General features: G+C 39.4%; 2 protein-coding genes and 2 pseudogenes across 13 annotated transcripts; 2 read left to right on the top strand and 2 right to left on the bottom strand.

Moving 5' to 3' along the window:
• The first annotated feature begins 10575 nt into the window (after window positions 1-10575).
• On the top strand, window positions 10576-11737 carry LOC102997268 (cell division control protein 42 homolog; annotated as a pseudogene).
• A 7268-nt stretch (window positions 11738-19005) lies between these two features.
• Window positions 19006-20035, bottom strand: LOC130708438 (ubiquitin-conjugating enzyme E2 D2-like; annotated as a pseudogene).
• A 20377-nt stretch (window positions 20036-40412) lies between these two features.
• LOC130708359 (uncharacterized) lies at window positions 40413-44033 on the bottom strand. Of its 2 annotated transcripts, XR_009008584.1 has the most exons (3): window positions 43607-44033; window positions 42526-43428; window positions 40413-41947 (listed from the first exon to the last, which is right to left on the bottom strand). XR_009008584.1 is itself a non-coding variant. In XM_057548135.1 (2 exons), exons 1-2 carry the CDS (start codon window positions 43693-43695, stop codon window positions 42912-42914), a joined length of 606 nt encoding a protein of 201 aa, XP_057404118.1. In that variant the 5' UTR covers window positions 43696-44033; the 3' UTR covers window positions 40413-42911. The 2 variants fall into 2 exon arrangements, 1 of the variants encoding a protein (XP_057404118.1); XM_057548135.1 differs by having other exon boundaries at window positions 40413-43428.
• KDM4C (lysine demethylase 4C) lies at window positions 43127-453019 on the top strand. Of its 11 annotated transcripts, none has more exons than XM_007189029.3 (22): window positions 43127-43261; window positions 77931-78091; window positions 83675-83850; window positions 96369-96483; window positions 121494-121687; window positions 143605-143654; window positions 156230-156333; window positions 160155-160292; window positions 253745-253938; window positions 256898-257133; window positions 259861-260105; window positions 263845-263953; window positions 285430-285611; window positions 287277-287490; window positions 289417-289493; window positions 311469-311524; window positions 313731-313839; window positions 364360-364545; window positions 390713-390883; window positions 436662-436781; window positions 440066-440158; window positions 451924-453019. In XM_007189029.3, the coding sequence occupies exons 2-22, from the start codon at window positions 77948-77950 to the stop codon at window positions 452098-452100; spliced, it is 3090 nt and encodes a 1029-aa protein (XP_007189091.2). In that variant the 5' UTR covers window positions 43127-43261; window positions 77931-77947; the 3' UTR covers window positions 452101-453019. The 11 variants fall into 11 exon arrangements, with proteins under 11 accessions (XP_007189091.2, XP_007189093.2, XP_057404113.1 ...); XM_007189031.3 differs by having other exon boundaries at window positions 259861-260174; XM_057548129.1 differs by lacking the exon at window positions 77931-78091 and having other exon boundaries at window positions 43141-43261; window positions 259861-260174.
• Window positions 453020-500790: the final 47771 nt, after the last annotated feature.

Here is a 500790-nt window from a genome sequence, read left to right as displayed (position 1 = left end):
TGATTTAGAATATTACTGTCAATAGAACCTAAGTAATATTAAAGTCTTAATTATAATAACATAATTAGTAATATTGCTTAAATAAGGGCAAGAAAAATTAATATTACAGGATAAAAAAAGTTTATGAGTTATGTGTCTTAATTTTATGAACCTTCCAAACATCAGCAGTCCATCAACAGAACACCTGAATGGGTGCAATATTAAAGAGAATCAGCAAAAACCTGAGAAGGAGCAGGAAGTGAAGTAGGAGAAAACCAATAGAATGGGTGTCCTGGAAGTCAAGAAAGCATGTCAGGGAGAAGAAAGTGATCTTATGGATTGATGGAGGGAAAAATCTAGTGAAATAGCTTTGAGGGATCATGGGAGATGAGTCACCTAGACAGTAATTATAGACAGTTTATCCATGTCAGCATCATTATGTTTATTACTGCTCCTCTAATCACTCATGTCACTTTGCCTCCTAAGTAGAGTTAAAGCCTGATAATTGTACACTGTATTAGGAATATTCCCAACTGTGTGCTAGTGTAGGGCAAATTCAGAAGTTTTGTGTATAAACAATATTTTTGTCTTATAACCATCAATATCACATTCCTTTTATCCTCACTGCCCCTCAAAACAAAGAAAACATCTGGGACTAGAACCACCGAGGTTTTCAAATAAGCTGAAATTAGAGTTTTGTAGCATTGAAATTGAGTCTTTTCACCAAAGTATAATATAGCTTGAAATAGGAAACGGCAATTAAGAGTCTGCCCAAATCCACCGACCAGCATTAGGATTGGGCTAATCTTTCTTAGTTGAGAACACTATAGAAGAAAAGTCCCAATGGGCCTGGCAGTGAGACGCTTTCAGGCAGTTAAGAAAATTCAATTTACCTTTGCTGAACGTTTGCACGTTGTGCCACCTGCCTCTGGCAGCAGAGAAGACCTAAACTGCACACCCTGAAAGGTGTTTAAGTACAAAAACAAGGCTGCCTTTGACACAGTGAATGGAACCAGGGTGCACCTGCACTTCCAAATTTCTCAATTTCAGCGCAAGATGGGCTCGGTCCAAGCGTTCCTGTGGAAGTTCCTGTTCAGGTTTCCCATCTGAACGCTCACACCCGCAGGGACATTAGATGCTCCACACTGGTGCCTCCAACACATGGCACTTGTGCTCCCTGAAGCTTACAACTCAGTCGTTGCTTAAGGGGCCTAAGCAAGGGCTTTTAAGCCCGCCCAGCACCTTTCCACTTGACAGAGGCTGTAGGGCCGTGAGCCTAAGGGAGTCCCTTCACACGACGCGAGCTCTCGGATCCAGGGCAGCACCGAGGCCACGCCTCTGATGTCCCCGCTCCAGATGGCCCGCGCGCGGGCACGGAAACCTATTTCCAAGGGAGGGCGTTGGCTCCGGAGGTCTCTCCCCAAAGGCATCCCGCGGGTAACTGGGCATCAGTTCCTCTTTCCTGCCTGAGTATCTCCCCGTTCTGTGACGACCAAGTCCCGCTCCAAAGGTGCAAGAAGCTTCCGGGCTGTGGATTTAGCTTCTGTGCTGCGCGGAGCGGACCTGGAAGAACCGGAGTGGCGTAGGCAGTCAGTTGGCCCACGTGACTCGCTTGGACCCGGCTTAATGGTGCTCGCATTCCTTGGGTCACGTGAGGCCATGGGCAGTCAGGAGGATCGGCATCCAGCTCTTTCTGCGCGTGCGCTGGCAATCTACTCCCCCACCCCCACCCCTGGAAAAATCTTTCAAATGGCATTCTCAATACTGGTTCACTTTGTCCTGCTACCTTCCTCTCCGAGGTCGGGACACGCAAGCCCAAGTTCTCTTCCTTCCCAGCGCCTGGTGCAGGTGAAGGATCTGGAACCAGGCAGTCAAGAGGTGCGGAGACCGCTGGGACGTGGCAGTTTTCCTTCGTGTTCGCGTATGCTGCAGTGTGCCTGCTATCACGTTCAGCGAGCTGCGAACACTGCAAGTTGGCCGGGGTTTTTTTTGTTTTGTTTTTTAACATATTTATTGGAGTATAATTGCTTTACAGTGTTGTGTTAGTTAATGCTGTATAACAAAGTGAATCAGCTATATGTATACATATATCCCCATATCCCCTCCCTCGGGCGTCTCCCTCCCACCCTCCCTATCCAACCCTTCTAGGTGGTCACAAAGCACCGAGCTGATCTCCCTGTGCTATGTGGCTGCTTCCCACTAGCTATTTTACACTTGGTAGTGTATATATGTCCATGCCACTCTCTCACTTCCTCCCAGCTTACCCTTCTCCCTCCCCGTGTCCCTAAACAGAATTTTAAGAAGTTAGCCAAGATAAAATGAGAAACTGATTTAGACTTAGGTCCCAAATTTACAGTTTCAATGATTCAGGAGAATTCCTTGGTAGCCATACTGAGCCTGTTTTCACATTTGTAAAAGGGTGAGGATTAAAAAAACTGATACTTCTGGAAACGCCTGTCATTCTGATTGGATACTTTTAAAATGTTGACTGAAATTTAAATGGATAAATTATAAAAAGAAGATGACAAAAAGGCCTATTATCATTTCATTACCCAGATAAACCCTGGTGGCCCACTGATAGGAGAAGGGGCTTCTCTAAGTTTTCTTCATCCTGATTTCTGGACACTCCCTTCTTTAATCTGCTTTTGGAGGCAGGGGGTGACATTTTGGCAAGTTTTTTTTTTTTTTAACATCTTTATTGGAGTATGATTGCTTTACAATGGTGTGTTAGTTTCTGCTTTATAACAGAGTGAATCAGTTATACATATACATATATCCCCATATCTCTTCCCTCTGCGTCTCCCTCCCTCCTGCCTGGGTTTTTGATCCCCAAGCTCGCAGTTCTCTGGAGGTCGGGAGTTGAAGGCCGGGCCCAGCAGAGCGTTGGTGCCTGCGGAGGTCGCTTGGTGCCAGACTCAGTCCTGTCCCTCGCCTCTTGGGCCCTTCTTTTTCTGAAACCATGATCCCTAGAGTTAGTTCCTCCAGGATATTCTCCAGACCCTGTGACCAGCTTTTTCATTTTTCCCTCCTGGGGCCAATACTTTCTACCGTGTCTACAGCCAAAATATCTCACCACCAGGAGGACCTTCACCACCAACTGGTCATTTAGGACTCTTCCTCATTCGTGGAAATCCACGGGCCTTTTGCCACTTCTCTTTTCTGGTAGGCTATCTCTCAGGCTTAAGGTAGTGCAGGCCTCCCACCTGTAAAAAATGGGTCATCCCTATGGCCCTTAAGACTAATTACACTGACCCCCATCATTTTTTCGACGTTTAACCCTCCAGTTTAGTTTGTTCTTTCCTCATGGTCTTGATTACCAACCCATCTTAGGACCAGAAGAATTCATTCACCTTCACCTTTAAAAGGTGGAGGTTGGTTGGCATCTTTCCTCAGGCTGCGTTGTTAAAACACATGTTTCAAAATCAGGTATAACTTTTCCTTTGGTATTTAGGTTTAACAATTTTATGAAACAATATTTTTCTCTTTGAGCTGCCCTGGCATCATGCACTTCTGAACCAAACAATTCATATCTGATCCTTATATCAAAGGAGTAGTTTTGGCATTAGCTACAATGGAAGACTACCTCAAAGCCTGTCTTCGTTGAATGCTCTTCCTTGGACTTAAGCGGCTGCTGTGTGGAATCCCAAATAAACCCATATGGAGGAGAACTGAGGCTTCTGGCCAGCAGCCCCAGCTGAGTTTCCAGCTGGCATCTACCAACAACTGTCTGCCTTGAGAGGGAGGTCAGTTGGGCCTTCTTTCTTCCACACCTCGGAGAATGGAGTCATTTTCAAGATGTAGTCTATGAGTGGGGTTTGGGAAAACAGATATTAGTTGGTATGTTGCAGTGAGATGGGAATGAATGACAAGCAAAAGTTGGCAGAAAGGGAAGAAAGTCAATGAGATCCCCATGAAGTGGGCATTCCAGACAGCGAGAGAGGTGGGTGTTCCAAGACTTGTGGGGAATGGAGACCTATTATGATAAAGTGACAGTAAGCACAAATATTGAGCTGAGAAGTACTGGGAAGGAATAAAGAGCAGGTGACTAAAAGTGCGGACTAAATAGAGATGTCTTGTAGCGGAAAGATGGATACCCAATCACCTGTTGTAGGTGATTGGTTTAGAAAGAATTGCTTCATCTAGATACTTGAAGAGCCATCATACAAGAATGGTAGGGCTTCCCTGGTGGTGCAGTGGTTGAGAATCTGCCTGCTAATGCAGGGGACACGGGTTCGAGCCCTGGTCTGGGAAGATCCCACATGCTGCGGAGCAACCAGGCCCGTAAGCCACAGCTACTGAGCCTGCGCGTCTGGAGCTTGTGCTCTGCAACAAGAGAGGCTGCGACAGTGAGAGGCCCGCGCACCGCGATGAAGAGTGGCCCCCGCTTGCCGCAACTAGAGAAAGCCCTCGCACAGAAACGAAGACTCAACACAGCAAAAAATAAATTTAAAAAAAAAAAAAAAGAATGGTAACAACATTAAATTAAAGAATGGTTAACAACACTATTATTAAATTATACCTTAAAACAAAGGCTGGGAGTTCCCTGGTGGTCTGGTGGTTAGGACTCTGCAGTTTCACTGCCAAGGGCCCGGGTTCAGTCCCTGGTTGGGGAACTAAGATCTTGCAAGCCCTGTGGCGCGGCCAAAAATACAAGCAAAAAACAAAGGCTCTTTCATTCTTATATTAAAAAGTGTGCATTTCAAAAGTTTACATCATTCACCAAACAGACTCATTCACTCATGGGTAATTTTTGTATAAATTTCCCCACTAAGAATTGTTGGGTTCCGTTAAGTATACAGCTTGATATATCATCACCCAAAAATCGCAAAGAACACAAGGAAATTTAAAATCAAAGTGGCAGCAGTTTTTAGGGGATAATTTGGATCATGCTCAGATAGAGCTCTGCAGATTTTTTATTGGACTTTTCTTTGCCTATCTAAGAAACTAGTCACATGAACATGAAATAAACCAAAAAACTTGAGCTTCATAGAACTTTCATCAGCCCAAATAAGTGCATTTATTTAAGATATTATTCTTAGCACTTTACCTCATTAATTAATTTTGGTTTATACAAAATACTCTTCTGAATGTCTACAATGTAGCAGTTATTTCTGAGCATTTTCTCCTGGAAACTCACAGAAATGAACAAGCATATTTTGCATGCTGTAGGACTACTGAGAACAATCGTGGCAAAAATACGATAACATAAAAATAGGTGAGGTAATAATTTCACTATATATGTATATATATCAAATTATTATGTTGTACATAATAATTATGTTATTGTTATGTTGTACACCTTAAACTAAATACAAGATATAATTAAAATACAATGTTGCATGTTAATTATATCTCAGTAAAACTGGGAGAAAAATAGGTTTTGGAGTATAGTTGAAAAACACCAGGAAGGGGGCTTCCCTGGTGGCGCAGTGGTTGAGAATCCGCCTGCCAGTGCAGGGGACACGGGTTCGAGCCCTGGTCTGGGAGGATCCCACGTGCCGCGGAGCAACTAGGCCCGTGAGCCACAATTACTGAGCCTGCGCATCTGGAGCCTGTGCTCCGCAACGAGAGAGCCGGCGATAGTGAGAGGCCCGCGCACCGCGATGAAGAGTGGCCCCCGCTTGCCACAACTAGAGAAAGCCCTCGCACAGAAACGAAGACCCAACACAGCCATAAATAAATAAATAAATAAATATTTAAAAAAAAAAAAAAAACACCAGGAAGATCCTGGAACTAAAAGTCAAAGAATTTTCCCAGCTAGGTGTTTAGTCTGCCTTGGCATAATTACATTGAAAATGTTCTAATATTACCCTCAATAAATCATATTCCAAGTATATGGGAGCAAATGGTAAATTGGGCTGGAAAGAGTTTCCTTACAGGCAGAGATTTTTACCAAACCAGTTAAAGAGTGTCAAAGAATTCTATTTTTCTGAAAATAATGAAAAGAATCATGATGTGTTGAATTTCAACAGTGACGCTCGAAGGCGTTTAAAAGTTGAATGAACTGTTTTTTTTTTTGTTTGTTTGTTTTTTATTTATTTATGGCTGTGTTGGGTCTTCGTTTCTGTGCGAGGGCTTTCTCTAGTTGCGGCAAGTGGGGGCCACTCTTCATCGCGGTGTGCGGGCGTCTCACTATCGCGGCCTCTCTTGTTGCTGCGGAGCACAGGCTCCAGACGCGCAGGCTCAGTAACTGTGGCTCACGGGCCTAGTCGCTCCGCGGCATGTGGGATCTTCCCAGACCAGGGCTCGAACCCGTGACCCCTGCATTGGCAGGCAGATTCCCAACCACTGCGCCACCAGGGAAGCCCTGGGTTTTTTTTTTTAATTAATTAATTTATTTTTATTTTTGGCTGCGTTGGGTCTTTGTTGCTGTGCACGGGCTTCTCACTGCAGTGGCTTCTCTTGTTGCAGAGCACGGGCTCTAGGCGCGCAGGCTTCAGTAGTTGTGGCCCACGAGCTCTAGAGTGCAGGCTCAGTAGTTGTGGTGCACGGGCTTAGTTGCTCCGCGGCATGTGGGATCTTCCCGGGTCAGGGCTCGAACCCGTGTCCCCTGCATTGGCAGGCGGATTCTTAACCACTGCGCCACCAGGGAAGCCCCCTGAACTGGTTCTTTAACATATTTGTATGTATACTATTGTGGAGTTAATGAAGAGAATCTCCTCGCATAAAGGACGCGGTAGGACTCCCCGAGTCCCGGTTAGACACCGCGGCACTGCCCGCCGTGCGGTCTCTGACGTCGCGCTTCTGATGTCACCGCTCTGGGGACTCCCATAGGTCCAGGTCGCCACGCGGACGCGTCTGATTCAGCCCAGTGTGAGGCGCTTCCGGCAGCTCCGTTTAGGCCCGTTCCTCCCTTCTGTTCATCTCACCTGGCCAGGGCTTTCCGGGCCTCAGGGGGCAGGAAATTAGGCAAAGGGGGTCCTTGTTCAGGTGAAGCACGGAGGACGGAATTGGACAGAAGAATGTAACGTAACCCCTCTAGGCCATGGAGGCTCACGCGGCGCCAAGTGTGTGGGGTAAGGCGCTCACTACAGCCGTTGATCGTCAGGTGATTCGCCTTTATGCACCTTTCGTGTACCTCCAAAAAGTAACGTGACACATGGAGAATGCTGAGTTCCAGGGGAATGTTTCTGTAACTGACAGCAGTCTGGCGTTTGACACCTTCATTGCCTATACAATGGCCCACTCACCTTTTTAGATGGGGTGCTGACCTGTTCGCCCAGAACATTGCTGTTGGGATGGGGGTGCAGAGTGGAGGCATAGGTGAGGGCCTCCGGACTGCTTCTGAACACTGCTTCTTCACGACAGCTTCTGGAGGCATCACGAGGTGCTCACTTTTGGAGCTTGGGAAGGCAGGGGCCAGTAGGGCAGTTTCCACCAATGTCCTTCATTCCTGTTGTGACTGTCAGTCTGGTGGAGTGAGCTGCCAGCTGAACTTTGCCCTTCCTGCTGTCTAAGACTTTTTCTGCAGTGCTTCCTGTATGTGGTTTTACCCACCACCATCATCTGGTCAGTTTGGCTCACCTCCTCAATTAAGGCTTAAACCCCCTTCCACTTTCTTTTTTACTAGGCACCCTTCAGGCTAATAAAAACAGGTAGGTCCTAATGAAACTTAAAAGCTTTTGCAAAGCAAAGGAAACTACAATCAAGACAAAAAGACAACCCTCAGAATGGGAGAAAATATTTGCAAACAAATCAATGGACAGAGGATTAATCTCCAAAGTATATAAACAGCTTATGCAGCTCAATATTAAAAAAACAAACAACCCAATCCAAAAAAGGGCAGAAGACCTAAATAGAATTTTCTCCAAAGAAGACATACAGATGGCCAAGAAGCACATGAAAAGCTGCTCAACATCACTAATTATTAGAGAAATGCAAATGAAAACTACAATGAGGTATCACCTCACACCAGTTAGAATGGGTATCATCAGAAAATGTACAAACAACAAATGCTGGAGAGGGTGTGGAGAAAAGGGAACCCTCTTGCACTGTTGGTGGGAATGTAAGTTGATACAGCCACTATGGAGAACAGTATGGAGTCTCCTTAAAAAACTAAAAATAGAATTGCCATATAATCCAGCAATCCCACTACTGGGCATATACCCAGAGAAAACCATAATTCAAAAAGACACATGCACGGGGCTTCGCTGGTGGTGGAGTGGTTAAGAATCCGCCTACCAATGCAGGGGACATGGGTTCGAGCCCTGGTCTGGGGGATCCCACATGCCTCGGAGCAGCTGAGCCTGTGTGCCACAACTACTGAGCCTGCGCTCTAGAGCCCATAAGCCACAACTACTGAGGCCACATGCCACAACTACTGAAGCTCATGTGCCTAGAGCCCGTGCTCCACAACAAGAGAAGCCACCCCAATGAGAAGACTGCGCACCACAACGAAGAGTAGCCCCTGCTCGCCACAACTAGAGAAAGCCCACGCGTGGCAACGAAGACCCAATGCAGCCAAAAATAAATAAAAATAAATTTTTAAAAATTATAAAAAAAAAAGACACATGCACCCCAATGTTCATTGCAGCACTATTTACAATAGCCAGGTCATGGAAGCAACCTAAATGCCCATTGACAAGACAAATGGATAAAGAAGATGTGGTACATATATACAACGGAATATTACTCAGCCATAAAAAGGAATGAAATTGGGTCATTTGTAGAGACGTGGATGGATCTAGAGCCTGTCATTCAGAGTGAAGGAAGTCAGAAAGAGAAAAACAAATATATTAACGCATACATGTGGAACCTAGAAAAATGTACAGGTGAACTGGTTTGCTGGGCAGAAATAGAGACACAGATGTAGAGAACAAACGTATGGACACCAAGGGGGGAAAGCGGCAGGGGGTGGGGGTGGGGGTGTGATGAATTGGGAGATTGGGATTGACATGTATACACTGATGTGTATAAAATGGATGACTAATAAGAACCTGCTGTATAAAAAATAAATAAAATTCAAAAATAAAAAAAAAACCTTTTTGATATTTTTAACAAACTTCCTAAATATCAAAATCGGAATAAAGCTTTTTAGTCTCCACCTGACTCTGAGATACTTCGAAAGAACGTCTCTGAGACATCTCAGAGAGAGATGTCAAACTAATTTTATTTGGTATGTTAAATTACTTCAAAAACATTGTCAAGTGATTGGAGATGAACCTTAGGTTATGGTGTATGGATAAGTGTCATTTATATAGATATTCCAAAATTTATATGGAATCCTTAACATCTGATATGTCCTGATATGTTATCAATCATAACACTAGTTATTCTAAAATGTTATATCCAAGTTTCCTGCTAATTACATTGTACTCAAATCTTTAACCATGCTATTTTAAGTTTTGTCCTGATGCTTTTACAAAATGAAGGTTTTCAAGAAGACTGATAAAAAGGAACTTTTAAAGAAATCTATGTTTCTGATAGCCTTTAGATAATATCACTGGACTGGGTAACATATGACAAAACTATTGAGAAACCTGATTATTTCATCCAGATGAATGGGAATTAATTACATGAGACTGAATAAAGTGGTAAATATGATTTGTAACTTTATGACTTTGAGAAATATACTGGCTTTAATCTTTGTTTTTCAGAAAAACCTTCTTTCTTATGCGATGACCTACAACAAGTTGATAAAGTATGCCTTTGTAAACAAAGACGAAACATTTATCTTTTTCTCTCTACCTGATCCTGCCAGAATTTGTTGTCTCCAGCTGGCTCTCCTGTGGATTTGATATTTATGTCAATCATTGTTTTAATTTGTTCTTTATTTCCAAATTGTTTGTGCTTTGTGTCTCCCTGCTGCACTATGTCAATGTTACTAGGTGCATTACTTATATCCTGTTTTATAAAATTGTTGCCTCTTGCAGTACCCAGTGTGTAACCAGGCCTCCAACAAAACTCCTGTGGCTAAACATCTTAAGGAAATAGATCACTTTTATAACATACAATAATTGTAATAATATGATCTAGGTATGGGAAGAAGCAGCAAAGGAAAATGTCTCCTGGATCATAATTAGAGGATCCAGAGAATCTTTAATTATCAATAGGGCCTAATCCAAAAAATAGCACCTGGAGTGGCATATCAAGAATCTTTGCCTGACCTGGGATGAGCCTTCCAGCACCGTGGGACAAAATTTGATCGTGAAATGTCTCCCAAATATTGGTTAGATTCCTGACCAGGAGGAGAGGATCAGTCATCTGCAACTGCAGCCATCCAACGTGAGCTAATAAACCCTGAGGAAATTCAGGAAGGTGAAGAATACCTGCCATCTAGCAGCCATCAGACTGCAGCCACTCCCTGTGGTGAGCCCTGAGGACACTCAGGATGTGAAAATACAGGATACAGGCTCCAGATAGCTGTGGTGCATATCAAAGAAATGATTTCAGTGAGCCCAGACTCTTGCATCTTCCCATACATAGAAAAACACTAAATTCCTTAACTTGAGATGCGGCCTCCTGGGCTTGAAGCCCTCAAAATTCCTGATAACGCTCAACTTTTAGGTTGTGAATATTTTTAAGTCTACAGGTGTAAAGTAGACACTTCCAAAGTGGAACAGAAGACAAATCTCAACATTTGGAACACTGACGCCGATGGCGGACACTCTCAGAAAGATCCATCTGACGGAGCAGTTAGAACATTGTCACCCCTTTTTCCACAAGATTGTGGAATGGACATTGACAGTGGGGAATTGTAACAGGGAAGAGCTAAATCGGACTCCACACTGGATCTGTTTCTTTGACTTTAACCTTTGTTTTCGTTGCTTTTGTTATAATCATACATAATGGCCTGCCTCAGGAAACCCTGCCCATCTGTGAATGGCTGCAAGAAAAAAGAAACTAACACATCCTCTTACTGAGGCTGGTCATTCCAGGAGATGTTTTGCAAGACTGATGGCCCTTTTACTTTACTTCCTCACCTCCTCTCCCTCTCTGATTCTATAAAAGCAACTGGCATCTAGACCCAGATAAGATGGTTTATCGGAGACACTAGTCTGCCATCTTCTCAGTCTGCTGGCTTTCCGAAAAAAAGTCGTATTCCTTGCCTCAAAAAAACCCAAAAACCAAAAAACAGAAAAACAGGTAGGTCCTTCAAATCAGTTGAAGAAGCTGAGTTCAAAATTATATTTGGAATATTTCCAGTGGAGTAAAAAATATTTCAGCAATGCAATTTGTGTTGTGAGTGATGGTGTTGTTGGTAAGATGTGTCTTGATATGCTATACAACAATAAGTTAATGTCTGAATACGTTCCATGGTTTCTGACAACTATGCAGTCAGTAACTGGTGAGAGCCATACACTTATGGACTTTTTGATCCTGCAGGACAAGAAAGATTTGACAGAACAACCCCTCAGCTATCCACAAACATATATTTCTAGTCTTTTTCAGTGGTCTTCGGCCCTTATTTGGAAATGTGAAAGAAAAGTGGGTACCTGAGATAATTCACCATTGTTTGAAGACTCCTTGTTTGTTGGAACCAAAATTGATCTCAGAAATGTGATACCCTCTATTATCGAGAAGCTTGCCAAGAACACAGAAACCTCTTGCTCCGCAGACTGCTGAAATGCTGTTCTGTGACTTGAAGGCTGTCGAATACATGCAGTGTTCTGCATTCTCACAGAAAAACCTAAAGGATGAGTTTGACAAAACACTATTGACTGCCTCGGAGACTCTGGAACTGAAGAAAAGCTGCAGGTGAGTGCTGCTTGGAACATATCTCCAGAACTCTGCACCATTGGTGTCGTCATCAGACTAAAAGCAATGTTTAAATCAAATTAAAAATTAAGGCTCTGAGCCAATTTAATGTACCATTGTAAAAATGTATAATTTAAATGATACGTTACTTTTTTGTGCTATGAATGCTTATAAAGTGTTAGAGAAAAGTTTTTTGATGTCCAAAGTGTTTCCTGTGTAAATAGTGTCTATTGGTTGACAAATCAAAAGTTTCTGTCTTGATGGCATTATTGCAATGTTAGCAGATGCTTGCCAGCAGGTGTGACTAGTAAACACTGACAATATAGGGCTTCTTGCCAAAAAAAAAAAAAGTTTGGGGACAATGAAGGTGAATTTACCACACTGAAGTCCTCCAGCAGTCATAGAAAAAACCATGTCCTGTCAGACGTGTAACTCCTGCCAAAAGTTGACCTTATCTATGGTAAAAGAGGCCATACCATTGTGGCCCTTGAAACTTGTCTGTATTATCTTCTATTCAGTGAAAAGTTCACACACCCAAGTGGTTGTAACTGATACCTCTGGATGTATTGTGGGAACAGATGTGTTGCGTATGTATAATACTTCTCTTGATTATTAGGAATGTTCCCAGTGGGGAAATGCCACAAATTAAACAGTGCTACTGGGATGAGTATACAACTAGGAGCCCACCTGGATCTTTCAGCCCAGTTATGAGATACCAGTAGAGCAGGACAGGATGCCAGGTGAAGGGAGGAGAGGGGATGAGCAGATAACTATACTGACTAAGGAAGTGGTAGTAAGAGGACACATAAGGAAACTATCTAGCAGGCTATACAGACTGCCCTCCTATTTCGACTGGCTAGTTCTAATGAGCCTTTTGAGCTTCAAATATCAGTGCTTGACAGTGCTTGCAGTAGACTGCTTCTGTGGCACTAGGCAGTGGTGCCCACTAGGGTTTTGGACACAGCATTTTCCTAACAGCACTGCCTGGTGTACTCCATTTGAGGGGTAATTATTGGCCTGTTATTGAGTGCTGGTGGACCCTGAGAAGCTAACTAAGCAATAGCACATGATGTTATTCTCTGACCTGCCCATTCTGGAGTGGGTCAAAAATAAAAATGCCAACAAAGTGGGTATTGCCCAGCAAGCATGCATTATGAAATGGAAATGGTATATCCAGGAAAGAAGTAAGACTTGGTGTATTACTTTTCTATTGCTGCTGTAACAAAGTACCACAAACTTAGTGGCTTAAAGCAACACAAAATTGTCTTACAGTTCTGAAAGCTAGAAGTCCAAAATGGGTTTCAGTAGACTGAAATAAAGGTGTTGGCACTGCTGCCCTCCTTCTAGAGGTTCTAAGGAAGAATAAGTTTCCTTGCGTTTTCCAGTTTCTGGAGGGTCTTGGCTCATGACCTCTTCCTCACATCATTTCAGCCTCTTGCTTCCATCGTTACATCTCCTACTACCTCTTCTATAGTCAAATCTCCCTCTGGCCTCTTTCTGTTAAGGACACTTGTGATTACATTTAGGGCCCAAACGGATAATCCCCATCTCAAGATCCCTAACTTGATCACATCTGCAAAATCCCTTTTACCACATAAATTAACACTCATAGGTCACAAGGATTAGAACCTGGAAATCTCTGGGGGCTGTTATTCAACCTGCCACACTGGGCATTAATGGAATCTCACAGCTACATTATTACTAGGAAGATGTGGCTATCTCAGATGCAGGATCTATGCTATCACCTTAGGCTTCTTGGGGGCCTGGGTACACTACAGCTCCTAAGGATGCCTAAGCCTCATGGATATGCCAGCTAAGTTAAAGGTCAATGGGGTTGTGTAGGAAAGAGTTAACATAGCAGATCTGAGCCTGCTTATCCTTAGGAAGTTCTGCTTACAAGGTTGGCCTTTTGCTGGTGTCTGAGATGTGATTTGGGGAGGGTTCCCATCATCCACAGAACTGATATGAGTGGCTCATTGTACCTAAAATGTTTGTACAACCAGTGTGGATTATGCTGGATACCTGCTTTCCTCCTGGGAGTCTGGAATTTTGGTATATGTTAGGCAGAAAGTGCCTACATGACCAGTCCCCCAATAAAGCCTTGGGCTCTAATGTGCTTGCTCCATGTGCCTTTTCTATCTGCTGTCTTGTTTTGTATCATTTCACAGTAATAAATCTTAGCTGTGAGCACAACTATATGCTGAACATTGTCCTCCTAGTAAATCATCAGACCTTGGGGGAGGGTGGTCTTGAGGACCCCTACCTCAGTTGGTGTCAGAAATGGGATTTGCTAGCCCAACTCTGACTCACTGAAATATGGCAAAAACAGCTTGAGGAAGGTAAAGGTGAAGGAGTGAGGGATAACACATCTTTAGTACTAACTATGCTGGCTATTGAGTCATTCACGGGATGAAACAGCAGTATTTTCTGAGAGGTGGAAGTTACCTGTGGAATTTGAAAATGATAGATCCAACTCCAGGAGAGTTGGCTTGCTGGATCTCCTGGCTGTTTCTGGCTGTGCTGGCTGAAGTGAGGGGCAAAAGTGCAGCATGTGCTAAAATGTGCTAAAGTGAGGGGGAAAAGGTGATGCCTTTTTGTATTTTGTTCTCTCCTTCATGTGGGAGGAGAAAGGGCCCCCAAATTCCCAAAGGTGAGTTTGGATGACCCAGAAATATTAAAAGTTTGTATTGCTTTTTTTTCCAAGTTGAAGGAAAAAAATGTTAGGTCAGTTCCCACGGCTAGAGCAAAGCAAACCAGAGGGGGAAAAGGGAAAAAAGCACTGCAGCCATTTCTTCAGCCTAGTTACCATCACTGGTACAGTAGCCCTATCCTCCCTCTCCTGCCCCCAATTCCAGCTGAGAGTCTTCCTTGGTAGCTCTAATGTTAATCCTGGAAATGTTAAATTTACTGGTAAAGGGTTGAGTAAATTTCCATTTAAAGGTTGAGGGGGGTGCGCTGTGTTGAAATAGCTTTGTGCTTTGCGGTTTTTGCATCTGGATGTAGGATAAAAATTGATGGAAAATATTATATGCTTATAATTTCATAAATGCTACAGGGATCATCCCAGGCAGGGAAAGTTGCAAAGAAAAAGTGTTAGTGGGACACACAAATAAATACTTGCTTTTTGCCATTGGTGGGTGGATTGAAATTTTTTTTTTTTTTTTTGAGTGTTGAAAACAAAGTCAGTCTCTGTAACTGATGATATTTGTTATACTTTTTGCCTATTGTAACTTCTGGAAAAAAATGAAACAACGTGAAAAGAGAGGCACTCTCCAGATAGAAATACACTTTTGGAGTTTTACAAAGCAGATTTGAGTTGCTAATGAGCTTTTGTAAAATCAGATGTCTGATCCATAAAGCCTGATGATTTTCCAGCCTGATGTGCATATTTTTGGGTGGGTCTTTTTGGACTCTAAGGCTGACAAGATAAAAAGGGTGTCATAAAGCCTCACTTGTCAGTGGGACTTGGAACATGGCTCTCTGGCCTTGTAGTATCTGGGCTTTGAATATGCTGCTAAAGAAAAGCTGCTGGCTTTTTTGGAATCCTGACGCTTAATTGCCTAGACCTGACTCTAAGCTGAAACCTGGTCTGGGCTATTTCAGCCTCAGCACTAGCTGTGCCAAACTAAAAGCTGACGAAGTTCTGCTCAAAAAATAAAACTCAGATTCTGGAATAGTTACACATTTAGGACACTTCTCTGTGGGCTAAATTGTGGAAACATCATGGATGCTGGCTGGACCATCTGGGTCACAAATGCCCACAGAAAAGGGCTTATTTCTGATGGGGCCGTGTGAAATTGAGCTGCTGATCAGCTCTATATTTCTGATACAGAGACTGAATGCATTCCTAATAGGATTCCTGCAAAAGCTAGGGAGTGTGACACCTCCACCCGCTACTAACAGGTCAGACTCTGGACCCCGTTTCAGGGTCGTCTCACTGCTGTTGACTTGTATTCAGCTTTCTAAATTAGTTGCAGTTTGCAATGGCGGTCTGATAGCCTGACTCTACTTCCCTCACCTTTTTCCTGGTATACACACCTTAGTAAGGCAGTTTGATTATTAAATGCAGCTGTCCCCAGAAAGGGACTGATCTTTTCTAGGCTGTTCCCTGGATAAATGATTAGGACAAAATGGATGGCAGGTTATTAAGCCCATTATAATTATCTTTAAAAATTTAAGATTTCATTCTGACCCATTTCGAATATGATGTGTCTTTCTAGTTAAATTATACAAAAATGTTTTTCTGTGAAAATGCTTTTATGCCTTTTGCATACAACTTTTCCAGGTGAATGGCCTACATGAGAGTAGGGGATAATTGAAAAAATGTTGTTGCCATTGCTGAACAGGACACAACTGATTTTGTAATGATGCAGGAAAAAGTAAAACCCCAGCACCTGGGGATGGGGAGGCAGGGGGGGAAGGGCATTAATGATCTTTGTTTTTTAGAACTGTTCCTGGAAGCCTTGCCCTCTTCCTAAAGGAAAAACTATATGCCTTTTCAAGCTGCGAGTTCTCTGAATTAAACTGGTTGCTGAGGCTAGGCTCACACCTTACCAGCACTGAGATGGCAGGGGGTGACCCCAGTGCCAGCACTTTCCTGCAGAACACCTATAGATGTTGTCCACACTTGTGAAGCTGTTGAACTGATGTTATAGACAGGTAAAACTGTTTGGAACTGACTTGCCTCAGGGAGTCCCTCTGAAATCAAGGACTGAACTGCATAATTTGGACTGGACTGAGAACCCAGAGTGGGAGGTTTGACAGTACAAGGCCACATGGGGCCCTGATAACCTGTGCTGCCTGACTAATGTATGTCCTGCTTGGCATGCCCCAACATTTGTGAACTCTTTGTTTCTATGGTTACCACTTGCGATCTCTGGGACTGTACTTGTCTGTGTGCCCCGACTATCATACTACCTCAGCCCTGGAAAGCTTTCAGGTCAGCTTCAACTTACTGGCTGTGCCTGAATTGATGCCTTGGGCTAGGTTAAAAAAAAAAAAAAGTTAATCAGAAGCTTAAGGATGAAGTCATCTGGCTTTTTCAGATAGATCTGTATAGTTAGTGGGACTTGTTTTAATTGGCTAAGTAAAGGACCCTGAAAGGGCATAACTGAGATCAGTACTGCAGGCCGCTCTCATCCTGCTGCAGGAGGTCCTACTGATAATACTTTCGCTGTAAAGATGCCTTGGCCAAGAGCCAAGAGCCTGCTTATCCTTGGAAAGTACTGCTTACAAGGTTGGCCTGGTGTCTAGGATGTGTTTTGGGGAGGGTTCCCACCATTCACAGAACTGATAAGAGTGGTTCAGTGTACTTAAACTGTTTGTACAACCAGTGTGGTTTATGCTAAAAGCTGCTTTCCTCCTGGGAATCTGGAATTTTGGTATGTGTTAGGCAGAAGGTGCCTACGTGACCAGCTCCCAATGAAAGCCTTGGGCACTGTCTCTAATGAGCTTCCCCAGGAGGTAACATTTCACATGTGTTGGCACAACTTGTTGATGGGGGAATTAAGCTGTCCTGTGTGACTCTACTGGGAGAGGACTCTTGGAAGCTTGTGCCTGGTTTTCTCTAGGCTTTCCACCATATGCCTTTTTCGTTTGCTGACTTTGTTTTGTATCCTTTCACTGTAATAAATCATAGCTGTGAGTACAACTATGTGCTGAATTTTGTCAGTCCTCCTCGTGAATCACTGAACCTGGGGTGTGGCCTTGGGGCCCCCTATACAGGAATGTACTGGAATGGTACAGCTGTGCAGCTTTAAAGAAAACTGTAAAACTATGCATGGAAAAGGGAACTCTGCTCATTGAGCATAGTTTAAGTTGTGGTGTTTGCTCTAAAAATGCCTCCCAAAATATGCCTTGTTGCATTTTCATTGACTCATGGCATTGGGCAATGGGCTAGCAGTGTAGTCTGGTACTTGGCAGCAGGAAAGTTGGATGATCAAGTCTTAGCTCAGAGGGGCCAAACGGGGCATAAGATTGCACAAGACCCATGCCCTCTGTTTGTGACCCATGTGAATGCCTATGGAAAAGGACTCTTGGAGGATGAACATCAGTGGAAACAAGCTGATTTGACCTGAGCTTCCCAGGTAAGGACCATAGCCACCTGAATATACTATTGCACAGGGCAGCAATCCATCTACAAGTCAGAACCGGGCCTAAAAATAAGCTCCAGTGATTCCAGCACCTGAGACAAAGGAAGCCTGGCACACATACCCAAACTGCCAACTACGCAGTCAAGGAGCAAAAGGAACTTGGGGACACATAGTCTGGGGCACTGGACCTGGCTGGTCTTGGTATGTGGACTGTGTAATTAACTCATTCATTCTTTTCCTCCCAAGTCTACCTTCTGGGATACTGGGATACTGGAATTTGTGTGTATCAAAGAAGAGCCAGGAGGTGGGAGATTCTAACTCGATGTCCTTTTGCTGCCCAGCTAAGCTTGCTAGATTTGGGCGGTTATGGATAATGATGATAATGATCATGGATGTGAGATGACAACTCTAAAGTGCTTCTAGTGTTGCCCACATATCAGAGGACTGTAGATGTTCTAGGTGGTACAAGGAAGAAACTACTGAGCCACCAAGGAAAAGTCTGGGCGTATGGTGTGAATAAGACATGGGGACAACTGGCAAAAGGGTGACATGATTGCTGTGGGGACTGATGCCAAGCACTTGGGTGTGGTAGCTAGCACAGGACAACCTTAACTGCTGGGGAGGGATGGGACTGGGGAGGGTCCATTCATCTCTTTCAGCTCTGATCTGCAGAGCATCTGGCTAGTTTTTTTTTTTTTTTAATGTAATGACTGTAGTAATCAGTTTATTACACAGATTAATCATTCTTGAACATACAAGCTCCAGAGGAGAAATTGGGTCTTTAAATATACACAAGTATTTCCATCGAATGAATTTTCACCCTTACATCCAGATAGATCTAAGCAGTTAAAAACATAAGAAAAATAAGAGCTATTATCTATGTATTAACTGAGAAACCACATACAAACCAAAGAATATGGAAGAGAGAAAGAGGGGCTGAAGGACGAAGGTTGAAGGGTGGGGAGATGTAAAAGAGTTGGAAACAAAGCCCATCACACTTTACTTACTAATAGCTCCAATCCATTTAAATGTTGACCAGTTAAACTTAGACCTTAAAATACAGGATGTAGGTAGAGTTTAATCTGATTGGTTATAACTTTCACCTAAGACATTAAGTCCTTCGGAATAAAATGAATACAGAAACAGCTTCATGTTCTTCGCCTTGCTTTTCATAATTGTTTTGAGTTTAATGGGATTTCACTTAAAAAACAATCTCCTACAGGTCAGTGGAGCTTTCCTTCCCCATCCAAGCACACACCATACCCACCACCCCTCACTCTGCCGTTATCCAAATTTAAGTCAATAAGGAAAGCTTTTAGTCTCACACCTAGGTTATGCCTGGAGAACTGGCTTGTCACACACACACTTCTCTGCTAGGAGGCAATGTTGGTACAGAAGTACAGTGTTTCTAGTTTGTTGTTCCAAGTATGTACAACACGCCGCACTGCTGTATCAGGTAAACGTGCACAGGGGAAGATGAGGCCTGGGCTCATAGAAAGCAGTCAAATGGAAATCAAAAGGACTTTCAGAGTTCCCCTATCTTTATTTGTAGAGGTTATCCAATAATTTCTTTAATGACATCGCATACTTCTGAGTCCATTCCCGAGCTATTCTGTTGTACTTTTCTCTATCTGTTTTGCAGATCCGAGCAATCTCAGGCACTAAAGGATCATCTGGATTGGGATCACACAACACAGAACAGATGGACAAAAGTACTCTTGAAATAGTGCTGGAAACCACTGTGACTGTAGAATATCAAGACAAATGCTGCCATTACTGTTAATATTTGGATGATAAAGTCTTGTTGTAAATGCAACCTTAGGTGGTTTGAAGGGGTAATCTGCTGGGAAATGAATGTCAAGAAAAATACTCCACCCTGATAGGGACTGTCATTTGGCCCCATTATTGTAGCTTGCCCATGAAACATATCATCTCCAACGGGACCTGCTGAACACTGTGCTGGGGGGTCCCGCGCCAGGTCGTTCAATTCCTTGTGGATTCTCTTCAGAGCCATCGCGGGAGGCGGGTGGAGGCGGCCTCCGGGGCGGAAACAGGGGCAGGGCAGGGACGGGGAAGGGGCCAGGGGGCGCGAGGCCGCCTCGGTGATCGCGGGTCGGCCGGAGAAGATGGGGAGTTCCGGAGCGCGGGTCCGGCGGAACGGACTTGGGGCCGTGGCCCACTCGGCTCCTGAGCCTGCCGCAGGGGTCGCCGCATCACCCGGCGGCGGCCCCTTTATGCGCTGCCGCTCGAGCCGCCCCCGCGGCAGCTGCCGCTTCCTTCCAGGCTCAGCGCCGCCTCCTCAGCCGCCGCCGCGGATCCCTCCGCCAGGGAGCAAGAGCCCAGGCCTCGGGCTCGGCCGGCGACTCTGGGTCGGATGGTCGGAGGGACTGCTTGCTGCAGGGGGACCGAGGGACGCGCGGGCGGGCGGCCTGGCTAGTTTTTAAGGCAGACTGCCACCTCCAACTTGACCACTGGCCGATAGGGAATCTTAATCCAAGAGCTCTCAGAAGCTTCCCAGCAGCTGCTGACTGCAGGAGTTCACAGGTGCCACGCCAGACAGTAGAACAAGATCAACTTTCTCGAACCCGATCCGATTTCCTTTTACCTATTCACAGGCCTGTTTACAGACTATAGCAACTGCTCTAAGTTAAATCGATTGTTGTATCTCTGTTGCCTGGGACAAATTAAAAGGATTTGTATAATTAGGAAATCTGATGGGGTGGCCCATGTTTCTAAAGAGAGTTCTTGGCTGGTGATGTGAACGGTTAGGGAGTGAAGTTGTAGGGAAACTGCTCTGTGCAGGTGTCCTTGCAAATATCCATATAGGCCACGTAGACAAGGCTTCGCCTCAGGAGATCTAAGTCTTGGTGAAATGCCCCATAATCCTCTCAGAACATGAGAGAGTGGGAGGCTTGGGAGGAGCTGCTACAAGGCCATTTCTCACCCTCCTTTTTATCTTTCCTCGAGGCTGTTATGAGACAATTTCTTACTGCCTCCCAGGCTCTGATAAGATATAAGGGCTTCTGCCTTGAAACTCCTCTCTTTCCCACACTTTAGGGTACAGCTGCATGCTATAAAATTGCTTAGCAGGAAATACTCAAACTGCTTAGTATAAAACTGGTTCCTGGGACTTCCCTGGTGGTCCAGTGGCTAAGACTCCATGCTCCCAGTGCAGGGGGCCCGGGTTCGATCCCTGGTCAGGGAACTAGATCCCACATGCCACAACTAAGAGTTCGCTTGTCGCAACTCAAAAGATCCCACATGCTGCAACGAAGATCCAGCACGGCCAAATAAATAAATAAATATTAATAAATAAATAAATAAAACTGGTTCCTCAGAACCAGAGCGCCTTATCACCCATGTTGCCTTGTTATCTGACCCCTTTTGCTTTAGTGCTGTCTTGTGGGGCAAAGGACACAGGGAGCTGGCACCTTTGCAGGATCTTGCTATTGCTGTCTATGGAAATAAGAAACTGCCTGACTAAAAAGGACTAATTATTTCTTCAGCAGCTGAATGTCTCAGCCTTGCATGAGGGCAAGGACAAATGCTCTGCACCCACCCTTGGCCCGTAAGTATGGATTTCTTTCTTCTCCCAACTCAGTTTAAATACTAGTTAAATTTGAGTATGTTAGAAAAGTGATCAGGACTAGTTTTTGTTTTTATTGTTACAAAAATTTTTGTGTTTGGAAGTAAGGCATGCTCATGATGACTTTGTAACAGATGAATTCTAGGCTTGAACTGTTGAGCCTAGAACCACTGGTTCCTGTCTGGAGAGTAATCTGGGACCTCTTAGTGTTTTATTTTTCTGTTTTGGTGGTATGTGTGAAATTGTTGTTGTTGTTGTTTTTTAATCTTGTTTTTTGTTGTTGTTTGCTTGTTTTTTAATTCATTAATAAGTGAACAGCCTTTGGAGGGGAGGAGGACAGATTGAGTCCACACTGTACTTCCTAGATCTAGTTTAGAAAAGATACTCCGCACCTGGTACTCTTAGGAATTGCAAATACCTCATTTAATAACATACTTCCTTAAAAAATTTGCCTTTTCTCTTCCACCCATGAATAGGTCTGGTATTTGATGGAACTCATGAAAGTGGGTGAACCTAACTTGCCCCTCTTCTATAGGATGCAGTGAATGCATATGTGACTGTGACTTTTCAGGTAATTTGTCATTTCCTTATTTCTTTGAAGTTAACTTCTAACTCCTTTTATTGATAATGAAGAAAAATATTGCACTTTTTGAAATACACCAATTGAATTGAGTGCATAATTTAAATAGTTTTTCCTTGTCAAAAAAAAGTAGATGTAGCAACCAATCTATGTTTCCCATGTATACTTATATTATCATTATCTCCAACTTATAGAGAAGGAAACCGAGGCTTACAGAAGCTCTGTGTGATCACATTTCCACAATTCACAGTGAGTAGAACTGGGACTTGAACTCAGGTCTGTCTGACGTCAAGTCATTCCCTTAACCACTCTGCTCTACTACAGGAAATTACAAATGAACCTCAGAGGAGCTTATAATTTGAGAGGGAATTTGAGGGAGGCCCAAGTTAGACATAATTATGAGGCAGGGCCTCCATTTGATTTATGTTGGCAGTTATGACCTAGGGCAGGCTTATAGTAGGGGCTCAAAAACTATGTGTTGAAAATAAATGGTAGGCATTAGTACCAGTATTCTGAGGAGCTGGTACATTCACCTCTGAGTGGACATATCATAATGTAGAGGCAGCAGGGAAACCCAGAACAGAAGCTCAGTAGAAGCAGGACACCAAGGTCAAATGGAGAAATCCTAGAAATAATCTCCTGCAGATGTGTTGACACAGGTTTTAAATCTCCCTGTGCAGATTTAAATGTCTTTCTTTCCTCTCTTTTAAAAATATTTTTTAGGTCTGAGAACTTAAGATCAGCCTACAGGCAGCCCATTCCAGTCAGCTTGAGTGCCCACAATTTCTCACCCTCCAGCCTCTACATCTGTGTTGATGCTGTACTGAATGTCTGTTTCCTTCCTTTCAATCTCTTACAATTCTTCTATCCTACAGTGCACATACATAAAGTTTCTATTTCTTAAAACTGCAATAAATCACTTTCAAAAATAAAAATAGTAACAGATACTACCTCTCCCACCTGCTATCTTTAGAGGCAAACAGACCAGGGTTCAACCCTAGATTTTGCTGCTTCCTAACTGGAAACTTGCCTTGGTTACTTATTCTCCTCAAGACTCAGTTACCTCTCCTGAAAAATGGGGATTTTTTTTTCTTTTTTTAACGTCGAACAGGGTAAAAGTGATATGAAATTAAATCATGCATGTTGGGACTTCCCTGGAGGTCAAGTGGTTAAGACTATGCGCTTCCACTGCAGGGGGCGTGGCACAGACTCAATCCCTGGTGGGGGAACTAATATCCCACATGCCAGGAATGCTGCCAAAAAAAATTATGCATGTTAACCATCTAGCTCAGTACCTGCCATATAATTCGCCCTCAATATATGTCATTTTCATCCCTTTTCACTACTTATCCCAGAATGATATAATCCTTTCCTTTACATCTGGTAAAACTTCACTTCATGGGCATGTCTCACTTTCTACCTGTACTGTGGTTTTTTTTTTTTAATTTATTTAATTAATTTATTTTTTATTTTTGGCTGCGTTGGGTCTTCGTTGCTGCGTGCGGGCTTTCTCTAGTTGTGGCAAGCGGGGGCTACTCTTTGTTGCGGTGCGTGGGCTTCTCATTGTGGTGGCTTCTCTTGTTGTGGAGCACGGGCTCTAGACACGTGGGCTTCATTAGTTGCAGCATGCGGGCTCAGTAGTTGTGGCTCACGGGCTCTAGAGCGCAGGCTCAGTAGTTGCTCCGCGGCATGTGGGATCTTCCTGGACCAGGGCTTGAACCCGTGTCCCCTGCATTGGCAGGCGGATTCTTAACCACTGTGCCACCAGGGAAGCTCCTGTACTGTGGTATTTTTGTAGTTGTCTTATTTTCCCTGTAAGACTACAGTGTCCTTAAGGAGAGAGGATTGCTTAGAATGCAAGATCCAGTCCCCGCTTCCCTACATCCAACTCCCTCACCCCCCATTTACACAGAGTTCTTTGTACACAGTATGTTCTTGTTAAAGACTTGTTAAAACATGATTAAAATAAAAGAGAGGAAAGAAAAAATGAAGAGATAAAATAACAGACTGTTGCATTAAAAAATTTATTGAAGTCATCAAAATGATTCAGAAAGATTTCCAACTAATATTTACCTGTCATGTACCCTTCTCTCCCAAATTGTAGTACTAAAATATAGCATGTAACTTGTTTTTCTTTGAAAAGTAATGAATAGTGGGAATTCCCTGGTGGTCCAATGGTTAGGACTCTGTGCTTCCACTGCAGGGGGCATGGGTTCCATCCCTGGTCTGGGAACTAAGATCCCACAAGCCGTGGAACGTGGCCAAAAAAACCCTGAAAGTAATAAATATTGTAAAAGTGGATCTAGCTCTTTGGGTTTTAGTGATTGGTATTTGTTCATTCCTTTTACTTGCCTCTTCTAATTTGACTATCTGGCAAAAAGGTTCCCAAATATCTCAACTACCAATATAACTGAACTGTCACTCACAAAAAGGAAATCAGAAGGAGGTATCAACTGGCTAAGCTCCAGGATTGTAGAAAAACCCTAATAATTAGTGACCCAAAAAATACTGTCTAAAATCTGCCATCTAGTGTGGACTTTGTAAAATTACATATTACTGGACACATTAATGCTATGATTACTACTAGGGCTTCCCTCAGTGGACACTAGGTTTCAAAATTTTAATTGTCAAACAAAATGATCAAAAGTAGCATTAAATTTGATTTCCCATTTAGTTTTAACCATAAATATATAGAGAGGTAGAGAGATAGATAAATGCTAAATAGATATAAATAGATTGATATGCAAAATAGAGCTTTTGCTCAGCATAGTAAGGTGGTATTGGAAACCTTTAAATATAAAAACTAATAATGAATTTATATAATTGGTAATAAAAGCAAAGAAACATATTCCCCTTGTTTATCCTTATTATTGGTAAATGGCATTCCTGACAGGAGAGGGTGAGTAGGAGAGTATCATTTGTTGGGCACAATCTCTGTGCCAGGCTCTTAACCTACTTTAATCTAATTTAAATCTTATCTTTTGGTCTTTGAGTTAAAATATTACAAACCTCATTTTACATATAAAAAAATTAAGACCTAAAAGGTGAAGAAATTGGCTTTCTATCACAGCTGGTTAGTAAAAGCACCAGGATTTGTACCCATGTCTGGAAACTCCAAAGCTCATGTTCTTTCATCTCCATACTGCCTTTTATACTTTGTGAGATGCTGGAAATAGTGTACCAACTTACACTATGTAGCAATAATCCCCTCTTTCATTTCTGATATCAGTAATTGATGTGTTCTCTCTCTCTCTCTCTCTCTCTTTTTTTGTTTTCAGTCTTGCTAGAGATTTATCAATGTTTTTTTATCCTTTCAAAGAACCACCACCTTTTAGTTTCATTAATTTTCTGTATTGTTTTTTATTTTCAATTTTATCTCTGCTGTTATTTCTTCTGACTGTTTTGGGTTTATTTTTTTCTTTTTCTAGTTTCTTTAAGTTTCTTAAGTCTTAGATTATTGATATGAAAGCATTCTTCCTTTCTTTTTTTTTAAAATTTATTTATTTATTTATTTATTCATTCATTTTTGGCTGCATTGGGTCTTTGTTACTGCATGCGGGCTTTCTCTAGCTGCGGCGAGTGGGGTCTACTCTTCATTGCGGTGCACGGGCTTCTGATTGCGGTGGCTTCTCTTGTTGCAGAGCTTGGAATCCAGGAGTGTGGGCTTCAGTAGTTGTGGCTCGCGGGCTCTAGAGCGCAGGCTCAGTAGTTGTGGCACACAAGCTCTAGGGAGCAGACTCTGTAGTTGTGGCGCACGGGCTTAGTTGCTCCACGGCATGTGGGATCTTCCTGGACCAGGGCTTGAACCCGTGTCCCCTGCATTGGCAAGTGGATTCTCAACCACTGCACCACCAGGGAAGTCCCAAGCAATGCATTGTTATTCTCTGGCTGTTTTCAAGATTTTCTTTGTCTTTAGTTTTCAGCAATTTGATTGTAATGGATTTTGATTCAAGTTCATTTGTGTTTTCCTGACCTTCTTGAATCTCTAGGTTATTTTTTTTTGCCAAATTTGGTAAATTTTTAGCCATTGTTTTTCATACACACACACACACAATAATGCACTCTTTCCTCTTCTTCTGAAACTCCAGTGACATGAATGTTAGCCCTTTTGGTATTGTTCACAGATCCATGAGGTTCTGTTCATTTTTGGCAGGGAGGGGATCTTTTTTTTTCCTCTGTTGTTCAATTTAGATAATATCTATTGATCTATTCTCAAGTTCATTGACTCTTCTGTTACGTTCTTCTGTAAGATTTTTTTTTAGTTATTGTATTTTCAGTTCTAAAATTTTTAAAAAACTTTTTGCCTAATTTAGTTAAAGAATGGTACTACTTTCTAGCATTTTTTTCTTTTGTATTAGAATCTGCGTTTGAAATGCTAATTTCTCTTCCTCCCAAGGTTTTGCAGCCATCTCCACTACACAGTTAGGCTGATGGGCACGTTGTTTGCCAGCCGCAGCTGGTTTTAGCTATGAAGTATACACATGTACTTAAGTGAAATATCAAATCTAGTAAAGAATCCATCCCAAGTTACCTCTACCTTCTTTAAATTTTCAGCTCTTCTGAGATGTCTACCTAGATATGTATCTTCTCAAAGTTTAAATCTCCCTTCTGATATGTTTAAATATGTGTATCTCATAAGGGCAGTTTAAACTTTGGGGAAAAATGTTTCACTTTTACTTCAGATTTCATTATACTTTCTCAGAAGCCTTAACCTTCACCCTTTTGATAAATTACAATTCTTTTTTGTTTGTTTGCTTGTTTTTGATTTTTGTTTGTTTGGGTTTTAAAAAATTTTTGTCTTTCTTTTTCTCCAGTTCAACTATTTTTATTTGAATGTTTGGGCTGTTGCTCTCTGGGAAATGACTGCTCCCCAAGAGAAACCAATAAAAAGAGTTTCTAAAAGTGTCCTCTTCACCTTTTTCTTTCTTTCTTTTTTTCATTGAGCTATAATTGACATATAACAGTGTGTAAGTTTAAGGTGTAGATTTGATACACTTACCTACTGCAATATGATTACCACTGTAGCATTAGCTAACACCTCCATTATGCCACATGATTAGCATTTCCTTTTGTGGTGAGGACATCTAAGATCTAGTCTCTTAGCAACTTTCAAGTATATAATACAGTATTGTTATATTAACTATAGTCACAATGCTGTGTATTCGATCCCCAGAACTTACATGTCTTCTAACTGCAAGCTTATATCCTTTGACCAACATCTCCCCAATTCTCTCAACCTCTTCCTAATTCCCACACCCTAAAACTTCTGTTTGGTTTCTCTTTATATCTGCTACTTCTTTGCTAAGAGTTTCTGTCTTTCCATTCACTTCAAGAGTGTTTGCCCTTGTTGGAGGTTTTTAATAATAGCTGCTTTTTTTTTTTTTTGGCTGCCCCTCACAGCTTGTGGGATCTTAGTTCCCCAACCAGGGATTGAACCCGGACCCCAGCAGTGAAAGCACCAAGTCCTAACTGCTGGACTGCCAGGGAATTCCAATAATAGCTGCTTTAGATTTTTTTTTTTTTTGGCTGTGTTGGGTCTTTGTTGATGCATGCGGGCTTTCTCTAGTTGCAGCGAGCGAGGGCTACTCTTCGTTGCGGTGCGCGGGCTTCTCATTGCAGTGGCTTCTCTTGTTGCGGAGCGTGGGCTCTAGGTGCGTGGGCTTCAGTAGTTGTGGCGCATGGGCTTAGTTGCTTCACAGCATGTGGGATCTTCCTGGACCAGGGCTCGAACCCATGTCCCCTGCATTGGCAGGCGGATTCTTAACCATTGCGCCACTAGGGAAGTCCTAGATTCTTTATCTGATAATTTTAACATCTGTGTGATCTCAGTTTTGGCATCTGTTCATTGTCTTTTCCCATTTACATTGAGATTTTCATGGCTTATCATATGCCAAGTACTTTTAGATTGTATCCTAGACATTTTGAACATAATGTTGTGAGACTCTGTGTCTTGTTTAAATCCTATGGAGTATTTTGATTGTTTTGCTTTAGTAGGCAATTAACCCAGTTTAGTTCAGACCACAGGTTCCATCTAGCCTTCTGTGGGTTGTGGTTTCTATGTCGGTTCCATTTTTAAAGTCTTTGCACTCTATTTGGCTCTGTCCTGTATGTGGCCAGTGTGAAGCATGGGCAGAGGACTGTTAACTTTAGTTGTCAAAGATTTTAGTATGCTATTTAGGATCAGATCCATGCATGTGCAGCTCGGGGGTGAGCTCAGGAGTTCAGAAACAACTTTTTGAGGTCACTTTTCCAAAATCGTCTTCTGTAATCTCATCAGTACTGTTCAGTTGCCTAGGCTCCCTTTGTGGTCCTCTCACCAGAAAGCTGGGGCTTTATTTACCTTACTCTGCTGCACACTTTCCCTGACCCATCCAGAATCAATTGCTAGCAAGACAGAGAAGGAGAGAAAAAAAAGCAAAGGTTGTTTTCCCCATTCTCTTGGGACCACAGATCATCCAGCTGGAGAGTGAGTTTCCCTTAGAGTTTTAGGTACCTGTTACCACCACCACTGGTCACTACCAGGAGAACACTTTCCCTCATCACCAGCCTGAACTAGAGGACTTCTAGAGCTATCTTTGTCCACACAGATATGTACTTCCTGGTTTGGAGCTGTGCTGTGACTAGGTTGGGGGATGCAAAAGGGGGAAGGAAGTGGTAAACTCAACTCCAGTTCTCTGGTACTGTGATTTCTGGTCTTCCCCAGTTTACCTGCTTTTATTTACTTTTCATAGTCCTTAGACTGTTCCCTGCATTCTGTCTAGGTTTTTTAGCTGGATGAGTGGAAGAGACAGAGCAAAGTGTGCTTACTCTTTTTTACCTTCAACTTGAACTCACGGTGTCTTTTTCTTTTTTTTTTTTTGGCTGTGTTGGGTCTTCGTTGCTGCATGCGGGCTTTCTCTAGTTGTGGTGAGCAGGGGCTACTCTTCATTGCAGAGCACGGGCTCTAGGCATGTGGGCTTCAGTAGTTGTGGCACGCGGGTTTAGTAGTTGCAGCACGTGGGCTCAGTAGTTGCGGAACGTGGGCCCTAGAGCACAGGCTCAGCAGTTGTGGTGCATCTTAGTTGCTCCTCGGCATGTGGGATCTTCCCAGACCAGGGACTGAACCCGTGTCCCCTGCACTGGCAGGCAGATTCTCTGCACCACCAGGGAAGTCCCCACAGTGTCTTTTTTATACAAATAAACTTTATGCAAATTTGTTGAACATCTATTAGTACATGAAATAACAATAATGTTAATATTTTCCCCCTAAACCCAAGGCTATATCTTTAGTTGTGTGAAGCGTGAAACTACCATACAAACTCCCATATTACAGAGTATCATGGAGATTTAATTTTTGTCTAATTACCAAAGTAATATGTGTGGAATTCAAAGAGTTTGAAAAATGTAGAAAAGCACAAATTTAATTTGAAACATAAATCTCTGTAATCCCAACACATAAAAAGAACCATTGTTAAAGTTTGTATAGATTGTTTCTAAGATTTTGTTCATTGTAAATATGTACACGTTTTAAATAAAGGTAAAAACATTATATATTATTTTGTTTTTTTCTTTAACATAAGAATATATACTGTTATTTTTTCCTTTAACATAGTTATTTTTTTCTTTAACATAGTGATATATTGGCCAGTGTTTTCTATGACAATAAATATTATACACTACAGCAAGCTTTTTTTTAAAAAATTTATTTTATTTATTTATTTTTGGCTGCTTTGGTTCTTTGTTGCTATGCGCGGGGTTTCTCTAGTTGCAGCAAGTGGGGGCTACTCTTTGTTGCAGTGCGCAGGCTTCTCATTGCAGTGACTTTCTTGTTTCGGAGCTTGGGCTCTAGGCACGTGGGCCTCAGTAGTTGTGGCACGCGGGCTCAGTAGTTGTGCCTTGTGGACTCTAGAGCGCAGGCTCAGTAGTTATGGCGCATGGGCTTAGTTGCTCCATGGCATGTGGGATCTTCCCAGACCAGGGCTCAAACCCGTGTCCCCTGCACTGGCAGGCGGATTCTTAACCACTGCGCCACCAGGGAAGCCCAACAGCAAGCTTTTTAATGGCAGCATTGAATCCTATAATTTATTTAGTCAGAACAACACTATGAGGATTTAATATTTCAAAATTTTAGCTATCAAAATAATGGTAGGATAAGGTCTCATACACATAAGTGACTCTCACCTCCAATTGATTCCTTGCACAAAATGCCTGAAGTAGAATTGGTGGCTTAAAGACAATGCACATTTTTAAGGATTTTGATACATCTATTCAAATTTCCTTCTAGAAAAGATGTTGGAATGTGAATTGATACCTATTTCTTTTTTTTTTTTTTAATACATTTATTTATTTATTTATTTATGGCTGAGTTGGGTCTTTGTTGCTGCGCACGGGCTTTCTCTAGCTGCGGCGAGCAGGGGCTACTCTTCGTTGTGGTGTGCGGGCTTCTCATTGCGATGGCTTCTCCTGTTGCGGAGCATGGGCTCTAGGTGTGCAGGCTCCAGTAGTTGTGGCTCGTGGGCTCTAGAGCTCAGGCTCAGTAGTTGTGGCACATGGGCTTAGTTGCTCCGCGGCATGTGGGATCTTCCTGGATCAGGGCTCAAACCCGTGTGCCCTGCATTGGCAGGCGAATTCTTAACCACTGCGCCACCAGGGAAGCCCCCTATTTCTTATTAGGTAGTTTTTTCCTGTTTTTATATTGAATTAATTTTAAATTTACAGAAAATTTACAAGACTAGAACAAAGAATTCCCATATACCCTTTACTTAACTTATATTTACTATTTTTGACATTTTGCCATATTTGCTTCCTCTCTCTCTCTCCACACACACATGCATGCATACCATGCACACATTAATTATTTATACTTTTTGAAACATTTGAGGCTGGGTTGCATACATCATGTCTCCTTTCCCCTGAAAACTTTAGTTTGTATTTCCTAAGAAAAAGAATACTCTTTTTTTTTTTTTTTATAGCTACTTTATTTATTTATTAATTATTTATTTTTGGCTGTGTTGGGTCTTCGGTTCGTGCGAGGGCTTTCTCTAGTTGCGGCAAGCGGGGGCCACTCTTCATCGCGGTGCGGGGACCGCTCTTCATCGCGGTGCGCGGGCCTTTCACTATCGCGGCCCCTCCCCTTGCGGGGCACAGGCTCCAGACGCGCAGGCTCAGTAGTTGTGGCTCACGGGCCCAGCTGCTCCGTGGCATGTGGGATCTTCCCAGACCAGGGCTCGAACCCGTGTCCCCTGCATTAACAGGCAGATTCTCAACCACTGCGCCATCAGGGAAGCCCGAAAAAGAATACTCTTTTACATAACTACAGTGCAGCTATCAAATTTAGGAAATTTAACATCACTAAAATACTTCAATATGAAAATAACAAGGGATGAGGAGGACTAAACAATACATCTGCTAGATAATTAATCCTCTTAAGTAGAGCTAATGAAATTAGGTTGACAGAAATGGTTTTTGTCAGCGCTGGGGGCTCCTGCCTTCTCAGTGGCATCACCGAGGCACTTCATATAGGTAAAGCCATACCTACCTTGAACACAACTATCACCAGCATCTCTGACAACTCAGGGCACGAGGCAGGCCCCCAGTGAATATCCATTTACTGAGTTAATGAGCAACAAGGATTACCCAGAGTTTGCACCTTTAGTCTCATGATTATTTTATTTTGTTCTTTTGTTTGCTGTTGTTAAATAACAGGAAGTTAGAACAAGGGAAAATACAAAATTTTCTGCCATCTATATGGAATCTGTAGCTAATTTTGTTCACTTGAATAGTGGAAGTGGAAGTAGCTAAGAGACTCTCCAAGTCTGACCGAAAATGGGGCTTCACCAGACAACATTCTGTCACCTCTAAGGGGTAGGGTGGGGCGGAGTCGGGAGACGGGCTGACTTCTGCAGTCTCATTACAGACAGTCTTTGGAAAACTTATTTCCAAACCTAGGAGAACTCAGGATCTAGTTCACATGTGACCTCCTTAAAAAAGTAGTAGCAGTTTAACATCTGCCAAGCAAGAGGTGAGAATGGAGAATCTTTGGCAAAAGATCTGGCAAACATGAAGGGGAGCATGTTAGTCTCTTCTTCTATACCTGTGGTGTTTCTTTAACAAGAATTAGCTCATAGGACATTGATAAATAAGCCTATGCCAGTATAACAGTGGAAAGTATGGGTTCAAGTGGAATTTTCCTCTGCACATTAATGTTTGGGAGCAATTAAAGGAAAAAAAGCAAAACAAAACAAAAACTTACAATGCAGGAAGACCTTAGGAAAAAGATGAAAATACTACAGAAACCCCCTGTTTAGAGAAAAAAATGTCTGGGTTAGTGATTGCAAAAACCTGGCCACACTTTCCCACATTAAACTATTTTGGGAAGCTGTGTGTGCAGATGAAAAAGTGTAAAGATATTTCTCTGGCTGTTACTAAAATTTGATCCAGAATGCTATACCCCAGATAAGATTTTAATTTTTTAAGAAATATTTACTTATTTATTTATTTTGGCTGTGCCGGGTCTCAGTTGCTGCAAGCAGGATCTAGTCCCCCGGCCAGGGATCAAACCCGAGCCCCCTGCATTGGGAGCGCAGAGTCTTACTCACTGGACCACCAGGGAAGTCCCAAGATTTTAATTTTTGATGAAATTAGTCTCTAAGGCCCTCAAGAACCAATCTTGTCTAAGAAAGAAGCAGAAGTCCACAGCGCCTAACGCGGCCAGAGGTCCCCTAAGGGTGGCAGCCCCACACTCCGGAGGAATTTTAACTGTGCCAGCAGTGGGATTGCTAGTGCTCTGGATAGGCTGCAAGTGGTGTGCCCCATTCCTAATTAACCCAAAAGTCTGCAATTGCACAGAACTTGAGGTTTTTTAGGACCGCGTATTTGGAGTTACTGCAGAAACGCCTGTTACACAGCAAAACAATCTCCCGGTTTCTATTTTACTAAAACTAAGTCCCCTGCCAAAGCTATCTCTGTTGTTCACGAAGGAGGCATGGGCACACAGACCTGGAGCCCTGTGCTGGGGAGGTGGGGGGAAGGGGTGGAGGGCAGCAGGAGAGTCCTTGGGACCCTGGGAGGAGACTGCAGGGTGGAGGAGGTGCCAGGGGCGGGCTGGAAACTCGGGGCACTCAGCCAGGCAGGCGGGAACCAGCACTCGGAAGAGCTTTGCCTGGGCGGTGGGTGCCGGAGGGCAGAGAGGTGGAGGCACAAGGCCCGCTCCTTCTCCTCCTGCTCCGGGGTCAGCACCTCGCTGCCCCTTCGCCTCCGATCCCGCGGGTCTCCCCGACGCAGCAGCGGTGGCTTCAGTCGGCAGCCCACGCTGGGGGCGACGCCCCGCGGCAGCAGTTCCGGACCCCTCTTCTGAGTCAAATGCCCCAAGGAAGGAGAAGGCGCCTCAAGGAGGGACTTAACCAAGGAACATCCCAAGAATTAAGGAAAATTTAGCCTACGGTTCTCAAACTTATTGGTCGTAGGACCCCCTTAACACTCTTGAAAATTGTCTCTGTGGGTCTATCAATCGACATTTATTATATCAGGTTTTAAAACAAAGAATTTAAACACAGTAATACAGGTGCCTTTCCATTAGCCTTCATGGCAGTGTTGAAATCACTCCTAGTTGTAGCTGCAGACAATCCCACTGTGAATGAGAGCAGAAAAGGCCAATAAAGTCGAAGTATTATAATGAAAATGGTTTTAACCTGGCCAATTCCTGGAACAAACTTTGACAAGCACTGCTCCAAAAAAACCCACAGCTTAGAAACAGGGCCTTTATTTCCTGGAACGATTTAGACAGGAGCCCTGGGGAACCTAGACCAGGGCCTGTGCTGCTGGAGTTAGCTAGACAGTGACCTGCAGAATTTACAGGGGTGCCCTGGGATGCTGTGCACGTTTCAAAAAAAGGAACAGAACATTCCGAGTAACTAAACACAACATGCTGAGAAGGATACACTTCACTTGAAAGGAAAAAACCAGAAGCTACTGACAAGGTATCAGAATGTCAATAGCCTCACAAGATAAGAAATCACTTGAAGAGAACAGCCAACAAAATAGGAATGCATCTCTCTGATGAAGGGGCTAGATAAAATCAGCAAACATTTAAAAAGTAATCTAATTCCAGTGAAAAATATACTTGTTATGGTGTAAACTAAGAAGAAAATACAAAGAAATCTGTAGAAAAGTTTTAAGTTTATAGAAAAATGACCAGTAAGAATTTAGTATACCTTTTAGAGAAGATAAGATAGTTCTCAATGAAGCAAAACTACTTGAAGAGAAAGTTAAGTGTACTCTGTCATGTGACAGGAAGAGGAAGTTGAAATGAGCAAAACAGGAAAAACTGAAAGTACATCAAAGGTCTCCAAATGAGAAGAAAGGATCTCTCGATTATAAAACTGATGATGCTAAAGTTTTGAATAATTGTCTTGCACAGATCAGTTATGTGCAGGTCAATTCTGAAACTGAGGGCAAAAAAAAAGAAGAAAATATAAAAGAAATTGTATTTTCTGAATTAGACAATGGAGGGTCAGGGGATCAGCAAGTTGAGAAAGTTAAAGACAGAGAAGATAATACTATCAGTTATCTATTGTGGCATAATAAACAACCCCAAAACTTAGTAGCTTAAAGCAGCAATGATTTATTATTATCTTTAAATGATTCTCTGGGTGGGTTGACAGTTTATCTGCTGGTTTTACCTGGGCTCACTGGTACAGAAACATTGAGCTGAAAGACAGTTGGGCTGGAAGGTCAATGTGGCCTCACTTACATGTCTGACAGTTGGTGCTGTCCATTGGGAGCTTTGGTTCTTTCCCATGTGACCATTATTCTCTAGCAGGTGAGACTGGCTTCCTTACATGATGGTCTCAGGGCAGCATCATAAAAGGGTAAAAGCAGAATCTGCAATGTCTCTTAAGATCTGGCTTTGGAAGTCACAGAACATCACTTCTGCCACATTCTGTTGATCAAATCAAGTCACAAGATGAGTCCAGATTCACAGAGTGGGGAAATAGATAACCTCTTGATGGAAGGAAGAACAAAGTCATTGCATAGGAGCATGGGAGAAATTTGTGGTCATATTTTGTATTTTATCATAACAGAGATTGAATATGACGAAGACCCAAGCTATATTAACATTAGTTTCAGGAGAGAAACCGTTTACAACTTTATCTGAGTGATGAGATGTCAATTATGCATGATTGGAAGAGCACTTAAGGAAGGTGGAGCCGGATATTTGATCATTGTAGACAGCGCAAGGTCCCTTGAAAATATAAAGCTTCAAGCTGAAAATTGGACTCATTGATCAGACAAAAAACCTTACTGGAAGAATTTGAGCAGAGAAGAAAGATTAGGAGCAGTTAGGTAGAGCGGAAGGGAAATATTAAAATTAGTGAATTCAACAAAATAGAGGGAAACTATAGAATATGAAAATATCTTATAAGGCAACATGTTGTTCTGCAGAAGAAAGCCCATGACTATTATTGGGTCCTTGTTTGTGATACTGAAAGAGCTATTGCTGGAGAGATGAAGCAAGCCACCTTTCTGAGACAGAAATTAATAGAGGAATGAGTTAAAAAAAAAAAGTTGCTAATGCTCTGAAAACTAGGGATTGTTAAAGCAACATTTCGTGATCTCTTTCCAACTAATACACAAATTTCATTTCCAAGAAGAAGAGTCCTTTATTTTCTGTTATAATCAGAGACTATAAAAGTAGCAATACAGTATCTGATGTCTCCTTCAATGAAAGGGTCTTTTAAGTTCATGCCTGAGGGTGGAGGGGTACAGTACTCGTCAGTGATGAAGGATCTTCTGTGAAATTACAGGTACTCTATGATCATTAGTAGAAGAGATTTGCTTAGACTGGAACCCTGATGCGGTCGGTACTAATTAGTATCGCCCCAAATTCCTCCCCTTCCACCACAGTGGATGGCTTGGTTGACTCTGGTACAAATCCCAACCCTTCTCAGGTTCACCTCACAAGCTTACTACCAGCAGGGCCTCTGTTTTCTCCTGGTCAGTTTGGACCACTTCCCCACCACAGGGACTTCATGGGCCTGAAACTTTTCTTCTACCTTTTCTTTCTGGCTCCACCTGAGGCCTAAGAGAGGCATACCTGGCCTCTACCTGAAATATATGGCCTGTTCTATGATGATTAAATCTATAAACACTGACCTCTACCTTTTATCTTTAGTAATATGTTTTTGTTAATTACCAATAATGCTGCTCTTAACATGTATTTTGATGCATATATATATGCAGACTTAGGGGAGAAATTGCTGGGTCACAGGGTATGCATATGTTCAACTTTAGCAGGTAATGCCAGTTTTCCCAAGTGGGAGTGAGCACTTAAAAGATATATAAACAAAAGTCCTTCACTTCACTTGCTGAAGACCCCAAAGCATTTTTTATGGAAAATAAGTATTAACTTACGATGAAACATAGATAAAGTATGTATAAAAAAAAGAATTTGTTTTCATTTTGGCAGAGACAATAATTTCTCCACCAAACAGAACATTTTGTTTCTATAATTCATACCAGAGTACTATTTCCTAGCATATTTCAATAAAGCTTGAATGAGTGAATTAATTAATAGGTCTTCTCCATAGATTGGTTTAAATCAGATACACTTTAATACACTGGAAATTATATGGTATTTAATGGTTAGATATGTTGTAAGATAGACTTTTTACTCCAGATAATTTTTTCTTGGGTTTACAATGTAAACCAATACACCTTGTTCCATTAAACCTCTGGCTTACAGACTAAAGAAGTTGGTTAACACACACATGGTATTGTCATATGCTGTTGTAAATGGACCTGCTGCTTTCCTTACTAACCAGAAGTGATTTCAGCAAACTAAGGAGAGAAAATATTTTAAAAATCATCCCCCTTTTTATTAAAAAAAAAAAAATAACAAGGCATACCTTGTTTTTGTTTTTTATAAGTTTATTTATTTTATTTATTTATTTTTGGCTGTGCTGGGTCTTCGTTGCTGCACGTGGGCTTTCTCTAGTTGTGGTGAGGGGGGCCTACTCTTTGTTGCGGTGCCCGGGCTTCTCATTGCGGTGGCTTCTCTTGTTGCAGAGCATGAACTCTAGGCACGTGGGCTCAGTAGTTGTGGTTCACGGGCTTGGTTGCTCCACAGCACGTGGGATTTTCCCGGACCAGGGCTTGAACCCATGTCCCCTGCATTGGCAGGCAGATTCTTAACCACTGCTCCATGAGGGAAGCCCCATACCTTGCTTTATTGTACTTCGCTTTATTGTGCTTTGCAGATAATGTGGTTTTTACAAATGGAAGGTTTTTGGCAACCCTGCATTGAGCAAGTCTATGGTCACCATTTTTCCAATAAAATTTGCTCACTTCCTGTTTCTATGTTGCATTTTGGTAATTCTCACAATATTTTGAATTTTTTCGTTATTTTATTTGTTTTGATGATCTGTGATCAGTGATCATTGATGTTACTCTTACAATTGTTTTGGGGCACCACAAACCACACCCATATAGGATGGCAAACAATTGATAAATGTTGTGTGTGTTCTGACTGCTTCACTGTTCCCCCTCTCTCTCCCTCTTCTTGGGTCTCCCTATACCCTGAGGCACAGCAGTGTTCATACACATACCGATATTTCAAATCCTTTTTAGTTGCAGGCAAAGAATATACAGGCATACCTTGGAGATAATGTGGGGACTGTTCCAGACCACTGCAATAAAGTGAGCCATATGAATTTTTTGGTTCCGTAGTGTATATAAAAGTTATGTTCACACTATACTGTAGTCTATTAAATGTGCAATATCATTACGTCTTAAAAATGTACAGACCATAATTTAAAAATACTTTATTGGCAAAAAAACGCTAACCATCATCTGAGCCTTCAGAGGTTGTAAACTTTTTGCTGGTGGAAGGTCTTGCCTCGGTGTTGACGGCTGCTGACTGATCAGGGTGGTGGTTGCTAAAGGTTGGGGTGGCAGTGGCCATTCCTTTAAATAAGACAGCAGTAAATTTTGCCACATCAAATGGCTCCTTTCACAAATAATTTCTCTGTAGCATGCAAGGCTCTTTGATAGCATTTCGCTCAGAGTAGAACTTCTTTCAAAATTAAAGTCAGTCCTCACAAATGCTGCTACTGCTTTATCAACTAAGTTTATGTACCAATCTAAATCCTTTGTTGTCATTTTAACAATCTCCACAGCATCTTGACCAGGAGTTGATTCCATCTCAAGAAACCACTTTCTTTGCTCATCCATAAGTGACTCCTTATTCATTCAAGTTTCACCATGAGGTTACAACAATTCAGCCACATCTTCAGGCTCCACTTCTAATTCTAGTTCTCTTGTTATTTCCATCACATCTGTAGCTCCTTCCTCCACTGAAGTCTTGAACGCCTCAAAGTCATCCATGAGGGTTGGAATCCAATTTTTCCAAATTCCTTTATTTATTTATTTATTTTATTTATTTATTTATTTATTTATTTATTTATTTTTGGCTGCGTTGGGTCCTCGCTGCTGCGCGCGAGGTTCAGAAGTTTTACCCTTTATTTATCAAGTTAAATCAACCTGGGTGGTCCATTTGTCAAAAGGTGGGTAAGAAAGTTGCTATAAAAAATATACAAATATTAACATACTAAATATGTTAAATCTATAAACACTGACCTCTACCTTTTATCTTTAGTAATATGTTTTTGTTAATTACCAATAATGCTGCTCTTAACAGCAACATACTAAATATTTGAAAACCTTTTAAATTGAAATGTCACTTATATAAAAGTGCACAAATCATAAGTGTACAGCTTGATGAATTATCACAATTATTATCATCCAGGTTAAAAATCAGAACATAAGCCGCACCCCAGAGGTTCCTTTCCCCTCCCCTCCCAATTGCTCCACCCCTTTCTTCTCCTCAAAGGCAACCATTATTTTGACTTTTTTTTTAAAATAAATTTTTAAAATTTATTTATTTATTTATTTTTGGCTGTGTTGGGTCTTCGTTGCTGCGGCGAGCAGTGTGGCGAGCAGGGGCTACTCTTCCTTGCAGTGCACGGGCTTCTCATTGCGGTGGCTTCTCTCGTTGTGGAGCATGGGCTCTAGGCACGCCGGCTTCAGTAGTTGCGGCACGTGGGCTCAGTAGTTGTGGCGCATGGGCTTAGTTGCTCTGTGGCATGTGGGATCTTCCCGGACCAGGGCTCGAACCCGTGTTCCCTGTATTGGCAGGCGGATTCTCAACCACTGCGCCACCAGGGAAGTCCCGATTATTTTGACTTTTAATACCATAGAATTGTTTTATCTATTTTTAAATGTTAAATAAATGGAATAACACAGCATGTATTCTTTTGGGTCTGTCTTCTTTCACTTACCATTGTTTTTGTGAGGTTGTCATTCTGTTCTGGGTAGCAGTAATTCATTTATTTTTATTGCTGTATAGTTTTCCATTGTAGAAATTTATTGACTTTTATATCTCCACTTAACTGCTGATAGATACTTGGGTTGTTTCCAGTTTGGGGCCTCACAAGTAATGCTATAAACCTTTTTGTGTATGTGCTTGATGCATATGTATATGTATTTCTATTTGTGTTTCTGTTTCTCCACATTGTCACCAATGTTTGTTTGTCAGTTTTTATTTTTAGCCACTTTTGTGGATGTATGTTGGTATCTCATTGTGGCTTTATTGTGTGTTCCATGCGAGCAAGGCCACATCTGTCCTGTTCATAGTTGTATCATTATCCAAAACCTGTTCATAAAACATAGTACAAATAATAATAAATAACAGTAATACATAATAAAAAGGATTTAAACAACTATAAATACTGAGTTTGCAACTTCAACTTGGGTATGTAGTTTTTATTTGCTAAAATGAATATTTAATTTTTTATTGTTATGATTTGATGTCATAAATAAATCCCAATGTTTTCCTTGATGTGAAAGAAAACATAAACTACCTCACTTGTTCCCCCAGCACCCCACCCTTCCAAACACACACGTACAAGTTTAGGACAATGGCCCAGGGAGAACTAGAAGCCCTAGGGAAAAAAATGACATATCTCCCCAAAGCTATAATTTTATTCAAATATTTTGATGGGGAAATTAAATATTTTAACTGGTAATTTTAGGTGTTTTTCTTATATTAAACACAGACATAATGGTATCCAAGCTGACTGAATATTTAGCTTATACAGAGAGTTGACTCACTTCAGTGTCTAGCCCACATCCTTGGTCACCATATTCTTCTTGGCCATTGTGACTCCCTTAGTGGAAAAAGACTGGAAAGCTTTGATGATGATGGGGAATTAGTGAAGTGTTTCAGTTGCGTGGAATCATGATCCAATTTTTATCTTAGGAGGGTAATTCTGACTTGCAGTACAGAAGATGAGTTGGAGGGGGTGAGTGGAGAACGCATTGGAGGTAGGGAGATCACTAGGAGACTTTTGTAATAATCCATGTAGGAGATAAATTGATCTGAACTTCAGAACACAGGACACAGAGAAGAACAGGTACCAAGATTTCTAATTTTATTAGGTACTCACTATCATATTAACTATGACACTTTAAAAAAATCATCTGAACATCTAGTTATTGGTTGGTGTATTATACCTGTAGAAGTAACATACATATGTGATAATGATAAATGGAAACATTAATGAGTATTACTATTATTTCTTTATATTTGCAAAAGTCTAATGGACTTCAATATATTCAAAATTAGACTATATTATTTAGTAGTGTATCAGTTTATCAATTTGCTGCATTATACATTTTTTTAAAAAAATTATTTATTTATTTATGGCTGTGTTGGGCCTTCGTTTCCGTGCGAGGGCTTTCTCTAGCTGTGGCAAGCGGGGGCCACTCTTCATCGCGGTGCGCGGGCCCCTCACTATTGCGGCCTCTCCTGTTGCGGAGCACAGGCTCCAGACGCGCAGGCTCAGTAATCGTGGCTCACGGGCCTAGTTGCTCCGCGGCATGCGGGATCTTCCCAGACCAGGGCTCGAACCCGTGTCCCCTGCATTAGCAGGCAGACTCTCAACCACTGCGCCACCAGGGAAGCCCCCATTATACCTATTTTAAGACATTTACAAGTATTGTCTCTGAGGTGAACAGTAGTTCACATAACATAAGCTTCAAGGAAAATCTATGTATCAATTATACAGCCTCCATCTTACTACAATTGGCATTTTTAATTGGACCTAAATAAATTAATCTACTACATGGCTAAAATGTTAATTTTCATTGTAATTTACAACAGAGGTATTTCAATACATTAGGGACACAACATTGTCTTCTGTGACATGAATCCAGTTGATTTTCTAGTAGGCTCACTTCAATTTCCAAAACTGTGAAGTGCTTAATAGATTCACACAGTGCTTTACAGCTTTTGAAGTGTTTTGACATTGTACAGTATCTTCTTTAATGTTCAAAAATGCTCAAAGTCAGCAAAACTGATATGTCACCCTCATTTTTCAGATTAAAAAAACTGAGACTCGATTTACTGTGTTCAACAAACGTTATTTGTGCAATATTATGTGTCTACAAATTGTGAGTGGACTGGAATTCAGGTTTCCAGACTTGTAGTTTTGGTGTACTGGGTTCCTCGTCTAATACAGCATATGGCTTCCAAGGACCCTAGTGTTTAGTAGTTGACATATTTCTTAATCTCAATACTTCGGTTTTCATATCTGTAACAAGGAGGTAATAATCATACCTATTCATTGAATGATTATAAGGATTAATTTCGTTAATATATGTGAAGCTCTTAAAACAGTGTCAAGTTCACAGTAAGCCCTAAATGAATGTTGTTATATGTTTATTGTTTTAGCATATCCGATTGACTTGTAAGGAGGGTTGGGATCCTCATAGTATACACATTTGGAAAAGTCCCAGTTGAGTTTACATATTAGGGAAGTTCAATCGTGTACCTATGTGGGTAATGTTTCTAATTTAATGACTAAAGAAATGTGGTGACCCAATAATTCCATTAGCTTTACTTAATCACCCATATTTCATCTGTCCTCGCAATGCTCCTTCCAGTGAGAAAAGACTTCCAGGGTGCGGTAAGTGGACCTGTTTAGATATTAAAAAAAACAGAAATCAGTGGATTGTAGTAGAAAACTCAGCATATGAGATAGCCCGAGTGTGCTCAGAAGTGTAAGGTTCTGCCCAATCTTTCTTCGCCGAGAAGACGTTAGGGGAAACGTCACAAAGGACACAGCTGGGAACTCCACAGGAAGTTAAAAAAATTGTTCAGCTTTGCAAAACACCTGGTGCTCAGTCATCTGTCTTTGGTAGTACAGAGACCTTAGTTAAGTAAGGTCTGTGTGGTTCTTTCTGACACCTTGGAAGGCAGAGGTACAGCGCAGAAATAACAAGTTGTAGCAAGCTAATTTAAGTACGTTCTGAGAGGTCCGGAGGTACCTGCACTTCCTGTTACTACAATTCAGGCCATAGTGCTGTCACCACAAGTTTTTGAGAGACCCCCTGTCCGAATTCCTATTAGGGCCGCCTCGGGACTCAAGAGCACACCTGCGCGGGGCGGACCTTGTTCCGCGTAGGTGACTGCAGTACAGGACAGTTTCGCTGTCTTCGACTAACAACACAGCTTCTTGCTTGAGTTACTTGTTAAAGGATTGGCAGGCACACACCCTTCGCTCACTCGGGATCTCCCATTTCGGTCTGGAGGCTCAGAAGCCCCGGCCGTAAGACGCTGTCATTGCTGCCCAGCAGCGAGCCGCGACATCCTAGCCAGGCTCGGCTGGGCATTCCGAGGCCGCACCCAGGGCAACGCCACTCTGACGTCTGCGCTCCGGAGGCCGCCATAGGCCCGCGTCGGAGCCCAGGGCGACGTGTGGCGCGTGGACTCCATCAGGTCCAGCCCTGCGGGGACCCGGTAGGCGCTTCCAGGCAAGGTTCTGTGCACCTGTTCCTTCCTTCTGCTCAAGTGTCTTCCCCTTCTGGGCAAAAGGGGACATGTCCGTCTCCAGAAAACACGAAGCACGGTGGAAGCCTAAGCTAAGAACAGTGCAGAAGATTAAGCCCAAAGCAAGAAGGTGCCTGGCACCTTTAAGCTGTTTGGAAGTTCACGTGACCCACTAAGTGCCGGGCCCCAGCGGTCACGTGATGGCGCGCGCGCCCTCGCGCAGGGAGAGCCGGCTGGCGCTGTGCGCGCGCCTTTGCCGCTGTCTCCCTGCCCCTCGACGGGAGGGTGAGTAGCGGCGGAGTCATCGGGAGACTGGGGCCGGGTGCGCGTGCGCAGCGAACAGCTGTCACCCAGTGCGGAACAAGTCTCCCAAATTTCCCGAATCTCCCTGGGCCGGAGGCCACCGTTTGCCTTCTCACCTTCCTCTTCTGGGTCGTGTCCTCTCCCCGCCCGCGCGCCAGGTAACCGCTTTTCCGGAGTCCGGGGGATGGGGACGGTGGGGGGAGGGGCCCGGGCGGTCTTCCCGGCACTGCCCCGCTCTGCGCGGGGCAGCAGGGGGTGCCGGCGTTCGGCGGAGCGGAGACGCCGGGCCAGAGACGCTAGGTCCGCGGCCGCCGCGACTGTCACGCTGGCGAGAGAGCGGCCGGCCATGGTCTCAGGGGTGGGAGGCGAGAGCCAGTGACAGCCCGCTCCGGCCCTCCGGGGGTTCGGTCCCCAGGCTCGCCGTTCTCCCGGGGGCCGGAGTCGGGGTCGCGCTCCTTGGAACAGAGGAGCGCGCGGGTGGTCCGGGGATGCCTACTCCTTACCTTTCCCCTCCCAGCCCGGTCTGCGGTGGACTCCGCGGAGGCCGGGCCTGGTGCGCCCCTCGGGGCCATCTCTTCCCTGGGACTCTCATGACCCGCGGGGTGGGGGTGAGGGCTCCTCTCCAGACCACCCCACCGTAGGTAGCCAGCTCCTCTCTCGGGTCCGTCCTTAGCCGCTGTGGCTATCCTTTTGGTTTTTCCGGCGTGGGGCCATTTCTTCCTGCAGTGCCTCTCGCCACGATGCGGTGTAGACAGTGGGTGCTTAATAAGTATGAGTTGGATCGGGTCGCGTGGAATGCCAGGCATGGGACGTGGCGGGGGGTGGGAATGTGAAGAAAGGAGCCAGGCAGGCTGGGGCTCCGGGCTCGAGCTTGGGGTTTTCCTCGGGGCTCAGCCAATGAAACCAGCAGGGCTCGATTCGGATGCTTTCCGGGTGAACTCGGAGCCAGCCTCCCCTTGAGCTGCAACCACGCACGTCTGCACGGTCTGGTTTTGGTTGTGGGCGAATGCCAGGGAGGGTTTTTGTGTGGTTCCTCCCCCTGGAGAAGAGAGGGCAAACTTTATTTTTTTTTTAGCAGTTGGTAAATTACCCTGCGGGGTGATTTATCAAGCGCTGCTTCGGAAGTGTAGGTTAAAAGTTGCAGTCGGTCCACTCTTAACCTTGTGGAAGTTTCTTGGTAGGCTCGGTTCACCTACGTTCGGACCAAACTTTGCCCTATTTCACCCACTTGAATTTGCAGTATTTTTTTATTTTTAATCTCGGGAAACTCAGCGTCACTGTTTCTATGGCAACGGTTACTAATATTCTAATTTCGAAGCGTCGTGTTTGAAAATTAGTGGCTTTAAATCTTAAAGGTCCATTTTTACTTTGTAGCACTCAGTTCTTTATGATCATTAGTCTAGTTCTCCTACCTTGCGGGTCCCCTCCCAACTCCCAGGCTTTGTTTTGGAATGTGTCACACGGTTCGGGTTTTTTAGGCCCTCTTTCTTCCAATTTAAGGTCTTATGAAAAGTTTGCACATAATCTTTACAGCACCTCACGAACTTGGCAATACTGTTTAAATCGGAGACTTGTTTCATTTTATTAACAGACTGTAATCTGTTGCTTTTGTAAAGTTAAAAACATGTTTTAAACATTGCATGTGCGCAAATGCTTAAAAGAAGAGTCTGTTAACATTCAGTAAGAACGCAGATTTTAAGAGGCTGAACAGGTACTTAATTTTAAAAAAAGTTTCTTAGACTTAAATTTCAATTTAAGGATGAAAATCTGGTATATTGAGTTCTCTTCTAGACATCGTAATCATACGGGGCTAGGTTAGGTGCCACTGGGGTACAGTCTGAATTCTTTGCTTTTCTCATTGTTTTCTAATTGCCTGTTGATTGCCTTTTCTCCTCTACTACAATGTTAAGAGCTCTGAGGACAGGTTTTGTGTGTGTGCGTGTCTGTGTTTTCTTTGTTCTGTTTCCAGCAGCTTACCATAGTGCCCCAGGTGCTCAAAATACCCTCTTTCTTAATAACAGCTTTATTGAGATATAATTCACATACCATGAAATCCACCTATTTAAAGTGGATTTTTTTTCATGGTTTTTAGTATATGTATAGAATTGTGCAACCATCAGCACAATCAATTTTAGGACATTTTTATCACCTCAGAAAGGAATACTTTCCCATTAGCAGTTACTGTCCATTTCTTCCAAACCCAATCTTCACCCCAGCCCCAGGCAAGGGCTAATCTGCTTTCTGGCTCAGTAGACTTGTCTCTTCTGGACTTTCCATATAAATGTAATCATAGTATGCTTGATCTTTTGTGGCTAGATTTTTTTCACTTAGCATAATATTTTCAAAGTTCATCCATGTTATATATAGCATATTTCAGTACTTTATTCATTTTTATGGCTGAATAATATTCCACTGTATGGATATATCACATTTTGTCTGTTTGTTGGTTGATGGGCGTTTGGGTTGTTTCTACATTTTGGCTGTCATGAGTAATGCTGCTATGAACATTCATGAACTAGTTTTTGTATGCATTTTTTTTTTTTTTTAACTCTTGGATATATACCTAGTAGTGGAATTTCTGGATTAAACATTTTCTCTTGAATGAGTGAATGAGCAGGTAGGGATAGTAGTATTGATAGACCCCTTTGAGGGGCCTATTGACTCTTTCCTGCTTCACTACCAAGACCACTTCTTAGAGGCAGAATTCTCTGTGTGTGGCTTTGTCCTGAGTATAGTGCTGTGTTTTTCTTGTCTGGATGCCATTAAGATCGTCCCTTTCTGTTAGCCCAGTCTTTTTTCATATGTAATACTCATAATGATTATTCCCTTGATATTGATTTATTTGTTGTATGTTTATTAGAGATATGATGATAAAACAGGTACATTACATGCTGTCATTAAACTCAGTGTCTAATGCAGGTCTTTCAATCTTTTAAAATTTATATTTTCTTTTTTGTAATATGAATAGTTAATGCTTCTCTTCCTACCTTCATTTCTGATATGAATTTCTTGGGAGTTGTACCATAGTTAAAGTCACTGCATTTTCTTTATCCTTATCAATCTAGAAGGGTTTTTGGGGCCTAAAATATAAATTTAAAATATCGGATTATTATTTTTCTCCCTGCAGCTTCACCCCTCTCTCCCCTCCCCAAAGATTCTCCTGTGCCCCTACTCTTTATACCCTTTGGGAGAAGATGCTGATCATCTAAGTCCACACTTGTAGGGCCTAATCCTTTTCCCACCTAAGCAATTGGGACATTCCCTTTGAGGAGTCTGTTTACCTTGTTTCTCTTTCAATGGCCTCACCTCATTCTTTCCCTGAGTCCTCTCAACAAGGCTTTGCCCAGCCAGTCTCCTCCCTCTCCCCAGTTGCCTGGCTTGGTGGGGTTCGGTACCCAGCACACATTCTTGTTCTCCCTGCCTAGCAGCCTGTGCTTCTTTGTCTGGTTAATTCCATCTCATCCTTCAGATAGCTCAGCTCAGTTGTCACTTTAGGTTAGTCTTTCCTCAGTCCTATATACTTGCCATAGCAGTGTTCTGTAATCTCATTTATAGACTTAAGTCTAGTTGTGTATCATTCTTTACTTTCCATCCCCATGTATGCACAGAAAAAGCTCCACATGAAATATTGAAAGTGGTTACTTCTGGGCAATGGGAGTATGGTTAATTTGTCTCTGTGTTTATGTGCATCTTTGGATTTTTCTCCTATGTATCAGTATGACCTTTGGGAACAGGAGAAAAAACCAGTTAAAATCCATGTTTGTTAGAAAATCTGGAAACAGGAGACTTCAGAGGAAAAAAATCATTAGTAATTGCCATTTTTAACCTTTTTTGTTTTGTTTTAATAACCTAGATGAGATTTTACTATAGCTTTTCAACATCAAGCTTTTATTACATTTCTATTCTTTCTCATATGTAGGGACTTCTAGGGATTAGTGAGGTTGCCTGGGGTGGTCTTCCCTAGAAACTTGAAATTAAGCTGATTCTTAGGGACCAGAACATAGCATCTATTTGGGTATGAGAACTGAGTTTGTGCTAAATAACTCATTTTCCTTTTTTTCCCTGAGAAATGTCCTTATTTATACATTTGTATGTTTCATAGTACAGTTTTTCCTTGCAGGATTGCTTGTTATTTGCGCCATTTGTTTTATTTTTGCTGTGGTTTATTCTGCCTAGTAGTGGGTACTTGTCTTCAATAGATCACACCTCCTATGTGCCATGCACTGTGTTAGATATGGAGCATATTGTGAACACAATAGACAAGTGATTCCTTACTATTTCATAAAAGAGGATTATTTTGAATGTGACTGTTTAGTTACACCGTTGCTCTTGCTCTGTATTTTCAGATACACATTGGCTTCAGCTACTGTGGTATTTATGAATTGCTGCTCCATAGAGACTAAAATTTTTTTAATTTAATTTTTATTTTATATTGGAGTATAGTTGATTTACAATGTTGTATTAGTTTCAGGTATACAGCAAAGTGACTCAGTTATACATATATCTATTTTTTTTTTCAGATTTTTTTCCCATAGAGTTTATTACAGAGTATTGAGTAGAGTTCTCTGTGCTATACAGTAAGTCCTTGTTGATTATCTATTTGATATATAGTTGTGTGTGCATGTTAATCCCAACCTCTGATTTATCCTAATTTATCCCACCCCAGCTTTTCCCCTTTGGTAATCATAAGTTTGTTTTTCTAAGGCTGTGAGTCTGTTTCTGTGAGACTTTAAAATTTATTCTAGATTCTTCTGGGTTTGTATTATACATTACTGTGGGTAAATATTTAAGGAGCAGAATAATGTATCATCAAAACCGTTTTGCTGATGACTTCTTTGTTTTATATTTCCATCCAGTTTTAGTTATTAATTTGGCATCTCTACCTGTTAACTATAACAGGCCAAACTGTGATCTTTCCTCTCAGCTCTGGTCCTCTGAGTTTTTCTTGCACCTCATTCCATTTCACTGTTAACTTGGGAAACCTGAGGGTTATCCCAGACACCTCATGGCTCTTCAGCCCTCGCATTTGTACCATCACCAAACCTTGTCACTTCTGCTTCCTAAATATGAATCAGATCAGTCTTCTAGTCTCCACCTGGTACCACCTCTGTATCCACTCTACCCCCCTTGATATCTCTTCTCTACTCAGTGATCTTTTAAAATGCAAATTGGATCATTCTAATGGCCCTCAGGACACTTAAAAGTCCTGCATTATCTTTTCCTATCCCAAGCTCCCCCCCAAGCCTTATTTATCAATAGATGGTTCTACCTTTCTGCCCAGTGGCTTTTCTTTTTTTTTTTTTTAATGAAATAAATTTATTTAGGGCTTCCCTGGTGGCGCAGTGGTTGAGAATCTGCCTGCCAATGCAGGGGACACGGGTTCGAGCCCTGGTCTGGGAGGATCCCACATGCTGCGGAGAAGCGGGGCCCGTGAGCCACAATTACTGAGCCTGCGCGTCTGGAGCCTGTGCTCCGCAACAAGAGAGGCCGCGGTAGTGAGAGGCCCGCACACCGCGATGAAGAGTGGCCCCCGCTTGCCGCAACTGGAGAAAGCCCTCGCACAGAAACGAAGACCCAACACAGCCATAAATAAATAAATAAATAAAATATAAACACTGGGTTCAATTAACTGCCCATCCATTAAAAAAAAAAGAAAGTAAAGTAAGCGCTTACAAATCAAACAATTCTAAATACAAGAAAAATTAGGCTAAATAAATTTCAGGTTCATGTGACCTGGGAAATATTCAATATTAAATTAATACCTGGTATTAAAAATAAATTATTTATTTATTTATTTTTGGCTGCGTTGGGTCTTAGTTGCTGCGCGGGCTTTCTCTAGTTGCGGAGAGCAGGGGCTACTCTTCGCTGTGGTGCGCGGGCTCCTTCTCATTGCTGTGACTTCTCTTGTTGCGGAGCACCGGCTCTAGGCCCGCAGGCTCAGTGGTTGTGGCGCATGGGCTTAGTTGCTCCGCGGCATGTGGGATCTTCCCGGACCAGGGCTCGAACGCGTGTCCCCTGCATTGACAGGCGGATTCTTAACCACTGCGCCACCAGGGAAGCTGCCCAGTGGCTTTTCATTTCCCCAGACCTTACAGACCCTTGCTGAAGGTGCCATTTTCTGCCAGGCAGATTTTCCTTCCCACTCTCTTCCTTTCCAAGTACATCTTTCTGGTCTCTGCTTGAATGCAGTTTCTCACACAATCCTGACCTGTCACCCCTACCTTCTCCCCAATCTAAATCAGCTTCCCTAATGATAACCGATCCTAATTTACTAAACTTTTCCTTCCATAACACTTAGCAGTTTGTAATCTTATATTTATGTGATTATGTGATAGCTTGTTTCTAAACTGAAAGAATTCTACAACGGCAGGGATCAACTATTGTTCACTTACATCACACCAGCACACTGCTGTCTCACCAGCACTATAGTATAGGTGCTCAGTAAACCTTTGTTACACAAATTAATGACATTTACATATATGAAAAAATTAAGGAAATTAAAATCAGGCACACGGTAGGAAATACATTTTACCCATCCTGACCACACACACGTATAAAACTGAAACAAAAGTTTCACAAAACAATAGTTTGCCACCTGTTCTGTACTCTGATATTGTCTGTACTCTGATATTGTATCACATATTATAAAAATATTGATATAACCCACTAAATCAGGTAGGACTGCTGACTGCAGTTTGAATAGCAGCGGTCGAAGGCAATCCATTAGCCCCTCTCCGCCCTTTTGAAACACAATTACTATTTTCTTAGTCTTATCTGATGGGGAATATAAGTATAGCTTTAAATACCACCTTCCAACCCCCCTCACACGTTGAAAGAATTGGCTATTGCCAGAAGCTAGTTATTCTTAGAAATTCTGGCCTGATCTCAAAGGACGGTTGCTTAAGGTCAGGTTGAGAAAAATCTAAACCTGACTCGTTTTAGGTCTTCTCTTCCAGGTTTCTCTGGGGTCACTAATAGCACTCTTCCACCCTGCTTCCCTGAGCTCATTACAGGTGTGTTTTAAGGCTGGCTGCTCATCAATTTTATTTTCTCAATTTATTACAAACCAAACAATTCCAGAAATGAAAACGAGGGGGTCAAGGCAAACCAGTAAGTATTTGTGAATGTATGAATTAAGGAGCCTGGCCAGGCATGAGTGTCACGTTCAGCGTATCACTAGAGCTTATCCTTAGGGCTGTGGTTCTCATTTGTTCACTTACCAAAACTCCTGCAAGGAAAAAGGCTTGGTGCTGTTTAGCCCCACCATGAAATATTGATCTCTTATATATTTTGCTAACTAAATATTAGAAATAACCTAAGTGTCTAGCACAGGGGCTATTTTAAGTGAACTCTATGCTCTGCTATTACTAACTTGGAAGAATATTTAAAAACATTAGGTAATTGCAAACCTTCTTTGTTTAATGAAAAAAGCAATAAACAAAATTGTATACATTGTATGATTCTAGTTGTGTTTAAACATGTTTATAAATGGGTGTATGTCTAGAAAAAATACACTGCAATGTTAACTTGGTGGTGGGATTACTGGTAATTTTGATTTCCCATCATTAAAAAAATTTTTTTTGAGAATGAACATTATTATATTTATAGTAAGAAAGGCTCAGTTGAAAAAACAAATTTCCTATACATTACCATGTATTTGCAAATAGGAAAAATAACACCTTTCTTAAAATGGTGGTTAGGGACTTCCCTGGTGGTGCAGTGGTTAAGAATCCGCCTGCAAATGCAGGGGACACGGGTTCGAGCCCTGGTCTGGGAGGATCCCACATGCTGCGGAGCAGCTAATCCCGTGTGCCACAGGTGCTGAGCCTGCGCTCTAGAGCCCGCGAGCCACAACTACTGAGCCTGCGAGCCACAACTACTGAGCCTGCGCACCACAGCTACTGAAGCGCACATGCCATAGCGCCCGTGCTCCACAACAAGAGATGCCACTGCAATGAGAAGCCTGTGCACCGCAACGAGGAGTAGCCCTCGCTTGTCACAACTAGAGAAAGCCCGCATGCAGCAATGAAGACCCAACACAGCCAAAAATAAATAAAATTTAAAAATAATACTCTTTAAAATGGTGGTTAGAGGCCAGTTTTCTAGTGACTGTGTTTTGGGAACCTCTGTCCAAGTAGGACTTACATTCTACCTTCATGATATGTAATCTTGCACTGCACAGTGTTCTACGTATCTGCTCCTAGCCTGCATATTTTTCCTTTTCTAAGTTATCAAAGTTTACTAAGCCTTGCTTTTTATCTTTTATTTTGCTGAAATCTCTCCCTGTCATAATCAAGCATGTTGATAATGAATGTTCACTTATGGTTGATAATTTAGAAAGTCCTAATAGCCCTTATTAAACCCTGCAGTCTGGCATGAGTTGAAGGGATGGAGAGGGTTTTGGATGAACTAGGTATACAGGTGATACCTTTCTGTTAAATTTGGAAAATGTCTAGTTATAGTGGGACTTACAAACCAAATTGAAGGAAACATATAATAGTTTGTAATGTGTAATCATCAGTAAAATTTCCCAAAGCTTGTATTTAAGATTATTTAGGCTTTTAACACTGAGGCCTTAGTAGATTAAATTAAATATTTGAAAATATATTTGATAACTGTACAAAATACATATTCTAAGTATTGATTTACTATTTACTAGAGAAGGAATGGGAAAAGTTTGAAATTAGAGAGAAATGTCAAAATAAGGACAGTTAGCCAGATAGGACCTTTTGGAGTGTGTGTGTGACAGTGAAAGCACTTTTTGGGGATTACATATTCCTGTTCTCATTTTCAGCATTGCAGGTTCAGAAATCTGAACTTTTCCCAGTGATCCAGAGTATGTCAGGCATTGGAGGACTAAGGTCCTCAGTGTCACCCCCTAATCAAACTCACAGGAAGAACCAGAGCTCAGACCCAAAGCATACATGTTTGTTCCTCAGGGCTCTTTCTAGAAAGTCTGGTCCCTGGGAAAGCACACATTATTTGGTGACAGGCAGGTCCCACGGATGGAGATGGTAGCATTGAGGAGTAATCTGAACGGGGGTATTTTTCACCTGCTGGGCTTCTCTTGACCCTTAGAAGTACTCACTTCTGTTCATCAGGACATTCTTCCTGCAGGTACGTTTTTCCTGTTGAAGGAGGTTAAAGAAGACAAATTTCTTCACTTTGGCCCTTTCTTTATCTTCACCTTTTAACTCTTTTTTTTTGCACTAGGCATTTGTTTAAATTCTAGTCCTGAGGACATCCCTTTGTTTCTCTGATTGAAAATCAGTCTTGTTGCTTTGGTTCTGTTTTGGGAGTCCATCAAATACTCAGCAAGGTCACGGGCATCCCTTTGAGTGGGAGACTGATGGTACTGATGAGGCTTATTTATTTATTTATTTTTGCTGGTAGCTTATCTCATCCATTTTGTTCATATTTAATTTTCAAAAGGAACCCTCGCCTAAAATTTGGACACTTTACTGAGAACTCTCAGTCTACAACATTCAGGCAGCTTTCATTAGCAGGAAGAATCTAGCCCTGAGATAGGGGAATTCAATTTTCATTCCTTTTTGATAATTTTATTTATTTTTGTTTATTTTTAAAAATTTGTTTTATTATTTATGTACATATATGTTAAAGAAATATTATTTTAAGTAGGCAGTGCAAGGTATACAACAAGGTATAAAACTGAGAAGGTGTAAATGGGTAAAAAGTACATATATTCTTACCTTTGGCCATCAGATAGGCATTTCCTCTTACTAGTCAACCATTGTTAAAACTTTTCTTTTGGGGCTTTCCAGACATAGTCTATATATTCTTTATAAGATATTTTGTACAAGCATATGTGTGTATATGCATATGTATGCATTTTTTACACAAATGGTAGTACCTATACTTATTGCTTTGAATATTTTTTTTTCATTTAACTGTAACTTGGATATGACCTTCCCTTCCCCCCCTCAGTTTTATTGAGGTATAATTGACATACAGCACTGTATAAGTTTAAGGTGTACAACATAATGATTTGACTTACATACATCATGAAATGATTACAACAGTAGGTTTAGTGAACATCCATCATCTCATATAAATACAACATTAAAGAAATAGAAAAAAAATTTTCCCTGTAATGAGACTCTTAGGGTTTACTCCCTTATCAACTTTCATATATAATGTACAGCAGTGTTAATTATGTTTATCATGTTGTATGTTATATTCCTAGTATTATAACTGAAAACTTGTACCTTTTGACTACCTTCATCTAATTTCCCCTTTCCCCACCCCCTTGGATGAGATTTTTAAAATACAAATTTTTTTTTTTTTTTTTTGGCTGCACCACATGGCATGCGGGATCTTACTTCCCTGACCAGGGATCGAACCCATGCCCTGTGCAGTGGAAGCACAGATTCTTTTTAATAAATTTATTTATTTATTTATTTATTTATTTTTGGCTGTGTTAGGTCTTCGTTTCTGTGCGAGGGCTTTCTCCAGTTGCGGCGAGCGGGGACCTCTCTTCATCGCGGTGCGTGGGCCTCTCACTGTCGTGGCCTCTCCCGTTGTGGAGCACAAGCTCCAGACGCGCATGCTCAGTAGTTGTGGCTCACGGGCTTAGTTGCTCTGCAGCATGTGGGATCTTCCCAGACCAGGGCTCGAACCCGTGTCCCCTGCATTGGCAGGTAGATTCTTAACCACTGTGCCACCAGGGAAGCCCAGCACAGATTCTTAAGCACTGGACCACCAGGGAAGTCCCTAGAGCTTCTTTTTTTAAAGTGATTGCACAGTATTGCATTGTATGTGTGTATGATAATTTATTTAACCAGTGCAGTATTGAAAGTTATTTTGATTCCTATTACAGCAATCTATTTATGTACCATTACCTCAACGTTTTAATTGTTGTAGCTTTATAATATATTTTTAGAGCTTTCCAGGTTATTCTTGTTTATTTTTCCTCATTATATTTAACTTTATAATATGTCAAGTTCTAAAAAACCTATTTATAGTTTTATTGGAAATAAACTTAATAGAGAAATGTAGAGAAATATCTTTAGAATATTGAGTTTTCCTGCCCGCAAATATGGTATGCCTTTCCATTTAAGTCTTCTTTTAAGTCCTTATAAAGGATATTTTAAAGCTATCTTTACATAGATCTTGCACATTTCTTAAATTTATTCCTTTGTATTTTAAAAATAATTTTCTTTTTTAACTTTGGGACAATCTCAGACTTTTAGAAAAGTTGTATTAATAGTACAAAGAACTTTTATTTCCTTGAAAAATTTGCCTTTATGCCCCCATCACTCCTCAATACTTGGGTGTGTGTTTCCTATAAAGACAGTTTCCTGCATAACCACAGTATATACATTAAAATCAAGAAGTTATATAACATTGATACATTACTGTCATCTAATCTTTAGACCTTTTACATTTCACCATTTGTTATAGCAATCTTTGTAGCAAAAGTATCCAGTCCAGAATGATGCATTGCATTTTCTTGTTTTCAAGTTTCTTAAGTTAACATCATTCAGTCTCAAATCGTTCTCAGTCTTTCTTTGATTTTCATTATATTGACACCTTTGAAGATTACAAGCCAGTTATTTTAGAGACTCCCTTAATTTTTGTTTGATGTTTCCTCATGATTATATTCTTGAGGCATCTTTGGCAGGAATATCACAGAGGTGATGCTGTATTCTTTTAATTATATCTTATCAGGTGGCATACAACTTCATTTTGTTCTATTACTAGTAATGTTCGATTTGATTGCTTGATTAAGACAGAATCTTCTATGCTTCTCTGCTCCAAAGTTATTCTTTTGTTTCAAAAAACTATGTACATATCTTGTTCCTTATCAGGCTTTCAATTTATTCATTTATTTTTGTCAATTTGGATTTATGGTTTCCTATTTTATTCAGGGAGCTATAATTTGTTAATATTATTTATACTGATGCTTAAATTGTCATAGGTTTGGCCCCTGGGAACCCTTCAAGGTAAATTCTCTGTCCTTTTGACATGTCCCATCGTTCTCTGAGCACTCCCTTCCTTTCAGCCACAGTGAGAGATTCAGGCTCATCTTGAACGTTCCCTACCTCAAATATTTAGAAGCCACGATCTAGGTGCTTATTGATATTGGGGTGTTGCTCCCATGCCCTCTCAGTGAACAGAGCTAGGGAATATGCATATGTTCAGATATACTTATCCATATACACACGCACTCAATACACATACACAAAGAATTGTATAACACATGTACTAATACTGAACAATTCTTGTATTCCTGGAATAACCTTTTGGTCATGGTTTATTATTTTAATGTGCTTTGGATTTTGCTTGCTCATTTTTTTTTTTTTATAAATTTGTTTATTTTTATTTTTGGCTGCGTTGGGTCTTTGTTGCTGTGTGCGGGCTCTCTCTAGTTGCAGTGAGTGGGGGCTACTCTTTGTTGCGGTGCGCGGGCTTCTCATTGTGGTGGCTTCTCTTGTTGCAGAGCACAGGCTCTAGGCTCGTGGGCTTCAGTAGTTGTGGCACATGGGCTCAGTAGTTGTGGTTCACAGGCTCTAGAGCGCAGGCTCAGTAGTTGTGGTGCACGGGCTTAGTTGCTCCGTAGCATGTGGGATCTTCCTGGACCAGGGCTCGAACTTCTGTCCCCTGCATTGGCAGGCAGATTCTTAACTACTTTGCCACCAGGGAAGTCCCACTTGCTCAGTTTTAAAAGAATTCTCATCAGTACTCTTAAATAAAATTGTTTTTCAGTTTTCTTGGGCCAATTGTCAAGTTTTGTTACCCATTTTAGCCTTGCTTCTTAAGGATTTTAAAGCTTATTATTTTTTTTTCTTGTGCTCAGGAGCAGCTTAAGTAACATTGGGTTATGTTTCTTAATTGAGCATAATTCTGTGCAACCATCTGGGCTTGGTGCTGCAGATTTATTCTTAAATTTAGTGGGCTTTGGTTTGTTTGTTTTTGTGGTAGCAGGAGAGTTGAGCAAAGAGGTCAGTTATATTTAGGGTTTGGGTTTGGGGGATACTAAATGTGCAATCATTGTACCTACTTGCTATTAGATTTTAGGATAGGGATTTCCATTTCTGAGCCTTAGTCTCATAATTTCACAGAAAACTTTTAAGAATGGAAATGAAGTATTATATGTAAAAAGCACAGTAAAGAACCAAATGCAAGGCTTTTTTTTTTTTTCTTTAAAAGGTTCATTTTAATAAGATAGTGGTATTTAAAGAGTTGTCAGTCAACATAGTTCTCAGTCTCACACTGTTGAAGGAGTTTGTGCAGAGGGACTGGGCCTCCCTCCATAAGACCAGGAAAATGGAGACATTTATTTTGCTATTAACAACAAAGAAAAATTATGAGTCAAACAAACCAAATGCAGCCCAGGTAGAGTTCATTTCTGTGAACACTAATGAAGGTTTGGCCTTATATTTTAATATATTAAACCATATTTTATAATCAGTAAGAAGCATTGGGTAACAGATTATGATTTTTCCTTTGAGCTTGTATCATGATTGTATTTGTGTTTATTATACTTTAGTTTAATATTTGTGAACCTGAGGAAAATTAAACTCATCTAGTAGACATTGAAAATATTTTTAGATGCGTTTGCATGTCACGTATAGCTGATACTGCATATAGCTTATGCGATTGTGGATTGTTAGGAATATAATTTCCAAGTTTGCATATGAAATTGCACTTAAATATGTTCTCAAACTGGTTCAAAATTTGGCTGTCGTTTTAATATTTTAAACTAAGAACCTAAGAGTAATTTACATGGCCTCCGGTGAGTTTTTCTCGTAGGTCTAAATGGTTTCGGTAATCTCAGATGTAAAAGTTACGCGGGCTTCACTGTAGGGTTGGCGGCGACGCGTGTTTCACCCTGGGTGTCTACGCGGCTCCGGGATCCAGCTGGTGTGTGGGCGGCGCAGTGCTGGTTAACCAGCCCGCCTGCAGAGGGCGCCGCGGGCCGGTGGTAGCCAAGAAGCCGCAGCAGGTGCCGTGGGTCCACGGCAGCTCTCGCCCTTCCGCTGAAGTGGCTCCTCCTCCCAAAGCTCCCCGAGCGATACAGTCCAAGCCCAGCAAGCTTTTAGTCAGAACTCACAATCATGTGAAATACAAGTTTTGGAAACTGTTGAAATCGCCTTCTTCGTTTTGTGTGTCCTTGTCACACCGCTGCATAATAATAGAAAGTGCATCAAGTTTCTAAATTCTTCTTGGTCATAGGAGAACAATCCTTTTTTTCTATTCAAGCAGAAATATTAGTTGGCATTCATTGCATAATTTTTGGGGTCTGTCCGGACCCAAATTTTAATGTAATTTTCTTAAAAATTGGAAATAACAGAGAGTTAAGGTTTTTTTCCTTAATTCACATTTATTGAAAATGGATCAGAATTTCCCTTTTTAGCCCTTTTCATGACAGACACAAATCTCTCATAATCAGATAGAAGGTTAAGTTTCCATGTTTTAAAAATGATTTTTATTCTTATAACTTTTAAAACATTTTTTTCCAAGTTTAAATGTTTTATTGATATGCAGATTAGAGATTACTTTTGGCTTCAAGTTAAAAATAGTAGGTTTGAAAGTAGAGTCCAACAGTAAAGAAAACATTGGTCATTTTAAATTAGTATTTTCTAAATTCTTAAAAAGAAGATTTAATGCCACAGTGATGCTTTCTCTGTGTTGTGATCACTGTTTATCAGGTACTTTTCCACTGAAAATTTAATTTTTTACTTTCTTCCAAAAGAGAATTTAGCAGTATGTCTATATTTATATTTACTGATTTTTTAATCTTATCTTTGTCTTCTCTGTTCCTTTGACAAATTGAATCATAATGTCTGTCATGACACTTTCCTGCACTGCAATGTAAGAAATCACTTGCTTTTATGAAACACTGCGAACTATTTCCTAGATAAAGAGATTTCTTATTTTGAATTACTGCTGTTTGTAAACTTTCTTTCCCCTTGCCATTATGATTCATTTATGTGACAAGATTTCTTACCAGATTACAGGGTATTAGTAGGATTCATAGTTCTCATAGCTAGAAAAGAATTTTATTCTAGTGCGCAAATGATTTTCTTTTTTTTTTTAATATTTCTCTAGGCTGGGCTGTGTCTTAGTTGCGTCTTAGTTGCGGCACACAGAATCTTTAGTTGCAGCATGTGGACTCTTAGTTGCGGCATGTATGCGAGATCTAGTTCCCTGACCAGGGGTCGAACCTGGGCCCCCTGCATTGGGAGCATGTAGTCCTACTCTCTGGACCACCAGGGAAGTCTCTCTAGTGTGCAAATGAATTTCTACACAGATTACCTTTTGATGCTAAAATTATTGTTGATGTTATAGTTGATGATTTTAAGTTCTTCCACCAAAGGAGCCACACTTGATTGTTCATTTAATCTATACATTATAGGTATTTATAGTTGTGTTATTGTTTGTGTAACAGAGTAAGCTAAGGGAAGGAGACCTAAGCAAATTAATTCCTTTTTAAGGGCTTGAATACAAATACATAACCCAGCCCTAGGCTTTTTCAATTAAAATAATGCCACAGTATATAATTTAAAAAACAGTTTCAAGCCCTATGTTGGGGTGTTCATTGGGCTTGCAGGTCTGTCTTGCTTTGGTACCTTTAATATAAAAAAATATGGAGTCACCAAAAATAAAAACTAGGAGTGATTATTTGCTTATTACTGGTAGATTTTTTTATATTAAAGAGTAGTTTCAGCATAGAAGTAAAAAAAAATTTCTTGGTATTAATTTAAAGTATGTTTAAAATTTCCAGGTATTCTCAGGGATTCATAACTTATATTGATTGTTTCATCATTTAAAAAAGATTTTATGTAATGCTTGAGGCATGTGAAAGACATGGTATACAGTACTATGAATTCACCCAGATATAAAACTTTGTTAGAGACTGTCATACAGAGTGAAGTAAGTCAGAAAGAGAAAAACAAATACCGTATGCTAACACATATATATGGAATCTAAAAAAAAAAAAAAAAAAATTGTCATGAAGAACCTAGGGGCAAGATGGGAATAAAGATGCAGACCTACTAGAGAATGGACTTGAGGATACGGGGAGGGAGAAGGGTAAGCTGGGACAAAGTGAGAGAGTGGCATGGGCATATATACACTACCAAACGTAAAATAGATAGCTGGTGGGAAGCAGCCACATAGCACAGGGAGATCAGCTCTGTGCTTTGTGACCACCTAGAGGGGTGGAATAGGGAGGGTGGGAGGGAGGGAGATGCAAGAGGGAAGAGATATGGGGACATATGTATATGTATAACTGATTCACTTTGTTATAAAGCAGAAACTAACACACCATTGTAAAGCAATTATACTCCAATAAAGATGTTAAAACAAAGAAAAACTTTGTGATTCTCTTCTATCCCAACTACCTTCGCTTGGCAGCCTTGTCCTGATTTTCTTTTATTGCTTTTTATTTTTGTTTTTGTTTTTTTTTTGGCTGAGCCATGTGGCTTATGGAATTTTAGTTCCCTGGCCAGGGATCGAACCCAGGCCCTCAACAGTGAGAATGCAGAGTCCTAACCACTGGACTGCCAAAGAATTCCCAACCTTGTCCTTATTATTTTTTTTTTTAATTTTTATTTATTTATTTATGGCTGTGTTGGGTCTTTGTTTTTGTGCGAGGGCTTCCTCTAGTTGTGGCAAGTGGGGACCACTCTTCATCGTGGGGCGCAGGCCTCTCATTACCGCGGCCTCTCTTGTTGCGGAGCACAGGCTCCAGACGCGCAGGCTCAGTAATTGTGGCTCACGGGCCCAGCCGCTCCGCGGCATGTGGGATCTTCCCAGACCAGGGCTCGAACCCGTGTCCCCTGCATTGGCAGGCAGATTCTCAACCACTGCGCCACCAGGGAAGCCCTGTCCTTATTTTTATGTTCAGTATTCCTTTGCTTAAAAAAAAAAAATGTATTTTGTATGCATTTATCCTTAAAAAACAAATTAAACTTTATTTTCTAGGTTTGTAAATGGACACGTACTTTGACTAGTCCAAGACTTAACTTTCTGAGGTTCATCATATTGTTGGGAGTAGCTTTGGTTTGTTAACTTTCACTGCTGTATAATATTCCATTGGGTGAATATACTCTGATTTATTGACTGATTCTTCTGTAGATAGACATTGGAGTTGCTTTCTAAATGTCAGTAGAGCAGAGTTGTATGTATGTATGTATGTATGTATTTACCTGGCTGGCTGGCTGGCTGTGCTGGGTCTTCATTGCGGCACGCGAGACCTTCGTTTTGGCATGTGGGATCTTTTTTTTTTTTTTTTAATTTTTATTTATTTATTTATTTATTCTTGGCTGTGTTGCGTCTTTGTTTCTGTGCGAGGGCTTTCTCTAGTTGCGGCAAGCGGGGGCCACTCTTCATCGCGGTGCGCGGGCCTCTCACTCTCGCGGCCTCTCTTGTTGCGGAGCACAGGCTCCAGATGCGCAGGCTCAGTAGTTGTGGCTCACGGGCCTAGTTGCTCCACGGCACGTGGGATCTTCCCAGACCAGGGCTCGAACCCGTGTCCCCTGCACTGGCAGGTGGATTCTCAACCACTGCGCCACCAGGGAAGCCCGGCATGCAGGATCTTTTAGTTGCGGCATGCAACTCTTAGTTGTGGCGTGTGGGATCTAGTTCCCTGACGGGGTCAAACCTGGGCCCCCTGCATTGGGAGTGTGGAGTCTTAGCCACTGGGCCACCAGGGAAGTCCCTAGAGCAAGGTTTTTAACTTCTGCACTATTGACATTTAGGGCTGGATAATTATTTTGTTGTAGGTGCTTTTCCTATGCATTGTAGGGCTGTTAAGCAGCATCCCCCCTGTTGGCCTCTCCCTCACTAGGTGTCACTAGCACTCCTCCAGTTGTGACAAACAAAGAGGACTGCAATGGTTTCAGACAATGCCAGTTTTCCAAACAGGATAAAAATCCCTCCCCTCACCTTCTGTTGAGAACCATTGTTGCCTTTGACCCATGTACAGTTTAAAATTATCTTAAAAGTTTCATACATATGGGGATTTAAAGTTTATCTTTTAACTCATAATTTTACAATTCCTCTGTTTTAGTAAATATATATCCCACATAAATACAAGGTCTTATTATTGGGTTCCTGAATAATTCTTAAAAGTATAAAGGAGACCTGAGATCAAAAAGTTTGAGAACTCCGCTCTGCGCTTCCAATTCCCCACTTACAGAATAAGGTTAATAATAATACTTACCTCGTAGGGCTGGGCTCTTGGGAGGATTAAATGAGTTAATTTTCCTATATTAGCACTGTTATTATGTGCTCCCTATCCCCCATAGAAGAATAGCTCACCCTTTTTTGATACAATTTACTTAAGACCCACTTCAAACTCACCTCTTCTTTATGCCTTCCCCCACAGTGGCCATCTGTGGTCTTGCCTTTTCCCCAGGAACTCCTGTAACATTTATGTTTGTACCTTGAGTTTGACTCTGAAGTACATACTGCGTGTATTTGTCGATTTTGCTAGGATTCCTCATTCTTCTGGATTTTTGCTATCTGACAAAGGGGAAGGAATTTCTGGTCAGTTGGCCAATCTTTATTACTGTTGTTTTCCTTGTGATTTTGGTTGAGTTAGGCAGTTATCCTGGGAGGAATTCTTTTTACTTCTGGTTTCTGCATCTAGAGCCAGGTGGAAGCACATTTCAAGCACCTGAGCCTCCCTTTCCACCTCCTTGCCCATTTAGTTATCCACAACAAAATTTGAAAATATCTTTTCAAAGCTGTGTGACCTTGAATGAGTTTGTTAACCTCTTGATGTTAAGTTCTTGAATGTTAGCTGCCTCTGCTGTTAGTAATGCAGAGTCTTCTGCTTCTGCTTGGTCACATATTTGGGGATTGATTGGAGGAATCTTAGGATGACTTTGTGGTCTGCCTCCATTAACTTTTCTGTAGTGGGCATGGCTCTTTCAGTAGTCAGTGCTTGTGTTCAGCATTTTTGAGATTGCTCTCATATCTTTACCTATCTAAGATAAAGTTTTTTCTTTCCTCCTTATTGCCTCCAGGTCCTTGAAGTTAAATAATTTTAGCAGGCAAATTCTTTGATTAATCTTATTTAGCTATAGAAAGAGAGGGTTGTCATTTGAATGAATGAATGAATGAATGATTTAGGAGGGATAGTTAGGTCTGAAAATCTGTGTGCTTTAGAGGAAAATAATGGGATTACTTATCTTAAATGTCAAGCTGAAGAATTGGAAATTAAAGTGGTTTGCCAATGTCATTTCAGATTCCACTTGAATGGCTTCCAATTGGAAGCCATTTTTACTAAGAGAATGGTTTGTTGAGAATGTTACCTTTGGAAGTTTCATCCATCTAGGTAGAGGTTGGGGGTCTGTAGAGTTAAAAGCTCGGAAACCAGGAAGGTAAATAAGAACTTCAACTTGAGTAAGTTACTCGATTTTTATTAATGTAAATAAGCAATTCCTTCCATCCCTCCACCCTCTCTTCTTTTCCCTCTCTCACGTGTAACGCTGGGCTCATGAAGGATCTTAGAGATCATTTAGTTTATTGGTTCCCAGATTTGAAAAAATAAGCTGGACTGACATAGGCTTGTCAACTTTTAGTTTTCTAAAGTAAAAATTATAAAAGAAAACTTACTATAACTTACTGTTCAAAAAAGCACCAACAAAGCAGAAAGAGCATTCTTCAAGAAGAAAAAGTGTAACTTTATGAAAAATCAGAACACTTTCATTCCTGTTTTTGAGTGAACTGACGGAGCCACTGCCCACTAGTGTTTAGGAACACTGAACTTGTTTAATTTCCCAAGTTTAAAGGTTACCAAGACTAAACATTAACACAGATGAAGTGCTTATACCTCTGGGTATAGATGGGACCACAGCTCGGACCACTTCTGTGGCCATGATCTAGTCCAGTGGTTCTTAACTATTTTTGGGGTCATATGTGATACATTTTTTGAGAGTGATGGGAGCTATAGATCCTCATCTTGGAAAAAATAATTGGACAAGAACAGTGTTAGGACTGAAAAGAATATCAAACTATATGTGAGACCATGAAAAACTTATGCTAATACATTCGAATGGACAGTTTTCCAGAAAAATATAAATGCTGAAATGTATTCAAGTTGTAGAAATATACCATCCGAGAGTTTTTATTCTGTAGTTATATGTCTTACCACAAAGAATACCAGGTTCAGATGGTTTTGCAAGCTAGTTCTACAAAGTATTCAAATTATACCTAATTTCAACCCTCGCAAACTCAAAATTTCCCTCTTTCAGGAACACTTCCCAACTCATTTTTTCAGGCTAGCAAGTCTTTTTTTTTTTTTTTTTTGGCTGCGTTGGGTCTTGCTTGCTGCATGCAGGCTTTCTCTAGTTGCGGCGAGTTGGGGCGGTTCTTCATTGCGGTGCGCAGGCTTCTCATCGTGGTGGCTTCCAGGCACGGAGCACAGGCTCTAGGCACGCGGACTTCAGTAGTTGCAGCACGTGGGCTCAGTAGTTGTGGCACACGGGCTTAGTTGCTCCGAGGCCTGTGGGATCTTCCCGGACCAGGGATCGAACCTGTGTCCCCTGCATTGGCAGGCAGATTCTTAACCACTGCGCCACCAGGGAAGTCCCAGGTTAGCAAGTCTTAATACCAGCACCAGACAATGACAATATGAATAAGGAAAATTACTAGCATCACTTATGAAGGTAGGATATGAAACCTTAAATGAAATATTAACACAAATAATTCCACAGTGTGCAACTCTGACAATACATCATCATCAGATTGGGTGCATTCCAGAAATATAGGTTGGTTCAACATTAAAATCATATTTAATCTCAGTAGTAAAGGAGAAAACCGATCGTAATAGATACAGAAAAAGCATTTGATAAAATTCTTTTAAAAGCAAACCAACCCCCCCCCCCAATAAAACAAAAAACCTTGAGAAAAGGATAGAAAAGAACTTTCTAACCTTTTAAAGGGAACCTATACATAGTAAACATTATTCTGAAGAGTAAAGATTAAAAGCATTCCCTTTACAATAAGACATTCTACTGTCACTCCTCTTTAGCACTAGGATGCCCTAGCCAGGTCAGTAAGATGAGAAAGAGAAATAAAATGAATAAGTATTGTCAAGGAAACAACAAAAAAATTACTATTTTCAGATGATTTTCACATGATCAATGTAGAATCATTAAATAATCTATAGACAAATTTTTGGAAACGAGATTATTAGCAAGGTAGCTGGATATGAGATCATTTAGAAGTTAATGACATTTTTATGGGGCTTCCCTCGTGGCGCAGTGGTTAAGAATCCGCCTGCCAATGCAGGGGACGTGGGTTCGATCGCTGGTCCGGGAAGATCCCACATGCTGTGGAGCAGCTAAGCCCGAGTGACAACTACTGAGCCTGCGCTCTTGAGCCCACAAGCCACAGCTACTGAAGCCCATGTGCCTAGAGCCCGTGCTCTGCAACAAGAGAAGCCACGACGATGAGAAGCCCGCGCACTGCAACGAAGAGTAGCCCCTGCTCGCCGCAACTAGAGAAAGCCCGCGTGCAGCAACGAAGACCCAACGCAGACACACACACAAAAAAGTTAATGACATTTTAATATACCAGCAACAAAAGAAAACAATACACCAAAATAAGAAATGTTGTATTTAAAACAATTAAATGTTCTGTTTAAATGTTTAAGTGTTTAAATGTAAAAGTGAGTATTCTTCAAAAATGACAATGTCATTGAAGACAAAAATAGATTCTGGAAATATTCCAGTTTTAAGAATACTAAAGAGAAATGACAGCTACACGCAATACCTAATCCTAGACTGAATTCCCTACTGGAGGGAAAAAAATGCTATAACAGATATTATTGGGTCACTTGACAAAATTGGAACACAGAAATTAGATATAAGTATTGTATCTATGTTAAACTTATTGGAGTTGAAAACTCTTGTGTCTGTGTGTAAGAGAAGACCTCTATTCTTAGGAAACACACACTAAAGTTTTTAGGGTAAAGGGCCACGATATATGCAACTTACTCTCAAATGGCTCAGAAAAATTACATGTATGTGTGAGTATGTGGAGAGAAAGAGAACACAAATTGATAAAGCAAATAGGGTAAAATACTAATTTGATGAATCTGGGTTAAGTGTAACAGGGCTTTTTTTGTTTTTTATTTTTCTATTCCTGCAGTTTTTCTGTAAATTTCAAATTATTTCTAAAGCAGAAGTTAAAGAAATACTATTTACAATAGCATCAAGTATAAGAGTAAACCTACAGAGCTTTGTGTTTTTCTTTAACTCAAGTTAAGTTCCCTTATTGATTTGACTTTCTCCTAAGTCAGGGTTGGAGGGCTTGGCACTATGGAACAGACAAGGGAAATAGCTCTGTTTAGCCACAAGGAAATATTTTGACAAATGTTGACATTGCATTATTTTTATGCCTGTATTATAAAGGCATAGAGTAGTTTTTCCAAAAGTTCTTGAGTAGTTTTTATTTTAAAGATGTAAATCAGAAAGAAAGATACATCTATTATTTTATTTCTACTTAAAACATAAATATACATTCATTTGCTCATGTTTTGTTGTAAGATAAAGCCTTTTCTTTGAGTAAAGGTTCGAGTCCTGCATTTCCTCTTTTGCATAAGCAATACACTCCCAATATAGCATGTACCACTCTCAGTTTCTGTTTTTTTTAAAGTGAGAGTTTAGACACTTGAAATAATATGAGCCAGAATCCTTCTAGATTTTACAAATCCCTTTACCCCCTAACCTTTTACTACTGCAGTTCCCACACTTCATTTGGCACTTTTTTTTTTTTAAATCATCTTATATATACTGGATTTTTCCAAAATATTTAACTTAAATTTTGTAGAAACAATAACATTTTTGTATTCAGACTTCATCTACTTAAATAATATTTAATCACATCACATAATGGCACAGTTTGCATAAACTGGATTGGAAATAAGCACTGTTGATTGCTAAGCATGCATTTCAGCTGATACCTAGACACAATAGGTATAGCCTACTAGCCTTGCCTATGTTGTGGGCAGCAGTGACGTTTTTCACAGACATTGCGTTAGTATTTGGTGAATTGGTTAAGCAAAAGGCTATTGAGAGCTTCTACTATGCTAGACCAGTAAGGGAAAGTAGCTGTAGTGGCTGGCTAGTTTGTTAAATGGCTCAGTTAGTAATTTTACTCAATTACTACAAAATGAATTTTGAGTAATTTGGCTTAATTTCATTAAGATACACAAGGAACTGATTATTTGTATACCAGGTTCTTTTCTACTCACCGTTATTAGTTTATATTTGATAATTTTATCAGTCATGATTCGATTACAGACAGTGGACACGTCCCTGGTTAACTTACCCAGAAAGAGATTTGATACTGGAGTTGTTGAAGGTTGGAGAACAGGTTCTTGGCTGGGACCCCAGGGACCTATCTCCTGGGATATCTCCCAAAACACCATTGCTGGTGGGCCTGCCTTGGGAACTGCCATTTCTGCCACAAATAGAAAACTGAAGAATCAGGGTACAGGATCATAGCACCTTGGCTGAGATCTGGGGAGCAGGAAGTTGCTGCTGCGTTTGTTTGTTCCATGGACTCACTATCTAAGTTGTGATCTAGGGGTCAGGAATCATGCCAGAAGTGTTAAAGATCCAGACTACCTATGCTAGATCTGTTCCAACAAAAAGGATGCCTCGTGGGTTTCCACCTCTTTCCCCACTCTGCCCAGTTATGAATTCAACTGTCTTCCTATTGGAAGAATTTAAATCATATCTGGAGTGCCTGTTGCAATGTAGACTTCAAGTCTCCAGACCCTGCAGTCTCTTTTTTTTTTTTAAATAAATTTATTTATTTTATTTATTTATTTTTGGCTGTGTTGGGGCTTTGTTGCTGCCCATGGGCTTTCTCTAATTGCAGCGAGCAGGGGCTACTCTTCGTTGTGGTGCGCGGGCTTCTCATTGTGGTGGCTTCTCTTGTTGTGGAGCACAGGCTCTAGGCACGCGGGCTTCAGTAGTTGCAGCACACAGGCTCAGTAGTTGTGGCTCGCGGGCTCTAGAGCACAGGCCCAGTAGTTGTGGCACACGGGCTCAGTTGCTCCACGGCATGTGGGATCATTCCAGACCAGGGCTCGAACCCACGTCCCCTGCATTGGCAGGCGGATTCTCAACCACTGCGCCACCAGGGAAGCCCCAGACCCTGCAGTCTCCTGAAGATGCAGACTCTTCAGGCATTTACCTTATGACTTACATTATGCCTGGGTGACTCAGGCTTGGTTTCTTCCCTTCTTTTTTCCCCTCTAAAATCAATCTTTCTCTCTCTTTCTCCCCACCCACCTCCCCTTCTCTCTGCTCATCTCCTTTCTCTTAATGCCCAAGGAAGACAGTGGCTGCCACAGCCCCTCATGGCTTCCTCTGTTCCCCACTTCTGAGTTCCTGGGGGAGTGATTGATTTAGCACAGGTCAGTTGTGGTCTGCAGGATTGGCTGCCTGGCTCACTGCTGTAGGTGGGAGAAATTCTTGAGGGGAAGGGAGGAGAATGGCTTCCATGGGCTGGGGGGGTAGGTAGGGGCTTTTTCTGAATGATCTAATTAAAAGGGCTTAGGTACAGTCAATTCTCATTATTTGTGGTAGTTATGTTCTATAAAGTCACTGTGAATACTGAATTAGTGAATTCTGAACCATTGCTCCTAGGGGAAATATAGGTTAGATTCCTATGCATCTTTGATCACAATGCTTGTCAACGCTTGTCAAGGTGATATATTGATCTTGTGTTATGTGTGCTTCTGTTTAAAGACACCTTATTTAATATGTAATTATTCATTCATTAACAGTGAACTAGGGCTTCCCTGGTGGCACAGTGGTTAAGAATCCACCTGCCAATGCAGGGGACACGGGTTTGAGCCCTGGTCCGGGAAGATCCCACATGCAACTAAGCAACTAAGCCCGTGTGTCACAACTACTGAGCCTGCACTCTAGAGCCCGGGAGCCACAACTACTGAGCCCACGTGCCACAACTACTGAAGCCCACGTGCCTAGAGCCTGTGCTCCGCAACAAGAGAAGCCACCGCAATGAGAAACCGCGCACCAAAATGAAGACCCAGCAGAGCCAAAAATAAATAAATTTATAAAAAAACAAAAAACAAAAAAAGAAACAGTGAACTCATGCCAACAATGTAACTGATAACTGAATGAAGCTATGTAACATGTATTTTCATCATAAAGCACATCATAGCTTTCTTGCATTTAGGAACTTGTGCTTGGGGGCTTGTTTAAGTAGCTAAATCACCAAAAAGAAGCACAAAAAAATGCAAAAAACACTGGCAATAAATAGACTGCAAAAAGGATACTTGTTTACAGTATGAGGGCTGAAACAAGAAGGCAAATCATTGCCTTGTTTGATCTCAGCTGGATGAACATGCATGTAGGGTGATTCACATATTTCACCACTTCATGCGTGTTTGTGAATAACCATACAGGTGCCGCAATCATTGATTTTGGGGTTATACATTTTAGCAAATAGGTGAATTTGCAAATGCAGAATCCAGGAAGAATGGCAATTGACTGCGGATATGGAGTGAGAGTGAGGAGAGCATTAAAAAAATGACATTGGTATTTGGTGAGGAGTGTTGTCGGGAAAGGCTTCATAATGCAGTTTATACTTGAGATAAACTTTGAAAGATAGGTTTTTGCCAGATTGCCAATGGAGGAAAGGCCAAGGAAATAGCATAGTAGCTATGAATATGGTAATAGAATTTTAGGTAAGACTCAGGTCACATCCTCAGCTCTTACTATGGGATCTGGGGCAAGCATTTTAATTTCCATCATTGGTGAAATAGAGATATTCATGATCACTCTCAGTGGAGTTACTTTAGGGTTTAAATAGGAAAGCTCACAGTAATGCACTTTGTAGATGTCTAGCTCACAGGAAGTACTCATTAATGTCATACACATGATGCATGTCTGTATACAGTACAGCAAAGAAGGGAAATAGCCTGGCATCCATGGGAACTTTGGTTAGAATGAAGCAAAGGTTTCAAGTAGGCTAAAGGGCTCTTTGAGGCTGGGGGAGAAGACAAGACCTGGATCATGGTTTTCATGCTGAAATGGTTCTGAGCTATTAAAGGGTTTAAAATAGGGATGGCGTGATCAATTTTGTGCTTTGAAAGTTTGTTCTGTATTTTTTATAGTGTATAGAAGAGAATTGAGGGGAAAATCAAAAGGTATGTAAATCAGCAAAGACTCTTGGAGTAGTTTAGGAAAGAAAGGACCAAAGCTTGACTTAGGATAGTAACATTGGGAATGGAGATTAGAGAATGGATATGAAAGATGTTCAGGAAGTTGAATAGACAACAGTTGGCATCCACATGGAAGTGGAGAGTGAGGGAGGGCTCAGGATGGCTCCTCGGATTCTGATGTGGTCCTTGCAGTGGAGGGCAGGGCTTGTGTAGGAGATGTTCTTCCTTCTCCCTTCCCTTTACACTCTTTAAGGTTGGATCCCACTGTTCTTGTACTACTAAAGGTTCTCATGGTGCTCTGTGCTTCTCTTTATTGCAGCACCTGGCCTGTGGTATCATAACCACCTGTGTATTCCCTCTTACACATAAGCTCTTTGAGGATTAGTGCCGGTCAGTGTTGGTCACAAAAAGACAAGCAAGACTATGGATGGATTGAATGAACCAGGATGGAGACTCTGGGATAGAGAAGTAGATTTTGGAGGAAAGATTCCTTTTTATCCCTGTTAAGTTTTAGATTCAGTTTTGTCTCTGTTGAGTGTGAGAATCATCTCTGAATGGCTATGCCCAGTAGGCACTTAGATTTACTGGACTTGGATTCAGGGGAGAGAGGTTCTTGCTGTGTATTTCTTTCTTTTTTTTTTTTTAAATCTCATTAATAGCTTTTTTTTTTTTTTTTTTTTTTTTAAAGGATTTTCTTATTTATTTATTTATTTATTTATTTATTTTTGGCTGTGTTGGGTCTTCGGTTCGTGCGAGGGCTTTCTCCAGTTGCGGCAAGCGGGGGCCACTCTTCATCGCGGTGCGGGGACCGCTCTTCATCGCGGTGCGCGGGCCTTTCTCTATCGCGGCCCCTCCCGTCACGGGGCACAGGCTCCAGACGCACAGGCTCAGCAATTGTGGCTCACGGGCCCAGCTGCTCCGTGGCATGTGGGATCTTCCCAGACCAGGGCTCGAACCCGTGTCCCCTGCATTAGCAGGCAGATTCTCAACCACTGCGCCACCAGGGAAGCCCTCATTAATAGCTTTTTAATACGATTTTTAAAAATTTATTTATTTATTTAATTTATTTATTTTTGGCTGCGTTGGGTCTTCGTTGCTGCGTGCAGGCTTTCTCTAGTTGTGGCGAGTGGGGGCTACTCTTTGTTGCGGTGCGCAGGGCGGTGGCTTCTCTTGTTGCGGAGCACGGGCTCTAGGCACGCAGGCTTCAGTAGTTGTGGGTCGAGGTCTCTAGAGTGCAGGCTCAGTAGTTGTGGCGCACAGGCTTAGTTGCTCTGCGGCATGTGGGATCTTCCCGGACCAGGGCTTGAACCCATGTTCCCTGCATTGGCAGGCGGATTGTTAACCACTGTGCCACCAGGGAAGCCCTGCTGTGTATTTCTGAGGCATTGGTGAGGACAGTTGAGGCCAATGTGGATGAACCCTCCCATAATGTCTGTGTCTGGTGTAGAGGGAAGACAACCACAGAAAGAACCTTGCAGTCTATCAATAGTGAGGGGTTTGGCTGAAGAGGAGCATGGAAAGCAGTTCCAGAAAGTGGAGTGACGATAAGAGAGTGACAAGGGGATGGTGTATGTCCCACCATCCCCAGAAGCTGTGGCAAGAGAGGACTTGTCCAGTTATAAAGACTGCAGAGGGCTTCCCTGGTGGCGCAATGGTTGAGAGTCTGCCTGCCAATGCAGGGGACATGGGTTCGAGCCCTGGTCTGGGAAGATCCCACATGCCGCGGAGCGACTGGGCCCGTGAGCCACAATTGCTGAGCCTGCGCGTCTGGAGCCTGTGCTCCACAACAAGAGAGGCCGCAATAGTGAGAGGCCCGCGCACCGCGATGAAGAGTGGCCCCCACTTGCCGCAACTAGAGAAGGCCCTCGCACAGAAACGAGGACCCAGCACAGCCATAAATAAATAAATAAAATAAAAATTAAAAAAAAAATCTTAAAAAAAAAAAGACTGCAGAGAGGTTGGTCAGAGGATTAAGAACAACATTATTGGATATAGCAATTGGAAAGTCACTGGCAACCCTTTCCAGAATGATTTCAATGCACTGGTGCATGGAGATGTCAGATTGCAGTGGGATTGAAGATTGAATAGATGAAGCAGATAAAATGAGTGTAGGCTATTCTCTGTTGGGTTTTGTCTATGAGGGTTGGGTAAAGAAGGCTGAAGGCTGTAGCTGAGGTCTATGTAGGAGGGGCCATGGTGTACAGGGAGCCTTTAAGAATTATATGGGAGAGATTTGAGCATGTCTGTAGGCAGTGGGGAAGAAGCTAATAGAAGAGATTTAATTTGAATAGGTTTTTTTTTGTTTGTTTTTTAAAAGCCAACATCTGTGCCCACTATAGCCTGGCAGTGTGCTAAAGTGTTATATTTAGCAACTTATTGAGTCCCCATCATAGTGCTGTAGAGGAGGTAGTGTTATCTCATTTGACTGATGGGGAATCAGGCATAGTTTAAGTAATTTTCTTGATGCCCTGCAGCTATTAAGTGTAGGAGGCATGTGGGAGGGATTAGAATCTGACTGGTTTGACTTTAATGTCGGGTCTTGCCTCTTTACTTGGTTGCCTCTTAAGTGAAGACAGTCACAATTTGAAAGAAATATACCAAATGATTTAGTTCAACTCCCATTGTGATGGTAATTTTGTATAAGATGCCACTTTCTTTGGTTGATATTACCACTGTGATGTCAGTTTAGTTGAATTGCTAGAAAGTGGAGTAACTGTCATTTGTTACCGTAACCTTTTGTTTTGTCTAGTGCTTCCACCTAAGGATTTGGGCATGGCCTGATTAAGCAACATGGTTACTGGTCTTCGTATATATATATATTTTTTTTAAAATAAATTTATTTATTTATTATTTATTTATTATTTTTAGCTGTGTTGGGTCTTCGTTTCTGTGCGAGGGCTTTCTCTAGTTGCGGCGAGCGGGGGCCACTCTTCATCACGGTGCGCGGGCCTCTCACTATCGCGGCCTCTCTTGTTGCGGAGCACAGGCTCCAGACACGCAGGCTCAGTAGTTGTGGCTCACGGGCCCAGTTGCTCCGCGGCATGTGAGATCTTCCCGGACCAGGGCTCGAACCCTTGTCCCCTGCATTGGCAGGCAGATTCTCAACCACTGCGCCACCAGGGAAGCCCGGGGTTTAGTTTTTGACATGTCTTTTGGGGGACACAATTCAACCCATAACAATGCCTCACCAAGGTTGCCTGCAAAGAAAACACTTACTTAGCTCCCTGTGAAACCAAGCTGGGTGAGCTGCAGTGTTGGAACTGAAAGGCCAGACTTCCAGCTGCCTCAGGTAGGGCCTAGGCCCTCCCTCCGGTGAACCTGGCTCACAGGGACTGGAGTAGAGCAGGGTAGTAGCACCTGCTCTGTCCAGGCCTTGGCTGCTCAATTTCTTTTTAAAATCTCACTGTAGGAAAGGAGAAGTAAGTGAGGACTGGAAAGGATGGCCTCCAGAGTTTGGGTAAGTCCTCATGAGGAGCCAGGGGGAGGCGGGAACAGAGTTCTCTTCGAACACTAGCCCAGCTGGTATTTGTCCCTCGGTTCTTTTTCTTTCTAACCAAGTGCATTATCTGCTTAACTGGTGAGTGCTGTATCTCCCAGGGGGCTGTGCTTTATAGTAGATCCTCAAGTGTCCTCTTCAGTGTAGACCAGTTCTGTGGCAGGCATTGTCTAAGAAACTAATACTCCCATGGTGAGAGCCATCAGTTTTTACTCTTCTCACAGAAATTGTTTAAACAACAGGACACAGGTCAGAAGTACAGGTGTATATAAGGAAAGCAATATAGGCTATAGATTGACATTTAGCAGGAAGGCCTCAGCCTTAGTTTCTTTTTTATTACCAAATAGAGATATATTATTAGAATAAGGAGAGTAGATGTTTTCCCTTCATAATAAGGTAAAATTTTTCAGGAAAGAGGCTTGGGTGAGTTGTTTAAGTATGAATTAGTGTTAGAGTTTTTGTTTTTGTTTCCACTTAATGAAAAAGATCTTTAGTTCATTAAAAAAGTTCTTAGGGTACTTACTATAAATATGATTATTTGGTTTGAGTGGTCTCGAAAACATTGAAGGCCAGCTCTGTAGAGGCAAAATAACAAAGTTATCATCACAGATATTGTTGTCACTCACTTTGGGGACTCAGTCTGTAAAGAGGCGTAGCATTAAAAAAAAATGTCTATTGCATCACCTTCAGTAGAAAATCATAGAGATGTTTCTTGCAAAATATGTCTCCAACTAGGAAACATTATTGCAACAGCACTTTAAACCTTCTTTTCTGCTTGGCTCAGAGAAATAAAGGTAAAAGAGAGAGAAGCGGGTCTGGGAATTTTGATCCTAGCAACATGATTAAGTTTAATAATGATAAAGGTGGATTAGGAAAAGCTCAAGGAACTGAAAATTTATAAACTAACTTTTAAGGGTAAAGAAGGTATGTAGGCAACCCCAAAATGAAATGAAAATGGTTATAAATGTCCAAAAATGATCAATACCACTAGTAATCAAAGAAATGAAACTTTGCACCAGACTTTTTTGCCTGTCATATTGGCAAAGATTTGGGTGGTGGGATTAACATTAAATCTTAAGATACTTTGATGTTTTAAATTTTGTCATGATCATATATTAACTTTATAGATTGAAAAGGTCTAAATATAAGCTATCTAGGTCTTTAGTAAATGTACCTGATTTGGAGGTAGAACTGGTTTTGTGTAATCAAGGAAGTAGTGACATTAGGAAGAGGCAAAGTTTACTTCTCAGATGAGTTAGCACGCTAGATCAAGGGTGAGGGTTTAATTCTGATTGTTATGTATTTGCTGCATATCTTAACAGTCTCATTGCTTGTTTTTCTTTTTTTTTTTTTGAATTATTTATTATTTATTTTTTGGCTCTGTTGGGTCTTTGTTGCCGTGTGTGGGCTTTCTCTAGTTGCGGCAAATGGGGGCTACTCTTCGCTGTGGTGTGCGGGCTTCTCATTGCGGTGGCTTCTCTTGTTGTGGAGCACGGGCTCTAGGCATGCGGGCTTGAGTAGTTGTGGCTCGCAGGCTCTAGAGCACAGGCTCAGTAGTTGTGGCACATGAAATTAGTTGCTCCGCGGCATGTGAGATCTTCCCTGACCTGGGCTCGAACCCGTGTCCCCTGCATTGGCAGGCGGATTCTTCACCACTGTGCCACCAGGGAAGCCCCTGCTTCAGTTTCTTATCAGAGCCATTGTTCTGTTTTTTAGACCAAAATCTTGACTCCTCTGTTTCTCACTTCTATCACAAAATTTTGTTCAGAAGAGATCCGCAATCTGACCACTTCTCACTGCTCACCCCGGGTCCAAGTCACCATTTTAGTTTGCCTGGATTTGTGTAAATTGCCTCCATGCTTCTAGCCTTGTCCTTTTTTGATATAACAGCCAGAAGGATGAGTCAGCTCACTTCTCTGCTTAACATTCTCCAGAACAGTTACCTTAGAAAGCCATGTCATCCCCTTGGTGGGAAACACATGTTAGAACATGATGTACAAGAGGGGGAAGAAGCTCAAGTTTACTTCTATCTCATTTAGAGTAAAAACCAAACCCCTTTTCTCCCCTCTCACCCCACGCCCCATGTCCTCTCTTACCATTCTCTCCCTTGCTTACCACACTCACTTCTTGCTGTTCTTTGAAGAGCCCAAGAGGCTCCTTCCTGTTGGCTCAGCGTCAGATGCTCTTCTTCCAGATATCCCATGGTTTATTTCCTCCTTCAGGCCTCTGAAAGGCTTCCCTTGCCCACCCCGTGTGAAGCAGCTACCCCTCCTCTTGCACTCTGTGCCCCTACCCTGGTTTACTTCTTCATAGCACTTATTATTTATTGTCTGTTTCACTCCACTACTGTTAGGGTTTTGTTTCATTCCTTTCTGAATATCCACCCACCAGTCAGGCACTCAGTACTTTGTTGTTGAATGACCAGCTGAATTTCCAAATTTTCTTTAGTGACTTCTCAAGCCCTTTGCCTAGAGAAAGAGGCAGGCCGCCCTTGTTCTTCAGCCGTGGGAAAGTAAGGCTGCCTTCCATGTACCAGATGTTTCTAAGAGGTGCTCTGGGGACTTCTTCCCCTTTCTCACTGCTCAGATTTTTATATTCTATTACTCTGGTAATATTACTGGTCAAATGAATCTGTTTTCTAAGTAACTTTTCCATGTTTGGGGCCAATGCTTTCTTTTTTCCTGCATTTGGTATCATTTAATGTAAATACTTCAATGACATTTTGGCATTTATTCCTTCATTCAGTTAGCAAATAGTTATTGCAGCAGATATTATGAGCCAGGCTGGGTACCAGATGGGATGCCAGGGGTTAAAGAGATGGAGGTCCTGCCTTTCCCTTGAGTAGCTTGGACGTCAGTGTTTGGTTGCAGGTGCCATTGGGACAGGCAGCTGATGTAAGAGAAATGCAGAGAGGGAGGTCGAGAAACACAGGGTGGCTCACCTAGGCCTGCCGCAGAGGGTTGGGAATCTCCATAGTGGACAGGAGTTTGAAAGGTGAGGAAACAGGTAAAGGCTCCTCCAACAGGAGAGAATAATTTGGCCAAAGGCCTAGGGAGCTGTACTTGTTTAGAGAAGCAAAAATCAATGAGTATTATTGGAGCATACAGTGTAATGCAGGCTGTGGTGGTGGACGAGGCCATGATAGTTCTTGCAAGGGCCTGATCTGGATGCTTCTAGAGGGTTATGTGTATCCTGTATAGAGGTGAGACTTTTATCCTGCAGCCCATGGATTTGGGCATGTGCACCTGAAGGGAAGTGGCTGGTGAGTACAAGGTTTTTAATTTGCATGCCCCCTTTCTGAGGCAGGGAGAATACAGAATATTTTCTGTTGTGTATTAATATATCTCCACACAGAGTATTTTCAAATTTATAAATTCCTGAAGGGTTGGCAGGGTTTAATTTTGATGTACCTCATTTTCCTTGCATGCACTTGGTTTTTTTGTTTTTTGTTTTTGGCCGCGCTGCATGGCTTGTGAGATCTTAGTTCCCCAACCAGGGATCAAACCTGGGGCCCCAGAGTGAAAGCATCTAATCCTAACCACTCGACCACCAGGGAATTCCCTCCTCACATGCACTTTGTGAGATAGACGCTCATTTAAACCTTCAGTAAATGATGATCACATCATCTGTAGTCCTGATCTGTTTTAACTTCTTATTATCCCCTTGCATGTTTTCCCCGCTATCTACCCCATCCCTTCCCAACTTCTCTTTTTGTCAAGCAGATTAAATTTATTATAAAAAGATGAGACAAGGAAAGCTTTGTTCTGAGAGGATTTGCTGTCTGAGCTGTTGGATGCCAGGCAGTGTTGCTGCATCTGGAAGTGGGATGGGGCTGGACTCCTTCCTGAGGCACGCATGCCTGCCCATGCTCCTTATCACCTTGGCATTCCCTATGCCTGGCACACAGTAGGTGTTCAATAGATGTTTGTGGAAGGAATCATGCTGTTCATCGACAGCAGGATTAAGTTTGTGTTTTCGCAGCACTACTACTGCCTACTTTTCTACTTAGATCTCCTGTATAATCTTTTCTTTCTAGCTCCAGACAAACTAACCTCCCCTCTCCATCCCTGCAAACTTCCAAATATTTTCACCATGTAAAGTGTTCTTTCTCTCATCTGTCAAACTTCTGCATCTTCTCATGTGGCTTAACTCTGCCTCTTTCTGGGGAAGTCATTTCTGAGTAACTCAGGTGGAGTCAGTAACTCCTTCCTGTGTATAGTTTTGTATTGAAGTTTGTTCGGCCTCTAAACAGTGAGCTTGGAAGACAACCTTACCCCTTTCTGTGTCTCCAGTACTTTAGCTTGGTGTCCGGTGGTTTTGCGGACACGATAGTTTGTAAGTTATTATAAGAAAGCATGTCACGACGAGTAGAAGCGCACCTGAGTAAGCCCTGTGCTGGGGATGTGGAATATTGTCCATTAACCTCTCAGCCAGCACCAGGCCTTTACACAGGTGCATGGATGAGAGTCTGTTTCAGAGCTGGTGCATAGGAACAACACCTTCTGTAAACTTGCAAAGTTAGAAAATTTATTCTTTTTTTTTAAAAAAAAAATTAATTAATTAATTAATTTTTGGCTGCATTGGGTCTTCGTTGCTGCGTGCAGGCTTTCTCTAGTTGTGGCGAGCGGGGGCTGCTCTTCATTGTGGTGAATGAGCTTCTCATTGCAGTAGCTTCTCTTGTTGCGGAGGACGGGCTCTAGGCACACGGGCTTCAGTAGCTGTGGCACGTGGGCTCAGTAGTTGTGGCTCACGGGCTTAGTTGCTCCTCGGCGTGTGGGAATCTTCCCGGACCAGGGATCGAACCCGTGTCCCCTGCATTGGCAGGCGGATTCTTAACCACTGTGCCACCAGGGAAGTCCCTAGAAAATTCATTCTTTCTAGGAAGGACTCTGAGGAGGAGAGCAATATAATTAGGTCAGTGATTTAATGCCAGGAATAGGAGCTTGGGAGGAGGAGTAACTAGAGGCAGTTTTTCTTTTCAGGAGTCTGGGGAGAGATGAGGGAGTCTCCCTAACAGGGTGGTAGAAGGGAATGGTTAAGTAACTAAAAGAGTTTTTGCTGGGGGCGCTTACCTGCTATTTGGGAGAAATGACCACTGACCTCACCACCCAATAACTCAGCACTGATGCCCGCATCATCTTCTCTGCAGAGACTGCCCCAGCCATCATGGAGGTGGCCGAGGTGGAGAGTCCGCTCAACCCCAGCTGTAAGATCATGACCTTCAGACCCTGCATGGAGGAATTCCGGGAGTTCAACAAATACCTCGCATACATGGAGTCTAAAGGAGCCCATCGAGCGGGTCTTGCAAAGGTGATTATCCTCAGATCTTTCAAGCCAGAAAATGATCACTTGGACTTTCAGTTATGCTTAGTCTTCTTGATGTGGAAACTTGTTTCTTCCAAAGGAAGACATTTGCAAAATCTTTGTTCTTGTTAATCCATTAATGCAGTTAATGCAGTGGGAAGCATCGATAGGCTTAAAGTAGAGGAGAGGAGGATATGGTGGCTGCTTGTTTGTTTATTTGTTATTTTTGTGACATTATTTTGATAAGATCACACTGGCTTCTACATGAAGAATGAATTTGAGGGGGAGGCAGAGCAGAAGCAGGGAGTCTTGTCAGGGGTAGTTGTGATGTGCTCAGGGACATAAGGGTGGTTCCTAAGGCGCTGAGGACTGCATTGCAGGGTTGCCCCCATAAGCCCAGAGTTAGAGCTTTGAAAGAGAGATTGTCTAGATTTGAATTTAACCTGAGATAGGTGTATCTTTCTATAATGGAAATCTATTTCAATTTAAAATTTTCCTCAAGAATAGATTTTATTGATACTTGCTTCGTTTTGTTATTGTTCTAAATGTTAAGTTTATAATCTGGGTTTCTGTAGACTTGTTGGCATCACCACATAAATTCCTGAGCCCCAGCAGAGCCTTCTCTACTGTGGCTCGTCACGGGTTCTCCTTGGAACCCCATCTCCTTGGAAGGTCCAGTAGCATTGAGAGCAGACAGTAGCCTCGGAGAGAACTTGCAGAACTGCAAGGGTTGGTGTTCAAGTCCTCCTCCTGTATCTGGACGCAGCTGCTTGTAACCTTGGACTATTCTGACATCTCTGCCTTGAAGTCTGTTCTTTGATATGTATGGTTCAAGTCACTCCTAGAAAAGGTTTAAAATTTGGGGATAGTAAGTTGAGTGAAAGTTGATTAGGGGTGGGTGAGAGAGAAAAGGAAGATAAAGGTTTATAGTGAATTTCTCAGATGAGCTATCCTTAATCTTTTCATTAGGTTTGCTCTTAAAGATCTCATTTTTGGAACCTTAACATTTCCGGGTTGTCTTTGAGGAGGAAAAAAATCATGCTTAAGTTGAAGAGAATGATATTTCAGAATCATTTGACACACAATTTTGATCATAAACTTAAAATGAACCGGTTAGCAAGGTTTTGGGCTTTATTTGGGCAGAGGGGTGTTATGGTGACTGTCTGTCCTCTTCTCTGGGCTCTGAATGCAGCCCTTTGTCCTGTTGTTCTCCCTCTTTTGTTGCCTGAAAACATATATCTTACTGTGTTCCACTGGGATTAGTGAATGTTCTGTGGTCGGGGGCACGTTTAGTAACCTTAGAAGAGGAAGCAGCAACTAGCCTCACAAGGGAGCTGCAGGCACACAGAGGACACCTGTGCTGCCTTGGGTGTTCTCTGACAGAATGACATTAATGAGAACTACAGTTAGTTTTCTGAATGTTAAACCAGACACACCTGAGTCCAGACTTTTTTTTTTTTAAGTGAGACTCATTGACAAAGCTGGAGTTATTCAATCTTGTGGTAATTTCCTCATTTATTCAATCTTGTGGTAATTTCCTTTTACTTATTCAATCTTGTGGTAATTTCCTTTTACTTATACTAGGAATACAATAAACTGTTTTATTCCTAGTCATTTTTGCCATCTTTTACATCAAGTCACATGGACCCAGTTTCACCTGATTTCCTTCTTTTTCTGGAAGTTACAGCAATAGCAAATGTATAAAACTACACCAAATCAAATCAAATTGTAAAGATAAAAACTGCATTAATGTTGCTAGTTTACTTTGAGGGCTAGCCCTGGGGAACAGAACCACCTATGAAATTCTTTGTTGATGCACCATTTAATGAATTGGTCTTAATTTATGATTTGAAGAAAGTGGTTGAGAAGTTCCAATAGTAGTGACTTTGGCCTCAGATTACAGTCTGTCTTGCTTGATAACATTTTAAAAAAATCAATTAATTAATTAATTTATTTTTGGCTGTGTTGGGTCTTCGTTGCTGTGCGTGGGCTTTCTCTGGTTGCCGCGAGCGGGGGCTGCTTTTCATTGTGGTGCGCGGGCGTCTCATTGCGGTGGCTTCTCTTGTTGCGGAGCATGAGCTTGAGGCACGTGGGCTCAGTAGTTGTGGCTTGCGGGCTCAGTAGTTGTGGCTCGTGGGCTGTAGAGCGCAGGCTCAGTAGCTGTGGCGCAGGGGCTTAGTTGCTCCGTGGCATGTGGGATCTTCCTGGACTAGGGATCGAACCCGTGTCCCCTGCATTGGCAGGCAGATTCTTAACCACTGCGCCATCAGGGTAGTCTGGTTGATAACATTTTTTAGATTTATACTTTAGATTTAACTTTTTTTTTCCAGAGTGAGAGATTTGACACCCTGACTTTTTGTCTACAAAGTTGGTAGTCCAGTTGCGAAAGTGAAAAGTGACAGTGTCCTTAAATGTAAAACTTGTACTGTTTTTGTGGAGAAAGGTTATGATGAAGCATTATTATACGAGCAATGGCTAAATTCTTCGGCAGCAGTGTTCTGGACATAGCCTGTTCTGGGCCTGAGGTTATGCATAATACAGAGCTTCACAAGTAGCCTGGGGGGTGCAGATAGCTATCTGTGCCCAAAGGTGAAGAAAGAGTATAAGAAGCACTGCCCTTCCTCCTCCTGCTCCTTTCTCAGTTGGTAGATGGTAGTAATAGCAACATATTTCAGGATAAGTAGTGCAAATACAGATTTTAGCTGGACAATTTTTGCTGGTATAGGGCCCAGGCTGGGGTCGGGGAAATGGTAATATGAAATATATATATATAAATATATATATATAAAGTCCTAAGTATGGTGTGCTTACGATTCCTATGTAAGAAAATCTGATGTGTTAAGATTTAAAATTATAGTTAAAAAATAAGATTTTTGTCATAGACCTGAACTTACAGATTTTTAAAGTTCTGTCTGAACATTTTAACTGAAGTAAATGAACACATGCACAAAATATTCACAAAGGTAATATTTAGAGTTTTGTAAATGTATTCCTTCTTTAACTTTAGAGAAGAAAATTTCGTCAAAATTTTTTGGGGTGAACAACTGCCTTGTTTTTCACAACACAGGAAAATATTTAACTCTAAACATAATATTGATTTTGATTGTAGATATATTTCTAAACAGGAGCCTGAATAAATCTATGTTTTATATTTTGGAATACTCACATTTATTTCTGATGAAGAATAGTTAGTATTTATAACACTCTCAAATACTGCCCTCTCCCCTTTCAATATGTGATCAAGACAATGTAGTATGTTTATCCATATCCATTTGGTGCGATTGTCCGTATGCTTTTTAAAATACTGAGTATGTGTCTCATTTTAAGCTAACATACCTTGGAGAAAATAAAATGTATAATATTGCCATATTGCTGATGAAAATTAAATTAATTTTAGACTTGACTGCTCCCCCCACCTCTTTTTTGAATTAATAGAGTCGTTTATCAGCTGTATAACATTGGCCAAGTCACTCCTTCCCCGACTTCAGGTTTTCTCATCTGATGAAGCTTGACTTAAACCTTTCACAAAAGCCAGTTGCAGGTGCAGTGTAGATAAAATGTGAAAGACAAAACCTTAAAACTCTTAGAAAACAAAATAGAATGTATTCATGCCCTGGAGTAGGAAAATATATATATTTTAAACAGAAGATCAAGGCAAAAAATGAAGAAATTGGATTATATTAAAGTTAAGAACTTATGTTTATCAAAATATACAGTTTAGAAGGTTGAAGGGAAAGTTACAGGGTAAGAGAAGATATTTGATATATGTACACACACATACATATAGATATTTGCAAATACACACGCACACACACACACACACATTCTTCTAAGAATAACCAGCCTATATACAGAATCTCTATACATTAATAAGAAAAAGACTGACAGTGCAATAGTAAAATGAGCACGAGGCTTGAATAAGCACTTTACGAAAGAGGATATCTGTAGGATCAGTGAATATATGAAGAGATTTCTTTAGTTATCAGAAAGTGCAAATAAAATCCACACCTGAGTACCATTACACACCTTCCAGAAAGACTAAAATTTAAACGATCAACAATGCAAAGTGATGATGAAGATGTGGAGCGACAGGAACTTTCACACATTGCTGGCAGGAGTACGAAATGGTACAACCACTTTGGCAAAAGTTTGGTAATAACGATTAAATTTGATCTGTACGTATCCTATGTCCCAGTAGTTTCACTGTTAGGAGGGTATGTGCATGTGTGTATTTTAGAGAACCGTGTGCCCACATGCAGCAGAAGATGCATACAGCAATATTAATAGTGTTGTTTGCAGTTGCCAATAATTAGAAAAAAACAAGTGACCACCAAGTAGTCACCCTTACAAATAAATATGTATACGAAGGCATACTAAGTAGGAATGAAAGTCAATGAACTTCAGTTACCTTGGTCATCATATTTGAATCTCACAAAAATATTGAGTAAAATATAAAAGATAAAGAATGTATGTATATATGGATGCTTATGTTTCTGTACATTTAAAAAACTGTTGTTAGGGTTTACACACAGACATAAAACTATAAAGCCCAGCAAGGAGATTAATAGCGTAAGTGCCATGATAGTGACCACCTTTTGAGTAAGAGAGGGATGTATTTGGAAGAGGGTACCAGGACCTCTGGGGTGCCAGCAGCATCTTACTTCTCACACCTGAGCAGTGGGTACTCTGGTGTTTGCTTTATAATAACTCACAAAGCTACGTATTTGTGATTATACATTTTCTGTATGTGTGCTATCTATATTTTACAATTAAGTTTTTAAAAGAAGTTTGTCTCTAAAAATTAGGATAACTTCTAAAGGTGGATAAATTCCAGCTATAAACCATGACTCAATTCATAACTTTGTTCCTTCTAATTTTTGATCATATGTATATGTATTTTTGGTTTTACTGTTGATGATCTTTTCATTGTTAGTAATTAAGTGTTGAAATATTATGGGAAAGCAGTGGTGTGCTGAGCTACTTCATACAGGCACATGAGAATTGAGAGTGCACATCTTTTCCAACCCCATGTTCAGTGAAATCACATTGGTAAGCTCAAATTGGCCATGGCGGGAGTAGTTACACCATGGAAATAGGCAAAAACCACAAATCAGGGTTCCCCCACCTCCCCAGAAAGTTGTTGGTTAAACATTTACTTGCACACCACTCTGATTTGCCATATTGTGTGAGAGGTGTTTAAAGAAATGATATCAACTAAACCAATACTTATTTTTCTCATGGTACTATAAACAGCACTTGAACTCTAGCAAGTTATTTTACTTTTGTGTGTCTCTCAATTTTACCTTTAAAATAGAGAGGTTAACAGTAGCCACTAAAAAATAAGTTAATACAAGTACAGTATTTTGTATAGTGAGTACTCAGTAAATTTTGCTGTTTTAAAAAAGTCATGTCAGTAAGGTGACTATTTGGGAGAATGCAAGCATTTCCTTTAATGTGAATCTTCACAGTTCTTTTACACATTTGTCGTATAAATGCTGAGAAATTCTTCACTTGTATTCTGTTGGAATAGGAAAGCTAAATAACTACCTGGAATGTTTTCCAAATAATCTTTTATTATTTTACTTTTAGGTGATTCCTCCTAAGGAGTGGAAGCCAAGGCAGTGCTATGATGACATTGACAATTTGCTTATTCCAGCGCCAATTCAGCAGATGGTCACAGGGCAGTCAGGACTGTTCACTCAATACAACATCCAGAAAAAAGCCATGACAGTGAAGGAGTTCAGGCAGCTGGCCAACAGTGGCAAGTGAGTAGATTCAGTTTACTATTTTTATTTCTTTCGAAGATATAGGTGAACATGGTAAGAAACCAAGTAGATGGGAGCTTGTGGTGAAAAGCAGGAGTCTTCTGCACAATCTCTTTCAGTCCTCATTTAACTGTTACTGTTTTCTGTTTTTCAGGTGGTTGCCTGCCTACTTACTTTAGTTTACTGCTAGGGAAATTGTTCCTCATTTTATCATCTTATTCATAATATTTGTAAATTTTTTTTTCCTACCTTTTAGTTGCCATGAGATTTTGATTCTATACTTGATTCATCTTTGTTAGGCAAATTATCTTCTGTGTGTGACAATGTTTAAGTCTTTTTTTTTTAAAAAGCATTCCTCTTTTTTAATAATTAATTAATTAATTAGTTAATTAATTTTGGCTGCGTTGGGTCTTCGTCGCTGTGTACGGGCTTTCCCTAGTTGGCATCGAGCGGGGGGCTACTCTTCATTGTGGTGGGCGGGCTTCTCATTGCAGTGGTTTCTCTTGTTGCAGAGCATGGGCTCCAACAACTTTCCGGGGAGGTGGGGGAACCTTGACTTGTGGTTCTTGCCTATTTCCATGGTGTAACTACTCCCGCACAGGCACATGGGCTTCAGTAGTTGTGGCACGTGGGCTCAGTAGTTGTGGTGCACGGGCTTAGTTGCTCCGCGGCATGTGGGATCTTCCCGGACCAGGGCTCGAACCCGTGTCCCCTGCATTGGTAGGCGGATTCTTAACCACTGCGCCACCAGGGAAGTCCCAACAATGTTTAAGTCTTAAATGATAAGTTATATATATTAGAAGATGAGTAATTTAAAAAGAAAATCCTTGAATGACTTGAAGGGCCACCATTATTGTGTTAGTCACCTGCTGCTATCTAATGAATCACCCCAAACCTTAGTATCTTAAATCAATAAACATTTAACATCTCAGTTTCTGAAGGTCAGGAATCTGGGAGTGGCTCAGCCAGGTGGCTGTGGCTCAGGGCCTCTCCTGAGGTTGCATTCAAGTTGGCTGGGGCTGCTGTCACCTGAAGGCTTGACTGTGACTAGAAGATTTTCTCCCAAGATTGCTCCCCTTACGTGGCAGTTGGCTGGAGTCCTGAGTCCTTTGCCACATGAACTGCTCCTCATGTTGTGGCAGCTGGCTTCTTCCAACGCGAGTGATCCAGGAGTTACCAAGATGAAGACACAATGTCTTTTCATGACCTGTTTCTTGACTGTCATTTCTGCCATATTCTATTTGTTATAAGCCAAATGCAGCCCATACTTAAGGGGAGGAGAATTAAGCTGTAAGTCTTGAAGGGAGGTGTATCAAAGAATTTGTGGCTATATTTTAGAAACTATCACAGTTATGATTATTATTAAATTGCCCTCCCATTTTTTTTAAAGTTTCTGATATGGTGGTTAAGGCCTTAGATCAAAATATTAATCTGGAAAAAAAAATACCCCCCCAAAACCAACCAACCAATCATCCAACCAAAAAACATCAGTGTCTAAATTCTCTGGATGGGTATTCATGAGATTAAGTCCTCCGGATAAATTTAGTTGATATCTTTAAAAAAAAAAATTTATATTTGACATAGTAAGCACTAGATGGTACTTGAAGAATCTTTTTCCTGTGTGAAGTTCCTATTATGGAGCATTCTGGCTAATCCAAAGCAATTAGACATTTTATAATTAATTCAAGTCCCTCTTGAATTTTTTTTTTTTAACATCTTTATTGGAGTATAATTGCTTTAACAATGGTGTGTTAGTTTCTGCTTTATAACAATTGAATTGTTTTTCATAGGCATTAGTAAAGCCTCATTGTTTCAGATTTCATTGATTGAGAATGTGAAACTTTTATCATGGACTAGGCTTGTTTGCTTTCATACTCTTTAAGAACTCCTTAATAAATTCAATGCTAAAACAAGATTGCAGAAGCAATTTTATCCAACTTTTTTTTTTCCTAACCCAGCGTTAGAAAGATATTTTCTTTTCTTTTAACTTAATTAATTAATTAATTAATTTTTGGCTGCGTTGGGTCTTCATTGCTGGACATGGGCTTTCTCTAGTTGTGGCAACAGGGGGCTACTCTTTGTTGCGGTGTGGGCTTCTCATTGCGGTGGCTTCTTTGTTGTGGAGCATGGGCTCTAGGTGTGCGGGCTTCAGTAGTTGTGGCATGTGGGCTCAGTAGTTGTGACTCGTGAGTTCTAGAGAGTAGGCTCAGTAGTTGTGGCACATGGGCTTAGTTGTCCATGGCATGTGGGATCTTCCTGGACCAGGACTCGAACCCATTTCCCTGGCATTGGCAGGTGGATTCTTAACCACGGCTCCACCAGGGAAGTCCCTATCCAACTTTTTATAAGTATAAACTGTTTACCATATTCTGTTCTCCATCTTCTAGTGACTATTTCCAGAGTCATTCTTAAAGTATTAAATAGCTTACAAAACCCCCCTCCAGGCTACGTGGGTCCCTGGGGGCATAGGAGGAAGGCTGGGGAGATCAGGAGAGGCAGGTGGGAGGGGCCCTCCAGAAGAAGCTGGAGAGGAGCGGAGGGCGATTGCCCTGCCCACTCAGGCATGGGGAGCCTGCTGAGCTCCCAGGCTGGTCCCCTGCTCTCCCAGGTGCCCCCCCCACCCTACCGGCCATATTGGCCCTGGGGGCATAGGAGGGAGGCCAGGGAGATCAGGAGAGGCAGGTGGGAAGGACCCTCCCAGATCCCAGACCGGAGGTGCAGGAGAGGAGAGGAGGGCATTTGTCCCACCCACTTGAGCCCAGGAAGCCTGCTGGGCTCCCAGGTGAGGTCCCCTGCCCTCTGAGACCAGGGATCGGGGGGGCATGCCTGGGCCCCTTCTGTTCCTTGAGCCTAAGCCCCACCGCCCACAGCCCCCAGGGCCTTGTCCAGACCTGTGGGTCCTGAGCATTAGCCCCACCCACTGCCCAGACCTCACCCTTGCTTAAGCCCCGCTCTCCACAGCCAAGGCCACCCCCCCACTTTTTTTTTTTTCCTTTCCTTCCTCCTCTTTTTTACTATTGTGGTACTGATGTACCTTCTGGTTGTTGACTCATCTATATTTTTATTTTTACATTGTTTCTAACATATCTGTTAGTTTCCTAGTCTAATTTTATTTTTTACTTTGTTATTTTCTCTCTTTTTTTTTTGCCAGCCCATGCGGCTTGCAGGATCTTGATTTGCAAGCCTGGGGTCGGGGGGAAGCTCCTGCGGTGGGAGCTCTGAGTCCAAACCACTGGACTAACAGAGAACCTCAGACCCCAGGGCATATTCATCGAAATGAGGTCTCACAGAGTTCCTCATCTCAGCAACCAAGACCCAGCTCTACCCAATAGCCTACAAACTCCAGCGTTGGAAGGCTCAGGCCAAACAACCAGTAAAACAGGAACACAATCCCACTCATTTAAAAAAAAAAAAATGAGATGCAAAAAAATATGTCACAGATGAAGGAGCAAGGTAAAAACTTACAAGACCCAGTAAATGAAGAGGAAATAGGCAGTCTACCTGAAAAAGAATTCAGAGTAATGATAGTAAAGATGATCCAGAATCTCGGAAATAGAATGGAAGCACGGATTGAGAAAATACAAGAAATGTTTAACAAAGATCTAGAAGAACTAAAGAACAAACAAACAGGTGAACAACACAGTAACTGAAATGAAAAATACACTAGAAGGAATCAATAACAGAGTAATGGAAGCAGAAGAACGAATAAGTGAGCTGGAAGACAAAATGGTGGAAATAACTGCTGAGGAGCAGAATAAAGAAAAAAGAATGAAAAGAATTGAAGACAATCTCAGAGACCTCTGGGAGAACACTAAATGCACCAACATTTGGATTATAGGAGTCCCAGAAGAAGAAGAGAAAAAGAAAGGGTCTGAGAAAATATTTAAAGAGATTATAGTCGAAGACTTCCCTAACATGGGAAAAGAAATAGTCACCCAAGTCCAGGAAGCACAGAGAGTCCCATACAGTATAAACCCTAGGAAAACCACACCAAGACACATATTAATCAAACTAACAAAAATTAAATTCAAAGAAAAAATATTAAAAGCAACAAGGGAAAAACAAAAAATAACATACAAAGGAATCCCCATAAGGTTATCAGCTGATTTTTCAGTGGAAACTCTGCAGGCCAAAAGGGAGTGGCAGGATATACTTAAAGTGATGAAAGAGAAAAACCTACAACCGAGATTACTCTATCCAGCAAGGATCTCATTCAGATTCGAAGGAGAAATCAAAAGCTTTCTTTTTTTTTTTTTAAAGAGAATTATTTTATTTTTTTAAAAATTTATTTATTTATTTTTGGCTGCCTTCCTTCTTCATTGCAGTGGCTTCTCTTGTTATGGAGCATGGGCTCCAGTAGTTGTGGCACGTGGGCTCAGTAGTTGTGGCTTGCAGGCTCTAAAGCACAGGCTCTGTAGTTGTGGCACACTGGCTTAGTTTCTCCGTGGCACGTGGGATCTTCCTGGACCAGGGATCGAACCTGTGTCCCCTGCATTGGCAGGCAGATTCTTAACCACTGTGCCACCAGGGAGGTCCCTCAAAAGCTTTTCAGAGAAACAAAAGCTAAGAGAATTCAGCACCACCAAACCAGCTTTACAACAAATGCTAAAGAAACTTCTCTAAGCAGGAAACACAAGAGAAGAAAAAGACCCGCAAAAACAAACCCAAAACAATTAAGAAAATGATAATAGGAAAATACATATCAATAATAACCTTGAATGTAAATGGATTAAATGCCCCAACCAAAAGACACAGACTGGCTGAATGGATACAAGAACAAGACCGTATATATGCTGTCTACAAGAGACACACTTCAGACCTAGGGACACATACAGACTAAAAGTGAAGGGATGGAAAAAGGTATTCCATGCAAATGTAAATCAAAAGAAAGCTGGAGTAGCAATACTCGTTTCAGATAAAATAGACTTTAAAATAAAGACTGTTACAAGAGCTAAGGAGGGACACTACATAATGATCAAAGGATCAATCCAAGAAGAAGATATAACAATTATAAATATTTATGCACCCAACATAGCACCCCAATACATAAGGCAAATTCTAACAACCATGAAAGGAGAAATTGACAGTAACACAATAATGGTAGGGGACTTTAACACCCCACTTACACCAATGGATAGATCATCCAAACAGAAAATAAACAAGGAAACACAAGCTTTAAATGACACAATAGACCAGATAGATCTAATTGATATTTATAGAACATTCCACCCAAAAGTGGCAGAATACACTTTCTTCTCCAGTGCACATGGAACATTCTCCAGGATAGATCACATCTTGGGTCACATATCAAGCCTCCGAAAACTGAAGAAATTTGAAGTCGTGCATCTTTTCTGACCACAACGCTATGAGATTGGAAATTAATTACAGGAAAAAAAACGTGAAAAACACAAATACATGGAGGCTAAACAGTGCGCTACTAAATAACCAAGAGATCACTGAAGAAATCAAAGAAGAAATAAAAAAATACATAGAAACAAATGACAACGAAAACATGATGACCTAAAACCTATGGGATGCAGCACAAGCAGTTCTAAGAGGGAATTTTATAGCAATTCAATCTCACCTCAAGAAACAAGAAAAATCTCAAACAATCTAACCCTACCCTTAAAACAACTAGAGAAAGAAGAACAAAGAAAACTCAAAGTCAGTAGAAGGAAAGAAATCATAAATATCAGAGCAGAAGTAAATGAAATAGAAATGAAGAAAACAATAGCAAAGATCAATAAAACTAAAAGCTGGTTCTTTGAGAAGATAAACAAAATTGATAAACCCTTAGCCAGACTCATCAAGAAAAAAAGGGAGAGGACGCAAATCAACAAAATTAGAAATGAAAAAGGAGAAATCACAACTGACAATGCAGAAATACAAAGGATTATAAGAGACTACTACAAACAACTATATGCCAATAAAATGGACAACCACGAAGAAATTGACAAATTCTTGGAAAGGTACAATTTTTCAAGACTGAACCAGGAAGAATTAGAAAATATAAACAGTCCTATCACAAGTAATGAAATGGAAACCGTAATTAAAAATCTTCCAACAAACCAAAGTCCAGGACCAGATGGCTTCACAGGCGAATTCTATCAGACATTTAGAGAAGAGCTAACAGTGATCCTTCTCAAACTCTTCCAAAAAATTGCAGAGGGAGAAACACTCCCAAACTCATTCTACGAAGCCACCATCACCCTGATACCAAAACCAGAAAAAGATATCACAAAAAAAGAAAATTATAGACTAATATCACTGATGAACATAGATGCAAAAATCCTCAACAAAATACTAGCAAACAGAATCCAACAGCACATTAAAAGGATCATATACCATGATCAAGTGGGATATATCCCAGGGATGCAAGGATTCTTCAATATACGCAAGTCAATCAATGTGATACACCACATTAACAAATTAAGGAGTAAAAACCATATGATCATCTCAATAGATGCAGAAAAAGCTCTTGACAAAATTTAACACCCATTTATGATAAAAACTCTCCAGAAAACGGGCATAGAGGGAACCTACCTCAACATAATAAAGGCCATATATGACAAATCCACAGCAAGCATCATACTCAATGGTGAAAAACTGAAAGCAATTCCACTAGGATCAGGAACAAGACAAGGATGTCCACTCTCGCCACTGTTATTCAACATAGTTTTGGAAGTCCTAGCCACAGCAGTCAGAGAAGAAAAAGAAATAAAAGGGGTACAAATTGGAAAAGAAGAAGTAAAACTGTCACTATTTGCTGATGACATGATACTATACATAGAAAATCCTAAAGATGCCACCAGGAAACTACTAGAACTGATCAATGAATTTGGTAAGGTGCAGGATACAAAATTAATGCATAGAAATCTCTGGTATTCCTATACACCAACAACGAAAAATCAGAAAGAGAAATTGAGGAGACACTCCCATTTACCATTGCAACAAAAGGAATAAAATACCTAGGAATAAACCTGCCTAGGGAGGTGAAAGACTTGTACTCAGAAAACTATAAAACGCTGGTGAAAGAAATCAAAGATGACATAAACAGATGGAGAAATATACCATGTTCTTGGATTGGAAGAATCAATATTGTGAAAATGACTATGCTACCCAAAGCCATCTACAGATCCAGTGCAATCCCTATCAAACTACCAATGGCATTCTTCACAGAATTAGAACCAAAAATCTTACAGTTCCTATGGAAACACAAAAGACCCCGAATAGCCAAAGTAATCTTGAGAAAGAAAAACGGAGTTGGAGGAATCAGGCTCCCTGACTTCAAACTGTACCACAAAGTTACAGTAAGCAAGACAGTATGGTACTGGCACAAAAACAGAAATATAGATCAATGGTACAGGATAGAATGCCCAGAGATAAACTCATACACATATGGGCATCTAATTTATGACAAAGGAGGCAAGAACGTACAATGGAGAAAAGGCAGCCTCTTCAGTAAGTGGTGCTGGGCAAACTGGACAGCTACATGTAAAAGAATGAAATTAGAACACTACCTAACGCCATACGCAAAAATAAACTCCAAATGGATTAAAGATGTAAATGTAAGACCAGACACTATAAAACTTTAAGAGGAAAACATAGGAAAGACACTCTTTGACATAAACCACAGCAAGATCTTTTTTGACCCACCTCCTAGAGTAACAGAAATAAAACCAAAAATAAACAAATGGGACTTAATTAAACTTAAAAGCTTTTACACAGCAAAGGAAACCATAAACAAAAGAAAAGGCAACCCTCAGAATGGGAGAAAATATTTGCAAATGAAACAACAAAGGATTAATCTCCAAAATATACAAACAGCTCATGGAGCGCAATATCAAAAAAACAAACAATCCAGTTAAAAAATGGGCCGAAGACCTAAATAGGCATTTCACCAAGGAAGACATACAGATGGCCGAGAGGCACATGAAAAGATGCTCAGCATCACTAATTATTAGAGAAATGCAAATCAAAACTACAGAGAGGTATCACCTCATGCCGGTCAGAATGGCCATTATCAAAAAAGCTAGAAACCATAAATGCTGGAGAGGGTGTGGTGAAAAGGGAACCCTCCTACACTGTTGGTGAGAATGTAAATTGATACAACCACTATGGAAAACAGTATGGAGATTCCTTAAGAAACTAAAACTAGAACTACCATATGACCCAGCAATCGCACTACTGGGCATATAACCTGAGAAAACCATAGTTCAAAAAGAGACATGCACCACAATGTTCATTGCAGCACTATTTACAATAGCCAGGACATGGAACCAACCTAAGTGTCCATCGACAGATGAATGGATAAAGAAGACGTGGCACATATATACAATGGAATAGTACTCAACCATAAAAAGAAACAAAATTGAGTTATTTGTAGTGAGGTGGATGGACCTAGAGACTGTCATACAGAGTGAAGTAAGTCAGAAAGAGAAAAACAAATACCGTATGCTAACGCACATTATGGAATCTAAAAAAAAAAAAAATGGTACTGATGAACCTAGTTGCTGGGCAGGAATAAAGAGGTAGACATAGAGAATGGCCTTGATGACATGGGGTGGGAGGGCGAAGCTGGGGCGAAGTGAGAGTTGCATCGACATATATACACTACGGAATGTAAAATAGTTGGCTGGTGGGAAGGAACAGCATAGCACAGGGAGATACGCTCGGTGCTTTGTGAAGACCTAGAGGGGTGGGATAGGGAGGATGGGAGGGAGGCTCAAGAGGGAGGGGATATGGGGACATGTGTATGCATATGGCTGATTTGCTTTGTTGTGCAACAGAAACTAACATGGTATTGTGAAGCAATTATACTCCAATAAAGATCTATTTTTAAAAAAGTATTAAATAGCTTAGTTCATTTAGTGGAACCTCTACTTGACTACTTTGATATTTCAAGAGACTATTTGTACTTGGAAATAATCAGATAATACTTAATAGGAAATGTTGGTTAATACCCTTAAAAATCATCATAATTATTATGAGAAAGTTCTGTGTGGTTTCAAAGGAAGGTAAACCTTCTGTGGTAGTTAATTGGAATGGTGTAATTTCATTTCGTAGGTGCTATGGAGATGGATTTTGAAGGAAGGTCAGAAATGTTACAAAACTAATACATGCTTATTTAAAAATTCAAACATTATAGAAATGCGTAATTTCAACTCCCAGGGACAATCATTGTTAATAATACATGGCGATTCAAAATATTGATGAGTACAGAGTCTCAAAGTCAGTCCTGTGTTCTCTTGTCATGGAGAAACTTTGATTATCATCTCTAGCCCATTTGATTATCGTAGCATGGTGTCAGTTTTCTATTTAGAGGGAATTTATCTTACTAGGCACTTACTTTATTCATATCTCTGTTTTTATTCTGGTGGCTTAGTTGTAGATTGACTCTTCCTGAAGGTAACCGTTCAGGTGACAGTCTCTGTTTTGTGTTCCACTGTGTACCCAGTGCTTGGTACAGTATCTGGGACATGGTAGGTGCTGTTTCAATATATGTTGATTGAAAAAATAAATAGTGTCATGAAGCTAAAATATACTTGAAGTAGTATAAATTATTAAACAGATTGTAAAGATTTACTTATTAACAGAATATACATTTCTTGATATTCTGAAGTTCAAAGATAATTTAAAAAATAGTGGACTCTAGGGACTTCCCTGGTGGTCCAGTGGTTAAGAACCCATGCTTCCAATTCAGGGGGATCAGGTTCCATCCCTGGTCGGGGAACTAAGATCCCACATGCCACGTGGAGTGGCCAAAAAAAAAAAAAAAAAAAATGGTGCACTCTTCTTTCTCGTTACAAAATATAACTATCATGAGAAATTGTCTGAAAGATTATTTCCAGATTAAATGTTATTTCTTTCAAAGTTGATATATCTTTTGAGTTGCATTAATTTCACTATAATTGTTGTAATGTTGTTACCTTTGAAATTTATATTTTTATATTTCCTCTGTGAGTTTCATATGAAAATTTATTTCAAATGCCAGTGAAATGGGTTTTAAGCCTTAAGCCAAGGCTCTACTTGTCCACTCACAGCTACACTAGGATCACATGGTCTTCATAACAGTTATTGAATGGTCCTAAGATGGGACTAATTTTCATGGTAGGCAAGAGGCATTTTTCTGGTCTTTCTGTTCATCTGTTCTCCTTCAGTACTTGCCCTTGCATAGGTACACAGTACATAATGTGCTTGGTGGTAGAGAGGATAACACGCTCATTTGGTTAATAACATAACTTAGTCCAAAGAAAATCTGGAGACCTCCAACATATCTTTACTATAAAAGTTTGTGGAGGTGAGTAATACGCTGCTTCCCATCGCTTACATTGTTGATCTGTACTTTCTTCTAGGCATGGAGCTAAGTGCTTTACAGAATTATCTGATGGAGCCTTCACAACAGCTCAATTGTTATTATCCCTGTTTTATACAGGAATAACTGAGGTCCAGAGAGATTCAGTCTCCTGTCCTGGGTTATGTAGCTTATAAATGGCAAAGCCTGGATTTAGATCCAGGCAGTCTGGTTTTGGAGCCCTGTCTCTTAACAGCTGTGCTATAGTGAATGAAAGATTCTGGGTAAGAAGTGTGGTTGAATCAGTTTTGAGCAAGTTGACGCTGGATTTGTGGAATAGGCGTGATTGTTTGGCAGTCCTTTAGGGATGGAAACTGTAGCCAGGTTTCATTAGAATCAGGTACCAAGTTAGTGAACTGGTCCCTTTTTCCAGGTTTAGTATCAGTGTTTGTTTCAAATATTCAGGGATTTTAGACTTTAACCTCAATAGCTAATACCAAACTATAGCTTTCTCTCCTAGAGTTATGGGTTGCTAAAAATTGATCCTGAGTGGGTGAGTATATGGTGATAGATTCCTTTAGATCTTCTCATAGTGAAAGGCAGTTTAGGCTTTCAATTTCTAAAATCTAAGAAGTTTCTTTAGAAGTCATAATAAACAGCATCTTTGCAACTTTTTTTTGTCACCTGACTCTGACCTCTGCTTAGCTTGTTTAGCTTGTGCCTGGAATGTGTGTTACTATTGGAACCCTCTAATCAAAGCATTAGAATGAAGTGGAGTGGATTCTTTCATACCCATCCTTTTTATTTTTGGTTGCCCTGTGCGATTAAATCTGTAAATTACTCTGTATTTCAAATACAGTTGTTAAATCAAGTTGTTTGGCATTCTTGCTTATTGCTTAGATAATCAGTTTGGCATCCCCAGTGTAGTAGATGTAGATGTTGCTTGTTCTATAATTCTTCAATCTAAAATGTCCAGTAGGCTTTATAGGGATTGCTGCTTCTGCTAAACACCTTTTTCACTATGTGTGTTCCATTGCTTTCTCAGTTTGTTGATTTCTTTGCTAATTTTTTTCTCCTGTAGAACATTGTGGTTTTTTTTTTTTTTGGTAGTAATATAAGATTATTGTTCAAAATCCAAATAATACAGAGAAGTGCCTTTCTGTAATTCCTATGTAAGAGATAACTATTAGTATTAATAATTTAGAGTATATTTCTTTCTGGCCATTTAATATACAGTTACAGATCTTTTTTTACGTAAATAGGATCATAGTATATTTACTGTTCTGTAATCTGCTTTATTCACTGTGGAAAGATTTTAATGTCAATATACAGAAAGATCTGCCTTACTTTGTGTTCTTTTATTTAACGTAGTCCTAGTTGCTGGATGTAAGCTTGAGGTTTCAGTTAATGCTGCAGCAACATCCTGGGTCATATATCATTGTATACATCTCCGTGTTGTTGAGATGAATTTCTAGAGTTGAATTTTAGGGTCAAAGGGACATTTTTTAAGGCTATTGAAAAAGTATACTCTGGTACCAGTATATACCCCGACTCCAGCTGTGTAAGAGAGGTTTCATTCTTTACCACAATTTATATATTAAGCATTTGCCAGTCTGAGAGGTGTAAAATACCTTATTTTAGTTTTACTTTCTTGGATTTTTAGTGAGATTGTCCTTTGTCAATTTTTCTATAGAAAAATATAAGAAATTTTAAGTGAATTACATATAATTAGTAATAAATATTAAATTACATATATAACAAATTACATATATGTAATTATATATATATAAAATACATATATTCTAAGTTATACGTTTTGTCTTTTATATGTAAGTCTTTTATTCTAAGTTATGTGTTTTGTCTTTTACATGTAAATCTCTAAAATGTCCTAGTATAGTATAATTGGTTAAAGATTTTAGAAAATATTTTGAAAGCTAAAATACTATTAAGTAGTTTTCTGCTTCTATTGTTGATACTTTCATAAAAGTACTTTTCTTATTCATCAAAAAATGAGGTTTTCATATAGAGTTATTTAGGAATCTTAGAGTCTTCAGAGATCTATGATAAACATTTATATATTTACTTGTCAGGTTTGACAACATGAGCTGCTGCAGTGTTTCCATTTTGATAGAATTTTGTTTAGAAAGTGATTTAAATAAAATGGGTAGGGAAAATCTTAAAATTGTCTTACTGTTTTGTGCTTTGTTTCATCTCCCTTTTCCAGGTATTGTACTCCGAGATACTTGGATTATGAAGATTTGGAGCGCAAGTATTGGAAGAACTTAACCTTCGTGGCACCTATCTATGGTGCAGACATTAATGGGAGCATATATGATGAGGTATATTTCTATTACAGTGGGTTTTGTAAAGCATCATTTCATGTTACTATTTTTGTTACCGTTTTCAGTGGTCGAGAAGTCATTTGTTGTGCTTTGTGTGACCCATAATTCTTCACAGGACAAGAGGAAATAAAGATACATCAGTATGATTTCTGCTGCTTCTGTTTTTTACATTGAAACCAGCTAATTGTACAAATATCTGAGCCTGTTCAGCAGTAATATAGTATGTGGTTATCTGGCTGATCTTCAAATTACACTCAAAATTTTTAAAAGCAAAGCACATTATAAAAATACCTGGAAAACAGGAAATATTATTCATAATAGTACCATCTTAAGGCAAAAGCAGTATTGTAATATGTATTCTTCCTGTAGTTTTCCCCTAATCATTTGAAAAAGTTATATTAAACATGCTTATAGGACTTCCCTGGTGGCACAGTGGTTAAGAATCCACCTGCCAATGCAGGGGACACGGGTTCGAGCCCTGGTCTGGGAAGATCCCACATGCCGCGTAGCAACTAAGCCCGTGCGCGACAACTATTGAGCCTGCGCTCTAGAGCCCGCGAGCCACAACTACTGGGCCAGTGTGCTGCAACTACTGAAGCCCGTGCACCTAGAGCCCGTGCTCCACAACAAGAGAAGCCACCACAATGAGAAGCCCGAGCACCGCAACAAAGAGTAGCCCCCGCTTGCTGCAACTAGAGAAAGCCTGCGTGCAGCAACGAAGATCCAACACAGCTAAAAATAAATGAATGAATGAATGAATGAATGTATATAACAAAAACAAAACATGCTTATATTCTCTTTTTTATCCCCCCAACACACAAATTGTGAGAATTTTTTCTTTTTTAAAAGTACATTTTACAGTTTTTCCAGTTATTTTTCATGAGAGCATAATCTGCTTGATATAATCTAATCCTTCTTGCCTCCCCCGATACTACTTGAAATCCTATTTAAAAAAAAAATCTTTCCTTTTTGAAACTTTTTATCCCCTCTCCCATTGTTTTATTTAGAGAAATTTCTTGCCTACCAAAAAGTTGAAGTGATACAGTGAACACCTGGATGCCCTCACATGGATTCACTAGTCGTTAATATTTGCCACATTTGCTTTTTGTTTCTCTATCACTCTGTCTGTGTCTCTGTCTCTCTGTCTTTATGCTGTAACATTTGAAAGTAAGTTGCAGACATCATGACAATTCACCCTTAATTATTTCAGCATGTTTCTTTCAGTTATAAGGCAATTTAACGTTTACATAATATCATCTAATATAGAAACCATACTCAAAGATCCCTGATTTTCCCAATAATGTTCTTTATAACCTGCTTTTTTCCCCATGTGAAGGATCCCGCCAGGGATTTCCCTTTAAAGTTAATAAGTGTGCTATAGGGTAATATTTAGAGGCTAGATGAATATCCTGTTCCCAATAGCCTTTCACCTAGTGAATTTGCCTCCATTGGTAATCCTTGACTGAGTCAGTTATTGTACTATTTTTAAACTGTTTATATTTTGAAATATAAACCAAGCTGGAAAGTGCATAAAACATAAACTTAGAGCTTCATGAATTATTGTAAGGTGAATACCTAGGTACCATCCCTGACATCAAGGAAAACATTATGGGCACCCTAGATTTCCCCTATCTGTCCCCTTTACCTATTATAGTCTCCTACTTTTCCTCCAAAGGAGTGGTTATAGGGTATACACATGGGTAGTTTTAGAAGAAAACTAGTTTCCAGTTTCCACCTTTCTATACCAGTGTTTGCTACTTCCCATTGCCCCACAGCCTCCCTGACACTTGGTATTGTCAGTCTTTTAATTTTAGACATTCTAAAATTAGATGGGAGTGTGTAGTGGGTTCTTGTGGTTTTAAATAACATCATGATTTTTTTCTTTTATGTTCATTGGCTGCTTGGATTTCCTCTTTATCAAAATGCCTGTTCAAGCCTCTTGTACGTTTTTCTTTTTTGTCATGCTTTTCTTGTTGAGTTACAGTTCGTTATAATACATTTCTGGCTATGAGGTAGTGGCACAGTTTTAGTTTTTCTATATGGATCTTCAGTTGTTGAACACTGTTACTGAAAGGACCATTCTTATTTTTGAAAATGGGCCGGGTATTAGATGATACTATGGAATTACTGTTGTCCTATTAGACGTGATGATGACATGGTGGCTATATATATTTTTTCTTGTCAATTGACAATACACACTGAAAAATATATAGGTGAAATAACATGCGGTCTGGGATGTGTTTTGTTTTTTAAATTAATTAATTTTTTTGGCTGCGCTGTGCGGCTTGCAGGATCCTAGTGCCCCTAGTCAGGGATCGAACCCCGGCCATAGCAGTGAAAGCACCGAGTCTTACCTATTGGACCACCAGGGAATTCCCCTGGGATTTGTTTTTAAAATACAGCAGGAAATAAAGTGGTATGACTTTCGTTGAATAAAGATTGGCAAAATATTGTTAAATGAAGCTAGGTGATGGATACATGATGTTTAGAATATGTGTATGTTTGAAATACTAAAAATAAAAGTTAAAGAAAGGGAAAACATCCTTTCTCTTCCCCCTTTCGTATTTTCACTAGTGTAAGTAACCTCCCTGTTGAGAATTTTTGTTTAAGTTTGTACATGCTCATGTAGAAAAATTGAAAAATAGAGAAAAAATGAAGAAAAAAATTACTCTTAAGCTTACCAAACAAACATAACCTCTTTATGATTTCCTTTTGGCCATTTATTTATTTATTTATTTATTTTGGGTATCCTATTTTATTAGCATTTAAATTTCACCAAGAGTTCAAGCATATGCTAGCCATATGTTCAGACTTTTGAAATAAAGATAAAATGGGCAAACAGCTTTAAGGGTGCAATGTATTTAACACTGCACAATATATTAACTAACTAGACAATCTACGGGGTGGTATAACTATACACTTAGGAGCACCAAGTTTAGGAACAAATCCTGGGATTGGAGGAAAAACCCGCCATTCAGGACTGAACAGAGGTCCTTGGTTGCTGACAGAATCTCCCCTTGACTTCAGACTTGAGACAAACTGAGCAAGTCTATCAGCATACAAAACCCACTGATTTCAGGACAAACAGTAACAGGATAGACTGGCCAGAGCCAGTTCAGATTGTGGGGATAGTCTGAAGCGATCAGGGCTGGCTGCAGGCTGGAAATGTTGCAGCTGAAGTCCAGGATTGGCAGATGAGAGCAGTCACCTTCTAAAAATCGCTGATTTCTATACAAATTCCCAAGATGCTTTTCCCAAACAGGGTGGCCTTTTATTTTATGTTAGTGTGTGTATGTATATGTATGCATGTACTTGCATGTGTGTTTGTGTTTCCCCGTCTCAAAGGCTGAGAGATTTTAACAGTTTTTTTTGCTTTAGAAGCATTTTCAGTATTGGTCTCCAGAGGATCATTTTAGTGTATTCTAACCCCAGCCAGTTTTAGATTGTACCTTGTATTAAGTCTTTGCTTTTTTTTTTTTTTTTTGGAATTTCAATTCCAAGTATATTCTTTTTTATTTAAATTGAAACGTAGTTGATTTACAATGTTGTGTTCCTTTCTGCTGAACAGCCAAGTGATTCGTTTATACTCCAAGTATATTCTTTAAGTTTGACATGTTGTGATTACTTATGTTTAGGAAAATGTTTAGGAGCGCCATTAGTAGTAAAGCTCTTATTAAAACAGCTTCTTTGGGAATTCCACTGAAATGGCTGAGGCCAAGCAAATACGGTTGGTATTTTCAGTTGGGGCCCAGCAAAGTTAAAGTGTTTTCTCAGAGTTACGAGGCTGGTAGACTGGCTGCCAGGTGCTCTTATTCCCCACACCAGTTTTAAGGAAGTAATTCCGTACAGTCAGTCTCACAGTTGTGGAAATGTGTACAACTAGGTCTGGGTCACCTACACATTTCCCCTGAGCTAATGGTTTATTTTGTTCCTTCTCTGTGGTTTCGTCCCTGTGGTATCCTGGCAAGTTTACAGGTCTCTAAAAGGAAGACTGAGCTGAGGAATCATCTGGATCTTGGGCTGAGAGGTTGCATGTCTCAGGACTCAAAAATAAAATAAATCTCAATCCAAGATTTTTTTCTAACCATACCTTGGGATCATTGGGCTCTTTGTTCCTTTTTGCAAATATAATAAAGAGGTAGAAGCAGCATACGATTTTCAGAACAGTCCACGTAAAACTGCCCTGAACTGGCTTTACACATTTGATAGTTAAAATAACATAATTGTTGACAGCACAGCTGAGGGTGATGGACATTGGTTTGCAGTGCTTATCAGTTTACTGCTTGTGTTTGAAAACCAGTTACACAATGGCATTGCTTCAAGGGAACATTGACTTTAGACTTCAGATTTGAGTAACTTTAGTTATTAAAATCCAATGAACAAAATCCGCTGGTTTGTAAACATGCAGTTTTAAAACATCCTCATTATTTACAGGTTTTGGAGCCAGGAATCTGTCATTTTGGTAGGACCTACAAGGCATAGTATTTTCTGGAATTTTTGTAGGAGCATTTAGTAGCTCCAGAACTGAGCTGACGTTGTCAATGCTTTTGTATCATAAAGAAAGACATAAGAGAGATGTTGTAAACTGCTACTGGTAAATGAAACCAGTCACACTCAAGACAACTGAATTCAAGCAAATGAAAAATAACTTGTATTTGTCCCCTTGAGGTAGATGCAGAGCAACAAGAGAAGGAGTGCATTAAGGAGAGTGATGAAGAGTGAGTGTAGTAATAACTTGTAACTGTCAGGAACATTTGAAGTCATCACAATGAATGTGCATTGAATAAAGCCCATGTATTGTTTTGCTCTTCACTATTGTATCTTTGCATTGTTCAACTGCTCAGCTCAATTTAAATTGTATTGGGTATGGGTTTGTTATGGTTCACGGCATTATTTTGAAAGGGATTATAGTCATCAAATTGTAGTTCAGTTCCCCCCCTCAATTTCTAGTTACGGCTTTTTCCCTTAATGTTAAAAGAAGGGTTGAAAAACCATAACCTTTTCTAGGTGGGGATGGGAGTTCTTGGAGAGGGTGTGGGGAAGGTAAGAGAAACAGTCTGTGCAGGGTGCAAAGATGAATAAGGATCCTGGTTCTCAATAATTCACAGGCTTGAGGGGCAAAGGGGCAGTAGGATGTAATGAGCTTGGCTGTAAAGGCAAGTGTGGGGTTCCACCGGATCCCAGAGCAGAGGCACTTATAGTAGCTTGGCGTTGAAGGAAGACTTTTTGTTGGAGACATGGCATCTGAGATTGGCCTAGAGGAGCAAGTTCAAGTCAGGTAAAGGAAGGGGGGAGAAGAATGGGGCTGAAACTAGGTAAATTTGAGGGTAAGACTGCACTTAATAGTCTTTGTATTTTTACTGAATTTGGAGGCTTTTTGGTGAGCCTGGTCTTGAGGAGGGTGAGGCAGACCTGGAATAGTGGCTGTGGGGTCTGAGGGAGAGAGATCAGCCTGGCCGGTGATGGGGCTGTGCGGGCCCCTTCTGCTCAGGTGTTTGTCTTGCAGCACCAGGCAGGTCTGTTAAGGGGCAGAAAGAGGTGCCATTGTAGTGTTGATCCAGGCCTGGGTACAACACAGGAACTAGGAGTGAGAGTGTTCGTGAAGGACTACTTGAGGACAATCAGCCTTGATAGTAAAGGGAGTAAGTAGGACCTGGAGATTCCAGGGAATGAGTCTTGGCCCCTCTTTCATTCGACTGCTGCTTTCAGAGCTTGATTTCCTTAGGATATACTTAAAAATCTCAGTCAACACCATGGGCAGCAGCCTGTGGCAGCAGTATCAGTAACATGATTTAAGCAAGTTACTAGTTTGGTTTTTTTTTTTTCTGTTTTTTTTTTGTTTGTTTTTTAAAAATTTATTTATTATTTACTTATTATTTATTTTTGGCTGTGTTGGGTCTTCGTTTCTGTGCGAGGGCTTTCTCTAGTTGAGGCAAGCGGGGGCCACTCTTCATTGCAGTGCGCGGGCCTCTCACTGTCGCGGCCTCTCTTGTTGCGGAGCACAGGCTCCAGACGCGCAGGCTCAGTAGTTGTGGCTCATGGGCCTAGTTGCTCCGTGGCATGTGGGATCTTCCCAGACCAAGGCTCGAACCCGTGTCCCCTTCATTGACAGGCAGACTCTCAACCACTGTGCCACCAGGGAAGCCCTGCAAGTTACTAGTTTTTAAAGCAAAATGCCAAGACTTTCAAAGGCATGACATGACAAAACCCAGTCTTTGGGTGTATGATGCAAAGCCTGGCTTGGCAGCCAGATTCTGCCTATTGCTTGTCTTTGTAAATAAAGTTTAATTGGAGCATAGCCTTATTGTTCATCTACATATTATATGTGCCTGGCTTTTTTGCCCTACAGTGGGAGAATTGAGTAGTTGTGACAGAGATTATATGGCCCACAAAAGCTAAAATATTTACTGTCTTGCCCTTTGCAGAAAAAGTTTGCCAACCCCTAATATAGAGGCACAATTATTTGCTCTTGGGGAAGGGTGCTCAAAACCTTTTTTGAGATACAGATGAAATTCTGAATGTTTCTGGGAGAATGAGATTGACTATGTTGATACCTTGAAATGAAATTTGGTGATGTCAGGGACCTTCTGTAAGTAAAGAAGGTCCTGAACTTAGAAATAGAGCCACCTGTATTCTTGGGTGGCCCTAGATGATTCCTTGAAAACAGTAATAGAAGCATAAGAGTCCTAAGATCTGAAACTTTTTTTTTTCTTTTTTTTGGGTTGTGTTTTACTAACGGCTGGTCCACTGATAAAGAAAGTTTTAATTAAGGAATTCCCTGGCCGTCCAGTGGTTAGGACTCCACCCTTTCACTGCCTAGGGCCTGGGTTCAATCCCTGGTCAGGGAAGTAAGATCCCACAAGCCGTGCAGCATGGCCAAAAAAAAAAAGGAGAAAGTTTTAATTAGCCTATTCTAACTGTACCTTTAAAAAATAAGTCCTCTGATAAAAGAAACATGGGAGTTACTTCAGGAAACAAACACACAAAAAGAAGACAGACAAAGAGAAAAGATGAACAGGTAGAAAAAAGTGATATAACTGTGTGGGATGATGCAGTTTGACTAAGGGACATGAAAATAAACAGATATCTGCAGGGAAAAAAGGAGGTAGAACATTTCTGGGATACCCAATAGCCATGCTTCCACAGACCTTTGAAGACAGAGTGCATCTCTTTGTTCTGTGTGTGAGAGCTAAGAATCGGCATCAACATTTTTTACTTACACTAGTACAGTGACATTAAGTCATTCAGGCTTGTGTTCTGTGCTCTTTGGGGCTGCATTTCTAACAATACCTATCATGTATATAGTGGTAAGCCTCTTAATGATGATAATGGTTCATTAAATTGAGGTTTGAAAATGAAGTCCCACATGCTTTCCTTAAGCTGGCTGTTACCTTTTTGATAACACTGTTTTCACGAGTCTTCTTTGCAAGATTTTCCCTTTGTTGAGTGGTGACAGACACCTCTTCCCCTAAGCCTCACCTGTCTCCTCCATCATCCAGGCTTTCTGATTTGAATACTTCATTCATATCCTAACAGGCATTGTTGTCTGCAGTGGCCCCTTTGAGATGATGTTTTCATAATAGTGTACCAGCAAGGTTCCTACTTCACAGTAATTTAGCCTTCTTTGGATGCTTTATGTCTAAGTACTTCTTTCTTCTGAATAAACCTATGAGATGGCATGGCATTAAGACTGACCGTTTCCCTTGTGTATATTCATCTTCGATGATAGTTTTCAGCATTTCACTGGAGGAAGATAGCACATCTCACTGTGAGGGGAAGCTGCTTCACCCGTGATCCACAACTTGTACAGTCTCTCACTGTTCTTAAATCTCCCAGTCTTGCTTTGAAACTCAGCTCCTTCACTGAATCATGTTCCTCCCATTTGCGGCTGCCTCCAGATCACTGAAGGTGTCCGCCCTCTCCTCTACCAGCCTGGTACTCAGTGATCTCCTGCACTGAGAATGACTATCAGTCCACTGCACAAGGAGTTTTTCTAGTTTTTCATATATGGTGTTGGTTCGAGTAACACGATTAAGCTTTCCAGGAACAGCACTGCTCTGTTGTTAGGTATGGACATATCGCGATCATGTGTTTTGTGCTTCTCTCCCTCATTGCACACCATCACCTTCAAGTCTTTCTAATGTGTGGGCTTTTCTAGGGCTCTTATGCTCACTTACCTTCTTTTCAGGCTTTTCCACATTTGCAGAAGACATTTCCACCAATAATGATTGGAAGATGATAGCAGTGATGCCCAATGCATTTAATCTGGGCACAAGGCATAATCCTTTTGGGACAAGAGCTGAGATACAACCGAATTGCCGTCTATATTATCTGACCTAGATTTGTATACAACTGAAACCATTCTGTTGGTGGACGTTCACAAGTCATTATAGAGAGTTTTTGATTTGGACAGTGAATTTTGGGTAAAAAAATATGTTATTACAGCAGGTATTTGGAAAATTAGTACAGAAAATGAAGGATACCTATATTATTTCTGTTTCTCTCACAGTAAACTCTGAGTCCAGTGATGGCAGGTATCATTTCTTATAGACTCTCCAGCCCCAGCCCCTGTCATAGCATCTGCTTCACATAATGCACCTAAATAATGATAGAATTGGTGAGTGCATGACTTCGGAAAAATAGGCTGAGGCTAGATCATGGAGTTTCCTGAGTATTTTTGGTTATCATTCTCTACATCTTGAAGAACATTTGAGATTATTCAATAGGGAAGTGATAGGATCAGAATCATGCTTTAGAAAGTGTGATCAGGTAATGGTCTACCAGATGGACTGGTCATAGCAAGAGGCTTGGAAAGTGCTTTGAGTAAGGAGGAAGAGGGAGGAGTCAGAGTGATCTTCTTCAGTGTGTGTTTTTCTGAACACTAGTATCCTGAGACAGTAGTTCGGGTCTCAGCACCCATTTATATTTCTAATAATTTATTGTGGACCTCAAAGAGCTTTTGTTTACATAGGTTGTATCTATCCTTGTTTATTGTATTGGAAATTAAAACTGAGAATGTTTAAAAGTATTTAATTCGTTAAAAATAATGTTACATAACATTCCTATTTTTATAAAAAATGACTATATTTTCCTACACACAAAATTTAGTGAGAGGAGTGGCATTATTTTACATTTTTTTTCAAGTTACTAATGTCTAGCTTAATAGAAAACCCCTCTGGATTCTTATATCTACTTCTGCATTTAATCTGTTGTAATATCATATAGCCTCCTGAAAACTCTACCTTACACTGATGCGAGAATGAGAGTGAAAAAGGAGAATAATGTCTTGGTATAATTGTGAAAACGGTTTTGATGACACAGACCCTGATGGGATCTGGAGGTCTCCCAATGGCCCCCAGACAACATTTTGAAAACCTCTGCCTTAAGATATTTAGCAAAAGATTCCTTCTCTGATCTCACTCTACATAGATGATGCAGGGATCTCCAGGCAAGGTAACAGTTTCCATTCTTGTTTACTGACCTTCAGGTAACTGTGTCCCTGATATGAACCTCAGAGACCTAATCACATTACGAGACAGAGGTTCTCAAACAAGAAGTCATGGAGTTATTTGGGGAGCATCATGCCATAAATTCTGACATATAACTCAGGCAAAATGGGCTGAGTTACAAGCAGAAAGTGGGCTTAGGATGTGAACTCAAGTCCCTGCATCTTAAGATATATAAAATATTTTAAACTGTATTTCCAAGATTTTCCTTTAATATTAATTTGCTAGTCTATTGCTTCTGTCATCCAGTTATTTATTAATAGATAATTGACAGAAAATTCAAAACAGTTTGAAAAATACAGTGACAAACCTTAAGACAAAAAAATATAATGTCTTATACTGCATATTTCTCCTTGAGAACTGGGGAAAATTTTTTTTTTTTTTTTAACTATGCATGTACTGGATGGATGGGTGTGTATGAGGGTCCTCTTTCTAATTTCCCTTTTAAGTTTTCTTTATAGTCTATGATTATAAATGCATAAATTTTATAGGTATAAATTACCTTTTTGTTAATATAAATGTTAATATAAAAAATGATGGAAAGCATTATATGACAGAGAAAATTGAAATCACTTGTAATCCTGGCATTCAGAGACAAGAGCTGTCAAAAAAGTTTAGTGTATTCCCTTCCAATGTTTCTCCTCTACTTTGTGCTCAGTAATTGTATTTCTTTTAACAGGCGTGGTATCATGGTGAACATAGTTTGGTTTTGTCTTTTCTCCCTCCCGTTTTAACACATATGAATGCTTTGCCGTGATTACAGATATTCTTCAACAGGATGATTTAACATTTTTTTAATCTCTTATTTTTATAGGTAGGATGGTTTTCTTGGACAGGGGAAAGCCAATTTATCTAAGGTGGAGAGGGACCCTAGGGGCTGCGGAGGCAGGAAGGGTATGACAGTTGTTAGTCTTCTGTGGGTCAGTGTGAGGCTGGGCCACAATGCACAGTGGGGTGGGCAGATCATTGCTAACCCATGAGAGTGGTACTTTGCCACTGACAATGCCTCATTTCCTGCCTTTTCTCCACAGCCTCTTGAAATAGAAGGCTGTATTAAACAGCACAGAATATTTGACCTATTTACTTCTATAGTCAAGGTCTGCCATCCCTAGCTGTGACTTTCAGGAAAGCTCTGTCTTTGCCTTAGAGTCTGTAAAGGAAAGGGATTGAATTAACAGCTCTCTGAGGTTCCTTTCAGCTTAAAAATGTTTGCTCTTTTATAAGATTTCTTCAAGAAGGTGAAGTCATTGACAATGAGTTTTTATGAGTTGTAGATTCCTTTTATATTAGAATTTTGTTAAGAACCCCTTTATAAGAAATATGTTGGCTGAAGCATAGGAATCTTTTCATACCAAAATTGTAGTCTTACTGGCATTTAGCCTTATAGATGACTTTTTTATCTTCCTGCACTGGGGTAGCTTAAATACCTTCATCCACCAGATGGTGCTCTTGGACAACAAATTTTTCTGAGGCTGAGCGTTTCCAAATGAGGTAAAACATTTAAACTGTTGAGTCACCAGAGTTCCTTTACATTTTGTATTTTTATCATGTTAGGATATCATTTATCCTGAAATAAGAAATAATTTTAAGCCAGAGCACTAACTGTATGTGTAATTTTCACATCCAAGGGAAAATATCATCATTCTAGACATGTCTTAATGCTAAGAGACAGCTGTTGGCTTGGTATTGTGACTTTTAGATTTTACTACTGTGAAATAAGGCTTCTAGTTAATCAAAACTCATTACCTGCCAGCATGTTATGGCTGATCTTTAGTAAATGAAGTCTTAGCCTCATGATCTCAAGTTATGCCATCCAGACAGGGGAGGTGATGGTAGTTTATTCACTTGACACATTGCATCTAGAATGTTTCAGCAGCTCTGGAAGCTGTATTTTCGGAGGGGTATTGCTAGGGAATTGTCGATAGAAGAGAGTTAAGCCCAGTTGCAGGCTGACCTCAGAGTACATGGCTACTGCCCTCAAGTATCTATCTTGCATGTTACAGGGTTAGGTGGGATCACTGTGGGGAAAATCAGTTTTGTCTCTGGAAGTGCTAAACTGATAAACACATATGAGTCCCATGCTGAGTAGTTTGTGAGGGTGTGAGAAGTGTTAGGGATACCAGGTGTTTGCCAGTGGAAGGTGCTAACTTGGTAGCTGGAGAGTTGTGAAAGGTTTCCCTAAGGGATAACTAACACATACAGGGCAGACTAGGTGCCCCGTGGGTCGTGTGAATACTATGTACCATAGGCATGGAAAGGGGTAGGCATGGAAAGAGGTTATGCTTCTTGGGAACTGGCACAATCCCTGAGATTGTGGTGAGAATTCAGGGCATCTGTGGGCATCAGGCATGTGAACTCTCTTAGGATGCTAAGAGAGCTCTGGAGGTACTGAATGGTCACTATGCCTGGAAGGGCAGATATCCCTGGGAAAGTGTGAGGGAAACAGAAGTGGGAATTTACTGAAGGGGAAAGAACATGAAAGGCAGAGGTGAAAAGCCAGAGTACTAGTGCTGAATTTGGTTGGTGATCATCAAAGCATTGATTATTTCACCTGGAAAGAGTCTTGGACATCATGATGTAGCCAACAAATTTATAGATGAGGAACTTCAGACCAAAATGTTAGGGTTTATCCAAGATGACACCTAGTGACAGAGCTGGGAGATCCCTTTTCCCATTCTCTTTCTACTATTTTATTATTTTTTAAATTTCATTTTTATAAATTTATTTATTTATTTATTTTTGGCTGCATTGGGTCTTTGTTGCTGCATGCAGGCTTTCTCTAGTTGTGGCGAGCAGGGGCTAATCTTCATTGTAGTGTGCAGGCTTCTCATTGTGGTGGCTTCTCATTGCAGAGCATGGGCTCTAGGCGTGTGGGCTTCAGTAGTTGTGGCATGAGGGCTCAGTAGTTGTGGTGCACGGGCTTAGTTGCTCTGCGGCATGTGGGATCTTTCTGGACCAGGGATCGAACCCGTGTCCCCTGCATTGGCAGGCGGATTCTTAACCACTGCGCCACCAGGGAAGTCCCTCTTTCTACTATTTTAGATTGTCACCAGAAAGGATAATTAGAACTTTGAACCACACTGTGTGCTCTGGATCTCTTCCTCTCTTGGATTAGTATCTGCCAGGGTTTTCATTGGATGCTTAGTGTCTTCAGAAGCAAAAGTTTCTTCTGTTCCCATTGCAGCTGACCTTGCCTGCAGGTTTACAAAAGGACTTTGATAAAGCATGTTTACTTGAAGCCCCTCCTACTTTGGACTGTCCCCATTTAAAAAAAAAAGGATGATGAAGATCATCTAGATTTCATCTTTACTATGATTTTTTACAGACATGGAAACTGATTTTTTTTTTTAAGGAGGAAATTTATAAATAGAGTAGAAGGATTCAAATAATTCTGTTGTCAGAAAGGAAGTATTGATCCACACCTTTCTGCTTCTAGAATCTATTTTAAATTTATTTATTTATTTATTTTTGGCTGTGTTGGGTCTTCGTTTCTGTGTGAGGGCTTTCTCTAGTCGCTGCAAGCGGGGTCCACTCTTCATCGCGGTGCGCGGGCCTCTCACTATCGTGGCCTCTCCTGTTGCGGAGCACAGGCTCCAGACGCGCAGGCTCAGTAGTTGTGGCTCACGGGCCCGGTTGCTCTGCGGCATGTGGGATCTTCCCAGACCAGGGCTCGAACCCGTGTCCCCTGCATTGGCAGGCAGATTCTCAACCACTGCGCCACCAGGGAAGCCCCTAGAATCTATTTTAGAAATGATTAGAAATACGGATCGATGTCTGTGTGCCAAAATCATTTTCCAGTGTTTTTTTTTTTTAAATATTATAACAAAGAATGTAAAACCACCTGTATGTCACAAAGGAAAATAATGATGCAAATTGTTACAGACAAGAAGGTGATATATATAATAAAATAAATGTTAGGAGAATGTTCACAATCCAATAGTAAGTGAATAAACCAAGGTAACTACGTATAGCTGTATCTCCAAGATCTTGAATGCCCACACAGGATTTCCAGTGTTGTATACAATTTCCCTCATAAATCATCCACTTGACTATGGGAAGAGAGCAGCAGGTCTGGCTGAGATGGAGAGGTTGGGGAGCTGCTCCCACACGCCAGCTTCCCAGCATCCGTTCCTCAAAATAAGTCGCCACCTGTCAGTGGGCTTTTGGGGTCACTGGAACAGAGTTAGAGCCATGAATTCCAAGAGTGTGATTCTAATTATGTTCTAACTAAAAAAGAATTTTTTAAAGAGAAAGATATCACTAAAATGATCAAATGATCTTCTCATTTGCAGGTTTATACGTTTGATTTTTTAAAAACTTATGTTCCAAATGTTCTAAATGAGAAAATATAGAATATTAATTCAGGAAAATTGTTAGTTTTTTCTTTTTCATTGAAGAAATAATGCTGAGCCTGTGTATATGATCCAGAATTTTTCACTGTGAAGAATGAAAATGAGACCATTGGAAATACCTTAAGTTGTTTTTCTTCATGAAGAATAAAAGGGTGTTATTTGAGCCCTCTGCCAGGTGTTATTCAAGTGTGTTAAATCTAAAATTGCTTTAAGTGAGAGGTGGCATTGAGGAAGAAATGAAGCAAGGTGGAAAAAACAAATAACTAGATAGAGTCCTATAGAGGAACAGGGAGAAAGAGGTGCATTCTTTATCTAAATTGAATTTTCCTGGCATTAGTAGTTGTAAAGAGCCTCAAGCCCAGCCCATACTTTGGTACCATTCAAAAGCTAAGTGGCTTCTACTTTTTCTTTAGTAAAATCACATTAGCGTCATGGACTCTGATATATTACTTTCTTACTTAAAACCATTTAGGGAATGGGGGAAGTGGGGACCTATGGATTTGGTTACTAAGGAGGAAATGTGTTAGACATTATTTTGCTGTCAGTAGTAGAGACCTTAAAATAAATGGCTGAAACAGATTGTTTAGTTTTCATGTAAAAATTTGAGGCAGGTAGTCCAGGGCCATGTTGGTTCCATGATGTTGTCGTAGATCTGTACTCCTAGAAATTTCTTCTGCCATCTTCATGATGAGATTCTTACCCTTGTGCTCTTGTGGTAGCTGCTGATCGTGTCTGAACGTCTGGTAGAGGGAAGGAGGGCAAAGGAGTTGTGTCTGCTTGAGTCAGCCTCTTCAAAGCTTTCTCCTGGAAGCCCTGCCCAGTGATGTCCAGTTACGTTTCATTAGCCAGAACCGTACATATACAGCTGCAGCTACTTTGTTGTTTTGATTAAATGGGGTTCTATTAGTAAAGAAGGTGAAAATAGATACTAAGTACTTAGGCAATCTCTGTTATAAAAGTTTGTTAACAAACAGTGATTTTGAAGTACTGTTTTACACTGCAGTATAATACACCTTAAAGAGTTGAATGAGACAAGGGGCTTAATAGTCTGGAAAATATGAATACATTAGTAAAGATTGTTGTGTTTTTAATTTCCTGTATTTAAAAATAACTTGTCCGGGTCTGGATATGGGATTTTACTATTTTATTAAATGTTGAGATAATTGATCCTCTTGAAAGAAGAATAGGGCTTTTATGGTTCAGATTCCTTTTAGGATTTTCTGCAAGGGCCATGTGTAGATATGTAAAATAAAGTTAACAATTCTGTTTATTATTTAAGTAAGTTTTTTTTTTTTTTAATAGAATGCATGTCTGTGAGTGAATCCATGAATCCTGCTCTTGGCTCAAGGCAGTCTTTTAAAATCATCTTTTTGATTGGTAGTCCTTAAAAAAAAGAAAAGTAGCAAACATAATAACCAAATTACTAACTTTCCCTTCCAGTCATTGGGGGAATACAGGGAGGTTTTTCCCTCCTTGATTATATAAAAGTTTAGAAGTGACTTTCTGGCTCATTGTTTGGCCAGTGAGGCTTCAGACACAGTAGTGTCAACTCCGGTTAGAGTTTTCCATTCTCACCCTTCCCGGCTCCACAGTTAATGAGCTGGGAGATCTTGGGCAAGTTATCTGACTTCTCCTGGGGCAGTTCTCTCATCTATAAAATGGCATTGATAATAGATGATAGTTTTATTTATTCATCTTATAGGATAAAATGAGATGAATAAATAAAACACCTAGGATAGGGCCTGCTCCATAGTATGTACTGAATAATATCTGCTACTGGTGGCAGTATTAAAGCAAAATGGGACAGAAATCCTGAGGCTGTGATGAGATGTTCAGTAGTTGACTCCGACCAAGAGAATCGTGAAGAATTCTGTTCTGCAGTAGTCATTTACTTTAAGTCCAACCTGCATTCCAGCAGTTTATACTTTCTGCCGTTTGTCAAAGTCTGTCACGTCAGAGCCATGAAGGATGTTTGTTTAGGGGTTACTAAAGAAAATGCGCCTGCTGTTTTTACGAAATACACCGCTCTCTTCGTGTCAGTGAGACAAGGTGCCAGGGCAGAAATGGTGCTGTGAGATGTGACTCAGGAGATGTTCTCTTTTTCATGACTTTTGCTTTATCATATTTTTGGAATGCAATAATCTGATTTTATATGTGCAACTTATGCTTTACAGCACAGTGATACACTGACTACCCCAGACCCACCATGGAGTCCCACAGCTAGAGCGTCAACAATACTGCTCATAGGGAATTCCCTGGCGGTCCAGTGCTTAGGTCTCCATGCTTCCACTGCAGGGGGCACGGGTTAAATTCCTGATCGGGGAACTAACTCCAAACAATGAACTAAGATCCCGCATGCGATGTGGCGGGGCCCCCCCCAAAGAAAAAACCAAAAAAAACAATACTGCTCATGAGATGCTCTTTCTACAGTCCTTCCCTGCTACCCCACCCCATCACCCAGGGGTGGCCTGAACTTTGTGTTTGATTTCTTGCCTTAAAAAAAAAAAAAGGTTTTCTCACACAAATTTTGTTGCTGTTGTTGAAGTATGGTTGATTTACAACGTTGTGTTAGTTTCAGGTGTACAGCAATGTGATTCAGTTATACATACATACATATGTGTATGTATATATGTACATATGTATATGTATGTATGTAAATGTATATATAAAAGGATGTATATATATATATGTCCTTTTTCAGATTATTTTCCATTGTAGGTTATTACAAGATACTGAATATAGTTCCCTGTGCTATACAGTAGAGCCTTGTTGGTTATCTGCTTTATATCTAGTATTGTGTATCTCTTAATCCCAAATTCTCAATTATCTCCCTCCTCCTTCCCCTTTGGTAACCATAAGTTTGTTTTCTATGTCTGTGAGTCTGTTTCTGCACAAACACATTTTAAAAAAAAATTATTTAATTAATTTATTTGTTTTTGGCTGCATTGGGTCTTCATTGCTGCGTGCGGGCTTTCTCTAGTTGCAGCGAGCGGGGGCTACTCTTCGTTGCGGTGCATGGGCTTCTCACTGAGGTGGCTTCCCTTGTTGTGGAGCACGGGTTCTAGGCGCGCGGGCTCCAGTCGTTGTGTCATGATGGGCTCAATAGTTGTGGCTCGCGGGCTCTAGAACACAGGCTCAGTAGTTGTGGCGCACGGGCTTAGTTGCTCCGCGGCATGGGGGATCTTCCCGGACCAGGGCTTGAACCCTTGTTCCCTGCATTGGCAGGCGGATTCTTAACCACTGCGCCACCAGGGAAGCCCACAAACACATATTTTTAAACAATATATTTAGTTTGGCTTATTTTTGACCTTATTAAAAGTAGTATCACTTTATGTAGTCTGCTGAGACTATACAAAACACTAGGTTTTCTGAGTTTATCCGTATTATTGTGTGAGCTACTGTTCAGTCATTTCCATTGCTGTATAACATTCCATTTTGTGCATATACATTTTATTTTTTATTATCTCGTCAGGGGATATTTTCTTTTTAAAATGAATATTGCTGCTATGAACACATTCCTGTATATGATTTCTGGTGCACTGTATACAAGTTCTCTAAAGCACTTATCTAAGAATGGAAGTGCTGCCTCCGTGAGTGTTCAACTTTGTCAGATACTGTTACCTTGTTTCTCAAAGACTTTGTACCAATTTACCCTCCCCCAGCACTATATAATCATTTTTAAGACAGGTTTACTGAGGTATAATTTAAATACCACAAAATTCACTGATGTTAACATATAATTCAATGATTTTTGTGTAACCATCACCACCAACCAGTCTTAGAAGACTTCTCTCACCTCCAAAAGTTTCCTTATGCTGTCATACATCCTCTTCAGCACTTAATATCGTTCATCTTATTACTTATTGTCAATGTTGTGGCTTTAAAATATCTTGTGTGTGAATTTGCATTTCTCTGACTACAAATGACGTAGAATAGCTTTTCATATCTTTTTTTTTTTTAATTTTAAAATTTATTTTATTTTATTTATTTATTTTTGGCTGTGTTGGGTCTCCGTTGCTGTGCGTGGGCTTCCTCTAGTTGCGGTGAGCCGGGGCTACTCTTCGTTGCAGTGTGCAGGCTTCTCATTGTCGTGGCTTCTCTTGTTGCAGAGCACGGGCTCTAGGCGCACAGGCTTCAGTAGTTGTGGCACGTGGGCTCAATAGTTGTGGCTCGCGGGCTCTAGAGCGCAGGCTCAGTAGTTGTGGCGCATGGGCTTAGTTGCTCTGCGGCATGTGGGATCTTCCCGGGCCAGGGCTTGAACCCGTGTCCCTTGCATTGGCAGGTGGATTCTTAACCACTGTGCCACCAGGGAAGCCCCAGCTTTTCATATCTTTGTTGGCCATTTGTGATTTCTCTTTTTTCCTCTGCCTATTTTTCTATTAGATTGTTTGACTTTTCCTTATTATTTGGAATTTTTTATGTATTCTGGATACCCAAACTATGCCATATTGTTGAATTACATTTGTTGAATTATTTGCTTCAATAGTGGCTTGTTCTTTCCAAAACTTTTTTGTTTCTTCTATTTTCAGTGTCTCTGTGTGTGTCTGATAACAGGTCAGTTTTAATTCTAGCACCTGAAGCTATACAAGTGTACACCTTATCAGCTTCCTGGGACTGTTGTACACATTCTGTAAAGTGACAACTGTGCAATACCACTTAGTATCTCAGAATCAGGAATATAATTTTGAATTATTTAAACACAATCCATAGAGTTAAAAACAAAATCAGAAGCCATCTACAGTTATATAATTGTCAATTAAATGCTATACACCTAATACTTGATATAATAGTCAATATCTAGCAGGGAATGTTGAAAGCGATTTTAGATTTTCATCCTATTGTACTCTGTTGGGAATGTTTCTTGAGTGGGTATGTGACTTGCCAAAGATGGGACAACCAAGACCAGGACAAGTAAAGTTCTTCCTTGGTTTCTGTAGTGTTCACTTTTTTTCTTTGTCAGTTTTAAAAGTGAACAGCGAGAATTAAATACTTGAATTTACATATATACAGGTATGTTGTAAAAATATATTTGTTTACAAGCATTTAAAAATACTTGGTAACTAGTTTGATAAGAAAATAATGTACAAAGGTATATAGCAAAAACATGAATCGTCTGTGACCCTGCAAAATCAATTCCATATTTTATATTACATCAAACAAAAACAGTTTTAGTTTTAAAAGGAAGATGGACAGAAATTATTATTTTTACACTGAACATGGCTGTGAAAAGAGTTAAATTAGAAAGACTAAGAATATTGGAATGCCAGAATGAGCCCAAATATTTGTCCACATAGAATATTATTGTCTTCAAGAGTAGGAGTAATAGTGAAGGCTTTATAAGCAGTTTTTAATCAATAAATGTAATTGGCATTTTGATGTTTTGGTCACTGTAAAACAAAGGCTGTAGCATCACTAAAGGTCTGAGAAGTCTGTTTTGTAGCTTCAACTCAGTGTATTTAAGGTTAACTAAAGTTGACATCAAAATTTTTGGAGATGGACTTATTTACAGTGTCTTTTAATGAACAGATTTTAATTTTAATATAATTGGTTTCATCAGTCTTCTCTTTTAGTGACTTTATTTATCAATAATTTTGTATTTTTCTCTCTCCTGGGACTCTGAATACATGAACCTTAGACATTCTGTCCTAAGTATGCTTAACTTTACCTTTCAGATATTCCTTCTCATCTTTCTGTACTGCATTGTGTGTTCATGTCTTAAATTTTATACTTCTCGTTTAATCCTTTCAATGAGTTTTTAGTTTAATAATGATATCTTTCATTTCTAGAAGTCCACCTCTCCCCCCAAATCTGACTGGTCATTCCAAATAGTTTATTTTACTTTCTTGTCTTTGGGATTCCATTTTTTATTTCTTTAAACATTTCACATTCTTTAGTGTCTGAAAATTCTGATATCAACAGTCCTTGGGGTGGTGCAGGGTCAGTTGTTTTTGCTAGCTTTCTGCAGTGAGGTCTTGACTCCCTGTATGCGTAGTGATCTTTGGTTGTATTCTTTGGCTTGATCTTAATTTGTGGAGAATTTACAGGTTTAAGTGAAGGATGCTTTTCTCCCAAGAGGATTGGAGTTGCTTTTGCCTGGAACCAGGGATACCATTAACCTCAAAGCCTCAATGGTCCAGAATCAAGGCAGGAGTCCCAAGCTCTCTGCTATCTTTTATTTGACTGGGCATTTCCCCCCTTTTCTTCTTTGCCCTCCTTCTTGTCATATTTATATTTACCTTTTTAAGATGAACAGTCTTTTTATATGGTACTTTTTGTTGCAGAATTTTTTTGTTACTTCAGAACTTGCTCTACATTGGTTATTGTCTAGACTTTCAGAAAGAAAAGAAAGCACTGCTGTAAAATTGTAGGTATTTTGGTGTGTAAAAATGCAAAAAGGAAAAGAGGTTTGTTTTAAAAGTAGAAAGTTTAGAGAATGTAATATTTTCATGGAAAGGAAGAAACAAAAAGCTATCACATCACACATTGTAATTAACTTTAAAGCAAATTGAATTTCACATGGGTCTAATTTTATTCTTACTGTGTAAAGATCCTAAGGAAATCCTCTATTTTAAAATGTGGCCAGAGCTTTCGTTTTAGTTATTGAAAGGTGCAATTTTCACACATTACTGTGCGAAATGGATTGAATTTTGAAGTCTTTAAAACTAACCAAGTTTTATTTTTCTTTCTTCATTTGCATTACCTTTGAAACTTCAAGGGCTTGTTACAGGCATATGAATTGGTGGCAGTAATTTACATTAGCCTAGCTTTAAAGTAAGTGGAAATTGGGTGGATGGTCTTTTGTTTGGATCACAGTACTCGAGTAGGTGTTGGCTGGACTGCATTAAGGTTCATAGAAAGTGATGGTTAGAGCCAAATGAGGAAAGCATAATCTTTTAAAAAATACTAAATAAAAGTACCTGAAAACTTTAGTTAGAATCTTTAATAATATCTTTTAGTATTTTCTCAGAGTTTTACAGTACCTAGGAGGTGGATCTTCTTTTTTTAATAATTGGATTTTCTAATGAAATGATGTTTTTCCCCATAAATTTATAGATTTCAGAAATTATTGCTGGTCACTTTGAGTCCAGCTTAGAGCTGGGCGTGTGGCAGTGAAACTTTAGAGAGATGGAGGCTCAGAGCATGGTTTGGAAAGAGCCCCGTGGGGACAACGTTGAAGGTGCTGAGGATGATGGCAGGAGTCGGGGCAGGGCGGGTGGGCAGGGGAAGAGAAACATGTGCGTTGGATATTGACATTGTTGAGGAAAGATAGTAATGTCTTATGTAAACAAGGTCCCGTGGTCAAATCACATCTGGGAAAAGTGGAGTTAAGCAAAGTTAAACAGGCTTCCTTATAGCATGGCCTCTCAGAACCTTCGGAGTGCCTGTTGGCACCGTGACTTTGTAAGAGGAGGAGAAAAGGATGCCAAAGTGTTTTGACCACAGCCTCTTGTAGAAGTAATGTTCATCAGAAGGTTATTTTGGGAAGAATTGGTTTGCTATGATTTTTGCACTATTTCTCTGTATTAGGTGGGAATGAGTCCTTATTGGCAAGTTTTCCAATGTGGCATGTGGCTGCCCTGTCCTCCTTCAGTCGCCCAGTGACTGAGCACGGTCACTAAAGAGGGAATCCCAGATGCCCATAGTCCGGAGAAGAGTGCTCCTGGCCTGGATGTGGCCTGTGTTCAGGGACCCAGGCCCAGAGCTCAAGGGCGTGAACTCAAACCGGGCACGGTCTCTCTGCATAGGTTTATAGATGCATCGTTCATGCTGATGCCAGTTTGGGGGTACTTACTTCCTCTGTGAAGTCCGAAGTCCAAAGCCTGGTCCTCAAGCAGCTCCTGAGTGCCTATGGTAATGAAAATTTAGGAGTTCTTTCAAATTGCCATCTGATTCTTGATAGGCTGATGATACAGAGATTGAAAGGAAAGATCCTTGATAAACTTCTCATTTACACATATGTGTACAAATTACAGTCCAATGGTGAATTATTTCAGAAAATCAGGCAGATACAGGGTAAATAGACCAACAGGGCAGGGCAGGCTTAGAATGCACTGGGTTATTGGGGTGAAGGGAGGGGTGGGACCAGGAAGGAAACATCTGCCCAGCGGAGGTCAGGTGAGTTACAGATATTGCTCAAGCACCTGCTGGACATTGTGTAGAAGAGCTTTATATGAAGGGATGGGATCTGGGAAGAGGCATTTGTTTATGAACTTGGGCTGGTGTGCAGACTTTCTGCAGAGACTTGACGGCTTTAAGCTTTGAACGGTTTGGCAAATTTCAACCTGTCGTTGTGGGGCTTGTTTGTAACTGGGGTCTTTCTGGAGGCTACTTTCACACTAAATTCTATCACTGACTCCCAAGTGAAGCAGCTTTTCTTATAGGCTTTGCCATTGTTTGTGTAGGGCGGCTGTATGCCTGGGTGGGAACAATGTAGCAGCTTTATATGTTTGCCTGTCCTAAATTTTAGCTCCTTGGATCTTTGTTGATAATTGATGCTGAGAGAAAAGGATGATATGCTCTATTTAACATGGTCAGAACTGGAAGCGTAGAGTTTATAAGTGAAAGCCTAGAGTCAGGTAGATTTAGGTTTATCTTTGCCTCCCACTATTCTAGGAGCACTGGTTTTTTTCCATCTGTTCATTTGGGTATAATGTTACCTGTGTTACAGGATTGTTTTGAATAGATGTAGTGTATATGTATGTGTAGAGTAGTGAGGTAGACTGTGGTGTCACACTTCTCCTAAATGACAAATGAGGTGTACTCCTTGTCTGAATCTCTGAAGGAGACCTGGTGCTCTTCAGAGTTTGAGTAGAGCCTGTCCTTGGAGGTAGCTAGCCAGTTCAATAGATAGTAGAGAGCAGAAATTGGGGAAGGAATTTGGAAATAGTAAGATTTATTCTCAGCCTCTGTTATACCAGGTATCCTTAATATTTTAATAACCTCTTTTATTGAAATTATATGACTTTTTATTTTAGCAAAAGAAATTAAGTTTTAACATCATGGCAACCTTGGCCTTGCCCAAAAGAAACTGCTACAGACATATTATTTGCCCATTAATGGGGAGAATTTCAATAGTAAGTTTCATAGGACTTTATTATCACTTATCATGACTTTGGCTTTTGTTTTGGTGGAGGCTTTCCAGTAAGATTTACTAGAGAATAGTGGAGACATTTATTTAATCAGTTCTAAGACATAGTAAATTTTATTTTTCCAAAGGTTTTATGTCCTTCAGCCTATTCAGTACTCTGAACAGCTCTGGGAGGGTACCGTAGCCCTCAGGCTTTCACGAAGAAAGACTAGGAGCTCAGAAAATCTCGGTGATTTTTGCCCTGGGCAGTGGCAGAGCCGGAGCCATAATCTGGGTCTTTTTGCCATCACTCATTCTTCTCTTCCATCATCCCTTTAGACCCACAGGTCTAGGCATGTCAAGGGATTCGGCCTCAGTTATTTCTGAAAGATAATATCAGTCAGAAACAAAGATAAGACTTCTCCAAATGTAGGAATTTCAGAGGGATGGTTTGTTCCTAAATTTGCAAGCTCATTCACTTTAAAAATGATTCCTATAATATGGTGCTCATTTATTACTTCATATTCATTACCTCAGTAATGACTTTTAAATAGGACTCTATTATTAGAGTGATTGGACTGAAGTCTGATTGGACTAGAGTTAAGAGATTGCATCACTATAAATAGAGTGAGATAAAATATTTTACATGATTTGATTGAACTTTTATGAGGTCTTGTAAGTTGGAACCTAGGATCTTCTCTAAAAGGATACTTACTTTGAACAATTTCCAAATAGCAAACTTCCTACTGTGGGGTTTAAGTTGTAGATAGAGTGGCTACCTTGGGGAATTTGGGAATTAAATTATTTCCCCTGGCACTTTCAATTATATTACCTGAGGCAGAACTTCATTAACTGCCCCATCAACAATTTTCCTGACCCAAAATCTCAAGGAGGTAAGATCAGGACACTGATTATATTGTCATCTAAAGACCAGAATGAAAACAGAACAGCCCTGAAAGTTTTTAGTGCATAAGGGGACTATTAGACATGGTAGTCTGTGAGGCCGTTGGCATAGTTATTGGGGAAGGCCTTTTGGGTATACATAAATAAATTTAATGTCCCTCTTTAATAGCACCATGAAGAGGTTGAACTAGTTTTAAAGACATTGCCATTTCCTCATGATTGCATAAAAATAGACCTAATCTCTGATATTTAGAATTTGATTATTAGAAAAGTATATGGGAAAAATACATAGTTGGTAAAAATGGTAAGCAGTTGTGAATTACAGTGAATTAATAAGAGATTGGTAAGTTTTAATAAAACTGGAATCTTTTCCTGTCACTTTAACTTTTATATCAGTGACTCAAACTTTTCTGTCTCTTTCTATCACCAGCCATGTTGGGTTACTGTTATAAAACTACATTATTCCAGCAATTTTACCAGAGTTTGGATAAGTATTTTTAGCAGTTATTCTTTGTTTAAAATTTCCCATCAACATAAGAGGCTAATATTTAGTTGAAGAAGCAGTAAAAGCATAATGATCTGTGGCTTAAAATAGTGCTAAGAATTTTCCCAATAATTAGAGCTGAATTTTCAGGAAATGATGTATCACATGCCAAAATTGAAATGGGTGAGGGTGAGAGAGGGATGACAGAAGATATATTTTGTTAGTGGTATCTTGAGATGATGTCTGATGTTTAATATGACTTCTTAAGTAATGTACAAATAAACAAGCAAGCTAAAAAACAGGAAACCCCCCAAATTAAATGGTGTGCCAATGATGGAAAGCATGCTCCAGATCATATGCTTTGAATCAATGATTTTTCTTACTAACAGCAAATGGGGAGTGGGGCCTTAATTCTCTGTCATTTGGTACAATTTTATACTAATGTTTATATAGAGCCACATTACGTTGGTAGTAATCTTAGATAATTAATCATGGATCTGTATAAATATATGTGTGTGTGTGTGCGCACACGCACGTGCATGCCTTGGATAATTGTTGCTTTATTTTTTATTTCTAAGTGAATTAAAATACACAGTGTAATAATTTTGGCAGATGATGGTTTGAGCAGTAAATGTTATCTTTATGAGTTTATTAATGTTTGCTTTTTTTTTTTCCTCTCTCTCCCCTGATTCCAGGGTGTGGATGAATGGAACATAGCTCACCTAAACACGGTCTTGGATGTGGTTGAGGAAGAGTGCGGTATTTCTATTGAGGGTGTAAATACCCCTTATCTCTATTTTGGCATGTGGAAAACCACATTTGCGTGGCACACCGAGGATATGGACCTCTACAGCATTAATTATCTCCACTTTGGAGAGCCCAAGTCTTGGTAAGTTACATGTTTAATATTCATTTGCTTTGGAGTTTTGAAATTTGGGCAATATGAACCCATTGAAGATGAATTTTTTCCCTTTATCTGGTGGATTCAGATTTATATGAGCTGTAAGAAAGTTTTTTTGACTGTAACAATTAATTATTACAGAGTCTTCCACTCTGCCTAGGGTTTTGCTCAAAACCATAAACCTAATGGTGACTTGTATATCTAAAATTGCCTGTAGACCACTTTTGTGGGCCATGGATTGATAGGTATTTAGTCTCGAAGAATTTGTTTGGGACTTCCCTGGTGGCGCAGTGGTTAAGAATCCACCTGCCAATGCAGGGGACACGGGTTCGAGCCCTGGTCCGGGAAGATCCCACATGCCGCGGAGCAGCGAAGCCCGTGCACCACAACTACTGAGCCTGCGCTCTAGACCCCACGAGCCACAACTACTGAGCCTGCGCTCTGGAGCCTGCGAGCCACAACTACTGAAGCCCACGCACCACAATGAAGAGTAGCCCCTGCTCACCGCAACTAGAGAAAGCCCACGTGCAGCAATGAAGACCCAATGCAGCCAAAGATAAATAATAAATAAAATAAATAACTTAAAAAAAAAAAAAAGAATTTGTTTGGCATCTTTACTTCTCTGAGATTTGCTGGAAGGTATGCGGGCAGCAGTTAGGAGTGAAAATCGACTTCCTGGATGTAGAGTATCAAGTAACCCTAATGATTTTCTGGTCTAGTCCCCTCTGAATAAATGACAAGTTCCATTTAGTATGTGGTGGCTAGAGGGAGAGGAGGGATGAATCAGGAGGCCTATTATCGCTCTTTGGATGATGGATGTGGGGAAAAGAATAAGTTAATGTGAATATGTGTTCTTAACTTGGGATTTCCTGTGTTTGTGAGCCTCTTTCCTCATCTTTCTGAGCAACGATTTTAAGATTTATTGCTCTGTAGAATGCATCATATGTAATGCATCAAATAATTACACATTTGTAATTATTAGTCTGCCAATCACCCTGGAGTCCTTTGTGGTCAGCCAGTTTCACGTTTAAACTTGTTTTTGTGGGTTTTAGTCTTAGGAGAGTTTCAATATCAGTTGTATTTTGTAAAGTACACATACATGCAGAATAATTCAGAGACAGAAGCATATGAAGTATCTACTTGACAAGCCAGGAAATATGATGTTTCTGCTGGTATTCTGTTGGAACAAGATAGGATGCTCTTCAGGTGCTTGTGTTAGCCCAGTAGCTTTCTTGCCTCCAGTTTAAAGATAATGGCCTCTTTTCAAGTTCTCCTGCTGATTAGGTGTTGAGTACAGTGTATAATTTCTATCCCCATCTTGCCATTAGTTGCCCTTGAGGTTTTATCATTTGGCGAAGTGTGAAGTTGTAAGCTTTCTCCAGCAAATTCAAATACAGCAAAAGTTCATAATGATCAAAAATGACATTTAATCAGCAGGAAAGCTTTAGGAGCAAGGGCAAAGCTCTTAGGACATAGAAGAGAAATCCAGGTATTTTCTGGCTTGCTATGGAGTTTTAGGATCTGAAAAAAGTGAGAAGCTGTGTAACTTATTTTTAACAGTGTTTTACTTACACATTTTGTCTGATAAATTCTAAGCATTCTGCTCTCTTAATGGAATAAGTAAAATGTAAACATTTTTAATAGGTGGTCTAGGACCTAGAGAGTCTTTGGTGACAGAATGGGGCAAAGAAATAATTCCTTACAAGGTGTTTGTCGAGGACCAGCTGTGAGCACAAACTTTAGAACCCGTGAGTCTGTCATATTTCTTCAGCACCCACTGTAGAGTCTGTTGGAGTGTCATCCTTTAGTACTTTTGGGACTTGGCTTTGAGAGACTCAGAGAAATATTGTAAACAATGTGTAGGCTCCTGGGCAGTTTTTTAGCTGCATAGTTATCCCCATGATCGTTCCGATCCTCTCTTTTGTTGTGGATAAAATTATGTGAAATTGGTAGATTCAACATCTTGCTGAAATCTAGTCTATAGGCAACTATATACTATACTTCCCTTAAGAAATCTGAAAAGTTAGGGAATTCCTCAGCAGTCCAGTGGTTAGGACTCCGTGCTTCCACTGTAGGGGGCACGGGTTGGATCCCCGGTCGGGGAACTAAGATCCTGCAAGACGTGTGGTGCAGCCAAAAAAAAAATCTGAAAAGTTAGTGGCAAAACTTTCCTGTAGGTTTGGAGAAATTCATGACAATGCCTAGGACATTAATTTGAGTTTTTAATATTGGAGGAGTTGAAACGAAGTCTCTCCTTTCTTATTAAGAAAGGTGATTCCCCCCCACCCCGGGACAAGGATTGTCATGTCCTAAAGATTGCTTAGAGGAGAATATTCTGTCTGGGATAAGACTGATTATAGAGTCTTGTGTCTTTGGGAGAGAGCACCACTGTTTATGAGTGAGAATGAGTACGCTGGATTCCAAAGTATTTCTTTCTCTCTGGAATGTATTTATATTTTCTGTATTTAGTTACTCTATTAGTTTTTAAGCATATAGACTCCATTATATGCATTAAGAGTAGATTTATAGGGCTTCCCTGGTGGCGCAGTGGTTGAGAATCTGCCTGCTAATGCAGGGGACACGGGTTCGAGCCCTGGTCTGGGAAGATCCCACATGCCACGGAGCAGCTGGGCCCGTGAGCCACAATTGCTGAGCCTGCGCGTCTGGAGCCTGTGCCCCGCAACGGGAGGGGCCGCGATAGAGAAAGGCCCGCGCACCGCGATGAAGAGCGGTCCCCGCACCGCGATGAAGAGTGGCCCCCGCTTGCCGCAACTGGAGAAAGCCCTCGCACGAACCGAAGACCCAACACAGCCAAAAATAAAATAAATAAATAAATAAGAAAATCCTTTAAAAAAAAAAAAAAAAAAGAGTAGATTTATAATATCACTATTATCTTTAACCTTGGCCATTATTTATAATGATAAAAAAATAAAACATAGCAGTGAATTATGACAGTTAATCTACATTCCATTTACTAGGATAACTAGTGTAGGACAAGAGTGATATAAATGACTCTAAGGATGTTTCCCAGTAGATTTATGAACGATTATATTAGCACAGCATAAATAATTTTGAGGTAAACTTTATTATCATTAAAATTCACTTCAGTAGTCATCATAACATATTTGAAGTCAGCTTTGAAAGGTGGTAGAAGCAATACAAATTCATGTAAACACTGAAATGTGTGTGGCAGACTCAGACTCAAGGGAGCAGCGATCAGGGCTCCAGTCCTTACTCTGCCACTGACGTGTGCGGCTTGGGGCAAAGAACTGTACTTCTGTGACCAGTTTCCTCACTCACAAAAGGGCAAGACTAATCAGGATGCTCTCCAGTGCTCTAGCTCTGTAATGTGTGATCACAACTATTGGAATATTTTTACCTAATCTACAAAGTGAGAGGATGACAAGGTGACGTAAGGTTCTGCGTGTGTGTGCGCGCATGCCTGCACTGGTTTCCTTTTCCGGTGTCCTCTCCTTGTTCATTTGTTTGTTTGTTTGCCTCTCCGCAAGGCTTGCAGAATCTTAGTTCCCCGAACCCGTGCTCCCTGCCATGGAAGCGTGGAGTCCTAACCCCTGGACTGCCAGGGAAGTCCCTGGTGTCCTCTCCTTGTTGAGTTACCTTTACTCTTCTCCAGGGGTGCCCTCTCTCATGCTTAACATCTCTGGCCCTGGCAGTGTGTCTTCCTCCTCTCTGGTCTTATAGTCTGGCATTTAATTTCAACTTCCTTCTCTTCTTCAGTTCTCTCAGGCACCAAGTTCTGGGTGCAATTATTGCAGAGACTGCCTGTGATTCTCTCCTTACTTCCATGACTGCACTACTGTCCTCTGCCCGAGTATTCCATAGATTATTTTATTTTTTTATTTATTTATTATTTATGGCTGTGTTGGGTCTTTGTTTCTGTGCGAGGGCTTTCTCTAGTTGTGGCAAGTGGGGGCCACTCTTCATCGCGGTGCGCGGGCCTCTCATTATCGTGGCCTCTCTTGTTGCGAAGCACAGGCTCCAGACGCGCAGGCTCAGTAATTGTGGCTCACGGGCCTAGTTGCTCCGCGGCATGTGGGATCTTCCCAGACCAGACCCGCGTCCCCTGCATTGGCAGGCAGATTCTCAACCACTGCGCCACCAGGGAAGCCCTCCATAGATTTTTGCCTGAAGGCTTCCTGGACCATGCGTTGCCCCACCTTAGACATCTGCCTTTGCACCTTTCAAGGGGTTGTGACCACCCCTGCTGGCCCTTTCCTGTGCCTGCTTTGAAGTTCAGGGCTGTGTTTGCCTTTGAATCATCAGCACTTAACACAGGGCCTGGCTATAGGATTGATGCTCTGTAAGTAATTCTCATTTTGAATTAAGAGAGTTTTAAATTGTTTTGGATCAGTCTGTTCAAGGGCAGACAAGGTAATATATAAAATGTTCTATAAAGACTCTTGTCTCAAATGTAACTGTTAAGACCACCAAGTTTCCAGAGATTTCTGAGTAGCTGCTGATAGGCCTGGCTCCAGGTAGAAGCCGTGAAACATGCTTTTCCGTGCACAACATGTAGCAGATTTTGCTGAGTTAAGTGTTCATGAACACGGGTTCGTACTGAAGAGACTTTAGAGGAGCTAATGATTTATTTAAACATTTCTGGCATGAAGGTTTAAGGAAAAAAGAAAGCTTGAAGTAGGCAGATAGAAAACTGCTTTGGCAGTCGGTGGTAACATATTTATTTTCTGGGAATTAATACTGACTTTGGAGCCAGAAGACCTGTTTTTAAATCCCAATCTGTCACTTACCAGCTGAATGACTTAGAGCAAATCACACTGTACTCCTTTCATCATGAATTTCTTTAACTGCCAAATGGAGGCGTGATTTATTCTCTATCTACTTAATAGGGTTTCTAGGAGGATCCAGGGATATACTGTGTATACAAGTCTTTTGTAAAGTGTAAAGAACTATACAAATATTCATAATTACTATTGTCTTAATAACATTATAAAAATAAATAATTTTTTGGTCATAGTAATTACTTAAAGCCTGAACTTGGCATGATGTATTTCTGTATATGATAGAGTGGGAGTTTCAAGGATAAGCAAAATATAATTTTCTTTCCCAAGCATCATGTGGTAGTGGTTAATTGCTGGGGAAATAGAATTTAGATGGTGCCTTGAATCTTTCTTTCTGAGATCATGTCCAAACATAATGAATAAGTTACTTTCAGATTTAGTACTCTGTAGAGAATGAGAAAGGTAAGGTTTAAGAGGACATGTCTTAAGCTATGAAAGGTCTAAAATCAGGAAAGAAATTTCTCCTGGATGTTTTTTAGAAAAATTAAGGATGGGCTGCAGCATTTTGGACTTGGCTAAGTTTTATTCAGTAAGCTGTGCGATTTTGTTAAATGTAGCAATAAGAAAGTGTCAGATTATTCAGTATAATAATATAAACTTAGTTCCATGCTTTTTTTTTAGATCGATTTGTTTAGTGCTGTGTAATATTTAAGAGCACAGGTTTTTGCACCAGAGTCTTGTGTTTTGAGTTCTGGCATTGCTTTTTTACTTAGTATATCACCCAGGACAATTATTACATAACCCCCATGCCTCCATTTTCTCTCCTAAAATACTCACATGGTTTGGTGCCCACCTTGTAAGGTAGTTGTGTGGATTAAATAAAATACAAAGCGTATACCACAGCTCCTGGCATATCGTAAGTGCTCAATGGATGTTAACATTTCATACGTTTACTTAACAAATATATATTGCATGTCTTATGTATAAGACCTTATAGAGCCTGTATTAATAAGGATTCTTTGTTCTAAATGACAGAAACCCAATTTAAGCAAAAGAACATTTGGCAGCGTGTATAATTGCGATAAGCTAGAAGCAGGGTTCAAGCCCGAGAGCGGATTCTCGCATTGGATGTCTGTCTCAGCCTGTCCCTTCTTTTCTCCCCACCGCCCCCCCATTCATTCGCTCCCTCCCATCTCACCCCTACCCCTTCTTGCTGTTTTTCCTTTTCCTTTCTTCCTGGGGTAGAGAAGGAGCTCTTTACTTATAAATAAATATTTGATTATTGCTGAATTTTAGAATTCAGGGCTGTCTTTTTAAAAGAACAAATGAATTGTATGTCATCGAGTTGACCTGAGCTTGTTTGTTGTACATCTTCTCCATTACAGTGTGAGCTCCCAGAAAGGGGGACCCTCACTGTCTGGCTCACTAGCGTGTCTCCAGTGCCTGCAATGGTATCTGGCATGAGCTTGGCACACAATGGGTACTCAAGTATTTGTTCAATGAATGGTCTTACTGAAGGAATTCCTTATTGAGGTTTTTTCCTTTAAACACCCGGAGCGGAATGTTACTTTAGGGATTGGACAGCTTGATACTATTTAATGATACATTGAATTAACAACATATAGTACTAACTCCTGTTGTTGACTTATCTGTTTAGTAAGTTTAGACTCATTAATGTATTCTAATTGGAAATGTTAAGACTAACTGAATAATGGTAAAAGCTGTATCCTTCTGATGGTTTGTATAGAAAAAATACTCTAGGAATTAACAATGGTTTGCTTCTGGTTTTAATTATTCTTCCTAGAGATATTTGACCTCTAAATAAGCAAAATACCTACTGTGTAGCATAGGGAACTCTGCTCAATGTTCTGTAATAACCTATATGGGAGAAGAATCTGAAAAAGAAGAGATATATGTATATGTATGGCTGAATCACTTTGCTGTGCACCTGAAACTGGCACAGCATTGTAAATCAACTATACTCCAATATAAAATAAAAATAAAACAAAGAAAAATAGACTTTTATAAATATTTTTTAATTGAAGTATTAATAAAATTAATTGCATAAGTTATTTTGATCACTTCTAGGCATATCTATGTATATATTTTGAGATAATATTATTTTAAAAGGTTTAAAAAATTGGAACTATACCCCAGAAATAGGGTATTAATTTTGTACTCAGCTGCTAGCCGTATTTGTAGGAAGAAAGAGAGTACAGAGATAACAGGAAGCAAAAATTTTTACTGATCAGATGGATAATATTTTAGTTAGACCTGAGCCTGATTTGGAGATAAAACACAACCACACTGGTGCACACACACATACCTGCAGTCCAGACAGTGAGTCCTGAAGACCCCTGCTCAGCACCGAGTTTTTTAAGGAAAGTCAGTGAGGTCTAGTGTTTGTGATTTTGAAAATAAATCTCACTCATTTCCCTGAAGTGATGAGATGTAATGCCTTTTCACTAACTGATTGGTGACTGTGGGTTCTCATACAGGAAATCTAAACTTATATTAATTAAGTACTTTTGGTACCCCTGATAAGCATAGCAGGGGCTTGTAAATTCCTTCAGGATGCCTATTTCCTTGTTGCTACTCTTTCACTTAAAGCCACAACCATCACCACCTACAAGAACCCCAGAAAACCCTTTAAATGAAAAGAGAGTGCTGAATCAAATCCGTAACTCTTAGGGAAAAATCAGAAGGTTAATGCAAATTTATATACTATGTAGTTCATGGAAAACAAGCATTAGTGCTGTTAGCCTTGCTAATTACTGTGGCAGATATAGCAGTTCACAAATTATGTTGCTTAACTTATATTTTTCCTCCGTATTTCTCTTCCTCCTTTTCAGACTGTTAAATATTGCCTTTTAGATAGTACTTTGTAGAAAATATTTATTACTTAATATTTGTTTTATAAAAATTATTCTTTGACTTGAGCATATAGGAAAGCAGCTTTTTTTTTTTTTTTATTGCCCTTCTGCAGGTAGGCTTACAAATGGATTTATAAACGCTACTTCTGTGACCCCAAATGTGTTCATTCTTTGTCAGCTTACTTTTCAAGGTGTAGGTCTTGACTAGGATGGTGAAGTATGTTCTTTATCTTTGGTGACTCCATTTCATTTAGTGTGTACCTTTTATGTGTGCCGGGAACTGTGCTAATCATTTTAAGAAATCATTTCAGGTAATCCAGACAACAGATGTTTCAGGTAGGTGTTTTTTGGCCACATTTGTAAACTAAGAACTCTGAGACTGGTGCTTAGTGAGTCTTGCAGCTGGGATTTTTAACTTTTATTTGTCTGACTCTTCTCATAGATTTAAAGAGAAAAGGAAAGAGTAAAGGTGAAGGAACAGGCAAGAAGAAAGTGTGCCTGTCTGTCTTGTTTATGCCATCAACTTTCTTTTAATGAGATTTTCTGCAGAACCAAAAGAGAAACCAGCCTCTTATACTTTGGGACAAAACTATGGCATAAAAGAGATTTTCAGAAGGGTGAAATGTGGCTAGATTCTAATCTTGTTATAATTGATAGCAGTTATTTGGATGGGGGAACCATTGGAGTTGAGAGTGGGAGAGACCACTGGCCCAGCTTCGTTTGCTTCAGATTTGTTCTTTAGATATCCCTGGGAAATCTACTTGAAATCAGAAAGAAAACCCCACATTTTAGAAAGAACGAGTTTTACCTTGAGGATTTTGTCTTCCTCTAGGGAATGGGTGATGATTCTTCAATTAGATGCTTACTTTCAGTCCCCTCAAATGAAGTTTTGGAAAAAGCAAGTCTGTTCCTGTTGAGAGCTAAGAGTGCTTTGTCTATCAAACCTGTCAGATAAGAACTGCTAGGATGGGGACCAGCCTAACTTCCGAAGGCTATAACACAATCCTTACTCTTCCAGTATTTCGGGTCAACTAATTTTCACTTTAATTTTCATGCATTTCCTCATGTTATTTGGAACCTTATTTATTTATTTATTTATTTAAAATTTATTTTTATTTATTTATGGCTGTGTTGGGTCTTCGTTTCTGTGTGAGGGCTTTCTCCAGTTGCGGCGAGTGGGGGCCACTCTTCATCGCGGTGCGCGGGCCTCTCACTATCGCGGCTTCTCTTGTTGCGGGGCACAGGCTCCAGACGCGCAGGCTCAGTAGTTGTGGCTCACGGGCCTAGTCGCTCCGCGGCATGTGGGATCCTCCCAGACCAGGGCTCGAACCCGTGTCCCCTGCATTGGCAGGCAGATTCTCAACCACTGCGCCACCAGGGAAGCCCTGGAACCTTTTTTAATCCATTTAAAAAATAATGTCTGCATTGGATGTCTCTGGATCGAGAATGTTTTGTTGAAATTGTCTTGGCTCCTTGAAATATAAACTCACTATGAATCAGCTTAGCCAAAAGGAAGAATTTAATTGGCTCACATAGCCATGAATGGTCAGAAAAATCTGGAACCCTTGGAAGTTGCCAGGGTGTGTTGGATCCTGGGCCCCACTTCTCTTTGTGTGTTGCCTTCATTTTTCTCCCTGGCTTATATATTTCTCCCTGTATCACTAGAAAGGAAAGCTGCCCCATTTGGGGAGGGACCATGGAATCTCCTGGCTTGGATTCTATGCCAATCTCTTGTTTAAATCACTGAGGCCAAGGGTAGGAAGGTATTGGGATTGTCCTGGCTTGGGTCACAGGCCTGCCTCTGTGGCAGTGAGGGCAGAGGCACGAAGAATGGCAGCCCCCATTAGAATTACATGTTTGTGTTTGGAGGAGATGGTTCCCCATTAAGAAGGAGAGTGCTATTACCTGAATTATGCTGCACGAAGGGAATAAAACTCGATGTCTCCTACAGATACAAGGCAAAGAAAATCCCAAATAAATGTTCAAGTATTTGCTTAAAAATTTTAGGAAGGCTGATTCAATTACTTTAACTGGCTCTTAACTTATTTTCTGTAAGATTTGAAAAGATGTCCTGTGGGGTTATTTCCTTAAGATGGAGTGAATATATATATTTAAGATATTAAAGTTATTAAAATGTATGTTTGTTTAACTTATTAAAAGCATTTCTAGCAATTGATCAGTAACTTTTACCCAAAGTAGAGGCAATTGGCAAAAATAAATCTTTACACTGGACTTGAAACTAAAGAATCTATAATTTGTTAAGTTTTTTTCTGACTACTTGAACCAAAATTGCTCTTTTCTCGTGACTTAAATAGTCACAGTATCTAATAGTTTTTCCACTTTATTATGTCCTGTACTAATAGTCAGTTTTACCACTTTTTTATGTCCTGTTCTTTCAGAACTCTTTTTTTCATTGGTTTGTGTGTTTTGGTCTTGTCTCCACAAGGAGACTTGCTGCATCTTGAGGGCAGCACCACAGCACCTTTGTCAAGCCAGGCACCACCGTAGGCTCATAGGCCTGTTTAATTATTGAAGCAGGATTGTGCTTCTGTTTTTTGGGATCTGCTAACTTGTATATCACATATCTACAGCATCATGCTTTTTTTTTTAATTTTATTTTTAATTTTTTTACTTTTTGTATTTTGGCCATGCTGTGCGGCATGCGGGACGGTCCCCCGACCAGGGATCGAATCCGGGGCTCTGCAGTGAAAGTGCCGAATCCTAACCACTAGGCCCCCAGGGGGCTGTGCGGCATGCTTCTTTCAGTCTTTATTGATCTTTTTATAATACTCTTTTTGGTTTCTTATGGGTAAATATTACAAAATTAGCCTATAAAATAATATAGTCATGTATCTTGTGTGATGCCCTGTATAGAACTGACCTGATGTATAGGAAATTTTTAGAAATTACAAAAACCTGTTAGAAAGTTTTAGACACTCTACTATATTTTGACTGTCAGCGATAATAACAGATTTGATAGCTTGCCTAAGAGAAATCCACAGACAGTACACTCCAAATTTAATATAGCCAAATGTTGTGTCCACCCCTTCTTCCCTTCCTCCAAATGACTGATTACTCGTGGGGGCTCCATACGTGGTTTCTTTATTTAAGGATTCGTGCACGAAGCTTCTGGAATGTTATTTTATAGCATATATTTCTGAGAGGACATAGCATCCAATTGTGTGATCTCTGAAATGATCTTCTGACCAGACACCAAAAAAAGCCCATTTAACAATCTTCCTTGAAAAGTGAATGTTCTTTGGCAAGGCATTATACATCAAGAAGGGCTTGAATTAGATGGGTTGCCGTCATCATCTTCGCTCTTATAAGTTACCTCTGTCAGCCCACCTGAGTAAATATTAACATCATTTAGGGAATGTCAGGTGTTGGCAGAAACATGTGACTATTTACTGTCTCCCCGCCCCCCCAATTTTATTGAGAAATAATTGACATACAGCACTGTGTAAGGTTAAAGCATACAGCATGATGGTTTGATTTACATATATTGTGAAATGATGGCCACAGTAGGTTCAGCTAATATTCATTTTCTTGTATAGATACAATAAAAAGAAAATGAAGAAAAAAAGAAAAAAAATTCTTCTTGTAATAAGAACTCATAGGATTACCTCTCCTAACTTCTCTGTGTATCATACAGCATTGTTGGCTATAGTCATCATGTTGTTCATTGCATCCCTAGTACTTATTTATCTTATAACTGGAGGTTTGTACCTTTTGACCACGTTCCTCCAGTTCCGCGTTTCCCCACCTTTGGCCTCTGGTAGCCATAAGTCTGATCTCTTTTTCTGTGAATTGGTATCTTTTTTAAAAAAAAAATCCACATATAAGTGAATACTTCTTTTTTTAAAATTTAAGGTTGTATACCTTTTTTGTTTGTTTTTTGCACGTTGCTTGAGTTGTCTTTGGGTAGCTTGGTTGCTTTGTGTAACATGCGCTTTTGAAAGACTCAGTTTTCAAAGAGGTTTCGAACTGTATAGTGGCTGTGTAGGTAGTTTTCCCTTGAAGATTAAACATCAATCACAGGAAATCTCCTTGAAAATGCTTCAATACTTTGTTGGAGATAATTGTGGTAGAACTCTGTAAGCCAATTGTAGTGGAACTCTTTAAGCTACTTTATCTTATTCATGGATGGTACGAGTATCCTTTGAATAAATGATAACTTGGAAAGGATACTGCCCTCCGAAGATTTCTGTATAAGGTAAGTTTGTTTTTTATTGGGAAAATATTGGATTTGAAAATTTTTGATAGGGACAAATAGCTTCTTACAGGCATGTTTTTGTTTATTACCAATTTTTGAAGTTACTATATGTTTGATTCTTCTGGAAGTGGCAGTTTGTTTCTGTTTTATTAATGCTTGATCCTGTAAAACATTGCATCTGTGTTCGGTGACTTTTGGTTTTTTTTGTTTGTTTCTTTCCTGTTTGTTCATTAAATATTTATTGAGCCACCCACCAGTCAGATACTGGGCTCGGTGCTAGCGATACCATGGTGAATAGGACAGAATGGTCTTCGTGAAACTTACAGTTTAGAAATATAGCTTTTAGTACCCCCACCCTCCCCTTTATTTTCTAGCAGTAGCAGAACACTTGTTCCTAATTAGCACAATTTTATTGGAATCCAAATCTTACATGAATTCAAATCTTACACAGAATATTCATGCATAAGCCAGAAAAAAATTTTCTGTGATGGGTCCTCACTTTGGAGAACACTGGCCTGGCACAGAGGTTCTCAAACTTTACATTTGAAAATTTCTTCAGAAGGGCAGTTTATACAAAATTGAAAATAAAGGCAGAGCTGACCTGGCTGAAATGTGTTTGGTGGGACCCTCTCCCTTACCAACTCCTTCCTTGAGGTACCTTCAGGAAACCCTGGGGCCCTGGGGGGTGCCATGGAAAACAGAAAATCAGTCATTTGATCATCTAGTACTTGAAAAGTCACTTTGCTACTGAATATGTTATGTGTTGAGTATTTTGGAGAGGTCAGTGTTAAGACGTAAAGATTTCTTTTATGTTGTTTATGGGTGATATCAACTAATAATTTATAATACCTTTTTTCTTGCTGCAGTTGCCTTACTTATGATTGTCTACAGATGTGGCTGCTAGACTTTTTTTTTTTTTCCATCTAATTGTTCTGTCCGGAAATGGGCCACAGGTGGCATAAGGGTGAGGCCAAGCTCTGGCTGAATTCCTTTCCTCAGGGGCTTTTTATATGGTGTCCCTGTAGGGCCTCAGTTCAAACACCTTGTCCTCCGGTCATAGTTAGAGACGCCTAGCTTCTGTTTTCAGGACTGGTGTTTAAGAGACACCTCCTTACAAATATGTTCTTTGTAATTGTTTGTTGTAGCTCGTGTCACTCAGGAAGCCAACTTTGAGACTCAGATTTGTGTGCTGGAAGCAGCAGCCTTGGGGAGGGAGGAAGGCAGGACTAGGCAGAAGGGAAAGTTGACTGCTTTCGAGCCCTGGGCAGATCTCAGAGGTAGCTCTGGACCTGGCAGGGCCCTTCAGAATTGCCCCAAATGGAGGCAAGAGGGCCAGGCCTTAATACTCAGGCTTGGACCATTCATTGCATACGGGCCACCATCCCCTCCCTCGCCAGGGGCATGATCCTGGGGGAGGGAATGAGACCCTGGGTGAGCATGATGTGGAGCAAGGGTCCTCCCTTTGGTGAAGGTGCTGAGGGCCTCATCCAGAAAAGGAGAGTCTGGGCACCTACCAAAGCATCCCTTACAGTCACACATTCTGTTTCTCACATTCATCTGTTTTTAAGAACTGAAAATGAAGTAAGCAGTGTTCTGTTTTCCACAGTTAACTAATGAGACTTCATAGTATAAAATAGTAATGCTTAAACTTTAATAAATGAACAAATGGTAAAACTTGTTAACATCATCAGTAATGTGAAAATGTAATATAATCACACATATAAAATCTATAGCTGTTCAGCCTTCTTTTTGACACAGGAATATGCCTTGATTAAAAAGTATATTGTAAATTACTTCAGAAATATTGAGTTTTGTGAAATATAATTTAGGCACTTTGCTTTTTGATTTGTGAAGTTTTTTATAACAAGAACTAAAGAAAAGTTTTGAGTAGTGGTTTGATGACTTTGTTCTTTGTATCTGCATTTTATCAATATTTAAAATGTCATTATCATTTGCCTGGTGTGTACTATAACTTTAATTTCAAAGACTAGTGACTTTTTTTTTTTTCCAATTGTGAATTTTAAAAGTGGGTAAATGTAAGAAGGATAGCTGGAAGAACTATTCTGTGTGTATATTGGAACTTTGGCCTGTTAGCAGACAGAAAACTTTTTTTTCTAAAAGTTGGATCACTCTGCAGTGATTGCAGTGATCATTGTAAAGGGTGTGGGTATGTCCTGGGGAGGGACAGACTTGGTAGCACCTGTCACTTCCTTCTTCTTGGCATCTTCCTGTGATTGATGAGGAAACAGGAATGGAATATGGGTCTGGAGAGCATGTCTTGGGCTTTGGAGTCAGATCTGGGGTTGGGCTCCAGCTCTGTCATCGACCTTGCTCAAGTAAATTAATCCCTCTAAGTCTTAGCTTCCTCATCAGTAAAATGGAGGTGTTAGTAGGAGAACTTTTATCACCGGATCTCAGCATAAGGCTTGGCATCTTAAAAGTGCTTGATAAATGGTAGCTGTGATAAGTGATATAATCATGTTTATTGGTCAGATATTCTTTTCACTCAGCCTTCAACACTTTAGTAACTGTTGAAAGCAAATCAGGCACACATGCTTATGCAGTAAAAGAGGGGAGGGTCAATTTAGAGTTGCTGTTTGTCAGAAAACTATCCTTGTGGACTTGAGCCTGAATCTTCATGGGAGATGACTGAGTAGCAAGAAGAAGAGGAAATATACAAAGGAGGAAGAAAGGGCCACTTCACACACAGCCTCCGTTAGGGGAACGGAGTAGAGGGCAGTGCTGTTTCAGGACTGACCTACCTGAGCGTGGCCTGGACCTGGAAGGGGATCGCCCCTCTGTGGCCCTGGGCTTGGTAAGACTGCCCTTGATGTCACAGGGTGGCAGGGGTGTGTGGTGGGAGTGGGCCAGTGGGAGGTGCCAGTGGCCAGGGACCTCTGCAGCTGCCTGTGTGAGACAGCACAGTGACAAAGGTAGGGGTAGCGGGACAGCTGAGGACATTGATTTCTAAGTACATTGTGATAGCCCCAGGGCTCCCAAAAGATATTAGGGAGCCCTTGGGGGATGATCTGAGAAATAGGAGTTACCCTTTAGTAGTGCTGGTAAACACTTCTGCTAGACTAATGGACTGAGCATATCTTGAAAGGAGAAGTACAGAGACCAGTTCATAGAGAAACCCTGAATCGGAGGAATGGATCTAGTACATTTTGAAAAATACAGCTTTACCTACTGACAGTTCGAAATGTCAGTCTGATATTATTCAGTTAAAGATAGTATTTGTATTACAATCACCAGGATAACATCATTTTAGGTCTATGAGAAAACCACCCAAAGATGTACTTGGGGTTATTCTGTTTTCCTTGGCCTTCAAATTAGATCTTTTTCCCCCTTAGTTATAAAAGACTCTGGTTTTAAATAAAACACAACCCTGTAAATATCTAATTAGTGTGTTCATAGTTCATTAGTGATTCATAGTTTCTTTTTATTTATTTATTTATTTATTTATTTATTTATTTTTGGCTGTGTTGGGTCTTCGTTTCTGTGCGAGGGCTTTCTCTAGTTGCGGCAAGCAGGGGCCACTCTTCATCGCGGTGCGCGGGCCTCTCACCATGGCGGCCTCTCTTGTTGCGGAGCACAGGTTCCAGACGCGCAGGCTCAGTAGTTGTGGCTCACGGGCCTAGTTGCTCCGCGGCACGTGGGATCCTCCCAGACCAGGGCTCGAACCCGTGTCCCCTGCATCGGCAGGCAGATTCTCAACCGCTGCGCCACCAGGGAAGCCCCATAGTTTCTTAATGTTAGCAGAACTGTTTGCAATATTCCTTATATCTGAAACAAAAACACTGTCCTAAAGGTTAAATGAACAGTTAATAATTTCAGCACACCAGTGTGTACTTGAGGGTATACAATGGTAGGCATCTTATTTGGTGGTTTTCAAAGGACACAAAGAAGTGTGAGACACATTTATATCCTCAAAGAATTAAGAATTAGCTGCCTAACTGAGCAGTGGTGGCGCAGAATAGAGTGCTTGGCTGTAAAGCAGACACTCACTATAAAAGGTAGGTTAAAATGGATAATTTGTTTGAAAATTTCTGGGTGGTGGTAGGCATTCTCTCCCTCACAGAACTCAGTGCCTTTCCAGACAGAAGTGATTTATGCACACCACACAGCAGCTAGCTATGGAAAGTAGTAGATGATACATACTACATGAGAAATATAACGGAAGGGCTCTGGGAGGACGGAAAGGGGTAGGATTGCCGAGATTTCCAGTGGTCAGAGAAAGCTTCAAGGAGGAGGTGGAATCTGGGCAAGGCATGGGAAGATGGGATTTGAAGCAGAATGGAGGGGCTGTTTATGGTGAGGAGTGAGGTCAGAAAACCCCTGTGAGGGATAGAATAATTCATAGTCCAAACTGTGGAGAGTGGACTGCTGCTATATGTGGCTGTGGCTAAACTGTGTGTGTGTGTGGGGGGGGCATCCTGAAAGTCAAGCAGTAAGGAATAAAGGTTTTTATCCTATGATAGTGATATGAGGTCTGTAGCTGCCCAAGGAGATAGACAGTTTAGTTATGGTAATGGTCTAGCTGGGGCAGATCAGGGTTGGAATTGAGGTTTTGCTGCAGGGAGGTGGACATGAGGCTTTGAGGGTGTAGAGTGGATGGGACTTGTGACTGGCAGTGGAGGCAGAGGATGACAAGTTAAAGAAGGGATGACTCTGATAGTTCCAGTATGGGATGCTAAGGGCAAATGGAGTTCTGAACTGCAATGGGGAAGCTGGGGGAGATAACCAACTTAAGGGGGGAAATCACAAATTTGATCTTGTTTGTTGTGAGTCTTTTGAAGTGATAGGATACTTTCATAGAAAAGTCTAGGAGGTGGTCAGAGCCATAGAATTAGAACTCCCCTGACTGAGGTCACTAATTGTCTGTAATAAACCCCTATGCATACGGACCTTCTAGCTTGCCTCTATTTAGTCACCAATTCCTGCTTCAGATAGATTTTAAACAAGTGAAGGAAGTGACATGAACTGATTGGCTACATGGACTAGAGAGGGTAAGGCTGAAGACTAGCTAAGAGGCTGCTGTAATGATGTGTGTGACAGAATGGTGCCTGGACCAAGGCGGTTGTAGTTAGGATAGAGAACTGTAGACAGGTTCATGAGATTTCTCTTGTATAAGTTACAGGTGGAGCACATAAAACTTGGGGATTGATTAGATAGGGGAGTACAACCACAGACAAATTCCGTTTCTCTGGGCAGTTAGATGAGGACCTCTGTAAAAGAAGCAGGTCTGTCTTGAAGATGCTGGAGGATTAAGCTTTGGACAAATTGTGTTTGAGGGCTGCTAAATGGATTTGTTCAGTAGCTGGTTGGTTTTTGAAGTGCGGAACTCAGAGGGACACACATGGGATGGAGATATGGTTCAGCAACATGTGGGTGATCTTGAAGGCTTGAGGGAAGGTGGTTCCCTCAGGGAAGAATGTGGAAGCACTAAAGCATGGCGCCCTGGGGAACGTTAGGCAGCCAGAAGGTAGGTTTGGCAAGAGCAGAAGGTAGAAAAGCACTGGAAATGACTTAAATCATCAAAGTCAAGAGAAGTGAGTGTTTAAGGAGCTAGATGAAAATTCCAGAGAGGACAAGGTAGGTAAAGACTAAACAACGTGGCAACCTTTGTCCAAGCAGTCATAACTGAGTGTGATGGGAATAGGATCCAGATTGAGCTGGACTCCAGGGTGAATGGGATAAAATGAGGCAAGTACTGGAAGTGGTGTGTGTAAAGGGAAGAAAAGAAAGTAGATGGGTGGTAGCAGGATGAAGGAAGGGCCCAGAGAAGGTATTTTTTTGAGGCAGAAGATATAAGCATGTCTAAATGCTGATGGGAAACGGTCAGATGGGTGGGCAGGTAGGCAGTATTTTTATGCTGTTACTTCCAAATAAATGCTGAGGATTGTTTAATGTTTCCATGAAGTAGTAGAATTTACTAGAAGACAGAAATTAATAAAACCTTGTATGTTAGAGCAGCAGGATTTCAAACGTCTTAAAAGCATACGAGTGATTCAGGTTTTTAAGGGCTTTTATTCCCCCCCTATGATTGCTCTCGTTCAGGACATTCTGTTTCAGTTATATTCTGATAGTTGCTTATATTGATTTTTTAAATTGTTTAGATGAAAAATATTAACATTCTTATGAAGCTGGAACTTTTTTCTGGTTGACTTGTATTTATTACCTTTGTTTTTCTTTTTATAAAGAAATTAGATGGTACTTTTCTTTGCTGGCTGCTGCATTCATAGGAGCTAAGTTTTTAGGGCAGTTATATCAGGAACTTATTTTTGCTCCATGCCATTTAAGTGGAAATTAAGTGCCCCAGTCCTGCCCATCTACCTTGAGCACACTTTGTCCTTCACAGGGTAAGATCCAGGGGGGATGAAGAGAAGGCAAGGCAAAATGGGGAGACCATACTAAAAGTATAGAGTCCTGTGAGAAAGATTTGATTGAATTAGGTATTTGAACGGATTAGGAAGTTGAAACTGGTAGAGTTGATCCTGAGTATGCCAGGCTGACCCTGTAATTAGGAAATGAGGTATTGGCTTATATAATTTCTTACCTGTTCTTCCAATTTCCCACTTTCATGATTTTTTCTTCTTGCTGTATCCTTCCTCTCCTTCCACATCTTCCATCCTGGAGGGTCAGTAACATGATTCATCATTTTGAGAGCCACAAAAGTCAGCACATACTTTCTGAGCATCTGCTTTTCTGGTGCTTTGTTCTACGAGAGACACTGGTCCTTGCCCCTAGGGAGGTTGAAAGGAGAGAGGGAGGCAGAAAGGTAAAAAAATTAAATTCTGAGTACCATGGTGGAAACCTGTCTTCTTTGTGGTTGATAGAGCAAAAGGAGGAGTGTGGAACTCTCCCTGGGGGTGACTCAAGCTGAGTGGAGAAAAAGGAGTGAAGGTTTTGTTGGCTGGACAGAGATGGTAAGGGTGTGTAAATCCCAGAAATAGGGGAGGGAAAGTAGTGGAGGTATAAAGTAACAAAGGCACTGGAAGGGCATTCAAGTGGTTTGGTAAACCAAAGAGCAGGATTTGATTGGGACATTGGTCAGTAGGTGCAACTGAAGAGGTGTCAGGATTGCAGCACGTCTGTGTGCCCTGCAAAAAAGTTCAGCTTCTATCCTTCAGGTAAGTCGGCCACTGAAGGCCCAGGGTTTTGTCATGATCAGATCTGTAGTTTGCAAAGATGACTTTGGCGCACCATGGAGGGTAGTTTGGAAGGGTACAACAGAAGGTGGGTGCCCACCTGTAATGGTCAGTTACAACTTAGTGACCTGAAGGCCAAACTGCACTGAGGGGACACACTCAGTGCCTTATAAGTCATGTGTCTAATTTAAAGAATTTTTGATATATGTATAATGTATGGAAAAAATCTTTCTGATGATTAGCCTCCAGAGAATTTTTACTAGAACCCTTTTAAGAGATGTGTTTACTATGTGTTGGCAATGTGATTTTTGTCATAGAGTTGTGAAGATCAATTGAAAGACTATGTCAAGTGTATTTTTTATCCTTATATTTATGTTTATATATACATTTATATTATGTTTTCTGTGAGCAGATGGTTGAATTTCGGGTTAATGAACTTTAACTCTGATACCATTTTTTAAAAAAAGAACCTGGAGATATAAATATCTCCATGTCCAACCCTTACATGAGTGCATGCCTGTGTGTGTATACACGTGCATGTGTTAGCATGTATGTTATGCTTGTCTGGGGCATGTATGTGTATGTGTGTGTGTGTGTGTGTGTGTGTGTCCTTTTCTGGGTATATTTGGCAACGTAAACCAGGGATTAAAAATTGCTGAGAAGTGGCCAGTGTATAAATATACGTTGGGTGATTGTCATTTAGTTATGCTAAAATTTTATCTTCCCAATTCAGTTGGAATAATTTCATTAACAGTGCCTGAAGCAACAGGATATATGGTTGAATTTTCTTTTAGAGAATTGCCTAGTTACAACGGATCCAATTAAGTTCTGCATATGTTATCAGTGGCATTAAATGCAACCAAGTGTGGTGTTAAGTAAAATGAGAAGTTATTTTAGTAAAAAAGTAACTTGTACTTAATATATATTGAGCTAGTAAACAGCAAATGTAGGTCTGAAGAGTAACATATTCTTTTTTAAAACATGAAATGGGGCTTTCCTGGTGTCGCAGTGGTTGAGAATCTGCCTGCTAATGCAGGAGACATGGGTTCGAGCCCTGGCCTGGGAAGATCCCACATGCCGCAGAGCAACTAGGCCCGTGAGGCACAACTACTGAGCCTGTGCATCTGGAGCTTGTGCTCTGCAACAAGAGAGGCCGCGATAGTGAGAGGCCCGCGCACCGCGATGAAGAGTGGCCCCCGCTCGCCGCAACTGGAGAAAGCCCTCGCACAGAAACGAAGACCCAACACAGCCAAAAATAAATAAATAAAAAAAAATAAAAATAAAAAAATAAAGGAATTCCTTTAAAAAAAAAATGAAATGATCATTTAACTTGAGATTATTGTTTTAAAATTTGTTAGTAAGTTCACAGTAAATAAAATCAAGTATGTAACTTTTGAAAACACCAGGAACTAGAAATGAGTAATACTTGAAGACGAATTTCTGTTTTCTAAGGGTGAACAATTATTTCTTTCTTTTTTTTTTTGGCTGTGCCACATGGCTTGCAGATCTTAGTTCCCCAACCAGGGATCCAACCCAGGCCCCGGCAGTGACAGCACCGAGTCCTAACCACTGGACCACCAGGGAATTCCCAACAATTCTTTTTTCTATAATCAAGATTTTAAAAGTCACATAATTGTGAAATAAATCAAAGCTGCCTTTTTTATGGCTGGTAAATTTTTATTTAAAATCTATTTGAAAAGTACAGTGTTCTTAGAAAGGTTTGGTGGAGATATAAATGTTACTATAATAATTTCATGTTCTATCCTGCTTGTCAGTAAAAACATTTTAAAAGGTTTTTATTTTTAAAGAAAACTTTTTTTTTCTGGACTTCCTTGGTGGCGCAGTGGTTAAGAATCCGCCTGCCAATGCAGGGGACATGTGTTCGAGCCCTGGGCCGGGAAGATCCCACATGCCGCGGAGCAACTAAGCCTGTGTGCCACAACTACTGAGCCCGCGCTCGAGAGTCTGCGAGCCACAACTACTGAAGCCCGCGCACCTAGAGCCTGTTCTCCACAACAAGACAAGCCACCGCGATGAGAGGCCCGCACACTGCAACAAAGAGTAGCGCCTGCTCGCCGCAACTAGAGAAAGCCCGCACGCAGCAACGAAGACCCAACGCAGACAAAAATAAATAAATTAAAAAAAACAAAAACTTCAAAAAAAAATTTTGCTTAAAAACAAAGGCCAAACTAACCAACTGCAAAACAAAAAATATACAACCAAAAATAGCCCTGGATCGCTGGGGTGCTGTGAGTGTTACAAGGGAGGTTCTAAACTCCATGCTGTGGCCAGGTGCCCCTTGTCCAAGCAGTTTGCTGGCCTTGGGCCTTTGTTCCCTAATGTGTAAAATGTGGTTGGAATGGTGAGCTGGGACATTGAAATAGGTGATTTAAGTTTATTTTTCTTCTGTTTAGTGTCCAAGAGATACAGTTCTGTGTTTGGTTCTCTAATCTCTGCTTAGTTCATCTAAGTGGAGTTTGAGGTTGACCTTTTTTTTAAAATAAATTTATTTATTTTATATATTTTTTTATTTTTGGCTGCATTGGGTCTTCGTTGCTGCACGCAAGCTTTCTCTAGTTGCGGTGAGTGGGGGCTACTCTTAGTTGTGGTGCGCGGGCTTCTCATTGCGGTGGCTTCTCTTGTTGCAGAGCACAGGCTCTGGGCATGCAGGCTTCAGTAGTTGTGGCACGTGGGCTTAGTTGCTCCGTGGCATGTGGGATCTTCCGGGACCAGGGATTGAACCCGTGTCCCCTGCACTGGCAGGCAGATTCTTAACCACTGAGCCACCAGGGAAGTCCCTGGGGTTGACTTTTTTTTTACATGACATTATTTAGGAATAGATGTCCTTAGGATACTAGCTGAACAATTATAAATCTAAAATTTTTATTTGTGTTTAAAATTTTAGGTATGCAATACCCCCAGAGCATGGAAAACGACTGGAAAGACTAGCTCAAGGTAAACTTGCTTTCTGTTTCTCATCTAGATAGGTTTTTTGTTTTTGAGGTATTGGGTTGGCCAAAAAGTTCCTTCAGTTTTTAAGTAAAAATAAAAGACACATTTTTCATTTTCACCAAGAATTTTATTGAACAACATATTCACTGTTTTGTTCCATTACCTTCTGCAATTTTGGGGGCAACTTCATAATTCCATCTTCCCAAAACTTTTTATCTTTTTGAGCAAAGAACTGTTCCAGGTGCCTTTTACAGTCTTCCCAGGAATTGAAATTTTTTTCATTAAGAGAATTTTGTTAAGACTAAAATAAATGGAAATCCGAAGGTGCAACGTCTGGTGAACACCGTGGATGAATCAGAACTTCCCAGCCAAGCTGTAAGTTTTTGCCTGGTCATCAGAGAAACATGCGGTCTTGCGTTATCCTGATGGAAGATTATGCGTTTTCTGTTGACTAATTCTGGACGCTTTTCGTCCAGTGCTGCTTTCATTTGGTGTAATTGGGAGCAGTACTTGTTGAAATTAATCGTTTGGTTTTCCGGAAGAAGCTCACAATAGAGGACTCCCTTCCAATCCTACCATATACACAACATCACCTTCTTTGGATGAAGACCGGCCTTTTGTGTAGTTGGTGGTGGTTCATTTCACTTGCCCCATGATCTCTTCCATTCCACATTATTGTACAGTATCCACTTTTCATCACCCATCGCAATTCGTTTAAAAAACGGAACGTTTTCGTTAGGTTTAAGTAGAGAATCGCATGCGGAAATACGGTCAAGAAGGTTTTTTTGCTTAACTTATGTGGAACCCAAACATCAAAACGATGAACATAACCAAGCTGGTGCAAATGATTTTCATTGCTTGATTTGGATATTTTGAGTATGTCGGTTATCTCCTGCGTGGTATAACGTTGATTGTTCTCAATTAATGTTTCTATTTGATCACTATCAACTTCAACTGTTCTACCTGACCGTGGAGCATCGTCCAGCGAGAAATCTACAGCACGAAACTTCGCAAACCACTTTTGACACGTGCAATCAGTCACAGCACCTTTTCCATACACTGCACAAATCTTTTTTTTGCATTTCAGTTGTGTTTTTAGCTTTCTTGAAATAATAAAGCATAATATGCTGAAAATTTTGTGCTTTTTTTCCATCTTCAATATTAAAATGGCTACACAAAAATTCACCAGTTTTGATAAGCTTTTTTTTAAAATGCACTCCTGATATGACAGCTGTCACAATACAATCTAACAAAATTGTTTCGAATGAAGTTAAAGACAACTAAGTGCTACTAGAGCCATCTTACGGAAAAGACCTAATGAACTTTTTGGCCAAACCAATATTTTTACAGTGTAGAATATCACTGTGTTAATTTTATTCTTTTCAAGTTATTGGCATTTAAGTATTTCTCTCATTGAGTAATTTTAATTTTTTCACATTAATGTGTGCATATTTTTCCCAGTTGCATAATCTTCATGATTATTTTAGTTGGCTGCTTAGCTTTTCGTCAACTGATTGCACTTAACCTATTTTGGTTATTTCCAAATTTTTTTCTCTTTTATATAGTGTACTTAACATCACTGTGCCAATAATATTTTTTCTTCCTTTAGTTGTACCCTTGGGATAAATTCCAAGGAGTACTGATGCTGCATCTTGGGCTGTAGGTGTTTTATGAATACTTTTCATGTTGCCGTATCATTTCACCAAAGGGTTGTGTTAAATCTCTTTTTTGACCCCCTCATTTTTATTTGGCCCCCTGGGCCTGAGAGTGCCTGAAGTATGAAGGTGAATGTCCCCAGCTAACTGGATGAGCATGATATTGTATGCCTTCTTAGACTGTTAAAATTAAACATACTTTACTGGAACTTGAATTTTTATTTTTTAAGGCTTTGTCCATCTTCTTTTTTTCTTTTTCTAGTTTTGTTGAGATGTACTTGACATATAGACGTTATAAGTTTAAGCTGTTCAGCCTAATGATCTGACTTACATACATCATGAAATGATGACCACAATAAGTTTGGTGAACATCCACCATCTCATATACATACAAAAATAAAGAAATGGAAAAAATTTTTTTTCCTTATGTTGAAAACTCTTAGGATTTACTCTTTTAACAGCTTTCGTATATAACATTCAGCAGTGTTAATTATATTTATCATGTTATATATTGCATTTCTAGTACTTATTTATCTTATAATTGGAAGTTTGTACCTTTTGACTGCCTTCATGCAGTTGCGCCTCCCTCAACCCTGTCCATCTTCTTAAGGGCCAGGTTGAGTCATTCTTCTGGGAACTCTATCAATTGCTTTCACTCTGTGACCACTTGTATCTACAGAGAGCACCTTCTACTCTTCTTCCCTGCCTTAAAGATACGCTAGGCAACCTTGTTCTCATCTGCTCCCGCAAGGGAGGAGAATCATATTTACCCCCTGTTACCCTCTTTTTCTGTTTTGCTAGCCACCCTAACCAAGGACGACGTAGACTGGTAGTGACTTATTTCCAGGGGAAAGTGGAGTTCCACTGAGTGACAACTGAAGATAAGACAGAATGTCTTATTCAGAATGCCTTTATTCAGAATTGAATCCTCAGGGAGCATTGTCTTTTCAGTCAGGTGCTGATCTAAGTTTCATTGGTATGTTAGGTTTGCCTTCTAGTAGAAAAGGAATTTTGTTCCTGCATTATGTATGCTTTCATTTAATAATGAAATGGGGACACTGAGAAACCCCGTCCTTTGACTTGACAGTTCTGAACAGAAATTGTTAATGATATCTAAAAGTTACTTTCCTCCAAATTAGAGTTAGAGTATCACGTTTGTAAGAATACGCATTATTATAATTTTGGCAGGCTAATAACTATAAAGACTTAGTGTTTTCATAATGTAATACATTATAGTAATAATAGCAATGTAATTGTAATCTTGAACTTTGTTAGGGACTATTTTCATGAATATTAAGGTGGGTGAATCCTGGTTCTGGGTAATAGATTAGAGCACAGCTTAGAAAATGATTACCATAATCCTTAAATACCCTGGCAATGAACTTTGTGCTAAATCTATATGCTGTGAACTATCCTCGTCCCTGTGATAATTATTCTACCATGTTCTGTTCACCTCATTGCCAGAGAACTTTTAAAATGGAGCCAGTGTAAATTTTACGGTATGGACTCACATGCTAAAGTTTTTGCTATAAACTGTCTGTAAACACTTTGACGGAAACTGTCTGAAAATGACATTCCAGGAAAATGGATGCCATTTGCTTAATCAGTAAGAGGTTAAGAAACCTGAAGTTTGAACGAGAACTTTAAACTCAATTACATATTTTTTGAAAACTTTTTGCAGCATTATTTTGAGAAATGATTCAGGGAAAAGACCCTATAGGACAGTGGAGGATTTCTATCTGCTGACCAGATGCCAGCCAAATTAATTGAGTTCTGCTAAGTAATTAAAATGATAAAATAATGCAGTAAATGAGATGGAGCATTATAGGTTGTCTAGGTCAAGGCAGCACTTGATACATAAAATGAAAAGCAGCCTCGGATATTTTCCATTATCTTGTCTGAACATCATAATTATCACACTTGCCTTTTATGCATGAATGCTTTCATCTTTGGTTTCTATTGAAATCTTGATTGACTGTGGCACCTACAAATATTTTATCTGAAAGACGTTATGCCTGCATCTAAATAAAGCCAGGAGTTTGATTTTGCCCTTCAGCTGCTTTCTCATCTATATAGGTTTTTTTCCAATATTATGTAGACATAACTGTAATAAAAAATCTCAAGTGAATTGTTGCAATTTTTATACTTGTTATGTTCGCCTATAATGCCATTGCATTCTCTCTAATTTTTGGCTTGACACAATTGAATGGAAAGTATAAAGGAGAATAGAGATATAATATTAAATCATAAATGACAGTTTTGAAGATTTTCAGTTTTAAGAATGTCTAAATCTCATCTATTTTAGAAATAAGACAATATCTTTGTGGTTCTATTAAGTTAAGCAAGATATGGATTAAAGTAAATTGGGAGCAGCTAAATTTTTTTGTGAGTGACTGTATTCCATTGGTCTCTCATTGTTAATAAAGTGCTAATATTTAAGAAAAATTGAAGATGCTTTACTTTGGTCAAAATTTTGGTTACTGGGAAAAGCATATGTGAGTTAGGACTTTGTGCAGCAGATTTTGGAAGTGTGAATGATCAGCAGGAATTTTGTTTTAAGTGACAGTATGGTAGAGTTAGTTGAATACACTGGTTCTTTTGGAGGCTTATATTTACTTGTAACAGGTGTTTTCGTTTTGACTCCTTAAAAAAGCGACAGTAAAAAGGAACGGATGAATCATTGTTATGAAGGATTAATTTAGCTCAAGTTTTTTTAAGCAGTTAATTTTGGTGTGTGTGTGTGTGTGTGTGTGTGTGTGTGTGTGTATGTTTTTAAATGACTAGTCATCTTGAGTTTAAACCTGTGGAACAGAGTCTTAGCCTGATTTGCAGGGATCCCTATTCCAGGAGGTGGACAAAGGGTCTGTGGGTGGGGTGCAGGCAGTCTGTGGACTCTCTGAAATTATATTCACAATTGGGCATATATGTGGATTTCTGGGATGCTATCATCAAATCCATTAAGAGGGTTTGGTCCAAAAGAGATTATGAACCACTGCTATCAAGAGACTAGAAGAGTAGCATTAAATAACAAGTCACTTTAATTTTATAAACATTCTAAATTGACCCGTTCTCATACCTCTGACTTGGAATTAGGAAATGTACTTTTATCAGCTCTCAAAATGATAAATACATTATTCCCTTAAGCATTCATTTACATGATAGCCTGAAAATATTGTATTAAAGTACTTGGTTTTGAAAGGATAATAAATAAAATACCCTTGATTATGAATAATCAATTTTAGGGGGCCCCTAAGCCCTAAAAAATGAAAAAGTCCAGTGATATATCCTCTGCCTTCATGCCTAGCTCATGCTTTAGGCATGGAGATCAATGTGTGGTGTGTCAGGGTATGTTTATTTTCATCTTACTATCAGTTGTTACATTAAGAATGGTGAAACAATCCCTAAATTTAACTTCCTCATATTTTGATGTCAAATATCACACTGTGTTTAATTTTGAATATTTTATATCCAACCATGTTCCTAGTAGGATTTTAAACATTGGACAGTAATACATAACATACACCAAGTTAGAGTAATTAGAATGTGTGGTGAAAGACAGTTCTGAGAAGTGACAGGTAGGGAATGGGGAGGAAAATTCAGGAAGGGAATGCCAGCTAGCCGGGAAAGATTACTATGGAGGGAAATTAAGAGTTCTTTGATTCTGTGGGGGGTGTGGAGGGGGGAAGCTGAGCCAGGAAAATCCTGTTTAGCTTGACTGATCTGTTTGTGCCAAAGTGCTTGGCCTGAGGCGTCCTGGGTGACTTCCGCGTGTGTGGTCCATATGCCATGTCAAGGTGGGAAAAAGCTGGAGCTGAAACAAAGCGGTCCCAGGAATGCAGTAAAACCATATAATGGTCTATAAACCATGTGTAATGGTCTATATGCCTGTTAAATTAGGTGGAAATTTTAACTCTAAGTGTTCTGCCAACCAGTTTGAAGTGGAAAAAACTTTCCCATTACTCACTGCACTGTGTTCAAGAGTTAAAAATAAGGCAATTGTTTAGGAGAACCACCATCCTTCTCGATACCACGGTCAGCATGAATTTCTCCTGGCGCCCCTCCTGGAGAGCTGCATGGAGCTTTGTCTCTCCAGTAGAGATGTTGATGGATTATGGGACACGTGGAGCAGAGTGAAGCCTGCAATGTGATAACTTTCTACCCAATTATTAATTGCTCAGCAAACGGTAGGAAAAACAGAGAGGTCAACTACAGCTTAAACCTCTAATGTTGACCTCTTAACTAGGAATGTGGGTAAAAATACCAGGTTTCTCCCCACATAATGTAGCTCATTAGTTCTTTTCATTAAGAAGCATGTTAAGAAATTTCATATGTGAATCAAATACATCTTTCTAAAAGTATTTCCCACAGAAGCATTCCTTCCATATTCTTTTCCTATGTCCTTTTCCTTACCATTCGTTTATATGGCTACTATATTTTTTAAGCCTCATATCAGTCGTATGAATATTGCAAAAACCATTACAGGCCTACCTCATTTTATTGTGCTTCGCTTTATTTCAAGTTGCAGATAATGCACTTTTTTCTTTTCTTTTCTTTTTTTTTGCAGATTGAATGTTTGTGGTAACCCTGTGTTGAGCAGGTCTATTGGTTCCATTTTTCCAACAGCATTTGCTCACTTCTTGTCTCTGTGTGACATTTTGGTAATTCTCACATTTCAAACTTTTTCATTATTATGTTTGTTTTGTGATTGGTGAGTTGTGAAAAGATTACAACTCACGAAAGTGTTAGATGATGGTTAGCATTTCTAGCAATAAAGTATTTAAAAATTAAGGTATGTACATTTTTGGGGCATAATTCTATTGCACATTTAATAGACTACAGTGTAGTATAAACATAATTACATATGCACTGGGAAACCAAAAAAATTCTTGTGACTTGCTTTACAGTAATATTTGTTTTATTGCTGTGGTCTGGAACAGGCGGAACCTGCAATATCTCTGAGGTATGCTTGTATAAAACTCTATCAAAGCATACTTGGGTAAATTTCAATTATATTCAAATTAAATTGTCTTAAATCTATTGCTAGTATGGACATACACTCTACATGTCTGATTTCTCCATCTTTCCCCTCTGCTTCCCTCTCTTTTTCCTTTCTTTCCTAAGCAATTAATAACTAACGTCAGCTTCTCCAAACTAGTGTTTGTATATCCATAGAAAATGTTACTGAACTTTGATTTTTAAATTTTTTTCCAAGGCTAAAATTTTGTTGGTTTAATAGTAGCAGCATGTGTTTGTCATATGAGATTGGGATTCAAAAATAATTGCTTAGTTAGTAATAGCTAATATATTAGAAAATGTAAACCAGTTGACAGTTGGCAAAACTTCTTATTTGAAGGAAAGAACACGCTATTTTTAGAGTATATCTGCTCTATTTCTAAAACAATTTAAAAACATTTAATAATTTTTTAGGTCAGATTAATTGAGGTAAAATGCACTTACAATAAAAGCCACCCCCTTTAACTATACAGTTTTGTGAGTTTGGACAAATATATACAATGGTGTAACTACCACCACTATCAAGATATAGAACATTTCCAGTACCCCCAAAAGTTCTCTTGTACCTTTTTGCAATTAATTCTTCCCCCCAGCAACCACTGGCAGCCACTAATCTGATTTCTATCTCTAGAATGCCATAAAAGTGGAATTATACAATGTGTAGACTTTTCTGTCTTGTTTCTTTCACTTAGAATAGTGCTTCTCACATCTGATCACTTTTATGTTGAATACAGGACATCCTTTGACGTGTATAGCACCTGGTTCTTGAGGGGGCTTATGTGATTCTGTACTTCCTCATGCTATAAAACTCCCAGCAGAACTTTGGCAGTCTTAGCAAATGTTATTGTGGGATGCTTTTAGGGTTTCAGGGCTCTATTGGGATTGCTGGAGTACATGTTCCTTATCATGGTGGAAATGGAAGATTTGTTGAACTAACATGATAACTAGAGTCAACATGGTGGAAATGAGTAACAGGGATAATAATAATGGCCACTATTCATTGAATGTTACTATGTGTCAAGTAGACTAAGTTTTATTATTTTTTTTAATTGAGGTAACATTCACAAATGTAAAATAAACCATTAACCATTTTGAAGTGTACAATACAGTGGCATGTTAGTATGTTCATATTGTGCAACCATCACCTCTATCTAGTTCCAAGAGATTTTTATCACCCTAAAAGGAAACCCTTTATTTATTTGTTTATTTATTTATTTATTTATGGCTGCGTTGGGTGTTCGTTGCTGCGCGCGGGCTTTCTCTAGTTGCGGTGAGCAGGGGCTACTCTTCCTTGCGGTGCACGGGCTTCTCACTGCGGTGGCTTCTCTTGTTTCGGAGCATGGGCTCTAGGCACGCAGGCTTCAGTAGTTGTGGCTCGCGGGCTCCAGAGCACAGGCTCAGCAGTTGTGGCGCACGGGCTTAGGTGCTCCGAGGCATGTGGGATCTTCCTGGACCAGGGATTGAACCTGTGTGCCCTGCATTGGCAGGCGAATTCTTAACCACTGTGCCACCAGGGAAGTCCCAACCCTATATTTTTTAATTGCTCATGCTATATTCCCTCCCACGCCTCCCCAGCCCCTGGCAATTAGTAGTCTGCTTTCTGTCTAGGTATTTACATATTATGGATATTTCATATACATGGAATCATATAATATGTGATCTTTTGTGTCTGCCTCCTTTTATGTAGTGTTCTTCTATGTTATAACTTACAGCAGTACCTCATATTTTTTTATAGCTGACTAATATTTCATTGTAAGGATATACCATATTTTGTTCTTCCATTTATCAGTTGATGGACATTAGGTTGTTTCCACTTTTTGATAATGGCTAAGTTTTTTGTGCATTATCTCACTGGATTCCCGTAAGGATCCACCCAGTGAGGATAGCCACTGTGGAAAACGGTATGAAGGTTACTCAAAAAATTAAAAGTAGAACTGACATATGATCCAGCAGTTCTACTTCTAGATATATATTTGAGGGAAATGAAATCGCTGTCCTAAAGATATATCTGCACCCCTGATATTACAGCATTATTTATAGTAGCTAAGACATGGAAACAACCTAAGTGTCCATCGACAGGTGAATGAATAAAGCAAACTGTTTTATATATATATATATATATATATATATATATATATATATATATATATATATATATATATATATACATACAATAGACTATTATTCAGGCATAAGGAAGAAGGAAATCCTGCCATTTCTTTCAACATGGATGAATCTTGGGGTCATTACGCTAAGTTAAATAGTCAGATACAGAAAGACAAATACCGTATGATGTTACTTACGTGTCGAATCTAAAAAACCAAACTTATAGGTACAGAGAACAGTTTGGTGGTTGCCAGAGGCAGGGGGTGGGGAAAATGGGTGAAGGGGGTCTAAAGGTACAAACTTCCAGTTATAAGATGAGTAAGTTCTGGGGGATGTACTGTACCGTATGGTGACTATAATGAACAATACTGTATTGAAAGTTGCTAAAAGAGTAGATCTTAAAGCTTCTCATCACACAAAAAATTATAACTGTTTTTAGGTGATGAATGTGAATTAAACTTAACGTGGTAATCATTTCACAATATATACATATATCAAATCATTATACTGTATATCTTATATGATGTTATATGTCAATTGTATCTTGATGCTGGGGGGGAAAAAAAAAGACCCCACTGAGGAAGGTAATACTAGCATCCTGATTATATGAACGGGGAAATTGAGGAGCTGAGAGATTATGGGACCAGACAAGGCTATATGAGTTGTTGGACTTGTGTTAGGAATCCATGTCTCTGTAGGGACTCTTAACTGTTATTCTCTTTTATTTTGCTAGCCATGTGGACAAGATGAGGGTGACTTCAAATAGTTCAAACAGTTACGTTTTTTCATCTAAAACTTAGCTCTGCTATTTAATAGCAATGAGAAGGTGTATGTTGTGAGCAGTAAATGAGAGAGGAAATTTGGTGTTCAAGTAAGTGTGTGTGTTAGGTGTCTGTAAGAGGAGATTGGGCAAGATTTACACAAAATCCCATAACATAGTTTGCACCTCACAGTAGGCTGCCTCTCAAGTGCTTCCACCAAAATATCTCTACAGTGGAGGAGAGTGAAACCCTACCACTCCACAACACTCATGCAGATTTTGCATCTTGCTCCCTTAATACATTTGTTTGTATGCAAATATAAACCACGTAATTTAGCATGACAAAAGTAGATGCTCAGAAAGATGTGCCAGGTTTATTCTGTGTATTCTTCTACACCTGGCATGTTACCTGATGGCCATGGGGTATGTGAGGTGTGGTAGTGAGTTGCTAGCTGCTGTGTCCACTACTAGATACTTGAGGGGTCAGTGTAGAACTGTTTCTTTATTGGAACTTCCTGGTTTTCAAGATTATGAAAGAGTGGATTCTCCAATTATGTGACTGGTAAATTGGAAAGTCTTACAGAATGTTGCAGTAGTAACATTCAAATACGGTAAGTTTAAGAGCAGACTTCTTCCAAATAAATTCTTTCCAAATTGAAAACTTAGAAAAAAAGCACATTAAGAAAGTAAATATTAGAATAGAAAAAAAAAGGTTCTGAAAAGCATATTTTAAAGAACTTAACTTGCAAAAATTTTAACACATACCTTGTTTTCTCTTTATTTGGTGACTTTCAAAAAACTCTGATTGTCTTAAGTTGAATTTTTAGTTAAATTTTATCTTTTCTATCAGATCTATTTTTGTTATATTTCATACATGTGATTCCAAATTTGTTTTTTTCACTTGTTATGAAAGCTGCTAACATTCCTTTAGCCAGCATAGTTCTGAGTTTTGAAAGATACTATCATTTTGTATCAAATAGTATTCTGGTTATATTGGCTCCTTTATATATTGAATAAAATATTTTTAAGAAATGGTGGAGTGAGGGTGAGTGTGAACCCTGTACTTCTGCAAGTATTTTGAGGTAAAATTCATTTTGAGACACATACATTATGTCATAATTTGTGGTTTATGAGGTGTTTTCCAGGGCGATGTGAAATATAGTTCTGATAGCCTATTGAAAATATAAATTCTGAACCAATATGAAGTTCTTAACATATGGCAAATTGCCTTCCTTCAGTGGTTTTCCAATTTAACTTACGACCAGTCATCACATTGTTCAGGTCCTGATTACAAATCCCTATCAAAAGAAAATTAAGTAGACTCCTCTTTCTTCATTGATTTTAATTTAAAACTTAATTCATGCAGTGCTGCACAGAGTTACAGATTTGAAAAGCTTGATAGATCTATTTAAATTGTATTGCTAAAACTTTTCCGTGGGTTATGTGTTTGGGGACTGCCCTGCTGTGCTTTACTCTCTGTGGTATAGACTCAGGACATCTTATTGTATAGATACGGCTGTTGCATTATGTGGTACTTTCTCACCATTCACTAAGGTCTGCTTTCTTTCAAAGGTTATTTTCTATTTATGTATTATGAATATTAACCATAAATGGAGGGCTGCATTAAGTGACCAGATAGGGTACAATTATTCCTTTTATTCCCATTGGTATTGTAGCGAATGATAGTATTTCTGATGTTTCTGTTGGATGTACTTTTTAAATATTTCTGTCTGTTGCTCATCTTAAAAATCCAGGTACACCTGGATGCTTAAGCAGAATATACTACTCTTTGCAGGTGGTTCTTTATACCCTAATGGCTTTTTTTTAGATGTTTCATTTGTTTCCTTCCGATGATCTGTGGCCTCACATACTCCATGGTGGCATCAATAAAGGCTTGTTTACTTTAAAACTATCCCTGTAAAACCTTGCTATTCTATGCGGTTAAAATGGTTCATGATTAGGTAATGAGTGCTGGTAATTCTTTCATCAGATTGGTCATATTCTGGAGCTATTTATACGTAGTGAGCCACAGAGTTAGGTAAGTAACATTTCCAGTGGCCTTCATTTTGGTAGTGGAGGAGTTAAACAGCATCTGTGCTTCTTCCCACTTTACCCAGCTACATCACACATGCTTTCCTGGTGATTCTGTGTTCCTTCTGGGTCCTCTCTCTGATTCTCCTCTGTCTCTTCCATGTTTCTCTTGTCTTTCTCTTCTTGCTTTCCCGTTCTCAGTGTGGTGGTTTTTCCCTCTGAGTGAGGAAGGTAAAGGACAGGATATCAGGCACATTCATTTTCCTCTAGCTTACATAACTGAGTTAATGAGAGTCTGCCTCAGACAGACTGCAGGATTGAAGGCAGAGATGGGGAGAAACAACTGTGTTTCAGTGCATAATATACTGTTGAATGAAAGGGTTGCTGCATGTTTAGCTTCTTCATTTAAAGGTGTCCTCAAAACAGTATGTACTGTTCCTGCACAGGCTGGTGAGACAGGTTTCCAAGCTTTTGACTGGCCCTGGCTGGGAGTTACTTCAGGAAACTAGAAGCAGTTAAACTATTTAAAATCGATCAGAAAGAAACAAAGGTGGGAAACTGCTGTGTCTACTGTATGCCGGGCATTGGGACAAGTGCTTCTAGAATGATTGCTTCTAGGAGTCTAAAATGAGAGATTTCCTCTGTTAAAATGCAGATTTTCCTCTTCTACCTTCCCTTAATATTTTGTCCATTTATCAGTTAATAGGTAGATTGAGTTCAAAGCTGTTACAAATTGGAAGTTGTAGGTTTAGTCATTTTATATCATGCAAACAACTCTTGGCAGATCTTTTTTTTTTGTAAAAAAGGTCAACCCTTGGTGATATAAATATGTATTGTTTAATTTTTAAGAATTCTGACTCTGGTTTTTAGTACCAGGGTTTTTGATGGTGGACTTGGTCTATATTTGCGTAAAGCTGTCATTCTATAAGAGTACTAGAACATAAGCTTAAAAAAAGATTTGAAATTTTATCTTAATTGACACATTACTGCTTATAATTACTGTTTCCATTTAGGTTTTTTCCCAAGCAGTTCTCAAGGGTGTGATGCATTTCTTCGCCACAAGATGACACTGATATCTCCCTCAGTATTGAAGAAATATGGTATTCCCTTTGACAAGGTATATTAGTGTTACTCTTTAACAAATTCATTTAATGTGTGTAGTATTCGTATTTAAGACAAATTTAACATAAACTAATATATCTTTGACTTCAGGTAGGATTTTTAGGATGTGGGGAGAAAAATTCAGATTCATGTTTTACTTAGGTAACAGTTATTTACCTAAATATTAATTTGAAGCTACTTTTATTTCAAGATGCATTTACTAGAGATTTCATGCAGTTCTAGTTCACTTACAACAATACTGAAAGTAAAATGTAGCACATTTGACAGAATAAGATATATAGCTCTTCTCCATTGAAGTCTCTTATATGAGCAACAAAATTTATGTGTATGTGATCTATTTTTCTTTTTTTTAAAAGAAATCAGAGCAATTTTTATTAGCAGTTTGGTTGGTTAGAATCAGTGATTATGGTGCCAGTATGTTATTTCTAAACACATTCAGACATAATACAATTGAGATTTCATTATGGATAAAATTGCCTGATGATTTAATAATCAGATATTGCTTCTTTGGAGTATTTCTGAAGATTAAGTTCTGTAAGACGCTGTACAGGCTAGATCCCTCTTTCTTTGTGTCCGTGGGTAGTTACTGGGTCAGAATTATTACAGAGCATGAGCATTTTTATGTGAAGAAGCTGAAATGAAAAAAGCTTTTGACCAGATAAATAAAAGGTCTCTCTCAGTTGGAGGAGGATTAAGTCCTTAGCTACTTCAGAAACATTAAAAAAAATAGTTCCACTCTCTTTTCCATTTTTTATTTGACTGTCTTCCCATAATCCTTGCTGTTTTCCACCTTAGAAGCTTTTCACTTGTGACTAAATCTTTCCCTCTTCTTAATCTCAGGCCCTTAAAGTCCTGTCTTCCACCTCCCTCCCCCACCACCCCCAGCCCAGGCTTTGTTGAAAGTAGAATTTTTGCAAGGACCAAGAAACATTCTCCAACTTGAGGTGGTCCCGCTGTCTCACAAACAGGCTGTGCAGTAATCATGCATGAGACATACTTGTCTTATGTGATGAGGATACTTTCAACACTGGTTTAGTCACATACTTTTACCCATGACAGAAAGTGTGCCTTGGAGATGTGCACTGTGGAGAAGGTCCACAAGTGTGGGTGGCTGCAGCACTGCTGCAGGTACAGAGGTCAGAGGCTGCGCCCCCCCAGAGGGGCCGTTCCTTCTGGGGGGCCTTGTCTTACTCGCAGATGCCTCTGGGCATCAGGCTTTCCAGTCTCAGACATATCGTCAGTGCACGTTCTTTGAGGTGGTTGGCATAAGCCTGACTAAGCACTTTTATTTAAGTTGGAATATTAGAAGGCAGAGGAGGAGTAGACTGGAGTCCTCCAAGACAGGAAAACCTCTGCGGGTTTAGGGCTGGTGATAGGAATTGATCAAGCTGTTCTTTGGAGAGGGGTTGTATGAAGTATCAGGACTGCGGGATTGGCTCATTTGCCCAGGATGGAGGACTTTGGAGCTTGTAGCTTCTTTCTCAAATTTGGGGAGAAGGAGGCAGGTGCCTCACACCCCTTTCTGGGCCGAGGCTCTTCAAGCACTATTTGGTAGTTCACTAGATGCACCAGGCTCTTATCTGGTCTTTTGAGGATGGGACATTTCGTGGCTTTTGTGGGAAGTGGAAGGGTGAGTGCTCGTCCACAGATGGTGAGACACCAGCAATTTAGAGGGCTGATTGGCAGTTGCAGTTTTTCATATGAAATACTGCCACTTCCCCTTCCACCTTGATGAAGTGTGTGTGATGATTGTGTGCTCCTCAAGGAGCTTATTCTCTGATGATGATAATGTAACTTGGGACAGAGTAGCACAGACTTCAGAATTATACTTCCCAAGTTCATTTCTGATTCCATCACTTGGGTAAATTACATAATTTTTCTGAGCCTCAGTCTCTTCATCTGGAAAATGGGGATAATAATAGTACCACTTAATAGGGCTATTATGGCGATGAAAAGAGATGATCTATATGAGGGGCTTTGCACAGTACAGGTTATATAAAATAATAACACAATCTTCCTCCTCAGTTTAACCTTCTCTCTTTAGGCAATCATTTCGCAGTTGGACTAACAATTTTTTCTTCTTCTTTCAGTGAATTTGTACGTATTCATACATATATATGAGAAAGTATGTTTAACAAATAGCTAATTTCTGCTTTTCGATTACGTACACTACCCTTTCTGACATTTTTTGCCGTATGGAATTATGATGCTTGGTTAGTCTTATAATAAAAGGGACTTGTTCTTGTCTACCCCTATATCTTTTTTTTTTTTTTTTAATATCAGTTTGTTACATAGAGGCGGTAAATTAGCCTTATATTTTGGCTAACTGGGATTGACCTGTTTCTAGAAATTATATAGAGGCATAACATTTAGGGTCCAATTTAATGGGAACAGGTACTTTTTCAACAAGGCAAGAACAGGGTTTTCTAGGGAGAGTAGAGAGAGATTGTAGGTGGAATTCAGTGGAGCAGTGAAGCTAGTTTCCTTATCCCACTGACAACAGACTTACCCTCTTCCTCCACCTTATAGGGCTAGAAACAGTTGAGCAGAGTGAGTTTTGTTTTATCACATTGTACAAGGAAGTGCCTAGTTTCCAAGCACAATTATAATTAATGAGATTCAGTGAGACCAGGAAAGGAGAGAATCAGGCTTTGTTCTCACGTGGCTCGGAGTGATGGAACTGGAACCATGTTGAACACTGATAAGCCATTCTCTGCCTGCCAGGTGGCAGCTGAGTTGCTGCTCATTGCAATAGAACACCTGCTGGGGTGTCACAGGGGAGGGGGTGATGAGCTAAATTTCAGAATTGTTGGGAAAGAAAATACTTCCACACACAACATTTTAGCATTCCTAAAATGGTAACTGAATTGCAGTGTGTGCACCTGTATTTATACAGTGTGTCTCCTGTATGTTTCCACACAAGTGCATACTCACATATTCATTTATCAACATTTTAGGACTGAAATGAACCAAGGTAACTGAATGAATCAGTGAGTTATATATTTGATAGTCTAGCATTGAGTAGACAAGTTAACAAAAAAAAACACTGAAAAATTTAGCTTCACTGTATTTCTATAGCTCATGGTGTGTTTTGTATGCTTTGGTGATTATAAAAAAAACCAAATTTCTGTAATCTGAAAATTAGGAATGGACTGAATACATTTTTCATCTTTGCTTTTAGGCTGCTGGCTTATTTACCCAAGCTAGTTTAATTATATTTGAAAATGCACTCACTCACTCATACATACTTATATATTATACATATATTTGAATAACTATTTGGTAGAAATTTTACTATTAAATGGAATGCAGTTAATTGAATCTTTTCTAAGTATTATGAAAGGATAATTGGTGAATACTATCAACTCTTTAGCAACAAGAATTCATAATATTCAGCGTGTGTTATCAAAGTTTTTATAGCTCTAACTTGAAAAATGTCAGTTATGATAGTCCTGTTATATAATTCCAGTAATGTGAATTTTTAAAGTATTAAAATATACATAGTGAATGCTAATAAGAACAAATTTATTTGAATAACATAAAACAAAGACATCTTCAAATAGAATATAATTTCTTTGATTATAGACTGAATGATTGAACTACATTGCCAGAAGGTCACACCCTGTTTAGAAAATTCTTTTAAAAGTCTCCTGAAAAACTATTAAAGGATTAAGTAAAGGATCTGGGGGGACTTCTTTTATAGCTCGGACATCATAACATTTTTTCTTTTTTTTTTAATAGGAAATATATTTTAACTGTATTTGCAATTTGGGAAGTCTTATAATTGGGAAATATTATATGTTTTCTACCCTGCAGATCACCCAGGAGGCTGGCGAATTTATGATCACTTTCCCATATGGCTACCATGCTGGTTTTAATCATGGTTTCAACTGTGCAGAATCTACAAATTTTGCTACTGTCAGATGGATTGACTATGGGAAAGTTGCTAAATTGGTAAGTTATGTCTCAAACGCTTAAATTAAATGTGTATTCTGATTATTATAGTGGGAAAGCTAAGAGCACGTGCAGCATTTATTTTTTTCCTCAATGATGTATGCTTGTCACCATAGTAATTTATTCCAGACAGATATATTTATTTTACATAGGCTATATTAACATTTGTAGCAATGTTTTCCTGTTTGGAGATTAACATGGAGCAGTTTACTTTGAGAGGTAATTTTATGCAACCAGTGCTTGCTTTCTTAAGGCCACCAGTTGTTTTTTCGTGAGATTTTCCAGTGGCTCCGTGTGACTCCGTATTAGGTAGATGTGGCTCCTTCCATGTTAGAATTCAGTCCATGGCTTAGAAAACAGCTATTTACAGAGGAAATTGGTAAAATTGTTAACAAGAGGTTCAGGGAGGATGGTAAGAAGAAATAATTAAAACTGCCTTTAGTGCAGAAATGAATTTTTTGAAAGTAATAGTATAGAATGTATTTTAACAAGTACTATATCTTAATGTTAAACGTGGTATAAAAACTTGCATCTCCTACTCAGTATATTTAATTTCGTTCACAAACTGTGTATTTTCATTCACAAGCAACTTGTGTTAAATTTCATTAATTGCCCCCCTGCAGCGTTAAATAGAGGACATCTTCAAAGTGATGGTAGCTTCTATTAGGTTGCTTCCTTTCCTGTGGATTTTAAGGCAGATGTACAGGCTGGCAGAGGGCAGTTTCTTAATGAAACTGTGTGTTTTACTACAGAGTATGTAAAATTGACGTCTATTTGGTGGGAAATGGCACATACAGCCAATGTAGCCTTATCTTGGCCACTGCATGGTCCAGGCAAATATTATTCACTCTACATTGATAAAACTTTCATGTGGAACCACTGAGTGAACTTGGATAGAAATATATTCAGGGAAGACAACTCTAGGTTTATTTTACACAGGTATTTAGAAAATTGCATAATATATTAAAATAAAAGTATAGCAGCTCAGAAAGCATTTGAATGAATTTGTGACATAAAAGAAATCTCCTGCTATTAGAAGACTTTCTCTGTTCTAAGTAATTTTTATTTATGAGGGGTAATTTAGAAAGGAGCAGAACTGAACTACTTCTTTCCCTTACGCATCCTTCATATTACAATAAACCTAATTAAAAAGCAGAAAGCCCGGTGCACATACCTTGGTCAGCTACTGCCGTGCTTTTGCAGAAAAGTAATGCTTGTAGCTGCATCGAAACAGTGTCATAGCCCTGAGGTTATAACAAGGTATGTTATTTTATGGTTTGCATCTTTAATCATTGACATAATAAGTCAGCTATCCCAGCTGTTCAGTCACCAGAAAAATTAGTTGGTTCTTGTTTACTACAGCTTTCAGTTCTAGTTCTGAGTATTGGCTTCTTCCCAAGACTAAAATGTCCTGAGTGCATTTCCACCTTTCTGGGTGGTCAGAGTGGGAGTGGAGTGTGACCAAGTAAGAGAGGTCAGGAGTGGTCCTCTCTGAGGTCTCAGCTGATGGAGCCCAGACCTGTGGGGCTGTTAGGAAGCAGAGCCCCATGGTGGAAGAGGCAGGGATTTGAGGCCCAGCTCGTCTTCTTGCTAGCCAGAGAACATCAGGAAAGTCACTTCTTTTTGTTTCTTCCTATAAATTAAAAATTCCTCTCTACCTCATAGATTTGTTGTGAGGAAAAAAACTTAGGTATGTGGATACCCACTCATGCTGTGTTGATTTATATCATTCAGTTTAGTCAGGGGATATGACTGTCTGGGTTCTGGTTTTTTTTTACTGGGTACAAAATGTTCAATGGCTATAATGCAGTTTTGGCCGGTTAATTTAAAATTGTAATTACATGTGTTTGAGATGTTTCTAGGTGTTGTCTCCACGCTTTCCTTACTTTTGGTGAGGTGGTGCTATTCTGAGAATGTATTAGTTTTCTATTGCAGCTGTAGCAAATTACCATAAAATTAGTGGTTTCAAACAATACTCTTGTACTGTTTCGTAGTGCTGTAGGTTATACATTTGACATTGGTCTAACCAGCAAAAGTCAGGGTGCTTGCAGGGCTGCATTCCTTACTGGAGATTCTGACAAAGAATCCACTTCCTTGCTCAGTGAGATTGTTGGTAGAATTCAGTTCCTGGCAGTTGTAGGACTGAGTGTCTGTTTCCTTGCTGCCTGTCAACCAGGTCTTTGCTCCTAGAGGCCTCTCTCAGGTCCTTGCTGTGGTCCCCTACATTTCAGAGCAAGCAATCCACAGAATCCTTTTTGTCATAAAAAATATCATATTCACAGATTGCAGGAACTAGGACATGGATATCTTTGCTGTTAGGGGTGGAACCGAGTGGGGGAGTGTGTGGGCGTCAGCATTCTACCTACCACAGAGAGCTTCAACTGATAACTGACACGGTGACGTATTAAGAATCTACTTTGGGACTTCCCTGGTGGCGCAGTGGTTAAGAATCCGCCTGCCAATGCAGGGGACATGGGTTCGAGCCCTGGTCCGGGAAGATCCCACATGCCACGGAGCAACTAAGCCCGTGCGCCACAACTACTGAGCCTGCACTCTAGAGCCCGTGAGCCACAACTGCTGAGCCTGCATGCCACAACTACTGAAGCCCGCATGCCTAGAGCCCGTGCTCTGCAACAAGAGAAACCACCGCAATGAGAAGCCTGTGCACTGCAACGAAGAGTAGCCTCCGCTCACTGCAACTAGAGAAAGCCCGCGCACAGCAACGAAAACCCAACAGAGCCAAAAATAAATAAATTAAAAAAAATAAAATAAAAGAATCTACTTTGATTCGTGTAACGAATTTTGGTTATTCTGCATAAAAATAGGAAACTAATCTTGGATACAATTTTGAATGTTTCACTAAAACATCCTTAGGCTTTCTTAAATTTATTCCTCAGTATTAATGTTTTTCTTGGCTATTCTGAATTGTTTGCTTACATTATAATGTGCTGTGATGGCATTTTGAGGGAAGATTTTATTGTCTTTTATCATTTATTTGACACATATTTTTATTGATTTTCAAGTCTGTTTCTTTAGGGAACCTTATGAATTTACTATATTGTGTGTGTGTGTATGTACGTGTGTGTGTGAACATGTGTAATTTTTAATCTTAGGAAAATTTGTAAATTGGGCAGTTTTTGTATTTTGCTGGGGACAAATGTAATGTATAGTGATTTAATTATGAATTGTACTTAAAGACTTTTAACTTTGATGATGGCCAAATTGGTTAGTCTTAATTCTTTGTCTTCTTCAATTCATTCTAAATGATACCTATTTAAAAAACAGTAGTTTTTCACAAGTGATGATGAGTTATGCATTTAGGGGGGATAATTTAAAAAATAATGGCATACTTTTTATAGTTGAAGCACTGGGGAATGACATCTGCTTTACCTGTCGCATGTTGATTTGAGTATATAAAAGCATCTGATAAAGTGTCTGTGGTGTGGCATTAATTAATTAACGTGGTGCAGAGTGAAGGATCTCTACTGATAATATTTCATATATTACAAACCAATATTTCTAATTTTATAACATAGACAAGAGCTGTTAGGAGAGGTTATTTATTTATTTATTTTTTAAATTTTATTTATTTATTTTATTTATGGCTGTGTTGGGTCTTCGTTTCTGCGCGAGGGCTTTCTCTAGTTGCGGCGAGCGGGGGCCACTCTTCATCGCGGTGCGCGGGCCTCTCACTATCGCGGCCTCTCTTGTTGCGGAGCACAGGCCCCAGACGCGCAGGCTCAGTAATTGTGGCTCACGGGCCCAGCTGCTCCGCAGCATGTGGGATCCTCCCAGACCAGGGCTCGAACCCGTGTCCCCTGCATTGGCAGGCAGATTCTCAACCACAGGGCCACCAGGGAAGCCCCGAGGTTATTTTTTAAAATTAATTTATTTTATTTATTTGGCTGCATCGGGTCTTAGTTGCGGCACGCGGGATCCTCGTTGCGGCATGTGGGATCTTTCATTGCAGCACGTGGGCTTCTCTCTAGTTGTGGCATGCGGGCTTCAGAGCGCATGGGCTCTGTAGTTGTGGCACGCGGGCTCAGTAGTTGCAGCATGCAGGATCTTAGTTCCCTGACCAGGGATCGAACCTGTGTCCCCTGAATTGGAAGGTGGATTCTTAACCACTGGACCACCAGGGAAGTCCTCAAGAGGTTATTTTTTAATTTAAAAAATAATTTTGGAAAGATAACCCCAGGTTCACTGATATTATTGGTGGTCTTTGTTTAACAGCCAGCAGGCTTTGGTTAATAGGAACCTTTTAAGCCATTCAAGTGGCTTAATGTAGATGGGGACAGAGCTCTGTTTTTTCAGGTAATGCTTGTCTGCTCTATACCAGGCACCATGTATGTTTCTGTGAATTCATCACTTGGAGGCTGACCTATTTGATGGGAGCCAGAATTGAGGGTAGAGTTGGCACTGCAAGGGATCCAGGACTGCTTCCTTTGTTGTTGGCTACTTGACCTCTGGTGGCATCTCTGGAGCAGGACAGGAGGTGGGGTTTCTGTGGATTTCCTTTGAATGTATTACTGACCTTTTGGTATGTGGTATTGGTTCATGAAACCTTCCCTTTGTTTAAAGCATAGCTTACATTGACTAGAACTTCCATGCCATTATTTGTGGTGATCCCAAATACTCGTCTTCCAAATTTCAGCAAATTCCTGAACCTTTGATATTCTCAGCTAAATAATAATAATAACAACAATAATTATTATGTGGATATTCCACTGCCTGTTGGTATATTCCCTGTATTCTAGCACTTAGTCCAGACGGCTCTTTATTATAGTATCTACCCAAACTGCCTCACCTCTCACATAAGGCTTTTTTTGTGCCTAGATTGTGGAGAAGGTCTTTAGAAAACAGGCATAGGTAGAAATGAGCCATGATAGCAACTTAATTTGACTATCCTTGTTTCTAAAAATTCCTGCTAATACCCTCGGCCTTGCCGTTCCTCTTGTTTCTGTCTTTTCCTCTCTTCTCTTTAGGATCATTCAGCTGTTTTTTGCCTTGACCTAGTAAATATAGCAAGCCAAATCCTGCATGATACTCCAGAAGAGAAGGGCCTTGCCTTAAGAGGGCCCACCTACCTAAGAAAGCGGTTATATAATTTCCCCCCCATTTAATTTATCAGAATTAAGGTTTTCACTGAAAAAAATTGAGAGGAATGTTCCAGGTGGCCGCATGCCCATATGCCTACTTATAGGTGGAGTTCAGCTTTGGTGAGTGCCCGGCGAGTTTCTTCTCTGGAACAGGAATTGTGTTACATGATTGTACAAAAGGACTTGTTTTCTTTGTCTTCAAGGAGCGTTCATAAAGAACAGAAGGGTTTTTAATAAACCTCCATTTGCAAAGCTATAGTATGCGTGGAACATATCATCCAGTTATTTTAGGCATTTTTCTAGCTTTGAATATCAGAGTAATCTAGAGTGAAACACTGTATATTTTTTTCTAGTAGAGATTTAAAAATATCTACCAGACTGCATAGCAGTTGAACTAAGATATTGGTGTATATTCGAGATGAATGTTTTCTGTTCCTGGAACGTTCTTTCTGTCTGTGGTGAAATGGAGTCCGTGGTAACTTCTGTGCAGCAGCTGTGGTGGCATTCACAGGTCTGCTTCCTAGCTAGGACGGATCAGAGAGCTGGCCTGCAGGTTGTATTTCATTTTTCCGTTTGGTGGGATGAAGTGCAGTTGTTTTGATGTTAGGTTTGATGGATTTGTTTGCCACTGCATTCATTAGCTTCACATCAGAAAACTGACAGGCTGTTAAATGAAACTTTGGCTTAGATTTTCAGCTTGACTGTTTGGAGACATTTGTGAAGATATTATGTTTTTGTGTTGCAGCAGCCTCCAGCACTATGATTGTCTCTAAGGGAAGAAAAGTTATTTACTGTACTGATTTTCTTGAGTAAAAACGAATCATTGTCTGGGGGACAGTCATATCTAGCCTACACCATCAGAAGCAGTGTATTTATGACAGTGTGTGCAGCATGAGAGACTTATCTATGGCATGATAAATAACATTATCTTCTTGGAAGGAAAGGTAATAGTTGGTGACTCCAAAATGATATCTCATATTTTACATTAATTTTATTTTAAGTGATAATCTATTAACATGATATGCCAGAAAGTTGAAAAATTGCACTGCAGAGCTGGGAATGTTCTCTTATGAACTCCAAGAGCATTACTTCACTATCTAACTTTAAAGCATTCGGACATTTGAATTCTCAAACGTTTGAACAAGTTTAAAAAGAGATGATAGAATGTTGAAATTGATTTCCTTTTAATCTGGAAGGGATTTCAACTATTAAATTGTCTTTCATGCAAGAACCATGATATGGGTTCATTTTATTTTATATTTCAATCCTTCTCTAAAATTAAATTTGGTTTTTCCTAAATCAGGTAGCAATTGTCCTAAAAAAATCTTTAATCTTGGGCAGTCTTTATTAAAGCAATCAGGAATCATTTTAACAGTGAGTCTCTAGGTTATATTTTAATATGCTTTAGATCGTAGAATACTAGTATAGTGACATTTCTCTATTCTTACAGCTTGTGAAGGAAAGAAAATGTAGACAGTGTTGCACATTGCTCATTTAACAGTTCTTGGCATTCTCATTTTAAGTGTCTGGTATGGCATATAAAATATGAACTTCGGGAGTTTAGTGATTTTATATTTGCATTTTATCTTTTTACCTCTACTTTGTCTCTGTTTCCTGGATCCTGGTGGTACAACATAGCAGTGCTGATGAGTGACTCTCCTCTGCCTTTTTTACAGAGCTTAAAGGAAAGAAGAGAAAATACCATGTAGAGAAAAAGAAGCATACAAAGTCATGTCTTTAGGAGTTTGTACTCTAACTGGGAAGTTAGTATTTATGTATCAAGAAGAGGTATTAAGAAAGAAAATAGTCACATTATGTCCCCATTTTATTCTGATGAAGTATTGAGTTGTGGGATTCAGAAAATCTGAGACTTCAAGTAGTATACTAGGAGAGCCAGTTGATTAGTATATATTGTTTCTGCAGGAGAGATATTTGGGGCTTGAGTCCTCAGAGATAGGGAGCCTGATTTCATTCAGTGCTAATTTAAATTTGCTAGATTATGGGATTTGAATGGAACTAGGTATATGGTTTATGACACTGATGTTTAGTTGCTAACCTGAAATCAAGGTAATATCTGTTTTTGAGGCTTTAGTTAACTCAATACCTTAAAAAAAAGTAAATTGGCTTTTTGAATAATGTGTACACTGTACTGAGAAAAATTAATTTGTCTTTAAGCCATTCTACTTTCATCTAGTTTGATAGTAGTAGTAGCCGACATTGTTCACAATCTGCCAGGCGTTGTGCAGGGCACTTCACACATGTTACTTCTTGCCATCTCAGAGATAATGCATCTTCTGTCCTCTACTAGCCCCCTTTCTCAAACCAAGGAGTTGGGATGATGCCTAAAATGAGGATGGTGAGGTTGAGATTAGAGGCAGAAGGTTGGCCCCCTAGTGCCCCATGTCCTTCTGGATTCATCTCCTTGGATGCGGTGGATTAAACAGGTGCCAGCCAAGTATGTGATTTGTAGGATCACTTTTAAGATACTTGAGGCTTCAGAATGATCCTGTCCCATGTAAGTTGTAGTTGACAATCACCACCAGGTGGTGGTGATTCTCTCTGGCATTTGTTTTTGTTTGGATTCTTAAAGCCAGTGGACACTTTATTCTGTATTCTTATGATCTGTTGATCAACCTACATATGAATTCTTTTTTAGCCCATCGTTAACCTCTCGGGCTTCGACCACCCTACTCTTTGACTTAGTTGGGGGGAAAAAAGGTTCTTTACTTCCTTCTTCATTTTGAGGAGTGAGGGGGATCCTGAGGCATCAGTCTGGACAAAAAAGTGTGTACGTAGAGAATCAGAACAAAGTTTAGTATGCTCCTACCTTGACATATTTCATGATTATCAGGGATCTAATTTTACTGAAGCACTTTTTGAAGCTTTGGGGAATTTTTTGTTTACCATTTCTTTTGCCTTTTCCATGTTTTTTTTTTTTTTTTTCAGTGTTTATAACAGTAAACACAGTAAAAAAATTCCATAAAAGGCTGTGTCCTAGATAAGTGTCTGGAGAAGATGGTAGAAGTCGGGAGTGAGTATTCCGGCCAGTGGTGATCCAGAATTCTAGGAGAGTAGCGGGAAGAACACCTTGGCGGTATTTGAGGGAAGCAGGTTGGCCAGCCCCTCGAGGGAACAGAGGGATAATGGGAGAATCATTTGGGCTCTGGGCACCCCCAGCATTTATAAACAACAGATTTCCTGGTTCCCCACAGCTTCTCATTCTCTCCCACACAGGGTTTACTGTGTTTTCCTCCTTCTGCAACTACCACTGAGAAGACAAGCAGTTTATTTAGTAAGGGGTGGTTTCCTCGCTTGAGGGATTTGCAGCCAGGTGGCCCCAGGGTTGGTGCAGCTCAGCAGTGTCGTGAGGTCTCATGCTCTTCCCCTCCTTCTGTCTTATTCTCCTCCGTGGGAGGGTATTTATTAGCAAGCTTGCCACTATAGCTGTGCTTACTCCAGACGTGTTTCTTCCAGGGAGGAAGGAGGGGGACAATGCAGGAATGTGGCTCACCCACGTCCCTCTACCTGGGAGGAAAATCTTTCCTTGAAACCTACCTGAAAAAACTCTTATATCTCATGTCCAACCCAAACCATAAGGAAGCTAGGAAAGTAAATGGCAGGTCATTTTGGGAGAGCACCTGTTATGTGCTGGGCCCTGTGCTTCAGTTAAGAAAGTAAACAAGACATGTGTGGTCTCTGTCTGGTCGATCGATCCACATTTAGAGTCTACAGTAGCTGTTCTCAACCCTGCGGAGCTTTAAAAGCATGGACCCACCCAGACCAATAGGATAAGAATCTCTGGTGAAGGGATACAGCATTTGCATTTTAAAAATCACCCTAGGTGAGCCTGCTGGATGCTTTGGGTTGAGAACCACTGGTCTTCAGTGATTTAAATAGGCCTTTGTTGTTTGGGTTGATGTTTTCTTTTTTACATTTCAGCTAAAGGTTCACTGGCAGCTCTATCAAACAGACCAAAATAATTATAAATGCAATTTATATATAAATATAATGTATAAATTTACCACATTTAAAAATTTTCTTCTGAGAACCTAAAGCTTTCCAGTCCATATGTGACATCCATTTTTACAACTTAACTCATCACGTCAATTCAGATGATGAAGCCTAAGATTTCATAGCAGGAAGGGAGATGATCGATTTGGAAGGTTTGCGGACAACCTAAGAAAAAGGAAACATGGACCATTAAAATAAAGTCAGTTCTTATCTAACACCAATAAGCTGATTTTCTTTGGGAAAATCACTTTGCCTTGCTAAGACTGTACTGTTGAAATAGTGGTCCTGTTCCTAAATTTATTCAAAAGCTGTGGTGGAAATGTCCACATGTTGGTTAGGAGGCAGCATGGCGAGGGGTAAAGAGAGCACAGTTTGTAGCTAGTGGGGCTGGATTTGAATATGGGGACGACTGCTTGCTAATGATTAATCCTAGCAAGGATTCACTTGATAACTTTATGATCTGGTTGCTAATTGTTTGTTCTTACAAGTACCTCCCTCAAAAGATCTATATAATCTTTTGATTCAATGCTGTAACTTACAGAAAAAGCTAGTTATAGGAGGACCCGGGAAAATTTCTCAGGTGGGTTCTGAACCCTTGGCCTAGCCACATAGTGATTTTTCTTTCTCAGTGGAAGAGCTAAGTGTGAATTAGGACTTCTTATATAAGGCATGCCAACCAAGGTCACTGTTTCCTTTCCTTCAAGATACTTGTTCTCTGCTGATTGAACAAAAGCAACATGTGCAGATGCCCAGTTTGAAGTTTGATGTAGGCATCTTGCCTACTTGATCATTTGCTGTGACCTCTTTGAATCGAAAGAGAGCTTTAATGGGATTTCACTGAGGTCAGTGGCTATAATTAGACTTTAATCTGTGGATCCACAGTCTATCCTCCCTCTGCTGTGAGCAAGATGATAGAAAGCGTGAATACACCTCTCTTCAGAACTGCTTGTCAGGACTGTAGCCCGGAAATTCCCACGGGGGCTATAGCCCCGGAACACTCTCTCACCAGAGCCCCTTCTCAAGCAGAAGGTTGAAAGTAATGAAGGTAGTAGCTGAACAGGGTGTTGATATTTAAATATCAAAGGGAATAAAGAATGGGTGAAGAAACCCCTGATTAATCTCTATTACTGTTTTAACAGTTCCGCACTTCCGCAATTAGAAGAATCAGAGCGTTAGCCGATTCAAAGAGGAAAGGTGCCCCCAGTTAGGCAGACCCTAAAAAAGTCTGATATAATATAGAAACCCAGCGCTTGGTTCTCTCCCTCTTTCAGCCATGCCCAGTATTTTAAATTTACTATGCTTTTATTCCCTACAAACTATGCCTAGTAATATTTTTTTTGCCTCTTTCCGAAACGAGGAAGGTAAAGCAAGAGTATCTTCTGGACATTCCAGATACTCTGGAGGGATGATTTCCAACATGATAGCTTAGAGCACTGATGGATTCTTTGTGGCTCTATCTGTGATATTTAGTGCTCACAGCTCATTCCATCTGGCATTATTTTTGTCTTTCATTTGTATTGATCAGCTTGCTGATCCTGCCAAGTGCTGTCCTGAAGGGAGAGCAATATCAATACTTGTATGCCTCTTGCTTATAATGCTGAGTGCAGTTTTACGATGGTGTTATGTTTCTCTTACTGTCTGATATTTTGATTTTTATCATACTTGAGTATGACCAATGAATAAGTAGCTAAGTAAGGGAAGTTTCAAATTAGTGTTGTTAAAAATATGAAGAAATAAAATCGTCATATTGGGGAACTGTCTATTTTATAATCATAAATAGCAGTATTTTGGCAGATAGGGGATGAGGATTGTATATATATATATTTTACCAATATTGCTATTATTTTATAGTCTTTTAGTAAAAGGCTAGAAAAACATTAAGGAAGAAAAATTTAGCATGCATTATGTTCCATGTATAATATATCAAAGTTAGTTTTATAAAATTAATTATATGTTGTATCTCCCTTCAAGATGCTTCATTAGAAATATACCTCAAGTAGTTATTGAGATTCCATGATCTGCTTAGTATTGCCATCAGGATCACTCCTGACGTGACACAAGGTAGTGGAGGCGGCTGACACTTTGGAGAGTAACAGACTGTCTTGAATCCCTCTCAGGCTGTGTGTAATTCTGCTGAGCTTCATTTTCCTCATATATTAGGGAGGCATTGTTGTGCAGTGAAGGCGGACAAGTTCAAGGCTTGGCCAGGCTCTGACTTGAATTCTGCCTTTTCCTTTTGTGATTGGAGCAAGTACTTAATTAACCTCTTTAAATACCTTTTTCCCATATGTAAAATGGAGATTATAGCCTCTTTAAGTTGTTCTGAAAAATAAATGAAATTAAGTCTGTAAGGAGCCTTGCAGAGTTGTGGTGGGGACTGGATAGATGTGTGGTGGGTTAGGATTGTGTTTCCTCTGCATCTTTCTTGCAGAATTCCAGTTTGGGGAATTGACCTTGGCTCAGTGGTGGGCCTGGCTGGTCTAAGAGAATTCTCGTTTCCTTTTCCAGCGATGATGGATCAGATCAGTGGACCAGTCTTGGCCAAATAGAAGGAGGAGGAGGGTAGGATAGGTGGAGAAATAGAGGAAAACGCCAGCTTGCCCTAGGAGAGTAAGGGGAGGCTCGTCCCTCTAGATGAGGACAAGGAAGCACTGAAGTCTCCAGCCTGCGATCTTAAGGGGACCAGACCTAGCTTAAAGCCCATGCTTTGGACACCAGGTTAGGGAGCTGAAAGGCTTCTGTTTAAAATAGAAGCCTGGAGAAAGCAGGCCAGTGTTTTATTTTTCATAACTTTGTCAGAAATACAAGTGTTTGTTGCTCCATCTCCAGGGTATTTCTTTCCTTACTAAAAGTGTTTTGATGGCTAATTTGAGTGCAAGCAAACAAAAACCCAACCCAATCACACAGACCCGTGTTAGAATTCTGGTTCTGTGTGTGGTACTTGTGTAACCTGCCTCTGTGAGCCATAGTTTTCCTACCTGTAAAGAGGGCTTTAACTGGTGCCTCACCAGGATGGGGGCCACAGTGGGGGCAGGCACCTAGCACCATGCCTCTCTCACTGAGTACATTTTTAAAAAGCCATTCATCATGGTCATTTCTAAGTCAGGGAACTCCCTAATACTATTTGGGGAAGACTGGTGGGGTTCAGGCCTGAGGTGCTGAGAAACAGTGGCTATGGGGATAGTATTTGCAGCATACGTGCTAACAGCAGGCTGGGCAGATGGATTGCTTTATATATTTCTACTGAATTCTCACATCCATTCACTTTTACTTTCTGCCAAAATGAGGGCAGCATTTGGAGTTCTGTGGGCCAGATTGCCAAGAGGAGGAATTTGAAGGAGCTGTTGCTTATATGTTCAAAAACATACTGTGGCTCTTGGGCCCTCTGTTGAATTCGAAAGACCATGTGTTGTAAATTCTTGGAAAGAAAACCATCATGGACGTTGTAGATTCCTGCTAAGTTTGACTCTCGTCCAGACATGGCTTTTACATACTGCATGCATATTTGAATTAAGATAAAAGAATAGGTTGTTTCCAGCAACTTTCTAAATTTTCATAAACTATATTTTTATACGGCTTAGTCATAATTTTCAGTGTTTCTTGTATTCCCAGTTCTCAGGAATGTGTATTCTGTCCTTCAATTTTAAGTATTAATTAACAAAAAATTGGACTGTTCTGATAACTATTGAAATAGCATGAAAACCTGTTTCTTTGAAAACTGAAAAATTGTTCAAACTTCAGTAGTATTCATAGTAATACTGAAGGATTTTTTTTTTCTTATCATATTAGTAAAGACATAAGAAAAACTCCCATTACTCTTGAGAATGTACTTGTTAGAGTGATCACTTTGCACTTCTGTTGGTGGTGGTGTAATTGGGATAAGTATCCTGAAAAGCGGGCAGGTAATATGTATCAATACCCCTCAACATCTCCATGCCCTTTGATCCGTTTCTTACACTCCTAGGAAATAATTGGAAATGCAGGCAGAAGTACACTTACAAAGATGATTGTTGTAGTGCTAGTTTTATCAGCAAAAATTGAATTGTAACTACTATGTCCAATGATATGGGAATCATTGAGTAAATTATGGTGTGCCATGTACTAGAATCCTTTTAATTTTACAGAAAATTATTTGAAAGGAAATCATGATGGCTGTTAGTATTGTTACCTGTTGTTAAAGTGTATAAAAAATCAGTATATGTCCACGGCTAAAAAAATTAGAGTACAGAAAAATATTTAATGGCACCCTTTCTAGCCCCTTCCTTAAAGGTAAAACCTTTTAACAACTCCTTGTATATCCTTTCAAAAATATTAGCATATGTCTCTCTCTGTCTTTTAAAAAATTTACACAAAGTTAATCAATGCTGTTCACATTGTTTTCCAGTGTCTTTAAACAGCTTTCCTTTTAATACAGCTTTCATTTATGGCAAGTAAAACATTTAGAGTGTAAATATTTATTAGCAAAATCTTCTAGCTTATCCCAGTAGAGTAGGACAGGTGGTTGCGGTAGATTTTTTTGTGTGGGCCATCACAGAACCACAGTAGTGCATAAGAGTTCATTGCACAGATCTCGTTAACAAATCAGGACTTTGAAAACGAATGCCTTAGTTCATTGCTCTGTTTCCCTTCCCGCCCCTCCCCCGTGCAGAGCAGATGGCTAGGTGGACCTGGAGCACTAGCACGTTTCCAGCCCTGTCTTTGTTGACGGGCCCTGCCTGCACCAGCATCTCAGCTTATTCCACCACAGTTAATACTGGGAGATAGTTAATGCCATCATAGTTTCTGCTTTACTGAATGACAGCATTTCTAACCCGTGTCCTCATACTTGAAAGATTGGATTGGTTAAATAAATTTTAATAAGTTCCTTTAGAATTGCATTTCTCTGTCCTCATAAAGGATTATCCCAGTGAATTTGGAAGACACGACAGGAAAAAGTAACTGAGTGACTTTTGTCAACAGTTATCTGATAATGGGAAATTGAAATAGGAATGGCACAAAGAGGGGATAAAACCCAGCCTGGTTGCTACGTACAGATGTAGGCAAGAAAGGCTACATAAAATAAGAAAATGCCAACTGCAATAATCATAAAGGACACTCTAGATTTAAAACACGTACATGAAGTAAGACAATCAGGAAGTTATTGCCCATTGTTTCAAGAGAGCAGATGGTGCTTAAAATATCCCTTAATTTTATGTCATTCTTAAAAGCAAACAACCAAAGAGCATATACAAGCTATATTTAAAAAGTTAAGTGCAAACTTTTCTATTTTGGGGGAATGCTAGAGTAGAGCTGAAGAAGAACAAAAGTAGCATTAAATCTGCCAATAAAGATACACATTGGAGGCTGTCTTGGCAGGGGATTGGAGGCATAGATGAGGGGAAAGATAACCAAGAGAGCAGTAATCCAAACCCTGCTCAGCTCCTGTGTGAAACTCTTCTCTGTTAACATATTTTCCCTCTCATTGGCTCTAGTAAGTGACTTGATGTTTAAGTTTTGAAATGTCTAGATTATGTCTCTAAAACCACATCCATTTAGGTACATGGTCATAATTTTTAGAAAATGTGATTTCATACTTTAGTATTTCACATTTGATTAGAGAGAATTTTAGGAAGGTTTTTTGACTTTTGGTGCTGTTTACACTCAGGACCTTCTGAATTAGTGCTGGATCATAGATCCTGAAGTGTTTAGTTTGAGTAAGCATGACCAAGGCCTCTCAATAGATAAACTGCTGTTCTCAGATTTGTACACGGTTTACACTATAGCAGTGTGTCTTAAAAGGCATTTCTGTAGTGTAGTTGCCTTATGATCAATTCATGGTGCTTTTTTGCCCAGTTACTACACGGATGTATTTGTGTAGAGATGGAAGGTGTCTGTGGCAAAGTTAAGTCAGTCTGTGATATACTCAGCCGCTCAGGGCTGGACTGAAAAGTGAACACAGATTCCTTTACAGTTCTCGTTTACCACTTTACTGTTTGTTCTCATCCTCATCGGTGATCCTGCCTGTCAGAGCAGCCTAAGTGAAAGTGAAGACAAGGAATTGGAAGCTCAGATCCATATTTCTAGAAGTATCCACTCTTTGAGTTGTGCAGTGGAGAATCTGAAGTCCATACTCAGTTACTGAGTAACTGATGGAGCTACTTACTGGGAAAATTGGGGCGATGCAGTTCACTGTGTTTTCAAAGAAACATTTGGAGGTTGGGAAGTTTACAAACCTAGAATTTCAATAAGCACATGTAGAGTTTAGTTTTTATTAGATTGATATAATGCAGTTTGGGCTGATTTCATTCTAAGAGATCCCCCTTTCCCCCTGTTTATATTCTGCATTTACCTTTTGGAACTGATTGACATGATAGCAGATTGAATCAGACTTTATAATTCTTAGACTTTATAATCATTAAGCTTTGAAGTAAATGGTGCTTCTTATTTAAGGAAATTCCACAGGATAAAGCCAAACAGGTACCACTATGGAAGGGATTGTCTTCAGTGGATATCATATGTTCAGCTCCTAGATGCTTATTGTCTTAATAGGGTCTGTGGACAAAGTAGTCCTCAGTGTAACAGTGGTTCTGGGCCTTCTGCTTCAATGTGTTTGTCTCTGAAGCAGAAGGCCTGGAACCACTAATCAGTGTCCACCAAATTTCTTAAGACTGGCATTCAGTTTAATTCAACATCTGTTAATTACCTGCTGTGTAATGACCTGTGATGGACTTCTGGGAGGAGGCCCCAGTTATCCTGAATACTGTGGGTGCATAGAGAGTCAGTTTGATGAGATCTTGGACCCACTTCCCTAAACCAGGCTTTCTGTCATGCATATAAGAATATTAAAAAAAATTGGGGGCTTCCCTGGTGGCGCAGTGGTTGAGAGTCTGCCTGCGATGCAGGGGACACAGGTTCGAGCCCTGGTCTGGGAAGATCCCACATGCCATGGAGCAACTAGGCCCGTGAGCCACAATTACTGAGCCTGTGCGTCTGGAGCCTGTGCTCCGCAACCAGAGAGGCCGCGATAGTGAGAGGCCCATGCACCGCGATGAAGAGTGGCCCCCACTTGTCGCAACTAGAGAAAGCCCTCACACAGAAACGAAGACCCAACACAGCCATAAACAGATAAATAAATAAATAAATAAATAAATAAATAATTGGAAAGAAATAAAAATGGAATATTATCAAATATATAATTTTACATTTTGCTTATATTTTTATTGTTTTTGAATGTTTTCTCATGCCACTTCAGCATTCTCAAAAATACTATTTAAAATAGCTGAGGGGGCTTCCCTGGTGGCACAGTGGTTGAGAATCTGCCTGCCAATGCAGGGGACACAGGTTCGAGCCCTGGTCTGGGAAGATCCCACATGCCACGGAGCAACTGGGCCCGTGAGCCACAATTACTGAGCCTGCGCATCTGGAGCCTGTGCTCCGCAACAAGAGAGGCCGCGATAGTGAGAGGCCCACGCACCGCGATGAAGAGTGGTCCCTGCTTGCCACAACTGGAGAGAGCCCTTGCACAGAAACGAAGACCCAACACAGCCATGAATAAATAAATTAATAAAATAGCTGAGGGGTTTCCCTGGTGGCACAGTGGTTAAGAATCCGCCTGCCAGTGCAGGGGACATGGGGTCGAGCCCTGGCCCGAGAAGATCCCACATGCCGCAGAGCAAGAAAGCCTGTGCGCCACAACTACTGAGCCCGCGTGCCACAACTACTGAAGCCCGCGCACCACAACTACTGAAGCCCGCGCGTGTAGAGCCCGTGCTGCACAACAAGAGAAGCCACCGCAATGAGAAGCCCGCGCACCTCAACAAAGAGTGGCCCCCGCTCGCCGCAACTAGAGAAAGCCTGCGCGCAGCAACGAAGACCCAACACAGCCAAAAAGAAATAAATAAAATAAATAAATTTATTAAAAAAATAGCTGAGTATTTTATCCTATGAATGTACCCTAATTTAACCATTTACCTATTGTTATGGAGTTTGGTTATTTACAAATTTCAGTATTACAGATTACACACTGTAGTAAAGAGCTTTATGAATTCATTACTGTCCAACTCTTTTTTCTCAAGAGATATAATTTTAGAAGGGTAATTTTTTTTTTCTGTTTAAGGATTCTTTTTTTTTTTTTTAACATCTTTATTGGAGTATAATTGCTTTACTATGGTGTGTTAGTTTCTGCTTTATAACAAAGTGAATCAGCTATACATATACATATATCCCCGTATCTCCTCCCTCTTGCGTCTCCCTCCCACCCTCCCTATCCCACCCCTCTAGGTGGTCACAGCGCACCAAGCTGATCTCCCTGTGCTATGTGGCTGCTTCCCACTAGCTATCTGTTTTACATTTGGTAGTATATTAAGTCCCTGCCAGTCTCTCACTTCATCCCAGCTTCCCCTTCCCCTTCCCCTTCCCCGTGTCCTCAAGTCCATTCTCTATGACTGCGTCTTTATTACTATCCTGCCCCTAGGTTCTTCATAACAATTTTTTTTTTTTTAAGATTCCACATATATATGTTAGCATACGGTATTTGTTTTTCTCTTTCTGACTTAGTTCACTCTGTATGACAGACTCTAGGTCCATCCACCTCACTACAAATAGCTCAATTTCATTTCTTTTTATGGCTGAGTAATATAGAAGGGTAATTATTGAATCAAATAGTTTTTGGATACAGGTTGTCAGATTGTTTCCAGAATTTTTACTCACAGGTCACAAAAAAATTATCTTTTGCCAACACTGAGATTGTTATTAAAATAATTTTCCTTTTTTAAAGAAAAAGCATAATTGTAGTTTTTTTGAATTTTATTTTATTTTATGTTTTTATACAGCAGGTTCTTATTAGTTATTATACATATTGGTGTATATATGTCAATCCATAATCTTGTTTTTTATTTTCATTTTAAAAATTACTAAGGAACTTGAATAATTTTAATTGCTTATATTTTCTATTCATATTTTAATATTCAAAATATTATTATGAATATTATTATGAATTAAGGATAAGAACCTTTGGCTTTATTTTCCACAAACATTATTCCCAGTTTGTTTGCTTTTAAATTGTATTGGAGTATATTTTGTGTTTTTATTTACAGGAGTCAGTGTTTGCTTATGGCCCAAGGATTGAGCCTGTGTTCCTTTTTTCCTCTTAGCTGCCACTATACACCCACCTGGACCTTCTTTTTTCCAAATATTGACAGTGGAACGGGCGTAGCCTTCCTAATTCCCACTCTGTTCCTGCAGCAAATTGTAGATGTCATTTGTATTAAGATTTGTACTGCTAGTAATTGCAGGGCAACAGAGGACTGAGAGTCACACTTTGTGGGAGTCTCAGAGGTTTTAGGTCAGATTATGTCCTATCTACCTCATAGGGATAAGGATGTCTTTCCCCTGGTTCCTCTGTCTGTGCAGTTGAATAAGGAGGTCTTTACTGTTTCCAGGTTCTTGACCTACATTTTTCAGCTCCACTGCCCAGTTTTTACCCTCTTATGCTTCAGCTTTGCTTTATTGCGCTCTTTTCCCTAAACAGGTTTACACTGCATACGTTATTGATTACATGTGGAAAGATGTCTTGAAAAAGCTTGCAGAAATTCTAACATCCTTCGAAGTTCAGCTTAGTATCCCTTCTCTCCCATGAAGCCTTTCCTGGGGCAGCTATATTCTTTTAATTGTGTCCTTGCTTATCTCTCTTCCCTGGACCTACCTCTGTTAAATAGATGCTTTTTATTGGATTCATCTTCGCAGAGCAGGACATGTTATCTTGTCTCAAGGGGTCAAGAGAAAGTGTTTCTCTGCTTGCCATTCCCAGATGCAATGACTATGAAACCAAACCTAGTCCAAACACAGTGATCTTGATTTGAGGTAAACGCTGGGAAAGCAATCAGTGAGGAAATTACAGTCTTGGGGAAACAGAAATAGGACACAGAGGGAAATGGGTATTCAACACAGTCAAGACACAACTGTAGATTGAATGTTCATTCATTCACTAAGCTATACATTTAACAGAGGATGATAAACTCTTTGGGACTGGGCAGTTTGCAAGGGGGGAAAAACTTGATAAAGATCAGTTCCAATCTAGATATGTGGTTTTTACAAAGCCTGTGTGTAGAGATGTGCAGACAGTAGAGTAAGTGCTTCTGTAAATTTAATAGGAAGGAGCCTAATGACAGCTTGGGTGTTTGTGACTGTGCTGTTCATTAATAAACCTTCAGAGTAAATTTATAACTAAGTGAAAGGAGAACAAAGCTAGCCTATTTTATGGCATTTGTATGTTATGGTTTAAGCCCCACAGCAGAACTAATCACTGGAGTTGTATGGATTACTGAACAAAGATGAGGAACTTTGAACTTCAAGGAAAGGTGCTATTTATAGAGTTAATTGTATTTTCAGTTGGGGATTTTAGCTGTGGCTTAAAACAAGCCATATATTGAGGAAAGATCAATGGGATGCTATATGGTTGCAAAAGAATGTCATTCTTAGGGTTACATGCTTATTATTTTTATGAGACTTTGATAGTTCTTTACTATAAGGAGAATATTTTTGAATAGTAAAAAACATATGAATACTCAAATATATGATATGTGTTTTCCCTCTGTATAGGTACAGCTTTTGGTTTTTAAAGATTTTTCCTTGAGTCACTGAAAAAGGTTGGCATTACATGTTTTTATGTACTTAATTGTGTACAGCTATAGACTCAAGTGGGTTTTAAAATCAAGTTGCTTCTAAATGTTAGTTTGGCAAAAATAAAAACTGCCCTGCATTTCTACTGCGCAGCTGCTAAAAATAGTGGAATACATCTGTATGTACTGATACAACAAAGATCTCCAAAATATATTGTTAAGTAAAAAGCAAAAAGCTAGTTAATGTGTACTTTATATAGTGTGAAGCTATGTTTTTAAAAACAGTCTTTAAAAAAATGTAAATAGTTAGAAAAAGAAATGAAAGGATTCATATGGTTAATTATGGTGGCCTTTGGCCAGTGGAGTGAATTTGAGGTGTGTAAAGCAGGGACCCTCACCTTTTATGCACTCTACTTCTGTGTTGTTGGAGACTTTTTTCTTTTTCTTTCTTTCTTTCTTTTTTTTAAACAAGACTGCTTTCATATATTATTTTGTGCTATTTAAAAAATATCCAATAAAATTATTTCTTACAGTTTTCAGTATTATCTTTGTATGGAGAGCCCTAATGTCTAATGTCTAAATGTGTCTCATAGATACATGGTAGAGATATTCTGAAATCTCTCTGCTTCAGGATATTTAACTTGTAACCAAAATTTCACTGTGAAGGAGGAGGTGATAAATATATGTGTCTATACATGCTCATAGTACTTTTTTTTTTTTTTTTTAAAGTGACTCAGCCCTTGCAGTGTTGTTTTGGGAGGTTCCACTCTTTTTTTTTTTTAATTAATTTAATTAATTTATTTATTTTTGGCTGTTTTGGGTCTTTGTTGCTGTGCGTGGGCTTTCTCTAGTTGCGGCGAGTGGGGGCTACTCTTTGTTGCGGTGCACGGGCTTCTCACTGTGGTGGCTTCTCTTGTTGTGGAGCATGGGCTCTAGGCATGTGGGCTCAGTAGTTGTGGCACGCGGGCTCAGTAGTTGTGGCTTACGGGCTCTAGAGCGCAGGCTCAGTAGTTGTGGCACACGGGCTTAGTTGCTCCGCGGCATGTGGGATCTTCCCGGACCAGGGCTCAAACCCGTGTTCCCTGCATTGGCAGGCGGATTCTTAACCACTGAGCCACCAGGGAAGTCCCCCTTATAGTCCTTTTTCTTTTTTTTTACGATTCCCTGGGATCATCCTTCTTTTTTTTTTTTTTATTCAAACAGAAAGTCACAAAAATTATAATCATCCTCATCAGTTCACTCAGTCCCATGTTCCCCTTATAGTACTTTTAAAACGTTTAAAACTTTATCCTATAATTACTGATTGATGTGTAATTAAGGTGACATTCCTCATTGATTGCAAAATGGAAATAAACAACATTGATACACATTCAAACAATTGTTGAAAGAATTAAAGTGGAAATTTGCCTTGAAATTATTTTCAGATAGAATATGTGTTCTGTATTTGTTGTAGTAAAAAAGCCTGAAATTGCATAATGGCTTTTTCTAAGACATATACCATGTGTGTGTTTGTCTTTCCCATATAATCCAAACTCACTAGCAGATTCTGTAAATTGTATCATGGACTATGGTGCTTAAATATTAATGTATTTTATTTTGTTCTCAAAGTGAAGATTCATGGACAGTGTGTATCATTCACCAGCAGAGGGCAGTGTCTCTTCACAATTTTTTTTTCCTGCAAAGTCCTTTGGAATGAGTGGGTTTCCCTCATAGCATTTGACCTAATTTGAGGTATAGAGATGTAGAAGATATTATTGATTATGAATTTGTAATAGATATGTTTTATATGGAAGAGAAGATGATAAAATCGATGTAACTTAATGTAGGAAGGGGTATTTATACTCTTGTTTATATTCCTTCTGGATTAGTTGTTTCTTAAAAGAAATGCTCATTTTATGTGTAGGAAGCATTTAGCCGAAAATATCATCAAATTGAAGTGCTTTCTTTTGTGAAATGAAGTTATAATTCCCCCAGATCTATTGCAAGCTGTTCATGGGTTTGGTTCCTACATGTTGTATAGTTTGGCCACTGTGCAAAGGGAGAGCATGCCCCCCCCCCACCAAAAAAAAAAAAACAACACACACACACACTCTCAGCACAAACATATTTATTTGGAGGAAACTTACATGCTGACAAAGTAGCAGTGTAAGTCCCCGCAGGTCCTATTCTCCCAGGGTGAGGTGGACTTGAATTGGGGAGTATTGCCGGGAAAGGGCTTCAGTGGAAGGATCCAGCCTGGACCCTGTCATGTTGTGCTCCCTTACTTACAGAGAACCAGGAGCAAAACACGTGACCAGGAATGGCAGGAGATTCCTAGGCGAGGAAGTAGTCTTCATGTGAAGAGATGACACTTAATTTAGACTTTCTGGGCTTGAATCCTAGGCTGGTTGTTTGTAGGTAGTATCATTTTGGACAAGACATGTATAATTTGGGATAATAATACCATGTCATATAGGTTACTTGTAAGAACTAAATCAGGTAATTCATATAAATTTCTGGAATAGTGACGACACAGGGCATGTAATAAACGTCTCTTTTCTCTCATGAGGTTTTGACATTTATTAAACTTTAGAAAGCAATTTGGGATCCCCATCTTCTCAAATTGTGCCATGGCAGTGACCATCAGTGCATTTCTGTATTTTGCTTCCCAGATCTGCCCCAGGAACTGGTTGTAAGCCAGGGCTCCTTGTTCTGAAATAACACCTTTGGTGGGTGCAGATCTAATACCATGTCACTGTTGGGCAACTATCATTGAAATACGTACCAGCCATGCCATGTTAACTGTCTTTCAGAATAAACTGTGAAGGTACCCAACATGGGGATGCATTCTTATCATCCGTGTTCTGAGGGATTTCAAATGGGTCAAAATATTTATTCTTTGGTTTTCATTTGGCTGTGTCCAGAACGTACCAAAGGGCTGTAGTTCTAGAATAAATTTTTATCTGTCATACATCAGGGACAGAAACTATCTGGGAGAAAGGTTCAGTGTCGAGACACTTGTTCTAAAACATCCCCCCACCCCCAACTGATCCCTTTCTTTCTTTTTAAAATAAAGCAAGACGATGAAAGATTTTGAAAATACAAAACTCTACTTGAGAGTATTTATAAGTAAAAAAATGTAATTCTTTAATTTGCTGGATATGAACACCCAGAGGAAGAAGGGTTTGTTCTTAGTCCAACTCTGGCCTTACATTTGTGGAAGGATGTCCTTTATTCTGCGGCTGTGGCTAAGAGAGCAGGTGTACAAATGCAGGTGGGAGAAAGGGGACAGAGAGCTGCAAAGATCAACACTTGCCCTCTCGACGCGCTTGGTCCACACAAAAAGGCTCGAGCATGCAACAGGCTTCTTTACTTCCACAGATCATTAACCTGGATGTATTATGACTCTCTGATCTAGCACATCCAGAGGCATTAATGCATTGGGGATAGAAATTTAATTTGATAAACTCAAGGTATTCAGCAGTGGCCATGAAAAATCACCAGAGATATAGATGGATCTTTGCCACTGTGAGATGTTTCAAAGATTTCTTCTATTAAATGCTGTTTCCAAAATGATAAAATGCTCTTCAATTTTTTTAATATAAAATAACATACCTTAAATATATATAATTTTATTAAAAAATATAAAAACGCAAATAAAAATTGAGGTAAAAGACCTTGGTAAATTTTATAAGATGTGAAAGAGCAACGTAAATCAGAATAGAGAAACAAGAAGGAACTTGAAATAAAATTAAAAATCATTTCACAAAAAAATAATTAAAACTCAAAAGTAAGTTTCCGTTTGTACTTTTTATATAGCAATCTTTGTACACCATTTAATGAAACAAGTACTTATATTGAATGAAATATGTACTTATATTTTAAAACCTTCAGTATTTTAGGGTAATTTCCATAGAGAAAAAGAGGGTGAGGTTGGAGGGCAAGTGAGGGAAAATAAGTTGAGATTTCCATCTCACATCCAAACAAAATTCTGTATGGCTGAAATATTTCACATGTTAAACATTTTAGAAGAAAATTTAGGGGAATATTTATCTGATCTTTGGGTTGAGGAGGACTTTCCAAGCAGGACACCATTGCTGGATACCATGAAGGAAAAGATGGTGAGATTGGAATTACATTTTAAAAAGTTGTAAACTAAATAAACAAGTGTACTACTGGCATTACCTGAGAGATAGTGGATTAATGTCCTTAATAGGGTGCACCTCCAGTTAATCCCTCAATGCTGCTTAATAGCAAATTAGTTGAAAAAGAAAGTCAAATATTGATATAATTTGAGGCAGAATGTGAAATTTACAGGAGTATTTAAAATAAAACTGGATAATTTAGGGAAATTTGGCATCTGGGATGCTGCTTGGTCTTTACCTTCTGATTGCATGAGGCTACGAGCTTTTCTTCTTTGCCATTAGGTGTACTTCAGCAGGCGAGTTTGAGAGGTGGTACCACATGAAGAACCTCTCATTCTTGTCATTAGTAATTACCGTGGCTAAAATTCAATGAGTGTTTACTCTGTGTCAGGCATAAAAGTTTACACTAACTCATCTAAGTTTAACAATTGTTATATGAGATAGGTAGTATTACTACCCCCATTTTATGGTGGGGAATATTAAAGTGCAGAGAGGCACAAATGAGGATTAAAACATGTTGGTGAAGTGCTTAAATGGAGGTAAAAAGACAAGAGGGGCGCTTTAGAAAATATCCAAGATGAAGAATCTGATAAATCAAGGGTTACATCACTTGCTAGATTTGAGGCTTTGGGTAAATTACTTATTTTCAGGTTCAAACAGCAGTATAAATATCAGTAATCCCTGAGTGCATATAACTGTATCTAATATTTCTAGTGATGACTGTGAGCCATTAAGCTAGTTAATGATTTTGATGTATCGCATACCCTGGTAAAGAAAGAAAGCAAGTATATTAGGGATGGATGGAATTAAGAGTGTCAAATAGTTGAAATTCACCCCCACCCTTCTCATGGTGTATTTCACTACCCCCATGTGCTAGATAAATCAGGCCTGTTAATAATGTTAGCAGTTTTATACAAACGTTCATATTTCAAGCAAAAGGGGGGGATTTGACTAATCTCTTGGATCTCTAAAATAACTTATTTTATCTGGAATCTTAATTAAAAATCTTTTTTTTTTTTTTGGTTGTGGGGCTTTTTTGGAGATATTTGAAAGGCGTATTTATGAACCCGTATGACGTAGCTGGCCGCCTGTGGTCCTGCATAGGATGGTAGGTGCCGAGGGACGGCAGTGGCAGGGGCTGGACACGGTCCACTGAGAGAGGAAGTGCTGCGCCCGGCTCTCCCTGGGGTCTTAGTGGTGAGAGTCTTCTTCAGGGCTTCACGCCTGCTTTGGTCTGGGGCTGCGGGTTAGGTTCCTACTTTAAACGGCTGTGAAGGAGTAAGTTGGGAACCTGGTCCTGAAGTTCCTTGCCAGCCATTCCATTTCTAAGGTTTCTCCCAGCAAGTTGGGACAGACAGGCAGATGGAAGGTGGCTTTTGGGAACAGATTTTCTCAAGGTGCAGGCAGAGCCAAGGAGGGGCCTGCAAGGTGCTATCCTGAGACCTGCCAGCCCTGTTCCTCCTCCTGCTGCACTCCAACTCCTCCCTTTTGGCCGTCCTGCACCTCTTTACAGCAGGCAGCAGGGAATGGTGCTCCTCCCTCCCAGTCTGATGAACAGTATACACTGCGGGTCTCAGCTTTGCTGTCACGTCTTGCAGGCAGCATTCCTGACCCCACAAGCAGGTTAATAGGACTCATATCTGTCTTCAGGGTTATTCTGCAGGTTACATGAGAACGTGTGCCCATGGTGCTTGCCTTCCTGGCAGTGCTCCTGCAAGCTGCTCTTCTCTGAAGCAGAGTTACAGGAGCCCACAGAGCCCTGGAATTCACTGTAGAAGGGACGCAAATACCTCAGCCAAACAGGGGATCAAAACAGAAAGGCACTCTTACATATGTAAATAGAGTAGGTTGAAGGTACAGAAAACCCATGTACAAAGTTGTTCGCTTTTGTACCTGAAGGGCAATATGCTTGGACATAACCTTTTCTGTAGTGTCTGGTGAGATTCACAGCTTCGTGTGTTAACTAATTTTTGTTTTGCTGTATTCCAATGACATTTCTTTTTGTTTTACATATACCTATATATATATATATATATAGGTATATGTATATATATTCTTTTTCAGATTCTTTCCCATTATAGGTTATTGCAAGATATTGAATATAGTTCCCTGTACAATACAGTCGGTCCTTGTTGTTTATCTGTTTTATATATATAGTAGTGTGTGTCTGTTAATCCCAGACTCCTAATTTATCTGCCCCCCACATCCCCTTTGGTAACCATAAATTTGTTTTCTATGGCTGTGCGTCTGTTTCTGTTTTGTATCATTTTTTAAGATTCCACACATAAGTGATTTCACATGATATTTACCTTTCTCTGTACTTCCAAAGACATGTCTGTTTAGATGAGGAGGGCTTTCTTTCCCCATTAACTGGCTTCTAACCAGGATAGCAGGTACCAGTGTCTTCTGAATCGTGAGCTGCTCCCGGAGGTGCGTGTGTGCTCCCTATGAGTTTCAATAGGATGTTTTCCCTTTCTTTTTGTACTAATTTTGCTATTGAACTTAGAAGGAAAGAATGCATTTTCTCACCAACATTTCTACTGTTGATGTTTCAAGAATTGTGATATTCTATTCTTGGAGTTCTTTTCTCATATGGTAACTTTTCCATATTGTTGCAAACCAGTGGATATTTCCAGTATGTTGAGAAATTTAACAAAATGAAAGTAAACAGCAAACAGAATACTGGCTGTCTCTGTCCTTCATCTGAAAAGAAATGGGACATGAAGATTGAAATGCTTGAGATATAGCCTTAGTTCAGTAACTGACAGTTTCAGTTCTGTGTTTTCAAATAAACAAAACACCAGCACTCATACCGGGAAAAGTAAATGTTCAGATTTCTTTCTAGGTAATATAACTTGATTATATTCTTTTAAAATTAGCTGCCCAGGGATAGGAATTGAAAAATAAAAATTCCTGCACAAAAATGTTTCCCTAGTATTAAAATTTTTTTTTTTTTTTTTTTTTTTTTAAAGTTTTACTTGATTTTATTTATTTATTTTTGGCTGTGTTGGGTCTTCGGTTCGTGAGAGGGCTTTCTCCAGTTGCGGCAAGCGGGGGCCACTCTTCATCGCGGTGCGGGGACCGCTCTTCATCGCGGTGCGCGGGCCTGTCTCTATCGCGGCCCCTCCCGTCGCGGGGCACAGGCTCCAGACGCGCAGGCTCAGCAATTGTGGCTCACGGGCCCAGCTGCTCCGTGGCATGTGGGATCTTCCCAGACCAGGGTTCGAACCCGTGTCCCCTGCATTAGCAGGCAGATTCTCAACCACTGCGCCACCAGGGAAGCCCCCTAGTATTAAAATTTAAATGCAAGCAAATTGGTTTAAAACTTAAAAAACAGGTTTCGGTGTTCTTGAAAGCATATGGTGAAACAAACACATTTTTTTGTAATGTAATGCACCATTTATGGAACCTAATGCACTGTCTTAGGCTCAAGTTTGTAAGATGGAGTTTTATGAAGTATATCTTTCTTTAGTCCATGCCTTGTGCCAGCTGAGGAAGAATACATGTCACATTCAGAGTGCTTCCGCAGCGGGGCTGGGGAGAGGCAGGGAGAGGAATGCTGTTTGGCACTTCCTCTTTCTGGTGTGGGGCAGTGGACTTCACCTTCCCTCCTTCTCTGGGGTGGGCTTGGCCAAGGCTCCTTAGCAGGGGAGCTATCTCAGCTCTGCCGGATGCCCTGACAGCCTCTCCACCTGCTTTCTTTCCTCTTCTTCCTTCTCTTCCTTTATTCTGTTCTCTTCTTATCAGCACAGCTAGCACTTGGGAAAAACTGGACAGGTTTTACTTTATTATGATAATACATATAAGCAAAATTGAAAATTCCCAGATGAGAGTTCCTACAGTTACTGTTAAGCACATTATCTGTACCTGCTGTTTAGATTACGCAAGAATGGGTGTTCTTTCATCTACCTACCAGCATTTGTCTTAGGGTTTTCACATTTCTTTGAGGGGGTTAGGGGGTTGCATGGTAAAAGGGATAGAAAACAAAAGAAATTGACCTTCCTCTGAAGCAATCATGTTCAGTGCATTCTCTTCTAACTACCACCATGATGAGGAATTGGAGATGCCTGACACTTTGAGATTGGAGGTTAAGTTCCCTTTCATTTCAAAAGAGACAGAAATGATTGTTGCAGTCTAGTCATTAAGAAGTCATTGTCCTCCTTGTACTTGGCACTTTTTATGCTATTTCACTGTCAAGATTTGATTGTTTTTAACCCTTCAGAAAGAGAACAACAATTTAGGGGAAAATCCATTTGTCTGTCTCAAGAATAAAGAGATGTCTTGGTTTGGTTTTGCTTTCCTTGAATATTGTAGCAACCTATTTATCTTTGACTTGGACCTTACTGTAGCTTTAATCTTGATGGGTATACATTGCATCCCAAGGTATAGCTTCTGAAGAACAAGGAAAGGGCCATTTAAATGCTTTCTGTTTCCATTGTAAATGGTCCCTTAATAGAGTTAACATCAGCTTGTGGTATAGTGCAAGGACTATGCTGAGTGTGAGAAGCTAAGACAGTTTTTTGGCACTTGAATATGTAAGAGGCTAGGCTTTTATCACTGATAAATTCTCTAACAAAGGTACAGGGTAATACAGGAATATAGGATGAGGAGAGATTAATTCCAACATGGCAGGGATCTGAAACTTTTTTTTTTTTTGAGAGGACTGATATTTGAGCTGGTGAAGATTAGATGGGATTTTGGTGGTTTGGAAGTATGTGTCTGAAAGGGAATCAGCAGCTTTAGTGAAGTCTTGGAGGCAAGAGTGGTAGGATATTTTTGACAATTGTCTCTGTGTGGTTTGAGATGTACTACATTTAGAATGGGGGGGGGGAAGCAGGCTACGAAATACCTTGAATGTTAGGTAGAGGCATTTGGACCTTTTAATTCTGTGTGATGGGGAGCCAGTGAACATTTTAGAAAAGAGTTTCAATATAAACTCTTTAGAAAACACAGTGGTGAAAATACAACAATAGGTAAATTTGCAATTTTTTTTTAATGATTTCATTTTTTAAAAAACAATTAATTAATTTATGGCTCTGTTGGGTCTTCGTTTCTGTGCGAGGGCTTTCTCTAGTTGCGGCAAGTGGGGGCCACTCTTCATCGCGGTGCGCGGGCCTCTCATTATCGCGGCCTCTTGTTGTGGAGCACAGGCTCCAGACGCGCAGGCTCAGTAATTGTGGCTCACAGGCCTAGTTGCTCCGTGGCATGTGGGATCTTCCCAGACCAAGGCTCGAACCCGTGTCCCCTGCATTGGCAGGCAGATTCTCAACCACTGCGACACCAGGGAAGCCCAGTTTGCAATTTTAATAAGAGCATTTTTCTTTTTTGGCTAGTTCTTTTGACCAAATAAATTCTTTGCCATTTATTCAGCAAATATATATTAAGTTTCATTTACATACAAGATAGTTTATATGTGGGAATAAAGCATGAATAAACCAAATCTAGCCTAAGAAGAGCTTTTAGCAGGATGTTTCATTTTATTTCTATTTTAAGTATTGAATATTGCATACCTGTTAAGAGGATTGTGTCTTCTAAAATAAGCCTACATTTTAGAGAAATTCTGATAGCCTTTGAATATTTTCCATTTTGGTCAAGTGACTCTCAACGCAGCAGCACGGTGTTTCCCTATGCTTGTGTGGATGGCCAAATGATTGCAGGGAGACAGTGGGAACATCCCAGTTCCACTTATTTCTCTCTAAATTTTAAGAAATGATATAAATGGGGGGGTTCATATTCCATCCGTTAAAGATTATTTAGGTCATCAGGCTTTCTGTTTATTTGTTTAAATGCAAGAGCGAAGAGGGTTAGGTTAAATCATTTACACTGGTATGAATTATTTTCACTGGCAGGAATGACTTAGAGAATACAGAAGATTAGGCATAAAATGCAGGCTGTGAGAGAGATGTTCAGAAAGGCCTGAGGAAATCACTGATGGTGAAGCTCCTGCCTTGACCTTCTCTCTTCTGATAATCTTGAACCCACCCTACTCGATCAGTAATTCTTGTGGTCTTAACACATGTACTATCTTCATATTCCCAGTTTCGGGCATCCGATCCTGTGACATCCATCTCCTGCCTTTTCAGCTCATTTCCTTTGCTACCCCAACTCCAGCATGCCTGTGGACCCCAGTAGGGACTAAAATCTATTGATCCTGCTTTTCATGGTCACTCACACCCTCATGCTCTTATTTCCTTCTCTATCAGGCTTATATTCTGTTATCCATTGTTGTATACTCTCCCTTGCCTCTCTCACTGTGTCATACTCACCTGGCAAAACCCCCATCTTATTCCATCCAACTATCTCCCTGCTCTCCATGCTTGTCCCTGGGCAGCTGCTGTGGCTGGGGACAAGTATACAGCTATCCCAACTGTTCTTCCCAGATCTAAGACCTCATTTCATTCCCAGAGATCCAACCACATTCTCCTAGTCCATTGGCTCTCCTCTTCTCTCTCTCCATCCTCATTCTCTGCTAATTACCTTGCTTTTCATTTCAGTGAGAAAACAGAAATTTCCATGGATTCCCACCAGCACACCTACCTACTTACCAGGCCCAATGCCCGTATACTTGACCTCCCATTCCAGTATCCCAGATGAATTGTTTTTGCTTTTGAGGCCATTCGTGCACTTGACCCCAGGCCATCTTGCACCAACTTCTTTTTTTTTTCAATAAATTTATTTATTTATTTATTTATTGGCTGCGTTGGGTCTTCGTTGCTGTGCGTGGGCTTTCTCTAGTTGCAGCAAGCAGGGGCTGCTCTTCGTTGTGGTGCGCAGGCTTCTCATTGCGGTGGCTTCTCTTGTTGCGGAGCATGGGCTCTAGGCGCGTGGGCTTCAGTAGTTGTGGCACGAGGGCTCAGTAGTTGTGGTGCATGGACTTCGTTGCTCCATGGCATATGGGATCTTCCCGGACCAGGGCTCGAACCCGTGTCCCCTGCATTGGCAGGTGGATTCTTAACCACTGTGCCACTAGGGAAGTCCCTTCCACGGTGATATTTCTATTTTAACTTCAAAGACAGTTTCATAAGGAGATTTCTCAATAAATCCCCTCATTTCTTGCTTTGTCATATCCTTTAGACTCTCAGGTGTGAATTTTCTTCCCTCTAAATTAGCCTTTTTTAGGATATTTATTTGGTAAAGCCTGTGTGATTTAACATTTGTACTCTTTACTGGGTTTGGAAGACCCCTTTTCTTCCACTTGTTGACCAAGATTACAGTTACATGTTAGCTCTTTTATTATCATAGAGCATTTGAATCAGATAGATTCTTAAACTCTTCAAAAAATTCTCCTTTAAAAAATGTTGCACTGATGTTGCATCTGACTCTCCTTTCTGATTAATGTGACTGAGAATTGGGCCAGTAATGTGGTTCCTATTTGTAGTTTTTATTGAAGTGCTGTTTCCTTTGTGATGCCGAATCATTTTATACTGACCTTATGTTTTTTTTGAGTGGTTACCTTACAAATGCAGTTGAAATCTTTGTAGTCCATAACGACTGCAGTTTAAGTTTTGTGTGACTGTACATTGCTAGTGAATTATATTCTTGGGTTTATTTGAATGAGTGAATGAATGAATGAGTGATTACAGTGACAGAAGAAAGGATGCAAATTTTAACCTTTCATTGAATTCCAAGAAATGTCTTCTTGAGTGTATGTGCTAAGGGCTATCAGGTGGCAGAACACAGAATAAGCCAAACGTAGTAGGCAAGTTCTGAGTCTTGTGGGGTTTGGTATCTGGCCTAATTGCTTATAATTAATGATCAAAGAAAAAGATGTTCATATAATCACAGCAAATGGCTCTTATCTTTGTTGTTTGTTTCAAATGCTTTCTGTGTCACTGACTACGGAACCCAGAATTATCTATTTGGGGGCAGGGAATCAAAGGGGTACCGCTGTGTCTTTGAGCACGTCTGTTTTTGTCTTCATCTGTAGGAAAAGGAGCAGAGTCTGAGAAGACACTGGTGCTGCTGGCACCTCTAGCCTTTTAGGTGGGGCATGCGACTCCTTTCTTTCCTCTGATATTTGGACATTTCTTGGTAATTTTGGGGCGCATGTCTCTCTCCGGTGCCTTAGGCAAGACAGTGTTTACTTCTTACAAACCTCAGGTATGGTAATCCAGAATCTTCTTTCACACAGCTGCCCGGAGGAAATGCAAGCTGAGGTTTTATACTTAAACTCAGAATCAGAACACTAGGAAGGAGGAGATGGTTAATGGTTGCATGAGCTTTTGTTTGTTTTAACTCACTGAGGGCATGGGCTAGTTTCCTATACTGCACAGGATTTATGCCCCCAGGTCTGCTTTGCGCAGGGTCTCCACCCTGCTGCTCTGTAGGCCACAACAGAATCAAATTAGCCGTTTGGTTCCCGGTTGGAGGCAGGCAGTGGGAACAGGAAGGAGATTGAGGGGGGCGGAAAATACAGCCCACCCTCAGGGTTGCCTCAGGCCATCCTCCAGGGACTCTCCTGGATTCTGATCATTGCTCCCTCCTCCAGGCCTTTTAGATTGAGCTTTAGTGAAAACTTGGCTGTTAGCAGGCCCAGGGTACTACTCTGCCTCTCTTGTTTCTTTTTTTTTGAATTTTATTTTATTTATTTTTTTATACAGCAGGTTCTTATTAGTTATCTATTTTATACATATTAGTATATATATGTTAATCCCAATCTCCCAATTCATTCCCCCCCTCCCCCCACCACTTTCCCCCCTTGGTGTCCATACGTTTGTTTTCTACATCTGTGTCTCTATTTCTGCCCTGCAAAACGGTTCACCTGTACCATTTTTCTAGGTTCCACATATTCCTGATGGGAGGGACTGGTGGTGGGCAGAGCTCAGTAAAACTTTAATCCACTTGTCTGCTGATGGGTGGGGCTGGGTTCCCTCCCTGTTGGTTGTTTGGCCTGAGGCAACCCAACACTGGAGCCTACCCGGCTCTTTAGTGGGGCTAATGGTGGACTCTGGGAGGGCTCACGCCAAGGAGTACCTCCCAGAACTTCTGCTGCCAGTGTCCTTGTCCTCACGGTGAGACACAGCCACCCCCGCCTCTGCAGGAGACCCTCCAACACTAGCAGGTAGGTCTGGTTCAGTCTCCCCCGGGGTCACTGCTCCTTCCCCTGGGTCCCGATGCGCACACTACTTTGTGTGTGCCCTCCAAGAGTGGAGTCTCTGTTTCCCCCAGTCCTGTCGAAGTCCTGCAATCAAATCCCGCTAGCCTTCAAAGTCTGATTCTCTAGGAATTCCTCCTCCCGTTGCCGGACCCCCAGGTTGGGAAGCCTGACGTGGGGCTCACAACCTTCACTCCAGTGGGTGGACTTCTGTGGTATAAGTGTTCTCCAGTTTGTGAATCACCTCCCCAGCAATTATGGGATTTGATTTTATTGTGATTGCGCCCCTCCTACCGTCTCATTGTGGCTTCTCCTTTGTCTTTGGATGTGGGGTATATTTTTTGGTGAGTTCCAGTGTCTTCCTGTAGATGATTGTTCAGCAGTTAGTTGTGATTCGGTGCTCTTGCAAGAGGGAGTGGGCACACGTCCTTCTACTCCGCCATCTTGACCCAATCCCTCACCTCTCTTGTTTCTTTACACCCTGCCTCCACCTGTTCTGTCCCTTCATTCAAATTATTCCAAAGCTTCATTTTATCCCTGTTTTCTGCTGGGACTCAGACTCATACACTGTTGACCCAGGAATCTCCTGTGGATTTTGTCTGAGAAGTTTTTATTAAACATAAAAACTGAAATTGTTTGAGGTCATTCTTCATAGAAAACTATTCTTTCCTTTGGTCTCTGGATTCTGCTTTGCTATTAATATGGACATAAGATAGGTTACTATATGTATTTGTTGAAATTAAACTCTTTTTAAAAACACATTCTGGTAACAAAGCTAGAATGTTGATATTTTGTGTTAGTGAGTCTTAGTCTTCCTACTTTGAGGTTCTGAAATGAACCGTGTATATGACAGTGAAGATTCAGGGAAACCTATATTCTTTTTACTATTTAACGTTCTAAACCTTTTTTGAGGGTTCAGTATTCCATTTTGAAGCTTGCAAACTGTGGGTTCTTAATTTCAGGACACTTATTGTTTCTTCTTTAGCCGCTTTTGTTGGTGCCCAAGTTGCGCTTTGTTGGGACTTGTTAAGATCATATGTAAACATTTCGGGGCTGCCGCTGCTGGTGACACATCTCACCCGATAGCCATGGAGGAGCTTCTGATGGAATAATTATTATATGAACAGCATTGTAGGAGGTTGTTACCATAGAAAAATATGATGTGGATCAAGTAAAAGAGACACAAACTTTAATAAATTGCGCTTGGTTGCTTTCTTTTGCCCAGGATAAGCTCACTTCCAGAATTCTCCTGGCCTGCTGTAGTGGAATGATGGTTTATGACAGGCTTCTTCACTGTTTTTGAAAATGCTGTTATAAACAGATTTTTAAGGAAAACTTTTACAGTGAGTCATTAGTTTCACTTCTCTGTCCATCTTTACCACCCCCCTTAATTAACATGCTAGTTACTTAAGTTTTTAAACTGAAATTTAAATTCAAATCTCGGTTGAGATTTGAGGTTTTTTTCTGTTGAGATTCAAGTTCAAAGTCAAGTTTTGTTTTTGTTTTTGATTTTTGTGGTAGCTGAAATGATGTAGTACCACCTGTTGAGAAGTCTAAAGGTCTAAAGTTATATTTTATAAGAGGGCACTGGGATGTGAAAAGGCACTGTTTTTTTGTGTGTGTTGAACTGCAGTTTAGCCTGGAGTACTGGTATTACTAGTCACTGCAGCAGATCTTTGCAGATGGATCCTTAATGGATCCCAAATTCCCCTTCCTTGGATTACTAGAGAACAGCTTTCTGAGAACAGCCATTGTGAGCAATAAAAGCTTGTGGTCAGAGACATCCTGTATGGGCACCATGGCTTCAGTTTGCTCTTACAAATGACCTAGTGATCAGCTGGTGACAGTGAAAATACAGGTTCCGCCCCGCCCCGCCCTTTGGATGGTGCTTTGTTGATGAACCAGGTTTTTCTCCTCTTTGTGAGATTATCCAATGTGATGGCAAGTGGGTGTCAGGCATTGGGTCTTACAAGAAAACATTCCTGAAGCTGTGGGCTTCAGCTAGGAGAGGCATCTGTAGTGATGGTGGGGAAATAAAACTGGCCTTGTCGGAATTTGATAGACTGGTCCACTCATGTCTTTGAGCTTCAGTTTTCTCATCACTCATATGAGAATGCCTGTAAAATGTGCTGGTATGAGAATTAAATGAGCTAATATAAGGGGGTTTGTAAATGTAAACAAGTATGAGATAGTATTAGAGAAGCAGATGTAGAGAGAAAATTAGCAAATGAGAGATCAAAGTAAAAGTGAAGGAGAGAGAAATATTAGGTGAAAGGTAGAATCTTATCTCTGAGTGCTTGTTTCATTTTTTGCTTTGAAAATATTTTGTAGCCATATTCAGTTCTTTGCATAATCAAAGTTATTTCCTGTGAGTGGCAGTTACAATATAAAACTGATTATATCCTTCTCAGTGAGAAGCCACAGGATCTTTCCAGTATTAACTTCAGACCCTCATTTATATCTCATTCTACACTCTAGGGTGAATAAGGCCTGGTGCTAAGAACACACGCTGGGAAAAACAAATCAAATGCCTCCAAACGCTGTTTATCACAGATATGGGCTAGGGAAATGGATGCTCAGAATTCCAAAACAATTGGAATATTTTCAGTAGTTTACAAATTATTGAAAGGTTCCTGATATTTTGACTTATCTGAGGGACTCTGTATTATAGTGATTTAGAATTTGTAGTTCAGCATTGCAGATTCTCTTCAGATGATCTGGTCATTCTTAGTGGCATTGTTGCCTTTTAACTATTGCTTACTTTCATATTCATAAATGTGCCAATATTATTGGTACATGCAATTAAATATACGTGTTCATTTAAAAAAATTATTGTTTCTGTGATTGATGGAAAATGTATTAGGTGACTATAGCTTTTTGGTAAAATCAGTGCAGGCTTTTTACCATTATTACTAGAAGAAAATAAACTCTTCAGGCTTTATATTTAGTAACTCCCTTGATCATTTTGACCTAGAGTCTAAAGTGATGGTGGTAAAGGAACTGATGATAAACAACATTAATTAGACTATGAGATGTATCAGATTTACCTCCCAAGGCAAGAAGCTTCCCTTGAGGTGATCATCCATCCTCTGAGGGGAGGCTTCTGGCCCTTCCAAGGCTCTCTCATCATTGTTTTGTCTGACTACTCCTTTGAAACTGCTTGAGCCATTGGCCTGTACCTTACCCCAGCTCAACAATCAGCCTGTGTTTTTATCTTATTTGACCTTTTGGTAGCAGGGGGCCCTTCTTCCCTTTTTGAAAAACTTTCTTATCTTGGCTCCCACACCCTCAAACTCTGGGAAGGAGTCTCACTGTCCCTATTTCATCCCCTCTGATGGCTTCTTTAGCACACTCATATTGGGCTGTCGCAATAGCTTTTATCCAGTTTACCTCTGGGCCAAAGCCAGTAGTCAATCTCCATCCTCACTTTACTCAACTCCTCAGCCTCCCCAGCCTTGAAACACCATCTTCTTTTTCCTCATAACACCATACTCACCTGGTTTTCTTCCAACTTCCTATCTGTTTCTTAGCCTCCTTTATCAGGCCTCCAAATATTAGAAGGCCACGGAGCTCTGTCCTTGGCCCTCTTCTCTGTCTTTAAGTTCTTTATCGATTTGGTAATTTGTCTTCCCTGTACAAGGATGTAAGTCCCTTTCGAGCAGGCACTTTTATCTGTCTCGTTTGTGCTTGTATCTACTGTGCCCAGAGCAGAGCTCTGTAGGTACCGACTGACTAGCTCGACCCTTCACCACTCCTCTCATTACTTGGACTTGTGTGTCCTAGCTCCCCGTAGTTTCACAAAGGTTGTAGCCAGTGGTTCTGTGATCACTCTGAATGTGACTTCAGTGTCCTGGAATATAGTTTATATAGTTTATTACTTCACTTGACCTATGTCCTCTTTTTCCAATAATGGTACTACCTCTTTGTGGCAGGTAAAACCGAGGCCTTTTGCTGTGTTATCGATGCCTCCCTCATTTTTTATCCCCTGTGATCAGTTACTTTGCTTACTGCCTTGTTACCCATCCATTCCTTTTCAAGCCTTTACTTTTTAACCACCTTGGAGGTTGATGGTTAGTTACCCCTTGTCTTGACCCTCCCTCTTAAAATCTGTCAGATTATGCTGAGAACGCAAAACTCTGAAGTTCTTTATGAAAGAAAGGATTTTGAACAAGGAGTCCCAGTTGCCAGTATTCTAAGTCTCTGCCTCCTTACACGCATGTTCAGGTGCCCTCTGTAGCTTTCTGTCGCCTGTTTCCCAGTCTGTGGGCCCAGCACTGCCTACAGCCTATGCTTTAGCAAGACTGAGTTACCTTGTAACCCACACCTGTGCTTCTTCATCTCCCTGCTTTGCCTCGTGCTGTTACCTGGAATATGGTCTTTATGCAAACTCCACACGTACTTCAAGACCATTTCAACTGCCTCCTTCTTTGTGAAGATCTGTCTGCTCCCCCTAAGCTTGACGTAATCTGTCTCTACTGTGAAATCCCTAGTTATCTTTACCTTAACGATAGTGCTCAGATTTTTCTTTTTTTGTGTTTGCTTATGTCTTAGCTCTCTTGTAGGTCATTGAAGAGAGATGCTTAGCCCTTGCCTTTTGTTCAATAAATATTGAAGGAATAAAGGAGACTCAACTCATGAAAAGAAAACTAACTGCCCTTTTACTATTTACTTACCTATCCTGGGTGTCAGTTCTCTTTTAATTGTGTTTATTCTTCCATTTCCAAGTTAATAACAGCTAACATTTGAGTGTAATGCTTTACTTTTCACAAAACATTGTACATTTATCCTGCTTGACTTTTTCCCTTCAACAGTTCGGTAAGGAGACAGTGTATGTAAACCATAAAAGAAGGCAGAAATTGAAGTGCAGAAGCTGTTTCTCTGGTTAGGTGCTACTGTGCCCCAGTCACTGGTCCATGAACTTTTCCTGTACTATTGAGTTGACTCTTCTTAGCAGCCCATTTTTTCCCTAATTATTGAGGTATAGTTGATTAGCAATATTACATAAGTTTCAAGTGTATATCATAATGATTCACAATTTTAAAAGATTACACTCCTTTTATAGTTATAAAATATTGGCTATATTCCCTGTGCGGTACAATACATCCTTGTAGCTTATTTATTTTATACATAGTAGTGTGGCAACCCTAACTGGTACTTCAGTCAGGTTTCCAACTCAGGTATATTCTCTTGGGATATGGGAGAAGGAGGAATATTTTGCGGGTGCCAAAAGAGAATATTTAAGAGGTTCATCTTCCCTATTTTGGAGAAATTGTAGAGATTTTCTTTCAAATGTTTTCTTTGGTTTTTAAGGATTAAAATAGACTTGATTTCTACAGCCCTCTGCCACTTCTTTCTTTTATGGCTCATAGAGTCTCATTTCTGAAATGTCATTAATTTTATTGGCCCCTGAAGGATGTTACTCACTCTTGATGAGTCCTGAGGGTCTTTGGGATATTAGTCTCATTTTAACTGTTCCTGGTGTAATTGGATCAGTGTGATGTTTTTGACTTAATTGGTTCCAGTTTGTCAGAGGAGAAAGACATTCTCCTTGGTGCAGTGCTAAAGTGTCTCTATCTCCCAGGACTCCCTACAGAAATCACATTATTCAGAGTCAGCAGTTCTTGGGATCTCCTAGAGGTCAGATTCAGCCACTGGTGGGAAATTCCCCAGGGAAGCCACAGGTAGGTTTTAGGGTTATGTATGTTGACTTCTCACATCCTCAAAATAACTTCTGTCCCATCTGTCCAGATGAACAGAATTATCAATATTAGTTGCTTTTATAAATTCCCTCTATAACCTTTTCATATAAATCCATTTTTAATTTAGCATCTAATATAGAGAATGCCTAAAAAATAAAACAGCTGTTGAATTTATTTAAAAATATATTTTCAAAGGTTCTGCATAGCGTAATTCCTTCCTACCTCTTAAGTAATCAGTATTCCTCTGTTGTAAAAGAATGATCTCTCTAACCTGGTAGTCCTTTCATTTTAGTGTACATAGGAAACTGGAGAACTTGTAAAAAATATGGAAGCTGGGTCTTACTCTTCTGCACCTACATTTTGCAGGAAGCACCTCAGAGTATTCTGATGCCTGTGATCCTCTGAGTACGTGTTGAAGGTACACTGCTGCAGTCTCACTGTTCTTTGCCTGTGACTACTGTCTTCTTTTGCCAGAATCCTTCAGGACAGCACTGACATTTACACAGGGTTGCTTCACCTCTTGACTCTTGGGTGTGTGGAGTACTCTGTCTCTCACCTCGCCACGCATACCTTAGGCCTTGATCCCCTGTCATGAGTGCAGCAGGCATTGCTGGTTATTCCCCTTGTTTTTTCATTTAGGGAGCCCCCCACCAAACCCACCTCACCAGCATACATACCGTGTGAAACTACTATCACCTCACTTCAGTAGGTTTATAATTGCTTGAAGGGATATATATATTGAACAAAATGATTTTGGTGAGAAATATATTGGTTAACAACTATGTGCTGATACACAACAAGTAGAGTTGCTAAAAAATTTAAAAGGTTTAAAGAAAGGTCACAGTAATCATGTTTTATTAAGAAATGCTCTTCATTTGGTTAACAGGGATACTTTTTGTACTCAATTAATGGCCCTCAAGTAAAATTCATGCTTAATAATCATTCCCTCCAGGTTTTTTTTCTTTTTTTAAATAAATTTATTTATTTTATTTATTTTTGGCTGTGTTGGGTCTTTGTTGCTGCGCACGGGCTTTCTCTAGTTGCAGCGAGCAGGGGCTACTCTTCGTTGCGGTGCGCGGGCTTCTCATTGTGGTGGCTTCTCTTGTTGCGGAGCGCAGTCTCTAGGCGCATGGGCTTCAGTAGTTGTGGCTTTCAGGCTCTAGAGCGCAGGCTCAGTAGTTGTGGCGCCCTGGCTTAGTTGCTCCACGGCATGTGGGATCTTCCCGGACCAGGGCTCGAACCCGTGTCCCCTGCATTGGCAGGCGGATCCTTAACCACTGCGCCACCAGGGAAGCCCCTCCCTCCGGGTTTGAGTGAATATTATTCTTGAATATTACTCTTGTTGGGGCTGTGGCTGTCAGTAAGCACTGGTCATATCTTAATGGCAGTGTTATCTGAGAAAGGTGTTTACCGTGTAGTTTTATGTAAGAAGTATATTGGCCTATAAGAAAATTGCAATCCATTCTCTAAGGTAGTTGTGCAATTAAAAAGAAATCTTAAGTAATAATGTGGCTAGGGCTCTGGCTAGACCCTGCAGGGTAGACAGAGGAGTAAGGACAAAAAAGGCACCTGAGGTTTGGTAGGGAAATGAGTCCTGATGGGCTGTAGCCATCACGGAGTCATTTGTGCCCTGAAGAATACAAGTACTATGAGAGAGGTTCCGCCAGAGTGTTTGGGTAAGAGAGAGATGATTCGGATGCCATCAGGAAAATACTTCATGAAAGATGCTGGGATCTAACAGGTGTATAGGTACACATGTGGTGGAGTTATGTAGCCCATCAGACAAGAGTCACAGTTGGAGTACAGAGGGGAAAGTATGTGATGTGTTCCAGTGACCAAGTAGATCATCCTGGTTCTCTGGTGCATAGACTATAAGTAGGTAGCAGGATTTGGGATCATATTCCTAGAGCCTACAGGCCTGGGCTTTTAGGAGAACTCTCTTAAGTAATCCATAAGCCTAGTAATGCCCCTCCCCCACTTCTAAAATTCCCTAGTTTTGTATCCTTAAGAAAAATTTTTTTGGAAAAGTACACATTTGTAGCTTAGGGAGGCAGAAGTAGAGAGAGGTGCTGCAAAGTCTACAATCAAAACAGTCATAGCAGTAGCAGTAGTCAGTATTCAGTTCTTTTCCCCTTTAATCCTTACAACATTTATTTGAAGTAGGGAAGACTGAGGCAGAGAGGTGGAATGTCTCCCCCTGGTGCGTACGCAAAGGAGCAGAGCCAGACTGCACCCTGCATGTGGCCATTTCCACTAACACATCAGTTCTGAACCCTGGGATAATCTTGTCCACAGTGGACATTTGATAACATCTGGGGACATTTTTGATTGGCATGACTGGGGTTAGAGCCACTTGCATCTAGTGAATAGAGGTCACAGGTGCTGCTAATGCACAGTGCACAGGTTAGTGCCCCGCCACAAAGAATTATCTGGCCCAAAATGTCAATTGTGTGGAGACGGTACTAACTGTACTACCAGACTTTGTAGTCACCGTTCATGCAGACCTCTATTAAGTTTTCCTTTAAGCTGTAGAGCTAATTTAAGAAAAAAAGCAGTTTATTTTATTCTTAGTTTTTTGATTGTGCAGGAGGTATAGTGAGTTCATTTATATGTCTGTGGTAGTAAAATCTTAAAATATTTTAGTTCCATAAGAAATATGTATCTCCTGTGCTGAGTATTACTGTATTGAAATGGAATCAAATAGACCATCAGCATAAATTGAATCAGCTTTTCTAAAGCACGTTCTGGAATTCTCCTATGGGAGCAATAGGTATTAGGATGTTAACTTGAGAAAGCCTCTATTAGATTCTGACAGGTAATTATGCCTACAGGTTCCAAATCCCTTGGTTTCTTTAATTCTGCAGGTGGTGCTGTTTGCCTAAGGGAAAGAGATAATGCCAGCATTTCCTGCCTGTTTGAAGCAGATTCTAGTTATCTGCTGCATGCACTGCTGGTTGAGGGGCATAGCTACCAATGGTTGGAATGAAACAGATTTAGGAAAGGAATGGCTTGGGCCACGTTCAGGTTCGACTTTCCTCGTGGAAAAAAGTAATTCTGATGAGCAGTGTTCTCTGCAAATAACTTTTAGGCTAAAACTTTACATAGAATTTAAAAGAGAATGCTATGTTAATAATGAACTTTGAAAGGGCAAATAAAAGTTCTGCCAGTACAATTGAACTTGAGGGTAATTTGATTAATATTTACTTACATATAGTTTTTTTTTTTTTAATTAATTAATTAATTAATTAATTTATTTTTGGCTGCATTGGGTCTTCCCTGTTGCCCGCAGGCTTTCTCTAGTTGTGGCGAGCAGGGGCTACTCTTCGTTGCAGTACGCAGGCTTCTCATTGCGGTGGCTTCTCTTGTTGTGGAGCACGTGCTCTAGGCACACAGGCTTCAGTAGTTGTGGCACGCAGGCTTCAGTAGTTGTGGCTTGAGGGCTCTAGAATGCAGGCTCAGTAGTTGTGGCTTGAGGGCTCTAGAATGCAGGCTCAGTAGTTGTGGCGCACGGACTTAGTTGCTCCGCAGCATGTGGGATCTTCCTGGACCAGGGCTTGAACCCATATCCCCTGCATTTGCAGGCATATTCTTAACCACTGTGCCACCCGGGAAGTCCCTACATATAGTTTTAATACACATGTAAGACAACGTGTAAATCTCAAAAGGAGTAAACATTTTAGTCAAGAACGTAGAGGTTTGACAGTCAAATAAGGAATATAATATGATGGTAAGGATTTTGGCATGTTTATTTCAGGAATGAATGGTTCTTTGAATTACAGTTTTTCCAGATCTTCCACATTGTAAAACTAATTATCGAAATTAGAGTTGGATAATTTTTTCTAGAATTAAATTTCTATACTATCTTACATGCGCTGATCCTTTTTTTAAAACAAGATTTTATAACCAAGTTGAGGATCATTATTAATATTTAGGATTTTAAAAATATTTCTAATATTTAATATGTGCCTATATTCCTACTTTTCCAATTTCTCATAAACAACGTTTTTTATTATGAAAATCATACAGGACTTTGTTTATATTAGGAAGTATGGTATAAAACAAAAGACATTATAAAAGGCTAGTAAATATATTGCTTTAATGTATCTCTTTATTGTTTGTGTTATTTCTGTTGTCACTGAACAGCATTAAGTTCTTGTAGGGAATCACTTGCTGAATAGGAAAGTCCTGATTCCTGCCGAAAAAGAACGTAAATTCCAGATTTAAAGCTTGAATTTTTTTTTTTTTTTAAATTTATTTTATTTATTTATTTATTTATTTATTTATATATTTTTGGCTGTGCTGGGTCTTCGGTTCGTGCGAGGGCTTTCTCTAGTTGCGGCAAGTGGGGGCCACTCTTCATCGCGGTGCGGGGACCGCTCTTCATCGCGGTGCGCGGGCCTTTCACTATCGCGGCCCCTCCCGTTGCGGGGCACAGGCTCCAGACGCGCAGGCTCAGCAGCTGTGGCTCACGGGCCCAACTGCTCCGTGGCATGTGGGATCTTCCCAGACCAGGGCTCGAACCCGTGTCTCCTGCATTAGCAGGCAGATTCTCAACCACTGCGCCACCAGGGAAGCCCAAAGCTTGAATTTTTTGAGGACATTATGAAAAATAGTAAACAGTAATAATTTTAAAATGTCAGCTTCCTGTTTAATAAAACCTATTGAATTACATTGGCAGACAAGTATACTTATGTTTATTTCACATAATTTGTTTAGATTAAAAAAAATAATTTTGTTTAATTTATTTTGGCTTTCAAGCGAGAACTAGAATTACTTAGAGCCAGAAGGTAGCTCTAACACATGAAGTTTATTCAAATCCTAGGGAGAAGAGAAACAAGTTCATAAACCAACAACATAAAAAAAAAGATACCTTGTGATTTCAAGATATCCAGATGTTCATGTGTTTTCTTTTTAAACTCCATTGCTTACTACCTTGTTGTTTTTACTTAAGTTAGAAAGATTCCACCCCCCCATAATTATGTAACTTTGCATCTATTTTTAAAACTACGTATGCTATAAATATTGGAGATCTGTAGGTATGTGTATATAGGAGTACCTTGAAATATTGTGGGTTTGGTTCCAGACCACTGCAATAAAGTGAATATCACAATGAAGTGAGTCACAAAAATGTTTTGGTTTCCCCATGCTGCCTATAGGAGTTATGTTTACACTATAGTTTATTAAGTGTGCAATAGCATTATGTCTAAAAACAATGTACATTCCTTAATTAACATACTTTATCGTTAAAAAATGCTAACCATCATCTGAGCCTTCAGCTAGTCATGATCTTTTTATAATAGTAACGTGAAAGATCACTGATCATCATAACAAACATAATAATAATGGAAAAATTTGAAATATTGGAAGAATTACCAAAATGTGAAACAGACATGAAGTGAGCAAATGCTGTTGGAAAAATGGCGCCAGTAGACTTGCTTGATGCAGGGTTGCCTCAAATCTTCAATTTGTAAAAAACAAAGCACAATAAAACGAGACATGTGTATATACACAGTATTGCTTTACGCGGACTTGATTTGCTTAGCAAATCAACGCATAGATACATTTATCCATAGATAACAGGGCTTGAGAAAAAGACATTGACATTGGATATTTAATATTTTCACTTTTCATTTCAGTGAAGATATCATCTCTCTTGATAGTCCAGTAAATTAGATACTACTGTCTTAAGATAAATGGAAGGTTTCCTAATGGAAATCATTCAGTCCATTCGCTCGAGCTTTCTGGATTGCTCCTGGTGTTGTAGTTGACTGGTTCAGGTTGCATACTCTAGCATTCTGATAAGTGAGAATGACCCTTGCTCTGATTATTTAGAAAATGGAAGTGTTCATTCTCTGAGAGCCAGTTTGTAGAAAGGCTCCCATGTGGGAATAGTATTTTGGGAGGTACAGAGCATAATGGTTACAAGCAAAGGCTTTAGAGTAACAGCCTTTAACTCTCATTTCTGCCACCTAGTAACTGGGTACCCTTATTTAGGTATTTATCTCCTCTGTGCTTTAGTTTCCTTATCTGAGATAAGAGCACCTACCTCCCAGAGTTATTGTGAAAGTACCTTATGTAAGGATTTTAGCACAGTGCCCAGCACTTAGTACTGAGGAAACGTTGATTAAATGTCTGTTATTACTGACTTGGTTTCAGGTACTGATTCTAAAACCAGAAACACATAGTTACTTAAAATCTTTTGGCCATTTTACTATGTAGACTATGTGGAAATCATAGACACTTTTATCAGAGAAGTAGAAAAAGGGGAACCCTACAACTAATTTATTACTGTAGTCACTAGGAAAGAGTAGAAGGAAAAGTTTATTGATGTTCTCCTTGTTCATTGTATTTACAAGACTTAATGGTCTCTTAACTATATAGCTTAAGTGGTTTTAAAATGGAAACTATATAGCTTTCTAGGTTTTAAAAAAGAAACATCATCATCATAAAAACTTAAAGTTATTCCTACAAAAGCAGCGGCATCTGTAATATATGGTCAGAAGGCTCTTGCTAGCTTCATGGTTCAAACCTTTTTAGGGAGATAATCTTTGTAGCTCACACTGTAAGCTCTATGTGCTTTTGGGGTTTAAACATTGATCAGTAAAAATAGATGTTAAGGGCTTCCCTGGTGGCGCAGTGGTTGAGAATCTGCCTGCCAATGCAGGGGACACGAGTTCGATCCCTGGTCTGGGAAGATCCCACATGCCGCGGAGCAACTAAGTCTGTGCGCCACAACTACTGAGCCTGCGCTCTAGAGCCCGCGAGCCACAACTACTGAAGCCCGCGCACCTAGAGCCCATGCTCCACAACAAGAGAAGCCACCACAATGAGAAGCCTGTGCACTGCAACGAAGAGTAGCCCCGCCCCCGCTCGCTGCAACTAGAGAAAGCCCGTGCACAGCAATGAAGACCCAACACAGCCAAAAATAAGTAAATAAAATAAATAAATAAAATAAATAAATAAAATAATTTAAAAAAATAGATGTTAAGTGGAAGACTGTAACCCTGATTTTGTGTTTCTAGTGTTAAAATATATTTGTTTCACTTAGAAATTCTGTGTTAGTAATTGAATATCAGTTATGTGTGTGTTTGTTTTGAATCTCAACATGGGAGTTCAAATTAGACTGCTGTCATGGAGGAGGAGTATAAGAGCCTGAGATGTTCATGGGAGGTGAGGAAGAAAGACTCCCTAAAAACCGCAAAAAGGATGGGATCAGGATATACAGTATAGATTTCTAAACAAGTTAGAACTGGCAATCTATACATAGCCTTTCCTATTTCCTCTCATTGTTTTTCTTGCAAAATTAGGTTTCACAGTTAAAGTTTGAAACTCTGAAAACCGAAAATGCAGATCAGATTTTAAAAATAAATGGCCATTTGGTTAGTGGAAGCATATATAATTGAAAGGTGCATGTCAGATTCTCCTGTGGATTGTACATAACAGTGTACCCCTCAGGAGGGCATTTCCCTTGGAGGTGATTTCATGCAGTTAGGATTTGCTTTGGGGATAATGCCAAGTATTCAGTCTTCTCACTTGTTTTTTTATTTTATATATATATATATATATAGTTTATTTATTTATTTTGGCTGTGTTGGGTCTTCGTTGTTGTGCACGGGCTTTCTCTAGCTGCATTGAGCGGGGGGGGGGGCTACTCTTCATTGCGGTGCATGGGCTTCTCATTGTGGTGGCTTCTCTTGTTGCGGAGCACCTGCTCTAGGCACGCGGGCTTCAGTAGTTGCGGCTCATGGGCTCAGTAGTTGTGGCTCACAGGCTCTAGAGTGCAGGCTCAGTAGTTGTGGAGCACGGGCTTAGTTGCTCCGCGGCATGTGGGATCTTCCCGGACCAGGGCTTGAACCCGTGTCCCCTGCACTGGCAGGTGGATTCTTAACCACTGCACCACCAGGGAAGCCCCAGTCTTCTTACTTGTAACATAATAAGATTATTCTTGTGAATTAAAACAATCTTTATTGTAATACTATATATATATTATTGGGTATTGAGCTTTCTTGTAGCAGAGCGAGCAGTTCTTACCTCTTGTGCCTATGTAGCTCTCCCATACTGAGAGTCCTCCCCACAAAGCCAGCTACAGAGTAATACTTTTGTCTTTTGAGTCCTGGGAGCACCCCTCCCCACCTTTCCCCTTTTCTGCTGCAGAATATATGTTTTAAATTTATCATCTTAGTCAACTGCTTTCAACACTTTTACAAATTGATGACGTATCTCATGTAAATGGGACAGAACAGGGTAATTTAATAGTTACATGCACAAGGTGTTCTCCAGATCTCCTCCACCTCCTTCCTCCAGCCAAAGGTTTCATGTTTGCATGAATGATATGTATATGTGTATGTATATATAATTTAGTATATATTGCTGTATCACAAATTGAATATGTTATGTTTATAATATTTGATATACAATATATTTTAAATAAATAAATTTATTTCATAGCTTCATTCCTATGACATAACACACATTTTCAGAGGGTTGCTGGTGATCATCCAGAGAATACTGTAGCTGGGTAAGGAAGGTGATGGTTTTACTAAATGAGTAAACTCAGGTTTAAAACTTTTCAGGAGGACAAAAAGAAACAGTAAGTCTTTGGTTCTCTTCTAAAGGAAGTTAATATTTTCTTTGCTCCTGTGTGAAGGCTGAAAAGGTAGCTTAACTGTGTCAAAGAAAGGGAAAATTGAAACCAACCATATAAAGCTGTTCTTGGAAGATACTTTAAATGAGAACAATCTTCCAAAACAGCTGGCTTTTTAGTCAGCTAAGCCATCTGTTTAGTTTTTCAGCTGGTACTGTCTTCAGTCTCCCTGATTTTTATAGCTTCCCCTTGGGAAACCACAAGATTCCAAATCATCACAACATTGCAGAGCCCTTCGAAGAGCTGTGTGTGACTTAGAGGATTATTTGTTAGTCTTCTTTTATATAATTCTGAATGGTTTTTACTTCTGTGGAACTTGTGGTTTTATAAATTTTGGGAAGAGGGAGAGTCTGAGGAAAGAAGAAAGACAGTTTTTCTTATATAAGCATTTATTTTCCAGTAATACACCACTAATAAAACGGTAGCTCTTTCATGTTTCATTTAATGGGAATGCATAAACCTGTTAATGGAAGTAAAATTGTTTTAGATTTTTCAGTTCTACCATTTAGTTGGTTTCATTCTTATGTCAAATTCAGTGATGTTACAGTTTTGTTGCAAACATTCCTTAAAGGGTGTTGATGTTAAATTTATTTATACCTCATTACAATGATTACAGTTTCTTAGAACTACAGAATGGATATTTTAAAATTGATGCATAGCTATCAACCTGTTTTTAATGAATGTGTTCCTTTTGTTTTAAAAATTAATCATATTTGTAAGGATACATTTTAATATTATCATATGGTGATCAACAAGTGACTTCCACTGTCTCCCGGCTATATGTATATATATAAAATATATTTTGGCAGAGGAAATAATTGGCAAAGAGTTATGCTTTATCCTATGTGTAGAAACTACATTTCTTGTTCGCTCACATGTGCTCTAAACATAGAGATAACAATTCTCAACCTGCATATTGTTGAGCTTCAAAATGTGAACAATTACTACCCATTATCGTCACTACTCGGGAGAGCAAGATGAATATAACTTTTAAAAAGTCTCTGTGAGAATCGTGACAATTCTCAATTCCACCCTCACAAAAATAGGACCAAAATGTTAGGGGATAAATACTAATGCAAATAATTTAATGCTTGAATTTGAAAGACTCACAATCATCCACATGGCAGGAATAGTCTTTAAAGTCATTTCAGCTCTAAAATTTCATACTTATATTGAAATATTGGGAAAAAATAGCCAACATTTATATAACTTTTCATTTCCATTATATATTTCATTAACATCATAAAACTCATGTTTTATAGGCATATATATATTCATACATCACTAGATGTATAATTATACCACCTTTCTTCCCTAATTGCTTTCTTACCATCTTAGTTGCTCTTTAGCTGCCTTCATTGAGTGAGGCTTTATAAAATATTTATTCTTTTACTTGATTTTGAAACCTCACAGTACCCATCCTTCGGAATTTTTCCTCATGCCTGAGAGGTGAAGGTGTCTCTTCCTTTTCAGACTGAGGTGTGTGTTCTCATTATCCTTCTCCACCCAGTTTCCTTGGATCTTCACCTCAGGGGCTTCTTACTGTCTGTCCACTTGCATGTCCGGGCCCAGCTTCAAGAGGGTCCTCAGCTGTGGAACTGTTCCTGGACACGTTCATTAGCAGTGGGCTTGCAGGTTTCACTCCTCAGATGGCACTTACTGTCTCCTCACAGAAATTAGATTGCTGCCTTGTATATATTTGCTGTTCAGTTCATGATTTAAAAATTTAATCCCATATAAAAACCTTTTTTAAAATGTTGAGTTAGTTTAATTATAAACTATCTTGATGTAGCAAGGATGAAAGTGCTTTTTCCTTTCTTTTTTGAAGAACAGTGCTCAATAACTCATAAGACTTGATAAAAAGTACTAATCTAGTGAAGATGTGAATATTGATTTTACTCTTCTTTCTCTGATGAATGGTATCATGGGCAGCTAAGATAATGCATTTTTATTTTAGGTGAGACTAATGGCTGATGAAGAATGAAGTTACTATATTTCTATGAATTTTATCCTAAAATATAGGTTGGTTGTAATTTCCTGTTCTGTGAACAGACCCTTAAAGAAGGATCCTTACTCATTTTGTTTTAAGTCAAGATGTGTAAAATTTTACTGTTTTGGTCCAGCATGGGTCCAGCATAGGATATTGGATGCATTTTGTTTATTCCATTTGCAATTTTTGCTATTTGAAATTGACCACCTGTTTTTTTTTGTGGTAACTAATATTTTTTTTATTGACGTATAGTTGATTAACAATGTTGTCTCAGTTTCAGGTGTACAGCAAAGTGATTCAGTTATACATACATATCTACCTATCTATCTAATCTATTTTTTTCAGATTCTTTTTCCTTATAGGTTATTACAAAATACTGAGTACAGTTCTCTGTGCTATACAGTAGGTCCTTATTGGTTATCTACTTTATGTATATCAGTAGTAGTGTGTATGTTAATCCCAAATTCCTAATTTATCCCTCCCATGCCCTTTCCCCTTTGGTAACTGTAAGTTTGTTTTCTAGGTCTGTGGGTCTATTTCTGTTTTGTATAGATGCATTTGTGTCATTTTATTTTATTTTTTAGATTTGACATATAAGCGATATCATATGATAATTGTCTTTGGCTTACTTCATTCACTTAGTATGATAATCTCTAGGTCCATCCACGTTGCTGCAAATGGCATTATTTCAATCTTTTTTATGGCTAACACTCCATTGTGTGTGTGTGTGTGTGTGTTTGTGTGTGTATATACCATATCTTCTTTATCCATTTATCTGTCGATGGACATTTAGGTTGCTTCCACTTCTTGGCTATTGTAAATAGTGCTGCAGTGAACATTGGGGTGCATGTATCTTTTTGAATTATGGTTTTCTCCAGATATATACCCAGGAGTGGGATTGAAGGATCATATGGTAACTCTATTTTTGTTTTTTTAAGGAACATCCTTAATGTTCTCCACAGTGGTTGTACCAATTTGCATTCCCACCAACAGTGTAGGAGGGTTCCTTTGGTAATTAATTTTGCCTCTGCTTCTGTCTGTAAAAATGTCTTTGTGCTGTCTTCTGGAATAGTTTTCTCTGCTTCCTATGGCTTAATATCATAAATGATTATTTTCCTAAAGCATTAAAATTTTAGAAATGAATGTACAATAGCCCCCAAATTATGTAAAACAAATTCATTCTGAGATTATTAATGGAATGTATTCATGGAACAATGGAATGTAGAAACTAAAAAAAAAAAAAAAATCCTATTTCCCTTGAGTGTTATTAGGAGAACAGAGCATGCCTGTAGACAAGAGACGCAAGAGAGAGAAAATGGAATGACTTGCTTGTTATCACGTGTGTCATCGATAGCTTCATACTTGTCCTCACGGCAGCAGAGCCATCAGAGATGGCTGTCCACTCCATGCCACGGTCATTCTCAACCTGAAAACCCCAGATTCCCCTGAAAGTTCAAGAATCTGTACCTAGCAGTCATGTAGCCATGACCAGCTTACGTGTGTGTGTGCACAGTGGTGGCTCACAATGTTCTTTACATGTTTCAATTATGTTAATCGCCAATGTTTAAATATCAGGAGATTTCACAAAAAACTCTGGAGTTACAGGTTCTCTTAAACACTGGGACGATTTGAAAACATTGCCCCCATATTCCCTCCCAGGCAACGTTTGGCTGGTGGTGGAGGCCTGCTCCTTTAGACCATGGAGGCTCTCTCCATTTCCCCCTAGTTCTCAGCTTGCCTTCTGCCAGTCACACACAGAGGGTTTTTGGGCCCTACTGCCACCTGTGCCTACCTAGTTATTTTGGGGACACTGGACCCACTTCACTCATTGTTACTTGCCTGGTTCTGTGGCTATTTGGATTTGCTCCCTTCCAGTTTCAGTGTTCCTTCAGTTGACCAGACAGTTAAATATATTATTTTGAATGTGTTATTGTAATCTAACTCTTTGAAAATTAGATTGAAAATTGATTGTTTGAATAAATGCTGGAGAGGGTGTGGAGAAAAGAGAACCCTCTTGCACTGTTGGTGGGAATGTAAATTGATACAGCCACTATGGAGAACTGTATGGAGGTTCCTTAAAAAACTAAAATAGAACTACCATACGACCCAACAATCCCACTACTGGGCATATACCCTGAGAAAACCATAATTCAAAAAGAGTCGTGTACCACAATGTTCATTGCAGCTCTATTTACCATAGCCAGGACATGGAAGCAACCTAAGTGTCCATCGACAGATGAATGGATAAAGAAGATGTGGCACATATATACAATGGAATATTACTCAGCCATAAAAGGAAACGAAATTGAGTTATTTGTAGTGAGGTGGATGGACCTAGAGTCTGTCATACAGAGTGAACTAAGTCAGAAAGAGAAAAACAATTACCGTCTGCTAACACATATATATGGAATTAAAAAAAAAAAAGGTTCTGAAGAACCTAAGGGCAGGACAGGAATAAAGACTCAGACGTAGAGAATGGACTTGAGGACACGGGGAGGGGGGAGGGTAAGCTGGGATGAAGTGAGAGAGTGGCATGGACATATATACACTACCAAATGTAAGATAGCTAGCTAGTGGGAAGCAGCCACATAGCACAGGGAGATCAGCTCGGTGCTTTGTGACCACCTAGACGGGTGGGATAGGGAGGGTGAGAGGGAGCGACAAGAGGGAGGAGATATGGAGATATATGTATATGTATAGCTGATTCACTTTGTTATAAAGCAGAAACTAACACACCATTGTAAAGCAATTATACTCCAATAAAGATGCTAAAAAGAAAAAAGACCTTTGTTTGGGGCCCTTGATAGTAATCAGGATTAAACTAAAAAAGCCATGAACATCTGTGTGCATAAAATATCTCATTAATAATGCTCATACCAAGTTACAGAAAAATTAAGCAGTGGTGAAAATTCTAAAATATGAATCAGTATTCCTTCTAATTTCTGAAAGGAGAAGTCTTTATAAAAGAACCTTCCCCACCCCAGTCAGTGAAGGTGACTATTTGTGTAGACACAGAGGAGCTTGTGCTCTTTCCCTCGATGCTGCGTGGGTTTGCCTTCCTGCCTCCTGTACTGCGCTCCTCCGAAGCTCTCCGCGTCTGCCCACTGAGCTTGGTGGCATGGCACTACAGCCTCCAGCCCTGCTGCTGTGACCCCTGCAGCTGTACAGCTGAGAGTCCAGGGGACAAGGAGCCCTTTGAAGGGGATTGTGAATATTAATTGGCAGAGCAGTTATTCTGCTTCTATCTTCTTTAGGATAGGTTTTACCATATTGAGTTTGGAGGAAAATATAATTGCCTAAGAGTTTCAGGGAAGCAGTAGAGTGATTATTAAACTAAGGTGAAACTGGTTTATCTTTTTTTTTTTTTTTGAAGTATATTTGATTTACAATGTTATGTTAATTTCTGGTGTACAGCAAAGTGATTCAGATATATATATATATATATATACACACACACACACACATATACATATACATAACATATACATTACATATACATTCTTTTTTATATTCTTTTCAATATGGTTTATCTGAAGATATTGACTATATTTCCCTGCGCTATACAGTAGGACCTTGTTGTTTATCCGTTCTATACATAACAGTTTGCATCTGCTAACCCCAAACTCCCAATCCCTCCCTCCCTCACCGCCCCCCCCCCCCCGACCCCCCTGCTTGGCAACCACAGGTCTGTTCTTTATGTCTGTGAATCTGAAACTGGTTTATCTTTATCAAATGTATACCTACATTTGGTTTCCTTTCCTCTTCTTTTTTATTGTCTGTTTTGCCGTGTCTATTTTTCTGTTTCTAGTCCTCAGAATTTTATTTTTTTCTCTCTAATTACTTCCAAATCTAGTAGCACTAACACTTGTAATTTAGGAGGTTAGGTACTGAATCTTATGGCTACTGCTTTTACATCAGACAGTGCCCACTTGTGTCTTGAACTTCTTAGCATGTCAGTACTTTTCTGGTACCGAGAAGGCAGGAGCTGAGCATAAAGTGTGCTATGCTGTGTTTTGTTATGATACTTCTTTCTTTATCATTTGTGAACTAATTGCTTTTTTCCCCTTTGTTTTAGCCCTGTGGACCTCATTATGAATATGACTGTGTGCTTTTGTAAATGAAGGCCTCCATTTAGTGGCCATCTACCTTTCTTTTGACGATATTACCCTAATGTTTTATATAATGAAGCAAAGCTCAAGATAGAAACATAGAAGCATGGAAAGAAGAAAAAATAGCATATTCTAAAATGCTAAACATTGATTAACTCTGTAATAGGATTTCAGGAGACATTTAATCTTTTGTGCTTATCTCTATTGTCCAAGTTTGAAACATTTGAGCATGTTTTCCTTTAATCAGAATAAAACCTATAGACATTTTTGGAGCATAAATATTAAGAGAAGTAAATTACTTTTCTTTAGAAATTTATAAACATTTTAAGTTATCATTATCTGAAAAAAAATTATTAAAAAATTTTGTGCTCTTTCTTTGACAAAACAGAGGACACCATTTAAAAAATTGTGCAAGTAACTATCTGCCCTGGTGGAAATACTTTGGTCTGCTACTAAAGGGTATTTCCATGCAGTGTGTATAAGTATTGGTGTGTATAGGTATAAGACCAATGACCTTTGGTATCAGAACCAAGTGAAATGGTTGTTAAAAATGTAGATTTCTGGGCCTCATTTCATCACTCACTGAACAGGAAGAATCTTGAGACTACTTGAGAAAAATGTTTTTCTTCTTTTTTTTAAAAAACAAACTCTCCAGGTGTTTCTCATGCTTGCTAACGTTTGAGATCCACTTCCCTTTACTCTGCTGCCAGGAGAGCAGTGTTAAATTCTAAACTTGATTTTTATCTGGTTCCTTTCAGTCATTCCTGGCTTAAGTGTAAAATGTTATAATGTGTTCTTTCAGGTTAGTTTAAATTTATATAACAGATAAAACTGCACAGTTTTAAAGATTGATTTTGTTAAATTATGATGTTTAAGAAATCCTCTAAAATGAAATTAATTATCTACAATTAATTATCTACAAAGCAGGTGCTGTTGAATTGGCTCTGTAGTCTGAATTTATTATTGATTGAACATCTTTATATTTGAATTTATGCCAGGTTCAGAAGGTCTAGGTGGTACCAGGAAGTGGTTAATATTTCAGTGACAGTCAAACCTTTAAGTGCCTGAAAGCTAGGGTGTTAAACTCCCTCCTGCAAATTGATTTTCAGTTGCAGGATTTCATGCACATCAATGACAGAACGGCAATGCCTTTTTTACTAGTTTGAAATCGTGGTTCAGTAGATATGCAAATCTATTTTGCTGAGTTTTGGTGACTTTTTAAGAGTTTGGTTCATGTCTTTTTTGCTTTTTTCACCTAAATTAGGGTATAATCAAATATATGAAAGCTATCAAAGTATTTTATTTTATTTTTTAAATTTTGGGCCACACCATGCAGCATGTGGGATCTTAGTTCTCTGACCAGGGATTGAACCTGCGCCCCCTGCAGTGGAAGCGCGGAGTCTTAACCACTGGACCTCCAGGGAGGTCCCTCAAAGTATTTTGGCACTCATTCTCATCGTGCAAATTCTGTTCTTTTTTTCCTCTAAAACATATGGGTTACTTTTGGATAAAAAATTAGCTTGAATATACTTTCTGTAGGTTCCCTCTAACCAAATCACTTGTAGTCAAATAAAGCAGAACCTTTTGTCTCTTTGCAACAAAGGAAACAGCACAGCATGGGAAATTATGTATGCTAGGAGGGGCTAATTATTGACTTTGGGCTTGTTTGGGTGTTTTGGGGGAGGGTTCAATGGAAGAGTGGTTTTGGTTTGGATTGGACCCTGGCAGAAAGTGGGAAATTGTATGATCTGATATCTTAATTTTATCTATAGGGCAATAGAAACAGTAGGCTAAAGCTGTAATTGGTAAAAAAGTAGCAGTTACTCATATTAGCTGGAACTGGGGATGTTAGGTTATGGTTGCGATTTGTATAGTGTTCTTATTTTTGTCTGTGTGTCAACACAGTTGTGCAGTGATTATGTTTTTGTCTTGCTCTATCCTGATCACGGAGTGGTCTTTTCTGTCGTTCTCATTCTTGCTTTACACACACACACACACACACACACACACACACACACACACACCCACACACACACACCCCACACACACACACACCTACCCCACATATGGAAGCTTTCTCTCTCTTGTTTTAGTCAGCTCATTTAGGTAAACAATAAAAAGTGAATATAATTTATCTTTTATTAGTTAGAATCAGTCCAACCTTCCTTCTTAAAATAAACAGACCATATTTTACCTGACACTCTGGCTGTAAATATTATTTTGGGCAGGATAAATTCAAATTGATTTGGGAATTATAAACCATCTAAAAGTAGCATTAATGTCTTTGTATTAATATTCATTTGCTTAAGTGTCTGTTTCTTGAACTCATGATTAAGGAGAAAATAGCACAAGATTAAATTTATTAATTTTGACAGAATCATCAGCTTTTAAGTAGGACTTATTTGATAAGGTTAATAGTGTGCCTATTAAATTTATAATCAGAATCAATCTGAAATTAGATAGATTTTAATACTTAGAAATAATATACATGTTTATCATTTCAGATTTTAAATATGGCTTAAACCTAATAATGTTTTATTAATATAGTTCGACTTTTAATCTGAAGTACATACTAATATTTCCTCAAGGTAATGGAAATAAATTTTTACATGTTAAAGTCTTGAATCACAGGCAAAGTGTGTTTTCATATGTGCTCTCAGAGATGTTAAAGGAGCTTTTTCTGGTCATGTAAGGGGATGAACTATCATATTTCATGTAGGTCAGAAGCAGCACAATTAGAACCCACAGATTTTAAGATATTTTGTTTGATGCAGATGTGTCTTTTCTACTGGTGTTTATGGCAAAATTTGTACCGTTCGAATGAGAACTTGATTGTGGTAAATGAACATAATTTTTAATGACTTTCTTGCCACAAATTAATTACGTTCTGGGCAAGCGTGATCTCATAGTGTTGCTCAGGGATGCTAGAGGTTCCTACTGATAGAAGAATATGAGGTGGTTGTAATTGATACTATAGATGCAGGAATTTTAATAGTCCATATTTAATGAAATTATACTTACTGTATTTTTAAATTTAAAACAAATTATGCAAAGTGGAGTTCTTTTACTATTATATCAATATTATACTTTAATTTCATATTTTAGTTTTATCTTTTGATAAACTATACAGAGATGTACATGGTGCCTTTCCCAAACACTTTTCCTTACTTTTTTTGGCTGCCTGTCATTGATCTCCATTTCATACCAGCAATTTTGTAACATTTTCTAAAGAGAATATAGAAAAATGACCAATTTTTTGCTCTAGTATAGTTAAAACTTTTTTATGGTTATTTAGTTCTAAAACATTTCCTCTATTGTCACAACTCACTTGCAGGCCATGCAGATTTTCAGGATTGATGTCCATATTTGGGATAAACCTCTGTCTAGTTTTTTTCATATGTGAGCTGAAATATTTCCAGGCTTTTCAAGGTGTGTGTTTGTCTGGTGTGTTTGTGTGTGTGCATGTGTATACAGTGAATAATTGCATATTGAATATATTCTTTGAATTGATGGCACTCATTAACCAGTATGTCAATGATGTTCTTTTATAGTACCTTACGAATTTTACATTATTTTTGTTGATGTCAGTATTTAATGTCCCATAGCAGAACACTTTTTTTTTTCACTCTTCCTCATTAATTTGATAATAAAGTAATCCTAAAGCCTTGTCATTACTTATATTTAAAATTTTACCTCTAATCTCAAATTAAATGCACCCCAACTCAGTTGCTTCTTGGCCAGATCCCAAATACTCCAGCAACACTCTTATGCCACCTGGCATAAGGTGAAGTGGGGGAAGAAAAATTAAATGGAAGAGGTCAGTGCTTTTAGCAGAATCAAATGAAAATCGTTTACTGTTGTAAATTAACAAACAACACATAACCATGTGAATACGTATCTGGGTCCTTCCCAGGATAATCTATGGAAAATATTTATATTGACTATTTTGTGCCACATTTCTCTTAAGAATGTCAACTTATAATTTCTACAGCTGTGTTCCTCTGTATCTGTAATGGCTGTGAATGTGAACACTATATGTTTGTTCTACTTTTTTTTGTTTTTTTTAAGAAATTCACGTTCTTTTATTTATTTATTTATGACTGTGTTGGGTCTTCGTTTCTGTGCAAGGGCTTTCTCTAGTTGCGGCAAGTGGGGGCCACTCTTCATCGCGGAGCGTGGGCCTCTCACTATCACGGCCTCTCTTGTTGCGGAGCACAGGCTCCAGACGCGCAGGCTCAGTAATTGTGGCTCACGGGCCCTGTTGCTCCGTGGCATGTGGGATCTTCCCAGACCAGGGCTCGAACCCGTGTCCCCTGCATTGGCAGGCAGATTCTCAACCACTGCGCCACCAGGGAAGCCCATGTTTGTTCTACTTTTATTGGGGAAAATGGAAATTGTTTCAATTTGCATTTCTTTCATTTCTATAAGATAGTCAACATTTATCATCTATTCATTTTATGTTTTAAAAATTTTTTTCTATTTTGTCCCTTAAATATTATTTTCCCACTAGTGTTTTTCTTGCTGCATTCTGTGAGCTCTTTGTTTAGTTAAAGACAGTCATATCTACCAGTTTTCTTTTTTAACTCATATATTACACATTTGGTGTTATGCTCCGAAAGACTTTCTTTACTGTAGTATGTCACAGCAATTAGGATTATCATTTATTAATTTTATAATTTCTTTTCTTTAAACCATCTAGAATTGACTTTATTGTATGGTGTGAGGCAGAGACCAAACTTAATTTTTTCACAAGTCTTCTCATTTCAAATTGTTTGCTTGAAATTTTGTTTTAACTAATTTTTAAAAAATTGAAGTCTAGTTGATTTACAATATTGTGCTAGTTTCAAGTTTAAAGTCATTTTTTAACCAGTTTATCTCTAACCTATTTATTTTCTTCTAATATGGCTGTGTATTAGAGTTACCTGGAGAGTTTTTAATCAGTATTTGGACCCTCATCCCAGAGTGAGTAAGTCTGAGTCTCTGGGTGTGTGGACTGTTCATTGATATTTTTTCCAAGCTTGTCAGGAGACTGTAATATGTTCCTGAACTGAGAGGCACTGCTGTAAACTTTCATAATCATTTGCATTTGTGCTTCAGTTTTCATTTTGTTTTTATTGGTCTCTCCATCCCATATTTGTTTCTTATTCATAATGGATTTACTCATTGTTAGGCTTCCAAATGTAATTTGATTTTGTTTTTATTCTACGAGAGATGCTATAGCTTCTTTTTATTCAGTTGAGTTTGAATCTAGCTTTATAAATTGAATTCCCATTTTTATGGTACTTCTGAAAGGAAATAAAGTTACCTGATATTAGTTGTAGTATCAGTATTTTTAATTTGTAATCTTAAGAGTTAACTAGCTAGCTACATTAAAAAAAAAGTTTACTGTTTTGTGACTTACGCAAAAATTGATTTTTTTCTGCCTAAAGGATTACTTTTTATTTTATTAAAATTTTTTCTTCCAGTTTTATTGAGATATCATTGACATTCAGCACTGTATAAGTTTAAGGTGTACAGCATAACGATTTGGCTTACATACATCATGGAATAGTTATCACAATAAATTTAGTGAACATCTGTTACATCATATAGATATAAAATTAAAGAAATAGAAAAAAAATTTTCTTCCCTCATGATGAGAACTCTTAGGATTTACTCTTTTAACAACTTTCCTATGTGACAGCAATGTTAATTATATTTATCATGTTGTGCGTTACATCCGTAGTACTTATTTATCTTATAACTGGAAGTTTGTACCTTTTGACTGCCTTCACCTAATTCACTTTCCCCCAACCCCTGGCCTCTGGTAACCACAAATCTGATCTCTTTTTTTTTTTTGAGTTTATTTTTGAAGTGTAATTGACCTACAATACTATGTTAATTCCTGTTACACAACATAGTGGCTCAATATTTTTATACATTTCAAAATGATAACCATGATGTCTAGATTCGACCTGTCACCATACAAAGATACACATAATTTGATTTCTTTTTAATATAAATAACTTTGCAAAACTGCCTGAATTCTACAACAATTATTAGATAGCATTCATTAGCTTCAGCTAACTTCTTAGCAGAGATGCAGCAGTAGTGGTAATTGTACTAGATATTTATATATGTTAACAGTAGAATTATGCTCTGATATATATATATCATATATAATATGTAATATACAATATCACATACATGTATATACAATTAGACCTTGTAGAAAGGCAAATGATAATAATATAGAGATGATATATATGACTTTTCCATTTTTCTCTTTCCTCACTTTTTTTAGCAAACTATTTTTTTTTTTTTTTAATTTTTTTATAGCTACTTTATTTATTTATTTATTTATTTTTGGCTGTGTTGGGTCTTCGGTTCGTGCGAGGGCTTTCTCTGGTTACGGCAAGTGGGGGCCACTCTTCATCGCGGTGCGCGGGCCTTTCACTATCGCGGCCTCTCCCGTTGCGGGGCACAGGCTCCAGACGCGCAGGCTCAGCAGTTGTGGCTCACGGGCCCAGCTGCTCCGTGGCATGTGGGATCTTCCCAGACCAGGGCTCGAACCCGTGTCCCCTGCATTAGCAGGCAGATTCTCAACCACTGCGCCACCAGGGAAGCCCTCCTCACTTTTTTTAAATGAAGAAAAGGGATCAGAATATTATAAACTGATGTTCTTTTTGGATTTTAAGATCCTGTATTCAACCTATGGATTAATGGGTTGAAGGGAAAGCAGAGGCGTTTTATACTTTTATTCTCTCAATATATTATGTTTTATTTAATGTGCCATTTTCCAACAGGTCCTGGGTATCTTTGGTTTTCTCTAGCCTAGAGGATTCACATTTCTTGATAGTTAACTTTGAAACTTCCAAGGCCACCTATATACCTTTGAGCTATAAATTAAAAGCCCATGATAAACCCTGTTTTCTGGACTCAGAAGCCCAGTATCAGTTTCTTCCAGCCATGATCTAATTATGTTCAGTTGCTCATAGGGACACTGATACAGCCCGTGACATTTGAGCACCACTTGTTGCATCTTGTTTGTTACTGGGAGTTGGCTTTCTAAGAAATTGAGGGATGTCTTGGAAACTGCCATCAAGAATGCCTACGTATGGTGGAGGCTGTTAAGTATCTCCTGTAACCGGAATTAACTATTTTAGTTGACTGTTAAGCTGTGTGCAACCTATAGATCGTTATAATAGGACAGTGACATACAGGTATACAATTTTAGAAATAACATTGAAAAAAACACTACATTGAGAATTTGACTATTATTTACATATTTTATACATTTAAGTATAAAGTAAGCATGCAGCATAGAGACATTAAAATTAATTATCAAGTAAAAGAAAAATTTGTGTGATTTACTTCAGTTTGATACTTTGTTAGTAAATTGGGAATAAAATCATAAAAGCAGTAATTAGTAGCACTATTTAAAAGACGTGTTATTAATATACAGTTTATGAGAATTGACATGTTTTATCATTTTAAGTATATTTAGATGTCTTCTCTTCATTCTTTTAATATTAGGAGTAGAGTAATATGATTTTTGGAAATTGGCCTTGCTATTACTTAGTTCATAATTTAAGAAATATAATAACTAGCAGTCATAAGAATGAACTTGAATTGGTTTAAAACATATTGCTGGTGACATCATAAACTAATCTTTATGAAATAGAAGTTGAGAAAATGTCTGAAAAACTTTAAAAAATATGCATACCCTATGATCTGGCATTTTACTTCCAAGAATTTGATCTAGGGAAAGAGATATGAAGAAATATTTATACATGCAAGATTTTATTTGTAAAGATGTTCAACACAGCATTATTTACAACAGTAAAACAAAACAACAACCTGACAGCACCTGTGTGTAACACTAGAGGATTAGTAACATAAATCAGGGTACTGTTATGTTGGAGAATGCAGTTGGCCCTCCCTATCTGTGGCTTCAGCATCCACGGATTCAACCAATTGCAGATCAGAAATATCCGAAAAAAATTCCAGAAGGTTCCAAAAACAAAACTTGAATTTGCTGGTGCATTTATTTACATTGTGTTAGGTATTATAAGTAATCTAGAGATGATTTAAACAATATAGAAGGATGTGTGTAGGTAATATGCAAATATTTTTTAAAAATACCCCATTTTATTTTTATTTATTTTTATGCATTTCTTTTTTATTAATGTTATGACTTCTACATAATATTACTTCATAATAGGAAATGCATGTCTGAAACACATTATCCCTTCAGTACAATATGAGAAGTAAGTACAGATTTGCCATCCCTTGCAATAATTCCATCTCCATCTACACCTCTGGATCTTAGGAAAAGCACAGAACTGCAGTAGAATCCAGGTGACCCCCAACTCCTTTACTCTGACCATACTGACAAAGCCTAATGCACAGCAATATGTTTATAACTTCCGTCACAAAAGCTCAGACTTTAAGGATGTCCCAGAGTAAATGCAAACTACCCATATGAGTACACATGATAGTGGCCTACAGGTGCCTGGGCTCTTGGATTAATTACAAAAAGTGAGGGCAGGACCAGCTACATAATTTGCAGGGTCCAGTGCAAACGAAATGCAGGGCCCCTTGTTCATAAATTTATTAAGCATTTCAGAATGGTGACAGCAGAGAATTCAACCAAGTGTGGGGAACTTCTGGACATGGGGTCCTATTTGACCTATGAAACCAGCCTTGAACTGGGGCCAGGTATACACCGAGATGTGTGCTGCACACAGTGGACTTTTATGCTCATCCAACAAAATCTGTCAGCATTTAGCAAAGCAAATGTAATAGTGGCACCTACTATGTGCCAGGCCTTCCTCTAAGTGCTTTGTGTGTTATGCTACATTTAACTGATGAAATAGGTATTATTATTCCCATTTCTCAGAAACCAAGACCTAGATAGGTTTAGTAACTTAACTAGTAACCTGCTGTATAGCACAGGAAGCTCAGCTCCGTGCTCTGTGATGACCTAGATGGGTGGGATTGGGCAGAGGAGGGAGGTCCAAGAGGGAGGGGATATATGTAAAAATACCCCATTTTAAATAAGGGACTTGAGCTTCTTTGGGTTTTGGTATCTGAGGTGTTGGGGGTGGGATGGCTTTCCTGGAACTGGTACCCCCAATGGAGACTGAGAGATGACTGCACTGGGGAACCATTTTAAAAGAAACACCACGTGCAGTATTGTTCCACTGACAGAAGTGCGTTTGGAAAGGTGAATGCAAGAAAATCACGTTAAGTGGTTATATGGTTCTCCCCAGGTGGTTATTATTTTCCTCATGGTATCCTTTGGCATTTTTCAACATTACTCCAGTGAGCATGTTTCAACTTTGTAGTTGGGGTAGGGGACCCAACACATATTTTTAAAAGATTTTGCTTCTTGAGATGACTAGCACTTGCATTTTTATATCATGTCCTTTTATAAATGGCTTAAGGTGCCCAATATGATAATATGTAATAAAATGTAACACATCATCTGAGCCACTTTTATGATTAATTGATACTTTTGTATTTTAGATGTTACTAAGTTCCATGCCAACTTTTCTCTGTGAAATGGCTGGAATTGGCCAAAAATCTTTTTTGTTCATTTCAGCACATTTTATGAATGAATATTTATTATGAAAAGTATCAAGCATCTTCCTTTCACTAAGACAGCCAGAGTGTTCTCACTCGATTGAGCTGACGGCTAATAATAGTCTGTTTATTTAATCACTTTTGCTTACTCAGCAACTTGATCCACAGTGGAGTAAAGGCTCTCCCAGCCTTTATTTTTTGAAGAGAAGATTGAGCGATTTAAACATGATTTATTCTTCTTTGACCTATGGTTTGAATTAACTTGGCTGTTTGCTTTCTTATTTTTAAGAGAAGCATTTAATCCTTGCAAAGCAATAATCTAATCAATGCCTTTGTTTTTCAAATTGCTCTGGAGACAGTCCTAAACTGCCTAGATTATAAAGCTTTCTTTTATTAGAGTATGAAATGCAAAATTGATTCTGATAGCTCATTTGGAAAACAATATGTATTTAAGAGAGTAACATTTCGTTTCAGATAAGTCTCACTGTGCAATGTTATACAAACATTTCCCCAATTCATACTGACGTTTTCCTGCCGATCCTCAGGTATGATTAATGAGCTTTGAGAGAACTAAGGATTTTTTTCAAGTGCTGTTATGGGATTAGTTCTGGGTGATAGTAAATACACTGATTTTCCTAATGTTCTGCTATCCCACCTCTTTTTTTCTACCAAACTTCTTGAGTGGGTATCACATACTTTCAGGTGTAGCTGTTGGGGAATCAATAAACAGTATTTCCCACAGAGGCCATCTGTGCTCTTTTCTTTTACTCCATTCTCAAATACTACATTTCATTCTATAACCACACTGAACTGACCAGGCAGTACCCCTTCTAACTTAACTGTGCTCTCCCTATGGTCTCTTTCATTTTCTATCGGTTTTGATCCTGTGTATCTTTCAGTGTCTACTTCAGGTAGCCTGAGCCCCCTTCTCCATGCAGTATGACTTGCTCCTGGGACTCTGTTTGAATCTGTTTAGTACTGGGTCATGTAAATGTCTTTGTAGTGCAGTTGTTTTTATGCTCTTAGAAGAGTGAGGCTGTGCTTTTATTTATCTCTGGGCTTTCTTAGAACCCTGTGGAATTCCTGCACATATCATCCCTCAGTGTCTTCTATATTAAATAAAATTAAAGATGTTATGTGATAATGAACTATTCTGGTAGCCACACTTGCCAAGTAAGTTAGACAAAATGCACAGGACATGATTTTTTTTTTTTTTAAAGAAATTCACGGTCTTTTATTTATTTATTTATTTATTTATGACTGTGTTGGGTCTTCGTTTCTGTGCGAGGGCTTCCTCTAGTTGTGGCAAGTGGGGACCACTCTTCATCGCGGTGCGCGGGCCTCTCACCATCGCGGCCTCTCTTGTTGCAGAGCACAGGCTCCAGATGTGCAGACTCAGTAATTGTGGCTCACGGGCCCAGTTGCTCCGTGGCATGTGGGATCTTCCCAGACCAGGGCTTGAACCCGTGTCCCCTGCATTGGCAAGTGGACTCTCAACCACTGCGCCACCAGGGAAGCCCAGGACATGATCTTTACTCTTCTTTTCAGAAGTACTTAGGGGTCTAAGGAGCCCTATAAAATTATATGAAAAATCCTTAAATATGTTCCTATGTGTATTTTTCTGAAGTTTAGATTCATAGCTTTTTATCTGATTGTAAACAGCATATTTTACCAGGTTAAGAACATCTACTTTAAATGATTTAGGTTTCTAAGTAATTTCATAAAAGTACATAAGTCCAACAAAGGAGAATCAAAGCCAGTAACTCTTGTTGGGTAGTTCATTCAAAATCTCTGGTCCAGAATTCATGTACCCTCTCCCTATTTCATAGATTTCAGAACTTGGAAAAATCAGAGAATTCTTACTCAATTCAATTTTGGGTTAAGTTGACCAGGGACAGAGTATGGCAACTTGAGAACTGAAGGCTGGATCCTGGTCCTAATTACTTTGCTTCCATCTCTAGTACCTCCAGAGGCATTTCTCTTGGAAGAATGGGAACTCTTAGTTTGCTAGCGTCGGCAGTCATATACTCATGGTGGTTCAGTACTAGATCATTGGGCCTCCCCTTTAGAAACAGGTGAGTGCACTGCGAGTTTAAAGGGCACTGTGCTGGTAACTGGATGGTGGAAGCGTCTGGACTTCTAATGCAGAGCTTATGTCTGGATGCCTCTCTATGTTTTAGGAGTAATTCTTCTACTATGGGGTGAGAGGAGTGGACACAGTTTTAAGAGGATAATTTTTTGGTTGGTGTTATCACCAAACATATCGTCGATTCCAAGAGCAATCAATCGATTATTTAGGTGGGATAAAGCACAGAAAGATGAAAGGCTCTCTGCACAGCTGTCCGTGTCTGTAGGTTGTTACTTTTCATCCCTGAATGGAGACAAAACTGTTGGCTATTTCGTTCCTTGCCCTTGGTTCACCCTTTCTTTTTCATGGAGGGCAGTGGACCATGACTCAGGCCCCACAGAGCCGAGTGTAGAGTTTTCTTCTCCAAAAGCTGAGCAGGAATTTCTTGTCTTGGATTCACGGAATCATTTGGCTCTCTCATTGTGTTGCTGGCAGATTTGCATGGAATTTGTGCTGCAGCCTTATCAAGTATGCTTCCCGGAAAGGCAAGTGTGACTGGCTTCTAATTAATGGCATGATCGTGCTGGCTTTTAAAATTAGGCACTTGGAAAATTTTCAGCTTCCTTTTTTTTTTTTTGATTTGTAAAATAGTTATAATCTTTTGGCTTCTTTCCACATTTACCTAACCAGCCAGTACCAAGTCAATTAACTCAGTTGTGGGGAAAAATACTCTCTTTATATCAAAGTGTCTCATAATTTGATGTATTAACTTTAATTTCCACGGCAAGTCATTAGCTTCGAATGGCATATGGCTACATTTTTGTCTAATGCAAAATTATTCTCAATCTTTATAATGTGAATAAAAGAGCACATTACAGCCAGTTGCCTTTAGCTTAGGTTGGAAATATAGCAGAGCTGCACCCCCTCTGTCCATGCCTTGTTTCCAGAGCCTACTTTAGTTCTTTCAGAAATGGCGATGTGGGTGCTGATAACTCCTGTCTTTTGATTTTGTGTTGGCTGCCCGTTCAAAAAGTCAAATGCCACCTCACCTGTTTCTCTGAAACTACATTTTTTTCAGGTCAGTGGTTGGCAACCTACGGCTCCCTGCCATTTTTGTGATAAAGTTGTGTTGGAACAAAGCCATGCTCATTTGTTTGTGTATTGTCTGTGGCTGCTTTTGTATTACAATGGCAGATTTGAGCAGTGTGGCAATGATAGTATGGTCCACAGAGCCTAAAATAGTTACTACCTGGAATTTTTCAGAAAAAGACTTTTGACCCCTTCTCTGTGAGATCTGACTGGGCTCAGATGTTGCATATTCAGGTGTTGTCTACACGGCTTTGGCAAAGAACCTGCTGCTTTATGCTTGTTGGTAGCAGAGAAATGTTTCTTTCCTTTCCCAAAGCATGCATAGTGGTATCCTGTTCTTTGGCCTGAGAACTCAGCTGGGTCTCTGTTATGCTCTGTGGCAGTGTTCCTAGTCAAGTCACAGCCTTTTCCAGCATATTCAGGCTTGGCTGTATTTCTGAAAAGGTGTCTTAAGGGTCAGGCTGCTTTGAGGTACACTCGCTCACAGTGAGCATTGCACTGTCACACTTGGACAGACAAGGGACCTGCTGGCTTTGCTGACTCATTTCGCCGTGAGGCTGATTAGCATGGAGAATAGATCTTGTTTGTGATATTTTTTAGGCCACAACATCTAGAGGTAGAAAATAATGACTTTGCATAAACTCTTTTATTTGTAGTGCCCTGCAAACATGTGTGCAAATTCTCCCTGGCACACAGCTGCTGAGGAAGATTATGCTCTGCATAATTCCATCCGTCATCCCTTTTTTTTGTTTCAGTAGTTACACCTAAATGTTTATTTTCTTTCTCCTTACTACAAATCAAAAATATCTGTTTAAAAATGTTTTTCTGAACAAAACATTCATCTAACGTTGTTTTTCAGTTAAATAGAAAAGACCATGAGAACATTAAAGCTACAATGCTGGGAGGATCTAGGCAAGTCAACTGACTTCAGAGTCCAATAAATCATATGTAATTTCAAGAAATCCTTAACGTTGTGCATTACCAATGTACCTTGCTCATGTTTTAGAAGTAGAGGGAATCTTATCCCCAAATATTTGATGAATGAGAGAATATTAAGTACACAAATAAGTTCTAAGAAGCTTGAAGTGTAGCTTTTACATATTAGAAACAGAAGGAAGGAGGAGAAATAGAAACTAGAAACAGGGGGAATGAGGTTATAATAATAAGGTTCAGCTAAGAAAGGTCCACAGTGATTGCACTTAAAGCACAGTCACTTTCACTGCTCTCAGGGAACACTGCTATGCTATGAATCCACAGGAAGAAATGCTGTTACCTCAAGTAATCGTACTTGGGCCATGAAAATAAGAAAAAGTGTACCTTTGTGCTAAAATCACAGCATGAAACCATTCTAGACAAGAGCCAGGATAATTTTTCAATAATGATACAAATTACTTATAATTTAGTAGTAGACAAAGAGACAAATACCAGTTACTTCATCTACTCATACACTTTGCATACTCAAAAATTTCAAATGTTTTTAACCTAAGATATTTCAAAAATGGAAACTGCAAAAACAATAATACTCACAGCCCCCCATAAAGGATTCCTTTCAAACAACATCCAGCAGTGCCTTTTATTCTTCTGATTAATCATACTTATTTCCTGCTTGTGGAGGAATTCGTTGGATATACAACTTGTGGGTAAAATCTATAGGCATTCTGTATTTAGACACCAAACACGCACACACCTTCTGTTCGACATGGTAAAGAACTAACTAAGGGGAAGTGCAGAGCTATGTTTCATAACTCCTCTTCTAGCACTGATGCAGCCTCAAAGAACTACGCAAGTAACGAATTTCAAAAGTCCACGAAGGTATTTCAAAATGTAGTGAGAGAACTCTAGAATACTGTGGTAAAATGGGAAGGATGGGGCCCACCACATGTGATTTTACTGTAGTTATAGTCTTTAAATTTATAACAAACTATCCTTTAAAACTAGGTCATAAAGAATCTTAGCATATTTTTTCATGGTCATAAGAAAGTCATAAGAAATGCTGAATAGCAAAACCGTATCCATCTCCCCCCAAGCAAAAGGACCTTCTGTTTCCTTCCCAGGTTACTAGCAATCCCAAATGACTTCTTCATTAAAAAAAAAAAAATCAGGATTTTTTTGTTTTGTTTTTTGTTTTGTTTTTTTTTTTTCAAACATCTTTATTGAAGTATAATTGCCTTACAATAGTGTGTTAGCATCTGCTTTATAACAAAGTGAATCTGTTATACATATACAATATGTTCCCATTTCTCTTCCCTCTTGCATCTCCCTCCCTCCCACCCTCCCCATCCCACCCCTCTAGGTGGTCACAAAGCACCGAGCTGATCTCCCTGTGCTATGCGGCTGCTTCCCACTAGCTATCTATTTTACATTTGGTAGTGTATATATGTCCATGACACTCTCTTACCCTGTCACATCTCACCCCACCCCCTCCCCATATCCTCAAGTCCATTCTCTAGTAGGTCTGTGTCTTTATTCCCGTCTTGCCACTAGGTTCTTCATGGCCTTTTTTTTTTTTTTCCCCTTAGATTCCATATATATGTGTTAGCATACTGTATTTGTAAAAAATCAGGATTTTAAAGAAGGAGAGGCACCAATGAGTAAATTTCCCGTCCCTGCCATGCTTATAAGAGAAAATTACTAATTAAAGTCAATGTTTTAGATAATATATCACATAACATAGACTTCTCAACGTCATCACTTTTGGTATTTATTTCTATCACAAATCCTTCACGATGTTTTATAATAAACAGTACAAACTAAACCTACCATTCATTTTCTTTACAAATGAGTAGTTGCAAGACTGAAATCTATGTCTTAGCTTTCATGGAGGTTTTTGCCATTTGCCTCTCCATTCATCACTGAAATCTTTCTGATGGGACTTTATTTTTGGTCTCCTGGCAAAAGAGGGCTGCATTTTGGCCATTTAGAGCTGGTCAAAACCATAATGAAATTAGAGAAAACTTTTTTCCTCTGTGGTAATGGCAGCCAAGTAGCAATAGTAGTCATGTCATCAAAGAATGTTTGTGGATGATGATCCCACCACCGTGGTAAGAGATGAAACACAGAGACTGCTGCTTCTCAGAAGGCTGTGTCATTCCATTCTTCTGTGCACAGAACCATTGCTCCTTCCCAGAAGTATGGTGTGTTGCGAACGATCCCTGACATGCATGCCTCTGACCAGGTATTCAGTCTCACAAACTTGGTGCCGTGGTGTGGTGAGCATTCTCTAATAGAGATACAACTTTATTGTCTGTGCAATGGAACCAGGAATGGGTCCATGTTACAGAGGAGTCACATCATGCGAGGCAGGGTGATGACAGGGTGCTATGTGCTCAGGTTTGGAGGCAGAGAGCTGGGCCCACACACTGGCTGTGCTCTTTATTGGCTAGACAACCTTGTACAAACCACTTAGCCCTTCTGACCCTCACATTCCTCTACAGTAAAATGCATACAATCCGAGTATATAGGTTTATGGTGGCAATAATAAAAAGTATTATCATCAGAAACCTACAGAATCCATGCTTAGGGCCACAGAGATGTTGGGTGGTGAGATGGTATGACCTTCAAGTGTGTCACTCATTCAAGGGAAAGAGAACAATTGTAAACATACAAGCATTAGTGGCATTCAGCTAATCCTATTTTGCAACCAAAGTTTGGGGCTTTGCTATAGCAAAGTAGCCTTTTGGTTTCTTTTTAATTGTTTGTAGACTTTCTTTCCATTGCAGGGCAAAGAATGGTTTTATCCAGCTGGGTGTTTGCAAAACTGATTCATAATGCTGTCCTTACCCTGTCAACTCCACAGTCTTGCCAAACTATTAACAATAACACCAACACAATTACCAAACAACTACTAAAAGTGTTTTTAATAGAAATCACTTAATTATTGCTATTGCAGTTAGGGACAAATAATAATATAGCTCTGAGTAAGAAATCATTATTTCTTTTCCTAATTAGTTCAGCTGTAAAGGTTAGGATACATTTGCCTTCTTTCATATGTAACTTTATGATAACATTATGATGATAGGAGAGAGCAAATAATAGGGTTTAGTAGAAGGTCTTGTAGAGTCCTAAAGGGAAGTCATAGGATCTCTCCTGTGCCTCCCTTTCAAAGCCTAAAGCCTGGAATAAAACACTTACAGTCATTCCCACACTTTCTCTTCCCTTTCTGAGATATCCAGGAATCCAAAGACCAGATGACTTAGCTTGATATAGTCCTACCCCAAACTCTTTCTCTAAGAGAAAAAGGTGAGAAGATGAGAGCTGGATAGCCCCAAGTTTTCTTCCTGGTTTTACAGTCCTTTAAAATACCCTCCGATCTTGCACTGTTCCCCATGCATGGCCACAGACAGAGGAGAGGATGTTGGCTGCCCCTTCTCTCTTTAAAATGTTGGTCTGTTTGTTTGCATCATTGCCATTTTTCTCTTGAATTTTAGGCTATAACGTCTGTCAGGGGCTCTTGGAAAATATGTCTTGTATTGTTATTTTTGAACTTTTACTTGCTTAATAAATGTTAAGCGTTGTGACTGTAACTTGCCTGTGGTTATCATAGCACAGTTGTACCTGATGTCACATCTTTAGTCTGAACAACTTGAAAAGCCATTCAGTGGATTTTTTATGCCAGTCAGATTAACCAAGTATATATGCAGCTACTGTCATTCTCTAGATTTGTTTCAATTTCTGAGTTCCTATTATAGTTCATAAGACAACTCCAAGGAGTGTAAGTGACTTGTAATTTATAGCCATGGTGTGTTAATTCTGTGAAATTTAGTCTAGTTAGGCTATACGAATTGTGATGACACTTATCAGTTGTTTACACGAAACAACAGAATAGATATGTATGTCTTCCGTTGAGAAGTAATAAAAAGAAATGCCTGTCAACTTAATTTATCACCAGACATTTTCATATTTAAAGCCCTTTATAGCGAAATAAAAGCTTGACCTAAAGATTATGGTTACTGCAGACTTGACAGCAGCTGTGACTGTGGCGTAAAATACTCTAAGGGCCTCGACTGCCATAATAAAAGCTGGGTAGCTCGTATGAAAAGCTGTTACATGAGGTGAATGTTCTTGGATATAGAAACGATTAAGTAATCCTTCCAGTCAGAGATCTGAGAGGTCATCTGGTTGTTTATGTTATATCAGAACTGTGCCTTTTCAAGCACTAAAAAATTTTGTTTGCTGAAGGAGGTATCTAAAATTCTTTTTCTCTTTTTTGAAAGTTTAAATATTACTAGTACTGAATAGCCAGGAAATATCAAAGGATGATTTTATAGTTATCTAGTGGTAATTGCATTGTGCAGTTCTGCCATCATGTAGCTACATACATGCCACATTGACCAGGGGCTGATGAGTGGAAGATCCTGTACAAGCACAGAAAGAAGAATTAGATGGTTTGCTTACAAGTTTAGCACATGGTATTTATTATTAATGGCTTACTAGGTCTAGCTCCTGAAAATTATCCAGTTACTTTCCATCAGAGATAGAAGTCATTTGTACAGACTGTCAAAAGTTTGTAAAGTTTCTGTTTTTCAGTAGAAAGTTACATTTTAACTATTTCTTATCAGAAAGAATGTAGCATTTATATACAGCATAATTTATTGGTAATTCATAAACTGTCTTTTCATATCTTCTTATATCTTAAACTGTGATTTAAATTAAAAATTATAGTAGTAATGTTTATTATTAGAATTCAAACTTGCAGTCATAATGGGCAAAGTAAAGGTCTGTGCCCCTCTCAAACAAAAATAAAAATAAAAACTAGTAACCTCTTTGGTGGTATTTAACATTGTTATCTGTCTGTAATCTGTTCACTGCCATGGTTATTTTTCCATGTAATTTCTTTCCTCCATAGAAATTGCCATCATTTTATGCTTTTTCCCCTACTGGCCTATGGTGTTTGATGGATGTTGTGAATGCGGTTTCTGTGCACTACTGAGTATATGCATTAATCAGAGACTGTGAAATGCCCATTGTTCTCTCAAGTTCATTTATAAATCATTATAAATCATGACCAAGCTACTGGCTAGGTTATGTTTGCTAACATTCACTCTATTATGTACTTATGTCTGAGTGGTGGGGAAACGTGGAGTCATGGCGAGCACAGGTAGCTCCATGGGGTATGATTTTGAAGAAAATGAAATAAATTGAATGACTGATAAAAGCAAGGATAAGACTGATGATGATTAAATTTCTTATACCCAGTAAATTCTCAGCTGAATCTGCAACAGCATCCCGAATTAGAGGCCCTTACATCATAGCATAAACCCCTTCCTATGTTTGCTCAGGTTAGCAGTGTTTCCGACCAAACTTGGGTCCACTCACCCAAGCGCAGTAAAGCCAATCTACTGACACCAGGTTGTGGTGAGGAAAGTGTAGCGTTTATTGCAGGCGCCAAGCAAGGAGTCCAGGTAGCTAATGCTCAAAAAACCTGAACTCTCCAGTGGGGTTAAGGGAAATGTTTTTAAAGACAGGGTGAGGGAAGGGGGTTGTGGGGTACGTGACCAGCTTGTGGGCATTCTTCTGACTGGTTGGTGGTGAGGTGATAGAGTCAACATCATCAACATTCCGGTTCCAGTTGGTCTGGGGTCTATGTGCTTGTGATCAGCATACAGTTAACTTCTACCTGGTGGAGGTTTCAGTATCTGCAAAACAGCTCAAAGGACATGGCTCAAAATATTATCTATAGTCCTTGAGGAGGAACTAAGCATCTTTGACTTTGTTTAATGGCTAAACTATTATTATTTTGTCTTGCTTGACTGTTTTCCTTTGTTTCTGCATTTTCTTACTTTAATTAAATTTATTCTTTGGAACCTGGGGAAGGCCTGGGAGGCTAAAGTTTTTCTACAAACAAGAGGCAGGCAGAGGATGGGATGGGATGGGAGTGAGTCAGTGGCAGTGGAGGGGTCCCAGGAAGGTCCCGTAGGGTCCTGCTCAGTTACAGCAGTAGTTAAAGAAAAATTTATATCTAATACATTTGAAGACCAGGTATTGATAACCTATCCAGTTTTCTAGTTTTAGAAATACAAACTGACCTTTGGATACCGAAGCTATTAATGTTCATGTGAGTTAAAGGCTAACTGAGATTTTCAACTTTTGTGGTAATCACATAGTTAGACCATATGAAGGCAACTTTTTTAAACGAAATATGTTCAATGATCATTTTAATTGGTTTGATTTTATTAAAGGAAAAAGATGTACTATAAATGCACGTTTTTAACATTTACATTTTTACAAAATAAATCTTTTATAGTCAAAATGAGAGATTCAGTAAAATAAGATGCTTATTTCTTTGTTCCATTAAAGGGGGCGGGGGGAAGACATCAGCTTAAACAACTGCCTCAGCCCTCATGTAGATTTGTTTCTATTTCAATAAATCCTCTGGGCATTAGTATTATAATATGTAAAAAGCAATAGGCAATGTGAAAACTTTAATTTATCTATTTCTTCTTAAAATCTGGTGTAATATTTTCATTACCAAAAAAAAAAAAAAAAGAAGAGCTCAGCATCAAGAATCAGTTACTGACATTTTCCATAATTCACTATACATATACGAGAATTGCAGAGCTAAAATGTGAAACCCCAGACCTCTTACATATTTTACAGGATACTTTTCTTTCAAGTAACCTTTAATGGACATTGTTTTCATAGCATTGTCTTAAAATTACTTAGCAATGAATTGTAGAACCAAGCTGCCTGGGTTTGAATCTTGCAAAGACCTTCGGCAAACTACTTAACCTCTCTGTGCATTGGTGTTCTCATTAGTTAAATGGGCATAGTAAGTATACCAACCTCCTAGGGTTGAATTATTAAATGTAATGTGCTTAGAACAGTCCCCGGCATTTAGCACATGCACTCTACAAGTGACAAATAAGTAAATAAATGTAGACAAATGCTTTTTTTAGTGTTAATTTATTGTTGAAAATATATCCAAAGGACACGTTTTTTTCATTCAATTTATTAATTCATGCAAAAAGTATTTATTGACCCCCGCCCCCTTCGTTGAAAGGCACAGTGATGAGCAGGACAAGCATGATCTTTGTCCTTTTACAGGCAAGGCTTAGAAACTGACATTTATAAAATAATTATACAACTAATTACTTAATTATGATGTCATTTGTGTCACATATTCAGGGTGTTGAGTTATTTTGTAGTAGGGGGAACTGACCTAGTCTGTATGCATTTAAGGTGAAATATGAAGGATGTTAGCTAGATAAATGTGCTTGGTTATAGCAAGAGGATGAGAATGTTTCCAGTAGGGGCAGCAGTACATAGGAAGATTTATAATGTAGCGTAGCAAATACCGTGGAGAAAAATGACAATGTGAGTCGATAAAGGTGTTTCATTGCTTTTTAAATTCATGAGATCCGCTCTTTCCCCTGTTATGTGCCCTGTTGTCTGTCCTCCTGCACATTCTTCTGGAGCAGCATCCCCTTTTCTGCCTCTCAGTCTTCCTTGTGGCTCAAGGACTGCACCCCCCCACCACCCCACCAAGCAGAGTGTGTACATTCTTCTGTTTGATGGTGCTGCCATCATCCTGTTGTTTCCTTGACACATTCCTACTCCTTTTTTATCCTGCTTTTTCTTGCTCTCACTTTTTCAACTGTTCCTAGGTCAGCTACTTATTCTTCAGTCCAAATGAACATTTGAATATTTGAAAAATGGGTAAAAAGAAGCTTCTTTTGCAAACTGTTGGAGCTAATAATTTAGGCTCTTTGGACACTAAGAACATAACTCTGATGGTATTTTATTGACTAAGGAAGTCTTGCTTATTTTTTGCTTATGACCTAAGAAATATTCTATTTCAGAATTTTTCCTGATCATCAAAGGACTAGCTGAAGTTAACTTCTACCTGCATTATTCTCCTAAATAGTCTTTTTATCTCTATCCAGATTTTTTATCTTTTGATCTCTGTTTCTTGAATGCCAATCTTACAAAAATGGGAATTTCTAAGAGGCTTCTTTATGTGGTTTATTTCTCCATTACTACATCTTGGGAATTATATCAATTAAAGAGAGAATAATTATTAGTAGGAAATAAAAGAGAAAGGTGGTTCTGGCTGTGTAAGCATAAGCATGTGTGAACTTAAATTAAGACAATTTGCAGGGAAATACCTAAAACCATATACCCCTTTTATGTTTCTTAATACAGATATGTTATAGCTGAACTGTGGTAAAGTGAGGGTAATTGATGACTAAGTGGCATTTATCTCCAGAACACAAGAGTATTACTCAGGTTTCTCCAGAGCCAATAGGATGCATATATGTAAAGAGATTTATTGTTAGCAATTGGCTGTAATTATGGAGGCTGAGGTGTCCCAAGATCTGTAGTCAGAAAGCTGGACATGCAGGAATAGCTGATGTTTCAGTTCTAGTGCAGAGGCAGGGCAAAACCCTTGTCCCAGCTCAATCAGTCAGGCAGGAGGAGTTCCCTCTTATTCCTGGGATGGTCAAACATTTTGTTCTATTCAGGCCTTCCCCTGATTGAATGGCGCCTGTTCATATTAGAGACAGCAATCTGCTTTATTCATTGTACTGATTCAAATGGTCATTTCATCTAGAAGCACCCTCACAGACACACCCAGAATAATGTTTGATAACCTTGACCAAATGTCTGGGCACCCCATGGCCAAGTCAAGTTGACACATAACGGTAATTATCACAAAAAAATTTGGTCTAACGTTTAAAAATCAAATCAGTTTAATCCATCACATTAACAGAATAAAAGAAAAAACATATGATCATTTTACCAAATGTAGAAAAAGCAACATTCATTTCAGATAAAAATGCTCAGAGGGAACTTTGTCAATAGAGTAGGTATAAGAAACCTACAATGAATGTCACACAGAACGGTGAAATATTGAACAGTTCCTCCCTAAGATTTGGCGTAAAGTGAGAAGTTTCATTCTCACCACTTCTGTTTGTTATTTCACCGAAGACTCTGGCCACTGCAGTAAGTCAAGAAAAAGTAGTCAAGGGCATGAAGATAAAAGAGAAGTAAAACTGTCCCTATTTGTAGATGATTGTTTATGAAGAATATAGCTACACATAGATCTAGATCTTCTCCAATAGAAGAGAAGAGAGAACCCAGAATAGACCCACACTTATATGGCATTTAATTTTTGTCAGTGGCACCAAAGCGATCCAGGGGGGGAAAAAGAGTCTTCAACATTTGAGAAAAAAATTAACCTTGAACCCCACCATATAAAACTACTAGTTCAAGATGAATCCTAGACCTGAAGGAGAAAACTGAAATATGAAGCTTTTGGAAGAAAATATAGGAGAATATCTTTATAACTTGGGGATAGAAAAAGGTTTCTTAAGTCATAGAAAGCAATAATTATAAAAGACAAGAATTGATGAGTTAGACTTCATTAAAGTTAAAAACTGCTCATTAAAAGACATCATTAAAAGGACACAAATTAGGAGAAAACATTTGCAAAACATATATTTGATAAATGACCGATATCTGGGATATATAAAGGACTCAGACAGCTCAATAATAAAACAACAAAAATATCTCAATAAAAAGTGGACCAGAAATATAACAGACTCTTCACAAAGGAAGATATACAAAATTAAAACGTGTCCATGAATGTACAGTTGTTCCCAGTAGTTTGCTCCTAGTAGGAGCTAGGCTGCAACATTGTTGGAAGGACTGGAGGAGTGAACGGGTGTGTAGGGAACATGGTGTTACCTGAGCTCGGGAACAGCCGGGACCTTTGTGCCCCTGTGTTCCTCAGCCCTGGCCTGCTGCTGTCACTTCTCCGGCAGCCTGCTGCTGAAATCTTTAGACTCTCTTCTGCCTTCTAATCTCTGCAAGTCTCCTTAATATCAGAGCCACATCAGAACCCTTTGGCCTGGGGCAGCTCCATACAGGGAAGAGTTCAGATGGACTGGGATGGTGCTGAATATCAGCACTGTATATCCTGTACTGTCGATATATTGTCCGTTTTTAGGAGCACTGATACTGATGACGAAAGGATGTAGACTCAAGTCTTCATTCTACCACTTGCTTAATTCATGACCTTTTGCAAATTATTATTATTATTTAAAAAAATATTTATCTATCTATTTATTTATTTAGGTTACGCCAGCTCTTAGTTGTGGCCGGCGGGCTCCTTAGTTGTGACCTGCGGGCTCCTTAGTTGTGGCATGCAAACTCTTCGTTGCGGCATGCATGTGGGATCTAGTTCCCTGACCAGGGATCGAACCCGGGCCCCCCTATATTGGGATCACGGAGTCTTGTCCACTGTGCCACCAGGGAAGTCCCATGACCTTTGGCAAATCATTGATTCTCTGTATCCTACATTAGTAAAACAGAGTTATTAATAGTTCCTCATAGGGATGTGAAGATGAAGTGAACTAATGTAAGTACCGATGCAATGAGAAAATGCTTTGCATTTATCACTGTGCCTGGCACATAGAAAGCACACAGTATGAGATGTTTGCTATTATAACCATCAGCTTGAATTCTTATTTTTTACTACAATCAATTAAAACCTTTTAAAACCCAAGAACTGGTATTTAAGATAGGTCCCCCTTCCTCTTATACTTAAGAACTTAGGAGACTAAACATAAATGCAAAAATACCACGAATAACTTGCCATTGGACACAAGAAGCCATGAGTACCATTGCTGCATTTAACTGATCGCTCTTGGTGAGACAGTTTTTCCTGCTGCATCCACTGTAGGAGTTTCACGTTCTGCTCAATCAGGCCTTCTCAGAGGCAGGACTTCTGGTCTGTGATTGACAAGATTCTTGGATGTTGCTGCTGCTAAATAATAATTAACTTAAACTGTTTCATTAAAAATATAAAAAGGAAGTAGTTGAATATTAAAAAAAAAATTACACATTTACTTTGTTTGAATTGCTGGAAGAAGTCCAGAGTAAAGATTCTTTTTTAAATTTGGGATTCCAATAGCCTCTGTAGTTCAATACCAGTAAGTTAACATTATCCTTTGATATACGTAATTCATTTTCAGGCACTTAGTTATTTTATGTCTTTGTGGTTACAGGTTGCCGTATTTCTGACATTTTATTATTACAAGTAGTATTTAGATCTGAGTATCAAAGTGAGATGGTATTTTAGACTAGGCTTTTAAAATAATGTATTTTACATTGGGTTTTTAAAAATTTAATATTGGTCCTGGGACATTGGAATATGTAACTTCTGTTTGTTTTAACACTACTTAATTGCTATTTTGATGTTTCTTGATGATATAGAGACAGAAATTGTATTTATACGAGTGTAAACTTTTCCTGTTGAAGGCTTTTTTGTGTGTTGTGACTGGCATTTAAAATCTTAACTGGTTTAGACAGCCATATGGATTCAAGTCTCCAGATTAAAAACATGGGGCTAATTTATCTGTTTATCTAAACATGCTAATTGACCTTAATTGTTTTGAACATATGTAAAAGTGGAAATTTGAAGTAGTCTTCTGCTTTGGCAAATTCTTATTATAATCTGTTACTGATTTTCTTGTTAATTTAACTTTTATGACTTGTTCCTGGCTCACAGTATATGTCTGTCTTACCTGATAACCCATTTCATTTCATTCTGACTATAAAATCATTTTCTTGTAAGTCAAATGCTAATTGTATTGCTCTGGTTTCAACTGTAGATACATTTCCAGTAACAATCTGGAGAAGTAGATTTAAAAATCCTTCCTCTGCTCATAGATGATTTTAACTTTTCTTCTGAGTATGTCATGTACTTAGTTAAGTGTATAGATTCTGTCTTAAGATGATCTTAATGGGTCAACATTCTCAAAAGCTGTAGCCTTCCACCTCCTTTTGGCGCAGAAAGAAAATGGACTACCTCCTTGATGTATATCTTCAGATATCTGTCTGGTTCCTCTTACTGCACTTTCTTCTCTCTGGTTCTTTTATCACACTTGGCTTCCTTCTCAGGCTTTTGTTCCCCATGTTGTGGCATAGATGACTGTTGGCTTTTTCTAGGTTAGTAGACTAGGAACAAGTCCTGAGATGAATCCCCTTGGCCTTCCTGGGTCGTGTGTGGATCCCTGAACCAGTCACTGTTGTCATTGGGATGGAATGTTTGATTGGCTCGTCCAGCCTCACCTAAAACACAGGCCCTGGGCCTGGGGGAGAATTGTTTTTAGTGCTTATTTTAGTCAGAAAACATCCTAATAAAGAAAAGTCTTAGGAGTGAACCACGTAATAAAATTTAGTGATTTAATCCTGCTACATCAATTTCAGTAACATTTTTTGAACAAACTAAATAATGAATAGTAAATTATAAATAAAAACAGCCCTATTCAGTTTCACAAAACTTAACCAATGGTGAGAATTGCAAACTTTTTCCAGATTTCTGCCCTCCCTCATGTAGCTGCTTATTTATGAAGTTTGGTAACTGTGCCCATCATACCTCTTTGCTCATATTAGTAGTCATACCTCTTTGCTCCTATTAGGCCCTGAAATGTTTGTGGAATGAATGCTGTCATAGCTTGTTACTCTGGACATTATTGCAGCAGCACAGGTATTAAATTGAATTGAGAATGGACGTAATTTAATATTTGATTAAAGGACTGGGCCTTCTACTGTTAGGTTTCTTTTCCATATTCATTTCACAGAGAGGGGAGATAAAAGCTTGTGGTAGGGTAGGCTCCGTGCTTCTGCACTTGGAAGGGGAGGCTCGCCATTTACAGTCTTGGGCCAGAGACTGTATGGATCAGGTGGACAGTTTGAAGCAGAATGGATTTCCCGCACGGAATTAGAGTACTGGGAAGCCATTTAACACTTATTTCCTATGTTCTTGGACAAAGTCAAAAGGCAAAGGATGAGCAGACATGGTATGTGATGGTTGTTTATTGCTATAAAAAGTCCTCCCTGACCCCTGCCCTGCCTTCCAGAAGACCTCAGCAACAGTTCTTGGAATGTAAAATGAACCAGAACTGAAGTGATGAACTAGTGTCCTAACCCTGCCATTCCCAGTGCTTTACCTTCCTCTCCCCTTTAGCTGGGGCTCTCCAACCCCATGAGGAAAGGTTTTTGCATTTTCATTTAAAGGGTCACTGCTACAGCTTGTATTTATTCACTAGCGAAGGCAGAACATTCCTGGTTTTTTGTTTCTTGACAGTTGATGGATTGTAGTAGGCAGCCACATCTGAGGAAATAAGTGAAACTACAGCCCTGAAATAATTTCTTATTACACGTATAGATGAATAATCTTTACTCTGATTATTGTGTAAGTTGTACAAAGAGGGGGCTTTTTTTTGGCACCAGAAGTTTGGTTGGATATAATTGTTTTAAAATGGAGTGGTCTTTAGTACTTGGCAGGATTTGAGGCTGATATCAGCTGTGTTTATGATTACTTTCTGGACTCAGTCCAGTTTGAATTTAAATATATTTAAAAGTATATGTGAATATGAGGGAATGTAGATCATTAAAATTGCATTTATTATGTAGCCTTTCAGCCTTTCTTTTTTTTTTAGACATTTAGACTGATTAATGAGTTTCTGTAGAGTAAAAATAGAACACATCCTACCAAATCACTTCCTAGATTTTATTAGTAGACCCATTGCCCCTGGGGTAGTGAAGGACTTCTCTTGTCCAGAGCTTGTTAATGATTATTGCAACAATGACAATTCTACATTTTATTTGTATCAACCAAATTCTTAGAGAGTGGATACAAAGTTAGAAATCTGAGTTGTAGTTTGTAGCTGTGTGTCATTTGCTGGACAAAAAAAGCATTCCTTAACATTTATGACATGTTTCCATTAATTAAGGCAGAGTCCTCACATTTGCTAATGAAATACTTTGAGGTCTTCTAATGAAAGGTTCTACATAATGATAAAGTAATTCAATTTTTAAATAAATTATGTAAATAGAAATGAAGCAAGTAAATAATTCAAATATAGTAAGGTCAACATTAGATTTCATTTTCATTTTTGTTTTGCTTCTTACATTACGGGCAATATTCTAGTGTTTGGCAGTCATTCAGCTAGTATTTATGGAGCACATACTATGTGTTGGTGACGGTAAAACTGATCTGAGCCCTGTCTTCACAGAATGTAGGTTCTAGGGCAGGAAATAGACATTAACCAAATAAACATACAAACATATGATTAAAAATTGTTATAAGTGACCTGAAGGAAAAGAACAAGGTGCTAGGAAATGAAATACTTCTGGTTTGGATAAATATAGAGAGATCAAGAGTGAGAGAGAAACTTCATCACTTAAGAAAGGGATTCATCTATTTATGGATATTTCCACTCCAAGTGTAGAGCTTTAGTCCAAGCAACCTCTTCATGCCATGCCCACTTCTACTTATACCCACCACCTCTGTCCCCACACTACTCTCCCCAGTATCAGATTTAAGGAAATGGATCAGTCTCTAACATATGTATGGGCATTATAGGTAGATAAACATATATATTACATATATGATCATGTATAACCTGTTTTCTCCACCTACTAGTAATGCTTTTCCATATCTCTAAATGTTCTTCCATAAGTTATACCATGAGTTTTTAAAGGAATACCCTCTTTTTTCTAGAAAATGTGTTTTTTTCCCCTTTTTTTAGATCTTTGATAAATGCTGCTGAAATGAACATTCTTAAACATAAGCTGCTACATTAAGTGATAATTATTTTCTTAGGATAAGTTCCCAGTTGTTAAATTACTGGTCACAGATTATTCATATTTTAAAAGTTCTATTACATATTTAAAAGTTCTGTGTTGCTAAGTCATTGGCGTGATTTATCTTTAACATGTCACAGATTGGTTTAATGCAGCTTCATTTTTTTGCTATTTTTTAAAAAATTTAAGCCATTATTTCTTTTTTTAAAAATTTATTTATTTTATTTATTTTATTTTTGGCTGTGTTGGGTCTTTGTTGAGCATGGGCTTTTCTCTAGTTGAGGTGAGTGGGGGCTACTCTTTGTTGCGATGCGCGGGGTTCTCATTGCGGTGGCTTCTCTTGTTGCGGAGCACAGACTCTAGGCGTGAGGGCTTCAGTAGTTGTAGCACATGGGCTCAGTAGTTGTGGCTCGTGGGCTCTGGAGCCATGTTTTGCTATTTTTGAGTCTAAAGTCAAGCAAATAATAGTAATAGTCATGGAAGTTAGTTCTGCATGTTGGATCCCTATTGGCCTTAAACTGATTTAAATCCTGTTTTTTCCATCTTAATTTCTTAGAATAACAATGAATTCTCTTATAAGAAATGTTTTTCCATAGACTTTCCTATTTATGGTTTTCTAAATTTGGCCAGAGAGAAATTGAAGAAACACAAATCCATTGTGTGTTTTTCTATCTTCTATTTGTTTTTCTACTGGTTCAATGAATATATCTACCTTTTTCCCCTGCTTTAAATCATCTCACAAAATTAATAACAGAAAAGCTAATAGCAGTGCCAGACATATTCTCACACTTGAATGGGAATGCAGGAATTGCCAGATAAAATGAATCTGAGATGCTGAATTATTTACTTATAGTGCTGTGTGGTTCTCTAAGGAAGTATTGCTGAAAAAGTATCTGTTGTCAATTTAAATAATTTTATTTCCAACAAAATTATTTGTTTTCCTTTGATTATTTAATGTTAAATTTCCAAGCATATTGTTAACATTAGAAAGCCTGAAATAAATTATACTTCTTCCTAAAGGCATTAATTTTTTGACCTAGTTAGCTTTCATCCAGTTGTCTCTTGTCTTGGAAATAGTGCCAGAGAATTTTTTATGTAGCAAGAGACATGTGATCAGAGTGCATTGAGTGTGGGGTAGTGTTTATGACATGACTGTTAAATAAATAAAGGTTTCGTTTTTCCTGAAAAATATATTAAAAATTCAGTATGACATATGGGATTTAAAAATATGGTAACCTAGAATTTATTTGAAAAATAACAAGTTATTTTTGTTTCTCCCAAGCGAGAGCACCCTTGATATATACGGTCAGCTCTCCGAATCCTTGGGTTCTGTATCTGTGGGTTCAACCAATTATGAATTGAAAATATTAGGGAAAAAAGTCTAGAAGGTTCCAAAAAGCAAAACTTCAATTTGCCGCCCACTTTGGTAGCTATTTATATAGCATTTACATTGTATTTATAACTATTCCCATAGCAGCTACATGGTATTAGGTATTATAAGTAATCTACAGATAATTTAAAGTGTGTGGGAGGATGTGCACAGATTATATGCAAATATTTACTATACCATTTTATATAAGGGGCTTAGGCATCTGCAGATCTGAGGGCAGTCCTGGAACCAATCCCCCAAGGATACTGAGGGACAATGGTACTATCCAGAGCTTCCATTCTGGGGATTACATTATGCATACATGGCCTTTTTATTCATTTTCCTCCTCATTTACTCCTCCCTCTCCTCTTTAGAAAAACGGTATTTACTTATTAATCATATTTCCTACATTGATAATAGTGTTTGAACTGTACAAAAAAAGGTGGAAAAGGGTTAGAGGATGTTGCCTTCATCTCCAGTTCCACAGAAGTGAAGAGGTGAACATCTCCAGCATTAGTCAGATGGTTCTTACCATGGCCAGTGTTCTAACGTGAAACCTGGGGCGTGGCTAATTCTGCATTCAACCCCTTGAGTTACTCAGCGTGTTCCTATGTGCTTAGTGGCTCAGTGAATGGGAAGCTGAAAATCCCAGAGATGCTGGTAAGTAGGATGAGTCTTGCATCACTTGACCTTTTTTTTCCACTTACTATCCTTGTGACATTCCGCAAGTGACTTAGTATTTTTGTGCCTCAGTTTCCCATCTATGAATTATGATAATTAGAGTGGATTTTTTATTTCCTAAGGTTCATTCCAGGTGCAGGATGAACTTCTAATTGTGTCCAATTAGTCATTAAAAATTATTTGAAAGATTCAAAAGTCAGTGTATCTGAGCATCATGGGAGAAGGATTATATGTTGTATACTTCTATGCATTTCTTTTGGCTCTCTCGCATATGATCTTACAGACTCTTGGAGCAAATATTTATATTCATAAATCACTTAGATCCCTAAGACTCTGCAGAGCCCTATTTTTTATCTGATCTTGCCCAAATTTATCACCCATATAAAGTGTGTGACATGCAATGCATGAATTCAGAACAAAATAACTTCATCTGTTCCCCAGTAGTAAAGAGTTCAATTTCATGCTGTGTTTTACATGGCACAGTGGGAGTAGATTGTTTAATGTCTGTAACTCTGAACTTCCTTAACCTTTCTATCAGATACTTAGGTAAGTGTTGAGAAGCAGAAATTCTAAAAATAATTCCTACAGTTTTTTAGAGACCCCTGGAGCAAGCTATTTGAGCCCATTCCCCTTCTTTTTGCATAGTTTTTCATTGTCTATTTGAGCAGTGTTCCCATGGGTCAGAAAGATAGAGTTTCTAGTCTCATACCTTAAATTGCTTTATAATTGCCTTACTTTATAAGGGAGATATACCTTATAAAGTATGGTGAAGCCTGAAAATATTCAGAAGAAATTAATCTGAATCTATTAAAAGTAGGGAGAGCGGAGGAAACATATTTCGGAAGGTTGCTAGCTAGACTGGATAAACTCTATCAACACAGCGTGATGTCATGCATAAAAAGCTAAAATAATGAGATCCAGGCATTTATTCTCAACTACGATTTCAACTTGGTTATGGGTCATAGAAAAAGAAGTTTAGAATGGAAAAATGTGGCCCATATTTAAATTAAAACCATTTAAAATGTGTTAAATATGGCTTGGTTTTGAATGTCCACAGTAGATTGGTTAAGAGGATGGGAGTTATTCTAGATTTGAATCTGGTAAAGGCTGTATTACTTGTTAGCGGTGTGACATTGGACAAATTAAGTAAAATTCTCTGAGCCTCTGTTTCCTCATATGTTTATAAAAGGTTATTTATTGAAAAAATATTTTTAAGGGCCTCCAATCCTCTAGGCAACTAGAATGTACTTCTCAGAAAGACAGACACAATGTATATTTTCATGGTTTAAAATAAACTGGGAGGGGAAGGTCAGATATGGCAAAAGTATCTGAAATAATTCACAATAATGATTTGTTAAAGTGAGAATAAGAAATTTAGTAGTGGTATCAGACTTTCTTACTATGACTATGATTATCTTTTTGGCCATTAGGGATATTTTAAAGCTACTTTCTTCTTTATGTCCATGAGAACAAAACATTTAGAAAATTTCTCTGGGTGTGTATCCTGGGATCCCCAGAACCTTTAAATGCTTTGTGCACCTTGACAACATCAGGGTTATGTGAGCTCTGCAGAGCAGTCTGGGGAAAAACAAGGGATGTGCAGGTCTCCTGCAGAACTTGCTTCATTAATGGATATAAGGACAAAAGAAATGACCTTTGCATTCTTTATATACTTTCATTGTTGATTAATACTGATCTTAGAATTGTATTTCTTTTATCTCTCTGCTCAGTCAGTGTAAACATAATTATATAGTTTACTCTTCATGTAACCTGATGAAATAGCCTATTACTTGTCTTTGACCGATATTATATGAAATGTTACTCAGGAAATCAAAGTGCTGTTCAAATATTATTTTCACCTTAATTAGTTCTAAGTATTTAACAACTCTGTTTCTTGTATTAAAATAATACTTATAAATTGTTAAGGTAATTATAATAATTTTCTCCCAAAATTATTAATGAAGAAAGTACTTGAACAAATGAGCAATGATTGAATAAGTACACGGATGAAGTAAATCAGTATTATAATGGATATTACATATGACCAAGGGATGAAGGCCCATTTGGTGTACAGTGATGGATGCCTAAATATGTTCCATAGATAGGAACTGGCAAGAAATGGGGTATTTTCTGTTCTACTGTTACATTAATTTCACGCAATTTCTTTAGCTCATTTGAAGAATCCCATGGCTCTACCATCTTTGAAAATCAGTTCTGTAAAATATAAGTATTTGAGCCCAGACTGAAACTTTAAAGCATTACATTGCTTTACAACAGCATTTTGAGTTTCCTTCAGTATTTTGTGAGGAAGAGGGTTGGGAGGATCATAATCATAATCACGTTTAAGGAGCTCAGTTGATCAAGTGTATTTACACACTTAAATTTTTTTGAACCTTTGTGAGAGAGCCAGGAAGACATTTTTATATGAGGGAGCGGACTCAGAGCTCAAGGCTTACCATTTTTACTCAGCTAATAAGTAGAAGAGCTGTAGTCAGTTCAGGGTTCAACAAGTATATAGATAGAGCAATGTGGCTACTGCTTATTCATCATATTAAACATAGTTTTATTCATTAATCTGGTGGAATAATCACCAGTGTGGACTTTAAAATTGCCTGGTTTCTTTAGCTCAGCACAATGTATATTAGATTCATCTACACTCATTATACTGATTCTGAATTCCCCTTTTTCTAATGTATACTTAGTTTTGAGTCAGCTAAGAAATACTGATCTGTTTGGAGTACTCCAAGGAGGGTGAAATTCTGTTCAGATTTGTAACTGGCAATGAAAATTTTATGATAATAGAATGAATTGACTACAGAAGTAGAATAGTCTACTTTTTAAAAAAATTTATTTGGAATAATTTCAATATGAATAGGTTCCTTTACATTTTTTTACAGTTAATCAACACATTAAATAGTTTTATTCATTCTTAATTGTACGGTGAATGTAAAAAGAACAAAAGTTCCTTCAAAAATTTTTGTTGTATCTCAATAGGTTAGATACTTCTACAGATAGTATAATAATACCCTGTCAATAGATGTTGGCTTCATTAACTGCATAGTGCATTTATTTTCTAAAATTGTTTTTATTTAATGATTCTTGGCAACTGTTTAAATTAGGCCATGTTTCTGTTAAAATAATTAAATTCCATAAAAACTGAGTGGCTTCTCCATTGGAACACAATGCCAGAAAATATTGATCAGAAATACTACCTTAAAAATTTGAGTGCATATTGGAAAATTTTGTTTCTCATTCATATTTGAAATGAGAGATAACTAAGTATAATTGTACCAGAAAAAGTCTGGGTTTGCTGGACTTCTGCAAATTTAATATGGGTTAACAGTGTGGCAGTTTTCCAAAGAGCTGGGTCCTTTCTCTCCTATAAGTTTGGTATGATGCAGTAGATTGGATGTATGTTTATGTAGTTGTGAGATGAAGATGGAGATTCCAGAGTACTAGTGGATTGATAGTAACATAGTTTGTTTTAATGCTAAAACATTTACCAGCAGGTTGTTTTTTTACATGTGGAGGGAAAGAAGAATGTTTAGGTTTTGGACATGACTAAGTTGAAAACAGATAAAAGGATTAAAAACAAACAAATAAACAAAAACAAAAAAAAAGATTTAAAGAATAGGAAGGAATGAAAGAGATGTAAATCTGGAAGAATAAAGAGTAAATCATAGATCAGTTGGTCAGAGATTTCTCTTGATGCTCTCACGCTAGAATTGTCTAAACCTTTTTTTTTTTTTTCCAATGAGGTATCTGAGCTTCCTGAGTGCTAAATTATCTATCTATTTACTATAAAAGGTAGTTTGATGGTTTAGAATATAATTATATTTCAGGCCTAGTTACTGCCTTTGGCTCTAATTAGTTATCACCATCAGTCACATTCTTGGTTAAATAAGAGGTTGCTATGCCTAAGTAGTATCTTTGTTATTACTTAGAGTAAACAATAATGAATGGTTGTGTCTAATTATGTTAATAACACATTCTTCTTAATTCTTGTTGTCATAGCTAAAGAAAGTGTGTTGTTAGAAAACAACGAAGTGGAGAATATTTCTCTTCCCTTTATTCTTTATTTATGATGTTCTTTCAAAGGGCAACTGGTAATACAAACTTTTGGGTTCTCAAAGCAAATGAATGGTGATTCCGTTGAAGGTTTGGCATTTTCCCATTTGATACACAGTCCCATATTTTCATAGCTTCTGTGTTTGGAGATGTAAGACAGTTTTGCTATGTGTTGGATAGGAAATGGATGCTTCTTTCTTACTGTATTTCTGATTTAATGTAGTAATTTGGTTGTACCTTGAAGATAATTAACAGATAACCTTCAAAAACAATAATTTTCTTGGAGGGGGACTAGATTTTGATAAAAACCTAACTTTTCCAATTATTGATTTGAATTTTTGAAGGAAATAGGAATTGATATGCTTGTTTGTGTTTTTAAAATGAGTCATTTTCATTGTTAAGTACAATTAAAATGGTTATCATAAAGGACAGTATCTTACAGTGTTCTTAGGTTTTAAGATACACCCACTACCTATGTGTCAACAGCAGACAGCAATATATGCTTCATCAGACACTTATAAATATTCAAAACAAGAGTTTGCCATCATTGGCTCCTTTCCTCTTTTTGATTGTCCTATTCAGTAAATCTGTTTCATCCTATGCATTGGTCCCTTTTTATAATTGTTGAGAAATTAATAATTTATAAGAAAAATTTAAACATTATTTATCCTCTTTGGGCTATGATATACTGTGGTTGACATTCATTGGAATTTTGTATGTGAAAAAGAGAACGTTTTCCTGTATATGTACAGCAAATTAGTTTTTAATTCTGAGATTGATAGTATCTCATGTCTCTTGAAACTACATACATGGAGCCATCTAACACCAAGCTCTTATATTGATAAGAGGCCCCTTTTTGGGGGATACAGTAGAGAAGTCACATGAATTCATCCCCCACCCTCACCTTATTCTACCTTACAGTATCCTACCTGGCAGGATTCACTTGGGTCATGGTGTTTCCCCTCATAAATGCCTGACTTCTGTTGATCCTTCAGTTTCTGTTGTTTCTTCAAGAGGGGAAGCCGAGGAGTTGAGTCTGATTGGAAGGACCCAACGAGGAGCTGGATGTGCATCGCAGTGGATTCCACCCATGACAAGGGCCCAGTCCTCTCACGTCATCTCTCAATCCCCTGCAAGGTCACAGTTGCTCTCGATTCTTCAAAACCTCTGTGCACTTCTCCTTCACTCTTAAGACCACTTGTTATACCAGAAGCCTGATTCCTCCTTCCTCAGTTGCTTCAACTTTCCCAGTAAGGCAAAATTTAATAACACTAAGAACCTCTATATTCTTGTAGTCAGACCAATTTAAGGCCTTGTCCCCTGTGTGTCTGTGTCTCTTCTTGTCTGATAAGGGCACCAGGCCCATTGGATTAAGGTCCCACCCTACTCCAGTAACCCCTTATGTAATTACTTCTGCCATAACCCTTTCTCCAAATAAGGTCCGCATTCTGAGGGGGGTTAGCACTTCAACATACCTTCTGGGGGTTGGGGAAGGGAGACATAATTTAACCCATAACAGCCACATCAAGTGGCTATTAGGCTTGTTATCTTATTTTAAGCTATTCTTTCCTTAGTTCCTTCCTAATTATCATTTAATTGTTATAGATAGACTGAAAAGCAGGATAATTTCACACATTTTTGCATACCTTCAAAGCCTTCCTTATCAGACATTTGCACGTGAGAGTTTTTTTTCCTCCCATAATTAGCCATCCTGTGTGTCACAAAGAAAATATGTTAAAGTAATACCTCAGTTTGGGTTTTTATTAAGCATCAACTTCTTATTTTATTAATCATATATTGTGGTTATATGAAATTTCCAATTCTACAATTCAGATGACTAACTGAGTATTTGCTGCCTTAGAAAGTTGCTGAATTTTAGAAACATTGTCATCTTGAAATTAGATTGCTGGTTTTCAGTATAAATAATGGAGAGCATGAATTTGATTTCCTGGGAGATAGGAACAAATAATCATGATTCTGTGTAACAAGTCTTAGGGTGGTGAAATATGGAAGAATTCAGTGCTTAACAGACTACTGACGATTCCCTTTAAATTTGGACTTAGCCATTACATACATTACATATTACATAACTAGTGTGAATGTTCTTAAAAGAAACAATAAGAAAAGCCATTCTTATTAGTGTTTTGAATTCATATCCAAAATAGATTACTTGAGAAGTATTACCTAGTATTGGTTATTGCTCTTTGTACCAATATGTAGTCTGTAAATTTCTTTGTTTCTAAATGGGAGTGTTAATGTCTTCCATTCCTACTAATAAAGTCACATAGCACGTTCTATTAAAAGATCTCATCTAATCTTTAGGGCTTTAGATGAGTGTATTATTTGTAACTACTGACAGGAGTAGATTTTCTCTGTGCTGTTGAAGTTTACTACAACTATTTTTGACTCTGGCATTGTTCCCTTGCATTATTTTAGGTATTTTATGACTCTATTTCTGAATATTTAAAATCGAAGGTAAGACATATATATGTTTTATTTTAAGGAAGTCTTAGAGTTTATTTTTTTCTTAAACTTTTTGTTTTCAGATAATTGTAGATTCACATGCTATTGCAAAAGATAATACAGGTAGATCCTGTGTATCCTTTATCCTGTTTTCCCCGATGGTAACCTCTTGCAAAGCTATAGTACAATATCAAAAAAGAGGAAATTGACAATGATAGAGTCAAGATACAGAATATTTCCACCACTGCAAGGATCCCTCACATTGCCCTTTTATAGCTGAACCCAGTTCCCTCTCACCATCATCCCCTCCCTTAACTCTGGCAACCATTAATTTGTTCTCTATTTCTATAATTTAAGACATATATTCTTGTATTGAGTCAAACAATCAGTTGAGTGGTAGATCTTGTTGCATGTGTACAAAATTCAAGACTTCTAGGAAAGAGGAATGGGAAATTAAAATATAGGACAAAATTCTTGCTGTGGAAACTTATATCGTTTATATCGTCCACGCCTTTTTCTTCACGAAGCAAATATTAGTAACACTATACGAAAATAAGAGAGTCTCTGCTGGTGAGTCTAAACTTCATTTCTTCCTTTAGTGAAAGGTTGCGTCTTAAACCAAAATATCTTTAAATTTCTCAGAATCCTCATTTTCCATATTTCTAAGCTAATTATAGTAAAAATGACTTAGAACTCTCTCTTTATAGGCACGCCTCAGATATTGTGGGTTCAGTTCCTTTCCCCACAATAAAGCGAGTCACACAAATTATTTGGTTTCCCAGCGCATATAAAAGTTATGTTTACACTGTACTGCAGTCTATTATGTGCAATAGTACTATGACTAAAAAAAAAAAAACAATGTACATACTTTAATTAGAAAATACTTTATTGCTAAAAAATAATAACCATCATTTGAGCCTTTAGTGAGTTGTAAGCTTTTTGCAATAGTAACATCAAAAATCACTGATCACAGATCACCGTAATAATGAAAAAGTTTGAAATATTGCGAGAATTACCAAAATGTGGCACAGGGATACAAAGTGACCAAATGCTGTTGAAAAATGCTGTTGGAAAAATTGATAGACTTGCTTGATGCAGGGTTGCCACAAACCTTCAATTTGTAAAAAGTGCTTTATCTGTGAAGCGTGATAAAGCAAAGCGCGATAAAGCGAAGTGCACTAAAATGAAGTTTGCCTGTACTTTAATAATAGAAAGCAGTGGTGTAGATAAATAGTACTCTATTCAGAAGAATAATTGGTACAACTTGCATTCAGTGTTTAGGATGAATTTTCTTTGGATGGCAGAATGGTGAGCAGGAAGGCATTATGGTAGGAGCAAAAGCACTGAGGTAAGGAAGCTCATGGTGACTCTGCTCCCTGGGTTGAAGAGGAATGTTCATGTTGACTTGCAGTGGGAGAGAAACCTGGAAATCTCACTAGTGGAGTCCAAGCTTAGAGCCCTTGAATGCTGGGCTCAGGACTTTATTTTAAAGGCAGAGCAGAGTATTACACCTTTTTGAACTCCAAAGTGAAAGATTATGATATATTTGAGGGAGATTAAAGTGACAGCTATAAAGATGAATTGGTGCTAGGAGAGACTGCAAGCAGGGAAATTAGTTAGCTTTGTTATGCTAGGTTTTAGCATCTGACAGTGAAGGTGTCCTGGTAAAAGGATTTCTGCAGGTAGAGGAAGAGCTAATTATACATGATGACAGACTGGATTTCTAGGGGTAGAAGACAAGGGAGGGATTAGGAAATGTTGATTGTGAATATAGGAGAATAGAAGGATTGTCATACCATTTATAATGAAATTTTTGTTTGCAGTTGGAGAAGCTGGTTTTAGGCATACTGACTGTTAGCTGTGTCCTGAACTGTTTTTTTTTTTTTTCCTTTTCCTTTTTTCTTTTACCTGAGCTTTCAAGGCAAGATTGGAACTCTCTGGAGGAAGTTTTGGGCTGGAGATTATTAGGAAATTTTAAATTAATTTGCATGGAGATGATAATTGTATTGCCAAAATATTGAAAGACTTACTGTTTCAAGGCTGTTGTTGAGTCAACCAGTCTGTCACCAGGTGTGTTAGGGATGGTTAAGGTATGTTAGTTACATCTTTGAGACTATCTCTGTTTCACTATTTGAATTCTATCTGTTGCATTGCATGGAGTATTAACCTAGACACAATATAACCTGTGTGAGGTCTTTATAGGAAACTTGCTGTTTATACGATATGACTTCTAACTATGTATTCATGAGAATCAAAGTTCTAGTGGATTCAAAATAATCTTTTCTTTGAACTTCTTATCTTAACACTATTCCTTCTTTCTAGTGGATATGATTGTAGTGGTGATGGTGGGTGTTTCATGTGATATGATGTAGAAGAGACTGTTTATTTTCTCCTAATTGTTGGTTACTTTGTGAGAGTATATTTGTTAATAAACATTAATGTGATTAAAATATATCTTGGAGAAAATTTATCTCAACCGATTGGTTAAATTATTCTAACCACACATTTATTAGCTACTTTTATTCATTGTCAGCTTAGGTTTTCAGCTTTACAGTATTCAGCTCACTGATGCATCCTTGTGCTGGGAGGGTAATCCTTCTGTTGCAGGCATGCTTTCAAATGTGTGCTCTTTCCCTTCAGTTGTTCTTGGTACACAGTTTCCAAGAACTCTACAATGCATTTTAACATCTTATTCTACTGTTTATAGATGTGAATATACAGGTTGTCACCTCCATTCAGAAGAAATTGAGTTTATTACTCACTGAATGTTTTTCTTAAAACTCTTTTTTTTAATATTTATTTTATTTATTTATTTTTATTATTTTTCGGTTGTGCCAGGTCTTAGTTGTGGCACATGCGGGATCTTCGCTGTGGCATGAGGGATCTTTTTTAGTTGCGGCGTGGGGACTTAGTTGCGGCATGCGGACTTCTTAGTTGCAGCATGCATGCGGGATCTAGTTCCCTGACCAGGGATTGAAACCGGGCCCCCCTGCATTGGGAGTGTGGAGCCTTACCCACTGGACCACCAGGGAAGTCCCTACTCATTGAATGTTTGAAAATGTAAAACATTATTCTCCATTATGTAGTGACTAAGTATTCGTGTATGGTACATTCAAAGGACAACTCAGTGTGACTTTCTGTAGTTAGCAAAATGTTTAAAGCACTCCAACCCCATTGCGTTTCAGTGCACCTGCAGGAAAGACATGGTGAAAATTTCAATGGATATCTTTGTGAGGAAATTTCAGCCAGACAGATACCAGCTTTGGAAACAAGGAAAGGATATATATACCATTGATCACACGAAGCCTACTCCAGAATCCACCCCTGAAGTAAAAGCATGGCTGCAGAGGAGGAGGAAAGTAAGAAAAGCATCCAGGAGGTAATGATCCCGCCCACACCCCATCCTACTTGTACTTACTCAGTTAAAATGGGTCCTTGAACATAATGTTCTCAAAGACTATTTATTTGCTTTTTTTTCTGTTTATTCACCATCAGTTTACTTAATATCTTATGAAAAATTTGAGGCAAAGTATTTTTAATTCTTTGGAAGTATAATAAATAATAAGTAATAAATAAATAGAATATAAACATATTGTATTTGAGAATATTTTTGAAGTTGCAATGCATGAGAAATAGAACAATTCTAGACTTTCTAAACCCCTTACATTAATGTATTTAAAGATTTATCAGTGCCCTCTATTCATCTCCTTATTTTTGTCAACTTCAGTAACTCGATTTCCAACTTTTTTATTTTGCTACTGATTTTGACTTTTAGTAGTTTTCTTCTTCATTTGTCAAACATCTCAGATATTACTTTTCTCATTGGGATGCCTATATATTTTGCTGCATTATACACACTTGGCTTTATTCTTTCACAAGATGTAAATCAGAGCATGTGGTGTTTCTGTAACGTGGTTGTCCCTGTGTACTTTAATCTACATTCCATTTTTGTGGCCAGTGCCATTTCAAAAGGCTTTAGGCCTGTCGTGGTCATCTTGCCGTCTTAAAACACATTAAATAGTGTGTGTTACGTTGCTCAGGTCCTCAGGCAACCTTTTTAGACTTTTATATTTTCCAGGTTTATATTACATTTTTACTCTCCAGTATTACTCATTGTTTTTCTTTCAGATTGTAAAAGTAATATTTGTGCATTGGAGAAAATTTGTAAAATAAGGAAAAGAATAATGAAGGAGTCCCAAATCACCCATAACCTCACAATCCAGAGATAACCAGTGTTAACATTTTGTATATATCCTTTACATATATATTTTTATTTATTATATAATATTATATACATTTCCAAAATTGGGGCCATGCTCTATTAATAATTTGATGACCAGTTTTGTGTTTTTTTCATGTAACTGAATGATTTGCTTACAACGTAATTTCTAATGCCTGCATGTATTTAATCTCCTGTATTTGGACCTGTAGCTCGTTTCTAGTTTTTTGCTACTAACCAAATAACACTGTAATTTTAAGTCTTTGCCCACACTTCTGTTGCTTATTTTCTGACTCTCTCTCTCTTCCCCCCACCCCCAACAATTTATTTTCTGCTATTTTAGAATGCTAGTGAGTGGAGGAACCTTAAGAACATGGAGTCAAACCAGCATTTTATAAGAGATATACTTGACGCACAGAATTAGTTAGTAGCAGAATTAAAACCCAGGTGTTCTTATTTCACCCTGTAGTCTACAGCAGTAATTTTCAAACTTTTAATTTTCAAATCAGTTTAATAGGTTAGGAACAACATTTTAAAATTAGGAAGTAAAAGAAAGAGAATAAAATGCATTGTAGTTCTTCCCATGAGGTAAGGGTAAGTATTAATTCATGACGTGTGAGCATGTGTGTCTGTGTGTATTGTGTCATCATCTGAAATGTATAACTTACTGTGGGTTGCATTCAAAAAAGTTTGGGCAACACTGATTTAGAGAGTCACTGTGTTTTGTAAATGTGCGAATCCGCATTGCCAAAAAAGTTCACTGTGGAAGGAGGCAGTAGTCAGTCTTGAGTTCAGTAGCCAATAGCACATCTTGAGAATTGGTCTTTAATGGACAGAAAACACAATACTCTCATTAGGTGTATGATCTGGTCTCTTAGTTACTAACCACAGTGGTCCTTGTGGGTTGACATTGAATATAGATCTTTGACATTGAACAGATTCGAAGTGCCTTTCAGTAGGTTAAAATAATCAGTGGTCTTTGCTCACCCAGTTAGAAAGCCTCATGTTAAGGGGCTTGTTTATTATGCTCACCTTTGTGGTTTGATCATTGAGTTTGCTGATCTCCCTTAAGTAATATGCTATATCTAGGAAAATCTAATGAAGGGAATGATTCACTGAAATCTCAAAGAGATGTCAGCCATGTTATTGTAAGTGTACTATGCTATTCATAATGTAGAGATATTCCACATAGGCCACTGCATGGGTTCTCAATAAAAGTGATGATGATACCAATACTGTTACTTCCAGCAGCAGCCAAAGCTAATTTACATAGGTTATCCCTGGCTACCCCCTTTATCTTATCTGTGACTTCCTATAGAAAAACACTAATGTGTTTTCTTGTGTGTGTGTGTACTCTGAAGTACATGTCGTTTTGATTTGAGTTGTAATTCTTCTTAAATGAAAGTGTTAGAAATGTGTCATATACAAAAGGCATCTGCAACAAAGCTATCAAGTGACTTGCTGGAAAATACTAGAAGAGGAAAAATTTAAAAATGGAGTCCACTCTGAAAATAAATAATACATTGATATAAGATGCTAAATACATATGGTTAGCCTTCCTCCTCTCTTAATTCCTTTAGCTAATGATAGTTGGCATTTAATCTTAATGCTTTTCATGCATATTTCAGAATTATACGAAACTCAGGGAAATATAGCCACCAGTTCACCTTGGAATGTAAATAATCTACTCAAATTTTAACAATAGCTTTATGGAATCTCCTCATTTCCTTTTTCTTTCTTCATTATCTAAATAATATTTGCTTTTATCTTTATGTCATCATTTTTCACTTTATTTTTATTTTGAGCTTTAATATTGTTATAAAATTTTAAGTGATTTTCCAATAATGTTTAATAATCAATAATATTTAATAATCAATAATGTTTAACAATTTAGAGTTGTTTTAATTTTAATTTTTAGTAAATTGTTATTAAGACTCTTGTTAACATTTCAATTTCAAATTTGATCTATTCATTGTGAAGATTATCTTTGTATAATGTGATTAAAAACCAATCAGTTTTTTCTTCTCTTTTTTCATTAAGTGAAAATAATATTTGTATATATGTTTTTTCCTGTCCATTGGAAACATTGTGTTCTGACTCTAGCTTCTTTTGTTAAAAGCTTCCAGTGCACTAGTTCTCACTCTAAGAGGCCTAAGAATGAGGAGGACGAGGAAGTGTCAGCTGCAGTTGATGTCAGCTGCCCCACTCCTGACCCAGACCCAGATGAGCTCAAGGACAGTGAAAAGCCAGAAGAAGCAGTGAAACTAGCAAACACAGAAGCACCTTCAGAGGAAGAGGCCTCTGCTAGCAGGATGCAGCTGGATCACAATTTATCAGATAATATCAGATTCGCAGGTGAGAAACTAGCTGATTATGTTTCACATATTAGTAGTAGATGATTGTTGATCTACCTTAAATCTGTGTTTACTAGGGCAGATATGTTACTTTTCCATGTAGCTTAACCAATAAGCTATCTAAAACGATGCGGTAACTCAATCAAAAGGCCAAGGGAGTGTTATGAAAATCAGAAGCACCATTGCTATGGGTAATGGAATTTTGAGACAAGCAGCCAGCAGTCCCTATTTCGTTTAATAAAAAAGAAGATTCTAAAATGAAAAAAATTTATTTTTAGTGCAAATCAATTTATAATATACAATACATTTTTTGGAAAGCTTCTCTTGAATTCACATGGAATAGAGAAAACCAATTATAGATAATTCTTTGCAGATTCTTAGCTTCGACTTAATTTTAAGAAGAAAATAAAGATTAAGGTTTTACAAAAGAACAGCAAACATCATTCAGTCCTGTGACATGTGTATATAGTCCCCTGGCTGTTTCTCTGCACCAAAGCCATCATCTGTAAATCTCAACTGCTTTGCTTTTCCCCTCTTTTATAGCATATTTCTCTGAAACTGTTTTAATGCTTTGCCTCTTTAATAGTTGTTGGAGATTTTGTCCTTTTCCTAATCGAGCTTGGTGGTAATTCCTGTCTCTCTCTCATACCCCTCCTCTATTGTATCCTTCAATTGTGGGACTCTCCCAAATCCAGCCACCCCCTTGCTTCCTCTTTGTTCAAGGCACGTTATCTCTTGTCTGGACTGTTGCAGAAATTCCTTCCTTCCTGTTTTGCCTGTGTCCACTCTAGTCACCCCTACTAGTCAGCTCTCCATACGGCAGTCATAGTGATCCATTTAAAAGACGTGGTTTGGGCTTCCCTGGTGGCGCAGTGGTTGAGAATCTGCCTGCCAATGCAGGGGACACGGGTTCGAGCCCTGTTCTGGGAAGATCCCACATGCCGCGGGGCAACTGGGCCCGTGAGCCACAACTACTGAGCCTGCGTGTCTGGAGCCTGTGCTCCGCAACAGGAGAGGCCGCGATAATGAGAGGCCCGCGCATCGCGATGAAGAGTGGCCCCCACTTGCCGCAACTAGAGAAAGCCCTCGCACAGAAACTAAGACCCAACACAGCCATAAATAAATAAATAAATAAATAAATAAATAAAAAGCTCCATGTGACATATGTCAAAAAAAAAAAAAAAAGACGTGGTTTGTCTTGTCCCTACCACCTTCTTGCTCTTATTGCACGTAGAGTAAAAGAAAAGGTCTTGATCATTGTCCTAGTTAGTCGGATCCTTGGCTGCTTCTCTATTCTTACTACCTTTTGCTCTTGAAATATCTATGCTAATAGAGTTTAAATCATGGACATTTTTTTCACTGAGTTTATATTTAATTGGAGAGCTAGACAAATAAATATATAATTCCTATCTAGTGTGCTAAGTGCCACTAGTAGAGATGGCATAGGGTGTTCCTGGAATACCAAGGAAAGACCTGAAACAGACAGGAGGCTGGACTGGCAGGGTTTCTTGGAGTAGGTGATATCTGAATTGACTTGTGATGAACACATGGAAGATAGAAAGCAAAGAAGGTAGGGAAGGGAATAGCAAGCAGTACAGAGAACAGGTATGCAGTGCATACAGATATTTCTTGATAGTCTCTCACCGTAGTTTTTGGTTGTTGTTTTTAATCACACCAGGTTAAATTAACTACTTTACAAATTACTGGGTAGTTTAAGCTAAGGGTACCCAGGTTTATTATTTCTGTCACTGCCTGGTCTCTTGCATTTTGAGACTTCCAGGTTTTGAGACCTGGCAGAGCATTTAATAGAGGACTTGGCTAGGTGCAACATCCAAGCTACTATGTGATAAGTGAAATGATGCTTGTGTGTGTGCGTGTGTGCGTGTATGTGTAAGGAAGGGAGGAGGGTGAATAGAGATGGCTGTAGAAGAGAAGTGCATGTGATATTCTTCTTTCATATGCTGTCATTGTATGATGCAGGATTAGTGTAGGAAATAATTTTTATTCGACCTCACAGTTTTACATGTGGTTTTTTTTTTAAATATAAATTTATTTTTGGCTGCGTTGGGTCTTTGTTGCTGCGCATGGGTTTTCTCTAATTGCGGCGAGCGGGGGCTACTCTTTGTTGCGGAGCGCGGGCTTCTCATTGTGGTGGCTTCTCTTGTTGCGGAGCACGGACTCTAGGCGTGCGGGCTTCAGTAGTTGTGGCTTGTGGGCTCTAGAGCGCAGGCTCAGTAGTTGTGGTGCACAGGCTTAGATGCTCCATGGCATGTGGGATCTTCCCGGACCAGGGCTCGAACCCGTGTCCCCTGCATTGGCAGGTGGACTCTTAACCACTGCGCCACCAGGGAAGTCCCTACCTGTGTTCTTGAGTTACATCCTCTGAGCTGGAATGTTTCCTCGGTAGCATATATTGGAATTAAATTCTTATTTTTAGAAAGATCTCAACTTGCTATTGCTTGGGTAATTATTGTTATTGCCCTGGCTTTTGACATTGGTCTGCAGTGGAATCTCTTTTTAAATCCCTTATTTTGTCAGTAAGTATATTATTTTGCCACCTTAACAATTACAAAGGCTGCATGGTGCTTTGGTGACCTTTCCCACTCAGGTCTTTAGTGGAAATTTAGAGGGAAAGTTTGATGATAGAAATTTAGTTGAGAATAGTTCAACAGTTCTCAGCAATAACACAGTGTAAGATTTATTAACAGTCTCTTGTTTTACTCCTCAGGAAACGTCTGCCTAAGCACATCTGTGGCAGAGAAAATCAAAACTGAGGCTGACCAAACCTGTGCCACAATTCCGCCTTCAATTCCCAGTGATGCTGACGATTCCATGTCTAGTGGCCATGTTTTGTCTAAGGAATCAGAGCCACCCAAGCTTCCATGGCCAAAGTCACCTGAGTCGTGCTCCTCTGTGGTGGAGAGTAACAGTGCTTTGACAGAGGGAGAAGAGAGTGATGTGGAGAGCCATGGGGTAGGCCTTGAACCTGGGGAAGTCCCAGAGGTCCCCAGTGGAGAGAGAAATGGCTTCAAAGTCCCCAGTGTATGTGGCAGTGTCAATTTTTACCATATTTATTGCGTTGTCAAGGCACTTTCCGAAAACAGAATGCTGTGCATCAAAATCTTGCTTTAGGGCAGAAATAACATTTCACATTATGGGTCTTAATCATATTTCCTTCAATGACCGGGAGGTAAGCCTTCTGTGAGGTCTGGCTCACATGGTAATAATTCAGAGAACATGGAACTTTTGGCCACATATTGGAGCTTAATTTTCTTACTTTAAAATTTTTTCTAACACTAAACTCTTTATTTTGAGATAATTGTAGATTTATATGCAGTGGTAAGAAATAGTATAACAAGGTCTTATGTATCCATTTTCCCCCAATAGTGTCTTCTTGGAAAACTATAGTAGAATATCACAATGATACTGACATTGATCCAGTCAAGATACAGAGTGGTTCTGTCACCTCCAATAGTAGCCAGGCTGGAAATAATTTCAGCTGCAAGGCTCTGGCCTCCTTCTGCCAACGCTTAATACCTCTGGGTTGCAGGCTTCCCACAGCCTCTATTTTAAGATTAGGGCTCATCTGGTCATGCTTTTCCCTGACTCTTTCCTCATGGACTCTGAATCTAGGACCAGGCTGACCCTTCTGGTCCTGCCCACCGTGGGAACCAGGCCTTTGCCTCTTGGAAAACTCAAGATCCCTCTTGATTTCCAGCCTCCCCATTCTAACCCTTTGCATAGGGCCTCCCTGTTTCTCATATGTTCTTGTACAATGTTAATATCATATGCTTTCAGTGTAAACTTTCACTGTAACTTTAAGATTGTGAGTGTATCAGCCAAGCTACGATTGCGTGTAGTGATTGTCATAATTTGGTAACCTCTTTTGACCTGTACAACTTGATAAAGGAGTTCAAGTGGATGAGTAAGGGAAGCCTCAAATGTTTGAGCTGATAAATTGTGCTGCCACTGAACAGACCCACTTCTGGATTGCTCCTGCCCATGTCAACTCATCACAGCCTTTCGTAGCTTTAGTAGCAAGGGAGAGTAAATAAAGACATCAACTTGGAATACTCTGTTTATAAGTAGTTTTAAAATGTCCAATAAAATATAGATGATTTCCTAATTTCACCCAATAATTTTATCATTTTTATGCATGATCGTCCTACTGAACTATAAAATATTTCTCAGAAATATCTCAGAAATAGAAAAATATGATCTAATTTATTTGAAAAGGCTGCTGAGAAATTTGAAAATAGTATTCACATACCAGTAAATAAAATTTACAACTTAATTTCACATAGCGATTGTAGCTGGATAGATATTGGGATTCTGGAATGGTGAATAAGTCAAATGCCTGTTTATATTTGGTCAGCTTCTTTAGACTAGAATGGAACTGAACGTAACTTTTCTGTTTCCTTGCTTTCAATGGAGGCAATTCGATTCTCAGTGCTGTTAACCTTCATCTTTATCATTTCTCTGAACAAAGCCTGACTGCCTGGGAAAGCAAGTGCTGCTGTTGAGGGCTGAGGGACTTGGTTTGCTCTCATCAGAAACGGCTGTGTGGTATTCTTTTCTCATACCATGGTGTCAGACAGTCCTTTTAAGTAATACAGACCCATTTCATTTTTGTGTAGTGTGACCAGTGTTTCTTAGTATTAAGCGTAATGCTATGTGTATGCTGGTAGCAGTCAGCTTTAGTCAACCTTCTCAAGAAACATTGAGTTATTTTTTAAACAGTGTCTGTCTCTCTGTAACTGGACTCCATGCTTTTCCTGGAATAAATCAAATGTGTTCACACCTTACCTGCTATTCCTGCTGTCCAAAATACTCCTGCCCTAGAGAGCTAAATGTACTGCTCTCTCATTGCACTCAAGGCTCCACTCAAATGTCTTCTTGTCAGAAAGGGCTTCTCTGATGACCCCATATAAAACAGCCTTCTCCCCATCTCTTTCCATTCTTTGTCATGCTTTATTGTTTTTGTTGCATATTTGCTTAATAATACTTCATAAATATTTACTTTCTACTTGTTTATTGTCTGTGCTCTCCCCCCACCCCCCGCCCCCAATCTATATTGCACTCCTTGGAAGCAGGGACCTTCTGTAGCTCACTCTTAGAACAGTGTGGCATGTAGTAAGGGTTTAATAAATATTTGTTATTGTTGACTAAGTTATAATTCCTCACATTAATTTTTAGCTGTTATAAACTACAGGTAAGTCTCATCCTGTATTATACTTTGTGATCCCAGCTTTGATTAGAATGTTCTCACACATGTTCTCACAATTCTGTTTTGGTGTCAGATGTCAGCATAGTTTCTCTCCTTCTGGGCCCTGCTTCTTCAGCTTCCTGGGAAATTCCTGAGACTCCTTTCTTTTGCAGTCAACTGTTGATGCAAACCCACTAGTTTCGAACTCTTTCTCTAACCACACCCCTGCCTTTTATGGGGGGTTGCTGCATGGGCAAGAAAGCTTGTAAGTAGTTTCTGCCTGGAAGACGTCAGGATGCACATGACTTTTTCCTTTACCTTTGAAGGGAAAATGTAGTCTGGGCAGCTCAGGACAAAAGATTTTACATAAAATTTAAGTGGTTTCAAGATGACAGTAATGTGCCATGTTAAACAACAGCAACAACTTTTGATTTCCTGTTTGATCCTCAGAGAAGTGGCGATTCATTTTTGAATGGACGGAAGAGTACAGGCTCACCTTGGCAGTATTGCCCCCTGTGTGAGGATAGAAAGCAAAATAACCTGCCACATAGTCACACATGACCAAATACCATGGTCCTATTTTGTTATGAATATATAATCCTAAATTTAAATTAGTTTTAAAGAACTTTTGAAAACTAGCTAACTGCTGAGTTTATTGTAGGTTTGAGAAGCGTACTCTGTACTACAGATAGTGTTTTTGTTTTTTTTTTAAAATATTTATGTGTTTATTTTGGCTGCACCTGTCTTAGTTGCAGCATGCGGGATCTTCACTGCGGCATGAGGACTTCTTAGTTGCAGCATGCGGGATCCAGTTCCCCAACCAGGGACTGAACCTGGGCCCCCTGCATTGGGAGTGCAGAGTCTTACCCACTGCACAACCAGGGAAGTCCCCAGATAGTGTTTTTGTTTTTGTTTTTTTAAAATTTGTATTTATTTTTTGGCTGTGTTGGGTCTTCATTGCTGCGTGCGGGCTTTCTCTAGTTGTGGCGAGTGAGGGCCACTCTTCGTTGCGGTGCATGGGCTTCTCACTGCTGTGGCTTCTCTTGCTGCGGAGCACAGGCTCTAGGCACGTGGGCTTCAGTAGTTGAAGCATGTGGGCTTCAGTAGTTGAAGCATGCAGGCTCAGTAGTTGTGGCTCACGGGCTTAGTTGCTCCGCGGCATGTGGGATCTTCCCGGACCAGGGCTCAAACCCGTGTCTCCTGCATTGGCAGGCCGATTCTTACCCACTGTGCCACCAGGGAAGTCCCTCCAGATAGTGTTTTAATATGAAGTGGAAGAATAGTTAATTGACTCCCCTGTCAGTAAAATTATTAATAGAATGGATTCCTATTTCTTTTGACTTGTAGGTTTAAATTCCTTTAATGAAGTGTTAATTCCTCAGCAGGTGACTAAGTATAAGAGTTCTTCATAATTAAATTGTTGTAAATCATCATAACCATAGTTTTTTGTTTTCAAACAAGTCTTTAATGGTGGCTGTTTCTCCCCCATTTGTGTTCTGTAACCAGAGACTAGAAGGAGAAACCAAAACTGCTAAAAGTTGGCGCCATCCACTTAGTAAGCCTCCAGCAAGATCCCCAATGACTCTGGTGAAGCAGCAGGCAACGAGTGACGAAGGTGAGCTTGTGTTGTTTTCCAGTATTTATTCCCTATAGACTGTATAATACTCAATTTATTCTGTCAGTTTGTTGTAACAAACTTTTCTAAAAAATGGCCTGGTAGAGAAGAAATCTGACCAAGTGGCAAATATATACACCATAAGGAAATCATAAGTAATACATAATTTATTTGGAATTTATATTTTAGGGATACATACTTGATTCACATAATCTAGCCATGTTAAAGTCTTCCTTTTTTTTTATAGTAATTATACAGCTTTTTTTTTTTTTTTTTAATTTTATTTATTTATTTATTTTTGGCTGTGTTGGGTCTTCGCTTCTGTGCGAGGGCTTTCTCTAGTTGCGGCAAGCGGGGGCCACTCTTCATCGCGGTGCGCGGGCCTCTCACTATCGCGGCCTCTCTTGTTGCGGAGCACAGGCTCCAGACACGCAGGCTCAGCAGTTGTGGCTCACGGGCCTAGTTGCTTCGCGGCATGTGGGATCCTCTCAGACCAGGGCTCCAACCCGTGTCCCCTGCATTAGCAGGCAGACTCTCAACCACTGTGCCACCAGGAAGCCCCAAAGTCTTCCTTTTTTTATATGATGGGGTAAATTGGTCATTTCTGACATTTGCCTTAAGACCCTCCAGAAGAAGCTGACAATCATTTTTCTCAAGGTATCAAATTACGGAATTAACATGCTTTGTGTTTCTTTGCATTGCCTTTGTTTTTAACTTGAATCCTTTAAATTTATTAACACCATCTGAGTAAGAAACTACATGCAGTACTTCTATATCCTGTTACACCTGGTGTGTCATGAAACATCCTTTCTCATTAACTAGTTTTACTGATGTGGCTTGGTGTGAAGTAGTTTTATTTACAACCAGTTACTATTCCTAGATGTAACATTTATCTGTTTGTCTTACCTAGTTGCCCCTTTTACCTCTCTTTTTCCAAAAATGTTTTTTTGTTGTCTTCAATCATACCACTGACCAGCTATTTCTTCCTTGCAGGTGTCTCATAGCATCATAAGGGTCTATTTTTTTTCCATCTCTAAAAGGATCAGTTCAAGCAGGTTTTCTGTAAAAAGCCCTTCTTTGAGATGTTCTCCTTTCCTGGTGGAAATTGTTAATTAAGTCCTATGTCTGTGAGGATGCTGTCAAGGGAATAACATGAATCTTGGGTTCAGGCTTCCATTTAGTTTAAATCCAGTTTATCAGAGTACACATCTTTAGCAGATTTTTTTTAACTTTTATTCACTGTCTTCTTTTATGCCACATGTTTAGTTAGAAAAAAAGATCATCAGTGTAGGGATCAGGTAATGATGGTAGCAGTCTCTGTAATACCAATTCAAGGTAGAATTCTGCCTTGAGTAATAAAAGTAATGAAACATATTTGCCTTTATTTCCATATATCATCATGTTCAGTTTTTCTTTCTCCAACTTTATCAGATGCAGCACAAACCGTTTTCCCCTTAGTGCCAAGATAAAGGACTGTTCTGTATAAAGTAATTAATACTTAATTTACATTACTTACGGATTTTCATTACCCTTCCCCATCATAGCCTCTAACAGCATAGCTTCTTGGAAGGGAATGGGCTATCCTAACACGTAAGGAAAACTGCCTTCTCCTGTGTCATTATCTTCCCAGGAAGTTTATTTCCATGTGAATCATCATAAGTTGGCCCAGAGTTTCTCCATGGAGAGCAGTTCTGATTTCGATCAGTATAGCTTGCAAAATTTCTAAATGGATTGGTTTAACGAAGACATCTCAAAAGTCTGAGGTTAAATATCTTGCTGAAACACTGGTGATTGTAGCTTTTGCAGCAGTCTCACCCTCTATTTTAATATATTAAGGACTGCTGGGGTCCTCTGGGGATTTTTGAGAATTGAGAGGAAAAATCAGAGAATTACAGTGATGGCTAAAGATTTTTACAAGCTTCCAAACAGAGAGTGGATAATATTCCATGTCCTGGAGCAAATTACTTATTTATTGGGCATTGAATGTTTTTACCTCAGCCTTCTCCCTCTGTGTCTTGTACATCTAAAAGTGAATGAAAATCATCATTATTATGATTATAATTATGTCATTATTAGACGTCATTATTAGAAAGTGACGAAGAGTGGGATTAGTGCTCATTGGGAGCACACAACTCCAAATCTAGCGTCTTTTGGGAATTTCCTAGCATAACTACTGGGCTCCTTTTGCACTCCTCTTACAGAAGTAAGTGTGTATGCCAGACAGGAGCATGACTAGATTGGAGCATCTGAGAAATTGCATCTCTAAACAGCAGTGTCCCTTATTGGTGAATGAGCATTTCTCTATTCAAGCTGGCATTTGACTCCCTAACAGAAAAGCAGCAGAGGGGAAAGATATTGATCCAGCACCTCTGGGAGCTCATGTGCAGCTGGGAGATAAGAGTCACTTCTAAGCTGCTCTTCTCAAAGGACAGTGCAGTGGCTCTTTGATACTCAAATGGCCTGAAACTGTAGAGATCATTCTAATTGGTGGCAGATCCAGTAATTACAGGATCAGCAAGGATTTCCTAACTCTTAGCCTGTTCTTTCCTGGAAGAAGATTTTCCATACTTAGCAGAAAAACACGAGGGTCTGCAGTGGTGGAGCAGAGTGGGGAGATACCTAAGAAATGAATTGATGTTTCAGAGTATATAGCATTTTTACATAAAAACTAATATCTAATTCATTCTTTTTAGGAGGATGAAAAACTGTCTCAAATGTATACTACATATTTATTATTATTATTATAAATTTATTTATTTATTTATTTTTGGCTGTGTTGGGTCTTCATTGCTGCACGTGGGTTTTCTCTAGTTGCGGCGAGCGGGGGCTTCTCATTGCAGTGGCTTCTCTTGTTGTGGAGCACAGGCTCTAGGAACACAGGCTTCAGTAGTTGTGGCATGTGGGCTCAGTAGTTGTGGCACACGGGCTCAGTTGCTTCACGGCATGTAGGATCTTCCCAGACCAGGGCTCGAACCTGTGTCCCCTGAATTGGCAGGTGGATTCTTAACCACTGCACCAACAGGGAAGTCCCTGCATATTCATTATTTGTAGTTTAAAAGAAATTACTAATCTGTCTCTGTTTTTCTTTTAACTGAAGTGTTTTTCAGTTCTCTTTTCCCTTAAGTCAGGCAGCTGCACAAGGTGATCCTGAAGCATGGATTAATATTCTATATATTTTTCTGTTTTTTAAGTTAATTATACAATGTTGAATTGAAACAGACTTGAAAGAGAAGTGCTTGGGTGGGTCGTTTTAGTTTTGAAACATTCTGGGTATGTATCCATTCTCCTCTTGTGATGTGTCACTATAACAGCATGTTCCCGTTCTCTGATTTCAGAGCTTTGTGCTTGAGTGTCTACAGGGACTGGGGTGTGTATGCAGCACGGGTGAGCCAGGGAGGCTCTGAGAATAACATCTTGCCTGGCCTCAGAAGGCCCTGAGTGTGAGAGGATGGACCCTGGCCGGGCGGGAAGCCCAGAAATCTGCCATAGTAATTCTTTTTCTTTGGTTGCCGAAGATGTCTGCCCAAAGGCTCTCACATGTTTCCCTTAATATTACAGATTCGATTGAGGATAAGTGACTTTAAGGCTGTTCATGATCCAGTACCAACTTCTCTCTGCAGCTTCATTTCCCTCAGCTACCCAACGTGAATCCTCCTTTCCATCCATTCAGACAACTGTTTGTTTTTTCTCCTGAGTATGTCTGCTGCTTTATGCTTTCGTGCTTTACCTGTGATGCACCTTTCCATCTTGGAACCATTCTCACCTACTTCTCACCACTTACCCCTCCTTTCTCTTCCTTCTCCTCTACTGTCCTATTCCATCTATACTTAGCTCTAGCATATCGCTTGTCATCTTACATTGTGCTTCATTATTTTTCTCTATGTCTGTCTCCTCACTCTCACTCCTTTTGTGTCCCCACTCCAAGTCCAAGGTCAGTCTGTGGCTTAACTCACCTGTGGATCCAAAAGCAGGAAGTTCTTGGTGATTAGTAACCTTGAAATCAGCCATTAAAAAAGATAATGAAATACTTTGATATAACGTATGCTGTCATGTTAAAAAGAAAACCAAAATTCTTGTCCAGGAAATATTCTCTCTCTATATACGTGCATAGAAGAACATACAGTTTTAATTAGCTGTAGATAAAATATGTCACCTAACTCAGTTTTGTATCCTGAATGTGTGGGAATCCTCTTTCTACTGTGCCAAATCCTAGAACCTACTCAAAGTTAATATGAAGCTGACGTGTTGCAGATATGGCCAGTGCTTTGGAGACCTGAGGGCCCCCAGAGTAACGATTGGGATAGTTGCTTAGCTAGCACCTTGGTGTGTATGTAGGGATGTGTGTGTGTGTGTGTGCGCGCGCACGCATGTGCGTGTGTATGTGTATTTCCTTCCCAGTTTGAAGGCATTCTTATTCAAAAATTTTTCACTCATGTATGCTTTTTCTGACTAGTTTTCATTGGCAGCAGTTTGTGCTGACACAAACTCAGGACTTTTCCTGAACTGACATTAGGCTAATAGACATTGTACATTGACATCCATATTCTGAACATGCATTTTATCCATCCCCCTGCCTTGCCCTTTATGGTTCATTGTTTGGTCTTTGAACTTCTCCTGCACACATATGTACGGTTTTTAAAATTGAAGTATAGTTGATTTACAGTGTTTCAGGTGTCATGTATGTGTTTGTTTCCCACCTAAAATTTTATTTTTACTACATTTGTTTCCGGTATAAATTTTCCAACTTTTCCTACTATTGACTTACAGTATCTTCACTGCTTTTGTACTTACTGTGTACATAACCCCCTTGGTGAAGTGATAAGGTTAATGTTGTTTCTAAAGCAACTGTAAGGGAGAATCCCTACAAACACACAGGAGACCTCATGAACGTGGCAGTGGCTGACGCAGTGATACTCTACTCATTGATTCCCGTGTTTGTTGGTGTTAATTTGAGTTGACATACTAATGCTGTCTGTGGAGTTTTGCTGGAGACTTAGAAAGTTAAGTTGAAAGTTTATAAGAAAATATACAAGATTGTTATCAGGTGATTTTAGTTCTCTTTTCTTTGCTGATGACTTTTCAAACTTTTTGAAATAAATACATTTCTCTTATATTTGGGAAAAAATATTTTAAAGAGACAGAGAGTACGGTTGTGATGTACTGGATTACCAGATAATCCTCCAGTTATGAAAGAATCAGAAAAATAATTGATAAATAAAACAATCAACCTTTATACATGCATGGAGAGGCAAAAGTAACATAAAGGGTCGTATTTCTCCATGTCTGTGATCACAGTCAGCCAGCTCCAGTGCTCCATTAGCTGCATGACCCTCCATGCTTTGCCTCTGTGCTTACCAAGTGAAGATTATAGCAGCATCCGCCACATGGAGCTCTTAGAGGGTTAAAAGACTATGTGTAAGGCACTCAGAACAATGTCTGGCACATAATGAATGTTTGTTGTCTTTGTTGTGACATGATGCGGAGGAGCAGGAGGAGGGTGATAGCTGAGCTTTCCAGAAATGAGGGAAATCCAGAGGGGATTCAGAGCGAGATGACATTCAGGTGGGTAGGAGAGCGTGAATGCCATGCCGTTTGGAGGAAATATGCCGGGACTGGAGTGGAGGCTGGGAAGTCAGAGCTAAGACCTCATAGGATCCCCCAGACTCATAAAGCGGGACTCCTGAAAGCCTAAGCCCTTAGTTAAGGGTGTGCTAGGGAAAAACTAAAGACCAAAATGGACCATAGGCCCAGGCAGAGGACAAGAGGTCCTGCTGCTGGGTCTTGGCTTGGGTGGGGAAACCCAAGGATAAGAGAAAGTCACCCTAACAATTCTTAACCATAGGGCTGCCGTCACATTTATGCCTCTTATTCCAATCAGAAATTTAAAGTAAAAGTGCCTCCAGGGCATCTAGCAGAAGCAATTGCAAAATCTTTTGAACCCACCTGACTAGGAGTTTAGTTGACTAAAAGACAGTAGATGCTGACTGAAGTCCTGGCTTTGTCCCTTAGAAGTTTTTCGACTTCTGGCAAGTCTTCTCTCTGGCCTCAGTTTCCTTTTGTGTAAAATGTGAGCCTTGGTTTTGAGTAATTAGGGCTCCTAACCTACAGGTCCATGAATGGATATTTGACATTTCAAATACCCTGAAACAATGTGGTGATATGTTGAGCTCATCACCCTGGGACCAAATTTTTATTTGTAACTCTTCAACTATAATTTTATACGGAAAGATTGAAAGATGCCAATACCCATCTGTACTGTGTTTACCCAAGTGCAGAGGTGACGCCACCTACATGTTTGAATATTGACAAGATTCAGATTAAAGCGCTGGTTATGGCTCTGATTTTCTTTAATCTGAACTGTCTGGATAACTCTTTCTAAATCATCAGTTCAGCAAGTGCAGTACTGTAATGAGCTGTTACGGATCTCTTTGAAATTAAAGACAGCTTAGATCCTGATCCTATCTCTGTAATGTCTGCATGCCTTGAGGGTTACATTAAAAGTGTATTTCAGGCAGTGTTACAGCAATTTATTTTTTGGACAGTCTGTCTATATTAATATTATAATTCATTTAGTAATAGATTAAATATTTAAATATAGAGATGGAAGAGGTGGAAATTGCTACATTAATTAGAGATTATTCTTGGAGTTTGGCCATTATGTAACCTATTTAAGCTACATTTTCAGTTATTTTGAAGAATAAAATGTGTACATTTAAGTACATTTAAGCAAGGAAAATCTCAGGAACTCACATCTGACAAAATCTGATTAATTCCTCAATGTTTTTCTCTGTTTCACACTCATTTTGTGAAAACATTCATGTTTATAATGCAATTGAATGATAAATTGGTCCTAAATATGTTTTCCCAAGACTGATTTCACTTTATTAGAGACTTTTGTTTTCTTCTGGGATTTCCTGATATTTCCTGGGTATTTTCTGAACTTTACCCTGTGTCATTTGGTAACTGTTAGTTCTGTTGGTGCAAAAGCTGGCTTTTGGGCACTTTGTAATCATCCCTCAAATAAAAGGACATTACTTTGAATTGGCTGTTTCACTTTATCTTTGGCAGACAGATGTTTTGGAGAATTATGCCCTCCTGCCCCTGGCATACTGTAACTCCCTCCTTTCTAAGAGCATTGGTATAGGTTTGCCAATCTTCATTTTGTAAAAAAATTTTTATTTCAAAGATTTAAGTGGATATATTGACCAAATATAATAGTGATGTCTTTTATTGATTCAAACTTTAAAAATGTTATTCTAAGTATTAGATTAAATTAAAAATTTGTTTTAATACCAAAAACATTTTTGCCAGATGGTAATGGGCACCTGACTGTGTTTTTGGTTAGCAACCTGAGACCTGCCTTCTAGTCTCTCCTTGGCTGTTAATGGCTGTATGGCCTTGGAAAACTAAGTCATGTAACCTTCTAAGGCTTATCATATGTTTACTCATATGTATGATGAAATTGTTGGATTAGTGATCCCAAAGTTTCATTCAAACTCTAAAAGTCTTTAATTCTATCACAATATAATAGGAAGAAACTATCACAACATTTAAAATCAACTATACTGCCCCCTCCAAAAAAAAATAAAATAAAATGTAAGGTCCCCAGTCCTAATATAAATATGTAATAGGAGAGGATACTGTGTAGTCCTCTTGCTTCATGCTAGCCTTTCTTGGAAAAGCAAAATAGTGAAGTATAAGAACATTCCTCATCAACAGTGTTTCCCCTCTGTAAAAAGTCCTTTTCTCTGCCAGTTTTGAAAAAGAAATGCTGTTTTATGATCGTTGCATGTCATGCTCCAAATGTTATTAATTTTTACATAACGATCTCTTCTTTGTTCCATCAATTCTTATTAGCTTGAGGTAATATTATACTTTCATAATAAGCACAGTTATATTTCTGTCTGTTTAAGCAATAAAACAGCAACTTCAGCAGATTACTAAGCAGATTGGCTTGGAATGTTTGTTGATAGGTCACAACCAGTGTTTTCCTGCATTATGTGGACATAAAACATTAGATGTTGTTGGCACTCAGATTTAATGGATATTTTATCTAGCACTTAGCTTTGTAATAAACGGGCATTCTCAGTTTAGCTTGATTTTTCTGTTAGCAAATCCCATTGGAGTCCCAAGGGCATTGACCTTTTCTGCAATATAGGGAATAAAAATAAAAAACACCTTGCCCTTATTATGGAGTGGCTTGGTAAGGGTTTGATTGAATTAGACAAAAATGCACTAGCTTTTTAACTCATGTTACACGGTTGCTTTCTGTAGTTTTCAGAATCAATCTTGAGACTTTTTTAAAGTGGTTGGCATGAAGTCTTATGATCAGATGTCTATAAGTGCTGAAAGCATTGGGATTGTAAAATGATAGTCAAGACTGATTTATTTGAATCCATGTGTGCCTTGCTTTACTCTTAAAGTCTTGTAGAAAACATCTGAGGAACAGCTTTTGATATTATAATTGTGTGGTTCATTCCATTCTTTAGAAAAATAAATTATTGTATTAGGTTGAAATGTATGAAATTGCTGATATTTGATTTTCATATATCTTCATGTATTACTTTACATTTCCTTAAACTTGTACACAACCCCTTCTCCCTGGAGACAAGGATGTCTTACCCTATAGACCATTGAATTATCCTGTGTTTTGTACTACATTTTCGGCATTTTTAGTTCTATCTTTTGTTTGGTTGTGAAACTATGAATATCGAGAATAAGCATGCAGTTTGCAAAGTTAATGTAGCTTTTAAAATTTAATTTTATAATTACTTTATGGTCTTCATTTTCTTTGTTTTGTCTCTGACTATTGAAAACTTAGCCTGGGCTGGCAGTGTTTTGCAGGCTGACATTTGGGGACCATTGTCATGGATTTTAGGAAAAGACTATTTACTTCTGGGAGGGTTGTTAAGTAATATGTGTAAGGCTCCCAAATAGTGAGTGGTTAGGAAGTGGCTCACTTTATCATCATTTAAATTCGATATAGTATTGTTTTATTCTTTTTCTTTTTTCTGATTCTTAGGTTCCCAGTTTTAGGGAAGTGATGAGGTGACTTTTTTTTATACATACCACATGGACCTCTAAGTTCTACATTGTTTTACTGTTCATGTTTGATTTGGTTTTGTTATGGGGAGACATTTTCAAGATTGAAAAGTGTATGGATTTTTGTTTTGTTAATAAAAAAGTAGAAACCAAAGGAGAAAAGGTTTGTGATGATATATGAACATATTTGAATATTACTCAAATATTTCTATAGTTGTTAAGGTCTTTCCTTGAGGAATCATACTTTATGATGCCTTTAAATGAGTTAGCCAAGGATCTAGGGTAAGAATCTTCTTGGGAGAAAACAGTGAGTACAAAGACCCCAAAGGAAGGCAGTTAGTGTGGCATGTTTGAAGAACAGCAAGAAGAACCCCTGATGGCTTTGGATGTGGAACAACAGAATGAACGTTTGCTGCCTTGTCCTCTTCTTATTTCCGTACATCCTCTCGAGTAGTCCACACCCTTGTTTCTCTAGTAGTTGTCATTGTGGCTGCTCTGCATGAAGTTCTCTGTCTCCTTAGCAGCCGTTTTTGTGTGATCTGCCAAGTGACACCTCTGTTAGTTCTTGGGTCAAAGTGTCTAAGGGTCCTGCTGTCCTTTACACAGATGACCAGAGCTGGCTTTTAGCTAAGAGGAGCAATTTTTTTTTTTTTTTTTTTTGCAGGTAAAGTGCAACATACCAGTTGTTCTTTGCTTGGAGATCTTGTTTTGGCCATTTTAATATAGATGCTGTTAATGAAATAGTTTAAGAAACTGAAGGGTTCTTCCATGGGAAGTTTTGAACTCCTTGAAGGCAAGGGACTGTTGATTTTTGTTTCTTACCTCCAGCATCAGCCATATTGCCCAGTACACAATAAGTTTCATATGCTGTCTTTCACCTATCTTTGATTTGATTCTCAGAATAACTTCCTTTTGGTGCCATGTTGTCAGCTAGTTTTCCAAAGATATGCCAGCTTTTTTTTTTTAACATCTTTATTGGAGTATAATTGCTTTACAATGTTGTGTTAGTTTCTGCTTTATATCAAAGTGAGTCAGCTATACATATAAATATATCCCCATATCTCCTCCCTCTTGCATCTCCCTCCCATCCTCCATATCCCACCCCTCTAGGTGGTCACAAAGCACCGAGCTGATCTCCCTGTGCTATGTGACTGCCTCCCACTAGCTAGCTATTTTACATTTGGTAGTGTATATATGTCCATGCCACTCTCTCACTTTGTCCCAGCTTACCCTTCCCCCTCCCCGTGTCCTCAAGTCCATTCTCTGCGTCTGCGTCTTTATTCCTGTCCTGGCCCTAGGTTCTTCAGAACCATTTTTTCTTTTTTTAGATTCCATATATATGTGTTAGCATATGGTATTTGTTTTTCTCTTTCTGACTTAGTTCACTCTGTATGACAGACTCTAGGTCCATCCACCTCACTACAAATAACTCAATTTCGTTTCTTTTTGTGGCTGAGTAATATTCCATTGTATATATGTGCCATGTCTTCTTTATCCACTCATCTGTGGATGGACACTTAGGTTGCTTCCATGACCTGGCTATTGTCAATAGAGCTACAATAAACATTGTGGTACATGACTCATTTTGAATTATGGTTTTCTCAGGGTATATGCCCAGTAGTGGGATTGCTGGGTCGTATGGTAGTTCTATTTTTAGTTTTTTAAGGAACCTCCATACTGTTCTCCATAGTGGCTGTATCAATTTACATTCCCACCAACAGTGCAAGAGGGTTCCCTTTTCTCCATACCCTCTGTAGCATTTATTGTTTGTAGATTTTTTTTTTAAACATCTTTATTGGAGTATAATTGCTTTACAATGGTGTGTTAGTTTCTGCTTTATAACAAAGTGAATCAGTTATACATATACATATGTTCCCATATCTCTTCCCTCTTGCATCTCCCTCCCTCCTACCCTCCCTATCCCCCCCCTCTAGGTGTTCACAAAGCACCGAGGTGTTCTCCCTGTGCTATGCGGCTGCTTCCCACTAGCTATCTATTTTACATTTGGTAGTGTATATATGTCCATGCCACTCTCTCACCCTGTCACATCTTACCCCTCCCCCTCCCCATATCCTCAAGTCCATTCTCTAGTAGGTCTGTGTCTTTATTCCCGTCTTGCCACTAGGTTCTTCATGACCTTTTTTTTTTCCTTAGATTCCATATATATGTGTTAGCATACTGTATTTGTTTTTCTCTTTCTGACTTACTTCACTCTGTATGACAGACTCCAGGTCCATCCACGTCTCAACAAATGACTCAATTTCGTTTCTTTTTATGGCTGAGTAATATTCCATTGTATATATGTGCCACATCTTCTTTATCCATTCATCCGATGATGGACACTTAGGTTGCTTCCATGTCCTGGCTATTGTAAATAGAGCTGCAATGAACATTTTGGTACATGACTCTTTTTGAATTATGGTTTTCTCAGGGTATATGCCCAGTAGTGTGATTGCTGGGTCGTATGGTAGTTCTAGTTTTAGTTTTTTAAGGAACCTCCATACTGTTCTCCACAGTGGCTGTATCAATTTACATTCCCACCAACAGTGCAAGAGGGTTCCCTTTTCTCCACACCCTCTCCAGCATTTGTTTATAGATTTTTTGATGATGGCCATTCTGACTGGTGTGAGGTGATACCACATTGTAGTTTTGATTTGCACTTCTCTAATGATTAGTGATGTTGAGCATCCTTTCATGTGTTTGTGGGCAACCTGTATATCTTCTTTGGAGAAATGTCTGTTTAGGTCTTCTGCCCGTTTTTCAATTGGGTTGTTTGTTTTTTTGATATTGAGCTGCATGAGCTGCTTGTATATTTTGGAGGTTAATCCTTTGTCAGTTGCTTCCTTTGCAAATATTTTCTCCCATTCCGAGGGTTGTCTTTTCACCTTGTTTATGTTTTCCTTTGCTGCAAAGCTTTTTTCATTAGGTCCCATTTGTTTATTTTCGTTTTTATTTCCATTTCTCTAGGAGGTGGGTCTAAAAGGATCTTGCTGTGATTCATGTCATAGAGGGGCACATTCTTTTGAATACTTCTGTAAAAGATATTAATCTTTTTATTATCATAAATATACTCAGTGATGTTTTTGACCGAATGGGAGAATAAAGGCCTTTTTTTTTTCCTGAAAGGATAAATCTTGAAATATTTTTATATAGGAGATAACTAGGTGTCTGTCTAGATTGGCTCTTTCTGTTCCAACCTGTCTTGTCATGTTAAAAGTTTAGTGTTTAGGGCATACATTTTAAGTAATTTTCTGGATGATCTTTGAAGAGATTTGCTGGAGACCCTACAGGTTATGCTGGAGACCCAGAAAGGAAAGAATCATCATCTGTTGAAGCCCTAGGTCTGTCTTAACTAATGAATAGCAGCTGTACAACTGGTAGCTCGTATACTCATTTGGCAGATGAAGGAATTGAGGTTTAGAATTATAACCAAACATTAAGACCACATAGATTACATGAATGAAACATTGTTTTAATTTATTCTAATAGGTTTGGATCAGAGCTCTACTCTTGTAACCATGCTTACCTCAAAATAGTTGAATAACCATTGTTCTAGGCCACAAAGTCAGGGCTTTTATAACGTTTCTTTCCTAATTTATTACTTTAACTGTATAATGTTTGTTATAGATTTAATCTTGTGATCACTTAAATGAATATTTTTAAGTATTATTTTTTAGTTTCACTGTTTACTAGTTGCACTCTTTAAAAACTTATGTATGCTTTTATATGACGAGCAGTGTAAATTGTTTTATGTAGAAAGTAAAATATAAACCCTTAATCATTAAAGTTAACAGTGTACATCTATAATAATCCTTGCGATCACGTCTTAGTGAGGCCCCCACCACGCCTTGGGAAGTGTTATTAATTGAGGGGGAAAGTTGCTCTCTAAACAATGGGGTATGCCTCTAGATTAGTATAAGTAGAAGTCTCAAGAAGGTTCTCTGAACATCTTAAGATTCTCAAGTGAATAGCAGCAAGCCTGACTTTCTTTTCAAAACCAGAAAGTTTTCTGAATTCCCTGAGCTCCCACTTTTCTAGGGACCTCCTCCTCCTTCTCTTCATATGCTCTGCAGGATTGACTCTTTCCCCCGCAGTATGCTTGTTGCTGCTGTGGAGTCTCTGGGTCAGCCTGGGATGTACTACTGACTTGCAGACTTTATAGTTATGTATGGACAGGACACATTTCTAGTTGTCCTTTTGAGACTGATCTTTTGAGAAACAGCATTGTTTATGGTCGTGAGGAGAGGGGGGGGGTCCTACAAGCGAGGGTACTTCTGACAGCAACGGTGTGGCTTACTTTTCCCAGGCGCCAACTGGTGTCCTACAGTTTAGTTTCTTTCTGACACTAATGACTCAGCGTTAGCACAGCCCCTGCAGGTTAAGGACTCAGTCCAGTCTCACCAGTTGTCCCCACTTCAGATGCCAATTGCAAGTCCTTACACCTGACCATTGAGCTATAAAGTCTGAGGGCTTCCTACAGTTCCCTCCTCAGGTTTGATTATTTGCTAGAATGGTTCACGGAAGTCAGGAAAACACTTCTTACATTTACTGGTTTATAACTCAGGAACAGCCAAAAAGAAGGGATGCACAGGGCAAGGTATGAGGTGGGGGTAGGTGTGTGAAGAACTTTCATGCCCTTTGCAGGTACATTACCCTCTTGATCCCAGAAGCTCTCTGAACCCTGTCATTTAGGGTTTTTGTGGAGGCCCCATCGTGGCTACACGATTGATTAAATCACTGTCTATTTGGCGATTGACTCCATCTCCAACCTCTCTCCCTTCCCCTGACGTCAGAGGTGGGGCTGAAGTGCTAACCCTCTACTCATGCATTGACTTTGTATTCATGCCTTGGTCTTTCTGGTGACCAGCCCCAATCCTGAAGCTATCTAGGCGGCCCCAGCCACCAGTCATCTCATTAGCTGACAAAAGATACTTTTCAGTTCTGCGATTCCAAGGGTCTTAGAAGCTCTTGTGTCAGGAACTAGGGACTAAGACCAAATATTAATATTTTAACCAGTGATGTTCCTCTCACCCATATCATTCAGGAAATTCCAAGGGTTTTAGAAGCTCTGTGCCAGAAACCAGGAAAAGACCAAATATATGTTTCTTTTTATGTCACAGTATCATAGCGAGTATGATTTAAATAGCAAGCAGGGAGGATCATTTGGGAGAAGTATTTGAAATACATTGGCGGGACCTCCTTGGTGTTCCAGCGGTAAAGAATCCACCTTCCAATGCAGGGGACGCGGGTTCGATCCCTGATCAGGGAACTAAGATCCCACATGCTGCAGGGCAACTAAGCCTGGGCGCCACAGCTATTGAGCTCGCGCGCCGCAATGAGAGAGCCTGCGTGCCGCAAACTACAGAGCCCACATGCTCTGGAGCCCACAGGCCACAACTAGAGAGAGAAAACCCGCCCGCCGCAGCTAGAGAGAAGCCCGAGCGCTGCAACGAAGAGACCGAGTGCCACAATGAAAGATACTGCTGCTGCAACTAAGACCCAATGCAGCCAAAAAAATAAAGAAAATAAATAAATAAGATAAATAAATATTTTAAAATACATTGGAAGGATCGAGGGGAGTTGTAAGCAGTCTGCCTGTGAGGGGCTACTTACTGTGATTTTATCTGCAAGTAATTTTAGAGGCAGAAGTTGTGGTCGACCTCTTAGTACACAGCTGTCACAGGTGTAAATCAAATATTGTGGTTTAACTTTTATTTCTTCTTGAGCACTCTTAGTGGGTTCTATATGCATATCTATTTCTACTACCTTTCTCCAAGAGCTTTTATTTCTGCCAGAAATATTCAGAGTTGGAGGCAAAAGCTTGGTTTCCTAGGTGTAAGTCAGAAAGAATATTTTTAATATTCTGGGATACTGTGTGCATGATCCAGGAGCTTGGTGCTTGGTCTGTAGGCAGGCAGGTTCTACTGATTGTTTTTTAGAGATGTGATGATTGAAAAATTTCAGAGCAGCCATTGAGGGTGCTGCTGGTATGACAGCAGTGTTTTCAGTGGTTTACTTCAGTACGTTTATCCAGGGTCGTATCTGTTTTCCCCATTCCCCCACTACAGTAGTGCTTGTCAGGGGGCTAGCTATCCTTCATAGGAGGCCGCTTAAACAGAGGAAACATGTCTCCTCTCGTGTTTCTGTAAATATAACAGTCCAGGAGTCTAGATTTCTGCCATGCGGTAAGAGGCTCACCAAGAAAAAAGATAATTAAGTGTCGGCATAGAATTTTTTTTTTTTTTCCCTGCTATAGCTGGCAAACCTTGCAGACCTTGAAGAAATGAGAGAAAAGAAGGCCTTCTTGCAGTATTGACTTGTTTTCTTTTTGCTTAAGCATTACTCGTTGATTGAGGAAAACAGTTTATGAGATTCTTGCTTGGCTGTGAGAACACAGTCTACACCAGCTTTATTAGGGCTGTGTTGTTCAACAGGGACTCTGTGATACTAATACTTTTGGGTGAAAATGAACATGTATACGTCAGTGATTCTCAATCTTTTCCTCAGGACTCCCTATGCCCATAATCATTTTGAGGACCCCAAAGAGGTTTCATTTCATCTCCTTTCTTTTCATTTCCTTTCTTTAACTCCCTTCCCTTCCCTTCCCTTCGCTTCCCTTCTCTTCTCTCCCCACCCCATTTGCCCCCTTGCCCCTTTGCCCCCTTTTCCTTCCCGTGGATTTACCTTAATGGTACTTATTTGCTGAAAGTTAAAACAGGGAAACATTTAAAGTAACAATCATAAATGCATAAACAGTTACATTTCTTTTCTTGAATTCATTCATTAGTTTTATTTTCTAGGTTAAAAACCCCAAATTACTCTCATCTTTATTCATGTTTTCTATTATTAAAACAATTATTATTGTTTTTTGTTCTTTTAAAAAAATTTTTTTTAATTAAAAAATTTTTTTTATGGAAAGGCATTTTATTTTAAATATAGCAGTGTGTACACGTCAATCCCAAACTCCCAGTCTATCCCTCCCTGCCCCACTTCCCCGCCCCGGTAACCGTAAGTTTGTTCTCTAAGTCTGTGAGTCTGTTTCTGTTTTGTATTTATTTGCTGAAACTTAAAATGGAAAAATTTAAAGTAACAATAATAAATGCATAAACAGTTACATTTATTTTCATAAGAAAATAACAGTTTTCCCAAACCATAAAAATAAAGAGAAGAACAGCATTGTTTTACATTTTTTGCAGAGCTCTTTAATATTGGGTTTAATAAAATTGGATTCTCATGTCTGCTTCTGCATTCAGTCTGTTGGACCATGTTGTTCTGGTTGAGGTATATTGGAAGAAAGTCCAGCTTACCAAGGATACATGGTTAGAAGGGGTGCAGTATTTTAATAGCCTTTTCAGATAATTATGGATATTCTTTGATACTACATAAAACTTGACAAATGGTGTTTTTTTTAAAGATTAGTTGCAACATGAAATCTGAAATCCCATCAGTGAACTTTTCGTTCTCTATTAAGCTAAAAATTCATTGGTCTATCTTGCACTTTGAGTGGCTCTTCTATGCATGCGTGATTTTGTAACGTCATGCATTGGTAAACAAAGATCTGTGTCATACAGGTCTTTTTATATAATATAAAAAAATTACATTTGTTATTATCACCATCAATTCCATCAGAAATAGCTTTGATTATTGGGAAGCTGTCAAGCTCACAAAAGTGGATACAAATTTTCCAAAGTTCTAATTTTGACTCAGAAGCTTGAATTTCGCCATTGTCAACAAATACTGTCAGTAGTTTTTTTGTTAAAATGACAGCTTTCTTTGTTCACTTTCATTGCTGCCAGATACCCAAGGCTGAATAACCATAGCTTGTCTGTTAATCATTCATTCAAGTAAAAATGCTGTTCCATGAAAAAGGCAGCTCATTCAACATGCGATTCAATTAATTGCACATGTGCTTTTCCCAAGACAACCATTGAACTTCAGTGTGCGGCAGAAGTGCTTTATGCATACATCCCATTTTATTGCACATTTAATAAAATTGATACTTTTTTCTTTTTTTTTTTGCTTCATCAAGGCATTGTTAAGAGAATAACCCCCGACCGCCAACTGCAAATTTGAGATAGTCAAGAATATAACAACTGCATTGGTGCCACTGCCTTGATTCAAGCTAAGGCACCAACAGTTTTACCCTTCATTGCTTTTGTGTCACCATTACAGATGTCAGCAGTGTGACACAGGCAAATAACGTCTTCGTGTTATTATTTTTTCAGTTTATTTTTTTAATTAATTTTTATTAGAGTATAGTTGCTCCTTCATGTTATTATGAAATTGACCATACAGACCTCATGAAATTGTGTTGTGTATCTCCTGGAGTACACAGACCTTACTTTGAGAACTGCTGTTACACTATTAGCTCTTCTTTTGTTCCTGTTGAGAATACAGTTGGGAAAGAAGGGAGTTCTATGCTGGTAACATTTTCACAGATTTCCCAAACTTTGATGCATTTGCACCAAGGTACCTTTCCTTTGCCTCATTCTCTCTTGATTCTACAGCAAACTGTGGCATTCGGGGTGAGACTCAGAGCTTCTGAATGTTGCTGTGCTGGTACATTAAAAAAAGAGATAATTATAGTAATAAAAACATTGGTATTCATTGAATGCTTACAATGTCCATGTCCTTGTATTTTTTTTTTTTGATTTGATATTTGTATATATTGTGGAATGATCACCAAAATTAGTCTAGTTAGCATACATCACCACACAGTTACAAATTTTTTTCTTGTGGTGAGAAAATGATCCACTTTTAAGATCTACTCTGTTAGCAACTTTTAAATATACAATACAGTATTAATCAGTCAATCAATCAATTACTAGTTAACTATTAATAGTTAACTACTGATACTATTGATATCTTAATATTATATAATAGTTAACTGTTTTTTTTTTAACATCTTTATTGGAGTATAATTGCTTTACAGTGGTGTGTTAGTTTCTGCTTTATAACAAAGTGAATCAGCTATACATATACATATATCCCCATATCTCCTCCCTCTCCTTGTATGTTTAATATCTGCCCCTGCCCTCTTCTTTTGTGAAGGTGTTGTGAAAACTAATTTGATATTTAAAAAATCTTTAAAACAGTGTGGTCTATTTTCATTGCCTGGCATCTTACAAAATGCATCATATAGGGAAGTAAATATATACCAACGAGATTACAGTGTAACTTTAGAGGTTCATTAGTTAACTATAGTTTAAGAAGAGGAGGAGGAGAGGAAATTCCTAGGCATAGTGATTCCAAATGATCAAAACATTTAGAAGCTACGATGCGAAAAACATTTTCCCTCTTCCGTATATTGGAAGATAGAAAGTATTTTTTTCAAAATTAACTGGATGAAGACGGTACACTAAAAAGAGACCAGAAACAGGAAAGGTGTTTAGAGGCTGAAAGGGAGGATTTTCATTTGGAATTGTGTGATGATGAGAGTATTTAGATAGCCTGAAAGTACTTTGCCCCCCAGAATATTTAAGACTTGTAGTTTACATGAATATCATGAATCTGGGAAAGGCAATAGCCAAGGTTAGTCTATTCTTGAACAATGCCATGGTTCAAAGGTAAGCAAGAGCTCTTGGAGATAACGGAGGGGTGAATAATTTGATGAGATAATTTCAGGAAGACAAAATACCGTCAAGAATGTGCCAATGTTTCTGACTTTTAAAACTAAGTTAAAATCTGAATAATCATTATCATGTACTTATGATTAAATGCCGTCTCTTTTTCCCCTCTCATAAAATTCAGCATGGAATTGACAGTTCATATGAAAATAAGATAATTGGATGGATTTTACGTAATAATATATGCATTATATAATCACTTTAGAACTTACAAAGAATTTTAGCACTTCGGAATTTTAAAAGAAGTTTTACATTTACTATTTCTTTTAATATTAAAAAGAAAAAAAAAACCCTGAAATAGGTGAGAAGGGAATGATCACCATATGAGAATCTATCTTATGGAAAGAGTTAGAATTTAAAGCTAGGTCTTTGGGGGAGTTCCCTCGCGGTCCAGTGGTTAGGACTCAGCGCTTTCACTGCCGTGGCCCCGGGTTCAATCTCTGGTCAGGGAACTAAGATCCTGTTAAGCCGTGTGGTGCGGGGGGGAGGGGGTGGGGGGGGGCGGGGGGGCGGAAAGCTAGGTCTCTGGACAGACAGTTCCTGTACTTGGGACTGCACAGTGTTCCTGCCATGCTGCTTTGCATACTCTGGCCTGGAGAGCATCCAAACAGAAGACAAATGCTCTTTGGGCCAGAATGTGACCTCATTTTGGGGCAGGACAGCTGTAGAGCAGGGTCCTCTACCAGGTCAGTGTTGAGTCTGAGGACAAGCTCAAGGTGTGTCCTAGATCAAGTCTTAGACCAAGTCTGCCAGAGGGCTTGGCACACACACTTTCCTGCTCTCTGGCTCCATTGTTAAGAATTGTTCTTTTCCTGTACTTCTTGTTCATTTTCACTAGGCTTTTAGGAATTAAATATTTCCTTAATCCCTAAAAGTATTTTGAGAACTCATCACCTTAACTTATGACCATCTAGAGGAATAAAAGCATCATCCATCTTATGAGTTTCCATCTTTTTTGGGATAAGAATGTTTTAGATGAAACTAATTTTGTACAACAGTTGGACAAAGACTTTTTTTTTTTTTTTAGATAGAGTTATTTATTTATTTATTTATTTTTGGCTGTGTTGGGTCTTCGTTTCTGTGCGTGGGCTTCCTCTAGTTACGGCGAGCGGGGGCCACTCTTCATCGCAGTGCGCGGGCCTCTCACTGTCGCGGCCTCTCCTGTTGCGGAGCACAGGCTCCAGACACGCAGGCTCAGTAGTTGTGGCTCACGGGCCCAGCTGCTCCGCGGCATGTGGGATCTTCCCAGACCAGGGCTCGAACCCGTGTCCCCTGCATTAGCAGGCGGATTCTCAACCACTGCGCCACCAGGGAAGCCCTCCATCTTTTTTAATAAAGCAAATGATATGATAAATTCACTGTGAGCCAATAAGTAGAGTCCAAGTTATTCAAACCCAAGGATTTTTTTTTTCAGTTTAGATCTCATTTTTAGTATATATGTTGGAGATATTAGCTATTAGACTTTATGGAATTTCAAGATCCTGGTTAACTTTCACTCCCATCTTTCATTTGTCAAATTTTGGTCTTCACAGTAAGTCTTCTATTGTGTATTATAAGGAAACTGAGGTGGAAACTGTTAACGTTTAGTGTCAGATTACTTTATTTCAAATGTAGGCAAAGGTTCTTACCTTTTGTTTTGTTTCAAACACTGCCTCTGACTGAATGCTAAGCATTTTCCATTGTAAATAATAATAATGCTGCTGCCGATGATACCATCACCACCACCAGCACCGCCATGGAAACAGGAACGTTCCCTTTTGCTTCAGTTGGCATTTGATGTCTTTTGAATTATTTTCAGCCTAATTTAGCTCTTCCTATTTTCCACTTGAGGAAATCCACTTTGACTTTTTCTAAAACAGGTAAGTCAACAAGGCAAGGACAGGAGCACATTAGTTCACAGGTATACCCCTTCTGGGACTTGAGGACATTGCTCTACAGTATTTATTTGTAGCACTGAGACAACTACTGGTGAGGAAGTTTACACTGTATCACAGCTGTATAGACATCAAGTACTAGAGGTAGCTGCGGTTGCTGCCACCCGCTTTGATGTACTGTCCTCTGCTATAGGCGTGAGGAATTTTTCCTCTTAACCTGTTATGTCTTTCTGTATTTTTCTGGCCTTCTATAAATTTTTGTAAAATGTCATTTTTGTGGAATAGATCTATGCCTCTTTCATGTTAACAGATATACATGCTTGAGAGATTTGACCCTCTGGGAAATCATATTGAACAAATGAGATTTGGCATAGGGATTGTCTTTTATATCCATGTAATGGCAGTATATTGCTTGGCACATGATAGGTGCTCTGTAAATGTTATTTACATGAATTTTGAACCTAAAAGTTAATTAAATGAAATACAGTTAATAAATTTTTATTAAATCATGCACAATGTTAGATCGGGAAACTAAAAATATTGGTAAGACAGGTAGTGGCTAGCAAATTCCTCTGCTAGCTGGAAGATAATCTCACACATATGAACCCTTTTACCCTGGGAGGTATCATGGTAGCACAAGAAACACGGAAGGAGTGGAGTTGAGAGGAGGGAGCGGTCTAGTGAGTCCTGGCAGGGATGGGGAAGGAGTGGAAAGGAGGGTGGTCTGTGTGGCCGTCGGATCTCAGGTAGTCCTTGATGATGCGGACGATGAAGATTTTGTTTCACCTCTCGGAATATATTTGAAAGATAAAATAGGTGTCCTGTCTGACATTAATATCACAGATACTTTGGAGTGTGTGCTTCTTTTATGATCAGGGTTATTGTTTTTCCCTGAGTCCCCTGCTCACTGTGTTTTCACACCCTTTCTCTTAAGAGTTGCCCGAGGTTCCATCGATTGAGGAGGAAGTGGAAGAAACCGAGTCTTGGGCAAAGCCTCTGGTCCACCTTTGGCAGACGAAGTCCCCAAACTTTGTGGCCGAGCAAGAGTATAATGCAGCCATGGGCAGAATGGAGCCGTACTGTGCCATCTGTGCCCTGCTCATGCCCTACTACAAGGTAGCCAGGGGGCGGGGCCCCTGCCCACGTTTCCTTGCACTGCAGCACTTTCTGTGTGACTGTGGAAGCACAGGTGAATCTCTGTAAGGTTAGTAGGCACATGAAGAGGAAGACATTAGTACTTCTGCCGCTGATGGCTATCATAGAGCAGCAAATGGAATTGCTGAGTGCCACTTGAGAGACTTTTCTCTGACCGTGCTTTATCATTTTTGAATGTCTTGGTTTATTTCAGTCAAGGGGGCAATTCCAACCTTTCTTTCTACCCCTTTCACCACGAAACACAGAACTTAAAGCTGAAGAATAGTAGAAGCTTACAAAGAGAGAACTTAGATCTAGTCTCTGCTTTATGTTTGAAAATATTACTCTCAATCATATAAATGTTGGCTCTGGGCCCACATTTAAAATATCTCTCTTCATCTTGCCACGTGGAACATGCAAAAGACACAGCAGGACTCAATGCAAACTGAATTGTCCAGTTCACCCTCATCAGCCAGCCATTCATGATATTATTTTCAGATGTCATTTTGTATATGTTAATGCTGATAGCATCTTAGGTCACAGAGGGCCACATTCTCCAGCAGTAACACAGACAAAATGATCTTTCAGAATCTGGTAAGAGTAAAACTACCAGATCCATTTTTAGGTACAATATATTTTAAAGTCTATTGATGTGAACATTGTGTTCTGGGTTATATTTTCACTGGTAGAGTCAGAACTATTTTACTCAAGATCACGTCATTCCTAGAGCTCCGCGTTAAGTAATTCTGGTTAGACGTTTCAGAGCATGAATCTGCATGATGTGCCACATTCTCAGACCTTTGTAAATAGAGGAGGTAGTTCGTTCACTTGTCTTTGAATGTGACACTGGTGAGTGATTAACCTTATTTTTATTTCCCATTTAGTCACTAAATTTCTGTGTTTTCTTGGAAAAACTTACCTTTATATTGATCCTTATTTCTGTATCATAATCTGCCTGTATATTTCCCCGATAATTAAAAAATTCCAACTAAAATGATAAGATTTGGGGAAATTTACTAATATTAAGGCCTCTGGGGATAATAAGATAGTTCATTAATTAGTTTCAAATAAACACTGAATATTTGTTGTATATTTTGGTGAGAGGTGACGATTTCTTTTTGAACATCATCCTTTGTTATTTAATGACATTTGCTAGATCTTTCTGTCTTGCTGTTTTAAAACTTTGTGGTGAGTCAAAAAGCCTTCAAACACTCTCTAAATGCTGTCGTACAAATTAAAACGGAGGTCTTTGAAGATACTCCTTCAGGTGTAACCAGGTAAGATTCTTCAGTACATGAAATCAGATCTGTTAACCTGGTGCAAATAAATAAAGAAGCAAAAAAAGTTCATCAGAAGAATTGATGCTTTTCATGAACTATGTATTTAAGAACATAGTTTTAGTAGCTCATCGATTTCTGTACCAGCAGATGTACAGAATATCCTCTCACTCCTACAGCTTAGCTTCTGGATGGGAGCCTGAGGAGCAGCACTGATAAAGAGCGAATAGTTGGGTCCGGGAGAACAAGAGGAAGTACAGAAGCTGGAAGTTGGTGGATGAACAGCTATTAGTGGATTTGAGTGACCAGAGCAAGTGATCTGAGCTCTTTTCCATGTTTTTTGCTCACGTGGAAATATTCTGTTTTTCAGCCAGATAGCAGCAATGAAGAAAATGATTCTAGATGGGAGACAAAATTAGATGAAGTGGTTACTTCAGGAGGAAAGACTAAGCCCCTCATTCCAGAGATGTGTTTTATTTATAGCGAGGAAAATATAGAATATTCTCCACCTAACGCCTTCCTGGAAGAGGATGGAACAAGTCTTCTGATATCCTGTGCAAAGTGCTGCGTACGGGTTCATGCAAGTAAATGAGTCTATCACTCATTAATCGCTGGCTTTTCAGTGCTTCACAAAGTCTCTATTTCTCACCCCTTTGTAACTTGCCAAATCTATCACATTGTACTATTGACATTATTAATGGTTAGATCATTCTTTCTCACATTTCTTCTAATGAAAGTATGAATAGGTGTAATCATCCTTTTTCCTCCAATTTTATGTGGTATCAGTGGAGAACAGGTCTGGTTCTGTTTGTTTGTTTGTTTGGGGTCCAAATGTGGGGTCATTGTGGGATTCCTTTCACATGCTTGAATTTTACTTATTTTAAGTTTGTAAAAACTGAGTTTTAATCTCTAATGTTGATTCATGACTGTTTTCCTTTGTTACTTTTGAAAGATAAATGAGTATTCTTTTGGTGATTTGGGAAATTATTGTTAAATTTAATTATCGAGTTAAAATTTTATTCTTTGTAAGGGTAGGGAGATCTTCATTGCCTTCCAGGGGGAAAAAGTGCTTAGAGTTGTTTTCCCCCAAGACTGAGAAGGTTAGGCTCCATACCTGTCTCAATTTGGTGTTTTTACATAATTGTGTAAGTGGCAAATACATTATTTTAGATTGGTCTGCCATATAAACCCTCTAAAATGTATAAAATGGATCTATTAAACATTGCAATTCTATTTTAAAGCATTTTAATATTCCAACTCTTACCAAGTCAAATGTTCTGTTAACGTTCTTATGTATGGTGTGAGTCTGTCAATGTAGGATGAATGATTTATAATAAAGGTATTACCTTCTATATTTACCCCAGAGTAATACCAGTCTTGTGTTAAGGTTGAAATTGCCTGGCTATCTAGCATTTATTTATTAGATACTTTCATCTTCCCCAAGGGATTTGAACATGATGTGCTTGAAATGTAATTATATAAAACTTCTTATTTGTTTCTATCAATTTGTAACACACATACACATATATATATACACACACACACATTCACTCTACGTGATTATATTTATATGATAAACAGTGCACCATTTCACAAACAAGTTTGGATTTAATCTTGACTCCAGAATGCACTAGCTATGCAATTTAGCCATAATATTTTATAAACATGTGCTTGAACCAAACACTTTATGGTCTTGGGTAACTATGATAGACTTTTCTTTGGGTAATTACATTTCTGTTATTTTCTCTTCCCGTGTCAAATGTGATAGAAATTTGATATGAAATATTACTCCTTTAAATTTTACTCATTTAAATCTTTCAAAACTCTTTTTTCAGGAAACCAGAGTAACACATGTTTGTTGATACAGTATAATTGCTACATATATTTATATCATCAGCTATCTCTTTACATCGTTATTTTGAGTCAGGCATGTACTGAATGGACAAATAGAACTGAAGACAGCTCTTCATCACTAACTATGAATTGTACATCCTTTGTTCCTATCACTGAAATTAAAGCTAATTAAACATAATTTTTGAAATGTAGTTTTACATTACATTAATTTTATGCACTGATTTTATGTACATAAATATTATGTCACAGTTTATTTATTGTGTCATTTTAAAACTTCCCCAAACTTTGCTTCATAAATTGCAACTTATTTTGAAATATGTTTTGCATGAGTAAAGGACTAGACTTGACAATTTAGAAATTTTCTAATCACGCATTAAGTATTATCATCAGTATTCTCTATAATAACTGTTGTGAGCACTGGTAACTATTAAGATGCACACTCTCATTTTTTCTGGCAGTGATAATCCTATTAGCTATGAGGCATGGGAACCAAAAGTATCTTTGAGCCAGCCTTGCTAATGTTTTGTTCTAAGCAGTGAGAATCAAAAATGGTATGGTAGGCTGTTGTTCCGATTTTATTTATTCAGTGCTAAAATGTGTAATATTGTCAAAATGCAAAAGACTTTAATTAATGGATCCATACCGTTATTTTATAGGTTGTTACGGTATCCCTTCTCATGAGATCTGTGATGGATGGCTATGTGCCCGGTGCAAAAGAAACGCGTGGACAGCAGTAAGTGGCTAATTTTAGTATCTTTTAACTCCTTTTCTCACTCCATCCACTGTGGGTCCATTTAAATCTAGTGGTCAGGTAAGATGGTACACATGCTTTTGTGTGCCATTCCACAGTTACCTGTATTTCTCGTCTTCTCTTTCCAAATCATCCTACCTGGTAGCTCTATATCGATTGTGGAAATGTTAAATACATTTCTAGGCATCACCATTTGCTCAGGAACCTATGGAGACTAATGGTTTATTAGAGCATGTCCAAAGTATTGCTTCATGTTCTCGCCCAGCTCTATTTTGCAATTCTTGAAAATAAGTCTTCTAAGTAACAGTGAAGGTGGGAATCTTCAGTGACCTCTCAGGAAACTGTGCTAATTCACAACTGTTCCACTAGCGTGAGGTCTTCCCCGCTTATTCATTCGTACATTCATACTTTAGAAAATTTTAGAGTGTTCTGTGCTAGGCATTGTTGTGAACTTGAGACAGAAACTTCAACAACAAATGATTCCCCACTTGGAGAACATAGATTTCTCTTCACCTAAACTTTTTCCTGAAGACCCTGTTGAAACTTTAGCTTACATCCAAGCGTTGCGTTCCATTCTGTTAATCCACCATGTCACCCATTTTGTCATTTGATTATGTGCTACCTTAACTTTTCTTAAAAATTCTCTTTCAAGAGGTATCAGAACATGGTTGAAAGTGGAGACCGATCAGATCTCAAGACTGTATCCCTCACTCTTGATCCCAGAGCAGATGCTCAGCTTGATTTTGATTGTAATAGTAGCATTTGCTTTATTCCTTAATGATCTCTAATGATAATGAATTAAATTTCCTTGCAACCAGAGTTAAAAACCTGAAGGACAATATAAGGACAATGCTTTACATGAGGAAAATTTATGTCATGATTATGTATGTTTAGCTCTCAGTGTTGAAATAGACATATGGTGACTATAAATTAAAAGCATCTGTGAGAATGTCTTTCTGTATGATTTTATTGCTGGCATTCACTCTGGGTAGTGAGGGGAAAATGGGGCAAAATATGGACACTCTTTATAGTCCAAATAATCTGATTTCATATTAGAGGTAATATCTCCAACTTAAGAATTCTTTTCATTAGTGGGCCCAGATAACATTTTGGTATTTCCTTTGGTGTGTTGTTCATTATGTTAACAAAAACTGTATAAATGTACAGCATCTTTAAAACAGCCATGAAGTCCTGCTATAATAAATATATTCAGCTCTTGTTTATCAAGCTGGTTCTATTCGTATTATATGAGCCAAAGTAAAGCCTTGTAGAGTCAGTTTTACTAATGATATCCCCTCATTCACTCTGAAGTATAGATTTAGAATTTAGAGATATTCTAATCCAGTTCACCAAGGCATGAAGAGTTCTCTGTTCCATCCACAGTTACTGCTTGGCTCCTGTGCTCACACACCGAGCAGTCCTGTTACCCAAGGTACTACTGTCCTTTGCATGGCAGAGCCAGGGCCAGGCCTAGCCCAGCCACCCTGATTCTAAGGCAGCTTCTGATCAATTATGTCATTTTCCTTTAGCATGTCTACAGAAGGAAATAATCACTCTCTGCAACTGATTTGAAGCATCTTTCTATTAATCTCAACCCCTCCGCACCCTCAGAAAATACAGTGTGCCTTTTGTATTTTAATATTGATACCATGTAAATCTCTTTTAATTTTCAATAAAAATGGGAGCTCTTAAATACAGCTTTGCATTGATTTTTTTAGACCTACATAATTTCTTAGTTCTAACTGGAAATGATCTGAATTCACAGTGAGCCAATTGTTTTTTCAGTTTATTCATTTTGAGTGAACTTTGTCCATGAAGCTCTATTTCTAAATTTTTCTCCTGGAAAAGAATTGAATTTTATTTTAAGCGTTGCCGAGAAGTAACTGATAATATTGATATTTTGGCTTTAACACCCTTATTTAGTGTGGCATTGAGTGTTGCAATATTAATTTTTTACTAAGCACTTAAGTATGATTCTTTGGATTTTGTGGCTGGAATGATTGCATTTTGAAAGTACACTTAGACTTGCTTTCTTAGGAATCAATCTCACACTGTTAGTTTTAGGTTCTAGAGGAGTCCTAGACCTCCTTTTATTGATAAATAGAAGCTCTAAAAAAGCTAATGGAAATCTAACGAAGCAGCTGAGGTCAAATGCTATTTCATTGCTGGCTTTTATTTCACTAACTCTAATTACTAATTATTTCCTGGGATTTTCTTTTTAAACATGGTTTGTGAAGGTAAGGCTTATTCATCATGAACACAGAACACTCCAAGAGCATATTTTGCTTGGGATATGTATTTCTACAACAAATGTGATTGTTTCAGTTAATTCTGTTTCCTTTTATGATTAGTGCTTTGAATATCTTGAGGGTAATAAGAGGGTAGCCTGAAACACCTTGTATTCATTTTCATAAGGTATGTGTGAGAATTGTATGTGGTAGTTCTATTTTTTAAGGATTCTTCTTAAAAAGAGTGTCTGTCGATGGGTGAATGGATTAAAAAAAAGGTGGTGTGTGTGTGTGTGTGTGTGTAGATACACACACACAAACACACACACACATACGTACAATGAATATTATTCAGCCATAAAAAAGGAAAGAAATCCTGCCATTTGTGATAACATGGATAAACCTGGAGGGTATTAATTATGCTTAGTGAAATAAGTCAGGGAAAGGCAAATACTGTATACTCTTACTTCTATTGGAATCTAAAAAAAAACCTGAACTCATAGATACAGAGCATAGATTGGTGATTGCCAGGGGCGGGGGTGTTGGGTGAAATGGGTGAAGGTGGTCAAAGGGTACAAACTTCAGTTACAAGATGAATACGTTATGAGGATCTAGTATATAGCATGGTGACTGTAGTTAACAATGCTTTATTAGATACTTGAAAGTTGCCAACAGAGTAGATCTTAAGTGCTCTCACCACAGAGAGCAGAGTAGATCGTAAATGATTTAATCACAAAAGATAATTATGTGAGGTGATGGAAGTGTTAACGAACCTTATTGTGGTAATTATTTCTCAATATATAGATATATCAAATCATCACATTGAAGAACTTAAACTTATACAATATATCAATTATATTTCAATAAAGCTGGGCAAAAAGAGGAACACTATATCATAGAGATAAGTATCAATTATTTAAATTTTGGAAGCAAAGGCATCTCAGCGATTATTTCATCCAGTCCCAGACCATAACTAAGTAAATAAGTTCATACATTAGAAGATTCTGTCAGCTTCAACTTGGGCTTGGTGGGTGAGAATGTACATAAGGCTGGAATCAATGTTCACAGACCAGCTGTCTTTTTATTTACCAATTCTAAAGTGTGGAAGTTGCTCCGGACCAAACTGCCCTGCTAGTTTTTAAGTAACTGGAGGCCAGAACTTTGTCTCATTTTTCTCTATAACACCCCTAACACCTGGTATAGTGTTGGATCATTTCTGAACTTGCAGAGCCTTTATCTGTGACCTTGGTCTGTGACCTTCAGTGCTCTCACCACTTCCACTTTTGGTTTAGTCCTCACTGTTTTTCATTTTGCTACTATTTCTTTACTTTAGCCACTTATGTCATCTAAAATAAGAAACAACAAGCTGTATTGCAGCTTTAGCTGCATGTGTTAGAGGGAGAGATTAGTTACAAATTTTGAATAACACCCTAACTTGGATTCTAGAATCCTAGCTCCGTGCTCAAATTCAAATGAAATGAAACAGTGAAATAATTCCCCACATACCTGTCTCTCCTGACATTCGGGTTGTATATCTCATAGTTCTAATTAAATATCATTGCTTTGTGCTTGTTTGTCCCATTTCAGTACTGCTCAGATAAATAGATCTGTATGAAAGCTATGTTTGCGTTTATGGCTTATAACCCAGCTTTATTAGAGTATTTTATTTTCAGCTCTGTTTGTTTCCAACCCTTTTGTGATTATGTAATTCATTTTGGAGCCATTTTTACTCCTTCATTATAGTAGCGCTTTAGAGTGCATTCCAAACATTACCAAGTTCTGTTTTTAGGTGTTGAATGTCATTACTCTGATTCTAGAATGTGTTTCTTGCTATTTTGAGTCTTAATTTGAATCTAATCACTTTTGACCTAAATGACTAGAGTTTTGTGTCTAATCTGTTTATGGATTTCCATTTTATAATGACTACAAGTTACTGCTAATTAAAAACATAATGTAATATTCTCCCTGTAAAAATACAGAATTTGTATTGCTTTCTTTCAGGTTTTTTTCCCTACCATTTTCTTTTTTTTTTTTTTAATTTTTATTTATTTATTTATTTATGGCTGTGTTGGGTCTTTGTTTCTGTGCGAGGGCTTTCTCTAGTTGTGGCAAGTGGGGGCCACTCTTCATCGCGGTGCGCGGGCCTCTCATTATCGCGGCCTCTCTTGTTGTGGAGCACAGGCTCCAGACGCGCAGGCTCAGTAATTGTGGCTCACGGGCCTAGTTGCTCCGCGGCATGTGGGATCTTCCCAGACCAGGGCTCGAACCCGTGTCCCCTGCATTGGCAGGCAGATTCTCAACCACTGCGCCACCAAGGAAGCCCCCCATTTTCTTCTTTATCCCTATTTTGAAAAATTGTTTTTGAGTCTGAGTATTTCTGTAAAATTCCTGAACTCTACTTTAGGGCTTCACTTCTAATTATGAAGGAGGATGTTAGTTAAATGTCTGGAAATGAACTGGTAACCTAAATACTTTTATTGTAAAAAATAATAATCTATGTGCTGAATACTCTGTAGAGTATTAAGAGGTAATATGCTAATAAATCACAGGAGGATTTTCTATACTATCTTCTAAAGAATTTATAAATGGAATTCTAAAGAATAAAATATAAGCAGGTTAAGAGGTTAAAGAGGAATATGGATAAGATTTTCTCTTTTTAAAATTTAGGAATAATGTAGCTTTTTGGTGGTTGTTTCTTTGCAGGAAATTTGGATGTTTCTTTTGCGGTGGGGGTCACTGTGAGGTTTTGTTTTAGTGCCAAAATGGGAGTGAAAACTTCATGGGAAGACTGGTAGTTTAACATATGGGAAGTCACGTCATACTCAGATTTATGACTCTGACAAATCTTGAGTTGCCAGTCTTCTGTCCAGTGTAGCATTAAGCCTGTGCTGTAGGTTTTCATTGTCAGTGTGAAAAAGTCCAAATAAAGTATCATTTGTGCTGTGCCTTACTAGGGAGCTTTTTTAATCACCATATGTAATTCCTGGGGGGAAGGGAGGGGTAGACACAGTAGCTCACATACCTGTAATCTAAAATCTTAATTACAGGAAGATTTAAAAGCAACGTAATGAGAAGGTTCGACTAGAGATGTATATCTAAGACCTCTTCTCACCCTAAAATCCCTTGATTCTGTGTTGTTTTTTATTTCCATTTTGCCTTAATTAGTTTTCCTTAAGAATTGGGCACCTTCAAGAAATCTAAATTTATTCCTGTATTTCTTAACCTGGTCAGAGGTGATGAGTAACAAAAAAGTATAGGAATAGAAGTGACATTGGTAATTATTGGCTGGATCAGTGTAGTTTTTATGTGTTCAAGGAAACTTTCGTTGTTTTTTAAAAAGTGACTTTAAGGCCTTACTATAACTTTATCTACCTGATGTTCAGGAATCTGTGGCAATGCACATCATCCTCAGGATTTCTTTTTATTTCAATATATCCCTTTACTCTTAATTTAGGAGTATTTGTTTAAATATTTTCATTTCAAAGTAATGCAGTAAAATACACAGTTGTATATTATATTGTTGGGTGGATATTGTGCTATGAAAAGGTAGATTTTGAAATGGAAAATTAAAATAAAACACCTTAAAGGTTAGAATTTTCATTCTGTATAATGAAATACATGAACTAGGTAATTGCACACATTTATTATCTATTGAAGAGCATTTATTATACTCTGTAGAATAATAAAGTTGTACTATATATGTTTAACAAGTATAGCATTCTGTTTTTTTTTTTCAAAATGGTTTTAAGAAATCAAAACCCAAACATGAAATAGGTTTTCACCTTGGCCACCTATCTATTCACTGTTCTCTTTATTTTGCTTATTTGTTTTTTTTTTTTAAATGGACTAACAGATATGAGCACAAGCTATACCTTGATAATCATTTGGAATTAGCGTCTTCTTTCCTCTTACTAAGAGTGGAAAAAGCAATTGCAGTGATTAAAAATAAACATTTTGGTGCTGTTTATTTATATTTATTGCTTGATTATAAATAAGTGGCGTCTATAGATTGAGTAGTGGTTGCCATTCATGCCCTCCAAGGCTGCACATAGCTATTTTTTGGCTTTTGAAAGAAAGTGAAGTGTTTTCTCTGCATGAATCATAGTCAGAAAGTTAAAATCTGGAAGTACCTGAGGTAGTGGTCTTTAAAAAACCCAACCCCACAGTGTTGCTAAAGCTTGTGAGCTAAAGAATCTATGTCATTTGTTGGAACACGTTTATCTGAACTCTTAATCTTTGGAATATACCTTAGTCTTTATTTGTTTTAATTTATTTATTTTTATTTTTATTTATCTTTGGCTGCGTCAGGTCTTCGTTGCACGCGTGGGCTTTCTCTAGTTGCGGCGAGCGGGGCCTTCTCTTCGTTGCGGTGTGCAGGCTTCTCATTGCGGTGTCTTCTCTAGTTGGGGAGCCCGGGCTCTAGGTGTGCGGGCTTCAGTAGTTGTGGCACTCGGGCTCAGTAGTTGTGGCTCGCGGGCTCTAGAGCGCAAGCTCAGTAGTTGTGGCAAACGGGCTCAGTTGCTCTGCAGCATGTGGGATCTTCCCAGACCACGGCTCGAACCCATGTCCCCTGCATTGGCAGGCTGATTCTTAACCACTACGCCCCCAGGGAAGCCCATATACCTTAGTCTTAACTCCCTACTCTTAAGGCTCAAGTAAAAATGATCAACTTCTTGGAAAGTTGGTAACTCATCTTTGGGAACAATGAGGTCCCAATCCCTATAACTCTATGTACTCTGGCTAATAATGGAGGAAGGTGGTCTAATAGGTAGAGTCTGACTCCTACTTTGCATTGAGGCTGGTCCTATAGATAGGGGTGTGACTGATACGAAGCAACCCTAACCGCACTCTGTTATATCTGAAGGCAGTGCTTTCTCTTCTTTCTCTCTGACATGGGAATTCTCTTAGGGTAGAGATAATTAAGGAAAATGTATGTGGCTGAGGATTATGTTACCCTTATCGCATAATACAACCATTATATCTCCTCTCCAACTCCTCAAATAAAAATAGTGGTAGTGATAATAGATGTTAGAATTGCCAATCATTTGGCTCTTGGAAGTCTTGTGTTTTAAAACAAGTAATAGTTTCATTTTAAAATGTTTGACCTACAGATTCAGAATAACTGCTGATTTAAATATAAACCAATGTAAGGGGCTTCCCTGGCGGCGCAGTGGTTGAGAGTCTGCCTGCCGATGCAGGGAACACGGGTTCGAGCCCTGGTCTGGGAGGGTCCCACGTGCCGCGGAGCGGGTGGGCCCGTGGGCCGCAGCTACTGAGCCTGCGCGTCTGGAGCCTGTGCTCCGCAACAGGAGAGGCCGCGATGGCGGGGGGCCCGCGCACCGCGATGAAGAGTGGCCCCCACTTGCCGCAGCTAGAGAAAGCCCTCGCACGGAGGCGGAGACCCAACACAGCCAAAAATAAATAAATAAATAAAGTGTAAACCAATGTAAGTAGCAAGGATAGAATTTTTCTAGCTTCCAAAAAATTTAGTACTGGCAAAGACTAAAGAATTCTTCATCTATCTCAGAAATTTCATTTTACAGATACTGAGCCAGGGGTTTGAGAGAGTAACTCCTTTGTCCAGGATCACCCCTGTATATGGTAAGAGAGCCCAGATTCATGGCAATACTCAGGCCTCTAGATTTTCAGGCCCACACTCTTTTTTTTTTTTTTTTTTTTTTTAACTCTTCTCAGTTACTTGTTTTTAGAGTGGAAAGAAGGCTGAACAACCGGCCTAATTCTGAGCAATGTATTTGAATGATTTTTGTTTGTTTACATTGAAAATAAAGTCAGCACTAATAGTGTAATTGGTCACATACTTAATATGGAATGATTAGTGTTATTGGGTGGTTGAGTTGAGCAGTGTCCTTACTCTTTCATATTGACTCTAGTTTCTGCCTGGAGGACCTTTCCCAGAGCTGGATAATCTCCTGAATCTAGTTTCCCAATTGACAACCAAGTTGGCATTTTTCTTTAACAAGGAGCTCTGAATTGGCTTTGTAGATCGGAGCCATTGATGTTTAGATCTGATTGGCTATGGCCTTGAGAGGTCGTGGTGGCACTCCCGCTCCCTGTGATGTGTTTTATGCTGTTGTTTTTTTTTTTATTCCATGGGATACTGTCAAGACTAGGTGGTGAGAGGCTGTCAGTCTGAAAGGCTGACTTTGATCCTCAGACACAGTAAAACTAGTAGAAAAAGGAAGGCTGTATTCTTGTTAAATGCCATGACTGTGTGTAGCCAAGTGTTTGCTTGTGCCATTTCTCCTCTCCAGTGAGGTGTCCCTGGAAGCTGCTAGCCAGACCACACTCTCCCATCTGAGGTGACGCATTTGAGTTCAGAATTACCTTTTCCCTCCTGAGGAGGCAGATTTTTCTGAACAGCTGCAGACTTAAACCTTGGCTCACAAAGGCCAGGGTGGTAATAATTATTTTACTTTAAGCAAACAGAACAGCACATTTGAGGATATCAATTATCCTGACAGCATAGCTATGATGTGGAGGCCTTTCTGTTAGGGAACTGCTTACAGGCTAAAAAAGTCACAAATCTTTTTTTTTTTTTTTTTTTTTTTTTCTGTTCATTCTTCTCCCTTTTGCTCAATAGACACAATCCCTCCCTACCCCACTTTGGTAATGGAGAGAGAGAAAGAGAAATCTACAGAGCTTATTGTAAGTGGAACTATATTCATAAATAGCTTCTTGATTGAGAACAAATGCCTCATTAATCTTAAGTGCTTCCACCAGAGAGCACAAGTGAAGTCAGGAAGAATAATGACTGACATTATGGGGAGCATAGCACACTGCAGTGCACACCAGGATGTGCACGCCCGGAGGTCACTGGGCTATAAAGGCACATCTCCTTAGCCATGAGGAAAGAGATCCCTAGGAGGCATGGAGGGGAAACAAAAAAAGTGCAGTGCAGGCGTCTCTCATGAACGGCAAAAACTAGCCCAGTGGCAGGATGAAGAAATCATGCACTTTGTTATTTGCTATCGAAGGTCATGCTGGGAAGGAAGAATAAACCAGCTGGGTTTTTATTTGAAAGCCAAATGTTGTACAGTTTTAACAAAGTTCAATTTGAAGTACTTTGCTTAGGATCCTGGAAATACTATTATGTAACTGCCATGAAGTTCCATGTAGATTACCTCTGACCAGGCTTAAATTATAGAGGTGCTTCTCCTTGCTACTGAGCATATGCCTGGCTTGCTCTCACATAGGTGCTCTGCAAACCTCAAAGTAATTTTTATACTGCTGTAAGGAATGGCATTAGAAAGATAAATGGTTGGGGGGATGTAATTTGAAACAGAGAGTATGATTTCCTCTTCTTTTATTGTCCTTTCATACAAATGGCTGTATGATAGTATTTAAATTGTTAAAATGTAGTGAGAACATCTCCCCCCTTCCCCGCCGCCGGCATGTCTACATCCTAATCCCTGGAACCTGTATGTTATGTTGCATGAAAAGGGAATTATGGTAGCAGATAGCATTAAGGTTGCTAATCAGCTGGCTTTACAAATAGGGATATTATTCTGTTTACCTGGGTGCATTCAGTGCAATCAGAAGGGTCCTTAAATGAGGAAGAAGGTGGCAGAAAAGGTCAGAGTAATGTGATGTGAGAAGTGCTTGGCCTGCTGTTGCTGGCTTTGAAGATGGAGGAGGAGGGCCTAGGACCAAGGCACGTGGGCTCCCCTAAAAGCTGCAGAGGGCAAAGAAATAGATTCTCCCTGAGAGCCTCCAGAAGAGAGTGACCTGCTGACACCTTGATTTTAGCCCAGTGAGACCCATTTTGGAATTCTGACCTACTGAACTGTACATATTTATGTTGTTTTAAGCCATTGTATTTGAGGTAATTTGTTATTGCAGTAACAGAGAACTAAAGGGTGTACAATAGAAAGACAGCCTTTTGAAAGGGTAATTAGTTTTCACTCTTAACCATTCGGCATTCCACTAGGTATGTTGTATTTTCAGTGTCATCTTTCATTTTCAGGCATCTTTCTCTGACTACCTTCTGTCTGTCTAGCCCACACCCTCTGGTTCTGGGACTCCAGCAATCCTTTCACCTCACTGTGACGTGTGATTCAGTAATGCTCCCAACTTTTCAGTCTCTCCCTCCCCTCATGTCCTTACTTCTGTTTAAGCTACTATATTTCCTTGCACATACTCTCAGCTCCCTTGCCACTCTCTGACTTTGTTACTCTTCCTTGGTATAACTCAACCCTGGTAAATCCAACTATCTATCTACTCTGTACCTGCACCTCTGTAGCTGAGTATGGCTGTGGAGAAACACCCAATATGCAGATTGCTCTTGCTTTCAGTTTGTAACTGGAGGTTGGTCCTCAACGGTGTGGGTAATTCATGTTGCATTCCCATCACTCATTCACTCTACTACTCTCCTGATAGACTGTTTCGTATCTTCTTTCTCCTCAAGCTTCCCCATCTTCCCCATCCTCACCCTCACCTCGTGAAGTCTCTTCATATTCATGGTGAAATGGGAAGACACCAGTAGAGATCTTAATGTTTTTACCTGCTTCATATCTATAATATCTCTTCTCCTAAGGCCATCCGCTCTCTTATACACAGGATCATAGTTACAGTAATTCATCCCTTTCTCGCCCACATCCTTTCTCCAGATGATTCTCATTATCATCCCCACAGTCTGTTATTTTTTCCATCTTCAAGTAAACCAAAAAACCCTCTCTTGATCTTTCTTCCCGCTAGCTCCCACTCTATTTCTCCACGCCCCTATATATATAGTAAAACTCCTGAAAAGGCTTATCTTTTTTTTTTTTTTTTTAAAAAGGCTTATCTTTATTCACTCTCTCCAACCCTTCTCCCCCACTTCTCTCTTAAATTTATTCCAGTCATAGGCTTTGCCCCACTTTTTCTTAGAAACTTCTGTTGATCACTGTCTCCTGTTTGAAGCAGTCCTCACTTGGCTTCCAGGATCCTGCACTCTCCTGCTTTTCCTCTCACTCCCCAGAGTTCAAAATGTGGGCCTCTTTTCTACACTAACCCATTTGGTAACCTCATCCCATCTCATAGCTTTAATGGTTGTAAACAGCATCTAGTCATTGATGGCTTGGGCATCTCTAGTCCAGCTCAGTCTCACCCTTGTGGCCAACTTTATGACAGCATCTCCTCTAGCATGTCCAATAGCTCAAATTCACCCTGTCCTGAACTGAATTCTAGATATTCTGCAGGCCTCCTTATCTCCAGGCCTTCCAGCTGCTGAGGCCAAGAACTTTAGAGTTAGATTTGATGCTTTCTCTTTCTCATACCTCACATCTGTCTGACAGTAGATCCTGTCTTGTCTACTTTTAAAATGAGTCTAGCATCCTGTCCACTTCTTAGTCACCTCGGCTGACATAATCCAGACTAATCTGCTCATTACCTCTCTCCTGGATATGGTAGTAACCTGCTAACTTCTCTTCACCCTTCTGCCCTTGAGCCTTTATTGTCTGTCAACACAGCAATTGGGATGATCTGATTAAAATATAAGTCAGGTTCTATGTCCTTGGTGCATTCAAACCTTACAGTGGCTTCAGGCCATCGACTTTTTTACATGGCTTATGAAACCTTACCAGATATTCTTTCTCTTACTTTCTGATAACCTTTCCTATTAGAAAAGGCCAGGATCTGCTGCCATCACCTTTCCCTAGAGAACTCCATGGCCCACTCCCAAGTGCTTAACATCCTTTACCTTAAATAATCTACTGATTTAGTTTGTCTTCTCTCCTAGCCAGAGTGTATCTTTGTCATTCATTGCTGTTGCCCAGTGTCTAGGACACAGCATGGTGATTCACCAATATCTGTTGAATGAATATATATTTTCACTTATAATACAAATTAGGTGTGAGCATCTAAATTAGGGAACTCACTTGCTGGTATAAAATTTATTGGACCCTGTGAAATTTCCATTCAGAGATTACTGCAGGAAACTTGTCATTCAATTTCCTAATCACTCAGAATTCTTGCCAGCCCCATCCTAACATGAGATTCCATCCTCTCTCCAACCCTGGTAACTGAGCCCCATCTCCAAAAATTGTTCTTCCATGTTTTGTTGATCAGCACTTTGTAAGCTAGTTTTCCGTTAATGTGATTAATTAGTCTTTGTTTTCCCAGCTCAGACAGCCCTATTTTATGGTTTTGCATTTCTGTTATGAACACGTCAGATAAATAAGGCTGTGGGGAGGTACTTCAATCTTGTAATTTTTCTATAGCACTGAAAATTGGCTTTAGTGTCACTTATGGATATGTCAGCTAAAATGAGAGCTCCTTACAAGGCAGCTTGAGAATGTTGGTATTGACATTTCTTTAATTGATGTTTTATAGAAGAGCCATTGGAACATGATTTCCCTCTAGGACAAATAACAAACAACTATGATAGCCATATTCTAACAATGCCCTTCTCACCATTGTTGTTAACGTTGTGTCAGCACTTTGATTATAAACACTCTTTTTCAGTTTAATAACTGAGCTGTAAAGAAATCATTCAGTGTTGTAAATTGGTATACTAGCTGTTCATCTCAGCGGTGATTTTTTATGAAACCAAATATTAAAAGTAACTTGGTATTGCTAAAAGGGGATTTTGTGAATGGTATTAGGTGAGGGAAAGGGACCTAAGTAGGAAAGGTACAATGTCCAGAATATGATCTCAATTTATACTTTTTCATTCAGCTTTTAGCTGCCCTGGGGGTGGGTTATACAACAGAATGGCTCTTTAGATGCTGTCCTTGGGAGCCAGGAATAACAGCTGCTCATAGAGTAATCATTTTTTAACAGGCATTTCAGCATTTTTTTGTTTTGTTTTAGGAAACATTAGTTGACTAGCAATATATCTAAATCTTTATAATAGTGAGTCATTTTACACTGGGTGTTATTGTTTCTAGAATAGGCATGCTCATAAACATAAGATTAAAAAAGCCTGGCAATGAGTGTTCACTGTGGAATTTTATTTATTTGTTTTGTTCTGCAAGGCTGAACAATTTTGGTATCTCCTCAAGTTAGGTTGGAAAGAAGTTTCCATACACTGAAAGACCCTAGTAGAAATCACAGATGCCCGTTTAAAATTTTCATTTAAGTAAAAAAAAATTTAGGAAAAAAAGATAAACCTCCATGATTACATTAATTTTAAATTACACATATTTGATGGAAGAAGGTTTCTTTTTGAATTTTTGAATTTTATTTTATTTATTTTTTAATACAGCAGGTTCTAATTAGTTATCCATTTTATACATACTAGTGTATATATGTCAATCCCAATCTCCCAATTCATCCCACCACCACCATCACTCCCCCACTGCCACTTTCCCCCCTTTGTGTCCATACGTTTGTTCTCTACATCTGTTTCTATTTCTGCCCTGCACACCGGTTCATCTGTACCATTTTTCTAGGTTCCACATGTATGCGTTAATATACGATATTTGTTTTTCTCTTTCTGTCATACAGAGTGAAGTAAGTCAGAAAGAGAAAAACAAATACCGTATATTAACGCATATATGTGGAACCTAGAAAAATGGTACAGATGGAAGAAGGTGTAATTTCTTTGTGTGTCTGTGAGTTTTCTTTTTTTAATGGAAGAGTAATAAGTATCGTTAGGAAGGTCTCCCATTCCCAGCATTCTCAGATTCTCAAATCTCATTTTTTTTTTTTACAGAAAACTACTCATACAGTTTAGTCAATCAGCCTTTCAGATCTTTTCTGTGCATAAACTAATGCTATATTTTGTTGTTCTTGGGAGACCCAAATGGTGTCACAGTTTATTTAAACATGCCTTAGTGTTTTCACTTAATATTTCATTGTGTAATTCTTAGTAATTCAGTAATTTTTGGATTTACCGTATCTTTTTCATCACTCTTTTAAATTTCAAACCTGAATCTAATTAAAAAATTCAGACATTACAAATAAAATCTAAGTAACTGACAATTCCAGTTCCTCCCAGAGGTAACTGTTTTCTCTATTATGAACAGAAATGAAATGATAGTCATTGTATATTCCTACTTCTGCATAGATGTAAATGTTTAGCTAAGATAGATTCTAAGAAGGTGAATTGCTTGTCGTAATTTATGTACATTTAAAAATTTGATTGATAATGCCGAATTCCTCTCCACAGCCACCATAACAACTCACCTACCCCCAGACTATAGATATTCTGATTTAAAAATCCGAGGTTAACACTCATTATTTCATTTTTCATTTTCTTTATTCTTGAAAATGTGTATCTTTCATGTATTTATTGGCAATGAAGAGTCTTTGAATTTTCTGCCTATTTTTCAAAAGTGTGGCTTTTTAAAAATTATTTTTTGGATAACAATCTTTGTTTTTTATTGTAAATTTTTAATCTTATTTTATATTAATTTATATAGTATTTTATCTTTTAGAATTTAAAAATTTTGATGTGGTCAAACTTTATTAATGTTTTCTACATGCCTTTTGTTTTTTAAATGTTATATTAAGAAGTCATATTTATCCTAAATTCATCAATATATTTGCCTAAAATTTCTTTTAATACTTCTGTAGTTCTGCTTTGTTTTTGAGTTTAGGTCTGTAAATCAATTGGAATTTATTTTTATGAATCAGAAATACATACACACACATTCAATTGAATTCGTTTTTGAATAGTTTGTGGTATTAATTTTTGGTTATTTATCCAGCTCTAACTTTCTGTTTTCTAATTTTCTCTTCAACCAAGAGTAGTCTGCTGTTTAACATATCACTAAGTTTTTAATTTCAGGGTTTTTTTTTGGTTATAGAATTTTTATATTGTTTTTAAAAATCTGATTTGTTATTTATTTATAGTCTCTCACTTACATTCCTAATACCCATATTTAATTTTTAAACATATTAAAATGCTTATTTTACACCTTATATCTGAGCTCAATGTGCATCTAATTCTACTGTCTTTTTTTTTTTCTGCTTATGTAACCATATTTTCTTGGATGTTTTTTGAGTTTTTATTGTGAGCTTATATTCCTTCGAACTTAATATTTGGGAATTTCTTAAGGTCTTTGTTATAGGTGGTTGCTGAAAATTACAGTTTTCATTTTTATATTATCAAAATCCACCTTCCAATAATATCATCCTACTTCATGAACAGTGTAAGAACCTTACAACAATATAATTTGATTAACTTCCCTTCTGTTTGTGGTCTTATCTTACATTTTACTTCTGCATAGACTCCACTCCGTAGTATCGTTATTTTTGTGTGAAACAATCAAGTTTTTAAATGAAACCTGTATAGTCTCTCTGTCTCTCTCTCTTGCTCTCTTTGTTTGTATGTGTGTGTTTTGAAGATACTGAAGCTTTATTTTATATTTACCCGTTTTAGGTGTTCTTCATTCTTTCCTGCCACTTCATGGTTCAGGCTGGTGTCATTTTCCTTCATTCTGAAGATTTTTTTGTAGTGGTTGTTATAGTGTATATTCATTCTCATAAATTTTTGTCTCTATGAGATTATTTTTATCTTCATTTTCAAAGGTTATTTTCCTTGGAAATAGAATTTCAGGTTGCCAGCTTTTTTCTTTCAGTATTTTATGGATATTTTTCCATTGCCATTTTCCTCCAATGTTTCTGGTTGGATTTTAGGTGGAATTTATATGGTTGTTTACTAAATGTGTCTTTTTTCTCTGCTTTTAAGATATGTTCTTCATATTTGGTTTTCAGAGTTTTGACTGTTAAGTATTTAGATATGTTTCCTTTGTAGTCATCTGCTTGTGGTTTGCTGGGCATCTTGGATCTATGGGTTGATGTCTTCTATCAACTTTGGAAAGTTCTCTGCCTTTATCTCTTCAAATATTTCTTATCATCCATTCTTTCTTCCCTGTTCTTCTTGGACTCCAATTATACATAAATTGGATTGGTTGTTATTTTCCCTTAGATCTCTGTTAATTCTTATAACTACTTTTTTCCTTATATTTCCTATTCATGTCTTTAAATTAATTGAGCTTTTACTCTGCCAATTTCCAGTCTGCTTTGAAATCTGTCTATTGAATTCAACATTTCTAATGTCATATTTTTTCATTTCTACCATTTTAATTTGTGTTTAAATTAATTTCTATGACTTTGCTGAAATTTTCCTATTTCTTCACATATGTTGTCTGTTCTTTTCATTAGATCCTTTAGCAATTCAAACATACTAATTTTAAACTCTTCATCTGATAATTCCAATATCTTGTCTATCTTGTGTCTGATTTTATCGATTATTTCCTTTCTTGATCATAAGTCATATCTTCTTGCTTTTTAGTGTACCTTGTACTTTTTTTTTTGATTGTTTGGTGGACATTTTGTCTGTAGCAAATGAAGTTAATATTATTATTTCCAAAAAGAGTGTGCCCCTTTGTATGTCAGATTTCTGGAGTAGAAGCGAAGTGAACCTGATTGCACCTGAGTGGGGTCTGGGCTTTTTTGCAGCTTTTGTTTGATTCAGTCTACTCTGATGTCAGGTGTTTTGAGGGTGGGATTAGGACTTCTGCCTTTAGCAGTGTCTGTTTCTGAGACTATGGAGACTCTAGCATTTGTCTGGTTTCCATAGCTGGATTGGCAGCTTTTAAAACTAGGAAAGATTTCTCTTTGCTTTAGAGCCCAGCTACCTGGATTTTGGGTTCCTGGAGAGTTTTCTTTTCTCTCTACTTCTTTGTCTTGCTTTTCGTACCTCAAGAGAATTATAATGACAGATCCATATTTTATTCCCTGCTAAATTACTATACTCAGCTCATCCATTGACAATGTTATAGTGGTCTGGAACCACAATTAACCTTTCACATATTTAACTACTGTTCTTCTTGTATTGATTGTGTGTTTATGAGTTGCTTTATATTTATAAACTCATTTAGGGAAGTAGTAGTTTTTTCCTCTTTTATAGGTAAGATATCTGAGGGGTAGGGGGTAGGTAAGTAACTGACCAAAGGTCATATCACTAGTAAATGGCAGAACTGTGATTTGAACCTTGGCCATCTGCACTTTGTTAAGCACCCGGATATGGCTGGCTCCCTAGTTTTACTGTTCTTCCTCTCATTTAAATTGGATTCATTTAGCCTGAGGTTTGATTGCACAGACCAACTAAAACACTGCTTTTGCCTGAAATGGTATCATTTTTGAAGGATGAAGTGGAGATAAATTTAATATCATACCAATGAGAAGTTTTATTATTAGCTAGGTTAATGAAACAAATGGGAACACAGATTGTTATGTAATATATGCTGCTTGGTAACAATTTTTTATGATATGAGTTCTTTTGAGGGGATTAGTTTAAAAAATGAATTCTTAGTTACTTATAGAAATGAGGAAATGGGGACTTGGTTATGCCCTTTGTCATTATTTTCTTCATAGTATGGTTAAATACACACAGGTCTTCACCCCTTCTCAGTTGTGAGCTTCCCAGGGCAGGTACAGTTTCCTGTTTATTTTGTCTCTCTACCTTGTGCCTTGCCTTGTACATGGGGCAGAAGATGCTGGAGAAAAAAGCATGGACATGTGGTCAGGAAGGGCTGAGCTTGAACCCAGTTACTCCTTTTGCTAGTTTGTTAGGGATTGGAAAACTACAACCTGTGGGTCTAAGCCGGCTCACTGCCTATTTTTGTAAATAGCATTGTTATTGGGATACAGCCACATCCATTTGTTTACATATTGTCCTACAATGGCAGAGTTGATTAGTTGCAGTAACTCTGTAGTTGTGCAAAGCCTAAGTTAGTGAATATTTGACCATTTACAGAAGAAGTTTGATTACCCCTGGATTGGATGATTTTATCAAGTAACTCAATCTCTTGCATCTTAGTTTCCTCATCTATGAAGTGTGATATTAGTTACCTAATAAGCTCATGTTAAGGAAGGGAGGTGAAGTACATGATGTTTCTGGCATGGTATCTGGAATGAATTAGGCCTTTAATATAGTCTCTGTTCTTCTGATGGAAGAATTTTTATTACTGATAACCAATTCAATGATTTAATGCCCTGAAGGACACTATCACTTCCTACTTTCTCATTCAATTCTTTCACTGAATTTGAAGATGATCAGTACTTAGTACAATTAGTATATTTGGTAGGTGCCAGCCTTTCTGTATATCACATTGTATACAACCTTTCTGTATATCAATCTGTGTATCTGTACAGATTCTTAAGAAAACTTGGGCTACTTTTCAGGTAAGGGTTAATCTATTAAATTTTTTTGTTTTCTGACGATAAAGTACTACTTAGACAAAGGAAAGAAAGGTTAAAAATTGTCCTATCTGATATTGTCTTCTACTGAGCTATGAACATAGGCATTTAGTTCAAATTAATTTACAAATGAATGACTTGACAGGTTGACATCTTTGTGTTTCTATCAGACCAGCTAGTTTCACCCATATGAGTGATGGTGAGTCAAAAAAACTGATGTAACTGGACATGACTTTTTTCTTTCCTAGTTATTTTTCCCAAATTAAGGGAATCAAATAGAAACTATGATATCATATAATATCATGTAAATCAAAATTACTTGGCCATGAATATTTTTGTACTTTACTAAGAAATATGATTTCTCACTCAAGTAAATCATGGCAAAAATAACTATGTCAAATCACTGTTTCTTTTTTCTTTTTTTTTTGCAGAATTTTAAAGTTTTATTTCTTTGTAAAATACTTACCAAGAGTTTAAACAGTGCTTGCATTCTTCTCATTGTATAACTTATTATTATTTTTTAAATAGATCTTTATTGGAGTATAACTGCTTCACAATACTGTGTTAGTTTCTGTTGCACAGCAGAGCGAATCAGCCATATGCATACACATGTCCCCATATCCCCTCCCTCCTGAGCCTCCCTCCCATCCTCCCTACCCCACCCCTCTAGGTCATCACAAAGCACCGAGCCGAGCCCATCTCCGTGTGCTATGCTGCTGCTTCCCACCAGCCAACTATTTTACATTTGGTAGTGTATATATGTCCATGCCACTCTCACTTCGCCTGTTTCTTAACTCCATGTTAAGTCACTGGAGCCTGAAGCTTTCTTTCCTTAGTACACCACCAATATGTGAAAATGGTCTTGGCAATTTTGTGATGCTTTGGTGGTTTTCAAGATTTTCGCTCTGCCCTGTTTTGCCATATTTTCTCATTTATTTAACAAATTCATATGGAGGGTGCACTCTCTATTGGCTGTTGTGATAGAGAAAGAGTCACCTAACATATTCTCCCAGCACTCATTGAGCTAACAGTTTAGTGAAGACAGCAGAGGGATTCAACAAATAGTAAACAAGAGTAACGAGAGGGAAGTAACTGAGCAGGGGATAAGGAGAGCCCTCTTTGAGAAATCAACATTTAGGTTGAAATGTCATGGATGTGTTCAGTTTAATGAAGAACAGAGCAGCGTGTGTCTGGTGTGTTTGGGGTCAGAGGGAAACTCATGGAAGGTGGGACTGACAGAATTCAATTGATTGGACCTAGATTGAGAGGAAAATTATGTCTTAAAGCCTGAGCTAGACTGGATGGTTGATGCCACTGCTGGGAAACTGGCTTGGGAAGAAGACATGAGCTCAGTGTTGCACGTGTATTTGAGATGCCAGTGGAGCTATCAGTGAGACATCTCAGGAGACATGTTTGAGTCAGAGGCCTTTTGGGAATCAGGGGAGTAGATCAAATGCCTAGCAAACAGGTGTGGAGAGAAGAGTGAATAGGCCCTGCTACAGAAATGACAGTGTTTAAGGAGCATGAAAGAGATGCCTGTAAAGGAAGCTGAGTATCAACTAGAGATGGAGAAGGACAATGAGGAGAGTGTCGGGTCATAGAAACCACAGGGAGAAACTGTTACAGGCACAGTCGCCAATGTTGAATGCTGCGAAGAGGTCAGGCGAACCAAGGACTTGAAATATCCATTAGATTTGGTGACTTGGAGGTCGCTTGTGACCCTAGAAAGAACAAGTTTCATGTTGTGGCAGGCGGGAGTCTTCTCAACTCCACTTAACATCTTGAGTCTACAGATTCCACTTCAGAGGCTGTTTCCTTCTGTTATATTTGGCTCTGCAGCACGTGTACCTGTTCATGATCCTAATCAGGTGCATGGAAGCAGCTTCCATGCTGCTTTGCTATGTTTAATTCTGCTCACTCGTCCCTTTAGGCGTCTTCTCACCACTAGTTTCATTAATCAGACGTCTAATTCTCTCAGTGTCTGCGCTCCTCACCGTCCACAGCTCTCCTTTCCTGCATTCCCACTTCTGTATTAACATCTCTTTATGCTAGTTTCAGTGAAAACATTTGACCTCCTGTTTTGTTTTCATTTTCATCCTCTCTCTGTAGAAAGTGTGTTAAATTACTGAAAAAAATAAAATCAGTAACATTTTATGAAATTGTTATTGAATAATTTGGATATTATTGAATAATGTGAATGATTGGATTTCTCATTTTCAGTACTTGGATTGTGAAATTTTCCTTTCATTGTGTGTTTCATCAAAACCAGTCCTTTCAAAGGCCACTGGAATATGGCTTTGCAATAGAGAATGTTCTCCATCAAATCATCTTCTTGAGCTGGGTTTATAATGGATTCAAATGGATATACACAGGGCAGCTTTTGCTACTCTGAACCTTTAATAATCACCAGGGAAATTTCAAATAGGTGTGCAGAGACTTTCCAGACAAGTAAAACCATTGAACATTTCTAGTCTCTTTGCCTTTTTTGCTGCCTATCAAGAGTTCTACAGATATGTTAATCCTCCTCAGTGGTTTTGATGGTGTTCTCAGAAAAAGAAAAGCTGTGAAGTATGACACCCCATTATTAATAGCAGATAAGTTAGAGGGATTCCCTGTAAAGCTGAGCAAAGCTGTCAAAATCAGTTAAGGGAGATCACCTTAAAGAACAGATAAAGAAATTTTATATAGACAGCTTGGAGGAAAAAAAAACACCACAAAATAACCTGTAACTATTGAAAAAAACCCCCAGACTATTAGTGCAGTAAATTGGGAGGACAAGCTTGAGGTTGAAAATAAAAAATTTACTTAGGTATTTAATTAAAAATTCTAGGTCAACAAAAGGCATTGCATTACTTTCTGGCCCTGTTTTCTCGTGGACTTTTTCATAAAATTGTAATGAGAAATGGTAAAGTCTATGTTTGTAGTAAAGGGAGTCATCTTGGAATGAAAAGTCTGTGCCAATCTAAGACACATAGAAGTGCCAAAAATATAAACTTACGTGGGGAAGATAAAGGAAAACATTTTATGGCACTGTTTTCTGGGACCGGAAAGCCTGGGTTTATCAGAGCAATTTTTCCAACACTATTTGCCCATAGAAAGACCCAAGAGATAGTTTTGTGAAGAGTGTCTTTTAAAAAGAGCTTCCTTCTTATCCACATATCAGAATGAAGCCTGCCAATAACGTTTTTTAGCCATCCTGTATACAGGAGTGGATTCCCAGAACTCAAGGGAACCGAGTTGTATGTGTATTTCTCTGTTCTAGAATTTTGGTAACTATCTCCCCACCTACCAGTTTCTCTGTGTCACAGCTTTCCCCCAGCGATGGCAATTGAACATGATACTAGGATAATGATGGTTTCCCCTAGGAGATACATACACTGAGAACAGTTTTGGGTGTCCCCTCACTTTCCTACCTCTCTTTTCCTCTCTCTTCTTGAACTGTTTAGAGATAGTCCTTCATGAAGTTCCTGATAACTTTAATTTTAAAATAAAAAATTAGCATTTATGGGGATATTTAGATAAACAGTACTGACTTTTATTACATGGCTCTAATAATTGTGTGGTGTTTTTTCTGCCCTAGGAGTGCTGTCTCTGCAATTTGAGAGGGGGTGCTCTTAAGGAAACTAAGAACAATAAGTAAGTAGTACATGAATTGTGTTGAATTTCATCGTTTCCTTCTCTCTCTTGAGTGTTGAACCTCTGGGTGACAGTGTGCTCTGCCTCTCATTGTTGTACACGTTGTTCCACAGCTTTTGCTGTTTAGGTCTGAGGTGGGGCTTCTGTGCATGTCTCCAGAAACCATTACTGACAGCATGTTCACCTCTGCTGGGCAAAGGTGTTCTAAGTCAGCTTCTGTTCTGTGTCTTTGACATCATGAGGAATAACCCCTCTTTCACTAACAGAGTTTGAAGAGAGCCCATATCCTCTAGGTGCCTTTGGAATCCTTGTGTTTAACATGATGAATGCTTTCATTGTAATAAAAACAGAATATGCCTGAAAACAGTGAAATCTGTTATCTTCAGGCAAATAAAATCAATTATAATCATACTATTAGAATAAAACCATTTACTTTTAACACCAGCAAATTAACAAGAAAGTGTGTATTCTAAAATAGAAACACAGGGAGAAAAGATTGATTTTGCAATTTAAAGGGGACAGTTGGAGAATATGAAGAGAGTCATAAGTGAACATAAAAGAAAGTCTTGTTTCTATGGCAGTTGTTGAATTATATTTTTGTGTGAATTTTATTTTTATGACCCGATTTAAATATTTAAAATGGGGCCAAAGCAAATTATAGGTTCCTATGGAAATAGAAACATGTAGAAATGGTTTAGGTATAGGTTGTATTATGGTACTTGAGAGCCAGATCCAGCCCCAAGATATGTTTTATTTGACTGACACCATTTTATGAATTTAATTCAAAATTTAAAAGTTGAGAGATTTTATATAAAAATCCAGATGTTCATCTTTACTTAATAAATGATTGTGTATCTCTATATGACAATAACAAGCTAGGATGAGAACCTGGCCTAAATGGGGCAGGCGCTCCTCGGGTTACCATGATTTACCAGTATGTGTGTATTTGGTTACATCTTGCCTGGCCCCATGGGCACTGGAGTTGGTACCCTTGGAATAATGTCATGTCCTGTCATGTAATGATGGAGTTGGCATAATTATGTGCATATGCATGTTTCTGATTGTTTATAAGGAAGAGTGAAGGCACTTATTCCTACATTGATAAAGTTTAGTCTAAGAAGCTGTATATTTGCTTAATTTTGGATGTTCATCTCTCACAGTCTTAGTTAATGTCATTGGCACGATGCTGAAAACCATTGACTAGTTCTAGGATGTTACACGGGTTATGCAGACTGCGAGATGACTTAGGCAGTTCCTGTAAAGACAGAGGTGACAAGAACTTCTCTTCCTTCCTTTGGGCAGGACACAAAGAAGTAGTGTTTGCTATAGAAGTATAGTATTTATTTAGATATGAAAGAATGCCCTGATGGGGTTGACACTCACCCTCTGTCCGTGTGGTCTTTAAAGGCAGGATGGAGTCTTATATTTAGAGTGAAATAATATGCTTTGACTTAAAAATAGGTTGACAAATTCGATAATTCTTTCAAAATCTCTTTAAACCTCAAGAGTCTCTATATTTATTTGAGGCATAAGATTTTTGAGAGACTTAATAGTGTTAATGAGGACGTTGTCATTTTTCTGGAGTAATTCAGAATTTGAAAGGAGATAGTCTAGGTTTTTAGTAGGAAACAAGGGAACAAGCTAAATTTCATTTCTCCTTATCTTTTGGTTCCTTTGATTATAGTAGGATTGCAATAAGAAACAATTTAATTAAAGACTTAATCGGTATTAATTCTGTTAGAAAACTTTTGCTATTTGTTCTAGTTTGCTTCATGATATTCGTATTATGTAAAAAAGATTATGTGGTATACCCGGTTTATACCTTTTATTAATTGAACTAATCTTTTGCCACATACTAATTATAATTAGCTTAAGTACATTAAACACCTCTATATTTCAGTATCAAATGAAATAGCAGACCTACATTTCAGTATTTTGCAGGTCACGTGTAGAAAAATATAATGATAGTGTTCTTTGGTTTTCACCTAGTTCTTCATGTCACAGTTGTGGGCAGGTGTGGTACTGAATCTATCCAGGTATCATTCCAGTAGGTTTAAAATTCAAAGAATCTGTGATGGATATAGGTTTTGGGCTTTCTTTCTCATCTGTGTGTTTCCCATCCGAGAGAATTGCCATCCTCTGGTTGAAGTATGGGATACACAAGTTTAGGGAACGGTTGTTTACATTTATGTCTCCTTTCCTGTAGGTGGGCCCATGTCATGTGCGCCGTTGCAGTCCCAGAAGTCCGATTCACTAATGTTCCAGAAAGGACACAGATAGATGTAGGCAGAATACCTTTACAGAGGTTAAAATTGGTGAGTGGCAAAGCTTTTTTTTTTTTTTCCCTCATAAATTAGTGTTAATTTCAAGTTCTGAATATTTCTATTTATCCACACACTCCAAGGTAATTTTTTTCTTAGCTTCATTGTTTCATTCTACCTTTTTTTCCCCTTTAGCCTAAATTTACTTATCTGTACGTACTCTTTTCCTGTTATATTTTAAGTATGCCTATAACTTTCTTCAGCTTCTGTTTTCAGTGAGGCAAAGGAATACTGCATTTCCTGGATTAATGTGAATTTTCAAGCTATAGGCTATCCGGTGAAGTTTGTTAGAACTGACCCGAGCTATCCAACTATGTCTGTTTGAATTGCTTAGTTTTTCTCTCTCTTGCCTCTTTTTGGTTGGCCTTGACTTGGCAAAACGCATCTAACCTATTTCGTCATCTCTTCACCAAGAAGAGACTTGCAGAGAAATGCAAAAACTTTAATTATTCCCAAGGGATTTTCCTGCTAATAGAGACAAGTCATTTAATTTGCCAAACTCTCTGGCTGGTTATTTTCCATTGTTTCTCTTTGTTAAGAGTATTTTTCTCATTGAAAAGTTAGGCCTTTAACATCCTCAAGATTGAGGTAACCTTGGAGTTCTGTTAAATTGTGAGCCAACAGATCATTAGCTTAGGCCCTTATATTTCATAGTTAATGAGAATTTTCCCTAAAGTTAAATTGCCTGACCTTAAAATACTGAAGCCTGTCTTACAAGTGGACTTAATACCCTACAGTTTCTTCAGCCCTTGTTACGTCTAACTTGGGGTCTTTCCACTATTTCAGAGGCTGAGCTGTAACTCTCTACCCGAGTGTTACTTGCTTTGTTATTAGTCATCTTTCCCCCACTGGGGAGCTGGGTGCTTTGTCTCTGGACTTCTGTCTCACAGGAACTTAGAATCTATTCTGCTGTCTTTCAGTGAACACTTATGTTCCACTATAGCTCCATCAGGAATTTCACATCGCTAGAAAATATGTGGCCCTTTATGGGCCTGATGATTGCTCTTGGCAGATATGAGTGGTGGGATCAAGGATGCTTGGGGTGTGGTAATGGAAGTTTTGTGAATGAGATGGAAATGATTGGGCCATTTCAATGGCCCTTTAAAGCTCATAGTGACTATCAGAAGAGAGTAAGGTTGTTCAGCTCATGGACTTCCGTAGGAAAAAGTTTGAAATCTTATATCTTGTTCACCAGTTTAAAAAAGAAAACAAACACTGACACGAGAGAGAGGCAGAAGTCATCTTCGGTGACTCTTCAGACTGCTGTTTCTACTTGCTTTCAAGAAATCTCATGTTTAGCCTTTATTTTGCCCTTTCTTTCGTTTTACTGTGCTGTTACTTTGTTTATAAGTGCATTCTGAGTGCAAAAACCGTAACACCCAAAAGGGTGAAAAGTTGTGTAAAAATTGGTGCAGAAAGAAGAAAAAAGAATGAATACAATAAACCTTATATCACATTACATTTTATGCACAAACTGCTTTTCAACTATTGCTGTTTACTTATATAAACTTGTTTTCATTATTCAATTGATACATATTCTATCTGTGAATATTGTTTGGGCCTTTATGAGTGGAACAAAATGCATTAGTTTTTTCCATTAAAACTAATAAAGATATTTTTCATTGGGGAAAAAAAAAACACCAAAAAGAAACAAAAACATTTGCCAGAATTAGGACTGTAGGGCAGGTTATAAAGAAAAATGTTGAGTTCATGACATGCTACAACATTTAATGCTTAGTGTGACAAATACTAACAAATGTCTTATTTTAATATTTTTCTGATTTACAAGTAATATATATTTGCAAAAATTCAAACACTACATTTAACAACCACCTTTGGTTCTCTCTTCTGAAAGATGATTTCTGTTTTCAGTTTAATGCCCCTTGGAATAGTGGTCATTGCTCTTGATGCTTCCCTTTAAGGACCTACGTGCTTGGCTTCTCTTGTCCACAAATGCTTCCTTAGTGATCTGCCGTCACTCACACCAGTCTCAAAGGGGTTTTAAGGGAACAGCAGGGAGGGGCAGCATGGATCATTTCCGTGCCAGTCAGCAAATTGTATTTGCTGTATTTCAGAAATCTGAAATCTGATGGTTGCATCCGAAAGTGGTAAAAGGTTGCCACCTTGATTGTGTATGTTACATATTCTTTATAGAAGGTTTTCCGTCCTTAAACAATTGGCACCTTTAAAAGAATATGTCTTGACTGAATTTCAGATCACCTAAACTCTATTTCAAATGACAATGGAGAGCTCCTAATTGACATACAGGTATTCATGACACATATTTGAATGAAAACAGCAGGCTGTAGATCAGATTTTTTTCTGTTTTTAATATAATTTTATACGCATGGCGAGTTTTTTGGAATGATGTTTATCAGAATGCTCAAAGTGGTTATCTTAAGTGGGAAAATACAAGGGGAAACTTCATTTTGGGAGGGGAAAAAAAATCACTCAAAAATACTGTGATAGTTTGAAAGGGGACAATGGCCAGAAAGAAGCGTGGGTGACTTTTTCACCAGAAATCCTCAAGAAAGCACCATGACTCTGTTACATCTCCTGTAGTATGGCATCTGTGCCCCAGCCTTGCTCACTGTCTCTTGGTGATTGGACTCAGGCTGTCTCTGAATAACAGAATTTATAAGTGATCACTTGTGTGTGGGGTGGGTGGAATGCACCTTTCCAGGAAATAGGATGCTCTGCCCTGAACATATAATCAAGTGTTCCTAACATCAGCATTCTTTTGAAGTTTAATTAAGCTAATAAGTGCACATCCAGCTAGAAGTCAGAGCAGTAGTTTTGTGGTATTTCATCCAGGCCAACCTAAGTCTAGATGGATTATTTTACTATGTCTATTTAGTGGATGTATGTGTGTCTCCTAGTGTCAGTTTCAGTCTTTTTTCTGGAGCTGTAGCCAACTCTTTTCTAGATGCTAGATTGTTCACCCACCTTCTTATTTACACAGATATGGGGGGGCGGGGAATATAAGATTTAGATGTCAGTATCAATGTATTTCACCAAACAGTTATTACCTTACCTCGCCAAATACTTAGTGTACATTTTTGAGTAAGACATTGTTTCTGTCTTCTAGCATCTTATAGTCTAGACTGGGCTTTCTCAACTTTGGCCCTCTTGACCTTTTAGACAAGTTGTTTGTTGTGGGTGACTGTCATGTGTATCATAGATTCCACCAGCATCCCTGACCAAACAGGCAATACCAAAAGGTATAAATTTCTAGTTATAAGATAAGCACTAGGGCTGTAATGACAACATCATGAATATAGCTGAGACTGCTATGGGATATGTAGGAAAGTTCCCAAGAGAGTAAATCCTATGAGTTCTCATCAGAAGGGTAACTTTTTTTCCTTTTTTCTTTTTTTATTTCTTTTTGTTGTATCTATATGAGAAGATGGATGTTAGCTGGACATACAGTGGTAATCATTTCACAGTATGTGTAAATCAAACCATCATGCTCTATGCCTTAAACTTATACAGTGATGCATGTCAATTATTTCTCAATAAAACTGGAAAAAAGTAGCCAATGCCAGATATCCCTTGGGGGGTAAAATCACCCCCATTTGAGAACCCACTGGTCTACAGGGAAGACATAAACATAAGGAGAAAATTTTCATTTTTGTCATTTTCAGAAAGATAATATCTTGGTTGAAAGAAGTAAGTTGGAGACTGAGAGAATGGAAGTTCTTAATTGCTTTTAAAAACATTCCTAGGGATTTTTTTTGGTAAATTGTTTGAATTTCTTATTTGTGAATAAAGCAATGAAATTTGGCAACCTATGTGTATATTTGCTACTGTACAATTATTAATTTTATAAGCTGATTTAGTATTTTAACATTACCTGTTTTTATAGAAATTGAACAACCTTGATTAATAATCTAGTATAAAGATTTACAGTTCTGTAATGTGTGTGTATGTGTACATATGTGGTAGTTACTGAGTAAATATTCATGAAATGAATAAAAGGCAGCAAGTTGTTACTTATTATTTGTGCTTCTGGCTTAAAATTATTGTGGCTGGAGGGTTTGATCAGACAATACCAAATGACTTGTTTTTTTAAGGCAAAACCCTTTAAAGGTCACAGTGGTAAATTCATGCACATCTCTGTGCGTGCTGCTTTAAAGCAAGGCATTGGTTACCTTATCTGCGTCACGGGGGACATATAATTAGGCCATAGCGCCGAGCAGTAATTTGGAGAGCCTCTGAACACCCCTGCAGCCCTTGCCCTGTTGTCTGAGAGTTCTGATCTTGGAACCTCTGGTCAGTTGGGGATTGAAAACTGGAGTGACCTGACGGAAGCAGTAGCAAGGGAAATCTGAGCCTCTCTCCAGTGCCCACCAGGTGGTGCTGCTGTACCAGTTTCTCATCCAGTTGCCCTTAAATCACCTCCTTTAGCAAGTGCCTAATCGGAGCCTGGCCCCAATGGTAGAGGGTGCATGTGTGTGAGATGTGATGCATACTGGGTTGCTCTAGCCCAAGGGATGACAGCAGAGCAGAAAGCGCTGCTTGCTGCTGTGCATTCAAAGTGCTGAATTCCAGAGGGCAGTTTTTTTTAGTTCAGGTTTTGATTTAGCCGTATAAAAAAGAGCTGCTTTCCCTTGGGGCAAGTTAGTGTTTTTCTGTATAAGTAATAAGCAACACTAGTAAAAGCTAGTAACTGCAAGAGTCTTAAAGGACAGCTTATGGCAAACATGAGTTTAAAATGTCTTCTGAAGTATGAAAGCTGTATATAAAAAATGCTTATTATTATTAGCGGTCTTTCTAGAATATGGAATACTGGAGTTTATGCAGAGGTATTTGAATATTTTGGTAATATTGTTGTTAGCCTTTTATTTATTCATAGGTTCAACTTGCAGCTTTTGAAATACTCCTCTGTGCAATTATTTGTGTAGGAAGATGTTTGTAGAGGATGTAAGAAAGGATTTGTTTGCTTTAGCAGATTTTTCCTCCTATAATGACCATTGAAAAAAAGAGACAGCAAATGGAAAACAACTCTTTCAGTGCTCTTCAATGTTGATCCTAAAATAGTGTGTGCTTTGTGAAGAACCTTTATCTCATCCAGCCACCTTGTTTGCTATTATCATAGGTGTGGCCTCTACTCATCAGATAATTAAATGGACATCAATGATGCCACTGGAGTTATTTTCAAGACATTGTATTTTATTTTATTTATGTGGCTGTTAATTTAAAATACTTTAATAAAATTCATTATTTTTAAGCTAAACAAAATACTGCAAAAATATATTTGGCTACAGTGGTATTTATCCAATTAGTTTGTTCTTTTCTTTCTTTAACAATATTTTGCTTTTGTGTAGAATAATTATCTCAGGGGTTAATAAAGTAATTTCTGCTGCATCTTAAAAATGCTAGAGGTTGCTATCTAAAAGCACCAGGTAGACTTCCCTGGTGGCGCAGTGGTTAAGAATCCGCCTGCCAATGCAGGGGACATGGGTTCGAGCCCTGGTCCGGGAAGATCCCACATGCCGCGGAGCACCTAAGCCCGCGAGCTACTACAACTGAGCCCGCGTGCCACAACTACAGAATCCTGCACGCCTAGAGCCCCTGCTCCGCAACAAGAGAAGCCACCACAATGAGAAGCCCGTGCACCGCAATGAAGAGTAGACCCCGCTCGCCGCAACTAGAGAAAGCCCGCGCACAGCAGTGAAGACCCAACACAGCCAAAAAATAAATTAATTAATTAAAAAAAAAATAAAAGCACCAGGTTATTAAGCAGAACCATCCTTTAACAGGAAGGAAATGGCTGAAAGTTACCTGAATAGGCTTTGTATCCAAAGCCATGTTCAAAAGGGAGAACCATTTTCTCTGTCAGTTTAAGCATTCTTCTGATTATTAATGCAGGTTCTAGATTACCTAGTATTTTTCTTATCTACTCATTTAGAATGAATTTCTTTGCTTCTGAATAACTTTTCAGTTTGGGAAAAATTATACTTGTGGCGAGTCCTGTCATCCCCAACCCCTTCCCCATGTCCTCTGGTACCTTTTCCGCTCATCCAGAGAACATCAGAGCTTTGGCACCTGGTAAGAAAAAGAATGAGGAGGGGGCTTCCCTGGTGGCGCAGTGGTTAAGAATCCACCTGCTAATGCAGGGGACACGGGTTCGAGCCCTGGTCCGGGAAGATCCCACATAAAAAAAAAAAAAAATTAAAAAAAAAGAATGAGGAGGATGCCGGGGACATCTCCTACTCCCCACTTGAGTGGTGTGCTCAGGGATAGCCAGTCTTGGGGCTTGTTTGAAATCACAGATGATTGGTATGCCTGAGGACAAAAAGAAAAAATTGCCTCCATGTGGTATAGATTTTAAAATGTACTCAATCATTTCCTTTTCTTATTTCTTTCTGTCTTGTTTTCTCTACTAATTGATTGGTTGGTCATGGTCATAATTGAATCTCTGGAAGAGAAGAAAAATTGTGCAAAAATGATAACAGCAAAAAAGGAAGTAGAGAGATATAAAACACACATGAAATTAGAATGTCTTTTAAAAAAATTTTTGTAATAGAAAAAAAGACGGCAAAAACTTTCAGGAAGAATTAAAACAGGAATTTTGAGAGGACAATGCTTTTATAATATGATCACACAGAAGACAGCAGTATTGTCAGGAAGCAGATCACCAGTCTTTAGATCTGATTATAAAATTTAAGAGAAGAACATTAAAAAAAAAAAAAAAACCTCCAGAAAAAGGAGTAAATCAGCATGAAATTCTGGTATTTGTTAGATATTTAGCTGTGAATGTCTATTACATACATTCATCACTTCTTGAAGATTAAATTAATTAAATATCTATGGAATTTATAGAAATGAAACAACAAGGCAAGTTTGTGGATTATAAGAAATCTTGGAAAATTGCAGCAGACCCAAAATGCAACCATTAGTTTAAACAGTCTTCCCTTTTGGAGAGAAAGTTCTCAAATAGAAGTGTTGTGAGAATATTTACATATTAAACTGTACATATCAAAGCAAATGACGTCTATCTTGCTTGCTGTCAGTGCATAAAGAACTTGGTGGTGTTCGTTGACCACACACCTTCCTCACAGTGGCATGGAGGGTACCTCTGATTTCTGTGTCTGCAGACATTCCTAGGATTTTACATTTGAAATCCTATTTCTGCAACAAAATAGAGGGAGAAATGATTTTTGGAATAGCCGAAGTTGCCCCCAGGCATTTGATGACCTCCGATTTGTATTTGACAAGTGAACCAAGCACAGGCACAAGTGTTCTCCGAGCGAAGAACATTATTTTGAAAAGGAATTTACACTGCAATGATGACTGAGCTACAAGCCTTTCAGTACCTGGCTGAGGCCAACTATTCTGCTTAGAAGCCTCTATACACTTTAAAATTTGTGCCTGAAGGCAAATAATAGTGATCTTGAAAGCCAAAGATTATAGTTTTGAAAGGTACATCAATTCTGAGAATAGAGTGATTTCACTGTGGTATTCCATCTGAAGAGCTGAATCAAGGGGAAGAAAATACATTCAGCCTTCCTATTTCTTAAAGGAAGGCACTTGATCCCTTGCTAACTGGCTTATGTTATCAGATGCATTGAATGCTAAAAATAGAATTACTGAGAGATAGAGATGGGGTCTGCCTCTCATGCTGTAAGATCACTCTGAGTCCTATTTAGTTGAAGATACAGCAACGTTGGAGAGCAGCTTCGCTTTCTTTCTAGAGGAAATCATGGTCGTATTTGACAGAGCCTCTGTTACTGCAGTTTGGGAGATGCAAAGACATACTGATTATCCTTCATCACTTTAAAAGAAAAAAAAGTAGCGTTGTAAAGGCAATCGGAAGTCATTATGTTCCACATTAGCTCATGTACTGATTTATTCACGTCTTCAGTTATTTTTAAAGACAAAGAGGAATTCTAAGAAAATAATAAACATTGACAATGATGAGCAAGTTTATTGGTTAAATGCAGTTGAGGGAAAATTTGCTTGTAATAGTGAACTACTGAAGGGGGAATAAGTGACACCACAAATGACAGAATCGTGGTGTGGTGTGTAGGGTCCTATTATTTCATATGCTCAGTATAAAATTTATTATATCATTAAGAACATTCTTCAGGATTTCAACATACACATGTCCCCAACTTTGTAAGATTTTTAAATGAGTGTGGTGTTAAAAAAAAAGTACATTAGTAGCTGTATAGTACTTTACTGTCAGAATGATTTGCTACAGGGACTAGATCCTATTGCAAGCTGTCAAATTTGTATATTGCTGTAATACCAAACCATAAAATCTTTTGAGTAAAATGGAAAATGTCAGATGGGCATGACTACAAATAATATACTTTCTGAAGGCTGTAGATGTCTATAGGAGAAAATGTGTAAATGCATGAAATATTATCTTGTTACTATGGATTTTTCTTTATCTGACGAAAGAAAACTGTGAGGCGAAAGGAAATTGATTGGAGCCTTTAAATTTTTTAGTTTTGAACTCATTTTTCCTGAGGACTAATTTTAAAAACATTATTAAATAGATAAGTAGAACTTCAGATAATTCATGATTAAAGAGTATAGTGCGAGAGTCATCTCGTTTTTTAGCTTACATTGCTGAATGGTCCATTTTTGTCTGATCTTGTCTGTGTGAGTAGTGATTACTGATGGATCTTTTAATTGAGTGAGTTGGGGTCGGGGTTCCAGAGGTGGGGTCACCCCTTTCATTCCAACATCGACTGAGTCAATACCAACAAATGCTTGCCAAACCGAGACAGCTGCTAGATGGCTCTAAACAATCCGTAGGGTTTTGCTTGGTCAACAGTGATTGACAGCAGAGAGGTTATAGTTTTTGAAAGGTACAGTCATTATTGTAAGACAGCGGGTCCATAATTATTTATTTTTCTAATATTTTAGTATAAATTATTTATTCCCTTGGAAGCGGCTTTTAAAAATCAACAAAAAGGTTATATATAAAGTGACAATCTTTTCATACTTGTAATTAATTTAATGTAAGTCAGTGTGGTATATTTTAGGCATGTTCCCACAATTTAGTGATGTCATTTTCTAAGATGAGCTCATAGATACAGGTACCAGCCCAGTTTGCATTTATTGATTTAAATATCAAGGGTTCTGTGCATTCATCTGTATTGCCCTTTGGGTCATGAATTCTAAGCCTCTGCTACATTGAGATCGAGTGTGCAGGCTCTGGACTAAGACTGTTGGAGTCCTGCGTCCACCACTTAAGCAACCTTGGCCATGCAGCTTAACCTTTCAGAACCTCATCTGCAAACCAGGGTGGTTGTGAGGATGACATGATGCAATGATGCAATGCATCCTCGGCGAATGACGCAACCCCTTGCTGCATAAATCTCTGTAAACTGCCTTTTGGCCAATTAGGATTGGAGTGGATAAATATTTATAAGGAGGGAGTAGGTTCTTTGTGCTATCTCATTTGTTCATCCATTTGCTCAGTAAGTATTTCCTTAGGACTTGCTGTGTGGTTAGGTGATAGATGTATGTCATTTCTGCTTTTATAGATATTACAGAATAATGGAAGTTATTGAAAATTAGATAAGCAGCTACAAAGCAGCATGAAAAGTTCTACTGTAGTAAAAATCCAGAATGCAGTGGAGGATCTTACTCAGTTTGGGGTTTGAGGGCAGTAAAGGGGTGTAGAAAAGCTTCCTGGAAGAAGCAGTGCCTAATAACGCCTCATCTGAGACCTGAAGGATGAGAAGAGGGCGCTGGAGGAGCGGTCAGGACCAGGAACAGGATGCTCGGCTTCCTGGAAGTGGGAGGGAACCGTAAGGTCTAGGAAATGAAATTTCAGCAGAGCTGGAGCATGAGGTATGAGGAGGGAGAGATGAGTCTTGAGAAGGGGAAGCCTCAGATGATGTAGCACCATGCTGTCTAGTACGGTAGCCTCTGGCCACTGACGGCTACTGAGCACTTGGGATGTGGTTAGTGTTACTGAAGAGCTGAACTTCGGATTTTATTTAATTTCAGTAAGCTAAGTTAAAAACCGGAAGCAGCATAAACACATGAAGTACAACTGTAGTTTTGGTAGGTCCACATTTTACATTTCAAACACCCTTGAAAATTGAGCGTCCAAATTGAGATACATTGTAAGTATAAATACACAGCAGATTTCACAGACTTACTATGAAAAAAAAAAGAATGTGAACTATCTCATTAATAACTTTTATATTGGTTACATGTCAAAATGATAATGTTTTGGATTTGTTAAGACGTATTGATGTATTATTAAAATCAATTTCACATGTCTTTTTTATTGCAATTACGTATACTTAACATAAAATGTATCATTTTAGTTATTTTTAGATGTGCAATTCCATGGTGTACAGTGGCATTAAGTATATTCACATTGTTGTGCAACCATCATGCCCCTCTATCTCCAGAACTTTTTTATCTTTCCAAACAGAAGCTCTGTACTCATTGAACAGTAACTCCCTATTCTCCCCTGCCTCACCTGTGGCACAGGTGTCTCCTGAAAAATTAAAAATTGCACATGTGACTTGCATTTTATTTCTACTGGACAGTGCCATTCTAGAGGACTTTGTACTTTATCCCAAACAGGTGGAAGAACCTTTAATGCCCATTAAGAAGTGGAATAATATGGTCAGATTTGTGTTTCAGAAGGGTGTTGTGCTTCTGGTGGGGAGAATGTATTCAAGAGGGTAGGACTGGAGCCAGAGAGGCCAGTTTCAGTAATCATGTGAAAGATGATTTTGGCGTGAACCTGGGATGGAGATCAGTGAACTGATCATAGGCGGGGTTGGCTTAGACTAGGTGTGGGGGGAGCTGGGGTTCTGGCATAAGCAGCTGGGGGACTGGTCATGCCATGCACAGGGCTCGTCATCACTGGAGGGGGACCGGGTTGAGGGGGAAGTACACCTGGACATCCTTAATTTGAGGTCCTTGTAGTCCAGCTGGGTTTAGCACAGGGGAAACATGTGCCAGAATTCTACTTCTCATGGGTATGTAGCTATTTACCAGCTGCTCTTAGGTTGTTAGGACTAGAAACATATGAAGTTCAGTAACTATTACTGGTCAGAAATTCAGGAACAGTGAGCAACTGTGCTTTGTACGGATGTGAATTTGGTTCGTGATAATATTGTATCTGCCTCTCTGTACTCTTTCTGAAGTGTAATAATCAGGTAAAACAGCGTTAGCCTTGGGAGTTTCATTTCTGTTTTCTCTCAGAGCAAAAGAAATGAAGAACATTGAAAATGGAAACTAAACCTATAGAAATGGAATAGCTTGATTTGCAAAAAAATGAGCAAGAAGGAAAGTCCAAGGTTCTCATGAAAGATAAATGTGTCCTGCAACCAGTAAAAACACAGCCTACGTGGGGTTATCATTGCCAGGATGAGTGGCCACAGGGGAAAGGGGATTTGCAGTAAGAATCATGAGGGTTTGCACAGACTCATGAGGAGGTGTTCATTTCAGAATGGCCTTTCCTTTTAATTTCAGTTGAATTTTAGTTTAAAAGCATCTTTTCACTAATAATTTTTGAGATAAAACTGCCTTTAGGATCAAATTTTAAATCGTAGATTTTTTTTTTCTGTTCAGAATATAAAATGCATTCCACCTTTCTTTAGTAACAACATATTTTACTTTAAATAAATGGAAAAAATAGTCAAATTGACCACTTCATTGTAGCAATAGTGCTTAAGGTTAATTAAAACTTTCAAGATTTTTTTCATAGGGCCATCTGTTCATAATTGATTTTTAAAATTCATCAATTTTAAGCACTTATTTTCTTTGGACAAAGCAAAAAAATTGCAAAGTCTTTCCACTAAATGGCAGATATTTTTCAGTAAAAGAATCATGACATCCTGGCAAAGGTATAATTTTAATAGACTAATGAGCTTTCTGACCAGAGCCGACTGAGCCTCATCTGATTTTTACAGTGATAAATTGGCTGTGTCAAAATTTGCAATCTAGTTTGGTGAAATATTTAACTATGAAAGTTTAATTCTCATTTTTTATTTATGAAAGCAGTGGTAGTGTCATAGCAGCTTATAATATGCTGGCCATTTAGTATGATTTATTTCAATGAGTGTCACTTGTTGTGTTTAGTGGTTGTTGACCCATATTTAATTCTAAAAACTCTTAAGTGGTGTGAAATGTAATAAGTCAGCCACTGTACTTAAAAAAAAACCCAAAAAACAAATGATGATCCACAGATCTATTCAGTTGTCTTTTCCCGGCTGTAATGATGTCACAGCTTTATATTTGACAGCTGTTGATGCGGGGGCATTGAATGAGTAACAGCTTTCTTTACAATTGTGGGGATCTACTTAGAGTAATTTCTACCACAAAACATATACTTGAAATGTCATAAAATCATCTTTCATTGGTTCATTTGGGGATTCCAGCTTGTCGTCATTTTAAAGGTTTTGAGGAAACTTGCGGAATAAAGAACATTTCTTTCATTTATCAATCTTTATTCAGTAAAGACTTAATGGAGGTGATCATAGTGTTTGGTGCCTGGTGACAAGTGGCATTAGGTGGACAGGGTCATCCCTCTTGTGAGATTTGTATTCTGGAAGAATTTAGATACAGATCTTCCAAGAATGTCATTTGTGTTTTTGGTTGTTTTGGAAGGCAGACAGGAAGGGCTAGATTAAAGCATTCTTCTAAGGCATTTCTTTACAGAGAGGTATAATAAGCATTTCTGTCTCCTAATGTCAGGGTATTTATCTAGTGTAGATAATTTCTAACAAATAGGTTAAAATATCAAAAGAAAACATTTTTTCAGATATTATGAAATGAGTTTGCTATCATTTTATAAATAATAATAAGCATCTTCAAAAAACAAAAAATTTTAAATGGTGGTATATTGTTAACATAAAATTTCAAATTATTCATAGCTTACAACAAAATGAAATATCTTATGAATAATGAAACATTCATAATAATGAAACATTCTTCATCATATGTACTGTTTCAAATACCACATCTTGCATTTTTTTTCTTTAAAGAATTGAGTTATTGTGTTGTTGTTATTACTTCTTTTATAATGCACAGTGAAAGGTATAAACTCATACTGCTGCAGAAATTTGCTGTAAAATTTCTCAAGGAAGAGGCTGTCCAGAGAAAATTATCCTCTGGTATTATCCTTTTCTTATGTTTCTCAAAGCAATTCATAAACATTTTTCAAATAATAATGTAGCATTACAGAACATTTTAGTTGGCAGGTCAACTTAGAACTAAGGGGGAGATCAGTGACCCAAATGTTTTTAGAAACAGCAATCAAATTTAAATACTTCTAATTCTCAGGTACCGTTTCTTTAAGAATCCCTTTTCATAATTAGAAGATAAAGAAGCCAGCAACAGGAAAATCACTGCTTTTCCTGGCAGGCCCAGCAGCTAATATATGTGCATTTTCAGCCTTCTCATTTTGACAGGGGCAATCACCATTTAATTTCAAAATTCCCTTTATCTTAGTGATAGCCTTGGAACTATTGAGTCTCCCTTTCCTGTCTGAGACAGTATTACTGCTTCTGTGCTCTTCGCCATACACTGATTTGGTAGCCCTGCCCCAGCTATGGCACTGTCGCAATGTACATTCTGCATAGATAAGACATGACAGCCTTTTAACCTCAGCTTGCTGTTTGTGCAGAGGGTGACAGCCCACCTGCACTGGGGAAAGCAAACAAGCAAGCGTGATGCGTTCGTCTTAATCACATTCCATTTCTCTCAGAGACGTTCCAAGAAAATGACAGGCCAAGCTCAGAGTTCAGGTTATCAGCCTGAAACATATAAGGCGCAGGGCATCTCCACAGCAGATAAGGTTAAACTGTACTATTGAACTTTGACTTGTTTATTTAAAGTTAGAATTTTAATATATAGATCCTATAAGGTTCTTGTTCCTTATTTTAAAATTTTATTTTCAAAGACCTGTTATTTTAGTTATAAAAGCAATGCCTGTCATAAAGTTTTTTTTTTAAAACTGAAGTGTATAAAATACAAAATGAAATCATCTCTAGCCTCATGCCATTCCACAGAAGTGGTCATGTTTAACATATTGGAGTAATGATTCCTCACTTTTTTCTATGGAGGAAACAGCTTGGAAGGATATAGCTTTATCATACTGTGTTATAATTAAGAGAGTGTTTCAGTAGCATACTATATACGTATGATACTCAGACACATATACATAAATCTGTTTTATAAAAATATCAACCCTCTCTTAAGGGTAGTCATGTTTTTCCTTTCCTTTGGTCTTATTATGAACCTACCGGCATTCATGACGCTTCACACACCTTTGCTTATGTCACTCACTCAGAACATTTTCAGGCTGCATTTTTAAAGTTTGTTTGGTTTTTTTTTTTGAATAGAACTTAATCACCTGAACCACATAAAGGTAGTGCTGAGTGGTCCTCAGGTGTGTCATTTGCTGCAAGTGTAAAAGCATCTGAATGCAATAATAAAGCATATGAGTGTTGGGGCCTGACAACTTGGGTTCATGTCTCAGCTCTGCCACATACCAATTACTTGAGAATATGTCATCCTCTTTGGAAGTCTGTCCTTGATTTTCATGACAGCTGTCCTTGATATCCCTTCTCTCTCTTTGGCCTCTTGGTCTCAGGTTTCTTTGCAGGTTCCTCTTCCTTTGTCTGACTCTTGAATGTTTATGTCCCCCCAGTTTCTATCTGAAGCTCTTTGCTCACTCTTTGCCTTCTCAATAACAATTTGTAAAATTAGAATCACAATAATAATACTTTCTTTTGTTGTTGTGAGTATCAAATAAGATAAGGCATCTAGAGTACTTCACCCAGTGCCTGGCCATAGTAATTGCTCAATAAATTGTTCCTTCTTATTGTTGTGATTATAAGTACACTACCCTAGTAATACCATTACAGTAACAATGATATGAAAATAAAGCAATAATATATAATTAATTAATAATATTATTAATAATGTAAATAAATAAATAATAATAAGTTTGTTTTAAAGTTTACTTTTATCGCTTGGAACATTTTCTCATATATAAAATATTACAAATAATTAAGTATCAATAAAGCTCACAAATGTTTAATTTTTTTAAAAAACCTCTTGATTTTTAAATAATTACAGATTCGCTGGAAGTTGTGAAGGTAGTATAGAGATTCTTGTGTGCCCTTCACCCAGTTTCCCTCATTGGTTACATGTTATATAACTATAGTACAATATCAAAACCAGAAATTGACATTGGTACAATATGTGCCTTTAGTTCTATGCAATCTTATCACATTTATAGCTGTCATTTTATTGCAAGGAAATGTGGTTCTGCAGAAACGGTTAAAAGGGAGGTAAAACAAAAGTAGCAGCAATGTATATGGTTTATAGCATGTGTAAAAGAACTCTATTAAAACTGTGCAAAAATTTGGTCTTACCCTTCACCAGAGGACAGAGTGCTTGATGACATTATTCATTAAGTAAAGCAAGTAAAACCACAATGTGGTGCCACTACATATCTGTGGAATAGTTAAAAATCAATGAAACTGACAATACCAATGCTGGTGTGTAGCAGCTGGAACCCTCCTTCATTGTTGGTGGGAACGCAAAATGGTACAGCCATGTTGGAAACAGTCTGGCAGTTTCATATTAAGGTACACATACAATTTACCATACCATCCAGCAATCCCACTCCTAGGAATTTATCTCAGGAATGAAAATTTATGTTCACACAAAAATTTGTGAGAGTTATAGTGGCTTGTTCATAATCACCCAAATCTGGAAACAACCCAGTGTTTTTCTTTTTTTTATTTATTTTTATTTTTATTTTTTTATTAAGTATAGTTGATTTACAGTGTTGTGTTAATTTCTGCTGTACAGCAGTGACTCAGTTATACACATATATACATTCTTTTCTATATTCTTTTCCTTTATGGTTTATCCCAGGAGATTGGATATGATTCCCTGTGCTTATTCAGTGGGACCTTGTTTATCCATTCTAAATGTAATAGTTTGCATCTATTAACCCCAAACTCCCAGTCCATCCCTCCGCCTCCAACCCAACGTTTTTCAGCTGGTGACTGAATTAACAAACCATGGTACGTCAATACAGTGTAATACTTCTTAGTAGGAACAAGCTACTGATACCATCAACATGGATGACTTTTAAATGCATCATGCTAAGTGAAAGAAGCCTGACTCAAAAGGCTCCATACTGCGTAATTCCATTCATATTGTACTCTCGTGAAAAATAAACCTCTGAGGGCAGAATCCAGATTAGTGCCAGGGACCATGCCGGGTGGAGAGGTTGACTACAGAGGGAATAAGGGAATTTTTTGTGCTAGTGGAACTGTTGTATATCTTAGTTGTGGTGGAGGTTGTGTGACTGTATTCTTTTGTCGAAATTTGTGGAAGTGTACACATTAAAGGGTGACTTTTATTACATGTTAATTACATGGCAATTAAAACGTTAAGTATAAAAACCATATTTTTTTTCACACACACACACTGTATTTTATTTTTACAAGAGATAAATAAACTGACACCAAGCATTGTAAATGGATGGCCACAACAAAAGCAACAATGATTGCAATTACCAAACACGAAACACACTCATACTATGTCATGATATTGACATTCAGTCCAGTAATCCTCCACTGTAACAGCTCCTTTACTTTGCAGTGAAAATTGATTTGTATATTCTTTGCCTCTGAGTCCTTGGGGGATTTTTTTTTTCTTTATTCAAACAGAAAGTCACAAAAATTATAATCATCCTCATCAGTTTACTCAGTCCCATGTAATTTTTTTTCATGTTGATCTTTTGTTAGCACTTTTATGAGTTCATCAGTTTTCCATTAGAGTTCTGAAAATGCTTATTCATTCAGTTCAGCAGTATAGTCAGTTACCAGAAACCTGTACTTGTCAGAGTCTTTTCCGTGAATTCCTTGAAGATGAAACCCTTTTATAGGAACATTTTTGCAAAAGCATCAGAGTACACCCAGAACTGTCTGTAAATGACAAAAGACTTAAAAATGACCACGGTTAAAGATTTGATGAAAGTTCATAATAATGCAATTGACAAGGAAATTTAGTTATTTCTGAGATATACATTTTAAAGTAATAACTAGAATTATGACTTATAACATTATACCAGAACATATAAGATTTTTAGAAATTTCATGTAATGTCTGAAACATTTATATTAACATATTTCCATACAAATAACCCAATGAAAGTTTAGTATTAGTTGTTTTCTTTGTTTGTTTTTTTGTACTGCAGGCTCTTATCAGTCATTAGTTTTATACACATCAGTGTATACATGTCAATCCCAATCGCCCAATTCAGCACACTACCATCCCCACCCCACCGCCGTTTTCCCCCCTTGGTGTCCATACGTTTGTTCTCTACATCTGTGTCTCAACTTCTGCCCTGCAAACTGGTTCATCTGTACCATTTTTCTAGGTTCCACATACATGCGTTAATATACGATATTTGTTTTTCTCTTTCTGACTTAACTTCACTCTGTATGACAGTCTCTAGATCCATCCACGTCTCAACAAATGACTCAATTTTGTTCCTTTTTATGGCTGAGTAATATTCCATTGTATATATGTACCACATCTTCTTTATCCATTTGTCTGTTGATGGGCATTTAGGTTGCTTCCATGACCTGGCTATTGTAAATAGTGCTGCAATGAACATTGGGGTGCATGTGTCTTTTTGAATTATGGTTTTCTCTGGGTATATGCCCAGTAGTGGGATTGCTGGGTCGTATGGTAATTCTATTTTTAGTGTTTTAAGGAACCTCCATACTGTTCTCCATAGTGGCTGTATCAATTTACATTCCCACCAACAGTGCAAGAGGGTTCCCTTTTCTCCACACCCCCTCCAGCATTTGTTGTTTGTAGATTTTCTGATGATGCCCATTCTAACTGGTGTGAGGTGATACCTCATTGTAGTTTTGATTTGCATTTCTCTAATAATTAGTGATGTTGAGCAGCTTTTCATGTGCTTCTTGGCCATCTGTATGTCTCCTTTGGAGAAATGTCTGTTTAGGTCTTCTGCGCATTTTTGGATTGGGTTGTAAAACCATATTTTTAATGTTACTAGATTGACTGTGGATGCTAATGAGAGCTCAGTGGTATGGGGAGAGGGGAAATGTGGTGAAGAAAACTGGGAGGAGAGGAAGTGAAAGGAAAGAATGTGGGTGACAGTAGAAAGGGGAGTGTTTGGGGAAGTGAGAACTGGAGTCCATGATGGCCCCCATCCCAGGCCACAGAAAGATGTCCATGCCTTCCGCTCTAAAGGCTTTTCACATAAATCTCCCTCCATTCAGAAAGTTCTGATCTCAGGTTGCTATTTCCATAGCTGAAATCTTACTGCCAAAATCAGTCCTGAGAAAGGTATTAATTTTAGTTTCTCCTGCTTCATCATAATAATCATTATCTCATTGAGGGTTAAATGAGATATTTGTTACATTTGCACAATGGCTGGCACTGAATAAGTTTCAATAGTTAACTGTCATGAAGTGATGAGGTCAACTTTTATTTAATAGATGAGAAATCAGAGGTTTAAAGTGGTTTTGTTTTATAGATTATAACTGAAGAGCCATGTTAAACCTGGCCTCCTGACCCAACTCCCATGCTCTTTCCTACTAAGTTATATTCACCTTGGAGTCAGGTAGCTTTCTGATCTTCCCAAAGGCTGAAAACAAATACTGACGTGCAGAAGTTAAATGTTTGCAGGATTTTCCAAGAAAACCATCTTCACAGTTCAGGTATATTATCTGGTTTTCATTTTTTTCTGTTTTCCATTTCAGAGGACTTTAAATGTGTGCAGTAGTATAAGATGATGTCTGGGTTATTTAAGTCCTTGGGAGAAATAGGTTGCAAGAGAGTGGGGGAAGTATTCTTAAATTAAGTGTAAAAATATTCTCACACAGTGCCATTAGCCTTGCAGGGCCCGTCAACCTCCAGTTCACTCTTGCCTGGTGTCAGATGTGTTGGAAGGCTTTGACAAACAGTTGATATGCCAGAGACAGCTAAAAGCCTCAGAGAGGTGCATAGAGACGTAAATCTATCATCTAAATGAACTCCACTAGTGGCAGGTGTCTCAGAACTCTTAACTCACGGTGATGTGGGCACATGGGTTTTGTTAACCAGAAGCAGCATTTTAACACTGACAGCTTCTAAAAAAGACAGCTCTAGATAGGAGTTTACTATCTGCAGAACTGCAAACTAATCTTGCCTTCAAATGAAAAGATTGTAGTGCAACTCACTTTATAAGAGCGGAGAAAGATGTCATTGTTGTGTTTATTTCCTAACATCTGAATCTTTTAATGCATAAGCAATTTTTATATCCACCGTTCTTGAAACTTGACCAGAATGAAAACTTTGGTTATGGAAAGTTATGTACAATTAAGGTTTGACCACTTTATTTTTACGCTTGTGAGCAAGTCTTGGAAAAGTCTGCAGTAATTTTCTTTGAGGTTTATTGGTTTTTAAAAATGCTTTTATACATTTCTTTTTTATCTCTATTTTCTTTTTCTTTTTTCTTTTTCATGGAAAGGCATTTTATTTTAAATACCGCAGTGTGTACATGTCAATCCCACACTCCCAGTCTATCCCTCCCCACCACCCAGCCTCCACCACCCTTTCCTCCTGGTAACCATAAGTTTGTTCTCTAAGTCTGTGAGTCTGTTTCTGCTTTGTAAATAAGTTCATTTGTATCATTTTTTTTAGATTCCACATGTAAGCAATTATTACCTTTATATTATAAAACAATTCTGGTTCTTTTGAAGCATGCCAGGCACTGTGTTAAACTCAACATTAACGTTTCACCTGTCCACCCTTCATAATTTTATTTATTTGAGAATAACCTTAAAAGGCCAGATCATTGTAGTTAGTAGGTTTGCCGAGACTTCTGTGGCTGTTGTCTAAGGCATTAGTGAGTGAGCCTAGCTGACCATCTAGCGTCGACATATAGACGCAACCTTGTCGCCTCTGTATGTCAGAACACATGTTATGTTCTACATGGAAAGGTATGTGCTCTATTGCTTCTCATGAATTTGGGAGTTTACAGAGGTCTTAGAACCTCTGATAACATCTTCTACCATATATGGTGAATGGGTGATTTGCAGACTTGAGATTGATGGTCTCCTTCCTTTTTATATATGAAGTGGTCAACAGAATTCCCCCTTTCTTGAGCAAAAGAAGGGATATGAAACAATTTTCTCCTCAAGCAGACCCTGGAGGAAAGCACCCCAGCTGTGATGGGTGAGCGTGATGTGGAATGAGCAGACGGTCAGCCAAACAACTCTGCATTCAGATGTCTTGTCAGTGTCCCCCAAAACAGATCCCAGAGCTTAATACCTCTTTTTTTTTTTTTTTTTTTTTTTTAATTTTATAGCTACTTTATTTATTTATTTCTTTATTTTTGGCTGTGTTGGGTCTTCAGTTCGTGCGAGGGCTTTCTCTAGTTACGGCAAGTGGGGGCCACTCTTCATCGCGGTGCAGGGACCGCTCTTCATCGCGGTGCGCGGGCCTCTCACTATCGCGGCCCCTCCCGTTGCGGGGCACAGGCTCCAGACGCGCAGGCTCAGTAGTTGTGGCTCACGGGCCCAGCTGCTCCGTGGCATGTGGGATCTTCCCAGACCAGGGCTCGAACCCGTGTCCCCTGCATCAGCAGGCAGATTCTCAACCACTGCGCCACCAGGGAAGCCGCTTAATACCTCTTTGCATGTAGGAAGTTAGTTATAATTCTTTCTGTGTATGCTGAATTTTTTAATACTTTAGTAAAAGATTCGGCTGACCTGTTCAGTTGGTTTGACCTGACTTAACAGGATGGATAAGCTAGCTGCTGGAGAAATTAAAGAGATAACCTTTCTCTTAGATATTTTATTTAGTCTTTTTGAAAGTTTTTTATTTGGGGGATAAATTAAATCTTGGGGGCAGTGATTTGTCTTGTTAGTATTCTTAAAATAAGTCAACCTTCACTTGTCCCCACTCATGGAAAGGTGCAGTTAGCAACACAGCCTGTGGGATGGAACTGACATCTACCATGTGTGTGCCCTGCACTGGGTGCTCTGCCACTGCCGTCATGTGCATCACCCTTGTGGTCCTCAACAGTTCTGCATGTGTTTAGGATTTTAGTCCCCTCTTTGCCACGCCTGTTGTGGGCACCCTACTGAAATGAAAAACAGTAAAAACAGCAACGACAAAAGCCCAAAGTTCTTGCTTTCATAACATTTTATGCTAAGCATTATTCCAGCCCATTTTTACTGGAAATTCAGATGGTTTTAAGGAAATTGAGATATATGACTATTCATTTAAGACATACATGTGGGAAGTGGTTGAGCTGGGATTAAATTGATCTGTATCACACTAAAGCCCTTGCTGTTTGCACTAAAATTCATTAATGTCTGGCATATTAGACTTTTGAAACTTAGAATATACTGAATTTTTTAGGGTAGGCTAGGAATCTAGACACAGAACTACACCAACAATAATAATGAAGGCTCACTGTGAAAACTGCAGTTCAGTAGGAAGTGGACAGTTGTGTGGGCACCCCACCCCCAAAATCTTGTTTAAGATGCTCTCATTGTAGATGGGAATAGTCAGCATCATCTCTAGGATGGGGACACAATAGCCTGAGCTCCTGTTGGAGTCTGATATCCATGGATTTTTTCCTCAGATAAAATGTCACCTGTCATTTTCCCCTGGAACTTTAGGACTTTGTGTTCAGTTATTTTAAGTTTTGTTTGTTGCCCTAATGTGTGGATAAAGCTACTTCTTTTTATTTCATTCATTTATTTATTTATTTATTTATTTATTTATTTATGGCTGCGTTGGGTCTTCGTCACTGCGCGCAGGCTTTCTCTAGTTGTGGTGAGCGGGGGCTATTCTTTGTTGTGGTGTGCGGGCTTCTCATTGCCGTGGCTTCTCTTGTTGTGGAGCACGGGCTCTAGGCACACGGGCTTCAGTAGTTGTGGCACGTGGGCTCAGTAGTTGTGGCTTGCGGGCTCTAGAGCGCAGGCTCAGTAGTTGTGGCGCACGGGCTTAGTTGCTCTGTGGCATGTGGGATCTTCCCGGACCAGGGCTCGAACCCGTGTCCCCTGCATTGGCAGGCGGATTCTTAACCACTGCGCCACCAGGGAAGTCCCAAGCTACTTATTTTGACTAGTGTACTTTCCCTACCCTGGAATTTCTCTTTTCTTTTATAATTGAGCCTAACATATATCCTATTATAGCCTGATAAAGTGTGATCGGAATCGCAATCTTTCCAAGGTGCATTGAGTTAATGGTTGTGGTACATCCTGGGGTCACCTCTCGTAGCATGGAGGCATTTTAATGGGACTCTCAGAGGTCGAGCAGTTAATCCTACCACACAGCACAGGCCAGAGGCTTGTTTCCTGGGGAATCCACTTTGTATCTCTCAGCCTAACTCCTGCCTTCTGGCAGCACATCAAAGCAGCTGAACATTTTGAGTTTTGGTGCAAGTATCACTCATTCATCAAAGTTCTGTCTGGGTGATCTATGTTTTTGAAAACAGATGTGGAAACTGAGGTGACAGACGTTGAGAATGGACCTGTTGTTGAACCTCATGTTGTCACACATGCTGTAGGAAGACAGGTTGTTAGCATTCAGAGTGGAGCACCTACAATCTGGTGAATTCAACATGTTGTTTGCATAGCTCTTGGATTAGTCTTTGTGGTTTGATTTGCATTGCTTTGGAGGTAATTAAAAGCTGTCCTCATCCCCACCCTCTGTGCGTGCGCTAAAAAATAGTAACCATGAGACAGGGTAGCTTACTATATTTTAGTGTTAGCAAGATATACCAATGTTCTTGTGTTGAATATTCTTTTTCATTTTGGCTGCTCTGTGCCAGGCATTGTCTAGGTGATCCTACAATAACTCTTTGAGGTTGATATCATTGATCCCATTTTATATTTGAAAAAACCGAGGCTAAGAGGAGTTTGGTAATTTGAGTTTGTTCAGCCACTCAGCTTAATCCCAACCACTGTGCAGCCTGTACTGCTTCTGGAATGTGATGTGGCGCAAAGTACCAAATGGAGAAAACGATGCTCTGTGACTCACAGGAACACCTTTAAACGGCATCACGACTCCTGAGTCTCTCATCGCTGTGCCCTGGACCCCAGCTGTATGAGAAGTCAGCTCATCAAGGCAACACAGTGTGTGGTCCACATTTTCAGCCAGACCAGTCACTCTAGGGAGAAAAGCATCTGTACTCAGTGTTCATTTCTGTATCTTGGTCAGATGTCATCCTGAGCCATGGCAGCACGTAGGCACGTGCTCACCTTGGGTTTCTCAGGTTCCAAGTAGATACCTGGGCTCAGGGACATCTGAGCATCTTTAGTACAGGTAAAGGAAGAAAAAAGTTCTTCAACAGCCCTGTTTAATCCACGTCACTAATAAGTTTTTCATAACCATGCTTTGATGAGGAGGAAATTTAAGAGAAATTATGCATACAGAATGTTCCCAATTATTATTTTTTTTAATGAACAGGGAAATGACTTGAATGCCATATTGTGGTTGCCTGTGGATGGCAGGATATTAGGTGATTAAAAAAAGTAATTTTTTACATACTATTGTGTACTTTGGAGTTTTTCTGCAAGAAGCTTCGTATTGCTTGTAAAAAATCAAAGGAAAAAAAGTACAATATAAAATTAGGGAAAATGTTATTTGAACACCTTGGTCTTTTATATGACTTTTTGTCTAGTGACCCCAGTAGGAGGGATATGGGACCAGCTTACGGCAGAGAGAGTCCTCATTGGTTTCCTCCCTTTGTCTTCAACACAGACACCCTGAGTCATCTTCCCTCCCTCCCTCCCTCTCTCTCTCTCTCTCTCTCTGTCTGTCTCTGTCTCTGTCTGTGTCTCTGTCTCTCTCTCTTTCTTTCTTTCTTTCAATTCTGGGCACAATTTTTTTCTTAGTGACGTTCAGAATTCCATATTCATTTTCTCCTTAATGGTTCAATATGGAAGGTTCTCTTCTGATGTCTTTGGTAGTAATTTTCAGGGAATCCTTGTTTTGCTTGCTAACTAAGACCAATATCTGTATTTCAAATTATTTTCGTCTGTCATTTTAAAAGTATGTAGCTTAAGTAAGTCGAATATAAATTGCCTTCACCCTTTTCTAGAGGTTCCATATCCAAAAAATACATTTAAAATGTACTGAAATTTCTTTCATTACTTACTATGTTCTTAGTATCCTAAGATCAACGTATTCTTGTCTGTCAAACCTGATTTCTATGTGTGTTGGCGGTCCCCAAACCACTCCCAGGTTCGGTGATTCACGAGGAAAACTCACAGCACTCAGCATACAGTTGTTCTCACAGCTGTGATTACACCAAGCAAACTCAGCAAAGGGAAAAAAAGGCACATGGGGTGGAGACTGGAGGAATCCAGCTGCAAGCTTCCAGAGTTCTCACCCAGGAAGGCACACAGTGCTCCTTAATTCCCCCTGGAATGAGTCATGACAATACATGTAGAATGTTGCCAACCAGAGAGGCTCATTAGAGAGTCGGTGCCCAGAGTTTTTGCTCGAAACTGATCACATAGGCACCCTCTGCCTAGCATGTATCACAATTCCAGACTCCCAGAAGGGAAGCAGTTGTTCAGCATAAACCATATTGTTTGTACTGTGCAGTCTAGGCACCGTGAGCCATTCTTTTCAGGAGATGGAGGGAATTCTCCCGAAATTCAAGTTCCCAGACACCTGCCAGGGGCCAACCTTGTCAGCAGGACTCTCAAAGGATAGCAGTCGCAGGCCTGTTATGTTAATTCCTTTCTACACAACATGCAGTAGAAAGCTAGAATATCCATTTATACCAAAGGCAAAAATAAGTTTGCTGGAGCGAAGAATATGTGCATTAACCTCTTTAAGAGTGACTTTGGACATCTTCCCTCTAGCTCACTTTTCACCTCTGTAAGATGCGCGAGTACTTTGCACTTTAGAATTCTGTGATCCTCTGTTTTCTAATACTCTATACATCAGTGATTCTCAAACTGGGGTCCATGTACTCTAGGGTTATGTGAACACTGTCTCAGAGGTACAATGCAGTGATAGTTCTTTGAGGATCAACTTCCAGATCCTCGACTTTTGTACATGCTGTTTCCTCATATTGGTGTGAAGGAGAGAGAACCTTGGAAGGAGCTTCTGGTTCTCCTTTCTCATCACCCCTTTTGCTTTACAGAATAAATGAATTACTCTCGGGTAGGTAAACAAAGGGGCAGATTCTGAGGGCAAGTGTTCAGAGACCAAAGCAAAGATAGATTAGGTAATAAATACTGAAGAGAATAGCACATTATTTCGCTTAGGCCATAAATTTATTGCAAAGGTTGTGACCTTGTCTACTAGCTGCTCACTGAAATCCATGGTCTTCTCTTCCTTGGGCCACAGCTAGTTCACATCACAGCCTCCCTTGCAGGAAGGAGCTCAGCCAAAGGTATGGGAGGAAAATGATGGGTGACTCCCAGGCTTGGCTTCTAAATACCCCCATCTGTCCTCCTTCTTACTGTTTTCTGGAAAGGAGTTGACCCAGAGAGAGACCCCGGAACCCAAACGCTGAGATGGCAGCGCTTTTGTCCCTAAATGACTGTGGAGGAATGTTAGCCCACTGAACTGTTTTCCAGCCCAATACTGTTATGTGAGCCAGAAACAAATTTCTGTTATGTTTAAGTCATTATATCGTTGGACCTGTATTTTACCCTAATACACTCAAGATTATCTCTTAGAATTAGAATTCAGAAATGAGGTGCTTGATATGGGGATGCATATTAATATGCTCATTTTATTTTAAAAAATGAATTCAGTCTTTTTCTGATAGAAACTAAATCTTTTTTGGCAGATTGGTTTGATAATGAGGACCACCTTTGTCTGTCAGGTTATATGTATGGCTGACATTTCACATAAATTTGGCTTAATTTGCAGTCCCAAAGTTTGACAAAAATATATTTAAAGCACACGTATAATTATATCCTGGAATTCTATGCTGGAAAAGAGTATCCTTTACTTTTTTTTTCCAATCTTAAAATTAAAAAATAAAATTTATAAGGGTTAACTTTAACATATGCAAGGAAAGATACAGTTTTCCAAAACTCTTTTGGGGGAATTGTAAGCAAAAACAATTGAAGACTGCTGGTATATAAAAGAGGACTGTTAGCAAGTAGTTTAAATGAGTCTTGGTTGATCTGATTAATTAACAGGCAGTTAGTTATTCACTTGTGTAAATGAGCTAAACTTAAAGCAAACAACAGAGACTAATGCTACAGCTTGAACAACTTGTACTCTTGTAAGTCTTCCAAATTACCCTCTTAAAATATTTGTATAGATCTCATCAGGCAGGTGAATGGAAAGGTTGAGTAAGTGAGCTTCCTGTAAGAAAAGTGTATGCATAGGGGAATTACTTCACTTAGGGTGCCAGTAAACCTGAAATTTTATTGTTCCCTCTCCTTTCCTTAATCTCTTTTATGTGCTGAGGAGACACATAGATATGGGATGAACCTCGCTCGGGACCTGGGCCAAGTGTTTGTAGGAAAGAAATTGAAGAATAACTAGGTGACTAAAGTGCTAAGGGAAGGACTTAGTCTAACAAAATGCAATTTCCTAAATTTATGATTTGGCAAGCTTGGCACCTGTAGGGTTTTAAATAACTTCAGGGAAACATTCCTACTTGTGCCCCATACAGCATGTCACACTCACTGCAAGCAAGGAACAGCAGAGTGCAGCCTGAGCATTTGTCCTCCGGGTAGATCAGCTGTAAAGGATCAGAGACACTCATCACATCTCACAGGAGGCACTACCCCGTTGACTAAAAGTGCTCCAGGAGTGTGTCTCTGGCATCCATCCACTCTGAAAATGTTGGCAGTCATAAATGCCAGAGTCACACCTGGCATTTCTGTTGAAAAACACTGAACACCCCATGGGTCCAGAGCCTGAAGGGGTTAGGGGGAAATCTGGGAAGTAGAATAACTGCTCTGCATGAGGAAGTATGAAGACAGACCTCTTCGAGTTAATGGAAGGTATCCTTTGTGTTTCCAGCATCTGTAAAACAAGTATCTAAAACCCTGGAGATGAGTTCAGAGGGGCAAACAGTGGAAGGTAGGCCAGGGTGCTAGTAAGGAATGGCATGTGTTACCTCAGAAACTCAAGGGACAGGATGAACATCCCATGTTTCTCGCACTTCTTTAGAAACTGCGTGAGAGCAGGAACGTAGAGAGCTAATTGCTGGCTAAAGGGACTTTGTGGGAGGTATTTGGTGGACGATGTTTAGACGTTAGGTGCCTTCCACTTGGCCTGGCCTATCGCCCTGTGAATGGCATTGAGGTGGCTCTGGGGATGGAGTCATCAAAGTAATACTCCTGAGACCTCCTTCTGGAGACTCTGTGATTCCTCCAGGGCAGACACCACCGTGATCTTCGGCTTTGTATCATCAGAGCCTCAGGTGGGGCCAGAGTCTATACTCAGAAAAGGTTTAAACGATGAATGAATGGACCAGTTATAAGGTTTCCCTCCAACCTTGCCCACTAAAATGGCACAAAGGGAGGGACTCGGACCAACATTCCATTAGGACTGGTGTGTGCTCACCTGAGTTTCATTTCAGCCTCCCTAGCAGGTGAGATTCAGGAGGAGTCAGGAGGAGAACCCAGTCAGGCATTGTCACTGCTACTGTGATCAAGATAAGACACCAGAGGCATCCCATTTAGAGCGACTCCGCAAACCCTAACTGAGTCTTCCAGAGCCTTGCTCTTGAGTCCTCTCTGAGGGTAATGATGGAAAGGATAGTACTTGTTGTGTAGCCATTTGCAGAGACAGAGCTCTGACTGCTTCCTGCCTGTGGGACCCAGGGGGCCTCCACAGGGCTTCGGGCACTCCTTTCCCCGAAAGAGTCGGCCCCGCTACTGCAGGCAGCCTTGTCTGCTGACTTGACACTTCATCTTGAGACTGCTGGGTTGTCACGCTTGGCTCCGGAGCTCACACTGCTTTAAAGCTGCTTCCTTGAGGGCAGGAATATCTACAGGGAATAAAAAATGAAACGGGCAATTTTGCCAAGGATTTGCGGTAGCAAAACAGAGAGCTGACAATAGGAACATTGATTCTGTATAACAGAATGAATGATCATGTTGTATGCACTAAAAGGAAAGTGTGAGAGTTAGGAGAAATGATAAAGTAGAGCACCAACCGTTAAGGGTTCCTTCCTTATTTAATATTTATATTCCTAGCCATTGTTAGGGTTCCATCTCAAGCAGGGATGAGACCTGACTGAAGTTCCCTATTGTCTATTTTCCTGAAGAAGTGTTGCACAGTATTTAATAATTTATCAAATAAGTAGAGTTCTCTCAGTTCAGCAGTCAGTATGTACTCGACAGTTCAGGAACATTTCCCCCCCATTCCGAGCTGGTATTTTGTACATGTGTTTGTATGTGTGTATTTTATATAAAACACACACATATAAAATATATTTAGTATGTGTGGATGTATGCATTTGCGTATGTCAGGGGAGAGAGGAGTTGATGTTTACTCTGGCTCTGTCTTAACTTTAGCTCAAGATCATCAGAAAGCCTAGATGAACATTTCTATGCAAAGGGCAGAACATCAGGAGGGATCTTGTCCTGGTTCTGCTGTTGGCTACGAGACCTTAGGCAGGGAATTTAATCTCCAGGTGTCTAATGTTATTTGCTACCTGTAAAATGAGATAGTCATACCTAACATCCAGAGACATAACGAATCATGAGTTACTGCATGTAAAGTGCCTGAGGCAAATGGAAGTTACGTTCTTTGTGAGACAGGGCGGTAGCACTTATACAGTAAAACTGTGGGACAGTTTGGGTTCCTTCTACATCACCCTTTCTCTCAAAAGAAAGATAGGGAGGTCTCTCCACCATACCTCTATGAGAATTTGGGTCCAGATCCTTAAGAGGTTTTTTGTTTGGGAGAAGATTGAAAGAGTAAAAGCATTATATGAAGAGAAGACTAAAAAGCTACGAAGAATTATAGGAAGGATTCAACTGGTAGCGCATGGTGTGCAAGGGCAGAGAGCTACTCAGATTATCTATCACCTTTAGATCCCTGCAATCAAGTGCCTAGAGGAGACAAGGCTCTGAGGGACCAAGTATGTGCTGCCATAGACATTTTAGTGAAGATAAGGAGTTGAATGGAGGTGGCTGGTTGCTTCTAATGCCCTGGGGAACTTAAGGGAAGAAAATAACGAGCTTGGGGCTTTTAATTTAATGTGAGTGGTAATGACCTGTGCTGCTGCTGGCTGAAGCTCTAGGAGCCTCTGCGTGGTACCACCGTCTCTCCGTTCCCATCTGTGAAAACGGCGTGGTTCAGATAGGGGCGCTCCCCCAGCCCGGGGCCCAGATTAAAGACCTGCAGCAGAGTCACAGCCAGCATTCGACATGAGCAAGAAACAAACATTTCATGAGGCGTTGGAGACTGTTGCTGCTGGAGCATGAAAGATGACTAATATAAAGTCTGTTAACGTATTCTTTTGGAAAATGCTCACATAGTGTCCGATATCAGGGCCCACTATGCTCATAGCTTGTTCTTTAAAAATCTTTCCAAGCACTAAGTTCTCATGCAGGTCTCCATTGACCCTTTATAAAGCAACTACCATAAATGTTACCCAGGGCCATGACTGTTCCACTTATGAGCTGTGTGATCTTGGTGAAGTTCCTGAACTGCTCTGTGCCTCAGTTTCTACATCTATAAAATGGAAATATTACTATTGCCTATCTCATGGAGTTTAGAGGAATAAATTAAGTAAATAATGAATAGTATATGTATTACCCTCAAAGCAGTATTCAACATGTAGTAAATATTTATTAAATTTATTTATAAATATTTAATGAGTGTTTACCTTCTTCCAGGTCCTGAGCCATTACTTATAAGGGCTTACATGTAAGGGCTTATAAGGATGAACCAGAATATATTGGTTCCAATGTTCTTGGAGCTCTTAGGTCTAGGAAGAGAGATATATTAAAAAATGACTATTTATGAAAAGGAATTGTCCCATGACAATGTCCATCAGGGAGACTAACCTAATTTGGAGGGTCAAGAGTTGGATGACCCTGAAGGAATGACATTTAAGAACTGAAACGTGAGGAGGTGCAGCCAAGGTGAAGGTAGGGGTGGTGGGGGGAAGTTATGCAAGTTAAGGGAGTGGTATATTCAAGGTCCTTGAGGCCGGAAGAAACGAGGTGCATCAGAGAAGAGAAAGGAACCAGTGGGGCAGGAGCAGCGGAGGACAGAGCTCTGAGCCGCGTGGCAGAGGAGAGAGGGATGCCTTTGGGCGCATCTCAGCCCTGGGTGTGTGATTGTGGGTAAGCTCATCTGCTTCAGGCCTCAGTTTCCTTATTTCTAAGATAAACGATCCTTTCAGTTCTAAGATTCTTATTCTGGGATTTTTCTTACCTTTTCCTGGTTCCAAAAGAGCCAGTGAGGCTGTGCTCAAAGTTGTTTCTAATCAAGTCTAGTTGTGTAGAGTGAACTAAGGGGAACAACCAGAAAGGGGGGAGGGTAGGCTCTTTCTGGTCTGATGCTTAACCTGACTTTTACACTGTAAAATGCAGAGTCCCGACGGCTGACCCTCCAGCAGCTTTGGGTCCTTGGGTGGCATTGCAGTGAAAGCTCCCGCTAGAGGCAGAAAGGCAGGAGTCACGCTTACGCTCCCGCTTCCTCCTCTGCTTGTAGGAGTGTGGGCTTAAAAATTTTTTTTCTGTTGTGTTTTTCTTCTCAGACTGCATGGTGAGATAATTTTAGCATTTATAGAAAATGGTGCTCCCCACTGGGCTTATACATTAACCCCTCCTAAAGTGAATGGAGCATGCAGTGGAGGAACTTAGTTTTTTTCTCTTTTTCTTTCTTTATTACTTTTCATTTTAAAAAGTTATTCACATGTGGTACATTTGAACCCAAGAGCAAGCAGAAAAGTTTTAAAAATTGGTAGATATTTCTGTATCTTAAAACTCCACTGGCCTCATTGTGAATTTCTGAGTTAGGCCACACAGGATTTTTGGTTGTGTGTCCTCTTACATACATTGATTGCTGCAACACCAGCATCAGAATAGTTATTACCCTGTTGAGTAAATATGCCTCTGTCACAGATGGGAACAATTTTAGCCACAGTCTGTGCTGTGTTTCTCAGTGGAAACTTTACAGAAAGTTTAGAGGCTGGGGGAGATGGGAAAGTTGGGAGAATACACTTTGGAATAGGCTGCGCTGAGAAAGATGGCCACCTTGCTTCTCAGCTCCAGTCCCTCCCTGAGCCAGCTGCCGCTCTGCCCTTGGGAAGTAAATGTTGCCCTGGGCACTGCCCTCTTCAGCCCTTGCTCCTGACCGAGGTGCTGTCAGAGTGCTCTTCACTTTTGATAACTGTAGCTGCTACCAGGAGACCCCTGGGATCGTGAACTACAGGACCACCTGGCAGGCACTTTTGAACTGATGCCCACGTTCCCGCATATCCTTCCTAAGAACATGTACAAGGATAATCCACACTTTTCCCTGAAGTCGATCTGCCCAAGAACAGACCTGCTGTCTACAGGTCTACAGCGTCTCCTGTCCTCCTCCCCCTCACAGCCCGTCTCCTACTTGGCTCGCGTCTGTCTCTGATCTTACTGTGGTACCCTGCTTGTGTCGGAAGACCTCTGGCATGTGAAACAGAGGAATGATGCAAAACGCTGGTCTTAGTAAAGTTGAAAAAGGGAATGAATGTAATGACTGGGTAGCAAGTACTTACTTGCAACTCAGGTGGCTCCTTTTCGTTACTTTTGACAAAATTGAAGGACTACCCAAAGGAAGTCAGCTGATAGATAGTGATGGATGGTAGTTGAGAAAGAGTTCAAAAGAACTGAGAAACATTGCTGCAACAGAGCTCCTCCAATCCTATCCACTTATTAATGTGAATTTTTTTTAAACAAAAATATAATTAAAATGACACTGGAACTATATCACTAGCAGTGTGTGATATTATCTGTATTTATACAAGCTACTTTAAAAAAATCTTTGTATATCAGGTTAACAATATATATCCAATAAAAATTTACTTTTTTACTTTAATAATTAACAACATTGTAATATATATGTAGCTCCGATCAGCTATAAACTGAAAATAAGTGTAATTATTCAAATCAGAAGAGTTTTTTTAACTTAGAGCCTGTCATAGGAAATTTTAAAAAATGAAACTTCAATTAATATGCATATTTCTTGAAGTATCTTGAAGTATCTAGAAGTATCTTGTCTTCAGATAAAATTCTGTGGGGAAAGTGGAATAGAGGTAATAGAAGTTTAAAGAGAATAAATAATGCTATAAAATCTGTTAAAAAAAGAGGTTGTTCTTTTATGTTTTTAAATGGATGATGGAGGTATCAAATCACCATAGTATTTAGAGACAATGTATTTTACTTTTTTTTAAAAATTTATTTATTATTTATTTATTATTTATTTTTGGCTGTGTTGGGTCTTCGTTTCTGTGCAAGGGCTTTCTCTAGTTGCGGCAAGCGGGGGCCACTCTTCATCGCGGTGCGCGGGCCTCTCACTATCGCGGCCTCTCTTGTTGCGGAGCACAGGCTCCAGACGCGCAGGCTCAGCAGCTGTGGCTCACGGGCCTAGTTGCTCCGCGGCATGTGGGATCCTCCCAGACCAGGGCTCGAACCCGTGTCCCCTGCATTGGCAGGCAGACTCTCAACCACTGCGCCACCAGGGAAGCCCTGTATTTTACTTTTAAAAGTCAATATTTAATACAGAGAATTATAACTTTCACAACTTAAGGTTATGATGAGAAATTTGATGTATCTACTTAAAATTACTCAAGGGAATAAGTACATAGATTTTCAAGAATTATCTGCTTCTAGTTCGTGAAGGATTTGGGATGTAGTGATTTCCAAATCTGGCTTGGGAATGTGTATTAAAAATACAGATTTCTGGGCTCCTTTTCAGACTTATGAATCAGAAGTTCTAGCTGTGGGGAGGGTGGGACCTTATGTTTAACACAATCCTCTGATCCCCAGTGGTGCTGGTGCAGCCAACCCCAAGACCAGTGTTCGGCCCCTGTGTCCACTTGCTTCTACTTCCAGGCCTGAAGACCCTGCCCTGTCTTCCTAGGAGGGACTCATGAAGCGGGAGGTGACAGACTGCTGTGGAGGTGGTGCAGTGGCAGAGACACAGGTGGGAAGGAACCACGGAGCCAGAAGTTCCTGAGGTGTCAGCCATGGAATGGGGACCTAGAGCCGAAGCCATTCTGTCCATTTACTTTTAGGGGCAGTTCACATTGTCTCCTTAAATCATCTTTGCCTGGCTCATCCTAAGAGGTGCCATTTCTGAGCTCTCTTTAAGAACTTTCAGTTCTTTACTGCAATTTTCTAGATTTATTAAGCAGAATTAATATTGGCCCAAGATCTACCTGGGATCAGTGAAAAACCATCGATTTAAAAACTATTTGACTTGCAAAATTTGAGTCCATCAAAAAATCAGAAGCAGTCAGTGATTTCTAGCCATCCTTCTGGATCTTTTGATTGTAAAAAAATTCCCTCAGAATATGAGATGTGGCTATTATTAGGCAGTATAGAATATTCTGAAGGGTTTGACTTAATGGACTAAATTTGCTACACATTGCTAGGGGTGCATTGTCTTTCTCTATACTTTCTTTTATGTGGGAAATTTGTTGCCGTTTCCTGTGTCTCAACAAGATAAATGAACTAATTTAAAATATTTTCCATGCCTCATCTGTCCACTCCACAAGCTGTCAATGGGCTTGGATTGGGGGTTTGCATTCCAGCAGTTCTCAGCCCGGAGTACTGTCATAGTGAAAAAAGAATGTCGTTTCCATAGCAGCTTGGAACGCCTTTGCAAGTGTGCTTTCACATTCTTGCAGGATTGGGTAAGAAAGCCGATACTTGCTCGAGCTTTCTAGAGCCCATTTGCTTGACTTAAATGAGGTCACTGTTATTTTTTTTTTTTTTTAATTGAGGAAGTGGGAGAACATTTTCAAGAACTGATGAAGGGAAAACAATTTGACATGAGTTAACAACCAAAACAGAAAGAAAAAGAAAAATACTGGAGTTATTAAAATTTCAGATTATAAAAATTAAAGTGGGAAAAGTTACTATTTTTCTTCAAAATAATGTTTCTAATTTAACATACTTTAAAGTGTTTTGTGGGTTGAATAATTTAAAAAACATCATGGCCTCTTCACAGGTTTATTATTTTTTATAGTCACCGGAATTCATCATATATTCCTCTGTAGCACATTTAAAGGAAAAATCATATGCAGAGCATCATAGTGGCTCTTTAGGGCATTTTTCATCCTCTTTTTCATCAGGATCGAGTTCTTCGCAGTATTTACTGAGTGGTATTTGTAGAGGAGGCAGAGTGAAAGAAGTGATAAGTTGGAAAGAATTTTTACTGTTTCTGAGATAGTACAGACGAGTTCCTCTTGGATTTTCCCAACTTTTTTATACTTAATAATACATTTTAATGAGTCTTTGGGGGAAGTCATAACTTTGCTACATTGCTTATCTCTGCCGCCTGCTCACATGACACAATACTCTTGTGAGGTATAATATTAAAATCATCTCTGGCTAAAAGTGGATTTTGGCTTTTAGCCTAACACTGAGCAAATAACCTTTCCATTCCAAGTTAAATGTTCCCATAAGCTCCTTAAAACCAAATTTTCCTTGTTAAAAAAAGTTACCTAATATAATTCCCAAAGAGTAGGGTATGGAAGCTATTTAAATGAGGCTTAAAAAAAAATCCTTCCCACGTTTTGCTGGCTTGGTCTTTTCTTTTGCTAATATTTGATGGGTGTTTCTTTGCTAGGTTTGGAGTGAGAGGTCAGAGTTCTCACAAGGGAGTTTGATGGTCCATCACATGGGTTCATTTCCTTAGCTCAAATTGTGGCTTAAAGCAGAATGCAGCTGCCTATTGCCAGTACGCCTTCACTGGGGAATCACTGCAGAAACTCTATCAAGCCCCATCTTTGTACTTGATGGTGACCCCATTATTGTCCAGAACTCTAAACCTCCAGCTCCCTCATAGCACAAGGCCAGGCTTTCTATGGTTTCCCCAGTATGTCAGCCCCAAGGTAGATGAAAATTTGATAGATGTGCTTATAACCTCTTTGGAGTTTTCTGTAGGAACTTGACAAGTAGATTCTTTCTACTAAATATTTTAACACACAGCCTCTAAAATGACATTTACCTCTTCTAGGACCATTTTTGACAGTGGCATGTAGTAGTTTCATTTTATTTGAAAACATCATTTGGGGTTTTACAGAAAAAAATAAAATATTTATCTCTACAGCTTGTTATCAGCAGGGAGGATAGGCATTCTTGGATGGATGGATGGAAGGTTTATTGGTGGAAAGATTCAAGAAGCTATTTTGTGATAAGGGATTTCTTTGCATTTTTCCTCTAGTCAAGTAAATTGCTTGTGGGTTCTTGCTAGGAAAAAATAATCCCTCTGGTGCTGCTTTTAATTTGATCAGGTTTAAAATGTTTTCAGAAGGGTTAAGCTTCTCTTGCGTTAATAATGTCTGGTGTGGTCAAATGGAGGATGGCTTTGGAAAGGGCTTCTTTATGATGTTCTATTCAACCTTGCCACAGGAGGTTCAGTACAGTGGACCAGTCAAAACAATAACACCATTTTCACTTGACTTTAAGATGTGTGGTGTGTCCCCTTTCCCCCGACAGATAGTTCCTAAGCATATTTTTCTTTGACTCATGTGGTAAGGGTTTATGTTTCCTATGTTATATATCCAATGTGCCCAGCTGTCACTTTCAAAAAATAGGCACATACCACAATATTAACCCACTGTCATGATTTCTCATATATGTCTGCTGATAACTAGACTTCACTTGCAAGGGGAAGAATTAACTGTACATCCTGTTTTTGTTCACTAGGTAAAAGTTTGCAAGATAAACTATAATCCTGGTCGGGCATAGGAGCATTTTTATGAGCAGGTGGGCCAAGTTGTGAAAAGACCATCATAAAGCTTAAAGCTTGGGGAAAAAACCGAAGCCTCCTGTGCTTGGGGGCTCTGTTTTTAATCTGATCCTCTAATGAGTTCATGAATATTTCAAGGGAACCTGAACAGGTTACTCTTTCTTCCCTGGGGGCTACTGGGTGGTTTTCAATGGAAACATGCAGTTTGTCACTTTGGTAGGAATGGTTTTAACACTATTTAAGTCCAAAGTGGAGGTCAGAATTCACTTAAGAGAAATAAGGAAACCCCGTGTGACATTTTGCCAAACTTCACACAAGTCTAGTAATAGAATAGAATAAATTTTCCACCCCAGTAATATAGATGTTGTTGAGTTTTTGTGGTTTTTTTTCCCTAAAAAAACTTAACATCATTAAAAAAAAAAAAAAAAGAGTTTTCCCTCTGGAAGAAAGCAGACATACATGCTCCCTATACTTTAAGAAGGGTCTGTGAGTCCAGGTGTTTAGTTTCTTACATTTTGATGAATACTGGATAAATGTATGACTTCAGTGACACTGCTTTAAAAAATAGTTAACTAAACATGGCTATTGCAGAAAAAATGAAGAAAATACTCAAAGTCCTGGATGAAAACCCTGAATCTAGTAAGAAGATTCCGCCCCCCCCCCCCCAGCCCTTCTTAAAAGTAAATCTCAAAAAAACACACTGGTGATAAAGAATTAAGCTGTGGTCATCACACTTGCCATTGAAATGGGAAGCCAGGACTGAAGAATGAGCACATTGGCTCACAGCTGGGAAGACATCAGCAGGGGGAAAAAAGATCACGTGGTGCTGAGGGAGGCTGAACAGGGGAACTTGGTACAGACTAGTTTGAGAAGAGTTGTTGATGCTTGTCCGGACACGGGGCTCAGCCACAGGCTCAGCAAATGGGGCTACACTGTTCTGTGAAGATTTGTTGAAAAATCACACCCTTTTTCTTCCTCAGTGGTATAATCCCCTTATAACTGGTGCAATCTGATTTTCTGACTCATTCCTATCCTATGTTCAAGCTCTTGTGCCTTTTGCTGTGGCAACCGGAAAGGAACAGATACATTGTCACATTCTACTGTTTCTTTTCCCTTTTTTCCCTCATCTTTTCAAGGGTACAGTAACAATGGCCATGTTTGCAAAGCCTTTTGTGTTTAGATACTAATGCATACTTTTGTATCCATTACCCCCTTAATTCCCACGGTGATCCTATGAAGCGCAGCTGTAGAAGCTGAGGCTCAGATGCACATGGGAACTCACCCAAGCACCCCGCTCCCTAGTGGGGGAGCTGGAGCTCAAACTGCAGTCTCCCTCAGTGCCGCTCCTCTGTCAGGGAGCCGGATGGGTGTGAGTTAGCCTGAAATTTGCTCAGATACCGGCAAGCGTTATGAGCCCCAAATCTTAACCTTTAGTACAAGAAAACCTAGAGGTCTTGAACTCTTCTTTCTGTTTCCTCATTTTGCATTCATTTGACCACAGTCATTTGAAGGGGATTCCAAAGAATACTGTTTTTTCTTTATCGTTTATCATTGAAAAGTACCACTTTGGCCTCAAACTTGTAGCACTGAAAATTTATATGTATACATACTTAGACAAAAGCAGCTTGACTTTTACTACCTGAAGCTTGATGGACTCCTGTTCCACGGATCAGCTGAGGGGCTCTCTCATCGCACACAGGCATACACATAAGGGAAGCAGGGCTGTGAACTTCAGGATGAAACGGATTATCCTCATCTTTTAAAAAAGTAATGTGAACGATAGAAGACGACCACACTTTAGTTTTACGATTGCCAGTGAGCCATAATAGAAGCAGTAAATGTCTCTTAGAGTTCTTTCACGCATCTGCTTTGGTAATTCACTGTTCTGTTTGAACAGATCTCACAGAAATGGAATTTTTAAATATTGAGAAAATTCCATTGAGAAATAGAGGGAGAATGAAAAGCTCACCATAAAAGCCATGCCAAGAATAAGCAAGATGTGGCCCACATCTGAAAAATGTTTACTTTTAATCTAAATGAACTTTTCAGAGAAGTTAGTGTTCTCACTCTTTTGCTGAAGAGTCAGTTGCTGGGCCAGTCTAATACCTGTTTGATGTTGTTTAGCCAATTTTTCATGACAGAAAAACATTGTAGGTAATGTTGTAGGTAAACATTGTAGGTAAACATTGTAGGATAAGGTATTGTTATTTTCATGAAGAAAATCTGCATGGTTAGAATTACTTGACTCCTCTGTTGCCGCTATACACCTTTTTATGACCTGTTCATGGCTAGTTGCAAAAACAGGGAAACTGAGGGTAGTGCACAGTGTCTTTGGTTCGTTGTGGAAGCAAATCTGCCAGTTCTGATTTTGAAATGTTAGGAAAGAAAAAAAAAAAAGCTCTAAAGATACCATGGTTTTTATGCTCTAACCTGTTTTGATTATTATTGTAAAAACAGTAAAACAACAACCTTAAAAAAGAGAAACCTAGGGTTCCAGTAATCTAATCATGATGTTTTCCATTTTTGCTTATTCACTGAAATATTTGTTCTTATGTGGTGATTGTAATCACTGTATTCATTCATGGTGATTTTAGACATTTTTAATTGTTCTGTGTCAGAGATTCTTAACTTGTTGCATGGACTCTTTTGGCAGTTTTTGGTAAAGGCTGTGGATAGTTCTTCAGAGAAGTATTTTAAAATATTAAAAATAAAATACATAGGATTACAGAGGAAACAATATTGAAGTACACTTACTAAAATATTTAAAAAATTAGTTTGTGACATGGTAACATGTGTTTTTTTTTTAATCAATGCATTAAATAACAAGATGCGGAAATCTATAGTTACCTAGCGTCTGAATGATTACGAGCATCAGTGTTTTGAAACTGTGGCTCTGAAGGTGAAGGGGAGGGCAGGGTGGTTGAGGAACTTCATGCCTGATGGTCCCTATTATCTGGGTGAAGGAAGAGGCTCAGCTGTCTTTAGAATGTGAGGGTTTGGGCTTGGGTTCCAGAGTGGTAAGGTCTGGGAACAGATGGGGCAGCCTTGCTTAGCTCTGACTATGTCCCAGGGACTGAGAAACCTTTTACAGATGTTATTTCTTTGAAGCCTGAGAACAGCTTCCTGAGGAGGAGTTGCTGTTGTCACCTTTACTTGACCAGGGAAGCATCTAAGCTTGGAAAGATTACCCACAAATAGATCATTGAAAAAAATGTTGACCATTTACTCATCCTCAGAGGAAGTCCACCTAAATAATCCAGAAGCAATATCCTGGTTAGTAAATCAGTGCAAGTCAGGGTTAGGATTCAATCCTAATCCTTGACCAGAGCCTGTTTTACCGACTTTTGTCCATTCCCTCAGCTGGGAAAGATAAAAGAACTTCTCGGTGACCCTAAGGGCCACTTGAGATTGAAACCCCACATTTGTCTAATCTAGAAGACAAATCCCCAAACTCACTGTTAGGTGATTTTTCCTCCAGAAGCAAGAGGAGGGATGGGCTCTGGACTGGACAGTGTCCACACAGGGGGCTGTACCCTGACCTGGCTCTTCTCAGGGCCACCGTTTTCCCCACCAGAGAGGGAGAGGGTCTTCCTCTGAAAGGCCACCTGTGGCACGTCTGCTAATGTTGACCTAATAGCTTTTCATCACTGCTTCCTCAGTTTTATTTGGAGACATGGTGCTGGGGTATTTTAACTTAAGCATACATTTTCTCAATGTGGTCTGCTGCTGGTGTAATTGAAAGACAAGAGGCAAAGAGGTTGCAGCAGGCCACAGAGAGAACCGTTCATGGGTGACAGTTTCTCACAAGAGTCAGATGTATTCAGGGGCCTTGGGGCAGCTTCTGGTGTTTAGAGCAGGAAGTACGCCCCAGCATCTTGGTTTGTGTAGTGATCCAAAAAAAATCATGAGATCTGTTTATTTTTCCTTTTCCCAAACATTCAAATAAGTACCATTCACCAAGATAAGTATAAGTAGCAGGAGTGTACATAAATGGTCATTTAAACTGTTGAAAAGTGCCTGTGGGAAGTCAGATAAGAGAGGTGGTTGAGACTTGGCTCGTGGGAGTCAGTTCCTTCACTGCCGATTAGAGATGCCTTTACTGTTTCCTCTCAGACCCGACCAGTGAACGCAATTTCAGTAAATATACAGAAAACAGGCATTTCAGAAATATACACTCCTCTCTAAAAAAAACCTTGAACAAAACAACCCTGCAGCCTTTATAGTGTTGGATGTTTGCACTGTCTCAAAACAAATATTGCTAAGGATAATTAGTCTTTGTCTTTGATTTATTCTGTTTTTTTGTCAGATATCTTAAGGCCTTCAGGCTTGAGGCCAGAAGTAAATAGAAAATGTGTCCTAGTCCATGATCTGATAATGCCAATAGCAAGTCGTATCAGATATTCATAATAAATAAAGATTTTTTTTTTTTTTGCCTGTCCTTGGAACAGCAGGAAGCTTGTAAGCCAGCCTCCCTAAACTGTGACAAACAGGAAAATTTTGTTTCTTTTTAGATTTAACAGAGAATTAAATGATTAAAATGCGTCATTTCCAGCATTAATTCAGAGCGATCTATAAAAATTCTTCTAAGTTATAAGTAACCTCACAAATTTGTGTCGATTTTTGTAGGGTGGAGAGCACATATCAGTGAGTAGGCAGGACCTCCTTGTATCAGAAAGGACAGAGTGCCTTTTTTTTTTTTTTTAAGTAAGTACGTAATTCAGTAATTCTGGGTTCAATTAAATGCTTTATTCGAGGAGAGTAAGAATTTCTGTTTGATCTCTTGTAAACAATAATTTCAAAAAATGAAATTTCCTCTAGGAAACAGGTGCTCTTTAATATTAACATAAAAAGAAATAAAAGTGCAAATAAAAAGTACTTAGAAAATGTTTATTTTGTGGTTTAGGAGGCTTGCTTTCCCCACCCATCAGCTGAAAGATGTTTAGTGACACTTAATAAGTACTCAGAATAAGATTTGTTCTAAAGCTCTCTGTATGCTATAGTTGTATACCCCCTTCGCCCTTTAAATCTGAAATAAACTTGGAATGAAGTACAGAACCCAAACAGGCTGTTAGAGAAGTAGAAATGATAAGTGATTGATTTTTCTCAGCATAGATAACATTGCCTATTTCATGATTCAGCAAATGCTGCTTTATACTATTAGTGAAGTGCCTCTTTCAACATGAGGTTGTGATGTTGCCTTTAATATTTAATTTACTTGCAAATGCTGCTTATATGTCTGGCTTTTCTGCATAGCCCAGTTAGTAACTGCAGAGGAGAAGCTCTGTTTTCTGCTGAGGGGGTGTCAGGAAGAAGGGCAGGAGACGTTCAGGGGCTAGCTTGCTGCCCCCATGACTTCTCACCACTTCTGTTTATTCAGGCCATGTTATTTTGGCTGTTTCTGTGACTAGCCTTTGTGCCTGTGCTGAGCTGGATTCAAAACCAGGTCTGTCTGACTTCCCAGTCCATGCTTCTAATAACCGTGAAATACTGTCCACGTAGGGAAGACAGGAGAGTGTGGTGTTTGGTTAGGGCACTCCCCAGATATTTAGTTTGTACACATGCCAGGTGCCTTCGATAACAAGACGAGTAGAATTTGTCCAACCCTCAAAGAGCAAAAGATGGATGAGCAAAGAGACATGCCTGGGCAACAAGCATTCTTAGCCCAAGGTTGTTGAGATTTTCTGGGCTGCTCTGGAGACTTGCTTGGTTGCTGAAGCCACTCAGAAACCTCTTAGCTTTGGTACATCCATCTAGAATGTCCTCTCTCCCTCCCTCCTCATCCCACTGCGTGTGGGCTGGCTGAAACCTGCTAGTCCTTCAAGGTGAACTCAAAGGCAGCCCGCTCTCGCTGGCTCCCCCAGTTCTCTAAAACCCGCTGGACAGCTTTCCTGAGCCACGCGGGGGACCCTGTGTCCCCGCCGCCCCTGCAGGCTCAGCCATCACGCAGCACGTCCCCAACACCCTGCAAGGCAGCATAGGATCTGGCGTAGAAGCATTGCACGTAGCCTCTGAACACCAAGAAGTTAATTACAGGGAACGTCTGACTTTGGAGAAACCCCCTCTTTACTTGATTATGAGTTCCCGGGAGCCAGCCTGTGGAACTGACCCAGAAGTGCCTAGACTTGGTGACTCATGGCCCTCAGTTCAGAGCGGTGCACAGGTCACCTGCCTGAGCCGTCCAAGCAGAATCGCACCTCCTTCCTCGTCCTGTGTTTGGTGTCCCTCGGGTGGCTGTCGTGAAGTTCCTTCTTTGTTGCCCCTCTTTCTCAGTTGAAGAGTGGTGAAGAGCGGGGCGCAGATAGGTAACTGCTCAGGTGCACGTGCTGGCCTCACCTTTGTCCTGCTGGTCCAGCCCCATCTCCTTCCAAATCCGTAGCCCTTCATCTTGCTTATTGTGATGACCGTGGCAACACTTTTGTCACAGCTCTTTTTATTTGCCAAATTAAGCTTCTTGAATAAATGGATGGCATCTTTTTGGGTCTCCTTTTGCATTTTTCGAAATGCCTTTCATATAGAAGATATTTAATAAATATCGAGATAGCTGAAAGAATGAATTGACGCGTTATATATAATAAGGAAACAATCCTTCATGTGGTCAATGGATATTTATTGAGCACCTACTGTGTGCAGTCAGTGTTCTAGTACTGGATTTAAAAGGTGCTTCCAGAGGATTCCTATTTGGTGATCTTCCCAGCGGTGTTTTCTGTTGATCCAAAATTTAAAAAAAAAAGTGTGACTGGGCTGTTGACATAATGCTTTTCAAGAGTCATCTGTTAATTTGTCAGTTTGTGTATGAACTGCCATGGCCTTTCCAGTTCTAGAATCCTTTTGTGATTCTTGTTTAATATTTCTCGGGGCCAACAAAGCCTCCCTTGCTTGTTTTGAATAAGTGCAGCCTTCTGGCTGATCCCCACCACCTCTGCCTGTTTTTCTGGCTCTGTCTCTTGGCCTGGCTGAGCTCATTCCTCTGCCCTTTCCTCTTTAGCCTGCTGCTTGACTTTTTCTTAGCTTCTCACCTTTTGTGGGGTGAATCTCACTAAACAAAAAGCAATGAGATAAATGGCTTCTGATACATATCATAAACAATGATTTAATTCAACACACTTGACACCGTGAGCCATTTATTTTAATGCTCTGAACTTGAAAAGTAGAAATAACTTTTCTTGAAGGGGGTGTGGAGAGACAGAGCGCTCACCATGTTACGAGCTGGTGCACAAGTATTCAGAATTGAGTTTTACTGTATCATTTCATGATGTCTGCCATTTGTAACATCCTTAGACCGCTGAGATCAGAACAATTCTGTCTGGCCCGAGTGGTGTGAGACTGCATATTAATTGCTGCCCCTTACTATAGCAGCACATACCCTGCAGTGTGAGTTCCCCGTGGACACCGCGGGTTTCAACCTTCCCTTCTCCCTTCCTCCCCAGCCGCTCTTTAGCTCTCTGGGTAAACTGATTTCTCTCGGTATCAATCTACTCCTCTCTCTGCTCCTTCTGAATCTTGCTCTCACAGGACAGCTCTCGTGTTCTGCTTTTCCTTCTGCCTAAGTTGTCTACACGTCTGTTTCCTCCCCTGGACTGTAAGCTCCTTGCTGTAGATCTTAGACTTCATCATACAGTGTTCCCCCAGTGCTGGCCATTATTGTCACGTGAGTGACTGACTTAATGAATATTTATGAGCAGAACATAAATTTTACAGGTAGAGTAGAAAAAAAAAAAGGGTTTCTCTTTTAAAACCTATATTTATGGATGTAGAGCAAAATCAAAGTTTCGGCCTCAGTCCTCTGCCTGCAACAATAGTGACATCCATCAAGTCCAACAGTATTCCCTGTTGGAGCTGGAAATGTCAGCTTGCCATGGAGTACCTGGAAAAAGTGTCTTTGGAGAGCAAAAGGAAAAAGGAATTAGGTAATATCAGCTTGTTACTTGTCTGATAAGGAAATACTAATTAAAATAGAAGTATTTGTGCCTGTTTTGAAATTACCAGCTTATTTATGGACGAAAAAAGACTCATAAAATTGGCAAAACAACAATAAAATCATACTACAAATCATATTAAAAGAAAAAAAAAGAAGGGAAGGGGATGTGCTTTGAACCTGTAACTCCTTCACAGCCCATCATTTCTTGATGCCCTTTGCCAGGCAGGCTGTGTGCTCAAGGAATCTAATGATACACAAAGCCTCATTGCCAGATACTTCATTAAATCCTCAATCCATTAGGAGCTTTAATGGCCTATGCCATTGGAATAAGTATGGAAATCCAGCCCCCCAAGAAAGTACAGTGATCTATAAATCATACTTGCCTGAGGATTCTCTCAGCCCTTGACACAGAAGAATAGATGAAAAAACATTGTACTTCCTGAATTGCCTTATACTAGAGCCTCTCAGAATAATGCACACCCTTTAACAGTTTAATCCTCCAGCCCAGTGGTTCTCAAAGTGGGATCCCTGGATCAACAGCATCAGTATTACTGACAACTTGTCAGAAATGCAAATTCAACAGCCCCAGCCCAGACACACTGAAATTCTGGGGGTGGGGTGTGCAACCTGTGTTTGAAGCAGGCCTCTCAGTGATTCTGAAGTCCTCTAACATCTCTGGTGGCATAGTTATGTGTGGGGTCTTTTTTCACTGTTGAGGAAACAGGTGAGCAGGTCTATAGCTTGACCAAAATATACTTGCTTGGATTCAGTTTAATTCAACAAACATTGAGCAGCTGTTATGTCCCAGGCATCCTTACTAGAAAACCATAAAGGTGAATGACACCTTAAAGTCACTCTCCAGTGTCATCTGTGTCAGCATTTTCCTGCTATGCCATGTTGGTCTCCCTGGACATCAGCCCTCCTCGACTTTGTTCTGAAGCACCCCAAGTGATGGCTCTCTAGGCTGCCTCATTTGACTTCTCGAACCTCCTTTATTCATCGTCTTCCAGAAATTGGTTCCTTATCCCTTTCCCAGTGGGTCACTGGCATCTCAAACAGGAACTGCAGGAAGAATGGCCCTGTCTTTCTGAACCTTCTGTGCTTTTAAGTGCCCAACAGTCTTACTGTTCACACATTCCTTTCAGTCCTCATCCCTCTAGAAACTGGTCACCTCAACCCTCATCTATTTCAAAACTAAAGCAGCTGCTAAAGAGGTTCTTTCCCACAGCACACAGACTGTCCAGCCCTGGCCTTGAGTGAGTAGCTCTATTTAAAGGAAGATATAGAATCTCTGTCAACAAAGAATAGCAAGAGTGAAAAACACTTAACATTTACCTTCCTCCTAATAGCCAATTCCCTAGTCCAAGTCCTCATCATCCTTTGCCTCAGTATTTCTGTGGCTTCCTAACAGTTTCATTTCCCACCAGTCTGTTCTTTATTCACCTTGCTGCTAGAGTGATCTTACTTGAATACTGATTCCATCATTTCACAGCTCACTATCTTCAAATACGTGCCCATGGCCTATAGCTGGGGTCAGCACACTAGGGCACGTGCTTGTTGTTGTAAATAAAGTTTTATTGGAACACAGCCACACCCATGATTTGTGAATTATCTGTAGCGGCTTTTACACTACAGTTGACCCTTGAGCAACATGGGTCCATTTATCTGTGGATTTTTTTTTTCAATAAATATATGGGAAAATTTTTTGGAGATTCGTGGCAATTTGAAAAACTTGCAGATGAACCATGTAGTTTAGAAATATGGAAAAAATTAAGAAAATGTTAGGTATGTCATGAATGCATAAACTATATGTAGATACTAGTCTATTTTATCATTTACTACCATAAAATATACCCAGATCTATTATAAAAAGTTAAAATTTATCAAAAGTTACACACACAAACACAGACCACACATGGTGTCACCCATTACATTCGGCTCCCATAGAGCAGTCATATTACTGCTTCTTCATTATTAATGCATGAATCATTATACCTGTAAATAAATATGAATTTTTTTTGACATTATCTTTTCATTTTTGATGCCTAGTGTTAGCAATATGTTTAACATCTACAGTTTTTCGTATCATATAAGACAATATTGATGTAGGTACCGACAGACAATTCATCTTGTAAACAGATGACATAAACTTAGGTATGGATAAATATAGTATAGTACTGTCAATGTATTTTATCTTCTTTGACTTTTTAAATAACATTTTCTTTTCTCTAGTTTACTTTATTGTAAGAATAGCGTGTATAATACATATGACATACAAAATACGTGTTCATCGACCGTTTATGTTATGGGTAAGGCTTCTGGTCAGCGGTAGGCTATTAGTAGTTAAGTTTGGGGTAGTCAAAAGTTACATGATTTTTGACTGTGCAGGGGTTGGGGATGGTGCCCCTAAGCCCCACATTGTTCAATTCAACTATACAATGCAGAGTTGAGTACTTGCAACTGGTACTGTATGGCTCACAGGCCTAAAATATTTTTCTGGCACTTTAAGAAAACTTCTGCTACCCTTGGTCTATAAGATAAAATTTAATCTGTTTACAGTTAACTTACTGATATGTTTGGGTTTAGTTCTACCAATCTACAACGTGCTTTTTCCTTTGCTCCCACCTGTTCTATGTTTCTGTTTCTTTCCTTTCATGTCTTTGTTTGAATTTATTATTTTTCCTTATTCTATTTGTTCTCACACTATTAGTGAATTGGTACTTTTACCCTTTTCCCAGACAATTCAAGAACATTTAGAACATTTAAAACTTCACTTTTACTACTTCTTCCTTATATGCTACAACTGTCATCTATTCAAATTCTCTCTCTGTTTTCAAACCCAGAAGACATTACTGTTATTGTTCATACAGTCCATATTCATTTAGATTTATCCACATAGTTAGCATTTTTGTTACTTCTTCATTGCATACTTCTGACCCTTGAATGTGAAAAAGAAAAAATAATCTTTATGTTTGCTCTCACATTTGAATGAAAATTAGGCTGGATGTAGACCAAATTTAATTTTCCTCCATAAATTGGAAGACATTGTTTCATTGTCTTTTAGCACTCACTATTGCAGATTAGAGATCTGACAGTAATCTGATTTTTCTCTTTTATTCTTTGGAAGATTTTGGGATTTTCTCTTTTTATTTGGAAATATAAGATGTATCTAAGATGTGTTTAGGTGATTTAAAAAAAAAAAATTAACCCTACTTGTTGGGCCTTTTTTCAGGTCTGGAAAATTTCTGTTATTTTCTCTTTTTCTATTCATCTAGAATGCCTTTTAGAGAGATAATAGAACATCTGGATCTCTTTTCCATACTGCTTAGCATTTGTGTTCCATTTTCCTTCTTTTTTGATCTTTTCTTCTGTGTTCTGTACAATCTCTGGACTCCATCTTCCAGCTGCTAATTTAATCTTCAGTGGGATCCATTTCAGAATTCAGCACATCTTAATTTTTTTTTTTTACAATAATATTTTTAATTTTAGAACTGGGTGGTTGTTACTGTTTTTTTCAATTGATGGGATCTGTTTGGGAATCTCTATCATAACACGTGCTGCATCTCTTTTAAACTCGTCTTCTGTTTCCCCTTACCTGATTCCTTAGGCCAGCTATTCTTCTATTTATTAATTATAGTACCTCTTGTTCATGGCATTGTTTTCCTTCAAGTGTTCGTGATTTTTTTTTTTTTTTTAAACTAATAGCTACTTTATTTATTTATTTATTTATTTATAGCTGTGTTGGGTCTTCGTTTCGTGCGAGGGCCCTCTCCAGCTGCGGCAAGCGGGGGCCACGCTTCATCGCGGTGCGGGGGCCACTCTTCATTGCGGTGCGCGGGCCTCTCACCATCGTGGCCCCTCCCGCTGCGGGGCACAGGCTCCAGACGCGCAGGCTCAGTAGTTGTGGCTCACGGGCCCAGTTGCTCCGCGGCATGTGGGATCTTCCCAGACCAGGGCCCGAACCCGTGTCCCCCGCATTGGCAGGCAGACTCTCAACCACCGCGCCACCAGGGAAGCCCTGTTCGTGATTTTTAAAGTATATGATTGTATTTTATCTTGGGTGCACTATTTTTTTTCCTTAGCCCAAACGAGAATTCACTTGTCTTATTGGCAAATGATAGGTCAGGTCACAGGACTCGGCTTCAGATCGGATCAGATTATTTCACCTGCTGATGATGAGTGGGGGCAGGTGGGCCATGGGGTTGGCCTGACAGTGGGTCCTTGTCTTTTAATTATTTGCTTCCACTCTTGACGTTGGCCTTGCCAGAACTGCCTCCTCAGAGATACCTACTAATAGTTTTTTGCTGGGGCTCTCCTCCCTGGAATTAAGTGCTCTCTTTTTTGTTAGTCAGTGCCCTTGTGGTTTCATTCTTTTTCCTATCTCTGTTTATTTAGGGTTTGGGGCTGGTGGGTTTGTAGCAGGGGCTGAGGCCACCATCTTGATCCAGTCAGTCATTGCATTTCTTTAAAGCCTTCTTCCCTATGTTGCCCCCAAGCATACCTCATTGCACTGGTCATTCTAGTTTCATACAGCATTTTGTTTCTACTTTTTTCATAGTACTTAATTCTATTGTAACATTCTAGGAAGTGGCTTATATGTCCTAATCTTTGCCCTATTGAGTTAAATTCCGTAGCCCAGCAGTATAGGTGTTAAATTGCCATGGATGCTTTAGCCAGGGTGGAGAACAATTGGTTTAGTAGCAAGTAAGTGAAACTGGGGTTTGGAAATACTATGTAGACTGTAATACAGCATACGGAATGGCTCCCCTACTAAGTTTTGTGGAGTTCTCTATCTCTGCGAGAACCTATCAGATGTTTAAGCCAAGCTTCTCAACTCTGTGAATAAACATCTTCCAAAGCATTGCATTACAATAGTCTGCAGGTTGACTTTCTAAGGATACTAGTTTTATCCTTAGAAATGGCCACCTCTGGTCTTCCTGGGAAAGGAGGCACTTCCCTTACTAGATTCCAAGGAGAGAGTTATTAGTAGGCTTAAATGTATTCTCTCTGTCTCCTTCCCTCTTTCTGGAGAGCTTCTGTTGATTGAGGAAGTTAATGGTAGAAGAGGCTGGGAGTTACCAGTTCATTAATTAGCTAAGTCATAGTACTCTTTCTTACTCTTAATCCTATTTAATTGGTAAAATAGGAAACAATTTCTCCTTTCGTACATCTGTCAATATCTGAATTTATTCAAACACTGACCTCTTTGTGGTGTGATTAGGCTCTTAAAAGAGTATCTGATTATGCCTGGGGTTCCTGATATGAGCTCTTTCTATTATATCTGTCATCATATTTCAAATGGTTGGCATTGACAAAAAGATACTGGTAAACCAAGAATTACCAGGAATATATTGAAACTGATACCAAAAATTGCCAAAGAGATATCAAGATGTTAAATAATGCTTTTGTTTGTATTGTAATGGATCTTTTTTTAGTTCTATGGGAAGATGAATCAAAATGGCATGAAATAAAAGACTGCGAGACTGGTTAGGAGGCCATTACTACACTGGGCAAGACACCATGGACAGAGATGGTGAAAGTTGGTATAGATGGGTAGGTGAGATCAGAGCAAGATTAAGGTGCAGAATCTATAAGACTGAAGATGCTGATCAGATGTGAGGGCAAAGAAGAGTTAGAAGTTTTGTCCACATTGATTCTTACAGGTCTGTTGATAAAATATTACAGTCCTCAAAAGGCATTGAGTATAAGTACCTTTTTTGTCCCAGGAAGGAAAATGTACCTATAAAAGAAGAACATTTGCATCATCCTTTGATCAGATTGCAGACTTAACTTTATCCTTAGGAATGAAAAGTTGAGCTTTTTGATCATTCTGTTTCTTCTGCTTTCTGAACCTGACCCTGTGTTGTTCTACAACTATTTTTTCCTAACCTTCAAGTATTAGTTCACAAATCTTGCATTTAGTGAAGCTGTTTGATTTTTTTCCATCTCTCATAACAAATGTACTGATAATGTTTAGGGCTAATTGTATGCAGTTTAATTTTCATATTGTGGTAATTATTATTGCAGTTTTTATTTCCATTCTTTCTTCCCCAGGCATAGTCAGCTATAGATATTCAACAGAATTATGCCCTTTGGGGTGATTTTCAATTTTCTCACTTTGGGAGGCATATTTTTGTTTCAGTCATGAAGGGTTCAGATTTGGATTATTAAACACTTGAGCCTGCAGTTTCCACATTGGACCATTTAACACTTTACGTTTCCTTGTAAATGGAAACGTGAGCCCAGTTGTGTGCTCTTTGGGTATTTCTGAAGACCTCATCTAACTTAGGAGAGCATGTGCCTGTCTGTCAAACCCATAGTCTATCTCTTGATGTACAGAAAGGCCTGGCATGCAGAAGGTAAAAGAGAAGTAGCTTCAGCATTCATGGCTGATTTACAGGAGCACCCAGGGGGCCTCTTCCTCAGCTCTGTGCCTGGAGAAGCATGTGCAAAAGGGCTTGGCTTTCCTCACCGCAAGGAGTATTTCATGTGTCTGGTAGTATGCGGCCGTAGCTGTGTGTTTCCTTGAAGGTACGCAGCTTATGTTGTCACAGTCACTCTCACCATTAGGGGCCCTGGAGGTCAGGCCTTGTTGATGTAATCAGCTTTTTTACTCTCTAATAGCTATTATGCTGTGAAGTGTGGAAATTGGCTAAGTTAACTGAGTTTGAATTGATGCTCTTCTTTGTTTTAACCCTCCAGAAATGTATGTTCTGCAGGCACCGGGTTAAGAAGGTCTCTGGAGCCTGCATCCAGTGTTCCTATGGCCGCTGCCCGGCCTCATTCCACGTCACGTGTGCTCATGCTGCTGGGGTGCTGATGGAGCCTGACGATTGGCCGTATGTGGTGAACATCACGTGCTTTCGACATAAAGTCAACCCAAATGTGGTAAGGCCTGCTCTCCCTTTACCGATGCCAAGACTGCATATGAATCCCTTCCTGCACACCTCCCAGGGCTAGCGTGCTCTACTCTGTAATGTTACTCATTGATGATGTGTCTAGACTGTGAGTTTCTTGAGGGCAGGTATTATACATTATTATTTACTAGTATTTGCCCAAGACCCATCAGTGTCTGGCACATGCTAGATGCAATAAATATTTATTGAGTTGAATGAGTGAATGAACAGATGAATGGATAAAACTCTTTATGCCTGTTCTGGTTTGGGGTCTGTATACAGGGCTGCTGAGTATGCTTGTACAGGTTGTGTCCTGCACATCTCTGGGATGAGGGGAAGAGCATTTCTGGGAAGAGACTGATGTGAAAGTGTCTCCTGAGATCCTGCAGTGTTTAATCCAGACACCTGTACACTCTGGCCTTAGGGGTTTATTTAATCCCTTCTAGAGAAAAGAGAGAGCAGCAACCCAGTAAAGGGAGGGAGAGGGTGATCACAAATGTTTGGGGACTTGCTGTCTGAGACGGGATAAGTTAGGGGCAGCAGTGAGGCCCCGGGAGGAGTGAGGACAAGCTCAGAAAAGCAGAAATGCAGAAGAGAAGTTCAGAGGGCAGCGTTTTCTGCCTTTTCCATTTCACTCAGGACTGAACCTATTTCTGGGAAAAGAGTGTTTGCAACTAACTAACATGTGAATTTAACTGTAAGTCAGTTGACCTGTCCTTGGTGAATGGAGTCTTTCCTCTGTTTCAAAGGCTTAGAATCATTAAGAGGTAGTTGCTATGCCTTTGTTAGCTCTCCTGTTCATCGTCATTGTTTTTGGCTGCCAGTGAGGACTCTAAAGCATCCTATCGACCCTCAGCTTTGCTAACGTGCTGCCCCTTGTTATCCCTGGGAAGCTTGGCCACAGATTATTTGCAGACTAACATGCTTGTCCTATGTCTCTAATCACCTCCTGTGAGCAGCCTGCCAAGTCGTCGGTATGGGCTTGGGGAGCCGTGACGCATACACAACAGATCTCTCAGCTTTTTAATGATTCTGGCAACTTTCATTGGTGTCTTGAGAGATGCTTGATGTTTGTGGGTTGGAACTCGGTGTGGATGCATGCGAATGTGCAAATGTAGAAAATGACATCACCAACTGTCACATCTATTTTAAAGTCATTTTCCATACTTTTCCATTGTCTTAGGTCTCAAGTTACATATTCATTCGTGCTTTTTCCTTAGTTTCTTGAGTTGATGGGCTCTTGCTAAGAATAGTATATGTACTCAGCAGAAAACACACTTCAGCAGCTTAAAAAAATTACACTAATAACACATTGCATTACGTGGCGCTTTGCCATTTACAGTGAAGTCACTAGCATTACCTCATTAGATGACACATGTGAATACATTTTGAGATGTGAACCAGGTCATGGCCTCTGGAGTCAGAGTTGTTGGTGTTCACACTTAGATTCTGCCAGTAACACATGTGCAGCCTTGTGCAAGTTCTTCTCTCTGAGTCTCAGCTTCCTTGTCTACAATGGCATGCCTACCTTACCATGTGGTTTTCAATCCACCGGACACTGTAAGCCCTCAGAAAATGAAAGTTGTACTACTGCTTTCTCTTTTTGCTACTTCTGCTGCTGTTGCTGCTACAATCCTACGTGAACTGGGCCACATGAGTAATATTATCCCTGCCTCAAGGATAAGAAGCTCAAGTTCAGAGAGGTTCAGTTTTTTGCCCAAATAGATTCAGTTAATGAGTGACAGGTGCTGGAATGTAAATGTCTTTTCAGCCCCTACTCTACTATTTGTTGAATTCCAAACCCCAAACCTCCAGTGGTGCTAGAGGTGTTCATCTAAAGCTTTGCTTGGGATCATACATTCCCTTTTTAATATTCCAGAGCTCTGTGGTTACTGATGATTATATTGAAGTTGCTATTAAAGAGATCCAGGTGTTCAATCAGGACCTCATTCCTCTTAACTCTGATGTGTGGCTCAGTCAGGTTTATGTTACTAATGTGTTTCATAAATGATGATGAAAAGGAAAATATTTGACTTTGAGGTGATTTAGGAACTACTCTCCCCTACAGATTACTTTAAGCTTGGTATACTTTGTAAAGGGTAGGGAAAAGATCATATAATTTACATTACATGTGGCAGGTTTTCCTTATGAGGAAAACATTTTAGTGATCGTAAATTGCGTTTGCAAAGCTCTCTAGGGGGAAGCACTATGAACACTGGATTTCTAAAATACATTCCTGAGAGCGAATACTTATCCATTATTCTTTAATTAGACTTCAAGTATAGATTCCTCCCCAAAATGTTTGACAACTAACTAGAGGGAATTCACAGAATCTGGCAACTTTGGTTAAGAGCATTGTAATTACCCTTACTGCGTTAAGTGTCCTTTCATTTTTCAAGCATAAAAAAATTGAACTTCACTCAAGGATCTCTCTTTGTGTAAACTGTGAGTGCCAGGGGACACATTCCCAAGAGTCGGAAGTATAGTTTGTCTATGTTCTTAACCATGCCTTGATTGTTTGGGAGTAATGGGCAATCACTGAATCATAGCAGTGGAAAAAACTCTGAGATAAATTTCAGGCTAACTTGGCGAACCAACACAGGCATTTTAGAGAGGAGAGGATGCCTGTACAATTTAGGTGAAATGAAGTATAAAGCTATAGTTAACTTCAGTATTCCATTTTTACTCACTTTAGAGTTTTTGTTTCCCTTTTTTTTTTTTTTTTTGCTTCTTCCATTATTTGCTTTTTTGCATCCAAAAGGACCATTTTAAAGTAAATTCTACTCCTCCTTTAATGCCATAAATTATTTAAAATATACTAGCTTATTCAGTGTTGTTCAGCTTTGGGTGTAAAGTCATTCTGGATAATGGTATAAAAATTTTGTCTGATTTATTATAATGCACTTTTCCAGTAGACAGTAATCATACTCTGTAATTAGAATGATAGTATTTGGAAAAATAGGTAGCTTTCAAATTCTTAAAGTAGAAAGGAGCATATTACAGAAAGTGTTCAGCTAATCCTTGTTAATCTAAATTTTAGTTTGCAGTTTTCAGCGTTTTTGTCAAACATATTTTTTGACTGGCACCTTACTTTCTTTCAAATATGAGGTTTCATTCGTGTGTGCATGTATGTGTGCACATGTGTTTAGGTGTGTAGTGTTGTGGTACTTGACCATCCTTTGCCGTGAGCCACTGTGACCTCTTTTCTGGCTCTATTTCTGAAGGTTCCATTGGATGTATTCCTAACCCACTTACATGCATGTTGCACAGATGTTTATAAGGAAAAGACAGAGAACACAATAAATAGTAAAATGGTTTTGAACATGGGAGCCTTGAAAACATTTCTTCTCCAGAGCAAACAACGAGCTGCTCATAAATTATATACTTCCTGCAAAGTACATCCACCACTGGGCCATCTCCTCACACCTGAGTAAACTAGACAGGTGTCCAATGGAAGAGATGCCTGAATAACGAAGGGCCACAGAACTGAGAAAGATGGAATGCACAGATTTCTTTTTCAAGCAAATTACTTCAATAAACCTTCATATTAGATTTATAGTATTTGTTCCATATATGCAGTGTTGGAGCTCCAGAATCACTTGTACTTTATGCATTAATACACTGTAAGGAACAACACCTGTCTAATACAGAATCTTATACAAGGTACATCATTTTCATCTTAATACCCTCTCCTATCAAAGACATTTGAGAAATTTATTTCCTTTATAATTTTCTAAGTTGTGGCTATTAGCAGGGAGGCAGACACCTATTCAAAAAAGAGGAAGAACTTGAAGTAAACATCTTAGTAGTCAATTTTTTTCCTGCTATTTTGTGTACCTTTTCTTCAATTTTTTTCTATTATTTTAACTAGATCATTATATTAACTGATTTAACCAGTGTTTTATCTTTTAAACTAGTACTCAGCCTTCCATAGAAGCTGCTTGGTATAAATTTGTTGAAATAACTCGCTAATGCTAGGGAATGAGCTTAGTGGACAGAAGAGAGCTAGTGTTTATTGAACATCTTTTATGTCGTGTGTGTGTTAGATATTTTACATGGGCACCTTATTTCAAGGCAGTGTTCTTGGTGTGGGCAGTGGAAAGTAGTGGTTATGTTGGCTTCTGTATGGCCCCCCCACCCACTCTGAAAGTTTCTCTTGTTATTCTGCCCCTTTAGCTTGCCTTCATGTTCTATTCTAGCACTCACCTTTGTAATAGAACTTGAGTTCTTGCTCAGCACTTACTGACTTCTTTCCCCACCTGTGTCTTCAGGCCAGCTGCCCAGACAAGCTTTAGCACAACTCCTTCCCCGCTGGCACTATGCGTGGCTCAGGACAGGAGGGACACCCGCATTGCCCAGGATCTGGTGAAGGGCTTATAGCAAGGCAGCTCTTCTGGTTAATCTGTGCTTACATAACTAACCTTTGGGTGGTAATGGGGTGAGGATACCTGTCATCACTGACAATAAAACCTTTCCTTGGTGTGCAGAAACAACTTTCACCTTGCCAGCATGTGGAGCAATGGACAATCAAGGCCCCTAAATTCTAAACCCTAGAGTATTGTATAGTGTATTGTACTTCCAGTATCAGTTATTGAGAAAACACCAAGTGACCAAAAAAAAAAAACCATTAAGAAATCAGTAACACTTTTATATGAATTTTTTAATTATAAAAAGGGTCTGCAGTGTTTCAGGTTGATTATGGATTGATAGGGAGAGACCCCAAATACTCATTCCCACTCTAAATCCCCACTGACCATTTTGAGCATCATTATGGGTCTAGCCTTTTAGAGATCCAACAGGTACCAGTTGACTGTAATTTTCTTCTTGGTGCTTCTGTCACACTTTGACCATGTGGTTTCAAAACCAGGCACTCTGACACAGAACGAGGCTCTTAGCTGCTATGCTCTATTCCATAATAAGATAGGGTAAATAAAGATATGAATAAAATGTTTTGGGAGTGCTTGGAAGGAAGTCACTAATTCTATCGGGGGCAGCCAGGTAGAATTCACAGAGGAGGTAACGTTTGTGCTGGTTCTAAACAGAGAGAGTTTGAGTTTGCTGAGAGTTTGAGTCGATGTGTTGACCCTGTCGGAGCCAGGCAAACTCACTGGCATCGGAAGGCCACACTGAAAGCAAACTAAACTGTCACTTGTGATTAGTTCTCAGTTATCCAGTTGTCTCTTGATTCAAACTATAGTTTGAATCCATCGGTGTGTTTTTTTTCTTCTTCTTTTTCTTTTCCCTCCTTTAGTTTGGAGCTCCATTCCATGGCTTGACTCTGTCCCCTTCTAGTTTCTCTTCCATGCTTTTAAGAAAGAGAACCAGGGTTTAGCTAACACTCATCTAACAATGATCTGAATGGTTCCATTTCCACAGTCCTCTTCCTGCCCCCCAGCTCTGGGTGTCTTTGTGTTTAACTGACAGTGTTGGGTGGTGGTTGTTTTTCCTATAACAATTTGGATATTGCTCACTCCCTTTCTGTTCAGCCAGTAAAGCTTGCTACGACCAGATAACAAGCTCTTCTTAGACTTGCGCATAATAATCTGGTATTTGTATATGATTTGTTTCTTCTGTGTAAATTATTTTTGAAATGCCCTTCTGAATTTGTACTGTTATTGAAAAGCAGAGAGAATTCTGACCAAAGCAAATGTCTGGAGTAAAAAGTTCTTAGCAAGGGTTCAAACAAACAAACAAACAAACAAACAAACAATACGGTGATTCAAGGATGAATCTGATCAATCTTTCTAAATCATACATACATTTGAAAAAAGAAATCCCGTACCCTTTTATCAGTAGGAGTGTTTTGTTGAGATCTCAATCCATGTATCCTAGATGACAGAAAGTTAAGGCCAGATTTGCCTGGGAGGAGAAATACTTAACACAGACATTTTAGAATATTTACAATTGGAACCAATTTTTCCCTTGTTCACTCTGTCAGGTAGAACCAGTGAAGACAGTGTTTTTCTTAATTATATCAAGAAAATTAAGTATATCCCACTTCAAACTTCTGTACTCTATTAATAACCCTCATTTTAATTTCCTGCTCCTCCTTCTGTAGACATTTCCAGGGGAAGGGCGAGGCCAGCGATCATGGAGCTTTTCTCCCCCAGGCTTCCAGTCAGTAGAACAAGGGCTTCAGAGGATCTGTGGTACATCCTCGGTCCCTGGGGTCCCATTGTTATTGCCTTCATAGCTGGTGTAGTTAGGGAATCGCTCTGAGGGCCACCCTACCTTCTGCTGGGCCTGGCTGTGGGGCATAGAGGAAAAGTTCCACTGACACTGACACTCTCCCCACAAGCTCCCTGCACTCACCTCATGGTCCTAGGCCAGAGGCTCTTTTGTCTCCGTTGAGCCATCTTTAGCTTACCCTTCTGTCCCTCCCCATTTTCCAGCTCCTTTTCAAAGTCTGGCCACTTGGTAAGGGTCTTTGTGCCCGTCCCAGCTCGGGCACCAGCTGCAGAGATTCCAGACCCATTTCTGATGCTAATTAAAGTGTTTCAAGGGATTTTTGAACTTGTGGGAAGAGATTACAGGTGCCTCCATTGCAGATTCCAATTTTAATTCAGTCAAGGATACAGAAACTAATCAGAATGGGGAGACCATGCAGGCAGAGAAAGGCCAAATGCCTTGGTGTGCCACCTCTCCTGCACACTGTTCCCTAGTGGGCCACCCAGTTGTGGCAGTATCTGCATGGGGTTGGCTGCTGCTGGATCTGAATCAAAACTGTATTTTGCTAGCATATGTCGATAGTTGCTCTCTATTAAGGGTTTACATTCCCATTCTGGAAGAATGTACTGTTAACAGTCTGGGTCTTTCCATTTAAGGAAAAATTTGCAAGCAACTGGCTCTGGAATCAGACTTCTGCTCAGCAAAGCCACATCCTCATCTGGGGGCAGAAAGCAGAGTGGGTTTCCAGAGGCTCAGAACAATATCTCTGCCTTTAAGTACAGCATTTCTCCAGACCCTGATTTCTTATCCTTTATCCTTTAATCTGGTTGGGTAAAAAAACATTATTTCAAATGCTTCCCGGAAACATCCAAATGCATTTGAAAAATGTTAGGACATAGGTTGTGTGGGACGCCCTATTTATTTTGCAAATAGACAGCACTTGCTCCTAAGGCCCTGAAGAGCCCCTGAAATAACTCTGAAGCCATGTTGGCTACTGAGGCCTTAAGTGTTTTTGATGTGAGTGTTAGCAATCACCCTCTTTGGAGCCTTGATTTTCAGGAGCTCTCTTGTTCGACAGCCTTGGCTGTCTTCCTGTCTCTCAAAATGCAGAATAAGGTAGCTTTATAGAAAGGAGAATTTTGCCTGAACTTTTTTCAGCCTTGTAACACTGCAAATTAATCCCGATTTAAACAAGAAAATTTCATGAAAAAAATCTGCATCTTGGTACAGGTGTTTGGTTTTTATCACTAAAGCAGACTCATCAGAAGCCCCAGGAGAAACTTGTCAGTGTTGTATTTCCTGCTTGGCCCTGTTATCCCCACCCCCTGCCCCGAAGTGCATCATGGAACCAGGGACCAGTCAGCAGACCTACCGCAGAAGGGCCAACTGCAGGAAGGAATGTTTACCTGGGACGGTGGATACTTGGCAACTTCAAGGACCACACGTACTGAGGAAAATCAAGTCTTCCACTCTAACAACCACTTACGTGGCTACGTTTTTTAGCATAGGTAAGATGTGTTTCTATATGAAACACTTGCTCAGTTTTTCACAGAATTAATATTTCTCAGTTCCCAGGAAATTTTAAGCTTTTCAGCAATTTATACACCTTTTTAAAAGAAGTAATTAAGGCTTGCATTATTGTCTGATAGCTTGTTAAGAAAATTAAGTAGTGACACTAAATCCCGTATTTTAACATTGGTATTACAGTCAAGCACCATGGATACAGTAGAGAAATATAAATGGAATGTGCCACAACAGCAAAGGGTATTTGACATTCCAACATCTTGTAAAGCATAAGAGGCAGGATATTTAATTCCTTCATTTAGAAAACAGTAATTAGATGCCATAGTCGTAATGAAATCCATAGATACTGACAAAATGTAATGAGAGTATAATTTTATGAGACTATTAACTGCAAGCAATAGAAAAGACACTTAAATGAGGTAAGTTCCAAGGTTTCTATCTAAAAGTCTAGGTCTATGTTCTGTGTCCACTTTCAGCAAACATGATATATAAAACTCTGAATTAACTAGAAAGGCCTCTTGCGGTCTCTTGGCAGGAAGCCAGGCAGCCTGGGGCTACTTCCCCCCTTTCCACAGAGTGTTGGTAGCCATCTTGGGCTCTGACACATTTCTCACGTGTAAATAAATACTTCTTTCCGGGTGTAAAAGGGATGGTTTCTTGACCATTCCTTATCTGAAGTTGGCTTGTTTTCACCGTGAGGTTTCATGTATCCTCCCTGTCTTGTCCCACACTGGGTATAGTGGGTCAGTGAAATTATAGAGTAGTTATCTGAAGGAACATAAGAAATTCCTGTTTCTACATCTTTCAATAACACATTCTTTTAATTTTTCTTTCAGCCATTACTGGGCTGACCTGTCACTCAGAAGCTTTTTCTTGGGGCAGGAGGGAGGGAGAAGTGAAAAGCCTCTTCTTTGTGGGCATCGGATACGCTCACGGGTTATTTTCCATTTTGTTTATCTTTCCTTGAGAATTAGGTAGGCCTTTTAGTTAACTTTGTCCCCCTTTTCTCATATATTTCTCAGGAATTAGAAGAAAATTAAAAATTTGCAAACCCTTATATTAAACAACTTTTAACTATACCTTAAAGTGTGTTGTCATGTATCTGTATCATGTATTTTGAGAAAAGAAGAGCATCCTTAATAGATGCAAAGAAGTTGCTTTTGTCAAGGCTGCAGAGCCCAGAGAGATTAAAAGGAGGGCAACAAGGCACGGGGCTGGAAAGCAGGGGCTGCTCCAGGGCCTCTCAGTCCTTCCCCTGCCCTTCCTGCCTCCACTGGAACCCCACACAGCTGTCTTTCAAGCACAGTTCTGGGCACATAGATGCATTTAATTAACACTTGATAGACTGACAGATGGATATTAGCTTGCTTGCTTAATAGCGGACGTTAAAGACTGTGGATTTGTCCTCTTTGATTAACATTGGTGAGCCAGTGAGGCAGAATCTGCACTGTTCCTGCTGTTGTTGTGATGGGCAGTAGAAAGCTTTTGGCTGACTTCTCTGCCACTGCTCTTTGGCTGTTTCTCCTGAAATTTCAAACGAAGCTTAGGAAGCTTGCACTTGTTCATTCTCAATCTCTCTCTCTCTCTCTCTCTCTCCCCCCCTCCCCCCTCTCTCTCTCTGTCTCTCTCTGTCTCTCCCTCCCCTCTTTCTCTCTGATGCTCATGTAAGTAGTGTGCCTTTGTAGAATCAGAATTGCTTGTCCCACCCTGATTTTCTCTCCTGTTCAAGGTGACTTCCCCTTTTGTTGAGAGCAGCATATCAAGGTAGATGAGGTAAATAAAATTAATAATAGCTAATATTGGTTTAGTGCCTTTTAAAGTTTATTGAACGCTTTCATAAGTATTGGGTTGGCCAAAAAATGTTCGTTCAGTTTTTTCCTTAAGATGCCTCTAGTAGTACTTAGTTGTCTTTAACTTCATTGGAAACAATTTTGTTAGATTGTATTGTGACAGCTATCGTATCAGCGTACATTTAAAAAAAAACTTATCAAAATTGGTGAATTTTTGTGCAGCCATTTTAATATTGAAGATGGAAAGGAAAAAGTAACATTTTTGGCATATTATGCTTTATTATTTCAAAAAAGGTAAAAATGCAACTGAAATGCAAAAAAAGATTTGTGCAGTCTATGGAGAAGGTGCTGTGACTGATCAAACGTGTCAGAAGTGGTTTGAGAGGTTTCGTGCTGGAGATTTCTCACTGGGTGATGCTTCACGGTTGGGTAGACCAGGTGAAGTTGATAGCGATCAAATCGAGACATTAATTGAGAACAATCAACGTTATACTACGCGGGAGATAGCCAACATACTCAAAATATCCGACTCAAGCATTGAAAATCATTTGCACCAGCTTGCTTCTGTTCATTGCTTTGATGTTTGGGTTCCACATAAGTTAAGCAAAAGAACCTTCTTGACTGTATTTCCGCATGTGATTCTCTACTTAAACGTCACAAAAACATTCTGTTTTTAAAACAAATTGTGACGGGTGATGAAAAGTGGATACTGTACAATAATGTGGAATGGAAGAGATCATGGGGCAAGTGAAATGAACCACCACCAACTACACCAAAGGCCGGTCTTCATCCAGAAAAGGTGATGTTGATGTTGTGTATATGGTGGGAATGGAAGGGAGTCCTCTATTATGAGCTCCTTCCTGAAAACCAAACGATTAATTACAACAAGTACTGCTCCCAGTTAGACCAGCTGGAAGCAGCACTCCACGAAAAGCGTCCAGAATTAGTCAACAGAAAACGCATAATCTTCCATCAGGAGAGCGCAAGACTGCATGTTTCTTTGTTGACCAGGCAAAAACTATTACAGCTTGGCTGGGAAGTTCTGATTCATCTGCCGTATTCACTAGACTTTGCGCCTTTGGATCTCCATTTATTTCAGTCTTTACAAAATTCTCTTAATGGAAAAAATTTCAGTTCTCTGGAAGACTGTAAAAGGTGCCTAGAACAGTTATTTGCTCAAAAAGATAAAAAGTGTTGGGAAGATGGAATTATGAAGCTGCCTGAAAAATGGCAGAAGATAGTGGAACAAAATGGTGAATACATTGTTCAATAAAGTCCTTGGTGAAAATGAAAAAATGTGTCTTTTATTTTTACTTAAAAACCGAAGGAACGAAGGAACGTTTTGGCCAACCCAATAGTACATTGTCTCATTTGGTCCACACAGTAACCCTCTGTTTCAGGTGTTCTAATTATATCCATTTTACAATGACGAAAAGGAACTTCAGAGGGGTTCAGCAGTCATTAAAGTTACAGAACCTCCATTTCTTCAAAGTCAGAGCACATGGTGTGTCATTTAGATGGTGCTGATTTGGCTTCACTTTTCCAGTTTGAGACCATGCCTTGAATTAGTTTACATGGTTTTATTATTTACCTGGGCTTCCTTCTTGGTGACACAGAAAAACTGTTAAAGCCTTTAATTAGTCTGTTTTGCTTTGGGCCACCTTGTTAAGAAAATCTTTGCATCGATTTTAGCTATTTTTACCCCATTCACCTACTGTAATTGAGATTCAAAAATCCTTATAGGTAGGAATACCATATAGTAATGCCCCATGTCCCTTGCTTCTCTCTGTTGAAAATGTCCCATCTGAGGTAATTTTTAAAAATTGCATTACCTTATAAATGAATGAATGAATGCTTTTCCTCCTCATTTCCCCTAAATTGTAATTCATTCCAGCATTGTTTGTATATTTTAGGTTCTTTGCATTTTCACATAAATTTAAAAATCGGCTTGTTGATGTCTAAACACACACACAGCTGCTGTGAATGATTGAGATTTTGTTGAATCTATAGGGTCCCCGCCCCCATTTTACTGTTACTACCCAAGAGGCCTGAAGAGCATCTGAAATATAAAAACCCAAAGCAGAGCTTCTAGTGCCAGGCATCCAGGGACTCATATGTTCTCTTACAACTAATGAGATTGGAAATGAGTTGGCAAGAGCTCACATCAGGTCTTTCCTGTCTGCTCTTTATGAAGTATGTTTGCTGAAAACTATTCAGAATAGAAAGCAGGTGGTGCCTACCTGTTGAGAGTTTCCTACATTAACACAGTGAAGCATCTGAAGATGGTTCTCCCATCCCAGTCCCCTTCACTTAGCTCCTGAATAAGACCACCACCTCTGAGGTGAGCTAATGACTCAGATGGAAAAGAATTCATTTTTTTTCGTCTCAGTATCTTCTGCAGCCTGTTAGTTATACTTCTGTAGGTGTTAAATTGAATAAGACCTTAAATCTGCTGGGAAACTGCTTACCACCATTTCCCACTGTATTATATGTTTGTACTTAAAAACCCACAAGAAATAAAGTACATGTGAACAAACAGACATGTCGAAAATTAAATACTTGTGACATTTTTATGAGCCTGCATGTGCATTTGTGCTGTAAGAGCAATTGTTTCTTCATGAAGCCCCAGGGATTTAGGTTTTTCTGGGTAAAATATTTTTACCTAGTTCTCGTAATTTTATAAAGAAAGCTTTCATTATTACAAGGCAAATTTAGATGAGTGATTTTTGCTGCATAAGTTTGGTAAAAGAATAATAGTTTATATTAATTTATTTACTCTAATACCTCTAGGATTTTTTAATAAAATGGATACCTTGAAAAAAATACAATAATATCTCAGTTTATTAATTCATAGAAATTATGGAGAAATAATAAAGTTGAGAAGGCAAAAGGGTTATTGGATATACATGGAAATGTGCTTTTTGGCCTGTTCATTGGATAAGTTGCTTAGCTTTTTCCTTCAACTCCCCAGCCTTGATGAATGAATGATGGATGTACCTGTGAGCCTCTACATATACTATCGTATTTGGATTTGCACCCTTTATTAACATCATTATTACAGATGGAGAATCCATTCAGGGATTTTCCTAAGATGACATCTCTACCCATGACTCATCTCATCAGATGGTGGGTGATTCTCCTTCAGGGTATGAATGCACATCAGCCTTCACAGGTCCAAAAAGAGAAGACACATCTTGCAAAGCATAGAAATATTCCTTCCTCTACCACACAGAACTCCTCTCTGAGCCCTCACTTTAGAGGTCATGTTTGAACTAAACTCCTCTCTGTTCTCTGTCAAAAAGTCACTGGGGAGAAATGATATTTGAGGATGCAGTACATATTCCAATCTCAGTGCTTAAGTTAGATTCCTGTTTCAGTTTAGGTCACCCCAAAATTACCCACTTTAGCCTCTATAACTTCACCCTTCACAGAGGTGCCTTCATTGAGTTTCATTTCATTACTATGTCCATTTATTGACAGTATGTACAAGCACCAGACGTGAATAACATTGTTGTGATTTTTATAAAGACTGTTGTTACAAGGTTGAGTGCTGTGCCTTTAAATGTTCCTGGTGATAAAATCTTTTTAACAATTTAGTATCAAGAAAAATTTGTCTGTTAGAGCATGAGGGAAAAAATAGCAATTTTCTTTCTAAGTTCCAGCTAGAATTTAACAGTTCTGTCAGTTTTGAGCATAAGCAAAGGTGGCATTAGCAGTTCCTGTGACTCTGTCCACAATAGAAATCACATTACCATTGTAAGAGAGATCTCAAAATATTACTATGCCTATTGTAACTTTTTTTTTAAACAGCAGGTTGTTATTAGTTATTATTTTAATTTTTTTATACAGCGGTTCTTATTAGTCATCCATTTTGTACACATCAGTGTATACATGTCAATCCCAATCTCCCAATTCATCACACCACCACCCCTACCCCCGTCGCTTTCCCCCCTTGGTGTCCATACGTTTCTCCTCTACATCTGTGTCTCTATTTCTGCCCTGCAAACCAGTTCGTCTGTACCATTTTTCTAGGTTCCACATATATGCGTTAATATACGATATTTGTTTTTCTCTTTCTGACTTACTTCACTCTGTATGACAGTCTCTAGATCCATCCATGTCTCAACAAATTACCCAGTTTCATTCCTTCTTATGGCTGAGTAATATTCCATTGTATATATGTACCACATCTTCTTTATCCATTCGTCTGTCGATGGGCATTTAGGTTGCTTCCATGACCTGGCTATTGTAAATAGTGCTGCAATGAACATTGGGGTGCATGTGTCTTTTTGAATTATGGTTTTCTCTGGGTATATGCTCAGTAGTGGGATTGCTGGATCATATGGTAATTTTATTTTTAGTTTTTTAAGGAACCTCCATACTGTTCTCCATAGTGGCTGTATCAATTTACATTCCCACCAACAGTGCAAGAGGGTTCCCTTTTCTCCACACCCTCTCCAGCATTTGTTGCTTGTAGATTTTCTGATGATGCCCATTCTAACTGGTGTGAGGTGATACCTCATTGTAGTTTTGATTTGCATTTCTCTAATAATTAGTGATGTTGAGCATCTTTTCATGTGCTTCTTGGCCATCTGTATGTATTCTTTGGAGAAATGTCTATTTAGGTCTTCTGCCCATTTTTGGAGTGGGTTGTTTGTTTTTCTAATATTGAGCTGCATGAGCTGTTTATGTATTTTGGAGATTAATCCTTTGTCTGTTGATTCGTTTGCAAATATTTTCTCCCATTCTGAGGGTTGTCTTTTCGTCTTGTTTATGGTTTCCTTTGCTGTGCAAAAGCTCTGAAGTTTCATTAGGCCCCATTTGTTTATTTTTGTTTTTATTTCCATTACTCTAGGAGGTGGATCAAAAAAGATCTTGCTGTGATTTATGTCAAAGAGTGTTCTTCCTATGTTTTCCTCTAAGAGTTTTATAGTGTCTGCCCTTACATTTATGTCTCTAATCCATTTTGAGTTTATTTTTGTGTATGCTGTTAGGGAGTGTTCTAATTTCATTCTTTTACATGTAGCTGTCCAGTTTTCCCAGCACCACTTATTGAAGAGACTGTCTTTTCTCCATTGTATATCCTTGCCTCCTTTGTCATAGATTAGTTGACCATAGGTGCGTGGGTTTATCTCTGGGCTTTTATCTTGTTCCATTCATCTATATTTCTGTTTTAGTGGCAGTACCATACTTTCTTGATTACTGTAGCTTTGTAGTATAGTCTGAAGTCAGGGAGTCTGATTCCTCCAGCTCCGTTTTATTCTCTCAAGACTGCTTTGGCTATTCGGGACCTTTTGTGTCTCCATACAAATTTTAAGATTTTTTGTTCTAGCTCTGTAAAAAATGCCATTGGTAATTTGATAGGGATTGCATTGAATCTGTAGATTGCTTTAGGTAGTACAGTCATTTTCACAATATTGATTCTTCCAATCCAAGAACATGGTATATCTCTCCATGTGTTGGTATCATCTTTAATTTCTTTCATCAGTGTCTTATAGTTTTCTGCATACAGGTCTTTTGTCTCCCTAGGTAGGTTTATTCCTAGGTGTTTTATTCTTTTTGTTGCATTGGTAAATGGAAATGTTTCCTTAATTTCGCTTTCAGATTTTTCATCATTAGTATCATCATTATATAGGAATGCAAGAGATTTCTGTGCGCTAATTTTGTATCCTGCAACTTTACCAAATTCATTGATTAGCTGTAGTAGTTTTCTGGTGGCATCTTTAGGCTTCTGTATGTAGAGTATCATGTCATCTGCAAACAGTGACGGTTTTACTTCTTCTTTTCCAATTTGTATTCCTTTTATTTCTTTTTCTTCCCTGGTTGCCATGGCTAGGACTTCCAAAACTATGTTGAATAATAGTGGTGAGAGTGGACATCCTTGTCTTGTTCCTGATCTTAGAGGAAATGCTTTCAGTTTTTCACCATTGAGAATGATGTTTGCTGTGGGTTTGTCATATATGGCCTTTATATGTTGAGGTAGGTTCCCTCTATGCCCACTTTCTGGAGAGTTTTTTATCATAAATGGGTGTTGAATTTTGTCAAAAGCTTTTTCTGCATCTATTGAGATGATCATATGGTTTTTCTTCTTCAATTTGTTAATATGGTGTATCACATTGATTGATTTGCATATATTGAAGAATCCTTGCATCCCTGGGATAAATCCCACTTGATCGTGGTGTATGATCCTTTTAATGTGCTATTGGATTCTGTTTGCTAGTATTTCGTTGAGGATTTTTGCATCTATATTCATAAGTGATATTGGTCTGTAATTTTCTTTTTTTGTAGTATCTTTGTCTTGTTTTGGTATCACGGTGATGGAGGCCTCATAGAATGAGATTGGGAGTGTTCCTTCCTCTGCAACTTTTTGGAAGAGTTTGAGAAGGATGGGTGTTAGCTCTTCTCTAAATGTTTGATAGAATTCACCTGTGAAGCCATCTGGTCTTGGACTTATGTTTGTTGGAAGATTTTTAATCACAGTTTCAATTTCATTACTTGTGATTTGTCTGTTCATATTTTCTGTTTCTTCCTGGTTCAGTCTTGGGAGGTTATACCTTTCTAAGAATTTGTCCATTTCTTCCAGGTTGTCCATTTTATTGGCATAGAGTTGCTTGTAGTAGTCTCTTAGGATGCTTTGTATTTCTGCAGTGTCTGTTGTAACTTCTCCTTCTTCATTTCTAATTTTATTGATTTGAGTCCTCTCCCTCTTTTTCTTAATGAGTCTGGCTAATGGTTTATCAATGTTGTTTATCTTCTCAAAGAACCAGCTTTTAGTTTTATTGATCTTTGCTATTGTTTTCTTTGTTTCTATTTCATTTATTTCTGCTCTGATCTTTATGATTTCTTTCCTTCTGCTAACTTTGGGTTTTGTTTGTTCTTCTTTCTCTAGTTCCTTTAGGTGTAAGGTTAGATTGTTTGAGATTTTTCTTGTTTCTTGAGGTAGGCTTGTATAGCTATAAACTTCCCTCTTAAAACTGCTTTTGCTGCATCACATAGGTTTTAGATCATCGTGTTTTCATTGTCCTTTGTCTCTAGGTATTTTTTGATTTCCTCTTTGATTTCTTCAGTGATCTCCTGGTTATTTAGTAACGTATTGTTTAGCCTCCATGTGTTTGTGTTTTTTATGCTTTTTTCCGTGTAATTCGTTTCTAATCTCATAGCGTTGTGGTCAGAAAAGATGCTTGATACGATTTCAGTTTTCTTAAATTTACTAAGGCTTGATTTGTGACCCAGGATGTGATTTATCCTGGAGAATGTTCCATGCGCACTTGAGAAGAAAGTGTAATCTGCTGTTTTTGGATGGAATATCCTATAAATATCAATTAAATCTATCTAGTCTATTGTGTCATTTAAAGCTTCTGTTTCCTCATTTATTTTCACTTTGGATGATCTGTCCATTGGTGTAAGTGAGGTGTTAAAGTCCACCACTTTTATTGTGTTACTGTCGATTTCCTCTTTTATAGCTGTTAGCAGTTGCCGTATGTATTGAGGTGCTCCTATGTTGGGTGCATATATATTTATAATTGTGTTATAGCTTCTTCTTGGATTGATCCCTTGATCATTATGTAGTGTCCTTCCTTGTCTCTTGTAACATTCTTTAAAGTCTATTTTATCTGATATGAATATTGCTACTCCAGCTGTCTTTTGATTTCCATTTGCATGGAATATCTTTTTCCATCCCCTCACTTTCAGTCTGTATGTGTCCCTAGGTCTGAAGTGGGTCTCTTGTAGACAGCATATATATGGGTCTTGTTTTTGTATCCATTCAGCAAGCCTGTGTCTTTTGGTTGGAGCATTTAATCCATTCACGTTTAAGGTAATTATCTATATGTATGTTCCTATGACCATTTTCTTAATTGTTTTTGGTTTGCTTTTGTAGGTCCTTTTCTTCTCTTGGGTTTCCCACTTAGAGAAGTTCCTTTAGCATTTGTTGTAGAGCTGGTTTGGTAGTGCTGAATTCTCTTAGCTTTTGTTTGTCTGTAAAGCTTTTGATTTCTCCATCGAATCTGAATGAGATCCTTGCCGGATATAGTAATCTTGGTTGTAGGTTCTTGCCTTTCATTACTGTAAGTATATCATGCCACTCCCTTCTGGCTTGTAGAGTTTCTGCTGAGAAATCAGCTGTTAACCTTATGGGAGTTCCCTTGTATGTTATTTGTCGTTGTTCCCTTGCAGCTTTCAATAATTTTTCTTTGTCTTTGATTTTTGCCACTTTGATTACTATGTTTCTCAGCGTGTTTCTCCTTGGGTTTATCCTGTATGGGACTCTCTGCACTTCCTGGACTTGGGTGGCTATTTCCTTTCCCATGTTAGGGAAGTTTTCGACTATAATATCTTCAAATATTTTCTCGGGTCCTTTCACTCTGTCTTCTCCTTCTGGGATCCCTATAATGCGAATGTTGTTGTGTTTAATGTTGTCCCAGAGGTCTCTTAGGCTGTCTTCATTTCTTTTCATTCTTTTTTCTTTATTCTGTTCCTTAGCAGTGAATTCCACCATTCTGTCTTCCAGGTCACTTATCCGTTCTTATGCCTCGTATTCTGCTATTGATTCCTTCTAGTGTAGTTTTCATTTCAGTTATTGTATTGTTCATCTCTGTTTATTTGTTCTTTACTTCTTCTAGGTCTTTGTTAAACATTTCTTGCATCTTCTCGATCTTTGCCTCCATTCTTTTTCTGAGGTCCTAGATCATCTTCACTATCATTATTCTGAATTCTTTTTCTGGAAGGTTGCCTATCTCCACTTCATTTAGTTGTTTTTCTGGGGTTTTATCTGGTTCCTTCATCTGGTACATAACCCTCTGCCTTTTCATCTTGTCTATCTTTCTGTGAATGTGGTTTTTGTTCCACAGGCTGCAGGATTCCCATTGTAACTTTGAAACTAGGATATTAATAGTTGTTTGACCTGCCACTAGGTATTAATATTTAGTACATTATTAAAGAATTATAGATATTATACCAGAAATTTGTTTTTTTCAATATTATTTCAATATAATTTTTTTTAGTGGGGGAGGATAATCTTGTATTATTTTATGCATTTAAAAACATTTTTCTGAGTAGGGATCCACAGGCTCACAAGTTAACCAAGGGGTTCCATGGCAGCAAACATTCCATTCTCAATGGCCTTCTGGGCACATGTGCATATAGGCTTCCTGGCTCCCTTAGGCTTGGTTCAGATGGTCAGAAAGCTGTGGTGATAATAATTAAAGAAATACAGTTGACTCTGGAACACCATGGCTTTGAACTGCACAGGTCCACTTATGCATGGATTTTTTTCAATAAATATAGTACCTGTATTTTCATTTTTTAGATCTTTAACTAAGTGTGGAGAAAATTTGTGTTTGATTAGAGGTCACAGTATGTGGCATCAAAAGAGTCCTGATTCCATTCAAACGGTTTCAGCTTCCTGCCCTTGGTTGAGTCATGTACTAATTCTTTTGTTTTTGAGGCCGAGATAGCGCTATGCAGATATTTTCACTGTGAAGGGGATCAAGGTGCCCCTGACCCCTGCGTTCAAGGGACAACTGTGTATAATGGAAAGTACACAGAAGTACATAAAGAATCAAATAGACAAAATCCCATTACCTAACATTGTATATAGCTAACAGTTTAGTATATTATTTTCTTAGTACATTTGACCCTTGAACAACATGGATTTAAACTGTGTGGGTCCACTTATATGTGGATTTTTTTTCCATAAATACATACTGAATTCTGTACAATCCTTGACTGATTGAATCCATGGATATGGAGTGCCAACTGTAAAGTTATATGTGGGTTTTTAACTGTGCAAGGCCGGGGTGTGGTTGACGCTCCTAACTCCTGCATTTTCCAAGGGTCACTGTATTCTTTTTTCTAAGTTGTGTATGTGACAAACCATCCCAAAACTTAGTGGCTGAAAACAATGACAACTCTTTAGCTGCTGATTCTGTAGGTCAGAAGTTAAGGCTGGGCTCAGTTGGGTGGTTTTTCTGTTTCAGGCTGGTTGCCTCATCTGTCTGTGGTCAGCTGCAGAACAGCTTGCCTTCTTTTGGCTGGGTTCTCTCATATGTGTAGGGCCTCAGCTTTGGTCAGTGTGGTCTCCAACCTGCCAGCAGGATAACTTGAATTTTTTCACATGACAGAATCTGGGGTCCCTAGGGAGACAGCAGAAGTGTGCAAGAGGCTTTGAATTTGCACACTGTTACTTCTGTTGTATTCTTTTGGTCAAAGCAGGCTAAGCCACAAGCCTAGCTCAGATTTGAGGGTTGGGGAAATAGACTCCAGCCCTAGATGTGAGGAGCTGCAAACTCACATTTCAAAGAATGGAAAGAGTAAGGTGTGAATGTATGTGAGCATTTTTGCAATTTACTGCAGTGTGTATGCGTGTCATGTGTGTACACATAGGAAAACTGAGAGCATATGCAATTATACATTCTGCACTTTTCATCTTCAGATAGGCTCCAAATCCAAGTTGCTAATTCAACTCTGTGATTATACTGGGTAGATTAAATGAAGTGCCTCAAAAGGTATGTAGAAGAGAGGAGGTTCTAACTCAATAAGTCAGTTAGAAAAGAAAGAAATGTAACTTCTCTGGGAACTGCTTGAATTCCATTAGTCTCACTTCCTGGTTAGTTTTATTTCTCCTCTGATTTCTTTCCACGTGTGTTCTCCTGGTTGATGATACCAAGGCACTTGTGGTGGGCGAGCATCTGCTTCTGGGCCCCACTTCAGCCTCTCACCAGCTCTGAGATCTTGGAAAAGTCACTTGACCTTGTACCTCAGTGACTTCATCTGTTTAATGAAAATAACAACTGCTTCACAGTAATTGGGAGAGTTTAATTAACTCATGTGTATGGACATGTGTTGGTAACATATCTGTGTTATGTGTACCAGTGACTCTTTGATGCTTTTGCATGATGTCTGTAACATTTTCTGAGTTAACATTTTTTTTTTCACATCCCCAGAATTTTGAACTGGTTCTAGCTTTTCTTTAAGTCGTGTTTTTTCTTAAACCACTGTTTGTTGATTTCTGCTTAGTGCATGTTAAAGAAAATGTGACTTTCACCAGCCTTAGCCTGTGCACTAATCTTAAAAAAACATAGCCACTTCTATAATCTGATTGAGCCCCTTGCATAATGTCCGTCTTCTCTGATCAGAAATGACATTCTTAACATCAATAGATTCTTAGGCTTTTCTGACAGGAAATATTATTGAGGATGTATAATCAGTTATGGGATATGCTTGTCAATAAATTTTTCCTGCAAAAATAAATCAGAAATCATATTAAAGTAACATTATGAAAAAAATCTGTTTTCTTTAGTACTCCCCATGAAATGGTCATGCTTGAGGCTTATGAAAATTTGTATTTAGATGCAGGCTGTATATTTAATTTGTGTGCTGGCCATCTTTCCAACCAGCCAGTTTGCATAAATTTCGTGTCCTAGCAGGAAGAAAGTGGTTGTGGTCTAGAATCAACCTTTTCTCTGTCAAGTCTTTGTCACTTTTCTTTTCCCTTGACTGGCTGCTTCTACTTTCCAGACCTTGTGAATCTCACTATAAACCTTCTTTATTTCCTCCCCTTACCTACATACATGTCTACCCACCCTAAGAAAGAGGAACTTCTTCCTAAAACTCCCCTTTGTTTCTTTTTGCCCTTTTCTGGACAGTAAATAATTAGAATCAATCTTCTCCCATTTAAAAAATGTGTCTCTACCCCTCCTCACAGTTCATTTATTTAGTTTTTTCGTGTTCATTCATTTTTCCATTCATTTATTCATTCATTGTTCATCTGACAGCAACAGTGTTGTATGCAGTGTACTGGGTGCCACAAATAAAAGACAAAGAGGTCCTGGCACTGACCTGTGGATTCTGCCCTGTTATAGGAGGGATAGTCAGTGAAAGTGACATTTGACCAGAGCCTTAAGAGAGTTGTAAACAAAGGCTTTGAGAGCCTTGGTGGTGGAGGGAGGAGACCACATTACTATGCCTTCCTTCCTAAGAACCATAGCTATGTGCCCCTGTTTGACAAGAATTAGAGTCAGAAGGGGATGAGATAAAGAGCAGGACAGCGATTATTTAGAGCTGGATTGAGCCTTGTCATGTGAAACCAGGGTGCTGCACAGTTGTATATGCTAGTTACTGGGGTACGGTAGGGAAGAGTGGTTTATTAACCTGGGGCTAGGTTCTCACATATGTTCTCCAGTTCTTAAAACGAAGCCAGTTAACAGTTGCTGAGAGCCAACTGCCTATGAGTCTATGCATTTTATGTACTTCATCTTATAGGAAACCTTTAATGTAAGTATTATTGTCCCTTCTACAGATGAGCAAACTGAGGCTGCTAAAGGTTATGTAACATCCCCAAGATCACACAGCTAGGAGGAAGCTGAGCTTATAATTCAAATCCAAAACATTGTTTCCTTAGAGGGTGCATTCCAATTTTAATAAAGTATGCACAATGAAACTATTATCATAGTAAAACACAGTATGTGCAATTCTGACTATGAGTGTTTTTAAGGTGGTTTGACAAAGAGGGACAGCATTTGCAAAAATATGCTGCCAACATGAAGCCTTTTTTGGCCCTAATCCAGGTCACTAAGGACCACTGTGTTCAGCCAAACAAGTTGCAACCTTCGCCTCCTCGGGTCAGTTGTAACTGATACAATCTTTTTTTTTTTTTTAATTTAATTTATTTATTTTTGGCTGCATTGGGTCTTCGTTGTTGCGTGCGGGCTTTCTCTAGTTGTGGTGAGCGGGGGCTACTCTTCATTGCGGTGTGCAGGCTTCTCATTGTGGTGGCTTGTCTTGTTCCGGAGCACGGGCTCTAGGCGCACGGGTTTCAGTAGTTGTGGCACATGGGCTCAGTAGTTGTGGCTGGCGGGGCCTAGAGCACAGGCTCAGTAGTTGTGGCGCACGGGCTTAGTTGCTCCGCGGCATGTGGGATCTTCCCGGACCAGGGCTCGAACCCGTGTCCCCTGCATTGGCAGGCGGATTCCTAACCACTGCGTCACCAGGGAAGCCCTGATACAATCTTAAGCAGCAGTCATGGGCCCAATTTTGGAGTTACAGAACTCTGCAGACTGTGCCCTCACTTGAATTTATTATTACATCTAAGTTGTTCTCTTACTTTGAAAGGTTAGATATATTTAAAGGGGTTGGGCAGAGGAATGAAGTGGGAAACTAGGGAATTATTTTGGCATATGTAGGGTACTGTGGCCTAGCTGTTAAAGATTTCTACTTCAAGCAAAGTACGTTTAAATCACTACAGGCTTCTTGCTCTTGTCCTTTGTCAAAATGTTTACACAGCTAACTACACCTAAAGGCACAGAAAAATTTCCCAACCAACCTAGCAATCAGTAGGGAATGATTTCAAGAAGGAAAAGATCCTTTTGTTTTGTTAGGCATGTGAGAAACTAGATGGCAGAGCTCACTTTACAAGGAGGGGACTCTTAGGAACACGTTTGGGAGAGAGTTGGCCCTCTGCCCAAGTCATGAGCATCTTTGTCTGTCGGCCCTCATCTCCCACCTGGAGATGCCCCTTCTCCCCTAAAAGCCACACAGACCTGGATTATTTTTCTTCTATGCTTAGTCCTCTCAGTGGCTTCCTTAGGGGTAATATATAGACTCCTTAGGATGACATAAGAACTGCTCTACTCCCCTCTTCCCCCATAGCCTGACCTCTGGGCCCCAGGCCATTTCTAAAGTCTTCTCCTTCCTCCCCTCTTCCCCTCCCACACAACAGCAGATCTCTTGCAGTTCCCAGAACAGAATGGGCTGTTTCCTGCTTCTGGGCTTTTGCTCATGCCCATTACTTGGTGCTTGATTGCTCTTCTCCCCTAATTCTGCCTGTGAGTATGAAGACATGCTGTAGGTGGCATGCTAGAATATCACCAGTCTTGAATCATGCCACCTGTAAGAGAACTTCATGGTACGTACCTTTGTGGGCCTGTTCCAGGGAACAGGAATCAAGTCTTAGTGGTTTTTGTTTGAGTTCCCAGCACCAGGGGAGGTGCTTGGTGTCCACTGGCTGGCAACACATGACTGTTGAAGGAATTAGTGAATCATTAACTCTCTGGGCATTTCTTCTTTGGTTTCCAGAAGGAAAAGATTAAGCATAGCACTTTATATGTTTCCTACAAGGTGGTTTAGCCTTTTTTGAAATTCAGGGAAAAACTAAGTAAAACCTCTAATTAAACCAAGATTCTGAATTGATGACACTTTATTTCCCAGTTATGTTATAAATACCGCTGCCAGAAAACACTGGGGTTTAATGAATCTTGGCTTTCTGTAGGTTAGGGGTGACATGTCAGACTAATGTTGGTATCTTGGGGATCTTGAGACTGTGCCTTCTAGGGCCCATTTAGCAAAGGTCTTGAACCTTCCCAAGTGCTTGATTCAGGATCCCCCTAGTGGGTCAGAGCTTGTGGCATCAAAAGAATAAGGGTGATCAATGAGACTTGGAGCTGGGGAGTAAAACGGACTGAATGTTTGAGAGCAGACTTCCTTGTAAGATGTTGACTACCCTCTCCGCCTGGCAGGAATGGGGTTTGTATGAGTTCCTGACGGGGGAGCAACAGCCTTATTCTGAAAAATAAAACAAAGCAAGCAAGCAAGCAAACAAACAGAAAGCCCCAAATACAGCAAGCTAACGTTTCTGGAGTACTTACTCTGAGCCCAGCACTCTGCCAAGCATTTCCTGAAGCATTTATCCTGAAGCCTTCTGCTTCCATAACATGACACAAGTACTCTGAGACCTGGTCCATGGTTTTCCATGGTTATACATATGTGCATGTATACCTGTAGTGTGATAGTGTGTGTGTGTGTATGTATACATATACACACACACACACATACATCTACATGCATATACTTCTTTGCTCTGTCTTCTGAAAGGGTCAAGAAACAAAGGTGCTATTGTAGTAGTAAGCACACCTAAGCACCTGGATCTTATTCTCTAATATCACTGCCCTCTAAAATGAACCACACTTCTCAGGGAAATGTTAATTCCAGGGCTGAGGCAAGATGATCTTGAGACATCTTGTTAGGCCAGAAAGTAAGGAACTGATAAAAAGTAAAAAGACATCTTAAGGGGCACAGGAAAACAGATTGAAGAGGCTTCTCTTGGCCAAATCTGAGATAATCTGAGCACCAAAATTACTAATTATAGTATGAATTCTAAACAGTTGGGAAGGAGGAATTAATAATTCCATACTGATGATGGATGGATGGATGGATGGATGGATGGATGGACGGACGGATAGATGGGGGGAAGGTAGGAGATTTTTGCTTAATAACTGCCAGGTGCCAACTAGTAAATGTGGAGGGAGTGCTGGAGCAGGAAAAATCAGCATATCATCACCATCATAGTAAAATTGGATCAAGCAAGACTCATCAATGGTTGCTAAATCTAAGCAGAAATGTGGAGGAACAGGATATTTACATGGTGTTAAAGTCCCTCCCACAGATTGCTTATTAGTTGGAAGGGAAAAATAGTCATTACAAAATGAAGAAATTGGACTACTCTTTGACCAGGATCAAAATTAAAAGCACCATTGAAAGGTGGACAAACATGTGCCTCCAGATGTGATATCCTGAGAAGAATACAACATTGTCTCTGTGGTATTCTGGCCAGGAATGTATAACCTGAATCTAATCATGAGGAAACATCAGACATATGGAAGGGAATGAGGGCAGGGGGAGGGAGAGCTGTATCCTTCAAAAGTATCACAATCATAAAAGACAAAGAAAGGCTGTGGAAATGTTCCAGATTAAAGGAGGTCAAAGAGACTTGGCAACTAAATGCAGTATGTGACTCGAGACTGCATCCTGTACATAAAGGATGGGGGACATAAAGATCGTTATTGGCTCACTTGACAAAATTGGAATATGCATGGTTGATTAAAGTATGGCATCCATGTTAAATTTACTAACGTTAGTAACGGTACTGTGGTTATGTAAAGGAAAATCCTTGTTTTTAGAAAATACACACTGATGTATTTAGGTGTTAAAGCCCATGATTATATGTAGCTTATTCTCAAATGGTTTGTGGCGTGCACACACACACAATTTTATATATACTTAAATATACACATATGTAAAATAGAGAATAGGCAAAAAAAAAAAGGGAAATGGTAAAATGTTAACAATAGCAATAAATAACAATAGATGAACCTGAGTAAAGGGTCATGAGTATATGTATGTTTTTGTATTATTCATATTCTTGCAACTTCTGTTTGAAATTATTCCCCAATAAAAGGTTTAACAATTAAAAGTGTATATCAAGGGGGCTTCCCTGGTGGTGCAGTGGTTGAGAGTCCGCCTGCCAATGCAGGGGACACGGGTTCGGGCCCTGGTCTGGGAGGATCCCACATGCCGCAGAGCAGCTGGGCCCGTAAGCCACAGCCACTGAGCCTGCGCGTCTGGAGCCTGTGCTCCGCAACGGGAGAGGCCGCGACAGTGAGAGGCCCGCGCACCGCGATGAAGAGTGGCCCCCGCTTGCCACAACTAGAGAAAGCCCTAGCACAGAAACGAAGACCCAACATAGCAATCACTCAATCAATCAATCGATAAATAAATCTTTAAAAAGAAAAAAAAAAGTGTATATCATGACCACACCAATGATGTTTTCTAAATAAATATTTCTTTTATTTTCTGTTTTTTCTCCTGTTTCTTTTCTCTCCTCTTTCTCTGCCCCTTCCTTAGAAGTCCAAGGCTGGCGAGAAGGGCATCGCCGTGGGGCAGACGGTCATCACGAAGCATCGCAACACCCGCTACTACAGCTGCAGGGTGATCGCTGTGACGGCGCAGACCTTCTATGAGGTCGTGTTTGATGACGGCTCCTTCAGCAGAGACACATTCCCCGAGGATATCGTGGTGAGTAAGGTCCTGGGTGCCTGCTCCCCAGTTTACTTTTTGTGTAACTAAACCAGCTGAACCTCTCGGGAATCTTTACTTTGGCTCTTGAAGTAACTCATTTCATTTAATATTTGATTCAGGTGTTCTGTTTTCTTACCACAAAGAGTATTGTTTTCTAGGAGGTTGCTTAGCTGTCATTATTCTAAATAGTAGATGAACTTAGACTCATCTTCCCAAATTCTTTTAACTAAGTGAAAAATGTGTGTGGTCAGAAACATAAAATGTGAATTCACCTGTTCTTTTCTGTTACAAAGTGTTTGCATATTTGAATTCCTTTATTCTTTTTCTTTCTGCTTAGCTGGAGAATGTGGCTTTTATTAATCTGACCTGACAGTGACATCTGTGATCAGACAGAAACATCTGTAGATGTTTCATATGGGAGTAACAAAAATCGCGCAAGAAAAAGGCTCTGACTTTTACTGAGTTTCTTAACTGTGGTCTGGAGTGGGAAACATGCGTGCCAGTCTGTCTGTTTGTGTGTCTCAGGGACTTGTTTTTTGAGCAGGATGATTCAGAAAACATCCTGAAAGAAAAGTGAAAGAAAAGCACTTTCAGCAGAAGGTTTTTTGAAACTGAGATCCAATCAGATAACTGAGACCAGGGTTAGTCTTCTGGTCATCTTGTTATCCCTTCTTCATTTAAGGGAAATGTCCATCTGGGGAGCCAGGCCTCACTAAATGTAACTTCTGCCTTGTCCTGGGTCTGTTGATGATATGCCCTTGTTTGTATTTGGAAAGATGTTATTCTTTAAAAGTAATAATTATGCATTATGTGCAACTGATAATTAAATGTAACCTTATGAGGTTGCTCATAAATATTTCTAGAATTTTGGTCTCCTGGGGCCGAAGAAACATTGATTCAGTTAGCTTTGTTAGGCTTACTTCTCTATGCCTTTAAGAAGGACAAGTATGTAAACAGAAGTTACCTTATTTGAAAGATTTTAAAGCAGACGAGTTTAAACAAATTAAAAATCCCAGGACTTGATCGTACACCAAAAGGGTGAATTGTGTTTCTTTGCAGAATTCCACCTGGAGCTTTGCTTTACTGCACTGCCATTGCTCTTCGTAAGCAGCAGCCCTTAGGTACCACGCTCCCCTTGTTAGACTAGGCCACCCCTTCAAGCACACAGTATCTGCTGTGTGCCAAGCGTCACACTGGGTGCTGGCAGAGATAATGAGAAAGAAGGTGTGATTCCTGCTCAGTCTGGGGGGAGGCAGGCTGGTAAATAGGTGCTTTCTAGACAGTGCGATAAATGCTATAAATGAGCCAGAAGCAACTTCCCACCTGTTGGGGTCAGGAGACTTGAGTCCGAGAGTCCACAAGGTCAATAAGGGCTGACACTGCTGGACATGTACCACATGCTGCCAGGACTGCTTCAGGAGCTTGACACGCATGAATCATTTCATCCTCACAACCTTACACGCTTACAAGCCAGATTTTCTACATCTGGCTACTGAAGAAACTGAGGCACAAAGCAGTAAATAACTTTCTCAAGGTGACCCACAGCTAGTTAAGTGTCAGAAAGCGTATTCAGTCCCAGAGTTGGGCTCCAGAGCCTCTGTTCTTAACCCCTGGGAAGAAAGGACACTTAGAGTGGGAGATGAAGAGGTATGTGAGGGCAAGAAAGGCAAAGAAACGCACAGGCTCTCGTCAGCCGTGCCCAGCCTACACACTTATTTCAGAATCAATCAGCCTTCTTTTGTGCAGGCTGTCAATATTGAGCCAGCCAAAGAGAGAAAACTTTGCTGGGGAGCATATTGGGGATGGGACAACAGACTTCTGAGCACTGATCCCAAAACCTGAGCAAATAGTTAGGTCTTTATCCATGAGAGTATTTAATGAATCCTAAATTCCCTTTCACTTCACAAGCCTCCACACACCCAGTTGGTCTTAAGCTTTCTTGGATTGTCTTCAACTTGTACGTTGGAAAAAAGTGGCTGTGATCCTAGGAGTTTTTTGAATCCACAAGCCTTCCCTTTGATAACTTCGGTTCCCACTCTCTGTGAACCCAAACAAATTTGGTTTAAAGTATTTGTGGGTGTTGTGAGAACAAGGCTCTCAAATTTATAAGATTGTTCAGAAGCACCTTGGCATTTAAATCAACAAGAATGGAAAAGCAAAAATTCTTTACAGCTTGATTAGCTATGACTTAGCGTATGTGATAAGGATTTGCGGTTTAGCAGTGGGGTGTTTGTGTGTACGTGTGTGTGCGTGTACGTGTGTGTGCATGCACGTGTGTGTGCGTGCACGTGTGTGTGGCCACAGCTCTAGCCTTGGAGGGAGGCGGTGCTCATGGTGGCGTGAGTTAACGTAGATTGGAGAGGGGCGTCTGTATGAATTTGCGTGAATGATAATATTTTTCAGGGAAAAGAATTATAATTGTCTTTGAGCAGGTCTTCTCTCTTTCATCCAGCCTTTCCTCCCTCGATATTCCCCACCGCCCTTTCCTGTCTGGTACATTTTTGGTTACTCGTTCCAGGCCTCTTACACCAACCAAGTAGGAATATTTGTCATGCTGTATTTTCAAATTTCACATACTTTCTAATAATGTCACCCTTTGTTGGCTGCTGTGGCCTCTTCCTCTTTGTTCTCTTGGTGCTGAATGAGACATCCCCAGCTTTCCTTCTTTGGTGGCTCTATAGGGAAGCTTTTATTTTTCCTTATAATATTGTGTTAGGGTTCTCCAGAGAAATAGAACCAGTAAGAGTAGAGTGTGTGCGTGTGTGTGTGTGTGTGTGTGTGTTTAATATATTACAAGTAAATATGTATAATATGTATGATTTATTATAAGTAGTTGGCTCATGTGATTTTGGAAGCTGAGAAGTCCCAAGATCGTAGTCAGCAGACTGAAGATAGGAGAGCAGATGGTGTAATTCTAGTTCAAGGGCCAGCAGGCTCAAGACCCAGGAAGAGCTTCAAGTCCAGAGTCAGGAAAAAACTGAGTCCCAACTCAAAACCAGTCAGGCAAGAAGAATTCCCCTTTATTTGGGAAAGAGTCAGCCTTTTTATTCTCTTCAGGCCTTCCCTTGGTTGCATGGGCCCTAGGAGGATCGTCTGCTTTGTCTTATCAATTCACATACTAAAGTCATCCAATAACACCCTCACAGACTCACCTCGAATAATGTTTGACCAAATACCTAATATCTGGGCACCTGTGGCCCTGTCAAGTTGACGCATAAAATTAACCATCACATATGTATTGTCCTGGGGCATTTTAGGCGACTGCTTACCTTGCGGTGCCAGAAGCGCTGACTCACAGGCAGAATGTAATTTCCCCTTCTGTAAAGCAGCCACGCTGTTTTGGTCGGTTTGCAGCACTCTGTAGATCCACTCCATTAGCTATGTGCTCCGTCCTGCTCATCATCCAGGTTCCCAGAAGGCCAAGTCATGGATTTTATAAAGCAAGCTTTTAAAATTTAAAGGACTGTCAGGGATGGATTGGGGTCTGTGTTTCCCACCGAAATTAATGAAAGCTACATGATTAAATGCCCTCATAATATGTCAACTAGACTTCACTTGGATATGGGGAATCTGATGTTATATTTCAAAACATAATGTATGTGTATAATTATGTATGTTATAAATATATTCACATATAAATCATATATATATATTTTAAAAAATGCTTTGCTGAAACCCTTTGGAGAGATAGGGGTTTTGGGAAGCATGAGCCACCCATTCTCCTTGCGTGGCCCTGCAATAAACCTATCTTTGCTCCCCCCCAGAAAAAAAAAATTGTACTCATTCTCATGTGATATAATGTAACTACGTTTATATCACCGTTTTTCAGCCCATATGGGTTAATTCTTATGATTGTCCCACTTCCACTTTTGATATGCATCAACATCAGAACTGTCTTCTGGGAGATGGGAAAGCTACTTGGTTCCCTAATGGGGAGTTTCATCAGGACATAAGAAAAATGTGACCAGGTCTGCCTCTGCCTCAGCATCTTGCAGATTGTGGCAGAATAATTATTTGTGTGGAAACATTAAATGTATTCCATATTCCTCAGAGAAATCTTTTTTTCATTAGATAATATACCTGTGCCATCTGAAGCTGGGGGTAGAAAATGATTTTTTCTTCTGTTTGTCTGAAAACTCTCTAATCCACACAATGTGCTTAATCGGGCGTGAGTGCTTCTGGGAAGGCCCTTTCATCAAATGCAACATGACATCAGTGTGACTGGCTAGTGGAGAACTAGCTTCTCTAAGCTGTGGGTACTTGCTAACTAGAACTGCCGTAAGGGTACAATTTCAGTTTTTTAACTATGAAAAAATCTAGAACATCAAGTTTAATTATCCCGAAGTGTTTATTTACATATAACATAGTCTTTTATGAAGCCTGATGCTTTAGTAAAGAAATACATTCCCTTATTTATAGAATCACTGATTATGATCACTTTATGCTCCCAACAGAAGAGAAACCTTTAATGCAGGCTGGCCTATCCATGTTTGAAAATAAATTTGCTGGGCATTAAAATGCCTTTGTTAGGGTTATGTGACTAGAGGGAGTGTTTGGAGTTGTAGAGAGAAACATTCTTTGGACTACCAGAAAATTTCTTTCCAGACCTACGTACTTTATTTCTGTGATAGCCAGAAAAATGTCCCAAATCTTTTCTCTCAACAGTACACCTGCAGGATATGTGTATCGGCCCAGTTAAACACAGCATGCAATCTGTAGCTGTCAAGGGAAGTAACAAAAGATGTATTGCTACACGCCTCCATCTGTCAGTCTATGAAATTGCGACACACTTCCTGATGAATTTTTTTGTAGTCTCCTACTATTTTGATGGGAATGAAAGTTGCCCACAAGAGAGAATTCAACGGGCATGGCGATTCCAGGGCCCCCTATTACCCTTTGCTAAAACCTGGGATCCTCTGGCATGCCTATGATGACCCTAGAATGATGGCTGCTTCCCTTCCTCTGCACTTGGAGCTCATTTCGAGGGAGGAAGATGGTGCAGTGTGATCCGGATAGTTGTAGGACAAGCACTTAACATTCACCACTGGGCTTGAGAAGAGAAACAGGACCATTTAGAAATTCGACAGCAAGAGTCCATCACTGAAATTTCCATGAAGACTTGCTACATTTTTCAGCGTCCTTTGAAATGTGAAAAAAGCACGAGAACTGTACACTTCAGGATTCTAGGGATGGGCTGTCATGGCCTTTAGTTTTTGTGGGCTTTACAGTGCAAACTGAAATTCTTAAAGCTAATTTTTTCCTCAGTTATAGGCAGGTTGCTCAAACCTGTTTGAAGCCTGTTTTTTCCCCCACTAAAAAGGGAATAATAATTTATACCTTCTGAGGTTATTGAAAGGACTAAATGAGCTAATTTACCATGTAGCTAAATGCCTACATGGTAGGCACAAAATCAAAATTTTTAGGTAATTAACTTCAGTCTGTAGAACTTTATTTTCCCTTTTTCCTCCCCCATCTAGTTTACGCTGCCCTTTTCTGGTCTTGATGAAATTTGCTTAGAAGATGTGTCCTTAGAACTTTATTCCTACTTGTTAGGTTAAATGGGTATCTGTACAGGTGAGATTTCATTGAGTCAGATTATTGTTTGCACTTGCTGTAAAGCAGTCCTGGCATCTTTAGACTTTATAATAACCCAGTTCTCTGCATTTGTGCATGTATTTTTCTGCATGTTTAAAGTGTTATTTCATTGGCTTTTCATGGCAAACCCGGCTCCAGAATACGTTCATGCTCATTTCATAGATGTGATACTTGCCAAGTCACAAAAACCCTATGATTTGTGCGAGTTCCCCAAATTAGGGGTGACAGAGTCAGGTGCAGAATGTAGGTTGGCCCCCTGCATTCCATTGCTAGTTGCCTCTGTGCTTTGGGGCACCTTTCCAGGAAGTCTGCTCTCTGTGACTTTAGCGTCGCTGTGGTAGAAGACCTTGTACCTAACTGCTCAGGGTTCAGCACCTCCACAAGGCCCCACTTGGCAAGTGTAGGCGTAGGGGTGACTCTGGATGTTCAGGATACAAAAGAAAGTATCTGAGGGTGTTTGAGAAACTAAGAAAAAAGTTTTCCAAGAAACTCTATCTTATCTTATAGGATCCTGGGAAGTGTTTTTGGATTCCTGTTGGCTCCTAGATTGTGAGGTACCCTGGATTTTTAAGTCAGGTGGAAGTCACGCCCCATCCCAGACCATCTGTGTTATGTGTGCTCCAGACTGATGCTCCCCCCACCCACCCCCAGTCTTGATTCTTCTAGAATTAATGGAATTTGCCAGAGAAGGCTCCAGGAACTTTTACTGGTTTAGGATTCTGTAGGTATGGCCCACATGGCATTTAACTGCTCAAGAGGGGCACCCTTGCTTCTCTTTCTTGGCTGTAGAGCTGAGAGTCTGTGAGGTGAAGGGCTTTGCCAAATTCCTGTTGATTTTTACATCCTTGGGAAGCCTTTTATATATGTAAAAAAAAAAAAATCTGTTATTACTTTGATTTTAATCAATATTCAGTTTAAAATCTACTTTTTTAAGCCTTCAGATTCAGCTAACAAATTTTCTTATTTATAAATCTAATAATTTTTTACATAAAAATTTAGAACAAACTCATTTGTTCCTTGATTAATGTTTATATAATGTATAAATTGATAGATCAAATTCTAACCATTTTACATTTAAGTAATCAAATTTCCTTGGACATCTTAACTATGCTTATAGGTTTAATATATGTAATTCTCACAAATGTCACAATTTTTTTTTTTTTTTCATGCAACACTACAATGTTTTATTGTTTAGAAACACTTACTAAGCAAAAACAAGTTCAGAAAGGTAAATGCAAACCTATAACTCATAAAGCTAAAGCTAATTAATAGCTTTGGACCAAATAAGCACTTTCCTTTATTCCTAGGAGTGCAGATTACTTCTATTGAACCTATAACCTAAGTTATAAAAAATTTTTAAATTGCGCAAAGACTTAATGAAAACCTAGGCAACAACAACAAAAAACTGTCTAATTTAAATTCTAGTAGGGATTTAGCTTAACTCCCAGAGTTTTCCTTTACCCCTATAAATATGGGAAAGTCATTCTAGCCAGAATTTACCACTGGGTCCAGAAAATTTTTTTTTTTTTTTTTTTCAAACATCTTTATTGAAGTATAATTGCCTTACAATAGTGTGTTAGCATCTGCTTTATAACAAAGTGAATCTGTTATACATATACAATATGTTCCCATTTCTCTTCCCTCTTGCATCTCCCTCCCTCCCACCCTCCCCATCCCACCCCTCTAGGTGGTCACAAAGCACCGAGCTGATCTCCCTGTGCTATGCGGCTGCTTCCCACTAGCTATCTATTTTACATTTGGTAGTGTATATATGTCCATGACACTCTCTTACCCTGTCACATCTCACCCCACCCCCTCCCCATATCCTCAAGTCCATTCTCTAGTAGGTCTGTGTCTTTATTCCCGTCTTGCCACTAGGTTCTTCCTGGCCTTTTTTTTTTTTTTTTCCCTTAGATTCCATATATATGTGTTAGCATACTGTATTTGTTTTTCTCTTTCTGACTTACTTCACTCTGTATGACAGACTCTAACTCCATCCACCTCATTACAAATACCTCCATTTCATTTCTTTTTATGGCTGAGTAATATTCCATTGTATATATGTGCCACATCTTCTTTATCCATTCATCCGATGATGGACACTTTGGTTGCTTCCATGTCCTGGCTATTGTAAATAGAGCTGCAATGAACATTTTGGTACATGACTCTTTTTGACCTATGGTTTTCTCAGGGTATATGCCCAGTAGTGGGATTGCTGGGTCGTATGGTAGTTCTATTTGTAGTTTTTTAAGGAACCTCCATACTGTTCTCCATAGTGGCTGTATCAATTTACATTCCCACCAACAGTGCAAGAGTGTTCCCTTTCCTCCACACCCTCTCCAGCATTTATTGTTTCTAGATTTTTTGATGATGGCCATTCTGACCGGTGTGAGATGATATCTCATTGTAGTTTTGATTTGCATTTCTCTAATGATTAATGATGTTGAGCATTCTTTCATGTGTCTGTAGGCCATCTGTATATCTTCTTTGGAGAAATGTCTATTTAGGTCTTCTGCCCATTTTTGAATTGGGTTGTTCGTTTTTTTGTTATTGAGCTGCATGAGCTGCTTGTAAATCTTGGAGATTAATCCTTTGTCAGTTGCTTCATTTGCAAATATTTTCTCCCATTCTGAGGGTTGTCTTTTGGTCTTGTTTATGGTTTCCTTTGCTGTGCAAAAGCTTTTCAGTTTCATTAGGTCCCATTTGTTTATTTGTGTTCTTATTTCCATTTCTCTGGGAGCTGGGTCAAAAAGAATCTTGCTGTGATGTATGTCATAGAGTGTTCTGCCTATGTTTTCCTCTAAGAGTTTGATAGTGTCTGCCCTTACACTTAGGTCTTTAATCCATTTTGAGTTTATTTTTGTGCATGGTGTCAGGGAGTGTTCTAATTTCATACTTTTACATGTTCCTGTCCAATTTTCCCAGCACCACTTATTGAAGAGGCTGTCTTTTCTCCACTGTATATGCTTGCCTCCTTTATCAAAGATAAGTTGACCATATGTGTGTGGGTTTATCTCTGGGCTTTCTATCCTGTTCCATTGATCTATATTTCTGTTTTTGTGCCAATACCAAACTGTCTTGATTACTGTAGCTTTGTAGTACAGTCTGAAGTCAGGGAGCCTGATTCCCCCAGCTCCATTTTTCGTTCTCAAGATTGCTTTGGCTATTCGGGGTCTTTTGTGTTTCCATACAAATTGTGAAATTTTTTGTTCTAGTTCTGTGAAAAATGCCTGTGGTAGTTTGATAGGGATTGCATTGAATCTGTAGATTGCTTTGGGTAGTAGAGACATTTTCACAATGTTGATTCTTCCAATCCAAGAACCATTTTACATTTAAGTAATCAAATTTCCTTGGACATCTTAACTATGCTTATAGGTTTAATATATGTAATTCTCACAAATGTCACAATTTTTTTAAGCACTCAGTTTCCATAATGCTAATAAATTAGACATTAATTTAGTAGTTCAAATTCTTCTGTTTTAAACATCTTCAAAAAGCAAACAACACATACAGCAGTACAATATTTATAAAGCATATTACTACACCTTTATATAAACACAGTTTACATTGGATAATCTGTTAAATACAATCTGTATTTTAACACATTTTAATGATAGATAAGTAAATAGAATCTACCCACCAAGGGGGAGTAGTATTACTATATTGGCTAGGCATTTACCAAGAAAAAATAATCAAAGAACCTCAAGGCCATTCAGAGGCATAGAGTCTGGTTATATCTTTGAAGACTAAACCTGCAGTTGCTGGGCAGGGGCTCCTAACTAAGGTCAGCTTTCATCTGATTCTTCAACTCTCTAAATTATGTGCTCTTCACTGAGGCTCTAACTAGTTTCATAAGTTTCATGAACTGTCTCAAGTTGGTGGGGGTGGGTACTTACCAGGTCCTGGAATTTTATTCTCTTTTGTGTAATTCTGGTGTGGCTTTTTGCCTTGAAACCTGGGGCATACTAATGGAATGTTGAAGCCCTTATTTGAGTTGGACTCCCTTTCGGTTTTATAAATTGTATGCATCTCTGCCCATGATTCTGTAGCTATCATATTGACAATTTCCATTCAGCATTGTGATCCTCTGAAGAAAAGTATGTCATTGCCCTGGTGTCCCATGCAGGATATTAACTAGTTGCCCTGAAGACACAATGTCAATTACATTTTTCTTCAAATACATACCTCCTTCACTTGACAGTATTTCTCTTATTTCTCTTTTGGCAATTATCTCAAGGTAATTGGTTTGAGGAACTTATTCCCAGGAGACAGTTTTTGGTGTTTCTTTCCCATCCTTTTCTTTCCAAGGGAACTCAAAGGTATGTAGCATCTCATCTTCACTCTAACAAGATAAAAATAACTACATTGAACTTGGGGGCAGTGTTATTAATTTACAGGACTTTATCGTCTCTTCTCAACGCAGGGCTTAATCCCAAGGGTGGCAGTCACCATGATCCAAATCTACCCGTGTTTGGGAATATCCAATCATATCATTCTTTTTGACCTATGTATTCAGTGCTGTTTTAGGCACCATGGAGGATTCAAGATGTGTAAGCATAGGTGAAGGAGTGATCCTGGGTGTTCTGGAGGCAAAATAAAATACCCAAGTAGGTTTGAAAGACTAAGAAAAATGTTGTTATCAGAAACAGTCTATGCTATGGGATTCTGGGAAGCTCATGGATTTTCTTTTCTTTTCCAAGTTTTAAAAAAAATTTATTGAAGTAGGTGATTCACAATGTTGTGTTAATTTCTGCTATACAGGAAAGTGATTCAGTTGTCTATCTATACACATTCTTTTTTATATTCCTTCCATTATGGTTTATCATAGAATATTGAATATAGTTGCCTGTGCTATACAGTAGGACTTTGTTGTTTATCCAGTCTATTTATAATAGTTTGCATCTGCTAATCCCAAACTCCCACTCCATCCCTCCTGCACCTGCCTCCCCCTTGGCAACCACAAGTCTCTTCTCTGTGTCTTTGAGTCTGTTTCTGTTGCATAAATAAGTTAATTTGTGTCATATTTTAGATTCCACATACAAGTGATATCATTTGGTATTTATCTTTCTTTTTCTGACTTACTTCACTTAGTATGATAATCTCTAGGTCCATCATGTTGCTGCAAATGGCATTATTTCATTCTTTTTTATGGCTGAATAGTATTCCATTATATATATGTACCACATCTTCTTTATCCATTCATCTGTCGATGGACATTTAGGTTGTTTCCATGTCTTGGCTATTGTGAATAGTGCTGCTATGAACATAGGGGTGCATGTATCTTTTTGAATTATAGTTTTGTCGGGATATATGCCCAGGGGTGGGACTGCTGGATCATATGGCAGCTCCATTTTTAGTTTTTAACAGAACCTCCATACTGTTTTCCATAGTGGCTGCACCAATTTACATTCCTACCAGCACTGTATGAGGGTTCCCTTTTCTCTACACCCTCTCCAGCATTTGTTACTTGTAGATTTTTAAATGATGGCCATTCTGACTGCTGTGAGGTGGTACCTCATTGTAGTTTTGATTTGCATTTATCTAATAATTATTGATGATGAGCATCTTTTCATGTGCCTATTGACAAGCTGTATGTCCTCTTTGGAGAAATGTCTATTTAGGTCTTCTGCCCATTTTTTGATTGGGTCATTTGTTTTTTTGTTATTGAGTTGTATGAGTTATTTGTATATTTTGGAAATTAAGCTCTTGTTGGTCATATCGTTTACAAATATTTTCTCCCAGTCTAGGTTGTCTTTTCATTTTTATTATGGTTTCCTTTGCTGTGCAAAAGCTTATAAGTTTGATTAGGTCCCATTTGTTTATTTTTGCTTTTATTTCTATTGCCTTGGGAGATTGACCATTGATCATTGGTATGATTTATGTCAGAATATTTTGCCTATGTTCTAGGAGTTTTATGGTGTCATGTCTTATATTTAAGTCTTTAAGCCATTTTGAGTTTATTTTTTTGTATGGTGTGAAGGTGTGTTCTAACTTCATTGATTTACATGTGGCTGTCCAACTTTTCCAACACTGCTTGCTGAAGAGACTGTTTTTTTCTCCATTGTATAATCTTTTCTCTGTTGTATAATTTTGCCTCCTTTGTTGAAGATTAATTGACTGTAGATGTGTGGGTTTATTTCTGGGCTCTCTATTCTGTTCCATTGACCCACATGTCTGTCTTTGTGCCAATACCACACATTTTGATTACTTTATCTTTGTAGTATTGTCTGAAGTCTGAGAGGGTTATGCCTCCTGCTTTGTTCTTTTTCCTCAGGATTGCTTTGGGAATTCTGGGTCTTTTATAGTTCCATATAAATTTTAAAATTATTTGTTCTAGTTCTGTGAAAAACATCAGGGGTAATTTGATAGGGATTGCATTAAATCTGTAGGTTGCTTTGGGTAGTATGGCCATTTTAACAATATTAATTTTTCCAATCCAAAAGCATGAGATATCGTTCCACTTTTTTGAATCATCTTCAGTTTCCTTTATTAATAGTTTATAGTTCTCAGCATATAAGTCTTTCACCTCCTTGCTCAGGTTTATTCTTGTTTTTTTTTTTTTTTTGAAACATTCCCTTTCTGATATTTCCCTGTTAGCGTGAAGGCATGCAACCAATTTCTGTATGTTAATCTTGTATCCTGCTATCTTGCTGAATTCGTTTATCAGGTCTAGTAGTTTTTGTGTGGAGTCTTTAGGGTTTTCTATATATAGTATCATGCCATCTGCATATAATGACAATTTTACCTCTTGGGAAGCTCCTGGATTTTCAAGTCAAGTGGCCACAGAGACATTATAGTGATAGAGACCAAGCTGATGAAGAGATACCTCTTGTTATGAGGCCACCTCAGCTTTGGGAATTCATGCCCCATCTCAGCCCATTTGTGTTCTATTTTCATCACTGATGCCCCTTACATCCCGTCACCCCAACCAGGAGCTGATCTGAAAGATTTTACAAGAAAAATACCCAATGAAGGTTGTTGAAAGTAAGTTCAGAGACGGAAGCAATGGTGATGGACCAGAGGGTTGAAGGAAGTCACTTCAGGGAGGAGAGAGATGAACTAGGTTACTGACTTGTAAGAGTTCTTTGTGTATTTTAGATACAAGCCCTTTGCCAAATATTTAGCATTTTTTCTCCAAGTCCGAATAATATTTCATTGTATACAATATTTTGTTTACCCATTTGCCAGTTGATGGCTGTAAATCCAGTTGATTAGATTATTTCTAGTTTGGGGGCTATTATAAATAATGCTTCTATGAACGTTTGCTTTCAAGTCTTCTTTCAAGTCTTTGTGTGGATATGTGTTTTCATTTCTCTGGGATAAATATCTAGGAGTGAGATTACTAAGTTATATGATAGATACATGATTGGCTTTATAAGAATATGCCAAACTGTTTTCCAGAGTGGCTGTACCAGCAATGCGTGAGGGTATAATTTCTCCACACCCTTACCAACACCTGGTATTGTCAGTCTTTTGGATAATAACCATTCTAGTGGGTGTGTAGTAGTATCTCAGTGTGAGTTGAATTTTTATTTCCCTGATGACTAATGATTTTGAGCATCTTCTCAAGTGGTTATTAGCTATTCATACATCACCTTTGTTGAAAAGCCTATACTGATATTTCACTTTTTAAAAAATTGAGTTGCAAGTTTTTAAAAAATATTCTATACATGAATTTTTTGTAAGATATGTGATTTGCAAATATTTTCTCCCAGTTTGTATGTTGTCCTCACTTTCTTAAAGGTGTTTGAAGAGCAAAAGTTTTAAATTTCAATGAAGCTTATTGTATCAATTTGTTCTTTGTGGATCATCCGTTTGGTGTCATATTTTAAGAAATCTTTGCCTAACTGAAGGCCACAGAGATTTTTCTCTTATGTTCTCTTCTAGAAGTTTTATAGTTTTAGGTCTTACATTTAGAGCTATAATTCATTTTGTGTTAATTTTTGTGTGTGGTGTGAGGCCAGGGTCCAAGTTCCATAAAATGAAAACCATACAACCTAACTTAATTAATTGTAAGGATTGAGAGAATGTCTATAATCATCATAGTGCAGCAACTTTTAAGTGCTGAAAAAACGTCATTCTTCTCTGCTCCGTCACCTAATTTTCTCAAAATTGCACTACAGAAGGGAAAATTAGTTATTTCTTTTAATATTCTGAACTTCTAGAAAGCCTCATGGATGGCTTGTTTGCACGTCTACCTAATATCAAGAATATTTTGTAGATATGTATTGTATAAACCTTCAGAAATTTAGTTTCAACATAATTTCTGTACCTTTAAGGAAAGAAGAGTAGAAAATACCAGAGAAAACGTGGTTGCATCTGCAAAGAGAACTGGAATATGGTTAATGTGCTTAGACCTGAAAAATACTTGATAGATTTTAGATTAGTCCAAGATCATATTTCAAACCAGGACATGTTTTGTTTTTCCAAAGAAAGAAAGGAGGAAGGAAGAGAAAAACAGAGGAAATATTTTTTTTGGTTAGTAATATAAGGGAAATTAATGAAGAAGTGCTTACTTATAGAAGAAATTAAACTCCAGATTTTCCATTTTAACTTGATCTTGTTTGTCATAACACTTACCTCAGTTGATATATGATAGCCATTGAACTTTGAGCTTCTTAAAAACAAGGGCCGTATCTGTTTGAGTTACTGTTATGTACCTAGTTCTCAGTACAGGATTTATAGTAATAAATATATGGATAATAAATAGTTGTTGAATTAAAGAGTAAATTAAAGAGTAAATAAATTAATAGCCATCACATATTCAAGTATTAAATTTGTTATTCTAAGTCATACCTTAGACAATTGGTATGTTATTTTATTTTATTTTTTATTTATTTATTTATGGCTGTGTTGGGTCTTCGTTTCTGTGCGAGGGCTTTCTCTAGTTGTGGCAAGCGGGGGCCACTCTTCATCGCGGTGCGCGGGCCTCTCACTATCACGGCCTCTCTTGTTGCGGAGCACAGGCCCCAGACGCGCAGGCTCAGTAACTGTGGCTCACGGGCCTAGTTGCTCCGCGGCATGTGGGATCTTCCCAGACCAGGGCTCGAACCCGTGTCCCCTGCATTGGCAGGCAGAATCCCAACCACTGCGCCATCAGGGAAGCCCCCGGTATGTTATTTTAAAATCCATAGTCAATGTCAAGAATTGTTTTAGAATTTGAGTCCAAGTTCATATTGTAAGTTTCGTGTCCTTTCCAGGTAAAGAATATTTATCCTTAGAGCAGAGCTTTGCTCCAGCAGTAGTCCCTGGGAAAACCCAAGCCTTCAGTGTTTGGCTTCTACCTAAGATTTCTTTAAAGAAGAAGGTCTCGAGCCCTGAAAAAAGTTAGAAAGCACTGGTACAGATGAAGTGAATAGTTATGTACTGTCCCTCTGCCACAAGAGTGAGGAATCTGTCATGAAGAGGTGGCTAAGGGACCCATGGTGTTAATGCAGCTGCTGGTACCTGTGTGTGCCTGAGAGCAGGACTGTTGGGAAAAGTCACCTGTGGTCTTAGCAGGTTCCACCATGAATGTTCAGCTCGAAACTGTGAATATAAGTGACATCATTTCTAAATTTCAGAGTTGGGCTGAATCAACTTGCATTGAGTTGAAAATATAAGCATAATGAAAATTCTTTATTCCTTTTGATAAATACATGGCCAGATGTCAGTGTTGCTTCACATCATAGTATTATGTCAGCGTTCATTGTTGACCCTTCTCTTCTTCTTTAAATGAAAATGGCACACTAGCTGCCTTTGATGGCAAGGTCTCAAACTTTTAAATCTTTCTTTGCTCCGACTACATTTTGATCTCAAACCTAGATACTGTGACCCTGAGTGTGGTATAATCATGCATGTTTCGTAAGTGCCTTAAATTGTCCAGAGCTGACCGTTCCTGTAGCACATTTGTAAGCATAACGTTCTGCATGCAATTTCTGAAATATATAGCTAACGCTGAGATCTTCCTGAGGCAAGCAGTCAACAGGGAGCTGCCTGTTTACAAGCCTTTTTACATTATCCTTCACCTCTATCCAACCCCAGGTGCGAACACACTGGGACATAGCACATAAATTGGTGACACATCCCAGAAGATATTGGGCTCATAAATCAACAGAGTTTATGTTCTTGTTTGACCATGGGGTTTAAATTATTTTGGTAATGGAGTGAACTTAGATTATTATCTGATAAGTATATCCAGAAGAAGTCAATACTGTGCCTATTGGTAGACCGGCACTGCCTTCATTTTATTATTTCCCTTTCATACCTTGTTTGAAAGAGGTTAGCTGATTTTCATGGGTGAGAGAGAACCAGTAATAAATCTTGCCTTTCGTTTCATTAAATGAATTACATTTTGAGGTCAGGCTGTGGGAGTAAAGGGAGAAGAGGAAATGTGGAGAGGACGGAGTGAGTGCGATTTTTCCTTCCATTTCTAATCTTTCCCACAGTCAGAAAATGTTCTCTGCTAAGAAGTGAGTGAAAAACCTGGAAGTTGTGACCTGCTGTAGTCCTTGTTGGTTGTATGTGTTTCTGCAGATCAATTGCCCTGCCCTATCTGATTTCTTAGCTTCTGTGAAATGGAAGATATTATGTTTGCAAGTCTTCTATGCTTATTTTATCCAGTACCATTAAACATAAAGAATGTTTTAGCTTTTTCTAAATGTTATAATATTGATAGTACAATATGTTGAATAATGTTTTATGCATGGTTTTTCATATCCAAGTAGGGTTTTCTACTACTTGGAAATTTCCGTAATTAATGGTGATATGATCTGTGCCTGAAAAAGATGCCTTTTGCAGATTAATGGCTAACAACTCAGCTAAAAGGGAGGGGGGGGGTAAAATTATGCATGTTTCTAGTAGTATAGTTATAAGAATATACTTGTAAGTTATTGTTTTTAAAACAAGCCTGATATTTATCCTTTTTATTAGCCTTTAATTAAAACTAATCTGAACTAATGATTCTATTATATGTGATATCCTCTTTTTTGAGGGAGTAACAGATAATATTGAATCTTCTAAACAGTTTATCTGATTTTTACCATAAAAGTAGTGACTAGCACAAAACAAGTCAGACTTTGGTCATTGCATTCTAAGCAGCCAATATCTGAAGCCCTGTTAAAATAGGAACTATAAGAGAACTGGTATGAAATTTAATATTTTATTTACAGTTTTAAAATTTATTTCAATACTAGTAAAACTCCTTTCCTATATTTATGTGGAAACTCTACCCCGTGTCATTAGTTACGTTTCTAATGGGGTTTTGTTTGTTTTGTCTTGTATTTTGTTTTTGTCTTTGTTTGCAGGAGGTTGGAAGGGCAAACATCTAACCAGTATCTAAGAGTGGGTTCCCTGCAGGAGAAGTCTAATGAGGATGGGAAGCAGTGTGTGTGATGCTCAAATCCTCCTTCTTCTCCAAGAGTGAGGGGCTTGTATCAGTGTGGAAGGCTGATGCTTCCCCAGGAGGCCCTTCCTCTTGTAGAAAAGGAACCCCTGCAGCTCCAGGTCTTTGATAAGCCACATCTGGGTACTTGATTGGTGATTTATGGATTCTCCAGCCAAGGGATATGTTACTCTTCAATAAGTGGAGCCTTACTAAAAATTTTGCTTCCAGTGAGCACCTGCTACATGCCAGGCATTGTGCTGGGCCCTGGAAATGTGATGGTGAGAAATAAAATTGAAATGGTTTTTGCTCTCATAGAATTTATAATCTAATGGGAAAGAGTAACATATGACAATCACACTAATAAAAATGCACTTCAAATTGAGATAAGTCCTGGAGTGATAGGAATGTAATCCTATAAGAACAGGTAGCAAAAAACCTTATATAGATGTGTGATCAGTGCGACTTGAGCTAAAACCTACAGGATGCGTCACTGGACAAAGGGCAGAGGACAGTGTCCCAGCAAAGAATGTGTGAAGGCTGCTGTTGACAGGAGGAAGCATCCTGCTCAGGGTGCTGAAAGAAGGCAAGTGTGTCTGTTGGCAGAGGTAGGTGGTAGGCCTGGAGAAGGAGGAAAGGGGCAGGCTAGGCTATGCCTTGAAGACCATGTTAGAGGGTTGTATCTTTACTCCAAGAGCAGGGGGAAGCCACTGATGGTCCTAAGCAGAAGTCAACATGAAGAGATTTGTTATGAAGCATTTTCTTTGGCTGTCATGGAGAAGATGAATCGGGGAGTAAGCTGTAGTGTATGCTGGGGGACCAGTTAGGAGAGCACTGCAGTAGATCAGAGGAGGAGTGTTGTAATTTGGACTAGGGAGCAATGGAAGGATCTAAAATACATTTAGGAGGTGAAATCAAGAGGAGTCATGGTGGACTTATACTGGGGCTAAGGAAGAAAGAGGTGTCAGCATGACTTGCAGGGTCCAGCTTGCTCAGCCAAATGGAAGGAAGCCCAAGTTTCAGGACCAAGGTTATGAGTATACACTTGGCCATTGTTGAGGTTTCCTCCCTTCTTCCCTGCTCTTCCCATCTAGAGCAGTTACTGTATTTACGGCCATCCCAGGACCCTGGGGTTGCAAAGCTTAGGACTGTTTTGTTTTGTTTGTCTCTCACAGAGCTGAAGGGACGCTGAGTGAAAGGCCCATGTCACAGTGTGAGAACAGACATCCCATATTTCAGAAATGGCATGGACAGTCACTTCATTTTCATCTTTAAATGGATATATCATAACATACACACTATTACCTAACTCTAACCCGTTTGATAAAATAGTATTTGACCAAATTAATTCTTCATTAATTTGGCCACCCAAATCGATGAGTCCTGTGTACCCTTGATGGGGCTTCCCATCTTGACACACGAACATTTAAATTGAGCATAATCACACATTTGTAGACTTGGTCTCACTGTATAGCTCATTCTAACTTACCTTACTCCATAGTTCTCCTCAGCACTCATTTACCTGACTTTGCTCCCATCCCACCCCCAGCCCTGTTTCTGTACACATAGCCTGTGGGCTCCTCTCTGGGACTTTTACTTCCCCTCTGCTTTCCGTGCTCCCTCCCCTTTGGCTGTAGGCTCTGGGAAGAGCTCTCATTTTCTGAAGGAGACGGAACTTCCAGAGTCTTGAGCATCCTCATTTTTGAGTTTCACATACCATTTTTAAAGGGAAAGGGTCAGTGACTTACTTTGGTAGACAAAATGTTGTGGTTAGCAGTAATAATAAGAATTAGCAGCTAATATTTAACAATCACGTATGCGCAGTGTTTTATATAACATTCCCATGGCTGGCTAAACCTCAAGAAATATAGAAGGATGTGAGATGAAAGGTACAAGTCTCTGGAGCACCCCACATCTGGGTGCAGTCCCACCTGCTACTTATATATCCTCCCAGGATTTAAAAAATGCATATATAGTCCTTATGTGTGTGTATATGCATGTAGATCTTTGTTTATTTGAAGGCACCTGGCATCATACTGACTTGTTAGAAGCTAGGAATTGCATCCCATGTTCTATTAATGTTATTGCTGATTGGTAGTTAGTGATGGACATTTAAAACCATTTGCTGGCAAAGCCATCTCCTTTTATCCCTTATCTTCTTCTGCCTCCATTTCTACTTTTTCATAGTAGCATCCCTGGGGTCTTCTTTCTCCTTCTTTGTTTAACCTATAAAAGCCAGGCTCAGCTGTTCTGGCTCCAGCATCACCTCCACTGACACCCCCTTTGCAGCTGCCCATGTACCCCGGGATTCTCCCTTTGGCATGTTTTTGGTTCACAGTTGCTAGTACATGCCAGTCTACATCCATTCAAAACTGTGGGTGTCTGTTTCAAGGAATGTAACTGACAATGCTAACAAAACCTTGTTTTTTGGAGGGAGATGGGAAAAAAAGGCCATATCATAATTCAAATATTAATTGGCTGACTGCTTAGTTTTCATTAAGCAAATCAGATATTAGCAAGAATCAGGCTTCAAATAAAGATTAATATCTAGCATGAAAAGGACAGAGAGGTTCCTACTTCAAAGGTTCATTAACTGTCAGAAAAAAGGGCACAAGGTAATCCTCAATGTAATTCTGAACCAGGCATTCCAGGGCTTGAGCGTGATCAATAAAGCTAAATTCACTGCCCTCCTCTAATGTGTTTTTAAGCCTTTGGATTAAAAGCTCTTGTTTTGATGAATCTGACAATAGCATGTTATCTATATATCATTTTCATTCTTTTCCGGGAATCTACAAACAGCAAAATTCTTATTTCGATTTGACAGCCTTTGACAACACAAGAATCATTTGGGGAATTTCTGAAATTTCTGACTTCTTTTTAAGGTTAATAGTGTTGAGTAAATAGATTGATTCATTATCCTCTCCTCAACCATCTTATTTATCTATCTACCATTTGTGACAGACTGGCCTCTGTGGAAATAGGCTGGTAGTAATTACACACGTCCTGTTCTTCATAAGACAGTCTGTTATGAACATGATTGTTTAAGTTTATGCATTTGCATTAAATGTGAGAGGAAGGACATGTTAAATTAACAGAGATAGAAGCAGTAGGTTCCATGGGAAGCATTTATAGAGTGAGTTGTTCATATTTTATTGCTATGCTTAGGCACATCTGCAACTTGGAAGAAATTCTGGATTACTTCATTTCTACATATATTCATTTTAGGACTCCTCTGCTTCTGAATTTAACATAATACTGGCTGACATTTTTTGACAAATCATATTCTCACAAATCCTTAAGTTTGTCTTCACCCCTTCCTGGTTCTTTTTTTTTAAACCTCCGTTTAAAATCTTCCCCAGATGTTACTCATTTGCTCAAAATCTTGCACTGCTGAGCTGTGAAAGGCAACATTAACTTAAATAATAGCCAGCTCTTGGTGAGTTGTGACTCTGGGCCAGTCACTTCATTGTTCAGCCCATTTCTTTTCTTCTTTTTATTTTTTTTAAAGATATTCGCCATGTATTTCTTCTTTAGGTCTTTTTTTTTTTAAATTTATTTTTATATTTTTATTTTTGGCTGTGCTGGGTCCCTGCCCCTGCGCGAGGGCCCCCTCCAGCTGCGGCAAGCGGGCGCCACTCTTCCATCGCGGTGCGCAGGCCTCTCACTATCGTGGCCTCTCCTGTTGCGGAGCACAGGCTCCAGACGCACTGGCTCAGCAGCTGTGGCTCACGGGCCCAGCCGCTCCGCGGCATGCGGGATCCTCCCAGACCAGGGCTCGAACCCGTGTCCCCTGCATTGGCAGGCAGACTCCCAACCACTGCGCCACCACGGAAGCCCCAGCCCATTTCTTTAAAATGGGACATTGGCCTAGAAGATCTCGTAGGCGTCTTCTGATTGTGGCAGGGAAGAAACACATTGGGTCATCCATAATCATCTCTGACTATAAGCATTAGAATGTGCCCCCAGCCCAGCGGTCCACTCATTTACACACACATATGCCCCTTTCCCGAGCCCAGGCCTTGATGACCACCTACCTGTGTGGTCATGTGAGGGAGCACATGCTGGGCCAAATTGGGTGAGGCCGTTTGTTTGGGCACATAGCCTCACTCGACAACATGGCGTGCCACTTGTATATTGCAATATCATTCGGAGACTAGAGGGCCAAGCTCTTCTTAGGCCATAGCCCAAGAGTAATTAATCCTTGACATATTTTTATACACCGCGATGTCTTTTTGCAGTTGTACATTTCACTGCAAAAGCTTTGTAAAAAAGACTTTTCCACAGAGGTAGGCAGAGGCCTCACACCGGCTTCTTTCATCACTTCTATGCTTTTGCTTCCCCTGTTTGCGAGTTTCCTAGTTGTTAAGTTAGAACCTTCTGTGTGCCCACCAGAGGACGAGGCGGTGCTGCGTGAATAGGTCCTCTTCTTGGGGTGTTGATCCAGAAGGATGCTCCCTTTCTTTGGCCATAGAGGAAGCTGATATTATAAGGAGCTCAAGGAGTGTAGCCAGAGAGTGACTGAGATTAGATTAAGGGAAAAGATTATTTTCCATCTAGGTCTGATTTTTCTTCTTGGTTTTTTTTTTTTTTTTTTTTTTTTGCATACTCTGTTCCCAACATTTTGGTGTAGGAGGAAGGGCACTGGACAAGGGCTTGAGAAATTTAGAAACCATAATCCTAGCTCTGCCTGTAACGTCCAGTGAGACTTGGACAGGCTGTTCAATGAGAGAATCTTAGCCAGCGGGTTTCTTGTCTAGAAGTTCTGAGTAACCCTGGCTCAGTTCAGGGCTGCTGCATAACTAAGACAGGCTAAGGGCTAAGTGTGCAGTCTGCTCCCACCACAGCCTTTAAACCACCCTACTCCCTTCCCCGAACCCTCCTCTGTGACCCCCTCAGATTCCACTCTCTGCAGAAAGTATCTACTACCCTAGCCCTGGAGAGTGGTTCTCAGGTCCGTTGTTGATACTCAAGTGGCAGGGAGCGTACTTCCAATTTGTTGCTGTAACTATTAGGGAGCATCAGCTTTGTGTGGAGTCTAAATGCTGCCTCTGAAACACCCCAAGAACCAGTCAGTTCTTGACCTTTAGATCAAAACCAAATACCCCCATTTTCTCTTTGTGGCAGCTTTTACATGCTATCAGGTTCCTCCTCAGTCATCTCAAATTCAAACAAAGCGGTCGTCCTGCCTCAGTCACTTAATACATATTTGTTCTGGGAAGGAATGAATGATTCAATGAATACAAAGTGGTTTTCAGAATGTTCTTCCTCCAGGACACTCTCAAGATGAAATTTTTGGGGACAGCGTTCTACACAAAATGCTGGTCTCAGATGTACGAACACAGTGCCCGAAACCCAAACTGGCTGTGCAAGCGTGACGACTCGTTGTTCCCTTAATCTGGACATTGAACACTTATACAGTTCAGCTAGATGGAAGGTTAAATGAATTATTTATGCTGCTATTAAAAATCATGTTTTCAAGGGATATTTAATGAAAAATCATGTTTTCAAGGGATATTTAATTGTAAGTGGAGAAATCAGGCTCAGAATTGTATATACAGTATGATCCCAATTATGTATAAAAATATAAATATGCAAAGAAAAAATCCTCAAAGGAAATGCATCAAAACGTTACTGATTATCTCTGGAGAGTGTAATCATAGGTGATTATGATTTTCAACCTTATCACCTTCTTATAGTTTCCATATAAGCCTGTTTTATTTTTATCATCAGGAAAAAATGTTATTTGTTTTAAAAGATCTGAACCCTTCTGAGAACTCTTTATATTGTGACTCGTTTTTCCTGATTTTCCTTATCAGGATTCTTTCAGAATCTTGTGTCAGAATTTCATTTTAGTTCTCCCATCTCTTGGGGCATCTTGAGGCTCTCTGGGATACAGTAACCATGTAGTGTGCCAATAATCCCTCTGTTAAATGCTTCTGCTTTATACTGTAAGTTCTATGATATAGTTCTTACACTTATCTTTTTGTTTTGTTTTTGACTGTTTAATTTCATATGAAACTACTAATATTTTAGTATTTGTTTTACAAGAACTTAGAAAATTTCAGTTCAAAAATGATTACAAAGCATATTTATTTTCAGTGTCTGATCTACGAATGAATCAGGTTCTGGGGCACACGTGGTCTTGTAAGACTATCGTCATCAAAAGTGGTCCTGAAGCAAGTTAATGAAAGGACATTAAAGCTAATACATGTCTTGCACTTATCTTTATTATTATTATTTTAGTTTAAGGCCTTCATTTTCCACTAAAGAGTTGCATGAAGTAAAACACCGCACCTGTTTTTCTCACTACTAATCCCACTATTCCTAGAACACAGGAGATGATCAAAAGTTACATGTTGAGTGAAAGGCTGCCCCACTTGTCTACTTACTAGCTGTGTGAGCTGGGGCATGTCACTGTGCTTCTTTATCTGTATGGGAGATGCCTTCCTACCCTGCCTTCCTACCCCATGGGGTTGTTCTGGATTTTCAAAGAGGGTAACATTGTCTGATCATCTTTAACAGTAGGTTCTTGGCTTCTCAGTGTGTCCTTTCTTCATGATTTTAAATGCCAAGAACCACCTTCTCCCAAGGCTTTTTGTCCCCTGCCTGGCGTCCTCCAGATGTTCCCTGTTGAAATGAATTAAATCCAGTCACAGTTCACTTCAGACTCACCAGCTGCCAGCCACTGTGCTTTGCTTTTCTCTTCTCCTCTCCTTTTCAGTATGTATTAGCTCTCATTTGCCCAACAACCCTGCAAGGTTGTATTGTTATTTTGGTTTTATTGCTGAGGAAGCCGGGACATAAAGAGGTGAAGTCCCCTGTGCACGGCAGCAGCTCTTCTTTGAACCTGGGCGGCATGACTGCAGGCCTGGAAGTGCCGCCCTGGGCCAGGTCGTTGGGCCCAGCCACGTGCTCTGGGAAGCGGTGCACACCCTGCGGAACAGAGGGGAGCGGGCAGAGGCTGGCGCGGCCCGAGCTGCTGTCCGATCTCAGAGCCCCCGGCGTGACGTGTGAGCACAGGACAACCTTTTCTCCCACAACGCTGATCCTTATCCTCCCTTTCATCTTTCTTTTTTCAGCTTTTGGAACTGACATTTATTTTTAGAAACCACTATAGAGAAATTCACCTCAAGCCCTGCATTTCTTCTTTTTGCAACATACATTTTTATTGACGTGATAAATTATTTTGTTCCCCTCATGCTTTAGCCTCTGCCAACAGCTAAAAAAGGGGGAAAGACCTGTCCCCTATAGATGGGAAGTTTTCCCCTTTCCTGAGTATGAGGAGTTACAGCTCTGGGGTGCTTACGCATTAGTGTCTATAGGGAAGACAGCAGGAGGATGCCGCCAGGCCAGGGGCAGCCTTTAGGAACGGTGCTGGCTGTCTCTCCGAGGTGGGAAGAACTGGTTGTGTAGCAGACAGACCTAGTATACATCTCTGCTCCGTAACTAAACATGCGACCCAGGGCAAGGGAGTTGACACCAGTTACTTTATCCACAAAATGAAGATAATAATAAATGCTAGGATTGTTGGAATTATTGAAATATATTGTATGAAGCAGTTAGCATAGTGCCCAGCAGCACATAATAAACACTCAGGTAGTGTTTATGTTTATAGTGGTGGTTATTATTATTGGTGGTGGAGGCTAGTAATTTTCGGTCAATTCATTGGTCAAGAGAGTCCCTAAGCATAAGATTCCCATTAATACTTGGGAATTATACAGCTTCCATACCTTTATAAGAGGAGAGGTTACTAAAAGAAGGATCTAAGAGGAAGTATCAGAAAACTTTCAACATACAAATCCCATTTTCAAGTAGTTTGTATATCTGGGGCTTTGGGGAGTTTAACTGGAAAGATTTCCTGCTTTGGCTACTGGTGTGATGGGGAATCAGCCCAGGGATCATTGGTGGGATTATTCTAGAACACTCTTGAGAGGCAGAGAAAGGGTCAGGCTACCGCTCTGTCTTCCTGGCTTGGCTGCACCACTCAACATAGTCAGTGTGATAACCAACTATGGAGCCCCAATAAAATCAAGCTGCCATGCCAGAGCCTCCAGCAGTGATCCCCACAAAGCGCTGCAGGAGCTGCGAGCTCCCTCCAGTGTCCGCCTTTAAGGGCTACATCACTGCTTTCTGCACAGCTTACAGCGTTCAGACAGACCTAGCCAGGTGAGTGCAGGAGAGTCCTGAATGGGGACTCTGTGATTAATTCAGTTTATATGGCAGGGGATTTAACATTGAGGGGAAGGCCTGAGGAGTTTGGTTAATCGTAAGGAGAAGGTCCTTGACACAGGTGATGTCAAGTGAGCATGAGTCGTGAACACAGAGATCCCACCTCCCTGCCCACTTACCTATGATCACATACGGTACATCATATTGTAGATATTCATGTACATATTTGAGTCCCCAGTGGATTCTGAATTCCTTGGGAGAAAGGACTCAGAAAGGACTGTTTTTGTCTCTGTCTTCCCAATGCCAAGTTCAGCGCAAGGTGCCAGGAGACACTCAGTGTATGCCAGAGAGGGAGAAGAGGCAGTAAAGGAGGGAGAAGAGGCAGTAAAGGAGGGAGGAGAGGCCTCTCTCAAAGGCAGGTAAGGGTGAATAAATGATCCTTTCAGTTCCATTCATACTCTCCAATTACGAGGATGCGGAAAACCCCTGGCCGGCACTTCAGAGCTGCCTCGCTGAGGCCTCACGTGCTCTCTGCCTGCCTGTGTCCATCCCTCACAGGCCTGTGCCGTCAGGTCAGCTCCCCAGTGTCACCCCTGATTCTCGTACTGACTTCTCTTATGCTTCCTCACTTCAAAAGAACCAGAAAGATAATTCCAAAAGAAATTGCCTAACTTTGTATACTTTCTATGATTTTAGAAGCTTTTCCATGCCAGAATCTCACCTAGTTCTAACAAAGATGTGACTTCTTTTAGCACTATACCTTCTGAGGCTTAATGCTGTAGTAACTTTCAGAAGAATAAGACCGCCTCCATCTCTGGGACCTCAGTACCTCTACCAGGAATTGTGTTCACTCTTGGCTTATAGCGGAAGGGGAAGTGTATACTAACCAATTGGCCCTCAGGAATTTACCAAATAAGTGTCAGTACTGTTCAGTCTCTGAAGAAGATACGATTGTTTAGAAGACAGGTGTGGTTACGTGTCAGGGCATTGGCGAAATGTGGCTGCTGGAAAGGAATTTGGCTGTTGGAGGGAATAAGGAGGGTGTCACGCCAGCTTAACAGAGATAACCAGAGCGTCTTAGAGAAAGGGTGCGTGTGCGTGTGTGTGTGTGTGTGTGTGTGTGTGTGTCCCTTAAAAAAGAATTAAAAACCTATTATAAAGGAAAACTGGATATCAGACATAGAATTTTCCCAGAATGATGGCTGTCAGTGTGGAAGCAGGTTGGCTTGAATCCATTAACCCCCAGGCTGAAATGACAGTGTTTCACAACTAGCACAGAACAAAGATAAGAGGTATGTTGGAAGGCTGTCACTGTAGAAGAGCTGTAGTCAGCAGAAACAGCATGGAATTAGTTCTTCCTTTATAGGTAGGATGTATAGTTTATGCTGGGAGAGAGAAGCTTCTTGTGCGGTGATTCTCAACGTGGCTGAGCATCAGATGGCTTGGGAGGGCATTTAGCCTGGACCCCACCTTGGACTGACTGAAGCAGAATTTTCTCTAGTGGCTAAGAATAGATGTGCTGCACTAGAAAAGTAAGTCTGATGGTGAATTTTTCAAAGCTGATGAAATTAACTTTATAAATAGTTTATATACCTTTTCACCAAGTGATTCTGGTTCTACAAGTCTATTCTAAGAATATAGACAGTAATTTGGACAAAGATTTATGGAGAAAAATATACAATACTATTATACATGATGGGGAAAATTGGAAAGACCTACATATCTCACAGTAGGCATGTGCTTAAATTAATTGTGGAAATATCCATAATGTTGCATATATTCAGTAAAATGGAGTTTTCAAAGGATAATTAATAAGAAGATCCTCTTAATTACAAGTGATAAATAGCAAGGTACAAAATTATATATGTATATGCCAAAGGGAAAATATATTATTTCACTTATGAGGTGCTTACAAATAGCCAAATTCTTAGAGACAGTAGAATGGTGGTTACCAGGGACCGGGGGATGGGGGGATGGAGAGTTATGGTTTAATGGATACGGAGTTTCAGTTTGGGATGATGAACAGCTTCTGGAAAGGAAGGGGGTGATGGTTGTACAGCACTGTGAATATACGTAAGGCCACTAGAATGTGTACTTGAAAGTGGTTAAAAGGCAAGTTTTATGTTTTGCCTACTTTGCCACAATAGAAAGAGCCCTCCCCTCCTACGGGATGTGCTATGGGATGAGTGAGGAACACGGTGGGAACTGCAGTGTGAGCTCTTCACAACAGCAGCCTTGCCTGATTCTTCAGAGAGAGGTCAGTTGTGTGCTCATGTGAAAGAAAATAAAGGTTGTAGCTATGAGGGAAAATATTTAATCTGTACAAGAGGCCCGAATTTTTTTTTTTTTTTTAAACATCTTTATTGGAGTATAATTGCTTTACAATGGTGTGTTAGTTTCTGCTTTATAACAAAGTGAATCAGTTATACATATACATATGTTCCCATATCTCTTCCCTCTTGCATCTCCCTCCCTCCCACCCTCCCTATCCCACCCCTCTAGGTGGTCACAAAGCACCGAGCTGATCTCCCTGTGCTATGAGGTTGCTTCCCACTAGCTATCTATTTTATTTTATTTTATTTTTTTTTTTTTGGACCACAACAAAAGCAACAATGATTGCAATTACCAAACATGAAACACACTTATACTATGTCATAACATTGACATTCAGTCCAGTAATCCTCCACTGTAACAGCTCCTTTACTTTGCAGTGAAAATTGATTTGTATATTCTTTTCCTCTGAGTCCTTGTGGGATTTTTTTTTTTTTAATTCAGACAGAAAGTCACAAAAATTATACTCATCCTCATCAGTTCACTCAGTCCCATGTAATTAATTTCTTTTTTTTCATCTTGATCTTTTGTTAGCACTTTTATGAGTTCATCAGTTTTTCATTAGAGTTCTGAAAATGCTTATTCATTCAGTTCAGCAGTACAGTCAGTTACCAGAAACCTGTACTTGTCAGAGTCTTTTCCATGAATTTCTTGAAGATGAAACTTTTATAGGAACATATTTGCAAAATCATCAGAGTACACCCAGAACTGTCTGTAAATGACAAAAGACTTAAAAATGACCATGGTTAAAGATTTGATGAAAGTTCATAATAATGCAGTTGACAAGAAAATTAGTTATTTCTGAGATATACATTTTAAAGTAATAACTAGGATTATTACTTATAACATTATACCAGAACATATAAGATTTTTAGACGTTTCCTGTAATGTCTGAAACATTTATATTAACATATTTCCATACATATTTCCATACAAATACAAATATAAGATTTTTAGAAATTTCATGTAATGTCTGAAACATTTATATTAACATATTTCCATACATATTTCCATACAAATACAAATATAAGATTTTTAGAAATTTCATGTAATGTCTGAAACATTTATATTAACATATTTCCATACATATTTCCATACAAATACAAATATAAGATTTTTAGAAATTTCATGTAATGTCTGAAACATTTATATTAACATATTTCCATACATATTTCCATACAAATACAAATATAAGATTTTTAGAAATTTCATGTAATGTCTGAAACATTTATATTAACATATTTCCATACATATTTCCATACAAATACAAATATAAGATTTTTAGAAATTTCATGTAATGTCTGAAACATTTATATTAACATATTTCCATACATATTTCCATACAAATACAAATATAAGATTTTTAGAAATTTCATGTAATGTCTGAAACATTTATATTAACATATTTCCATACATATTTCCATACAAATACAAATATAAGATTTTTAGAAATTTCATGTACTGTCTGAAACATTTATATTAACATATTTCCATACAAATAACCCAATGAAAGTTTAGTATTAGTTGTTTTGTTTGTTTTTTTATACTGCAGGTTCTTATTAGGCATCAGTTTTATACACATCAGTGTATACATGTCAATCCCAATCACCCAATTCAGCACACCACCATCCCCACCTCACCGCAGTTTTCCCCCCTTGGTGTCCATATGTCCATTCTCTACATCTGTGTCTCAACTTCTGCCCTGCAAACTGGCTCATCTGTACCATTTTTCTAGGTTCCACATACATGCATTAATATACGATATTTGTTTTTCTCTTTCTGACTTACTTCACTCTGTATGACAGTCTCTAGATCCATCCACGTCTCAACAAATGACTCAATTTCGTTCCTTTTTATGGCTGAGTAATATTCCATTGTATATATGTACCACAACTTCTTTATCCATTCGTCTGTTGATGGGCATTTAGGTTGCTTCCATGACCTGGCTATTGTAAATAGTGCTGCAATGAACATTCGGGTGCATGTGTCCTTTTGAATTACGGTTTTCTCTGGGTATATGCCCAGTAGTGGGATTGCTGGGTCATATGGTAATTCTATTTTTAGTTTTTTAAGGAACCTCCATATTGTTCTCCATAGTGGCTGTATCAATTTACATTCCCACCAACAGTGCAAGAGGGTTCCCTTTTCTCCACACCCTCTCCAGCATTTGTTGTTTGTAGATTTTCTGATGATGCCCATTCTAACTGGTGTGAGGTGATATCTCATTGTAGTTTTGATTTGCATTTCTCTAAAAATTAGTGATGTTGAGCATCTTTTCATGTGCTTCTTGGCCATCTGTATGTATTCTTTGGAGAAATGTCTATTTAGGTCTTCTGCCCATTTTTGGATTGGGGTGTTTGTTTCTTTAATATTGAGCTGAATGAGCTGTTTATATATTTTGGAGATTAATCCTTTGTCCGTTGATTCATTTGCAAATAAAAAAATGCATAGAAGCGTAGAGAGAAAATCCACATGGTAACAGGATTTACTTCTATGTGGTAGAAATATGGGTTGTTTTAAATTCTTCTGTCTTAAAAAAAAAAAAAGTCTATAATTTCCCCAAAGGAATATATAGTAGAAGCTCAGAACAAAAAGTTATTTTTAAGAAAAAGAATTTTTAAATGTTTTTCTGTCTTTGTTAATTTCTACATGAAGGTTGATAGCAAATCATTATGACTTATATGCAACAAACAGTCCAGAATTTTATCCATGCGAACATGGTGCATCCCTTTGAAAGTAGTCCCCATGAGAGTCCCCTCTAAGGGCTACCATTGCAGAGAGTAAATCTTCAGACTGTGGGGAGTATTGGAAACTTGGGGACAGTCACAAATCATCTAGGGCCGTGCCTTGTAAACAGGTGGGCGGTGACATGAATATGTCCCCTTCCTTTGTGAGGGATGGTTTTCCTCATAGGCCCTTTGAACGAGGATTAGATGGTCGGGGAAACCCTCCATTTTTATATCCCACCGTTAAATGAAAGGGTTTTTTCCTCACTTTGTGAGGCAGGATCTGCCATCACCCAAACTAGCCGTTACTTATCAGTCAGGGTCGTTAGTGTCGAGCAACAAAAACTGACTGTAACTCAGGAATTCCTGGGCAGCCCAGGGGATAGGACTCGGCGCTTTCACTGCCGGGGACCCAGGTTCGATCCCTGTTGGGAAACTAAGATCCCGCAAGCCTTGTGACATGGCCAAAACAAAACAAAACAAAAAACTGACTGTAACTGATCTAGGCACTACAGGAACTTAGTGGAAAGTTATAAGGATGTCCGCAGAATCTCCAGGAATGCAGAAAAACAAAGTCAAAAAACAGGTGAGAATGAGGGAGGCTGCTCGGCTGGAACGTGAGTAGGACCAGGCCACCTCCCCTTTCGGTCCACCTGGACCAGGGTTCTGCCATCGGCACGTGGGAGCTGCCACTGCTGCTGCCGGCCTCTGAGAGCATTCTCCCCTCCACTGTTTCTCTGCATCTCTGGTCACAGGTTCTACATCTACTGGCAGGATGTAGCTAATTGGCCGGGCCCCGCTCCATACCTGCTGCTGGGCAAGGGAGTATCTGGCATCTTTCAGCACTTGTAATGGCAGGTGAGCTCTGCCTTCCGCTGAGACTCTGAAGGGGAGAAGGGGGTTCAGATGCTGGGAAGCCAGATGACAGATAGCCAGTATGATTAGCACATGGCTTTCAGTCAGTCTTGTTAATCTCTGCCCGAGTCCAGTAATGAGCAGGTGATTATCCCTTACAATGACAGCAGCTGCTGGCTTCAGTTTGCTCTCGGTCACTTAAGCATTTTCTGCATGGGGGACTGTAAGAGGTTCCAAACTATATGCTGATTAAGTACTGGGAATTCACATACCGTGTCTTCATCTGGTGCAGCGGGACTGATAGACGGGGCGGCCTGCCCTGTGGTTTATATTTGATAGGAGTAGAGGTGGGAACTGGGGGAGGGAGGAAGGCAGGCAGCGTGCAAGGACAGCTGCTCCTTCTAGAGGTCCCTTTCAAAGGGCCTAGAGGCAGTTCAAGAACACAGTGACTTCAGAATTCAAATAATCAGACTGGCAGTTGGGCTTTCCTCTTTGTTGGGAGAGCAAGTACAGGAGCTTGGCCCTGACTTCGGCAGGAATGAGATATGACACCGTCCTCTTGCCTGGGATTATGACTCATCGCAGTCCTTTAATCACAGCCCTTTAATCATAGGCAGAAGTCCTAATCACAGCCCTTTAATCATAGGCAGAAGTCCACTCCTGACTGCGATGACTATTTCTGTCTTTAATTTTTACATCATCTATGTAGTACTCTAGCTACAGGCTTACTGGCAGCTCCAGACACCTGTGTCCCTGTAGAGAGGGCTCTGGCAGATTTCAGGGGAGTTCACACATCCCTGGAGGCAGTACAGCAAAGGGTAAACAGGTATTTCTGTCAGGCGAAGGCAGACTTCTTCTGAGGGTCTAGACAGCAACTGAGAAAAACGCATTAGTCAAGGTTTTTAATGCATATACTTTTCCAGCAAAGTGTTACTTGCTCCAGTAACACACTAAGAACTGCATCAGGAAAGGTCTCTTTAACATTTTACATCCTTTGGTATAATAGATCTCAAATTCTATAATGCTTTAAAAAACCATCCAGGTCACATAGAGCTGTGGGCAGTGTGGGCTGGAATCTTCATTTTTAAAGTGTGTCCCCAGCAGTTGGGACTGCACTTTGAGAAGCTCTGCTCTATTGTCTGATTCCTCATGCACAGCCAGGGAGATGTGAGCCGCTGAAGGCCTTTAAGAGAGAGGCAGACCCTTCAAGCCATTGCTTTCCATAAACTGAATCCCCTCATCTTCAGACATTTTATTTATTTTATTTCATTTTTTTCAGACCGCTCATTTTTAACAGAAACTTTTTTTTTCCTCCATGAAGTCCTACTCAGAAACCCAACGTATAAATCAAAAATTCTGTTCTGGTTGAAGTGATCCTGGTGGCCAAAGCTCATGTACTCCACATGGATTCCAGCCCTTGCAGGGAGCCCTGAGGCTCCAGCTGTGTGGCTCAGAGTGACAGGCTTCCAGGTATGGACACGACACCCTCTGTCTGTCCCTAGCTTGGGGAGCTGGACACTGTTGGCTCCTCTAGTGTCTCACACAGGTGGTCAGTAAATAGATATCAGATTAGTGACTGTGACAGTTCTGGGGACACCCAGCAGCTTCTATGCTGGAGAGGTCAGGGAAACGTAAATATCAGACTTGTCAACTTCTTTTCATCAGCCCACATGCTCCTAATCCCGTTTCTGTTTAAATGCTTTATATGCCATGTAGACATAGAAAATTTCTGGCAGACTCAAGAATTGAGACAGCTGATGAATTGAAACCACTTCTCTATGGAGGAAAATAGATGTTACAGAAATTAACTCTTGTGTTTTACTATGAGCTGCCTTGGGTCCATTTGGGAAGTAGCTGGGTTGTAAATAATGAGTAATACTCACTAAATGAAGTTATATGCAAATCCAGGTACATCCACTTCCAGCTAAAGGACCTGGCAAAGGGTGAGAAATTGGGCATCATGACCGACAATAATGCCGCCTGGTGGTGGAGGGGGAAGGGAGGTTCTCAGAAAAATTTTATGTTCTTACGTGTTTGGTTGGTTATTTTTCTTTATTCTTCTCCTATGAATAAAGAAAAAAAGTTCTGAAGCCAAGAAATTGAGAAACCAAACCGAAGTGTCTTCCCTAGATTTTGACGGGAAAGCGTGTGAAGTGACTGTGGCCGATCCAGAGCACAGCTGGGTGGAGGCTGAGCTGGAGGAGGCTCTTGGAGGTCACTGTGCCTGGAGGCTGAGATGGAGGGGCTCTTGGAGGTCACTGTGCCTGGAGGCTGAGCTGGAGGAGGCTCTTGGAGGTCACTGTGCCTGGAGGCTGAGCTGGAGGGGCTCTTGGAGGTCACTGTGCCTGGAGGCTGAGCTGGAAAAGGCTCTTGGAGGTCACTGTGCCTGGAGGCTGAGCTGGAGGAGGCTCTTGGAGGTCACTGTGCCTGGAGGCTGAGCGGGAGGAGGCTCTTGGAGGTCACTGTGCCTGGAGGCTGAGATGGAGGGGCTCTTGGAGGTCACTGTGCCTGGAGGCTGAGATGGAGGGGCTCTTGGAGGTCACTGTGCCTGGAGGCTGAGATGGAAGAGGCTCTTGGAGGTCACTGTGCCTGGAGGCTGAGCTGGAGGAGGCTCTTGGAGGTCACTATGCCTGGAGGCTGAGCTGGAGGGGCTCTTGGAGGTCACTGTGCCTGGAGACTGAGCTGGAGGGGGCTCTTGGAGGTCACTGTGCCTGGAGGCTGAGCTGGAGGGGCTCTTGGAGGTCACTGTGCCAAATTAAGATTTGCTGTGAGTAAAGCGCTCATTGACAGTAAGCAAGACGTCACACTGTATCTCAGACATTTAGTTCCAAAGAATTTTTCAAAAAGGAATTGTTCCTTACTTGGTAAAGTTGCATACATTTAGTTTACTAATAAGGATGTAAGTTTATGATAAATTCCTCAAGTATACTTTATACTTTCCTCAGGCCACATTTCTGTGGCCATTGTCACACCTTGGTGTTATGTTACGCAGAATTGCAGGTCAGGATTGGTTTGGGGTAGTTATTTTAAAGGCTAGTAAACCTCTGTTGAAGGTCAAATCTGTGAAACTAAGGGCATAACTCTTCTGCTTGGAGGTGGCTTGTGGTGGGTGAGTAGATGGGGACTGTGGCCTGGTAATGCCTGAGGCCTTGACTTGCCTCTGCTGGGATTGAGGAAGGGCCCAATAGAAAACGTCTCATCCTGCCTGAGGACAAGCAATTTAGAGAGAGAAAGAAGTCAGAGTTTGAAAACTTAACATATCTCTTTTGTCATAAAGCAGATGCTGGAGAGTGTGGCTTACATCTGTGGACAAAGAATTTTCCTGATACTGGACCTGAGAATTAGGCCTCCTAGAAAGGTAGTACAGGGCACCGCCAGATCCTCTCTGTGAAAGGAGCAGAGCAGAAAGCAAGTTCTCTGCCGGCAGAGGGGATCCAAAGAGAAACGGAAGGTGAGGGGTAAGCCAGAAGTTACCAGCCTTGCTTGGCTTACAGACCCTGGCTATCTCAGCACATTTTTTATAGCGCTCCTAGGCCAAAGGAAATACCTAACAGTTCCATCTACTAGTTTGGTCTAAACAACTTAATAGTAGTAATAAGCTCGGTGTCTGACATGTGTCCCTGTGTTTCCCCTGAAAATATCCCTATTTCAGACCCCAGTGAGTTCGCTGTAGTGCCCCAAGGCACTGTAGTGCATAGTTTGGAAAATGCAGTCTCCTTCAGAAAACTCAACAATAAAATTGTCACTCCTTATTCTCTTGGAGAATGAGTTTGTTTTCTATATCTATAACTATTTCTGTTCTGTAGATAAGTTCATTTGTACCCCTTTTTAAGTTTCCACATATAAGTGATATCACATGATACTTGTCTTTCTCTGTCTGACTTATTTCACTCAGTATGACAATCTCTAGGTCCATCCATGTTGCTGCAAATGTCATTATTTTGTTCTTTTTAATAGCTGAGTAATAGTCCATTGTATATATGTACCACATCTTCTTTATCCATTCCTCTGTTGGTGGACATTTAGGTTGCTTCCATGTCTTGGCTATTGTAAATAGTGCTGCAGTGAACACTGGGGTGCATGTCTCTTTTGGAATTATGGTTTTCTCCAGATACACGCCCAGGAGTGGGATTGCTGGATCATATGGTAGCTCTATTTTTAGTTTTTTAGGGAACCTCCATACTGTTCTCCATAGTGGCTGTACCACCAACAGTGTGAGAGGGTTCCCTTTTCTCCACACCCTCTCCAGCATTTATTATTTGTAGACATTTTGATGATGGCCATTCTGACTAGTGTGAGGTGATACCTCATTGTAGTTTTGATTTGCATTTCACTAAGAAATACTGATGTTGAGCATCTTTTCATGTGCTTTATAGCCAGCCATATGTCTTCTTTTTTTTTTGATTAATTTTTATTGGAGTATGGTTGCTTTACAATGTTGTGTTAGCCTCCACTGCACAACAAAATGAATCACCCATATACATACAGATACCCCTCCCTTTTGGACTTCCCTCCCATTTAGGTTACCACAGTGCGTTAGGTTCCTGTGCTATACAGTATGTTTCCATCAGTTGTCTATGTTATACATAGTATCATTAATGTATATGTGTGTCAATCCCAGTCTCCCAATTCATCCCACCCCACTGCTTTCCTCCTTGGTATCCATACATTTGTTCTCTACATCTGTGTCCTATTTCTGCTTTGCAAATAAGGTCATCTATACCATTTTTCTAGATTGCACATATATGCATTATTATACGATATTTGTTTTTCTCTTTCTGACTTACTTCACTCTGTATGAGAGTCTCTAGATCCATCCACGTCTCAACAAATGACTCAATTTCGTTCCTTTTTATGGCTCAGTAATATTCCATTGTATACATGTACCACATCTTCTTTATCCATTCCTCTGTTGGTGGATATTTAGGTTGCTTCTATGTCCTGGCTATTGTAAATAGTGCTACTGTGAACATTGGGGTGCATGTGTTTTTTTGAATTATGGTTTTCTCAGGGTATATGCCCAGTATTGGGACTGTTGGGTCATATGGTAGTTCTATTTTTAGTTTTTTTTTTTTTAAACATCTTTATTGGAATATAATTGCTTTACAATGGTGTGTTACTTTCTGCTTTATAACAAAGTGAATCAGCTATACATATACATATATCTCCATATCTCCTCCCTGTTGCATCTCCCTCCCACCCTCCCTATTCTACCCCTCTAGGTGGTCACAAAGCACGGAGCTGATCTCCCTGTGCTATGTGGCTGCTTCCCACTAGCTAGCTATCTTACATTTGGTAGTGTATATATGTCCATGCCACTCTCTGACTTCGTCCCAGCTTACCCTTCCCCCTCCCCGTGTCCTCAAGTCCATTCTCTATGTCTGCGTCTTTATTCCTGTCCTGCCCCTAGGTTCTTCAGAACCACTTTTTTTTTAGATTCCATATATATGTGTTAGCATATGGTATTTGTTTTTCTCTTTCTGACTGACTTCACTCTGTATAACAGACTTTAGGTCCATCCACCTCACTAGAAATAACTCAATTTCGTTTCTTTTACAGCTGAGTAATATTCCATTGTAAATATGTGCCACATCTTCCTTATCCATTCATCTGTTGATGGACACTTAGGTTGCTTCCATGTCCTGGCTATTGTAAATAGAGCTGCAGTGAACATTGTGGTACATGACTCTTTTTGAATTATGGTTTTCTCAGGGTGTATGTCCAGTAGTGGGATTGCTGGGTCGTATGGTAGTTCTATTTTTAGTTTTTTAAGGAACCTCCATACTGTTCTCCATAGTGGCTGCATCAATTTACATTCCCACCAACAGTGCAAGAGGGTTCCCTTTTCTCCACACCCTATCCAGCATTTATTGTTTGTAGATTATTTGATGGTGGCCATTCTGACCCGTGTGAGGTGATACCTCACTGTAGTTTTGATTTGCATTTCTCTAATGATTAGTGATGTTGAGCATCCTTTCATGTGTTTGTTGACAGTCTGTATATCTTCTTTGCAGAAATGTCTATTTAGGTCCTGCCCATTTTTGGATTGGATTGTTTGTTTGTTTTTTTTGATATTGATCTGCTTTTAAGTTTTGGAGATTAATCCTTTGTCAGTTGCTTCATTTGCAAATATTTTCTCCCATTCTGAGGGTTGTCTTTTCGTCTTGTTTATGTTTTCCTTTGCTGTGCAAAAGCTTTTGAGTTTCATTCAGTCCCATTTGTTTATGTTTGTTTTTATTTCCATTTCTCTAGTAGGTGGGTCAAGAAGGATCTTGCTGTGATTTATGTCATAGAGTGTTCTGCCTATGTTTTCCTCTAAGAGTTTTATAGTGTCTGGCCTTACATTTAGGTCTTTAATCCACTTTGAGTTTATTTTTGTGTATAGTGTTAGGGATTGTTCTAAATTCATTCTTTACCTGTAGCTGTCCAGTTTTCCCAGCACCACTTATTGAAGAGGCTGTCTTTTCTCCATTGTATATTCTTGCCTCCTTTATCAAAAATAAGGTGACCATATGTGCATGGGTTTCTCTCTGGGCTTTCTATCCTGTTCCATTGATCTATATTTCTGTTTTTGTGCCAGTACCATACTGTCTTGATTACTGTAGCTTTGTAGTATAGTCTGAAGTCCAGGAGCCTGATTCCTCCAGCTCCGTTTTTGTTTCTCAAGACTGCTTTGGCTATTCGGGGTCTTTTGTGTTTCCATACAAATTGTGAAATTTTTTGTTCTAGTTCTGTAAAGAATGCCATTGGTATTTTGATAGGGATTGCACTGAATCTCTAGATTGCTTTGTGTAGTATAGTCATTTTCACAATGTTGATTCTTCCAATCCAAGAACATGGTATATCTCTCCATCTGTTTGTATCATCTTTAATTTCTTTCATCAGTGTCTTATAGTTTTCTGCATACAGGTCTTTGTCCCCTTAGGTAGGTTTATTCCTAGGTATTTTATTCTTATTGTTGCAATGGTAAATGGGAGTGTTTCCTTAATTTCTCTTTCAGATTTTTCATCATTAGTGTATAGGAATGCAAGAGATTTCTGTGCATTAATTTTGTATCCTACTACTTTATCAAATTCATTGAGTAGCTCTAGTAGTTTTCTGGTAGCATCTTTAGGATTCTCTATGTATAGTATCATGTCATCTGCAAACAGTGACAGCTTTACTTCTTCTTTTCCGATTTGGATTCCTTTTATTTCTTTTTCTTCTCTGATTGCTGTGGCTAAAACTTCCAAAACTATGTTGAATAATAGTGGTGAGAGTGGACAACCTTGTCTTGTTCCTGATCTAAATGGAAATGGTTTCAGGTTTTCACCATTGAGAACGATGTTGGCTGTGGGTTTGTCATATATGGCCTTTATTATGTTGAGATAGGGCTGTGGGTTTGTCATATATGGCCTTTATTATGTTGAGATAGGTTCCCTCTGTGCCTACTTTCTGGAGAGTTTTTATCATAAATGGGTGTTGCATTTTGTTAAAAGCTTTTTCTGCATCTATTGAGATGATCATATGGTTTTTATCCTTCAGTTTTTTAGTATGGTATATCATATTGTTTGATTCGTGTATATTGAAGAATCCTTGCATTCCTGGGATAAACCTCACTTGATCATGGTGTATGATCCTTTTAATGTGCTGTTGGATTCTGTTTCCTAGTATTTTGTTGAGGATTTTTGCATCTGTGTTCATCAGTGATATTGGCCTGTAGTTTTCTTTTTTTGTGACATGTTTGTCTGATTTTGGTGTCAGGGTGATGGTGGCCTCACAGAATGAGTTTGGGAGTGTTCTTCCCTCTGCTATATTTTGGAAGAGTTTGAGAAAGATAGGTGTTAGCGCTTCTCTAAATGTTTGATAGAATTCACCTGTGAAGCCATGAGGTCCTGGGCTTTTGTTTGTTGGAAGATTTTTAATCACAGTCTCAATTTCAGTGCTTGTGATTAGTCTGTTTATATCTTGTATTTCTTCCTGGTTCAGTCTCGGAAGGTTGTGCTTTTCTAAGAATTTGTCTGTTTCTTCCAGATTGTCCATTTTATTGGCATATAGTTGCTTGTAGTAATCTCTCATGATCCTTTGTATTTCTGCAGTGTCAGTTGTTACTTCTCCTTTTTCATTTCCCATTCTATTGATTTGAGTCTTCTCCCTTTTTTTCTTGATGAGTCTGGCTAATGGTTTATCAATTTTCTTTATCTTCTCAAAGAACCAGCTTTTAGTTTTATTGATCTTTGCTATTGTTTCCTTCATTTCTTTTTCATTTATTTGTGATCTGATCTTTATGATTTCTTTCCTGCTGCTAACTTTCGGGTTTTTTTGTTCTTCTTTCTCTAATTGCTTTAGGTGTAAGGTTAGGTTGTTTATTTGAGTTGTTTCTTGTTTCTTGAGGTAGGATTGTATTGCTAAAACTTCCCTCTTAGAACTGCTTTTGCTGCATCCCATAGGTGTTGGCTCGTCGTGTTTTCTTTGTCATTTGCTTCTAGGTATTTTTTGACTTCCTCTTTGATTTCTTCAGTGATCTCTTTATTATTTAGTAGTGTATTGTTTAGCCTCCATGTGTTTGTAATTTTTACAGACTTTTTCCTGTAATTGATATCCAGTCTTATAGTGTTCTGGTCAGAAAAGATACTTGATATGATTTCCATTTTCTTAAATTTACCAATGCTTGATTTGTGACCCAAGATATGATCTATCCTGGAAAATGTTCCATAAGCACTTGAGAAGAAAGTGTATTCTGTTGTTTTTGGATCGAATGTAAATATCAATTAAGTCCGTCTTGTTTAATGTATCATTTAAAGCTTGTGTTTCGTTATTTAGTTTCATTTTGGATATCTGTCCATTGGTGAAAGTGGGGTGTTAAAGTCCCCTGCTATTATTGTGTTACTGTCGATTTCCTCTTTTATGGCTGTTAGCATTTGCCTTGTATGTTGAGGTGCTCCTATGTGGGTGCATAAATATTTACAATTGCTATGTCTTCTTCTTGGATTGATCCCTTTATCATTATGTAGTGTCCTTCTCTGTCTCTTGTAACAGTCTTTATTTTAAAGTTTATTTTGTCTGATATGAGTATTGCTACTCCAGTTTTCTTTTAATTTCCATTTGCATGGAATATCTTTTTCCATCCCCTCACTTTGTATGTGTCCCTAGATCTGAAGTGGGCTCTTATAGACAGCATATATGCAGGTCTTGTCTTTGTATCCATTCAGCCAGTCTATGTCTTTTGGTTGGAGCATTTAATCCATCTACATTTAAGGTAATTATCGATATGTATTTTCCTATTACCATTTTCTTAATTGTTTTGGGTTTGTTATTGTAGGTCTTTTCCTTCTCTTGTGTTTCCTGCCTAGATAAGTTCCTTTAGCATTTCTTTTAAAGCTGGTTTGGTGGTGCTGAATTCTCTTAGCTTTTGCTTGTCTGTAAAGGTTTTAATTTCTCCGTCGAATCTGAATGAGATCCTTGCTGGGTACAGTAATTTTGGTTGTAGGTTTTTTCCTTTCATCACTTTAAATATGTCCTGCCACTCCCTTTTGGCTTGCAGAGCTTCTGCTGAAAGATAAGCTGTTAACGTTATGGGGATTCCCTTGTATGTTATTTGTTGTTTTTCCCTTGCTGCTTTTAATATGTCTTCTTTGTATTTAATTTTTGATAGTTTGATTAATATGTGTCTTGGTGTGTTTCTCCTTGGATTTATCCTGTGTGGGACTCTCTGTGCTTCCTGGACTTGATTAACTATTTCCTTTCCCATGTTAGGGAAGTTTTCAACTATAATCTCTTCAAATATTTTCTCAGTCCTTTTCTTTTTCTCTTCTTCTTCTGGGACCCCCTATAATTGGAATGTTGGTGCATTTAGTGTTCTCCCAGAGGTCTCTGAGACTGTCCTCAATTCTTTTCCTTCTTTTTTATTCTTCTCTGTGGTAGTCATTTCCACTATTTTATGTTCCACATCACTTATCCGTTCTTCTGCCTTAGTTTTTCTGCTATTGATCCCTTCTAGAGAATTTTTAATTTCATTTATTGTGTTGTTCATCATTGTTTGTTTGCTCTTTAGTTCTTTTAGGTCCTTGTTAAACGTTTCTTGTATTTTCTCCATTCTATTTCCAAGATTTTGGATCATCTTTACTATCATTTCTCTGAATTCTGTTTCAGGTAGATTGCCTATTTCCTCTTCATTTGTTTGGTCTGGTGTGTTTTTACCTTGCTCCTTCATCTGCTCTGTGTCACTCTGTCTTCTCCTTTTGCTTAACTTACTGTGTTTGGAGTTTCCTTTTTGCAGGCTGCAGCTTCGTAGTTCCCGTTGTTTTTGGTGTCTGCCTCCAGTGGCTAATGTTGATTCAGTGGGTTGTGTAGGCTTCCTGGTGCCTGTGTTCTGGTGAATGAGGCTGGATCTTGTCTTTCTGGTGGGCAGGACCACGTCCAGTGGTATGTTTTCGGGTGTCTGTGACCTTATTATGATTTTAGGCAGCCTCTCTGCTAATGGGTGGGGTCGTGTTCCTGTCTTGCTAGTTGTTTGGCGTAAGGTGTCCAGCACTGTAGCTTGCTGGTCGTTGCGTGGAGCTGGGTCTCAGCATTGAGATGGAGATCTCTGGGAGAGCTTTTGCCATTTGATATTATGTGGAGCCAGGAGGTCTCTGGTGGACCAGTGTGCTGAACTCAGCTCTCCCACCTCAGAGGCTCAGGCCTGAAACCCGGCCGGAGCACCAAGACCCTGTCAGTCACACGGGTCAGAAGAAAAGGGAGAAAAAAAGAAATAAAATAAAATAAAATAAAGTTATTAAAATAAATTTTTTTTTAATTATTAAAAAGTTTTTAAAAATTGAAAAGTAATGAAAAAAGGAAAGAAAGAGCAACCAAACTAAAAAACAAATCCACCAATGATAACAAGTGCTAAAAAAGTATACAAAAAAAAACCAAACAAAAACCAAGGAAATGGACAAAACCCTAGGACAAATGGTAAAAGCAAAGCTATAAAGACAAAATCACACAAAGTCCATCGCTTCAATTTTGGGATGATTCATTGTCTATTCTAGTATTCCACAGATGCCGGGTACATCAAGTTGATTGTGGAGATTTAATCTGCTGCTCCTGAGGCTGCTGGGTGAAATTTCCCTTTCTCTTCTTTGTTTGCATAGCCCCTGGGGTTCAGCTTTGGATTTGACCCCGCCTCTGCCTGTAGGTTGCCTGAGGGCATCTGTTCTTTGCCCAGACATGACAGGGTTAAAGGAGCAGCTGATTAGGGGGCTCTGGCTCACTCAGGCTGGTGGGGAGGGAGGGGTACGGAATGCGGGGCGAGCCTGCAGCGGCAGAGGCTGGCGTGACGTTGCAACAGCATGAGGCACACCGTGTGTTCTCCCGGGGAGGTTGTCCCTGGATCACGGGACCCTGGCAGTGGCGGGCTGCACAGGGTCCTGGGAGGGGAGGTGTGTGGATAGTGACCTTTGCTTGCACACAGGCTTCTTGGTGGCTGCAGCAGCAGCCTTAGCGTTTCATGCCTGTCTCTGGTGTCTGCGCTGAAAGCCATGGCTCGTGCCCGTCTCCGGAGCTTGTTTAGGCGGTGCTCTGAATCCCCTCTCCTTGTGCACCCCAAAACAATGGTCTCTTGCCTCTTAGGCAGGTCCAGACTTTTTCCCGGACTCACTCCCGGCTAGCTGTGGCACACTAGCCCCCTTTAGCCTCTGTTCACGCAGCCAACCCCAGTCCTCTTCCTGGGATCTCTATTTTTAGTTTTTTAAGGAACCTCCATACTGTTCCCCATAGTGGCTGTATCAATTTACATTCCCACCAACAGTGTATGAGGGTTCCGTTTTCTCCACACCCTCTCCAGCATTTGTTTATAGATTTTTTTGATGATGGCCATTCTGACTGGTGTAAGGTGATACCTCATTGTAGTTTTGATTTGCCTTTCTCTAACAATTAGTGATGTTGAGCATCTTTTCATGTGTTTGTTGGCCGTATGTCTTCTTTGGAGAAATGTGTATTTAGGTCTTCTGCCCATTTTTTGATTGGGTTGTTTGTTTTTTTTGATATTGAGCTCCAAGAACTGTTTGTATATTTTGGATATTAATCTTTTGTTGGTTGCTTCGTTTGCAAATATTTTCTCCCATTCTGAGGGTTGTCTTTTTGTTTTGTATATGGTTTCCTTTGCTGTGTAAAAGCTTTAAAGTTTCATTAGGTCCCATTTGTTTATTTTTGTTTTCATTTTCATTACTCTAGGAGGTGGATTCAAAAAGATCTTGCTGCGATTTATGTCAAAGAGTGTTCTGCCTATGTTTTCCTCTAAGAGTTTTATAGTATCTGGCCTTACATTTAGATCTTTAATACATTTTGAGTTTGCTTTTGTGTATGGTGTCAGGGAGTGTTCTAATTTCATTTGTTTACATGTAGCTGTTCGGTTTTCCCAGCCCCACTTATGGAAGAGACTGTCTTTTCTCCATTGTATATTCTTGCCTCCTTTGTCATAGAATAGGTGACCATAGGTGTGTGGCGTTATCTCTTAACTTTCTATCCTGTTCCATTGTTTTATATTTCTGTTTTTGTGCCAGTACCATACTGTCTTGATTGCTGTAGCTTTGTAGTGTAGTCTGAAGTCAGGGAGCCTGATTCCGTCAGCTCCATTTTTCGTTCTCAAGATGGCTTTTGCTATTCGTGGTCTTTTGTGTTTCCATACAAATTGTAAAATTTTTTTTGTAATTCTGTGAAAAATGCCATTGGAAATTTGATAGGGATTGTGTTGAATCTGTAGATTGCTTTGGCGGGAGGGGATAAATTGGGAGACGGGGATTGACATATCCACACTACTATATATAAAATATAGTAGTAGATAACTAATAAGGACCTACTCTATAGCACAGGGAACTCTACTCAATACTCAGTAATGGCCTATATGGGAAAAGAATCTAAAAAAAAGTGGGTATATGTATATGTGTAACTGATTCACTTTGTTGTACACCTGAAACTAATACAACATTGTAATTCAAGTATCCTCCAATGAAAATAAAAAAAAAAAAAGTGAATGAATGAGGGAGTGGGAAAAAAAAAGAAAAGCCAGGAGTATTACCTTAATGGAGCTTCCTCCACATGGAATAAAACTTTAGGAGAAGGAAGAAACTTACTCTTGTTCTCTGCTTGCCACCATCACCAAACCATCTGGGTTTTAGCTCAGATTTACCCCTGAGCTGACGTAGCTTCCTATCCTAGGAGACAGCGTCTATTTAGAAGCTACACCTTCTAGTCTTCTTAGTACCATGTACATCTTTGGAAGGGAAGGGAAATGAAAAGTGAGATGATAACTCCAGGGGCATATATGGAATACAGTTCTTCATCCTACCCTTTCAATTCTGTGTAGCCTGAGATCAAATATTATGAAGGCCAAGAAGAAACTTATTTTCATTTGACTAAGATGCAGACTGTCAACTCTGCAGAGCCTCTGAGCACACACTTTTTTTTCTTTGCCCATAGCTTTAAATGGAGGCATAGTCTGCAGTGAGAAAGATGAACCTCTCAGGTATACTCTGAACCCAACAGTAAAAGGCCCACTCCTTTATGATGCAAAATTTCTGTTAATAATGAAAAGTAATACATGGTGGATTTATAATCATAAACAACTGAATATTTCCTGTGTGTGCCTCTCATTTAAACCACAGAACCCTGCCCAGTCTGTATTTAAAGCTTGACTGGTCAAGTGTGCATTTCAATCAGTCAGATTGGCCTCATCAGTAAAATACCAGGATTAGCAAAACATGAATTGCTAAATGTGCAAAAAATTTATCGAAGTCGTCAAGTATTTAATTCCTTTGTATTAAAATTTTATTGTGTCATTCTCAATACATACAAACTTAAGTTTGCAAAATGTATCCCTCCCCCTCTAAAAAGCACCTTCCCAGGATGAGCTAGTGGGAAGTTTGTTCTGACTTGCTGCCCGAGGAGGAGGCAGTGCTGAGTGGAAGAAGTGAGGTGAGAAGACTGCTTGTGGCACTGCCAGGATCACCTGCGGAATGAGGTGGACTACTCAGTGGATGGGAGGTGCAGGCAGAACCAGACCTGCAGGGGAAGGTCCAGGGGTCTTCAGAAGAGGCCTGCTGAGCAGGACCCAGGCCTTACAGCTTCCCCTGCCGCACTCTGGAGGCTCCTGCATTTTTTTCCCTTGCTGCTTTGTCCAGGCCTGCCAGCTCTGATGACAGTCTGCTTCTCTCCTGTCCCCAGGTCCACCTGGGTGTCCTCAGTTCTTCATCTCTTACACCGCTTCACTTCTCCAGAGATCCTGACAACTGAAAGGAGCCTCCTTGGAGGCTCAGTTTCCTTGTCAGTAAAATGGGGGTAATTAATAGTCTCTGCCTACCTCATGGAACGATTGTGAGGATCAGACGAGATGTATGTTAAAGCATTCCGATAACTGCAAAATGCTGTATAAATGTCAGGTGTTATAAATCATTAGCCAGTCTATTTCTCAGCTAAAGCAGTTTCTATGCACATTTTACTTACTCTCTGAACAATTCTTTGTCAAATAGCAAATGTAAATGCTGTTTTTTCCTTCTTGGATTATGGTGGTTCCTTTGTAACTTTATGATGTAGGCTGAATCTTTAAGTACTCCTTTGGCTTATAGCTCTTCCCCTGAACACCCATGCAAGATCATAATCCATAAAACACAGAGGCAATAACTCCTTTTAATTGCCAGGAGTTCATCATTTCCTACGTTCTAAATGCACAGTCACTTAGACATTTGCCTTGAAAAGCCTAACTCTATTTATTATGCAGAGCCGAGACTGTGTGAAGCTAGGCCCTCCTGCCGAGGGAGAAGTCGTTCAAGTCAAGTGGCCTGATGGCAAACTCTACGGGGCAAAATATCTTGGATCAAATGTTGCCCACATGTACCAGGTGAGTGCCGCCCTGGGTGTGATGCTTGCTGAGACAGACAGGAGAAGCCAGAGGGCAGACAGTACAGCCAGTGTACTGATGACCAAGAAGCCCCGTGAATTTGGAACACCTCTTGTTTTATAAAAAAGGCAAAAATTCGATGTTTGATGACCTAGATATTAGACTTTTATTACCGAGTTCGATACTGGGAAACTCTAGTAACGTTTGATGAATGGGTTAATTGTAAGGAATATAGTTAGGTCAAAAAGATTCCCAGCTGGATGGTGGGCTGCTTTCTTGTGTTTCTGCTATACGGGGAGAGACTAATTGGCGGGATTATCTAACTGTAAGCCAAATCAGTGATGGCTGTTCATCATCCAGCAGCCCCTGAATGGGTGGCTTTTCCCTGAGAGACATCATCCCCATCGGGCGTTTCAGCAAACCTAAACCAATGGTGCATCGGCACAGATGCGGCCATTTGTGCACCCGAGCGTAAAGGAGTGCTTATTTAATGAAAAGTGCAGTTATCATTTTGGCATTCTGTTACTGGACAACTCTACATATTATTAAAGAATATATATACAATTTAAAAATGAATTGTATCCCTATTAGAAATGAGGATGAGTTAAGCTCTAATAAGGAAAACAACATGGATGGCGCATGTGCATTTATATTCCTTCAGAAAGACTTTAAAAAGGAACAAATTTATTAGAACCAATAAATTATAGTACTTTTAGTAACACGATGGCAGAAATCAACATTCTAAAGCTAAGCAGTAGTGTAAAAACAGGAAGATTGAAGTAAAAGGAGAAAAAGCAAGAAGGTTCAGGCCTGTGAAGTTAAAAACAGCTTGAGAATGATAAGACCTCCAGTTTCCTCAGAGAAACTGTTCAAAGACTGATAAAGGGCTAGGGCTTAAATGGAACAGTACATTAAAAGACACTGCACTAAAAACTGGAGCACAATGTAATTAAAAGTGTTCAAAGAAGTTTGGAAAACTTAGGGGAGAACATTTTTTTAAGGTGTAGAAAAAGCAAACGGGGTGGGGAGGGGAGGATGTACATAACCAGTGTTTGTGTGTGTGTGTGTGTGTGTGTGTGTGTGAGAGAGAGAGAGAGAGAGAGAAGGCCATTTCCCCTTTGTATTGGTGACAAAGTGTTAAGTTGCAGATTCAGGTCATTTACAGCAGGGTAAGCGCTGGAGCATTTTTGTATCAGAATGTCCAAAATTAGGCAAAAATCACAAGACAGGCTGGTAATACTGGAGACTCCTAGAAAAGAAGTGTTTACTACATCATTCAAAAGAAAATAATTACATTTAATTAAACAATAAATGCAAAAGTGAAGCATCTTACATGTAGCAAAGCTATTAGCTACATGAAAAGTATCATAATGAAGACATGTTGAAATTCAGGCTAATTAGTAATCAGTGTGCTAACTTCAGTTGAATTTATGATGGCCTATCAACATAGAACTGTGAGCATATTTACAGACTCAATGAAAAAGTTAAGACTAATATTAAAATTGTCTCTCGAGGAAGTAGTTTAAAATTCCTCATTAAACCAACTGGCCTTTTGAGATCATTTTGTGTTTTGTGTCTATTTATTCAGCCTCACCATTGAATAAGCAAAGATATTTATAAAAATGGAACTAAATGCCTACTGCACAGTGCTAAGTATCCTAAGTATATGCATTCTGGGGGCCCTCACAGTAGCCCTGCAAGATAGATGTTTTTGACTCCTACTTTACAAAGGAGGGAAAAAAGGCTCAGTGAACTTGATAATTTGTTCAAGAGCATACAGCTGGTAAAGGGAAGGGCCAGAATTTACTCTTGGCTCTGTCCCAACTCGGGTGAACAACTATCCCAGCTTGCGAGGGACTGTCCTTGATTTTAGCACTGAAAGTCTTGCATCCTGGGAGACCCCTTCAGTCCTGGACAAACTGGGATGGTTGGTTACCATACCATACTCCCTCTTAGTTTTAAAATTGCCTTTTTCTCTTTTAGAATTTTCAAATGATCTAAAACAGAAGAAAGGTAGGCACAGGTAGTTCTAGCTATGCTATCAAACTGTATAAATTGCATGACACCTTGGCCTAATTAAATGTTACAGAAACCATTTTGCTGAAACAAGGCCAGGAAGAAAAGCCTTCCCATCTCTGCGTTCTGAGAAGTAGCAGGGAGAGGTCTCCTGTGACCGAGACCTAATTCTGCCCCTTGTTTGAGCTTAGTCAAATGTGAGCAGTACATGGATAATAAATACGAAGTTTAATTATATATTTTATCTTTAGTATTTTTAAACTTCAGCAGATTTTTTTATTAACATAAATAGCACAGCTACATGGTTTAACTTATCTTTTAACTAGAATTGCAAGCATATACTTATTTCTTAAAAGTAAAGAATTCAGACAGACAAGTTAGGGATTTCAAAAATACCATAAGTGGTTCAGAGTTAGAACATATTAGATATTCTACCCTGATTGCATCCCTTTTGTTGTTTTCTTCTGGAAGAGTTCATGTGGGATTGAGCCTAAACCAAGATTACTTTGAGTAGGGCATTTGATGAATTTCCCCCAGATGCTCTGTTTGTTATTCAGTGTCAGTTTTTCTCTAACAAAATATCCTAAAATATTGAAAAAACTGGATAATGAAATTACTTGCTGCCATTTGATTAGCTTGAAAAAAAAGTTTTAAAGATTTTCATTTAGATGATAATGTATTTTCACAAATTGAGGTGGCTGACACGTGAGGTTAAGGAGAACCTGAGATCTTCCTGGCCATTTGTTTGAATTTAACAAAAGTGAGTTTTCTAAGTTAAAGCTCCATAAGAACTTGAGAAATTATTTTATCTGGGAGGATTATTATACAAGAGTAAATATATCATCACTTCTTTCTCAAAGAGAAACAGTCCTCCCTCTTATGTTGTCAGAGCCTCTTAAAGAAACAATCAATCAGTATTTACAGGCCCCACCCATCTTAATGTTAAATTGGCCACAATCTCATGTTCTGAGAAATCATTTGAGCAGCAGTTACTTTTCTTTGTTTTTGCTTTCGGGGGATAAAGTTTTCATATCACATATTGCAAGACACTCATTTTCAAGAATTTTAGCCTGTTTGAAAACATACTTTGTTCTTAGTTTGATAAGGGAAAGAGCTTTTCTTCCTTCCTTGGCTGTTGGCTAGTTCTCTTGTTTGTTCTGCTTGAATCCTTTTTTCTTTTTTATGTAGCTAATTGGAACCCTGAAGAAAATGGTGAGTGCTTGCTTCTTTTTTAAATAGATCATGCTCGATGTCTTATTTTTCATTAGGTTGAATTTGAAGATGGATCCCAGATAGCAATGAAGAGAGAGGACATCTACACTTTAGATGAAGAGTTACCCAAGAGAGTGAAAGCTCGTTTTGTAAGTGCTGAATAATCCCTCTGAGGGATCTGCCATGTGAATCTCTCCTCTCTCAATGTGTCCCAAGCCCAGCAGGAAACATACTTAGGCTTTTGGATTGATTTTGAAGAAAGCCAATGCAACTTTTCTCTTATTGAAATCTGTTTAATCCAAAGCTCAAATGTGGCCAGAAACAGGGAAACTGGTGCAAGTTCCTCATCTTTCTTTCTAATGAGGTCAAATGATGCTTCTTTGTGTTAACATCTATTGGCATACAGAAAGTTATTGAGTATGTGTTCTATGCAAGCTAACTGGGAACATATAAGGATACCATCAAGACATTTACAATCTTGTTAGTGGAAGCAACGTTAAAAGAAAGCTTTCAGTAGGATATTCAAGGGCACTCAGCATAGCGAACATCTAGTTTCCTATGGCCTTATCATATACAGTTCACCCTTTAACAATGTGGGGGGTTGGAGTGCTGACCCTCCACACGGTCACATACAACTTATATAGTCAGTCCCTTCCTGCCCACAGTTTCACATCTATGGATTCAATCACTCGCAGATCGTGTAGTACCATCATGTTTATGATTGAAAAAAAATCCATGTATTAAGTGGACCCATATATAGTTCAAACCCATGTTGTTCAAGGTCAACTGTATTAACTTCTCTCTCAGAAGCTGATTAATGTTTGTGTCAATTTATAACTAAACTAAACTCTCACTTTTATAACAAAAGGAACAAACAAAGCCCAAATACTAGTTGTGGGAATACTAAAGCAGTTTTTTTTTACAAAAGAAAACGTTATTAGTTTCAAGCCCTGTACATACCATTAAAAGACAAATAAACATGGACAAATAAAACTGAAGTTGTTAAAAAATATAATTCACAATAACCTAGTTTTCATTATTGTATCATAAAATATTTACTGGACCCTGAAATGAAGTCAGTTTTACTCATTTAGAATTGCATCTAGTGCATCTGTGAGATGATAAGTCCTAAACTAGGAAATTTGAATGAGGGGATTTTTCTGACTAAAATGAAAATTTTTTTCTGAATAAATGACATCCTTAGTTTTCATTGCATGCTAATGATATACTTTTATGCAGTGATAGAGTTACCCTAGATTACTTTGGAAGAACATGGGTTTCCTTAAATGTTCAGTTGTATATTCAGCTCCTCTCCTGTCAGATGGGATCCTGAGAACAGGGTAACCGCGTCAGGTGTAAACTGACTTTTCCTCAGCTGCATCCTTGAGGGGAAGGTCCTTCAAAGTGAAACAGTCAAGAGAAGAGCGATAGTAACAGCACTGCTGCCCACCCAGTGAGGCAGTGTGGCATGCAGGGGACCCACACACCTGAAAACAGATTGACCCCCAGATAATAAACAGCAGGGAAAGGGAAAAGAAAATATTCCTATAGTAAAGACATCTGTTAAACCTTAACAAAGACCTAAAAACCTGGATAATTGGTCAGTGTTCTAGGTCTTGAAATCTCCTGAGAAAAACTTGCCTTTTCAAGATGCTGGAGGTGACTGCCTCTCATCCTGTCTCCTGTCTTCCATGGATTCTCTGTCCCCTCCCATTCCCTCCCCCTTTTTTAAAAAAAAAATCTCCTAAAGATTTAGAGGTTGGGAAATGGAGTAGGTAGCCCTCTGGAAGTCTCTCAGGTCTTTGATTTTCTAATCCATGTACGGTTAAACATCCTACCGGCTGGGTCTTACAGATTTCAAATACCATTTCTTAATCACATTAAAAGAAAGCTTTTTGCTTTCTGCTCTGATCACAATCTCTTTGTTCCACAGTAGATTTGGCTCCAGTACCAGTATGCTTTCCCATGTAGCTTTACTTGAGCACGAATTTTCTAAGGTCCATTTCTCAGAACAGTCACACCAAACTGAACTGCTTTTTAAAAATTCTCATAGAAAATTTTTAAATTAAAAAATAGGTACTCTGAATCTAACCTGTTACGTTATGTTGAGCCTAGTAGAAAATTTCTTCAGAGACAAAATCCAGTTTGCTCACCGTCCCTAAATCCAGTTTGCCACCTCTGTTTTTACTGAATCAAAGACTTACGTGCTTCTGTTGTAGAAAACCAGCTTTTCCTTAAGGTTTGTATATAACCCTCTGGCCCTTGGCTAGTCTGTTCCTGACTGCTATTTTTTTTCCAGTTGGTGAAACAAATCTAATTGGAAAACTTATTGATGGAAGATACTTTATAATTAGAGAAATCTTTTGGTTTTTTTTAAGGCGGGGTGGGTTGCAGCCCCCACTGGGAGGCCTTCATGTTTTAATGACTTCTGCTCACCCAGACATATGCTGACTTAGGGAGAAATTTTTCTAAAGAGTCAGTGACTGTGCTGGGTTCCTTCCCACTAACTTCAGAAACAGCCCCATTACCTTTTATGGTCTCAGAGAATAACCATAGCAATGGTGTATAATTAACTGATGCTGCTGGTAAACTGGTTTTATTATTGTATTTGAGAGGCTTACTTCTGCTGTCCTCACACAGTGGCAACACTTTCATAGATGTTTTATTTTCTCCTTTAACTTTAGCACTTATAAAAGGGAAAGATTACTCAGAGGAAGTGCTTTGCCAAGAATGAATGAACCAAAACTGTTTTATCCTAACGGTAGAGGGTGCCCAGCCCATCCACAGTCTCTTACTTTTCTTCCTGAGTGAAGCTAGGAGCATCTGGGGGAATCCATGGAGGGAGCCTCTCACCCTGGATGACCATCTCACGAGCTAGCAGGGAACATGCCCAGCTTTGCACTTCGGTCCATTTTTAGTTTTCAAGCTTCTTTGTAATTGTTCCATTGTTTCTCTCTTCTTCATGATTGACCATGTGCTTTCAAGCCTTAAAAGCTGGACCCTGCCTGTGTCACTACCAGGGGAGGGGGCCTCCGTGACACAGTTGGTGTCATCTCAGTAAAAACCAGTTGGGAACACGTTTGAGGGGCAAAATAGGAAATTAGGAAGGAAAAATAGTACTTTAAAGTAAGCTTTACCTGGAGGGAGGAATCAAAATGGTGGAGGAATAGGACTTAGAGCTCACCTCCTCCCACAAATACATCAAAAACACATCTACAAGTGGAACAATTCACACAGAACATCTACTGAACGCTGGCAGAAAACCTCAGATTTCTGTAAAGGCAGAAAAACCTCCACGTAAACCAGGTAGGACAAAAGAAAAGAGGAATTGGGATGGGACCTGTGCCCCAGGGAGGGAGCTATGAAGGAGGAAAGGTTCCCTCGCCCTGGGAAGTCCCCTCACTGGTGGGGAGATCAGCCTGGATGGAGGGGGAGCTTTGGAGAGCTCAGCAACCAGTTTGAGGAAGGCAAAACAGAGAGTGACCTACACAGATGGTTGGTAGTGCCACCCTGAACTCCCCAGCCTGAGATGCTCATCTGCCAGAGCAGGCAGGGGCTGGGTGCTAAAGCCTGGGCTTTGGAGGTCAGACTCAGGGAAAGGACCAGTGCTGGCTGCACAGAGACAGCCTGAAGAGGCTGGAGTGTGGCAACTGAGGATGCACTCAGAAGAAGCCTGGGTCTGCCAGAGAGGCAAGGCACCATTGTTGGGGGATGCAGAGGAGAGGGGCAGGACTTGCCACAGGAGCTTCTTTCCCTGCGTGCACTCTCAGGCAACAGGACACCACCTATATGAGTTCTGGGGGCAGGCATGAGCCACCGCTGTCATCGTGAGCTCCAGAGGTGGGCATGGGCTGCTGCGGCCACTGAGAGACCCATGAGCAGGTGCCAATCGCTGGCCCTGCCATCTTGCGGGCATGCAGGCTACTGCTGGGAGACCCACAAGTAGGCGCTGATCACTACTCCAGGGTACCAGGAGTGAGCACAGGTCACCACACCTGCCCACCCCATATCAAGGGGATAACAGCCAGCACACATTGAGGAAAGAGCAGGAAGTATCCAAACTAAAAGCAGCCCCTCGATTCCGACAACATGGCAGAGTAGAAGGACTGCAGCTCACTTCCTCTCACGAAAACACGAAAATCACAATTAACTGGTGAACAACCATCGACAAAAAAGACTGGAACCTACCAAAAAAGATATTTTACATCCAAAGACTGAGGAAGCCACAACAAGATGGAGTGAGAGTTCTGAGCCTCACGTCATGCTCCCCAGCCTGAAGGTCTGGCATTGGGAGGAGCCCCCAGAGCACTGAGCTTTGAAGGCCAGTGGGGCTTGAGTGCAGGAGTTCCACAAGACAGGGGGAAACAGAGACTTCACTCTTAGAGGGCACACACAACGTGCACTGGAACCCAGCACAAAGCAGTGACTCCATAGGAGCCTGGGCTAGACCTACCTGAGGGTCTATGGAGGGTCTCCTGGAGAGGAGGGTGTTGGCTGTGGCTTACTGTGGGGGCAAGGACTCTGGTGGTGGAGGCCCCAGGGAATACTGATCAGTGTGGGTTCTCTTGGAGGTTGCATTTTTTGGCACTGAGACCTGGCCCCACCCAATAGTCTGCAGGCTCCAGTGCTGGGACGCCTCGGGCAAAACCACCAGCAACGGGGGAACACAGCCCCACCCATCAGCAAACAGGCTGCCTAAACTTGTACTGACCTCACAGCCACCTGTAAACACACCCCTTGACATGTCCCTGCCCACCAGAGGGACAAGACCCAGCTCCACCTGCCAGTCCCTCCCACCAGGAATCCTGCACAAGCCCCTGGACCAAGCTCACCCACCAGGAGACAGACACAAGGAAAAGGAACTATGATCATGCAGCCTGCAGAAAGGAGACCACAAACACAGAAAGTTAGACTAAATGACAGTTGAGAAATGTGTTCCAGAAGAAGGGCCAAGATAAAAACCCAGAAGAGCAACTAAGTAAAGTGGAGATAGGCAAATATACATGAAAAAGAATACAGAGTAATGATAGTAAAGATGATCCAAGATGTTGGAAAAAGAATGGAGGCACAGACTGAGAAGATACAAGAAATATTTAACAAAGACCTAGAAGATTTAAAGAACAGAGATGAACAATACAAAAACCAAAGTGAGAAATACACTAGAAGGAAACAATAGCAGAATAAATGAGGCAGAAGAACTAATAAGTGAGCTGGAAGAAAGAGTAGTGGAAATCACTGCGGCAGAACAGAATAAAGAAAAAAGAATGAAAAGAAAGGAGGACAGTCTCAGAAACCTCTGGGACAACATTAAATGCACCAACATTCACATTATAGGGGTCGCAGAAGCAGAAGAGAGAAAGGACCTGAGAAAATATTTGAAGAGATAATAGCTGAAAACTTCCATAATATGAGAAAAGAAACAGTCACCCAAGTCCAAGGAAATGCAGACTCCCATACAGGATAAACCCAAGGAGGAACACACCAAGACATATAGTAATCAAACTGACAAAAATTAAAGACAAAGAGAAAATATTAAAAGCAACAAGAGAAAAGCAAATAAAATGCAAGGGAATCCCATAAGGTTATCAGTTGATTTCTCAGCAGAAACTCTGCAGGCCAGAAGGGAGTGGCATGATATATTTAAAGTGATGAAAGGAAAAAACCTACAACCAAGAATACTCTGCCCAGCAAAGCTCTCATTCAGATTCAATGAAGAAATCAAAAGCTTTACAGATAAGCAAAAGCTAAGAGAATTCAGCACCACAACCAGCTTTACAATAAATGCTAAAGGAACTTCTCTAGGCAGAAAAGAAAAGACCACAACCAGAAACAAGAACATTACGAATGGGAAAGCTCACTGGTAAAGGCAAACATACAGTAAAGGTAGGAAATCATCTGCACACACACAAATATGATATCAAAACCAGCAATCATGAGCAGAGGATAGTACAAATGCAGGATATTGGAAATGCATTCGAAATTAAGAGACCAGCAACTTAAAACAGTCTTGTATATATAGAGACTGCTATATCAAAACCTCATGTGATCTGAAAACCAAAAATCTATGATAGATATGCACACAAAAAAGAAAAAAGCAACCCAAATACAACACTAAAGATAATCAGATCACATGAGAAGGGAACAAAAGAGGAAGGGAAGAAAAAAGACTTACGAAAACAAATCCCAAACAATTAACAAAATGGCAATAAGAACATACATATTGATAATTACCTTAAATGTAAATGAATTAAATGCTCCAACCAAAAGACACAGACTGGCTGAATGGATACAAAAACAAGACCTGCATATATGCTGTCTATAAGAGCCCACTTCAGATCTAGGGACACATACAGACTGAAAGTGAGGGGATGGAAAAAGATATTCCATGCAAATGGAAATTAAAAGAAATCTGGAGTAGCAATACTCATATCAGACAAAATAAACTTTAAAATAAAGACTATTACAAGAGACAAAGAAGGACGCTACATAATGATCAAGGGATCAATCCAAAAAGAAGATATAACATTGTAAATATATATGGACTCAACATAGGAGCATGTCAATATATAAGGCAAATGCTAACAGCCATAAAAGGGGAAATTGACAGTAACACAATAATAGTGGGGGACTTTAACACCCCACTTACATCAATGGACAGATTATCCAGACAGAAAATCAATAAGGAAACACATGCCTTAAATGACACATTAGACTATATGGACTTAATTGATATTTATAGGACATTCCACCTGAAAGCAGCAGAATACACATTCTTCTCAAATGCACATGGAACATTCTCCAGGATAGATCACATGCTGGGTCACAAAGCAAGCCTCAGTAAATTTAAGAAAATTTAAATCATATCAAGCCTCTTTTCCGACCACAAGACTATGAGATTAGAAATCAATCACATGAAAAAGACTGCAAAAACCACAAACACGTGGAGCCTAAACAATATGTTACTAAACAACCAGTGGATCACTGAAGAAATCAAAAAGGAAATCAAAAAATACCTAGAGACACATGATAACAAAGAGACAACAATCCAAAACCTATGGGATGCAGCAAAAGCAGTTCTAAGAGAGAAATTTATAGCAATACAGTCTTATCTCAGGAAACAAGAAAAATCTCAAACCTAACAACAACCTAACCTTACAGCTAAAGCACCTAGAGAAAGAAGGACAAACAAAACCCAAAGTTAGTAGAAGGAAAGAAATCATAAAGATCAGAGCAGAAATAAATGAAATAGAGATGAAGAAAACAACAACAAAAATCAATGAAACTAAAAGCTGGTTCTTTGAGACGATAAACAAAATTGATAAACCTTTAGCCGGACTCATCAAGAAAAAAAGGGAGAGAGCTCAAATCAATAAAATCAGAAATGAAAAAGGAGAAGTTACAACTGACACCACAGAAATACAAAGGATCATAAGAGACTACTACAAACAACTATATGTGAATAAAATGGACAACCTAGAAGAAATGGACACATTTTTAGAAAGGTACAACCTTCCAAGACTGAACCAGGAAAAAATAGAAAATATGAACAGACCAATCACTGAAATTGAAACTGTGATTTTAAGACTTTTAACAAACAAAAGTCCAGGACCAGATGGCTTCACAGACGAATTCTATCAAACATTTAGAGAAGAGCTAACACCTATCCTCTGAAACTATTCCAAAAAAATTGCAGAGGAAGGAAAACTCCCAAACTCATTCTGTGAGGTCACCATCACCCTGATACCAAAACCAAAGATACCACAAAAAAAGAAAATTACAGGCCAGTATCACTGATGAACATAGATGCAAAAATCCTGAACAAAATACTAGCCAACCAAATCCAAGATCAACTGGGATTTATTCCAGTGATGCAAGGATTCTTCAATATTCGCAAATCAGTCAGTGTGATCAGTGTGATACACCACATCAACAAACTGAAAAATAAAAACCATATGATCATCTCGATACAGAAAAAGCTTTCAACATCCATTTATGATAAAAACTCTCTATAAAGTGGGCATAGAGGGAACCTACCTCAACATAATAAAGGCCATATATGACAAACCCACAGCTAGCATCATTCTCAACAGTGAAAAGCTGAAAGCATGTCCTCTAAGATCAGGAGTGAGATAAGGATATCCACTCTCACCACTTTTGTTCAACATAGTTTTGGAAGTCCTAGCAGGGCCATCAGAGAAGAAAAAGAAATAAAAGGAATCCAAATTGGAAAAGAAGTAAAATTGTCACAGTTTGCAGATGACATGATACTATACATAGAAAATCCTAAAGATGCTGCCAAAAAACTACTAGAGCTCATCAATGAATTTGGTAAAGTTGCAGAATACAAAATTAATACACAGAAATCTCTTGCATTCCTATACACTAACAACAAAAGATCTGAAAGAGAAATTAAGGAAACAATCCCATTTACCATCACATCAAAAAAGAATAAAATACCTAGAAATAAACCTACCTAAGGAGGCAAAAGACCTGTACTCTGAAAACTATTAGGATGTTGATGAAAGAAATTGAAGATGACACAAACAGATGGAAAGATATACTGATACCATGTTCTTGGATTGGAAGAATCAATATTGTCAAAATGACTATACTACCCAAAGCAATCTACAGATTCAACACACTCCCTATGAAATTACCAACGGGATTTTTCACAAAATTAGAATGAAAAATTTTACAATTTGTATGGAAACACAAAAGACCCCAAATAGCCAAAGCAATCCTGAGGAGGAAAAACAGAGCTGGAGGAATCAGGCTCCCTGACTTCAGACTATATTACAAAGCTTCAGTAATCAAGACAGTATGGTACTGGCACAAAAACAAACATATAGATCAATGGAACAGGATAGAAAGTCCACAGATAAACCCACACACCTATGGTCACCCAGTCTATGACAAAGGTGGCAAGAATATACAATGGAGGAAAGACAGTCTCTTCAGTAAGTGGTGCTGGAAAACTGGACAGCTACATGTAAAAGAATGAAATTAGAATATTCTCTAACACCATACACAAAAATAAAATGGATTAAAGATCTAAATGTAAGGCCAGATACTATAAAACTCTTAGAGGAAAACATAAAGAGAACACTCTTTGACACAGATCGCACCAAGATCTTTTTAATCCACCTCCTAGAGTAATGACAATAAAAACAAAGTAAACAAATGGGACCTAATTAAACTTAAAAGCTTTGCACAGCAAATGAAATCATTAAAAAAAAATGAAAAAACAGCCCACAGAATGGGAGAAAATATTTGCAAACGAATCAACAAAGGATTAATCTCCAAAATATATAAACAGCTCATGCAGCTCAATATTAAAAAATACAAACAACACAATCAAAAAACGGGCAGAAGACCTAAACAGACGTTTCTCCAAAGAAGACATACAGATGACCAAGAGGCACATGAAAAGCTGCTGAACATCACTAATTATTAGAGAAATGCAAATCAAAATACCATGAGGTATCACCTCACACCAGTTAGAATGGCCATCATTAAAAAGTCTACAAACAACAAATGCTGGAGAGGGTGTGGAGAAAAGGGAGCCCTCTTGCACTGTTAGTGGGAATGTAAATTGATACAGCCACTATGCAATACAGTATGGAGGATCTTTAAAAAACTAAAAATAGAACTACCATATGATCCAGCAATCCCACTCCTGGGCACATATCTAGAGAAAACCATAATTCAAAGAGATACATGCACCCAAATGTTCATTGCAGCACTATTTACAATAGCCAAGACATGGAAGCAACCTAAATGTCCTTTGACAGAGGAATGGATAAAGAAGATGTGGTGTATACACACACACACACACACACACACACACACACACACACACACACACACACAATGGAATGTTACTCAGCCATAAGAAGAATGAAATAATGCCATTTGCAGCAATATGGATGGACCTAGAGATTATCGTACTAAGTGAACTAAGTCAGAGAGAAGACAAACATCATATGATATCACTTATATGTGGAATCTAAAAAAAAATTGTGTAAGTGAACTTATTTACAAAACAAACAGACCCAAAGACTTTGAAAACAAAAGTATGGTTACCAAAGGGGAAATGGGGGGGGGGAGGGATAAATCAGGAGTTTGCGATTAACACATACACATTACTATATATAAAATAGATAACAAGGACCTATTGTGTATAGTACAGGGAACTCTACTCAATATTCTGTAATAACCTATATAGGAAAAGTATCTGAAAAAGAATGAATATATGTATATGTATAACTGAATCATTTAGCTGTACACATGAAACTAACACAGCATTGTAAATCAGCTACACTCCAATATAAAATAAAAGTTAAATTAAAAAAAAAGTGAGCTTTACCTGAGCATAATGGAAAAAGCCCACATTCCTTTGCCTAGCTATCACTTACTGAGCAGTGACTGTGTCAGGGCACATTCCTTGCTGTTGGGAACATGTATAAAATTCAGTTCATAGTCCCTAATATCCTCACCGTGAAGGGATTCAAGGCACCCCCTATGGGGAGACACTTACCTTCCCCTTATCTCTGCCACTGCCCTCATTCTACTGCATTGACATGTAGAGTGTTACAGGAACCCAAAAGAAGGAACCTCACGTTTGTCAGTGGCAGAGAGGATAGGATATCTTCTATGCAAAGGAAACAGTACATCTAAAGATGGAGGGGCATGAACCAGTAAGGTGTGGCCGGGAATTGCAAATAATTCAGTCTAATCCAAGCATGGGGTAGGATTATGCCTGGTTATGTATGTCCAGCCTAGGAAGTGTAGACGTCATCTTGAAGGCAGTAGGGCTACTGAAAGACTATTAGCAAGGCTGTCATATAATCAGAGATTTTAGAGAGCTTTCTTCTAGTGGTTCTGTGAAAAATAGACTGGGGTGCAGCATTTGTTACAGTGGTTTAGGAGAGGAAGTGTGAGGGCCATGGGGTCAGTAGGGTTAAAGAAGAAAGGATGGAGGGCTTCAAGGTACATGTAGGAGGGGCCCTGGATAGGGTAGGGACAAGGGGAAGTTTACAATAACTTTCAGGTTTCCGATCAGTGTAGCTAGAATTGATGGGGATGGTGCTGCCGTTCATTGAATACAGGAAGGACAGAGATGGAGAAGGAAGACTTGGAGTTCACTTTAGGTTGGGTTGGTTCAAAGTGCCTCCAGTATAAACACTTTGAGATGCCTGCTGGGCTGTTGGACATGTTTGCAGGCCTGAGCACAGGTGGAGGTCTGAACTGGGGCGAGAGATGTGAGCATCTTTGCAGTTGATGTTGAAATTGAAGTTGTGAGTGTGGGCAGGCAGGCCCGGGGAGCATATGTGGCAAGGAAAAGCCCACACGCAAAGCCTCAGGGGCATCAGAGTTGAGCAAATAGTTAAGAAAGGGGAGCCGCTGAGACATCCACGGTGAGCAGCCAGAGGAGGAGGAGAGGCAGGAGGAGGGCTTACAAAATGACAGCTTCATGCAGGAGTTAGGTGACAGAGTAGTCACATAAATTTAGGGTAGAGAAGTGTCCTAGGAACTAGGACTCGAGCAAGGACAGTTTCAGGGAAGTGGTGGGGACAGAGGCCCAGAGGTAAATAGGAATAGGGGTGAATTAGAGATGACTGTGGACAAATTTGTCATATACCTGGTTGGGCAGGAGCCAGAGGGGGCATGAAGAGTGAGGGAGATTTAAATGAGAAGACTTTAGTCCTGCTCATGTTGGGGAAAGTCCCTGGGGGTTGGCGATCCTGAAGAAAACTGAGCTAAATGGAAGCACGTGGGGAGGCTCCAAGGCCCCTGCGTGGGGCCTTCTCCCTGGGCCTCAGCACCCTCCCCACTGCTGACTGAGTCCGATCTTTGTCCGTTCTTATGCTGTCAAGTGCCTGCCCTTCTGCAGTGTAACACTGGCTGTTCTTAGTCCACAGCCTCTGATATGCGATTTGAAGACACATTTTATGGAACAGACATAATCCAAGGGGAGAAAAAGAGACAGAGAGTGCTGAGCTCCAGGTTTAAGAACGAATATGTGGATGACCCCGTCTACCGCACGTTTCTGAAGAGCTCTTTCCAGAAGAAGTGTCAGAAGAGGCAATAGTCTACCTACACTGCTGCAGGCAACAGAATGACTTGGGCTAGAAGAGGAATGATGAAGGGACAGCCTGGGGCTGTGCCATGTGTTTCGCTGGGGTAGGTGACGGGCTGTGTCTCTGACAGTGGAAAATTAGGCTTCCCAGAGTTTGGTCACCAAAACCACAAAATACGCATTATTAATTGGATACCACAATCTGAAGTTGTCTCCTAGTCAGTCTTGCATTTACTTCTGAGCAGTTGTCTCCTGTGATCCCAAAGAATTTTTCTAAGTAGAAGGGAATAATAGTGAATCACCCATCAAAAAAAGCCACTGCCAGAGGAGGTGGATCCCCACGTGTGGCTTACTTAGTCCCTATTCGGGAGCCACATGGAGACTTCTCTCCTCAACCCTAGCAGGTGGGAGCCTCGATTCCCAGGTGGGAGGGTGATAATTTATATATTTTCCACAGTCAGGGAAGGACTCTCACTTATTTGTTTTAAATGGCAGTTTTTATAAAACATTTTTAAAACACAAATGGCATGTATGGTAATAAGATTTACCCATATGCTATCTGCATTTCCCTTGTACAGAAATTTTACATTTTTAAATATCCGTTTTACTTTTGATTGTGTCTGATGAGAACTGAGTTGTTGGCCTTTGTGAAGTTTTTGGCTCTTCAGAAAGAATTCTTATGAATTGTATGGGAATTTTATATATTTAAAGAGGGAGATCTGGGGCTGTTATTTTTAAATACTTTTTTTCCATAATACATATTCTGAGTAGATATTTATAAAATATATGTTTCTTTCATTATGTGTTTGTAAGATTAGAGTTTAAAATAAATATGCTTTGATGCATAGTTTTGAAGTAATATGATTTTTCCTTTTTGAAACAGCTTGGAAATGTACTAGTGTTTAAAAATAAAGATTTCCATTTTCTCCAATCCTGTCTTCTAACTTGCTTATTTGTCTAGGTTTAAACCTATAGAAAACAAGTTTTTTTGGGGAGCTGGCTTTGTGGACATTCTGAAGCCCAGGTTTGTCAGAACTTCTTCTCTCACTGTTTACATAACTGTGGACACACTGTGAGACATTTATGGCTATACCACTGGGGACAAGGCTCCTCTACCTGCCCACAGTGCCTGATGAAGTGTTTTCCTCAGCTCCATCTTCAGGCCTGGAAGAAATCTGAGCATCTGGAGTCTGGAGCTCTTTTCATCCCAGGTTTCTTGGTCCTCAGCTTCATTAGAAGGGGCTGTACAGATCCTCCAATCCCTCCCATCACTTTACAGATGAGCAGTGGAGGAGAGGAAGGAAGAGGGCTTGCCCAAGGTCACACAGTAATGCTTCAGTTAACTATGGCCACAGTTATGCTGCGTAACAAACAACTGCAAAATCTGTGTCCTGTGATGAGAAGCACTTCTTTTGCTCATGAGTCTGCAGGTTGGCTGATCTAGGCTGGGCTTGGCTAGGCAGCTGTGCTGACCTCGGCTTGGGCCAGCTCACACATCTGCTCCATGTGTCCCCATCAGCCCACTGGACTCAGTGGGCTAGCCCAGGTATGTTCTCAGGTCGCTGGCAGAGGCAGAGAGGCCAGCCAAGTAAGCAAATTTTAGATCTGTCTGTGATGTTGGTTAACATCCTGTGGACCAAAGCCCAGAGCTAGGCATTAGAGGGCATTTCAGAGTTTTATTGCAAAACGTGTGGATGTATCATGTTACTGGGTAGAGAGTGAAGATGAAACAGTAGTGACAGAGCCACAGTTAAAACTCGGTTTTGCAGACTGCTAGCTGGCTGAGTGCTCATTTTCCAGAGTGCCTCATGGCTGAACTCTGAGCTGGGGAAGAGCCCATCAGCCATATTTTTACAAGGACTGAGCACTCCATGTCTTCTGCCAGTATAGTCATATGTTTTATCAAGTAATCAAGCTTGCCTTTTCTATCTCCACATTTTGAATGGAACTGACCTGCTGTCTCCACAATATGCCAGGAAAGTAGGCCTGTGTAAGGCATTAAGAGGAATTAATCTAAATAGGATCATTTGTTTTGTACAAGTTCGCCTGTCAGCAAGATTTCTGATTGGCTGCCACAGGGAGAAAATGTGCAGAGTCCTATGTGATTTCAAATACAGCTGTTTTTTATGGTCTCACTTAACTAATGTTCCTATAATCAAGTACAGCTGTATATAGCCTAAGCAAAATAGTGCTGGCCACAAGTGCACTCTGGCTCTTGAGAAAGATACCTTTGTTTCACTGCATTCTGCATAAAGTCATTATTAGCTCTATGACCAGACAGACCAGTAAAGCTGTTTTACTTTACCGTGTGACACCTCAATTGTAATTTTAATTTCTTTGCATTAAACTAACTACATTTTTAGTGTGTATGTGTAGCGTGAAATCAGCTGAAGTCCTTCTAGTATTAAAAAAAGAATTTCTGGCTGGATAATTATTATGTAATTCTAATTACAAGCCCTTTTTCTGGAGGTTAGAGGATTAGTGAAACTGCCTGACATATTTCACAACATTTTAGTTCCTTTATATGTGTTTGAAATGAGAACAATGTGATTCTTGTCAGTTTACTTTTATTAAGGTACTTCTGTTTAGTTCATCTAAAGAGAAATTGAGAAGAAGCATCCACTAAAATATCACATGGCTTCACAGAATATATTATAAATTGCTACTGGGTAATGGTATATGAAAACGTGAAGACTCGGAATACAAAAACAAGTAGGAGTGAATGGGTCTGCCACTTCTCCTTGTACCCATCCAATGTGAAGCAAGGCTGAAACGTGATTGTTACTGTAAATGACCTGGAGGTCTTACGAGTAATCATATTAGAGGAGTATATGCTGCAAGATAACACTATTTTATTTTTGCCTTTAAATAAAAAGGATCTGAAATGAAACAATCCTCATTTTAGATATTAATCAGCCCCATAAACTTGAAGCTAACTAGAGATCCTGAGACAGTCTCATTACATGAAGTAACTGGTTGGTTGCAATACTTGACTGTCCCACAAACTGCTTCTGAGAATTCAGATGTGCAGTCATCGGAACTCTCGCACAACATGTTGTTGAGACATACAACACTGACGGGCCTCTGAGGAGCCTGTCCTCTCCAGCAAGTGTGCTAGAGACTCAGAAGCCCCATGCTCCATCCTCAGACGGTGCAGGTCCCCTTGAAGAAATGGAACTTCATCAATGATATTAATGATGTACTGAGAATCTATTGTGTACACAGAGCCTGGTAGACTCCTTCGTGGCATTTGTCTTATTTAATCTCCCCCAAGAAATCAGCAAAGGAAATATTCTTCTCTTTCATGGAGGGTAACGAAGGTTCAGAGAGGTTAAGTAACTTTTGAATCACTCAACCTTCTTGATGCATGAAGAAAAGTAAGGATTCTAAACTTCTTTTTTGAATCAAAAGACCCAATCAAGACATTGGGTAGATGACTCTGAACCTCAAAAGACAGGTCAGCACTGTCAGGTCAGCACAGGTTAGAGGTATAAATATGGAAAGTATCATCTTTATTTTGTTTAAAAATACATGAAATTCACCTTCTGGCAAAGGCAAAACTATGGGGACAGAAAAGAGATCAGTGGTTGCCAAGGACTGGAGGTGAAGGAGGAAATTGACAATAGAGGGTCAGCATGAAGGAACTTTTTTGGGGTGATGGAAATATTCTTTATCTTGACTGTGGTGGTGCTAACAGGACTCTATGTCAAAATTCATAGAACTGAACACAAAACAGGTGGATTTTACTATGTGTAAGTATCATCTCAATAAACCTGCCTTAAATAAATAAATAAAATCAAGTGGAATGATGGTCAGGTAACTCAGGGAGAGAATATGTTGCGTGAGAGGAGGACAAGAAGTGAGAAGAAATCAGAACCCTGGGAAATAGCTACACACAGTTGAGTAGAAAAAGAGGGGCCTGTGAATGAGCACTGAAAGGGGCCAAGAAATGGGAAACCAGGATGCTGTGATGTCATGGACTTCAAGGGAAGAGAGTATTCCAAAAAGGAGGAGAGGTCAACACAGAGAAAATGCTGCAGAGTCCCAGATCATGTAATTCTTCATTAGAAGGCCACTGGTGTCCTTCATGAGTGCATTTCACATGGCTTCAGATGAGAAACCTATTAATATTCAAATTGGTGAGGAGAGATCAAGATGGCAGAATAGAAGGACATGGAGCTCACCTCTTCCCACAGATACATCAAAAATACATCTACATGGGGGACAATTCTCACAGAATATCCACTGAACTCTGGCAGAAGATTTCATACAACCAAAGCTGCAAGAAAGATCACCACGTAACTGGGTAGGATAAAAGGAAAAAAAAAAAAAAGGAATCCTGGGAGGGAGCTGTGAAAGAGGAAAGGTTCCCTCACCCTGGGAGCCCCCTTCACCAGTGGGGAGATCAGCTGGGACAGAAAGGGAGCTTCAGAGGTTCAGAGGAGAGTGCAGCAACTAGCTTGCAGGAGGCAGAATGGAGAAAGACAAGCACAGATAGTCCTGGCCACCTTGCTGCACTCCCCAGCCTGAGAGGTGCATCTGTTGGTATGCGTGGGGGCTTGGTGCTGAAACTCGGGCTTCAGAAGACAGATGTGGGGAGACGACTGGGGTTGGCCGCACAGAGAAGCCCGAAGGGGCTAGAGTGTGGCCCTGGCCACAACTGGGGGTGTGTGCAAGATGGAACCCGGTCCACCATAGAAGCCCCATTGTTAACACACACACGTGAAGAGAAGGGCAGGGCCCCACCATAGCAGCCTCATTCTCAGCAAGCTCACAGTGGCCAGGGCTCCACCTCTGCAAGCTCTGGGAGCACACAAGCAGTTGCCCACATGCAGAGGCAGGACTAAAATCTGAGCCCTGTCTGGCAGCTTTGTGACTTTGGTGGATTTATGCCATTGGTGCCTTTGTAAATTCAGTGCCTCTGGGACATCCCAGAAGATTAATGGTGCTCCCGTGGCTGGGGTGGGTCTGGAGTTAGCAGCTGAGGGCTTTGGCGGCATGAGTGCATGGAGGCGGGGCTGGGGTCTGTGCTGAATCTGTAGCTCCCATGATGGGTCCAGGTGAGAGACTATGCACGACTACTGTGAACCTGGTACCTTACTTCAGTGGATCTGTGCCTATGGATCTGCACTGGTGGCTTTCTGAGCACAGTGCCTGAGGGACATCTGGGCCAATTGCTTGCACTCCCATGGCTGAGGTGGGGCTGATGGCAGTGCCAACAACATTGTATGCTGTGAGCCCACACAAAAGGTGACAGACAACACCACACAGTGCTCTTGCTGTTGGACAGCCTCTGCAGAGGAATACTCAGTGGCTCCTCTCCCAGTGGAAGTGCTCCCGTCCTGCCTATCCCACACTGCAGCTCAGAAACAGATGTGGTGGCTTCTACTCCAACAACTGGGGAGCAGACCCTGCCCCTGACAGGACTGTGATGGCCAAAGAGCAAAGAAGACGCCCTGCTCAACATCTAGTGCAGGCTCTGGTCACCACAACACCAATCACACCACCTATCAAGGGGATAATAGCCAGCACACACTGAGGAAAGACATGGCAGGCACCCATATTAAAAAAGCCCTTGCACCAAAAATACCAGACTCATGCAGGCTACTCAGGGACACTACCATAAAAACAGCCCTTCAAGACCACAGCAGATAACTGTTTCTCCTACATTCATAGAGTCAGAGAAATAAAAGTAAAATGAAAAAGCAGACAAACTACTCCCAATTAAAGGAACAAGAGAAAACCCATGAAAGAACAATGAAACAGACCTCTCCAGTCTACCAAATCCCAAGTTCAAAACAGAGATAATGAAAATACTGAAGGAATTAAGAAAGGCTATTGATAGAAATGCAGATCACTGTAACAAGGAACTAGAAACTATAAAGAGGAGCCAGTTAAAGTTTGAAAACTCATTTGCTGAGACAAAAGCTGAGCTAAAGGCAATGAATAGCAAACTGAATAATGCAGAACAACAAATAAGTGATCTGGAAGATAGAATAATGGAATTCACCCAATCAGAACAGCAGACAGAAAGACAAATCTAAAAAAATGAAAGCAATATACGAGACCTATGGGATAATATAAAGCAAGCCAATCTATGCACAATAGGGATCGCAGAGGGAGAAGAAAGAGAAAAGTGATTGAAAATGTATTTGAAGAAATTATGGCTGAAAACTTCCCAAACCTAAAGAAAGAAACAGATATCCAGGTACAGAAAGCACAGAGGGTCCCAAACAAGATGAACCCAAATAGACCTACACCAAAGCATATTATAATCAAAATGGCAAATGTTACAGATAAAGAGAAGATTCAAAAAACAGCAAGACAAAAACAAAGAATTAGTTACAGGGGAACCCCCATAAGGCTCTCAGCTGATTTCTCTATAGAAACGTCGCAGGCCAGAAGGGAGTAGCAAGATATGCTCAAAGTCCTGAGAGAGAAAACCCTGCAACCTAGAATACTCTATCCAGCAAGATTATAATTTAGAATAGAAGGAGAGAGAAGGAATTTCTTAGTCAAGCAAAAACTAAAAAAGGGGCTTCCCTGGTGGCGCAGTGGTTGAGAATCCACCTGCCAATGCAGGGGACACGGGCTCGATCCCTGATCCAGGAAGATCCCACATGCCATGGAGCAACTAAGCCCGTGTGCCACAACTACTGAGCCTGTGCTCTAGAGTACATGAGCCACAACTACTGAGCCTGCGTGCTGCAACTACTGAAGCCCGTGTGCCTAGAGCCCATGCTCCACAACTAGAGAAGCCACCATAGTAAGAAGCTGCTCACTGGAACTAAGAGTAGCCCCCGTTCACTGCAACTAGAGAAAGCCCATGTGCAGCAATGAAGACCCAACACAGCCAAAAATAAATAAATAAAGTTAAAAAAAAAAACAACTGAAAGAATACAGCAATATTAAACTTATCCTAAAATACTGAAATTTTGATCTTTTCTAAATAAAAAAGCAAGAATCTATAGGAAAGAGAAAATCACAATTGGAAAATAAATCACTTAAATAAGCCAGTACATAGATTTAAAAATTTTTTGTGAAGCAATTGTAACTACAGTGAACACCAGAAGGATAATTATGAAGATGTAAAAGAGGACATCAAAATCATAAAATGTGGGGGAGGGGAGTAAGAAAATGTAGATTTTTTTTTTTTTAGAATATGTTTGAGCTTATATGACTGCCAGTCTAAAGCAAGTAGATATAATAATGGGTTAACATACTTGAAAAACAAGGTAACCACAAATCAAAAACATGTAATAGGTTTACAAAAACCAAAAATAAGACAACTCAAGCATAATACAAAAGAAAACCATCAAACCACAAAAGGAAAACCAGAAATAGAAAGGAACAAAGATGAAATACAAAATCAACTAGAAAATAAGGTTTAAAGTGGCAATAAATACATATCTATCAATATTACCTTAAGTGTCAATGGACTAAACTCTCCAATCAAAATAAATACAGTGGCAGATTAGATAATAAAACAAGAGCCTACAATATGCTGTCTACAAGAAACCCACTTTAGGGCAAAGGACACACATAGATTGAAAGTGAGGGAATGGGAAAAGGTAATTCATGCCAATGGAAATGACAAGAAAGTGGGGTTACCTATACTCATATCAGGGGACTTCCCTGATGGTCCAGTGGTTAAGAATCTGCCTTCCAATGCAGGGGATGAGGGTTCAGTCCTGGTCTGGGGACTAAGATCCCACATGCCACGGGACAACTAAGCCCACATGCCACAACTAGACAGCCTGTGTGCTGCAACTACAGAACCCATGTGCTCTGGAGCCTGCATGCCACTAGAGAGAAGCCTGCATGCCACAACTAGAGAGAAGCCTGTGTGCTGCCACAAAGAGCCCACGCACTGCAATGAAAGATCCCGCATGCTGCAACTAAGACCTGAAGCAGACAAAAAATAAAAAAATAATTAATTAAAAAAAAAAACCTCATATCAGGCAAAGGAGACTTTAAAACAAAGGTCATGAAGAAAGATAAAGAAGGACACTGTATAATGATAAAAGGATCAATACAAGAAGCCGATATTACACTTGTTAACGTACATGCACCCAATATAGGAGTACCTGAATACATAAACAAGTACTAGCAGACAAAGAAGGAGAAATTGATGGGAATAAAATAATAATAGGAGACTTTAACACCCCACTGACATCAATGGAAAGATCTTCCAGACAGAAAATCAATAAGGCAACAGAGACCCTAAATGACACAATAGAACAGATAGAGTTAATTGATATTTTCAGGACATTCCATCCAAAAAAAACACACAAAAAAAAATCCCCCAAAAAACAGAATACATGTTCTTTTCAAGTGCATATTCAAGTGCATATGGATATTCTCCAGGAGAGACCACATACTAGGACACAAAACAAGCCTCAATAAATTTAAGAGGATAGAAATCAAGCATCTTTTCTGACCACAATGGCATGAAACTAGAAATCAACCACAGAAAGAGAAATGAGAAAAAAACCAATTATGTGGAAACGAAACAACAGCTACTAAAAAACCAATGGGTCAATGATGAAATCAAAGAGGAAATTTAAAAATACCTTGAGACAAATGACAATGGAAACACAACCATAGAAAATCTGTGGGATGCAGCAAAAGCAGTCCTAAGAGAGACCTTTGTAGCGATAACAGTCCTTCCTCAGAAAACAAAAAAATCTCTAATAAACAACCTAACCTACCACCTAAAAGAATTAGGAAAAGGAGAACAAAACAAAACCTGAAGTCAGCAGAAGGAAGGAAATAATGAAGATCAGAGAGGAAATAAATAAAATGGAGATTTAAAAAAATACAAAAATATTAATAACACCAAGAGCTGGTTTTTTGAAAGGGTCAACAAAATCAACAAACCTCTACCCAGGCTCACCAAGAAGAAAAGAGAGAGGACCCAAACAAACAAAATAAGAAATGAAAGGGAGTAATAACAACCAATACCACACAAATGCAAAAAAAAACCCATAAGAGAATACCATGAACAATTATATGCCAACAAATTGGACAACCAAGATGAAATGGACAACTTTCTAGAAATATACAGACCACCAAAACTGAATCAAGAAGAAATAAATAATTTGAACAGATTGGTCACTAGCAGTGAAATAGAATCTGTAATAACAAACAAACAAACAAAAAAACTCCCTGCAAATGAAAGTCCAGGACCAGACGGCTTCACTAGGGAATTCTACCAAACATACAAAAAAGAAGTTATACCTATACTTCTCAAACTCTTCCAAAAGTTTGAAGAGGAGGGAACACTCCCAAAGTCATTCTTTACCCTGATACCAAAAGCAGACGCTACCAAAAAGGAAAATTACAGGCCAATATCTTTCATGAATATAGACACAAAAATTCTCAACAAAATATTAGCAAACCAAATCCAACAACACATAAAAAAGATCACACCCTATGGTCAAGTTGGATTCATCCCAGGGTCACAACATATGCAAATCAATCAATATGGTACACCACGTCAACAAAGAAAAGACAGAATCCACATGATCATCTCAATAGATGCAGAAAAAGCATTTGATAAAATTCAACATCTATTAATGATAAAAACTCTTACCAAAGTGGGTGTAAAAGGAACATATCTCAACATAATAAAAGCTATTTATGACAAACCTACAGCCAACATAACACTCAATGGTGAAAAGCTGAAAGACTTCCTGCTAAAATCCAAAAACAGACCAGGATGGCCACTCTCACCACTCCTTTTCAACATGGTATTTGAAGTTCTAGCCACAGCAATCAGAAAGAAAAAGAAATAAAAGGTATCCAAATCAGAAAGGAAGAGGTAAAATCGTCATTATATGCAGATGACATGATACTATATGTAGAAAACCCTAAAGACTCCACACAAAAACTACTAGAACTGATAAACAAATTCAGCAAGGTAGCAGGATACAAGATTAACATACAGAAATCGGTTGCACTTCTTTACACTAGCAATGAAATATCAGAAAGGGAAAGTAAAAAAACAACCCCTTTTAAAATCACATCAAAAAATAAAATAAAATACTTAGGAATAAAACTGTTTAAGGAGGTGAAAGACTTATATACTGAGAACTATAAAATGTTGATAAAGGAAATTAAAGACGATTCAAAGAAAGGGAAAGATATACCATGCTCTTGGATTGGAAGAATTAATGTTGTTAACGTGGCCATATTACCCAAAGCAATCTTCAGATTTAATGTGATCCCTATCAAATTACCCATGACGTTTTTCACAGAACTGGAACAAATAACCCTAAAATTTATACAGAACCATAAAAGACCCAGAACTGCCAAAGCAATCCCGAGGAAAAAGGACAAAGCAGGAGGCATAACCCTCCCAGACTTCAGACAATACTACAAAGCTGCAGTAATCGAAACAGCATGGTACTGGTACAAAACAAACATGGGTCAATGGAACAGAATAGACAGCCCAGAAATAAACCCACACACCTACAGTCAATTAATCTTCTACAAAGGAGGCAAGAATATACAATGGAGAAAAGACAGTCTCTTCAGCAAGTGGCGTTGGGAAAGCTGGACAGCCGCATGTAAATCAATGAGGTTAGAACATTCCCTCACACCATACACAAAAATAAACTCAAAGTGGTTTAAAGACTTAAATATAAGACATGAAACCATAAAACTCCTAGAAGAGAACACAGGCAAAACATTCTCTGACATAATTCGTACCAATGTTTTCTTAGGTCAGTCTCCCAAGGCAATAGAAATAAAAGCAAGAATAAACAAATGGGACCTAGTCAAACTTATAAGTTTTTGCAGAGTATAGGAAACCATAAACAAAACAAAACAAAAAAAACAACCTACGTACCGGGAGAAAATATTTGCAAATGATGTGACCAGTAAAGGCTAATTTCCAAACTATACAGTTCATACAACTCAACAACAACAACAATATGACAAAAAACAAAGAACCCAATTGAAAAATGGGCAGAAGACCTACATAGACATTTTGCCAAAGAAGATATACAGATAGCTAATAGGCACATGAAAAGATGCTCCACATCACTAATTATTAGAGAAATGCAAAAAATCTACAATGAGCTACCACCTCACACTGGGTGGAATGGCCATCATTAAAAAGTCTACAAATAAAAATGCTGCTGGTGGGAATGTAAATTGGTGCAGTCACTATGGAAAACAGTATGGAGGTTCCTCAAATAACCTAAAAATAGTGTTGCCATGTGATCCAGCAATTTTACTCCAGGGCATATGTTCGGACAAAAATATAATTAAAAAAGATACATGCACTCCTATGTTCATAGCAGCACTATTTATAGTAGCCAAGACATGGAAGCAACCTAAATGCCCATTGACCTGGATAAAGATGTGGTATATATATATGTATACACACACACACACACACACACACACACACAATGAACTACTACTCAGCCATAAAAAAGAATGAAATAATGCCATATGCAGCAATATGAATGGACAAAGAGATTATCATACTAAGCAAACTCAGAAAAAGACAAATACGATATATCACTTATATATGGAATCTAAAATACGATACAAATAAACATATCTATGAAAGAGAAACAGACTCACAGAGAACAGACTTGTGGTTGTCAATGGGAGGGGGAGTGGGGATGGGATAAATTAGGAGTTTGGGATTAGCAGATGCAAACTATTATATATAGCATGGATAAACAACAAGGTCCTACTCTATAGCACAGGGAACTATATTCAATATCTTGTAATAAACTATAATGGAAAAGAATATGAAAAATAATATATATATATATGTATAACTGAATCACTTTGCCCTACATCAGAAACTAACACAACATCATATATTAACTATACTTCAATAAAAAAACAAACAAAAACCCCCAGATTTGGTGTTCCTCACTGGACATGTATTGTGCCACTCTCTCTCTCCTTTCAAAATTTTCTTCTTTGTCTTTACTTTCAGAAGTTTGATAATGTGTCTTGGCTTTGATTTCTTTGGGTTTATCTTGTTTGGGGTTTGTTCAACTTCTCAGCCTTTCACCAAATCGGAAAAAATTTCAGCCATTATTTCTTGGAATTTGTTTTTAACCCCACACCCTTTCTTTGCTCCTTCTGAGACTTTAATGACAGAAATGTTGGATCTTTTGTTGTTACACAGGTCCCTGATGATCATTTAAGCCTATTTTCTCTTTGTTCAGATTGGGTAAATTCTATTTATCTTTCCTGATTCTATCCTGTGTCATCTCCAAACTATTACTGAGGCCATTGAGTGAGGTTTTTAAATACTGGTTGTAGTATTTTTCAGTTCTATAATTCCTATTTGGTTCTCTTTTATATCTTCTATTTCTTTGCTGAAATTTTCTATTTTTTCATTTGTTTCAAGAGTATTCATAATTGTTCACTGAAGCATTTTTTTTCTGATGGCTACTTTATAACTTTATTTTTCAGATAATTCCAACATCTAACTCATCTTGGTATTGGTGTCTGTTGATAGTCTTTTCTCTTCAAGTTGTAATTTTCCTGGTTCTTGGTATGACAAGTGATTCGATTGTAACCTGGACATTTTGCGTATTATGTTAGAAGACTTTGTATTCTATTTTAAATCTTTTCTTTTAGCAGGGAGTTACCCTGTTTTGAGTTAGTGCTCCTGGTCAGATTTTGTGGGCTGTGGTTCCAATGACAATTTAGTTTTCAGAGATCTTACAGTGCCCTTCTGATCTGCTTTGTTTGCATGCTACCCAGAGGCCACCCTGTAAACCTGGGTGCTATTCCCCACTTTAGTTCATTCTAAGACTTTTTGTTGAGTTAATGTAGGTCAGTTCCATGTGTTGGTCAGCAAGATCCTGAGCAGGTTTAAAGAATTTCTTTCTCTAGCTCCTTGCTGTTCAAGAGCTTCCTTCCTTCCTCTTTCCCATTCTCTAGTTGGGAAAGTGAGGGATGCTGCCTCCCACTGTTGGGAAATCCCACTCAGTCTCCTGCATGCTGGCATGGACAGAAATGCTACCCAGGACCTCCAGCTGCTAAGTGAGCAAGTCCAGCCTTTCCCCTCAGTCTCCATGAACACAACAGTGGGGGTGGGGGAGATGGGGTGGGAAGCACTGCTCTGGCTCACTTGCTGCCACCAAGTGAGGGTCAGAAATCCAAACTACCTACTTGGTCTCCACTGAGGCTCTATGGGCAGGGACCATTCATTATGTTTGGGGTAGAGTACTACCAAAAAGTTTTTGTCCTGCTATGCTGCTCTTTTCTGGGTCCTTTGACTAGAAAGAGTAAGATTTTCTTGGGTCTTAAAAAAATTTTTTTTTTTCTGTGCCTGTTGGTGGTTTCAGTTTGCAAGGCTTCTCCAGTTCCAAGTCCAGGATATAAGAGAGATACAACAAAACCCCAGAGAACTCACCACTGTGTAGTCCCTAAATCCTGAAGTCTTTAGCTTGTCTGCTTGCTTCTTTCAACATTTCATAGTCCTCTTATGATTGTTTATTGTATTATGTCCATGGTTTTTAATTAGACAGGCAGAGAAGGAAGAATTAAGTCTACTCTACCTTGCCCAGAACAAGTAGTCCTTTTAGGTGGGAGAAGTAGTTCTTTTAGGTGGGAGAAAAGAATTTATTGCTAAGGGCAGGAGTCTAGTTGAAAGTCAGATATTGAAGATCTAAAGGGAATAACTGATGGAGGGATCCTGAAGGGAGGGAAGGGGTTTGAGATCAGAGGTGGAATGGTTGGCCTTACATAGGAAAAGGGAGATTCATCCATGAAGACTGAATCCTGATTATAAGAACAGAGAAGACAGATTATAGAATTGTTTCAGGAAGGGACTTTCTAGGTGGTTTTGGTATGTGGAAAAGGTTGTAAGAGAACTGAAGATGCTAGAGAGAGAATAGTTTCTTTCTACCCATGAGTCTGGGTTGAATAAGAAAGGTAGTTGATGTCAAGAGGGGATTGACTGGGAGAAAACAGAGGGATCTAGGAAGTGGATGGCTATAAAAGACTGAATAATGCCCTCTCGCCACCAAAGATGTCTATAGCCTAATCCCCAGAACCTATGAATATGTTACGTTACATGGCAAAAGAGACTTTGTAGTTGCTATTAAGTTCAGGATCTTGAGGTGGGAAGATTATCCTGGATTATCTGGATGGACCCAATGTAATTACAAGGGTCTTTAAAAGAGGGAGCCAGGAGGGTCAGAGACAGAGAAGGAGATATGATATAGTAGCAGTGGGTGGAGTGATCTGCTTTGAACACAGAGGCAGAAGCCAGAAGGCAAGGATTGCAGGTGGCTTTTGGAAGGTGGAAAAGGCAAGGAAACAGTCTCCTCTAAAGCCTCTGTAAGGAACCAGCACTGCTGAAACCTTGACTTTAGCCAGTGAAACTGATTTTAGACTTCTGGCCATCAGAACTGTAAGGAAATACATTTCTGTTGTTTTTAAACCACTAAGGTTGTGGTAATGTGTTACAGTATCCATAGGAAACTAAGACAATTGCTAAACAGATATAGCAGGAGGGAGGGTGAGAGAAAGCGTTCAGTGGTCAGAAGGAGGGGTATTAGTGTAAGATTTCTGCAGTTGAGATTTAAGTATTGATAAGACATAGGGTGTGGTCATGGGAGTAGAGTGGAGCTGAAAGTCATTTTACCAAATTAATTTGTTTCTATTAACTATTTAGTTTTTTAAAATTGACAATCCATATGGCAAAAATTCACCCTTTTAAAATGTACAATCCAGTGGTTTTTAGTATATTCACAAGGCAGTGCAGCCATTACCACTATATAATTCCAGAATTAAATATTTAGCTTTGATTGACTAGTATTTATTATGTCTTCATATATTACAGCATTTAAAAAAAATGTTCCATTTGTTTCTGCTGCAGCTCCTGGAGACTGAGAAGCACAGGAAAATATTTTCATGAGTATATATTCTTGAATATGAAGAATTCTTCTAAACATATTATTTACTATACTCACTCATTTGAAAAGATGATACAATTGGCCAAATGGAGGCATGCCTCCTGTTGATTCGCCAGGCTTCTGATTGTGGTGCTGTGAGTCTTTTCAGTGGAAGACAGACCACAAAGGGGGAGGGCACACCCTGGCTGCAGAGCAGAGTTGCCCTGGAAGGTCAGGACCAGAAGACTGGCGGAAAGTGTGGCCCTCAGCTCCAGCAGCCACCAGGAACGCTAGAGCACAGCCTTTCTGCAGCAGCTCTTTGGAGAAAGATGAATCCCTGGCCCCACATTCAGTGATGGGCCTCTCACACCCTCCTGGTAGGAGTCCCAGGGGTTCCAGTGGAGGTCACCTTTCTCCATTCACTGTACCTTGTTCCCTTCCAGGAGTATCATGGATGATCCGGTCCTCTTTTCTTTCCCTCCTGGGGGTGCTCTCCTCTCCTGGGTGGGTGTTCTTTTGCTCCCAGAAGCTTTTTCATAACTCATAAATCATTTAGAAGCAAACCTGACCTAACCCTGAACTGATTTGAGGCTGTTTATATTCTTAACTCATTTAGTATGAATATTCAAACATATCACAATAGAAAATTCATGTTGGGTGTTAGGCAATATATGATAATTGGTATGAAACTACCTTTCTAAAATCCTGAAAATTCTGAACTTACATACAATAAATCTAGCCCCAAGGATTTTGGATAAGGGAGTGTGGCCCTCTTATTTTATACCCATTACTTGCTGGGTAGTACTCACTACTTACAGGGCCTTATTCACCTCCGTATTTCCTGTGATTCCCCTGCATGTCACAGGCCCTCATTGAGCCTGGTTGTATGCCAGCCACTCACTTGGTTGAATGCCACTCCGATGTGTGTTCTCACTGGGTGAGGAACTGATGGCATTTGTCTTAGCTTTGGGCACTGAATTAACATCACCAGGCTTGAAAGTCACAGTACTGCTGATCGGGGGAAGACACTCTGCCATCTGAGGTTAACTGTGAAATGGTGGCATCATCCCATTCTGGCTACTCATGGAAAGGCCCAGGTGTCGCCAGAGGGTGGGAAGGCTCATTCACCAAGGCAGACTCACGCTACCTAGACAGGTTGTTCCTTGCTTTCATGACTCAAGAGAGCAAACCAATTTCTCCCTGAGGCTGTAAAAAGGCATGGGATAGACCATGTAGGGAGAAACGTTTCTTGTTTGCCCTGAAACAGAGATTTGGACTCTAGGGGAGAGGTTGAAGCCTGCAAGGCTGGAAACTGAAATGTCTGCTTAGTCCATAGAATGCCCTGAATCAAGGCTTTGAGGCCACCCCCTGTGGGCTCTCCATGTGTGACTTCACTGTGATATGATTATGAAGGTATTTATCTCAAGCTTTCCCCCCACCCCAAATCAAAGCCATAATGAGTAAAAGGGCCTCATAATCATTTCTGCATATTTTGGTAACAACGGAAATGGCTGTTGATGATAAAAACTGCTGTTCATAAATTTGCACCCTTTGTTGCCATTTAAAAAGAGATCTTGTATTGCAAGCTCATTAGTAGCTGAACTTTATTTTATCAAAGGAAGTGGAGTCAAGAGAGATTATGTTTCATCTTTAATACAGCTGTTCCACAACAATGCCATTATCCTGAGTTTCAGATGAATTTAATTGAACCTTAATGAACAAAATTAGTTGTTTTATGCAATTACAATCCCATTTAAATAGGTTAGAAAATAAGTAGGATGGGAAACGTGGTTGATTTGATTTTCCTCAAGACTGACTCTCTAGGCCTCCTCGGCCTCTACGTTTTCTCCCCTCACTGAATAAGACACTAATATTTTTAGAATTTAAGAAGAATTTTGACTTGCCGAGTTTTTTCCCCAGGCAATAGAAAATGCCTGGGACCTCCAAGGAGGTGGGGAGCAAAGGGAACTGGCCAATGGGAACCAATCACAGAGAACTAAGGTAGAAACACTCTTTCAGCCCAATGTGGTCCTTGCAACCTGAACTCCCTTCCCTTTTGAGATAAGGAAGAGGTTATTGAGCAGCATCTAACAAAAGGTAAGGAGGGATGATCTGAGTGCAAAGCTTCCTTCTGCCACTTAGTAACTTTGTGACTTGCCATATATCTCTTGACATGTGGACCTCACTTTCTCCATCAGTACAGTGGGAATAATAACATCCATTTCTTAAAAGTGATGGTAGAGAAATTGGTTCAAGACGGCAGAGTAGAAGGACGTGCTCTCACTCCCTCTTGTGAGAGCACCGGAATCACAACTAACTGCCGAACAATCATCGACAGAAGGACACTGGAACTTACCAAAAAGATACCCAACATCCAAAGACAAAGGAGAAGCCACAATGAGATGGTAGGAGGGGCGCAATCACAATAAAATAAAATCCCATAACTGCTGGGTGGGTGACTCACAAACTGGAGAACACTTATACCACAGAAGTCCACCCACTGGAGTGAAGGTTGTGAGCCCCACGTCAGGCTTCCCAACCTGCGGGTCCGGCAAAAGGAACAGGAATTCCTAGAGAATCAGACTTTGAAGGCTAGCGGGATTTGATTGCAGGACTTTGACAGAACTGGGGGAAAAAGAGACTCCACTCTTGGAGGGCACACACAAAGTACTGTGCGCATCGGGACGCAGGGAAGGAGCAGTGACCCTGGGGGAGACTGAACCAGACCTACCTGCTAGTGTTGGAGGGTCTCCTGCAGAGGCGGGGGTGGCTGTGTCTCACCGTGAGGACAAGGACACTGGCAGCAGAAGTTCTGGGAAGTACTCCTTGTCATGAGCCCTCCCAGAGTCTGCCATTAGCCCCACCAAACAGCCCGAGTAAGCTCCAGTGCTGGGTTGCCTCAGGCCAAACAACCAACAGGGACGAAACCCAGTCCCACCCATCAGCAGACAAGTGGTTAAAGTTTTACTGAGCTCTGCTCCCCAGAGCAAAATCCAGCTCTACCCACCACCAGTCCCTCCCATCAGGAAACTTGCACAAGCCTCTTAGATAGCCTCATCCACCAGAGGACAGACAGCAGAAGCAAGGAGAACTACAATCCTGCAGCCCGTGGAACAAAAACCACATTCACAGAAAGACAGACAAGATGAAAAGGCAGAGGGCTATGTACCAGATGAAGGAACAAGATAAAATCCCAGAAAAACAACTAAATGAAGTGGAGATAGGCAACCTTCCAGAAAAAGAATTCAGAATAATGATAGTGAAGATGATCCAGCACCTCGGAAAAAGAATGGAGGCAAAGATCGAGAAGATGCAAGAAATGTTTAACAAAGATCTAGAAGAATTAAAGAACAGACAGAGATGAACAATACAGTAACTGAAATGAAAACTACACTAGAAGGAATCAATAGCAGAATAACTGAGGCAGAAGAACGGATAAGGGACCTGGAAGACAGAATGGTGGAATTCACTGCCATGGAACAGAATAAAGAAAAAAGAATGAAAAGAAATGAAGACAGCCTAAGAGACCTCTGGGACAATGTTAAACGCGACAACATTTGCATTATAGGGGTCCCAGAAGGAGAAGAGAGAGAGAGAGGACCCAAGAAAACATTTGAAGAGATTATAGTTGAAAACTTCCCTAACATGGGAAAAGATATCCACCCAAGTCCAGAAAGCGCAGAGAGTCTCATACAGGATAAACCCAAGGAGAAACACGCTGAGACACATCGTAATCAAATTGGCAAAAATTAAAGGCAAAGAAGAATTATTGAAAGCAGCAAGGGAAAAATGACAAATAACATACAAGGGAACTCCCATAAGGTTAACAGCTGATTTCTCAGCAGAAACTCTACAAGCCAGAAGGGAGTGGCATGATATACTTAAAGTGATGAAAGGGAAGAACCTACAACCAAGATTACTCTGCCCGGCAAGGATCAAATTCGGATTTGATGGAGAAATCAAAAGCTTTACAGACAGGCAAAAGCTAAGAGAATTCAGCAGCACCAAACCAGCTCTACAACAAATGCTAAAGGAACTTCTCTAAGTGGGAGACACAAGAGAAGAAAAGGACCTACAAAAACAAACCAAAAACAATTAAGAAAATGGTCACAGGAATATACATATCGATAATTACCTTAAATGTGAATGGATTAAATGCTCCAACCAAAAGACACAGGCTTGCTGAATGGATACAAAAACAAGACCCATATATATGCTGTCTACAAGAGACCCACTTCAGAACTAGGGACACATATAGACTGAAAGTGAGGGGATGGAAAAACATATTCTATGCAAATGGAAATCAAAAGAAAGCTGGAGTAGCTATACCCATATCAGATAAAATAGACTTTAAAATAAAAAATGTTACACGAGACAATGAAGGACACTACGTAATGATCAAGGAATCAATCCAAGAAGAAGATATAACAATTATAAATATATATGCACCCAACATAGAAGCACCTCAATATATAAGACAGCTGCTAACAGCTCTAAAAGAAGAAATCGACAGTAACACAATAATAGTGGGGGACTTTAACACCTCACTTACACCAATGGACAGATCATCCAAACAGAAGATTAATAAGGAAACAGAAGCTTTAAATGACACAATAGACCAGACAGATTTAATTGATATTTATAGGACATTCCATCCAAAAACAGCAGATTACACTTTCTTCTCAAGTGCGCACGGAACATTCTCCAGGATACATCACATCTTGGGTCATAAATCAAGCCTCAGTAAACTTAAGAAAATTGAAATCATATCAAGCATCTTTTCTGACCACAACGCTATGAGATTAGAAGTCAATTACAGGGAAAAAAACGTAAAACACACACACACATGGAGGCTAAACAATACGTTACTAAATAACCAAGAGATCAGTGAAGAAATCAAAGAGGAAATCAAAAAATACCTAGAGACAAATGACAATGAAAACATGACGATCCAAAGCCTATGGGATGCAGCAAAAGCAGTTCTAAGAGGGAAGTTTATAGCTATACGAGTCTACCTCAAGAACCAAGAAAAATCTCAAATAAACAATCTAACCTTACACCTAAAGGAACTAGAGAAAGACGAACAAACAAAACCCAACGTTAGCAGAAGGAAAGAAATCATAAAGATCAGAGCAGAAATAAATGAAATAGAAACAAAGAAAACAATAGCAAAGATCAATAAAATTAAAAGCTGGTTCTCTGAGAAGATAAACAAAATTGATAAACCATTAGCCAGACTCATCAAGAAAAAGAGGGAGAGGACTCAAATCAATAAAATTAGAAATGAAAAAGAAGAAGTTACAACAGACACTGCAGAAATACAAAGCATCCTAAGAGACTACTACAAGCAACTCTATGCCATTAAAATGGACAACCTGGAAGAAATGGACAAATTCTTAGAAAGGTATAACCTCCCAAGACTGAACCAGGAAGAAACAGAAAATATGAACAGACCAATCACAAGTAATGAAATTGAAACTGTGATTAAAAATCTTCCACCAAACAGAAGTCCAGGACCAGCTGGCTTCACAGGTGAATTCTATCAAACATTTAGAGAAGAGCTAACACCCATCCTTCTCAAACTCTTCCAAAAAATTGCAGAGAAAGGAACACTCCCAAACTCATTTTATGAGGCCACCATCACCTGATACCAAAACCAGACAAAGATACTACAGAAAAAGAAAATTAGAGACCAATATCACTGATGAATATAGATGCAAAAATCCTCAACAAAATACTAGCAAACAGAATCCAACAACACATTAAAAGGATCATACACCATGATCAAGTGGCATTTATCCCAGGGATGCAAGGATTCTTCAATATATGCAAATCAATCAATGTGATACACCTTATTAACAGATTGAAGAAGAAAAACCATATGATCATCTCAATGGATGCAGTAAAAGCTTTTGACAAAATTCAACACCCATGTATGATAAAAACTCTCCAGAAAATGGGCATAGAAGGAACCTACCTCAACATAATAAAGGCCATATATGACAAACCCACAGCAAACATCATTCTCAATGGTGAAAAACTGAAGGCATTTCCTCTAAGATCAGGAACAAGACAAGGATGTCCACTCTCACCACTATTATTCAACATAGTTTTGGAAGTCCTAGCCACAGCAATCAGAGAAGAAAAAGAAATAAAAGGAATCCAAATGGGAAAAGAAGGAGTAAAACCGTCACTGTTTGCAGATGACATGATACTATACATAGAGAATCCTAAAGATGCCACCAGAAAACTACTGGAGCTAATCAATGAATTTGGTAAAGTCACAGGATACAAAATTAATGCACAGAAATCTCTTGCATTCCTATACACTAATGATGAAAAATCTGAAAGAGAAATTAAGGAAACACTCCCATTTACTATTGCAACAAAAAGAATAAAACACCTAGGAATAAACCTACCTAAAGAGACAAAAGACCTGTATGCAGAAAACTGTAAGACACTGATGAAAGAAATTAAAGATGATACCAACAGATGGAGAGATATACCATATTCTTGGATTGGAAGAGTCAATATTGTGAAAATGACTATACTACCTAAAGCAATCTACAGATTCAATGCAATCCCTCTCAAATTACCAATGGCATTTTTTACGGAACTAGAACAAAAAATCTTAAAATTTGTATGGAGACACAAAAGACCCCGAGTAGCCAAAGCAGTCTTGAGGGGAAAAAACGGAGCTGGAGGAATCAGACTCCCTGACTTCAGAGTATACTACAAAGCTACAGTAATCAAGACAGTATGGTACTGGCACAAAAACAGAACTATAGATCAGTGGAACAGGATAAAAAGCCCAGAGGTAAACCCACGCACCTATGGTCAACTAATCTATGACAAAGGAGGCAAGGATATACAATGGAGAAAAGACAGTCTCTTCAATAAGTGGTGCTGGGAAAACTGGACAGCTCCACGTAAAAGATTGAAAGTAGAACACTCCCTAACACCATACACAAAAATAAACTCAAAATGGATTCGAGATGTAAATGTAAGACCGGGCACTATAAAACTCTTAGAGGAAAACATATGAAGAACAGTCTTTGACATAAATCACAGCAAGATATTTTTTGATCCACCTCCTAGAGTAATGGAAATTAAAAAAAAATAAACAAATGGGACCTAATGAAACTTTAAAACTTTTGTACAGCAAACGAATCCATAAACAAGATGAAAAGACAACCCTCAGAATGGGAGAAAATATTTGCAAATGAAGCAACTGACAAAGGATTAATCTCCAAAATATATAAACAGCTCATGCAGCTCAATATCAAAAAATCAAACAACCCAATCCAAAAATGGGCAGAAGACCTAAATAGACATTTCTCCAAACAAGATATACAGATTGCCAACAAACACATGAAAGGATGCTCAACATCACTACTCATTAGAGAAATGCAAATCAAAACTACAGTGAGGTATCACCTCACACCAGTCAGAATGGGCATCATCAGAAAATCTACAAACAACAAATGCCGTAGAGGGTGTGGAGAAAAGGGAACCGTCTTGCACTGTTGGTGGGAATGTAAGGTGATACAGCCACTATGGAGAACAGTATGGAGGTTCCTTAAAGAAGTAAACATAGAATTACCATATGATCCAGCAATCCCACTACTGGGCATATACCCAGAGAAAACCATAATTCAAAAAGACACCTTCACCCCAATGTTCATTGCAGCACTATTTACAATAGCCAGGTCATGGAAGCATCCTAAATGCCCATCGAAAGACGAATGGATAAAGAAGAAGTGGTACATATATACAATGGAATATTACTCAGCCATAGAAAGGAACGAAATTGGGTAATCTGTAGAGACGTGGATGCCTCTAGAGACTGTCATACAGAGTGAAGCAAGTCAGAAAGAGAAAAACAAATACCGCATATTAAAGCATATATGTGGAACCTAGAAAACGGTACAGATGAACCGGTTTGCAGAGCAGAAATTGAGACACAGAAGTAGAGGAAAAAACGTATGGACACCAAGGGGGGAAAGCGGTGGGGGGTGGGAGTGGTGGTGTGATGAATTGGGAGATTGGGATTGACATGTATACACTGATGTGTATAAAATGGATGACTAATAAGAAAAAAATACATAAAAGTTGAGTGGAAATATAAAGAAAATTCCTAGAACTTAAAAAAAAAAGGTACATGTGAGGGTTCCAATTTCTGTACATCTTCACCAACACTTGTTATTTTCAGGTGTTTTTTTTAATGCTGTCCTAGTGTGTGTGAAGTGGTATTTCATTATGGTTTTGATTTGAATTTCCTTAATGACTGATGACATCAAGCATCTTTTCATATGCTTTTTGGCCACATGTCTATCTTTTTTGCAGAAACGTCTATTCAAGACCTTTGCCCAGTTTTTTTTTTTAAATAAATTTATTTATTTTATTTATTTAAAAAAAAACCAAAGAAAGAGCAGAAAATAATATAAATAGCAGAAATAATCTATAAGCAGATTATGTAAAGTAATACCAAAAGAATCAACTAAAAGAGGTGAAAAGAATTGCCTCTGGGAGAAGGTAATAGTGAGGTGGAGAGTTGTTGGTTGTGTTTTGCCTTTTAACAAGACATAGAGAACTATTGTCTCTAAAGTATGATCAGGTATACATTTGATAAAAATAAAACTGATTTTTCTTTAAAAAGGGGGGAAAGCAACTAACCTTCTAATTCTTTTTATTCCCATCTCAAATTCTAGAACTCCCTAAATTCTCATGCTGCCTTCCAGAAGAACAAAACTCAAAACAAAAAGGTCCAGGTAACAAAATGAAAGAGAAAAACCATATGAAAATCTCAATAGATGCAGAAAAAGCTTTCAACAAAATTCAACACCCATTCAACACCCTCCAGAAAGTGGGCATAGAGAGAACTAACCTCAACATAATAAAGGCCAGATATGACAAACCCACAGCCAACGCTGTTCTCAATGGTGAAAAACTGAAACCATTTCCACTAAGATCAGGAACAAGACAAGGTTGCCCACTCTCACCACTATTATTCAACATAGTTTTGGAAGTTTTAGCCACAGCAATCAGAGAAGAAAAAGAAATAAAAGGAATCCAAATCAGAAGAGAAGAAGTAAAACTGTCACTGTTTGAAGATGACATGATATTATACATAGAGAATCTTAAAGATGCTACCAGAAAACTACTAGAGCTAATCAATGAATCTGGTAAAGTAGCAGGATACAAAATTAATGCACAGAAATCTCTTGCATTCCTATATACTAATGATGAAAAATCTGAAAGTGAAATTAAGGAAACACTCCCATTTACCACTGCAATAAAAAGAATAAAATACCTAGGAATAAACCTACCTAAGGAGACAAAAGACCTGTATGCAGAAAACTGTAAGACACTGATGAAAGAAATTAAAGATGATACAAACAGATGGAGAGATATCCCATGTTCTTGGATTGGAAGAATCAACATTGTGTAAATGACTATACTACCTAAAGCAATCTACAGAGTCAATGCAATCCCTATCAAACTATCAATGGCATTTTTCACAGAACTAGACAAAAAATTTCACAATTTGTATGGAAACGCAAAAGACCCCGAATAGCCAAAGCAATCTTGAGAAAGAAAAATGGAGCTGGAGGAATCAGGCTCCTGGACTTCAGACTATACTACAAAGCTACAGTAATCAAGACAGTATGGTACTGACATAAAAACAGAAATATAGATCAATGAAACAGGATAGAAAGCCCAGAGAGAAACCCATGCACATATGGTCACCTTATTTTTGATAAAGGAGGCAAGAATATACAATGGAGAAAAGACAGCCTCTTCAATAAGTGGTGCTGGGAAAACTAGACAGCTACATCTAAAAGAATGAAATTAGAATGCTCCCTAACACCATACACAAAAATAAACTCAAAATGGATTAAAGACCTAAATGTAAGACCGGACACTATAAAACTCTTAGAGGAAAACATAGGCAGAACACTCTATGACATAAATCACAGCAAGATCCTTTTTGACCCACCTCCTAGAGAAATGGAAATAAAACTAAAAATAAACAAATGGGACCTAATGAAACTTAAAAGCTTTTGCACAGCAAAGGAAACCATAAACAAGATGAAAAGACAACCCTCAGAATGGGAGAAAATATTTGCAAATGAAGCAACTGACAAAGGATTAATCTCCAAAATTTACAAGCAGCTCATGCAGCTCAGTATCAAAAAAACAAACAACCCAATCCAAAAATGGGCAGAAGACCTAAACAGACATTTCTGCAAAGAAGATATACAGATGGCCAACAAACACATGAAAGGATGCTCAACATCACTAATCATTAGAGAAATGCAAATCAAAACTACAATGAGGTATCACCGCACACCTGTCAGAATGGCCATCATAAAAATCCTACAAACAATAAATGCTGGAGAGGGTGTGGAGAAAAGGGAACCCTCTTGTGCTGTTGGTGGGAACATAAATTGATACAGCCACTATGGAGAACAGTATGGAGGTCCCTTAAAAAACTAGAAATAGAACTACCATATGACCCAGCAATCCCACTACTGGGCATAATTCAAAAAGAGTCATGTACCACAATGTTCATTTCAGCTCTATTTACAATAGCCAGGACATGGAAGCAACTTAAGTGTCCATCGACAGATGAATGGATAAAGAAGATGTGGCACATATATACAATGGAATATTACTCAGCCATAAAAAGAAACGAAATTGAGTTATTGGTAGTGAGGTGGATAGACCCAGAGTCTGTCACATAGAGTGAAGTAAGTCAGAAAGAGAAAAACAAATACCGTATGCTAACACATATATGTGGAATCTAAAAAAAAAAGTTCTGAAGAACCTAGAGGCAGGATAGGAATAAAGACGCAGACGTAGAGAATGGACTTGAGGACACGGGGAGGGAAGGGTAAGCTGGGATGAAGTGAGAGAGTGGCATGGACATATATACACTACCAAATGTAAAATAGCTAGCTAGTGGGAAGCAGCCCCATAGCACAGGGAGATCAGCTCCATGCTTTGTGACCTCCTAGAGGGGTGGGATACGGAGGGTGGGAGGGAGACGCAAGAGGGAGGGGATATGGGGATATATGTATATGTATAGCTGATTCACTTTGTTATACAGCAGAAACTAACACACCATTGTAAAGCAATTATACTCCAATAAAGATGTTTAAAAAAAGAAAGGTCCAGGAACAAGGAGGTAGAGAGGACAGGAAGGCTTTGTTTTTGGGTGGCTGAAAACCCGCCAGTGACAGGGTGGGGGGCCAGATGGAATCTGTAACCCAAAGAAGCTCAAAGTAGAAATAATCAAAGGACCCAAACAGAACAGGCTGAACTGTCCTATATATCAAGAGGTAACCCTAGAGGAAGGAGCCCTGGAATTGTACAGAAAGCCAAGTTCCTTTAGCAGGGCTTCAAATCTGCTGCCAAGCTTTTGGCAGCTAAAAACCCAAACTGGGGCATAAACTGTTACAAAGTCTTTATGATCAGAGAGAATTATGGAAAGTTCCTCAGGGGAGGCAGAAGAGCTTTTCTTAGCAGTAAAATCTCAAAGAAATATCTAACATGGGGCTTTTATAGGAGACATTCTGTGATGTAGGTGACAGACAAGGCCCTCAATAATGCTGCTGCTGCAGGAAGTGTAGGGATGAGTTGCCTGGGGCTTCCCGTGACAAAAGCCTAAGGCAGGGAGCTCTGCAGGGGTTAACGTAAGATCTAGCAGCCTGGATGTGGGGTTTGATCAGAGAAGTGCCCAACGATGTCTGGCTATGGGGTTGCCTAAGTATCAAAGACAGAAGAATATGTTTTTAAAAATCTGAGAAACACGGAGACTGATGGGAACAGCAAATGAAGCAGATATTGTGAGCAATTTTAAAGCTAGAAAAGTAAATCAGGAAAGTGAGAGGAGCATCCCGTGGGTATGAGGATAGCCAGGCTGTCCCAAGGCTGCCTGGCGAGGAACTGATCTAAGGTTTAGACAGAAAGAGCTCTGCTTCCCCAGGGACTGGAGAAAGACAAGGAAAGCCCCAGGTAATTGGGAACTAGTCACTGAAGGCTTGAACCTGCTGCCTTGGGAATGAAGCACAGGGCCAGGGTGTTCTGGGCTTGATGACCAAGAAGGGGTGGCTTAATTGTGTCCTGTGTCCCTTCTCAGTGTATTATTATACCCAGAGTATTGTAAACTTGGCAGAAAAGTTGTTATGCCTTTGATGTGCTTACATTTCAAAGGGAGAGTTGAAAAAATAGCCTTCTGGATTCACTGACCTTAAAGGTGCTGTGGAAGCTAAGAGGAGGACAAGTTTTATTCTAATTTGGGTCAGAGAGGCTTTTTTTTTAAAAAACATCTTTATTGGAGTATAATTGCTTTACAATGGTGTGTTAGTTTCTGCTGTATAACAAAGTGAATCAGCTATATGTATACATGTATCCCCATATCCCCTCCCTACCCCACCCCTCTAGGTGGCCACAAAGCACCGAGCTGATCTCCCTGGGCTATGGGGCTGCTTCCCACTAGCTATCTATCAGAGAGGCTTTTGGATTTAAGGCTTGAATGACGTGGAGGATGTTGACACTGGTGGAGGCACAGACAGCCAAGGACTCAGGGACAGGAAAGATAACAGTGGGGGCATGGTCAGGTATGGCTAGAGCATCAGCTGTCTGAAGAAAGTTGAGAAAGATGAGGATTGAAAGCAAGGACATGCTTTGGAGAGTCTTGAATGTCACGCCAGAGAGCAGCATGTATCTGGTGGCTGGCGCCAGCTCTGAGGGACAATGGTAGGACTGCAGATTCAAAAGTAGGGTGGTAGTGGCGGTATATGTGTGTTAGGAATGAGACTTCTCTCTCCTCTGTGCATTGCCTAAATACCATGCCTAATGTCTCGAGCAGCCATACTGTAATCTCCTTAACAACTGCTAACATTATTGGAACTCACACTATGAGTCCAGGCACTGTACCGGGTGCCTTGCATTTCTTATTGTTTTATGATAATTTTATAGCAAATGAAGGCTGATAAAAGTTGGGCATTTTGCTCAAGATCACAGAGCTGGTAATGATGGAACTGGGCTCAGAACTCAGCCCTTGCTTTTTTGCTCATTAGCACTTTAATGCCATCCTTACAGTCAGAACCAACCCTTTTTTTGATAGTCTCGCTGAACCCAAAGATCAGTTCAGAGCAAGTGCTCAAAATATTCCTCTTGGGTCTCTCACTGCCATAGTAGGATGTTAGGAAGACCAGCTTGGCTCAGGTAAGGGGGACTACTTCCTTAGAGACAGGATGGGATTCAGTTGCTAGGGGTAGCAACTCATGTCTCCCCACCTGTTTTCCCTGCCCCCTCCCAGGCCCAGGAAACTCAAATAGGACCCTTTGAAGACCCACTTCTAGGGACAAGGCTTAGAAGGGCAGGTGAGTGGCTGCCCGCCTCTTGGTGGGTCTGTGGGAAAGGGCCCTAGCTCTGCTCTTGGCTTCTAGACATCTAGTTAGAGAAGGGACTAGGCCATGATAGTGCCCTTTAACTTGTTTTTTAAATTGAGGTATAGCTGATTTACCATATTAGTTTCAGGTATGCAACATAGTGATTCAAAATTTTTAGAGATTATTCTCCATTTAAAGTTACTATTAAATATTGGCTATATTCCCTGTGCTGTACAATGTATCCTAGTATCTTATTTATTTTATCCATAGTAGTTTGCCCTGTAACTCTTGAGGCAACTGCTCCTGAGGGCTATGGCCTCAGCAGCACTAAGTTGATGTCGGCTGAGAGTTCAGGCGCAGCCAAAGGGGTCTATCAGTGGAGACATTAGCGCTGGGATGTTCTGTTCTCAGTTCCTGAGTCAGGGTGGGGCCGGGAGGCAGTGATGCGGACTTCTTATGATAATTCCTATTTCCTTGCAGGAAGCCTGGCCACTGTGCCAGCCTTAGGTCAGGGAATAAGAAATTACACAGGTTTTCTCCCTACCTCCTACTATAGTGTCTAAAATTCCATTACTAGAAATCTATATACTTTCTGCCTTTTGGAACATCCTATTAAAATGCAGCTCCCCGGGGCAAAGACTATATTTTAAGTACCTATTAACTGACTTCTCAGCTAGGAATATTTGAGTGAGATAATTATGGGAAACTAGAGTAAGAGCTTTAAGGGGAAAGGATGGAGGTGGACTTGAAGAACTGGGTTACTAACAGCAACAGGAGTGGAAGGACATTGAATGGAGAATTTCAAGGCACTTAGGGGCAGCTTTACATAACCATGTCAGTAAGGACAGGTTCTAGAACTTAAATAGAACAAAATACATCATCCAAAAAGTTTTTAAGCCAGGGATAGCTAGGGAATCCATCCATCCATCCATCCATCTATCCACCCATACTTCAAGCCTTTAACAAGGGCTTACTTTATGCCAGGTGCTGAAAGAGCTACTTAGATGATTTAGACATGATCTCTTTCCTCTAGGAGTTTCAAGTCTGGTGGGAGAAGAGATAAGATATATGTAAAAATGGTCTCCAAACAAGATAAGACAGGGACAGGTAAAGCACTCCAGGAATTCCGAGGTGGGCAAGCCCAGACACACTGGGCGAAGCTTCCTAGAGTAGGTGGCATCTGAGCCGGGCCTTGAAGAGTGGGTAGGATTCCAGCATGTGGAGCCAATGAAGGGCATCTGGACATAGGAAGGACGTAAGGAAAGAAAAGGAGACAGGAAATTTCAGGGTATACTGGGGGGGGGGGGTGGCTAGGAAGGGCCTATGTGGCTTCACAGAGCTTGTGAAAGAAAGATTGGAGAAAAGGCTGGAAGGACCCGGAGGTTTGGCTCAGGGTAGTCTCTGTTCTCAGGAAGGGGCTGCTTTGCTGTTATGCCTGGGAAAGCTTGCGAAGGGCTGGTGATGGTGGCAGGGCTTTGTGCAATGGAAAGGGTGGAAGGAAGGGTGGGAAGGGTGCTTAGAGTCAGACAGACCCCAGTGGGATTTCCAGCTTGTCTTTTTGCTTTGCTGAGAAATTAAGAGCAAGCTATGATTAGGTTTGCTGTTCCTTCACTTTTCCCATCTCTAAATCTGTTTCTTAAAAGAAAACATTTAACATATCTAGGCCTAAAATGTTTTCAAGACTTCTGGGGCTGAAGGTTATGGCTCCATGATACTCTTCAAGATTTTTAGCACTTGTGAGTTCCAGAGGGGGCAGGGCAGTTTCTGTTTCAACTCTCTTGTGCCCTGCCTGCCAGAGAATGGGCACATCCCTCTGGGCGAGGGAAGTGACATGATTAGCAGGGGACCAAGTGATTCTTCCCATTCATGCTCTGGATCTTGAATGTACAGCAAAATTTCAGTCTTAGAGGGGAGATTGATCCTGGGCAGGGGCAGCCCCATGTTGAGAACTGGCTCAGGATGACTTGCAAGAAGAAGGCAGTCAGGGCACCAGAGGTTAGGAGCCTGGTTTGTCATTGTTTATAACAGTGAAAAATTGGAAACAACCTAAATGTCCAAGAAGAAGAGACTGATAAAATAAATTATCGAAGAGGCAGGCTCTGAAATACTGTGAGACCATGGTATTGATCTACATTTATTTATGAAGTAATATTATTATTATAGAGCCAATCAAGATTTTAAGACAGCATACAGAGTATGAGCCCATTACAAATATCTGTTATGTTCCCTTCGATTACAATGAACAAAAGTTCATTAGCCTAGAGCAACAGTCAGCTCTACCCACCACCAGAGCCTCCCATCAAGCCTCTTAGATAGCCTCAACCACCAGAGGGCAGACAACAGAAGCAAGAAAAACTACAATCCTGCAGCCTGTGGTCCAAAAACCACAGTTACAGAAAGACAGAGAAGATGAAAAGGCAGAGGGCTATGTACCAGATGAAGGAACAAGAAAAAACCCCAGAAAAACAACTAAATGAAGTGGAGATAGGCAACCTTCCAGAAAAAGAATTCAGAATAATGATAGTGAAGATGATCCAGGACCTCGGAATAAGAATGGAGGCAAAGATTGAGAAGATGCAAGAAATGATTAACAAAGACCTAGAAGAATTAAAGAACAAACAAACAGAGATGACCAATACAATAACTGAAATGAAAACTACACTAGAAGGAATCAATAGCAGAATAGCTGAGGCAGAAGAACGGATAAGTGACCTGGAAGACAGAATGGTGGAATTCACTGCTGCAGAACAGACTAAAGAAAAAAGAATGAAAAGAAATGAAGACAACCTAAGAGACCTCTGGGACAACATTAAACGCAACAACATTCGCATTATAGGGGTCCCAGAAGGAGAAGAGAGAGAGAAAGGACCAGAGAAAATATTTGAAGAGATTATAGTCGAAAACTTCCCTAACATGGGAAAGGAAATAGCCACCCAAGTCCAGGAAGCGCAGAGAGTCCCATACAGAATAAACCCAAGGAGAAACACGCCGAGACACATAGTAATCAAAGTGGCAAAAATTAAAGACAAAGAAAAATTACTGAAAGCAGCAAGGGAAAAACGACAAATAACATACAAGGGAACTCCCATAAGGTTAACAGCTGATTTCTCAGCAGAAACTCTGCAAGCCAGAAGGGAGTGGCATGAAATACTTAAAGTGATGAAAGGGAAGAACCTACAACCAAGATTAATCTACCCGGCAAGGATCTCATTCAGATCCGATGGAGAAATCAAAAGCTTTACAGACAAGCAAAAGCTAAGAGAATTCAGCACCACCAAACCAGCTCTACAACAAATGCTAAAGGAACTTCTCTAAGTGGGAAACACAAGAGAAGAAAAGGACCTACAAAAACAAACCCAAAACAATTAAGAAAATGGTCATAGGAACATACATATCGATAATTACCTTAAATGTGAATGGATTAAATGCCCCAACCAAAAGACACAGACTGGCTGAATGGATACAAAAACAAGACCCATATATATGCTGTCTACAAGAGACCCACTTCAGACCTAGGGACATATACAGACTGAAAGTGAGGGGATGGAAAAACATATTCCATGCAAATGGAAATCAAAAGAAAGCTGGAGTAGCTATACTCATATCAGATAAAATAGACTTTAAAATAAAGAATGTTACAAGAGACAAGGAAGGACACTACATAATGATCCAGGGATCAATCCAAGAAGAAGATATAACAATTATAAATATATATGCACCCAACATAGGAGCACCTCAATACATAAGGCAACTGCTAACAGCTATAAAAGAGGAAATCGACAGTAACACAATAATAGTGGGGGACTTTAACACCTCACTTACACCAATGGACAGATCATCCAAAATGAAAATAAATAAGGAAACAGAAGCTTTAAATGACACAATAGACCAGATAGATTTAATTGATATATATAGGACATTCCATCCAAAAACGGCAGATTACACGTTCTTCTCAAGTGCGCACGGAACATTCTCCAGGATAGATCACATCTTGGGTCACAAATCAAGCCTCAGTAAATTTAAGAAAATTGAAATCATATCAAGCATCTTTTCTGACCACAACGCTATGAGATTAGAAATGAATTACAGGGAAAAAAACGTAAAAAAGACAAACACATGGAGGCTAAACAATACGTTACTAAATAACCAAGAGATCACTGAAGAAATCAAACAGGAAATCAAAAAATACCTAGAGACAAATGACAATGAAAACACGACGACCCAAAACCTATGGGATGCAGCAAAAGCGGTTCTAAGAGGGAAGTTTATAGCTATACAAGCCTACCTAAAGAAACAAGAAAAATCTCAAGTAAACAATCTAACCTTACACCTAAAGAAACTAGAGAAAGAAGAACAAACAAAACCCAAAGTTAGCAGAAGGAAAGAAATCATAAAGATCAGAGCAGAAATAAATGAAATAGAAACAAAGAAAACAATAGCAAAGATCAATAAAACTAAAAGTTGGTTCTTTGAGAAGATAAACCAAATTGATAAGCCATTAGCCAGACTCATCAAGAAAAAGAGAGGACTCAAATCAATAAAATCAGAAACGAAAAAGGAGAAGTTACAACAGACACCGCAGAAATACAAAACATCCTAAGAGACTACTACAAGCAACTTTATGCCAATAAAATGGACAACCTGGAAGAAATGGACAAATTCTTAGAAAGGTATAACCTTCCAAGACTGAATCAGGAAGAAACAGAAAATATGAACAGACCAATCACAAGTAATGAAATTGAAACTGTGATTAAAAATCTTCCAACAAACAAAAGTCCAGGACCAGATGGCTTCACAGGTGAATTCTATCAAACATTTAGAGAAGAGCTAACACCCATCCTTCTCAAACTCTTCCAAAAAATTGCAGAAGAAGGAACACTCCCAAACTCATTCTATGAGGCCACCATCACCCTGATCCCAAAACCAGACAAAGACACTACAAAAAAAGAAAATTACAGACCAATATCACTGATGAATATAGATGCAAAAATCCTCAACAAAATACTAGCAAACAGAATCCAACAACACATTAAAAGGATCATACACCACGATCAAGTGGGATTTATCCCAGGGATGCAAGGATTCTTCAATATACGCAAATCAATCAATGTGATACACCATATTAACAAATTGAAGAATAAAAACCATATGATCATCTCAATAGATGCAGAAAAAGCTTTTGACAAAATTCAACACCCATTTCTGATAAAAACTCTCCAGAAAGTGGGCATAGAGGGAACCTACCTCTACATAATAAAGGCCATATATGACAAACCCACAGCAAACATCATTCTCAATGGTGAAAAACTGAAAGCATTTCCTCTAAGATCAGGAACGAGACAAGGATGTCCACTCTCACCACTATTATTCAACATAGTTCTGGAAGTCCTAGCCACGGCAATCAGAGAAGAAAAAGAAATAAAAGGAATACAAATTGGAAAAGAAGAAGTAAAACTGTCACTGTTTGCGGATGACATGATACTATACATAGAGAATCCTAAAACTGCCACCAGAAAACTGCTAGAGCTAATTAATGAATATGGTAAAGTTGCAGGTTACAAAATTAATGCACAGAAATCTCTTGCATTCCTATACACTAATGATGAAAAATCTGAAAGAGAAATTATGGAAACACTCCCATTTACCATTGCAACAAAAAGAATAAAATACCTAGGAATAAACCTACCTAGGGAGACAAAAGACCTGTATGCAGAAAACTATAAGACTCTGATGAAAGAAATTAAAGATGATACAAATAGATGGAGAGATATACCATGTTCTTGGATTGGAAGAATCAACATTGTGAAAATGAGTATACTACCCAAAGCAATCTACAGATTCAATGCAATCCCTATCAAATTACCAATGGCATTTTTTACGGAGCTAGAACAAGTCATCTTAAAATTTGTATGGAGACACAAAAGACCCCGAATAGCCAAAGCAGTCTTGAGGCAAAAAAATGGAGCCGGAGGAATCAGACTTCCTGACTTCAGACTATACTACAAAGCTACAGTAATCAAGACAATATGGTACTGGCACAAAAACAGAAACATAGATCAATGGAACAAGATAGAAAGCCCAGAGATTAACCCACGCACCTATGGTCAACTAATCTATGACAAAGGAGGCAAAGATATACAATGGAGAAAAGACAGTCTCTTCAATAAGTGGTGCTGGGAAAACTGGACAGCTACATCTAAAAGAATGAAATTAGAATACTCCCTAACACCATACACAAAAATAAACTCAAAATGGATTAGAGACCTAAATATAAGACTGGACACTATAAAACTCTTAGAGGAAAACATAGGAAGAACACTCTTTGACATAAATCACAGCAAGATCTTTTTTGATCCACCTCCTAGAGTAATGGAAATAAAAACAAAAATAAACAAGTGGGACCTAATGAAACTTCAAAGCTTTTGCACAGCAAAGGAAACCATAAACAAGACAAAAAGACAACCCTCAGAATGGGAGAAAATATTTGCAAATGAATCAACTGACAAAGGATTAATCTCCAAAATATATAAACAGCTCATTCAGCTCAATATCAAAGAAACAAACACCCCAATCCAAAAATGGGCAGAAGACCTAAATAGACATTTCTCCAAAGAAGACATACAGACGGCCACGAAGCACATGAAAAGATGCTCAACATCACTAATTATTAGAGAAATGCAAATCAAAACTACAATGAGGTATCACCTCACTCCTGTTAGAATGGGCATCATCAGAAAATCTACAAACAACAAATGCTGGAGAGGGTGTGGAGAAAAGGGAACCCTCTTGCACTGTTGGTGGGAATGTAAATTGATACAGCCACTATGGAGAACAATATGGAGGTTCCTTAAAAAACTAAAAATAGAATTACCATATGACCCAGCAATCCCACTACTGGGCATATACCCAGAGAAAACCGTAATTCAAAAGGACACATGCACCCGAATGTTCATTGCAGCACTATTTACAATAGCCAGGTCATGGAAGCAACCTAAATGCCCATCAACAGACGAATGGATAAAGAAGATGTGGTACATATATACAATGGAATATTACTCAGCCATAAAAAGGAACGAAATTGAGTCATTTGTTGAGACGTGGATGGATCTAGAGACTGTCATACAGAGTGAAGTAAGTCAGAAAGAGAAAAACAAATATCGTATATTAATGCATGTATGTGGAACCTAGAAAAATGGTACAGATGAGCCAGTTTGCAGGGCAGAAGTTGAGACACAGATGTAGAGAATGGACATATGGACACCAAGGGGGGAAAACTGCGGTGAGGTGGGGATGGTGGTGTGCTGAATTGGGTGATTGGGATTGACATGTATACACTGATGTGTATAAAACTGATGCCTAATAAGAACCTGCAGTATAAAAAAACAAACAAAACAACTAATACTAAACTTTCATTGGGTTATTTGTATGGAAATATGTTAATATAAATGTTTCAGACATTACATGAAATTTCTAAAAATCTTATATTTGTATTTGTATGGAAATATGTATGGAAATATGTTAATATAAATGTTTCAGACATTACATGAAATTTCTAAAAATCTTATATTTGTATTTGTATGGAAATATGTATGGAAATATGTTAATATAAATGTTTCAGACATTACAGGAAACTTCTAAAAAAAAAAAAAAAGTTCATTAGCCTAGAAAAGATGCATTGCTATACTTGTGTAAAAATCCTATTCATTCTATCTCCTCTAGGGCACGGGTCCCGTCATTCGGTCCTCTTTTTATCATTATCCTTTCCCCTTCTCCTCTGGATAATTACCACCACCTTAAAGATGTGCCATGCTATGACTTATCCAAAAAACTGAAACAAAGTATCAAGACTTTCTTGACTCCTCCATCTCCTACCAGTTATCATGTCATCTCTCTGCTTCCCTTCACAGCAAAACTTTTTGAAACATTTATATTTGCCTCTATGTCCCCTCCACTCATTCTTTCTTAAATTCACTCTGATCATGTTTTTGTTCCTACTGCTCCACCAAAACTACTCTTGTGAAGTCATCAATGCCAAATCTGTCTCTACTTCGTCAATCAAATGCTCAATTTCCTCTCCTCATCTTATTTAACCTTTCAGCAGCCTTGTTCCATTTGATCACACCTGTTTATAACACTTCCTTTATTTGGCTTCTGGGACATCAAACCCTCCTGGTTTTCCCCTTACCTCTCTGGCGGTTCTTTCTTAGATGATTCTGCAGATTCCCCTAATTTTCCTCACTTTTTAATGTACTTCTATGTTGCTTTGCTCCAGGGTTTAGTCCCTGAATCTTTTCTCTTTTCTATACTGTCCTATACTGTCTATAAGTGATCTCATCCAGGTCTATGGTTTTAAACACCAACAATATATTGTGAATTTCAAAATGATATTTCTAGTCTCAACACATCTCTGCTTGCATGCTTAATAGGCATCTGAAACCTAAATTCCCCAAATGGAACCTCTGGTTTTCCCTGGACCTGCTCCTTCCATGCTCTACAACCCATAAAGCATCCCTCTATCTAATCAGGTCATCTTGACTCCTAGGTTTCTCTCACATTTCACACCAATGCCTCGGCAAATTCCACTGGTACTCTCTGAAATCTGCTCTAAATGCTAGCAACATCTTAGAACATTTTCTGAATCTGACTATTTCTCATCACTCTACAACTCTCATGTAGTCTAAGCTACCAATATCGTTCTTTTTCCAGTCCTACCTGATCACACTGCCTCCTCTTTTGCTTTCCCTAAAAAGCAACCACACTCATTCTTTTAAGGCATTCACCTCTGCTTACAACACTCCAGTGACTTTTATCACACAGGATAAAATCTAAAGTCCTTACCATGCTCACAAGACCCTGTGATCTGGCCCCTGCTACCTCTCTGACGTCATCTCCTACCCTTTTCTCTTGACCACTGCTTTCCACCTATACTAGCTTCTTGGCTGTTCCTTGATCATGCCCAGAACATTCCTGCTTTAGGATCTGTGCATTTGCTATTCTCCTGCTTGAAATCAAGTCTCTTCTCTCAGATTGCTGCAGCTAGCTCTCTCTATTTCTGTAGGTAATTCTCAAATATTCCTTTATCAAAGAGGTATTTTCTGACCTGTCATTCCTTACATAATATCTCTCCTTTATGTTGCTTCCTGTCTCCTATCAGTATCCATTATGTGGTGTAGGAGTTGTGCCTAACTCTTGAGGAGGTCATTCACCTCAGCTGCAATGTGACTGGCCCCTCCAGAAGCCTGCAGTGTACAACCTGCAGAGCTGTATATGGCGCACATGCTAACACACGTAATACCGTAAATGTATTCATTTATTTGTTTATTTTCTGATTCCCCCACTGCAATGTAACCTCCTCCAGAATGGGGACCTGGAGTATCCCAGCATGTGGAACAGGACCTACAACATAGCAGATGTTCAAAAATTATTTGGTATATGAATTAATATGTGCTTGGTGTATGTGTGCGTCTATATGGATGCATGGGGGAAAATGTTTAAAAAGAAATACACCAAATGTTGATAGTGATTATATCTGAGCAATGGAATTACATGTGATTTTTCACTGTCTTCTTTATCCTTTCCTTAGGGCATAGATGTTTTAATAAGAATATACTATTTTTACAAAGACAAAGGAATTTCGGAGTCAGATAAACCTGAGATTGAATCCTGGCTCCATTCTTTACTTGTTGTGTAAACTTGGGCAAACTTATTACCATCTCTGTGTCTCTTTAAAATGGAGATACTATTCAAATCATTGGGTTGTTGTGAGAATTAAAGAAGATATGTCTGTCAAAGCTTGGCACAGCATCTGCCTGAAAGTAAGCCTGTAGTAAATAGTATTCCCTCTCTTCCTCTGAATTATTATTGTTTTTATTATCCTTTTGGGGGAGGAGATCACTGAGATGTAAACAAGAGCCCCCAAGCCATGAGGGACTAATGGGTCTGTGTTTAACCCCAAGTGTCCTTCCGTGACGGCTGATGGGAGTCATTAAACTGGATTGACACCAAAGGCAGTGCAATGTGGTGAGTGAATGAAGGAAGAGCCAGGTTGGTGTCATTCGCATCTCATGAAGACTCATCATTAATAGGATTTTAAATCTTTTAGGACTTCTATACGCTTATCTATTTTCTGTGGGTAATAGCAGTAAGATGGGCTGCATGGGCTAGAATTCCCTCTTCTTCACTGGGCCTGGGAATACTGGAAGCCCGGGTGAAAGAATGACTGAGGTGCTGGGAGCAATCTACAGGAGCTCTAGTGTCTGCTGGAGGGAAGACAAGCTGCAGGGGAGCCTGTTGGAAGCCCAGTGTGCCCACCTTGGGCCAAGTGCCAGAGCCAGGAGAACTTCTCTACCCTGGCCCAGAGACCTAGGGGCACAAGCTCCAATCTCATCATGCCATCCTTTAGCTCAAACAGCAGAGAACAGACGTTCCATTAATAGATTTATGGTGATATTTATCTTGGTCAAAACTCACGCTCATGTCCATTACAACGATGAACTTCACTGCTCACCTGCTGGCTTTCTGGAGAGCCCACCAGAGAATGTTTCAGCCAATGGCTCAAGTTGTTAACTCTGGCAACACTTCTGGCCTGAATCCTGCTACCTCCCGCCATAGGAAACTCAGTTACATTAATTTAGAGTGAAATCTTAAGGTCCTGCTTCCTCTCTCTCCTCTAAAACTGGAACAAGCCTTAAGCAGGATCCCTTCCTTTGTCCTCTGACCCATCCTCATTCCTATAGGATTTCAAATGCCATTCTAAGCAGAATATGTCCCAAACCGTTAAGAGTATCAACAAGAAGAATTAGGAAAAAAAGATAAACAAAACTTAAAGTCATTAGAAGGAAGGAAATAATAAAGATCAAAGAGGAAATAAATAAAATAGAGATTAAAAAACAATTAAAAAAATCAATAAAACCAAGAGCTGGTTCTTTGAAAGTGTAAACAAAATTGACAAACATCTGGCCAGGCTCACCAAGAAGAAAAGAAAGAAGACCAAAATAAACAAAATAAGAAATGAAAGAGGAGTAATCACAACTGATACTGCAGACATACAAAAAACCATAAGAGAATACGATGAACAATTATATGCCAACAAATTTGACAACCTAAAAGAAATGGACAACTTTCTAGAAACACACAGCCCACAAAGACTGAATCAACAAGAAGTAGATAACTTGAACAGACCAATCACTAGAAATGAAATAGAATCTGAAAAAAAAAAAAAAACCTCCCTAAAAACAAAAGTCCAGGACCAGATAGCTTCATTGGGGAATTCTACTAAACATACAAATAAGAACCTATACTGATCCTTCTCAAACTCTTCCAAAAGGTTGAAGAGACAGGAATACTCACAAAGACATTCTATGAAGCCACCATCACCCTGATACCAAAACCAAAGATACTACCAAAAAAGAAAATTACAGGTTAATATCTTTGATGAATATAGAGGCAAAAATTCTCAACAAAATACTAGCAAACTGAATCCAACAACACATAAAACGTCATACACCATGATCAAGTTGGATTCACCCCAGGGTCACAAGGATGGTTCAGCATATGCAAATCAATCAATGTGATATACCACATCAGCAAAAGAACAGACAAAAACCACATGATCATCTCAGTAGATGCAGAAAAAGCATTTGATAAAATTCAACATCCTATCATGATAAAAACCCTTACAAAAGTGGGTATAGGGCTTCCCTGGTGGTGCAGTGGTTGAGAATCTGCCTGCCAATGCAGGGGACACGGGTTCGAGCCCTGGTCTGGGAAGATCCCACATGCCGCAGAGCAGCTAGGCCCGTGAGCCACAATTACTGAGCCTGCGCGTCCGGAGCCTGTGCTCCGCAACAAGAGAGGCCGCGATAATGAGAGGCCTGCGCACCACGATGAAGAGTGGCCCCCACTTGCCGCAACTAGAGAAAGCCCTCGCACAGAAACGAAGACCCAACACAGCCATAAATAAATAAATAAATAAATAAACAAACAAACAAACAAACCCAAAGTTAAAAAAAAAAAGTGGGTATAGAGGAAAGATATCTCAACATAATAAAAGTTATTTATGATAAACCTGCAGCCAATATAATACTCAATGGTCAAAAGCTGAAAGCCTTTCTGCTAAAATCTGGAACAAGACAACGATACCCACTCTCACCCCTTCTATTCAACATAGTACAATATTAGGAGTCCTAGTTACAGCAATCAGACAAGAAAAAGAAATAAAAGGTATTCAAATTGGTAGGGAAGAGGTAAAATTGTCATTACATGCAGATGACATGATACTATATATAGAAAACCCTAAAGACTCCACACAAAAGCTACTAGAACTGATGAATGAATTCAGCAGGGTAGCAGGCTACAACATTAACATACAGAAATCGGTTGCATTTCTTTACACTAAGAATGAAACAATGTAAACAAACAATCCCCTTTAAAATTGGATCAAAAAAATAAAATACTTAGGAATAAATCTGAACAAGGAGGTGAAAGACTTATATGCTGAGCACTACAAAACATTAATAAAGGAAATTAAAGATGATTCAATGAAATGTAAAGATATCCCATGCTCCTGAATTGGAAGAATTAATATTGTTAAAATGGCCATACTACCCAAAGCAATCCACAGATTTAATGTGATCCCTATCAAATTACCCATGACATTTTTCACAGAACTAGAAAAAATAATCCTAAAATTTATAAGGAAGCATAAAAGACCCAGAATTGCCAAAGCAATCCTGAGGAAAAAGAACAAAGCAGGAGACATAACCCTCCCAGACTTCAGACAATACTATAAAGCTGCAGTAATCAAGACAGTGTGGTACTGGCACAATAACAGACATACAGATCAATGGAGCAGAGTAGAGAGCCCAGGAAAAAACCCCACACACCTATGGTCAATTAATCTCTGACAAAGGAGGCAAGAATATAAAATGGGAAAAAGACAGTCTCTTCAGCAAGTGGTGCTGGGAAAGTTGGACAGCTGCAAGTAAATCAGTGAAGTTAGAATACACCCTCACATCATGTACAAAAATAAACTCAAAATGGCTTAAAGACTTAAGCATAAGCTATGAAACCATAAAACTCCCAAAAGAGAACACTGGCAAAACATTCTCTGACATAAATTGTACAAATATTTTCTTAAGTCAGTCTCCCAAGGCAATAGAAATAAAAGTAAAAGTAAACAAACAGGACATAATCAAACTTATAAGCTTTTGCACAGCAAAGGAAACCATAATAAAAATGAAAAGACAATCTATGGACTGGGAGAAAATATCTGCAAATCATGTGATCAACAAGGGCTTAATTTCCAAAATATACAAACAGCTCATATAACTCAACAACAAAAAAACAACCCCATCAAAAAATGGACAGAAGACCTAAATACACATTTCTCCAAAAAAAAACATACGGATCGCCAATAGGCACATGAAAAGATGCTCAACGTAGCTAATTATTAGAGAAATGCAACTCAAAACTATAATGAGGTACCACCTCACAGTGGTTGGAATGGTCATCATTAAAAAGTCTACAAATAACAAATGCTGGAGAGGGTGTAGAGAAAAGGAAACCCTCTTATACTGTTGGTGGGAATGTAAATTGGAGAAGCCACTGTGGAAAACAGTATGAAGGTTCCTCAAAAAACTAAAACTACAGTTGCCATATGATCCAGCAATCCCACTTCTGGGCATATACCCAGACAAAACTACAATTTGAAAAGATACATGCACCCCTATGTTCATAGAAGCACTATTCACAATAGCCAAGACATGGAAACAATCTAAATGTCCATTGACAGAGGAATGGATAAAGAAGATATGGTATATATAAATACATACAATGGAATATTACTCAGCCATGAAAAAGAATGAAATAATGCCATTTGCAGGATGGACCTAGAGATTATCATACTAAGTGAAGTAAGTCAGAAAGAGAAAGACAAATACCATATGATATCACTTATATGTGGAATCTAAAATGAGATACAAATCAACATACCTACTAAACAAAAACAGATTCACAGATACAGAGAACAGACTTGTGGTTGCCAAGGGGTGGGTAGGGAAGGGAAGGAATGGGCATTTGGGATTAGCAGAGACAAATTATTATATATAGAATGGATAAACAACAAGGTCCTACTGTATAGCACAGGGAACTATATTCAATATTCTGTGACTGGTCACCTAATCTATGACAAAGGAGGCCAGAATATACAATGGAGAAAAGACAGCCTCTTCAATAAGTGGTGCTGGGAAAACTAGACAGCTACATGTAAAAGAATGAAATTAGAACACTCCCTAAAGCTATACACAAAAGTAAACTCAAAATGGATTAAAGACCTAAATGTAAGGCTGGATACTATAAAACTCTTAGAGGAAAACATGGGCAGAACACTCTTTGATATAAATCGCAGCAAGATCTTTTTGACCCACCTCCTAGAGTAATAAGAATAAAAACAAAAATAAATGGGACCTCATGAAACTTAAAAGCTTTTGTAAAGCAAAGGAAACCATAAACAAGACAAAAAAAAACAACCCTCAGAATGGGAGAAAATATTTGTAAACAAAGCAACTGACAAAGGATTAATCTCCAAAATATACAAACAGCTCATGGAGCTCAATATCAAAAAAAACAAAAAACCCAATCAAAAAATGGGCAGAACACCTAAATAGACATTTCTCCAAAGAAGACATACAGAAGGCCAACAAACACATGAAAAGATGCTCAACATCACTAATTATTAGAGAAATGCAAATCAAAACTATAATGAGGTATCAATCACCTCACACCAGTCAGAACGGCCATCATCAAAAAATTTACAAACAATAAATGCTGGAGAGGGTGTGGAGAAAAGGGAACCCTCATGCATTGTTGGTGGGAATGTAAATTGGTACAGCGACTATGGAGAACAGTATGGAGGTTCGCTAAAAAACTAAAAATAGAACTACTATATGACTCAGCAGTCCCACTACTGGGCATATACCCAGAGAAAACCATAATTCAAAAAGACACATGCACCCCAATGTTCACTGCAGCACTATTTACAATAGCCAGGTCATGGAAGCAACCTAAATGTCCATCAGCAGAGGAATGGATAAAGAAGATGTGGCACATACATACAATGCAATGTTACTCAGCCATAAAAAGGAATGAAATTGGGTCATTTGTAGAGACGTGGATGGAACTAGAGACTGTCATACAGAGTGAAGTAAGTCAGAAAGAGAAAAATATCGTATATTAACATACATGCGGAATCTGAAAAAACTGGTATAAATGATCTTATTTACAAAGCAGAAAAAGAGACACAGATGTAGAAAACATACATATGGATACTAAGGGAGAAAGGGGGGTTGTGGGATGAATTGGAAGATTGGGATTGACATATATATACTATTGATACTATTTATAAAATAGATGACTAATGAGAACCTACTGTATAGCACAAGGGAACTCTACTCAATGCTCTGTGGTGACCTAAATGAGAAGGAAATCCAAAACAGAGGGGATATATGTATATGTACAGCTGATTCACTTTGCTGTACAGTATAAACTAACACAATACTGTAAAGCAACTATACTCCAATAAAAAAATAGATTCATAATAACCAAAAAACAAACAAAAAAACCAACCAAACACAATAACGAAACAAAAAGGGGCAGAAGACCTAAATGGACATTTCTCTAAAGATGATATACAGATGGCCAACAGGCACATGAAAAGATGCTCAACATTGCTAATTATTAGAGAAATGCAAATCAAAACTACAATGAGGTACCACCTCACAGCAGTCAGAATGGCCATCACTAAAAGGTCTACACATAACAAGTGCTGGAGAGGGTGTGGAGAAAAGGGAACCCTCCTACTCTGTTGGTGGGAATATACGTTGGTGCAACCATTGTGGAAAACAGTATGGAGGTTCCTCAGAAAACTAAAAATAGAACTACCATATGATCCAGCAATCCCACTCCTGGGCATATATCCAGACAAAATTATAATTCAAAAAGATACATGCACCCCTATGTTCATAGCAGCACTACTCACAATAGCCAAGACATGGAAACAACCTAAATGTCCGTTGCCAGATGAATGGATAAAGAAGCTGTGGTACATGTGTACAATGGAATACTACTTTGCCATAAAAAAGAAAGAAAAAATGCCATTTGCAACAACATGGATGCAAGTTGAGATTATCATACTAAGTGAAGTCAGTCAGAAAGAGAAAGACAAATACCGTAACATATCACTTATATGTGGAATCTAAAATATGATACAAATGAACCTATCTATGAAACAGAAACAGAATCACAGACAGAGAACAGACTGGTGGTTGCTAAGGGGGAAGAGGTTGGGGGAGGAATGGAGTGGGAGGTTGGGGTTAGCAGATGTAAGCTTTTATATGTATCAGTAGAATGGATAAACAAGGTCCTACTGTATAGCACAGAGAACTATATTCAGTATCATATGATAAACCATAATGGAAAAGAATATATATATATAAAGATGTATATATAACTGAATCACTTTGCTGTATGGCAGAAATTAACACATTTTAAATCAATTATACTTCATTTTTTAAAAATTTAAAAAAAGAAAGAAAAAGAAATGGTATAGATATGAATTAGGTGTGAGTCTATATTACAAACAGATTGTTTTTAAAGAGTTCATTAAATTTTTCTAAAGCATTAAATAATAATACGTATTATTTTACGTCCAAAAATCAATTAATTTTTTATTGAAGAAATACAAAAGATGGTATTAGGGATGAATGTAAAAGACTGCTGACAATATAATTCCCCAAAGATAACTACTATTAATAATTTGGTATTTGTTCTATTTCATTATAACTGCACATATATTTAAGTGAAATAAGAATTATATTGTATATTTTGGATTGTAAATTCCTCTTTTCCCTTAACAATATGCTACAAATATTTTTCCATATTAAAAAAAATCCTGTGACAAACTATAATGGAAAAGAATATCAAAAAGAATACATATGTATAACTCAGTCATTCTGCTGTACAAAAAAAAAAATAACACATTGTAAATCAACTATACTTCAATAAAATTAAAAAAACAAAAAGAGTAGCAACAAGAAGTACAAAGATGGTCATTGGCCAAAATTTCTAATTAAGCAAGTGTTTTCAAATCCAAAAGGTATCTCTTCACAAACCTTGAGCCCCCATTATTCATCCCGGGGTATAATTAAAGGCAGATAAAGAAGGCTTTGTTTCTAGTTCATCTAGAGATGCTCCCAAAGATCCCATTTCCTAGTCTTTTGAATGCTCTTCTTGATGAAAAGGGGAAAGGGCAAGGAAATGAGTTTGTCCTTTCCAGGTCTCTAAGGTTTCTAAGCCAGGTGTACCAAAAATGTCCATCATGGTTTCTGTCATATCCATATCTCTTCCCAAAAGAAACTGCCCAACCTTAGTACCTACCATGTTTAACTGAGCATTAATGCTTCCACCTCTGCTCCAGCTGATTGGACCAGGAGTGGGGATCTGACCCAAGGGCAGGTAAAACATTGGCTGGCCAGGGGCCCATGAGGTGGTGTGGTGCTAGAAACTCTACTCCAATAGGAAAGAGCAGGGGCAGTGGGATTTCTGCCCTCAGGAATTTGAAATAGAGAAGATCTAAGGCGGAAAGTATGCATCTCACAAACCAAGAGGGATCATTAACCAGCTGAAGCTGGGATAAACCAAAATTATGAGAAAGCAAAAACCACAATATAGAGAAGATATATATTAAAGGTTTTGAGGCAGTTGCTGGGTTGTTAGATGAGGAGTGGACATAAGTAGACACAAACACGGTTACTGGGAATCAGTTGTCCTCAGAGGAAATGCTTGTGAGTTTGATAGTTACACAGTCATAACTTTGAGCATCTCCATAAATTGTAGTAGAAAGACTGAAGCTAGTTTTGCCAGATCTTTTTTTTTCTTTTTCCAGTGAATGGAAAATGTGATGTCAGTGTCCCCCTGGGTCCTCAGTCTTCCAGCAAACACCACTAGCACATTCTTAGTGTTCAAAATCAGTCTTGGCAGCCTTGCTCTTTTCTGACCACCTCTGGCCATCCATATAGCTATTTTCCATCAAGCTCCTTTGAGGCTCACATGAAGATGACATGAGAAGTAGTTTCCATTTTTCTTCTTTGGCTCTAAGAGCACATTTGGTCTACAATTAGGCATATTTGCCTCCTTTCACTTGTTCCCACATTCCCCCAGGGGAAGCCCCAGTGGATTCACAGTCCAGCCAACACATTTTACATTTGGTAACAGAGTCCCCAGGGATTATGTGTGAAAAAAGTATGCGACAGAGATCAAATCTCCTCAGGCACTTTGCTTTATATTAAAGCTTGGTTTTTGCCTTAGGTCCACCAGTTTTTGCCTTTAAGTATGTCCACAGAATAACCCTAGAAGTTGTAATCAATGAGGAGATCAAGAGGGTAATTGGAGGTCATTTATTTCCTAAAAGAAGCTTAGCCCTAATTGGGAGAAGATGAAAAGATTGTGGAATTCCCTCCAAGTCAAAGGTTTTCAGGGATACACATAAAAACAATTTAAATCTTTTAAAAGTTAAGAAGTGTAGAATTCAATCAATACAGAAGCTTGAGTAGATGTAGCAAATTTGCTGAAAAGATGAAAGAATGGGAAAACGGCCCCTGCCATAGACACGTGGGAATCTAAGTGTCCCCTCAGTGTTATGGCAAAAATCTAGTCATCACCTCATGAAGACCCTCTCCTGTAGCTCACAAATCACGGCAAGAATGGATGGCAAGTCCAAAAATATTTGGGAAGATGATCCCAAAATTGTTTGGGATTTTATAATTAGCATCTTTTAACCTCAGATATATAATTAAGAGTAGAATTTTTAAAGAAAACTAAATAGACATTATTATTTTTGCATTAAGGAATCTGTGGATATTTTGTTATTTCCGAAACTTAAAAATAATTTAGGGTTTCCCTGGTGGCGCAGTGGTTAAGAATTCGCCTGCCAGTGCAGGGGATGCGGGTTCAAGCCCTGGTCCGGGAAGATCCCACATGCCGCAGAGCAACTAGGCCTGTGCACCACAACTACTGAGCCTGTGCTCTAGAGCCCGCGAGCCACAACTACTGAAGCCCACGTGCCTAGAGCCCGTGCTCCGTAACAAGAGAAGCCACTGCAGTGAGAAGCCTGCGCACCACAACGAAGACCCAAAGCGGCCAAAAATAAATAAATTTATTAAAAAAAAATAATAATAATAATAATTTAGCCTGCTAGAATAAAGACATGTCTGGTAATTCTAATTTCTCATTTATGCTTCAGTGAATTATTTAAATTTATGATCTTAAGTTGAAGTTACTTTATAAATAGTATTGGGACATGTAAAAATTAACATTCACTGAGTTTATGAGTTTGATTAATAGCTTTACAAGGGTTAAGTAGTCAGTTTTATAAACTAAGTCTGACAATTGGCGTGCTTGAAAAAGCCATAGGATGGTAATAATGGTGGATTTAACACCCACATAACTTCCCTCTTTCTTGCAACTCCACTAAAACAATAGCAAAGGGATCATCATTATTATTTTTTTAAAGATAGAAACCCAAAAGGATGGGGAGAAAGGCAAGAAGACAATGGCAATAAATTCTGGAAGCTAAAAAGCAGATGGATGACTGTTAATTTACTTAGCAAATACAAAAAACCTGAATCTTAAGCCTAAAATGGAGAACGCCAAGAATATCCTGATCTAAACCACAGAACCCTCAAAAGACTCAAAGCAGAAACTGGGGAGGGAGGTGGGGCATAGTGGCCAAAAAAAGAGCATTGATTAAAAGTAGTTAGAGCCCTGGATCTCACCCCACCCCCAGCTCCTGCAAGCCTCTAGGTGAGTGCCTCTCCCCATCCCTGGCAGAATAAACGTGGAGGTTTCTTCTCTGAGCAGAATCAGAGGGGCTCCAGACTGGAGGACATGAAGCCTCAGGTGACTGTGCTGAAGAAAGGAGAGGAAATGAATGTACGCACGTGGCGTGCTGAGACCCCCCCCAACACTCCTACTTCCCCCACCCCCATCCCAGTCTTTCCCTTTCACTTCTAAGAACCACTGAGCACTAAGCCTCTACCCATCAGTCAGGAAATTGGGAAATTGCACCAGCCCAAGAGGAAAGATCTAGAGATAGTGGCATCAAGGATCCCTCATTAATGGCCCAGCTAGACCCATCTAAGTGAAGCTCAAAGTTGACAAACTCCACCCGTATCCTTAAGACTTCCAATTTGCTCTTTTACTCACTTTTACACATGAGCAGACAAACGAAGTTTGCCGGACATCTGAGAAAAGGTTGTAATATGGAAGACAGAGACCAAGACAGACAAACCAGTGAGTGGGAGCAGAGACTATACAAGGGAAGGACACTTACATAAAACATGATTGTTACAATAATCAGA

This window comes from Balaenoptera acutorostrata, chromosome 6 (genome assembly GCF_949987535.1).
Source record: "Balaenoptera acutorostrata chromosome 6, mBalAcu1.1, whole genome shotgun sequence".
Lineage (NCBI taxonomy): Eukaryota > Metazoa > Chordata > Mammalia > Artiodactyla > Balaenopteridae > Balaenoptera > Balaenoptera acutorostrata.
This window is presented reverse-complemented; position numbering and strand designations above follow the sequence as displayed.

Coding starts and splice junctions, on each gene's coding strand:
- KDM4C (XM_007189031.3), top strand. CDS start 77,948: ATGGAGGTGGCCGAGGTGGAGAGTCCGCTCAACCCCAGCTGTAAGATC. Junction 121,688..143,604: donor TTTGGAGAGCCCAAGTCTTG/GTAAGTTACATG, acceptor TTAAAATTTTAG/GTATGCAATACCCCCAGAGC. Junction 257,134..259,860: donor AGATAATATCAGATTCGCAG/GTGAGAAACTAG, acceptor TTTACTCCTCAG/GAAACGTCTGCCTAAGCACA.
- LOC130708359 (XM_057548135.1), bottom strand. CDS start 43,695: ATGAGAGTCCCAGGGAAGAGATGGCCCCGAGGGGCGCACCAGGCCCGG. Junction 43,429..43,606: donor ACCGGGCTGGGAGGGGAAAG/GTAAGGAGTAGG, acceptor CTCTCTCGCCAG/CGTGACAGTCGCGGCGGCCG.